Here is a 539821-nt window from a genome sequence, read left to right on the forward strand (position 1 = left end):
GGTTCAAGGTGTAGGCCCTGAGTTCAAACTCCAGTACTGCCAATAAATAAGTAAGTAAATAAATAAATAAAGTTTCAATAAACTAAAGTTACTTAAAATCTAATTAAAGGGCTGGGGTGCAGAATAGTGGTACAGCACTTTCCTAGCATGCATGAGGCCCTGGGTTTCATATCTATCACTGCAAAAAAAAAAAAAAAAAGTCTTAAATTCATCACTTCATCAAGAGAACTTGCAAACATGCAATCTCCCAATAAAAAATTAGGTAAGCAAAGAAGTAGGTTTTGAAAGATTGTTGAAGGTTGGAGGTCCAACTCAGTAGTACAATGATTGCCTAGCATGTGTGAGGCCCTGGGTTTGATCTCCAATGTTGCAAAAAAAAAAAAATTGTTGATGAGTTTGCATCCATTGAAGCTAGAAAAGTAGAATTTTTTTCATTAGCATACTCATTTATTTCATTAAAATACATACATAAATAATTTTAAGTACTTTTTTTTATCATATTCTTGTACTGGGAGTACATTGTGACATTTACAAAGGTTCTTACAATGTATCATTCTTCTTTATTCCCCTACCCCACATTCCTGGAATAGTTTCAACAAGTCTCATTATTTCATTTTCATACATGAGAACATAGTATTTCCGCCATGTTCACCTTCCTACACCCTTTCCTTATGTCCTCCCCCCAGAAAAATAAAATTTTAACAATTTTTGATTTACATACTAATGAAATACATAAATGTAAAATAATGTTAATTTTAATTATATCCGCTTTTCAGTTTTAAAATATTTTTTCAACTACTTCAATGCATGGAAAGTTTATCTACAAAAACTGTATTAGAAGCCAGTTGAGGTAGAACACATTTGTAACTCCAGCACTCAGGAGGTTGAGGCAGGAGGATTTCTAATTTGAGGCCAGCCTGAGCTACATAACAAGACTCTAGCTCAGTGGTAGAGTCCTTGCCTTGCATGTGTGAGACCCTGGGTTCAATCACAGCACTGTATTAAAAAGAATAAACAGAAACCAGATTAAAATCTATATAGGAATACACTTTAACTTTTGCCTCCATGATCCACATCGGCTTCACTCTTCAGAGTTACTGAGAAAGTTCCAGTAGTGCTTTCTATTCATTTCACCTGTTCTGTTCTTTTTTTGTCTCTTTTTGTATGGATTGAATAGCACTCTGAGATCGCCTTAATTCCATTTCAGATGCCTCCAAGCTGAATTGATATATCGGGATCCCTTTAGGAAAAGTGACCACTTTTTTTTTCTTTTGACAGTACTGGGGTTTGAACTCAGGACCTCACACTTGCTAGGGAGGCACTCTAACACTTGAGCCACTCTACCAGTCCTCTTTTGTGATGGTTTTTTTCGATATAGGGTTTCCTGAACTATTTGCCCTAGCTGACTTCAAACCAGCATCCTCTGATCTCTGCTTCCTGAGTAGCTAGAATTATAGACCTGAGCCACTGGTGCCCGGCAAGAGATCACCTTAAGTATTTAAAAATGGTGGGAACTGGTTACACTGGGGCTAGAAAGGCACAAAGGTGACATTAAGGTAAACTAAGACAATAAATTTAAGAAGCTGCCACCTCCTAGGACGTGGGAACAAAGGAGAAGAGGGGTTGTTAGTAGAACCCAGATGCCTGGAGGATGGTCCTGTGGCTCTGGGGCTCCAATTCTAGGGAAGGTTTCTGCCCTGTGAGTGAATAGACACAGCAAGGCTGATCTGTGACAGCCGGAAGAAGCTGGACACTGGACCCAGTTGCCATTACTGGTGCAGATGAAAGGAACTAGGAAAATAGGAAAGACACCTTCTTTCCTCCTTGTCAATAATCTCTTTCCCTCTGAGAATCCTATTGGCAGAAGGGAATAGGCAGCCTGCTGGCAAGAGGTCTAGACAACATGGTTTCTTCAGTTTCAGCCTCCAAATTACAAATCAGGAACTAGGCGGCTCCATCTGGAATTGAGAAGTAATTGCTTAATAACCACAATCGCTGCAGACCTGGGGGCACTAACCTTGGTGCTCCAACTCAGAGTGTTCATTAGTGTCCTCCTTTATTAAGGATGGCAGTGTCAGTCTCTTTGGCCCCACAATGCCATTAGAAGAAGAAACAGCGGGGCACCAGTGGCTCACACCTGTAATCCTAGCTACTCAGGAGGCAGAGATCAGGAGAATCATGGTTTGAAGCCAGCCTGGGCAAATAGTTTGTGAAACCTTATCTAGAAAATACCTAACACAAAAAAAAGGGCTAGTGGAATGGCTCAAGGTGTAGGCCCTCAGTTCAAGTCCCAGTACGACCACAAAAAAAAAAAAAAGAGGAAGAAACAGACCAAAGGCCAGGCTTATCAGTTTAGATGTCTAGCCTGGATCTTTGCCAAGTAATTCTTCAGGGCTTTTTTTTTGGTGTTTGCGGTTGTAGATCAGAAGTCTGCTGCTTCAAGTAGATGGGTCCATGATTTGGGCATTCTAGAGATGAAGCGTGCTGCCCAGTTTTTATAGATATAGGCAAGCATCCAGTCAAGTTATTACATCTACTGCTCATGCAAACCCAGTCATAGTTACATAACTAGTTGTCCTTCAGTGGTTACAAAGAAATAGTGCCCCTATCTCTAGATATACTTAGTGCACTTCTGTTGGCGATTAGCCTAAATGTAGTGAATTTCCCTACAGTGGTGATAGGGATCAATCTAGAGCCTCAAACATGCTAGGCAAGCCCTCTACCACTACACCTCCTGCCCTTTTCAGTATTGTCCTAATGCTCAGGTGCCTTCAAGAAGATATTTGGACCAGGTACTGGTACCTCACACCTGTAATCGTAGCTACTCAGGAGACAATGATCAGGAGGATTGTGGTTCCAGGCCAGCAAGATAGTTTGGGGAGACCCTATCTTGAAAAAACCCATCATAAAAAAGGCTGGGGGAGTGGCGTAAGCAGCTAGCGTGAGGCTGTTAGTTAAAACCCCAGTGCCAAACACATACAAAAAAAGATACTTGTTTATGGCTTTGTTTATTTGTGATGGTGGGGATTGAACACCAGGTGTCACACATGATAGGCAGCACTCTACCACTGAGCTACATCTCCAGTGCAAGAAAATGTTTTCTCATATTTTGCCCAAGTTTTTTTGTTGTTGTTCATACTTGTAGTGAAAGTACATCAATCATATTCACCTTCCTTTACTTTTGTCTTTTACCCTCTCCCTCCTTCTAGTGCCCTTCCCTTAACATGATTTTTTTTCCCCCGGTACTGGGGATCAAACGCAGGACCTTGTGCATGCTAGGCAAACACTTAACCACTGAGCTACATCCCCAGTCCAACATGATTTTTTTTTCCTAATGCAGTGTCCTTAAATAAACCTAGGCTGGCCCCGAACTCTTCATCTCCCTGTCTCAGCCTCTAGAGTGCCAGGATTACAGGCTGGTGCCACCAGCCTAGGATAGGATCTTTTCTGTCACTCAAAACATACGAATCAGCCAGGCTTGACGGTGCACACTATAGTCCCGGCTATTTGCTTGTTAAGCTTACTGATGAGGATGGATTGAGCTTAGTTTAAGGCCAGGCTAGGCAACACAGAGAGACCACCTATCTCAAAAACAACGAAACCAAAGCAAAAACAAAACATAGTTCACGAATTCACTTTTCTGAATAGAGCTTATAATTGCATGGAATAGTTGACCTGTTGGGGCGGGGACTATCCAGGCAGCTAAGCTCAGACGTGAGCACAGCTAGGAAGTGAGAGTAGGATCACTGGACCCCCCTCCCAGTTCCCCTCTAGGGTCCTCCCCCAGTTGCGGGTCCACAGAGCCAGACTGGGCTACACAGCAAGGCAGGTGCAGGGCCAAAGCTACAGAGCGGCGGGTGGCGGGTAGATGCACTCTGCATGCTGATGCCCGCCGGGCCCATAGGGGCGCCATCCAACTTGGGAGCGGGAAGGCCCTGGCGCCCCCTGGCGGCTGCGCTTGGCTGCGTGGAGGATCCCCGCGCGTGCGTTGCAGAGTAGCGTGAGTGCAAGCCTCTCCAAGTGAGGCCGCGTCCTGGGTCACCTGTGTCGACGGTCGGGACCCCCATGGTCGCCCTCTGATCTTCGCCTGCCAGTCTCAGGTTCTCGCGAGGGTCACCCGTGTCCGTCTACCTGTCCCTGCGCAACATGCAGCTCACCGACCTCAAGGGTCCCTGCATGCTCGGCGGGAAGCTTCGGCTGTATCTGCTGTTCCTGCTCCTGCTGCTGCTGCCGCTGCTGCTGCCGCCGTCGCAGCTGGTAACCCGCGCCCAGACCATAACCAGCACCTCCAGCGCCCCGACTGCCCCGGGCACCTCCAGCACCCCCAGCCTACGGGAACGTGTTCGGGCCCTGATGCGGGACTTCCCACTTGTGGATGGGTGCGTAGGTACTACGTGAGGCGCAAGTGGGGCCTGAGTGCACCCCTGAGCCGCAGAAGGTTCTGAGCATGCGGGACTAGCAACCAGGCCTCCTCGTTAACACATCCTGGATGCTGTCCCCCAATACCCCATTGCTGGTGGAACCCTCCCTCCCTCCCTCCAACCTGGCTTCAGGCATCTCCATCTTGTCTGGGGTTCTAGAGGCCTGGTGGAGTGGGAAAGGGTATGCCCAGTCAGTTAACATTCTCTTCCTGACTTGCAGGCCATGTTCCCACTCTGACCTTGTCTTGATACCCCCAGCCACAACAGTCTGCCTCTGCTCCTGAGAGAGCGTTTCCAGAACAAGCTGCAGAATGTGAATTTGCGAAATTTCAGCCAGGGCCAGACCAGCCTGGACAGGCTTAGCGATGGCCTCGTGGGTGCCCAGGTACCACAGGGACACACAGGGTGCCACAGCATGACTGCTGGGGGATGCTGGGGGCCACAGAAACCTGGGTAGGCCAGCCTCCAGGTGACTAAGTACATGGGGCATACAGTGCACTATCACGAGGGTGATGGGGAGTGTGGAGGCCTCATGGGTACCAGTTCTGTGGAGACCAGAAAATCCCTGGTGAGCAGTGGGGTTTGCCAAAACCACAAATGATATGGTAAATTGCCCTGGGGCATTCACATGGCACACGGACAAACAGCAGACTATGATGTGTCGTGAGTCCACAGTTCCACCACTGGCAGCAAGTTTAATAGTCATCAAAGTACCATGGGCCCAATCAGTGTCTCACTGGGGGTCACTGGCTCAAATGGGTACTGTGGGGTGAGGCAGGAATGGCAGGCCTATGGTGTCTGAAACCACCTTAGCCTCATTCTGGATCTCTGGATCTACCCCCAGTTCTGGTCAGCCTACGTCCCATGCCAGACCCAGGACCGGGATGCTGTGCGCCTCACCCTGGAGCAGATTGACCTCATCCGCCGCATGTGTGATGCCTACTCTGAGTTGGAACTTGTGACCTCAGCTGAAGGTGGGCTGGTGGATGGGGAGATAGTCTGGGGTTTACTCTGCTTCTACCCCTGGGCTCTGACCACTTGACTCTGTACTCTTTTCTAGGTCTGAATAGCACTCAAAAGCTGGCCTGCCTCATTGGTGTGGAGGGCGGTCATTCACTGGACAGTAGCCTCTCCGTTCTGCATAGCTTCTATCAGCTGGGAGTGCGCTATCTGGCGCTCACCTTCACCTGCAGCACACCCTGGTGAGCACAGTGCCTGGCCAGGGTGGAATGGCAGATAGCGTGGTGGGGAAATTGCCTTCCCTGTGATGGGCTTGACCAGGGAGATGAGGATAAAGTGGGATCCATAGAGGGAGGCTGGACTCCCAGCAGGTCCCTCACACTCCTAGAAAGTAGCTGGCCTTGGGTCCTCACCTGTTCTGGAGGTGAGATGGATGGACAGAGGGCCCCTGATCACTGATGGCCAAGGTGTGGCCAGCTAGATTGTTCTTCCCTGGCTGTCCTGCAGGGCAGAGAGTTCCACCAAGTTCAGACACCCCTTCTACACCAACGTCAGCGGGTTGACAAACTTTGGTGAGGTGAGGACTCCTGTTCCATACCCTATCCCACCTGTTTCTTACAGATATGTGCACACACTTTTGCTCCCTGACATCCCCTGTCCCCCAAAACCCAAATGTCCCTGCAGAAAGTGGTGGAGGAAATGAACCGCCTGGGCATGATGATAGACTTGTCCTACGCCTCTGACGCTTTGGTAACACGGACCCTGGAGGTATCTCGGGCTCCCGTAATCTTCTCCCATTCAGCTGCCAGGGCTGTGTGCAACAATTTGCTGAATGTTCCTGATGATATCCTATACCTACTGGTGAGTAGCCACACCAGCCCTCAAATCCAGAGCTAGGCATGCCTTATGTAAAGATTCTTGACCCTGAACAAAGAAAGCTATCAGCCCAGGTCTCATACAGTGTTGGACCCAAGGCTGGTTAATCTTCCTCCATCTCTGAAACTCGAGGCCAAATCAGTTTCACCTGGGAACTTGCAAACCCAGGGAGGGAAAGCCTCTTCCAACCCCTGAAGCCAGGATGGAATGCTGTTCTGCCAGGATCTCCACAGCAAGGGAAGCACACTGGCAAGCCAGAGGGCTGAGCTGAGTGTCCCTTTTTCTATTGCTGTAGAAGAAGAATGGTGGCATTGTGATGGTGACGCTGTCCATGGGGGTGCTGCACTGCAACCTGTTTGCTAACGTGTCTACTGTGGCAGGTGAGTCCCACCTTGGCTCTGCGCAGCTCTGATTTGGACTGTGGCCACCAGAGCCCTTGAGACAGCTCCAGCAACCTAGCACCCTCCCAATGACCCAGGGATGGCAGACTCAGTTCTTTATTATCATCCAAATGTGAGGCCACAGTCAGAACAGTCAGGTTTGATACTTCTGACTCTTTTTTTTCTCCTTTTCTTTTATCGTATACACATTTACTTACATGTGTATACATGTCTGACTCTTGTTTTTGCTCCAAATCTTTGACCTTATTTCATTCCCCACATCTCTGGGCAAGACAGGCAGAGCCCTTTGAGGTTCTCAGGGAACCTAGATGCAGGAAGAGGTCAAAGGGGTGATTCTGAGGTCTATTCCAGCCCCATATTCTGCCTGAGTCCAGTTCAGGACTTGTGACTGTCTTGTAGAGTCAACTATCATGGCCTGAAGTGCTGCAGGCAGGAAATCTAGCCAAGGCTGAGCTTCCTTAGCTCAGGGCTGGTCCCAGGGTTTAACTTCAGTCTTGTACTTCAAACCACCAACCTCTGCCCTCTAGATCACTTTGACCACATCAGGGCAGTCATTGGATCTGAATTCATTGGGATTGGCGGAAATTATGATGGATCTGGCCGGTGAGTGCTTACTCGCAGCTTGGGTTGGGTTGGGGTATAGTGGGGAGTCTTTTAGTCTTAGTTCCCCATCTTGGAATTCTCCCATCCTTTAGTCCTTGACCACAAGGCTCTGGTCTTCTGGTCTGCCTGACCTCTCCCCATGCCTGGGACCTGTTTCCTATGTGTCTCCCTGTCATTTCTGTGGTCCAGTGGACCCACTCCAAGTCATCACACTTGTTAAGTATTTCCTTCCACCAAGGGAACCCAGTTCAAATGCCACTCCCAGCCCAAACAGATCTGTTGTGGACCTACCATGTGCTCAGCTGGTAGAGCTACAATCCTCAGGACATTTCCAAAGTGGCATTTGCTAGCCTGAAGAACTTGGCCTTCAGTTTTAGTCACATATGCTTCAAACCCTAGACCAGGATCAGGGTCAGTGTCCCACAGCCGACTGACTGGTGGGTGGCCCCACAGCTTCCCCCAGGGCCTGGAGGATGTGTCCACATACCCAGTGCTGATAGAGGAGTTGCTGCGTCGGGGCTGGAGTGAGGAAGAGCTTCAAGGTGTCCTTCGAGGAAACCTGCTGCGGGTTTTCAGACAAGTGGAACAGGTATGCAGGATGGTGGGTTCGGTGGCTGGAACAAGCAGAGGGAGGGGGGTTTCTGTGAGTTGTCTGACTGCCGACTCTCACCCCCAGGTGAGAGAGGAAAGCAGTGTCCAGAGTCCTCTGGAGGCCACATTTCCAGACAGGAAGCTGAGTAGTTCCTGCCACTCCCACCTAGTACCTGGGCCTCAGAATAAACACCTGCCTACACACCTGAAGGTGACCAAGCAGCTAACCAATCAGGTCCCCCGGAGGCCCTCAAAAGCCTCCCCACATCCCATTCTAGGCCTCGTGGCTGCTGCCACCTTCCCAGTTCTCATCCTCTGGCCCTGGTGACCTAATCAGTCTGTGGCAAAGAACTACAAACCCCCACTCCCCCCAGGTGGCCAGGTTCCAGTAAGAATAAATATTTGAGGCATACAGCCAGTTGTGTGTGTCCTTCCTTCCTTTGTGGTGGAAATGGGGACAGGACAGCTCTTGGTTGTTGAGGGGTCTTGCAGTCTAGCCTCATCTGCTCAAGGTGAGGGGTTCCACTCAACTGCAACCTTGGTCCTCAGGAGGGGAAGAGACAACTCATCCAATACTTAGGCTGACAGCCCGAGCCCACAGAATAACACAAGGAAAATGAGTTTAGTGTCAGCCCACTGTGGAGTGTGACCTCTGAAAGGTTACACTTTTTGCTTGTTTGTTTTTATGTGCCCAGTCTGGCCCAGAATTCCTGGGTTCAGTCAGTCCTCTCAACTAGCTGGGACTACAGATACACAGCACTAGTAGGCAAGTGCTCTACCACTGAGCTACATTCCCAGCCCTTGTTTTTTTTTTTTTTTTTTCCGGTATGGGGTTTGAACTCAGGGCCTTGATCTTGCTAAACAGGCACTTTACCACTTGAGCCACACCAGCCCTTTCAGCCCTCCTAGCCCTTGGTGTTTTGAGACAGTCTCACTACATATGCTGGACTGGTCTTGAACGTATAGGTCCTTCTGCCTCAGTCTCCCAAGTGCTGGGATTATTGGCCAGCACCACCACTCCCTGCCAATTGTTTTTTTTAAAGAGGCTGATACTCTTGTTTGGAACTTGTTTGAGATTATTGGGAGATAGCCCTTACAGGGATTTTTTTTTAATTTTTTTTTTTTAATTCATTTAAACTCATAGCAGAGGATGGTTTCGACCTATCGACCTCTGGGTTATGGGCCCAGCATGCTCCCGCTGTGCCACTCTGCTCACCCTTACAAGAATTTTAAGACAAGGTATGGGGGCATACATCTGTAATCCCAGCTTCTCAGAAGGCAGAAGAAGGAGGATTGAGGTCCAGTGCTGGCCTGGGCAAAAAGCTCCAGACCCTATCTGAAAAATAACTAAAGCAAAAAGGGATGGGGCAACTGGGTGCTGGTGGCTCATGTCTGTAATTCTAGCTACTCAGGAGGCAGAGATCAGGAGGATCACGGTTTGAAACCAGCCTGGGCAAATAGTTCGTGAAACCCTCTCGAAAAACCCTATCACAAAAATTGGACTGGTGGAGTGGCTCAAAGTGAAGGCCCTGAGTTCAAGCCCCAGTACTGAAAAAAAACAAAAAAACCGGAAACGAATATTATCTGCTTGGTTCACACAGACCACTTTTCTTGGGCCACTTTCTTCTAGGAGTAAGGCAGAACCATGTGTAAATTCCTTCTTTGGAGTCTTGAAATTGGGAGAAAGAAGTTCCAGTGCCACCCATGATATAAATCAAGGGTCTATGTATGTGTGGATCAATTGCTTTTTTTTTTTTTTTTGGTGGTGCTGGAGATTGAAACCAAGGTCCTTGCACATGCTAGGCAAGTGCTCTACTATTTGAGCTATGCCTCCAACCCTCTCTATTTAAAAAAATTCTGTTTTATTTATTTGGACTATTTGTTTATCATGTCAATAGCATAATGCCTTAATATGGCAACTTAAAAATAAATTTTGAGCCAGGTGCCAGTGGTTCATGCCTATAGTCCTAGCTACTCAGGAAGCAGAGATCAGGAGGATCATGGTTCAAAGCCAGCCCAGGGCAAATAGTATTGAAAAATATCCAACCAAAAAAGGGCTGGTGGAGTGGTTCAAATGATAGAGCACCTACCTAGCAAGCATGAGGCCTGAGTTCAAGCCCCAGTATTGCAAAAAAAGAAAGTTTTGATATCTGATAGGGTTAGTCTTCCCACTATGTTCTTCTTTAAAAGTTTATCAGTCAGGGTTTCATCAGTTAAGTAGAACCACTTACTAATAAAAAATAAGAGATTTATTATAGGGATTAGGCTGTATGCACACATTGGAGATATCTTCCAGGCTGTATGTACCTCTGCATCTGGTGTTGGGTGTCAAGTCTTTATGGGTCGTCTGCATAGCCATTTGGAAGGAAAGCTGGACGTGAAGAATGAGCCCATAAAGAAAAATAAATATCTGGATATCTGTTTGAGAGAGAAAAAGATAATTTCACACCATATATAGTGTAGCATACAAAATAAAATTAATTGGAATGTGTTATTGATCCCAATGCAAAAGAATAAAATTTATAGAATGTGGTATAGGAAAATAATTGTAACCTGAGTATAGGGACACTAGACCACAAAAAGTACTAACAACAGACTGGATGTGGTGGTACACACACCTGTGATCCCAGCACTTGTGACGCTGAGGCAGATGAATGATCAGTTTGAAGCCAGCCTGGGCTACATAGAGAGACCCTGTTTCAAAAAAAAAAAAAAACTAGGCGAGGCATTTGAATAAGAACTTTATGAGAAATATCCCAATTCCTTATAAGCATACAAAAAATAGTTAACCTTAGACCTTATTAGTCACTTAAGAAAATGCAAACTAAAACTCAGAATCAGCTTGGAGTATGGTAGAACATGTACTGAGTATGACCAGGCCCTGGATTCACACTCCAACACACACAAAGCAAAACTCAGGCCAGGCACCAGTGGCTCATGCCTATTATTCTAGCTACCCAGAAGGTAGAGATCAGGAGGGCAAATAGTTCTTGAGATCCTATCTTGAGACCCTGTCTTGAAAAGATCCATTACAAAGAAAGGACTGATTGGCTAGACACTGGTGGCTCATACCTGTAATCTTAGCTCCTTAGGAGGCACAGATCAGGATTGAGGTTTGAAGCCAGCCCAGGCTAATAGTTTGAGAGAATCTATCTTGAAAAAAACCCTTCACCAAAAAAAAAAAAAAAAAAAAAAAGGATGGTGGGGTGGCTCAAGGTGAAGGTCCTGAGTTCAAACCCCAGTGCCACAAAAAAAAAAAACCCAAAAAATTCAGAATGAAGATGCCTAAGATTCAGCATATCTGAATTTGTTTGTTTGTTTATTTATTTATTTTTGTGGCAGTGCTTAGGGCCTCATGCTTGCTAAGCAGGTGCTGTACCACTTGAACTACTCTGCCAGCCTTTTTTTGTTTGTTTGTTTCTTTAATGGTACTGGGGTTTGAATTTAAGGCCTCCTCTTGGTAGGCAGGTGCCTTCTGCTTGAGCCACTCCACCAGCCCTTTTTTGTGTTGGGTTTTTTCAAGATAGTGTCTCAAGAACTATTTGCCCAGGCTGGCCCTGAATCTTTATTCTCCTGATCTCAGCCTCCCAAGGAGCTAGGAGCCAGTGGCACCTATCTTTGTTGTTTTTTTGAGACAGGTCTCACTATGTAGCCCAGGCTAACCTCATACTTGCTATGTAGCCCAACCTGGCCTGGTACTTGAGGTCCTCCAACCTCAACCTCCCAGTGCTGGGATTACAGATGTGTGGCACAATGCCTGACCTATATTCATGCTTGTTTTCTGGCCCATTTGTAAACGAATAGTTATATTTAAATCTTCCACTTCTGGTTGTGTAATTATCAGTTTTCTCCTATAGTTTTAGCAATTTCTTTTTTCTTCTTTTTTATATGGAACACTTCACGAATTTGCGTGTCAACCTTGTGCAGAGGCCATGCTAATCTTCTCTGTATCATTCCAATTTTAGTATACGTGCTGCCAAAGCAAGCACTAGCAATTTCTTTTAAAAGGGGTGAAATTCATATACTATGAGAGTTCATCATTTAAAAGTGAACAATTCAGCTGGGTAGTGGTGGCTAACACCTGTAATCCTAGCTACTCAGGAGGCAGAGGTCAGGAGAATCGTGGTTTGAAGCCAGTCCGGGCAAATAGTTCATGAGACCTTATCTCCAAAGAAACCCATCACAAAAAAAAAAGGCTGGTAGAGTGGTTCAATGTGTAGACCCTGGGTTCAAACCCTAGTACCCCCCTCCAAAGAAAAGCGAACAATTCAGTGGTCTTTATTACATTCACAAAACAGTAGTCCAACCATCACTTCTATCTAATTGCCAAACATTTTAATAACCCTAGAAGGAAGCCCTGTTCTCACTCGCTAGCCAGTAAGCAGTTACTCCCTACCCCCATCCAACCACCCATCTGTTTCTCTCTGTATGAATTCACACCTATTCTAGGTAATTCTTTTTCTTTTCTTTTTTTTTTTTCTGTGGTACTGGGTATTGAACTAGATATTCCTTATAGATGGTATCTTATAATATTTTATAATTATATAATAAAATATTTTGTGTTTTGTTTCACTTAGCATAATGTTTTTGAAGCTTATCACTTTTCTCCATCTTTATTTCACTTTCTGGGATTCCTGTTAGATATTAGAACCTGTTTCTATACTCTGTATCACTTTTATATTTTCTTTTTTTTTTTTTTTCTTTTTTGGGAGATTTCCTTAATTTGATCTTTCCAATTTACTAATTCATTCTCAGTTATAACCATTCTGCTACTAGACCATCTATTGTATTATTTATTTCAAATATGTTTGTTGTAATTTAAATACATGGTCCTCTATTCTTTGATACTTCTCCCATCCAGAAGTGGGATCTGTTTCTCTCCAACCTCCACACAGCTTTTTTATTTTTTTCTTTTTCCCTTTTTTCTTTTTCTTTCATTCTTCCTTCCTTTCTTCCTCTCTCTCTCTCTCTCTCTCTCTCTCTCTCTCTCTCTCTCTTCCTTGTTTGTGTACTGGGGATCAAATCCAGGGTCTCAAACATGTGTTCTATCAAGGACCTATACACTCAGCCTCATTCCAACTCCTCTTCCATCTGGACTTTGTAACCTCATGACCAGTAGAAGATGACAGAAGTGATACTATGCCAGTTTCTAGGCCTAGGCCCTAAAGAAAAACAACAAAAACCCCAAAAAACTCAGCTTCTACTCCCTGCTTCTTCTTTTTTTATTTTATTTATTTATTTATTTATTGGTGAGGCTGGGGTTTGAACTCAGGGTTTCACATTTGCCGAGCAGGTGCTCCACTGCTTCAGCCATACCCTCAGTTCTACTCCCTGCTTCTTAATGCCTCTATAAAATGCAGCTGTTATACCATAAGGAAGCTGAATTGGCCATGGAAGGCACACAAAGACTCAATGCCCCGATGGGCTCCAAGCTTATGACCGCTAGTCATGTGACTGAGTCATCTTGGAAATACATCCTCCAGTTCCAACTGATGCTATGTAAAGATGACTTTTACTCAGTGTGCCTATTTGTGAACAAATAAATATTGCTGTTTTAAGATACTATGTTTTGGGGGTGGTTTGTTATATATAAATAGATCCCTAGAACAATTTTATTTTTCATGCTTTATATTTCTGCTTATTCTATTTAATACTTTGTTTCATATTGATAATATGGTGTCTTATCTTTTATTTGACTAATTTTGAATTCTTGATCCAAGTGTTCTAGCAGTCTACTTTATAGATGCTTTCTTTTGAAATGTCTGTCCTCCTCAAATGTCTTTTGATTTTTGCTTCTGAGGTTATTTTTCTGATGAGGACAGTGGTGTGGGTTTTGTTTTTTGTTTTTTTTTTTAACCAGTCCCAGAGTTCCTGAGAGTCCCCTCTAAGGCAATCAGGTAGTGGCCTATCTGATCCACACAGCACCTGACCCCACCCCTAAGGCCTCAGGTGTGTGTGGCAGGGTAGGAGCTATAGGGAACCTTTGTATTAGTGTTACCCGAGTTCCCAACCATAAAGCCTTGCTCTAGTTCAAACACTCACCTGTATTAAGGGAAAAGGACACATAAAAATGGAAAATGAATTTATTTACCCGTGTTTTGTTTTATAACTGGGGTTTAAACTCAGGGTTTTGTGCTTGCACGAAGTCAGGGCTAGTCAGTAGCTAGGATTATAGGCATGAGCCACTGGTGCCCGGCTTTATTTATAATTTTCACCAAACTAAGGAGAGAAAAATGCTCAATCTGTCTACACCATGTCCTTAGCAGTGTTACAATTTGTGGAAAAGATGAAGCAAAGATCAGGAAATAATGCTTGCTTAGATTTAGCTGGGAACTGGGCTATAGTCTTTCTCCTGGGGTAAGTCTTTCTCCAGGTGTCAGGGCTCTTGAGGTTGGCCATTTTCACCCCCAGCATGGTATTTCTTGCAGGAATCCTAATTCCTAGGGCCCTATTCTCATAGGGGCACCAGCTCATTCTTTATTCAAAACATGGTTTAGGGGACTGGTGGAGTGGCTCAAGGAAGAGAGCACCTGCCTAGCAAGCATGAGGCCCTGAGTTCAAACACCGTACTGGCAAAACAAAACAAAGCCAAAGGACCAAAACAACGTGTTGGGGGAAGGTTCTGCCATACCAGGATGACAAAATTGACAGGGTCCTGCTCTTGTGAAGTCCAGTCTAGTGGGCATGACAACTTTAATCAAAGCTTCCCACCAAGACTTTCTGCCCACAAGTGGGTACCACGAAAGGAAAATGACCCAAGGGACGCCCTGTGGGATGGGTGCTACCATCCAGACCCCCCTGATAAGAGGAGTTTGGCAAGTGAGGCCAGAGCAGAGGCTACCAGCATAGAGCTGGGGATACCCAGAAACTCAAGAGTCAAAAGCAATTGAAAAGGGCAGAGATGTAGCTAGTGGCAGAGCGCTTGCTTAGCAAGTGCAAAACCGTGGGTTCCAGCTTCAGCACTGAATGTGGAAAGGGAGAGACAGGTGAAGGAGGTTTGGGCTGAGGCCAGCCAGGAGGAAGCAGCAGCCGCGGTTTGGTGGGCTGGATGGAGCAGGGCCTTGTGCGTCGAGAGGGGAGCTAGGGCTTTCTCTTCAGAAGAGGGGGCTTCACCGGGGGCAGAGGAGAGCGTAGGAGTGGAGTGAGCAGGGGAAAAGTTCAATTGCACGGCAAATGAGGGAGTCGTGAGCTACGGGAGGTTAGGTCGACAGGCGCCACTGGCGACCGCTTGTGCGGGAGGGGTTAGACGGCGGGTGGGCTCTGGGATCTCTTTGACTGGCTTGGTGACCTTCCACCCCAGCTGGACCTGGGAGGTGGCGGCAGTCGGAGGGCGCGGAGCCTGAGGTTGAACTATGTTCTACAGCCCTCAGGGCAAGAAAAAGGGAGATAGACAAAAAAGATGGGCTCTGGGGTTTTCTGATATAGTGGTGGTGGGGGAGGAGTTTGGGGAAAGAAGTCTGAAAGAACGGTCCAGAAAGATAAAGATGTTGAAGTAAAGCCGACTGAATGTTATCTGAAGCATTAGACGAGAAAGTGAAAGAAGTTGAGTAAACGATTTGGATAAAGGAACCCCTAGGAGGGAGACAGCAAAAAATAAAGTTAAAATAGAAGAACTTGGCTAATCACTTGTGTGGCAATCGGGGAGAGGGACGGGTGGGTGTCCTCCCCACGGAAGAGCCGACAATCCAATGGAAGAGACTTGCAGGACCGCATCTTCGCCGGGGTTCTGCTTCCAAGGACGCAGAGAAGCGGAAGACAGATGGTGGAAGTCGGGAGCGTGTGTCTTGGGGTGGCGAGAGGCTCTAGGCAGGTTTGGGGTGGCCACTGCAAATGCAGCCAACACCAGGGATCCGAGCCAGTGCACCCCGCGTCTCATCTCAGTAAGCCCTTATAAAGCCCCAAGAAGTGGAGCGCCTTTTCCCCCACTTTACAAGTACTGCATCTGGAGCTCAGAGAGGGCAGCCGCTCGCCCAATGTCACACAGGAATCCGGCCCTCCCGCCTGGGGAGTACTCCAGTTTAGGGGTGGTCTGGACACCAGGCCCCCCTCGGGGAGGAGCCGACCGCAGCCCCTCCTGCTCCCCGCCCCCGAGGGGCGGCCCGGGGGGCGGGCGGAGGAAGTGAGCGCAGCGGGGAGGAATGCGAGCGGGCGGGGCGCGACGGCCCGGGGCGGCGGGGACAGCCGGCAAGCGGTCCGGACAGCAGGCCGAGCGCGCGCGATGCCTCACTTCACCGTGGTACCGGTGGACGGGCCGCGGCGCGGCGACTATGACAACCTCGAGGGGCTCAGTTGGGTGGACTACGGAGAGCGCGCCGAGCGGGAGGACTCGGACGGTGAGGGCGCGCGGGGCTGGGGTCTAGGCCTGGCAGGGGGCGGCCACGCGGGGCCCGCAGCCGCACGCGTACCTCGCGCGCACCCGTCGATGCGGGCTCAACTTTTCTTCCTCTGCGCCGCCTCCACTCTCTGCTGCACCAGCGCAGGCATGATTTTCTCCGCCGCGGGCGCCCGGGCCGGGCCGCTCTCCCCACTCCAGCTCCTCCCCTGCAGGCCGCGGGCGGGGGCTGCAGACGTGGCCGTCCGGGGAAGCCAGCCAGCAGACCGCCCGGCTCGGGACAGCACCGAACCCGGGTCCCTGGCTCTTCCCGCTGGGCGGAAGCCTGGACTGCAGCCCCTTCAACCATCTGTGAACCGCCCCCATCCTCTTGTCGCCTAGGCTCCCCATTTGAGAGTCAGCGTCTCTGCCCCTGTGACTCACCTCCCCGTGCCTCCCTGCCCTCTGGCCCGGCTGGAGGGAAGGGTGTTCCTGTTGAGGGGGCCTCTGTTGGCCCTGGCGTAGATCTGTAGGTACCGTGGGCATCTGGGGAGCAGTCACGCGGGGCCAGGCTTGTCTAGGCACTCTACGTGAATCAACTCGTTTAATCCTTTCAGCGTCCCCCATGGGACAGATGCTGTTACTCGCACTTCGGAAGGAGTGAAGGGAGGCAGGGAGGGGTTATGTAATTTGCCCTTGTTGGGATTCAGTCAAACCCACAAGTGAGATTCTAGCGCCATAACTCTTAACCTAGGTGCTAGGGCTGGGCTTGGAGATGAGCCCCTTCTCCCTTCCTCTAGATGCATACCTCTCCTAAGACCCCTTTCTCCACGTCCTACCCTAGGAGGTTCCCCACCTTGGGGTGGGTCCTTTATGGGGCCCAGCTTGGAGTGCGGGGCCATCTGCCTGTGTGACTGCATGTGTGTAGCTGTGGGTATCACTGGGTGAAGGCAGGGTCAGGTCTTCATTCTCATGACCACTGTTTGCTCTAGGGTTGTCAGTGGTGAAGATGTGGTAGGACTTGACAAATGCCTGTGATGGAGACTTGTAGGAATGTGTTATTGACATGTGTCAGGTGTTGTGATCTTGACCTCTGATCTGTCTGTGATAGTAAGGGGACTGAGGTGACCCATGCCTTATGTAGATGATGACTGTATGTATTACCTGACTGCCATGTGTGGACATGGCACAGGACAGTGGCACAGGCTTGGAGGTTTTTCAGGCTTGGCAGCTGTGTGTGTGTGCCCCACTTCTGCCCTTGTCTGCCCCTGGACTTGTTCAGGAGATTAGAGCAGGGGTCAGTATCCCTGCTTTTCTAGGCCGGAGAGAATGTCTGTCTCAGTGGGCTGGGCTGGGTTGGGCTGCCTTCTTAGGATCAGTCTGGACCACTGGGCAGGCAGAGCTGAGCCCAGCCTCTGGCCCCGCCTTGGCCTCTCGCAGGGTGACAGGAGGGACCTGTAGCTGTGTTGGCTGCTGCCTGAGTCCTGCCAGATCCCTCCAGGCTAGGCCAGCTCCTCCCACAGCTTGCTACCTTCTCTTCCTACTCCTTTTCAACCAGACATCTGCAGGATGGGGGATACCCTGCACCAGGGTGAGTGATTTTGATCCTTCTTGGGGACCTCAAAGGGTCAGAGAGTACAAAACCACTCAGCTTCAGGTCTAGCTCCTGGGGACACCAGCTCAAGGCCTACACCTCCGCTTTGAGGGATGTAAAATAAGATTGGCTCATCCAGTCAGCTTATGGGCAGGGGGTGGGTAGGTCCTGGAAAGGCAACTCAGGCAGATGCTCTATTTTTTTTTTTTTTTTTTAGTGATAGGGATTGAACCCAGGGCCTCACACGTGCTAGGCCTCACACACATCTCAATCACTGAACTTTATCCCAGCCCCTCTCAGGAAGATGCTTTTGTGCACAGGGATCAAGAGGGTGTATTTCCCTGCCACTGGTGTATTTGCAGCTGCTGGTGTGAATCTCCCAGGCAGCCCTAGGCCATGTTCAGGTTCACTGGGTTGGGGGGTCTCATCTCAGGTAGTGTCTGAGCAGCTTGGGCCTGGCAGGCATGCCCAGACCTGCTCTGGAATTTTTGGAATAGCTGAGGCCAGTACAGGCAGCTTGAAGCTAAAGGCAGTAAGACATGAGGCACTGCTTAGGCCCTTTCACATTCCCATAATCCCATGGGAGCTGTCCCTAAATGAGGCTTCGCGGATCTCCAAGGAGTGCTTGCTTGTGTCTGAGACCAGACAGTTACTCTTCTAACGTATCTGGGCAGTCGGGAGATGAGGTGTTACTGTCGTTACTTCATAGATGATAAAAGCAGCACAGAGAGGGTAAGTAGGTTTCCCTGAGTCACAAAGGTGAAGGGCTAGGAATCCAAGCCAAGAACACCCAAAGACTAAGGTGTGCAGTTTTGGGCAGGCCAAACTACATATCCCAGACTTCCCTATTTAAAGGATCATGCTACACCCTGGGGTGCAGTCTGGATGGACTGGGGTCCCTAGTAGAAACAGGAAACCTACAATTTAGCCCCTACCTCACTCTGGTGGACCCTGGACCCAGGTCTGGCCCTCCTCACTGGATGGCCTTGTCTCTAAACCTGAGCCTTACTTTCCTTGTCACTAAAAGGAGATAAATTATATATACTGTTTTTTTTTTTTTTTTTTTTTTTTGGCATTACTGGGGGTTGAACTCTGCCTTATGCTTGGTGGGCAGGTGCTCTGGAATGTTGCTGTAAGGACTAGAGACAACTCTTGGAGGAGCTCTGAGCTACCCTGAAATGAGGGCTGTAGAAACAAGGGATCAGCTGGATCTTAGAGGAACATCCACAGGCATTTGGGGGATTGGGGCTGCTGCTGTGTGCTCAGCCTTACATTTTCTGGATACTAGTGCAGCCTCCTTAAGAGAGACAAAGCAATTAATAATGGGGGTGGGGGAGCAGGCTGTAGTGTGTGATTTTAGAATAATTTGTAATCTATTTCCAACCTACTTCCAAAAAGGATCAAAGTAAATAAACAACAAAGGGTGCAGATTGGAAGGGGGCAAGAAATCAGATTAGATGTTAGTTTGGAGATTCCTGGAAGCCAAGGCAGAAAGGACAGCACGGTGACCTCTACAGCTGCCACCTTTTAAATTTTTTACTTACTCATTTATTTTGAGACAGGGTCTCACTATGTAGCCCAGGCTAGCCTGAAACTCACAATTCTTCTGCCTCTTTTCCCAAGTGCAAGTGCTGGGATGATCCACCATGCCTGCTGTTTTCTGAAAAAATGAAAAATCTGATTTATTCAGAGATATATATATATATTTTTTTTTAAATGAAAACTAATTTTCAGATGCTTCTCAGTGAAGAACTGTTCATGTAAAGGGCAATGTTACTGGGTTTTCAGATTTTTCTTGTTTTCAGATTTTCCTTATCCTGAGTAAATACCAAGGTTACCGCAAATATCATAAGTTTCTGCGGAACTACTAGACCCTGCTGGGCTTTAACTTGACTTGGTGGGCTGACCTTTTTCCTGGCCACCTTTGTCCACTATGACATTGGAATTGACCTACATGTAACCATGGAATGTGGAACTGAGGGCTGGAGGAGTGGCTCAAAGCGGTAAGAATACTTGCCTAGTACGCTGAGGCCCTGAGTTCAAACCTCAGTGCTGCCAAACAAAAAAAATGTGGACCTGAGCTTGGCCTACTTAGCTAGTCCAGGTAGATGTACCACTTTTATGCTATGGGGGAAGGAAAAACTGACTTTGCCCCAGAAATTGTTATGGGTACAGTTTACCTGTTAGTTTCCTTGAGTGACAAAGAATGCACAATGTAGCCAGGCACTGGTGACGCACGCCTGTAATCCTAGCTACTCAGGAGGCAGAGATCAGGAGGATCATGGTTTGAAGCCAGCCCAGGCAAATAGTTGGAGAGATCCTATCTCAAAAAAAAAAACAAAAAAAACACCCATCCCTAAAAAGGGCTGGTGGAATTGCTCAAGGTGTAGGACCTGAGTTCAAACCCCAGTACCACAAAAAAAAAGAAAGAAAAAGAAAGCACAGCTCATGAGGTGCTGGTGGCTTATACCTGTAATCTTACCTACTCAGGAGGCAGAGGTCAGAGGATTGAGGTTTGAGGCCAATCCTGGGCAAATGATTCTCAAGATCCTATCTCAAAAAATACCGATCACAAAACAGGTCTGGTGGAGTGGATCAAATGGTAGGGGACCTGCCTAGCAAGCTGGAGGCTCTGAGTTCACCCATAGTACTACCAAAAAAAAAAGAAGAGTGCGCAGTATAGCGCCTCCTGAGTGATTGTGGGTTCAAAAAAGTCAGCTAAACCACATGCTGACATTAAGAGGGTGTACCAGTCACCTTCCTCAACTGCAAGCATCTCTTATTGTGGCCTGATTAGGCCCATTTACAAAGAAAAGATTGGTGGTGGTCATGGCCAATGTGTGACCCAATCACACTACTAATGTAGATTGACGATGACACTTCTGTTGTCACCTCCATCTTTGGACACCATGCTAACTCATCTGCCCTCTAAAAAAACATACTACTACTGGCATCAAACACCAAGGTGACTTCTTTGAACCCATATGTCTCTTCCCATTTGCTGAGATACCTTGAGCCACTGCTACAGTTGCCAGGCTGCCTTGCAAGGGGGGTGACATTTGGCATCCAGAAAAGGAGTACCTATTATCTTCTGCCTGCTTGTGGAAAACTAGGAATGTCACCTACTGGGGCTCACAAGGGTCAGATGTTGGGAAACAGGGAAGTGTGTGGATGGTAGGAAGCCAGAAAAAGCAGTCAGGCTTTCTGCTTTGAGAGTTTGTTTGAGGCTCTAGCAGGGGAGTTCAAGCTACTCTTATCCCAGCAGCCCTCTTACCTCTTCCACCAGAAGTACTGCTTTAGGAGCAATGCTCTTGGAACCACGAGGGAGGAAGGGGAGGTCTGCCTAGCCAGCCAGATGGCGGTCAATGGGGTAACAGATAATCCAGCCAGATCATTTTTTGCAATCCAGCAGTTGAGTTTTGGGAGTTGAGGCAGGCTTATTAAAAAGAGAAAAGAGCCTGGCACCAGTGGCTCATGTCTGTAATCCTGACTACTTGGAAAGCAGAGATCAGAAGGATTGGGGTTCAAGGCCAGCCTGAACAAATAAATTCACAAGACCCTCTCTTGAAAATATCCAACACTAAAAAAGTGCTGGCAGAGTGGCTGAAGCCGTAGAACACCTGCCTAGCAAGTATGAGGCCCTGAGTTCAAACCTCAGTGCTGCCAAAAAAGAAAAGGAAAGAAAGTTGTGTTGGCTTGTTTCTGTGGGGTTTCCTGAGTGCTGAGGCATTCTTCCCAGCGTGAGAGGTGGGTGTTCTGGATCAAACTGCTTGGATCCAGGGACTGAGGCCAACAGATGGCTCCTGCCAGCAATCCATGCCCCGGTTTTTGGTCTCTGCTTAATCCAACAATCACCTTGCCTCCTGACTTTAGTAGAGCTGCTTTTTTTCTGGGAGGAAAGGAAGGAATGGGACTTTTTTTTTTTTTTTTTTTTTTTTGGTGGTGCTCGGGTTTGACCTCGGCCCCATGCTTGTTAGGCAGGTGCTCTTTTTTTTTTCTTTCTCAATACTGGGTGCTTGAATTGAGGGGCTATATCTTGAGCCACTCCGCCAGCCCTTTTTAATGAAGGGTGTTTTCTAGATAGGGTCTCGTGAACGATTTGCCTGGGTTAACTTGAAATTGTGATCTTCCCGATCTCTGCCTCCTGAATAGCTAGGGCTACAGGCGTGAGCCGCTGGTGCCTGGCTGGGACTGGAGTTTGAACTCAGGGCTTCACGCTGGAAAGCTTGAGCCACACCACAAATCCATTTTGCTGTAGGTATTTTGGAGAGGGGGGCGGTCACATGAACTGTTTGCCTGGGCGGGCCTTGAACAGTGACGCTCAGCTCACGATCTGTCTTCCAAGTAGCTAGGATGACAGGTCGCCCCCGCGTGGTAGAGCTGCTGCTGCTGCTTTTTGTTGTTGTTGTTGTTATTTGGGTATAGCTTCTTGCACTGACTTCATCTCCTTACAGGGTGCCCTCCCTCCCAGCATGCCCCGCGCCACTCCTGAGCGACCCCCACGGTGCATGGTGGGTAGCCAGCAGGCCCGCTGAGGGCCATGGCAGTCAAGGGCGCTCTGTGCAGCTTCATGTGTGTGGAAGGCAGCATCCGGCCGGTGCCTGAGGACACCAGGCCCTTGGCTGGAGGCAAACTGGGTGCCCCAGATTGCTAGAAAAAGAAGTGGGGCGGGGGGCGGGGGCTAAATGCAGGCCTCGCCCCTTCAGCAGGCTCCACCCCTCATGCCCTCGTGTTTGAGCTCTATACCCCATAGAATGATGTGCTGGGTTTTGGTCACTGGCTGCTCCCACTTTATCTTTGGTTCCTCAAGGAGGCTGGCAGGGTGTGATGGGAAACTGAGGCCCAGCCTCTTAACTGTTGCCTCCAGAGTATTTTACAGAGATGTTTTTGGGCTTGGCTTTACCTGAGGGCTTATAGGTTGGGGGCTCAGGAGGCTGTACCTCACAGATTGTTTTCATCTCTCTACACAGGACAGGGTAACCACAGAGAAAGCAGTCCTTTTCTTTGCCCCTTGGAGGCTTCCAGAGGAAGTGACTACTATGACAGGAACCTGGCACTGTTTGAGGTAACTAAGGAGCCTTTTTGGGCCACAGGTGTGGCAGGCAGGTGGGCAGGCAGGGTCATGCCAGGGGCTTCTCAGTTAACCAGCCAGACTGAGGTTCCCTTGGCCCTTCCAACTGAAGCAGCTTTCCCAGAGGCTACTAACAACCCCTCCCCCATTTGCTATCTCTAGGGCTATTCACTTTTGCCTTCCTTGTGGCCCCTTACCAAAGTGATATGTCCCTCAGAATTTCCTCTCTTCCCTCCACTTCTAAGGATTCTCTTAGTTCTGTTCTCTCCCACTGACTTTTCCTTGTCTTTCTGGGTTGGCTCTTCCAATTCTAAGCCCCTCTACTTAACTAAGGCCTGGTCCTTTCCCTTGCATCTGCCCTTGCACAACTGCACCCTCAGGAGATACCTCTCTGGAAGGGTTCCCAAATTTGTGAATTTTGTCCTTTCCAGACTTAAGGTAAGAAGTGAAATCTGGATTTAAGATCTAGTTTGGTGGGCTGGTGGAGTAGCTCAGTGGTAGTGCACCTGCCTAGCAACCATGATGCCCTGAGCTTAGCCCCTAGTACCACTACCCTCAAGAAAAAAAAAAAAAAAGAAAAGGAAAGAAAGGAAAAGAAAACATGGTTTAGACTCCTACTAAACTGACCCACACATTCATTCACCCCATGGCCAAATAATGGAGCCTTCTCAATCTCCACATTCCCAGAGGGTCCTCTCTTCCAACCAGCCTCCCTGTGTGTAGGGTCAGAAAGGAGCTGACAGGGAAATGTCAGCTGTGGACAAGAGGAGAATGGAGGCATGGGATGATGTTGAGAAAGCTGCAGGGGGAAGGAAAGAGTAGAGTCCTGTGAGGGATGGGGGTCCTGAGCCCTGGGAGGCCTCTTGACCTGTCTCCACCAGAGGACAGGTTAGGGGGCCAGCATCCTACTGTACCAATTGAGGTAGGTCATTCTCTTAGAATAGGGCCTGGAGGAAGACCATCTAGGAAGGCCAGGGGTTTTTTTTTTTTTTTTGGAAGGTCAGGGTTTGGGCAGACAAGAGAGACTTGTCCCAGTCACCCTGAGGTGGATAGAGTGTGGCTCTTTGTGGGAAGACAAGGGTAAATGCGAATCCCAGGTCCAGCCATAGTTGGGAGGTGGCCAAGCAGAGCAGGCAGAGTGAATTATGTGATCTGCCTGCCTGCCAGTCGTGCCTGCCCTACCCTTTCCCCTGAGGCAGGTAGTTTTTACAAATGGGCTGGAAGTGATTGCAGCAGCCGCTGGGCTAGGCCTTTTAGTGCCGCATGCTGGGGTGTGGTGCCCACACCTGCCCAGTTGGCTGACTTGGGCTTCCCCAGGCAAGAACTGGGATCAGGCCCAGACCTGCCTCAGGGTTTGGCACAAGGCCAGGCTCCAGACTGCTGGCTAAACACAGGTAGCCTGGTGCCATCCTGGCCCATTGCCATCTTGCCCTGCGACTCTGTTTACAGGAGGAACTGGACATCCGCCCAAAGGTGTCGTCGCTTCTGGGCAAGCTTGTCAGCTACACCAACCTCACTCAGGGCGCCAAGGAACATGAGGAGGCTGAGAGTGGGGAAGGTGTCCGCCGGAGAGCAGCCAAGGTGAGCTGGTCAGGGTTAGCAGAGAGGCCACACAGACAGAACAGCATGGAATTGGTGCCACTTTGAGCGTAGGCCTTGGTTCTCGAGTATTATCCTAACAAAGTTGTGAGACAGAAGCCTGACACAGAGACACACACTTGGTATCCCAACGACTTGGGAAGCTGGGGCAGAAGGATCACAGAGCCCAGGCGCACCTAGAAGCCAGCCTGGACAACACAGTGAGATCTCATCCCCAAAAAAAAAAAAAAAAAAAGACAGGTGCTATTATTTTAATTCCTTCTTTCCTTCCTTCCTTCCTTCTGTCCTACCCCCACCCCCCACTGCTCATCTAAGCCCTTAAACCAGCCTCCTGGCTCTGGGCATTTTTCAGATGAGGAAACTGAGTGATGGGGCATCAGGTAACTTGCCCGAGATCAGTACATAATGCTGGGAGAATGATGTGTGAGCTTACTGTGAGATAGGTATGAAATGCTAGATTACTGGCATTGCACCAGGATGGGTAGTCAGAAAGTCAGGAACCTGGTTGTCTCTGGGGGACTGTGCAACTTAGAGCAAGTAACAAGCCCTCCTACCCCTCACAATTTTGGCCCAAGGCTGTTCTGGGAAAGATTTTGGCAGCCCCTGGGTTCCTTAAGGACCAAAGTGGGGGGATAGGTATTGTGATAGGATCCTACTTCCTTGTGGGGCTTTCATGATACTTTTCAGGTCCCATGACCCAGTCACTTTCTAGGCCTCTGGCTTTTAGTAACCTCTGTCTTTAGGACTATTTATTTATTTATTTATAATTTTGTGATGCTGGGGATAGAACCTAGGACCTTATGCATGTTAATCACACAATCTATTACTCAACTACATTCTCAGCCCCTAGGAATGACTTTTGTGTCTTTGTTTAGATACTCTGTGTGATGGGCCTATTTAACTGAGGGCTGAGGAGTTCTTCTACAGTTTTGGTTTGAAGGTGGCAAGGGGCCCTCCCTTTCCACCTCCTGCTTCCTGAGGTTTGGGAAGTGGCAGTTTGGAAGGAGCTGGTCTGGACCTGGCTGTATTTTGTTTGTTTGTTTGTTTGAGCATAGAAGTAGGAAAGTTTATTAAGGGGAAGAATGAAAGCTCCCACAGGAAGGGAGGAGTCCCAAGTATGGCTATAGTGTTCTGCTTGGAGGTCAGTATAAGCCAAAGAAACCCCTAGTTGGGATAAGCTTGGTCACCAGCTTCAGACCTGCTCATGAAATTTGGGCCTTGCTGGAGTGGGTGCAGGAGAGAGGGTGGACCAAACTGAAGTATACCCCTCACCATGTCCTTGCGGGATGCAAACCAGCCTACTCTTCAGAGACAATGCAGCTGATATTTTGAGGCCACGCAGCCCCCACTCTCTTCTGCTGGTTGTGATTTTACTGGTGTGTTCTAGACTAAATATAGCAAAAAACCCTGACTGTCTCTGCCCATCCCTGTCCAACCTGTAGGAAAAGTTGTAGCTTCTGAGGGTGTTGGTCACAGTGGGCAGTAGGATCCTTGGGTAAGAACCAATTCTTGTCCCTTCAGGCCAAACCAGCAAACTGATCACTGGAAGCAAAGAAAAGCCCCCAAGAAAAGCTAGTGTGCAGCTAGAGGCATTGGTCAAGTGGTAGAGCATTTGCTATCAAATGCAAGGTCCTGGGTCAAAAAGGCTAGTGTTGATCTCAGCAGGAGTGTGGGAAGGACACCTGGGGTAATGTGGGGCTATGGTCCTTTGTCCTAATGGGGAGTCTGAAAATGCTTGGATCCAGTCTTGGCTTTGCCATCCAGCTCACCTGACCCTAGGGTGAAGATGTGAGGGTCCCAGACTCAATGGCTTTTTCGGAGGGAAGAGGGGCCTGGTCAAGTCTATGGGGAGTCAGTAGGAAGCTGTGGGCCTCACCCAGGGCAGTTCCGAGCAGGGGCTTCAGAAAAGAGGGCTTGAGCAGAGAGAATAGTAGTGCATTTCCAGTACTTATAAGGTCGAGGCAGGAGGATCTCAAGCTTAAAGCCAACCTAGGCTACATAGTAAGTTTCAGGCCAGCCTGGGGTTATAGTGAGACCCTGTTTTGAAAAAAAAAAGAAGAAAGGAAAAAAGACAAGAAGGGTTAAAGCAGGAAAGGTGGGCCTCCAACTAGACCATGCTAAGACCCAAAGGCAGGCTCTCCCTAGCAACCATTCCAGCTCTGGCCCAGTAACCTTCTGAGGCTGCCAGAGGTTATTTGGGGATGCAGAAAGCACTTCCGGCCCTGCCCTTTCCCAACTGCCCTTTTCTCAGAGTGACTCAGCTTAGGATAGGGGTGGGACTGGGAGCTCTTGTTGCTGCTATCCAGTGGGTGGTATTCTCTGAGAAGGACTCAGAGTCCTAATGAGGTGTGTTTTTCACCCACACTGAACCGTGCAGGACAGTGAGGGACCATGGTCCTTTGGCCTAATAGGGAGCCTGTAAAGATTCTGGGGTCCAGCCTTTTGTACTTGCCCAGCCCTTGTCTGGTCCTTCAGGCTGCACACAGATCCTGTCCCAGGCCTGGATCCTTCAGGAAGGCTCCTGAGAGCCACATGGCTCTCTCCACACCCCAACTTCTGGGCAGAGGAGGCTTTGCTGGGATTCAAGTGGATGCTCTCAGGGGCCTCCTGCCCTGGGTTGCATCAGCCCTGGCTTGGTGTACTCAGCCTCTGCCTTGGCTTCCTGGCTGGCCCCTCGTCTGATCTCTGTTCGCTCTGGAATTTTTCCAAAAGAAGGTTCAGGAACTTCCAAGGCACCACTCACTAGGCTCAGGAGTATCTTTTAGGAACCTGCAGGGCCTACTGCTGATAGAACACTACATGAGCCAGGTCTGCCCCAGCAGGTCAAGAGACATACTGGTAAATTGTGAGTTACTGTGACCTGTAGTGACCACTGTCACAGAACAGGGAATGAATGCAAGAGGGAGTATTAACTTTCTTGGCCATAGGAACTTCCTAGAAGAGGTGATAGTTAAATTTCCTGGAGACACTGAAGAGGAGTTTGCTAGGCAGTGAGGCAGGACCAACCCTTCTGGGCAGAGCCCAGCACATGGTCAGTTTCAAAGGCCATATGGGAGCCATCTAATCTGGAGTTGGGGCTGACATGGGAGGTGATGGAGCATATCTAGTAGCCCATACCAAGAAGTCTGGACCACATCCCATGCATTGGATTATAGGACAGTACAGAGGGTTTTGATCAGGGATGATGAGTTTGAACTTGGTTTTCAGAGCCCTGCTCTGGAGCAGGGTGTGCTGGAGTGTGGAGAGATTGGCAGGTTGGAGATGCCCCAGGTGTACTGTCTCACATTGAAGACAGAGTAGGCAGGACTCCATGTCTACCTAGACTAGAAGTTGGGGGATTACAAAGAGGAAGAGATAGAGACAACTTCTTGGACTTTGGCTTGGATGATTTAGAGCCTGCTAAGAGAGTTTAATAGGAAAAAGGGAAGGAAGCAGTACCATGTCGGGAGAGGGAAAGTGTTAAGTTTCAAAAGCTCACAGAAAGAATCTTTTTTTTTTTTTATTTGCGTGGGGCTGGCTTCATACCATGATCCTCCTGATCTCTGCCTTCTGAGTAGCTAGGATTACAGGCGTGAGCCACTGGTGCCCGAATGAGAATCAGGTTTTATATCTTTTCCATTCTGAACTGTCTTCCAGTATGAATCAGTAGAGGCATTTAGCTGCCACCTCCTGCACTCCCCTGGCCCACTGCAGGTACAGGTGAGGTGCTGCTGAGTGAGTAGGGCTCCCCTCCATGGCACATCTAATACCCTGTGCCCCTCTTCTGCCCACATAGGCACCTAGCATGGGCACTCTCATGGGGGTGTACCTGCCCTGCCTGCAGAATATCTTCGGGGTCATCCTCTTCCTGCGGCTGACCTGGATGGTGGGCACAGCTGGAGTGCTGCAGGCCCTCCTCATCGTGCTCATATGCTGTTGCTGTGTGAGTGGCCTGATGGGGCCAGGGCTGGGCTAAGCATGTGCCATGGGTGCCCCACAGAGCTCACCCAGCCAAGCTGCTCATACAGGCCCTCCTTCCCACAGACCCTGCTGACGGCTATCTCTATGAGCGCCATCGCCACCAATGGCGTGGTTCCAGGTAAGTAAGCATCACCCCAGGCCTGGTGCAGAGAACAGCCCAGAATTCACCTTGAACTACCTGGAAACAGTTCCCAGTAGTTCTCTGGTGGGGTCTCAGTCCCTGACTCCAGCACAGTGCTACCACCTGCTTGACAGAATTTGAGACTGCTGTTTTGTTGGGTTAGTATAAAGGCAGTGTCCCCTCCTCAAGAAAGGGCAATGTAAGAAGGTTAAAGAAGGCAGAAAAGCATAGAATGGAAAACCAAAAGCACCTATAATCTTACCATTCTGAGTTTATTACCCTTTAGCACATGGTCTTGGGGTCTTGTAAATTACTGATCTCTCTCTTGCTCACTCTGTGTGTGTGTGTGTGTGTGTGTGTGTGTGTGTTTAAGTATACAAATATATATTGTATAATTTCGATTTTCTAATGTGCATCTTTGTATGTATTTCCCAACTGTTGGAAATAATTTTTAATTTTTAAATTTAAATCTTAATTAGCATATTATTTTTGTACTGGGGGTACATTGTGACATTTACAAAAGTGCTTACAATATGTCTTAGTGAGATTCACCCCTTCCATCATTTTCCTTTATTCTCCCTCCTACCAGAAATTTAAAAACAAACAAATAACATTGTTCTCTGTAGCAGTATATAATCCAATTTATATGATTATTCTTCTACCTGTTGCTTTACCTTTTCACCATTGTAAACACTATTGTCATGAACAACCTTGAACACTAGACTCTGTTCATGCCTCTGGAAGTTCCCTTAGATTCCTTGAAGTGAGATACAACATGAAAGAGACTGACCCTTTTTCACATTTCTTGATTCCTATTCCCAGATTTTCACCAGAGAAGTTTTATCAGCAACAGATGCAATCAGCAGTGTGGGGTCACCCTTGCACCTGACCCTCATCACCCTGGGGCTCAGTCTTTTCAGGGTATTAGACTCTAATACAAGCACAGACTTAGGGCAAGAGGGTCAGGCACGGCCACTCATCCAGTGCTAGGCCTGTGCTGGGCCACAAGGGCAAAAAAAAAAAAAAAAGGATAAGTCCTTGATCCTGCTCTAGTCTATGACATAGAAAAGCAGTCTCTGTCCTGGGTAGTTGTGAGGGCTTGTCATGAGGGAGACCTTGAAGAAGAACCAGCCTTAACCTGTGTGCACTTTCTCTGATATAGCTGGGGGCTCCTATTTCATGATCTCCCGCTCACTGGGGCCAGAATTTGGAGGTGCTGTGGGTCTCTGCTTCTACCTGGGAACAACATTTGCAGCAGCCATGTACATCCTAGGGGCAATTGAGATCTTGTTGGTAAGTCAGGCCAAGCCCTGGTCAACTTCATTCACATCCAAACACTCCTTTTGGGCACCACAGAGAAGGCCCAGGTTGTTCATGCTCCCCTAACTCCTGGCTATGGTCTGGGGTTATATAGTAGGAGACCTTCAAGGAAAAGGATTTCTGCTCAGGCCTGTCTCCCCTTCACTCTCATGCTAGTTTGGGCCAGTCAGAGAAAGGGCCTGACAGCCTTCATTTTGACCTGGGTGTTTCATCTGCCTAGGCATGGTTTCAGCCATGGCAGGAGATATTCCAACTGTTGTTGCATTTAGCTGAATGACAGATTTGGGTGATGACACAGAGAGTGACTCTGGAGCTTGTGTGGGCTCTGGCCAACTCTGTCTTCCCGATGGCTTTGTGCCAGGACCTTCAGGTCCAGCTTTCCTTCGTTTCTAAGTTAGGGTGAGCAGCCATAGGATGCTGGGATTTGGGGCCTTCCCCCTGAGTTCCATGGGTGCTATCTCAGACTCAGCTTCCCACTTGTCAACGAAAGAAGAGGTTGAGGGACTAGGGATAACACAGGGTGACAGGTGCCCCCTTGGAGATCCAGAGAATAGAACATATTTAGAGAGTCGACCTGGCTATTCCCACCTTGGTCCTCTGCTTGCAATGTGGATCTTGTGTTTAGATACCCTGACTTTTTTTTTTTTTTTTACTTGTTTTTTTTTTTTGTGGTTACTGGGGTTTGAACTCAGGGCCTTCAACCTTGAATCGCTGCATCAGCCCCTTTTTGTGATTGGTATTTTCAAGATGGGGGTCTCACAAACTATTTCCTCGGGCTGGCTTTGAACTGTGATCCTCCTGATCTCTGCCTCCTGAGTAGCTAGGATTACATGTGTGAGCCACCAGCGCCTGGCTTTTACTTGTTTTCTATTCTTTTTTGTTGTGTTTCCTGGCTTCTTTTACTCTTTTCTTTTTTCTTATTTTCCATTTCTCATATTTCTTCTACATTCTTTAGAATTCTTCTGCAAGGAATTGTGTCCCTCCTTCTCAGTTTGTTTATTTATTCAACCATGTAATTATATGCGCCTCTGACATTTATTTTGTTCCCTGGGTTGTTGGTTATAATCCAATACTATCATTATTTTATTTTATTGTTCAAACTGTTCCAGTTTGGTCCTCCAGCTATTCAGGTTAGTGCTTGATCTGAATTCTTTCTTTTCTTAATAATGGCTTTATTGAAATGTAATTCATATACCTTAAAATTCATTAATTAAAAGTGTACAACTCAGAATTTGAGGCCACTCTGGGCTCCATAGCAAGACCTTATCTCAAAAAACCAAAACATAATTTTGGGACACAGCTTACGTGGTAGAATGCTTGCCTAGCAAGCATGAGGCCCTGAGTTCAATCTCCAGTACTGAAAAAAAACAAAAACAAAAAGATAGCCAGACAGGATATTGCACACCTATAAGCCCAGCTCTTGGGAGGTGGAGGCACAAGGATCAAGAATTCAAGGTCGGTTAGACTCTGGTGGCTCAAGCAGATCTCCAGAAGATCACAGTTTTGAGTCCAGCCAGGACAAACAGTTCATGAGATCCTCATCTCAAAAATAACCACAGCAGAATGGACTGGAGGTGTGGCTCAAGTGTTAAAGTGGCTGCTTTGCAAGTGTGAAGCCCTGAGTTCAAACCCATAACCCACACACACACAAAAAAAAGTTCAAGGCTAGTCCTAGCAACAAGACACTGTCGTAAAAACAAAAGGTCTGGGCAGAGGGGTAACTGAAGTAATATCTTAGCATGCACAAGGCCCTGAGTTCAATCCCTGGTAGCACATACACACACACAAAATACAATTCATGTACAATTCATTAGTTTTTAGTGTATTTACAAGGATGGGACCAATTTTAGAACATTTTCATCACTCAAGAGATACCCATTAGTAGTCACTGTCCCTTCCCTGCAGCCCTTGAAAACCACTACTCTGATTTCTGTCTCTATGGATTTGCCTCTTCATATAAAGAGAATCATACAATATTTGGTCCTTTATGAGTGGCTTCTAAAAGAAGCCACTTAAAAAGAAAAACAAAATAACAGGTTTCACTTTCCAAATAGGAAGATTGAACCTCTGCATCTCCCTTCTTGTTTCAGACCTACATTGCCCCACCAGCTGCCATTTTTCACCCATCGGGCACTCATGACATGTCAAGTGCCACCTTGAACAATATGCGTGTGTACGGGACCATTTTTCTGACTTTAATGACTCTGGTGGTGTTTGTTGGCGTTAAGTATGTGAACAAATTTGCCTCACTTTTTCTGGCCTGTGTGATCATCTCCATCCTCTCCATCTATGCTGGGGGCATCAAGTCTATTTTTGACCCTCCTGTGTTTCCGTAAGTAATTCACATATTTTGTCCAGGCATTGCATTGACATCCCTTCCAAATAGGCAGCCTTTGATGTCCTGGGCCCCTCAGACTGCTGGATGGTAGTAGGTGGGGCCTCTGATAGGTGCTAATGCTTCCATTGCTGCAGGGTGTGCATGCTGGGCAACAGGACCTTGTCCCGGGACCAGTTTGATGTCTGTGCCAAGACGACCATTGTGGACAATGAAACAGTGGCCACTCGGCTGTGGAGTTTTTTCTGCCATAGCCCCAACCTTACCACTGACTCCTGTGATCCCTACTTCCTGCTCAACAATGTGACTGAGATCCCTGGCATCCCCGGGGCAGCTGCTGGTGTGCTCCAGGGTGAGTCCTCCCTCCCATCCTCCTATCCCCAAGCCCACAGGCTGAACAGGACAGCAGAGCACAGAGTTATCCTTGTTTGGCAAGCTCAGGAATGGGGGACAGGTCTGGCTGCCTTCCCAGCTCAGCAGTGCTCTCTCAGCCTGGCTCTAAGTAGCTGAGTTTTAGGTGAACACTGTTTGACTAATTTCCTAGGCCTGAGCAGCCCCTGGAAAATTCTGGCAGTCTTTCTTTCCCTGGCCACCAACCCCTAATGCTGCCTGGGGATGTTCCCACAGAAGCCATAAAGAGCCTCTGTCTGGGAGGCAGGCCACAGTGGGGCTCTAGCTAATAATGGTTCAGTCATTTTGACTATCAGTTATCTAGTGGGACAGCTTTCTCCCTGTGGCCAGAGCAGTCTTGTGGCAGACACTAGCCATTGGGCTGAAGTTGCCTTCAAAGTTCCCAGAGCTTCTCTGCACCTGTTATCTCCAGCTGGGCTGCCGTGAACTGCCCTGGGGAAGTTGGTGGGGCTGTGGTGGTGATGCTGCTGCCCTTACAGAAAACCTGTGGAGTGCCTACCTGGAGAAGGGTGAGATTGTGGAGAAGCGTGGGCTGCCCTCCACAGATACCCTTGGCCTGAAGGAGAGCCTGTCCCTCTACGTGGTGGCTGACATTGCCACATCCTTCACTGTGTTGGTTGGCATTTTCTTCCCCTCTGTAACAGGTGAGCCCCTCTTGCCCACCCACCCAGCCCTGCCTCCAATCCTGGGGAGCCCCTGAGGGAGTCTCATCTATTTCTGGAGGTATCATGGCTGGTTCAAACCGCTCCGGGGACCTCCGTGACGCCCAGAAGTCCATCCCAGTGGGGACCATTCTGGCCATCATTACTACCTCACTTGTGTGTATCCTTTCCTCAGGGCTGGGGCAGATGGGGCCGGGCTCAGGAGGCACTTGTCTGCCTGTATGCCACCAGTCAGCATGCACAGACACACCACACCCATGCAAGAGTGTATACCTCGCCCCCTTGCACACATGCACATATTTGAGGGGCTCACGTATGCACACTACAAAACCCTCGGATCTCTCCAGGCTGGGGCTATGGTGGCAAGGGCCACTAGGGTCCTGTGGGTAATGAACCAGGACTTCAGTGTGGTAGAGGCCTAGCTTCCTTGACACAGTACAGACTTTAGCAGTGTGGTTCTCTTTGGCGCCTGCATCGAGGGTGTGGTGCTCCGGGACAAGTGAGTGAGCTGTGCCCTCCCTGCAGCTATGGCCCTGCTCTTGCCTGTCATCACCCCCAGCTCTCCAACCCCCACGGTCCCACACATATCCTCAGGCTTCTGGCTGCCAGTAGTGCTCTGTGCCCCCTTGTAAGTCAGGCTCCTCCAGGACGTTTGCTCCTGGGAGGATGGTGACTAAGATTAGGGTTGGAATTGGGATTTATCACTCACCTTCTCCATTAAAGACCAGAGTTCTGCCCCTCATAGTCTTTCTTCCTGACCCCTGACATCACTCACTCTGGGTGGTCCCACTCAGGACTTGGGGGAATTCTTGCCTGGAGTATGGTCTGAGCCTGGCCCCTGCAGGTACGGAGATGGTGTCAGCAGGAACTTGGTGGTGGGTACCTTGGCCTGGCCTTCACCTTGGGTCATTGTTGTCGGCTCCTTCTTCTCAACGTGTGGTGCTGGTCTGCAGAGCCTCACTGGGGCACCACGCCTCCTGCAGGCCATCGCAAAGGATAATATCATCCCCTTCCTCCGGGTGAGCCCTTTTGCACATCCCTACAGCCTGGCTGCTCTGGGACCCACACACTGGCTAAAGGGAAAGGATAGGAAATCAGAATTAGCATGGCCGGCCCACAGCAAGCCCTGGGGCTGGGTAGCTATCCATAAAGAGCTTCTGAGAGCTGCTCTGGCCCTGCCTGCTGTTAGCAGAGGTGGTTGGTCCCCAAATTCTCATCTGTGACTCTATGGCTCATCCGAAGCAGAGAGGCCTGGAGAGGTGGAGTCAGGGAAACCTGTGACTCCATAAGTATAGACATGGGTATACAGATGAGCCCCAGCCAAGGGGCCTGGGGAGGATGGAGGAGAGCCTGTGGCTTGGGACCCCCAGATGTATAAGTGGGTGGGGTGGTGGGAGCAGCTCCTTCCCTGGTACCTGTAGGTGTTTGGCCATGGGAAGGCAAATGGTGAACCGACGTGGGCACTCCTTCTGACGGCACTCATCGCTGAGCTGGGTATCCTCATCGCCTCTCTCGACATGGTGGCCCCCATTCTATCCATGTGAGCCAGGGGCCTTGTAGTGGGATGGTCTTGGGAAAACTCCCTGCACCCCAGGGATGCAGTGAAGGGCCCCTGCACTTCCCTGTGACCCTGTCTGGTGTTGGGGTGCAGTTGGCAGATGGGCTGGAATATGTGGAGAGATGTTGCCTGGTAGGCTCAGCTTAGCCTGCATTCAGGAATCAACCTAATACCTACACAGAAGCTGTAGAGAGAGCAAAGGGTACCATACCCCACTGTGGGAGACTTCCCCAAAGCAGGTAGCCAGCCTTCCCTGGACTGGGCAAGTACCTGGTCCCTTGTGCCTAGTGAAACCACCCCTGCCCTATTTATCACATTTAAAATTGTTTGCTTTTTAAAGTTCTGGAGGCAGCTGGATAAGCGAGTGTACCAATGCCTTACATGAAGTGGTCAACACATAGCAATTCCCAGAGGTCCCTGAGGCAGTTTGGTTGGTTGCCATGTTCACCTCTACCATGTTAGGGTCCTGATACATTCTGCTCCATGGCTTATGGTCCTTGTTCATTCAGTTATGAAGGGCCTACCCTTCAATGGCTACTCAGCTTATAGACCTGACGGCTCTCTTCCCCTCCAGCGGCCTCCACGCCCCCACCACTACCACATCTAGACCTGTCATCTCTGGGCTGTCTTGTGCCTCCAGCATAGCCCTCACATCATGGAACTGCACATTTCAACCTGTTCTTGCCACAGTCATCTTGAGTGGTGACCCCTCTTGCCTAAGGCAGAGGACAGCTCAGCCTTGCTGGCAGCCCCCTTGTCATATCCTGACCTGTTCCTCTTTCTCAGCTGGTTGCTCAGACCAGTGTATACTTGCCTGTCCTCTGTGACGTGGCTTAGAGGACACCTCAGCAGTGGTCCCATCTGCAACAAGCTGTGGGATTGGGTGCTGTGTGTTTGGGAAGACCTGACTGAGTCCATGAAGAGCAGGGCCAGGATTTGGCCCAGTTACTGGTCCAGACCAGTCAGACATCAGGCACCTGGAAGAACCATGGGAGCTGCTTTACACCAACCACCTCCCTGTGCTGCAGGTTCTTTCTTATGTGTTACTTGTTTGTGAACCTGGCCTGTGCTGTGCAGACCCTCCTGAGGACCCCCAACTGGCGGCCCCGGTTCAAATACTATCACTGGTGAGTGCTGGTCGGGACCCCTGAGCCAAGTCCTTGATGTGGGAGATAGTGAGGGAGCCAGGAGCCCCCATTTTGGATGAAGTTTGAGTTTCCTTGACAGTTTTTACTCTTGGTAAAACACTTTGGAGGAGGAGATTGTGGGGCTGGGGACCTTGACCTATTTCTTACACCCAACTGTGACTTGGGATTTGAGAGGGCCATCAGGACATGGGATAGGTTATGACCTAGGACCCTACTAGTCTTGCCTTGATTCTTTTCTCTCCCGTTCTGTTCCAGGGCACTATCCTTCCTGGGCATGAGCCTCTGCCTGGCCCTTATGTTTGTTTCCTCCTGGTACTATGCTCTGGTGGCCATGCTTATCGCAGGCATGATCTACAAGTACATTGAGTACCAAGGGTGAGTGAAGGGCTGCTGCCTGGCCTCTGTCAACAGCCTGTACAGCATTCAGGGTGCCTGGCTAAGCAAGTGGGGTGGTCTGGATGTCAGGTCATGGGGGCAGCTGGGCCACCTTAGCTATCCACCATGGGTACTAGGACTTGGGGGCTGTGACTCAGGGCCTGGCCCCTCCTGCACATTCATATAGACTAAAATTCCTGTGTAAGGGGCTGAGGATGAAGCTAAGTGGTAGAGCACTTGCTTAGCATGTGTAAAGTCCTTGGTTTAATTCCCTGTACCACAAAACAAAAAAGAAAAATGTTTGGGTGGATCAAGGACTCACCAGCTTGTGGTGGCATCTGTAGGGCTGAGAAGGAATGGGGTGACGGGATCCGAGGCCTGTCCCTGAGCGCTGCCCGCTATGCACTGTTGCGGCTAGAAGAGGGGCCACCTCATACCAAGAACTGGCGGTAAGTTCATGCCTGATTGGTAAAGGGCCATCTCAAAGTTAGGGAGCATTATGAGGGTGGGAGGGCCAAGAGTTCTGGCTCTCCTACCTAGTCCAGGTCCCCCCTCTTGGAGTTGCCAGGAGCTCCCTCCTGCTTATTGAGCCCTTGGATCCATGCTATGCAAACCTGTGGGGGCCCATGTTCTAAGAAGGGAAGAAGAGGAAGTTCCTTGGAAAGACCTGACCCTGGTCTCAGGCTGCCTCCCCATCTGGCTACTGTAGGCCTCAGCTCCTGGTGCTGCTGAAGCTAGACGAGGACCTTCATGTGAAGTACCCACGGCTCCTCACCTTTGCTTCCCAGCTAAAGGCCGGCAAGGGCCTAACAATTGTTGGCTCCGTCATCCAGGGCAGCTTCTTGGAGAGCTATGGAGAGGCCCAGGCTGCTGAGCAGGTGCCTTCCAGGGGTGGGAGGAGCCGAGCCAGGCCAATAGTGTCTGGGCTGCAGCTGATATGTAGGGGAGAGGACCAATTCTAGCCAGTTTGGCCAGCAAGATGGACAACACTGATGCCACCTTCAAGCTGGAACAAGGGGGTATAGTTGAAAACATGGCCTCTGGGTAAATAGCTTGCTCCAGGCCTTTCTACCCCTAAGTAGTTAAATGCCCTAGGGCCCTGGGAGGGAGCCCAATAAAGGAGAAGCTGGTGGCCTTGCCTTCTGACACGGACATGTTCTCCACAGACGATCAAGAACATGATGGAGATTGAGAAAGTGAAAGGCTTCTGCCAGGTAGTGGTGGCCAGCAAAGTACGTGAAGGGCTGGCCCACCTTATCCAGTCATGCGGCCTGGGAGGCATGAGGCATAACTCCGTGGTGCTGGGCTGGCCCTATGGCTGGCGACAGAGTGAGGACCCACGTGCCTGGAAGACCTTTATTGGTGTGTGAGAGGCTGGTGCCTGGGCTGGACCGAGTGGACCAAGGGCAGGGTTAAGCGAGGTGACGGAGGCCTGAGGGCCACAGGCTGGCAGTCAGCAGTGCCCTCTTTCTCAGACACTGTGCGCTGCACCACAGCTGCCCACCTGGCCCTGCTTGTGCCCAAGAACATCGCTTTTTACCCCAGCAACCATGAGCGTTACCTGGAGGGCCACATTGATGTGTGGTGGATCGTGCACGATGGCGGCATGCTCATGCTTCTGCCCTTTCTGCTGCGCCAGCATAAGGTGGGCCAGGCAGGTGGGTGTGGGTGAGAGGAGCTGGGCCCTTGGAGGTTGGGTGTGACCGAAGCACAACCTGCTCCAATGCCACAGGTTTGGAGGAAGTGCCGGATGCGCATCTTCACGGTAGCTCAGATGGACGACAATAGCATCCAGATGAAGAAGGATCTGGCCATTTTCCTCTATCACCTCCGCCTTGAGGCAGAAGTGGAGGTGGTGGAGATGGTAAGCTGCCTCCCCTAACGTTGCCACAGGGATCCTGAGCGCCATACGGCCCCATCCTCACATCTTCCCTTCTTCCCAGCATAACAGCGACATCTCTGCATATACCTACGAGCGCACACTGATGATGGAACAGCGGTCTCAAATGCTGCGGCAGATGAGGCTGACCAAGACTGAACGGGAGCGAGAAGTCAGTGGCTGCCTTGGTTCAGGCTGGGGATGGGTGGCAGGGTCAGACCTTTGGAGACACTGTCAGGTGGAGGTATCAGAGTGACTCACCCCAGGGCTGATCATGGTGGTTTATGTATGTAATCCCAGCTATTTGGGAGGAGGTCAGGAGAATCATGTTTCAAGGCCAGCCTAGGCAAAAAAGTTAGTGAGACTCTATCTCAATCAATTAACTGGCCATGGTGGTATGTACCTATAATCCCAGCTACCCAGGAGGCAGAGGTAAGAGGATCATGGTCCCAGGCTGGCCCTGAACAAAAAGCATGACCCAATCCAAAAAATAACTAAAGCAAAAAGCTGAGGACCAGTAGAGCATCTGCTGTGTAAGCATGAAGCCCTGAGTTCAAACTCCAGTCCCACCAAAAATAACAGCTCAAGTGGTAGAGTGCTTGCCTAGTAAATGTGAGGTCCTGAGTTAAAACTACAGCACTGCCAAAACAAAACAAAACCAAAAACTCACTCTAGGTCCAGGCTCCCCTGAGCCAGTGCCCATTTCCTGGAGGCAGGGTGGTCATGACAGGCCAGCTAGCTCCCCTTTTTCCAGGGGATTAAAGCTACTTCCTCTGATTATCCTCAGGCCCAACTGGTCAAGGACAGACACTCGGCCCTGCGGCTCGAGAGCCTATATTCAGATGAGGAGGATGAGTCTGCAGCAGGGGCTGACAAGATCCAGATGACATGGACCCGGGACAAGTACATGACTGAGCCCTGGGACCCCAGCCATGCCCCTGACAACTTCCGGGAGCTGGTGCACATGAAGCCGTGAGTATAGTAGAAATTACCCAGTATGTTGGGGTCTGGGTTGGAGATGAAGTGGAAGCAGACAAACTGTGGGTGGGCCAGGGACAGAGGATTCCTTGCTGGATTGTTCCCGATAGCCTGTAATCAGCTGCATTACCTGCAGGGACCAATCCAATGTGCGGCGTATGCACACTGCAGTGAAACTCAATGAAGTCATAGTCACACGCTCCCATGATGCCCGGCTGGTCCTACTGAACATGCCTGGTCCGCCTAAGAACAGCGAAGGTGATGAGAATTGTATCCCTTTGTGGAAAAACAGGCAGCGGGGTGGTGGATGATGTGCAAGTTCCTTTCCCCAGGTGGGGATGGCCCTGGTTACCTCTTGGTTCTGTGGCTGCCTCCTTGACGTGATGCTCTGCAGACATGGAGTTCCTTGAGGTGCTGACTGAGGGCCTTGAGCGGGTGTTGTTGGTGCGTGGGGGTGGCCGTGAAGTCATCACCATCTACTCCTGAGCCCAGTGTAGTTTTGTGGCTGAGTGGGGGTGTCCAGGGCAATAGCGCCCACCCTACTACACACCTACTTGCCAGTTCTACTTTGCCCATCTTTGCCTTGGACCAGCTTTGCCAGGTCTCCTGGGAAACTAAGCCTAGGCCTGGGAGTGGTGATGGATCTGAGGACCTGTGGAACCCTTGGATGTTTGGGGACTTTTCCCCCCACTACCCCAGTAGGCCTGCCCTGGCTAGAGAAGACTGGTGGAGAACTGATGAGGGGTTTGAAGGCCCAGCCTTGTCCAGGAGCTCTATTTATTGTATATTTATTGTTTGGATATTACCATCAAAAAAGAGGGGAAGGGCAGCAAGGGAGGGAGTCCAGTCAGCCTGTGTGCAGGAAGACCTGGCTCAGGCTACTGTGGGCAGTAGCCCACATTCAAGCCAAGCAGAATGGAGCTGGCCAAACTAAGCCCTGACTTTTTTCAATAAAACATTGTGTACTTCTGGGCCTCCTGCTGCCCAGCTCTGTTTCTCCTGGCGCCAAGGGAAGAAGGCGGAACTGAACCTAGGCCCAGAGCCAGCGCCCCTTTCCTGGCAATGGTAATCTCTGGCCACCCCCCATTGGCCATCCTGCCCCTCCCACCAGCCCTGAGGTCCCTCCCACCTCCATACCAGATAAGGCCAGCCCAGCACTGCCTCATCTGGCAGTAGGCACTGGGCTGGGATGGGGCTGCCTGGCTCCCCATGGCAGTGGGTACTGCTGCTGCTGGGGCTGCTGCTCCCCCCTGCCGCCCCCTTCTGGCTCCTCAATGTGCTCTTCCCCCCGCATACCACGCCCAAGGCTGAACTCAGTAACCACACACGGCCGGTCATCCTCGGTAAGCCCCCACCAGGCCCAATGCACCTGGTGAGACCATGGGAGCCTGGGTGCCAGCCCCTGGCAGCAGCAAATGCTGCCAAGGCCCTTCTGCCCTTGCAGTAGCCTTGATCCCTACCTCAGTGTTGGGAAGGGCCAAAGGCTTGTCCTGCAGAGAAGTCATCCATTCTCCCACCACACTGTTCTGTGTCTCTGTGTTATCTACTCTAGGGGAGTGGGGGGGGCGGGCGAGTGTGCCTGAGGCCTTGGCCAGGGCATAAGCTGTGGTTAGCTGCAGCCACAGTAGACCCTGGGTCAAGCCCCTACCACTCCTTGGCCCCCAAGGACAAGATGCCCAGCCCAGAGCAGGAGAGGCCCATGAAAGCCTGTCTCCTCCTTAGGCCCAGCCCCCACTCCCCATGCCTATTTGTTCTCACCTTGGACTTTGGAGATAATGGAAAGCCAGGCTGGATGTTTGCTTTGTGGGGGCAGGGGTCAGTGGCCTGGGCTCCTGCAAATTTCCTGCCTGAGGGGAGCCTGGATTTTGGGCTAACTGGGGGAACAATGAATCAGGAGAGGATAAATATGGTTAGTGCCTGGGAGATGAGGGTGTGGAAGATGGAGTGGGCTGGTCTCGGAGTGGGACCCGGGGTATGGGGAAGCTAGGGAGTCTAGTATGAGAGCTGGTACCCACAGTGCCTGGCTGCTTGGGGAATCAGCTAGAAGCCAAGCTGGATAAGCCAGATGTGGTGAACTGGATGTGTTACCGCAAGACAGAGGACTTCTTTACCATCTGGCTGGATCTCAATATGTTTCTACCGCTCGGGGTAGACTGCTGGATCGATAACACCAGGTGTGTGTCATGTGCTCTGCCCAGCCCCACAAACCGGCCCTTGGCGACCGGCTGCTGAATGTCCCACTGTCTCCAGGGTTGTCTACAACCGCAGCTCTGGGCGTGTATCCAATGCCCCTGGTGTACAGATCCGTGTCCCTGGCTTTGGCAAGACATACTCTGTTGAATACTTGGACAAAAACAAGTTAGCAGGTGTGTACTGTAGAAAGATGAGGGGTTCCTGGCTGTGGTAGGTCAGTAGGGTGCGACGGCCAGAACCCCTATGCTGCTGCCTCTCTGTAGGTTATATGCACACACTGGTGCAGAATCTGGTCAACAACGGGTATGTGCGGGATGAGACAGTGCGGGCCGCTCCCTATGACTGGCGGCTGGAGCCCGGTGAGTGTCTGCCAGTGATGGGCTAGGAGAGGGGCAGGTGGCCCCTGACTCTTAATTGCCCTGACACCCATCCACCCACCTGCAGGTCAGCAGGAGGAGTATTACCAGAAGCTGGGGGGGCTGGTGGAGGAGATGCACGCTGCCTATGGGAAGCCTGTCTTCCTCATTGGGCATAGCCTTGGCTGTCTGCACTTGCTCTATTTCTTGCTGCGGCAGCCCCAGTCCTGGAAGGACCGCTTCATTGATGGCTTCATCTCTCTTGGGGCTCCCTGGGGCGGCTCTATAAAGCCCATGCTTGTCTTGGCCTCAGGTAAGGAGGAACAAAGTTGATCATGGAGTTGGTGTCACTCAGCTTTGTTCACAGTGGTGTCTGGGGTATTGTCTACCACCCTTGGGACATACCTGCCATCATTTGCATACTTCCCCCAGTGACCCTGGCTGGGCCATTAGGATGACTTCTAGAATCTGTCAGTGACGACAAAAGGGAAGTAAACAGGAAGTGCATCCCAGCAGTCTTACTCAACCTGAGGTTTGTTCCTTGTGGCCCCAGATCCTGCCCACCCACTTCCTGTTACTTTGTGCTTCCAGAAGTCTTTGTGACCAAGGTACTGCCTTACTGAGGACAGGTCTACCACAGCCAAGATTTGCTAGCTCCTCCTGCCCTTTCCTAAGGAGTAGCCACAGGGACCCAGCACTAACACAGCTGCCACCTATTTAGCACCACTGTATGCTAGGCATAGCCAGGCTTGGCCTCCTTGAAACTCACCATCTGGTGAGGGAAAGACCCATCAGATTACACCATGAAATGTAGATGTAAAACAAAAAAGACCTTCCATTTCATCTTTCCCAAAACACAATCCTGTAACCACTACACTACACAGGACCCACACAGGGCCTGAGGGGGAACAGCCAGCATACCCCATCCTCAGAAGCAGTCACCCTTTTTAAGGCCCTACAGTTCTTTTACACTCACTAAGCACACACTGAATGCCTATTGAATAGCAGGACCAGGCCTGCTCTAGACTATGGCTTGAATTCCAGGTCTGGGTGGGGCAGGAACAAACTTTTTTTTTTGACTGCATAAGTGGGCAAAGGCTCTACCATGAGCTACACTCCAGCCCTAGGAACAAGCTTGACAAATTATGGTCCAGAGATAGCAAGGCCCAGCTCCCTGTCCCACCTTGTTCCATGTCCACAGGTGACAACCAGGGCATCCCGCTCATGTCCAGCATCAAACTGAGAGAGGAGCAGCGCATAACAACAACTTCCCCATGGATGTTTCCTTCCCGCCAGGTGTGGCCTGATGACCATGTGTTCATTTCCACGCCAAGCTTCAACTACACAGGCCGTGACTTCCAGCGCTTCTTTGCAGACCTGCACTTTGAGGAAGGCTGGTACATGTGGCTTCAGTCACGTGACCTACTGGCAGGCCTCCCAGCACCTGGCGTGGAAGTATACTGTCTGTATGGTGTAGGCTTGCCCACACCCCGCACCTATATCTATGACCACGGCTTCCCCTACACAGACCCCGTGGCTGCACTGTATGAGGACGGTGATGACACGGTAGCCACACGCAGCACAGAGCTCTGCAGTCACTGGCAGGGCCGCCAACCACAGCCTGTACACCTGCTGCCCCTGAATGGGACACAGCACCTCAACATGGTCTTCAGCAACAAGACACTGGAGCATATCAATGCCATCCTGCTGGGTGCCTACCGCAGTCAAACCCCTGTAGTCTCAGCTGGCAGCCCAAGTCCCCTCTCCCCTGAATAAAGACCTGTGCTGTTGTGAGCCCTGTGTGTTGTGGATTGAAAGAGAGGCTCTTGTAGGGTCCCTATACCAAGATCCACACATCACCAGCCACAGGCCCGGTAGTCAGTAGAGCATGAATAAGATGGGCTCTGCTTAGGTCTGAGGTTGATCTGGACCCCTTGAGATGTGCAGCGTCTCATTCTCCTGGTTGAGCTGTCCAGGCAGTCTGCCCTGTCTGGTTCTGTACTAGAGCTGGGACTGGAGCCAGCTATACCAATAGCTGTAGGATGGAGACACAGAGAAAGGATGATCTGAGCTGTCCCTCCCAGCTCCCGAAAGGACAGGTGAGATGACCTGTTGAGTGCTTGGTGGGCAACAGATACAAGTTTAGAATGAACTAGCCTGCAGTTCATTGGAAGACCCTGGATTCAATCCTTAGCACCAAAAGAAAAAGTTTAGAATCTGAGTGGCAGCCATTAACCCGATCATCTCACTAATGAAGACTTAATTTGTTTTGCAGTGCTGGGATGGAACCCAAGGGCCTCTCAAATGCTAGGCAAGTATTCTACCTCTGACCTATACTCCCAGCCCCCAAGAATTACTTATTAACAAAACTAAGTGCTGTGAGAGAACTTTTAGGTAGCAGCAAGATGCTGACCTTTCAGTCAGGAAGGCTTCCCAAAGGAGGCGGTGCCTACACTGTCAAGAGGGCTGAGAAGGGTAACATGCACGGGTGATCACTCGATGTATTTGTGCCTAAGAGTAGTGTGCAACTGCTGAAGGGTTTTAACCAGGGAAACAATGTGAACAGAATTCCATGCTAGAAAGACCACTAGGTTTTCCTAGCTAGCCCTCCACACATACACACACAGTGGCCCTCTTGAGAGGTAAGATGAAAGGACCAGCATCATTGTGCTGAGGATTGAGACTTAGTTTCCAAGAGGCAAAGGCAACAAGAAGCAGAAATTGGGAGAAGGAAGGCCAGTAAATGCAGAGTCCTGGCCACGGGTTTGACAGCTTTAGGGTGTTAGCACTTGAGACTAAAGTAACAGAGCTGGAGGGTATCAGACTGGAAAGGAGTAGGGAGCAGAACAACGGCCAGAGGGGGAGGGACTTATCCCTTTTTCTGACAGAGAATCTAGGGAGCAGTATGGAAAACCTAGCAAGAGACATCACCCTCTTACCAAGCTACCTATGATCAGAGGCCAAGATGAAAGTGAAAGAGAAGATGCAGAAGGCAGGGTGGAGGCGAAAGTGAAAGCAGGAAGCCTCAATCTCAACCTCACAGAAGCAGAGGCTGAGGTCTTCCTGCTCTCCTCGGCCCCACTCTTCTAACCCATAAACCCCAAGTCCTAATTGTCCTTCCTGTCTCAAGATGCTGAAGATCACGGTGGGGGACCCCCAAGGGGGCTTCTCCTTTGACAACTGCCAGAGGTGAAAGAGGGAGGCTTAGTCAGGAGTTGCCTGTGCTTTGCTGTGCCCTTTTTTCTTGGCAGAGGGGATGTCTGTGTTGGGCAATTTGGGTTCCAGGCTCACCCCAAGGGAGGAGGGCGCCCAGGACGAGTTGGGGGATGAAACAGAGGCCCTAGAAGCATAACCGAAACCCGGGCCCACGCCTCTGTTTGCAGAAATGCATCCTTGGAACGCGTTCTCCCGGCCCTTCGGGTCCCTCATGCACGCAAGACCGGGACCACCATCGCGGGACTTGTGTTCCAAGTGAGCAAGGGGGTGGGACTGGTGAGCCAGGAGGGCGGCCGCGGTGGGAGAGATCGGGTGGGTACTGAGGCAGCGGCACCTCCTCCGTAGGACGGAGTGATCCTGGGCGCAGATACGCGGGCCACTAACGATTCTGTCGTGGCGGACAAGAGCTGCGAGAAGATACACTTCATCGCCCCCAAAATCTAGTGAGATTTCCCGAACCCAGTTCCCGCACCCAGGAAAGAAACCACCGCCCCCCTCCCGTCGCTCCCACTCTAGTCAGTCCCCACACATTTTAAAGTCCTGCCCACACCGATCCTCCCTTCAATCTCAGCTGCTGTGGGGCTGGAGTGGCCGCGGACGCCGAGATGACCACACGGATGACCGCGTCCAACATGGAGCTACATTCGCTATCAACTGGTCGCGAACCTCGGGTGGCCACCGTAACTCGCATCCTGCGCCAGACGCTCTTCCGGTGAGGGGTCGGGAATAAGATGACCCTAGGGAGGGGAAGTTCTAATATGGACTGGGCTGATAGGATGTGGAACGGGAGAAAGGGCGGGACTACGACGTTCCGAGAGACCGGAAGAGGCTGGCCAACAGGAAGAATTGCTGTCAGTGGAGGACGCCAGGACACAGGAAGGGGCGGGGCTCAAATCCAGAGGCGGTGCCGTGGGGGCGGGGCCTAAATACCTTTGCTAGTGACCACGCCCACCCACGAATAGATACCAGGGCCACGTGGGAGCATCGCTGATTGTGGGCGGTGTAGACCTGACCGGGCCTCAGCTGTATAGCGTGCACCCTCACGGTTCCTACAGTCGTCTGCCTTTCACAGCTCTGGGTGAGCGTTTCCATCCCTTCCCCACGAACCACGCCCCATCAACCCTGGCCTCACGTTTGTCCCCCACTGTAGCGACCTTAGTTGCCTCTACCCCCTTGCAGGCTCGGGACAGGACGCGGCCCTGGCAGTGCTGGAAGACCGGTTCCAGCCAAACATGACGGTGAGTGAAACCTGCCCCTAATATATGGTCACTGCTGAAAGAGGGAACACAAGCGTGGGTGACTCAGAAGTTTGTACACAGGACAGGGTGGAGGGGACACAGGAAGGAGGGAGGCAGAGACCAGGGGAGGGAAATTTGGAGTGATGGTGGGGAGAGGAGGTTGGGTGTGCACAAATGGTGTCTGGGATTCAAGACTAACCAAGTCCCTAGGCTGCAACTTGAGGTTACAGTAAGAGGGTCCATTAACCCTCAGCCACATATTACTACAGCTGGAGGCTGCACAGGAGCTGCTAGTGAAAGCCATCACTGCAGGGATCCTGGGTGATCTGGGCTCTGGAGGTGCTGTGGATGCATGTGTCATCACTGCAACAGGTGCCAAGTTGTTGAGAACACTGAGTTCACCCACAGAGCCTATGGAGAGGTGGGAGCAAGGGAGAGGGAGCACCATGGGGGAGGATGGGGCAGCAGCAGGGGATGCAGATAGGAAGCTGCAAGAATAGGACAGTCCACATGCTGTCTCTCTTTCCTCCTAGGTCTGGGCGCTACCGTTTTGTGCCTGGAACTACTGCTGTCCTGACCCAGGAAGTAAAGTCACTGAACCTGGAGCTCCTGGAGGAAACTGTTCAGGCAATGGATGTGGAGTGAAATGGTTTGAGGCTTAGGGCTCTTGTTCAAGAGGGAATAAACCCAGAAAATACAAACACCTAAACAGATGACTGTCATTCTTGGGTGAAGTGGGGCAGGCAGACGGCGGGGCTCTGTGGCTAAATTATCTCTACAGGGATCACTGCCTCTCACAGTTCCAGTGTGATCTAAGAGGCGCCCTTCACCATCACCTCAGGCATCTACTCCTTTAGAACCAACCCTAGCCACCAGCATTGCAGGCCTGAGATGGAAAGCTCCTGCCTAATCTTCCTTTTGAGTCCACGCTGTTGGGGTTCCCCCGGTCACTCCCCTGCCTTGCTCTTGCCCTCCACTGGGGACTACTGTAAAACCCACAAGACTCCATGGATGACCCCCATCCAAAGCCTTTCCCAGGCCCATCAGTGACTCAGGACAAAGCCCATGTCTCAGGTCAGGCCCACCCCCGAGCCCCATGAGGGACACAAAGCTGACAGAGAAACTGCTTCCTGACTCCAAGGGCAAGTTGTCACCAAGCACTCCTCACTTCTGCCTTTACACCTGTGACACCACTCGGATGGCCAGGCACACCTGAGCCGCTGACACAAAGCTGGGCATTGTCTGCCTGGACTGGACTGTGAGCAAGTAGATCAACTGCAAGTTTTCTGGGCTGATGGGGGTCATGGACTCATTGGAAAGAGATGTCATGCTTATCCAAGAAAGGTTTGCTGAGTACCCACTGAGTGCCAGGCCAGGTGTTGGGAGCTGGCAGGAGCATGCTGCCCTTAGAATGGCTGAGCTCTACTGGGGCTTCAGCCATTAAGGAGGTCTGCCCACCTCTAGGGAGGGACTCCAGGCTGGACATCCCTGAGCCCTTGTTCCCCTCAACACCTTATTATAAGAAAATTGAAATATGACAGAAAAGTTGAAGGAATTGTACACATATGCTCACCAGATTTTACAATTCATATTTTGTTGTATTTGCTTGATCGTATGTCTGTCTGTCAATCCATTCATCCCACTAACCATACATCTCTTATTTTTAGACTGAAGTATTCTTGAGTGAAAGCCCTCATACCCCTTGGAAGGAAGCCTGCCAACTCACCAATTTCAACTTTATACAGGGGTGTCTTCTCTCCTTTGGTTCAAACTTAGCAAGAAATGGCTGACAGGCACCAGGGCTCACCCATGGCATCCCTGAGGCCTGGAGGCTGTCAGATTTGATGGCTACCTCCCTTCTGCCTGCAACCTCAGTGCAGGGTCCATCAGTCACCAAGAGCTAGCTTACAGTTACTAAGAATGTGGGGTCCTTGCCTCTATGAGTGTTCCCCCAACTTCGGCCCTGGATTCAGCAGGTGAACCAGAGCTGGCACAAAAAGTGGATCCTCAACATGCCCCTGTGCAAAGAGGTCTGTCAATGCTGGTGGGAGGATTGCTGCACCTCCTCCACCTGCAAGAGCAACTGGCACAAGGGGTGGAACTGGACCTCAAGGTATAACCAGTGCCCTGTGGGAGCTGCCTAGCATCCCTTTGACTTCTACTTCCCTATGCCTACTGCTCTGTGCTAGGAAACCTGGAGTCACTCCTACAAGGTCAGCAACTACAGCCATGGGAGTGGCCGCTGCATCCAAATGTGGTTTGGCCCAGCCCAGGGCAACCCCAAGGAGGTGGTGAGGTTCTATGCTGAGGCCATGAGTGGAGCCTGGCTCCACAGGGCCTAGTTTCTCCCCCTTGCCTGTCCCTAATGCTGCTTTGGCTGCTCACCTGAGTTCCTTTCCCTTTGGTAATTGGACATCCCTGCCCTGCTTAGCCTCACACCTACCAGCTAATTCAGTTCCTGCTCCATGGTGGGGCCTCTGGCAGTCAGCTTAAATAAACCAAACACTCTAGGAAAAAAAAAAAAGTGGAGTCCTGAGGCAGACATGAAGGTTTGTATTCTACCCTACCTCATGCTGATGAGAGGGTCACCATTTCTGAGAAAACCTCCTGACTCCTATTCCAAATTGATGAGTAACCACTGAGATGATGTCTGCTGGGACTCTCAACTTGTCAGAACTTCCATCCCTGGCCTTCCATACAGAACTTGCTATAGCCAGCCATTCCCTCCACCAGTCAGGATACCCTGGATTCTAAGGAAGCCTTTCCTAAGAGCCCTTGGAAACTACTCTGGTTCCAGCCACCAGGTTGACACTATAGACCTAATTTAACCATATGTCCTTGGTATATAGTAGCCAACATTTGGGAGGTGAGGAATTTCAGGGATCCAGAGGTCAGGCTTTGGAAAGAGGCAGTGAGAGCCTCACTTTGTCTGGTAAGTCCAAGCCTGGATCAGGGGACCTTAGTCTGAGAAGACTCTTCCCGAGAGGAAGGTGGGAAGCTGCTGAACCCACATAGCTGGTCTGGTCTCAGGCCCAGGACTTTGGCCCAAGGACAAAGATATCAATAAATAAAGCCAGGCCCAGATGTAAACCTCACATCTGCCACAATGCTACTGCTCAGGCTGACACTTAGCCTGGTCCTCCTCAGCTTCTCCTGGGGTGAATGGGCTGGGACCAGCCCTGACTGACTGAACAACTCAGCTCCAAGCTCCAGTCCAGGGGCACAGGGAAGGTGGCAGCCTGGCTAGAAGTGAAGCGGATGGACAGCAATGGGCAAAGGAAAAAGGATGTGCTAGGGCAGAGGGAAGGAGCCTGCAGGGCTGAAAGGGTAGCTAGGAGCTTAAACTAGGCCAGGAGGTCCAGGCCATGAGAATAGGATGTGTAGTTCAAGAGCCCTCTAGCTACACGAACTGTTCAAGCCTGGAGAGGTAGAGGGCCAAGACTGTCTCAGGAGTCAAAGAGAAGTGGCCTAGGATAGAATTGAGAAACAGTAGGGACTAGGTTGGGGAAATGTAAGAGAATGAACAGGACCTGGGGGCTGGTTGGATGAGGGTAATTGTGACAGGTGTGGAGGCTCAGAAGGCACTTGGGAAGAGGGCTAGTGATAAGCTGTCTTCATTTGGATACCTCTGAGGTGCACAGCCTGGGGGAACCGAGGGGAAGGACATGGGAAGAAGTGGGCCATGGTGTGGATCCTCACTAGCCCAATGGCCAGGCTGCAGTGTTCCTGCCATCACACCAGCACTGAGCTTTAGTCAGAGGACTGTCAATGGAGAGAATGCTGTATCAGGATCCTGGCCCTGGCAGATGTCCCTACAGGTACATACACACTCTATGGGTGGGGTAGGGTCCTGGGTGCTTCATGCCTACATGTAGCCTGAGCCTCTGCCCATCTGTGACCCTTGGCCTCAGGACAAGAAATGGCTATCACTTCTGTAGAGGTTCTCTTATTAGCAAGTCCTGGGTGGTCACTATACCCATTGCAATGTCAGGTGAGTGTCTGTATCCCACCTGACCTACCAAGTGGTAGCTACTTTGGTAGGTCCAAAGTGGACCTACCAAGTCCACTTTTTCTCACCTCCTCTTAATACCCCTTTTGCTCCTGGGCAGCTACCCATTCCCATTCTCACTGCAGTCCTGGCAGCCACTTTGTCACCCTGGGTGAGTAGGACCAATCGTCCAATGCTGAGCCTGTGCAGGTGCTGTCTATCTCAAAGGTTAGTGCCTGGCTCTCTGCATGGGAGGGAAGACTGAGTCACAGGTGGGTTTCTCTGGGTACAGGAATTCAGGCATGCTCTGGCCCATCCACTTCAGTACCAACTCTAGGCTCCTGTGCCTACCCCAGCCCTCCATGAGTCCTTTCTGACCCCACAGGCCATTACATACCCCAGTTGGAACCCCAACACTCTGAATAATGACCTGATGCTCCTGAAGCTCACCTCACCAGCCCAGGCATCTCATCAGTCTGCCTGGCTTTCTCAAATGAGGAACTGTCTGCAGGCCTCACGTGTCACCACTGGATGGGGCCGCCTCAGTGGCGTGGGTAGGAACTTGGGCCAGAGCTGGGGGAAGGGAGATTAAGCATCTGAGCCAGCCTGATCACCCCCTCCTGGCCCGTAGGCAATGTGACACCAGCACATCTGTAGCAGGTAGTTCTGCCCCTAGTCACTGTGAATCAGTGCCGGCAGTACTAGAGATCAAGTATCACTGACTCCATGATCTGTGCAGGTGGTGCAGGTGCCTCTTCATGTCCGGTGAGTACTCTGTCTTCTGCACTGTCCCACAGCACACCTACGCAATCTGACTTCTCACTTTTCTCTCAGGGCAACTCTGGAGGCCCTCTTGTCTGTCAGAAGGGGGAATATGTGGGTGCTTATTGGTGTTGTCTCCTGGGGCACTGCTAACTGCAATGTGCAAGTACCTGCCGTAGATACTCAGGTTAGCAAGTTCAACACCTGGATCAACTAAGTCATGGCCTACAACTGAGCTTACCACAGACTTCCTCCCCATCCCAATCCAATAAAGACCACAGGCTTTGTCCTTTCATGTATTTGGTGCCTGTCATTCTGACTCAGGGGAAAGGAAAAGCTCTGGAGGGTCCTACCTCAACTTGGACTCTGTCAGGCTGAGGAGTCAGGATCGTCCTATAGTAGCCAGCTCAGGCTGGGGCAACCCCTTAATTCCATGGCACAGAGCCAGGGCCATCAGAACAAATGGGCAGCCTTCCCTGAGAAGGGCAGTCTGTTTATTGAATATAGAAGATACATTTACAAATTGAGTACACAAAATAAATAAATGCACATTCTCATCTATGGTCCATGGCATGAAGGCCCAGTGAGCCTATCAAAGGCCCAAGACACCAAACTCCCTCTGTTCTACCCTCAGGACCAGTCCACCCTGGGCAAGACAGGAAATAAATCCCCCAGGGTTTCAGGTCCCCAGAGCCACTTGGGGAACTGGGGGGAAATTCTGAGGCTGTGAGGCTTAGGTTTTCTACTGCCTCCTACCCAGGGAGTTGTGGAGACAGGAGGAGGAAGTGTATAAAGCACAGCCAACTTGGCACAGGTGGTCTCTTTGATTTTCCACTGGAGGTGGCACATGTAGAAAGGAGTGGGTCTAGCCAGGACTGCCCACTAGGAGGAACTGAGTGAGGGGGTCAAACTCTTCCTACTGACAGGGGTCCTGCAGTGTAGCTAAGGCCCAAGCTGGGCCCTTGCCCCTTCTGACCCATGAAAAGCAGCTGTAGTAGGAAAGAGCTTGAGTTTCAGCTTGCTTTGTGGTGATGAGACACCATGACAGCTATGGGGATGTGGTTCTGGCTCAGTCCTCTGAGAAAGCAGCTGTCAACCTCACCTATCTCCCACAAGGTCTCCCTCCAGCCTGAGATCCAGTAGGACCCAAACTGGAAAGTTAATGCTGTGAAAGGAAGTAGACACAAGGGTGGACAGGGCAAGGCTACCTCTCACAGCAAGGCTAGTACCCCAGGCGCCCAGGGTTCAGAGGCAGGTAACACAGTATGGCTAAGTTCCAGAGAGAGGTGCACAGAAATGAGCAGAAGGAGAAATGAGCAGATCAGGACCCTCCCCCAATGTAGCAACTCCTTCCTTTCTACTTCCCTTTGGAGGACTGAGTGTGTGAAAGAGGGATGTGCATCGATCACCTCCAGACTCCCAATACCCAGACAAGACACTAGATGGCGCCTTCATGAAGCGGTAGGGGAGGGCATGGTGGCATCTGAAGGGAAGGGGCAATGGCAGTTACCAAAATGCATGGAACCAGGGCTGACAATGGGATCCTAGGAGAGAGCCCTCTGCCTTGGCTCAGGTAACCCTAGACCCCAGGTAGCAGCAGTGGGGCTCCCTTTAACACCCCATAGTTGGGAAGGAGGCACCTAGGGAATGGAATGGGCATCCAAGGAAGAGAGGGAGGCAACAGTGGGCTCTGCAAATAAGGCACTGAGAGTTGTGGTCAGGAGCCTTGTCATAGTCAGAGGGGTTGGGCAGGAACCCTGTCATAGTCAGAGGTACTGGAGACTAGGGAAAATCTGCCACCAGCACAGTTAAGGTCCCTATCACAGTCCTCCTACCACCAGAGGTCCTGGAATGTCTTGGGGATAGGAAGGGTCCTTGGTGGCGCCATCCTTCATGGATCTAACTAGGGGCAAAGGGTCCAGTCAAGATATCTGGGGCCTGCAGTCTATCTAAGGTCAAAGTTAGGCCTCCCATTTGCAGCATAATCTTGAAGATCAGGATAGCATGGGTAAGAAGCTAGGGAAGAAGATTCTTGGGGGACAGGGGGTTGTGGAATTAACTGTCCCAAATGGTCCTGGGTCATAGGACTCCCTCTACCCAGCACTGTGGGCCCCTTTGGTCTGGAAAAGTCACAGGATAATGGGGTCAGGGAAGGCCAGGTCTTGATCTTTTCCCCAACTCATACAGAGCACTGCCTTTCAAAAGGGATAGCAGTGCCAGGTCAGGTTCTCAGTTCAGGTGGTAGTGGGCGTCACAGGCCCCTGGTGAGGACAGAGGCTGCTAAAGGCAAAGAGAAGGGGCTGAGGCCTGACATTCTCTAAGTACCACTAGACATGGGGCCTAGCACTAGAGAAGGTATTAGTTAGACCCAGGTGGCACAGCCGAAGGTGGCCAGGCTGGGACCATGGCATGCCACAGTCAGAGCTAGTGGCTCAGCCATTATACTGCTGCTGATAGCGCAGGTTGAGCTCCCGTAGCTCGCGCTCCCGCACACGGCGAGACTTGTTGGAACGTGTAGAGCGGCTGGAACGTGTGGACTGGGCAGATTTGGTGCTCTGGCAGCGGGAGGAAGCACGCTTGAGGAGGTTCTGGGAGATGGATCGGTGCAGATTCTTCATAGATGAAGATGCTGCCATGCTCACCACCCATGGGTGCCTCAGGGCCTGTAAAGCAGTCATTCGGGCTCCAGGATCCACTGTCAGCAGGCGGTCAATGAAATCTTTGGCCAGGTTGGACACACTGGGCCAGGGCTAGAGGACAAGGACAAGCATTAGAATAAGAACACTCAATAAGACCACCCATCTAGATGATGCTACCACCACAGCACTGAAACCTGCCCAGCATCTCTGCACTCTCTAGGGAGACAAACATCCTAGATTTCTCCTAGGCAATGCTGGCCCAGGCTACTGAGCAGGGACTGCTCTTCGTGGCTGAGGAATGTGTTAAGGAACAAAAGGACCTATCCCCATATCCTAGGAAACACTTTTTTTTTTTTTTTAAAGTGTAGCCCAGGCTGGCCTCGAACTCGTGATCCTCCTGCCTCATCCTCTTCGCCTCGTTGATTACTGGTGTGTGCCACCATGACCACTTTTTTTTTTTTTTTAAGGTACTGGGGTTTGAACTCAGGTCCTACACCTTGAGCCACTCCACCAGCCCTTTTTAGTGATGGGTTTTTTTCGAGATAGGGTCTCACAAACTATTTTGCCCAGGTTGGCTTCGAACAGCAATCCTCCTGATCTTTGCCTCCTGAGTAGCTAGGATTACAGGCATGAGCCACCGGTGCCTGGCTAGGGAGCACTTTAAAATGCTCTGAACCTGAACCTGGATCAGGGAGGTATACCTTGCTACGACTCCCAACCTACCGAAGGACTACCATAATTCAGGGACATTGAGTCAGACTTTACACTCCAATCCTTGATTATCCAGACAAGGCCATTTAGAGGGGAACTTCCTAGTCCTTAATGAGAGGGTCCCACACCTCCCTCTGCCAAAGCATTCCCTCTCCTTCTCAGCATTGAGAAGAAAACAATGCAAAGCATCTAGATTTCTCAGTCTGCTAACAAGGCAAGAGCTCCTGGGGCCAGACAGAGATGAGGACCCATCTATGCTTAGTAAGCACAAAGCCCTGAGTTCAAACCCGAGTCCCACCAAAAAAAAAAAAAAAAAGAGTTCTGTCCAATTTGTATGACTTTTCTAAGCCACAAAGGACTCCTTTGGTTCTCAGGGTGAAGAATACTTGTTCAGTTCCCTCTTAACCCCCTGTGCTTGTAGCAATTATTCTAGTTGTAACTTTTAATAAGACTGCAAATTTAAGTTTTTTATTCCCATTAGACATTGCTGAGCCCTAATGCCTGGCAAAAACATACAGAAGGTACACAATAGGTACTGGCTCAGTGAATTAACCGCCAGTGGATGCTATATGATGGGTTGCCTTTGCTGAAACTGCTTCTAGGCCATGGGATTCAGCCTGATGGCACCTACATGCCCTAGATTCTTGAGCCTCCCTCCTTGAGAGCAGGCTCTGAGACCTTGCACCTCCTAGGAGCACATCTGGGCATGGACCATTTAGCTGACACAAATATCTGTTAACAACCACTACCCCAGTCTTGCTCCTTTGACTTCTTGCTCCATGCTCTGGACAGGGGTGAGGCAGGGTTGGACTACTTGCAGTTGCTGTCCACACCTGCCTTTTAGAAGGCAAACATCAAATTTTATTGAACAGAACTAGAAATGACAAGGTAAACACATTGCCAAATAGTCACCTAACAGGGCCATCCTCACCATCAGGCCAGCTCCAGTGAGTCTTGCCCTCAAGAAGAGAAAAGTTGCTGGGTGCCAGTGTCGCCTGTAATCCTAGATACTCAGGAGGCAGAAAACAGGAAGATCGTGATTCCAAGCCAACCTGAGGCAAATAGTTCACAAGACCTTATCTCAAAAACAATAAAAAAATAAAACAGGGCTGGTGGAGTGGCTCAAGTGGTAGAGGGCCTGCTTAGCCAGCCTAGCAATCATGAGGCCCTGAATTCAAGCCCCAATACCACCAAAAACAAACAAACAACAAGAATTCACTGGAGAACACACTGCAGCCCAGACTGACCTGGGCTGATGGCTTAGACTACTCCAAACAGGGCTGGAACATGAATTCTGCACCCACCCCTTGGTTCAGCATGCCAGAAGAGGGGCAACTCCTTTGCAGATGATGTCATAGTGGTAAAGCTGGACTCACGAGATAGAAACCTGAACATGGATGATTAAGAGGCTTCCCCACCTTTCATCCACAGCCAGCCAAACCATGAACCCCTGCAGCTCAGAACCAGTCCAATGCAGTCTTAGAAGGGCCTCTCACCAGACCTGACACATGTGCTTAAGCATCTCCATCTCCACAGTGGCACAGGCTCACACCAGGTATCTCTACCCCTGCTGCTCTCCAGCCAGTTAGTGCCAAAACGAGCAAGATTGATCCACCCCTCCTACCCCCCAAGACTCTCGCCTCATCAATTACTGTGTACGTGTGGCTGTGTGCAGAATGCTGATGGACTCATTTGTTTAAGGGCCAGACCAGCCCTCTCTGGTAGGCTCCAATGCTTCCCATTTTTGAAGAGCTGGGAGCAGCTGTGCCAGGGGGTCCCCAAGCCAGTGTTACTCAAGTTATCCTGACTTAATCTTTGTGTGCTGAACAACTTGCAAATGAAGTTAAGCAGGCTGACCACAGGGAGGTGGTCCTCATCCAGCCTGCTGACAGTGAGATGGGGGCTGAGTTGACCTACAGAATAGTGGCTCCTGAAACCTCTGCCAAGGCCCCTGACAGAGCTCAGAAAAGTAAGCCTTTCCACACTCATCCACAGGCACACTTCTGGCCTCAAGTCCAATATGGCACCTCCTAAGAAAGCATTCAATACATATAGCCCAACCTACCTGCTTCCCAACATGATCAGGCCACTGGAGCCTGACAGTATGTCTGTCAGCCTATGACTGACTGGCCGAGAAGCATTCTGGGCATGAGAAAAAGAAAAATAAACAGTCATGTCTTTCAGTTTCCACAGTTCCGTTTGCTCTGGGTAAGGAACAGACTATGGCCTTAGTACTATACACTTGGGGCCAAATCAGGGGCATTCATGGGCCTCAGGTGGCTGACAGATGGGACAAGTCCAAAGCAGCAGCTGGTCAGTCTCCCAGAGGCTTTCACCTATGTCTGGACTGGCAGGAAATATTAAGAAGTTGGTTGACTTTGCCTCCAGACAACTGAGGTCCCTGCCTGCTCTGGGATAAGAGGACAGCTTCAGTACCAGGGTAACAGCCTACACTCTTCACAAGTCTCTGGAGCTATGTGGGTGAGGGGCTGGACCCTGAGTCAAGTCTGTGGGAGGAGGTAATATCACTGCTACTCTGAGTTTGACCATCAAGCTGACTGCCTTTCTCTTGAGTCCAAAATCCTCAAAGAAATCTTGTCTCCTCACAGTTAGAATACCTATATCTGATGTTGTAATAGGAGAGAAGCCCATAGCAGAGAGGAAAAAGGACCTCTCCTGTAAGCACTTACTCACCAATTTCCATCCTTATCCCCTACCTCTGCTGGGCCAAAACCACTCCTCAGCAGTAGAGTCCAAACTCTTTTCAGAGGAATAGGCACCAAAATGAAAAGGCTCCAGCATAGAGGATTCACCTCCCTCCTCCCTGCCCCTTCCACTTGGGTTGAAGGGGAAAGAACATTTCCTAAACCACTCCATATGGTCTTACTTTGAGCCCAAGGACTAAGAGAACAAAGAATGGAGCCAGTTTTTTGGCACAGGCTGCACAGAGACAAGGAACCTGCTTTTTTCTGACAGCAGGCCCCACTACAGGCTGCCCTAGACTTCCTCCACCAGCAGGCTGATGGTGTGGCTTCAGAGAAAGGCCTGGGTATCTGTGTATGGCATCAGAGTTATAGATTAAAGTGTGAGACTACAAGTCCAGCAACCTACATTCTACTTCTCTGTATGACCTTAGAGAAACCAAAGACTCCTCACTTTTAAAATGAAAGAGCTAAATACAAGTGTCTTCTAGTTTCTAAGTCTTAGCTCTAAGAGCATGGCTTTCCATCTTTTTTACATCTTTTGGCCACATGTGAAGCACAGAGCTCACCATCTGACATTCCAGCTGATCTCCTGACTACTAGGGGTTCCTTATCCAGCTCATGACTCTGGGAAGGCTCTTCGACAGAGAAGACAGCCCCACAATGGAGCAGCCAGAGGGAGGGGGGAGGAACAAAACTGAGCTTTGCTACTCTGACTCAGTTCTTCCTTCAGCTTTGTCTCATGATGTATTTTTGCATTTTTAGATCCAAAATTCCCACCCTCAAAAGCCTCCTTTCTATACTTACGTGGGACTGAGTGACAGCAGAGAAAAGGGCAAAGAATAAATTCTGGGAACTTATTCTCCAGAGTTCACTCTGGAGAACAGAACTCTCAGTATGGCAACAAGAACAGCACACTCTGATGCTGCCCAAAAGGGTATGCATTTTGAAAAATGTGGCAAGACCAGACACTGGATGGCAATGGAATCAGCAGTCCCTCCTCTGGCCAAGAACCAGCGTCCTGGTGCCTGGGCTTCCAGACCCATCAGAATCCACTACCCTAAGATCCCAAAGGGTCCAGGAAGGGATGAGCAGCAGATAAAAGGGTACAGGCTTATCCCCTCTTTTTTGTTGTTGTTGGTAGTTTTTTGAGACTGGTTCTCAATATGTAGCCCTGGTTGACCTTGAACTTGTGATCCTCCTGCCTCAGTCTTCTGAGTAGCTGGGACTTCAAGTGCAGCCACTGCACCTAGCTGGGAACAAGAGTTTTGCTTTACAGTAAGAACATTTTTTTTTTTTTTGATAGTACTTGAGTTTGAACTCAAGGCCTTGCACTTGCTGGATGAGCACTCTACAAATTGAGCTACATGCCCAGCCCCTGACCGAGAGTTTAGGGTTTTATTGTTTTTACAGTGCTTTGGATCAAACCCAGGGCCTCATACATGCTAGGCAAGAGCTCTACCATTGAGCTACATACCCAATCCTTGAATTTTTTTAAAGAGGCAGATCCCAGCTACTTAGGAAGCTGAAGCAAAAGGATTGCTTTGAGCCCAGTAGTTGAGACTGGTCTAGCCAACCAGTGAGACTACCATCTCAAAAAAATAAAAAATAAAAAGAGGCAGAGAGGGGATGGAGGTATAGCTCAGTGGGAGAGTGCCTGCTTAGTATGTACAAGGCTCTGGATTCAACATGAACACCAAAAATAAACAAATAGGACTGGCAAACTGGCTCAAGTGGCAGAATGCGTGCCTAGCAAACATGAAGCCACAGTTCAAACTCCAGTACCACCAAAATAAATAAATAAATAAGGCAGAGACAAAAGATAAAAATAAAACAAGAAAAGGTGTAACAGGGCTGGGGAAGTGGCTCTAGCGGTAGAACACCTACCCTGCAAGCACAAGCCCTGAGTTTTACTCCCAGTACAGGAAAAAAAAAAAAAAATGGCATGACAACTTAAAGGTTAGTAAAGTTTTGAAATTTGAGAAGAATTAACAAAATGCAATTTTTGCATCCCTACCTGTCCCTGCCTAGAGAACACAAAGTAAAGAAGGATAGGAGGGAAGATACAACTCGAGAGTCAAGAAGGATGCTGTTTGCTCACTTTGAAGTGAGGAGGGTATTGACAATCTGTGCCAGCAACCTAGAAATTTCTACTTTTAACAATGTCCTGGGTCAGCCCTAGAAGGTTCTGGGTCTATAAAACTGATACAGAGCTGTGTGCCGGTGGCTTACACCTGTAATCCTAGCTACTCAGGAGGCAGAGATCAGGAGGATTGTGGTTCAAAGCCAGCACAAGCAAACAGTTCACAAGACCCTATCTCAGAAAAACCTCCAGAAAAAAAGGGTTGGTGGAGTGGCTCAAGGTGTAAGCCCTGAATTTAAGCCCCAGTACCTCAAGGGGGTGAAAAACTGCTATAGAATAATCTCTTTTATTTCCACTGAAGGGTACTGCTAAGGCAAAGTGATTTTCAGAGCCCAACCTGGCTTTTTTTTTTTTTTTCTTAAATCCTTCCTATTCTAATTTCTGAGGTAGTCTGGAGCCCCAGTGGTTATCAGCACCTCACCCACAGACACTGGTCTGTCCCCAGAGGTCTTTGTCCCTGGATCCTCATGCACACAGGATTTGGCTCAGAGCCAAATGGTCAACATGGGATGACAAAAGAGTGAAGAAATGAAGGTGACTTAGCTTTCTGCTCCAAGCTGGCTGAGTAACACTGGACTAGAGCTCAGCTCTAGACGCCATGTGTGCACTGGAAGACAGAAGACCAAAGCATATCAGGTGGGAAGATAAGCCTGTGTAATAGAAGTACTGACTGGGGAAAGGGAGCCTGAAGAGGCAGGGCCAGTGGGAATGTTTGGACCCTATCACCATTAGCCATTTCACTCAACAGAAAGTCAGCTCTCACCCTAGTGAGGGCAGAGAGGAAGAGCGTGGGAGACCATGAGTGGACCTGAATAGGTCAGAATGTAGGGAGGTGACAGCCTGGCAGATCCCAGAGGAACTTGAGAGCCTAGAAGCAATAGAGCTTATGAGAGGATAGTGTTACCAGATGGAGACAGACAAAAGAGCAGGAGAGGGAGGGGACAGCTGGTATACCGGTGATGCTCTGAGCACATGCCACAATGTCCCTTTTTGTTGAAGAGGCTTCAACAGCTGGGGGTGGAAAATGGCAGTGATGAAAGGCATCTGTGACCTGGGCTGATGAGCTGCTGGAGATGGTCAGAGCAAGGCTTTTCTGTAGGAGGGACTAAACATAGCAGTGTGGGGGGTGGAATCCTCTTCTATCACCAAAGAAAAGGTCCTTCTCTGTAGGGAGTGTGTAACCAGGGCAGAAGCAGAAGAAGAATGCCTAGAGGTCCAAGCTGGGCATGGTGGTGCATGCCTGTAACCCCAGCCACTTGGAAGGTGAAGGCTGGAGGACCGTGAGTTTGAGACTAGACCAGGACAAAGGAAGCACAAGACTTTGTCTCAACAAAAGGGCTAGGAGCATAGCTCAAGTGGTAGAGTGACTGCTTAGCATGTGCAAGGACCTGGGTTCAATACCCAGCACTACAGGGGGCAGGGAGGGTATGTTTAGAGGATTTGACTCGGGAACCTAGTGGTAAGTCATGGCCCAGAGGTGGCACATTAGGGGGCTTTGCTCTTCTCCCCTAGGAGTCTGCCTTCTGCCCCACACAGAAAGAATTGCCCCTGCTGTCCTGAAAAATGTCTCTTATCAAGGGCAGGTCTCCACCAGTGACTAGTGGCCCAAAGCATGCCACTTCTCAGTGACTAATCAGGGATCTGGCCTAAGAACATCTGCTCTGGCAGCGGAGGAGGAAGAATTTATCCGTTGAAAACCTGGAGTTTTGGAGAGGTAGAGATAGCCCTTCCAGAAGGATCCCTTCTGGACAGATGTGGGGGAATCCTTCTATACAAACACTATCATCATCAAACACTTGACATCCAGCAGCTACCAACTGGCAGACAAGCAAGAGCATATGGAGGCTCACAGCAAAGAATTATAAACTAATTTGTGAACTTGCGTTTTCTTGCACTACCAGATATTGAGACAGATGTGGAAAAACCCTCCTTTGACCCTGGGAGCAGGGGCTGCAAGAGAAGAGAGGTAAGCCAATAGGTCCATTATAACCCCCATCCACACTGAAGGCAGAAAAATGAGGCAATCAACGCATTCAGCAGAATCCAAGTACAAGCTAAAAAACATGCTACCTACCTCCTTGCACTCTACTCTGCTGCCAACACACACATGGACCTGGGGTATGGTCTTATCTTTGCTCACTTTACTGTACTCTGTAACATCAGGGACTAGGAAGACAAAAGAGTCAGCATACATAAACAAGGCTGTATATATACATACCACAGATGCCACCCCCATCACATAGAGAGCACCAAGAAATGCCACATCCTTTATGCCTCATTTTATCCTCAATATCTCAGGGTAAATGTTAGATTCACTTTAAGAAGTGAAGGAATACAGTTATTTAGAAAGCTCATTTGAGGATCACTTGAATCCAGGAGTTTGGAGCCAGCCTGGATAACATAATGAGAATCATTGTTTTTCTTTTCTTTTTTTTCATTTTTCTGGTGGTACTGGGGTTTGAACTCAGGGTCTTATTTTTGGTAGGGGTAGGTGCTCTCCCCAGCCTGAGACTTATCTCTTTAAAAAAAAGAAGAAGAAGAAGAAGAAGAAGAAAAAGTGGCTCAAGTGCAAGGCCCTGAGTTCGAATCCCACCCAGTACTAAAAGAAAAACAACCACACACTGGTGGCTCATGCCTATAATCCTAGCTACTTAGGAGACAGAAATCAGGCGGATTTTGGTTCAAAGCCAGCTTGGGCAAATAGTTCAAGAAACCCTATCTCAAAAAAACCCATCACAAAAAAAGGTTGGTTGTGGATGCAGTACCCTAGTACTGCAAAAAAACAAAAAACAACAAAAACAAAACAATAGTGGGGAAAAGTGAGGGAAGAGCTGAGATGAAGATGTAAACGTCACTGCTAGCCTTGCACACTCACCCTACTGCAGGGCAATCAGAACGACATAGTGATGGCCCAACTCAAGTACCCCTCAGTTCTTCAAGTACCCCTGAGCTCCAAGCGGATGGATAGTCAACCTACAACCTAAAGATGAATCCTGGGAGGAAGCCTCCCACCACCCTTTCTCCCCCAGGCAGTGGCAGCATTCACTTCCTCGCTCACCAGCACTGTCACCTGGGCTCACTCACAGCTCAGACTACCCAAGCAGAGGAAGGCAGCAATTCAGGCTGCTGAATGCGACAGATAGCAGAGCTGCTGATGGCATCACTTTGCCATAAACCCTTCAAGAGCCTCTTCATACATCCTGCCTCTAGGAATAGAACTCTTGACAACAGCAATGACATCAGGCCAAGAATGTCACATTTCATGTCAAGTGAAACACAGCAGCTCTGCGTGAGAGGACCCTAACAGTTCTTCAATATGAATCTACAGGTTATGACTCACCTCTTGTGTCACTTTTAAAAACAGCTCCTCCAGCTCCCTGGGGCCTCCCATGACAAAAAGTTCACCTCTCAAGGTAGCTCTGTGTGTCTTCAGCCTGCTATCAGCCTCACACAGGGCTGCTTCACACCTGGCAACATGTGTCTTCCCTCATTTCCTCTACTCCAGCACCTCTGGACACTTAGTAAAATTCAAATTTTTCCTCTTAAAATCATTTCCTTCCACATTCCCTCCTCTTTCAACAGTTTCATATTTGCTCTAAGCAGAGCACATGTTGTCTTAAAGCCTTCAAACCCTTCCCCTGCCTGTACTCACAGGCAGCTGTGGCCAGCAGCCTCCTAAAACATCAAGATCTTTGCTTTGTCCTGAAATCTAGTCCCCAAAGAAAGGTTCGCCCACCCACTGCTGGCTGGCAGCCCCATCTACCTGCCAAGAGTCGTATTTGGGACACTTCCCACAGGGCATCACCAACAACTACTGGTGCTTCCCTCAGGATAAGTCAGGAAGTCAGGAGAAAGTTCTCCCTAGTCATCACTTATATCCAAACAGGTATCTGTTGTACACCAAGCCCGACCAGTGGAAAGCATATGTACTGATACTGTCCTCAAGGACCTCACTGGCCAGGGAGAGAGCTGTGTCCACAGATCACAACCCCAGAAAGCACTGAAACGAAGAGGCCAGCAACATACTGAGGCCTGTGTCTCAGGAAAAGCACACAGCAGTGGGGCAAAAGCCAAGAACCTTGAAGTAAGGTGATCTGGATTCAAATACCAGGCCTGCCATCCTTTAGCTGTGAGATCAGGGGAAAATTATTTAATCTCACTAGTCTCAGTCCTCATTTCTTTTTTTGAGCCCCTCCCCCCTCAGTCCTCATTTCTAAAACAGGGAAATTACACTCATCTGGCAGGATTGTTGTAGAGATTAGAGATGTTAGGTATAGTACACTTGGGCCCATGCTTGGTTCTTATTAGACACTATACAATGACTGGGTCAACACTATTCTTAAAAGAGCAACCTTTGAATTGTTCCTTTTAGAGCTGACCAAATCTCTAAGGCCAATACTGGAGGTAAATGCAACAGTTTGAGCAAAAGCTTATTGTGGAGAGTGAATGGGGCAAATGTCTCAGCCTGTGATTGCCAGAGTAGAGTGCAGCCTGGGGCCTGGGCTTTGAGCTACAGTATCTGGAATGTCAGGATCATGGGGCCCCACTAGGAATGTTAAAGCAAGAGTCTACATAATCTCTGGGTCATAGAGGGCAGCCTGGAATCCTTTCCAAAACTGCCCTCACAAGCTGATGTGTCTCCTGCAGAGCCAAAGTTCTGCTCTATATTCCTTCTTTTCCTAAGCTGTGGAGCCCACTCCCTGAAATCCCTGACCTGCCCCAAACACGCCCAGGAGTCAGGCTGGAATCATTCCAACAGCCTCCAGGTAAGCAATTCCCACAACCCTTTTTTCTGCATTCCTTCTTCACTGTCAAGAAACTGGGAGTTCCTCCTAGCACTACAGGGCTCCCAACAATAGCACCAGGCCTGCCTCTAACCTCTTGCACATCTCCCAAATAATTTCTCATTTACTCTGGAGCTTGGTCAGCAATGTGCCCCTGTCTGAGACCACCTCCTGCAGGAAGCCAATCCGTGAGCATTCCAGGGACTGTACAGACAGAGCTCTCAGGAAACAAGTACACACCAGACAGGGCCTGATGAATAGAAGACACTGGAAGGGCAGGGGACTAGAAAACTGCCCTAGAAAGGCACCAAGACTATGGGACTTACTGATGAGGAAATGCATCCCTCCATACCTTGCTGAGTTCAGAATGGGAGATTTGCAAAGCAACATCCCACAACAACCACATGGGTTTCTTTGGCAGGGACTTGTTCACTTAAAAAGGACTTTATGAAGCTGGGCACTGATGGTTCATCCCTATAATCCTAGCTACCCAGAAGGTAGAGATAAGGAGGATTGTGGTTTAAAGCTACCCCAGGGAAATAGTTCATGAGACCCTATCTCGAAAAGACCCATCACAAAAAAGGGCTGGTGGAGCGGCTCAAGGTGAAGGCCCTAAGTTCACGCCCCAGTATCACCACCAAAAAAAAAAAGGCAGGACTACCTGACCTGAGCCCCACAGCCCAGACTGCTCTTGTCCTATTGCTCTATGCCAAGCCTGTGCTGGCATGTGCCTTCCAACGAGGGCTTGTCCTGTGGCCATTTCCTATTCTAGTTCTCTCTCCCCAGGCAACCTCCCCAGGGGGATGGGGAACAAACCTTCATGTTTTTTGCATTTGTGCCAGGTATACTTGTGGGCAGTGATCAGCAGGACAAGAAGACAGACTGATCTCTAGCTCAGAGAACCTGATCTATTGATGAGGCCACCTCCCCCAAGAAACACTCAGAGAAATCCCTACCAATCCAGAGCACTCCACAGAGGGTGGCAGAATCTGTTTCTGGGATCAGTCGAGCTCCTGGTAGCAGACAAGCATGATCAGGGTCTGCCAGGAATGTGACTGATGCTTTCTGCTCCAGGAAAGAGTAGTGGAAGAAAAGGCAGGGCAATGCCACCCCCAGACTCACGCCCCGTGACTCCAGCAGAGCAGGAAATAAAATCCCTAGACCCAGTCTTCTGGCTTCCTGTAGGAACAGGAAGCCTGAGTTCATTCCTTACCCTATTCATTTGTCATTTCCTACCCTGAGATAATTAATAGACAGTTAGAAAAATTATACAAGCTCCAATTAGATAAACTGCCTGATAAACAATTACTAGAATCAGGAATTCTTGTATGAACCTGTAGATTTTTCAAGAGTCTTTCCTTTGTTGGCAGTTCTTGGGAACCTCTCTCTTTTCCTCCCTCTTGTAGCTAAGCTGCACACCCTCTGCCAGCTGAACCCTCAACATCCTGGCACCATGCAGAGCCCTAGGGACCAGAACTCCCAGAGCATAACCAGCTTTGCAACCTTCACCCCTTCAGACAGACAGACAGACAGACACACACACACACACCCCTTCAGAGACAACACTCCTTCAGACAGACTGACAGACAGACACATACACACACAAGCACCAGGAAGGTTAGGGCTGGTGGAGTGGCTCAAGTGGTAAGAGTACCTACCTAGCAAGCATGAGGCCCCGAGTTCAAACCCCAGTGCAGCCAAAAAAAAAGGGGCACCAGGCACTTATGCATCTATTTTAAAGTATCAGTTTTAGCTACAACCTCATGTGGTTCCCTGAACCTCTTATCCACACAGCTGAATTTCCCAAATACCCCTCTTGGCATCCTCCAAAGCCCATGTCACATCTCTACTGCTGTCACTGACCATCCCAGACATTTTTATGGCACTTGCCTCAATACTTGCTCCCCTTAGTGTGGCCTGCAGGCCAGAAGCACCAACATCACTTGGGTGTTTGACAGAAATGCAGACCCTCAGGCTGCATCCAGACCTACCAGATCAGAATCTACATTATAACAAGAGCCTAGGTGATTTGCATGGACATTAAAGTTTGAGAAGCACTGGCTTCTACCTTTCCCTGGCTGACCTATGGATTCTCTTCACTTTTCTACATTGTGGTTAAGGACAAACATGACTAGAATGGGATGTAGCGATCACCCCTTTCAGTCACTCACTTCACAGTCAGAAGCTACCTTAGAAGCAGGAGCAGCACCAACTTCTCTTTTACAGTTCTGTCCCAGGGTACTGGGAGAAGCTCTTTGTAGTTTAAACTGACAGGACTATGCTAAGTAAACCTCAGGGTACAATCTCATTGATACTGCGGGTAAGACTATTGTGAGTATCAAGGGTTTGTCTCCAAGCTGTATCCTCTTGTCACACCTGTGCCTCTTCCCAGTTCCCCTCCAAAAACACTAAAAGCCCACACATTGAGCCTGAGGAACCAAATCCAAGCTGCTTTTTTTTTCGGGGGGGGGGGGCGGGGTGGTGCAGGTGCAGGGGTCTGAACTCAGGGTCTCATGCTTGCTTAGCAGGCGCTCTACCACTTGAGCTACTCTACCAGCCCTTTTCTGGGTTGGATATTTTTTGAGATAGGGTCTTAAGAACTATTTAACCAGGCTGGCCTTGAACTGGGATCCTCCTGATCTCTGCCTCTGAAATAGCTAAGATTACAGGCATAAGCCACCGGTACTCAGGCAAACTAAAGCTTTCACTGAGTTTTGAATCATAGCTAACTGAACTGGAATGATCCCAAGTGAGACAGTTCACTGCTAGGCACACTTGGCTTTTCATTTCCTTTTCCCTTTCCTTTCCTTCCTTCCTTTCATTTTTTTTGTTTTGTTTTTTTGAGACAGGATCTCATTATGTAGCCCAGGCTGGCCTTGAACTCATTACCCTCCATCTTTAGCCTTTCAAATTCCTGGGATTACAGGTATGTACCATCATGTTTCCTAGCTTTTTACTAACTATTAGGAGTAACAAATCTCTGGACACCAAGCTCTCATTCAGTACCAGCATGGTCCTATTTACTGCCTAGCATAGTAAGTATGTGAGAACCAAATTTTCTACACAACCTACCCATTCACTTAAAATCTGACAACGACAGCAGGCCAGGCCTGAGGTTTCCAGAAGGCTAACCGCTCTGTGGAAGCACCAGGAAATCTGTAGTGGCTCCTTCACTCTTAAGCCAACAGGTCAGTCACCACCTGCCTCATTGCCACCTACTCCTTTCATAAGACCTCATGCCTGTGAGGCCTAAAGAGGAAGGTTCTCTCCCTAACTTATACCATATTTGAGATGCATGGCCTTGGGGATCCCCAAGTCCTCAACTAACCCCACAATCACATCTAGAAGCTGACAGTGAGGGTGATAAAGCACAGCACCTTGAGCTCTGGAGGCAAAGTGTATGAGGCTACTGGGTGACTCCTGAAGGGAACATTGTTCTGGGCCAGTTGGTGGAGTAAAAGAAGGTCAAGCCAAAACCCTGGGAGGAAATCTGGACCACAAAAGAAAACTGCACCAGCCAGGCACTGGTGGCTCACACCTGTAATCCTAGCTAGTTGGGAGGCAGAGATCAGAAGGATAACAGTTCAAAGCCAGCCCCAGGCAAATAGTTCACAAGACCCCATCTCAAAACACTCAACACACAAAAAAAGAGCTGGTAAAGTGCCACTCAAGTGGCAGAGCTCCTGCCTACCAACTGTGAGCCCCTGAGTTCAAACCCCATTATTGAAGAAAAAAAAAAAAGAGAGAGACCACTGTTTCTAGAGTTCCTTCCCCTCTGTGTAGGTTGCACAGGACACATAGACTGTAACAGCAACTTGGCAGGCCCAGGCATGAGGGATGCGCTCTGTGAGAAGGACTTTGGGGGAGGGGCCCTCACTGCCTTGGCAGAGTCCTTGTCATCCTGCAAAACTCAGCTCACCTCTCATGCAGAACCATCATACAATCTTTTCCTCACAGCCTCCCCAAGCATACCATTATGCTCTGGTTTACAACTCTTGTTGTTCCCTGCAGTCAGTATCCTTCCAAAAGATTGACCAGTAATGACTCTCTGCACCTTCCTTTGACAACCAGCAGGGCTGAAACCTGACAGATCTTTGCAGATACAAGAACTATTAGTAGATTCAAAGACACAACTGATGGCCTGCTGGTTGAACAAGACCTGAAGGTTAGTGTAGGATGGCACACAAGGTGTTGCTTAAATATATGAACTAGATTCCAACACCTTAAAGTCACATCTAACTTCTCTTTCAAAAACTGGAAGATGTAGCTACACGGAGTCCACATTATTGACTGGCAAAGACAGATAAGAGATGAGAAGGAACTGCTCCCTGAGATGGGGCATATTCACTCTAGATTGTTCGAGGACAGAGACAGAGGAATCCCTGCCCCACATTCTTTCACCCCATCCCTGAGCTCACTACAGTTTTTGTGCCTGATCACAGATTCCCATTGCCAGAGCCAGCATCTCTCTTCCTCTCTGCCTGAGGACTTTCTCCAGCACTAGTTGGCATTCAGGGTAGCCAAAAAGCACCCAGAGATTTAACACTCCGAACGAAATTCTCAACCCATGAGGTACAGAGTTACTGCATTAAAAACAAAACAAAACAAAACAACCCAGGTGCTGGTGGTTCATGCCTGTAATTCTAGCTACTCAGGAGGCAGAGATCAAGAGTATCAAGGTTCAAAGCCAGCTCTGGGCAAATAGTTTGCAAGACCCTATCTCAAAAAAATCCATCACAAAAAAGGACTGGTAGAGTGGCTCAAGTGGTAAGAGAGCCTGCCTAACAAGGGTGAGGCTCTGAGTTCAAACCGAGTACTGCCAAAAATAAAATAAACTTAAAAAAAAAAAAAAAAAGACCAACAAAAAAACCCCAGCCCATTTCCCAACACTTCAGTGATACAATTCTGTGGCACATACCACATGATTATTCACAAGGTCCCCAGTGGGACTGAGTTCCAATAGCCCACTATAGCAGTCCCATTTTTTAATGTACGTACTTATTGGCTTTCTCTCTGTCCTGCCTTACTTTCCCCATCCCTTCACTTAAGACTTCTACAATCACCTCCCACAGCAATTATCTGCTCCAAGTCCTTACCTCAGGGCTCACTTTCAGGGGAACCCAAACTAAGACACTCTGTTAGTCTCACTTTGTCATTTTTACATTACCTGGCTGGTTCTAACCAGCATGGCTCTTACAGCATATCCCTCTTACTAAGAACATCAAATTATATCAGCACTCAGAGGTCTCCCCAACATCCCTAGAACAAGAGCAAGACAGACTCACCTCCCCCAAGTAACTGTACTTGCCCCTGAGGATCTGCCGGTATAGCCGAGTTCGGTTGTCATCTTCAAAAGGCATGGTGCCACTGAGCAGGATGTAGGCAATGACACCCAGCGCCCACATGTCCACAGAGTTGGTGTAGGGCTTGCGGACCAAGACCTCAGGAGCAATGTACTCCGGTGTACCACAGGTGGTCTTCATCAGGCAGTCATCACCTTTCTTTCGGGCACTGGCTAGGCCGAAGTCAGTGATGATGATCTTGGAGTCAGTGCCTGGGTGGTAGTAGAGCAGATTCTCAGGCTTGAGGTCTCGGTGTGTGATGCCCAGGGCATGTAGGTACCGAACCCCATCCAGTACCATCTGCAGAACTCTTGTGGCATCCCGCTCAGTGAACGAACCCTTTGCAATAATGCGGTCAAAGAGCTCACCACCAGTGGCCAGCTCCATCACCATGTACACACGCTCCTGTGTCTCAAACACCTCTACCAACTGGATGATATTTGCATGGCGCACCCTGCGCAGAACCCGCAGCTCAGACTCACATACCTCCCGCCCCTCTCGGTACTTGGTCTCAATCATCTTGATGGCATATGGCTGTCGGGTTGCCCGATGCTCCACACGAACTACTCGGCTAAAGCTGCCTCGGCCAATCAGGGCTTTAATGTCATATTTAGCTGTCACACGTGGGTCAAACTTGGCCCTGTACTTAGCCACCCTGGCCCTGCGTGGTGGTATTGAAGGAGGTTCTGTGTGACCAATAGTGGGGGCACCATGGCAGGGGTGTGCATACTGACTGGCAACTGGGAACTCAGCTTTAACAGGGCTAACACTGTCCACCTCTGTGATGAAGTACTTGTACACATCATCCTTCATATCAGTGACGGACTCCACCTTCTTGACCAGATCCAGCTGGACATCCTTAGGTGGCTCAGGAAGGACCTTGCTTGTCCCACAGCCCATCACGGACAAGGGAGCATCTCTCCAGCGAGGCTGGCAGGACCTGCTCAGCAGGCAGTGCCCCGTCTACACCTATGCAAACAGAAGAGAGGACAAATTAGCATAGCTGGGGATATCTCTGAAGGGACACCATCCATCCTCTCTGTCCCTTCCTTCTCAATAAACCTAGTCTGATTAAGACTGACGGCATGATTCTGACATGATTCTCTGGGAGGATGACTTTGGCCCCCAAGAACTCTAGGCTCAGTGGAGCATTTAGATGAAGGCTGGGTCTGAGCTCCATGGCCTTGACTTATGTCTCCCTGGGTCTCAGTTCATTCTTCAAGTTGGGGGCAGGAACATGTACCAGGCTCAGCTGTCACAGCCCTCATCCCCCTCTCTGCTCTGCCAGGGTCCCTTCTCCTAGTTAAAGTCCCTTATATCTTAAATGTTAAACTCACTCCTCTTAATCCTCTGACTCACCTTTTTTTTGATATGGGGGTGTGGAATGTTGGTGACCTCCTCCAGCACCATCACCTGCCAGGGCTCAGAGAGCTGCTTCACTCCAAGGCCTCCTCAGAGAGCTTTCCAAGCCCTCTAGGCCTCCTATAGGGGTTGGTCCCCCCTGCAACAAACTACTACCTGGGTCTCTGCCCTAGATTTACACTTTCCTGGATGGTTTCTACTGCTTTGCTCATGTATAATCTTCTCCCTGACAGTTCCAGGATCTTGTACTTTCCCAGATCACTATGTGGATGAAATCTCATACAAGGCCCAGAGCTGGCTGAAATCCATCACAGTGAACTTGGGACCATAAACCTCAAGACAGTGCCACTAGATACCTGCAAAACTAATCTGGATTTCATCAAGAGGCAAAAGGGTCTTGAACTCAGAGAGAACACCAGCACTTAAATCCAGAGGTGTCTCAGGCTATTGATCAGAGCACCCTGATTCCTTGGGATGTGAATCCAGGAGCCCTCACCAATTTCTTCCCAGAGATATTTGGCCATTAATATCTGGTAGCTGGTGGGCCCTGGATAATGTAAAGTACTAAAGTTACTGCTTTACAGAGGTCACCACCTTTCTATCTATATGATTCCTCTCTAAGTCTACCTGAGGGACCAATGTTTGAAAACTGCTGAGAATTTCCTATTCATTATGACATACAGAATAGGTAATGAAATGATCAATTCAGGTGAAACATTTATTAAATATCTAATAGGTGTCAAGAATATAGGAATGAGTAAGATACAGTCCAAGATAGGTTGTATTTTAATAGAAAAAAAAAAAGACATAAGTAAACTCAGTCTTTTTTTTTTTTTTTTCCAGTACTCAGGGCCTACACGCTGAGTTACTCCACCAGCCCTTTTTTGTGAAGGGTTTTTTCGAGATAGGGTCTCTCGAACTGTTTGCTTTGAACCGTGATCCTCCTGATCTCTGCTTCCTGAGTAGTTAGGATTACAGGTGGGAGCCACCAGCACCCAGATAAACTCACAGTCTTAAGTGAAAAGGAAAATGTACAAACAGGGTCTCACTATGTAGACCAGGGTGGCCTCAAACTTGCCATCATCCTGCCTCAGCCTCCCAAGTGCTAGGATTATGGATTAGGGAGGTTAGGGAAGGCTCTGGAAGGAGGTAACTTCCATGTTGAATCGTGAAGTAAAAATGAATCTTCAAGTGCAAGGCCTTGAGTTCGGTCCCTAGCACCAAAAAAAAAAGAACCTTGAAGCAGAGGTGGAAATGGTGATTCAGATAGAGAAAACAGGCCCACATAGGTAAATTCAGAACATACCTGGGCATGGGCAGTTTAGTTGTACAAAGGCAGGGTTGGGGTTGATGGTTTAGAAGGTCAACAGGAACCAGATTATAGAATGCGGCAGAAGCTCTGGTGAGGAAAGTGAGAACCAGGGCCTTCCTAGAAGGTGATGGAGAACTATCAAAGGGTTTATGAGGAAAGAGAGGCATTCTGATCTGTGTTTAAAAAAAAAATGTGAGGATGGACTAGAAAAAGGTCAAAGTGGACTAAAGGGGACAGTAAAAGTGTGGTGGGGTAGAACTGACTGTTATCAACAGTATAATTAAAAGGGGCTGGACATGATGGGTAGAAGGGAAGAGGAGGGCAGCACTTTAGTTCCACTCTCAACACCTAGGCAAAGAGTACAGCAGGAGGCCCAGTTTGGGAAACAGTGGGAGATTTCAGTTTTGGATACACTGCAGTGTATCCTGGAAGATCCAGGTGACATTTAATGCAGGTCACTGGATATAGAATCTGATGTATGAAAAGAGATTGTCACTACCCACTGCCCATGGGTAGTGCTTGGAGCTGAAAGGTAGTAAATACATCTCCTCACACCCTTGTGAAGCCAGCAACTAATCCCATCAAAGGCAGCAGAGGAAGCCCCAGGCAGGTTTTACCATGGCACTTAGGGGGACACAGAGAACCCACAGAGGCCATCGGATTTCGGTGAGTTGAGAGCTTGAATTCAAGGTAGTGAGGCCAGTCCTGATTAATATGGCCACCTATTTCAAGGACCAAGTTTATCACTAAACATACCCAAGACTGTGATTACAAATCTATTGGATACGGGATGGAAGTGTAGCTTAGTGGTAGAGCGTTTGCCTAGCATGCGCAAAGCCCTGGGTACAAAAGGATCCCCAGTACAAAAAAATAAAGGGGAAAAAAGATACAAACCAAAGGGAGGGGGCAGGGGGAAGGGGGGAGAAATGAGCCAAACATTGTATGCAAATATGAAGATAGTAAAAAAAAAAAAGACACAAACCTATCAGATAAAAAGGAAGAATTTAGAGACCACAGACTAAGAGTTCAGATTTTAATCAGTGTATTAGTAAGATTCTCAATAAAATTAAGTTTTTCTTTCCTCATATGAAAGGTAACAATTCATCTACTAATAAAAGCTTGTCAGGATTTGCTGTTCTTACCCAAATGCCCAGGAGGTCCCACGTGGAAACTTAGGACACAGTATTTTTTTGGTTTGGTTTGGTTTTGACAGTACTGGAGTATGAAATCAGGGCCTCACGCTTGCTAGGCAGGCCTTCTACCATTTGAGTCATTCTACCAGTTCAAGACACATTGTTTAAGCAAAGGCCATTTAGAAAGGAGGTTCCTTTTCACAGAGACCAAAGATTAGGGCTAAGAGTGTTCAAGTAGTAAAACGCCTGCCTTGCAAGTGCAAGGTCCTGAGTTCAAACCCCAGTATGGAAAAAAAAAAAACAAAACAAAACTATGGACTTTGGAATTTTGCAGACTCATCTTTCTTCAGGAAAACATAAGACCTCAACAAGTAAAGGGTTGGAGCACAGAAAAAGAAAGCTCTTGGGCCAGTGTTCCTGAGACAGAACACAAGCCCTTGACCCCTAGTTCCTAAGACCATTTGTGAAGCAACATCAACCGCTACTGACAGAGAAGACAAATTGTGCATGGATGACCTACCATACCAACTCAGATGTTACTTTCTCCTGGTGAGAAAGAACTCAAGATTCACAAAGAGCTGTCTCCAGGAATACACACTGGTTCTTTTTGTTTAAATGTGCATACCTAGTCTGGTATGGTCCTAATGAGAAAAACTGAGTTCACAAAAGAAAAGGCCTGACTTCTCACTTTAAGTAAACAAAGCTTGTACAAGTCAGCAGTACAGTCACATTTATTCCAATTAGAAATGCTTGGTCCTAGCTACTCAGGAGGCAAAGATCAGGAGGATCACAGTTCAAAGCCAGCCCAGGCAAATAGTTATGCAAGACCCTATGTTGAAAAACTCTTCACAAAAATAGGGCTGGTGGAGTGGCTCAAGGTAAAGGCCCTGAGTTCAATTCCCAGTACTGCAAAAAAAAAAAAAAGAAAGAAAGAAATGCTTCAAATGTGGGCTGTTTCTATTACTCCACCATCCCAACTGTAGGCCAAAAGTAGAGGAGAAAGTGTGCCAGCTTTGAAGGCTGAGGAGACAGAGACAATGCCCTCCAGGTGATCACAGCTCTTCCACACTCCACTCACATCTGTTAACTTCTCTTCCCACATTGATTAGATAAAAATACACATATAGGAACAAGGGTGGTGGTAGAAGCTGGCAAAACTCCTGGGAAGGAGGGCAGAGCCTTTTCTGACTCCCAGCTTTCTTACATATGCTCCCAGCACAGTGATAAGGGTAGGTGTTTGAGTGGGCAGAATGAGTGAGAAAGCTTTAGGAAAAGACCTCCCAGGAAGGTCACCCTATACCAGTTGTAGTGAGTTACCAACACTTGAAGAAAATATTCAATCTTCTAGAGTCTGCTCCACACCTTCAACTCCTAAACTGATGTGAAGCGCTCCTCAGGATGGTAGTGGGAGTAAGCACTCAGCGCTGCTGTCCCTCTGACCCTCTATAGAAAAAACAGGCCAACAGAAGTCGAGAGCCTTGCCCAAAGTCACTTAGACAGGGTGGCAAGCATGGACTCAAGTCTCCTGGCTCCTCATCCAGGGCTCTTTTTGCTACACAGGAAAAGACTCCAGAAATACCTGGGTCTCAGAAAACCTGTCTCATCAGGTCAAGGCCTCAATTCTTCCCTACCCCATGAGCCGGTGAAGCAACACACTTCTACTGAGCATATTTTCTGAAAAGCCTATGTTCAGAAACCTTCATTCCAACTGTGATCTGCCACACTGCTCACAGCACAACTCTTTGACTACTATTGTCAGCCCCCTGCTGAAGGGACCATTTCTTAGGTTTCCAGAACTCCCGTGGTAGCAAAGTACTAGCAAAGTACTGAGCTCAGAAAAGGTATTCACTGCCGGGCACCAGTAGCTCACACATGTAATCCTAGCTACTCAGGAGGCAGAGATCAGGAAAATCACAGTTTGAAGGCAGCCCAGACAAATAGTTCTGCAAGACCCTGTCTCGAAAAAAAACCCAACACAAAAAAGCACTGGTGAAGTGGCTCAAGGTGAAGGCCCTGAGTTCAAGCCCCAGAACTGCAAAAAAAAAAAAAAAAGAAAAGACATTCACTATTTGTCAACAATGAATCAAAATGAAGCAGAACCAAAATGAAGCAGGTAGAAATTTTTCAGTATCTCAGAAATACCTAATTGTTAAACTGTATCCTGGGTTTGATCCCCAGAATACCAAAAGTTTTTAAAAGATGAATAAATTGGAAATAACCCAAATGTCGATCAATAAGAAAATTATTAAGATATATTCAGACTGAAATTTCCAGCTCTGCAACTGCTGAAAAAAGTAAGGTAAAATGGGGCTGAGGGTATAGTTCAGTAATATAGTATTTGCCTAGTATGCACAAGGACCTGTGTTTGGTCCCCAGCACTGAAAAGAAAAGAATGAGGTATATCTATATTGACAAGGAAAAGATGAACAAAAAGCCAATGAACAATTTTACTAAGTGGCTATGCGTTAGGATCCATATCTGTGATATACTGTGAAGTAATTTTATGAGTATGTAAAGAATATGTCCAATGAGGGATTTAGAAAAATTAACACACACAGGGTTGATGGAGTGGCTCAAGTGATAGAGTACCTGTCTTACACACGTGAAGCCCTTGAGTTCAAACCCCAATCATACCAAAAAAAAAAAAAAGTTACAAACACATACATAAGAAAAAAAAATGTTGTAAGAGGGAAGAGAAACTGTTAACGGTAAGTGATTGTTTCTGGGGATGTGCAAATGTGAAAAGGAAGATTTTATGTATTTCTGTTCTACTGCTGTATTTTGATTATTTTTTATTTTGGGGAGGGGTACTGGGGTTTGAACTGCTTGCTAAGCAGGCACTCTACCACTGCCAGTCCTTTTTTGTGTGTTGGGTATTTTTGAGATAGGGTTGTGAGAACTATTTGCCTGGGGTGGCTTTGAACCTTGATCCTCCTGATCTCTGCCTCCTGAGTAGCTAGAATTACAGGCGTGAGCCACTAGTGCCTGGTAATTTTACCTATTTTTGAGACAGTATTACTATGTTGCCCAGATTGGCCTTGAACTTCCAGGATCAAGCAATCAATCTGCCTCAGCCTCCTGAGTAACTGGTACTACAGGCATCTATCACCACACCCAGCTATGACTCTTCATTAGAAAATAGTAACTTGGTAGGGGGTGAACCCCACTTCTTAAGGACTACAGCTGAACACACTGCTCTAAGTAATAGGTGTATACTGAGATCTTCAATCTTAGGGCTGAGAGACATTAAGAAATTTGCTCAGTTCTCATTTTGTCACGACCAACTCCATCTATAGCACCCCACCATCAGAAATACGTAAATACCCTGGTAATTCACCTGAAGTTCTCCTTTCACCTCCCAATGTCAAAGCACCAATATTTACTAAAGCTCCTGCTCTGGGCCAGGAGTTCTGCCAGGAACTGTGGCAGACAGAAAGAAGGCAGTTATAGTCTCTTCTCTTAAGGAACGTATAGCCCAGATGGTTCACCAAGAGTCTCTTGACCCATTACTTTTTTGGTTTTTTTTTTTTTTTTTTTTTTTTTGGTGGGACTGGGGTTTAAACTCAGGGCTTTTTGCTTACAAAGCAGGCCCTCTACTGCTTGAGACATACCTCCAGTCCACATTGCTTTGGTTATTTTGGATTTGGGGTCTTGCAAACTATTTGCCCTGGCTGGCCTCAAACCATGATCCTCCAGATCTCAGCCTCCCAAGTAGGTAGGATTACAGGCATGAGTCACCAATTCCTGGCAAACCCATTATGCTTATGATGCTCTCCAAGTGGCCACTTCAAGCCTAGCAACCTGGAAGAGGGTCCTCTGAGATAAATTTCTCACAGCCAATGAAAACATCACATATTCCTACTTTAGCATCACATCAGACATCATGACAATGCAGTGCTGTACCAAGAATTAACTCAGTGATGACCTAGCCAGCTTAATATTCACTAACATTCCTGGTAGAAAAGGGTATTCAAATAAATACGTTTTCTGCTGGGCGCAGTTACCTCACGCCTACAATACTAGATACTTGGAAGGCTAAGCTAGGGAGGATTGCAGTTTGAGGTCAGCCCAGAGAAACAGTTCACAAGACTCCATGACTCCAAAATAACCAGAGCAATATGGACTGGAGTTGTAGTTCAAGTAGTAGAGTGCTGCTTTGCAAGCACAAAGCCCTGAATTCAAGCCCCAATTCCACAAAAAAAAAAAAAAAAAGAAAGAAAGAAAGAAAGAAGGAAAGTAAATTAAATAAATAAGTTTCTTGCTAACTCTCAGAAAGAACTGTTTATCTTCTTCCAGGGATGTACTTCTCAATTTTTGTCCAGATGCTAAGATATACACAGAGACTGATATTATTGTATAACACTGTGGGTCGATGGAGACAGCTGTTTTCAGCAATCTTAAGCATAAAAGTCGATACGTTGGCATGTCTATAGCACATTCACATCATCACACAGTTGGGAGGCTCTTAACAGGGTCAAAGTTGCCCACGTAACTTACTCACATGTAACCAAAGTTACACTTATTAACTATGAACTTGTGACTGACACAGAACCCCAGCATCTATTTCAGATTCCATAGACACTAGGATCTGCAGGGGCACTCCATTCCAGGTGCTAAGCAAATCTAAAAGTTGGAACTATAGCTCAGTGTCAGGGGCAAACAGGTTTCCTGAAGGCTGCACTTTCCCTAACTCATTTATACAACTTAAGCACAACAGCACAATCAGGCCTAGACAACAAGCTTATTCAGCAAACCCACCCTCTACTGAGTAAACATTCCTAATCTCTTGTGGGGATGGTTAACTGCATCTACCCTGAGGAGAAGCAGTGTTTCAGAGCTTTCACTGATGACCAAAAATGCCCTTGAGGAAATCACTTAAGGTAGCTTCCTATACAGTTTAGTGTGAAGAGCAAACAGGCTTATTAGGATTGAATTAGGATGAAATTTTCTGGAGCTGGGGGTATAGCCTCCAGAACCACAAAATAAATAAACAAAAAAACAGGTTTAATAATAAATAAATATTGATTTATCTATTTATTTAAAATGATGAACCAGGCATCAGTGGCTCACACCTGTAATCCTAGCTACTCAGGAGGCAGAGATCAGGAGGATCACAATTTGAAGCCAGCATGGGCAAATAGTTCACAAGATCCTGTCTCAAAAAAACCCATCACATATGAATAAATGAATAAAGGAAAAAAAAAACATCACAAAAAAGGGCTGGTGGAGTGACTCAAGAAGTAGGCCCTGGGAGGGGGTGGGGGCAGGGGGGAGAAATGACCAAAGCCTTGTATGCACATATGAATAATAAAACAATAAAAAAAAAAAGAAGTAGGCCCTGAGTTTAAGCCCCAGTACCATAAATAAATAAATAAATAAATAAATAAATAAATAAAATCATGACATTTTCTTTTGACAAGGGCCACTTTGGGAAGAACAGCCATTAGTGATAATAGTAGCTTCTGTTTACAGAGTTTCAACTATGCTAAGTATCTCACATGTACTTTTTCATTCATCTGCAGCCACATGTAGTAGGCAAGATTATTTCTATTTTATTCAGTTGGTTTTTAGAGGTCAAGTTGACCTTGAACTCACAATCCTTCTGTCTCCCAAGTGCTGAGACTACAGCTATGTACCACTATGCTTGGCTCAATTATTTCTATTTTGTAATTAGGAGACTAGGACTCAAAAAGTATCAAGGACTCACAAAAGCCAGAAATTCAAGAGACCCTATCTTGGAAATACCCAATACAAAAAAGCACTGGTGGAGAGGCTTAAGTGGCAAGGGTGAGGCCCTAAGTTCAAATCCCAGGACCACAAAAAAAAAAAAAAAAAAAAAAAGCCAGAAACTGAATCCAGGTTTTTCTAAAGCCCAAGTTTTTAACCAACTGTACTGCCTCTCCAAGATATGGACAGAGGGCAAAACTTCTAACTGGACAAAAGAACCAAGTTTCCAAATGCAGTGACACAGAACTTCAACCAGGAAGCAAAATAATGTCACTTGGCTTTTTGTTTGTTTGTTTGTTTCTCCCCAGAGCTTCTGAATCAAAATCTTAGAGAATGAGGGGCAGCTGGCAGTGTATTTCAGTGGTACTGCAGAGGGCCCTAGGTACAATCCACAGTACTCCCACCTCCCAAAAAAAATCTTCAAGTGAAACTGTGGAAATTCTATCTTGAAATACTACCTCCAAGATATTTCTTCTTTTTGTAGGTGGTACTGGAGTTTGAATTTAGTGCCTCACTCTTGGTAGGCAGGCACTCTATCACTTGAGCCACTCTGCCAGCACCCCCTAAAATATTTTAGACCATCAAGGTTGAGTGCCTACCACACACATAGGTGTTTGCTGTGTTCATCTCTAATCTGGCCCCGACAGAAGCTCAATAATATGGCTGAATCTATACCAACTCATAAATCTGTAACCTATCCCACTAGATTCAGTAAACATTACTGCTGTGTGAAGCAAAGGTTTTTCCAGAAAAACATCTCAGGAGGACTTTAAAAGACATGTAAATTTCGCACACTGGTGGGTGGTACAGAGATGAAGGAAGAGTATTATGAACTGAGAAAACTGTATCTAAAGCACAAGGGTATAAAACCACACAGCTAATAGGAGGCTCACTCAACAATAAACTTCAAAATCGAAGCATAGAAGTGCTCAGGTGTTGACTACAGGGTTAGGCATCTACCAGATTATATGCTTGTATGAATGTATGTATGTATTTATTTTGGTGGTACATGCGCTTTACCTCTTGGGCCACACCTTCCGCCCTCTAAAAGATATAAGCCATAGCTAAGAATTTTGGCCTTTATCTACAGTCATTAAGAAGTCAGTTTTAGGTAGTGAAGGATTTATCCAGATTTTCTGGTGGAAATTATCACTTCGGCAGCTTCATGGAGGAGCACTGAGGGACAGGGCGAGGCTTCCCCTTGCAAGGATGACAGATTTGCCGTGGAGGCGACCCAGCTATGGACTCAGGCGTTTTTCCAGTCAGTACAAGGAAGTGATCTTTTGCCCTGCCAGACCCTGATGTTCAATCGCAAAGGAAGGGTGAGAGACGCAGTGCCGGCAACCACGTTACATTAACCTGATCCACGCCAGACGCGGGACAGCTGAACAGCAGGCAGGCGTTATGACCAAGCCCACCACGCCCACCACGGCAGCGGGTTTCCAGACCACGCCAGTCTCGGACACCGGAGACCCAGAATAGCTGTTGCCCGGTCTCCTCCAACCCGGTAGGCCCCAGCGCACACGGGCTGTGGGCTCTGGGTTACACAGGGACAGGCCCTAGCGCGCCAAGAAGCGACCATGGCTGCAGTTCGCCAGCCCCTCCCGCCCTTCGAGCCGTAGGCCAGAGCCGGGCCGCCTCACCTCGCGCGAGCGGCGGGCTCTTCGGCGTCTCGGCGGCTTAGCCGACCGTCTTGCGGCCACGGCCGCCGCGGCCATCCTCCAGCGTCAGCGCTGTGGCGTCATCACTGCGCGCACCCGACGCCAAAACAAACCCGGACTGCCTAGGAGGCCGACTCTCCGAGGAGAGAGCGCAGCCTGCCAATCAGCGCCTTTGGGGCGGGGACCGGCTATCTCCAGGGGGTGGGCCTAATTGTTGCTCCAAGTAGCAATTCAGCAAATTGTCGCCGGGACCGCGGGAATTAGGAAATTTCAAGAGTTTTTATTTGTTTTTCTTGGCGGTACTGGGGTTCAGACTTTGGGTTTGGTGCTTGCCAGGCAGGCGCGATGCTGCTAATGCCACGCCTCCAACCCGAAAGTTTCAAGATTTGTTACTGGAGGACAGAGGCTTTTTTTTTTTTTTCCTTTCCCCTCTAGTACTGGGGATTGAACCCCGGGCCTCACACATGCTGTTGCTAGACAAGCACTGTACCACTTGAGTCACGCCCCTAGTCCTTTTGTTTTTGTTTTTGAAATATGGTCACACTAACTTTGCCCGGGCAGGCCTGAACTCCTGAATCTCCTGCTTCCACCTCTCTAAGTAGCTAGGATTACTGGATTACAATTCCATGCAGCTTGGGAAAAGGGCACTTGAAGAACGAGGTCAGGGATGCTGAGTTTCAACAGAGCCTTCTCGAACTGTCTCTGGATCTCCTCAAAAGATTGACTTCCATTTCTCTAACAAAACCTATTTTTAAAAACTGAAATTAACGAATGGAAGCATGGCTCAAGTGGTAGAATGCTTGCCTACCAAGTGCAAGGGCCGAAGTTCAAACCCCAGTACTGCCAATAAATAAATAAATAAAAAATAAAAAAACAAGAAAAAACTGCAATTAGGGCTGCAGGTATGGGTCAAAGCAGTAGAGTGCCATCCTACAAGTGGGAGGCCCTGAGTTCAAACCCCAGTACTAATGTTTCCAAAAAATGTTTCCAAAACTCTAGTGAAATTATGAGCATAGACTTTGAAGCCAGACAAACCTGGGATCAAATCCAAGCTTAGATATTTCCACATTTCCACAGCTGTGTGTGTTCTGAGGGAAAACATCCCCCTTCTTAAGCCTCACTTTTCTTATCTATATATTGGGGATCATAATCCTAACCTCACAGAGGATTAAAAATAATACAGAGTGGGCACCGGTGGCTCACTATGGTAATCCTAGCTACTTGGGAGGCTGAGATCCAGAGATTCAAGGCGAGTCTGCACAAACAGTTCATGAGACCCCATCTCCAAAATAACCACAGCAAAATGGGCCGGAGTGTGGCTCAAGTAGTAGAGTGCCTGCTTTGCAAGCATGAAGTCCTGAGTTCAAAGCACAGTCCCACCAAAAAACAAAAAACAAAAACCCCCCAGAATTCCAGGGTTGATGACACTCAGAAATTCACACACCACTTCATTTTACAGACATTCAGCCAATTAGTTAACAAATATTTATTGAGCCCTATATTCAGTTGCTGGTCTTGGTTTGTGGGAAGAGTACATAAGGCCATGCCACGAAGAGGTATGTTGATACACAGGGGACTGGGCCCAGGACATTCAGCGCCCCCCAGACTGATTTCTGAATACTAAGCTAATTCTTGTCCATATGGCTACAAATGTTAATACACCATCACCGTGATGCTCTGGTCTGGGCAGCTGTGCCCAGGGCCCAGTCAACTTGGCTATCAGCCCACCGCTCTCCTCTAGCTCTGGGATAAAACACACAAAGCCCTTAAGCCCCTGGCCAGAAAGCAGATTCCTTCCCCCCTCCCTTATCCCTGTCCCTACTTCATGGAAGAGTGGACTTAGGGAGCAAAAAACCAGAAAGTAGGTCACAGCAGGATGATAATCCCCTTAGTGACTAGCCAGACCATCCAGGCCCCTGCTCTTGGAATTAGACTGCTCCTGGTCACTCATCAGGACTGGCTGGAAAACTTTTGAGGTCTATAGCCCCAGCACCATCTCTTCCAGAACTAGACTCAGGCTGAGGAGACTGCTCCAAGATGACACATCCTCTACACTGAAGTGGGGTCATTCTCAGTCCAAGCTCTTGCTGACTGTAACAATTACTATGCCAGATTTAGAGATTCTTTCATATCACACACTCCATATGTGCACCCTTTATACCCAGCCTAGACTGGGTGCTAGAGACACAAAAAAATACTCCTTGCCTTTGAGGAGGCCACAGTGGGAAATTCTTACCAGGTCCTAAACAATAACCAGCCAGTGCTATCTATACTGAGGCAGGAGAAAATCTGCCTTAGTTTTCTGAGAGGTATGCAAGGCTAGAGCTGTGTAGACTTTAATTCAGTTGAAATGTAGGGTTTGGGAGTACTTCCTGGAAGAGGTGATATTGAATATGAAGTAGAAGTTCACAGGAGGAAATGAGGAAGAGTATTCTGAACAAAAAATATGAATGTACAAAGACCCAGAAGAAAGAGTTGTTGTTCCTTCTGGAAAATTCTGGAGGCAAAGGAAGGCAGATGTAGGTGGGCTTTTTTCTGTGAACTTTCTCCTTTGATAATGTGAGAAGATGGGCAATGATTGGTTGATAGATGTGGGGATAAAAGTCCAGCTGAATGAAGCACAAGAGTAAAGGTAGAGTCAGGGCAAAGAAGGAGTTAATGGAGGCATCCAAGCCAGCCACAATGGGAAGGAAGATATTTAGGAAGCATGAATGACATAAGGTTCCTACACACCTGTGTGTGTGGTGTGTGTGTGGGGGGGTGGAGTCTCTGGAAACACCTGTTACCTGGAGCCTAAGCAAGGAGCTCATCAAGCCTTACTCTGTCCTGGTGGGGAGGGCAGTCTAAGCCTTACCTGCTGAGCTCTGGGATCCCACGACTTGCTCCTTCTCAGCTGATTGCTTTGGATCTCTTTTGTAAAACCCTCTCTACCTCAGACTGCACCATTTGTAACTTCAGCATCTTTATCTCCTATCACTCTGTGAGTGCTGCTTCACTTCTCTGAAGCCTCCCCTGGGTAATTAAAAGTTTCTCTGTGCTGCCACAGAGAAGGGCTTTAGGAGTGGATGGAGCTGGCTTATACAGGGCCTTATAGATAAAGGGAAAGAAGCTTAATTTACACACTCATTTTTCAATTTAGAAAGTTAAGAATAAAGTAGAGGAAATGATAATAGAAGCCATGGCAGTGCCCACACAAGTCATGGGGTGTTAGCTTGGAAAAGAGTCCCTCCCCATGTTTGAGCCACCATGTTCTGCCCCAGCTTTTGCCCATACAGATTGATTCTTATTTGCCCTTCCTTCCCCTCTAAGATGAACAGGGGCTCTGCACACACCACATATTCTCATTCCGCTGTTTCCAGAAAACCTTCTGGGATTGTTTTGATTCCAAACTTCAAACCTCTCTTCTCGAAGAACATGTTTGTGTTGAGCCAGAGGTTAGAGGATCCCTCATTGTAACCCCAGTTTCTGCAGTTTCAGATCCTGTCAGGGACTTGAATGTGGAGTGGACTTGGACAGGGGCTCCCCTCCTTCTAGAACAGGCCAGTTTTTGGATTGGGCCAAACTCCAGAAGAGAAAGGGACTGAGCATGTCTTGAAGGTTTCCATGATAGTTCAGCAGAGGGAGAGCAGGTGAGACATCAGGAGCCTGAAGGCTGGAAGGAGCTTGGGGAGGAGGTGGGTAGGTTGGGGTGAGAGGCTCTGAATCAAGGGCCATACCTGGCCTCTAGGGGCCATGACATAAGGGGTATGCAAGGCTAGTAGTGCAGGCCTGAGAACTTCTGCCCTCCAGACCCCAACTGGTCCCCCAACCCAGTCAGCCTGGTAAGGAAGAGAATAACTATGCATTCTGGCAAAATCTCAGGTCTCCACCTGAGGAGCTCGTAGGATTGGGGCACTTAGGACATGCACATAATGGAAAGCTCAGTGTTGCCTCTGGGAAATGAATGTTTGCAAGGAGGCAAACTGAGTCCCATGTGGTGGCTGTTAGCCCTGCCCATTCTATGCTGGGGATCAGCTTGTGGAAGCACCCTGTCCCAGCCAAGCAGGCCACAGCTGGAGAAAGGAAGGCGATTAGTGCAAATATAAATACCTTTAATGAAATGCAAATATAAATACCTTTAATGAAAACCATGTACACTCTGCAGAGCTGGGACAGTGGCCCCTGATGCAGGGCTGGAGGCACAGGCACTGCTAGCAGACTGGCTAGCTAGGCCAGAGGCCCCAGGAAGCATGCAAGGGCCAGAGCAGCAGCCAGCAGCACTGGCGCTGGAAGTGAGGCAGATGCAGATGCTATTGCCCGCAGAGTCTCCTGGTTGATCTCTGGGCCAGAGCCACGCTCTTGGATGCTCACAGGGACGCCACACAGAGCATGCAGGTTATCTGGGTGTGGGGCCCGACGAGCTTCTTGCTGTAGTGACTCCCACACGGCAGCTGCCTCCTCTGGGCATCCCGACAGGACTTGTGAGGCACAGGCATGGAAATCATTCCAGGACCTTTTAAAGGAATGGGATTAGGGGGTTTGGGGGAGGCAAAGGGTTTTGGAGTGGGAAGTGATTCAGACCCCAAGGGTGGCATGGATCTGGCAGTCTTCTACTTGCCTGCTGCCTCCCACCTGCCAGTACCTGCAGATAGTCTCCAGCTCGCCTCCACGACCCATGCCGTCTCCCAAGCGAATGAGACACTCAGCAAAGCCCTGGTATATCATGTCACAGCGGCTTATACCCTCCGAGGCTGCTGCTATGGGAGGTACAAGGACTGAGGGAATGGAGAATAGTTGATAGGATGAGCCAGGTCTATCCACCAGCCCCAAGGGGCTTGTTTACCTGAGAGTGCTCTGGGGACGTGACTCAACATGAAAATGTTGCTCTAGGGAACTGAGGGACATGTCTAGGGATCACTTGTATTGCTTCAAGACAGGACTCAGACTGGGAGGCATGAGGGTGGGGCAAATGGGGGGCTGGGGTGGGGGACAGGGTATAGTGTCCCAGGGGTCAGTTCCTCCTCTGAGCTTCTGGGGTCCTACATCAGGGTGGGAGAGGATGGTCAAAGTGGAGTCAGGGCGGGGTATTGAGGGATGGAGCCAGAGGCATAGGGCCATTGGACAAACATGAATCTCTGTAGACTTTCTGAGCTTCAATCGACACTCCCACCTTCTCCTTAAAGATGGGTGTCTGAGATGAAGCTAAGCAGGATAGACAGGGGCTGTGATGCAGATCAGACTCTCACAGAGGACCTCAGGGATCTCATGGCTGGGCTAGGAATCCCTTATCAGAAAAGGGGCTGCAAAATTTCAAGGCTCTTCCTCCATAAATGGGGTTCAGTTCACGCCTCATTTTCCATGCTGAAGCCACTGTTACACTTTCTTTCTCACAACTGCTCTCCACCCTGGTGCCCAATGCCAGGAAAGCTAGGTCTCCAGCTCCCACATACCCTGTAACCTGCTTGGTGGGGCCCAGCGAAAAGGGGTGCAGCCTGGGCTGGGTCCAGGACGCTAGCACTCACCGAATGGCAGCAACAGCAATAGCCTCAGGGCACGGGGCTGCCGCTGATCACGGCGCCACAGGCAGCAGCGGAGCATTGTCCCTGGCTGAGCCTAGTGCTGGATTTAGCGGCTAGGAGAACAGCCCTTCTGCCCAGCCCTCGGAAGAAGGGACCCTGATTGGATAGGAGCCGGAGGCGGAGCCTAAAGAAAAGCAGGCGACTCCGCCCCCCTGTACCCAGACAGGCAGAGACGTAGAATGGACCCCAGAGAGCAGAATCGCAGAGGCACAGGCTGAGGCTGAACTGGACCTAAGAGCCTTGCCCCAGAGTTGGAGAGGGGAGATCTGAGAATGCAGTCGATCAGATTAGTTATCCAAGATACCCGGGATGGGTTAAGACAGACTTTCCCAAAGAGAGGAGAAGACAGTTATTTCTATCAAAGATACATCAAAACCACACACATATTCCATTTTATTCCAAAAGCATTTAATTGAATTTCTCAGTGTTTTTCAAAAACAAAAAGATCCAAGTCGGAGGTAAAAAGAAACATGGAAAATTCAACTCAAGGAGTGTCACGATCTTAAGAGTCATGCTTCAGGCATGGTAGAACCCAAAAAAGCACAATACCTGCCTCTGGGCCCAACCTAACCCTGCTGGCTACCATGATCTGTAGACCATGGCCAGTACACCCTGCCCCCCACCCCCAAACACCCGAGATGGAGGCCTGAGCAGGTAAATTGCAGACATGATCCAGCCTTGGCATAGTCCTGTCTGCTAGCCCTCAGTGCCACTCCACCCCTGCATAAGGCAGGCTTAGCTGCTAAGGGAGACTGGGGGTCACAAGGCCGTGCAGCATTAGGCTGAGACGCCGGGCTGCTTTGCCAAGTGAGTTGTGTGGTTCAGCCTGCAGGAACTGGAAGAGCTTCTGGCGCACCTGAGCCATGACAGAGCCCATGTGGTCTCGAGTGATGGGGTCACTGTGGTCCAGGTGCATCACAGCCTCTTCCAGGTAGCTGGGAGTGGGGAAGAAAAAGACAAGCTACAGTTGGAAGACAACAGATGGCAGTGCCCCCTAGTGGCACTGAATCCCAGAGGGACTGGACACAAGGGAAACCTCTAAGCCTCAGGAGGATGGAGATAGAGAAAATTAGGGAGGGGAGTCAGGCAAAAGTGGGGTGGGTGTCTCTGCTTTAAATTGTCCTCTCCCTGCCCCCACCCTACAGCTCATCCACTGGTTCCTGACTGTTCCTACTCACCTGAGCTTGAGGTCAGTTCTAGTGCCTAGGTCAGATGCCAGCTGCTGGATGAGGGAAAGGAGAACAGGCTGGGAGAGCGGGCAGGGTGGCTGCCCAAAAACCTGGGCTGGGTCCACAGTTTCACACACATACAGCACCAGGTTCAGGTCAGCAGCTGTCAGTGCCTGGGGAGCAGAACAGGACAGCAGCATTTATAGCTAACATTAAGATAGAATGCCTATTGTCTATGGTGTGTGGTCTGGGGGAGGACCAGAGGGTTCCAGAGGGGGATTCATAGGAACCCAGAGAGAGCACTATAGGACTGTACTGTCATCTGAAAAGTTTTCCAGAGAAGGATAGTGGTGAAGTGAGGCGGGCTGAGGCAGGAAGAAAGTCCAGGATAAGGAGCAACAGGGGCAATGGCCTGAAGGCCAAAGAGAACCAGAACAGCCCGAAGCCTGGTGGGAAGAGTGGAATGTATGGTGTGTGGCCTTGTCAAGAGACACCTAATACTTACTAGGACCTAAAGCTGTCATACCTGCTGGAAGGCCTGATTGAGGTGGCCCTGCTGCAACAACTGCAGGATATGGGCTTGTTGGGCCTGGCAGTCAAGGTGGGCAGAGGGGACAGGTGTGCCGGCAGCTGAACGCATGGCCTGCATGATGCTGGAGGTGACAGTGGCCTGTTGTTCCTTGAGTGCCACGCTTACCTCACCCTTAACGATACGTTGTACTTGTGCTAAAATTGATTCCTGCAGGCTGCAGAGGGAAGTGAGAAAGATGAAGTAGACAGTGAGATGGACAAGCTTAGTCTAGCCCTTCCCAAACCTGCCACCTCTTCCAGAGCCCTACCCACACACCTGCCCACAGCCAAATGGAGCTGGTGCTGCACCTCAGCACGAACACTGCTGGACACAGTGGCCACCATCTGCTCAGTGGCACTCTGCAGTGTGCTGACCAGGCCCCGAAGCTGAGCTAGCACAGGCTCCCTGGCCTCCTGTTCCCGTGCCTTCCGACTCTTCATGTGGCTCTCTAGCTGCTGCAAGTCTGATGGGTAAGCACAAGGATGGTAAGAAGGATGATGGAAGGAGAAGCCAATGCCCTCCTACCTTGGGTCATATGACCCCACACTCACATTCCTGTGTGCCCAGTCGAAAGCTATCATTGATCTGCTGGAACATGGCCTGACAGCTCTTTTCGAAGGCTGGCAACACCACACTCTGAAAGGCTTCTCGGTAGGCAGCCTGCATCGGCCCCTGTAATGTGTCTGCAGCAGCTCGGGCAATGGCATCTGTCAAGTTCTGGGATATAGGGAGAAGCCAAGTTGAAGGCTTAAGCCCAACCTGGCCAGTCTAGCCACTCCCCACTCCCACCTGAGGTCCTATAGTACCTTGGACTTGAGTAGTTTGGAGATATTCTCTTTCATACTGCCCTCCACAGCTGTAAGCTTGGTAGCAACCGAGTTGCTCAGCTGACCTGCAACAGGCTCCAGACTCCTGGAGACACCTAGGGCACAGGGAGGAAAGAGAAGTGGAACCAGGAGAGGAAGCCTGTCAGATACCCTGGTTTTGACTCCATGCAAAACTCACATGGAGGAACCGTCTTCTTGATCTCATCCCGTATGCTGCGCTCCAGTCGTCCAGCCACAGCTGAAGACAGTGCCTGAGACAGCTGCTGCGTCAGCTGCTCCTGCAGTTGCCCACCCCGATGCTGCCCCTCAGCCAGTGCCCGCTCTAGTCGCCGCTCTGTGTTGTAGCTAAGGAACAGGTCTGGAGCAAGTCCCACACCCATCCTCAGGCCAAGAATGCTGCCCTGTCCCTGTGCCATGCCATGCCATGCCACCCCCCCCAAGGATACGTTCCTGTTCATGCCGGGTCTCGAGGGCACGTTCTAAATGGCCCGTGACAGTGCTCTGCAGACCTTCAAGTTGGGCACACAGTCGCTGTAGCAGCTCTTCTTGGCTGTGCCGCAGTTCTGCCAGCTCTCTCTGCTGCTGCCAAATTAGTGCCGGCCAGTCCTCAGGGGGCTCTGCCATCTGCCAGTAGCACTAACAAGTCACATGATGCCTCTCCCACCTATCCCCACCTGCCAGACCAGGGGATGGCCCAGAGTCCCTCCCACCCTCCATGGATAGAAAGGTGCTTGCTCACTTACCTGGTGTTCAGTGAGCCGGGATCCCACAGCTGAATCCCTACCACAGGCAAGAAGCCCTTCAGGCCATGTCAGGCAGCCTAGAGACCACCCCTTTCCCTGGCCCCAGAACCGCCCCCCTACCCATTATCCTTCTTGTTTTTCCTCTTTAGCTTAGGTGAGGTCCGAGGGGATGCCTTGGTTTTCCAATCCTTGGCAGAGAGCCGTGCAGTAGGAATTTTGGTGCCAAAGCCTCCTGAGGCAGAGGCAAGGCTGGCCACTTCATCATCGTGGTCACTGTAAAGAGGAGTGAAGGGTAAGCTCCTGCTCACCTGTCAGCCCTACCTTATGAGAAGAATGATGTAGGGGATGCCTACCTTTGCTCAGCACTGGTGTCCTGGCTGTCATGTTGCTGAAGCAGGTGGTAATGTGGTCGGTGGAAGGCTAAGCTTTTATGCTTCTCTTGGAGGCCATTCCTGGGACTGATGGGGCAGGCAGACACTCAGTAGATGATTTTATCTGAGGCCCCTCTTACAAGCACTTCCACCCTCCCAAGCATCTTACCTCTCTGCCAGAGTGCTACAGGTCTCACGAGTAATGTCTGGTGCTGTAGGCCAGACCTGACTGTCTGGAGGTGCAGCCTCCTGGGTCAAGGCTGCCTCTAGCAGGGACGGGGTGCTATGTCGATCCCCATCCCCAGGGCCTCCATCTATGCCAAGCTGGGGGCCAAGCTCAGGCCCTGGTCGGGGCCGTGGGGACAGCAGGTGTAGTGCCGAGGCAGCTGAGGCCATACTATCTGCCTCAAGGCCCTCTGGAGCAGAGGAGCCAAAGCCACGGGAGAGGGCTTCAGATGCAATCTCAGGGATGTCCTGGGACAGGGCAGTGGAAGCCGAGGAGATAACATCAGGGGAGCGGGTGCGACTGGGGGAGGCCTGGGGTAGCCCTAGGGGCTCTACTTCCTGCAGCTCCAGGGGCAGTGTAGAGGCAGCAGTAGATACCTGGGGTAGGTCAAAGATGAGAGCTTAAGTGAAAGAAGGTGGTGGAGGGGGCATGGGGACAAGGAACTGATAGTAGTGATGAGAAATGGGAAAGCAGGGTCACAGCCAGGAGAGGAAGTGGGGATGGGGAAATTGAGGAGATTGCCTCCAGTGAACATGAAAGGCTGACATGACCTCTGGGGGAATATGGAGTACCTGGGGTAGAGTAGGGTCAGCTGAAAAAGTGCAGGAGAAAAATGCAGCCAAACTTCCCTGCTGCCACCCACCAGCTACCCAAACTTAACATGCACACGTGTACCTGTCCAGGGCCCTTGGGAGTCAATTTGTCAGCTGGGCCTGGGAGCAGGCCGGGAAGAAGGCTACGAGGGCTTGCCTGCAGGCTGCTGTTGCTGCTCATTGTCATACTGCCATCTAGCTGCAGCTTGGGGCTCAAGGTCAGCTCTTCAGGTGGCCTGGTGGTGGGAAGGCTGAGGCATCAGGAGCCTGAGCTTGACATCACCTGGCACTAGCTCCTGCCATCACCCAATTCTGACCTTCCCCTTACCTGGGCAAGGAGGGATCCACAGCTGAGGTGCTGCTCATGGCAGACACAGCTGTTAGAGAGCTGCTGCTGCTACTGCTACTGCTGCTGCTGCTGCTACTGCTGCTACCACTAGGGGATGCAGTGATCTGGGAAGATGTAGAGCATGAGCATGGCAGCCATGGCTGGGCATTTCCAGGTCCCCCTGGCTGGGGGAGTGGAGGGCAGTGTACCTGCTGCAAGGAGGCAGTGGGTGTCATAAAGGCATCAGGTGTCATCAACTTAGGCTTGGTCTCACTGCTCAGGCTGAGGAAGTCGGCAGGTGCAGGCAGCTCCACAATGCGTCGGAGGTCAGGCTGGGAGCCGTGAGCAGCTGATCCAAGGCTCTCAGAGCCCAGTTCAGGTCGAGACTCTCCAAAGGCTATGGGGAAAGCTGCCACTTGAATCATATCTTAGACCCCGGTCAGTGTAACCTGCTTCCCTCTCAAGTCCTTACTCACCAAAGTCCTCATGGGAAGTGTGGGCAGGGAGTGGGGCCACCACATCAGGGTTCAGTTGTGGCTGAAAGCGGATCTGCACATCTTGTAGTGCCCTGCAGGAAAAGAGAGGGAGAGAACAGAAGTGCTCAAAGCAGCCAGGGCCAGTAGGGAAGAGACACAGATAGGGCATGGGTAGGCCTCCCCAACGCACTTACTTAGTATGTACACAAAAGAGTTTGATAAGCACACCAGCTGCAGACTCCAAAGCACCTGTTCCATGGGAACTCTCTGAAAAGACAGTGTGGATTATTAAGCCCCTAGCCTGCTCTGTGCCTTGACACTCCCCTCTTTCCCATATAACCATAGAGCTCTGGGTCTAGGGCAACTTACCAGCCCCCAGGCTGTCATTCTCCTCCTCAGCAGGCAGCACCTCAGTGTGCCGCAGCCGACAGCGACTCACAACCTGGATGCCAAAGCTCAGCACAGGATGGGTGAGCAGAAATTCTGAGATGGAGCTGAAGCAGGCACGGCCCTCCTCCTGGTTCTGCAGCAGCTCCATGACATAGAGGACCTGCACAGGTAGCACATTCCTAGCTGAGCTCAAAGACTATGAGGGCGGTGCATATATCCTATACCCCTGCTCTCCCTGATAACACTGGCCCTGTCTAGGTACCCCCATAGCAGCTTACCTTCCGTTGTACATCGCTGAGAATCAGGTATTCTGCTGAGAGGTCTAAGCAAACCTTGAGGCTGGGAGGCACACTCACTGAACTGAAGATATCTGGAGAGAAGCTAGGAAGCCAAGAAACAGGCTAAATGAGACTGAGAATTCAAAGAAGCCACATCACCATCCTGCCACCTTCAATTCCTCAGCCCCTGATTACCGAATGGTTTGCAGACAGGTCCAGGACACTGTGCACCACATCTTCAATTCTCGATTCTGGTCAGCACCAGTAATGAGGAACCTCCAGAAAGGGACCCTGCAAGGCAATAAGGCACAAAGTGGCTATCTGGACTCCCAGCTAGCTCATGGTCCAGCCTGCCACCCGCTTGCCTGCCCACTCACTCACTCAGGGTCCTGTTTCTTATGGTTGTCACAGAACAGAAGGCAGGAGAGGGGCCGCCCATCATGAGGCTTCCACTCGTGCAGACACCTACAGGCAGGTAGGTGAGGGGCTTGAGTGAGTCATCTGGTTCCCTCCTTGGGGAGGAGGTCCTGGTCCCTCAGGACTTGCCTTACCTTGGCTCATCCTGCCCCTCAATGTAGATCTGCCAGAACTTGACATAACCATCATGGCTTGCAGTAGCCAGGACAGTCCCATCAGGGGAGAGGGCTCCTTCACTTAGGCACTGGGGAAAACCCAAAGAGCTTAGCTTTGTAACCTGACTACAAGTGGAAATGAAGATTGAAGTAAGCTGGGCTTACCCACTCTGTACTTGCACACGTGTGTGACTGAAAGAATGCATGGGGATCTACAAAGAAGACCAGGCCTCCAGGGCATAGCTAGGGTAGGAATGAGTTCCATAGGTGAAAGCCACTTATGCTCAGCATCCCCATGGACAGTGGTGGTAAAGCTGCCTGGGCAGCTATGGATACAGGAAATATATGAAGGGAAGAAGGAGAGGGAAGAGGGAAAGGGAAGGGAAGCAAACACTAGTAGGCCTACCGTGCTATGGCCTTTTACCACAATGAAGCCCTGTTTGATTTGGCTGACATCCACAGGCCAAGTACTATGGCTGGAGCGGAGCATCTCCAGGTCCCACACCTCAGCCTAAAGGTATAGGAAGGTGAGCGTTCAGGCATGTGCATAATAATATGGTGGCTCTGCTACCTCTTCCACCAGGTCTGGCCCCCTCACCCGGTCTTCATGAAGCAGGGCCACCGTTGGACTGCTCTCCTCACAGCAGTCCTCACTCTCCTCAGGGATGAAAGGGCACCAGATGATCCTTCGGAAGTGGTTTAGTGGTGTGCCCTCTGGCTGCCGGATATGCACTAAGATCTCTTCTCTGAGCAGGGTGTTAAGGGCTAGATAGATGATCAAGTATGTCTGGTAGCCCTAGCTCCACCCACCCCTCTGCAGTCTCCATGCCTGGGAATGGATACTGAATTTTGCCATTAACCAGAGCCAAGCGCCACACAAACAGGTTGCCTGCCTCATCTAAGCAGGCGAGTTGTGGAGAGTTGAGGTGTGCAAAAGCCAAATCAGCCACACTGCCTGTGAAGCCCTTGAGTAGAGTTCGCTCCGAAGTACTGACACTGATCACTCGCACCATTGCCGAACCATTGTTGGCAGCTAGAATCAGGAAAGCAGGGAGACATGAGCAAGCACTCAGGCCCAGGCAGTGGCACTGAAACCCTACCCTTGTCTGTCTCCATGCCACCATCATAGTCTCAAAGCTTGGTTTCCTTGCCCAGCTCCCCCAAGTCCTGGCAGAGTTTGGGTCAGCCCAGATAAGCATTCCACTGTACCCTAAAGGTCTGAGTGGCCCAACACTATATCTGAATCTATGTGATGTGTAGCAGAATACTTCTTCCTCTCCCCTGCTTCTACTTACCCCGAATGGCATAGGCCAAGAAGGAGTTAGACACAGCAATCAAGTTCCCATAGTAGTACTTCTGCTCCCAGTCATACTTGGCAACAGGCTGGATTTTCACCTGAAAACCCAAAGTGAAGAAGGTTGAAGAAGCTGAAGTTTGGAGTAGCTTCTCCAGAGCCTAGGTCATCCTCAATAACAACTGGGATGGGAGAAGTCATAGATACAAGTCCAGCCACCCCACAAAATCCCCATGGCCAGATTCTCACAGAGGCTTGGCAGTCAACCCTGGTACCCTCCCTGCTTGTCATGGGAATTGTCAGCATGGGGGAAGAGGGAGGAACTGGGTGTGCTCTCATACTCTATACATGGCACAACATTCTGGTACCTACCTTGTTGCTTCCCCGTGCCTTGCTTGAAATGCTAGAGTCACTGCTGGCCACAATCTCCACTTCCTTGGCCAAAATCCCGATACAGGTGGAGCTGTCATCTCCAGAGAGGCAGCTAGAAGGAAGATGCACAAACCTTGTCTCTTTTTCACTAAAAGACTCAATGGAGGGTTAGGACAACTCAACTACCTGGTGAAGATGACTAGTTCCAGATTCCCAGCTCTGCCTGGTCCACTGTTTTTAGATTCATAGTTCCCCTTGCTTGTGTCCCTCCTTTGAAATAAGCCTACTTCCATTCTATAGGCATCAGGCCAAGCTTTTAGCTTGTCCTCACCTCTCATCCCAGTGCAAGCTCAATGCAGTTACATGCTCTGTCCCAGGTCATCAAGATGGGAAGCTGCTGGCCCCTCTTGCTCCTTATCTCATGTCTCAGATAGCTGAAGCCCCAAAGACACCATTACCACCACTGCCATCTCCCAGGTACTCACATGACCTGCTTCTCCTGCAGGTTAATGGGTGGCATGGTACGCAGACCAGACTTGCTTGTTGATGTACCATCACCTGAGCTGAGGGGGTCTGGGACCAGTAGCCCATTGAGATCCCCATTGTAGGCACTGGATGGCCTCTGGTTGTCTGCACTGGGGCCTGGGGACAGAAAGGACCGCCATGACAAGGTTAATCAACCTGCCACTAATCTCTCTTCCTGCTGAGCTTCCTTCCAGACCATGAGGTGCTCTAGGAACACTCAATTGAACACAGCATGTTTGTGGTGAGCAGGGCCCTTTATTTATCTCTCATTTCATAAATGCTGATACATGCCAAGATCAAGGATAAGGACAAGGTTCTTCTATGTGGGTGAGGGAGAGGTACAAGGCAACAAAAACCCCCTGGTGGGTGTAGGGACATAGCTCAGTGGTAGAATACTTACCTAGAATGTGTGAGGTCCTGGGTAAGAGCCACAAAAAAATACCAAAAACCTTCTAAGGCAATTAATATTCAGGCTGAGGTCAGCAAAGATGAACTCTGTGACTACAGAGAGGGCATGGCAAAAAGGTCAGAAAAGCTTTCAAAGAGGAAGCACTATTATAGGTATTGTAGTCACTACACACAAACAGGAAAAATGGAGAGAAAGCAAAGCTGCAAAGGCCTCAGGTACAACACTGAGGTGCTTAAACTCTACCTGGGGGAAAAAGAGACACAAAAGTTTTGTGGAGTTTTTTTCTTTCTTTCTTTTTGAGGTGCTGGGGATAGAACCCAGGGCCTTGCACATGCTACTCAAGCTCCCTCTGTGCTGTACCTCCAGTCCCACAAAAGAGGTGTGTTTTGTTTTTGAGATGGGGTCTCACTATGTAGATCAGAATGGCCTCAAACTCAGGATCCTGCTGCCTCAGCCTCCAAAGTAAATGCTACCATGGCTGTCCTCACAAAAGAGTTTTAAAGGGGAAGGTGACACGGTTAGCTCTGGCCAGTGGGTTGACTGCTCTAAAGCAGCATATAGAATATCTGAGAATCTGGGTGAGAGATACAAAGGATCAGACCAAGGTAGTGGCAGGGTTTGGAGACAGGTTCTTAGGCTTGGAAAGGCACAGGTAAGATGTGGGAGTAACAAAGGAAGAGGCCTTCCTCACACAGAATTGGTTCAGGAGAAGCCACTTAGGCAGGTAGACCCAAGAGGAAGAGACATGAAGGAGCTGAACAAAGAGGAGATATATTATGGGGTGGAGTGGGGAGTCATGAATGATAGCATTTCAGTCGTTTGCATTGGCTGGGGTTTCTTTCTTTTCTTTCTCTTCCTTCTGCTGCTGCTTCTTTTGCTGCGCTAGGGATCAAATCCCGGGTTTCTCATATGCTAGGCTTTTAAAGAGTTGTTTTTCAGACAAGGTCTCACTATGAATCCCAGGGTGGCCTCCAACTCCAGATCCTCCTGACTGCCTCCTAAGTGCTGGGAGGCCAACCATCACCCCTCCAGGTATGTGCCACCATATCTGGTTTCTGACTGGGTTTCAAACAATTAGCTCAGACACTACGGTCAAAATTCCTAGCTAGCAAGGAGACTAGAACTTCAGGAACACAGCAAACTTCATCACAAAACAATCTGAGGTCTGATTTAGTCCTACAGTGAGAAGACAAAAGCAAAACCTACTTGGCAAACAAGAATCAAGTGCCAGTAAACAAAGGAGTTATGAGGACAGCCTCTAGGCTACTTCACTATGATTAGAGCCATCTTAGTTCAAGGATAAACTGACCACTCTCCTTTGCAAGCATCCTTTCATGAGGATAAACAAACAGCAGGCCCAGGTTGTACATGATTTGCCATGCCAGGCTTTACTCAACCTCTGTGGAGCACAGTCTGCTAAACAGATGATAAGCATGAGGTACAAACCAAAATGGAGGACACACTCCAGGTATCCACCCCTGAGGCCACTGGGCAAAGGGCCCAGTGGTCTCAGGCAGCATATGGATTTTCTTAAGAGTGTGGGTTAGCTAAATCCACCCAGAGTGAACACCAGTGCCTACTTCCAGAAGGAGTAAGGAGGTGTAAAGACAAAGTCTAAGGATACATCAATTCTCAGCTGTGGCCTTTGCACACCAACACTACCATCACCAGCCAGCCCTTCTACTACTACAGCTTTTTTCTGAGATCTCTGAATCTGCCAGGAAACTCTAGTGCTTTCTTACATACTATTTCCTCTTTGTAATATGTGGATTTGTCTACTAGGTGCCTTGAGTGCCTTTCCTGACACTGAAGCTCCTGTTCATATTATGAGACCTAACCTAAACAGTCTCCTTTCTCAGCATCTCCAGTTCTCTTACTACATGCCATCATTCCCATCATAGTACCCTAACAACTCTTCAACAATGACAACATTGTATTACAACCCTGTTAATTCTGTGTCCTGGGGGCCTCTTGGTCTGCAAGAGTTCTAAGGTATATCTGGAGTCCAAGTAAAACTTGAATGAATGAGAACAAATTAAGCCAGCACATGTTTGAAACCTAATCCACTTGTGGCCCTGCAGTCTGGTTTGCGTTCATCCCAAAAAGAACACAGAATTGGGATTGGCCACCTTCCTCCAGAAAATGTCTCCGAGCAACAGCAGGCCTGGGATCTGTATTTCAGAGGGAAGGGCAAGTTGCAGAGGGGGACTGGAGGCTCTTCAGCATAACGTTTAAATCTAGGCCTAGAACTCGATAAAGAGTTTACACCAGGCCTCTGGACCAATGATGGAAGGTTAGAAACGCTGGGCCAGTCCTAGGAACACGAATCTTTAAGGTCATGAAACCAGAGGGACTTAGTGAATTCAAAGAAGGGGCCTCACCTTCAGTAGAGAGTCTGAAGGACGAGGCAGAACGGTCTGGTGACAGGATGGGGAGGGGACACACTCAGGGGTGTGCGCCATTCGCTGGGAATGCTTAGGGATATGAAACTCCGACCCCCGTCCGCCCTCACCAGCCGGGACGATCCAGAGCTGGTTTTAAGGCACATGCCGGCCCTGAGCGGGGTTCAAGCCCACGCCACCAGACTATCTCCTTGCTAAGAGACTACCTCCGCTATTCCCGCTTACCCGCTGCGGGTCGGTCCAGCTTGAGAATATCCCGCAGGTGCTGCGTGGCGTCCTCGATGTCGATGCTCGCGCAGGAGGCCATGGGCCCAGATGCCGGCGCCCCGCGCGTACGGCGTTCGTTCCACTACCGCCGCGCACCGCCCAGCCTAGCCCAGTCGCGACCGTGCCAGACAGTGGGATGCGGGTCACTACACCAGAGCCTCTAGCTAGCTAACAAACGGCCGTCGATGCCGCGTCCCTCTCCATCAACCCCACCAACCGCCTCCACTTCCGGTCCCAACGAGCCTCCGCTCCCGGAACCTGCAAGAGCCGGAGAAGAAAGGTTCCGGATGAAGGAAAACTGATCCCTACCAGAGCCGGTTCCCCTTGACAGCTCCATCCCCGTGCCAGCCGAGCCAGGGAGGTCACACAAGACTGAGGCAGAGCAAATGTCCACGTATAGCACTGGACCACCTTAAGACCTGCTCCTCTCAGTAGTCTGCCCAGGCCCCGCCCACTCTGTGAACTCTAGATAGTCTTACATCACCTGAGCCACCCAGGTTGGGACTTTTCCGACCTTGAGGAATATACTGAATTGGCAGAAGCTTGTTTCCCCGTTGGTAAATAGGTTGCAGTGACCAAGGCCTGGAGGGACCTGAGGGTCTAGGAATTGCAAGGGCAAGGGATGATACTACCACAAAGAACACAACCATTGTTCCATACTGTCCCCCAGCATCCCCTTGTTCCACCTGGCACCCTCAGGTTAGGAAGAAAGAAACCATACTTTACAAACACCTTTTTATTGCAGACATTTCAGGCACAGGTACATGGTAGAAGCTGTATTGCAGCTTTTATACAGGGTGGTTTAAGAGGCAGCAGACATCTACCTCTCCCCTACCCCCCACATACACAGCAGCATAAGATCAGTCCCACTGAGATCTCCAGAGAATGCTGTCCTTCAAACAACACACTATCCAGCCCTGTGCCCAGTGTAGCCAGGCAAACTACGGAGTCTGAGGAAATCCTTACCCTACCCCATAGTGGGGACAAGGTGTCCCCTTTACAAGTGTACCTGAACCAGGGTGCCCTCACCCATTCTAAGTCCCCTAACAACATCAGCCCAAGTCCTGGGTTTGGTTTTACCCTGCAGTTGCTACCAGCTTTAATTTACACCATCCAGAGAATTCAATGAGGAGCCAGATTTATAGTGGGCAAAGCCTGTGCCCAAAACTGAGGAGCAGAAACTGTCCTAATGATTAACATTTTCTGGAACTTGATGATAGTGTAGGGTGTGTGTGTGTGTTGAGGAAGGGAATAGAAGGCAACCTGGACATGCCCTGCAGAGGTCCGAGGGGTGGGAACTCAAGAGTATGAATCCCTGATACTAAGACTGACTTCTTCTACAGCTCAGAATCTATACTCCAGCCCAGCAGAGCCTGGCTCTGTGGGTAATGATATCCCAAGCAGATGGTACAGGATCTGAGCTGTCTTCTGCTTGGCTTGGGGATAGAACAGGCTCTTCCATCAGTCATGCTGAGACCTCAGCCCAGACAGCTAAAACTGGTAGGCCAGGTTTGCCAATGCTACTACTAGAGCCCTGAACTTACCCAGGACAGAGGCCACAGGAGATGACAGAACTGACTACAGAGGATTCAATGCAAGAGAAGTTTCAGGTCAGACCTGAGCGCTCTGTCCCACCAGGCTCAAGATAAGCAACCTGGGAATGCTGCTTCATCCAGTTTTCTCCTTGCACATATTGCTGAGTTGAGGCAGAGGTGGGAGGGTGAGACATGAGAGAAATAGGACAGGGTAGTTATTGATGCCCAGCCAACTATTAAGCTAATTAAAACAATTTAAACTGTTAAGAAAATTTTTGTGGTTTTATTGTATCATGAGGCATTTGAAACATCTGAACAAATCAATATCTGGGTGGTGAGGCAGCTGCTTTCTCCTTCACTTCTTTGGGTTACTAGAGCAACTTGTCAGTAGATTAAAAAAAAAAAAAGACAATCTTTTGCATTACTTTAAGTCTTTCCAAGGCATGCGCTGGTACAACACAAACTTCTCCTGTCAGATGCAACTAGTCTAGTGTCCAAACATCATGCACAACACCTTGGTGGCAGCAGCGCACTGCACCCACTCCCACCTTGGCCCTGCTCATTTGTGTATGATATTTGGAGCATCTGGAGGAGTGTGATAGTATCAGGAAGAGGAGGGAGGAGGAAACAGCATGAGTAAATGGCCACAAGGGGGTCAGCCGAAGTTGTGCAGGGCAAGCCTGAACATGTCATTGGTGCAAACCCAAGCATCATTGATGTTCTTTAATAAGAACATCTGGTGGAATCCCATAATGGGGTCTTCATCAGCCTGCGAAGAGAGAGAAGATAATTCAGTAAAGAATACTGAGGGAATTCATTGGCAATGGAACAAGGCAGAATGTGGAATTTGGGCTAGGTCCTACTGTCTTGGACTAGAACCCCAGTATAGCCAAAGGGTATATGTGAATGTAATTTAATATAATGTGTGAAACGCTGCTGGACATGTTGATGCCAACAGATGGTTGCTTGCATTGCCATATGCACTTAAAAGGTGGAGGGATTTACCAGTTACCTACAGCAGTAGAGCAGAAGACATGACTGCTTCTAAACCCATCCATGTTTCTTGGTACAAGTGATCAAAATTTTAAGAATGGGAGGCATGTCTTGAGTGGTAAGAGTGATTGCCTAGCAAGTCCAAGGCCTTAAGTTCAAACCCCAATACTGCCAAAAAAAAACTCCTTAAAAAATAAAAGAATCCTGTAGTACTTTCCATTTAACTTACAGTATCAAAACACTGCAATCATTCTTACTGTTTGCTAATGCCAGTCAGTCAAATCAGGACAAACTACTACTAATACTAACTGTGGCCAAATAAGTTATGTAAAGCTCAAAACTGACTAGAGGTATGGCTCAAGAGGCAGAGTTCCTGCTTTGCAAGCACAAAGCCCCAAGTTCAAACCCCAGTCCCACCAAAAAAAAAAAAAAAAAAAAAAAAAAAAACCAGAACAAAAAAACTGACTTCACAAAAAGACCACAGTTCTACAGGGGGAAAAAACCAGCACAATTATCAGGTGATCTATTTCCTGTCACATAATATATAACATTGCAATGGAAAACAAAAGGCAAGAAACTTCCAGCTAAAATGCAGAAAACTAGATGAGACCTAGTTTAGGAGACCAACTAAATAGTACTGTCTCCAGCATCAACTGTTTCTCTGGGAAGTAATGTCAGTAAGAAGGCAAATCAGTTATTTGGGGACTCCAGTTTGGAGTCTCCATCAGGAAGAATCTGAAACCAGGTGGGAAGTGGCACTGCTTTATTACCCCAGACTGAAAGAGGGCACTGGAAAGACTTTCTCAATCCTGAGGGCCAATCTGGGCACAGGCTCTGGGCAGATCATCTTGGTAAGGAAGGATCAACAGGAAAGTTCAGGCCAGACAGCCAAGTCCCATGGGTCCAATGCAGAGACCTAAGAGTACTCTTCCCTCCATGCCCATAAAAATGACTCAGGAAGCCCTGCTCCAGCCTAAAGAGAATTCATGAGTCTATTACTGTGAGCCCTACACGACACATTCCCAGGAGGCTGAGACCTAGCCAAGGGGCAGCCAATTTGTGTGGCTTTGAGAAGAAAGAGAGGCTTTTGGAAACACAATCTGGCTTTAATATGCTAAAGCACAACAGGTTCCTTCAAGAGTTCTTAAGAGTGAAAGGGGCCATAGAAAGGCTTTGAGGATGACAGGTCTTAAAGAAAATCCAAGGAGGCAGGAATTGCAGAAATTTGCTTTGCTTGGTAGATAAGGAACCAGCCTAGATCAGTGGCCAACAAGAGCTCCAGGATGGGACTGCCTCGTAGCACCCAGTTGGCCAGTCTACCTCTACCTTTGAAGGGGCCTGGCATCACAACCTGACCGTGCTCCTATGCCTTACACTTTTTCCGTAAAGGTTCTAGACCAGTGTTCTCCATTAGAACTTTCTGCAAGCACAGTAATGTTCTGTGTCTGCTGTCCAACAGGCAACCGCAAATGACCAATCATGAGCACCTGAAATATGCCTAGTGCAACTGAGTAACTAAATCTTAATTTAATTTTAATGAATATAATTTAAAAATCATAAGGCTGGGGGGTGTAACTCAGTGGTAGAGCATTTGCCTAGCATATGTGAGGCTCTGGGGTCAATATCCAGCACCAAAAAACAAAAACAAAAACAAAAAAACCCTTATGTTGCTAATGGCTACTGTATTGAACTATGCAGCTCTAGACAATCACTTTGTCTGGGTGTCCCATGATAAGAACAGCTTTTCCTGTGGTCAAATTCACAGGGAAATGAGGGGACCAAAACTCTGCTCACCCTGCCCACTCCTCCCTAGCCCTGCAGTAGCAGTACTACCTTGAGTTGGCCCACAACCATGCTGATAATACAGCTATCTGGTGTGGGCTGATGGTCTTGAGCAGTGATGCTATGCTGGATTTTCTGGAACGGAAGGCTCTGCAAGAGAAAGAGTGGGCAGTGGGCTGAGGCCAGAAGGAGTAAGGAAAGAGCTGCCTACATCCCAGCATCAATCCTTACTTACTGACAACTTCTCCACAATGGCAGCTTTTCCCTGGAACTGCTGTCCTTCCCACGTAAGGCATGATGCATCAATCTAAAAGATGAACAGAAAATCCAAGGTCAGGGCCTCAGCACAACGGACTATCCCTAAGGTCCTAAAACAATCCTGAAAAGAGTGTTGCTTGGGGAAATGAGTTCATGCTTCAGTTTCTCTGTCCGTAAATAGGGGAACTAAGAGTAGCCCCCAAACTCTACATTAGCAACAACTTTTTAAATTACACCATATTTGGTTCAAGGCCTCTAAACAACTATTTAACGAAATACACTTATTAAGCTCATTTCTCATTTTTCTTCAAGAACCCATGATTCCTGATATGCATGTGCCTCAGGAGAGACATACATGGCCAAGAGTCAGACAAAAGCTGCATGGTAGCAGTAAGCCTAAGTTCCAACAATGTCATTAGAAACAAGTTGGAAAAAAATCCCATATTCACTATAACCTCCAGGGCTGTGGCTGAGTTCCACTCTGTCTTTTCCAGGTAGCCTTCTAGGTAACCATGGGATCTGGGAATCATGGAGGCTCACAAGGCCTCTCAAGGACTAGCTTAGCCCCCCCAAACCCCTCTTCCCAATCTTCCTTTCCACAGCCTTCAGGGGAAGACCTCAAAAAGACCTCTGCTATTTCCAGCTGTGATATTAAGCAAGTTACTTGTTTTTCTGAGTTTTAGTTTCCTAACCTTCAAAGGGGAAATGTACTGAGGATTATGAAATGATATACATCAAGTACTTTTAAGGACCTTGCTAAAATAATTTGTTTCTAGGTCAGGGCTGCCTTAATTATGAGATAATGACCTATAATACCAGCTATAGGAGAAAATTTCAAGTTTGAGGACAGCGTAGGCTATATGTGATAAACCGTTTCAAACAAAAAAATTTAAAAAAAAAGAGAGGACAGAATATGGGAAGGGTGAGGGGTAGAGCTCAGTAGTAGAGCATTTGTCTAATATGCATGAAGCCCTGCAGTACTGGAGGAAAAAAATACCTCCACTCATAATAACAAACAATATCTTTGCTGGATTTGGTCTATCACTGCTAAGATTCCTTTCTTTTGTCCACTATTCTAAACAGACCTTGACATCTTAGAGGCAGACACAGAAGGATTTGCACATAGTCCAGCAAGGCTATGAGGCAATGTCTGGATCACCCCTATCTTGGGCAGAGCAGCTAGGAGTGGCCTCATTAATGGCATTTCTGTGACTGAATCTCATACAAGGTCAAGTATAAGTGTAAAGTATAAATGTAAAGGAGTATCATCATAATAGCAGAAAACAATGCCTGTAGAGAAGGGTTTCTCAAAAAGAGGGCAGTTTTGCTCTCTTGGACTAACTTCATGTTTCCAGTGAGCACTCAGGGGGTTTGGCCCCAAAAGGAGTACTGTAAGACTTAGTCTCTGCCTGGTGTTATCTGATCTGGAACAGAGGCATTCCCAGAACCATGTGCCCTGATAAAGTGCTAGCCAAATGGTATAGCAAGTTCCATGTTCCCTGTCCAGCATAACACTATCCCTACTCTTGTGAAAGATAGAAAGAAATGTGTAGCGCCAGGCACCAGTGGCTCACGCCTGTAATTCTAGCTACTCAAGAGGCAGCAATCAGGAGGATCGCAGTTCAAAATCAGCCCCAGACAAATAGCTCATGAGACCCTATCTTGAAAAAAAACATCACAAAAAAGGGCTGGTGGAGTGACTCAAGGTGTAGTCCCTAAGTTTAAACCCCAGCACCGCAAAAAAAAAAAAAAAAAAAGAAAGACATGTGTGAAACAAATAGTCCCCATCCTGTGGACAACCGGGCACTGGCCCAACATCCAAATTGATCCCCTGGGGTCCTATTCTGGCCCTAGAGCTAAAGACTTACATAAATTGCGCCTAGTTGGGTTCTGTCATTATCAAACAACTGGTAGTAATGTTGAATGAAGCTGGATCCAATCTGCTCCCAAATTGGCTTGTCTCCCATCCTGGAGTATCACCCGGCCTCGCTGAGACCTGCAAGACCAGTGAGACAGAGATGGAAATGTTGGTACCATGGGAGCAGGAGATAGCCAGCCAATGACCCCTGCACTCCTTGCACAGGGATCCCTCTGCTGAGACCTGGAAAAGCTCTAGTGATTAGGTAAGAGACTACTTTCAAGTCAAACCACATTCTGCCCTTTCTTTGAGAAGTTCCAGGTTGGTAAGACAGAGGGGTGCCAGGGTTGTAGAGCACACATGATGGGTATAGAGGGTAGAACCAGGCTAAAAGAAAATCAGAGTAAGCCCTACAATGTTCAATAAGGGTCCTTGAAAGAGCTAAGCATTTGCCCCAGACCATATCTTTTCATTTAATTCTCCACAACATACAAGGCCAGAGTTCCTGCTATCCTCCCCCTTTACACACTAGAAATTACTGATGTCTATGTGTGGAGTGTTTATACTGCAGCCTTTAAGCTCCCAACACTAACTATCCCAGGGCTTTGCTGACAGGAGGAGAAAGGCCCAGTGAGAGTGGGTAGTAAAGAGCTCCTCAAGGCCCCACTTCTGATGACAGCAAGTGACTCCCTTAGTCTACCTTAGTCCTAAAGGAGCAGTTGACATCTCTGAGGCCAGGTGATACCTGACCTGGGGCATTTCTTCATTGATGAAGTTGACCTCTATCCACTTCAAAGCTGGGGACATGAATTTAGAGGATCACAGTAGGGTTGGGGGTGTGGCTCAGTGGTAGAGTTCATTCCTATCAAGTGCAAAACCCTGAGTTCAACCAGCCAATAACAACCCCCCCCCCCGCCAAAAAAAGGAACCTAGCCCTAGAAGATCAGAGTAATAAATAAGGGGTATAAAAAAAAGAAATAAATGAAGGCTGTGAGGGAGAAATATTCCTTTGAATCCTTCCAACTCAGCACTGCTTTCATCCACAGGGACTGAGAGGAACCCCTCTCAGTTAGAGACCATGATCCCAAGGACGTTGGATGGAAAGTCCAAGCCCCAGGTAATACAGCTACTATGGCTTTGCTAGGCCCTCTCAAGGGAAGGTTCATATTTTCCTGTAGACCTTATGATTGAAGACCCATGTATTGTTCTGTATCTATCTCTGACTATAGAGGAGCAAACCCTCTGTCCTAATAATAAAACTCTGAGTCAAAGCAGTGAGGAGGTGGGTTTGATCCCAGAAGACAACCATTAGCAGTAGTAGTATCTTAATACAAGTTACTGCCTTTTAGAGCCTCAGTGTCCTCCTCTACAAAATAGGGATGCTAATACTGATGTTAATGATGACATAGATTCACTAAGAGAACCTGGAAAGCCCTTAATATGGTAAGTACTAGCTAGCTCCAGTTCCTGTGACCTCACTCAGGGCCAGAGGAGCCAGTAGGGACAGTGTAAAGGGCCAGTGACAACACAGCCAATCCCTCAGTCTATGACCAACACGCCAGCCAATAAGGGACCAGAAAGCTAAGTCAGCTTTATTTTAGGTCCCTAGAGGTATTGGTACTAAAAATAGAAGCTTAGTGCTCAGATGACCAAAACAAGCGGAGCTTGGAGCCAGTCAAGCCTGTATACAGGAACACAAGGTGTATCCCCGTTCATACTCTGTCAAAGAACAAATCAACAAGTAGGAGAAGCACAGGAGCCACATGTAGTCTCAGCTGCTGTCTTGATCACATTTTTGAGGCAACTATAGCTGTACCCATACATAAACTTGGAGGATCTGAAGCAAAACACAGCTTTCCACACCCATATCTCTGCCCCTTCTATTCTAGCATTCACTTAACACACCCCAACCCCACAGCATCCCCCAAGATGTCTTGCCCAGTCACTGAAAGCTTTGGAGGAAAGCTACAGGAATGATTGACAGCATCTCTGCCTTGCCCTTGACCCATAGCAAGGTTGGGCAGCTCTTAGAGAAGGTCTTTGGAAAAGAACACACCAACCAGAAGAAACAGCACCAACAGATGTCTGAGGACACAAAAACAGTTGAGGGCAGGAAGCTGGGAAGCTATAGAGATGGAGGTGAGGGGAACTAGGGCCAGAAGCCCATTCAAAGACAAGTGCCACCAGGTGGTGGGACAGTGGAACTGGTGAAGTACGGGGGTGGGGGTGGGGGGGTGTCTTTTCCTCCTTTTTCAATATTATTGATCTAATAGTGTAGTAACTTTCTAATACAAAAACTAGCCAAGCGTGATGGCACATGTCATAATCCCAGCCACTCATGAGGCAGAGGCAGAAGGATCGTAAGTCTGAGGAAAAGGTATCGAGACTTTGTCTCAAAAAAAAAAAAAAAAGGCGGGAGATGTAGCTTAAGTGGTAATGTCTGCCTAGCAAGTGTGAAGCCCTGTTCTTTCCCCAGTACCACAGACAAACAAAAATACAACTACCTGACTGAAGTGGTGAAGGGATAAAGAGAAAAAAGAGGCCTCTGGTCTGGTAGGACAAAATATGTTACAGAAAAACTTAGGGGCTCCCAGGAAGTGTAAGAAGGTACTCTCAAAACTATGGGGATGGAAGCCTTTGTTCTAAAGATGCCAAGAACAGCTCTTAAAGCCTGCTCCAAGCCAGTTTGACCTTTGTGTGTTTTATTTCCATGTAGTGATCGCAATACACACCTAGTCAGATTCCACTGTCATCTTGCTTTACAGGTGAGAAAACCGAGGTTCAGCAATGTAGGCAGTCTCACCCCAGGCTCATTCAGCACATTAGAGCTGACATTGGGTCTTCTGGCCAAGACCACGTTTGCTCTCTTTAAACTTTATATGCCTGAGTTCTAAACCACAAAGCTGGCTATGTATCTCTCCTACATCACCCTCACCTTTGGGTTAAAGGTAAAATCTCAAATCTCTGCTAGTGGCCATCAACACTTGTCCTCATTTTGTCAAGTCATTCTCTCCTACCATGGCCCAGTACCACACATACACATACCAGAACTCACCAGGACTTTGGCAAAGGTTAGTCCCCCAGTTAGATATCATCATCTTCCTGGTCAGTTCCTACTTTTCCTCCAATCACCACTCACACTCCAGTTGTCTGGAACTCCTTTCTGGACTCCAATGTCAACCCCATTTACAAACCCCATCAACATACTCAGGCTTTGCTCTTCTGTGAGCACTGTGGCATCGGGCTATAAGAAGTTCCCATATCTTTCTTGCCACATACACACTCCACCTTCCGGCACAGAATATAGCACAGCAAACTATAGGTTTTATAATTTCTGACACTAAACCTCCCACAAAGCTTTCAACTTATGGCTGGGAGGTAGCATTCCTGAGTACCAAAGAAAAAGCAAGTACAGAGCCCTATCCCAGTGCTCTACAGGAGAGGGTTCCAGGCCAGGCTAAGAGGATATTTCCCAGAATAGCCAACAAGCCCTGACCTTATTCCCAAACACATTAACTGTGGAAATAACAACATGAAAAGAAAACAAACTGAGGCAGCCTCATATCATATGAGGCTGACCTTCATCTTGATGGCTTCTGCTACCTTTCCTGAGAGGCCGCTGACTCTTTCACCCCAATAGTCTATTGGCTAACTGAGGTCTGGCTCTTTGAGGAGCTTTCTGTCCACAGGGTGTCAGCCTTTGCTAACTCTTAGGCCTCTGTAGGTACAAAGATGCTCTGAGAATCTCAAAAGCTGTGGCCCTTACCAGGTGCCAGTGGATCATGCCTGTAATCCTAGCTACTCAGGAGGCAGAGATTAGGAGGATTATGATTTGAAGCTAGCGCAGGCAAATAGTTCAAGATAGCCTATCTTGAAAATACCCAACACAAAAAAGGGTTGATGGAGTGGCTCAACCCCTAGTACCACCAGTCAAAAACAAAAACAAAAATAACAAAAAAAAAAAACCCTGGCCCTCTGCCAAGAAATGTGCACAGAGCTAGGAATGCTGCAGCCTTAGGGAGGTTGTTCAGCTACAGACTCCAGGTCAAAAGCCCTCCAGGAAGTACCTCTAGGCAATAGAAAAAAATTCACCTTTATTCTCAAGTTTTAGGTATTTCCAAAGACAAAATTTGAAAAAGCAGTGTTCAGCTGGGAACATCTTTTTCACTAATGCACATTAAGTACCAATGTGCAAAGAGCTTCCAGAAGCGCTGGCAAACACCTATAGTCCCAGCTACTCGGGGGTGCTGAGGCCAGAGAAACACTGGCCAGACTGGGTAACATAGAGAGACCATCATTTCAAAAAAAGCACACACATATACACAAAAATCAAGCAATAAAGAGAAACATGCAAAGAACTTCATGTGCACTTTTTACTAACAACACCCTGTGAGTCAGCACCCAGGACAGGGCTACAAGAATAGCTCAAGCAGTAGACAGAGCGCTTGCTCAGAAAGCAAGAAGCCCTGAGTTCAAAACTCATACCTTCTCCCAAAAGAAAAACACCCATGTCAAAGATGAGCAAAATCGCATCATGAGGTTCGCCAACTCAGCAGTTGATAAATGGGAAAATTGAACTGGCCAGGTTTAATGGACTCCAGAGCTAGGACTCCTGGTGACCTGAGCCTGGAGATAAAAATGAACATATCAGCCAGGCAACCGAGGCTCATGCCTGTAATCATAGCTACTCAGGAGGCAGAGATCAGGAGGATCGCGGTTCAAAGCCAGCCTGGGCAAATAGTTCTCCAGACCCTATCTCAAAAACCCCATCACAAAAAAGGCTGGCGGAATGGCTCAAGGTGTAGGCCAAACACCAGGACCCAGAAAAAAAACACATTACACATGAATGAGACAGTGGCTTCAGGGCATGAAGGCCTGACCTGAGCTTGACTTTCCCACATTGAGAAACAAGACTTCCACATTAAGGGCTGAGTGTGGCTCAGTGGTAAAGCCTAGCATACATGAGACCCTGGGTTTTATCACCAGCACTACCCACCCCTACAAAAAAAAAAAAGAGTTCCAAATCAAACCCATGAGTCCAAACACTTTTTTTTGGTGTGTAGTACAGACTGTACCTGAACTCACTATGTAGCTCACAAACTTGTGATCTTCCTGCCTTAGCCTCCTGCGTGCTGGAATTATAGACATGTACAACCAAACCCAGCTTGAAACATTAATAAAGGATGATTTAATTTTCCCAAACTTTCAAAGTCCCACCCTGTTCTACCATCTTAACGAAGCAGAGATAGATGCTGGCCTGGGCAGGGATGGAAGATTGATGGGGAAGACAATATTACTAATTTCAGACTGGCAAAGAGATGACCACATGCTTGAGGGCCCATTACCAAGGCTGGTGGGGAATGCCAAGCCCATAGTAGAGCCCTTGAAATCAGGCACCAGTCATGGTCCTCATACCCACTGTCTGCCAGGCCCCAAACATAGTTCTACAGCAGACAGTCTGGGAAGCCTGATAGCCAACCTGGCTTAAGCCCCTCAGGCCCAGGGCCAGAGCACAGGAAATGTAAAGGAAAGGGAAGGGCCAAGCAGCAATCCAAGACAGGAAAGTCAGCAAGATGTCTGTCCTTCAGGAAAAAAAATGGCCTCTTTGTTGTCATAGTCTGAGGAATGGTGTTGTGTATTCAATCCCATAGTCCTGCAAGGATTCCTCATGTATTTGGAATGAAATCTCAACTACTCATCTTGACTTCAAGGTCCTGAATAACCTGGCCCTCCTGGCTGTTCAATCTCGTCTCTTTCACAGCCACACTGGACATTTTCCTTTTTCTGGAACTACTTAGCCTGTTCTCACATGAGGAGAGTTTTGCAACTGTTCCTTCTTCTACCTAGACCACTATTCCAACTAGACACCTGGCTCCTTGACACCTATGTCAATTCTAATGTCATTTCCTCACTTACACCTTTCTTGACTACCCAATCTAAGGTAGCTGTCCAGTTACTCATTTTACCTACTTTATTGTCTCCTCAGCTCTCATCACCAGGTGAGATCATCACCACACTTATATATTTGTTTGTGGTCTGTTTCCCTAAGCAGGGAGACAGGCACCTGTTTCCATTGGTGCCTGGACCTACCCAATAACTTTTTGTTGATGAAGCACACGAATGAGGCCAGCCCTTCTTCTCTGCAGGAGGAGTCAGTTGTGGGCAACCCTATTCAATTTAAGTGGCCCAGTGACCCACTTCCCCTCCACCCATACCTTCTGACTAAGTTGCCAGGAAACAATCCTTTGTCATCCACCCAGGTGTCCATCTATGGCATGTGGCAAGGGGGCTTAGCCCCAACCCTCTCTCTCACTCCCCAGGTCCTGGTCACCAGAGGTGCAGCTGTGGCGAATACCGGGCACAGTTACAGGAAAACCTGGCCTCTAGCTTGTTCCATCCCTCCCTTGTGATACGACCCTCTGACCGTGTCTCCTCACCAGTAATTGTGGGCATGTTAAGGGGAAACCAACTGAGGGTCTAAAGCAAGACCCAAAACTGTGAGGAGCTATCACCAGTTACTAAGTTAATTATTAGACCAACATTCGGAAAACAGTGGACACCTCAGCCTCCTATAGGGAGGCCATACTTGATCCACTAACAGTAACTGCCCTGCCCAACTGCCTCAAGTCTGGAGAGCTGTATGGTGCCCAGGACAGAACTCTTTCCTAGGGCTGATACCTGAGGTTCACATACTTTAGCACCATACCAGACTTTTCCCCATCCCGTCCTGGAGGCAGGCCTCCAGAGCCACGGGGCTACCCTAACTGACCCAGAAGCTGAATCCTGATACCTGCATTCTGGTCTCTACTCTGCACTTGCTTCCTCAGTAATCTCCCCTTCCCAGGTGGCTCACAAGACCTCTGGGGTGCCAGTCTTTCTAAACAGCTCTCACCTGTGAAGTAAGCCTCAAGCCATTAGCATGCTGGTTCAAGTCACAGAGACTTGGCTCTTCAAGTGGGGCCTCAGGCCCCTAAGTGACCACTTCTATGGCCCACCACCACCATGCCTGGCTGACACTGTTGTGACACCCTGAGATAGAGAAGAGCAGGGGCACAAACGGATGCACAGAGTCCACAGAGAATGCAGGGAATGCCTTCTGGCTCAAACACTTCTCTATGTCTTCTCACTTGAGTCTCAAAATGAGCCCTGCCAAGCACTGGAATATCTATAGATATCAAGACTAGAATGCCTGAGAGCCAATGTAGAGTAACAGAAAGCAGATAGGTGGCAAAATCCGATGATGTAGGAACAGAGCCTGGCCTCTGAAATCAGCAAGCTCCATGTACCTGAGGATGGGAAATATCTGCACACACGTTCAGCAGATCAACTAAGAACTTGCATTTTCCTGGGCCTGAAATGAACTGCAGGTGGAATGGCTCCACACAGACATCCTTCCAGGTTTTTCAGTTTCTACCCAGTGACTCAGTGGCTCTGGATGGAGTATCTGAGCCTTTAAAAAACAAACATTCCAGGGCTGGAAGAGTGGTTCAAATGGTTGAGTGTCTGCCTAACAGTTGTGAAGCAAATTCTAATTTGCAGCGGAGTTCAAACTCCAGTATCACAAAAAGCCAGTAGTCAGAGGTTCAGAGGTTCACGCTTGTAACCCTAGCTACTTGGGAGGCTAAAATTGGGTGGATGGTGGTTCAAGGCAGCCCAGGTAAACACTTTCCTGAGACCCCCATCTCCAAAAATAACCAGAACAAAATGGACAATGGACTGGAGGCATGGCCTACCAAGTTAAGAAACAAACATTCCAGAATTCCTCCATTTTACTGAAGATACTAAGGCAAACGGCCCTCAGTTCCTAGGAACCCCAGACATACCTGGGGATTCTCCATCTTTATGGTAGCCTTGTCTCTAGCCTGGGACCTTAAGGAGTCGGCACACAGAAGGCACAAATAAGGACTAAGGCCAGATGCCAGTAGCTCATACCTGTAATCCTAGTTACTCAGGAGGCAGAGATCAGGAGGATAATGATTTGAAGCCAGCAAGGGCAAATAGTTCAAGAGACCCTATCTTAAAAGAAACCCATCACAAAAAAGGGCTGGTGGAGTAGCACAAGGTGTAGTCCCTGAGTTCAAATCCCAGTACTACAAACAAACAAAAAACAAATAAGGAGTAAGGCCCAGGAAAGTGAAAGGAAGTTCTCAGCCATAGATCTGGTTGCAATAAGTAGGTCCACCCTTGGTCCTTGTGTTCTCCTTCCCTGCTACTAAGACACTTCCCTAACCACAGCCAGACCTAAGCAACGCATTCCTCCCAGGAGAACACACTCTAGCTGATAAAATGAGAAAAGGGAGATGATACTGACCAGAACAAATCACTCATTCTAGGGAAGTCACTTCAGGGATAAACCACACACTGCTGCCCCCCACAGGGTAGTACTCAAGAATTCTTGCCACATATGGTCAAAGAAAGAGAATCACAGAATCTCAAAGCTGGGAGGGAATAGTCAACTCAAATTAAAAAGCAGACAAAAATATCCTCCTCAAATGGCCCATCTGAAAAATTAACAAAACAAAAAGCCTAACACAAGGTTCTCTCAACACCAGCCCAAAGAAATTCTGTGGGAGGGGGTGGAGGCAGGGGGGAGAAATGACCAAAGCATTGTATGCACATATGAATAATTAAAAAAAAAAAAAAAAAGAAAGAAATTCTGTTCAACACTTTTTTTTTTTGGCCTGTACTGGAGTTTGAACTCAGGGCCTCACTCTTGCTAGACAGGCGGTCTACCACTTGAGCCACTCCACCAGCCCTTTTTTGTGTTGAGTATTTTTGAGACAGGGCTTTGCAAAATAATCTCCAGGCTTTCAGCCTGGATCCTCCTGAGTAGCTAGGATTACAGGAGTGAGCCACTGGTACACGACTCAGCTCAAATTCCAATGTCCACCTTGTAGAGAATTTTTTGGATCCACTCCCCTTACCCTAAAAGGACTAGTCCTCTGTCCTGGAGGATTAGGTGAGGATGGGCTGAACTGGATTCTAAAACAAGCAGTATTGGCGTTTCTACTGGATTCTGTCCTCATTCCTTAACACCTAGGCAATGGCCTGTTGAAAGCACACCCAAGGAGCTTCCATGATCAAATCTGCTGAAACTTTTACCTCTGAGAGGCCTCCTGTATCATTTACCCTGTGAAAATGTACTGGTTACCACTGTAAGAACAACTACTTGGCATTTGGATCATAGTGACCATGAAAGAGTCTCGGGGAAAGAGAAGCAATATAAGAGACTGAGAGGCCTCAGAAAATGCTAGTGAGAGTCCCGGGCACAGTGCTAATGCCCAGCAAAGACCAAGAAGGAGTAAGCTGCAGAAGCCCATAGCTAACAACTGTAGTACTTTGGGGTGCCTCAATCAAGGGGCCCCAGGCCTTTCTGGGTTCATAATCCGTGGTATACCTCCCTCTGTGTTTCTGCCAGTCACTGGAGAGGAAGGTAGGCCCTCTAAAAGTCCTTCCTCTATGAAGACCTCGGTTCAAACGCCAGTACTGCAAAAAAGGAAGAAAAAGTCTTTTCTCTACATTTTTCTAATCATTCAAAAGCTCCATCCTCTGGCATAGTTTTTTTTTTTCCTGAGGTGCTGGGGTTTAAACTTAGGGCCTACACCTCGAGCCACTCTACCAGCCCCATTTTGTAAAAGGTTTTTGATTTTGTTTTTCTTTTTTTTAAGGGTTTTTTCGAGATAGGGTCTCACAAACTATTTGCCCAGGCTGGCTTCAAAGAGATCCTCCTGATCTCTGCCTCTTGAGTAGCTAGGATTATAGGTGTGGAGCCACCAGAGCCCAGCTACCAGCACAGTATTAAGAGCCCCTGCTGGTCCCTTCAACTAAGCGCTCAGCAACATTATTACCTATCACCCCAATACTGAGACCTCCTTTCCCCAGTGTGAGGGGCTGGATAACATTCACTTTTCTTCCCAGAACCAGAAACAGAGAGGACCAAAGAATGTTTGCTTAAAAAAAAAAAAAAAAAATCTGACCACTTAAGAAAAAACAAAATGAAAAAACCCTACCATTGGCAAGAATGGGGAAAATAATAATTTCAAACAAGATACTAGTACCTTGGTAAGTTAGGAGTTCTTAGGTTGTTTTGCTTTTCGATATGGGGGTTTTGCTATGTAGCCTAGACTTGGCTTCAAACCCAAACAATCCTGCCTCAGTCTCCTCCAAAGTGCTGGAATTATAGATGTGAACCACTACACTGAGGATTTTGATACAAGGTACCTTCTAGTTTTAAGTTTGAAAATTATGTCTTCAATCATTCACCCTATCTCAAAGTACCAACTGGAAAGAAATCAGAATAAAGCAAGATGTAGCTCAGAGAAACATGGGCGTCTAGTTATTAAAGGACCAAATTTTTAACTGAATAAAAAGCTGGCTACTCTAGCCACCCTGACACCCTGCCCCTTGCTTGTGAAGTCATATCCTGCCAGTTAGGTCCTACTTCCCAAGTCAGCCCTACATAATATAGAGAGTACAGACAAATTCTAGAGAACATCAGAGTTCTCTTATCTCTGAGAACTAGGTGGCCTGCCAAGTCCAGAAGAATCAAGGACTTATCAGGGTCAGGATGCCTAGCAATGGCTCACATCAGACAAAAAAATTTTAGGGAACTTCTAAAGGAATTGGAACAAGAGGGAGGGACCTGAATTTCTCCTGTACCTGGGTAACCTTGGAGAAGGAACAGTACCTTTTTGACCCTGAAGGTACTGGTGTATATGTAGCTCAGTGGTACCGCACTTGCCTAACATGCATGAGTCCCTGGGTTCAATCCCCAGCACTGCAAAAATAAAAAGGAAAAAGAAAAATAGGGGCTGGTGGAGTGGCTCAAGTGGTAAGAGCGCCTGCCTAGCAAGTGTGAGGCCCTGAGTTCAAACACCAGTACCAACCATTAAAAAAAAAAAAAAAAAAAGAAAGAAAGAAAAGAAAAAGAAATCAAGCCATCCAGAGCCCAGGAATATACAAACTAATCCATACCCATAAGCCTAGCTCACCTGAAACCTGTGCTCTAGAAAGTACCAATCAAGACAATCTAGAAGGGGGTCTTGAAATAATTTGTTTTTGGAATCTGTAAGATTCCACCTCGTTGACCCTATGTGTTCTGTGGGTAGTCCCTCCTTGCCCCAACTCTACTGATGAGTCTGCTGAATGAATCCGACTTCCATCTGCTCATGGGCCAAGATGTGGACTAGAAAAGTTGAGTCCAGAGAAAGTAGGCATGATGAGATTTGTGCAGCATCCTTCCTTTGTCTGTTCTCTTTAACCAGGCAGAATGACTAGGCAGAATAATTCAACTGCAGGAAAACACCAAAAAAAACCCATTATCTGGGCAAATATTCAATGGTGGGGGGGGGGAGGCCCAGGGGCAGTGGCTTTCTACATCATGGCCCTAAATCAGTCCTCCTAAGAGATCTGGAATTCTCTTAGGAAGCTTGAGGCCAGGTTTACAGAGACTGTGTTACTTTTTTAGTCTTTACAAGAACTATGACTCAAAAGCCACCATTGGTCAGAGAGATCAAAAGCTTGACAAGAAATGCTCCCCCAAGTCCCAGGACTTGTCCCTTAATCATCTCTCAAATAGATGTGCCATTTTAAGGCCTTGCTTAATACTTTCTAGTCAGATACAAGCCTTCCAGAACCCAACAGGATCCATAGTACCATTATTAAGAACAATTTTCCAAAGCCGAACCAACTTCCTGTCTGTTCACAGGAAGCAGGCAAGTAAGGGGAAGCCTCGCTTTCTGCAGCTTCCAACTACAGTTCTGCCACCCAGGCTGCAGAAAGGCCCCCACAAGATCTAAACCTGAGTCCTACCACTCAAATGTGCCCCATCCCCAAGGTCCTTTCCATCTTGGCCTCTGGTATAACACAAGGCTCAAGAACCTCAGGCCTAGCAGGGCACACACCTGTAATCCTAGCTACTCAAGAGGCAGAGATCAGGAGGATCACTGTTCAAACCCAGCCCAGGCAAATAGTTTGAGAGACCCTATCTCGAAAAAACCCCTCACAAAGAAGGGCTGGTGGAGTGGCTCAAGGTGTAGGCCCTGAGTTCAAGCCCCAGTACTGCAAAAAAAAAAAAGAACTCAGGCCTGGATATTCTACTTCCCCTTGCATTAAACCCCATCTTATTCTATTCTTAAGGAGTCATCCTCTCCTACCCGGGCAATTCAATGCTAGCTCTGGGAGGTTCTGTTGTTAGGACTGGGCTGTACTTGAAAGATCTAACAAAAGCCTTGGAGGCTCACACATCCAACCTCATCTCTTTGACATCCTTCTTCCACTAACAGAGCCGACCAACTTACCTATAGCTGGGACCTGGTCACTGATAGGTAAGGGTGGAAGCTAGGCCTACCGGCCTGGAGCTGCCTTATCACATCAGGTCCCTATCTTCCAACATTGGCCAGAGTAAAGTCCCACGTGTAATCCCCTCCCGCCTCAGTCTTTCCCTGGCCCTATCCTCCACGTAGGTGAACCCAGCCTAAGTTCCACGAGGGAGAGGTAGGTTTCATGCACTTCCAACAGGGAGCCAAGCTAAGATGCGTTCTATTACTGGGCTACGGTCGGAAACCGGGTGAGGACCACAAGCCTCGGCTGCAACAGGCAGGCACCCTTACCCATGCAAGCTCTGGAACGAGCCAGTGGCGCTGCCCATCCCCGGATCTTCGCCAGCCGGTGACAGAACGTGGGGTTGGGGTCTGCCCGCTAGCCTGTCAGCAAAGCTTGCAAGATTTGAGCAGACCGAGCCAGGCCAGACGGGGCGGGGCCCGAGAGACCCATCCGGATTGTCCCGACCAAAGAAAAAGGCCTGGTCACAGCGCAGGCCGGCGCCCTAGCCATGGCACAGCTCGACCCGGATTAGCGTCTGTCTAGCTCTCAGAGCTCCCCCACGGCCGCTGCTTCAGAGGACCGGCGGGAGGCGGAGCCGCGCGCGACACATGGCCTGGGCCCCGCGCGGCTTCGGGCCGCCAGGGGGGTGAGGAGGGGAGGGGCCTCCTGGGGACTCTCAGCAGAAGCTCCGGGCGGCCCAGAGCGCGGTTCCTGCGGCCCAGCCCCCGCCCCGGCGCTCTGGCCCCAACACTCACCCGAGGGGCTGGTACGATGGCGGCAGCAGCGGCGGCAACCCAGCGCGGTCTGCGACCGACTGTCCCTTCCCCCCTGCCTTCCTTAGCTCGCCTCGCTGCACTCTGGGAAACGGAGTCCCGCCGCTCTTCTTTCTGGCACTAGCGCGCTAGGACAAAACTACAGCTCCCGAAATGCTATGCGCAGAGGCCCGAACACGGCCCGCAGCGCGGGAGGAGAGGCTAGGCCAGTGAGGGAGGCTGCCGGGGCGAGCCCCTGAGAATTGTGGTCTAGCGGAAACCTCTGGAACTCAGAGTTGGCGCCAGGGAAGGGTCAGGGCTCTGTTGTCGCCCGGTCCCAGCTGGCCTGGCCCCGCCCAGGTTGTGTAGCCGACTGTAGCTGTCCCCGCCTCCAGGGGAGCCTGGCCTGGCCCAGAGCTAGCGCAGCCGCCCCTTCTAGGGCCCCTAGGCTGTGTGCGATGGCGAAGTCACCACCCTTTTGAGGCTGCTAGTTCGGCTCTCCGTGTGGCCTTAGCCAGCCAGGGTGGAACCCCACCGCATCTGCTGTCCCAATATTCGGGAACCCCCGGCTGGGGCTAGTCGAACCCTAAGCTGGTTTCAAGCAAACTTGGCTTTTCTCAGGCCAGAGACTCATATGCCCCTCAGGTGGGTTTGACTGGAAAGGTTATTCTCGCTTGGATTTCCAGAGTTATTTTCAGAACATTCTAAGATTTTTTATTTTTTCAGCAGACAGGGCAGCTATGAGTTTAGTTTTTATTAAAATAAAACTGGCTCACCCAAAGTTTCCCCCTCATTGAAGTGACCACATTGTAAATAATTCTTGCTCTTCACTTTCAATGCCTTTTCCATGGTAACACACATTTAAAGGAAGGCCTGTCTCTAGGTCAGGCCTATGCTGGGCAAATGAATCTGCAACTAAAGTAGAGACCACAGGAAAGGAAAATGGCTCCAAGATTTCTCCAAGCAGCTCTAAAGCCTTTCCTCATGGTCAGAGATCTCTACACACTCCAGTTCTTCCAGAAGTTTTTACACCTTTCTCCAACCCCCATCCCACTCCTGGTGATGACTTATCAGACCAGGCTGAGCCTCCATTACATCTCAGGTCTGTCCAGACTAGATGCTTCTTTTATCACTCAGCCACCAAGAATTCTGCATTGGCCTCTTAGTGGTACATCTGCATCTGGGACCTCTCCCCACTGCCCTAAAACCAAAACACTACATAGGTTGTGTGCATACTACCTCCAGACACCAAAGAGGTTCAGGGGAGTGCTGCCAAGAGTTTCAAGAGACTCAAAGCATGGAGTTGGAAGTGTGCCTCCAGGGTTCAAGCCCAAGTACAGGGCGGGAGGGGGGGAACAAACAGCAGACCTCCCTTCAATGAACAGGAGCTCAATGATACACTGCCAGTGCTTGGGAAAGCCCCTCTCCCCCTTTCACGGAAAGAGTGGGGACTTGTGAGACCGGCCCAGTAAGGGCACTGCTGTGCTTCCACCACCTTATTACCAGCCTAGGAAAGTAATCACCCTAGGAAAGCAGAGACCCAACCCCTGCCCAAAGCGGGCACAAGCTATGGTGCACTCTTCTTCCCCACTAGAGACTTGTTTTCCAGTTCACTACCACGGGACCAGAAAGCAAACAGATACTAGAGTTTTAGGGCCATTCCAACTAGCAACCACAAACAAGTGTCCACAGGCAGGTGGCTTGGTCCATAAATAACAGAGAATGGAGTCATATTTTAGGAAGCCTGGGGAAGAATCCATTTATGCCCCCAAAGTCCATAGTAAACAGGGCTAGTTTTAAAAAGGTTTTAAAGGCCTTCTCCCCCTCCCCATTAGCTTTGAGCTAAATTACTTGGAGCTATAGATAAAACTGTTACCCTCATCCTCTCCAATATCCAATCTAAAGATAAAGGCAGCCAAAAACATGAGTCAAAGGGTCACAAATACCAACTCCTTAATGCCTTCTGATCCAGTTCTTTCACAATTAAGGTGTACCAAGGCCAAGGTATATATACAAGAGTCCTTGTGCCTGAAGGAGCCATGGCTGGTTCTAGTTCTAGTCTTATTTAAGTAACTGCTTGTGTAACAGACACTGTATTAAGCCTAAGAGATGAAATGGCGACCAAATTTCAACTGCTGCTGGAATTTCAAGAGGGAATTTAAAACCCTCAGAGGTAGGAGGAACTAAACAATTCACAGGTTAGTTCGCAGTTGCACCTTGTTAGAAGGACACAGGGGAGTCGGAGCACTGGTTGCTCAAACCTATAATCCTAGCTACTTGGGAGGATGAGATCAGGAGGATCGTAATTTGACACCAGCCAGGGGAAATGGTCCAAGACCCCATCAAACCAAGCAAAATAGGAGGATGCTCTACTCAAGCAGTAGAGCACCTGCTTTGCAAGTGGGAAGATGAGTTCAATCCACATTCCCTCCCATCCCCCCCACCCGCAAAAAAGGGGTCTGGCCTAGTAGCTCAAGTGGTAAAGGGTGTTGCCTAGCATGAGGCCCTGAGTTCAAACTCCAGTACCACCAAAACAAACAAAAATGACACAGGAAAAAACAATCCACGGACAAAGTGGGACCATTTGGAGCAGTTTCCAAACTCTGGAGTGAGCTGAACCAGGAACTTTATAAAGGCCTTATAAGGCCAGACTTAGAGCTACTTTATGGAGAAATCTCATCATTGAAGCATCTCTATTCTCAAGGTCAGCCTGGTCCTTCAAACAGGCCAAGGCCTAGTTCCCCGTATTTCATGGGCACTTAGCTGAATTTTCATAAAAATAAAATAGTGAAACTCAAATAAAAACCTTACTTTTTAATTTTTGCCAAACAAACACAGTGAAAACTTTAGTCTGACTAATTGTACAGAAAATAGAATTTGTAACCAGTAGCAAACATAACAGGATAAACCTAACTCCCTGGCAAGCTGAATCTCCATCAACAGGTCACCCAGATCCCCTTGCAAATGGCCCCTTCAGTAGAAGTCCCAAGAGGCAGAGGCACAGATCAACTAGTCCCCGTCAGAATCATAGGCTGGACCTGGAAAGGGTAAGCATGAAAAGGAGAACTGATGTTATTGGATCTCTTATCACTACACACAGCAGAGTTGTCTCTGATTGCTAGCCAACCTTAAGATGTGGTTTTCCCAAACCCACAGTCCCTGGGCATCCCACCTGCATCCCTCCAGGATGTTTCAAGTTCAGTGGTTCTGAAGCCTCTGCTTTAACCAGAATCTGCAACGTGAACTGGGGAGGAAAGGCAGACAAAGTCACAATGCTGGTGTCACCAGTGGAGAGTCTCAAGCTCCAAACTCCTGCTTCAGGAGGAAACAAGTGAGGTTATCAGATCACCAGCAAGAGTCCAGCTAAGCCTCAGTACTGTCAACTAAAATAAAGGGAGTTCAACAACCGTCTGAGGATTCCTTGGGCTGGAAGGAGTCCAGGAGTTCCTCAGGCCATAGAACAACCCATTCACATTCCGTGCTTCTTACGGATTACAGCCATGGCAAGCAGACGATCCTTCTCTCGAAGTTCTTCGCGCAGCTTAGCCTCGGTGAGACGCAGGTGGCGGATGCTACCCTTCATCTCTTTCATCTTTACTTCCATCAGCGCCAGGATGTCACGCTGTTCGTTCAGCTTGCGCAAGAGCTCCTCCTCCGTGGTGCCTGACGACAACGAGTAAGAGTGATCGGAGCCAGTATCAGGGAAGCCTTCTTCCCCTACCACCACCAACTGGGGGCCCATTGGGCACTCGGCAGCCTCTAGCCCTGCTGTAGCAGCTTCTAGCTCCGACGCGGCGGCGGCGGCTGCTGCGCCCTCTGCGGATGCGAACTCCACCTGCACAGTAAGGTCGATGGGCTTCACATCTTCTCCCGCGGGAGTGGTGGGCGCGGGCGGCACAGGTCCCGGAGCCTGGCTGCTGTCTACAGCTGCCTGAAGAGTGAGAAGCACCGCTGCGGAGGCTGATACCAGGTTCGGCTGCAATTGGGCGGTCTGAGCATTGGCGACGGACGGTGACGACTGCTGCTGCTGCTGCTGCTGCTGTTGCTGTTGCTGTTGTTGTTGTTGTTGCCTGCGGCGGGCGGCTGCTGCCCCTGCGGGTCTCCGCGCAACTTTGCGCTCATTTACGCCGCGCAGCGGGAAGATGGTGGGAACGCGCACTGTGTAGGTCTTACGGCCACCCTGGAAGTGAACGCTGCAGAGACGGTGGCCCGTGGTGGGCTGGAAGGTAGAGAAGCACCCACTGACGCCAGCACGGGACACGTTCTTGAGCCAAAGGCGCCGCAGCTCAGCATCCTTGGGAAATGTGTAGAAATGCAATGCCTTGTCCCGGTGCGAATTATTGTAGCAACCTGGTACGCAGCACGTAAAGCCAGGCATGGCTGCGCCGCGCGGCCCGGCCCGGCCCACCGGCCTCCTGCGCTCTTCGACGGTCCGGTCGGTCCGCCGCCGCCAGCCCCTCGACGGGCCGCGCCGCGCGAGGCCTTGGGCGGCCTCCCACTACTGCCGCCAGGAGCAGTCGGACAGGCCGGGCGCCCCGTGCCCAGAATACGATTTCCGCTGGCCCGCGCCGCACCGCGCCGCCCGCCCGGCCACCCGCCTGCCTGCGCTCCGGAGTCGGCCCCGGGGACGCCGCGAAGAACCGCCCGGAAAGGAGGACTACGCCCCCCACAATGCACCGCGCCAGAAGCCCCTCACTTCCGGGGCGGGGGCGTGCTTATTCCGGCCGCTTTCCAGGGTACCGCGATAGCCTTCTCAGAGCAGATTCTTTTCTCCATCCGATTCGTCCTCCGCGAACGAAAGAAGTGTATTCTGTTGGAATGTTGTCGCATAGACTGCACCTCACAAGCATCCGGAGTCTTGATGGGCGGGGGCGCGTGCCTCACCACTGCGCAAGCGCTATGAGTACGAGCCCATGAAGACTACAAATCCCGTGATGCGTCGCGAGAACTCAGCGGCTACTGGCGCGAGCGCCGCCTAAGGGAAAGATCGGGTTACTGTGAACCAGGATTCCGGCTGGAGCCGGCCAAGAAGCGGTCCCCCAATTCCCGGTGCCTTTGAGCTTATGGTGTTCTTTAGTGGGGAGCTGGAGAAAACCTGTGTGCATTTCTCTGAAGGATCTCAGGATCATTTCTCTGCTTTGAGGTCATTTTTTTCGACTTAGCCACTGCCTGCTTTGACACACTGACTCCATAAACTAGGTCATTAATAGTTGCCTACTATGCGCTGGGCACGTGGCAGGGAGTTGCGGGAACCCTGACCACAAAGATGAGGATACTGTTTTGAATAATAGATGAATAGGTACCCGTAAGTGGATGTCTAGTCAGATATAAACGCTAAAAAGGGATGAACAGGAGAAAATGGTGGACGGGACCCCAGGAAGGTAGGAGGATGGAAACCTTGGAGGGTATTTTAAACCAGATGGCCCCACCCCCACCCTGGGATCCATTCTGTTAATTACTTGAGGCCAGAAAGAGCTAGGCCCGCCATTAAAGCGCCTGGAAGGGGCGCCCGGATATCAGCAAGCTAAAAGACATCAAACTGGGCCATGTTTGGAGGATTTGGGATTTTATTTTACAGAGGACTGGAAATTTTCAGGGTTTTAAGCAAAGGAATTTACATTATTAAGAGACACCTGACTGTATCCCTTGCTTTCTTTATGAAAAATGTTTTGAAGCAGGACATCAGCTTTGAAAAACCAGGGAGGAGCCAGGCAATTGATGTAGGGGGTTAACTACAAACTAGCCTTCCTTTACTGAGTACCCTTTTTCTCCCACTTTGTCTTGCTCTACACCCTTTCTGTTGACTGTCCTTCCGCATTTTTTGTTTCCTGGTATCAGAGCACAGGTATGAAATGGAAACCTAGTTTATATTATTTCTAATAGATACAAAACCAAAATAAGTATATTTAAAGTTTATGAAAACACTCCAGGCTAACTCTTTTTGTTTGTTTGTATCTTTGTGGTTTTGTTTCTTTGTTTCATAAAGAATGGAGAGTTGGCTGTGCCCAGGTGGCCCAGGCTTGTAATCCTAACTATTTAAGAGGCTGAGATTGGAAGGATCATGGTTCTGTTGTAGTGCTGATAAACAGAAATTCCAGATTCTTACATCCTACGTGGATGCATTCAGGCAGGATATGTAATTTTAGCGAGGGTGGTTATAAAAGTTTATTAAAGATAAGGGGGTAAAGTTACAATACACCATGATGGATGGGCCAGGTGTGAAGCAGAAGCAGCGAGCTCTCTATTCTGGTATTTTAGTTACAGTGTTTTAAAAGGGCTTGATTGCTCCTGTCTATAATCCTAGCTACTCCGGAGGCAGAGATCAGGAAGATCATGGTTCAAATCCAGCACAGGCAAATAGTTAGAGAAAATACCCAACGCGAACAGGATTGGAAGAGTGGCTTAAGAGGTAGAGCAGTGCCTAGCAACCATGAGGCCCTAAATTCACACACCAATGCCACAAAAAAAAAAAAAAAAAAAAAAAGTTGCCCTGTTCTGTGGGAGGGAAAAACCTGATCAGTTCTCCATCACCAATAACCAATAATATGCAAGTGGGGAGCGATTGGGGTGGTCCCTGGACTAGGGTGTGAATAATCTGGGTATACTTGCAGTTGAAGAAAGGGTCAGAAAGAAAATGTTTGATCTGAAATACAATGTTAAATCATACATGTTTTAAGAGTCCTGATCTTTTCTATGTCCTACCCTACCTCAGTTCGAAGCCAGCCCAGGCAAATATTTTGCAACACTACATCTCCAAAGTAATAAGAGAAAACCTGATATCAGTGGCTCACAAATGTAATCCTAGCTATTAAAGAGGCAGAGATTAGGAGGATTGTGGTTTGAAGCAAGCTCATAAATAGTTCTAGAGACCTTATCTGGAAAATACCCTACACTAAAAAGGGTTGGCAGAATGACTCAAGTAATAGAGTGCCTGCCTAGGAACCATCCACTTCAAATTAAAAAAAAAAAAAAATAGAGGTTTAGGCCCTGGGGCCATAGCTCAAATGGTAAATGCTTGTCTAGCATGCATAAGATCCTGGGGTTCAAGCCCCAGTACAAAAAAAAAAAAGAAAAAAAAAGACAACAACAACAAGAAAAGTTAAAAACAAACAAAAGGGGCTGGTGGAGTGGCTCAGTGGTAGAGTGCCTGTCTAGCAAGCTTGAAGCCCTGAGTTCAAACCCCAGGACCTCAAAAAAAAAAAAAACCACAAAAAAGAAAACTCATAGAGGAAAAACAAACAAAAAAAAACACAAAAGGAAAAAAATCAAAAAACATGAAAAAATAGAGCTTTTCATGTTTATGAAAATACAGCTCATGGTTATGGAAATACAGAAGTCCAATGTCACAGTGCTGACACATAGTTTTTTGTTTTTATCACAAAGGAGATCTGTGTTTAAAATGTAGAAAACTATAGGACACTATAAGGAAAAAAGAACCTTACTCAGTTTCAACACCCAAACATTACCACTGCATTTCTGTTTACAGCCAATGTGATCATTGGTTATTGTGTGGGCTTCACTCATTTTTTTTTTTTTTTGGCAATGCTCAAACCACAGTAATTTGCATATCCTTCACCTCAAACATTCATCATCTTTGCAGTGAGATCACTTGAAATCTCCTCTGGCCATTTTGAAATATATATTATACTGTTACTAACTATGGTTACTCTAACCGTGTAATGGTTCACTCACTTGTAATAAGAGAAAATCAAAAAAAAAAAAAAAAAAACAGAAAATCTCATTCTTCCTAGACTAGGCAGCTGAGATCTATAGCATGAACCCCTTCAAATCCAGATATGTATTATCCAGTGTGTGTAGCATAAGGTGAAAAATATGCATCTACTAGCATGAATCATTTATACAATGGTATAAACAGAAATGTGCATGCATTTTACAAGTTTAAATTTTTATAAAATTTTTCTAAAAGGTAGCTTGAGCCTGTACTCCTAGCTACTTGGGAGTCTTAGATCAGGAGGATCAAGTTTGAAGCCAGCCAGGGCAAACAGTCCAAGAGACTCCATCTCCAAAATAACCAGAGAAAGTTAGGACTGGAGTTGTGACTCAAGTGGAGAGTAGGTAAGCCCTGAGTTCAAACCTCAGTCCCACCAAAAATTAAATAATTTTTTATAAAATGTGTGCATAAAGCAAGGCATGGTCACGCATGCCTATAATCCCAGCACTCAGGGTTACATAGTAAGACACTGTCAAGAAAAAAGAAAAAAGAAGTGAGTGCAGTTGAGATAAAATTCAGCAAAAAATCTTTGTATCTGTTACGTATTTTCATTGTCATACAGTTGTTGAATGAGGAGAGGTCACATTGATATTTAGACACAGAACATGAAGATTATGCTCAATTGGCTGGGTGCTGGTGGCTCACGCCTGTACTCTTAGATACTCAGGAGGCAGAGATCAGGAAGATCGAAGTTCTAAGCTGGCCCAGGCAAATAGTTCTCAAGACCATATCTCAAAAAAAACACATCACAAAAGGGCTGGTGGAGTGACTCAAGGTGTGTAGGCCCTGACTTCAAACCCCAGTACTGAAAAAAAAAAAAGATTGTGCTCAATTAAACTCTACCTTCAGTGCATAAGACCACCTGTAATCTACACTTAAAAGTCTACATTCAAACATATTTGGGAAGCTGAACTTGTAGCTCATTTGTAGAACATACAAGGCCCTGTGTTTGATCCAAAGCACCAAAAAAATTTTAAAAAAGCAAAAGCATATATGGAATGAATTGTTTTCTCCCCCACCTTCACGGCTCCTCTGCTCACCCTATGTCTTGGTACCTCTGGAGAAAGGCAAGAACCTCATCACATGTCTCTCTGCTTCCAATCTAGCTTCCTCTACAATCTGTTCTTCACATGGCTGCCAAAGAAAGTCTGTTATGTCATACCTCTGCTTAAACCCTCCAGTAGTTTCCTATTCCATTTAGAAAACTGTCCAAACCTCATCCTAGAGTCTGCAAAATCCCACACATTCTGGCCCTTGAGACTCTTTCTCACCTCTCTCTCCTTTCCTACTGTTGACCCAGTGTTTTTTTTTTTTTTTTGGTTTGGGTTTTAGGGTTTTTTGGTACTGGGGATTGAACCCAGGGCCTCAAACTGGCACTCTTACCACTTGAGCCACATCCTTTTGTTTGTAGTTTGTTTTTTGAGATAAATCTCAATGACTTTGCCTGGTCTAGCCTTGAACTCTTCTGATACTCCTGCCTGCAACTTTCACATAGCTGACTATAGAAGTGAACCACCATGCTTGGCTCTATCTTGGTTTTGGGTTTTGTTTTTTTAAACAAATACTAGCTGGAGGCAGTAGCACTCATTTATACTCATTCTCAATAGTCTTCGGGCTGAGGAAGAACAATCTCTGGAGCTCAGGCGTTCAAGGACATTTTATAGCAAGACCCCCATCTCAAAACAACAAACAAGTAGTAAATATAAAAGTTTAATCAATGATGTGAACACAGAATAATGCTGTGCAAAGACTTAAGCTCATGTTTTGAACTTTTTTTGAAAGATTTTTAGATTTTTACCATATTCTCCAGTTCAAGAAATATATACAGAATTTGTGTAGTGTGTATGTTGTGAGTGGTGGTGAAGATTAAACCCGAGGCTCTGCACATGCTAGGCAAAGGCTCTACAAATGCGCCACATCCCCAACCCTAAAAATAAATTTTTAAGAACTGGATTTTGGTGGTTGATAGTGACCATGGAAATGTTTCTACAAAAGGCTATCAAATTAAGTCTTATAACACACGATCATATGTAAATGACAAGGAATATGATATGCTTTTCTTCTACTGTTTTCTTAATTTGAGAAGCAAGACTCTAATTTTTTATTTGTATCATTTTTTTCTTAAACACAAGCACAAATATGCCTGTGTCTATCTGGAGTATCTGATACTTTGCATCTGACCTAGGAGTAGGTTATGGCAAAAAGAATTCCACGGGAGCCAGGGGCCAGTGGCTCATGCCTGAAATCCTACCTACTCAGGACGCAGAGATCAGGAGGATCACAATTGGAACCAACCCCAGGCAACAACCAACAGTTCAAGAGCCCTGATCTCAAAAATAGGATTGGTGGAGTGGCTCAAGTGAAGGCCCTGAGTTCAAGCCCCAGTACCAAAAACAAACAACAAACAAAAAAATTTTTCCAGGAGAGAATCAGAATCAAACTTCTAATTCAGTTGCTATAAAAACTATGAAAGTTAGTGGTGCAAATGTCAATTGCTGAAAAACATGGTAGGCAATGGTAGGCATAAACAGAATATGGTAAGCATCTAGAATATTAACAAAACTACTTCTACCTCTTCCTCTATTCATTATGCCTCCTTTGGTTCTTATCTTTCCTCCCCTCCCCACAAACCTTATTTTTTTTTGGCAATGCTAGCACCCATGGCCTTACTTATTCTGGGCACCACTAAACTACACTACCTCCAGCCCAACAAAACATTGATAACTAATTTCACCCCATGATTACATATAATTAGAAACCTTAACATTTGTGTTGCATCAAAAGAGCCCAGTGGTCTCTATGACACAGACCCAACAGATAAGAGTCATCTTTGCAAATGTAAATATGAACAGATCACATATAGTATAATCCCCTCCACCCACTTCTTGGTATACTGACTCCCCTCTTTTAGGAGAGGAAGCTAGGAAGGCTTTTAATGATGCCTTGGCTTATGTAACTAAAGCACTGAATCATTAAAAATTTTAATATTAGAGCCGGGTGCCGGTGGCTTAAGCCTGTAATCCTAGCTACTCATGAGGCAGAGTTCAAGAGGATTACCATCAAGAGCCAGTCTGGGCAACAAGTTCTCCAGATTCTGTCTCGAAAACACCCAACCAAAAAAGCTGGTGGAATGGCTCAAGCCAGAAGTGACACCTGCCTAGGAAGCGAGTTCAAACCTCAGCACCGCCAAAATAATTCTTATGGTTATCATCCGTAACTTCCACACAAGGAAACCAAGACCTGGACTGGTTTGCCCAGCTTTAAATCCGGCAAGGCTGCCTCCAACATTGCAACCACCCGTCACAACGCAGAGCATAGCGAGAACTACAATTCCCGTGGGGCAGTGCCATTTCATCGCGAGAATTCTCTTAAATGCGGCGGCGGGAACGCGGTGCTTGAAGTTGCGCGGGCAGTTGGGAGGGGCGGTGTCTGAGAACATGGCGGACTTCTACAGTTCTGACAGCGAGCTTACGACACGTACGTTGCTGCGGCGCGTGCTGGATACAGCGGATTCGCTCACCCCGCGGCGACGTCGGAGTGCCCAGGCTGGGTATGTGTCAGTGCTGCATGAGCAACTAGAAGGACTCGGAAATGGGCTCGGGGTGGGAGCCAGCGCCAACCCTGTTTGGACTGGGAAAGTGAGTCCCAGAGAAGGGCAGAACCCAGAACCCCGAGAACTGGCTCCAATCCCAGAGCCGGGCTCGGCTCAGCTGTTTATGTCCCCCATCCCTGAAGCTCCAGGAGGCCAGGCCTCGGACAGCAAATCCCAGCTGTGTCCGAGTCCTGGACCTCTGGAAGCAAGCAAAGGATAGCTTCTCTGTTCTCTGGGTTATTTCGTCCACACCAGCCGGGGATGTGTGTGTCCTGGCATGTACCCTCAGCTCCCAGGTAATCGCACCTTTCCTTGCACAGTCAGTCTTACTTGCTCTGTGGCTCCATCTGGACGAGCACAGTTTAAGGCAAAGAGGGGAGGAAGGAGGAGGGAACGGTGGGGGGGGGGGGAGGGGGAGCGGGATGAACTTTCTCCTGTTTGAAGTGTCTCTGGAGGAGGGCTGTGGTGAGCTCATGGGGGAGTGGGCCTGGCGTCTGCCAGACTAGGACTGGGACAGTTGGAATCCTTTTCCTTTACAGGAATGGGAAGTCATTCATGATAGGTTTTAGACTTATGAGTGATGAGGTGGGAGTTGTACCTTGAGGAACATTTATCTGACTCTGATACGAATTTGGTGACCCATGTGGCAGTTTCACTTAGACTCTGACAAGTACTTAAAGGGTTAAAATTAGCTAACTACCTTCTTGGGTTGTTATTTTAGTGTCTGGATAGAGATTCTGCCAATTTCTCCTCTCCTCTGTGTGACTAACCCTTACTTATCTTTATGATTCTGCCTCAATCAAGTCACTTCTGTGAAGCTTTCCTCTCTTTTTTGGGCAGTACCTGGATCCTTCCCTCTTTGGTTGGGTCAATCATAATCCCTCTTTTCCCATACCCCAGGGCTCTCCTTTGTTCACCCCCCTGTTGACACAGAGCTGGGACCAGGTGCTGTGGAAGGCACAAGTGTTTTTTGGGTTACTGTCCCTGAGGGAAAAGGGCTTTAGGCCAGAAACTCCTGGTGAAGGTATGTCTCTGCATTCTCTAGCCCCTTGCCCCACTCCCTTTTGTAATTCTCAGAGCCGTGGTCTTTACACAGGGCCCAGAAAACCCTGCTTGAAACACCTTCCTCCAGGAGACTGAGGAGCCAAACAGAGACGACTGCCAGACAGCGTTCCCACGGAGCCAGGGTAAGTGCACAGTCCACTGTCACTCTAGGACCCTGGATGCCTTCATGGTCCTTGAGTTCTGTTTCTGTTCTGGAGCCAACCTTGAGAGAATCTCAAGGCAAAAGAACAGACTGGTTGCATGGTGCTTTCACTCATAGTCTATTGGCAGGTTGGCCCACGGTCAGGCCAGTGGGTCCCTAGAGGAAAAGACACCGCGGACTCTGCTGAGGAACATCCTCCTAACTGGTAAGTGGCCACTGGCCTCCCAAAGTTGGTTGCCACTCTAACACCAGTTCTGTGGTATCCCTCTTTGTTACCCTATCATTTCCTTGGGGTTTCTGCAGCTCCAGAATCTTCCATTGTGATGCCAGACTCAGTGGTGAAGCCAGTGTCAGCGCCGCAGGTGGTCCAATCCTCCAGACGGAAAAGCAGTCGGGGCAGGTACACATTGAACTCTCTTGTGGGCTGTTGGGCCGTTCTGGTCTGGGAGTCTCTTGGGGCTCCAAAAACTGGAATTGGGCTTCCTGGACCATGTGAGATAAAACTTCATTCTTATAGCTTGGAGCTGCAACTTCCTGAACTTGAGCCCCCTTCAACCTTGGCCCCAGGTCTTCCAGCCCTTGGCAGGAGAAAGCAAAGGCTGAGATTGTCAGTGTTTCAGCAGGAAGTGAACCAGGAACTGCCACTCTCTCAAGGTGAAACCTGAGATACCACCTGTTTTACTTTCCTGTCCTCTGCTGAGGTGGGAGAGAGAGGGCTTTAATGGGCCTGAGTAACTTACCATAGTTTCTTCTTTTTATATTCCCTCAATGGTCACTGACAGAGCCTTCTGGGAATGCTGATGCCTCTGCCCTCACCAGGTACTATTGCTTGTCCCAGGGGTTGGTAGAGAACAGCGGTTAGGGACTGATCAAAGAAATCTGACCATACTGCTCCATGCTGGTTTAGTCTCACTGCAATGGTGCCACATTCTAAGAGATGAGAGCCCCAGGGCAGATGGGGGAATGCTCTGGGAAAACTGGGCCTCAGGGACCTGACTGTCCTGGTACCTCCTCTCTTCAACCAGTTCTCTCAACCTGACCTTTGCCACACCTCTTCAGCCACAGTCGGTAAGGAGACCCGGTTTGGCCCGCAGACCACCCACCCGTCGGGCTGTAGATGTGGGTGCCCTTTTGCAAGATCTTAGAGATAATTCCTTGGCCTCAGGTAAGGTTGAGATTTCCCCCTAACAACTTTTGAGGAGGTGCTGCTGAGTCCAGGGTTGCTTCCTTCTTCGTGGGGTCAAGGACAGTGGCCAGTAGGTGTACTAGGAATTGCTCTCTTTCCACTAGGTGCCTCTGGCCTTGGTGGGGCCCCAGTCTTACTGTCTCTCTGTCTTCTAGGACTTCATGTTGTTGAGCTACAGGGGTGAGGGTAGTAGGAAAGGGGTGTGGTGTAGTAGCTAGAACTTGGTCGAGGGTGAAGGAGGCTAGATTTCATGATCAGTTAGCCATTTAAAGCTAAACCTGGGATCCTGATTCTAGAAGATAAATTCACCAGAGAAGGAGAGTTCTGTGCAGAGGGAGGAGTCAAGAGTAGAGATGTGATAAGCAGTTGTGGGGAGGCAAGCTGTGGAGGCCTGGAGATGCCAGGCCGTGGAGCAGGAAGGTAGCAAGGAGAGCTGAGGAAGAGAGCTAAGGTTCCAGGTCATCTCTCTCTGAAAGATCTCTCAAGCTGGGCAGATCCTTGGGATCTTTTGCCCAGGCCCTGGCAACTCTGGGCCTGGAATATACTGAGTGCCAGCTGGCCCTTGATCTCCAGGTAATAGCCATAGAACCCCTGCTGCTGCTCTGCCAACGGACACAGTGTTGGAAGACACTCAGCCCTTCTCACAGCCCTTGGTTGGCTGCTCCCCCAGTTTGCATGACTCCCTGCCTCTCCCCACTCATACTGCAGTTGAAGACTCTGAGAGGGCTGTGGGTCACAGGACACGGAGCAGAGGACCCAGGCTGCAAAACCACAGTGAGTACATGGAGCAGGTGTCCTAGAGCCAAGCTTAGCCTGGGCAAGAGTTTCCCTCCCCAAAGCTATATGTGTACCTCAGAGCTCCCTGGCTAGGGGTCCTTTTTGTTTTTTTTTTTTTTTTTTTTTTTTTTTTTGCGGCACTGGGGCTTGAACTCACAGCCCTATACCTTGAGCCACTCCACCAGCATTTTTTTGTGATGGGTTTTTTTTCGAGATAGGGTCTGGCACACTGTTTGCCTGGGCTACCTTCAAACTGTAATCCTCCTGATCTCTATCTCCCGAGTAGCTAGGATTACAGGCGTGAGCCACCGTCGCCCGGCAGTAGGGGTCTTTTCATCCGACAGCAGAGTCAGTGTTGGTCCAGGAGATTCCAAGTCGGTGCCCTGATGCTGCCTCTGACTTGGTCTCTCTTCAGTGAATGGGAATGACTTTTCTCCATCTTTACCCTTCTCAGAGCTATACCCTTGGCCTACTACTTCTCAAGAGGTGACAGAAGGAGAGGGGTTCCGGGAGGCGGAGGTGGCCAAAGAGCTAGAGGGATCTTCAGGGGATGAGGATACCTCTGACAGGCCAAGTAAGAGGCCCATTGCAGAGATCAGTAAGTGAATGGTGACAGCTGTATTCAGGCCTTGGTACACTGAAGGGGCTTGACTGGGATGTTCCTGGCAATTGGTGGTATTAGGAGACAAGGGAAACTCTGAGGGGCACTTGCTTGATTTTTGCTAGGTGATGCCCTTGAGAAATAGGACAGTGGGACTGGACTTGCACAGCTGGCTGATGTGGTCAAACCTGAGCTTTCTGTGACCCTGCCCTTTTTCTACAGCATGTCCAGAATTGGCCTCCAGTACCCCTGAGTTCCTCCAGGCCAAGCAACCACATGAGTTTCTCGATCCAACCCCATCACTTGGTGTCACAATGTAAGAATTTATGACCCTGTTACTCATGGGTTTCTTGGGAAGAGGGTAGGTACTGAGGTTGGCATTGGGCACCCTTACCCACAGGTATACAGATGATTACCCAGCATAGCAGACTGAACATATCTTTCATCCTTATGCCTGCCTCCAAGGGTCTTAGAAGAGCCTGGCTGAGGTAGAATTTTCTGATCAGTATGTAGTCAAACAAGGCTTGCTAGGTGATGATGAGCTCAGTCGAGGCAGGCAGTGATACACTCCTGATGGGAGAGACTTTCCATTCTGAGTTCTGGGATCACAGGTCTGAGGAAGCACCAGTGTATACATGATGAGGCTAGACTAGCATGCTGGGTCCAGACTGGAGGAATGAGGGTACCAGGGAAAGAGCAGGCTTCTATGTGGTTCTGTGACCACACTGTTCCTCAATAATAGATGGTTGAAACTGCTGATCGAAGCTAATTAAGGAGAACACAGGCCCAGTCTCAGCAGGAGCCAGCAGGACTTGTCCTTGAATGGGGGCCTTCCCCTGCAGCTGTTCAGGAATTTGTGTCCCTCCTGCCCCAAGCTTGCCTTCAGAGCCTTTGGAGCCTATGCTTGCCAGGCTTCCCCGCAGGCCCCGTACTGCTGGCCCCAGACCACGTCAAGATCCCTACAAGGCTGGACTGAGCCACTATGCAAAACTCTTTAGCTTCTATGCTAAGATGCCCATGGAGAAGGCAGCTATGGAGATGGTAGAGAAGTGGTAAGTTTCAAAACCTGCATAGATAAGTAGAGGAGCCTCTCAGGTTCTGAACAGACTATTCAGTCTGATCTGCCTCAACCTTCTTGGCAGCCTAGACAAGTATTTCCAGCACCTTTGTAATGACCTGGAGGTATTTGCTGCTCATGCTGGCCGAAAGACTGTAAGGCCAGAGGACCTGGAGCTGCTGATGCGACGGTGAGTGGTCAGAAAGGGAGGCTGGATGTGACAGTGCTGATGCTCATGCTGGCTGCCCCTGTCTTCCTCTGCTGCAGGCAGGGTCTGGTCACCGACCAAGTCTCTTTGCATGTGCTTGTGGAGCGACATCTGCCTCTGGAGTACCGGCAGCTGCTCATCCCCTGTGCATTCAGTGGCAATTCTGTCTTTCCTGCCCAGTAGTGGTCAAGCCTCAACACTTGCCCTTTCCCTACCAGGGATGCCATAGCCCCACATAATATTCCAGGTCCCTTCCCCACTACCTAAATATCAATGTCACCAAAAAGGGACTCGTGGAGTTCCTTAAGTAGCAGGACACTTGCTTTGCAAGTACAAAGGCCTGAGTTCAAACCCCAGTTCCACAAAAATAAAGTGTCACAAACAGAATATTCTGCTTTTTGGTGCATATCCTGGCAGCAGCCCAGATTCCCCCTGTCCTCTGTATTTCTGACTTCCCAGCACAGCTTGGAAAATGGTATGGTTTCAGATAAAAGAGTTTTATAATAAAAATTGGGTTAGCAGTACTGGAGCACTCAGGGTGCCCACAGTGGTCCTAGCTTGCAGGCTCTGGCTCTCGAGGCCCCATGCGCTTTATGTCAGCTAATCGAAGCCGTTCCAGTACCGTCTGGAGCTGTATCACAGTGCCCTCCTGCTTCTCATTATCCTCCTCTGGAAGTTCTGACACAGGGAGCTCGAACGCCTGGCTCAGGTAGGCGATGACCGTCTGCTTGTCCAGGCTTGGGTCAATGGTCATCAGAGCCCCATGCAGTTTGGAGAGGGTCACCTCATCATGGCTGCCCCACAAGGAAAGAGAGTGATAGGCTTGAGCCTCCTTCTCTACCCTAGACACTGAGATGCCCTTTCTCCAGGGCTTGAGTAGCTTATAGTGCCTAGGAACATGCTACAGGAAGACTCAGGGGCCTTAAATGCTACCCTGAGGGAATTGCCTTATCTGTGGGATTTGCCAAGGGCTCAGTGGGCCAGTGGGCTGAAGGTCACTCACGGATTCCTGCCCAGCTCCTGCTTTAGTTCCTGCAAGTATTGTTCCTTCTCATCCTTGTACTGTTCCCACAGTTTTTGTACAAAGGGCTCACTCTGGCCTTCTTCATTCTGAGAGGGTCCATAAGGGAAGGTGAGGACACACTGATCAGAACCTAGTCAAGGCTAAGGTAGGGAATGTGCAAGTTCCTGAGCCCCACCCCCATGTACCTCTGTAAACAATAAGTGGTAGTTGAGCAAGTCTGAATTGCTGCTGTTGGGTTGCCAGCCTCCTGTCTCCATCAGCTCCTGAATTTGCTCTTCCTTCTTGAGGGGGAATGTGTTCTTGAGGATGGTGCTGTCAAGGGGAGACAGAAGGGACAACAGGGTTATGGCCGAGGCTGCCCACCTTTCACCTGTTGCCTCATGAGCTGTCCCTACTATTGTACAGAAGAACAGTGAGTTTTGAGGTTGTTGCCTTTCCTGCAAGCCTCACTTTGTCCCTTCATACCTAAGTGCCTGACCCGTGGAGACATTTGGCTTGAATTTGGGGTGGCTCAGAATGGCCTCTCACCTGAACTGCTCCATGGTTAGTAACCCCTCATTCTGAGTATCAGCATTTGTCATCTCCTTCAGCAGATGGGCTATTCTGTCCTTTTGGTTGATATATGTACTCTCTGTCATCTACAGAGAGGAAAGCATTCACTAATATGCTGCATCCTGGATTGAGGGCGGGTAGAGCTTGCCTATACTGGGGACAACGTCACTCTGAGGGGAATGGGTGGGAGTTAGGCCAAAACTCACCTTTCCCATCAAGACTGCATAGAACTGACTCATGACCTCATTGGAGCGGAAGAGTTTGATATTTTCAAAAATGGTGTAAGCCCAGGCTATGGCATCACTGAGGCCAAAGCGACGCTCCAGGAAATTGAAGAAGAAATCTGGGAACGTCTCTTTCTGTAGGGTTGAGAGAATGCTTGGTCAGCCTGTCCTAGGGTTGGTTAGACCTCTTGTGCCTTAGCACCTTCCCTCCCATCCCCCCAGAATACTCAGGATCTGAAGGCTGCTGGGCCAAATTGTCTGGTGTGACCTGACCTCCTCCTCTGTGAGACGTTCCTTCCAGGCATCCTTCAGGAGGTTTATCACATCTTTTTTGCTTGGCTTCTTATTCTCCACAAGGCCATCAAACCGAAGGAAAGAGGGGATGTTTTCCCCATAGCCCTGGAAGGCAGGATGTCAGCTCATGTCTAGGCTCCTCTGTGGCCCCACTTCCAAACACAGAAGAGCCCTAGTGGTCCCCGCAAGAAGCTGGAGTCTCATCAGCAAGGCCTGAGTGTTCTGACTTTGGCCCCAAGCTTACCCCTCAGAGACTTTCCTACCAGACCAGGAAAGAAGTCTTTTTCCCGAAGAAGGCCCTCGCCAATCTCTTCCAAGAGCACATCCACCAGCTGGTCACTGTTCTTTCCCTCAGCCAGCATTCGCCAGCGTTCTGGACCCCCGGCCACCACATCTGCAGGTGGAGAAAGGGAACTAGAGTCTAGCCCATACCCTTCAGCAGGTCCTAGGGCCCTGATGGCAATTATTACCTTCACACTTGACCCAGTCAGGGCGAGGTGTGGAAGTGCGCTGGATTTCCTGCAGCTCAGAAAAGAACTGGTCCCGCTCTTTCAGTGTACTCATGTGCAACTGCAGCAGTAGTTCATGTTCTTTGCACACCTCTTCATAGTCAGCTCTCAGGCTGTCCAACTGTGGGCAAGGTGATGGGTCTTAGGTACCTACCTGTGTGACCCTGCCGTACCTTGTCTATACCTTCCTCCCCACCAGCACCTGCTCTTGAAGATCCTTGTTGATCTTCTCCTGCATTTCAAAGTCTCTCCTGGGTATCACGTCTCCAAAGTTGGCCTTCATGGTGTTGAGTTCCATCTGCGTTCGGGTCAGGTCTTGCCGGGTCATCTTCAGAGCCAATGTTAGTTTCACAGGGTCCTCCCCCCAGACACCTGCCAGGTACCCACCAGCCTGTGTCACTCTTGTTGTATCCCAGGGCTGAATTGGATATCTTTGGGGCATACCTGAGGTTGTTCTGCTGTCTCTGCTTGGGATTCCCTGGTTCTTGTCCATAGCGCTATCAGCCTAGGGGTTTGGGCCTAGGTAGAGAAGCCTAGAAATTGTAATGCCAGGTGTCTCCTGCCCATGTGGAGTCTGAGCTGCCAGCAGTGTACCTACTTAATGATCCTATGATTCTCAGTCCAGCACAAAAGAGCCACAGCCCCATCCGGTGGCAGGGATATTTCCTACCATGTATGGGCATAGAATGAGCAGATGTTAGGAATATTGAATGAATAAGGGTAATGGTGAGAGCTAGACTTCTCTCCAGCATTTTGGAACAAGAGAAACCCAACTGGAGTTACCTGGAGACTGGGATAGTGATACATCTTCCCTCTGGTACCGTAGCTCATTCAGGTCCCCAATGAGGATCTTGCGGGCATCTCGCTCACTGAGGTAGTGCAAGTACTCCTCAGCTAAGCTCTTTCTCAGCTTGGACACCTGCTGGGAAGGTGGCTGTGTAGTAGGGGCTGGTAGTCACCACAGGGATAGGATGTGGGTTGGGGACTTATCTTGGGTTAGGAACAGGGAAAGGTGAAAGAAGAAAAGTGGCCATTATTCTTTAGGATTCAGCAAGGTACCAGTGCCTCCCATGGAGAAATTCTACTGGCAGTTGGGGCCATACAGATCCTGTGTTGAGCCCCGAAGCAGAACAGAGGGTCAAGGTAGTAGAGGTTCTGGGGAATGGAGGTGGCTCTGTATCATTCCAGGAAGAAGGGCAGATGGAGTTAATGGTTTGCCTTAGAGCTCAAGGTCAGCCCTGGGGTAGGGATGGAGCAGGAATCCAGGGGCTTGGGTACATACAACTTGATTCACCTCACTCTGCAGTGAGATCTTCTCCTCATTCTTTTTGTCTATGAGTTTTAGCAAATTCATCTTCTCTCTCTTGAGCACAGAAATTTCATCCCTCTCTTCAGCCTGCATGGCCAGGATCCTCTGGTTGCATTCCTCATTCATAGAAACAAGCTTGGCCTTCAGGGGCTCCAGGGCCTGAATCTTCTCCCTTTGGTGGACTAAGCATGGACAGGTGGCAAAGTCCTTTTGGGTCCATGGTGACCAAACAGCCACAAGACATTGATCATAAGATCAATCGTCACTTGCAAACATCAGGAGTCTATGCTTACCTTTTCAAAGCCATGATCCTGCTTCACATCTTCCTGCACTTACTTTTTTTTTTTTAAAGCATGTGTTTGTTATTAAATCAAGGGCAGAGTCCAGATGAGGACTGGGATCTCTCCTATGTCTTTGCATCCTATGCCTTTAGTCCTGAAACAGCAACCTATTTGCACCTCCTGAGACTGCCTGGGGACCCTCCTTACTTCCCAGAGGAGTTTCTATTCCTGGTGTTCCCTCTTTTTCCTATACTTACTGCTGTAACATACTTCTCAAGAATGGAAAGGGTGAGGTTCCTTTAGGTGCCCTACCACCGAACAATCCATGCAAAAGGTGACCTCAAAGTCCAGTTAGAAGCTGCCCCAGTCCTGCTTTGGAGCCCTAGAATCAGAATAGGTCCCTCTCTGTGTCTATTTCTGTTTGGACCCAGGATAGGAGCTAAGTTCTTACCCAGCATCGCCTCGTATGCATTTTTGATGGAAGATAGTAGTGGTTTGTACGTCTTGAAATCCTCTATGAAGAATTCGAAGATCTCTCTATAAGGCTGGAAAGAAAAGGGAACCTGTCACTTCATGGCTCATACCTGCCACACTCAGTGGGGATCTGTGCTTTTCTTTACTGGGCTAAGAAGTTCCCACGTGAGGCTGCCAGGTAACCCATATGAAGGGAAGACCTAAGGACCACCCAGGTCTCACTGGATGTGCAGCTTTCTGGAGGTCTTCCCTCTGATGTCTATAAGGTCTGGCCAACCACCATGGACTAAACCTGTCACCTTTTCTTTTGCCTATCCAGGCAGCCAGTCTTGCCTTCCAGACCCTGTATCCATTGGCCTCTCAACTTCAGCCTTTCCCTACCTCAGAGCTTTGTGGGCACAGTAGATTGAAGGTTCTAGCCTCACATTCTGCTTGTATGTTGTGCCCAGAACCTGGCACACAGCCATGGCTCAGTAAATGTTTCAGTTATGACTAGGTCACAAATCAGAGATTCACTACTGTCCTTTCTATCTGAGACCCTCTCTAATATGTACTAACTCTCTCTCTCTCTCTCTCTCTCCTCTTCTTTGTCTCTGGGGTAGTTACTCAAGCTTAGTGGTGGTGGTGGTGGAAATTGTGTCACTTCTGTTTGGTGTTGTGGACAGTAGAGTTGCAGGGACTGGAAGAGCATCCAGTCTACCCAACTCGTGAACCTGCAGCTTTGGGAGTTTTGGTTCATGCAGCCTTGTCTGCTCATTGGCTTTCTCATACAATGTGCTTCTTTTCAGAGAAGGAGATAATCTGGGAGACCACTCCTTCCTGAAGGTCTAAAGTACCCAGTCCTGATAGGTGAGGTTTCTTCCTGACTCTCCCATGTTTAATCTGGGGCTCTGACCTGCAGCCTCAGTTCCTGTGTGGAATCTGTGCCCAGGTCCAGCAGGAGGAGCTCCTTGCGTAGGTAGTTTTCTAGCTGTTCCAGGTATTTGGGCTTGGCAATGCCCAGAGGATGCTGCTGCCAGCTAATGCAAAGGGATGGTGGGTTGAGATGTCACCAGTACCCTTAGTCTGGCACAGCACACACTTGCCCTGTGCCAGCCCAAAGCCTGGTCTGTAGTAGCCTGCCCACCGTGTTTTACTCTGCCTTACCTGGCTCGCTTCCCGTAGTCATCAGAACAGGGCTTTCGGTTTTGTAGAATGGTCTGGCCACTGGTGTAGGTAGGCCATGGGGACAGGTGGCCACCCACGGAGAACTGCCAGGGCTTCAGGAAGGGACAGGTGGGGTTACTGTGGCAGTATTACTCCCCTTCCTAATGTTCCTCTTATTCCTTCCTCCTGCTCTCATTTTCTCTTTCTTTTCTCTCTCTCTCGCTTTCTTCTTCTTTTTCTTCTTTTTTTTTTTTTGGTGGTACAGGGGTTTGAACTCATGGCTTCCCACTTGCTAGGCAGCACTCTACCACTTGAGCCACTCTGCCAGCCCTCTCACTCACTTTTGAGACAGGGTGTCATTATGTATTACAGCCCAGGCTGGCCTCAAACTCACTATGTATTCCATGCTGTCCTAGAAGTTGAGATCCTCCTGCTTCTTCCTCCCAAGTGCTGGGATTACAGATGTGTACCATCACACCCAGGAATAAACAATTCTTAATATGGTGCATAATGTAAGAGTATGGTCCTTGAGTTAGAGCTTGGTTTAAATCTCTAATCTCCCTTATTAACTATGTGACCACAGCCTTAAACTTCTCTGAGCCCCAATCTCTGCATCTGTAGAGTGGATGGTAGTCACCACCCCCCATATTGAGGTGAGAACACCATGAGAATGCATACTATATGGTTTATACAGTCTGCTAGGAACACAATAAAGGTGAGCTATCCCCTTCTCAGTAATCAGTGAATATTTGAACACTTGAGCAGTGAAAGTAGATGTGAGTTACCAGAGGGCCCCAGCCCTGGCCCCATGGCACAGTCTAGCTAAAGAGACAGAGAAGGTAAGCCCAGACTCAAGCCTGGACTGACAAGACAGACAAAACTACAGAGATGTGGCCAGGGAGGCTGTGGACCCTGGGAGAAGAATGGGGTGCACCCCTTGGGCGAGAGGGATGTAGTTGACGGTCACCTGGCTATGGATTTCATTTTGAACTTTTAGCAGGGGCATAGGCTTATTTTTTAACCTTTTACTGAATCACTCAAGGCATGAAGAAAAAATATGATCCTCTGGCTCAGTGAAGCCTATTTCTGGTTTTTTCTTTTTTTGTGTGTTGGCAATTGAACCCAGGGCCTCAAGCATTCTCTAGACAAGAACTCTACCCTTGAGCTAGATCTCTAGTCTTCTAGGGTTTTTTTTTGTTTTTTGTTTTTTTTTTGGTACTGGGATTGAATTTAAGGTGTACACCTTGAGCCACTCCACCAGCCCTTTTTTGTGAAGGGTTTTTTCAAGATAGGGTCTCACAAACTATTTGCCTGCACTGGCTTGGAACCTAGATCCTCCTGATCTCTGACTCCTGAGTAGCTAGGATTATAGGTATGAGCCACTGGCATCTGGCTTAGGGTTTTATCCACCCAGTCATTCACTTGTTCATCAAGTATTCCTGAATCCATAGTACATGTTGGGCCCTGCTGGGTTCTAGGGACATTAGGGAAACTGGGTATGAGCTGATGACTCAAGCCAGCATAAAGTAAGTGCAGTTAGTGCAGGTTACAGGAAGGTAGGAAGCTCTGATTGGTGTGGACCAGGTGAGGCTGGTCATCTCAGAGCAGAAGGTGATGATATCAGTATAGCTCAAATGAAGGCAAGGGACTATTGTGATAATTTAAAGTGTGTGGCTCAAGCAGTAGGCACAAAGACTATCTGGGTAGCACTAACACCTCTGGGACACACTAGAAGATTTGAAGAGCTATGAATAGGTGCCAATGCCCAGAAAGAGCAGGTTGTCTGAGCCTACAGCTGAGGCTAAGGCTTGGGGCAAGGAGCCCAGGTAGCTAGCGCAGGGGAAGACAGAGATGGAGCAAAAGTGTTACTTAGGGTTGGTCCTCAAAGCCATACTCATTGCTGTGGAAATATTAGAAAACTCCTAAGTGTCTAAAAACAGATTAGCCTGGCGCTGGTGGCTCATACCTGTAATTCTTGCTACTCAGATATCAGGAGGATTGTGGTTCAAAGCCAGCTCAAAAATAGTTCACAAAACCCTATCGTAAAAAATCCTTTCATAGAAAAGTGTTGGTGGAGTGGCTCAAGGTATAGACCCTAAGTTCAAACCCCAAGACTGAAAAAAGTAAATGAATGAAAAATAAAAACAAGATTATTTTGTAGCCATGGAATGTTTACAAAGAGGCTTAACATGGAAATATACTAATGATACAGCTCTAAGGTTATGTAATGCCTGAAATTAAGGAATAAGCATGCCAAGTCAAATGGAAGACTAGAAAATCCAAAAGGCTATTGTCAATTATTCTCTAATGACAGGACCATGGGTGATTAATTTTGTGTAATTGTACATTTTCAAAATTTTCTACAATGAGCATAATCTTCAAATTTAGAAGAAAATTGTATTTAAAAAAATCCCAAGCATGAAGTCCTGAGTTCAAACCCCAATACCACCAAAAAAAAAAAAAAAAAAAAAGAAAAAAAGCCCCATCTGTGGATCTGAGCCCAGCTTCCAGGTTCTTCAGGAATGGAGAAACCTTCCATATTCCACATTGCCAGGTTCTAGGAGCTCTAGCAGGCTAATGGTAAATGACTCCTGACCCTCCTAGTGTGGACAATGCCACCATCTCCTCTTCTTTGCATGCCCTTTCTGCTGCATTCTGTTAGTTCTGTACTTGTGATCATCTCTTCATTTCTGAAATATTTATAGAAGGTACATATAGTTAGCTTTGTTTCTAGGTTCCAAGGAGGACTCCAGCCTTCTGAGTGGGCTCTGGGTTTTGGCCTATCTGAACCTCAGCATTGATGGCATCATACTTCACTCTCGTCACAGTCTTAGAGCACTCAGCAAATATTGTAGAATAAATAACAATAAATGAGGGAGCACAATAAGTTAGCATGCATAAAAAGCATAATAAAAACTAAAACATGCTAGGCATGGTATCTCACACTGATAATCCCAGTACTCGGGAAGCTGAGGCAGGAAGAATTTGAGTTCCAAGCTAGCATGGGCTGCATAGCAAGACCCTGTCTCAAAACAAAACAATGTAAAAAGGAACCATTACTCATGGGGTGTATATGTTTGCACATGCTTTTCCTTGGGTTAATAATACCCTTTCCTAGTCAGGCTCCAGTAGCTAATACATGAAATTCTAGCTACTCAGGAGGCAGAGATCAGTAGGATCACAGTTCAAAGCCAGCCCAGGCAAATAGTTGGAGAAAGCCTATCTCGAAGAAATCTATCACAAAAAGTACTGATGGAGTGGTTCAAGTGGTAGAGCATCTGCCTAGCAAGGCATGAGGTCCTGAGTTCAAACCCCAGTACCTACCCCAAGTAAAAACAAAACAAAATCAGAAATAAGTTAGAGTAGTATAATTGATAAGGACAGGTGAATACTTTTTATAATGGGTATGAAATGGAAATAAAGAACAATCTTTTGCAGAGTGCTGCTAGCTCACACCTGTAATCCTGGTTACTTGGGAGGCTGAGACTGGGACAATTGTGGTTTGAGGCCAGCCTGGGTAAACAGTTTGTGAGACCCCCATCTCCAAGATAACCAGAACAGAATGAACTAGAAGTGTGGCTCAAGCAGTAGAAAACCTGCTTTGCAAGTGTGAAGCACTGAGTTCAAATTCCAGTCCTATCAAAAAAAATTTTTTTTGCCAGGCACTGGTGAGTGGCTCATGCCTGTAATACTAGCTACTCAGGCAGCAGAGGTCAGGAGGATAGCGGTTCGAAACCAGCCTGGGCAAATAGTTCGAGAGACCCTATCTCAAAAAACCCTCCACAAAAATAAGGCTGGTGGAGCGGCTCAAGGTGAAGGCCCTGAGTTTAAGCCCCAGTACCATAAGAAAAAAGAATCTTTTAACATATACAAAAAGTGGTGATATGTGTTGCAGATGAAATCTTAACATACATCTCTCTCTCTCTCTCTCTCTCTCTCTCTCTCTCTCTCTGTCTGGGGTTTTTTGGTTTTGTTTGTTTGTTTTTGTGATACTGTGGTAGCAATTCAGGGCCACACACTTCCTAGGCAAGTGTTCTATCACTTGAGCCACTCCACCAGCCCTTTTTTGTGTTAGGTTTTTTTGAGATAGGGTCTTGTAAACTATTTGTTCTGGCTAGCTTGAACCATGATCCTCCTGATCTCTGCCTCCTGAGTAACTAGGATTACAGGCGTGAGCCACCAGTGCTCTACATTTGCTAATATTATGTAATGGAAATAGGAACTGGCAATATATCTAAATTCATCTAGAAACTTAAAAATAAATTCATATTTTTCTCTGATTCACTTATTACTTAAATATAACATGTTATACAAATAATGTTAAAATAACATGTTCAAAATATTTGAGGCAGGGTCAAAGCAGCACTCACAAACCTTTTTTTATTTTCTGGTGGAACTGGGGGGTTTGAACTCAGGGCTTCGTGCTTGCAAAGCAGGCGCTGTACCACTTGAGCCACATTCCCTGTCCATTTTACTCTGTTTTTTTTTTTGAGATGGGGGGGATCTTATGGACTATGTAGCAGGCTGGTTTCGAACTGCATCATCCCTATCTCAGCCTCCCAAATAGGATTTCTGGTGTGAGCTACCAGAGAGGCCAGCTACAAGGCATTTATTCTAATTGTTTAAAGTACTTTCCTTAGGAGCTGGGAGTATGGTATACACCTGTAATCCCAGCACTTGGCATTTGGAGACAGGAGGATCATAATTTTGAGGCCAATCTGGCTACATCTGGATACCTGTATCAAAACAACAACAAAGGGCTGGGATATAGCTCAGAGAAAAAGCAAACTTACCTGGCATGCACTAGAGACCAGCACTGCAAACAAGAAAACAAACACAAAAACGACAACAATAAAAACAACAATAAAAATCCTACACAAAACTTCTTTCATAATGAAGAAAGCAAGCCTTAAGGAACTGTACCTCTCATTGCTTAAGAAAGAAAAAAAATCTGTCAAAACATAATAAGCAGGAGATTAAAAGTAGAAATAAACAGTAGAAAAATGGGAGGGTGTTACACATTAAGCCGTGGGAATACCATCAAGCTATTTTGAAATACTATCAAAATTGATATGATTATTATAAAACTGCAATATAGGCATGGTGGTGCTTGCCTGTGATCTCAGCACTCAAGAGGTATAGGCAGAGGTACATGCAGGAGGCCAGTATGCTATAATAGTGAGTTCAAGGCCAAAAAGGCATATATAGCAATACCCTATCTCAAAAAAAAAAGAGGTCTGAGAGCAAGGTCAAGTGGAAGAGTGTTTGCCTAGGAAGTGCAGCAACAACAACAAAGTGCGAAATAACCCTGGGAGACACTTGGAATCTAACTCCTTGAAAAATGGAAAGAGTTAATGGTATGTTTTTAGACTTTCAAAAGGTCCGTACTCGTGTTCTGTCTGCTGTTTCTGCGGGGGAGAAAATGTGATCACCCTACTTTGATTGCAGAGGCCTTGGCCAGGTTATTAACTGCTGGCAAAGGCCTATGACACGCAGTGTTCCTGGGGGTTTCAGGCTCTCTGCTTCTTTCTGCAGGTGAAAAATGGGAAGCCTGCCCCAGAGTAATGGTGCAGTGAACAGCACCCCCTATTGGTTAAGCAAGTGCAATATAAAAATAAAACGCAACCAAATGAGCCTGGCCCCAGATCCACTGAGAAGGTGGCCACTGATGCAGGCAGAAAGCTAGACAGAGCTAGCCTTTGCAGGGAGGTGGCTGCACCTCTCTAAAAAAGTTTATATTATCCTCCTCTTTGGATCAGAACCACATCTTGGAAGACCCTAGCCTCACAAAGTATGTGGCTCATGTGTTCCCAAATCTTCTACAAAGGGACACACTCACATAGGGAAAAATATCACAGTCTACAGTGTTTCATTGTGTGCTAGAATTATAGTTTGCTCCTGTGTTTTTTCCTTTGAAATTTGGACAGTATCTATTTGTTGTTTACATTATAACAATTCTATGATCATATGAACAAAAGTCAAAAGTGAGATGACCTTATAACTCAGCAGTTAAGTGCTTGCCTAGCATGTGAAAGTCTTTATGTTTGATTTTAAGCACCAAAACTAAATCCAAAAATCCCTAAAAGTACTAATTAAGATAATAAGACAACATTCTTTTATTTTTTTGGCAGCGGGCAAGTTGAAATAAGATTTTAGCGCAGGCTGACCTTGAACTATGAAATGCTCCTGCTTCAGCCTGCTGAGTGCTGGTTTAAGCCCTGTACCACCATGTCTGGCTGAAAGCATTCATTTTTATATAACATCTTTATATGAAGCCACACAACTATGAGCAACTTATCTTTGACAAAGGAGCTAAAAATATACGATGGAGAAATAGCAGCCTCTTCAACAAAAACTGCTGGGAAAACTGGTTAGCAGTCTGCAAAAAACTGAAACTAGATCCATGTATATCACCCTATACCAAGATTAACTCAAAATGGATCAAGGATCTTAATATCAGACCCCAAACTCTTAAGTTGATACAAGAAAGAGTAGGAAATACTCTGGAGTTAGTAGGTATAGGTAAAAACTTTCTCAATGAAACCCCAGCAGCACAGCAACTAAGAGATAGCATAGATAAATGGGACCTCATAAAACTAAAAAGCTTCTGTTCATCAAAAGAAATGGTCTCTAAACTGAAGAGAACACCCACAGAGTGGGAGAAAATATTTGCCAATTATACATCAGACAAAGGACTGATAACCAGAATATACAGGGAACTTAAAAAACTAAATTCTCCCAAAACTAATGAACCAATAAAGAAATGGGCATGTGAACTAAACAGAACTTTCTCAAAAGAAGAAATTCAAATGGCCAGAAAACACATGAAAAAATGCTCACCATCTCTAGCAATAAAGGAAATGCAAATTAAAACCACACTAAGATTCCACCTCACCCCTGTTAGAATAGCCATCATCAGCAACACCACCAACAACAGGTGTTGGCGAGGATGCGGGGAAAAAGGAACCCTTTTACACTGTTGGTGGGAATGTAGACTAGTACAACCACTCTGGAAAAAAATTTGGAGGCTACTTAAAAAGATGGACATCGATCTACCATTTGATCCAGCAATACCACTCTTGGGGATATACCCAAAAGACTGTTACTCCAGAGGCACCTGCACATCCATGTTTATTGCGGCACTATTCACAATAGCCAAGTTATGGAAACAGCCAAGATGTCCCAGCACTGACGAATGGATTAAGAAAATGTGGTATCTATACACAATGGAATTTTATGCAGCCATGAAGAAGAACGAAATGTTATCATTCGCTGGTAAATGGATGGAATTGGAGAACATCATTCTGAGTGAGGTTAGCCTGGCTCAAAAGACCAAAAATCGTATGTTCTCCCTCATATGTGGACATTAGATCAAGGGCAAACACAACAAGGGGATTGGACTATGAGCACATGATAAAAGCGAGAGCACACAAGGGAGGGGTGAGGATAGGTAAGACACCTAAAAAACTAGCTAGCATTTGTTGCCCTTAACGCAGAGAAACTAAAGCAGATACCTTAAAGCAACTGAGGCCAATAGGAAAAGGGGACCAGGAACTAGAGAAAAGGTTAGATCAAAAAGAATTAACCTAGAAGGTAACACCCACACACAGGAAATCAATGTGAGTCAATGCCCTGTATAGCTATCCTTATCTCAACCAGCAAAACCCCTTGTTCCTTCCTATTATTGCTTATACTCTCTCTACAACAAAATTAGAGATAAGGGCAAAATAGTTTCTGCTGGGTATTGAGGGGGGGAGCGGGAGGGGGTGGAGTGGGTGGTAAGGGAGGGGGTGGGGGCAGGGGGGAGAAATGAACCAAGCCTTGTATGCACATATGAATAATAAAAGAAAAATGAAAAAAAAAATATATAACATCTTTAGACACTGGGAATGGAGAAGGAACTCAGAACCAACACGATACAAAAACATCCCTTTATTCTGCCTTCATACACATAAGTAGTTATGGAGCTCTCAGTGTATGCCAGCCACTCAAGTGCCCTCAGACATTAGGGTCATAAAGACAAAAAGGCATGGTCACAGCACTGAAGGACCTTGGCAGAGCAGGGCTGACCATCCCAGCACCTAGAACAGTACCTGCCACATGGTTGGCTGGACAAAGAAATGAGGTCCATTCCAGAATGCTGAACTACACGGAAAGGGGATCTGAGGGCACAGTCTCTGCCCAGAGAGGTTTGGGAAAGCTTTCAGATGAGAAGCAGCCAGTGTTCACCTCCTTTCTCTCCAAGGTCTGGTGGGCCTGGCCTCTGTGAACCACACTCCCCTCCTGGACTGGGAAAAGACTGCTCTGGTGGCTATGCTTCAGGGGGTGGTGTTTTTGGGTTGCAGACAGGAAGACAGGTTTCATGATGCTGACGGGGGGGTTCTAAAAGGAGATTATTACTAACCAGAGTCTTCCATTTCTGAGAAATCTTGCATTTCTGGCTGATTTTGGATTCTGGAAGAAGGTATTTATCTGTAATCACTCCTGAAGACCGTGGGTGTGTTCTGCACAAAGAAGGAGAAGCTAATGGTGGGTGGCAGAGCCTAGAGTGGAAAGAGGCCCCCTACCCTTACCAAATTCACAAGACATGACTTCTGCTCCCCTCAGAGTCAGGAAGACCCAGAGGTCTTCCCAGCACTTCTTTCAGATTCCCAGAGATGCTGCCCAACAAACTCCTGGCTCTGGGCCCAAATCACTTCCCTACATTCTCAGAAATCTTCTGATCCCTAGAGATTCATCAATTCCTGCAACAGCAGGATACCCTCACCATGAACTTGTTGGCCTACACTTTGATTCACTATGGTTGTAATGTTGGTTTCATGCTCACAACTCTGGCAAATTGTGAGAACATGATACCAAAAACAGATGTCATAGGAGAAGAAGCACAGGATCTGGGGTCCAGGAGCTGGCATGTGAGTCTGTATCCTCCACTTAATAGCTAATAGGATCTGGGGCTTTCACCCTTGGAAAAATCACTTAATCTCTCTTAGAAACTAATCTAACCTACTGGGGTTTGAATTCAGGGCCTCATGCTTGCCAGGCAGGCTCTCTATCACTTGAGCCATGTTCCAGCCCATTAGTTTCCTCTTAAATTGAGACAATTCTTTTTTATTTTGAAGGCACTGGGATTTGAACCTGCGCATGCCAGGCAGCCACTAACAGTAGTGGCCACATGCCCAGCCCTTAAATAGAGATAATTCTTAATCTTTTTGGTGCTGGGGTTTGAATTCAGGGCCTACACCTTGAGCCACTCCACCAGCCCTTTTTTGTGTTAGGTTTCTTGAGATAGGGTCTCACAAACTATTTGTTCTGGCTGGCTTGAACTGAGATCCTCCTGATCTCTGCCTCCTGAATAGCTAGGATTATAGGCACCGGCACCCAGCTTAATCTCTCTCTCTCTCTTTTTTTTTTTTTTTTTTTTTTTTTAGTGGGACTGGGGTTTGAAGTCAGATGGGCACTCTACCACTTGAGCCGTTCTGTCAGCCCCAACTGGAGATGATTCTTGCTTTGCCTCTCATAATGTTGTAAGGTTTAAATAAGAGTGTCATATGCAAAATACCATGTACACTGCAATGAGATGCACAGATGTTAATTTTGACAGCAGGATGGAAAAAAGTAGATCCTCAACAGATCTCTAGCATCCAAGCCTCTTGGGAGAGCCAGGCTTGTTTAAGCTAGGAAAGCATTTGAGGGTCAACAGGGCAGGTTACATGTGGTCAGTCAGACCCAGGGGGAACAAAGGGACAAGTAACTCCAATAGTCCATGGGGTCGGGATATGCTGTAAGATAGACCTGTGTGTTCACTCCTCTTGCTAGCTGGTGCAGCTTAAGTTCTCTCGACCTTGGTGTCTTTATTTATGAAAGTGAGACTATTAATATCCAACTCCAGGGAGCTTGAGAATATTCACATGAACCCAGTTGGAAAATCCTATCCTGAAGTATTCCTCAGTCCTAGTCCATGGAGCAGTAATACCCCCAAACCTAGTCTCTTGCTGTCTCTCACCATTGTCCACTGTTGAAATGTTGACAAAATGTGTGCAATTAGGCAGCCAGTGTGGGGAAGGATGGGTGTCTGTCCAGTGGTGGACAATATACAGTAGACTAACATCATCTGCCTGCTGGGCTAAATCAGTATCTTCCTATCAAGATGAATCAATTTCCCCAACTCTGCTTTTTTTTTTCCCCCTTTTTTTTTTTTTTTTTTTGAGACAGGGATTCACTATGTAACCCTGGATGGCCTCAAACACACAATCTTTCTGTCTCCTCAGCCTCTCAAATGTTGGGATTTCTGGTTCTAGCAGAGTTTTATAGGCCGTCTCTGTTAAGATAGAAGAACCTGAAGGATTAGGTTAGATAAGGCCAGGTTTTTCTGCATTGGAAATGAGCAGAACTGGGGAAATGACATTCATTCCAATTATATACAGGAGGTATGGTGAGTGGTTCTCATATTCTGAGTAAATATTCTGAACAATGATTGTGAGACAAGGTAGGCTGTATTATCCTCTGTTCTTCTTCTTCTTCTTCTTCTTCTTTTTTTTTTTTTTTTTTGCAGCATTGTGGTTCCAACTCAGGGCCTCATCAGGACTTCATGCTTACTAGGCAGGTGCTCTTACCACTTGAACCACTCTGCCAACATTTTTACTATGATTTTTTTTTCAGATATGGTCTTGCAAACTATTTGCCTGAGCGGTCTGCAAACCCTGATCCTCTTGCTCTCTGACTCCTTAGTAGGTAGGATTACAGGAATGCGCCACCAATGCCTAGATTAATTCTCTGTTTGAAATATAGAAGCTGAAGGCTGGTACTCTTTATTTGTGGTACTGGGATTTGAACTTAGGGCCTTGTGTTTGCTAAGCAGGTGCTTTACCACTTGAGCCATGCTTCCAGTTAGGCCTGGAACTTTAAGGACATTTTAAAGACATCTAGTTTTTGGAAGCCCCAAAACTAGAAGGGTATTTAGCCAAAATTTTTGTATTTATTCATATATGTGCTTTTCTTGACCAATATAGCTTGTTGTCATATACTGCAGTGCCCAGGGTCGGCACCCCTGAATACAGGCAGTTGTTATGCCTAAATATGTGAGGCGGCTGTAGAGTCAGCCAGAACTTGACAAGTATCTGTGTAATAAACCTAAGCAGTGGGTGAAGAAGCAGTTTATCCCTGTGACTAAGGGCTCAAGTCCAGGGGTCTGACAGAGTTAGGTTCAAATCTTAATTCCACCACTTTTAAGTATGTATATCTCTAAGTTCCTAGTTCTAAATTTGTAAAATAGCTATATTATTACCTCAAAGAGGTGTCGTTAGGGTTAAGTGTGGTATATGGAGCACTTGGCAAATTAATGGTTAATACAAGTTGGTTGTGACTATTAATAATAAAGTGCGCCTGCCCTTTGGTTAGCACGTAACGCCCTCAGTGTACTGACAAATTAACAAGGATTTTAACTGTTTCTGCCTTACTGATTCCATGGGCTGGAGCCCCAGCACAAATAACAGAGGCCAGCCCTCAGTGCAGAGGTCTGAATCAGGTGTCATCTCCCTCTCTGGAAGTTCAAACCCTCCTCAACGCCCTCAGCCCCGCCAGCACCTACCTCGACTTGGAGAACCCGTAGAAACGCAACTGAGGGTTGGCCATGACCGTGGGACAGCCGGGCGGCCAGCACTCTCTGCCTGGGCAGTTACGGTAGTGTACAGCCCGTTGCCCTGGCGACCAGCTCCCAGCGGCCCCCGCGGTGAGGGCCGGACCAGGGTTGTGCCACGCCCCCACTGCTGTCCCTTGAGGTCTGGGAGGAAGGTCAAGTAGTTAAAGGTGGACTCGGACCTGGGGGGAGGGTTTTCTGAGAGTCACTCATTGTAGCGGATTTGATAGTAGCTGCAGAACTGAGGCAGGGGGATAAATCGAGACCATGGAGAATGGTGGTGAGCTGAGAGGCGGGGGTCGCTTGGTCGGCGGGAATTGTAGTTTTCTTTGTCTGGGAGTCTTGGATGGATCGGCTTATGACAGAGCGGGTGTGTACTACATCTCCCGATGCTCCCTATCAGCCTATGTTGGCCCGCCTCTGGATGTCTCTGCATTGTAGGATATGTAGTCCAAAAATGTGGCGAGGCGTGGCAATGTCCAAAGAGAAGGCTGGACGCGGACTCGGTTTCCCTGCCGTCCCAGAAGGCTTGCGGGCCATTGGCTGAGCGGGCTGATCTGGTCGCACTCCGAGGTTGGCCAAAGGGACACCGCTAAGAACTGCCTGGAAAAGAGGACTACGTCCCCCACAATGCATCGCGCCAGAGGCCACTCTCTTATGGGGGCGGTGGCGTGATTATTTTGGCTTCTTTCCAGGGGACCGCGTTTACCTCAGAGCAGGTTCTTTTCCCTATCAAATTCACCATCGGCGAACGAAAGAATTGTGTTCTGTTTGAATATTGTCGCATAGATTGCACCTCACAAGGATCCAGAATCTTAATGGGAGAAGGTGTATGCCTCACTAGTGCTAAATGCTGTAAGTATGGGTCCAACGGAGACTACAAATCCCTTGATGTATAGCTGAGAACTCAGCGGCTACAGGCATGTGTTTTGTTTAAATTTTTATAAAAGGTAGATTGAACCTGTAACCCTAGCTTCTTGGGAGGCTGAGATCAGGAGGATCAAGGCCAGCCTGGGCAAATAGTTCGAGAGACTCCGTCTTCAAAATAACCAGAGCAAAATTGAGCTGTAGGTGGTAGAGCTCCTGCTTATCAAGCCTGAGTTCAAGCCTCATTTCCACCAAAAATTAAATAATTTTTAATAAAAGATGTGCAATAAAGCAAGGCATGGTGATTCTGTTCCGGAAAAAAAAAAAATCCTGAAAATTACCTCGGACCTCAGCAAGATGCAAAGATTTAGTAAAAATAAAAGTAAAGTTTATTAGGGAGAAAAAAAGAAAAGGATTTCCTGTTCTCCACGCAGAAAATGGGAGTAAGGACTCAAAATGGTGGTCCCTAGCTGCCAAGTTAATACTGGAGAGCTGTGGGAATTACACAAAGATAATGGATCTGGGCGGCTGCTGATGGCTGACAAAACTGGGAGGGGTCACCCTCCCAAATCACACCCACAACCCTTAACCAAGTCACAGAGACAATACATGTGCTTTAGAACTTCCCTTTCCTAGACATGATTATTTCTCCACCCATCCAAGGATCCTTGCAGCTTCTTAACATCTCAAAGAGAAAGCAGAATCAGGTAGAACCTCTGTCTCCTGGCTCCTGTAACTTTAGCATCTAAAAGATGGGAGGGGGCTGCTGTTTGGGTTCTCCTTGTTCCAATGTCAGTCTGGCCCTTTAAATATTTATTAAAATAATATGATTTTGAAGGACTGAAGGACAGACTGCAGGAGGTCCCAAAAGGCAATAGGAGGTCAAGGAGACACTTCTCCCTAGGAAAAAACCCCTGTTTGCATCTGAAAGGCATCTCCGCCCTCAGGCAATGCAAAAATAGGCTATAAAACCCACTCCCCACCCTGACCCACGGGATCACCGGTTTCCTGGTCCCCTGCATTCTCCAATATGCAGTCTTTATCTTCTTTTTTCTCCAACTAAATTCTCTAACAAATAAAATCTTTCCGACCTCTGCTGTTAGAGTCTGTCTGTGCTTTCATTCTCAGAGCAGGCTCAAGAACCCTGAGCACCTGAAAGTCCTGCGTGTGTCACCTGTGCATCATATTTGGCGACTCACATAAGGACCAACCATCACCTGAGGTCAGTATAGGTTGTGCCAAACTGGGAAAGACTGCCTAGGAATGTGACTGTGAGCGTCCAGCACTCCGGTGAAGTCTTTTCCAGGAGAGACCCCCCACCATGGCCTAGGTCTCAGGTCGACCTTTTCTCCCTGTCTGTCTGTCTTGTTATGGAGGGTTTCTTCCTTGGAAAACTGAGGAAAAGGTCCGAGCCCACTACAGCTGTACAGCAGGCAATCTGAGGAAACTCAGAGGCCGGGCAGGGGTTTGTACTGCACTGCCAATGCTACATGGGCGGAACTCAACTTCAGTGCACCAAGGCTTTTTTCTTTTTTCCTCTCCTTAAACGCTAACACTCTCTTTCAAGATCTGACCAACTTAAGGGGAGGTCCGGAAACAGCTGGTGGAAAGGAAAGTTTGTCTTCAAGCCACAAAAGTTGTTCTGGCCGGTTCCCCCTGCCCCCCCCCCCCCCCCCCCCCGCCCCGTGTCACCCAAAGGCTGGAGATGCAACTTCCTGACTCACCCTGAGGCCCCAAGGGTGGCTGAGTCTTGGACCTCTCCAGCCATGTCCTTGACAAACAAACAATCAGATCTCTTAGGCTTCCTTCATGGTTTCTGTGGCCCCAGAGTGGAGGTCACCTCTTGCTTCCAGTGCTCCAGTACTGCCTTTGGGCAGGATTGACCTGGACAGCAGGGATGATCAATAATCCCTCATGCGTTGAGCCTGGAAACTCTTTTTCCCCAACCCTCAGCCTCTTCTTCCCCTTTTGCAAGCAGTTCAGGATGAGTGTCCCCCTCCCCACTTTTGCTGTAAACAGCAGTGAGCTTCTTTCTTCAGGAAGTTTGGGAAAAATCCCTACGACATCAGAAAGTGATAATCTCCAATTTAGGTTTAACTGTCTTTGTCAAGCATCAGATTAACTGGTTATACAGGTTCCGCAGCCTGCCCTCAGGGAAAGAAAAAAAAAAAGTTAAAAGGCAAAAACCTCAGGTCTCCATTTTTGCCCCTTACCAGAGCAAAATCCTCCAGATGCTTGCTGGATCTCCTTTCATAGAAAGCATATATGCCTCACAGGATATATAGGGGAACAAAATTGTACTTCATCAAGGGTCCCCATCCATGCCTTTAAAGGGGTCCTCCTTCTGGCCATGTAAGTCCTCTTGGTTACTTTGATAGAGTTATTTTTAATTGCAAGTGTTCAACTGGTAGAGGAGAACTAGGCCTACCTGGGTTGCAGGGCAAACAGGCAAGTCAAAATAGATGACAGATTGGTCACAGATCAACTCAGGGGGGTGGGTGCAACTAAGATACCTATCTGTAAATCCTCCACAACTCTACCCACGAGTGGCAGTGGAAGGAGCAAGGGAGAGCGGGACGCCCTCTCCCACCAGAGTTTCTCCTCATCTGGGGACGCTTAGATAAAAGGAGAAACCTCTGTTAAGGTGACCAATTTTCCTTTGTTTCCCTTTTTAGATGGGAAATCAAGCCTCAAGGATCCAGGAAGGATCCACCCTTGCCTGCTTCTTAAAACATTGGAAAGATCTTGATCCAGAAAGCCTTCAGCAAAAGTGACTCAAGTTTTACTGCACCTAGGCTTGGCCACAGTATCCTCTGGGAGATGAGGAAAGATGGCCAGAAGGAGGGAGCATTAATTATAATACCATTCTTCATTAGATATGTTCTGTAAAAAGGAGGGAAAGTGGACCGAAGTTCCATACGTTCAATTGTTCTTTTTCCTAAAAGACCACCCAGAATGGCTAAACAAATGCAGGATAGATACCCAGACCATGGTAACCCTTTGCAAAAAGCCCCCAAACTCACTTGAGCCAAAAAACCCATCTACTGCTCCATTAGTTCCCCCTCTCTCCCTTTACCCAGCTACCTCACACTAGACACTGTCCCACAGGACTCTACCCACTTCTGTTAATTCCTGGAGGGGACACAGCTTATGTTCCTTTTAGAGTGAGTGAACTTAAAGAAATAAAAAAGGATTTAGGAAATTACACAGAAAACCCAAAACAGTACATCCAGGCATTTAGAGAAGTCAGCCAAAACTGAGCAGGAAAGATGTAATGCTATTGCTATCTCAGACCCTCACTTCTCTGGAGAAACAGAGGGTTCTAGATCAGGCAGTCACAGCTGGAGACATTTATCACTTAGATAAAAGCAGCCCTACAGGTCTGTCTCACCGGAGGAGGAGGAGGAGGAGGAGGAAGAAGAAAGAAGAAAGACAAAGACATTGGATAGCTAGAAGGGAGCCTCAATTCCTAATTCCAACAGGAGATCAGGAAGTGCCTAGGTATGACCCTAAGTGGGACCCTGAAAATGGACTCGTAACCATTTTATCCACTGCATTCTTGAAGGACTAAGGAGAGCCAAGGTAAAACCTCTTAATTACTCCCAAGTCACAGCTGTACAGCAAGGACCTTTAGAAACTCCAGTAGCTTTCCTACAGAGACTTAAGGATGCTTTACAAAAGCATACCAACATTATACCAGAGTCACAGGAAGAGGAAATTGTCCTAAAAGATAAATTTATAACATAGTCAGCACCAGATATCTGTAAAAAGCTTCAGAAATTGGTGGCTGAAGGGAGCAGAGATGTGGACCAATTGGTCCGTGTAGCCACATCTGTATACTATAACAGGGACTTAGAAAAAGAAAGGAAAGACCTGGAAAGGGAAAAGAGAAAGGATAAGTGGAAGGAGGCTCTGATCACAGTGCTCAGAGAGGCTCCCCCGGGGCAAAGTCCAAACCTGCTTTCAATGCGGACAATGTGGACAGGCAGGCCATTTTAGGAGGGAGCGCCCCCGGAGAAAACTACCTCTAGGACCCTGCCCCATTTGTTGGGGAAAACATTGGAAGGCACACTGTCCCTGGTTCCCAGGGGAACCGAGGTCAGAGCCTCCCACCCAATGACGGGTCCCAGGGCCTCCCATACAGGCTTCTCTGACCACCATAAAATCACAGGAGCCCCGAGTTTTACTCACGATTGAAAAGCACAAGGTCAGCCTCCTTATCAATACCAGAGCCAGTATCTCAGCTATTCCTTTCTCTCCTGAACCCAGGTCCTCCAAGAAAATTACTGTTTGAGGCATATCAGGCCAGCCTCTAGAACATTATTTCACTCAGCCTTTAGCATGCTCCTGGGGAGATTTCCATTTCTGTCACTCCTTTTTAATTGTCCCAGAAACCTCTACTCCTTTGCTAGGGTGAGACCTTCTGTCTAAATTGGGGATACAGCTACTTTTACCCCCAGGAAATAACTTTTGCTTGCCCCTAATAGAGGAACAAGTAGACCCCACAGTGTGGATGGATGGACACACTGTGGGATGGGCACAAACAGCTGCCCCAGTCCTCATTCATCTCAAGGACCCCTCCTGGTTTACCCATCAAAACCAATATCCTTTAAAGCCAGAAGTTAAGGAGGGGCTAATTCCCATAATCAAAGACTAAAGAGACAGGGACTGCTAATAGAATGCTCCAGGCCATATAATACTCCTATTCTTGGTGTCAGGAAGGGACCTAACAAATGGAGGCTAGTCTAGGATCTCCACCTGATCAATGAAGCAGTAGTGACTCCACCCTGTAGTTCCAAATCCCTATATGCTTTTTGCCCAAATACCTCCAGGTTCCCCTTACTACTCTGTCCTGGATTTAAAAGATGCCTTTGCATTCCCTTACACCCTAAAAGTCAACCTATCTTTGCCTTTGAGGACCCCACAAGGAAGTCTGGACAGATCACTTGGACTGTCCTCCCTGAGGGATTCAGAGACAGCCCCCACCTCTTTGGGTTAGCTCTAACCCAAGACTTGGCAGAATGGCAATATCCACAAGCTACTCTGCTACACTATGAAGATGACCTCCTGCTCTGTGGACCAAATGAACCTGTCATTTCATGAGCCACTGTGTCCTTACTAAACTTCTTAGCAGATAGAGGTTATAAAATCTCTAAAGAAAAAGCCCAATTTTGTCAGTCTAGGGTTACATATTTAGGTCTTGTCCTGGAGAAAAAAATGAGGTCTCTAGGAGAAGATAGAATCCACCCAATCCTGACGTTTCCTCTACCTAAAACTCTAAAGCAATTAAGGGCCTTTCTGGGGGTCACAGGATACTATAGAATTTGGATCCTGGGATATGCAGACCTAGCCAGGCCCTATATCAAATCCTTAAGGAAGTACAGAAGGATACTCAGCCCTTTATTGAATGGGATGACAAGTCAAAAAAATGCATTCCACAGCTCCTGCCCTGGGTCTCCCAATACAAGACAAGTTTCAATTATATGTCTATAAAAAGGGAGGACTGGCCTTGGGCGTGGTAACTCAGCTCTGGGGCATCACTCCCCAGCCAGTAGTCTACTTAAGCAGAGTTAGATCAGGTAGCCAAGGGATAGCCAGGATGCCTCAGAGAAATGGCCGCAGTAAGCCTTCTAGTGCTTGAAGCTCAGAAACTTATCCTAAACTGCCCCCTAACAGTTTATACCCCACACGACCTAGGGGAAATTTTAAACTCAAAAGGAGAACTTTGGCTATCTGACAGCCGTCTACTTAAATATCAGGCTCAGCTTCTGGGAGGGACAGAAATAACTTTAAGGACCTGAAGAGCCTAAATCCTGCATCCCTTCTACCAGAGACAGGGAAATCCTGAGCACTCATGTGAGGAGGTACTTATGGAAAATTATGCTGCCCAACCTGACTTAACTGATCGGCCCTTAAAAAACCCAGGTCTAGAATTATACACTGATGGCAGTTCCTTTGTCAAGAATGGTGTCAGACATGCAGGGTTTGCAGTTGTGACAGAATTTGGCACTCTCAAATCAGATCCTCTTCCTAATACAAGTGCTCAATTGGCAGAATTAGTGGCCCTAACAGAAGCCCTAAGACTGTCAAAAGAACAGAGAGTCAACATCTATACAGATTCTAAGTATGCCTTCCTGATCCTGCATGCTCATGCAGCCATTCGGAAGAAAAGAGAAATGCTAACTACAACAGGAACAGCTTCCCATAGGGATAAAAGGGAGGTTACTTTAATAGTTTTAGGGATAACAGCATTAGTTGCAGCCCTTGCTGGAATCAGCTGTGGGGTAGTTGCCAATCATGTCACTGCAAAAAAAAAACCTAACCAAAGTGGTAGAGGACACCTCAGACCAGGCAGGCCTAGGCCATTAAGGACATGCAAAGGTCTTTGTCGTCCCTTGCCTGTATGGTAATGGACCACCACCTGGCCCTAGATTTTCATCGCCAATACCTCCTGTTGCACATATATAAACACTTCAGGCATTGTAGAGGAACGTGCAGGTTATATTCTCTAAGGCTAAATGACTCTGGAAGCAATCTCTTGAAACTCAGGTTTCTACTCAGGTATGGGAACAAATAAAATCCTGGCTCCCCTCCAGGACTTGGTTCCTACCCTTTCTGAGGCCTATAGTTGCCATTATTCTCTTGCTTGTGTTTGGGCCTTGCGTTTTAAACTTACTTGTCAAGTTTGTTTCTTCTCGCCTAGAATCCATCAAACTACAAATGCCTCTGGTGGAGATGAAAACAACCTACTACTGCGGTCCCCTTGACAACCCCTCTCATGGACAGCCCTGACGCTACGGGACCCTTCATCGCCCCCGGTCAGCAGGAAGCAGTTACTGAACAGACTTCATTGTCCCTATCCCTAACAGCAGTTAGGGTGACCATTGAGAGGGGGGAATGAAGGACTGAAGGACGGACTGCAGGAGGTCCCAAAAGGCGATAGGAGGACAAGGAGACACTTCTCCTCCCTAGGAAACCCCTGTTTGCATCTGAAAGGCATCTCTGCCCTCAGGCAATGCAAAAATAGGCTATAAAACCCACTCCCCACGCTGACCCACAGATCACCAGTTTCTGGGTCCCCTTGCATTCTCCAATATGCAGTCTTTCTCTTCTCTTTTCTCCAACTAAATTCTCTACAAATAAAATCTTTCCGACCTCTGCTGTTAGAGTCTGTTTGTGCTTTCATTCTCAGAGCAGGCTCAAGAATGCTGACCACCTGAAATTCCTGCGCATGTCATCCATGCATCAATTTCACTGTCTCCCCTCATGGCCACCACTTGTTTGCTACCCATCAATTCATGCCTATAATCCCAGCACTCAGGGCTACAAAGCAACATACTGTCAGGAAAAAAAGTGAGTGCAATTGAGATAAAATTCAGCAAAATATCATTGTATCTGTTATGCATTTTCATTGTCATACAGTTGTTGAATGAGGAGAGGTCACATTGATATTTAGACACAGAACATGAAGATTATGCCCCACTGGCCAGGCACTGGTGGCTCACGCCTGTAATCCTAGCTACTCAGGAGGCAGAGATCAGGAAGATCAAAGTTTGAAGGCAGCCCCGGCAAATAGTTCTTGAGACCCTATCTCAAAAAAAACACATCATAAAAAAAGGGCTGGTGGCATGGCTCAAGGTTTAGGCCCTGAATTCACGCCCAGTACCACAAAAAAATAAAAAAAGTAGCTGTGGGGCAGCAGGGTACAGTAGGGAAAGTTTGGGACTCATAGAAAAAAAAATACTACATCATAGATTAACCATGATTTGGCTCAGGAACCATTCACCTAGCTATGAACCACCCATGCCCCTCCCCAGTCATTAATTACTGGGCGGGAAACTTCTTGTTTTCCCCTTCCCATAGGTTATCGTAGGTTTTAAAAGCACCTAAAGAGCAGGCATCCAGCTTCCACCTGGGCCCCTCCACGCTTCCCTTTGTATTTCTCTTCATTGACTTTTAATAAACTCCCTTTATACCCACGTGTCCTGCTATGGATTCTTTCTGGTGGGATACAAAGGATTTGGAAGACTTCTGATCACAAACTGCTCCAGAGCCATTAACAGCTGGAAGCAGTAGCACTCCCCTATACTCACTCCCCATACTCTGGCAGGAGGATCTCTGGAGCCCAAGAGTTCAAGGACTTTTCATAGCAAGATCCCCATCTCAAAGCGACAAAAAGCAAGTAATAAACATAAAAGTTTAATCAATGATGTGAGCACAGAATAATGCTGTGCAAAGACTTAAGCTTATGTTTTGAACTTTTTTGAAAGAATTTTGTATTTTCACCATATTATTCAGTTCACGATTGCTGGTGGATTGGCACATGTCTAGCAAACCTGAGGCCCTGAGTTCTAAACCAAGTGCTGCCAAAAACAAACAAACAAAACCAAAAAAAACAAGCTGGCAAACATGTTATCTTAGGCAAAAAACTTATCTCTAGAGATGTGGCACAAGCAGTACAGTGCCTGCTTTGCAAACTCAAAGCCCAGAGATCAAATTTCAGTACCACCAAAAAAAAGAAAAAATCTTACTTGGGTTTAGGGCTGCTGGAGTGACTCAAGTGACAGAGCACCTGACTAGCAAGCCTAAGGCTCAGAATTCAAGCCCCAGTGGCACAAAAACAAACAAAAATGTCATGCTTACCAGTATATTTATCTAGCTATTCAGGAGGCAGAGATCAGGAGGATAGTGGTTCGAGGTCAGCCCAGACAAATAGTTTGTGAGATGCTATCTTGGTAAAACCCATTGCAAAAAAGGGTGGTAGACTGGCTCAAAGTATAAGCCCTGAGTTCAAACTCTAGTACTACAAAAAAAAAAAAGATAAATATATATACATACACACACACAATTTGTGTGTGAGTGTGTGAGAATGTAGTGAGTGGTGCTGGTGATCAAATCCAAGGCTCTGCACATGTTAGGCAAGTACTCTACCAATGAGCCACATCCCCAGTCCTAAAAATAAATTTTCAAAAACTGGAGTTAGGTGCTTGACAGTGATCGTGGAAATGTCTCTACAAAAGGCTATCAAATTAAGTTTTATACACACAATCATATCTAAATGACAAGGAATTTCGATACGCTTTTCTTCTACTGTTTATTATTTTGAAAAGCTAGAATATAATTCTTTCTTTGCTCCCATTTTTCTTAAACACAATCAGGAATATGTCTGTGCCTGTCTGGAGTATCTGATACTTTACATCTGACCTAGGAGTAGGTTCTGGCAAAAAAAAAATACCAGGGGAGAATCATAACCCAAGTTCTAATTCAGTTGCCATGAAAACTCAAGAAAGGTAGTGGTGGAACTCCCAGTTGGTGAAATACATTGTAGGCATTAACAGAATATGGTAAACATATAGAACATAAACAGAAAAACTTCTTCCTCTTCCTTCTCTTCTTCCCTCTCCACAAGTACTTCCCCTCCTTCCCTCCTCCCTCTCCTTCCCTACCATTTTTGGCAGCACTACTACCACTGAACTAAACTGCCCCCTAGGCCAAAAAAACATTTGACAGCCGGATTTCTTCTCATAATTGCATATGTTTGGAAATTTTTTTTTTTTTTTTTTTTTGGTACTGGTGCTTGAACTCAGGGCCTACACCTTGAGCCACTCCACCAGCCCTTTGTGTGAGATGGGCGTTTTAGAGATAGGCTCTCTGGAACTATGTGCTGGCTTCAAACCTTGATCCTCCTGATCTCTGCTTCTTGTGTCACTAGATTGACAGAAGTGAGCCACTGGCCCCTGGATTGTTTGGAAATCATAACATTTGTACTGATCACCAACAGCCCAGTGGTCTTGAAGTACAGACGTAGTCTCTATGACTAGATCCTACAGACAAGAGGCATCTGTGCAAATGCAAATATGAACAGATCACATATAGTATAATTTTTCCCCACCCCTTGGAACAATCTCTCTCCTCTTATTAGGAGAGGGAGATAGGAATGCAAGGTATTCTAATAGAAACTGCTTTTATTGATGCCTTGGCTTATGTAACTAAAGCACTGAATCATTAAAAATTTTAATATTAGAGCCGGGTGCCGGTGGCTTAAGCCTGTAATCCTAACTACTCATGAGGCAGAGTTCAAGAGGATTACCATCAAGAGCCAGTCTGGGCAACAAGTTCTCCAGATTCTGTCTCGAAAACACCCAACCAAAAAAGCTGGTGGAATGGCTCAAGCCAGAAGTGACACCTGCCTAGGAAGCGAGTTCAAACCTCAGCACCGCCAAAATAATTCTTATGGTTATCATCCGTAACTTCCACACAAGGAAACCAAGACCTGGACTGGTTTGCCCAGCTTTAAATCCGGCAAGGCTGCCTCCAACATTGCAACCACCCGTCACAACGCAGAGCATAGCGAGAACTACAATTCCCGTGGGGCAGTGCCATTTCATCGCGAGAATTCTCTTAAATGCGGCGGCGGGAACGCGGTGCTTGAAGTTGCGCGGGCAGTTGGGAGGGGCGGTGTCTGAGAACATGGCGGACTTCTACAGTTCTGACAGCGAGCTTACGACACGTACGTTGCTGCGGCGCGTGCTGGATACAGCGGATTCGCTCACCCCGCGGCGACGTCGGAGTGCCCAGGCTGGGTATGTGTCAGTGCTGCATGAGCAACTAGAAGGACTCGGAAATGGGCTCGGGGTGGGAGCCAGCGCCAACCCTGTTTGGACTGGGAAAGTGAGTCCCAGAGAAGGGCAGAACCCAGAACCCCGAGAACTGGCTCCAATCCCAGAGCCGGGCTCGGCTCAGCTGTTTATGTCCCCCATCCCTGAAGCTCCAGGAGGCCAGGCCTCGGACAGCAAATCCCAGCTGTGTCCGAGTCCTGGACCTCTGGAAGCAAGCAAAGGATAGCTTCTCTGTTCTCTGGGTTATTTCGTCCACACCAGCCGGGGATGTGTGTGTCCTGGCATGTACCCTCAGCTCCCAGGTAATCGCACCTTTCCTTGCACAGTCAGTCTTACTTGCTCTGTGGCTCCATCTGGACGAGCACAGTTTAAGGCAAAGAGGGGAGGAAGGAGGAGGGAACGGTGGGGGGGGGGGGAGGGGGAGCGGGATGAACTTTCTCCTGTTTGAAGTGTCTCTGGAGGAGGGCTGTGGTGAGCTCATGGGGGAGTGGGCCTGGCGTCTGCCAGACTAGGACTGGGACAGTTGGAATCCTTTTCCTTTACAGGAATGGGAAGTCATTCATGATAGGTTTTAGACTTATGAGTGATGAGGTGGGAGTTGTACCTTGAGGAACATTTATCTGACTCTGATACGAATTTGGTGACCCATGTGGCAGTTTCACTTAGACTCTGACAAGTACTTAAAGGGTTAAAATTAGCTAACTACCTTCTTGGGTTGTTATTTTAGTGTCTGGATAGAGATTCTGCCAATTTCTCCTCTCTGTGTGACTAACCCTTACTTATCTTTATGATTCTGCCTCAATCAAGTCACTTCTGTGAAGCTTTCCTCTCTTTTTTGGGCAGTACCTGGATCCTTCCCTCTTTGGTTGGGTCAATCATAATCCCTCTTTTCCCATACCCCAGGGCTCTCCTTTGTTCACCCCCCTGTTGACATAGAGCTGGGACCAGGTGCTGTGGAAGGCACAAGTGTTTTTTGGGTTACTGTCCCTGAGGGAAAAGGGCTTTAGGCCAGAAACTCCTGGTGAAGGTATGTCTCTGCATTCTCTAGCCCCTTGCCCCACTCCCTTATGTAATTCTCAGAGCCGTGGTCTTTACACAGGGCCCAGAAAACCCTGCTTGAAACACCTTCCTCCAGGAGACTGAGGAGCCAAACAGAGACGACTGCCAGACAGCGTTCCCACGGAGCCAGGGTAAGTGCACAGTCCACTGTCACTCTAGGACCCTGGATGCCTTCATGGTCCTTGAGTTCTGTTTCTGTTCTGGAGCCAACCTTGAGAGAATCTCAAGGCAAAAGAACAGACTGGTTGCATGGTGCTTTCACTCATAGTCTATTGGCAGGTTGGCCCACGGTCAGGCCAGTGGGTCCCTAGAGGAAAAGACACCGCGGACTCTGCTGAGGAACATCCTCCTAACTGGTAAGTGGCCACTGGCCTCCCAAAGTTGGTTGCCACTCTAACACCAGTTCTGTGGTATCCCTCTTTGTTACCCTATCATTTCCTTGGGGTTTCTGCAGCTCCAGAATCTTCCATTGTGATGCCAGACTCAGTGGTGAAGCCAGTGTCAGCGCCGCAGGTGGTCCAATCCTCCAGACGGAAAAGCAGTCGGGGCAGGTACACATTGAACTCTCTTGTGGGCTGTTGGGCCGTTCTGGTCTGGGAGTCTCTTGGGGCTCCAAAAACTGGAATTGGGCTTCCTGGACCATGTGAGATAAAACTTCATTCTTATAGCTTGGAGCTGCAACTTCCTGAACTTGAGCCCCCTTCAACCTTGGCCCCAGGTCTTCCAGCCCTTGGCAGGAGAAAGCAAAGGCTGAGATTGTCAGTGTTTCAGCAGGAAGTGAACCAGGAACTGCCACTCTCTCAAGGTGAAACCTGAGATACCACCTGTTTTACTTTCCTGTCCTCTGCTGAGGTGGGAGAGAGAGGGCTTTAATGGGCCTGAGTAACTTACCATAGTTTCTTCTTTTTATATTCCCTCAATGGTCACTGACAGAGCCTTCTGGGAATGCTGATGCCTCTGCCCTCACCAGGTACTATTGCTTGTCCCAGGGGTTGGTAGAGAACAGCGGTTAGGGACTGATCAAAGAAATCTGACCATACTGCTCCATGCTGGTTTAGTCTCACTGCAATGGTGCCACATTCTAAGAGATGAGAGCCCCAGGGCAGATGGGGGAATGCTCTGGGAAAACTGGGCCTCAGGGACCTGACTGTCCTGGTACCTCCTCTCTTCAACCAGTTCTCTCAACCTGACCTTTGCCACACCTCTTCAGCCACAGTCGGTAAGGAGACCCGGTTTGGCCCGCAGACCACCCACCCGTCGGGCTGTAGATGTGGGTGCCCTTTTGCAAGATCTTAGAGATAATTCCTTGGCCTCAGGTAAGGTTGAGATTTCCCCCTAACAACTTTTGAGGAGGTGCTGCTGAGTCCAGGGTTGCTTCCTTCTTCGTGGGGTCAAGGACAGTGGCCAGTAGGTGTACTAGGAATTGCTCTCTTTCCACTAGGTGCCTCTGGCCTTGGTGGGGCCCCAGTCTTACTGTCTCTCTGTCTTCTAGGACTTCATGTTGTTGAGCTACAGGGGTGAGGGTAGTAGGAAAGGGGTGTGGTGTAGTAGCTAGAACTTGGTCGAGGGTGAAGGAGGCTAGATTTCATGATCAGTTAGCCATTTAAAGCTAAACCTGGGATCCTGATTCTAGAAGATAAATTCACCAGAGAAGGAGAGTTCTGTGCAGAGGGAGGAGTCAAGAGTAGAGATGTGATAAGCAGTTGTGGGGAGGCAAGCTGTGGAGGCCTGGAGATGCCAGGCCGTGGAGCAGGAAGGTAGCAAGGAGAGCTGAGGAAGAGAGCTAAGGTTCCAGGTCATCTCTCTCTGAAAGATCTCTCAAGCTGGGCAGATCCTTGGGATCTTTTGCCCAGGCCCTGGCAACTCTGGGCCTGGAATATACTGAGTGCCAGCTGGCCCTTGATCTCCAGGTAATAGCCATAGAACCCCTGCTGCTGCTCTGCCAACGGACACAGTGTTGGAAGACACTCAGCCCTTCTCACAGCCCTTGGTTGGCTGCTCCCCCAGTTTGCATGACTCCCTGCCTCTCCCCACTCATACTGCAGTTGAAGACTCTGAGAGGGCTGTGGGTCACAGGACACGGAGCAGAGGACCCAGGCTGCAAAACCACAGTGAGTACATGGAGCAGGTGTCCTAGAGCCAAGCTTAGCCTGGGCAAGAGTTTCCCTCCCCAAAGCTATATGTGTACCTCAGAGCTCCCTGGCTAGGGGTCCTTTTTGTTTTTTTTTTTTTTTTTTTTTTTTTTTTGCGGCACTGGGGCTTGAACTCACAGCCCTATACCTTGAGCCACTCCACCAGCATTTTTTTGTGATGGGTTTTTTTTCGAGATAGGGTCTGGCACACTGTTTGCCTGGGCTACCTTCAAACTGTAATCCTCCTGATCTCTATCTCCCGAGTAGCTAGGATTACAGGCGTGAGCCACCGTCGCCCGGCAGTAGGGGTCTTTTCATCCGACAGCAGAGTCAGTGTTGGTCCAGGAGATTCCAAGTCGGTGCCCTGATGCTGCCTCTGACTTGGTCTCTCTTCAGTGAATGGGAATGACTTTTCTCCATCTTTACCCTTCTCAGAGCTATACCCTTGGCCTACTACTTCTCAAGAGGTGACAGAAGGAGAGGGGTTCCGGGAGGCGGAGGTGGCCAAAGAGCTAGAGGGATCTTCAGGGGATGAGGATACCTCTGACAGGCCAAGTAAGAGGCCCATTGCAGAGATCAGTAAGTGAATGGTGACAGCTGTATTCAGGCCTTGGTACACTGAAGGGGCTTGACTGGGATGTTCCTGGCAATTGGTGGTATTAGGAGACAAGGGAAACTCTGAGGGGCACTTGCTTGATTTTTGCTAGGTGATGCCCTTGAGAAATAGGACAGTGGGACTGGACTTGCACAGCTGGCTGATGTGGTCAAACCTGAGCTTTCTGTGACCCTGCCCTTTTTCTACAGCATGTCCAGAATTGGCCTCCAGTACCCCTGAGTTCCTCCAGGCCAAGCAACCACATGAGTTTCTCGATCCAACTCCATCACTTGGTGTCACAATGTAAGAATTTATGACCCTGTTACTCATGGGTTTCTTGGGAAGAGGGTAGGTACTGAGGTTGGCATTGGGCACCCTTACCCACAGGTATACAGATGATTACCCAGCATAGCAGACTGAACATATCTTTCATCCTTATGCCTTCCTCCAAGGGTCTTAGAAGAGCCTGGCTGAGGTAGAATTTTCTGATCAGTATGTAGTCAAACAAGGCTTGCTAGGTGATGATGAGCTCAGTCGAGGCAGGCAGTGATACACTCCTGATGGGAGAGACTTTCCATTCTGAGTTCTGGGATCACAGGTCTGAGGAAGCACCAGTGTATACATGATGAGGCTAGACTAGCATGCTGGGTCCAGACTGGAGGAATGAGGGTACCAGGGAAAGAGCAGGCTTCTATGTGGTTCTGTGACCACACTGTTCCTCAATAATAGATGGTTGAAACTGCTGATCGAAGCTAATTAAGGAGAACACAGGCCCAGTCTCAGCAGGAGCCAGCAGGACTTGTCCTTGAATGGGGGCCTTCCCCTGCAGCTGTTCAGGAATTTGTGTCCCTCCTGCCCCAAGCTTGCCTTCAGAGCCTTTGGAGCCTATGCTTGCCAGGCTTCCCCGCAGGCCCCGTACTGCTGGCCCCAGACCACGTCAAGATCCCTACAAGGCTGGACTGAGCCACTATGCAAAACTCTTTAGCTTCTATGCTAAGATGCCCATGGAGAAGGCAGCTATGGAGATGGTAGAGAAGTGGTAAGTTTCAAAACCTGCATAGATAAGTAGAGGAGCCTCTCAGGTTCTGAACAGACTATTCAGTCTGATCTGCCTCAACCTTCTTGGCAGCCTAGACAAGTATTTCCAGCACCTTTGTAATGACCTGGAGGTATTTGCTGCTCATGCTGGCCGAAAGACTGTAAGGCCAGAGGACCTGGAGCTGCTGATGCGACGGTGAGTGGTCAGAAAGGGAGGCTGGATGTGACAGTGCTGATGCTCATGCTGGCTGCCCCTGTCTTCCTCTGCTGCAGGCAGGGTCTGGTCACCGACCAAGTCTCTTTGCATGTGCTTGTGGAGCGACATCTGCCTCTGGAGTACCGGCAGCTGCTCATCCCCTGTGCATTCAGTGGCAATTCTGTCTTTCCTGCCCAGTAGTGGTCAAGCCTCAACACTTGCCCTTTCCCTACCAGGGATGCCATAGCCCCACATAATATTCCAGGTCCCTTCCCCACTACCTAAATATCAATGTCACCAAAAAGGGACTCGTGGAGTTCCTTAAGTAGCAGGACACTTGCTTTGCAAGTACAAAGGCCTGAGTTCAAACCCCAGTTCCACAAAAATAAAGTGTCACAAACAGAATATTCTGCTTTTTGGTGCATATCCTGGCAGCAGCCCAGATTCCCCCTGTCCTCTGTATTTCTGACTTCCCAGCACAGCTTGGAAAATGGTATGGTTTCAGATAAAAGAGTTTTATAATAAAAATTGGGTTAGCAGTACTGGAGCACTCAGGGTGCCCACAGTGGTCCTAGCTTGCAGGCTCTGGCTCTCGAGGCCCCATGCGCTTTATGTCAGCTAATCGAAGCCGTTCCAGTACCGTCTGGAGCTGTATCACAGTGCCCTCCTGCTTCTCATTATCCTCCTCTGGAAGTTCTGACACAGGGAGCTCGAACGCCTGGCTCAGGTAGGCGATGACCGTCTGCTTGTCCAGGCTTGGGTCAATGGTCATCAGAGCCCCATGCAGTTTGGAGAGGGTCACCTCATCATGGCTGCCCCACAAGGAAAGAGAGTGATAGGCTTGAGCCTCCTTCTCTACCCTAGACACTGAGATGCCCTTTCTCCAGGGCTTGAGTAGCTTATAGTGCCTAGGAACATGCTACAGGAAGACTCAGGGGCCTTAAATGCTACCCTGAGGGAATTGCCTTATCTGTGGGATTTGCCAAGGGCTCAGTGGGCCAGTGGGCTGAAGGTCACTCACGGATTCCTGCCCAGCTCCTGCTTTAGTTCCTGCAAGTATTGTTCCTTCTCATCCTTGTACTGTTCCCACAGTTTTTGTACAAAGGGCTCACTCTGGCCTTCTTCATTCTGAGAGGGTCCATAAGGGAAGGTGAGGACACACTGATCAGAACCTAGTCAAGGCTAAGGTAGGGAATGTGCAAGTTCCTGAGCCCCACCCCCATGTACCTCTGTAAACAATAAGTGGTAGTTGAGCAAGTCTGAATTGCTGCTGTTGGGTTGCCAGCCTCCTGTCTCCATCAGCTCCTGAATTTGCTCTTCCTTCTTGAGGGGGAATGTGTTCTTGAGGATGGTGCTGTCAAGGGGAGACAGAAGGGACAACAGGGTTATGGCCGAGGCTGCCCACCTTTCACCTGTTGCCTCATGAGCTGTCCCTACTATTGTACAGAAGAACAGTGAGTTTTGAGGTTGTTGCCTTTCCTGCAAGCCTCACTTTGTCCCTTCATACCTAAGTGCCTGACCCGTGGAGACATTTGGCTTGAATTTGGGGTGGCTCAGAATGGCCTCTCACCTGAACTGCTCCATGGTTAGTAACCCCTCATTCTGAGTATCAGCATTTGTCATCTCCTTCAGCAGATGGGCTATTCTGTCCTTTTGGTTGATATATGTACTCTCTGTCATCTACAGAGAGGAAAGCATTCACTAATATGCTGCATCCTGGATTGAGGGCGGGTAGAGCTTGCCTATACTGGGGACAACGTCACTCTGAGGGGAATGGGTGGGAGTTAGGCCAAAACTCACCTTTCCCATCAAGACTGCATAGAACTGACTCATGACCTCATTGGAGCGGAAGAGTTTGATATTTTCAAAAATGGTGTAAGCCCAGGCTATGGCATCACTGAGGCCAAAGCGACGCTCCAGGAAATTGAAGAAGAAATCTGGGAACGTCTCTTTCTGTAGGGTTGAGAGAATGCTTGGTCAGCCTGTCCTAGGGTTGGTTAGACCTCTTGTGCCTTAGCACCTTCCCTCCCATCCCCCCAGAATACTCAGGATCTGAAGGCTGCTGGGCCAAATTGTCTGGTGTGACCTGACCTCCTCCTCTGTGAGACGTTCCTTCCAGGCATCCTTCAGGAGGTTTATCACATCTTTTTTGCTTGGCTTCTTATTCTCCACAAGGCCATCAAACCGAAGGAAAGAGGGGATGTTTTCCCCATAGCCCTGGAAGGCAGGATGTCAGCTCATGTCTAGGCTCCTCTGTGGCCCCACTTCCAAACACAGAAGAGCCCTAGTGGTCCCCGCAAGAAGCTGGAGTCTCATCAGCAAGGCCTGAGTGTTCTGACTTTGGCCCCAAGCTTACCCCTCAGAGACTTTCCTACCAGACCAGGAAAGAAGTCTTTTTCCCGAAGAAGGCCCTCGCCAATCTCTTCCAAGAGCACATCCACCAGCTGGTCACTGTTCTTTCCCTCAGCCAGCATTCGCCAGCGTTCTGGACCCCCGGCCACCACATCTGCAGGTGGAGAAAGGGAACTAGAGTCTAGCCCATACCCTTCAGCAGGTCCTAGGGCCCTGATGGCAATTATTACCTTCACACTTGACCCAGTCAGGGCGAGGTGTGGAAGTGCGCTGGATTTCCTGCAGCTCAGAAAAGAACTGGTCCCGCTCTTTCAGTGTACTCATGTGCAACTGCAGCAGTAGTTCATGTTCTTTGCACACCTCTTCATAGTCAGCTCTCAGGCTGTCCAACTGTGGGCAAGGTGATGGGTCTTAGGTACCTACCTGTGTGACCCTGCCGTACCTTGTCTATACCTTCCTCCCCACCAGCACCTGCTCTTGAAGATCCTTGTTGATCTTCTCCTGCATTTCAAAGTCTCTCCTGGGTATCACGTCTCCAAAGTTGGCCTTCATGGTGTTGAGTTCCATCTGCGTTCGGGTCAGGTCTTGCCGGGTCATCTTCAGAGCCAATGTTAGTTTCACAGGGTCCTCCCCCCAGACACCTGCCAGGTACCCACCAGCCTGTGTCACTCTTGTTGTATCCCAGGGCTGAATTGGATATCTTTGGGGCATATCTGAGGTTGTTCTGCTGTCTCTGCTTGGGATTCCCTGGTTCTTGTCCATAGCGCTATCAGCCTAGGGGTTTGGGCCTAGGTAGAGAAGCCTAGAAATTGTAATGCCATGTGTCTCCTGCCCATGTGGAGTCTGAGCTGCCAGCAGTGTACCTACTTAATGATCCTATGATTCTCAGTCCAGCACAAAAGAGCCACAGCCCCATCCGGTGGCAGGGATATTTCCTACCATGTATGGGCATAGAATGAGCAGATGTTAGGAATATTGAATGAATAAGGGTAATGGTGAGAGCTAGACTTCTCTCCAGCATTTTGGAACAAGAGAAACCCAACTGGAGTTACCTGGAGACTGGGATAGTGATACATCTTCCCTCTGGTACCGTAGCTCATTCAGGTCCCCAATGAGGATCTTGCGGGCATCTCGCTCACTGAGGTAGTGCAAGTACTCCTCAGCTAAGCTCTTTCTCAGCTTGGACACCTGCTGGGAAGGTGGCTGTGTAGTAGGGGCTGGTAGTCACCACAGGGATAGGATGTGGGTTGGGGACTTATCTTGGGTTAGGAACAGGGAAAGGTGAAAGAAGAAAAGTGGCCATTATTCTTTAGGATTCAGCAAGGTACCAGTGCCTCCCATGGAGAAATTCTACTGGCAGTTGGGGCCATACAGATCCTGTGTTGAGCCCCGAAGCAGAACAGAGGGTCAAGGTAGTAGAGGTTCTGGGGAATGGAGGTGGCTCTGTATCATTCCAGGAAGAAGGGCAGATGGAGTTAATGGTTTGCCTTAGAGCTCAAGGTCAGCCCTGGGGTAGGGATGGAGCAGGAATCCAGGGGCTTGGGTACATACAACTTGATTCACCTCACTCTGCAGTGAGATCTTCTCCTCATTCTTTTTGTCTATGAGTTTTAGCAAATTCATCTTCTCTCTCTTGAGCACAGAAATTTCATCCCTCTCTTCAGCCTGCATGGCCAGGATCCTCTGGTTGCATTCCTCATTCATAGAAACAAGCTTGGCCTTCAGGGGCTCCAGGGCCTGAATCTTCTCCCTTTGGTGGACTAAGCATGGACAGGTGGCAAAGTCCTTTTGGGTCCATGGTGACCAAACAGCCACAAGACATTGATCATAAGATCAATCGTCACTTGCAAACATCAGGAGTCTATGCTTACCTTTTCAAAGCCATGATCCTGCTTCACATCTTCCTGCACTTACTTTTTTTTTTTTAAAGCATGTGTTTGTTATTAAATCAAGGGCAGAGTCCAGATGAGGACTGGGATCTCTCCTATGTCTTTGCATCCTATGCCTTTAGTCCTGAAACAGCAACCTATTTGCACCTCCTGAGACTGCCTGGGGACCCTCCTTACTTCCCAGAGGAGTTTCTATTCCTGGTGTTCCCTCTTTTTCCTATACTTACTGCTGTAACATACTTCTCAAGAATGGAAAGGGTGAGGTTCCTTTAGGTGCCCTACCACCGAACAATCCATGCAAAAGGTGACCTCAAAGTCCAGTTAGAAGCTGCCCCAGTCCTGCTTTGGAGCCCTAGAATCAGAATAGGTCCCTCTCTGTGTCTATTTCTGTTTGGACCCAGGATAGGAGCTAAGTTCTTACCCAGCATCGCCTCGTATGCATTTTTGATGGAAGATAGTAGTGGTTTGTACGTCTTGAAATCCTCTATGAAGAATTCGAAGATCTCTCTATAAGGCTGGAAAGAAAAGGGAACCTGTCACTTCATGGCTCATACCTGCCACACTCAGTGGGGATCTGTGCTTTTCTTTACTGGGCTAAGAAGTTCCCACGTGAGGCTGCCAGGTAACCCATATGAAGGGAAGACCTAAGGACCACCCAGGTCTCACTGGATGTGCAGCTTTCTGGAGGTCTTCCCTCTGATGTCTATAAGGTCTGGCCAACCACCATGGACTAAACCTGTCACCTTTTCTTTTGCCTATCCAGGCAGCCAGTCTTGCTTTCCAGACCCTGTATCCATTGGCCTCTCAACTTCAGCCTTTCCCTACCTCAGAGCTTTGTGGGCACAGTAGATTGAAGGTTCTAGCCTCACATTCTGCTTGTATGTTGTGCCCAGAACCTGGCACACAGCCATGGCTCAGTAAATGTTTCAGTTATGACTAGGTCACAAATCAGAGATTCACTACTGTCCTTTCTATCTGAGACCCTCTCTAATATGTACTAACTCTCTCTCTCTCTCTCTCTCTCTCCTCTTCTTTGTCTCTGGGGTAGTTACTCAAGCTTAGTGGTGGTGGTGGTGGAAATTGTGTCACTTCTGTTTGGTGTTGTGGACAGTAGAGTTGCAGGGACTGGAAGAGCATCCAGTCTACCCAACTCGTGAACCTGCAGCTTTGGGAGTTTTGGTTCATGCAGCCTTGTCTGCTCATTGGCTTTCTCATACAATGTGCTTCTTTTCAGAGAAGGAGATAATCTGGGAGACCACTCCTTCCTGAAGGTCTAAAGTACCCAGTCCTGATAGGTGAGGTTTCTTCCTGACTCTCCCATGTTTAATCTGGGGCTCTGACCTGCAGCCTCAGTTCCTGTGTGGAATCTGTGCCCAGGTCCAGCAGGAGGAGCTCCTTGCGTAGGTAGTTTTCTAGCTGTTCCAGGTATTTGGGCTTGGCAATGCCCAGAGGATGCTGCTGCCAGCTAATGCAAAGGGATGGTGGGTTGAGATGTCACCAGTACCCTTAGTCTGGCACAGCACATACTTGCCCTGTGCCAGCCCAAAGCCTGGTCTGTAGTAGCCTGCCCACCGTGTTTTACTCTGCCTTACCTGGCTCGCTTCCCGTAGTCATCAGAACAGGGCTTTCGGTTTTGTAGAATGGTCTGGCCACTGGTGTAGGTAGGCCATGGGGACAGGTGGCCACCCACGGAGAACTGCCAGGGCTTCAGGAAGGGACAGGTGGGGTTACTGTGGCAGTATTACTCCCCTTCCTAATGTTCCTCTTATTCCTTCCTCCTGCTCTCATTTTCTCTTTCTTTTCTCTCTCTCTCGCTTTCTTCTTCTTTTTCTTCTTTTTTTTTTTTTTGGTGGTACAGGGGTTTGAACTCATGGCTTCCCACTTGCTAGGCAGCACTCTACCACTTGAGCCACTCTGCCAGCCCTCTCACTCACTTTTGAGACAGGGTGTCATTATGTATTACAGCCCAGGCTGGCCTCAAACTCACTATGTATTCCATGCTGTCCTAGAAGTTGAGATCCTCCTGCTTCTTCCTCCCAAGTGCTGGGATTACAGATGTGTACCATCACACCCAGGAATAAACAATTCTTAATATGGTGCATAATGTAAGAGTATGGTCCTTGAGTTAGAGCTTGGTTTAAATCTCTAATCTCCCTTATTAACTATGTGACCACAGCCTTAAACTTCTCTGAGCCCCAATCTCTGCATCTGTAGAGTGGATGGTAGTCACCACCCCCCATATTGAGGTGAGAACACCATGAGAATGCATACTATATGGTTTATACAGTCTGCTAGGAACACAATAAAGGTGAGCTATCCCCTTCTCAGTAATCAGTGAATATTTGAACACTTGAGCAGTGAAAGTAGATGTGAGTTACCAGAGGGCCCCAGCCCTGGCCCCATGGCACAGTCTAGCTAAAGAGACAGAGAAGGTAAGCCCAGACTCAAGCCTGGACTGACAAGACAGACAAAACTACAGAGATGTGGCCAGGGAGGCTGTGGACCCTGGGAGAAGAATGGGGTGCACCCCTTGGGCGAGAGGGATGTAGTTGACGGTCACCTGGCTATGGATTTCATTTTGAACTTTTAGCAGGGGCATAGGCTTATTTTTTAACCTTTTACTGAATCACTCAAGGCATGAAGAAAAAATATGATCCTCTGGCTCAGTGAAGCCTATTTCTGGTTTTTTCTTTTTTTGTGTGTTGGCAATTGAACCCAGGGCCTCAAGCATTCTCTAGACAAGAACTCTACCCTTGAGCTAGATCTCTAGTCTTCTAGGGTTTTTTTTTGTTTTTTGTTTTTTTTTTGGTACTGGGATTGAATTTAAGGTGTACACCTTGAGCCACTCCACCAGCCCTTTTTTGTGAAGGGTTTTTTCAAGATAGGGTCTCACAAACTATTTGCCTGCACTGGCTTGGAACCTAGATCCTCCTGATCTCTGACTCCTGAGTAGCTAGGATTATAGGTATGAGCCACTGGCATCTGGCTTAGGGTTTTATCCACCCAGTCATTCACTTGTTCATCAAGTATTCCTGAATCCATAGTACATGTTGGGCCCTGCTGGGTTCTAGGGACATTAGGGAAACTGGGTATGAGCTGATGACTCAAGCCAGCATAAAGTAAGTGCAGTTAGTGCAGGTTACAGGAAGGTAGGAAGCTCTGATTGGTGTGGACCAGGTGAGGCTGGTCATCTCAGAGCAGAAGGTGATGATATCAGTATAGCTCAAATGAAGGCAAGGGACTATTGTGATAATTTAAAGTGTGTGGCTCAAGCAGTAGGCACAAAGACTATCTGGGTAGCACTAACACCTCTGGGACACACTAGAAGATTTGAAGAGCTATGAATAGGTGCCAATGCCCAGAAAGAGCAGGTTGTCTGAGCCTACAGCTGAGGCTAAGGCTTGGGGCAAGGAGCCCAGGTAGCTAGCGCAGGGGAAGACAGAGATGGAGCAAAAGTGTTACTTAGGGTTGGTCCTCAAAGCCATACTCATTGCTGTGGAAATATTAGAAAACTCCTAAGTGTCTAAAAACAGATTAGCCTGGCGCTGGTGGCTCATACCTGTAATTCTTGCTACTCAGATATCAGGAGGATTGTGGTTCAAAGCCAGCTCAAAAATAGTTCACAAAACCCTATCGTAAAAAATCCTTTCATAGAAAAGTGTTGGTGGAGTGGCTCAAGGTATAGACCCTAAGTTCAAACCCCAAGACTGAAAAAAGTAAATGAATGAAAAATAAAAACAAGATTATTTTGTAGCCATGGAATGTTTACAAAGAGGCTTAACATGGAAATATACTAATGATACAGCTCTAAGGTTATGTAATGCCTGAAATTAAGGAATAAGCATGCCAAGTCAAATGGAAGACTAGAAAATCCAAAAAGCTATTGTCAATTATTCTCTAATGACAGGACCATGGGTGATTAATTTTGTGTAATTGTACATTTTCAAAATTTTCTACAATGAGCATAATCTTCAAATTTAGAAGAAAATTGTATTTAAAAAAATCCCAAGCATGAAGTCTTGAGTTCAAATCCCAATACCACCAAAAAAAAAGAAAAAAAGCCCCATCTGTGGATCTGAGCCCAGCTTCCAGGTTCTTCAGGAATGGAGAAACCTTCCATATTCCACATTGCCAGGTTCTAGGAGCTCTAGCAGGCTAATGGTAAATGACTCCTGACCCTCCTAGTGTGGACAATGCCACCATCTCCTCTTCTTTGCATGCCCTTTCTGCTGCATTCTGTTAGTTCTGTACTTGTGATCATCTCTTCATTTCTGAAATATTTATAGAAGGTACATATAGTTAGCTTTGTTTCTAGGTTCCAAGGAGGACTCCAGCCTTCTGAGTGGGCTCTGGGTTTTGGCCTATCTGAACCTCAGCATTGATGGCATCATACTTCACTCTCGTCACAGTCTTAGAGCACTCAGCAAATATTGTAGAATAAATAACAATAAATGAGGGAGCACAATAAGTTAGCATGCAGGAAAAGCATAATAAAAACTAAAACATGCTAGGCATGGTATCTCACACTGATAATCCCAGTACTCGGGAGGCTGAAGCAAGAAGAATTCAGTTCTAAGTCAGCATGGACTACATAGCAAGTCCCTATCTCAAAATGTAACAAAGTAAAAAAGAACCATTACTCATAGGATGTATATATTTGCATCAGGTGCCAGTGGCTCACACCTGGAACTCTTAACTACTCAGGAGGCAAAGATCAGGAGGATCAAGGCCAGTCCCAGTCAAATAGTTTGTCCCGAAAAAAACCCATCATGAAAAAGGGCTCAAATGGTAAATACCTTTGCCTAACAGGAATGAAGCCCTGAATTCAAACCCCAGAGCAGCCAAAATAACAATAATAATAATAATAATAATAATAATAATATACCCTCTCCTGACTACTCACCCTCGAGGTCTCAGAACTCCTCCCTAACTTCCCAGTTCAGTCCCTATCCAGAACTTTCTTACCATCATACACCCTTACTTTCTCTCATCAACAGAGACTATGTGTGTCTTTTTACCACTGTATCCCCCAGGGCCTAGCATATAAGGGAGTCAACAAATATTTGTTGAATGAATGAAAACAGATGGAAACAAAAACAATTAATGCTGATGAGCTATGTCAAACAGAGGTATAGTCCATGCACAGGTGGCTCATGTCTGTAATTCTACCTATTCAGGAGGCAGAGATCAGGAGGATCATGATTCAAAACCAGCCTGGGCAAATAGTTCATGAGACTCAATTTAGAAAAAACCCATCACAATAAAAGGCTGGTGGAATGGCTCTAGATGTAGGCCCTACTGTTCAAATCCTAGTACCACAACCCCCCTCCCCCAAAAAAAAAAACAAGCCCGTGATGGTGCTTATGCCTGTAATCCTATCTAATCAGGAGGCAGAAATCAGGAGGATGTTTGAAGCCAGCCGGGGAAAATAGTTTTTGAGACCCTATTTTGAAAAACAAAGAACAAAAAACCTTACAAAAATAGGGCTGGTGGTGTGGCACAAGGTGAAGGTCCTGTGTTCAAGCCTCAGTACTGCAAAAAAAAAAAAAAGACCACAAAAATATGGCAGAGTGGCTGAAGCGTGAGGCCCTGTGTTCAAATCCCAGTAGCACACACACACACACACACACAAACCAAAAAACAAAACCTAGAAATATACATGGGCTAGAGGTGTTATTCAAGTGGTAGTGTGATTGCTTTGCAAGCTTGAGGTTCTGAGTACAAAACCCGTACTGACAAAAAAAAAAAAAAGAGATAGACAAGAGTAATACAATTGATAATGGCAGGTGAACAAATTTATGATGTATGTGAAGTGGAAATAAAGAACAAACTTTTGAACAATTTTTGCAGAGCACTGGTGACATACCTGTAATCCTGGCTACTTAGAAGGCTCAGATAGGGAGGATTGTGGTTCGAGGCCAATCCCAGCAAATAGTAACATGTACAAAAAGTGATGATATGGGTTACATATATATATAATTTTTTTGGTGGTACTGGAGTTTGAATTCAGGGCCTCACATTTGCTAGGCAGGTGCTCTACTATTTAAGCCACTCCACCAGCCCTTTTTTGTGATGAGTTTTTTTGAGACAGGGTCTTGTGTCTTCCTGATCTCTGCCTCCTGAATAGCTAGGATTACAGGCATGAGCCACTGGCTCACACATTTTTAAACCAGAAACTATATCTGCATTTGCTGATATTATCTAAAGAAAGTAGGAACTGACAATATAATTATATATCTAAACTAGTTATTCACCTAGAAATTTAAAAATAAATTCATATTTTTCTGATTCACTTATTACTTAAACATAACATGTTATAGGAATAATGTTAAAATAACATGTTCAAAATTTTTGGGACAGGGTCAAAGCAGCACTCAAGGCTTTTTATTTTTTTGTGGGACTAGGATTTGAACTCAGGGCTTCATGTTTGCAAAACAGGCACTGTACCATTTGAGCCACACTTTCAGTCCATTTTATCCTGGTTATTTTTTTAGAGATAGGGGTGGTCTCACAGACTATTTGCCCAGGCTGGCTTTGAATCACCATCCTTCCTATTTAAGCCTCCTAAGCAGCTAGGATTACAGGCGTGAACCATTAGCAGCCAGCTACAAGGCATTTATTTTAATTGTTTAAAGTACTTTCCTTATGGAGTTGGTACTCCCATTTCCTGGGGGCAGGAAATGTTTCTTTTTACCATTTATCCCCACTTTTATCCTGTTATACTAAATTTCTTCCCTAATAAACTTTATTATTTTTACAACGAAAAATATACTTTTTGGCAGTGACTCACACCTATAATCTGAGCTACTCAGGAGGCAGAGATCAGGAGGATTGAGGTTCAAAGCCAGCCCGAGGAAATAGTTCGAGAGACAGTATCTCTAAAGTACCCATCACAAAAGGTCTGGTGGAGTGGCTCAAGCCTCAGTACCACACACACAAAAAAACTTTCCTTATGAGCTAGGTGTAGTGGTGCACTTCTGTAATCCCAGCACTTGGCAGTCGGAGACATGAGGATCACAGTTTTAAGGCTAGCCTGGGCTACATTTGGAGACCCTCTCTCAAAAACAACAGAAAGGGGTTGGGAGATAACTCAGAGATAAAGTGTGCTTACCTGGCAAGCACCAGATTCCCAGTACCACAAACAAAAAACAAAATAGTGAAACCAATCCCTCCCCCACAAAAAACCTAAAACAAAAAAAACCCTTTCATTATGAAGAAAGAAAGCCTTACGGATTACCTCTAATTGCTTACAACGGAAAAAAGCTGTCAAAATAAATAACCAGGAAATAGCTGGGCGAGGTGGCTCACGGCTGTAATCCTACCTACTCAGAAGGCAGAGGTCAGGTCAGGAGGATCGTGGTTCTAAGCCAGTAGGGGCAAATAGTCCGCAGGACCCTATGAAAAACCCTTCACAAAAAAAAGGGCTGGTGGAGTGGCTTAAGGTGTAGGCCCTGAGTTCAAGTCCCAGTACCACCAAAACCAAAAAAAAGAGGTCTGAGAGCAAGGTCAAGTGGAAGAGTGTTTGCCTAGGAAGTGCAGCAACAACAACAAAGTGCGAAATAACCCTGGGAGACACTTGGAATCTAACTCCTTGAAAAATGGAAAGAGTTAATGGTATGTTTTCAGACTTTCAAAAGGTCCGTACTCGTGTTCTGTCTGCTGTTTCTGCGGGGGAGAAAATGTGATCACCCTACTTTGATTGCAGAGGCCTTGGCCAGGTTATTAACTGCTGGCAAAGGCCTATGACACGCAGTGTTCCTGGGGGCTTCAGGTTCTTTGCTTCTCCCTGCAGTGAAAACCCGAAGGCCACCCCAGAGTAATGGCACGGTGAACAGCACCCCCTATTGGTTGAGGAGACGCAGGGTGAGGGAAAAAAAAGCCAAAGAGCTGGCCCCAGGTCCACTGAGTAAGGTAGCTATTGATGGCCACTGATGCAGGCAGAAAGCTAGACAGAGCTAGCCTTCGCAGGGAAGTAGCTGCACCTCTCTACGAAGAGTTTATATTGCCCTTCTCCTCTTTGGATGGTAACCACATCTTGTCCGTCTCCAGCCTCACAAAATATGTGGCTCATGAGTTCAAAAATCTTCCATAAGGCACACACTTACATAGGGAAAAATAGTAAGCAGTCCACAGTATTTCACTGTGAGCTAAAGTTAAGGTTTGCTCAAATCTGTATTTTCCTCAAAAGTGAGATGAGGTTGTAACTCAGCAGTTAAGTGCTTGCCTAGCATATGCAAGCATGTTTTTGATCTTCAGGACAAAACAAAGCAAAACAAAACCCTCAAAATCCCTAAAAGTACTTAGGAAGATAAGACAACATTGTTTTTTTTTTTGAGGGGAGGCAAAGAGCAAGTTGAAACAAGTTTTTAGCTCAGCCTCACAGTGAACTCTGAAATTCTCCTGGTTCAGCCTGCTGAGTGCTGGGTTAAAATGTATACCATCATATCTGGCTGAAAGTATTCATTTTTATATAATTTTTTTTTTTGGTACTGGGCTTGAACTTGGGCCTACACCTTGAGCCACTTTACCTGCCCTGTTTTTGTGATGAATTTTTTTTTTTTTTGCCAGTGCTGGGGTTTGAACTCAGGGCCTCATGCTTGCTAGGTAGGCACTGTACAACATGAGCCACTACACCAGCCCCTGTGATGAATTTTTTTAAGAGAGGGTCTCACAGCAATTTGCCTGGGCTGGCTTTGAACTGTGATCCTCCTGATCTGTGCCTCCTGAGTAGCTAGGATTACAGATGTGAGCCACCAGCACCCAGCTATATAAAATCTTTAAACACTGGGAATGAAGAAGGAACTCAGAGCCAACAACACAAAAACATCCCTTTACTCTGCTTTCACATACCTGGCCATAAGTAGTTATGGGGCTCTCAGTGTATGCCAGCCACTGGGTCATAAAACAAAAAAGTGGGTTGGTGGAATGGCTCAAGCGGTAGAGCATCAGTCTAGCAAGCATGAGGCCCTGAGTTCAAGCCCCAGTACTGCAAAAAAAAAAAAAAAAAAAGCATAGTTACACTACTGAAGGACCTTGGCAGAGCAGGGCTGACCATCCCAGCACCTAGAACAGTACCTGCCACATGGTTGGCTGGACAAAGAAATGAGGTCCATTCCAGAATGCTGAACTACACGGAAAGGGGATCTGAGGGCACAGTCTCTGCCCAGGGAGGTTTGGGAAAGCTTTCAGATGAGAAGCAGCCAGTGTTCACCTCCTTTCTCTCCAAGGTCTGGTGGGCCTGGCCTCTGTGAACCACACTCCCCTCCTGGACTGGGAAAAGACTGCTCTGGTGGCTATGCTTCAGGGGGTGGTGTTTTTGGGTTGCAGACAGGAAGACAGGTTTCATGATGCTGACGGGGGGGTTCTAAAAGGAGATTATTACTAACCAGAGTCTTCCATTTCTGAGAAATCTTGCATTTCTGGCTGATTTTGGATTCTGGAAGAAGGTATTTATCTGTAATCACTCCTGAAGACCGTGGGTGTGTTCTGCACAAAGAAGGAGAAGCTAATGGTGGGTGGCAGAGCCTAGAGTGGAAAGAGGCCCCCTACCCTTACCAAATTCACAAGACATGACTTCTGCTCCCCTCAGAGTCAGGAAGACCCAGAGGTCTTCCCAGCACTTCTTTCAGATTCCCAGAGATGCTGCCCAACAAACTCCTGGCTCTGGGCCCAAATCACTTCCCTACATTCTCAGAAATCTTCTGATCCCTAGAGATTCATCAATTCCTGCAACAGCAGGATACCCTCACCATGAACTTGTTGGCCTACACTTTGATTCACTATGGTTGTAATGTTGGTTTCATGCTCACAACTCTGGCAAATTGTGAGAACATGATACCAAAAACAGATGTCATAGGAGAAGAAGCACAGGATCTGGGGTCCAGGAGCTGGCATGTGAGTCTGTATCCTCCACTTAATAGCTAATAGGATCTGGGGCTTTCACCCTTGGAAAAATCACTTAATCTCTCTTAGAAACTAATCTAACCTACTGGGGTTTGAATTCAGGGCCTCATGCTTGCCAGGCAGGCTCTCTATCACTTGAGCCATGTTCCAGCCCATTAGTTTCCTCTTAAATTGAGACAATTCTTTTTTATTTTGAAGGCACTGGGATTTGAACCTGCGCATGCCAGGCAGCCACTAACAGTAGTGGCCACATGCCCAGCCCTTAAATAGAGATAATTCTTAATCTTTTTGGTGCTGGGGTTTGAATTCAGGGCCTACACCTTGAGCCACTCCACCAGCCCTTTTTTGTGTTAGGTTTCTTGAGATAGGGTCTCACAAACTATTTGTTCTGGCTGGCTTGAACTGAGATCCTCCTGATCTCTGCCTCCTGAATAGCTAGGATTATAGGCACCGGCACCCAGCTTAATCTCTCTCTCTCTCTTTTTTTTTTTTTTTTTTTTTTTAGTGGGACTGGGGTTTGAAGTCAGATGGGCACTCTACCACTTGAGCCGTTCTGTCAGCCCCAACTGGAGATGATTCTTGCTTTGCCTCTCATAATGTTGTAAGGTTTAAATAAGAGTGTCATATGCAAAATACCATGTACACTGCAATGAGATGCACAGATGTTAATTTTGACAGCAGGATGGGAAAAAGTAGATCCTCAACAGATCTCTAGCATCCAAGACTCTTGGGAGAGCCAGGCTTGTTTAAGCTAGGAAAGCATTTGAGGGTCAACAGGGCAGGTTGCATGTGGTCAGTCAGACCCAGGGGGAACAAAGGGCCAAGTAACTCCAGCAATCCATGTAGTTGGGGTATGCTGTAAGATAGACCTGTGTGTTTACTGTGCTTGGGTCTCTCAGCCAGCCCTTTTTTGTTATGTTTTTTTACCTGATATGGTCTTGCCAACTATTTGCCTGGGTTTGGTTTCAAACCCTGATCCTCCCGATCTCTGCCTCTTGAGTAGCTAGGATTACAGGCATGAGCCACTGCCATCCAACTTCATTTTCTGTTTGAAATACAGAAGCTGAAGTCATGGAACTCTTTTTTTTTGTGGTACTGGGATTTGAACTCAGGGCCTTGTGTTTGCTAAGCAGGTGCTCTACCACTTGAGCCATGCTTCCAATGAGGGCTGGAACTTCAAGGGCCTTTTGTGGAGACCCCAAAACAAGAAAGGTATTTAGCCAATTTTTTTGTTTTTATCCATATATGTTGATTTCTTGGCCAATATAGCTTGCTGTCATATTTCACAGCTTTCAGTGACGGAACCTCTGAAAACAGGCAGGTTTTACCCCTAGAGCCAAGGGATGTGCAGGGGCTCTAGAATCAGCAGGCAACTTTGGTGAAGAAGCAGTTTATTGTTGGGAAAACTGATTAGCAGTCTGCAAAAACCTGAAGCTAGATCCATGTTTATCACTCAAAATGGATCAAGAACCTTAATATCAGACCCCAAACTCTAAAGTTGGTACAGGAAAGAGTAGGAAATACTTTGGAACTAATAGGTATAGGCAAAGACTTTCTCAATGGAACCCCAGCAGCTCAGCAACTAAGAGATAGCATAGATAAATGGGACTTCATAAAACTAAAAAGCTTCTGCTCAACAAAAGAAATGGTCTCTAAACTACAGAGATCACCTACAGAGTGGGAGAAAATATTTGCCAGCTACACATCAGACAAAGGACTGATAAGCAGAATATATAGGGAACTCAAAAAACTAAACTCTCCCAAAATTAATGAACCAATAAAAAAATGGGCAAGTGAGCTAAACAGAACTTTCTCAAAAGAAGAAATTCAAATGGCCAAAAAACACATGAAAATATGCTCAGCATCTCTAGCAATAAAGGAAATACAAATTAAAACCACACTAAGATTCCATCTCACCCCTGTTAGAATAGCCATCATTAGCAACACCACTAACAACAGGTGTTGGTGAGGATGTGGGGAAAAAGGAACCCTCTTACACTGCTGGTGGGAATGTAAACTAGTACAACCACTCTGGAAAAAAATTTGGAGGCTTCTTAAAAATTTAAACATAGACCTGCCATATGATCCAGCAATACCACTCTTGGGGATATACCCAAAGGAATGTGACACAGGTTACTCCAAAGACACTTGCACACCCATGTTTATTGTAACACTAGTCACAATAGCCAAGTTATGGGAACAGCCAAGATGCCCCACTATCGATGAATGGATTAAGAAAACGTGGTATTTATACACAACGGAATACTACTCAGCCATAAAGAAGAATAAAATCTTATCATTTGCAGGTAAATGGATGGAATTGGAGAACATCATCCTGAGCAAGGTTAGCCAGGCCCAGAAGACCAAAAATCGTATGTTTGCTCTCATATACAGATTTTAGATCAAGGGCATTGGACTTTGATCACATGATGATTTGAGAGCACACAAGGGAGGTATAAGGATAGGCAAGAAACCCAAAAAGAAGAAAACAAGATCGAATTTGATGTCCTCAATGCAAAGGAACTAATGCAGAAACTTAAAAGTGACAGAGGCCAATAGGAGAAGGGGACCAGGAACTAGAGAAAAGGTTAGTTTGAGAAGAATTAATTTAGAATGTAACACATAAGTATAGGAAAGCAATGCTAGTAAACTCCCTGTATAGCTATCCTTATCTCAACTAGCAAAAGCCCTTGGTCCTTCCTATTATTGCTTATACTCACTCTTCAACAAAATTAGAGATAAGGGCAAAATAGTTTCTGCCTGGTAGGAAGGGGTAGGGAGGGAGAGGGAGGGGGCGGGGGGGAAAGGGGGAGAAATGACCCAAACAGTGTATGCACATATCAATAAAAGAAAAAAAAAAAAAAAAAGAAAAGAAGCAGTTTATCCCTGTGACTAAGGGCTCAAGTCCAGGGGTCTGACAGAGTTAGGTTCAAATCTTAACTCCACCACTTTTAAGTATGTATATCTCTAGGTTCCTAGTTCTAAATTTGTAAAATAGCTATATTATTACCTCATAGAGGTGTCGTTAGGGTTAAGTGTGGTATATAGAGCCCTTGGCGAATTAATGGTTAATACAAGTTGGTTGTGACTATTAATAATAAAGTGCGCCTGCCCTTTGGTTAGCAAGTAACCAAATTTGTCAGTGTACTGACAAATTAGCAAGGATTTTAACTGTTTCTGCCTTACTGATTCCATGGGCTGGAGCCCCAGCACAAATAACAGAGGCCAGCCCTCAGTGCAGAGGTCTGAATCAGGTGTCATCTCCCTCTCTGGAAGTTCAAACCCTCCTCAACGCCCTCAGCCCCGCCAGCACCTACCTCGACTTGGAGAACCCGTAGAAACGCGACTGAGGGTTGACCATGACCGTGGGACAGCCGGGCGGCCAGCACTCTCTGCCTGGGCAGTTACGATAGTGTACAGCCCGTTGCTCTGGCGACCAGCTCCCAGCGGCCCCCGCGGTGAGGGCCGGACCAGGGTTGTGCCACGCCCCCACTGCTGTCCCTTGAGGTCTGGGAGGAAGGTCAAGTAGTTAAAGGTGGACTCGGACCTGGGGGGAGGGTTTTCTGAGAGTCACTCATTGTAGCGGATTTGATAGTAGCTGCAGAACTGAGGCAGGGGGATAAATCGAGACCATGGAGAATGGTGGTGAGCTGAGAGGCGGGGGTCGCTTGGTCGGCGGGAATTGTAGTTTTCTTTGTCTGGGAGTCTTGGATGGATCGGCTTATGACAGAGCGGGTGTGTACTACATCTCCCGATGCTCCCTATCAGCCTATGTTGGCCCGCCTCTGGATGTCTCTGCATTGTAGGATATGTAGTCCAAACATGTGGCGAGGCGTGGCAATGTCCAAAGAGAAGCGCTGGACGCGGACTCGGTTTCCCTGCGGCCCCAGAAGGCTTGCGGGCCATTGGCTGAGCGGGCTGATCTGGTCGCGCTCCTCCCCGCCCTCAGTGACACAATAGCAGCTCCCTCGAAGATGGCGGCGGCGACGGCGGACCCGGGAGCTGGGAGCCCGCAGGCTGGGGACTCGTCCAGCGGGGGCACTGGGGGCGGGCTCCCGTCCCCTGGGGAGCAGGAGCTGAGCCGACGCCTGCAGCGCCTGTATCCGGCTGTCAACCAGCAAGAGACGCCACTGCCGCGCTCCTGGAGCCCCAAGGACAAGTACAACTACATCGGCCTCTCCCAGGGCAACCTTCGCGTCCACTACAAAGGTATCGGCCCGTCTGGCCGCGGGGGACAAGTCCAGAGCGTCTGCAGGGCGCTGTCCTGCTTGACCCCAGCCCATCACGTACCTTTCCTTGCCTGGGTGCTCCGTGTCAGGTCTTAGTCCCTGCGGAGTGTCCAGAGTGATGGCGCTAGCCAGGCCGAGGGTTGACGTCTAGCTTTGCTCTGCTCTGAGACACCCGAAGTCAAGAGAACTCCAACAGGTGTCTAACCCCAATGCTGGGCTGGATCTTCCACTTTCCGGCCTCCCTGCTTGACCTGGGCTGGCTCCAACTCTAGCTGGGCCGTTTACCACTGCTTAGTTTCAGGGGCGTTTGCAAAAAGAGATGGTAATGTTCCCCACTAAGAGGTGCATGGCGCTAGCCTGTCTGTCAGTCATCTAAAAGTGGGCTGGGATTCTGTGTTAAAGCTGTTGTTGATGGGGGTGACTTCCGTGTCTACCTCCTATCCCTGGTCTCTCAGATGTGCTACCTGGATTCTGGAGAGACTGCTGGCAACACTCAGTATCTCTTGAATGCACCCAAATTGCCTATAGGCTTGTTTTGTTGTATGGAGGACAGTGGTCAGGACTGCTAGTCTCAAGAGGAGGTGAGCCAAAGGTGGGAGGTTTATGTGTTTACTCAGTTGTCTAATTATTCCTTGGACAGTGTAAGAGCTTCCTCTGGCCAAGGAGAGATGAAGTTGACTTGGAGCAGGGAAGAATGAGGCTTCCATTTACTGCTGCTGAAATTTCTTCCTTGCCCTCTCCCATTAGGTCATGGCAAAAATCACAAAGATGCAGCCTCAGTTCGTGCCACCCACCCCATACCAGCTGCCTGTGGCATTTATTACTTCGAGGTGAAGATTGTCAGCAAAGGAAGAGATGGGTAAGCCCCTTATTACTACCTTCTTTTCCCCAACACTGAGCTGTCCCTTGCGGTCAGAGTTTGAGGTCTCCTTGCTGATACTTGTGATTGATATGAACTGCTTTGGTCTTGGACTGCCTCTGTTCCTTAACCTGCACATGGTTTGGTCTAAGCAGTGGGCCTTGGTAGCAAGTAGGCACATCATGGGTAAAACAGGGATTTTTTTTTTTAGTGAAGTAAGTAGATTCTTCACAGATCAGGGACACAAATAACAAGTTTACATTAATAATTAAAATGGCCTAAATGGGGTTTTCCCTACTAGCCTGTGGTGTTGTGATTTCCCTCCTTTCACACTCAGGGTTCCTTTTTTATGGCATTTAGTCATATAGAGGCCCTAGTAGACTTCAAAGGAATAGTAGAGTCTTTGCAACATTCATCAAAGTTCTGGTGGCCATCTTGGTAAATAGCATACACATGGTCAGAATCAAGTGACCTTGCTGCTCATAAACTTTGTTTTTCAGTCCAGGGACTTGAACACCAGTTGGACCAGCTTTAGGAAGTTCCTCATTAAAGGTAGCATTAGGGAGGCTCCCTATTTGAGGGTGATCTAAGTTGACACAGGATATCAGAGAAGACATTTTTTATTTTCTTCTTTCTTCTCCCAGTCCTATTTTTCAGTGATTGTGACAAAACAGTAAAGCAGTTTTTTTTTCTTGGTGGTTATGAGGTTTGAACTCAGGACTTTATGCTTGTTAGGCAGATGCTCTACAACTTGAGCCACTCTATCAGCTCTGTTTTGTGTTAGGTATTTTTGAGGTATGGTCTCAAGTAGCTGGATAATAGGTGTGAGCCTGAAGTGCCTGGCAAAGCAGGTGTTTTTTTTTTTTCTTCTTGTGGTATCGGGGCTTGAATTCAGGGCCTACACCTTGAGACACTCCACCAGCCTTTTTTTGTGGAAGGTTTTTTTGAGATAGGGGCTCTTGGAACTATTTGCCTGGGCTGGCTTCAAACCACGATCCTCCTTATCTCTGCCTCCTGAGTAACTAGGATTACAGGCATTAGCTACAGGTGCCTGGGAAAACAGGTATTTTAAGATATGGAATAACTATGACTGTAACTGCCTTGGAAAAAGCTTTCTTCATTAGACCTTAGAGTTGGTGTGGAAAGTTTGTCAATTCCACCAGTGACCTTCATGCTGATCTAATGTGTTTTCAAGCATTTAGAATAATTCTTTCCTAGGATTATCCCCCTTGTTGTGCATGCACAATGCCTAATTAAGGGGCTGTGCTTGGGGCCTGACTGCCAGAGTTAAAACCTTGCCTGCTTCCTCATTGGCATTGTAACTCTTCTGCGTAGGAGCTCTGTGGGCTTGGATAGATCTTGGGCTTCCATCTCTTTATCTGCACTGTGGGGAGCTAGGCCAGCATCTAAGCCTAGAATTCAGTGATTCTGAAATTCTAACTGTGGAAAGCTGTTGCATCTTCACTTTTATCCTCATCTAGTGCATTTATACAGAAGAGTTTTTTTGTTTTTGGAGGTACTGGGGTTTGAACTCAGGTCCTCACACTTGCTAAGCAAGTGTTTATTGCATTTACAGACGGAATTTACATTTAAGTTTCAGATAGGACTTTAAAGCCTTAATATTCTCTTCCCACCATCTGTTAGAAGAACCTATATTTAATGTGGTTGAAGTAGTGTAAATGAGAATGATCTCTTAAAACAGATACCTCTAAAATTGTTATAATGTTGGCCAAGATATTGGTGCTAGAATCTCATAAGCCAAAGAAACTGAGGGACAGTACATTTCTTAAACTTGTAGGGAGGAGCCAGGTGCTGGTGGCTCACGCCTGTAATCCTAACTACTCAGGAGGCAGAGATCAAGAAGTTCTTGGTTTGAAGCCAGCCCAGGCAAATAGCTTTCGAGACCCTATCTTGAAAATACCCATCACAAAAAGGGCTGGTGGAGTGGCTTAAGGTGAAGGCCCTGAATTTAAGCAAAAAACAAACAAACAAACAAACTTGTAGGGAGGAAAACATATTTTTTCTGTAGTCCTTTTTTCAAATATGACAGCTGAGCCAGTGAGAGACAAGAACAACTTTTCACAAAGGGAGTGTTTAAACTTAGAGATCTGGAGTCCTTCGACTAACTTTTAACATTTCAGTTTTCAGTGAATCTTGCTGGAAAAGGCTTTGTGTCATGTTAGGTTGTCTGATTGTAGGTGTTGCCTATAAGTATAAAGAAAGGTGGGTATCTAAGCTTCTCCTCCTACCATTTTTACATATGGTAAATATAGATGTTGAGGTGATCTGGAAGTCTCAGTTTTATAAAAGTCCCAGGTTATGTATGTCCACAATAACCTGCTTCAATTGACTACTGTCAGATAGTGAGTGTATGAATGGCTCCTTATGGCCACTTTATGAAATCCCTAAAGTCTTTTTGATGGCTGAGATATAGCCAGATGTTGGTATAGACCATATGTAGGTTTTTTGGGGTTTTTTTTGGGTGGTACTGGGGTTTGACCTCAGGGCCTCATGCTTGCTAGGCAGTGTTCTACCACTTGAGCCACTCTGCCAGCCCTGTTTTTGTGTTGGGTATTTTTGAGATAGGTTCTCACGAACTATTTGCCCAGGCTGGCTTCAAACCACAATGCTTCTGATCTCTGCCTCCTGAGTAGCTAGGATTACAGGCCCATATGTGGTTTTTGAAGAAGCCAAGAGCAGTTACAGGGCAGACAGACACTGACTGACTTCTTTCCTTTTTCCCATCTATGTCAGAGGTATATTTCTGACCCTGGTTTGGTCCATGATTCAAGCATTAATTGACTCTCCTTTGTTGTCTCATTTGACCCTCACAGCCATCTCTAGAAAATGGCTGGAGCAGATGATGATTTACTTGTGTTTTGGGTGAGCTCTGAGTCCCTGAGATGTTTGGTGGCCTGCCCTGGCTGCAGGGCTTATGATGTGCAACAAAATAGCCTAACTAGTCAGTTGTCCTTGCCTGATTCTCCATTGTGGCTGCTACTGTGTTCTCTTCCTGGGTTAGAGTGAAGGAATATCCTGTTGGGTTCTTAGAGGATTGCAGTGTTACGGGACAGAGCCGATAGGTGCTAAGTGGGGCTAGCAAATTGTGGCATGCTGCGTGTTGGGCTCGATCAACTCATTTTTCCACTGAACCTGTAAACTTGTTTTTCTGTAGATGTGAGTATACCACCTTTGGAGAAGGTATTTACGAGTTCAGTTTTAGTGTCACGGTTCTCTAGAAATGTCTTTGTTCTCACAACATCTTTTGTAGAATAATATACTAAGCTACTCTGATTAGAAAGGTTTCATTTCAAGTGTTTATAGGGTATTTATTCATCCCTTTTGTGTTCCAGGCCCTGTGCCAGGTACAGGAGAACAGACGTAAAGCCAGAACAGGCTAGTCTTGTCCTCAGGGAGCCTGTGGCCTACTCAGTAACTAAGAGTGGACCAAAAGCTCTTTGCAAGAGCAGGCAAAGCCAGGGCTTGGTCATAAGTGATGAGTAGGAATTTCCCAGTAGGTGGGACCTATGAACCTATGAATCTGGTGGGTAACTAGCTTCATATCAGGGTGCTGGACTTTTGGGGCTATCCCACAGATGAGAGAGAACTATGGGGAAGGAGGGAATGTGTTTGAGCTAAGAACTTGGCACAGACTGATAGGCTTCAGCTGCATTTTGCCTAGTCACTGGAGCTGTGAACCCTGGGGAAGCTCTGGTGGGGCGAGGAGATGTCTGAGTCCTGCTGTGGTGCCAGAAGATAAGGGGCATCCAGGTTGATCTTTCTAGGAAGCCAAGTAGGCCCTAAAGCTGAGGGTCCCTGCAGGGGGAGTGGCTTCATCAAGCAGAACTTATGGACCTGTGTGTGTCCTGACTCTTAGTGATGACACATGGAGGGTGTGACTGGCCCAGCTAACAGATGCTCTACTGTGACCCTCAAAATAGACTGTAATATCATCCCAGTAGTGGAGGCCTCCTGACATGTGATGGGTGGCTCTACCCGAGAACGGCAAGCCTGGACTAGAGTACTAGATGGTGTGGGGAGGGGTGAGGATGTTTTCTTCTGCAGCTAGGGCCCTGAGCAGGGATCTCTGGTCACAGCTAACCAGCTTTCACATGTTCCTAAAGCTAGCTGACTTTGGCCAGGCAGCAGTGCACCTATCCATCCATGCTACATTAGGATGAGCACACATTGTTTTGTCCAGTGCTTGGGCCCCAGGAACATAGACAAAGCTTGTCTAAATGGGATAGAGATATGCCTCTGTATATGACTTACAAGGAATATAGAAAGGGTCAGTCCGTGGTGTGTATCCTATCCTGGGTGACCCAGGATAGGACTTTGGGGAGAGCATCACAGAAGAGGTGGTGATGTTGAAGGGAAAGCGTTAGTGTTCTAGGTGAACAAAGTGAAAAACAGATACTTCAGGCAGAAGACACATTACTTAGAGATGCAAGGGCAAAGCTTGAGCATGGTAGCACACCTGTGGTCCCAGCTATTCAGGAGGCAGGAGGATCTTTTGAGCCCAAGAACTTGAGGCCAGCCTGGGAAACCTCAAGATCTTGTCTAAAAAAAAAAAAGCCAGGGACTTGTGGCTCTCACCTGTAATCCTAGCTACTCAGGAGGCAGAGATCAGGAGAATCGCTGTTGGAAGCCCGTCCAGGCAAATAGTTCGTGAGATCCTATCTCGAAAAAACCCAGCACAAAAAAAGAGCTGGTAGAGTGGCTTAAGTTGTAGGCCCTGAGTTCAAGCCCTAGTACCTCAAAAAAAAAAAAAATTAGTATGAGGCCCTGAGTTCAATCCCTAATACACATATACACACACACATACACACACACACAAAAGATGTGGGGCAGGGCATGAGGTGGGGCAGATCGAAAATCCCTTGTGTACTGTGGCCAAGGAGCCATGGACTTTGTTCTGAGGACAGAAGCAGTGTGTGGGGACTTTGGCCGGGGAAGGAGAGACTGCTGGTCTGGTTGACTAGGCCCCTCTGCCTGAGAGCCTTGTCCAGTGTGGGCCAGTGGCTTTAGGTCCTCAGCCCTGGGTAGAGTTTTCTTACAGCATGTCTTTTCACTCTCCCATATGGTGAGAGAGATCCAGGGGAGGGATGCTGAAGACTTGTAGCCAGGGAGGTTTCTCAGAGGCAAAGTGACTGCTTGTGCTAGAGTTCTGTATAGTTTGGTTTTGCCTCCTCCTGTCTGAAAGCAACACCATCCCATGTTTTATGTCCAAGCATTTCCTTCTCCTGAATCAGAATCACCCAAAGTGATTCTACCTTACTCTTCCTGATCTGGGGAGCTACTGAGGGCAGGCCCTTATAGTCTAAAGACAGCCAGGGTTCCCCCATGCCAGTCTCTGTGCATGGTACAGGGCTGTTGAGAAGTTCAGTGCTTATCTGTGGACTGGTGAAAGTTTTGTCCTGCCTGCCCTGAGAAGTAGGTATTGTCCTTGCTCAAGGCAGGTACAGGTGGTGTTGAGCCCTGTTCTCCCTGACTACCGCCTGGAGCTGGTGGCCTCATAGGTGACTGCTGAACTTTGAACTGCATCTTTCCCCAAGTAACACATTGTGCTGTTTCTAGAGACATGGTATTTGGGATCTGGAGCCTCTTGGGGTATTGTGTAGCTTAGCTGTGTTGAGGGTTAAAGGTCTGGTTTAGTTTTGGCACCTTGGAGTATAGCCATGGCACAGGGTGAGAGGACTGGAGTCTGTGTGGTATCCACTTTTCAGCTTGGGTCTCCACACTCACAGGCTCAAACTGAGAACTGGGAGTATAGATGGTTCTTTTATTTCATTTTGTTTTGTTTGTTTATAATAAAATTTGAACTCAGGGCTTTGTACTTGCTAGGCAGGCACTTTACTGCTTCAGTCACACTTCCTTCAAGCTGGTTCTTTATAACGGGGGTCTTCCTTGGTCAAGGATCAGCCTCTAGAGAAATTTCTAGGAGAAATTCTTAGAACACACCCCAACCCCCATTGTTTCTTCATTCTTTGGAATGTTTGGTCTTTTCCCTAGATGGGTCAACACTGGGGAGATTCCCAGTGTAGCAGCTCTGGGTGATAGGTACCAACTGTCATTTCTAGTCTGGGGCCATTGCAAAGGAATAAAGGGCCTTGGAGTGGGTCTCTGTGGGGTTAAGTTGGAAAAAAAAGACTTATCACTAGGTGAAGGATAGATACCTGTATCTAAATGCAATGATGTCCCACTGCCTTTCCAGAAATTCTATTCAAAACTCACATAAAACTTCATTGTAGCTCCAGGATCATCAGAGTTGTTTGTTTTTGGCAGAACTGGGATTTGAACTCAGGACCTCACGCTTGCTAGGCAGGTGCTCTTACCTCTTGAGTCACTCTGCCAGCCCTTTTTTTGTGATAAGTATTGTAGAGACAGAATCTTGAGAACTATTTGCCCGGGTTGGCTTTGAACCACGATCCTCCTGATCTCTGCCTCCTGAGTAGTTAGGATTATAGGTGTGAGTCACTGGCGCCTGGTTGTCAGAGTTGTTTTATTGTGACTGAAATGTAAAGTTGTGGCTGTGCTGCAACAAATGAGGCTGGAGGACTTGGAGATGGAGCAGAGCCCAGCCTTTCTGTCACCAAGGGGCCAAAACAAGATGCCTCGGACTGTGTAGAGACATGGGGGAAGGGCTGAGAATGTCTTTGCACCCCACTTTGTCTCTTTTCCTGATTTAGAGATGGCTTGAAATTTCAGGGAAGTTTAGTTTGGGTCAGGAATGGTAAATGTCACAGCTCAAATGTGCCCTCAGCTCAAATATGCCCTCAGCTTCCATGGCAAACATTACCAATTGATAACAGCACTCGTTTTTGTCTAGATAGAGTCCCGGAGTTTTTCTCAATGCACAACATACCAGGCAAGCATTTTTTTTGGTGGGAATTTCATCATGAGATGAAATCTATTAGCCCCTGGGGTGGAGGTGGTTGAAAGATGAGAAAAAATGGACAGAGAAGGTAGTTGTACCCAAATGGTCCTAGGACTCAGCTTTTCTCTTTACCAGGACTATATCAAGATAGAACCAAAACAAGAAGAGAAAAGCAGACAGAAGAGTTTGCTGAGTAGAACCAGTTACAAGCTACTTTACAGAGCCATGGGTATAAAATTGGCATGTGCTAGCTATTTATTTATATATATATTTTTTTTTGGTGGTACTTGGGTTTAAACTTAGGGCTTCATGCTTGTTAGACAGGCCTCTACCACTTGAGCGACTCTGCCAGCCTTGCCAGGAGTTTATTAGTAGTTATATTGGTTTTTCTTAAAAAAAATGTTTTTCAGTGCTGTGATTTGAACTCAGGGTTTTGAACTTACTAGCTAAACACTCTACTGTATGAGCTATGCCTCCAGCCCTTACAATATATTTTTAATCAATAGATTTTTTTTTCCGGTGCCGAGGATTTAAACCAGGACTTTGTGTATGCTATGCTAGGTAAGCCTTCTACCACTGAGCTATACACCCCAGTCCTTAGATATTATTTTTTCTAAATGTAAAAGAATACATAGGCTGTTTTAACACCTAGCACGAGGTACATTTTAAAAACAGAACCTGGCATGGTGGTATGTGCTTGTAGTCCCAGCTAATTGGGAGGCTGAGGTAGGAGGATCACTTGAACTGGACAACCTGGCAAGACCCAGCCATGAGAAAAAAAAGTAGACAGCAGAGGGACAGAGAAATGCAGATTTATTTATTTATTATTATTTTCTAATACCTCTTTGTCCTTTATTAACTTTAACTTATTGCTCACACCACCCTAACCTCTACAACCACAAAAAACTCCAAAATGCAGGTTTAAGTAAATGTAGGCTTGGATGGGCAGAGTGGCTCAAGTGGTAGAGTGCCTGCCTAGTAAGCTCAAGACCCTAAGTTCAAACCCCATTACTGCCCAAAAATTTTTAAAAAGCAGGTTTATTACCACTGAATACGTTGTATCAGTAGAGGCAAGTGCAGAAAACAGAAATCATTCAAAATATTTCAGTATTTGAGACAGTATCTGACTGTGTAGCCCACACTGGCTTTGAACTCGTGATTCTCATGCCTCCTGAGTGCCACCATGCTCTGCTTTTACAAAGCATTGGGACTTGGAGTTTCCATATAATGCTGGGCTGGCTTACTTCAATAAGATTTTGACTGGAATTAATGAAAGATGCTAGATGAAGCATTACAAACCTGCAAACTCAAGGCCAACTTCTGGTTGAACACCTCTAACTAGAGAGTTAAAGGGTAGTGTTTGAATACCTAAAGGTATTTATCATATCTACACACTGCTACCTACAGCTTCATAATTACTGAGGGCCAGAGAAGTAAAGGTTAGGGTCCAGAGTCTACCAGAGATATGGTCTGGTTGTAGCCCTCTCACATTAAGCTGGGGTGTCCAGTGGCTACACCTCTGGTTAAGGGCAGTGTGTTTGGTTTTTGAATGTGACAGGCTCAAGGCTTGGTATCTGAGACTGTCAGCCCTTTAGAAAAGGAGCCCAGAACTCATGGTGAATGAGTATCCTGGGACCAATCATGGGATCTGTTATGCCGCTTCCTGTCTGGCACACACTCTGGGTGCTTTGATGATGCTGGCAGTAGTGTGTGCATAAGGGTCTTCTGAGCCATGTTCAGAGCTACCTTTCTCTGGGTGAACATATCCTGATTGGAAGCCTGTTTGCCTTCTGGCCTATTCTTCCCTGAATAGTGCTGGGGCCTGGTTCCTTCATTCATCACTGTTATACCCCTCCTCTCAGTGGGTGGCCACATGGCTTCCTGAGAAAGGGATCTGGGGATATGGTATGTATTCTGGAGGAGCAGCTTGCACATAGCAGCCAGTCACAATGGAATGTGACTTTAAGTGAGCCCACCAGACTATGAAATAAAACCCCAAGTGCAAAATATTAGCCCTCATTTCAGACCTAAATGTCAGTAGGTACTTTTCCTGAATGGTCTCTCAGAGGACACAGTCCCAGAGTTCTCTCTGTTGTAGAGGCTGTTGATTTTTTTTTATCTGGGGCAAGTTCTGATAGCAACAAGATTGCCAGCCTGTTGGGCTGTGGCTGAGGTGTTACATGTCAAGATGAAACTATCAAGTGAGAGATTCCAGGAGCTACTTGAGGTCTAGGATAGAGGGTAATGGTGAGCAGCTCTTTTCATCTTAGAGGGTGCAGAGCGCATACCTTCCCATAGCCCCCAAGAACCAAGACCATATTAAATTAAATTAAAAATATTCAAGTCTGGGAGGTGTGGCTTAAGTGGTACAGAGCCTACTTTGCAAGCACACAGCCTTGAGTTCAAATCCCAGTCCCACTCCCCCCTCCCCCCCAAAAAATAAAAATATTTAAGTCCCATAGCCTTTGGCTTATGTATCTTAAACAACCATTATTAAAAGTGCTTTTTTTATGGGCTTGCCAACCCATAAAATCCACCCTCCCTTTAAGAAGAAATTGATAGAATGTAAAGAGAGCTGGGTTTGTGTCCTTACTCTTCTCATGTGCTCTGTGCTAGCAGAGAGGGACTTATTTCAGGCCCTGACATGAGGCCAGAACACAAAATACTCTGTTGCTTTCCACTGAGCTCTGTGCCAAGGCCCTACTTGTCTTATCAGGAAAAGCCAGATGAAGTTCATGCTGGCATGCATAGCCAGAGGGGTGTAACTGTGTGTGCTAAAATATCTATAACTTAAAACTTGCAATTTTATCCCTTGTAAGTGTTCAGTTCAATGGTATTAATTACACACACAATGTTGTTAAACTATCACCATTATTTCCAAGACTTTCCCATCACCCCAAACAGAAACTCTGTACCTGTTAAGCAGTAACTATTCCCAACTGGGCGCTGGTGGCTCACGCCTGTAATCCTAGCTACTCAGGAGGCAGAGTTTGTGAGACCCTATCTTGAAAATACCCAAGACAAAAATGGGGCTGGCAAAGTGGCTGAAGTGGTAGAGTGCTTACCTAGCAAGCGTGAAGCCCTGAGTTCAAATCCCAGCACCACCAAAAATAAATAAACAAATAAATAACTCTCTCTCCTCCTCCCAGCTCCAGTTTGCTTTACTTTCTGTCTCTTTGAATTTGCCTATGCTAGATAGCTCACCTAAATGGAATCTCACAATATTTGTCCTTTGTATCTGATTTGTTTCATATAACAGTGTTTTCAAGGTTCTTTATGTTATTGCCTGCATCAGAATGTCATTTCTTTTTTTAATTGCTGGATAATATTCCACTGCATACATATGTATATATGAATGTATGTATGTATATATCCCATATTTTGTTTATCTGTTCATCTGTTGATGGACACTTGGGTTGGTTTTGATTTGCATTTCCTAATGACTAGTGAGCATTTTTTCATGTGTTTATTGTATATGGTTATTTGTATATCTTTTTTGAAGAAATGTCTATCCAAGTCCTTTGCCTATTTTGTAATTGGGTTGTCTTTTTGTTGTTGAGTTATAGGGGTTCTTTATATATTTTAAATATCAAACTTACCAGACATATGATTTGTAAGTATTTTCACCTATTCTGCAGATTACCTTTTCACTTGATGATGTTTGATACACAAAACTGTTAATATTGATAAAGTCTAATTTACCTTTTTTTTTTTTTCTTGTGTTGTCATGTTTCTGGTGTTATATCTATTGCCAGGGCTAGAGATGTAGCTCAGAGGTAGATTTGCGGGTTGGGAGAAACAGGGCTTGGGCATGGCTCAAGTGGTAGAGTACCTGCCTGGCATGTGTAAGACCCTGAGTTCAAGCCTCTGTAACACACACACACACACACACACACACACACACGCACATGTGCACACAAAAGAGCTTCTGCTGGGTATCAGTAGCCCACGCCTGTAATCCTAACTATTCAGGAGGCAGAGATCAGGAGGAATGGAGCCAGCCCAGCCAAATAGCTCTTGAGACCCTATATTGAAAAAAAATCCAATGCAAAAATTAAGGCTGGCAGAGTGACACATGTGGTAGAGCTCTAGCCTAGCAGGCATGAGGCCCTGAGTTCAAACCCCAGTACTGCCAAAAAAACCAAAAAAACTTTTTTCTTTTCCCAGGTGCTGGTGGCTCATGCCTGTAATCCTAGCTACTTGGGAGGCTGAGATCAGGAGGATTGTGGTTTGAGGCCAGCCCTCTTAAATTGTTTGTGAGACCCCCATCTCCAGAATAATCAGAGCAAGATAGACTGGAGGTGCGACTAAATCGGTAGAGTGCCTGCTTTGCAAGCGCAAAGTCCTAAGTTCAAATTCTAGTCCCACCAAAAAAAAAAAAAAAAAAAAGCTCAAGTGGTAGAGTACCTACCTACCATGTTGAGGCCTTAAGTTCAAACCTCAGTACTGCCAGAAGAAAAAGGAAAAAATTTCTTCAAAAAATTTTATAGTTTTAACTAATATATGTAGATCATTAATCCTTTTTTTAGTTTTGTCTTTATTGTTACTATTTTTTTGTAGCAGAAGGGTTTGAACTCAGGGCTTTGTGCTCACTAGGCTGGTGGTTATAGTTTGTAGTAAGTTCTGAATTCAGGAAGTGTGAATCACTCAACTTTGTTCTTTTTCAAAATTGTTCTAACCTCTCAAAGTCCCTTGTAAATCTATATGGTTTGGAGGATTGGCTTCTATTCGTATGAAAAAATCTGTTGGAATTTTGATAAGGGTTCCATTTATTGAATCTGTACCTCAATTTGGAGAGAATTGCCTTTTTTTTTTTTCTTTTTGAGACTGTGTCTTGCTACATTGTCTAGGCCATCCTTGAACTCAGATCCTCTGCCTTAGCCTCCTAAGTATGGGGACTGCAGGCATGTTTTATAATGTTCAGCCAGTATTAAAGTCTTCCTCCAGCTTACATGAGCAGAGAATGTCTTTCCATGTTTTGGTGTATGTCTTTAATTTCTTTTAGCAGTTTAGCAGTGTTTTATAGTATTCAGGGTCTAAGTCTTTTGCCTAGTTTTTTTTGGGACAGGGTGTCATTACAAAGCAAACTGGCTTTGAACTCCCAAATGCAATATGTACAGCCTAGGCTGGCCTCACACTCACAATCCTCAATCAGCTTTCTAAGTGCTGGGAATACAGGCATGTACTTTGGTGACTTTTTGATTGCGCTTTCAAGGTCTGCCTCATCTGCACATTTTCATTAGAGACAGACGTTAATGTTATTTTGCCAAGAACTGAAGTAACTAGGTCAGAGCTGGGAAGGAGCTCAGGAGCCCTTTAATCTAACCTCTCCTTTTTGGGTTTTTTGTTTGTTTGTTTGTTTGTTTTGGTGGGACTGATGTTTGAACCCAGGACTTCATGCTTGCAAAACAGGTGCTCTACTGCTTAAGCCACACCTCTAGTCCATTTTGCTCTGGTTATTTTGAAGATGGAGTATCATGAACTATTTGCTCAGGCTGGTCTCGAACCATGATTCTTCTGATCTCAGCCTCTTAAGACCTAAGATTACAACCATGAACCACTCCTTTTCTGATAGGGAACCTGAAATGTGCATTGAAATTCAAGATCCATGGTCCTGAACCCGACTGGAGTATGGGAGAACAGCCTTTCAAAGTCAAGGGTATTATGTCTGAGTCCTGCTGTGACGTATTCCTGACACTTTAAAACTCTTCAGGTGCTTCCCTTCCAGAGACAGGAAGAGAGCACCAGACTTGTTGCCAAGGGGTTTCAGTGCGGAGTGCTCCCAGCTCTCTCAGGACTGATGGGAGAGGAGTGGGATCCTCCCTCTAGCCTTGTATATATCTGGAGGGTATGAGAGTCAAGTGGCCTTGGTTTCTAAGGTCCTTCCCTCTGTCCACCACCAGTCCTGCCTGGAGCTGTGCTGGGTCCGTCTCTTGGCAGCAAGGTCTCTTGAGAGTATGTTCTGGATTGTGCTTGGGACCATGAGGTGCCAAGTGAGCCTGGGTCCCAGCCAGCACTGCTCAGCAGGGACTTTGACTGTTTTTGCTGTTTCCTCTACTGTAGCCTTTGCCCTCCTGTCAAGGCTCAGGGAATTGCGTGTACTGAGTAGATGACTGCGAAAATCACCTTCCCCAGTGTGTCCCGTGTCATTGAAATGTAGCCCTAGTATGATCCAGGTGCAACTGATTTCTAAACATCATTTTTCTGTCATTCTGGAAGGGCTGATGTGGTAGCACACATCTACACATTTGTAGTCTCTGCACTTGGGAGGTTGAGGTAGGAGGATTATGAATTGGAGGCCTCCCAGGGATAGATAATGGGATCCCCCCAAAAAAGGAATTCAATTCATCTTAATTGTAGAAAATGTGGAAAGCCAGAGAAAAAAGAAGAGTCCAAGCTGATAAGTGTGCTTGTATCTCTCCACAGGACCACGAGTTCAGCAGATTGCCACAGAGGGGACAGGGGTGGGTGGTGGGCAGTCTAGGCACCAGGAGCTACCTTTCCATTCTCAAGGCACTTTTTTTCCAGGGTACCAGTTTGAACCTTGCTGCCTGTGGGTGGATGGTGGGAACTTCTGGGTTGACCTGACTAGGTCCACCTGCTTTAGGTACAGTTTTGCTATCCACTTGCAAGTGGGGCTACTCCTCCAGTCATTGATAGATCTGGCAGTGCTGCTTGCTGCCCTGTTTCTCTGAGCCACACAAGGGACAGAATGACCTTTCTTGTAATTCCAGTTTGTATTGTAGTTTTGGCAGTGAAGGGTAAAAATAGAAGTTAGAGGCCAAGACCAAATCATGGCCCTAGTGCCATGAAGAGCTTGTCTGTTATCCGTCTGTACTTCTTGGCTGTTTAACCTCTCTGACTAGTGGTATTTCCTCTCCATTTTGCTGTCCCTACAAGAAGGATTAGATAGGTTTGCCTTAGATACATCCTGATGCCTGAGAAGAAAGCCTAAAGGAGAAATGAAGTGTTGGGGAGCCAAGTTGCCCTGTCTGTTCTCTGTCATCTGTTTGGGGAATGGGAACCCTTGCTGCCTCTCTCCTTCCCTTGCTGTCCCAAGGCAGCTGCTATCTGTTTGTGCTCTTAGCATAGCCTGGCCCATTACCAACAAGGAAGTGAATGCTCACCTCCTTTTCTTTGGCAATCCCAAGTAAACAAGCATTTGTTTTTATTTTATTTGTTTTTTTATTTTGTGCCCTAGGCATGAAACAGCTTTTGCCACTGATCCAGGTATCAAGCTAGGATGAACAAAGGACTGTCATCTACTCTGCCCCTGACTGATATAAGGCATTTGTTTTTAAATGTCCGAAGATTAGGCCTTTGAGAATGGCCAGATTCCTCTGCTGGAAGTCTCCAGTGCATGATCTAGTGGACAGTGGGGTCATAAACATAGTCATCTGCCATCAGCTTTTCCTTAGCACCAGCCCAGGTGCTCCTTTGACTGATTCTAGTGAGTGGTTACATTGAGGTGTCTCTGGACTTTTGTAATAGCTGATGAAGTAGGCCCTGAGAGGCCAAGGACCCATGGCAAGCTTGGGGGCAGAGGTGAGATTTGAATCTGGGAGTGTTCAGTGTATTTGCTCCTTGTAGGTATGTTTCTCATTCAAATGTTTGTGCATGGTGTCAGTGCAACAGCTAGAAGAGAGCTGGGGAGTGACTGCTATTGACTGTGGCTGAGCTCCTTGGCTCCAAAATTTCCAAGTGGTTTTTAGAGAATTAACCATGCTTTGGTGACTGGTTGTTCTGGTCAGTGTCCTGGGCTTCTCAAGCTCCTCCCCACACTGTAAGTACACTGTGTTCTAAAGAGTGCTTGGCTCTCTTCACATCATTTTGTACCTCCTGCTCCTATCCTTGTCCGGCCTTTGTCATTTTCCACTGAGATGACTTTGCTAGTGTCCAGTTTTGTTTCTTCAATCCATTTCCTACTTATCAACTGTGCCCTACTGCACCCCTTCTGTGGCTTCCCAGTGACCTCCCATGAAGTTCAAAATCTTTAAGCTAGCATGCAGGTTGTGTGTGCATAGCCTTCATTTCCTGTCCCAGCTTTGACTGTCTTTAGGTCTTCCTAGTGACATTGATCATCTCTCAGTTCCTCCATCATGTGGCTGTGTCCTTGCTTGTGTGCCTTGCATACTCTGCTGCTTCTGCATAGCACACATTTTTCTTTTCTCCTCTCATCTCTTTTATTTGGTCTGAGTCAGCTTTTACTTCCTCAGGGAATCCCCTTAGTTTTGAGTCATTGCACCTTTTCTCTCTGGCTCACCTGTGACTTGACACTGGCAGGACTGAGTTTGGGCCCCACTTTCATGTCCCCAGAATTGTACAGGCACAGGGGATCTTTGTGGAAGGCGTGAATGACCTTAGGACTCTCTAAAGAGAAATATATTATACCTGTTTTTAACAAATTAATTCAATTTTAGCAAGGACCCAACAGTTCCTAAAAGCTCAATCATTTTAAGTGCCTCCAGAGATCACCAGACTTGGTCTTCTCATGTTGTAACTTTTGGTTCTTAGATACAAAGGTACCACAGTGTGTGTCCAGGAGAACATGTTTGGGTTGAGGTTTTCATTACTGTCTTCCCTTATTGTCTTATTCTTGGCAGCCTAAAGGGTGTTAAATAATATTTTTACTTTGGTTTTGATTTACATTTCCCTACTGACTAATTGGACATCTTTTCACATGCTTGGTGGCCATTTGTACCCCTTTTTTTGGGTGATACTATGGAGTGAACCCAGGGCCTTGCACATACTAGGCAAGCACTCTACCACTTGAGCTATGCCCATAGTCCTTTTGTTTTTGAGATAGGGTCCAGGATCCTCCTACCTCTGTCTCTCAAGTAGCTGAGATTACAGGTAAGCACCACCACAAATGGCCCTTTGGTCATTTTTTAAATCAGGGTGTTTTTTTTTGTTTGTTATTAGAGTTTTAGGGTTTTTTTATATCTTGGATATGAACCCACCATCACATATACGATTCGCACATATTTTCTCTCATTTCATGAATTGCTTTTTCACTGTGTTGATAGTATTCTTTAGTGTATAAAAGATTTTATTTCAGTGAAGTCTAGTTTATCTATATTTTCTTTTGTTGCCTGAGTTTTTAGTGTTATATCTAAGAAATCATTCCCAAATCCAATGTCATGAAATTCTCCCTGTGTTTTATTAAGAGTTATACGTTCAGCTCTTATGATTAGGTCTTTTGATCCATTTTGAATTGTCATATATGGTGTAAGATAAATACGAGCTTTATTCTTCTGCCTGTGGTTTTATAGATATTCCATCACTATTTATTGAAAAACAAAACACTGTCATTTCTGCGTTGAATGGTCTTGGCACCATTGTCCAATCATTTGGTGATATATATGAGGGTTTATTTCTGGGTTCTCTATTTCCATTCTATTCCGTTAGTCTGTATCTATCTTTATGCCAGTAGCTTTGTAGTAAGTTTTGAAATCAGGAAGCATGAGTCCTCCAACCTTATTCCTTTTAAAAATTGCTATAGCTATTCAGTGACCCCTGAAATTCCCACATGGATTTTTTTTTTTTTTTTTTTTTTTTTTGGGTACTGAGGCTTGAACTCATGGCCTTCACCTTGAGCCACTACACTAGCCCTATTTCTGGTGAAGAATTTTTTGAATAAGGTCTAGTGGAACTATCTGCCCAGGCTGGCTTCGAACCGCGATCCTCCTGATCTCTGCCTTCTAAATATCTAAGATTATAAGCATGAGCCACCAGCGCCCAGTCACATGGATTTTCTTATTTCTACAAGAAACATCAGGGCTGGAGAAGTGGCTCAAGCGATAGAGTGCCTGCCTTGCAAGTGTGAGGCCATGAGTTCAAACCTCAGTATCACCAAAAAAAAAAAAAAAAAAAGTTTTAGCTGGGCACCGGTGGTAAGAGTGCCTGCCTAGCAAGCACAAGGCCCAGAGTTCAAACCCCAGTACTGTGCCGCACCCCCCCCCCCAATAAAGAAAGAAACATCACTGTATGACGTTGAATCTGTGTATTGCTTTGGGAGGTACTGTCATCTTAACTTCTTGAGTCTTCCAGTACATGATCAGGGGGAAACCTTTTCATTTAGTAACACTGTAGTTTTCAGTGTGCAAGTCCTCTGCCTCCTTGGTTAAGACCATTTTTAAGTATTTTATTCTTTTTTTTTGATGATTCTGGGGTTTGAACGTGGTTTTGCTCTTGCCAGTCACTCTACTACTTGAGCCACCCCTCCCAGTCCATTTTTGCTCGTTTTTTTTTTTTTTTTTTTAATGGCGATGGGCGGGGGTGGGGGGTCTCATGAACTATTTACCTGGGCTGGCCTCTGGCTCTCAGCTTCTCAAACAACTAGGATTACAGATGTGAACCACTGGCACCCATCTAGTATTTTATTTATTTATTTATTTTGCGGTACTGGGGCTTGAACTGAGGGCCTACTCCTTGAGCCAGTCCACCAGCCTTTTTTTTTTTTTTTTTAAAGTGAAAGGTTTTTTTTGAGATAGGGTCTCACAAACTATTTGGCTGGGCTGGCTTTGAACTATAGTCCTCCTGATTTTTGCCACCTGAGTAGCTAGGATTATAAGCTTGAGCCATCAGCACCTGGTTTTATCTGCTTTACTTATCCTAGACTAGTTGGATGATAGTCTTCAAGTGCATGGAGACTTGCTAGAAATGTCTTTGTAGTTTAAAACATGCTACTTTTGGAAAAGCCTTAGTGTCACCTAATATTTGAAGAGTTGGAGCTTATTCCCTTGCACCCTGACTCAGCTGTGACCTTATTAGAGTATTCAAGTTGGGCTGCTGTGGAGCTGCTCCCTCTGTCATTGACACCCATAGGTGGCTTGGTACCCAAGTGTTGTTGGGTATTAGCTTCCTCTGGCTGCTCTACCCTTAGGTCATCCACTTAGATTCTCCGATTGAGGCAGGGGTCTGTGCAGAGGTTCCCAAGCCATCCTCGAGGAAACACCATCCACTAGGGGAGCAGAGAGTCTACAGGAAGGTGTTAAGGGCTAGTTGCTGGAGGTAGAAGTAGCTTCTGCTGTAAGGAGGCCTAAGCAACTTGTTTTTGTTTGTTTTTTGTCATGCTGGGGATCAAACCCAGGGCTTTACTACTGAGCTACCCCCTCAACCCCCTAAGCAACTTGTGTTTCGAGCACAAGTATCTTAGTGGTTCCGCATTCCCTTGGAACACTGTAGAACCAAAGCCCTGGTGCTGGTGTCCAGTCATAACTCTTCCTGGGTGACCCTTGACATCCCCTATTTGTAGTAGTCTTAAACAGTCAAGGGTCACCCAGGGAGCACATATGCTCTAAACATAAGCCCTCACCTTGGTGTCAGGAAACCTGTGTCAGGAGTGGGACCACGCGTGACGTGGGGCCCAGGCTTAGGCCTGTCTCAACAAAGCAGGGTGAATGGCTGGCATCCATATCAGAGAACCCTTAGCTGTGTCGCATTTTTGTCTGGACAATGGATGCAGGGCATTTGGAGTAATTTCTGCTTGGTTGGCTGAGACATAGAGGGAATGAACACCAGCTTCTGGTAGCATCTACCACATAGAGTCAAGAGGCTAACTATCTGGGCTGCTGTATTTCTGGGGGAAATGTATAGGCTTTATCTAATGGCAGTGCTGTCAGCAGGCATCATGTATGGGTTTCTGCTGTTTCACTCTTTTTTTTTTTTTTTCGGTGCTAGGGTTTAAACTCAAGGCTTCTACCACATAAGCCATGCCTCTGCTCTTTTGACTCTGGGTATTTTTGTATTAAGGTCTCAGTTTTTGCCCAGGCCAGCCTCCTATTTTAACCATTCCTGCACAGTAGATAAGATGAAAGGGGTGGGCCATAACACTTAGCATTTTTTGTTGAGATGGGGTTCTCACAAACTTTTTTTCCAGGCTGGTCTCAAACTGTGATCTTCCCTATCTCAACTTCCCAAGTAGCTAAAATTACAAGCGTGAGCCACTGGTGTTCAGCCTGTTTTACTCTTCAAAGATAATGATTTGTTTCTTTTATTTTTAAGTTCTTGGGGAAACACCTATTTCTTTATATACTACAAACATTTAGACTGAAAAAATTATTTCTTTGCCTGCCTTTTCTCGTGAGTGCCACTAAGATATCTTTGAGAGTTGCCACAGTCTGGGTCCCACCTTGCCTTGGGTGAATTAGTTACTTAGGCACTTGGAGTAGGAGAATTTAGTGGGGGAAGTTTTTGGGAGCTCTGACCTCATGACCTCCTAGCTTTGCATGGTCTAGGAGGCCAGCCATAAATGCACCAAGGGGAGGTTAATGTGTTTTGAGCTATCCAGAGAAGAAGCTAGCTGTCTGTTAGGGATCTTGAGAACCCAGTACTGATTCAGACTAGTCCTGGTCTTGCTGCAAAGTGGATTTGACCTTACATTGCTCTACCATGCACTACTTAGGATTAAGCTACTTAGGCACTTCTTTATTATTATTATTTTTTTTAGTGGTCCTGGGGTTTGAACTAAGGGCCTTACATTTCTAGGCAGACACTCTACCACTTGTGCCACTTCACCAGCCTTGTTTTGTGGTGGGTATTTTCGAGATAGGATTTCGGGAACTGTTTGCGCGAGCTGGCTTCAAACTGTTATTCTCCTGATCTGTGCCTCACAAGTAGCTAGAATTATAAGTGAGAGCCACCAGCATCCAGCTACTTTAGGTACTTCTTAGGAATAGATTCTGCTACCTTTGCTGGAGTCAGAAAGCCAGGGTACTAGAAGCCATGATTTTAGTACACTTAACTCTGAAGTGGTCATATACGCTACCTCCTGTTTCTCTAGCTATACAGTTATTAAGATGGTTTCCAGTAGAAATCAAAATGTAAGGTTCTCCAAGAGTCACTAGTAGGTTGAGAGTCTACATTGATTGCTTTTACCATTTTTCTGTCTTTTTTTTTGGATAGTACTGAGGTTTGAATTCAGGGCTATACCTTGAGCCACTCCACCAGCCCTTTTCTTGTGATGAGTCTTTTTGAGATACGGTCTTGTGGAACAATTTGCCCAGGCTGGCTTCAAACCTCGATCCTCCTGATCTCTGCCTCGTGGGTTGCTAGGATTACAGATGTGAGCCACCGGCACCCAGCTCCATTTTTCTGGCTTTTGCCAAGAAATATTTGAGGGTTTTTTGGGTTTTTTTTTTGTAATGTGTGGTACAAGAGTTTGAACTTAGGACCTCACGCTTGCCAAGCAGGCATTCTACCACTTGAACCACTCCTCCAGCCCACCAAGAAATATTTGAGAAGGGAGATGCATACCCACTTGATAATCAAAAATTTTGTGTGTGCTTTTTTTTAAGGTACATGGGAATAGGACTCTCAGCTCAAGGCGTCAACATGAACAGACTTCCTGGTGAGTCATTGTTTAAGAGAACATTGGTTCTGTACTCCTGATCTATCCTGATCCATCAGAGTCATAGAGGCAGTTCAGAAGCTGGGGAGGACTTTGTTTGCACAGTGCTTATCTTCAGTTATTAGGTGGAGAATCCTGAAAAGTGGCTGTTTGGCTGGGATGGTGTGGGCTTCCATTCCAAAAATTAATTGATGAATGATTGTCACTCATGGAATTTGAACTGTTTGCAGTTAAAACCAAATGACCTTAGCTTGCTCCTATTGCAGGTACACCTCAGTAGTCCTTGTTCCCATTGGCCTTTGTCAACCAGCCTGGGACTGGACTCAGGCATGTACTGCCAAGTCTGGTTCCTTTGTTAGTTCACCATGTTAAAGATCAAAGTCTTTTTTTTTTTTTTTGGTGGCACTGGGGTTTGAACTTAGGGCCTTATGCTTGCTAGGCAGGTTCTCTACCACCAGCCCTGTTTTGTGTTGGGTATTTTCAAGATAGGGTCTTCTAAACTTTTTGCCTGGCTGGCTTTGAACCGTATCCTTCTGATCCCTGCCTCCTCAGTAGCTAGGATTATAGGCATGAGCCACAGGTGCCTGGCCAAGATCAAAGTCTTTAAGTGGCTTCCCACATGGAACATGGCTGAGATTTCTGAATACAAAGGAGATGCAGTTAAGATGTCTGAGGTAGGTGCTGGTGGCTCATACCTGTAATCCTATCTACTCAGGAGGCAGAGATCAGGAAGATTGTGGTTTGAAGCCAGCCCTGGGAAATAGTTTGTGAGACCCTATCTCAAAAAAACCCATCACAAAAAAGGGCTGGTGGAGTGGCTCAAGGTGTAGGCCCTGAGTTCAAGCCCCAGTACTGGAAAAAGAAAAAAAAAAAAGTCTGAATTTGTGGCCCTGGGTTGACAACAGCTTTAGATTAGTGGAATGCTCTGGAATCTGCAGATGGTCCTCTTTTACCAGCCAAGCTCCCTGTCAGCTGTTTTCTGCCCAGTGGTTCAGTCTTGGGCTGAGCACAATTGAGAAGACAGAGCTTTTCCTATGAACTGATAGGTTCCAGGTGATGCTCCTAAGTTCATTTATTCCTCGAGTGACAGAAGTGACATTATGTGAGCTGCCCTGACACTATCATGCAGGTAACATTCTTGTGATTTTTCCTGACCTTCTACTTTTTGTGCCTGTGACATAGAGAGGCAGCTGGCTTTCTCTAAAGAGGGAGAATAATACTTTTTTTTTTTATTTCTTTTTTTCATATGTGCATACAATGTTTGGGTCATTTCTCTCCCCTTCCCCCCGCCCCCTCCCTTTCCCTCTGCCCCCTCCCTCTCCCAGAATAATACTTTTGTATCTTTTTCAATTTAAGTGTAGTATCAGTCACAGATTTGTCAGTAATGGACTGATTTAACAGATACTGGCAATCTAAACTTGCTTAAGATTCAACTAATTGTCAGGAATCTTTTTTCTTTTTTTTTTGGTGGTACTGGAGTTTGAACTCAGGGCCTCCTGCTTACAAGGCACAGGGACTCTATTATTTGAGCCACTCCACCAACCCCCCTCTTTTTTGTTTTTGTTTTTGCTTTAATATGATTGAAAGCTGGTCTTTTGTTATTAATCAGAATGTGTGTGGTGGGTTTGACCATTTTATGTTGTGTATTGCCTGCTCTCTTATGAGATCTTTTTCTTGCTCTCTTTGTGCTATTTGAAATTTTGTACGGCTTTGGTAAGTGGAGAAAAGAGGAATTTTGTTGTTGTTATTGTTGTTTGTTTCTTTCTATCTATTTTGAAACAGGGTTTCACTGTGTAGCTCAGGCTGGCATCAATTCTGTATCCTCTTGTCTCAGCCTTTTTTTTTTTTTTTTTTGCAGTACTAGGATTTGAACTAGTAGCTTTCACCTTGAGCTACTCCATCAGCCCAATTTTTTGTGATAGGGTTTTTCGAGATAGTGTCTCACGAACTGTTTGTCCAGACTGGCTTTCAATTGTGATCCTTCTGATCTTGGCCTCCTGAGTAGCTAGGATTATAGGCATGAGCCACCGGCACCTGGCTCTGTCTCAGTCTTTGAGTGCTGCGATTATAGGTGGGTGCCATCATACCCAGTTTGCACTTGTCTTCATTTTCAATCTGTCTGCTAGTTTCTCCAAGTGTTTCTTCCTGCCATATCTGATCTCTCTCTGATAATTCTGTAAGGTAGAAATCGTCAGGTTGCATCCAGGTAGGGCTTCTTTCTGGGATTCTCAAGAAAGAGACCCTCTGGGTTTCTTAAGATACAGGGCTCAGTCTGAATGTCTGGGCAGATCTCAAGCAGCACAGATGTGAGGATGGAGTGCAGTTTGTTCTCTCAGTAGTGATGGTGGTTTTGTTACTGCTCAGCCCAGTGCTAGGTTTGGAAGATCAGAATTCTCTTTGGTGCTTTCCATTTTTCTGGGATTTTTTTTTTTTTTTTTTTGGTGATGAGCATACATTGTTTCAAACAGAAAGTGTCACTATTTGTCAACAGTTAGACTTGATGCTGCTTACAGGTATTTTGGTGGGGCGGTGGGATGGAAGATAAGAGTAGCTCAAGTCTTTCTGTCAACTGTTTCCAATTCCCAAGAGGCCCTTTGTTGAGATGAAGGCTACTTGGGTTGTTTGGATGTGTGATTGGTAGGAGGGGAGTGGTAATGGCCTTGGCTGGATCCAGATTTTGAGATTTTGATATTAACTAGTTTTTTGGCAGTACTGGGGTTTGAATTCAGGGTTTTGCTTGCAAGGCAAGTATTCTGCTACTCGCACCACAACTCCACCACTTTTTTGCTTTAGGTTACTTTTCATATAGGGTCTTGCTTTTGGCTTGGAGCTGCCCTTGAACCACTATTTTCCTATCTATAATTTCCCAGCATAGCTGGGATGATGAGCATGAACTACCATGTCTGGCTTATTTTGTTGAGATGGGTCTTGCTAATTGTTTGTGCAAGCTGGTCTCTAAGTGAGATCCTCCCAACCTACCTCCCCATTAGCTGGAATTGCAGGAATGCACCAGCACACCTTGCCCCTTTGAGATTAATTTAATTTAATTTTATATATTTTTGTGGTACTGGGGTTTGAACTTTTTTTGTGATGGGTGTTTTCAGGATAGGGTATTGTGAACTGTTCGCCCAGACTGGCTTTGAACTGTGATCCTCCTGATCTCTGCCTCCTGAGTAGCTAGGATTATAGGCGTGAGCGACCGGCGCCCAGTGTGATATAAATTTTAAATGAGATGTTTAAAGTTGCTGTATCTCCATGCTTACTGGCCATCTATTGGGACTTTAGTTGTCTGCAGGTAAGTGTTTCATTTGTTCACAAATGAGGGGCTTGTGATCATGCCCATATAGCTGGCACACTGTTGCTTTTTGTGTTTGGTCACAATTAATAGGTCCATGTGGAGCCATTTTGTATGCCTGTACTATGCTTGATCAACCTTTCCTTCTTATTGAGTGTTTGTATTTGTGTAGAACAGTTTCTTTTTTTTTGGTGCTGTGATCAAATACTCTCTCACTGAGTTATATCTTCAGCCAAGTATGTATTTTAACCAATACTTATAGACATCTTTGTGTAAAGTACTTGTTTTTGCTTCTGGCATTATTTATGGAGAGACATTAATGTTTTAATAGTTATGATGTCTGAGTTTGTAACCCTTATATTTGGTTAGACTAGATCATTTTTGGATGTACTAGCAGTGGGCCTGTTTTTTTTCATGACCCTACCAACCAGATTTTTAAGTATTCTAAAATGTCTTACTGGCATTTCAAATTGATAGTGCATTGCACAAAATCTGTGTATTAGTATGGAAAAACCTCAGCCTCACTGAAAATTTAAACCTTCCAAGCCAGAGGTGGCATATATCTGTTCTTTTTTTAAGTATTGCTTTATGTTACCTTCTTTTGCTTTTGCTTTCAATTTATTTGTTCATCTATTTATTTATTTTTAAAATTTTTATTTTATTCATATGTGCATACATTGTCATTTATTTAGTTTTGTGAGACAAGGTCTTGCAATATTGTCCAGGCTGGCCTTAAACGACATATTCTGGCCTCAACCTCCTAATTGCTGGAATTATAGGCATATGCCACCACACATGGGTTGCATTATGTTTTATTTAAATAAATAATTTCAGGGCTGGTGGAGTAGCTGAAGTGGTAGAGCACCTGCCTAGCAAGCATAAGGCTGTGAGTTCAAAACGCAGTGCCACCAAGCAAACAAACAAACAATACATACAATTTGTATGTATTAGAAAATTTTAATATTCTCTATACCAATGGTAAATGGGATCCTTTTTTTTTTTTTGCTATCCTGGCTATATTGCAACAATGTTTAGAAATTACTGTTTTTTTTGTGGGGTTACAGCTTTGTTGAATTCATTAGCATAAGTTGGTTTTCTTCTTTTCTCTTCTTTCCTCCCCTCCCCTCCCCTCCCCTCCCCTCCCCTGATCCCTCCCTTCCTCTGTCCCCTCCTCTCCCCCTCTACTTTGTAGTCCATGTTGGCCATGAAATTGCAGTCCTCCTGCCTCAGCCTCCTGAGTGCTGGGACTATAGACATGCACCATAGTGCCCAGCAGTGTTAATAGTTTCTAGCAAGGCTGTCTACATTTGCTTTGTGGTTCTTTTTTATCTCATCCTTTATTGAGGGTCAGAATCCTTTTTTGCCCTAAATTATTCTGCTAATTTCTATACTACTTCATATTGGACTAGGGTAGAACATTTCATGTATTTTGATATGGAAGTTCTTGTTATTTCTCCATTTTAAGGATAGTACTGGGGCTTGGTATGATACAGGTGTTTCAGTTATCCTTTAAATGAACACTTGCTACATGCTAGGTGTATATCAAATACATGGAAATTCAAAGATGAAGGCCCCTTAATAGATGCAGGTGTTTTTGATGAAGAAGAGTAGTAGAGGTGGTGAGTAAGGCTTCTCAGTGTTGTTTCAGCCTGATGTTGAGGGCTTTTCCAGGTGGTTCTGGATAATGGCGTAATAAGACTTGTGAGTGCATCCATAAGTTATCTGGTGGATTGGAGGCTCCTTAGGGATAGTCGGGATGAGCTAGCTGGGGGAAGAGTGTGGTGTTCCTGCCAATGGCCTGGACTTCTTTTTATAAGCTGTGGGTGGAAGTGCAGGATTGTTTGAAGCACAAGCAAAATGTGATCAGATTTGCTTATGAGCATCTGATTTGTGAACCAAGCAATCCTTTTACCTCAGTCTGGAATTGCAGGAGGTAGTAGATTATAGTTTTAAAAAGAAAAATAATACTTTTTTCTTGCCTTAAAATATTTAACTAGAAGTATTTTTCAGAAGTGGGTTGGGAGCTGAGGAATGTAGCTGAGTGGTAAGGCCCTAGGTTCAATCCCAGCATCGCAAAAAAAAAAAATAATCAGTAGACTGTTAAATTTATACTTCATGCATGTATATATAACTCATACTATAGCATCTGATTTGTTTGAGAAGGATCTTGCTAGGTCTTTGAGAGGGATTCCCTATCTCAATGGCTGTATATGTTGATTACTTTTTTTCAGGGGTTGTGGTGGTAGGGATCAAACCCAGGGTCCTATACTTGCAAGGCAAGCACTGTACCACTAACTATAACTCCAGCCCCATGTAGATAATTTTGTTTGCAAGTTTAGAAAAATTTTGAGTGAATCCATCAGGGCCAGACTATTTTAAAGACTATTAGCTTGTTGAAGTTACTCGTTTCTTATGGCTTCACTTTTAGCTTATTCTGCTTTGGCCATTTTGTTCTCTTAATTTATTATAAAATAGTTAGGGTAATATCATTAAAGCCTAAAACAACTTCATGGTCGATAGTTTACATTAATTGAATATACTTAATTTAAAAAACTTACTGTTATCAGTCTATTGTTTTCTTAATTTTTTGAGATACAATTTATATGGCATAAAATTCACCCCTTTTAAGAATACAATTTACTAATTTTTGTTTAGTCACAAAACTTGCAAGTATGTCCACTGTCTAATTCTGGCACATTTCATCACCAAAAGGGAAACTTCATACCCCTTAGCAGTCATTCCCAACTTTCTTTCTTCCTTCCTTCTTTCCCTCCTTCCCTCCTTCCCTTCTTCCCTCCTTCCCTCCTTTCCTCCTTCCTCCCTCCCTTCCTCCTTTCTCCCTCCCTTCCTCCTTTCTTCCCTCCCTCCCTTCCTCCTTTCTTCCCTCCCTCCCTTCCTCCTTTCTTCCCTCCCTCCCTTCCTTTCTTCCCTCCCTCCCTCCTTCCCTCCTTCCCTCCTTCCCTCCCTCCTTCCTTTTCTTCCTTTATTTTTTGTGGTAGTGGGGCTCGAACTCAGGGCCTTCACCTTGAGCCACTCCACCAGCCCTATTTTTGTGAAGGGTTTTTTCGAGATAGGGTGTCACAAAATATTTGCCTGGGCTGGCTTTGAATTGCAATCCTCCTGATCTCTGCCTCTTGAGTAGCTAGGATTACAGGCATGAGCACCCAGCTCCCGGCTCCAACTCTCCTTCTTGCCCCTAGAAATCACTAATAAACTTTGTCTCAGTGGATTTATCTATTCTGACAATTCATACCAGTGGAGTCAAATAATATGTGACTCTGGCTTCTTTGACTTAGCATATTTTCAAGGTTCATCCAAGTCTTAGTATGAATCAGAACTTGATTCCTTCTTATGGTCAAAAAATGTTTCATTGTATGGATATATCTGTCATATTTTGTTTATACATGTCTGTTGATGGATATTTCAGTTGCATCTATTTTTTAGCTATTAGAGATAACATTTATGTAGGAATTTTTATCTAAACATGTGTTTTAATTTCTCTTGATTATATGCCATGGGGTGGAATTTCTTGGTCATATGTTAATTCTATGTTTAATAATTGTTTGAACATTGCCAGACCCTTTTCTATAGTAGCCACACCATTTTACATCCCCACTAACACTTGGAGGTTCCAATGCTCTACATACTCTACATCTTCACCAACACTTATTAACCTCTCTCCCTCTCTCCCTCCCTCCTACTCTTCTTCCTGATATTGGGGATTGAACTCGGGGCCTTGTGTTTGCTAGGCATATGCTCTACCACTTGAGCCATGCTTCCAGCCCAAGTATCTTAGATATATGATTTACAGATTTTTTCTCTCATTCTTTAGGTTGTCTTTCCTTTTTTTTTTTTTGGTAGTACTGGAGCCTGAACGTAGGACCTCAGGCTTGCTAGGTAGGTGCTCTGCCACTTGAGCCATTTCACCAGCATCCTTCACCTTGAGCCACTCCAACAGCCCTTTTTTGTGATGGGTTTTTTTGAGATAGGATCTCTCAGAATTATTTGCCTGGGCTGGCTTTGAACCTTGATCCTCCTGATCTCTACCTCCTGAGTAGCTATGATTACAGGTGTGACCTACCAGCACCTGGTTTGTCTTTCACTTTCTTAATGTTGTTCTTTGAAGCACAGAACCTTTTAGTATTGTGCCACTGAATTATATACTTTAAAATAGTAAAGTTTTCCAGGCGTGGTGGTGCATGCCTGTAACCCCAGAATTCTGGAGGCTGAGGCAGGAGGACCATGAATTCAAAGCAAGCCTGTGATACCTATCGAGACCTTGTCTCAAAAAAAAAGGTAAATTTTTTTGGCGGTACTCAGGTCTCAAAAAACAGGTAAATTGGTGGTAATCGAGTATGAACTTGATTTTGTGCTTGCAAAGCAGGCACTCTGGTGCTTGAGCCACAAAAAAGTTGGAATTTTTTTTCTTTGAGATAAGGTCTTGCTAGGTGGCACTCCCAGAAAGTTTTTAATTTTAATGAGGCCCAGTTTATTTTTTTCTTTTGTTGCTCATGCTTTTGATATCATCATGCCTTAGAATCCTTTTTCATATCTAAGGTGATGAGTATTTTCTCCTGTGCTTTCTTCTAAGAGTTTCATAGTTTTAGCTCTTATATTTAGGTCTTTAATCCATTTTGAATTAGTTTCCATACATGGTATAAAATAAAGGTCCAGTTTTCTTTCTTTATATGTAACTATGTGTTTCTCCTAGCACCGTTTGTTTAAAAAACTCCTTTCCCCATTGAGTGATCATGGCATACTTGTCAAAAATTCTGAAATCAGAAAGTATGAGTCCTCCAACTTTGTTTTTTTCCAGTTGTTTTGACTATTTTGGGACCCTCAAAGTTCCATATGAATTTTATTTTATTTATTTTGGCAGTACTGGAGCTTGAACTCAGGACTGCATGCTTGCTGGCTTGCTAGGCTTGCTAGGCAGGCGTTCTATTACTTGAGCCACTCTACTAGCCCTGTTTTTGCACTGGGTATTTTTAAGATAGGGTCTCTTAAGCTGGCTTTGAACTGCAATCCTCCTGATATCTGCCACTTGTGTAGCTAGGATGAGAGGTGTGAGTCACTGGTGCCTAACTAATTGTTTTCTTAATTTGAATTTTGGATTATTCATTACAAATGTGCAAAATGCAATTGGTTTTTGTGTAATGATCATGTATTACAATTTTTTTAGATATTGCTGGATTTATTTTGCTAGTATGTTGTTGAGGTTTTTTGCTTCTACTTTTATTTTTGAGTTATTACTTTATTTTTCTTCATATTTGTTACCATATTTTAATTTTCTTGCTAATAAAAGTAGGTGCTTCTTATTACACATTTTTTTCTACATTACCTGTTTCTTAAATTTTCTTGGTGAGACTGGAACGCAATGCTTAGTGCTAACAAAGCAGGTGCTCTGCTACTACATAGTGAGACCCTCTCTCAAATAAAAAATAAGAAAAATTCAGCAAGTATAAGAACTAAAACATGAGGGGTGCGTGGAGTCCGCTGCTTGCTGGGGGAGTGAAATGCCCTGGGAGGCATCCTTCCTGGTGTCCTGGCAGCCAGCCTGGATGACTGGGTGGGGTTGAGTGACAGTCTGCTGTTTCAGCATTCATAAGTGATGGCAGACAACACTCTTTCATCCTGGAAGAGGCCACTAGAATGAAAAGAATCACCTTTGATCCTGGGCCAGGGAGGCCCTGGGATTAGCCATGTTGGGTGGCCTTTCCAGTGGTGCAGGGAAACTGGTCAGTGCAAGTCCTATCTTCTTGGAGGTCTGTCTTCTCTGGACCAGCTTTGGTTGGTAGTAGTAACATTTGCAGCCCTATGATGGCTCCTTGTGTTGCCAAGTTTCTAGAGAACTGTCACCCAGCAGTTCTTTTCTCCATGGGTAGCTTGGAGGGCTATTCTCTGGCACCATCATGGCATTGAGTAAGCAGAGAATATTTCTTCCCACCCAGGTAACTTTACTCTCATTGGAACTGCAGATGACTAAGAGTTCCTGGGTTCCAGACTCTCTCTATATTGCATGCTTTACAGAGAGCATCTCATTTCATCATAACCATGACAGCCCTAATAGTTCATTGTGTACTTAGTATGTGTCAGACACTGAGCTCAGCACAAGGTAAACTGACAGAGTGCCTGTCCCTAACATCCTTGTCAGGTTGGGGAGACATGTTCTCAGCTGATAACCTCACCTTGGGCCCTTTGCACTTTGGTCAGGGTGCATGAGAGTAGTGCTAGATGCAGGACTTCCTGAAGAAGTGCTAGGACCTGAAGGATGAGGAAGAGTCAGGTCAGAAGTGGTGGGGTGATGAGGGACAGGAAGGCAGGGTGGGGAGGGAGGGAAGAAAGTTCTAGTCAGAGTGAGGTACATTTGTGAAGGAAGTGGAAATGAACTAAGTGCTCAGGGTGTGCGTGTAGGCCAGTATGTTTGGTATGTGTGGCCAGCAGAGCCCGATGAGGACTGCCCCAGGTGTTTTTTTTTTGGGGGTGGGTACATCTGAGGGATTCAGACAGGGTTTGTCACAGCACAGGTTGGAAGGACAGCAACAGGTGCAAGGAGGTCAGTTAGGACCTGTCTCAGTGGCCCAGAAGAACATGGAGTAACTTGGACTAGGGGGATGGGGAGGAGAGAGGGTGGGCCTGACAAGGCCTTTAGGCCTTGGTAATTCAGCTGGGTTCAGTATCTTCAGAGTAATGGTTGATAGGACTGCAAGGCACTAATGGTGTGCCTCTAGACTGTTGTTGACAGTTTCTTTCAAGAAAGCTTTTAGGTAGGGATCTATCTAGCAAGTGTGAAGCCAAGAGTTCAAACCCCAGTGCCACCAAAAAAAAAAAAAAAAAAACCAAAAAATACAAAAAACTTTGTTGTCGCTGGGGTATGGTTGTTCATGCCTGTAATCTCAGATACTTGGGAGGATTGTGGTTTAAGGCCAGTCCGGGCCTCTCAAACTCCTATCTCAATCAATAAGCCAGGCATGGTGGTATATGCCTTTGATTTGAGCTACTTAGGAGACCATAGGTAGGAGGATCATAGTCTGAGGCCAGCCCTGGGCAAAATCACAAGACCCTACCTGAAAAATAACTAAAGCAAAAAAGGGCTGGAGGCATGGAAACCCTAGTACCTCCACTAAAAAAAGAATGCTTTCATTAATAAAATGGCCTGGCAGTGGCCATGTTGATGTTGACTGTCAGTGACATTAGGAACAAGAGGGGAGCATGAGTTGAGCAGCTCTTGTCTGAATTAATCCAAGAAAGCCAATTAATTTAGGAAGCCCAGCCTTGGTCTGCTTAGCTGCTGCTGCTGAAAACTACTTGGTCTTTGGCTGTTAATACTGCTTCTTCTGAGCCCTTGGATGAGAAGTTTGTGAGGGAGGAGGGGCCCAGGTGTGGAAAGAAGCCACTTTTCTTAGGGTCCTGATCTGATTAAGTGTTTGAAATCAACGTATACTGATGCCAGACTGGCCTGAGCTTCCTGCCCTTTATTCCTCTTCCCTGGGCTATTTGTTTCTCTGGTCCTTTGGGTCTAGTTCTGATTAGAATGTATAATAGCTGAGTAAAGTGGGTGTACAGATGTGTGTCAGAGGACTTGCATGTGGCCTGTGAATGTTTGGCTGGGCTTGGCCAGGCCCTGAAAGGGTAGCCAGGGGCCTCCTTACTCCACTGATTCTCCTTTGCATTTTTTTTGGTGGTACTGGGATTTGAACTTAGGGCTTCACACTTGCTAGGCTGGTGCTCTTCCACTTGAGCCATTCTGCCAGCCCTGTTTTGGTTTTTTTTTGAGATAGGATCTCTCGAACTATTTTCCCAGACCTAGCTTGGAACTGAAATACTCCTGATCTCTGCCTCCTGAGTAGTTAGGATTATAGGTGTGAATGACTGGCGCCCAGCTGGGACTAGGGTTTGAACTCAGGGCTTCATGTTTGCAAAGCAGTGCCCGACCACTGTGCCACACCTCCAGTCCATTTTGCTCTGGTTATTTTGGAGTTGGGAGTCTCACAAACTACTTGTCCAGGCTGGCCTCGAACCGTGATCCTTCTGATTTCAACCTTTCATGTAGCTAGAATTATAGGTGTGAGCCACCCTGCTCTACTTTATCTTTGTGCAGGTCACCCCTTCACACGCTTGAGTTCTTTGCAGAAGCTCCAACAGACAGTAAACCTACTTGCTCTGTTTGGAGGTTATTTTCCTGCAATGGCCATGTTCTCATGTGTTTTCTACCTCTGCTGATAGTCACTATCGCCCAGGCCCCCGTGTGGGCTCCTCAGAGTAATCGTCAACCCCTCTCCCTCCCTCATCCCATGGTTCTACCACTCCTTCTAATCTGTCTCCTTCTCCATTCCTACTGCCATTGCTTCTCCTTTGGACTGCTTCCTTGACCTCTTAATTTGTATCTCCACCTCAGGCCTATCCACTTCAATCTGAGTTCACTGTGCCCTTTGCCTGCTTTGGGCCCCTGACTCCTCTGCCCAGAAACATGATCTCCTGCTCAGTCTCATCTTCAACCACCTCTGCCCACTGAACATACTGCACACCATCATGGCTATGTGGGTCGCAAACATGCTGCTGACATTCTCCACTCTGCCCCGTGGCAGATGTCTCTCTTGCCCTGAGAGTGCCCTTCCTCCTGGACCTCTGGTGCAACCTTGCCTCAACCTTTCTGCCCTCACCTTATCTGTGTGAAGACATTTGCCATCTTGTTTTGTGTGACTATATTTACTGTGTCTTCACTGGGTTGTGAGCTACTTGGTATTTTGACTACATCTTTTTAATTACTATTCTCCCAGTGTGCATACAGTGTTTGGCATGATGCACTGGGCTTTGGGTTGAGACTATTCCTGCCTTTTGCTGTGTTTTGACTCCTTGGGCAAAGCTATGGTTCTGGTACTTGTCTTCAGGTCCTGTTGGCCTAAAGCCTATCTTCAGCTTGGAGAAGTCTTTGTTTGGAGCTCAGCCTCATCCCACTGCTCTAATCATTGTGGCACTGACTGTACATGGGGCTCTGTCACCAGTAGGAGGAGTGACCATTCTACTTTCTGCATTTGGGATTCTTTGTTTGTTTGTTTTCTTGTTCTGGGGATCGAACCTGAGGTCTTGTGCATGCCAGGTAAGCACTCTGCCACTGAGCTACATCCCAAGCCCCAGGACCACTTTGTATATGTCAGGGGTCAGTGTCATTGAATCAAAAACTGGCACACATTTGGTTATATAGGGAAACAGACCTTGAGGGCTGTTATTGGCTTGTGAATCAGTGTGGCTCAGTGACTGAGAACCTGGGCTCTGGAGTCACATTGTCTGCATTCATATCCTTTTACCTTTGTTACCTGGAGTGGTTACTTAATTGATTTGTGTTTCAATTTTCCCATCTGTAAAGTGGAAGTGTCAATACTGTATTGCTTATATCTTAGGGTGGTGGTTATGAAAATTAAATGAGTTCATTTTTCTAAAATGATTACAATAGTGCCTGACATAAAAAAGTGTGCCTAAGTATTAGTTATTGTTATTATTGGTAAAGGTTATTTTTTCCTGAAGAAGGAAGTACCTGTACATTTAGAGTTCTTTTCTGAATGTCTGCATATTAGAGGGGAGTTAGCTTTCATTGAAACTACATTTTCTCTCAACTGCCTGTGTTCTGTATTTGAGTAGATATGCATAGTAAGTGCAAGGAGGAGTAGGATTATGAAAGAAGATAGCAGAGTGGTCAGTCAAGATGGTGATGTTTCTAGTGCTTTTTTGTAGGTTGTACTGACATCTTTGCCTCTAGGGTTGTCAGAGGCAGAGGACAAGCATCCTGGGGTCTCACCAAGGAAGATGGTAGCAGGAGAGCCTCACCCATGAGTCTGTGCTGCTCAGGCTTTCTTGGGAGCATGCGGGCATGTCTTAGCTTGCACCATCAGAGGTTTCTGTTGGAAGATGTGGAAGTTTTGTTTACCTTTTGCAAGGTGTTCTTTGGCCTCCTTAAGTGTGAAACCAAGAAACAGGTGTGGCCCCAAAATAAGAATGTCAGAACCCTTGGCTAAATGACTCAAGCAGGGCAGGATGATATGCAGGCAGCTGAGTGTACCTGCAGCCCCACCCTTGCCTTGGTGAGCTGGCTGTGCACAGCATGGCAGGGCAGAGCAGGGCAAGGACTGGAATTCCTGGATTAGTGAGCCAAGGAGAGGAAGTCAGGTTGCTGATGCAGAGTGGGGTTTGGGCTTTTCCCAAGTTCAGGTGCTTTGAGGAAGTGGGGAAAAGATAAATCTTACTTCTGTTTCCTGTGCTTCAAGGCAGGGAAATTTGGGCTGTGTTTATAGGAGGCCCATCTGTACCAGAGGTGGGTAGTTGCCATTATCCTTATCTTTTCTGTGGCAAGGCAGCTGTTCTCATGGTGTGGTAAATATTACCTTGATTACCACAGCCCCTTAAAGGAGAAGGCAGGCCCATTTAGACATTTTTTTTCCTTGACAGAAAATGTTGGAAGAGGAATAGCTGGACGAACCATAGCTAGGGATTGGGGTACAGGACGTACCTCCTGAAGCAACTGGCCCTCAGGCCCTGGGGGAAGGGAGAGATTTGGGGGGAGGGAGGTGTCTGCTTTCCTTCCATAGGGGTTGAGATCAGGTGAGCATCTTTTGGCCCCTAGAGTCCACCTTACCAAGCTGGCTCTGAGTGGGCTGTTAGGAGTACAGGCTCAGCAGAAAGCTGCCTCTACTTAGTGGGCCACATTCTGCAAACAGCTGACATTTCACATCTGCACATTCCTTGGGAGAGAAACCACTGATGACAGAGACCAGGGCAGAGTACCATGTGTCTGTGCCAGGTTCATGAGAGAGGTGAATAAATAACGGGATGTTCAATATCCTCCCCTCCAGCCTCCTAAGGTGCAGTGCATATAGCGAAAGGTGTCTGGAATAAATAGCAATAGCAGGTGGCATTGTACAGTAGATGTCTTAATGATTACATGGATGTAGGGCTGGTAGTCTGGGAATACTGTTTGTCTGTACCTGCCAACAGAGACTACTCTGTTCCACTTTATATATTTGGGCTTCTGTTGCTCCTAGCTGATGAGCTCCACTAAGTTGACCATTAACCACAACTTCTCTTTGGAGCATATTCACCCTAGTATCTATAGTGCTTCATAAGGTTCTGTCACAGGGCTACTGTGGTCCTCTGTGAGGGAAGCCAAGCTTCTCTCCATCTGGGTGAATTGAACCATCAGGACCTCTGCACTTTTGGATGTTGCTCCTTCTGACCCCAGAAGAGCACCTGAGAATAAGCCTGGTACGATTGTGGGCATTTACAGGCCTCCCAACCCAGTGCCTAACTGAGACTGGTAGAGAAAAGAAGCCAACTAGTTGTTGCCCCGTGGTTCAGTCCTATAGGGTGCCTTGGGCCAGCTCTGCCTGGAAAAGGGGTCAGAAGGAAGATTCTCTGAAACCGTTGAGCAGCGCTGGACCAGGGCTGTGAAAAGAGAAGTTGGGGTTTGTAAACCAGGTGCTGCCTTTTTCATCCTATCTCTTCTCTGAAATATCTTTGGAAGATATTCTGGATAGGAGTGGAGGAGTAGATGCCCAGAGGCCTTGGAGCTCTGGCAACAGGTTATACAGGACAGTCCAGAACACAGGATAGTTTGACTGTTGGGCCCTAGAGTCAGGAAGCTAGCTGGTAAGAACTATTGGTGGCTTACGTGATGGTGAATGGTATCAGTGCTCAACATGCACTGTGGTCCCCATGAAGTTTGTTTTACGTGACCTCCCCCCCACACACACCCCTTTAGCTCCTCTTCTTCTCTGCCCTGGGCTAGCAGTGCCCTTGGCCTTATGGACACTGAGCCATATTTCTTTTGCAAGAGCTTCTGCCCTCACCCACAGGAGATATGTATTACCGTAGAATACCAGGGCCACTTGGCAGTCTTTTTAAGTGAGGCAACTCAGTCAGACCTGGAAATTCTTATTCTTATGTGTGGGGATTCCTTGTCTGTAATACCCTGTTCTTCCAAATACCTGCTCCCAGCTCTCTGTAAACAGAAATAAAAATTCGGATGTAAGACCATATTTTTCAATCTGAGCATAGTGTTATGCACCTGTAGTCTGGAGGCCAAGGCAGGAGGACACCTGAGCCCTGGAGTTCAAGGCCAGCTTGGGCAATATAGCAAGACCTCAATTCCATGTGGAGCCACCATGACAAGAAAACTGAGCCAAGAGTACCAGCTGCCTCTTCTGCCTGTGGCTGCCAGAAGCGTAGCCTTAGGTCTGCATTGGCCCAAGAGTCCAAAAACTCAAGATAGCAGCCCTGGGAGTACTGGGACAGGGGAGTGCTAGGATAGGGGTATTCTGTGCTATCCCATGGCTTTTGTGATTGAAAAATCTTTTCTGCTTTCCCATTATTCATTGTGCACTGTTCTAAGCAGTAGGCCTTTCAGGGATTTTGTGTGTGTGTGTGTGTGTGTGTGTGTGTGTGTGTGTGTGTGTGTGTGTGTCTATGGTTTGAACTTAAGGCTTCATGTTACAAAGCAGGCCCCCTACTGCCTAAGCCACACTTCCAGTCCATTTTGCTCTGGTTCGCAAGATGGGAGCTCATGAACTATTTGCCTAGGCTAGCCTTGAACTGCAATCCTCCCAATCTCAGCCTCCCTTTCAGGATTTTTAAGACTTGGTATTATGGAGAAAGCATATGGGTTTCTGAAGAGGGGTGGCTCACGCCCATGTGCATGAATGGCAATCCTTGTGGAGCTGCCCTATCATGATGTCCCCCATGGCACTTAGTCTCTCTCCACAGTAGCCCCAGGCTCTGGAAGCCCCTTGGCCAACTAGCCCAGCACCTTCACCTCCATAATAGGCCTTGAGGGTGACAATCTGAGAACCACTGGGCATGGCCCTTGAACTCTGTCAAGTGCTGCAAGGGCCAGGTGGCCTCCCCAAAAAACTGGGGATAAGCAAGAGTAGATTGTGTCTGGGGCTGTTGCTGCTAGACTATCCAAGCTATTCATTGGGAGAGGTCAGTAGTGACCAGCTCCACCTTCTCCCTCAGGGTAGAAGGTAACAGGGGGTGCAAAGCACCTGGTGTGACCACTGAGCTGGTATTCAAGGTGGGGAGGGAATAGAGCCTTGTTGGTAAGTATCTCCAGTGGGCTCATACTCCATGCACACTATCATTTAATCTTATCAGCACTGAAAGAAATTCAGCTGAGGGAATCTACCTGAACTGAGGTGTGAGGTGTGAAGATCACTTGAGCTCATGAGTTTGAGACCAGCCTGGGCAACATAGCAAGACTCCATCTCAAAAAGAAAAAAAAAAAAAAGAGAGGGAAAAAAAAAAGAAAGAAAGAAAAGGGGGGATGAATATGATCAAAGTACATTATATATATGTATGGAAATATCACAGTGAAACCTCTTTGTACAATTAATATACATTAATAAAAAAGAAAAACAAAACAAATTCAAGTCTGTCTAACCCCAAAGTCCAGTGATGACTGGATGGTATTTGTTGGAGAGATGTCTCTTTTGGTGGCCCATGCTCAGGCTAGCCTTGTGGGTGAGGCATTGGTCCTTTGTACTAGTCAGTCTTGGGCCCAAACCAGAACCTAGTGGGCAGCCATAGCTTCGGCCCTTTTTCAGGGTTTTGGGCTAATGTGCTGATGATGTGGTTTAGCAATAGAATCTTCTCTGTTCCTTACTACCCTGGCACTGGGGCCCTTGATGTAGCTGGGCCGGTGGGAGTGGCAGGAGTGGGCTTTTGGAACAATTGTGTTGGAGTCCCTTGCACCCCCACAGGGTGTCTCCACCTCTAGGGCACTGTAAACAGGGGAGGCATCTGGGAATGCCAAGATGATGAGCCTTTTCCTCCACCACCTTCACACTTGTGGTGGATCTTCCCATCCAAGTGATGATGCAGGGGAAGTGGGTGGTGCCAGAGCATTTGAATGGGGCACCTGCTGCCTCTTGATTTCTAACCTGAATGTAGTGTGCCTTCTCTTTGTGTCACTGGCATTCGATAGGTCCCTGGCGTGGCAGGGGATGGGCTTTTCTGCATGGGCACCAAGCTAGTTGCCCATTAATTTTCTTTGGGACTGACAGTCCTAATCTCTTTGTAGAGGGAAAAATGGTGAGTTGGGTGATGCTCTGTCAGTGTTGTCCCCATTGTGTAGCCCCAGCCATCCTTCTGAGCCAGAGCCAGCTGGATATGACTCCCTGACCCGGCGGTGGTGCCCGTTTATTCTCTTCTGGCTTTCATGTCCTGCTGCCCTCTGAGGCAGCTGTCTTTGGTCTTATACTGAGAGTGACAAGTCTTACTTCCAGGCACATTCCTAGCCTCACAGTAGACCCACCCAGAAAGGGGTAAGTGCTCATGCTGTTGCTTCACTGCAGAAGTGGGAAAGAGAGAGTCCTGCTCCAAAGCAGACACTAGTAAGGCTAATGGGGAGACTCACTGCTGCTAGATCCCTTAGTGGGAAGGGTGACTTAGAACCATAGGCTTCTCTTGAGCTGTTGGGGATATTTGCACCCCAGCTTCTGTTTCATAAGTGAGAAACCTCAGAGAAGTTAGACCCTGGTATGTTTGTAGCCTGGCAGCACACCTCTTTCCAGGGCCCAGAAGTAACTTCTCTGTTATTCTCTATAAGTGGGGAGCAAGACTGTTTTGCTTTTCCTTTTTTGGTAGGACTGGGGTTTGAACTCAAGGCTTCTTGCTTGCAAAGCAGGCACTCTACTACTTAGACCACCCCTCTAGTCCATTTTGCTGTGGTTATTTTGGACATGGAGTCTCACAAACTATCTGTGTGGGCTAGCCTTTAACTGCCATCCTCCCTATCTTAGCCTCCCAAATAGCTAGAATTGCAGGTATGAGCCACCAGTGTCCAGCTCCAGTTTTTCTTTTTTTATCTTAAAGCATTTTTTTTAATTTTGGGATTAAAAAATTTTTTTAATTTTTTTAATTTTTTTTAATTTTTTTAAAGTGTGAGGGTCTCACACTTGCTAGGCAGGCACTCTACCACTTGAGCCACTCCACCAGCTCTCTTTTCTTATCTTAAAAAGAGATGGTGGCTCACATCTGTAATATCAGCACTCAGCACTTGGGAGAATCAGGGGTTCAGTCCTTATTGGGACCTCAGCCCCTGTCCCTTCCCCCAGCCACTCCCCCCCTCAAAAAAAAAAAAAAAAGGAAAAATGACTACAACAAAGTACAGTCAAGCCCAGGGTTGCCCTGATGTGTAACAAGGTGATCTGACCCATTGACAACTAGTTTTGTAGCTGGGCATCCTGTAATCCTTGACCACATTTCTTTTCTTTTCTTTCTTTCTTTTTCTTTTTTTTTCCAGTACTAGTGTTTGAAAGTTGAGCCTACACCTTGAGCCACTCCACCTTGAGCCACTCCACCTTGAGCCATTCCACCAGCCCTTTTTTTGTGATGGGTTTTTTGAGATAGGTCTATAAACTATTTGCCCTGGCTGGCTTTGATCCACGATCCTCCTGATCTCTGCCTCCTGAATAGCTAGGATTAGAGGCCACAAGTGAGCCACCAGTATCTGGCTCCTTGACCACATTTCAAGAAACATTTCTCCAGCACCTGCATGAGCCAGTTGTTATGCAGTGTGGACAAAAAAACAACTTTGATGTGGTCCCTTTAGTCAAAGAGAAACCTACCTCTGACCAGCTTGGTCCCCAGACCCCAGGAATGTCAAACAGATGCCTGGTCTCAGGGACTAAAATGGTCTGGTTCTCTTTCTCCCCTCCTCTTGCCTCTGCTTTCTGCTTATTAGCTTTAAGCTTTTGAAACTTAAAGTCAAGCCAGGGTTGCCCTGATGTAGCTTTCTCTCTTTTTTTAAATTTAAATTTAATTACCATAAATTAATTATATTGAACAGGCTTTCTATATGAGTTTGGAATAATGGCAGAAAGGAGCTTTGAAACCTGTTCTCCTCCTAGCCATCTCAGGAAAGTTCAGGAAGTTCATTTTTAAAATTGGTCCAGCTTGGATCAATAGACCCTGAGGGTGGCAGTTACTGTGATTAGCAGTCCCCACTGGAGCTACAGGGTTTCAGGGAAGAGGGCTTTATTATTATTAATTTTTTTGGTGGAACTGGGGTTTAAACTCAGGGTTTCCAGCTCGCAAAGCAGGAGCTCTGCTACTTGAGCCATTTTGCTATAGTTATTTTGGAGATCAGGTCTCCTGAACTCTTTGCCTGTGATAACCTTGAGGGCTGGCCTCAAACCCCAATCCTCCAGATTTCAGCCTCCAAAGTAGCTAAGATTACAGGCATGAGCCACTAATACCCAACTATAGAAGGAGGCTATATTTAAAGAGATGATGAGTGCTATCACCTCAAAGATAGGGAAATGGGGTAGACAAATCCTAGCTCACTTTTGGTCTACCCTGCTTTGTTCTTGCAGTCTTGGGTGAGTGGGGGAGTTAATGTACCTAGTTCCTTTTAAAGGTACAGAACCCAGCCAGACATGAATAATGTCGTAAAGGCACAGGACTTTACTGGGGTCTGAATTCTTGTAGGAGTCTCCTGAGGTTTTTTCTGATGGAACCTAGTGGTTTTTTTTTTTTTTTTTTTTTTACTTAATACTTTTCTTTGGGGGTTTATTTATTCATTTATTCATATGTGCATACATTGTTTGGGCCATTTCTCCCCACCCCACCCCCTCCCTCTCTCCCCCAACCCCCCTCCAAGCAGAATCTGTTCTGCCCTCTTCTCCAATTTTGTTGAAGAGAAGACAAGCAATAAGAAAGATATAGCGTTTTTGCTAGTTTGAGATAAGGATAGGTATACAGAGAGATTCCTGCCTTTGCTTCCATGCATATGTGTATTACAACCCGAATTGATTCATCTCTACCAGACCTTTTCACTACTTTCCAGTCACCTTCCCATAGTGACCTCTGTCAGTTTAAGATTACTATATTAGCTCCTCTACAGTGGGCACATCAGACACTTCCAAGTTTTGGATTTCCTACCTTTCCCTATTCCTCCTGTATGTGTTCTTCCCTTAGTGTGTGACCCATGTCCAAAGGAACCCAGTTTTGAGGAACTCATGCTCTTCTTCTGTTAGAGTAGCTTCTTCTTCCCTTCCCTACATTAAAAGTAGCTTACTTGGGGTTGGGGTGTGGGTCAAGTAGTAAAGTTTTATTTATTTAAAGTGGTATTTGCCTAGCAAATCCAAAGCCCTGAGTTCAACTTCCAGCCACTAAATGGAGGAGGAAAAAAAAAAAAAGTAGCTTGCCAGAGGGAAGCAACTTGCAACTTGCTCCCCCTTACTAGGAAGGCAGGTGGCTCACTGAGCTTGAGTGCCATCTGGGAGGGGCAGTGCTTGGTCACAAACAGACTGTAGAGGCTTTTAAGGCACTCAGGGATCCACGGTCTCTTTCTGCTGGAGGCCATTGTGTCCTCTGTCCACCCTAGGCTGAGGCTGACATCAGACCTGCTACAAATAGAAACAATTCCTCAGGAACGGCAGTGATAGTACCAGCTTCACCCCACTGTTCAATTTCTTAAGGCCTAGAAAGAGCATTTATGGATCATCGGAGGACTAAATCTATTTAGGCAACTCTGTACCCTTTATCATCTTCTCCACTCTGTAGAGCTTCTAATGCACGTCTGTTCTGTCCTTTCTAGTACTTGGCCAGCCTACATTTTTCTTCTAAATGAAAAAACCAAAAGCCATTGTATCGGGACAACCCAGTAGGAAAATCCAACAGTGACTTCACTTGGAATTTTCTGTTCATACCACTATTCTCCATTGCACCCTTTCTGTATCTGAAACAGAGCCCTGGACTGCCTGGACATGCCATCATCTCACCTGCCTTGTATGTCTAAAAAGATGGCTCAGCCTTAACATTTCCAAAAGGCCTGATCTTTCTGTCTTCTCTGTGTTTTAGTAAATGGTGCCACCATGCACCTGCTTGCTCAGAATAAGACCCTGGGCACCACCCTTACCTGTTATGCCATCAGCACTCATACCTGCCAGTCCAGTTGCTCTGCTTCAGCCCCACTGGCTTTTCTGTTTCTCAGATGGGCTGAGCTTGTTCCCTTTACCCAGAGGTTCTTTCCTCTGATTCTCTCTCCAAGCAAACCTCTTTTCAGGGGTTATCCCCTCAGCAATGATTGACCTTGACTACCCATCCCACTCAGCCCCCATCTCCATCCCTATTTCTGGCCCTTTACCTGGCTTTGTTTTCTTATTTGTTTATTTACATGTTATCTGCCTTTACTCCTTTCACTCTCACCACCCCTACTTTGCAAACTCATAGGAATAGGCTTTTATTAATTATTTTGTGGCATGGGGATGGATGGCCCTTGTCCTTTTCAGAAGAGGGGAAGGTCAAAGGTGGCCAAAAACATACTGGAGAAGTATATAACATTTTGTTTTTAATTCCAAACTGCTTTCTTGTACACATATTCATATACTTATATACACATACTTATCTACTAGGTACATACCTTGTATACACACACAGGATCTTAATTGTGTTTGAAAAAAATATTGGCCATGAGATAATGGCTTCAATTGAAGATAGATTATAGCTCTGTGATTTTCTTAGGAAAGCTTTTAACTACATAGCACTTGTAGGAGCAGGAAATAGAGAGCTGAGGTGTTGCTCCTCAAAACTGATGATTGCAGATGCTCAGTAGCTTATTTTATGATCAAAGTACTGAATTAGTTTCCTATTGCTGCTGTAACAACAACAGTAATGTCTTGAAGTAAGTAAGTAAGCATTTTATAGCTCTGGAGAATAAAACTTCTAGAATCAGGCAGTGGGCAAGGCTGATTTTTTTTTTTTTCCGGTATTGAGGCTTGAACTCAGGACCCCATGCTTGCTAGGCAGTTGCTTTACCACTTGGGCCACTCCGCCAGGCCTTTTTTTTTTTAATTGGGTGTTTTCAAGATAGGGTCTCTAGAACTATTTGCCCAGGGCTGACTTTGAATCATTAACCTCCTGATCTCTGCCTCCTGAGTAGCTAAGATTACAGGTGTGAGCCACTGGTGCCTAGCTCAGGGCCGGGTTCTTTTTGGGGCTCAAGGAAAAAGTCTCTTTCCATGCCTTTTCTAGCTTCCAGAGGCTACCTGCCTTCCTTAACTCATAGCCCTTTCTTCCAGATTTAAAGCCAACAATGTAACAACTTCCTTTTTGTTGTTGTTGTTGGTGGTTTGTTTGTTTGTTTGTTTGTTTGTTTTGTGGGACTGGGGTTTGAACTCAGGGTCTGTGCTTTCAAAGCAGGCACTCTATGCTATAGCCACACCTCCAGTCCATTTTGGAGATGGGCTCTCATGAACTGTTTGCCCAGGCTGGGTTGAATCATGATCTAATCTCAGCCTCCCAAATAGTTAGGATTATAGGTGTAAGCCACTAGCACCCAGTTTGTTACTGTGTTTTTGTTTTGTTTTAAGACAGGATCTCACTATGTAGCTCAGGCTGGCCTTGAACTCTCAATTCTCTCTACTATGTCTCCCAAGTGCTAGGATTGTTCATTTTGTGAAGATCTTTATGATCATATTGGGCTCATTCAGATAATCCACAATAATCTCCCTATTTCAAGAGCTTTAATTTAATAACTTCTGGAAAATAATTTTTTACTATGAGGTAACATAGTCACAGGTTCTACAACTAGGCTGTGGACATCTTTTGGGGTACTTATTCAACCTAGAGGAGGTATTATGCATTTTCTTCTTTTGGGCAAATCTATATAAATTGATAAAAAACATTTGGGAACTGAAAAGACAAAAAAATATATCTCTTTGAAGTAGTGGTGAATACCGAATTGATTCTAAAATATATTGTTTTTTGTTGAGGTCTTTAGTTCTTTAAATTTAAAATCCATATTTATAGGCAGGAGTTAAAAATCTAAGAATTCTATGGTAGTTTTATGAAATAATTATATAGTCTTTTTTTTAAAAGTATCAAAAATATTTACATTCTCATTTTAGGTTTTTGGATATTGAGGCCTCTATTGTTCAGGTAATGTTTATTCATCTTCCCAATATGCTGGGACAAAAATATCTCCCAGATATCCTTGAGTCACTAAGTAGGAAGTGGTTCTTCCTGGTGATTTGACTAGCTTTGATCAATCAAATGGCCAAATTGTTAGGTTTAATCTGAGAAAATGAGAAAAGAAAAGGTTCTTATTTATATTTTGTACCTTCTGGACAGTAAACTTTGCACAAAGATCTGAACCGAATCATCCTCATGAGAGAAAGAGGTGGCCCGGCAGTGTTGGCACATGGACGCAGAAGTGTGTGCACACATCCATACCACTTTTCAGACTCCTGATGTGCTGGGCACTGGGAGGATTAGTGATGACCATTGGGAGGACTGAGGATCATGTGACTCCTGCCCTGAGGAGTTCATGGTCTTTGGTAGAAGGGGCAGGAACAGTGACTGGTGATCAGAAAGGCCCAGAAGGAACCAGGCAGTAGAACAGGGATATGAGCTGTGTGATAGGGAAGGACTAAAGAATGTTATGAAAACCTCAATAGCAGGCACTGGGATTGGATCATGATGCATTGTACATCACCAGTCCTCTTGGGGAGGACTCAAATGTCAGTGACTTTGCTGGACATTTGAGTAGTGTAGTTGGCTTTGTGGAAGGCTGTGCTGGTCAAGCAACACCATGGAGGGCCCTACCTGTCCCCTTGTTATGCCAAACAGGCATAGTTATGCTGTGCTTTTCTAATAGGTTGTCACACTGTGGTCACTTACTATGTTATATGCTCTGTCTAATGGGGAGGAAAGCTATGGCTGGTGTGGCCCATGGATGTGAATCCTGAGTCAGGGGAAGCTGACAGGTATGCCAGGAGCCACCAAGCACAGTCTGAACCAGATTTGGAAGAATGACTGTCATTTTGCTCCTCACTGCTGACTGCCTTTCATCTGTAGCTTTCCACAGGTGAGGGGAATGGTGCTGCTGTTAGGAGCCATAGGACTTCATGATTTTGATGATTGGAGAATGGGCATTGTGCCCAGAGGAGCTATTTACCTGAGGTCAGATGATCTGGATATGGGAACTCACCAGCCACAGAGTGCAGTACCTTGTCGTGTGTGTGTGTGTGTGTGTGTGTGTGTGTGTGTGTGTGTATGACTGTGTGTGTTACTGGGAATTGAACTCAGGGCCTGGTGCTTAATAGGCTAGCTCCGTACCACTTGAGCCACACCCCCACTCCAGGCCTTGGTCCTTTTAAAGCCAGTCCCAGTTTTTGTGCTAGTTTCCTCCTAATGGAGGAGGAAATGCAGGGAGGGAACAGCAGGCTTAGGTTTCATCCACATCTGTCATCGAAACCCATTCACCTTCGGTCTGCTCCCTCTGTGTGCTCTAGATTTGTTTAATCTGAAGGTTCCTGGCTAAAAACACATGAAAGTTCAGGGTACTCGAGACTTGGGATGTGTGCTGTGACCCTGAGGAGCTTCTTGCCCTTCAAGTCATTGGTCCAAACTTATGCAAATTTTGGACTTCAGGACCTGGTCTTCCCTGCCTTTCCAGTCATGACCTGGCTCCCTGTCAACCCTTGCCCCTGTCATCTATCCCTCCTCACTGCTGCAACGTCTGATTATAGTCCGCTCACGCCCTGTGCCCTTGCCTCTCCTACATGCCCACAAAGACTGACTGAGCCTTGCCCTTCTTTCTGAGCACCTTAGGTCCTCAAGTGCCCTGCTCCTGCCAGGGGAGTGTCTACTCATGCCACTCATGATGGAGGTATGTGTTTAAGCATGTTGTCTTGGGCATGCAGGCAGAAGCCAGGAAGCTGCCTAGCAGGCTGTCTTGGAGGTAGACCTTCTCAGGTCACCCAACCTGAGGGCTCCAGTTCTGCCTCTCAGCTAGGCAGACCTGCCCTCCTGTAGCTCCCACCCTCCTGTCCAACCCACCATGTTCATGCCTTTGCTTATAGGCCTCCCTTCCACATGAACCTTGTTCAGTTGTTTCCCTGTATAAAACAGCTTCAGAGATCTTGCTACTACTCCCATCATTTCTGTTCAGCATCTTATTGGAGGGCCTACTCTGGACAGCAAGGTAGGACAAAGAAATGAAAGGCATAGAGATTGCAAAGGAAGAATAAAACTATTACTATATAGTGTAACCATCTATTTAAAAAAAAAATCACAAAGAATCTTTTAAAAAGCTACCAGCTCTAATTAGTTAATTTAGCAAGATTGTGGAATACAAGGTGAATATGTATAGCCGAGTGTGGTGGTTTACACCTGAATCCTGACAGGAGGCACAGATCAGGAGGATCTTGGCCAGTCAGGGCAAAAAGTTCAAGAGACCCCCATCTCAACCAATAAAAGCTGGGCATGGTGACATGTATTTGTCTACTTGGGGAAGTGTAAACAGGAAGATCTATGAGGATCAAGGTCCAGGCCTACCTGGGCATAAACATGAGGCCTTGTCTCAAAAATAACAAAAACAAGCCAGGTTCATAAACCAGGTGCTGGTGGCTCACGCCTGTAATCCTAGCTATTCAGGAGGCAGAGATCAGGAGGATCCCTGGTTCAAAGCCAGCCCAGGCAAATAGTTTATGAGACCTTATCTCAAAAAAAAACCCTGGGCTGGTGGAGTGGCTCAAGGTGTAGGCCCTGAGTTCAAACCCCAATACCACAAAAACAAACAAAAAACCACCACCACAACAACAACAAAATAAAAGTGGTAGGGTGTCTGTGGTACACACCTATAGTCCTAGCTATTTGGAGACTGAGATCTAGAGGATTGTGGTTCGTGGCCAGCCCAGGCAAACAGTTGGAGAGACTCATCCATCTCCAAAATAGCCAGAGCAAAGTGGACTGGAGGTGTGGCTCAAGTGGTAGAGTGCCTGCTTTGGAAGTGTGAAGGCCTGAATTCAAACCCCAGTCCCACCAAGAAAAACAAAAACAAAAATAAACAAACACAAAAGAACAAAAAGAGCTAGGGATGTGGCTTAAGTGGTAGAGCACCTGCAAAAAGCCCTAAGGGTTTTGGTTTTTGTGTGTGTGTGTGTGGTGCTGACATTCCAAGGCCTCAAGCAATGCTAGACAAGTGCTCTACCAATGAGATAAAATCCCCAGCCAGGGAAATTTGAAGTATAAATGCATGCCATTTGTAATAGCATCAAAAATAGAATGCTTAGATATAAATTTGTTAAAACATTGCTGAGAGATTAAAGAAAACAAGATATTGATAAGTAAGTAATGAGTGAAGAGATGTGCCATGTTCACAGATTAGAATAACTAATATTATTAAGTTATCTGTTCTCTCCAAATTAGTCTATAGGTTCCACACAATACCAATCAAGATTTCAGCAGGCCTTTGAATGACAGTGTTAAGAAAATGAAAAACCAAGGACTAGAAGGAAATACTGACAAAATATATAAGAGAATTTATATCCAAAATATATCAAGAAACCCTTACAGCTCAATAAAAGGGAAAAAAGGACTGAAGGCATGGCAAATAGTTTGTGAGGCACTATCTTGAAAATATCCAATACAAAATAGGGTTTGCAGAGTAGCTGAAGTGGTATCACCTGCCTAACAAGTGTGAGGCCCTGAGTTCAAACACTAGTATAGCCAAAAAACAAACAAACAAAAACCAAAAAAAGATTAACTGTGCATATTCACTGCTGGTGAGTATATGGAACACATACATTGCTGGTGGAAATGCAAATAGCAGCCACTTTTGAAAACAGTTTGGCAGTTTCTTATCAAGTTAAACATACACTTATGACCCAGCAATACCACTTCTGAGTACAATGTTTACCCAAGAGGAATGAAAACATGTCTTCACAAAGACCTCCGTATAAATATTTGCTACTTTATTCATTATAGTAAAAAATTAGAAACAACTCAAATGTCATCCACTGATGAGTAAATAGACAAACTGTGATATGGCCATGAAATAAAGTACTACTTGACAATAAGAAAGGATAAAATACTGATACCTCTAACAATACGAAGGAAGCCAGGCACAAGATACTCCATATTCTGTGATTTCGTTTATATGACACTGGAAAAGGCAAAAACTACAGAAACAAATTAAATCAATAGATATTGTCAGTGACTGGGGGTGGGTAGAATGGATTGACTGTAAAGAGGAACAAGAAAACTTTTTTTGGTAGGACTGGGGTTTGAACTCAGGGCTTTGTGTTTGCAGAGCAGGCACTCTACCCTAGAGGTTTAAGCCTCACCTTCAGTACATTTTGCTTTAGTTAATTTGGAGATGGGGCGGGGGGGGGGGTGGGGGTCTCATGAACGATTTGCCTGAGTTGGCCTTGAACCATGATCCTCCTGATCTTAGACTCCCAAGTGGCTAGGATTACAGGCATGAGTCACCAATGCCCGGCAAGGGAATTTTTTTTTTAAGTGATGGAAATGTTCTGTCTTAACTGGTAGCAACACAACTGTACACATTTGTTAAAAACTCATTTGAACTGCACAGTTAAAAAGGAAGAGGGACTGAGGATATAGCTCAGTGGTGGAGTGCTTGGCTCTTACATATGAGGCCATGGGTTTAATCCCTAGCATGAAAAAAAAGAAAGTGAAGAATCTTGTCAAGTGTGGTTGATAGTTACAGCTACTTGGCAGGAGGATCATAAAGTCAAGACCAATCTGGACAATTTAGGAAGACCATCTCAAAATAAAATTTAAAAAATATCTGGGGAGTAGCCTGGGTTCAACCCCTAGTATCACAAAAGAGAAAGAGGAAGAAAGAAAAGAATATTGCTGTAGATAAATTTTCCTCAATTTAAAAACATTTTAACAACCCACTGTTAAGACTTCTGAGGTCTGTTCCAGCCTTCTCCTTCATGCTTCCTGGTTGTACTGTCTTCTGATGAGTCCCTTGTGGGTTTTGGTTTATGTCTCAGATCCTCAGAGGTGGTGACCTGTTGGACTCACTGCCAAAATATCTGTACGGTGCAGCAAGATCCTGTCCATAGGTAGCTCTGTAAGAGACCACAAGCATGAGTGCTGACTAAGATAGGGGCATATTGGAGAGAGGGGATTAGACCTGGGTTAAGGGACTTTTGTGACTATGATGCTACTCTCTTAAGTACATCTCAGCTGTTGCTGCTCTCTTTCCCCACAGGTTGGGACAAACATTCCTATGGATACCATGGCGATGATGGGCATTCCTTCTGCTCCTCTGGGACTGGCCAGCCCTATGGTCCCACATTCACCACAGGAGACGTGATCGGCTGCTGTGTCAACCTCATCAATGGCACCTGCTTCTACACCAAGAATGGCCACAGTCTTGGTAGGTGCATAGGAGACCTTGGTGGGTCTGTCCTTTAAAGCTACTTTGGTTGGTGAGAGGTTCATGGACACTGCTTGAGGTCAAAGCAGTGTCTTGGAGCCTCGGCTGAGCTCTGGAGAATGGTAGTCATTTCTATTTGTTGGAGCCTGTTTAGGTAACTGGAGGGTAGCAGGGGCATGGCATTCTGAAAGTGCAGCAGTGCTCTGATCATGATCAAATGCCTGGCTTGGCCATGGCACTTACTGGAGCAGGATCTGAAATTGGGTGAGAAGTTTGAGGGCCCCAAGTACATAGTTGTTGGGGATTTGCGTGCTCATGCCCTAGCCCATACTTTAAAAACCCTTTTGATGGTCAGGGTGCTACTTGCTGTAGAGTAACAGTGAGGGCTACAGGACAGGAGGTGAACAGTCAGGAGTCAAATGGGGCCTGTTTGTGGTTAATGGACACTAACCTTGGAAGAGTTACACTGAAAAAGTCTTTGAAATCAAGAGAGATGGAAGCATGTACAAGAGGAAAGGTTAGGGAAAGGAGCAGGTATCTGAGCTAAGACCATGGCAGCGGGAAATGGGGATCAAACCCAACAAAGGCTCAGGGGTGGCCAAACAGGGCTTAGTAACAGATGGAATGCACTTGCAAAAAGGAAAGGTGAGATAGTGGAGTATTAACCAGAAGGCGTGCAGGAGGATAGCAATCAGTGGGAAAGATGGGGCTTGAAGTGTGCCTGGTAGGAGGGGCCATCCTGCATGCATATAGAAACGTAGCATTAGAACTTGAGAGAGGGCCAGGCTCTGGTGGCTCATGCTCGTAATCCTAGCTACTTGAGAGTCAGAGATCAGGAGGACCAACCTCCTTATCGTGAGGCCCTATCTCAAAAATACCAAACACGAAAAAGGGCTGATGGGGTGGCTTAAGTGGAAGAGTACCTGCCTAGCAAGTATAAAGTTATGAGTTCAAATCCTGGTACTGCCACCCCCCCCCAAAAAAAAAAAAAAAGAACTGAAAGACTTTGGCTTTTGTGATGTCTTGCGCTAGTAGGCGCTAACTGATATGTGGTCACACTGGCCCCAGGGTGATGCCTAAATGCTGGGCTTGCCTTCCTGGCATTGCCAGGGGTCTTTGATCTGGCCATACCCTAGTTCTCCCAGAGTGGTGTACCAAAGAGAGGAATAGTATACCAAACCCTGCAGGAAATGAAGCTGGACAGTTTTTTTCCTTAGAGACCTGCTTCTCCTGGCTTAGGGTAGTAAAAAGGTGGCTGCCACTCCCCGAGGCCTCTGGGTGGTTTTTCTAGAAGATGAACCAGCCGGAACCAGGAGACCTGAAGAAATCGCAGTTGCTAGTGTCTGGGGTTGAGGGACCAGAGCCAGTATTCTTCAGCAGGGCAGTTGCACACCACAGCCTAGAGCAGGCAGCAAAGGCCAGGGAGCTGGATGGCTGAGAGCATGACAGATGCAGCATTGCCCTGGGTACACATCTAGAGAAACTCTCCAGTAGCTGCAGTTGCTGGTATCCAGGGGTGGGGAGCTCAAAGCTGGAGGGCAAGGTCTTAAGAGGGTTTTTTGCCCTCACCCGTCCTGCTCTTTGATTGCAGCTACTTTCTGGTTCTGGGTTCTGGATCTCAGGGATTAGGGGCTGGTGGAGTGGCTCAAGTGGTAGAGTACCTGCCTAGCAAACATGAGGCCCTGGGTTCAAACCCCAGTACAGCCAGAACAAAACAGAGTCCCAGGGGCCACTGTTTTGAATTCTCAACCTGTACCCAACCTCCTTTTATACCGCTTTTGCAGCCAGGCCCAGTCTTGCCCCCTTAGGTATTTGCCCTTCACATCCTCCAGCTTATTCACTTCTTGCTCAGAAAATGGCACCTGCTGTGAGGACACAGGATGTGAGGAATCTTCTATTGTAACTTCAGTGCAATTAGGGCCTTCTCTGGGCCCTAAATGTGTGCTAGGACAACCAAAAGGCCATGAGCTTTTTGTTAGCCAGGTCCCTAGGTCCTGCATGGAACTTATGGCCACTAAAATGTCAGCCCAAACCCTCAAGCTGTTTTAAAATACTTATCTCCCTAGCAAATGCTCTTTATAGACCCCATGCAATATCTCACACATAATTAAAGTTCATTTGTAGGACATTGCCTATTTTTCCAACCTTTCAAGATCTTCTTTGGTCTTGCTTGTTGTGTCTCAAATATCTGATGGCCCTTTCAGCATTCTAATAACCTAAACTTAGATGAACATGTTTGAGTATGTTTTATTTTGAAATATTGATTAAAAAAAATTTGAAGAGGACAAGGTAGAGATTTGAATTATTCAGCATATCATTGGACTTGTCCAGGTAGATACCAACCATTTAAGAATCAGTTATGTTATCTCGAAACTCATGTTTTTCTGTCTTATTCACAAGGATATTATTGAGATATTACTGAAAAATAGATATAGCCTGACTCCTGTATTTTCTAGATCATGAAATTTCATGGAAAGACTATGAAGTTAGAGTGACAAATGCTCAGTGAATCTTCTCATGTCCCTGTTTTCTTTCTTTTTTTTTTTTTGGCAGTACCAGAGTTTGAACTCAGGGCTTCACGCTTGCTAGGAAGATGTTCTATCACTTGAGCCACACTTCCACCTCCCTTGTTTCCTTTTCACAAGCCAGATGTGCTATCAATAGTGTGCTTCAGACGCTAATCCTGTCCCCTTTAGAGAAGCAGTATGACATTTTCTGCCTCTGTCCTATCTGCTTCTTTCCTGTTACAGCACTTGCCCCATGTGCCATCTCTCAGTTGTTTGTGTCACAGACCATTTATTTTGCTGGATTTGGAAGAATTTTGAGGGTCAGGCTTACTTCAATTTTCCCAGTCCTATTACAGGGCCTGTCTTCAGCAGATGGGAGAGGAATGAATGAGTGAAAGGAGGCAGGGGACTGAAGTCCATAGATGGTCTGTGTACTTGCAGAATCATTGTCAGATGGCTCTGTGTTCTCTTACAAGGTCTTCTATTCTCAGCCTCAGTGACCTCAGATCTTTGGCTGAGTTCTTCTTATCAACAAGTTTACCTATCCTGTTTATGCCCTGGATCTTTGTCTGATTTTCTTCCTATGGGTCACCTTAGATCTTAGTGTCACAGCAGCCTTGCAGAGGCTCTCAGGGACCTACAGGGCTGGAAGAGCAGTGTTGCCTTGTGTGGTAGAGTAGAGGGTGAGATAGACTGTGTTCTTCCCTCACTGTTCTGGAAGCACCTCAAGGCCTTGTCCCTCCTGGGTCAACTGTAAGACAGAGCTAGGCAGGCCTGGGTAGGTCATCCTCTGTCCTGAAGTGTGGCAGCTGCTTCAAGCTGTGGCTCAGCTGCCACCCACTTGAACCCAGACCTCATGGTTTATGAAGCAGCTTTCACAGACTGTCTTGTGTTCTTTTCCTTTCTTGAGGTAAAGGATTAGTATTGCCCTGTTCTTCAGATATCTCAGAGAGGTTGGGTAACTTGCCAAAGGTCAAACTACAAATAACTGATAGAGCTGGATTCCTCCATCTTCCAGGGTCCTGTGGGCCTTCTTCCTGGACCTAGGAGTGAGCAGCCACTCTGAGATCTGTGATGGGCGCTCCTGGGCAGACTGGAGAGTGCCGTGGGGCTTCCTGATTCTGTGGCTGCTCACCCTGCATGTGGGGCTTAGATGAGGCCTCAGGCATGCAGATCATGGGGTTCATGACCTTCCCTCACTGAGGAGTAAAGTACCTCTGTAAACCATCTCTCTACATGTTGGTTTTTCATCTGTGAACTAGTGTCAGAGACAGTGTGTACCTTCCAAGGCTGTTCTAGGAGATCTGTTGTCAGGCCTCACCTGTGCTTTCTTATTATTGGGTTTCTGTTTCTTTTCTGGGTAAGGGTTGGAGGAGCAGACTGGGGATGTCCTAGGAGTCAGCAGTTTGAATACCTCTCAGGCAGAGAGGAGCTCAGAGAAGATACAAGACTTTATCTGAAAAGTAGAAGACTATGAGGCTTTGGGAAAGACTCCCTTGGCCCTGCATCATTTCTCAGCTGTAGAATGTGGGTGCTCTGGTGAGTATTCTGAGACCTTTCTATGGGAATTACCCAGGCCTGCTCATATGTTTGGGGCCCCACTTCCTCCACCCTCATTCTAACTTAGGAGGTCTCTGGAAATGCAGCCCCTTCTCTTGGCAGTAGGGTTTGGAGGATTCACAGGCCATTGTCATCCTGGGCTTTTCCAACTTGGAGCCACTGAGGACATGGAACTAGTGTGGTCTGGAGATAGGCAACTGCTGCCCTCCCTGTCTTCTCTTCTCTGTCAGCTTAGAAATAGAGCATCAGACTCATTCTAGGAATGTGCCTAGGCCCATCACTTCAACAGCTTTGTGACTGTTGGCAATTCATTTTATCTGAGGCTTTCTTTCCTCAGTTGTAACATGGGATAAGATTGCCTGCTCCCCAGAATTGGTATAAGTTGAAACAGGTAATGAATGGCAAAGGGATTAGCATACATAATAGGTTTCCATAAACAGGTATTAGATCAAGAGAGGGGTTAGGTCCGAAGGATGTCAGGAGGTAGAGCACTTGGGTTTAATCCTTTCTAACAGACTTTTCTTGAGAGGGTAGAAGAGCTGTGGACAGGTACCTAAATACCTAACTTCCCTTCTGGCCAGGCCACCCAGCAAAGGGAAGTCTGGGGCCTAAAAATACCAGGCCCTAGTTTATACTTGGCCACCACCTCCACCCCAGGTCCTCAAAGATGGAAGAGACCAAGGGGCTGGCCCCATTTAGTGGCCTGATTGCTGTTCCTTTCCCCCCCACAGGTATAGCCTTCACAGATCTCCCGGTAAGTACCACCAGTGGGTCTGCCCCCTCCTGGGCTATTGGGAGCTGCCTGGGATGGGATGTGGTGGTACCTGCAAGTGCAGGGTGTAGAGTCTGGCCCTTCCCAACCAGGGATGTGTGCTGTGCTGGAGGGTGCCAGTAGAGAGTACCTATTGGCCTTCCTCTCTCTCCAGCAGCAAAGCCTGGTCTTCTTACATGACTCTTAGCAGGTGACAGAAATTTGTGACATTTCCAAAAGCAGTCATGGGGTGGGAGTTGGGGGATGGTGGTGAATGAAAGTAGCTCCTTGGCTCAGCTGGTCTGAGCCAGCTTCATGTGGCCTATAGTCAGTAGACTGGGGTGCAGAGTGTGGGAAATTGTTCCTGAGCTTTTAGGAAGCCCCTCAACCTGCTCACCAGAGATCCCTGAAGAAAGGCAGGGCCCATGGAGACCTAGATTGCCACCATCCCATATCTTCCCAAGCTAGAAAGATGAGTTTTGTGGGGTTTCTTCTTCTTAGAAAAGGATGGGGTTTCCTGCAGACTTAATTCATGGCTCATCCCTATTCCTGTACCCCAGAACTTGCTGCAAGTCATTACAGGGATTGTCACATGCTCATCACAGGCATTGTCACATGCAGGGCCTCCACCCAGAACATGGGGAACCTGGCCTGGCTCTGTGTGCCCTGGCTGGTTCTGGAAGGAAGGAAAGTATGGTGACTCTGGTGGTTGCTTTGGGATTCCAGGGACCCTGTAACACCTCAGAAAATGTCCTTGTGATCTGAGGGAACTCTGAAGCCCAACTGCAACTCCAGCATTATATCTGATCCTCCCATCTATGGATCAGAATCTTTCACTCCTACTTGGAGGCCCCAGAGAGGGACTGTGGGCCTAGGCACACAGACTCAGGAAAATTCTGACTCTGGCCAGGGAAGAATCTAGGTGTGGAGACATGAAATGACCAGACATGAGTAAGGGTAGTATACTGCCAAGTACTAGAAAGTGTGAGGAATGTCCCTGTGGGCAGTGATAGTCAGGGAAGGTTACTGGAGATGGGCTTTGCCTGAAGTGTGGAGGATGGGAGGGAAAGGAAGAAAGGAGATCTCATGGTTGGATGAACCCTGTGTTCCCAGGAAAGGCACATGATACTCATGAATGACATATGGTCTGAGGATGAGAGAGGAAAAGGGAATTGGGGGGCCCTGGAAAGATGATGTGCAGTGCCTTGGAGAGTAGGCAGGTGAGGGTCTGAGAAGTGGCAGTAGGAGCCACAAGAGACATTGAGTGAGGGGAATGACCTAGAAAAAACTGGTCAGGGGAGAGGAGAGATATAAGGCAGGGAGCCCACACCTTTGACCACAGGTCTTCCTCTGAGTGAGTCTCTGACAGAAGGGCAGCAGCCTCTCTCCCCCCTTTGTCAGTGTGAGTGCCACTCACCTGATCCTCTGCCAGCTTTCATCCTCTTTCCTCCTCTCGTATGTCAATCCTGTCCCTTCCTGACCTCTCATGTAGCTCTTCCTTAACCCTTGATCTTTCCAAGAGGAGTCATCATCCATCCCTGCAGCCTACGTTCATGGGCACACCTGCAGGTTTGTGTAGCCCTGCCTATGTCGGTGTGTCCTGACCAAATTCCAGAAGGGGCTCTTGGGCCTTGGGGACACAATGGCCTCTGATGCAAGGCAGGAGTCTCTCCATATTGAGCCTTGCTTACTTTTCTTTTGCTTTCTTCCTTCAAGCTCTGGGGTATAGTATCCCTAGTAGGGAGATGGGTAGAATGTGGCTTAGCTAGGCCACCTTCTACCTTGCCCTAGTACCGGCTGGCAAGAGTCATGGAGGTGAAGGGAGGCCCTGCTGCCTTTAGGGCCTGACTGACATTCATTCTCCTCCTCAGGCCAACCTCTACCCCACCGTAGGCCTACAGACACCTGGGGAGATTGTGGATGCCAACTTTGGGCAGCAACCCTTCCTGTTCGACATTGAGGACTACATGCGGGAGTGGCGTGCTAAGGTCCAGGGCACCGTCCATGGCTTCCCCATCAGTGCCCAGCTTGGCGAGTGGCAGGCGGTACTGCAGAAGTGAGTGTCACCCTCCCCCACCAGGCCTCATGCAGTGTAGGCCCCTACAGTGTTCAGGCTGCTCCTAGGAATTTCTGAGGGGAGCATGCTTCCAGGAATCATTCAGCTGCTGCCTACTGTCCTCTCATCAATGGACAGCTTCCACGTGGAGCTGCTCCTGGTTAAACTTTTGCTCTTCAGCCTGCTCTGAAGGTTCCTGTGTGCAACTTCACCAGCAGGGCTGTGTTCCTTCCCTAGGCCATTTTGCAGAGAATGTTCTAGAATCCACTGTGGATGTTTTCTTCTACCATAGAAAGTATCCATCCAGCCAGACTCTGGGCTAACATTACCTCATAGGGTCAGTATCCATCTAAGTCCCCTGCATACATGGCAGTAGTATCAGGAAGAGAGCCCTTCCTACTACCAGCTCAGTCAGCTCCTTAGCTGATTAACTCCCAGACTGTCCAGGAAGTCAGTGTTGCTGAGATTCCAATGGGAAGCCGTGTTTGGGTCTTTCTTCCACTGGCCAACTTCAGACCTGAGTGAGGCAATGGCCATTACCCACTCTACTAGGAAATGGGTATTAGTTTGACTTCCAGGAATGGGGAAGGGCTTGGCTTCTGCTAGTCCTGGTCACTGTCCCGTGGAGGCACCAGGGTGCCAGGCTCTTTTGGGTGGGGTTGGGAAGCCCATCGGGTTCTCTGTGCAGTCTTCTTTTCTTGAGGGATTGATAGTAAGGCAGCCCTAAGGGAGAGCTGAGGCAGGGCTGGATGGCCAGAACCTCCTCAGAAAGAGCAGTATAAGCTGGGCACTGGTAGCTCATTCCTGTAATCCTAGCTACTCAGGAGGCAGCAATCAGTAGGATCATGGTTCGAAGCCAGCCCAGGCAAATAGTTCACAAGACCCTATCTGAAAAAACCCTTCACACAAAAAAAGAGCTGGTAGATTGGCTTAAGATAAATGCCCTGAGTTCAATCTCTAGTGCTGCGCGCGTGCACACACTCACACTCACACACACACACACACACACACACAAAGAGCAGCATAGTCCTGTCTAGTTCCCAGTTTTCAGAACAGATGAGAAGTGCTGCTTTGGATGGCTAGGAAAGTGCCAGTCCCCACAGCAGGCTTGCTGGATGGGCAGGAGGAGAGGTGAAGTTGCCCGAGCCCTGTGTGGAGGGACTGATACTCTCACCTTTGAGGAGCGGGGCTTAGCAGGTGGATGTTTTGTTTATATATGTTTATCCATGTGCCTGTATGTGATTTTATGTAGTATTTGCCCAAGACCTGCATATAATTTGTGTTGTGTAGTTTCACATAGCTTAATTTTATAAATATTGGAAGCAGCTAGATTATCTTGGAGACAAATTTTCCACAAGCTCCTTGGCTGACTTCTTCTAGCAGAGTCAAGTATTTCCTCTGTCTCTCTGTTTCTCTCTCTGTCTCTGTCTCTCTCTTTCTGTCTGTGTGTGTGGGGTGTGTGTGTGTATGTGTGTGTGTGTTTCCCCTGGTACTGGGAACAGAACCCAGGACCTCATGCATGCTAGGCGAGCACTCTACCACTGACCTACAACCCTAACCCCCACAACCCCTATTTCCTCTTTTGCTGGTGTATGTAACCCTTTGTACATAGGAAATTTTCATAAATAAGATTATTTTCTTGGTAACCTTTTAAGTCGAATTTGTACAGAGACTGTGCATTTTAGAGGCATCTGATGTTCATATGGGCTCATCTGAACCATGTTTTGTCCAAAAAAAATTGCCTTTGTGTTTATAATAGTAATAGTTATTATTGAGTATAATATTATAAAACACATAATTTCATCATGAGGTTGTATTTATTGATTTGTTACTTCATCTAAGCACTGTGTTATTTTATTTGTCCTTTTAAACACAAGGGGACACACAACCATACTTCTTTGCTTCCCACAACAGCTCTTGGACATTTATGTTGATAATAGTTAATGCCATCATACACACACACACACACACACACACACACACACACACCTGTTTGTGTCAGACATGAGGGCTCATCCTTTTGTTCTCCACATGTGCATACATAGTCACACACATGTCACTGCTCAGTCAGTCTCAGATGGTGTTAAGTAGCTACTGGGCATTGGGCCCTTTTTCAAAGACTGTGTTCCTATTGGGCCTGTTTGTACCTGTCCCTTTCCAGCAAAAATCAACCTGACATCTTTGTGTCTTGGGTTCCTGATCTGTGGCATACCATGGAGTAACTTTGCCTCCCATCAATGTAGAGCCAGTGCTGCCAAGAGACAGGCTCACTGGGGACTGGGACATTTCTACTTGGTGAGGACAGCCCTAGAAGAACTCCTGTGTCTGGCAGGGACATGTGTGCCAGGCATCCTCTGAGTTTGGGTGCCTGTCACCCTGCTTGGTTGATTGCCATTTCAGGAACCCCTGAGTGAGACCATCAGTCAGCTCTAGTCTGACTGCATTTCACCAGGAGACAAGTGCTTCTATGAGCTTAGGGGTAGCATGTCCCAGAGAACTGCAGTCATTCCTCCAAGCTGTGAGCACAGATAAGACCAGCCCCTCCCCTGCCTGATGGCATGAGCACTGGGAGAAATTTTCATTTTGTTCTAATCTCTTAGTTCTGTGGGGGGTTACACCTCCAGGATGTGCTTAGGGAAGACCACACAGGAAAGGAATCTGTCTCATCAGGTGGTCAGTGAGAAATGTGGTTCTTGAGTGTCAACTTGAGCTCTTCCTTTCTTCTAGCATGGTTTCGTCTTACCTGGTGCATCATGGGTATTGTGCCACAGCCACAGCTTTTGCCCGAATGACTGAAACCCCGATTCAGGAAGAACAAGCGTCCATAAAGAACAGACAAAGTAAGGTTAATTCTCTCCCTTTCCTTTCTCACCTGTCCCTGACTTTACTCTCTGGCTCATGCCAGCCCAGCTTAACCTGTCAGGAGTCCAGTCCTTAACCACCCTGAAGACCAGCCTCAGAATCTGCTCCTCTCCTTCCTTCAAGATAGCACTACCCACATAGATAGCTGGCAGCCTGTGAAGGTCTCAAAGCAGCCTCACTAATGCAAATTCAGAAAGCTGGGTGTAGTTCTGGCTCTGGCATGGCTGGATCTCATTTCTCCATGTTTGTTTCCCCTGAATCCTAGATCTGGAATTCCACTCGGCCTCCTATTCATGGTGTTCAGAAAGGGTGTTCGAATCTTACCATACCAATGCCCTGCCTTCCCCACCATTTACTTAACTTAGTAGTTGCTCCTATTCTTAGCCAGAAAGGGGACTCTAGTCAGACAGGGCAAAGCCTATGCATGGTGATGACGCCTCTCTCTGCTTCCCACTTCTGATCCTGACCTTTGCAGACAACTTTCTCCTTCCTTGACCGAAGGCAGCTTCCTGGTGTTCATACTGCCTGTGTACTGTGTGTTTGGGGCCCTTTCATAGAAGGAGGAGTGGGTCAGAGAACAGAGCCCACACAGGAAATAGGAGGAGAGGAGAGTGTGGGTGAGTGTGAGTGTGAGTGTGTGTGTGTGTGTGTGTATCTGAGTGCCTGCCTCCTTCTCAGAGCCTATCATCTCTATGTCTGTGCATGTGTCTGTATATCCCAGAGAAGCTAGACTCAGCCAGGCAGATGGAAAGGGATCCTTGATTTGGGATCTATGAATGAGAGAGCTTCAGACTCAGAAGACAATCCTAGCAATACATACCAGGTCCCAGGGCAAATGTGAGAAGGCAGCAGCAAGATGCTGGTGGCCAGGGAGGTGTCATCATCAGAGATGCCAACATGAGGAGGATGATCTCTGCTCCCAGAGAGAACATGTTACAAGGCCCTGGCCTGAACCAGTGCCCTCCCCTTGCCACTCCCCTGTGAGGCTTGGAAATAAGAGGAGTCTATCTAAAGAGGAGCCTTTGGGCTACCAGCTGCCTGGGTGCCTTATCCCCAGATCATGCTCTCATAGCCAGGGTCTTCCCTCCAGCCACGTCTCTGACTATCTGTGTTCCACAGGGGTAGGCCTCCAAACTCCCCTCCTGCCTCTGATCGTGAGCTTCCCTCATTCTACCCTTTTATTCTTGAGGGCTCCCCGATCCTTGGCAGAAACCAGGCTCTGCTGTGGGCATCTCCATGCAGTAGGGTGCTCTGAGCCAGCTCGCCTGACTCTTTGCTGGCCCCTGCCCTAAGGTTGGCTGTGTCCCAGGCATATGGCAGTGAGGAGGGTCTGTGACCCTCACTCATGGCTTTGTCCTTGCTCTCTGCAGAGATCCAGAAGCTGGTACTGGAAGGCCGAGTAGGTGAGGCCATTGAGACTACACAGCGCTTCTACCCTGGCCTACTGGAACACAACCCCAACCTGCTCTTCATGCTCAAGTAAGTCAGGGCCATCAGCCCCAGAGCCCAGCCCTTCAGCTGGCGGCAGGAACCCGCAGCCCGGGCCAGGCCCAGAGCATCGCCGCTCTGCTCCCTCCACAGGTGCCGACAGTTTGTGGAGATGGTGAATGGCACCGACAGTGAGGTCCGCAGCTTGAGCTCCCGAAGCCCCAAGTCCCAGGACAGCTATCCTGGCTCCCCCAGCCTCAGCCCCCGACACGGTCCCAGTAGTTCCCACATGCACAACACAGGTTAGCCACACTCCAGAGGGCTCTGGGAAGAGCTGGTGTGGAGAGTGGAAAAGAAAGGCCACCCCTCTTGTCCTTCCCTGCTCTGGGCTCAGGGCCGGCTGCTGGATTGGGGGGAAGGGAAAGGGACCTCTGTGGTAATCCCCTGGGCTCTGCTTGATGGCAAGCTGCCCCTCCTTCTCTGACCATCCCTGGCTTCTAGGAGCAGACAGTCCCAGCTGCAGCAATGGCGTCGCATCCACCAAGAACAAACAGAACCACAGTAAATACCCCGCACCCAGCTCCTCCTCCTCATCCTCGTCCTCCTCGTCCTCTTCCTCCCCATCCTCCGTCAATTACTCCGAGTCCAACTCAACAGACTCCACCAAGTCCCAGCCCCACAGCAGTACCAGTAACCAGGAGACCAGGTGCCTGTCTTGCTCCACTCCCTCACTCTGCTTCTACTCTGCATCTACTGGGCCCACTGCAATTTGTCCTTTGAGTACTGCCCCCTGCCCTTCATCCCCACCTCCATCATAGGTCTGTGCCTGAATGCTAGGCATTAACCCTTCAGGCCAGGTACCAGCTTTGGCTTCTTGTCCTACTCAAGATTTATCTGCCAGTTTCCTTGCATCTGGCATTCTCTGGAGGTGCTGACCCTGCAAGACTGAGTGTGTGGGGGGACTCTTCCAAGAAGGCTGGGAAAACTAGAACCCTAGGGTCTTGAATGAAGGAATCTTTATGGGGTGTAGCTTCTGGGCAGCCAGGTTGGCAGGTAGGGAATTTGATTGCATACTGCAGCTCTAGCTAGCATTCAGTGGGTTCTGGGCATGCCTTAAGGCTGACCTGGGTTTGGCTCCCAGTGAAGGCCACAGAGATGCCCAGTGGGCCCATGAAAATTAGTCAGTTATGGTAAGGGAGATGTGTAGAAGAGGTATGTCAACTTAGAGGAGAGTCAGGGAGGGGAGAGTCACAAGGGCAACACTAGGACAAGAACAGGAATCAGGTGTCAGCCTCGGGGGAGAGCTGTACTAGAGGCCATGTCTTGGAGTCTGGGAAGCTTGGGCTGTCCTTTCATGCTCCTAGCAGCCCTCAGTTTATCCACAGCAACCATGGCTAAATCCTGAATGGAGGCCCAGCCAGGCTGCCCCAACCACATACCCTTGGCCAACTCCTACTTCATCCCTTCACAGTGACAGTGAAATGGAGATGGAGGCAGAGCATTATCCCAATGGCGTGCTAGAAACCATGTCCACACGCATTGTCAATGGTGCCTACAAGCACGAGGACCTGCAGACAGATGAGTCCAGCATGGGTAAGGGCCGGGCCCCAGCGTGATCTGGCGTGATGTCCCCTGAGAGGGCAATGCACAGTCCAGATGCCCATTTACCCCTGGGAGGGGCTGAGATGGAAGGCCTTGGCAACTTGAAAAGCTCCAGCCAGACCAGGTTCACTGCTTTCTTAGTCATTCATGGATGTGTCCCTGAGGTACTCCACATGTGTAGGAAGGTCCAGGTCTGCTACCAAGACCAGAACCTTTGTATTTGAGGCTCAGAGGAGTTTGAGAGTATGGACACTAATGAGTACTATGCATCTGTGCAGTGTGGGAAGAGAGAAGCTTCTGAGTCCTGTCCAATTCCTGGACTGTGTGCTAGGCGAACTGAGGGCATCTGTGTTCTTGCTTCTCTACCTGCTCTTTGAGCCCTTACCTGCCTCTGGCAGAAGCTGCAGCTTCCCAGTTTTCTGGCTGCCCTTCCTTCTTCACTTCTACTAATGTGTTCTGTGCTGACTTCTGGGTGCAGATGATGGACACCCACGGCGACAGCTCTGTGGGGGCAACCAGGCTGCCACAGAAAGGATCATCCTGTTTGGCCGTGAGTTGCAGGCACTGAGTGAGCAGTTGGGCCGTGAGTATGGCAAGAATTTGGCCCACACAGAAATGCTGCAGGTATAGAACAAACTAGGCCTCATACAGAGGCCCTATTTGATGGTGGGGCTAGGGTGGTTTTGAGAGTATCCATGGTTGGCAGCAACAGGGAGAGTGGGCTCTAATTATTCTGCAGTGGGAAGTGGGGTATCTGGTCTAGAGAGAGTACAGCCCTGCCTAACCCTACATCCCAGTAGGTTGAACTCTCACTGGGTACCATGCAGTGCCCTCTCCTCCTCTAGAACCATGGGATTGTGTTTAGTGTGTCTCACAGTCCTCTAAAGAGTACCCTGTCTCTTAGGATGCCTTTAGCCTACTGGCATACTCAGACCCCTGGAGCTGCCCAGTTGGCCAGCAGCTTGACCCCATCCAGAGAGAACCTGTGTGTGCTGCTCTTAACAGCGCCATTTTAGGTGAGTACATCTAACCAAAGCAGAAGCTGACCCATGAGTGTCTGGGTAGCCCTCCTCCCTCCCTAAGAAGGGTAATGAGTTTGGCACAGGCTCTCTCTAATGACTCATGGGGCTTCTAGGTTTCCAGGATTGAGCCCAAGCCAGCCTACTGCTCTAGAGAAGGCCCAGGTCCTGAGGTTCCTAGCAGGACTACAGGGCCATGGCCTGGTGGCTGGGACACTCACACAGATACTGAAACACTGTTCTAAGAGATTCTGTCCATTCCCCCACCTTCCATCCCTAGGGAACTTTGACCTGGGCCCAAGCCCTGGACAGGGCTGTGACCTGGCCTTTTATCTTCTCCACAGAGTCTCAGAACCTGCCAAAGCAGCCTCCTCTGATGCTTGCCCTGGGCCAGGCATCTGAATGTCTACGGCTCATGGCCCGAGCGGGCCTGGGATCTTGCTCCTTTGCCAGAGTCGATGACTACTTGCACTAGCTGACCATACTGGCTGGCCCCGCCTGACTCTCCCTCGCCCTCCGGGTTGGAACAGCCCTGCCCTCCATAGGCACCTGGCACAGGGACCTGGAAGCCATGGGCAGAGTCCACTCCTTCTGCCTGGCCTGTTGTTTCCTCCCTCCCTCCCTCCCTCCCTCCATCTCTTCTCTCTCTCCCTCCCTCCCTCCTTCATGTGCAGCGGCCTGTAACACAGTATTGTCTGGTTACTCATGTAGCACCTTCTCTTTTGAAGGAGGTTTTGTTTTGAGGAGGGTTGGGGTTTTTTAATCTTTTTTTCCTCCTGACTGAGCCACCAGTGTTTATCTTGGGAGAGTTTGTGCTGAGCTGGTTTCTGCTAATTTAGTGAAGAAGCCTAACCAGGTTGGTGATAGCTTATTATTTTCATAAGTAAAAAAAAAAAAACAAAACTCAAATGAGATTTTATATATATATATATATATATATATATATATATATATGTATGTATATATATAAAAAGACACAGTATTTATCGTAGCATTAGGGTTCAGCACCTCTTAGGTGAGGCATCATGTGTTTTTATTCGAGTCCAACTCATTAAAAGAAAGAATCATCTGTCACCTCAGCCAAGTGATTTGTTTATTTTAGGCTCTCCTTTCGTTGAGCCACAGGCCCAGCTGCTGCCCAGGGAAGCTGCATAGGCTTTGGGGAGGTGGGGAGGCACTTGGTGGGCAGAATCAGACTAAGATGTTTTGCAACATCCTCAAGAGGTGGGATGACCCTAGGTATGGATGTCTCTAGGCCCCTAAGCATTGGACTAAGCAGAGAATTGCAGAGCCAGGGATCCAGAAAACTGATAAGTTGGCCCAGGCTACACAGCAAAGCAAGGGAGCAGAGGGTCCTTGGCCAGCACCACTCTACCCTGTCTACCATTCTACTCTGTCTCTCACTGCCTGCCTTGTCCTCTCTCTTCCCTTCTCAATGTCCTGCCTTTTGTTAAGATGGCCAAATAATTCATTTACTCTCAATTGGTTGCCTGGAAACTACCTGCCTTCAACCCAAGAGCTGCTGTGTGTTAGGTGGCCAGGAGGAAGATTCTCTTCCCAGGACAGAGGTCCTTGAAGACAGGGGGTGCTTCCTTCCTGCCTGGGTTTTCACCATTGCTACATAGCTCTGATGGAACTGATGTTTTCTGTGGAGAAGCTGGTACCTCATGGAAGCAGATTCTTGGGCCACTGGTCCCTGCAGTGAATGGAACTCTTGACTCCCTAGGCCAGGCTTCCCTGTAGCTTTGCCAGGCTGCTCCCTGTACCTTGGCTCCAACCATTGTTAGGAAGAGAAAGGGACCCCATAAGCTTTACAGATATATTCTGCCAGCTTTTTCAGATAGATCCTCACATTTGGTGAGCAAAAGTCCACAGGAAGGGTTGAGATGCTGTCAGTACTAGCTGCCCAGAAGAAGGTAAAGTAGGAGGCCTATGCAAAGGAGCATCCAGAGGAGTTGGGATTTCCATACCTGCTTCACAGTGTGCAGGAGAGCCCAAGTAGCCTCTGCAGAGATTAGGGTCAGCCATGGCAAAGCCTGAAGTCAAACTTCCCATCCACGGATCTTGGATAGGTGAATACCTGCTCTTTTGGTGGGCATGGGAATGGTTGGTATGGCCTAAGATTCCCTGCCCACCAGGCCTCATTTGGACCACAGTTGGACAGGAAAAGACTGTGGGCTGGTGGAGTGACTCAAGTGGTGGACCGCCTGCCTAGCAAGTGTGAGACCCTGAGTTTAAACTCCAGTACCTCAAAAAAAGCAAAGGAAAAATGATTGAGTTGGATCAGCTGCTGGTGAGGGGGCAGTGTCCTGGCTCTGAGATCTTCCAAAATTTTGCCTTGGGGGATGATCCTATATGCTAGTTCTTTTTTCTTGGATCCTGCCAGTGTCCAGCTGGCAGTCCAGAGACCATGGCTGATCAGGACATACTGTCCTGTCTGCAAAGGAAATTCATCGTATGGAAGGCTGGGAATACAAAACTCCATACTCAGAGGTTGGAAACATCAGACTGTTAAAATGGCCAGCCTAGGGGCAGGGAGCATGGCTCAAATGACAATGCCCTGAGTTCAAACCCCAGTACTGCCAAGAAAAAAAGTCACCTAGCAGGACTGGGAATTAAAGCCAGAGGCATTTGCAGTTGCAGTGGAGTTCAGAGAACATCTTCAACAATCCTCTTCCTTTACAAATAAGGAAAGAGGCCCAGGAGATTAAGTGATTTGATCAAAGTCACACAGCAAATTAGTAGCTATAAGCAAATAAGGACTAACCTTATTCCTCTGTGTTAGGACAATACTGTCTAGTCCTAAAGCAGATTGACAAATGAACCCTGTGAGGGGTTAGGTTGGCATGGCTTCCAGCAGTGTCTGAGCAAGTGGTTTCTTCAGGGTGTGTCAGGGATGGTGATGGGTGCCTGGACATGAGTTTGGAGTGACAGAGAGGGCCTAAGGATGGCTTGGGACAGCTGTGTGCTGCATGGGGTTGGGTGTCTGCCTGGCTCGCACTCAGTTCTCATGCCACCTCCCCATTTTCTGTGCCTTATCTCACTGTGTCAGCTGAGTCCAAATTGTTTACTCTGTTCCTCTCCAGAGGGGCTCTCTGTCCCAGTTGGACAGCTCATCTTTGGGACATAAGCCTTTGCCCCACAAGCCATGGAGAGGGCAAAACCAAGCTGCTTGATCTGGTTGTCTTGCTGATAGTCTAGGCCTGCCTGCAGCTAGAGGAGTCCCTTATGCATACCCAGTCCTACCAGCCTGCTTCCAGGAGCCTTGTGTCAGGAAGGCAACTGGGAACAGCCCTGGTGAAGGATTGGACCTGACCCACGGGGACAGGAGGAAGACCTGGCTCTGTTGGGTTGTCCAGCCTTGGGGGAGCAGCCTTCCCTACTTATCGTCCCCTTGTGGTACCAGATAGTTGCTCTTTCCAGAGCAGAAACTGGCAGACCACTCAAAGTCAGAACTCCCAATCCCCACTCACATGGGTCTGTGGCTGGGTACAGGCTGTCATAGCAGAGATACCATGAGACAAAGAAGTGGGTACTGCCTGGCTACCCAGCACCTTCCTAGCCCTTAAGAAAGCACAAAGAAGATGAGGCAGAGGACTGTTGGAACTGAAAGTTCCTTTGGTTGCTCACAACTCAGGTATGCACACTGTGTGGCAGCTGGATACCAGAGCCCTACTTGACTGCCAGTCCTGGGCACCTGGCCCTGCCACCAGATGGTGGCTTCTGGCTGCCCCAAGTGCCCACCTCTTTGCAAAGGGTTTTCCTCCATTATTAACTACAGCTGAAACAGACATCCTCCACATTGTGCACACTGGTTATGCAAGTTGATACCTGGCATAGCATGAAACTTGTGGGTTTGGGAGAGTTGAAAGAGAATTCTAACACAAAACATCCTATTAAAATTGTACTTGAGAGATGAAAAAACTCCTGTTGTATTTTGACAGAATTATTTTTATTAAAATACACATCCATGAGCAGTCATGAGCATTATCGTCTGTTTTGAGTCTGGGGGTTGGTATCCGTTGTATAACACACCTCTGGAGTGCTCAGGCCCCTGGTTCTTCCTCAAGGACTTCTGACACTGTGTAAGACCACAAAGAGGACTGGTACTTCAACTACAATTCTCTCTTGAGAGAGACAGTTCATTTTAGACAAGGAAAGCATAGCAAATTGAACTTCAGAAAGGTAGGCCACAGAATGTTCCACAAAACTAATATTTTTAAGAATGCGGTTATCGGTATCCATTGGGAATTGATTTCAGGAAACCACCCCCTTCCCCAACTGCCTTCTCCATGGAGAACAAACTCCTTGGATGCTCAAGTCTTTTTATATAAAATTATGTAATATTTGCATATAAGCTATGCACATCCTTTTATATACTTTATCTCTATATTACTTCTGATCTCTAAAGTAAATGCTACATAGTACTACTATGTTGTTTAGGGAATAGTCACAAGAATAACAAAAAAGTCTATACATTTGGTACAGGTGCAGGATTTTTTTTTTTTTTTAATTTTCTGTGTCTCGGTTGAATCCACATGCAAAGAACCTAAGGATGCAGAGGGCCAACTGTATATTGCAAAGATGCTCATCCCAAATATTGTAGTCAGAGCTCAGAGGTACCTCTTTTGAGGGGTATAGAGGTTGGCTTCCTGCCTGTCAATTAGGAAAAGCTTGTGCTCAAATCCCAGCACAATAACTGTTTACTAACTGGGTAACCATTCAAAGTTAACCGCTTAGCTGGGGATGTAGCTCAGTGGTAGAGCACTAAGTCCCAAGTTCAGTCCCCATCACCGAAGGAAAAGAAAAAACCTCTCTGAGCTTGTTTTCCATCTTTAAAATGTGGTTCATTTATTCACTCTGTGAAGGTAGGGGATTATACCATGCATACAGTAGTATCTGGAACTTAAGAGAGACAGTACATGTAAGCACCCTTCCCCCATGATGCTCTCTGTTGTGACTGGCCCTCTTCAGGCTCCCCTGAGCCCATAAAACCAGGGGTTTGTGCAAAGGAAGGATAAAATAGATCATGCTGGTGTCTAGTAACAGATTGGAGGCAAACCAGCTAGAATGCCACTTAGTAGGCCACATATAATAAGGCAAGGTTAAGAAATATTTAAGAGATAAATTTTGGCACAAGATGATGACCAAATGGTAAATGACAGGATGGATAGTTGTGCCACGAAACTATACACTGAACAGAAGACAGCAGGTGGTAGCTAAAAGTCACTGGGATGGGGAGGTTTGCTGAAGGACATGTAGAATCATATTTCAAGGAGACATGGTTCTTGGAAAAGGTTTCTGTAGTCTAGTAAATCAGAAAACTGTCCCTTGGATGTTGATAGTGAACATCACCAGCTATTTAAATGCTTTTCTTAACCTTGGGTTTTCCAAACATGCATTATTGCCTGCCTAGCAAGCATGAGGCCCAGAGTTCAAACCCCAATGCTGCCAAACAAAAAACACCAAACATGTGATACTACAAAATGCTTCACTCACACCAACCTTTTTTTTTTTTTTTGGCAGTGCTAGGGATCGAACTCAGAAACCTCATGCATACTAGGCAAGTACTCTACATCCCTACCCTCTACAAAACTCACTTAAGGAAGAGCTAGCATGTGGAAGTCATGGTTCCATAAGTAAAGCTGGCTCATTTTCCTGGAGACTAGTGGCTCTCTGCAGGGAATTATTTTGCTCTCTCTACTCCCAGGGAACATTTGGCAAGGTTGTAAGATATTTTTGGTAGTCACAGCTTTTGGTACCTAACTGGTAGAGGCCAGGGAAGCTTCTAAACATTCTATAGTGCAAACAGGTCTCCCCACTCTTGCCCAACAAAAAATTATCAGGTCCAAAATGTCAACAGGGCAGCTGTTCAGAAACCCTGCTCAAGAAGAGTTAACAATGACTATGACAAGCTGGGCACCTGTGGATTGAGCCTGTAATCCTAGTTACTCAGCAGGCAAAGATCAGGAGGAACAGTTTGAAGTCAGCCCTGGAAAGTAGTTCATGAGATCCTATTTCAAAAACAAAAAACCCTCACAAAAAAGGGCCATGAGTCTGAGCCCCAGTACCGCCAAAAACAACAACAAAAACAATGACTATGACAATCTCTGGGGCAGTGATTCTCCCTCCTTTGTGTCTGGATGTTCTCCATTCAGGCGAGAAGGCAAGGGATAAAACCCCTTCCTAAGAGAGGGATTAGAGGTTACAAATTTCACTCTAGAAGCTTCTCATGCTCACAGACATGGTGGCAGTGGTAGGAAGTCCTGTCTTCTCAGCCCAAAACAGGGACAGCCCTGAAGCTGGACAACAGATCACAGACAAAGCTGCCCCAGGGTGCGACGCCAGCATGTTCTGTCATCTCAGGCGGCCCTGGAATAATGGCTGAAAGGTCCTCCTGATGCAGCTGAGTAGAGTCCCAGAGTCAAACAAGTAGGGGAGAAGGCTTCCCATGCAGAAGTAATTCCCATTTTCTACAGAGCCAGTTTCCCACTAAGGCCTACCAGCTTCACTACTCTGTAGCAGACCAAAGAGTGGCTTTGTTACAAAATGTATTTACTTGAGAGAACACAGGCTCCAGTAAAGGGAACTGGGATCACAGTCTAGAACAGCACTGACATTTAGAGAACAACGAACATCCAGAGAAGAGAGGCCCAAACAGGCACCTGAGAAACAAGAAGGCAAATCATTAGGAGCCAGGAATCTAGGAACTCCCAACCAGTCTGATAGACAAAGATAGGTCGTTGTCCAACACGAGGCCTTTCTTCATTCCAGAAAAACTACAATTCCCTAGACCTTAAGGTTAATGACAGCAGTAGCAGACCCGAGAAAAACCAAATCTAGATCATAACTGCACAGCTGCCTTAGTCCCTAGAAAGGAAGTACCAAAGCCTCCCGGCCGAGCTACTTAAGCTCCGCCCCCAGCAAAGGAGCATGCGCAGCTTCTAGTCTCGGCCCCCTCCCCGCGCGGATCCGCCCCCCCCGTGACGGAGCATGCGCGGTCCTCCCGCTGTCCCGCCCCCTCCCTTCCACAGCCCTCTGTTCCTTAGAAACCAGGCGGCGTGTTCCCGGTGTCGGCGCCTCCCCAGCAGCCTCCCTCAAGGAGGACAAGCGGCCTCCGAGACCCGTCTAGACCCATGGTTTCCAGTACGACCCAAGACGGGCGATGCCAGAGAGCCAGGTGAGAAGCGGCCCGCGGCGGCGGATGAGGGTGAATGAAGGAGGGCATGGTGCGGCCGCGAGCGGGCGCCGGCCGGGCCTCTTGCCACCGCTTGGCCCGAGGTCGGAGACGTGGATACTCAAGAGTCTGGCCGGAGGGATACTGTGCTAATTGCCAGCACGCGTGCTAAGTACGAGGGTCGCCCTGGGCTTCTCCCCCCCCCCGCCCCAGAAGTAGGACCTGCACGATTGGTTGTAAAATTTTGGATCCTGGACGACCTCGAACATAACCCATCCCTTTATAAATGAGGAAAACTAAGCTGCCTTACCCTGTGCCGAGCAGACCCTCCTACCTGTGTGAGGATGGGCTCTTTGCGGATGAAGACGGGTGAGGTGTGAAAGCGTCAGACAAAGGGCTCGTGGTTAGCTTGGTCCAGCCTCTTCCAGAATGAAATGGGACTTTTAGGGGGTAAATATTTATTTAAGAAACAGGTGTTAAAGTGACAAGTTGAAGAAGGGACACACCAGAAGTGTTAGGTTGGCTCTGCCCTCTGGCCACTTCTCCAATGGCCCTGGCCACCTTTGAAGCTCCGAAAGAAGCAGGTGGACTTGTGGAGACAAAAGGTGAAGGTAGGTACCTGGCTTTATCACATTTGAATGATGAGGGAAGAGAAGGCAGATAATTGAGGGCTGTGGATGGTCATTGTAAAGAGTTTTACCTTCCAGCCTACAGCAGAATCTAAAGAACAGGAAATTTAAAAACTAAATTCGATAAACAACAGGAAGCTTATAAAACATCGTATTTATGTTCATTGTGCCCACCATATCATGCTAAGGGCAGGACCCATGAGGCCAGGTGATCTATGGGGCACAAAAGCCTCCAAAGAAGACCTTTTAGTGTATGGTCCTTCAGGTGAAAGGAACAGCCTTTAAATTAGAAGAGAAAGACACTTAAAATGATATCGTGATATGAAGTGAGACATGGAAGCTACATTCATTCTTTTTTTCAGTGCTAGTGATCAACCTGCACCTTGCACGTGCAAGGAAAGTGCTGTTCCACTGAGCTACATTCCCAGCCCTTGGTTTTTTGAAACAGGGTCTCGAACCTGAACTTGAACTTTCAAATTTTAGATCCTCCTACTCCCACCTCTCCAGAGCTGGGATTACAGGTGTGCACGTGGTTAAATTTATTCTTGACAAGGAAATTAATTTCTTTCTAAAAAGCTACATCAGAGAAAAAAAGAGTTTTCAGAACATCTCTTTTACAGAGAACACTACTGCTTTCCAGCTTGGGAATTTAGACTCTGTCTAGGCCAAGAGGTAGAAATTTTTAAGTAGGTAGTTCTGTTGGTAGAATCATCATTTTACAGATCAAGATTCTTTTATGAGAGATATTCTCTAACAACCTGGTTGTCCTGCTTTTCCTGTATAATGATTGGTCTGGGTCTAATCCATTATCATTTTTATTTGCAAAGAAAGTTCCACGTGGGCTTTATCGTCCATGCCTGTAATCCCAACACTCAGAAGCCAGAGGCCAGCCTGGGCTACATGATGACACCCTGTCTCAAAAATTAGAAAAAAAATTGAGATCTGTGATTTCTTTAGGAATTTTAGAATTCAGTAGTGGGACAGTGATGGGAAAAAAAAAACAAAACCCACCCCTCAAACTTAAAATTTTGCAATATGGGGAAAAGAAGTGTGACTTTTAAAAGGTAGTCCCTGATTCTAATCATTGATGTCAGTTTGATGGTAGCTTGATAAAACTGATTTTCATCATGTATTTGCCACAAGTTTTTTTTTTTTTCAGAGTGATGAGAAAAATATTGAAAATTTATTAATAGGTCAAATCAAGTTTAAGGAAGAAAGCTTTGACTTAGGTTCATCAGATAACTATAGATATAGTGACTGCATTTTATTGACTTTTCTTGCATCTGTGGAATTATTTTGTATAGGTACCTCAAGAGATACAATGAGGGATTATCAGAAACTGTGTAATACATGGGGAAAATCAGTACTGTTAACCAAATTCCATTAGAAAGGCTTAATGACAATCATTTTATTTGGGATTCCCCCAAATAAATTTCCCTCTCCCTTTGCTCCCCCACCCCCCTTGCTTTTGTACTGGCCCAGTACTGGGAGTAAGACAAGAGAACAAAATCCAGGTAAGAAGGAAGGAAGCAATTGTCCTCTGATGAACTGGATGGGATGTGGAAGTGTGTTTGTTTTGCTTTTTTTTTTTTTCTATTTTTTCCTTTTTTTTTTTTTTTTCCAGTGCTGGGGACTGAACTCAGGGCCTTGCACTTGCCAGGCAAGCGCTCTTCCACTGAGCTAAATCCCCAAACCTGGGAGTGTGTTTGAAAGTCAACACAAATACTTCCCTGAGTGAGTTGTTGGAAAATGTACTGCTTAAATGTGGCTACAGTGTGCTTCATGGATTTGTGTGCATTTTCTGCAGTCTACAATCAGACACTTGTTTTTGGAGAAGAGTAGACTTAGAGAGGACTCTCAAAGTGTTTCTAAGTTGCTATGACAATGAAACCTTTGACAAATAATTACTTAGCATCCACTCCATTTGGGGAGCAACTGAGGGCAGTTATCAAGTATGGTCTGTAATAAAGTAATCAACAGTATTTGACAGGCCAACCATGAGGAAAGCTTACCAGATAAATCAGTTATGCTAACAGAATCTACTTTCACTGAACTGATTTTCTAGTTTCTTTTACTATAAGAGAAATGAAGATGACATGCAATGTTCTCTGATCTAAAAAAATGAGTTATAAGTTGGTGTTCAGAAAACACAGGAATCAGCTGGCGATGTGGCTCAAGGGGTAGAGTGTCTGACTAGTAAGATTGAGGCCTTGAGTTCAAACTCTAGTACCACTAAAAAAAAAAAGCTTTGATATTTGGGCTGGGGGGCATGGCTCAAGTGGTAAAGTACCTGTCTAGCAAGTCAAGATCTTGAGTTCAAACCCCAGTATAAGAAAAACAGACAAACAACCCAGGCATCAAATACATACCTTTAACTTAGACATAGGAGAAGTGACTTTCTGGTGCTTGAAATGCATGCTAGAATCAGGGGTCTGATTATGACAGATACACAATTGGATCTGGAAAACTTTTCATAAAAAATTGAATTGGAGATTTTGGCATTTTTGAGGATTTGCATATAGCACAATAAAGAGATATTACTTCTCTTACATGCAAAAGTAGCAGTTTTGTATTAGTAAACTTAAAAGGTAATCCTAAAGCTGAGGATGTGGCTCAGTGGTAAAGTATTTGCCTAGTATGTGTGAGGCCCTAAGTTCAGTCCCTAGTACCTCCTCCCCCAAAAAAGTAATATTTGAAGTCTAAAAGTCCAAATTTACTTGCAAATTTAGAGGTCATGTGTTTTGAAAAGTGGGAATGAAAGATACTTGCAATAGGCTTTGAGTCATAACAGTCAGAATAAGAGATACTGAGAAAAGCATGGAAGTTGTAAGACTTCCTTACACTCCTCACACTTAGGAATTTGACATTTGGTCAGAAGTGAGCTCTTTAAAGTACCATCTTATCAAACCAAGACATAGGAAATGATAATTTTCTCTCTGTTGGTGAGAAACACTTAGAAAATAGGGATTGAATGCTGAGAGGGAAGTAACGAATGTTCCTGCATACTTGTAGAGTTCCTGTTCTTAAGAGAGTTTCAGGTGGTGCCTTTGTGCTAGATGCTGTCAATTCTCAAGGTAGTCAGTGATAAAATACATACTCTTTGGAATTCAGGATGGTCTCAGAATTGCTGGGGACATACCTCACTCTCCCTACCACCTCTCAAAGCCATTCCCAGGAACTGCTTCAGAAGAGTTTTCTGTCATTCATCCATAACGAAGGATTAGGGGTAAAGACTGAAAAAATGGGAACTGATAACTGAGTGCATACTCCCTTTCTGGCATAACTGTTAGAATAACTGTTTCTCCCAGACTGTCAACTCTCAACTTCTTGTGAGAATAGATAACCCCAAAATCTGGCATGGAGATTTACCGTATCACTTTATAACCTTAAAATCTTTATTATTTACAATTATATTTTTGCTTAGACTGATAACTTTAGGCCAATAATGTAACCTGGACCATAATTTCTTAACCTATATAATTTATAACAAAAAAATGAAAATGACATTAATGTTTAATACTAGAGATATGAAAGCTGGTTCATATATTCAGTGACATATCATGTAACCCTTCAAAACTACTTATGAGAGCCAGGCAACTACCTATATCCCAGCTACTCAGGAGATAGAGATCAGAAGAATTGCAGTTGGAGGCCAGCCAGGCAAAAAGTTAGTAAGACCCTATGTCAACAAGCCAAGTATAATGGGGCATGCCTATAAATCCCAGTGATGGGTGAGGTATAGGATCATGGCCTCAGAGTGGCCAGGGCAAAAAGTGAGACCCTGTCTGAAAAATAACCAAAAACAAAAGGTACTGGAGGCATGGCTCAAGTAGTAGAGTGCTTGCATAGCATGCATGAGGCCCTGGGTTTGGTTCCAGAACCACAAAAAAATAAATAAAAATTGCTATGCAGGTAGGGAAAATTATGTCAGGGACCAAGCAGCACTGATGTTTCCTGTCTAAAGTGTCAGTGAACCAAACAGTAATGAGATTACCTAGATAAAGAATTTACCTGTGTATAATTGAAAGCTTATACTAATTTCTAAGACTATTTGGTGCTTGTTGAAGAGTTTTGATCCTTAGGGTTTCTTTGGTGCTTATTTTTCTTTTTCCCTCTCTCCCTCCCTCTCTTTCCTCCTTCCTTCTTTCCTCTTCATAGTGCTAGGGATCAAATCCAGGGCTTGTGCATGCTAGAGAAGTGCTGTACCACTGAGCTACATCCCCAGCCCTCTTTGGTGTTTTCTGATGAACAGTGTTCCAAAGCAGAAGATGTTCCACGTGGTTTCTGCAGCCCCATGGTGGCTCATGCTAGGAATGATTACCATTTCTTAGGGGCCCTTCTGGGGGTGGCTCTGGGATCATATTAGATGATGTATTTGTTCCATCAGCATCCTCTGATTATCAGAGAGAAGGGGAGTGGTAGAGAGATCCCCTGAACTTCCTGTTACTTTTCAGCCTTTTGTATTCATATTCCTGTGTCAAGGGCAGGAGATACAGCTTGTGTTTTGGGGGAAATGATTTAACAGAGTATTCCATTTGTTACTTTTGAAATAAATTATTGTATTTAAATGGCCATTTTGGTTTTCCTAGTCTAGCCCTGGCTAACTCTTAGTTATAGTGTTTATTTTTTCATAATTATTTTGTTTCTCCTTCCTTCAGTATCCCTGACATACTGAGATTGCCATTCAAAGAACATTTAAGTTCTTTCCAAATTATATAGGAATGCTACCAAAATGCCTTGAAGTATGAATTTTCAGGGACTTATCTTCAGATGATGCAGATAATGTAGGGATCCTGCAAAAAATGCAGTCTTGCTCCTGAAAGAGCCTAGAGTCTCTCAACAAGAAGACAAGATATCATTTAGACAATAACAGTCAGAAAATTCTAAAATTCTTAAATGAATAGGTATTTTCAGGTAGGCACATCCTGTATATACCCTGTACTTTATAGCTGGCTCTTTAATTACATATTAACAAAAGAAAAAAGGGGGTAGTGTGGCAAAGACTGTCCTGAGATTAGATTATTTTACATCAGCAAGACAGTCAGCAGTGAAACAATTGTTAAATCTCATCTGAGCATGGTCATAGCCCAGCTGGTAATCAGATTTCTGCATACAGGGGTACCAGGCATTTCCAATCACCAGGGAAGTTCAACCCACACATCATAGAGTTAGAGAACACACATCAGAATTGCTGTATTCCTGGTTGGTAAGGAAGTCCTAAGCCAAAATCCAAAGTGTTTTTTGATGCTGTGGGAAAAACAGAGGACTTGTATCTACATAGGAGGTGAAAAACACAAAGAAAACTTTAAGTCAGCTAAGTTTGCCCATTGGAAAACATTCATCATAATAATTAAAAACTCACCATCTTCTTGGAAAGACCACAGATAAAATCAAACTTGGTAACACACTTCACTCTGGAGTTGGCTAGACAAGCACATCACGGACAAGTGTGCTTTATCTCAGTAACTTAAAGGCAAAGCAGGATCTTTGTTCACATGGCTGTCATAGGGAACAATCTTTGGACGCTTACCATGTTCCTCGATTCAGCCCTTGGTGTTCAGCTAGGGTGCAGTAAGAAATGCAAACCGAGGGCCTCAGGGACCAGGCCTGTTTATATCACTCCTACATGCCACAGGCCCTGGCACAATGCCTGATTGATTGGAGTGTTTAAAAATACTGGGAGCTGGGCACTTATGGCTCACACCTGTAATCCTAGTACTTAGAAGGCTGAGACCAGGAGAATAACAGTTCAGTGCTAGCTCAGGCAAGTAGTTGGTGAGACCCCATCTTCGACATAACCAGAACAAAATGGAGGTGGCTGGTGGAGTGGCTCAAGAGGTAAGAGTGCCTACCTAGCAGAACAAAATGGAGTGGAGGTGTGGCTCAAGTAGTAGAGCACCTGCTTTGCAAACATGAAGCCCTGAGCTCACACCAAATAAAACAAAACAAAAAACTGGGAAATGAATGGGGAAAGGATTCTGGTGACTGGATAGTGTTCCATTAAAAGAGGAAGGGAGCTGGGTGCTGGTGGCTCATATCTGCAATCCTGGCTACTTGGGAAGCTGTGATCAGAAGAATTGAGGTTTGAGACCAGCTTGAGCAAATAGTTCTTGAGACCTCATCTCCAAAATAACCAGAGCAAAATGGACTGGAGGTGTGGCTTAAGTACCTGCTTTGCAAGTATAGAGTTCTAAGTTCAAACCCCAGTCCCACCAAAAAAAGGGAGGGGGGAAGCCACGTATGGTGGCTCATGCTTATAAGTTTAGCTGCTCAGGAGGCAGAGATTGCCTCAAACCATTACACCCAGCTCATTACTACCATATTTTAAAAAATAAAAAAGACCAAGCTGGGTGTGGTGGTACACCCCTGTAATCCCAGCACTCAGGAGGCTGAGGCAGGAGGATCTTGAGTTTGAGGCCAGCTTGGGCTATGTAAGTGAGTTTGAGGCCAGCCTGGACTACATAGCAAATCCTGTCTCAAAAAACCAAAATAAATAAATGAAATAAAGACCCAATATAGCTGATAGATAAGTGCTTTTCCTACTATTATCAGTGGAAGCTTTAAAAACCTAAAGTTTTTTAAAAGTTTTTAAAGTTTTAGTGATCCAGATACTTCTGTACGTGTTAAATTTACCTCTCCTTTATGACCCAATTTAGCTGACTTTTTTGTACAGTGGGTAGTCATGCTTCATAGGACAGGTCATTAGGCCTGTCATTGCTGGTCCTCCTGGGTCATTTGGAGGTGGGTGGAGTGGGGAGTTGGTGTCTCTATTCTGATTCCATGGTGACTGCCTAGCAGTTGACCATTTTGTCAGCTTGTGGAGCTGGGGATAGTAATTCTTTCCTCTGCCCTGCCTCTGTTTTTGTTTCCAGGGAGAAGGCAGAAATCTGTGACTATCGTGGAGTCAGTGTAGGCACTGTTAAACAAATAATAGGAAAACTAAACTTTCTGAATAGAACCTTTGAATCTTTGAAAGCCAGGCCGCTGAACATTTTATGATAACTCTACTCAGTACCTGTTTTCTTACTTTGGCTTTTTTTTTTTCTTTTCCCTTTGGTATACTGGAGTTTTAACTCAGGGCATTGCTCTTGATAGGCAAGCACTCTACCACTTGAGCCACAACCCCAGCCCTTTTTGCTTTAGTTTATTCTACAGATAGGGTCTTGCACTTTTGCCTGGAGCTAGTCTCAGATCTTGATCTTCCTGCCCAGACCTCCAGCATAGTTGGAATTGCAGACGTGCCCCACAGTGCCCAGTCCTCTGGCTCTTTATCTTTCTTTCTTTGTTTCTTTCTTTTTTTTTTTGCAGCACTGGGTTTGAACTCAGGGCCTCATGCTTACTGCTTGAGCCACTCCACCAGCCTTCTTTGTGATGGGTTTTTTTGAAATAGGGTCTCACAAACTATTTGCCCATGGTTAGCTTTGAACCACCATCCTTCTGATCTCTGCTTTCTGAGTAGCTAGGATTACAGGCATGAACCACTGGTGCCCTGTACCATTTCAGATTTTTAAGTTTAAGTTGATTAGTGGGAGTTGCAACCAATCTATAGGTAGTCACTTGTCCATAAACTTTCATTTCAAAGCTGTGAAGCTGTGTGCTTGCTCCTTATTCTGGCTTTGATAATGAGGTATGGGTTTGCTCTTTGGGTTTTTTGTTTGTTTTGCGGTACTGTGGTTTTTGAACTCAGGGCCTCACACTTGCTAGGCATGCGCTCTACCACTTGAGCCACTCTGCCCACAGCCTATCTTTGCTCTTTGGGTCCAGCTCTGCTTTTTAAGTATTGTTAGCCTGTCTTCCAGGCTAAATTCTGGACATCAAAGGGGCCAGAAGAAAGACTGGGGGAACTGGGCATGGTGGTATGTGCCTATAATCCCAGCTACTTAGGAGACAGAGGTAGGAGCATCAGAGTCCCAGGCAAAAGCACAAGACCCTAAATTAGCAAGTGCAAGGCCCTGGAGTTCAAACCCCAGTACCAATTAAAAAAAAAAAAGACTGGGGTACAATAAAACATAGGTTTCTAATTGATTCTTGGTATATGACTGTTGCTAAAGGCTACATGGAAGGCATTTCTGTTTATTTCCCAACCGATTCCTGGTTTTTGCAGGCTAACAAAGGTTGGCCTTTATATATATATATATATATATATATATATATATATATATATATATATATTTTTTTTTTTTTTTTTCCCCCAGGAGAGGGATACTAGAGATTGAACCCAGGGTTTTGTACATGCTAAATACAGGCTCCGACTCTGAGCTACACCCCAGCCTCTGTATTTTTTATTAAATCTCCTTTACCTTGTTCAAGAATGATACTCTCGTGTTAAAGATCCCTTTGCAACTGGATGTTAAGTCATGGTGCTCCTGTCTTAGGGTGATGTTCCACGTTACTATCCAGGGTAGCTTATATTCTTCAGGTAGTTTGTAGTCTTAAGATTTTTAAAATATTTATTTAAAATCATAAAGGCATAAGAAGAAATTAGGCAGGAAGAGCCTTCTAATCAGTGTGGCATCCACACAACCTTGAACCTGATTTGATTCATTCATTCTTGCACTGATTCATTCCTTAGTTGTTACTTAGCATCTACTCTGTGTCAGGTGCTGAGCTTATTGTGGGGTTACAGCAGCATGTGAAAGGTGCGACGCCCTGCCATCCTGATAGACACTAAGCCCAGTGAAGTGTGGTGAGAACTGTGAAAACAAAGCCCAGGCTGTTGTGTGAACAGTTGTAAAATCACTTAATCCAGTCAAGGCACAGGCTTTCTGAAAAAGAGATGCTGAAGTGGAGACTTGACAGTTCTGAGAAGGAGTTACCTGGGGTTGTCTGAAAATATTGTTTCAGGCAGAGCAACCAATGTGGATTAAGGTCTCAAAGCAAGCTGCAAGGAGTCAGGTGTGGTAGCTGTGAGCCTGTGGAAGAGAGTGGTGAAGTGCCCTGCTCACACTAAGGAGCTGCTTTGTGAGCACCACCAAGGGAACTTGCCACTTCTCTTCTTGACACTGTGCCTGGAGAAAGAAATTATCATTACCTAGAGAGCCGCTCGCTGATCATGGGGAACCAGAGAAATGGAGGAATTCAAGAGATGCTGGGATGTCCAGTTCATGGGGTGTGCTGGACTGCCCATGAAGGCAGAGAGGCTTCACTGTAGCCATGTAATGGTTCCTTATAAACTGGTTACATCTGAGTCACTATCACTTGTTTGAGTCCACTGTCACTTTCCTTCACATCTGACTGCTGGCATTTGGTTGAACATAATCCCTCTGTGCTGGGTGACAGCTCCTGGAGGACTTGACATACAGTTTGCTTCTCTGGTAAGGGAGGGGTAACTAGCCTGGCATAGTTACCATAATCATACCTCACTCGGGGGGATCCAGGTTTGAAGCCAGCTCAGGCAAAAAGTTCTTGAAACCCCATTTCAACCAATAAAAACTGGGCATGGTAGGGCACACCTGTGGCACACCAGCTATCGGAAGTATACATGGGAGGATTTAGGTTCAGACCAGTCCGGGCATAAATTTGAGAACTAAAAAGCAAAAAGGACTACAGTATGGCTCAAGTAGTGGGGTGCCTGCCTAGCAAAGGCAAGGCCCTGAGTTCAAGCCCCAGTACTGCCCCCCCCACCTAGAAAAACCAAAAAACGAAACTAAAGCCAAAGGGGCTGGAGGTTTTGCTCAACTAAGGCCCTGAGTTCAAAGTTCAGTACCTGCCCCCCACCCCAGCCACACACACATATCTCTGTCTCAGGAACACACATTCTAGCAGGGGTGTTAGGGGAGACAAACAATGGAAACATAATCCTGTTTCTTATTAGACTATATTTAAGAGACCTGAAGAGGGAGAGGGAGAAGAGAGAGAAAGTAGGGGAGGGGAGAGGAGGGGAAATGAGAGGACTAAGTGTTGCTCAGTAGAGGGGACCTGAGAAGGGAACGTACCTGGCATGTTTGAGATGCATACAGCTGCAAACACTGAAGCTGGAGTAGGTTATATGGTCAGAAAGACAAAAGTAGTTGGGGAATGAAGACAGATCATGTAGGGCCTTGTAGGTAGGTGAAAGAACTTTGGGTCCTTCTCCAAGAGACAGGAAGCCTTTGGAAGGTTTGGGCAGAGGAGTGGCTTGATCTTACTTAAGTTTTAATCAAGTCACTCACAGTGCTATGTTGAGAGGAGATTGGGAGTCAGCATGAGAAGGGGACGGGTAGAAGCTAGGTAGAACCACTGAGGCTATTGTAATAATGTAAGAGGATGGTGGTAGTGAATTTAACTAAGGTGGTAGTGACAAAAGCAGTGGAAAGTGTTTGGATTCATGAAGTTTGAAGACAGAGTTGGCAAGACTTGTTGATGGATCAGATGTCAAGTGTGAGAGGAAGGGAATAATCAAGGGTAACTCCAGGGTTTTGTCTTGAACAGTTGGAGCACTTGTGTTTCTGAAATGAAACCAGTGTGGGAGAAGTCCATTTGGTGGGGGAAACATCAGGGGATTAGTTCTGGACATTTTAAGTTTCAGATGCCTACGAAACATCCAATTAAAGATGTCAAATAGGCAGTACTTTATACTAGTCTGGAGCTTAAGAGAAAGGACCTGGCTGATGGCTTTGGGAGTCACCAGGGAATAAATGGTATTTAAAGACATGAGACTCAGTGGAATAATCAGGGTAGTATAAATAGAAAAGAGAAATGGGCCAGGGCCTGAACCATGCTAGGAGAAACTAGCAGAAAGGACTACAAAGTGGGCAGAGGTGGTGGGCAGAGGTGGGAGGAAAATCAGACACTTTGCAGCCTGTCATGTCAGATGCTGCTGATAGGTACAAGTGGGATGTCAGGAGAGCTGACTTCTGGATTTAGCAACATCTTATTTGTATTTGACAAATATCAGGTAGGTGAAGCTTGGTTATTTGTAGTTTTACAACCAGAAATCTAGAGTTTTCAGCCATAATGCCTGAATACAGAACATCATATAAGTTGAATAATTACAATTTGAAGTTCTGAACACGTTACTTTTTTGTTTGTTCTGCCTCTTTTTTTTTTTTTTTTCCCCTACCTCTTTTGGACCCATTTTATACTGAAGAAATGCTGTTGGATGGAGGCTTAGACTGCTTTGGGTAAGGGGAGTGATTTTTTTTTTTTTTTTGGTGGTACTGGGGATCAAACTCAGGGCCTCAGACTTGCTAACAGGCGCTCTACCACTTGAGCCAAACTTCCAGTCCTTTTACTTTTACTTTATTTTTGAGATAGGGTCTCTCACTTTTTGCCCCGCATCGACCTTCAGCCACAGATCCTTCTACCTCTGCCTCCCAAGTAGCTGGAATTAAAGACCAGCCCTACCACACCTGGCTTTACTGTACTTTTTTTTACTGGATCATCAGTGTTGGTGTTTTCAACATAATTGCTTAACACTTCTTTAAGTATGGCTGGCTTATGTCTTGCTGAATGTTCCCAAGACACACCGTTCTCTTCCTTTATAACATGTATCTCAAATTGCCATGACATACTTTGTGGTTATTTTACTGTCTTACCTCTCCTGTTAGACTGTACACTTCATGCCAGCAGAAGCTACATCTGTTGGGAGGCTGAGATTGAAAGGATGGCAGTTCAAGGCCAGTTTGGGCTCAAGCAGAAGAGCTCCTGCTTTGCAAGTGGGAAGCCCTGAGGTCAAACTTCAGTCCTACCAAAAAAAGAAGCTGTATCTATTTTGCTCACCAGAGTATCTTTTACTAGCATATTATAGTTGTACAGGGGGTACATTGTGACATTTATGTAAGTGCTTACAATATATCTTAATTAGATTCACCCTCTCCATCTTTCTCTTTATCCCCACTTCCCCCATCACCAAAGTATCTTGTGCTTTTCCTAGTCCTGGCCCATAGCAGGTGCTTAATAAGTATATATTAGTGAAACCATTTACATAAATTACAGGTATCATTTTACATATAAGCACCTGAAACATAGCCTATAATTAGCTCAGCTAATGTCACAACGTTAATGTTTTAAAATGAGGTCGAGTGTGTCTCACTACTAACTAGGGCCCTGACCTCACCTCTGGGCATGGGGCTTTATTTAGCAGGATTTATTTGAGGACACATTACTGAAAAAAAAAAAAAAAACCAAACCCTCCATAGAAACATGTCTCTGAACTCTGACCCTTTGGAATAGGGTTTGTGGCAAAGTCTGTGGCAGTGCCTCAGGAGGCAGGGCTGCTCAGAGAATGCAGAGCTCTGGCAGGTTGCTTCTGGGGAGCTCCAGGTGCAGTGCTGCTTCTGTGGTCAGTCTCATGGTGAGTGGCCTTGGGGGTGAAGGGAGCTGAACACTGAGAGTGGGCCTCCCATCCTTGTGCCATGCCTTATTGCCCAAACTGTTCAGCTACAGCCATAAACAGTTATACACAGCCATTGTTAAATTTGTTTTCCTAGTGATACAGGAGAACTCTCTTTACTATGAGATGTCCTGAGTGGTGAGGACTTCCTAACCCCAGCAGCTCAGTAGCTGACCCAGTATGATGCTGGCTGGGGAAAAGAACCATCATTATATACTCCTAGCAAGTGTGGAGACAAACTAGATCACTGGGCCTTAACTTGTAACTTTCTCAGAAAACTTGTTCTCTAGGCCATAGCCATTGTCTCTGTACTGATAATATTCCCCATATTAAGCTTACATATGTTTTGCTTTGTTTTAAAGGAAAGATTTTCAATTCACATATATCCATTTAGTTTGATTATACACTTGAATTTGCAAGGTGTGAATAGATTGTTCTCTGCCAATAAACATAACTACTTATGGTGATTAAAAATTGAGGTATAATTCACATACAGTTAAATGCACAGATCTGAAGTTTTCAGTTTGATGAATTTTGACAATTGTATCACCAAGAACTATAGCACCACTCAAAAAATAGAATCATTTCCATCACTCTAGCATGTTTCCTTGTGTCTTTTTTTTTTTTTTTTTGGCCTCATGCTACTTGATCCACTCCACCAGCCCTTTTTTTGTGTGTGGGTATTTTTGAGATAGGGTCTCTCCAACTGTTGCCGTGGGCTGCCTTCAAACTTCGATCCTCCTGATCTCTACTTCCTGAGTAGCTAGAATTTCAGGCGTGAGCCACTGGCACCTGGCTCTTGTGTCCCTTTCTAGTTAATTCCTCCTAACTCTTCCTACTACCACCACTGCCACCTTTGGACTACTGTCACTGTAAATAAGGCTGTCTGTTCTTCCTGATCTTCAAGTGAATGGAATCCTACAGTGTGGGTTTTGTGTGTGTCTGTGTCTGTGTCTCTTCCCCTCCCCCCTTCCCCTCCTCCTCCCTTCCTTCCCTCCTTCTTTTTTTTTTTTTTTTTTTTTTTTTACATTACTTGGAGTTGAACTTAAGACCTTGTATTTACTGAGCAGGCTCTCTGACACTTGAACCATGCCCCCAACCTGGCATCTTTCATTCAGCATAATGTTATAAAGATTCATGGATAATGTTACATGTGTCAATAGTTCATTTCTTTTTACTGCTTTACTGTATTCCATGATGTGACAGTACCATAGTTTATCCAAATGATGAGGAACATTTGGGTTTGTTTCTCATTTGGGTCAATTCTGAATAAAGCTACTATGAGCATTTGTATAAATTTTTTGTGGACATGTTTTCATTTCTTAGGTAAATATCTACAAGTGGAGTTGCTGTGACTGGGTTCACGTGTATTTAATTTTATAAGAAACTGTCAGTTTTCTGAAGTGGTTGTACTGTTTTACACTCCCATAAAAATGTATGAAATTTCCATCTGCTCCATATCCTCTCCAAACTTAGGGGTTGTCACTCTTTTTTTTTTTTTCTTCTTTTTCTTTTTTGGTGGGACTGGGGTTTAAACTTAGGGCTTCACTCTTGCAAAGTAGGCACTCTACCTTTTGAACCACACTTCCAGCCCTATCTTAGCTGTTCTAGTGGCTGTCTCAGTGTTCTTTCATTTGTATGTCCCTGACCACTAATGGTATAGAACACCTTTCATGTGCCTCATCCCTGTTTTGTTTTTTTTTCCCCCTGTGGTTGTTTTGTGCAACTGGAGTTTGAAGTCAGGGCTTCATACTTGCAAAGCTGGTGCCCTACCTGCTTAAGTTATACCTCCAGTCCATTTTTGGTGATTTTGGAGTTGGGGTCTCCCAAACTGTTTGCCCGTGCTAGCCTTAAACCTTGATCCTCCTGATCTTGGCTTCCCAAGTAGCTAGGATTACAAATGTGAGCCATCGGCACCCAGGTTATCCTGTATTTTTGATGAAACTACTGTGTCAGTCTTTTGACACAGGTGGTTCATCTTTTTTATTGTTGATTTGTAGGGGCACTTCTGCAAATGAGTCCTTTGTTACATCTATGTTCAGCAGATATTTTTCCCAGTCTCTTCCGTTTTTTGAATGGTGATCTTTTTTTTTTATATTTCCCTTTGTTTTAAAATGACGTTTAATCTACCTATTTATTTGTTTTTGGTGGGACTGGGGTTTAAACTCAGGGCTCTATGCTTGCAAAGCAATCACTGTCCTGCTTGAGCCACACCTCCAGTCCATTTTGCTCTGGTTATTTTGGGATCTCTTTCCTCGGGTTGGCCTCAAACTTTGATCCTCCCCATCTCTGCCTCCCAAGGAGCTAGGATTAAAAGTGTGAGCCATTGGTGCCCAGCTGAATTAGGTATTTCTGAGATAGAGTCTTGCTTTCATTTTCCCCAGGCTAGCCTCAAACTGCAATCTTCTGATCTCTGCCTCCTGAGTAGCTAGAATTATAGGTACTTACCAAGTAAGTACTTTTTGTGTTCCACTCAACAAATACTCACCTTGTTTTTTGTTTTCTTTTTTTTTTCAGTACTGGGGATTGAACCCAGACCTGGCATGTAGTAAGCAAGTGGTCTACCACTTGAGCCACACCCTCAGCCCTAGCCTTTAGTTTTTTTAAGACAGGCTCTCCCTATGTAGCTTGGACTATCCTTGAATTCGAGATCCTCCTGCCTCAGCCTCCCAAGTGTTGGGATTACAAGATTGCACCACCATGCCCAGCTCTGTCCAATGACCTTGAAAATATTTTGATATATTTTTATAGAAAATATTTTGATATATTTTTATAGAAAATATTTTGATATATTTTTATAGAAACTTTATGGTTCTAGCTTTTACGTTGAGATGTTTGATCCATCTCAAATTAATTTTTGAATATACAGGTTCATTGTTTGCCATTTGGATATCCAGTTGTTCCAATACCATTTCTCTCTTTCTTTTTTTTTTTTTTGCAATCTGGGGTTTTAACTCAGGACCTACACCTTGAACCATTTCACCAGCCCATTTTTTGTGTGTGAAGGACTTTTTTCAAGATAGGGTCTCACAAACTGTTTGCCCTGGTTGGCTTCAAACTGTGATCCTTCTGATCTCTGCCTCCTGAGTACCTAGGATTATAGGTGTGAGAGCCAGTAGTGCCTGGCCCAACACCACTTCTTAAAAATAATTTTCTTTCTCCATTGATTTGATTTAATGTTTTAGCTGAAAATCAATTAACTACATTTGTTTGGCTTACAAAGTAAAGACAGTATTATAAGCAGTAACTTTGTCTATAGAAATCCCTAATGACTGTTTTTAATAGCCTGGCCCTGGAACTAGAGAGTCTATTTTATAATTTTAAAAAAGCATAGTTACAGGGCAAGCTATTACAGAGACATTTTTAAATAGCTTGGATGGAACCACCCAGCCTCCATACATCTATAAGTTTCTAAAGAGCTGGCTGCTACTGAGAAGATCAGAGAGCTACAGTCCCAGAATAAGTAATGACACTTAAGAAATATTATAGCCAATCTAAAGTATTCGTGAAGACAAGGCTAAGAGGTTTTGAAGATTTGTTTTTTGAAACATGGTCTTGCTCAGTAGCCCAGGCTGGCCTTGAACTCAAAATATTCTTACTGCAGCCTCTCGAGTGCTAGAATTACAGGCATGCACCCCCATATCCAGTTTTTTTTTTGGTCTTGTTTTTTGTTTTGTGGTACTCGCGTTTGAACTCAGGGCCCACACCTAGAGCCACTCCACCAGCTCTTTTTTGTGATGGGGTTTTTTAAAATAGGGTCTCAGGAACTGTTTGCCTGGGCTGGCCTGGAACTGTGATTCTCCTGATCTCTGCCTTCCAAGTAGCTGGGATTACCAGCATGAGCCACCAGGGCCTGGATCCTAAAAAAAAAAAAATTTTTTTAAAGCTGTTATTGACTTGAATTGAAGACATAGCCTGCTTATTTACAAATTTAGCAAGGGGCCAGGTACAATGAAACTAGTTTGTCATCTCAGCTATATGGGAACCTGAAGTCACAAAGATTGTGGCCCAGGCAAAAAGTTTGCAACAGAAAATGCTAGGTGTGGTGGTGCATTGCCTGTCATCCTAGCTACTGTGGGAAGCATAAAGAGGAGGATTATAGTTCAGACCAGTCCAAGCAAAAAGCAAAACCCTGTCTCAAAAATAATAAGAACAAAAAGGGCTTGGAGTCATGGCTCAAATAGTAGAGATCCTATCTAGCAAGTCAAAACCCTGAGTTCAGCCCCCAGCACCACCAAAAAAACAAAAACAAAAACAAAACTGGTGAGACTCATGAAAATATTCCACAGGATCTCAACTGATAAAGAGCCACCTAGCTTAAACCAAATGAATATGATTTAGAGGAAAAAGTTAAAGTACTAAACTTAAGTTCAAAAAACTAACTATAATTGATATAGTTGGTACCCATTTTCATAGTGGCATTACTCAACATGCAGGTAAAGGACAGTCAAAATGTGGTACATACACATGATGTAATATTATCCAGCCTTAAAAAGGAAGTAAGTTCTGATATATGCTATCACAATTGAGAATTTTAAAAGAAACTTACTATCCAAATACTGAACATTTATTAGAACATGTAAAAAATCCTGTGTGTCAGGATGACATAGATAATCTACATTCTAAAATGAATCTAGGCTGCAGGTGTAGCACCAAGATAGAACACTTGCCTAGCATGGGAGAAGCCCTGAGTTAGACCCCCCAGCACTTCCAAAAGTACAATAAAATTTTAAAATGAGGCTGAGCACAGTTGCTCATGCCTGTAATCCTAGCTACTTGGGAGGCCGAGATCAGGAGGATTGTGTTTTGAGGCCACCCCAGACATAATAGTTCCAGAGACCTCATCTCCAAAATAACCAGAACAAAATGGATTGGAGGTGTGGCTCAAGCTGTAGACCACCTGCTTTACAAGTGTGAAGCCCTGAGTTCAAACCCCAGTCCCACCAATAAATAAATAAAAACTAATGTGAGCTGAGCGCCAGTGGTTCACACCTATAATCCTAACTACTCAGGAGTCAGAGGATGGAGGTTCAAAGCCAGCCCTGGCAAATAGTTCAAGAGACCCTATCTTGAAAATACCCAACACCAAAAAGGTCTGGTAGAGTGGTTCAAGTGGTAGAGCACTTGCCTTGAGTATCTCCGAAACTCTATTCCACTATGCACCTTTCTGTCAACTAAGGAACAAAAAAATCATTGGTTCTTCTTGATTATACATTAGTCAATATTCAGGCAGGAAACAACCAGTGCACTCAAAGAGTTAATGAAAAACCTTTAATGAGGAATTATTTACAATTGTATGAATAGTAAAGTGACCCTACAAGGGATGAGAGAGCACTGAGGGACTGGCAAAGACTGACAGCAGCTGGTCATGTTAGTATCCCAGGTACATGGAGGAAGGGGCAGGTGTTACTGACATCCAGCAAAAACTGTGGCTGGGGAGAGGGATCCCCAATAAGGTCCCCTCTGAGCTGTGACCTCAGTCAGAGAACATGGGTCCTGCCAGAACCGCATACTGGAAGGGAGAGAGCAAAGAGACCAAGTACCCTGACCTTTCTTGCTGCTCTTGGGTCTCTTCCTGGTGCTTTCCACTGGCTGGACCAGTGGAAGCTAGGAGACCTGCACTCTTAGAAATTGGCCTTCTGACTCCTGAGACACAGCAGGGAAGAAAGGATTGGGGGGGAAGTTGGGCAGATTAAGAGTACCTAGCCCACCCAATTGTCAAAGTCCACATTCCTTTGATTATCACCTGATGCCACCAGTTCTTGCTCTCTGACAGTACTTTTTGTCCTTTTTTTTGTCCTGTAGCCCCCCTGTTAGGCTCCCAATAAAGATGTGACATATGAACTAGGTGTTTATGTCTCTAATCCCAGCACCCAGGAAGCTGAGGCAGGAGGATTAAGACTTTAAGGCCAACCTGGGCTACATAGTGACACTCTGTCTCAAAAACAAACGAAAAAAGGCATTTTTGGGGTGTAGCTCAATGGTAGAGTGCACAGCCCTGGGCTCAATCCTCACTACCACAAAAAAAAAAAAAAAAAAAAAAAAAAAAACATGAGATGAGATGACCTATGTAGTGACTTGCTATGGGATGGGCAAGGCCTTTACAATTATTACCTCATTTAATCCTTAAATCCCCTGTGAGGTAGATACAACTGTCCTTATTTTTCAGATGAGGAAAAATTGTGTCCACAGAGCAATTAAGAGACTTACCCTGAAAGAGCCGGATATGGTGGTCCATAACTGTAATCCCAGCACTGGGGAGGCTAAAGCAGGAGAATAGTGAGTTTGAGGCTAGGCCAGTGTGGGCTACATAATGAGACCCTGTCTCAAAATTAAAAAAAAACAGAAAAGAAAGAACGAATGAACTGACTGACTCTTACCTGACATCACCCAACTGGTAAGTGACAGAGCCAGGATTTGAGTGTAGGCAAAATGGCTTCCTTTTCCATTGCCTCTAACATCTATCCTGCCTTCCTTTGCCATACCTTGGCACTCTGCAATCTCATTCCTGACCAGCATGTGGTTATTGGCATGTGTATGAGCTTTCAGGGCTGGGTTTATGGAGGTTTTTGGAGATATTTGAAAGGTATATGCAAGGATAGTAGGAGCAAAGAGTAGGAAAATTTTAGGGGTGGGAAAGGTGGCCACTGAAATAAACAAGGAAAACCAACTGTGCCTGATTGAACAGGAAATACCTAGTCATCAAGCCTGCCTGGCTTCATGCCATCTGGCTTCCTCAGGGGCTAGCCAATACCTCTTTATGAGTGTTGATGAAGCTGCCCTTGAGTCAGTAGAAATAAAAGTTGCCCATAATTCTAATCCATTCTGTAGTTTCGTATCACTGATGCTTAACTATGTGTCTACCCAAATCTAACTAGAGTGAGAAGGAGGAAGTGCATCCTGGGCATGGGTTTAGAGAGGATATGGCCATCCTTGCTTAGGGTAGCTATGTCTCACTTCCTTGGCTGTTGATGATTAATGACCTACAAAACTTAAGCAGAATCTCACTTACTTAGTACTACAAATTTGGCACTCAAGCTCCCAGAACAGCAATGACCTGTATGCACCAAAGCATATCATTATGGAAATTGGCCAAAATAGCTGAAGGGAACATAGGATATGAAAATTATAAAAGATACCATGTAACTGGCCTGTGTTCTAACAAAAGGGGAAGCCTATAAGGACAGGAGAATTACCTGCAAAGAGAAAAGAGATAGAGAAAGTAGAAAAAGAAAGAATGGTGGTTGTGAGACTGCAGACATCATTCACTAGTAGACAGGATGAGAATGGTTAAGATAAGACAAAACCCCAGTGGTAGACAGCAGTGGGTAAGCCAGGCTCCACATCCTCCGAGTAGATTCAAGAGGAAGCACAAAGCTGACAAGGGAGCTGGCTCAAGTGGTAGTGAGCCTGACTAGCAAACTCAAGGCCCTGAGTTCAAACCCCAGTACTGCCAAAAAAAAAAAAAAAATGCTGACAGGGATCTGGAGTTAGAGGTAGCACAAGCTATGCTTCTTTTAGTGGTTCACAAAGGTACAAATAAGTGTACTTTGGGTGAAATCAAGCAAGGCAGGATGCTGTACTGGGCTATACTAGGAAAGCAATCTTTCACACAGACATGTATTTGCCTAGTACCCTGGTGCCTAGGGTAGACACAGAAGCGATATTGGGGCTGGGTGCATAGCTTAATTATAAAACACTTGCATAGTATTGCATGAGGCCCTGGATTCAATTTTGAGCACCACAAAAAAAAATGGTTTCTTTAGCCAGGGGTGGTAGCTCCTGCCTGTAGTCTCAGCTTCATGGGAGGCAGAAATTGGGAGGGTCACGGGTTGAATCCAGCTCAGGTGAAAAGTAGCAAGACCCCATTCAGACATTAGTTGGGCACTGTGATGTGTACCTGTCATACCAGCTATGTGGAAAGCATAAATAGGAGAATCATGGTCCAGGCCAGCCCAGCCAAAACTAAAGCAAAAAAAGAAAAGGGCTGGAGAGCATGACTCGGTAGAACACCTGCCTAGCAAGCACAAGGGGTCTGGAGTTCAACTCCCAGTACTACCAAAAAAAAAAGTTGCTTTTAGCTAAGACATGGTAACATGAGGATTTGAACCCAGAGCATCTGTGCTCACCACTTCACTTTACCACTTCTGTTCAGACTTAGTTGTGTGGGTTTTGTAGAGCCAGTAGAACAATAAAGCAGAGCTATTCAGGAGTAGTACATATGGGTGTGAAGCTCTGGAGAGAGCTGGACTTCTGCTGCAGATCTGGAAGTCACTAGGACACAAAGGAAAGCCTTGGAAAGGGAAAGGGGCCTAAAGCACTTGGACCTAGGACAGGATTCTGATGACAGAACCTCAGGAACCTCAGCATTGAAAGAGCCAGGGCAGGAGCAGAGGATTAAAAGAAGCACTCATAAATGGCCAGAGAGTTGAGAAGTCAGAGAAGGGAAGGGAAGAAATGTGTGTATGCCTTGTGCTCACAAGTGGGGATAAAGTAGTTCCTTGTGGTACATTTATAGGAGAAATGCCATGGCTCTGTGTTAGACTGACAAATTGACTGTGACCTGTGAGAGGTACACATGAAGCAGTGTGTTAAGTGAACAAACAGCAAGGTCTAACGTTTGGGTATAACTTTTTAAATTTGTGAGATTATAGTGAGCACAATTAGAAGTTGTCAGACTTTTTTAAGGTAATCACTAAACTAAAGGATTGTAAAGTATTTATAAAATTATGTTTAAAACAATATTATAAAGTAAAGGAAATACATAAAAGTTAAAATAGGCTCAAGGCATGGTTCAAACACAGAGCACCTGCCTAACAAGTGTGAGGCTATGAGTTCAACCTTGAGTTTTACACACACACACACACACACACACACACACAAGTGCTGGATGCTGGTAGCTCATGCCTAGGAAGCTAAAATGGGGAGGATCTAGGTTCAAGGCCAGCCCTGGCAAAAAGTTTGTGAGACCCCAGTCTCCACTAATGGCAGGGTACCATGGTATAGTACTTGTCACCCTGGCTACGTGGGGAACCACAAATAGAATTGTGGTTCATGCTGCCCCAGACATAAAGCAGGATCCCATCTCAAAAAATAGACAACACAAAAAGGAATAGGAGAGTGGCTCAAATAGTAAAGTGCCTGCCTAGGAAGCCCAAAGTCCTGGATTCAAAAAGAAAATGATGTTACCTCTGACCAATCAGGATGGCTACTGTTAAATACCAAGCTAAGCTGGGCACTGGTGGCTCACGCCTGGAATCCTAGCTACTTAGGAGGCTGAGATCAGGAAGATTGCAGTTCGAGGCCAACCGAGGCAAATAGTTGATGAGACCCCCCATCTCCAAAAAATAACCAGAGCAAAATGTACTGGAGGTGTGGCTCAAGTGGTAGAGCACCTAGGTTCAAACTCTAGTCCCAACAAAACCAATAAACAAAAACCTCCAAACTGGTGAATCTAATTAAGATGAATTGTAGACGCATTCGTAAATATCACAATATATCTCCCTGTACAACTATTATGTGCTAATAAAAATTAATCAGAAAAAGACCCCACCAAGCTGGGTATGGTGGTACACATCTGTAACTCCAGCACTTGGGAGGCAGAGGTAGAGGAAGATCATAAATTCAAAACCAGCTTGGGCTACACATTGAGACCCTATCTCAAAAACACAAAACAAATGAAAAACACACTAGAAGCTGGGTGTGGTGGTGCTTCTGGTAACACACATGTAATCTCAGTATTCAGGAGGTGGAGGCAGGAGGATTTCAAGTTTGAGGCCAGCCTGGGCGAATATCAAAACCCTGCCTCAAAAAAAAAAAAAAAAAACAGAAAGAAAGAAAGAAAGAAAACTCACCAGAAAATAGTATGTGCTGGGAGAATGTGGAGAAAATGGAACCCTTGTGTATTGTTGGTGCAACTGTAAAGTAGTGCAACTATTAAGGAGAAAAGTAAGGCAGTTCCTCAGCAAATTAAAACCAGAATGACCAGCTGGACGTTGGCGACTCACACCTGTAATCCTCGCTACCAGGAGGCAGAGATCAGGAGGATTGTGGTTCAAAGCCAGCCCCAGGCAAATAGTTCGCGATACCATATCTCGAAAAATCCCTCCACAAAAAAGGACTGGTGCAATGGCTCAAGTTGTAGACCTTGAGTTCACACCCCAGTACCACCAAAAAAAAAAAAAAAAAAAGGAATTACCATATGACCCAGGAATTTCACTTCTGGGTGTCGGAGCCAGCAGTGGGACTGTGCCTGTGTGATTTGGCATCTGGCTTTGTGAGAAAGCTCTGACACTGGGAATATATCCAAAAGAGTTGAAGGGAAGGTTTCTAAGAGAGGTGCAATTGTCCATGATCATGGCAGCATTATTCACAGTAGCTAAGATGGAGAAGCAGTCCATGTATTCATTGACAGGAGAACAGATAAGCAAAATATTGGATATACATATAATAGAATTTTATTCAGCCTTAAAAAGGAAGAAGCCAGGCATGGTGGCTCACATCTGTAATTCTAGCTACTCAGGAGGCAGAGATGAGGAGGATCACAGTTCAAACACAGCTCTGGCAAATAGTCTGCGAGACCCTACCTCAAAAATACCCAACACAAAACAGGGCTGGTAGAATGGCTTAAATGGTACAGCTCCTGCCTAGCAAGTGTGGGGCCCTGAGTTCAAACTCAGTACTGCTAAAAAAAATGGGGGAAGGAAATTCTGACATACACCACATCGTTCATATGGATGAGCCTTGAGGACATTGTGCTAAATGAGACATGAAGCACAAATACTTACATGCGGTATCTAGAGTAAAGTTTGTAGAGGCAGAAAATAGAATGGTAGATACCACGGGCTAGATAGGGTTACATGGAGTATGGTTATTTAATATGTATGAACTTGAGTTTTTCAAGATGAAAGAGTTCCGGAGAGGTCTGTGGTGATGGTTTTATAACAAAATGAATGTACCTACACTTCTGAGTATAAACTTAAAAATGGCCAGTACCACACAATTTAAGATGGTAAATTTTGTATTTATGTGTGTTTTTTTTTTACCACAATGAAAAATTTAGTTAAAAAAGAAAAGATTTGGACTGATGGCGTGACTCAAGTTGTAGAGTGCCTGCCTATTAAGCATGAAGCCCTGAGTTCAAGCCCCAAAGCTGCCAAAAAAAAAAGAAAAGAAAAGAAAAAATTATGGTGGCATGACTTCAGTCTGATTTGGTGAGTTGAGGGTCACATTTGGAGTAGGACCATTGGGGGGTTGGGGATTTAGCTCAGTGGAAGAGCGCTTGCCTGGCAAGTGTAAGGCCCTGAGTTCGGTCCCCAGCACCGAAAAAAAAAAAAAAAATGGAGTAGGACCATTGGTTTAGCTAAAGGGAGGTGGTACACTGAGAAGCCTAATACCCTGAGCACTCCTAAATCTTTTCTTGATTTTCTCCTGACCTTGATCACAAGCAAAGGATTTTTCTTTGGTTTTGTTCTTTATTTCATTTTATAGAGCCCTTGTGATTAAGAAGAAAAATTACACAAAAAGTAAGATCTATTCATTGTAGAAAACTTAGCCAAGTTAAGAAAAGCAAAAAAAAGACAATAAAAATCATCCATAACTCCATCAACTTGAGTAGTTACTGTTAAATTTAAGTATATTCTGGTCTTTCTACTGTTGTATTATATACATTTATATAATATCCTTATACATTTTCACATCTCTATGCATCTTTTACATGCCTGCTTTTTTTTTTTCATACAGTAACAACTTTATTATGAACTTGACTTCACATATAAAGTTCTTTAGGGTTTTTGTTGTTGTTGTTGATTTGTTCTTGTTTTTTTTTCTTTTTGCAGTACTGGGGCTTAAACTCAGGGCCTACACCTTGAGCCACTCCAGCAGCCCTTTTTTGTGATGGATTTTTTTCAAAATAAGGGTCTCATGAACTATTTGCCTGGGTTGGTTCCTGAGTAGCTAGGATTACAGCTTTGAGCCACTGGCACCTGTTAGTTTTGTTTGGTGTGCTTAGAGTCAAGCCCAGGGCCTCACAAAGGTAAACAACCATTCAACTGAGCTGCGCCCCGAGCCCAAAAAAATCTTTTCACTATGTGTGGTGTAGATAGATCTTCTTTCTTCTTATACTAATTTTAGTTTTCCACTCTTTTTCCTTGTCATGTTATGAAGACAAGAACTTTCACAGCAAGAAGGAACTTTAAGGGTCATTCATTCTCCTACTTTTACAATTGAGGCCCTAAGGACTAAATAACTTGACGAGGGTTACACTGAATATTAAGTATCAGAACAGGAACTGGACCCCACTGTACCATTTTTCATTTTCCTGCTTTCTCTGAGTTGTAGTAGATAGGTATTGCTGATATCTCAGTCCTCTTAGAGGAAGATTCTATATTCTTTCATTTTTGGAGCAGTATTTCATTTATGGTTTTTGAGCAGAGAACTTGGTACTTCTATGGCAATACTGGAGTTTGAAGTCATGGCCTTGCACTTGCTAGGCAGGCACTCTACCACTTGAGCCACACCCCCAGCTAGAACTTGTTGCCTTTGGGAGTGAGGGGCGCAATACTTGGGTTTGAACTCAGGGCCTCATACCTGCTAGGCAGATGCCCTACTACTTGAGCCACTCCACCAACCTTTTTTTGTGTTAGGTATTTTTCAAGATAGGGTCTTGCAAACCGTTTGCCCAGGGCTGGGTCTAAACCACAATCCTCTGATGTCTGCCTCCTAAATCACTAGGATTACAGGCTTGTTGCTTCTTTCAAGTTCAGACAGTAGTCTTAGCTGAGTTAGACATCCACCACTAACTAACATATTGCTTGCCATTCTAGGAGCCATGTTTGACCACAACTATGGGAAAGTCAACTCCATGCTGGAGGCCCTTGTGAGGAGATGAGTTGGTAAGAAGAGGCTGGGATGAAGATGCTGCCAGGAGTGGGTGTATTTGGTACTGGCAGCTCAGCCCGGGTCCTGGTCCCCCTGCTGAGGGCAGAAGGGTTCACAGTGGAGGCCCTGTGGGGGAAGACTGAGGAGGAGGCAAAGCAGCTGGCTGAGGAGATGAACATCACCTTCTACACCAGCCGGACTGATGACGTCTTGCTGCATCAAGATGTGGACCTGGTGTGCATCAACATTCCTCCTCCACTTACCCGGCAGATATCTGTGAAGGCTCTAGGTATGCATTGTCAGGCCACAGAAGGCAGATTGTATCTCTCTCTGGACAATTCTCTGAGCCTCAGTGCTCTTCCCTGGTCCTGGGTATTCCTCTTAGGCCTGCATTTGCATGTCATAGTACTTTGGGATGTCCCTTGCCCCTCAAGCAGAACTGGGGAGGGCATGTTGGAGGGTCTTCCATCTCTAAAAGGAAAGGACTAGCCTTCGCTGCCTCCCATTAGTAAATGCCTGAGCAAAAACTAAGGAAGTAAGAGATGGCCCATCAAGGGTCTGGAGATGATTGCATTTCAGGCAAAGTCAAGCCTGTCTCTGGGAAGTCAGCGTTCCCTGGACCCTAGGAAACTGGTTCTGATTGACATGTTTGTTCTTCTCTGTTGTGGCTCTCAGCACCACAGGAAGGAGAGGAGGCTGTCTAGCAAGGCTACTGTTTCCCATGCTTTGTCAACCCTTCACTGTAGTGAGCACACACCCTTCCTGTGAAACCATAATCTTGTATTACCAGACGGCAGGAAGGTTCTGACAGCACTGACTTCCCTGACAGGATCTGTGATATAGCCTGCTTACTTGTCCACTCCCTCAGGAAGCTGTAGATTTGGGGACCTTCTGCCCCTGGTTGAACCTGGCCTGCTGAGCTGTTCTCCTGCAGTTCCTGCTGGACTTCGCTTTCCTGTCAACTATAGACAAATTCTTCTCTTCGTCTTATGTAAATTATAATCTAATTTTGCAGGAAAACAAACTAGTAAACATTCACACAGCAGTTATTTTTTTAGTGCCTCCTTGTTCCAGACACTATCCTAATATCACTCTGGACCTTTAAAGCAGTTTTAGATCAGAGCCCTCCTTGCTTTATAATCCAGTTGAGGAGATTAGAAGCCAGGTGTGGTGGTGCATGCTTGTGATTCCAGCATTTCGGACTGAGGCAGAAAGATATTTTGAGCCCAGCCTGGACTACATATTACTTCAAGGCTAGCCTGTATTATATTTTGAGACATTGTCTCCAAAAAAAGTCTATACTGGGTGTGTGGTACATAGCTGTAATCCTGGCACTTGGAGGCTGACAGGAGGGGCTCAAATTCAAGGCCTCCCTGTTACACATTAATTAATTAAGAGACTAGAAATAACACAGATTACACGGTAAGTGACAGAACACTTAAGTAACTATTCAAGTAGTGTATAACTAGTTGACAATAATTGTTTTATGTAAGCTGATAGGAGCTGGGTATCTCTGATGTAGTCAGAGGTCTCTGGGTCAGGGACTGATGTACCATGAGGCTGATATTCACTCTTCCTAGCCACTACCATGGCAGAGGACCCAAGGCTCTATTACCACTTATCTCACTTGTTCTGAGGAACATTACAAAAGAGAGTTCCTGTCACCTTTGGCCCAGTGAGCAAGAACCTGAATCCATCTGGTTGTCAATTTGGAACATTTAAATTTTGGCCAAAACTTGTAGGTGGCTTGTTTTCCAGAGAGCTCGCTCTAAAGATGTGTGATACTAGAGCTATTAATTGGTAATTAAATCTTGGGAAAGGCAGATGGTGGCTCTCAGATTGGATTTAGAAGGTAGAACTAAGCCAACACTTTAGCAAAGAGTTGGTTCCAGGGGAATCGGTTGTGGTCACTTGACTGCTTGCTTCCTGAAGCAGTGAATGTAGGCTGATTGGCAGGGTGTGTCCAGAGGCAGAGTTCTGAAGGCTCGCTGTCATCTTCCTGAGTTTTAGTGTCTCCACAGACCATTTCTAAGCTATTCAGAAGAAGGAGGAAGCATTGGGCTTCTTTGGCAACAGCTTGCTGTTTTCTGGTTCTTGATGTGGGGAAATGGTGGGCTTTGGGCCACTTAACGTGAACAGGAAGGATTAGGCATGACCAGAGGTTTCTGGGATCTTGTGTCTCAGCCCTTAGTGAAACAGGGCTGTCAGTCTTCCTTCCTCATACCTGCTGTATGGAGGAATAGTGTATATGTCAGTGTTCTTGATCTGTTTTTGCAAGTTCGTGGTCCAGAGCCAAGTTGGTAGGACCAGGAGAGCCTGTGTCAGTAGGACCTCCCCTCAAACACTGCCTACTGTAGCCCCAAAGGAGTCAGTAGAGCCTGTGATGACCATGAAGTTCACTTCCTATGTGCTCTTTACTTTTTATGAGAATTTTACTACTGTATCAATACAGTGGACAAGACTGGGAGAACTCTAGTTTTCCCCAGGCCCAGGTGTGGGTACTAGACTGTTGTAAGCAGAGCACCAGACTGACACTGACATCATATCTGACTTAATAGTCCCATCTCTGGCCCTCTCAGCATCTGTGGGCTGCCCTGAAATGGGGATATCAATTCCTACTCAGTCATTCCAGGATGATATACAACTGCCCTGCAAAGTGCTGAATGGAAAGGTCATTGGGGTCTCATTACAAGAGAAGACCTGGCTTTCCTGTTGTTCCAAACTTAAGAGCAGATGTGTCCAAGTTCATTGAGAGAAAAAAAAAATCTGGGCATGGTGTTTAATGCCTGTAATCCCAGCTACTTGAGAGGCTGAGACAGGAGGATCACAAGTTCAAGGCCAACTTGGGCAATTTATTGAGACCCTGCCTCAAAATAAAAGGGGATGGGAGTGTAGCTTAGTGGTAGAGCACTTGCCTAGCATGGACAAGCAAGGCTCTGGGTTCACCTGGGTTCAGTTCTGCCAAAAAAAAAAACACCTCAGTAGGATTCTTCTCTGGATATTTAGGTAAATGTCACTGAGTTAAATGTAGCTTAGAAATGCAACTAAGTGTTCCAAATCATCTCTGATGTGAAACACTTTGTGCAGATTATCAGATTAATTTCTTGAAAGCAAGACCCATTCTCTACATCTGAGAAACTCTGAAGTATCTGGTTCATATACACTTTTGTGTACATGGTGGAGTGGCTCAAGTGGTAGAGTGCCTGCCTAGCAAGCGTGAGACCCTGAGTTCAAACCCCAGTATTGCCAAAAAAAAAAAAACACTTTTCTGATGGACAACCAGACAGGCACAGATATTAACAGTTGTAGGGCCAAAAGCCTGGCTTAAGTGGTAGAGCACCTACCTCACAAGCAAAAAGCCCTGAAATCAAACTCTAGTACAGTACCACAAAGAAAAAAGAAAAAAAAGTTGTAAAACTACAATGTATTTTAAAATCCTCAGAGTGAGTATCCCCAAAACCCTCAATTCCACCCTTCTGTATATTTCCTATTCCTATGTGTGAGTCTCTATGAATTTCTGTATATACATGTGGCAGTATATTTTCTTTTCTCCCAAAGAAGTCTCAATGTCCCTCTCTCTGTGGTGTTTTTTTTGTTGGTTTTTTTTTTTTTTTTTTTTTTTTTGGTGGTACTGGGGTTTGAACTCAGGGCCTCACACTTGCTTAGCAGGCTCTCTACCACTTGAACCACTCCAACAGCCTTTAAGTGTGTGTGTGTGTGTTGGCTATTTTAGAGATAGGGTCTCTCTAACTATTTGCCCAGGCTCACCTTGAACCAAAATCCTCCAGGATTGTTAGGATTATACATTTGTGAGTCACTGGCACTTAGTACTCTCTCTCTCTTTCTCTGTCTTTGCTTCCCGTTATTGGGATTGTCTCTCTTGCTATTTTTCTTTGTTACTTTTGTTTTTATTTATGGATTTTTTAAACACGCAAAAATGAAACGCTTCACGAATTTGCGAGTCATTCTCACACAGGCCATACTAATCTTCTCTGTATCATTCTAATTTCAGTATATGTGCTACTGAAGCAAGCGCTGCTTTGGTTTTTGATTAAGGATGTATGCTTTAGATCTGCAGTATTCATAGAGCTGGGGGGAAAGTCATAATCACTTAGCTCTCTAGCTATCGAAGTATTCTAATTTTAGGTCAGCACCTTCAGACCTAGAGCCTGTAAGAAGCTTATCACAGTTACCTAAAGCATCCACTGAATTAAACATCCTTCTTAGATTGTGCTATGCTAAACACAATTAAAGGCATAGAGCCTGAAAAGCAGTAATGTGATACAGACTTGCCAAAGGACATATATGACAGACTACTGTTCTCCTCAGGCCTTTCATACCCATCAGTACTATATTTTTTTCTGACTTTCACAGGCATAAAGTCATAGGAAAGTCAGGCCTGTTGGTACTCTGTGGAGTGTCTAATCTGCATATTCCCTGTGTGCTTTCACTTTTTTCTTTTTTTTTGGCTTTACTGGGGTTTTGAACTCAGGGCCTTGTGTTTGCTAGGCAGGTGCTCTACCACCTGAGCCATGCCTTCAGCCCTTTTTTGCTTTGGTTATTTTTCACAGAGTCTTGAGTTTTTGCACGGGGCCATGATCCTCCAACATACGGCCTCCCAGGTAGAGGAATTACAGACATGAATGCCATCACACCAAGCTTATTGGTTGAGATAGGATCTCACTCACTTTTTGCCTATGCTGGTCTCAAGCCACAAGCCTCCCAGTTACCACCTCCCAAGTAGCTGGGATTATAGGCATGAGCCATTGCTCCTGGCCATGCTTTCACTTTTTTACAAGAATTCTACCCATGACTTCAACACTGTGGAAGAGGCTGGGAGAAGTCCTCCAGTTTCTCCAGCAGCAGGAGCATTGTTAACTAGTTAAATGACTAGATTCTCAGGTCATCCCAGACCTGGAGCCTCACAGGTGGTTCTGATGCATACTGAAGATGGAGGGCTATGGATGCATACCAGCACCTTCATTTTCAATTAAAGAAACCTAACAAACTCCAGTACCATCATCCCTCACCACCACCACCACAAATAAAAAAAGAAAAGAAAAGAAAGAAGCTTGGTGCCAGTAGCTCATGCCTGTAATCCTAACTACTTGGGAGATTGAGATCAGGAGAATCTCAGTTTGAGGCCAGCCTGGGCAAATAGTTTGCAAGACCCCACCTCCAAAATGAACTGGAGGTGTTACTCAAGTGGTAAAACACCTGCTTTGCAAGCATGAAGCCCTGAGTTCAAACCCCAGTTCCACCAAAAACAAAAGAAGAAAAGAAAAAAGAAATGGAGGCCCATTGGGGCTGCGTATAGCTCAGCGGTAAAGCACTTACCTGCATGAAGCCCTGGGTTCAATGCCCAATACCCCAAAGAGAAAAGAGTAAAAATAAAGCTTCAGATCTTTCTGCCTCCACCTCCTGAGTGCTGGGATTACAGACATGCATCACCCTGCTCAGCCTACTCTTACTAAAATTAATTATTGGACTTAATCCTCCAGGGGTATTCTTTGCATATCACAGCACTTTCCATGGCATCTTGTTTTCTGCTGTTGCCTCACAATTTTTCATCTTCTTCTACCTCAAATTCCATCTTTAAAGCTTTCCCATAGGATTGACTGTAGCTCAACAGGTTGAACTCCCACCTAGCAAGCGAGAGACCCTGAGTTCAGAACCCAAGGGAAAAAAAAACCTTTCCCATGAATTTCTTAAAAGAGGGAGAGGCCTTAATACATTTATTTCCCAGTGCATTTGAGAAGTAGTTCCGGAAATTGTATTTTAAAGGGCAAAATTCCCCCACATCTTTGCCACAGTTGAATGTTTTCTTAAACCTGTCACTAAAAGGTGAAGTTCTGTGTCCAGTTCTTGGCATTTCTGTATTTCCTTAGAATAACACTAAGTTTGCTAACCCTTTTTCCATGGGCTATCAAGATAACAAAAGATCACTCCTCAAGCAGGCTGGCCCAGATTATTTGATAGCAATAACTCTAGTCCTGTACGAAGCCTCCCTAACCCCCAGGCCAGGCCAGACCCCTGTTGTCTGGTCTCATCCCACCACGTCAGTCATCTTCATTACATTTATCTCCAGTACAGTTCCGTATTTACTTGTATGATCATTTGAACCAACTAAACTACATTCTTGGAAGGTTGAGCCCATACTCAATGTGGCCCCAGTGCTTGGCCCAGGTAGGGGCTGGCAATCTGGTTGAATGAGGCATTCACACATTCTACCCATACAGCCCAGTCTGCTAGTGGAACCTGTGAACTAACATGAACCTGTGACCTAGAAGGAGTCAAGATTGAGCTGTGGGCAAGAGTGAGTCTGCTGGATTAGAGGTGTGGCTCAAGCAGGAGAGTGCCTGTTTTGCAAGTGTGGAACCCTGAGTTCAAACCCCAGACCCACCAAAATAAATAAATAAATAATTAATTAAAAAGTGAGTCTATTGACTCTTAAACTTTTTTAGTAGCAAAATCGTTTTATTAAAAGAAAAAAGGTAGGGCAGGGTGGGGAGGTGGCCCAAACAATGTATACACATGTGAGTAGATGTAAAAATGATAAAATAAAAAATAATAAATAAATAAATAAAAAGATATCATTACAAAAATTAGGAAAAAAAAAAGGGCCAGGCACTGGTGGTCCATGCCTAATCCTAGCTACTCAGGAGGTAGAGATCAGGAGGATTGTGGTTTGAAGCCAGCCTGGGACCCTACCTTGAAAAAACCCAACACAAAAAAAGGGCTGGTGGAGTGGCTAAAGGTGTAGGCCCTGAGTTCAAGCCCAGTACCACAAAAAAAAAAAAAAACGGGCAGGACACTGGTGACCCATGCCTGTAGTCTTAGCTACTTGGGAGCCTAAGATCAGGAGGATCAAGGTTCGAGGCCACCCTGAGCAAATAGTTCACAAGACCTCATCTCCAAAATAACTAGAGCAATATGAACTGGAGGTGTGGCTCAAACAGTAGAGTGTCTTTTTGCAAGCATGAAGCTATGGGTTTGAACCCCAGTCCTGCTAAATAAATAAATGAATGAACTCCCTGGACTTCATAAAACATAAAAGTAGTGCTCTTCTTGGCTCCCTCTTCACTCTGCTGTGTGACATCATTTATTTAGTAGTCGCAAGCCTGTAATAGAGAAATGAGGGTGCTCCTGGGCCCAGCTCTCTGCGGTACATTATTGAGGAACAAAGAAGCATCTGCAGAACACCAAGGCAGCTCCTCTGGGTGCTGCTTAAGAGTGTGAGTTGGAGAGAGCTTGCAGTTTGACATTTGTCCATTCTCCAAAAAACCTGGGCAGTAAAACACTGAGAAGGCTGAGGGTGAAGCTCAGTGATAGAGTATGTGCTTAGCATACTCAGGGCCCTAGGTTCTATCCCCAGCACTGAAGGAAAAAAAAAAAATAGACTAGAGGCATGGCTCAAGTGGTAGACCACCTGGCCTAACAAGCAAGCAAAAGGTCCTGCGTTCAAACCCCCTTCATCATCGTCCCCTGCCCCCAAAAAAGTCAGTGACCATTTCTCCCATTGTCATGAGGCAAAAAGCAGTTTTCAGTTCCTGTGATCAATCTATCCTTTGACTTCCTGTGATATTTCTTTCTTTTTTGGGGGGAGGGGTCCTGGGGTTTGAACCCACGACTTCACATTTGCTAGGCAGGTGCTCTTACTGCTTGAGCCATTCTGCTAACCCTCCTTTGACTTCCTGACAGGAAAGCTAGATAAACTTACATAAACATGTTGAACCAAGTCTTCCTAAAGGTGAAGCATGTGCAGCTGGTCTGCAGAAACCCGATTGCCTTCCTTTGCCTCTGATTCCCATGCCGATGAGATTCCTGAGTCCTGCATTCAAAAGCTCTCCCACCAGTCATGGTTGAGAAGGGACTCTTTCCTCCTGCCTTCTCTGACCTCTTGTGGCACAAGCCAATTTTTTTTTTTTTCAGTACTGGGCCTTGAACTCAGGGCCTATACCACTCCACCAGCTTTTTTTTGTGTGTGAAGGATTTTCTCAAGATAGGGTCTCATGGAACAATTTGCTCTGGCTAGCTTTGAACTGCAATCCTCCTGATCTCTGTCTGCCTCCTGAGTAGTTAGGATTGCAAGTGTGAGCCACCTGTGCCTGGTATACTATCCTAATTTCATCACCATCAAATTTTATCACCCAGCTGTCATACAAGTGCATTTCCTACCAATTTACTCTCTGCCTCACACTGCAGTGTCTACTCCAACCCTAGCAGTAAGCTGTTAGAGCAAGAAGCTTCTGCGTGGCCAGAGCGGCTGCTCTCTGAAGGGGATGTGTGTCGGAGAGCGTAAATACCTCACTAGTGAGCCACGTGGCAGTTATCCCCAGTATTGTGAGTCCCTGTCCCTAACCCAGAAATCCCAAGTGTGGGAGAGCATTGGAGGCCCTCCAGAAGCACTAGTGATAGCAGTGCCTCCTACAAGGGCCTTGTGCAAGGGCAGGGTGACTGTGCCCTGCCCATGCTATTCCCTGCCCTGGCCATATGGTACTGGGCTGGCCATTCTTTTGTCATCCTACTAGCATGTGTTGTAAAGCTTCTGTTGTTATTCAGGGAGAGCAGAAGATTAAAGAATTTCTAAGTTGAAGAGATGCATTCATGTCGTAGACTGCACATCCACACGCACACCTCCTTGCTTCAGTACTAGGTTCATAATCCTGGAAGTTCAGGCCTGAGACTCCCATGGTCTTGATGGTGCTTCTTGAGGATCAGGGTGGTGGGGGTGGGGATACAAAGTAAGGGTTACTGATAAGATTATCTGAAATCACCAGATCACCTCATGTGACCTTCTGAAGGCCTGGGCTGGGCTAGGGATGTATCTCAAGTGATAGAGCACTTGCCTAGCATGTGCAAGGCCCCGTAGTACAAAAAAAAAAAAAAGCTAAAGGACTGGACTGGGCTACCTTCATGAGAGGCCCAATAAGCAGTACATATAATCAGACTCCATGTTCATGTTCATTTAAAAACATCTTTTACAAAATTGAATGTTTAAATTACGGAACACAGAAACTGTTTGCCTGGAGAATGTAGCTTTTGTGTGAATCTTAAAATCTGAGTCATGATGGCCCCCTTTGCTTTATGTTACTGGTGTCTGCTTGGCCTCTCCTGTGGTGATGGTAATAATCTTATTGTTTACAGAGCTATGCTGGACCAGGTACTCTGCATACACTGTCTCAATTGACTCAATCTTTTCTTCTCCGCAAGGTAGATATGACTCATTTTACAGTAGTAAACCAAAACCCAAAGAGGCTTACAAAAATTTCAGGTCCTTTAACAGTAAAGTGAGAAATTTTTGGCCACAGAAATTTCTGGCTCCAAAGCTTAAGCTCAGCACCAATAATTGGCTCTTTCTGGGTAGTAGGCTGTCCTGGGGCCCATCCATCATGTGAGACATCAGTAATTTGTATGAAGGTTTAGTTTTTATTATGAGATTTATAGTCATTGTTAACCAGGTGAACTCTCCTGCTGAGCCTCTGAGAACAGAATTCATCTTAGACCATCAAGACAAGCTGTACCGTTCAGTGAGCCACAGAAATGATCGGCATCCCAGCCATTGCCCCATCAGAAAATAATTGAGGGACTGAGGGAATGAGCTTCAGGGTTATTGGAGATGTACATACTAAGGAAGGCACAATCTGGGCCAGGGTCAGGGGCAATCCAGGCTTAGAGGCTGCTGTTCCAACCAGACAGAGCCTGTGGTTGAGGGAAGCCTGGCCGGCCCTGGAGGAGAAGCTCATGTGCACACATTGCTCAAGATGTTGTTCAGCCAGAAGTGTGAGCATAAGTTAGAAGCCCAAGACTGTCCTGCCACAGTGAGGCCACCTCTCAGTCCTCCACAGTGTCAGTGACCACTGCCTCTCCTCTCCTCACCTTTCTGAATGAACCATCTCCAGTCAGTGGCTAGAGCAGAATGAACAGGGGAGGGTCCATGGTAGGAAAAAGATCAAAGGGAAAATTTTGGAGGAGCCCCTAGATCAGGAGTCTAAGTCTTGTGGTTAGGCCACCATCAGGAATTCTGCTTGTATTCTGGCTAAGATGAGAATCTGTTGGACCTCATCCATCCTAAGGGTTCCTTGTTTTGAATTCAAGATCCTCCTGCCTCTAACTCCCTGTTGCTAGAATTACAGGCGTGTGTCAGCTCTGTCTTAAGCTTCATGTTAGCTTTCTGTCATCACTGGGACAAAATACCCGAGAAAAACAACTTAAACGGAGGAAAGGTTTGTTTTGGCTCAGTTTCAGAGGTTTCAGTCCAGGCTTTGTTGCTTTGGGGCAAGGTAGAACATTAAGACTGGGAGTGCATGGTAGATGTAGAGCAAAGCTAGGAGAAGAAGGCTGTTGTTGTTTGGGGGCTTTGGGGTGTTTTTTGTTTTGTTTTGTTTTTGGGGGGCATACTGGGGTTTTAACTCAGGGCCTCACACTTCATATTGCTAGGCAGGCACTCTACCACTTGAGCTACTCTGCCAGCTCTTTTTTGTGTTGGGTATTTTTGAGATAGGGTCTTTCAAACTGTTTGTCCAGGCTGGCTTCAAACAGCAGTCCTCCCAATCTTTGTCTCCTGAGTAGCTAGGATTACAGGCATGAGCCACTGGTGCCTGCTCTTTTGTTTTTTTAAAGACAGAGCCTCACTTTGTAGCCCAGGCTGGCATTGAACTCATGATACTCCTGCCTCAGCCTCTTAAGCACTGGGATTACAAATGTGAGCTACCATACACACTTTTAGGAGCAAAACTATTTACCTCCTGGCAGTGGGGAGGCAAAAAGAGAGAAAGGAGCCAGGCACTGGTGGCTCACACCTATAATCCTAGCTACTCAGTAGGCAGAGATCAGGAGGATCGTGTTCAAAACTAGCCCGGGATAATAGTTAGTGAGACCCTATCTCATAAAAACCCTTTACAAGAAAGGGCTGGTGGAGCGGCTCAAGGTGTAGGCCCAGAGTTCAAACCCCAGTACTGGAAAAAAAAAAAAAAAAGATGGGGGGTGGGGGCACTGGGCACTGGTGACTCATGCCTATAATCTGGCTAACTTCCATCCCCTAGGCCCTACCTTCCTAAAGGTTCCACCACTGCCCAATAGCACCAGGCTGGGGACTAAGCCTTAAACACCTGAGCCTTTGGGGACAAGATCCAAACTATAGCAAGTTTTAACAGAGTTACTGAGGATACTGTGTTGTGAAGAGACTGAGGGAGACCAAAGCAGAACCAAGAAGACCAATTGAGTGACCACTGCTCTAAGCCAAGCAATAAAAAACAACAGTGACTTGGATGAGGAGGGTGGTAGTAAGAACTAGTTAGATTCTGGATGTAGTTTTAAGACTTAAACCAATAGGATTTACTGAAATTGAAAGCAGGGCTAAGCATAGTGGTTGAACTCCTGTAATCCCAGCTATGTGGGAGGCATAGGTAGGAGGATCTCAGTCTGAGGCCAGCTCTATGCAAAAAGCACAAGACCCTATCTAAAACATAATTAAAGCAGCCAGGTACTGGTGGCTCACACCTATGAATCCTACCTACTCAGGAGGCAGAGAAGAGGAGGATCGAGTTTCAAGGCCAGACTGGGTAAATAGTTTTCAAGACTCTATCTCAGAAATACCCAACATAAAAATGGGCTGGCAGAGCGGTTCAAGTGGTAGAGCACCAGTCTAGCAAGCATGAAACCCTAAATTCAAATCCCAGTACCACCAAAGAAAAAAAGGGGAGAGAGGAGACTCCAGTGATTTTTGGATGGAGAAACAGATGGGTAAGACCTGAGGAAGGAGTCAAGAGCCTTATTTTGGATTCCACCTCCTTTGCCTTGAACATCTTTGGGAGTGATAATTGCGGAGTGCCTGGTCAGTTTTCCACATGCTTACAGGTCCCATGAAATCCCTCCAGTCCTGTGCCCAGGCATGCATCCATTACTTGAGGAATCCTGACTCTTGGTCCTTTCCTGCCCTGGTGCTTGTCCTCATGAAAAGGGCCCTCTCTGGATGCCCTTTTCCCCTTGTGCTCCTCAGAGCACCTCCCTTAACTTAACTCCAGTGTCACTCTGCTGTGAAGCTTCCTCTGATACTGTGGTCTGTATCCAGAGTTGCTGTGTTCCCACCAAACCTTGCTCTTGTTCCCTCAAGAAACCCATGACTTATTGAGCGAACTGGGGTAGGTCAGTGGGGTTTGAGTTGCACCATAGGCAGTGTCTGTAGAATTAGTAATGAAATACTGGGGTGTTTTCACCTTCCTCAGCTTACTATGACTTGTGAATTTGTTTGTGTCTAGTCCATACTGCTTCTTGGGCTTTCTAAGTTTTCTTTTGAAGGTATTAATGTAGATTTTAAATGAGTCACCCCAAGCTAGCAGGAGCAACCCAGGTGTTAGTGTCTTAATGACTGCTCATACCTTCACAAGCTTTCACCTTGAAACATGGTTGAGTGTTAATCCTTTCCATTTCCTCATGTGGAAGCCATGAAGCCCTCTGGCACTCTCTGGGGCTTTGTCTAGCTTTGTTTTGCTCTCTGAGTGCATTCCAACTGCAGCACACTCAGAGTGGGTATGAGGGCAACAAGGTTGTTTTCATTCCCTTGCCCTCCTATGGTCTTCTGACCACTCTAACTTGTTGGACCAATGTTTTCAGAGAACAATCTTTGGACTCTTGGATCTTTCTGGGTTTTGATTAGGATGTCAAACCTATCCTCTAGAACACAAGTTAGATTATCTCACCCCAAACTGATGATCTAATAAATGCATAATGATACATATCCATGACACATGTCCACCTCTCCAGCCCACTGTATTAGGGTTCTCAAGAGAAACACAACCAATAAGAGAGTGAGAGAGATACTGATTTCAGAAATTGACTCACACAATTTGTAGTAGTGACAAGTTCAAAGTCTGCAGGACAGATGGGTATGTTGGAAATTCTGACAAAAGTCTTTGTCGCAGTTTTGAGCTTGATGGCATTCTGGAGGCAGAATTCCCTCCTCTTTGGAAGACCTCTTTTTATTTTTTATTTTTTGGTGGTACTGGAGTTTGAACTCAGGGTCTCACACTTGCTAGGCAGGTACTCTTCCACTTGAACTACTCCACCAATGTATTTTTGTGATGGGTATTTTTGAGATAGGGTCTTGCGAACTGTTTGCCTGCTGGCTTTGAACCACAGTTCTCCTGATCTCTGCCTCATGAGTAGCTAGGATTACAGGTGTGAGAGAAACAAGGACCAACAAGGACCTCAGGTTTTTAATACATTCAACTGATTGATTGCATGAATCCTATCTACATAATGGAAAATAATCTGCTTTACTCAGAGTCTACTGACTTAAATGCTAATCACATTAAAAAATATCATCACAGCAACATCAAGACTGGTGTTTGATGGGCCCCATAGTAGAGTTGAGTTGATTCGTGAAATTGACCATCATCATGTACCCTCTTTTTCACTCCCCAGGTCTGGGTTGTGGTCTTCTGTCTTGACTTTGTTCATTTCCCTTAAGTACTTCCTCCTCAGGCTGGGGGTATGTCTTAGCATTCATGAGGATCTGGGTTCAGTCCCTAGCACGTGCGCGCACACACACACACACACACACACAGAGAGCCCTATTCCTCTTTACCCATCCCACAACTTTCTGTAGTTCAGTTACTGAGGCCATTTCCAGTCTTTGCTGAGTTATCCTTTCTCTTGTCCCATTCTGGTCCCATAGGAGACTTTCCGGGCCTATCTGCCTTGGAGAAATTTCTTCCCTGGGCCATCTGCCTTGGAAAAGTTTTTTTCCAAGTTTTGAATTCAGAAAGCCCTGAATTCAAGCCCCAATTCTGCAAAGCAGGCACTTTACTGCTTAAACTATGCTTCCAGCCCCTTTTGTTCTGTTTATTTTGGAAACAGGGTCTCTTTTTGCCCATGTTGGCCTGGACCACAATCCTTGGAGAATTTTTTCTTTTTTCTGCAGTGAACTTTGATATTTCCCATTGTGTCTTATTCTAGGTATTGGAAAGAACGTGGTGTGTGAGAAGGCAGCAACATCAGTGGATGCTTTCCGGATGGTGACAGCCTCTCGCTACTACCCGCAGCTGATGAGCCTGGTGGGGAATGTTCTGCGCTTCCTGCCTGCCTTTGTGCGCATGAAGCAGCTGATTGCAGAGCACTACGTGGGTGCAGTGATGATCTGTGACGCCCGCATCTACTCAGGCAGCCTGCTCAGCCCCAGCTACGGCTGGATCTGTGATGAGCTCATGGGTGGCGGGGGCCTACACACCATGGGCACCTATATTGTGGATCTGTTGACCCACCTGACTGGCCGGAGAGCTGAGAAGGTGCATGGGCTGCTCAAGACCTTTGTGAGGCAGAATGCTGCCATCTGTGGCATCCGGCATGTCACTAGTGATGACTTCTGTTTTTTCCAGATGCTCATGGGTGGAGGGGTGTGCAGTACAGTGACACTCAACTTCAACATGCCAGGTGCCTTTGTGCATGAAGTCATGGTGGTAGGTTCTGCGGGACGCCTTGTCGCCCGAGGAGCTGACCTCTATGGGCAGAAGAACTCTGCCCCACAGGAGGAGCTGCTAGTGAGGGACTCACTGGCTGTAGGTGCAGGGCTGCCTGAGCAGGGGCATCAGGATGTCCCACTGCTCTACCTGAAAGGCATGGTCTACATGGTACAGGCCTTGCGCCAGTCCTTCCAGGGGCAGGGGGACCGCCGCACGTGGGACCGCACCCCTGTCTCCATGGCTGCCTCATTTGAGGATGGGCTATACATGCAGAGTGTAGTGGATGCAATCAAAAGGTCAAGCCGATCTGGGGAGTGGGAGACTGTGGAAGTGCTGACTGAGGAGCCTGATGCCAACCAAAACCTGTGTGAGGCGCTTCAGCGGAATAACCTATAAGCCTGCACATGGGCTCCCTGCCATAGGGCAGAGGGACCAGGGAAGGGACCAAGAGCCACGATGAGGGGCTTGGCTGTAGCAGGGACAGTCTTTCATTTAATAAATCAGCTTGGGATAGGGCTGGGAGAAGACTGAAGGTGGCCCAAGGGAAAAGTCCCATCCATCACTCATCTTGCAGGGCTACAAACACTTCTGTCTCAGCTCAGGCCAGCACAGCATGTGTAGGGGGAACCTGCTGCGGTCGTCCTCTTCATGGTTCCACTAATGAGCAAGGCCAGTGAAAGCTAGACTTGTGGGCTCTAATTTATGGTCTGACAGGATAAGAAAGCCCAACAAGGAGCCAGCCTGGTTGAAGCCTGAGGAGATATGAAGAAGCCTTGTTTCCTTGTCCTTCCTGGGCTAGGACATCTCAGGAACTGTGATGGCAACAAGTCATCCCTCAGGGATCCTCACCTGCCTTCACATGTGACCAGGCCCTTCTGGCCCCTAGACCAACCCTTCCTGAAGAGAGGCTTCTGTATTAGATGAGTTCTCAGGGACATCTGACCTAGGAAAGAGGGACCCTGACTTGGCAGAGGAGAGACAGGAGAGCTGTAGAACATCTGATAACTGTCAATAAATCAGAAAATGTGACATTGAGGTGTGTGGTTGTTTGTTTGGTGGTTGGGTTTCTTTAATAACAGAAGGCTTATTTATTGCTGTAGATTGTTTCTTAAGAGGACAGGACACAAGGCTTCCTAATGAGCTGCTGTTGGGCCTGCCATTTCAGGCAGATAGGGCAAGAACCTGCGTCCTCTTACGCTGGAGGTGAAAAGGGTTCTGTTCTTGAAACCACTGTGTGCTCCAGGAGAGCCCTTGGAGGAGGGAGGATCTTGAGAAGGAAGGGCCCCATGCCACCCCTTGGAGCAGGTTCGGCTGGCACTGCCTGACCCAGCCAGCCAGCCACCAGCCATGCTTAACTAACTATGTTGCAGACAGGAGCAGGCCAGAGGTGGGTGGGGTGTTGAGAAAGGATACATCTGTGCCTTTGTTTCCTTTGCCAGCCTGCTGGATTGTGAAGCCTGGATGAACTCTATTCCCTTTTTCAACCTTCCTCCCTCTTCCTGCCCTGGGCTTTTTGCCAGAAAAGCCCAGTGAAGGCTTCCTCTTACTCTTGGCACCCCTCATAAAAGTCACCAGGCCTGTTTTTCTGTTGTATCCTGGATCCAAGCGTTATCCTTGTGAGGTGAAATAACAAGAATTAGTGTTGGAGTATGTTGATGGCATGCTTAGGCCCCTCAGTGTAAACACTGCATGTATATTATTTCATTTAATCTTCAAACACTCTGTAAAGGCATTATTTAGATCAGAAAATGGAAACACAGAGGGCAAAGTTACCTGCCTCCTGTGGGTTGTAAGTGATGGAGCCATAAGCCTGATCAGCACCATCTGACTATAGCTCCTGAGCCTAAACTATTCTTTTTTTTTTTTTTTTTTGCATTTCTTTTTTTTTTCCTTTTTCTTTTATTATTCATATGTGCATACAAGGCTTGGTTCATTTCTCCCCCCTGCCCCCACCCCCTCCCTTACCACCCACTCCGCCCCCTCCCTCTCCCCCCCCAATACCCAGCAGAAACTATTTTGCCCTTATTTCTAATTTTGTTGTAGAGAGAGTATAAGCAATAATAGGAAGGAACAAGGGTTTTTGCTGGTTGAGATAAGGACAGCTATACAGGGAGTTGACTCACATTGATTTCCTGTGCGTGGGTGTTACCTTCTAGGTTAATTCTTTTTGATCTCACCTTTTCTCTAGTTCCTGGTCCCCTTCTCCTATTGGCCTCAGTTGCTTTTAAGGTATCTGCTTTAGTTTCTCTGTGTTGAGGGCAACAAATGCTAGCTAGTTTTTTAGGTGTCTTACCTATCCTCACCCCTCCCTTGTGTGCTCTTGTTTTTATCATGTGCTTAAGGTCCAATCCCCTTGTTGTGTTTGCCCTTGATCTAATGTCCACATTTGAGGGAGAACATACGATTTTTGGTCTTTTGGGCCAGGCTAACCTCACTCAGAATGATGTTCTCCAATTCCATCCATTTACCAGCAAATGATAACATTTCGTTCTTCTTCATGGCTGCATAAAATTCCATTGTGTATAGATACCACATTTTCTTAATCCATTCGTCAATGGTGGGGCATCTTGGCTGTTTCCATAACTTGGCTATTGTGAATAGTGCCGCAATAAACATGGGTGTGCAGGTGCCTCTGGAGTAACCTGTGTCACAGTCTTTTGGGTATATCCCCAAGAGTGGTATTGCTGGATCAAATGGTAGATCGATGTCTAGCTTTTTAAGTAGTCTCCAAATTTTTTTCCAGAGTGGTTGTCCTAGTCTATGTTCCCACCAACAGTGTAAGAGGGTTCCTTTTTCCCCACATCCTCGCCAACACCTGTTGGTGGTGGTGTTGCTGATGATGGCTATTCTAACAGGGGTGAGGTGGAATCTTAGCATGGTTTTAATTTGCATTTCCTTTATTGCTAGAGATGGTGAGCATTTTTTCATGTGTTTTCTGGCCATTTGAATTTCTTCTTTTGAGAAAGTTCTGTTTAGTTCATTTGCCCATTTCTTTATTGGTTCATTAGTTTTGGGAGAATTTAGTTTTTTAAGTTCCCTATATATTCTGGTTATCAGTCCTTTGTCTGATGTATAGTTGGCAAGTATTTTCTCCCACTCTGTGGTGTTCTCTTCAGTTTAGAAACCATTTCTTTTGATGAACAGAAGCTTTTTAGCTTTATGAGGTCCCATTTATCTATGCTATCTCTTAGTTGCTGTGCTGCTGGGGTTTCATTGAGAAAGTTCTTACCTATACCTACTAACTCCAGAGTATTTCCTACTCTTTCCTGTATCAACTTAAGAGTTTGGGGTCTGATATTAAGATCCTTGATCCATTTTGAGTTAATCTTGGTATAGGGTGATATACATGGATCTAGTTTCAGTTTTTTGCAGACTGCTAACCAGTTTTCCCAGCAGTTTTTGTTGAAGAGGCTGCTATTTCTCCATCGTATATTTTTAGCTCCTTTGTCAAAGATAAGTTGCATATAGTTGTGTGGCTTCATATCTGGGTCTTCTATTCTGTTCCACTGGTCTTCATGTCTGCTTTTGTGCCAGTACCATGCTGTTTTTATTGTTATTGCTTTGTAATATAGTTTGAAGTCAGGTATTGTGACACCTCCTGCATTGTTCTTTTGACTGAGTATTGCCTTGGCTATTCGTGGCCTCTTGTGTTTCCATATAAATTTAACAGTAGATTTTTCAATCTCTTTAATGAATGTCATTGGAATTTTGATGGGAATTGCATTAAACATGTAGATTACTTTGGGGAGTATCGACATTTTTACTATGTTGATTCTACCAATCCATGAGCATGGGAGATCTCTCCACTTTCTATAGTCTTCCTCAATCTCTTTCTTCAGAAGTGTATAGTTTTCCTTGTAGAGGTCTTTCACATCTTTTGTTAGGTTTACACCTAGGTATTTGATTTTTTTTGAGGCTATTGTAAATGGAATTGTTTTCATACATTCTTTTTCCGGCCTAAACTATTCTTAACTCAGCACTTGAGACTCTTTTTCTCAGAGAAGAATCTCTGAGAGTCCTGCAGCAGGAATCTTAGCTTGACCTCAGCTAGGAGGGCAACTGCAGAGAGGCCACCCTCAGGCAGGATGCTGACAGTTAAAGGAGAGGCTGCCTCTTGTCCCTGGGTTGATTGGCTCCACTTCAGTCCCTCTGTTTTACTAGGATGCCAAAGTCCCTCCTAAGTTTGAGAATGACCAAGGAAACAAGATGCTCCTGCACAAAAAAGGGCCTTCATGCTGACCCAGAGTTGTACTTAGATTTTAAAAGACAGAGACAGATCCCCAAAATGCTGGAATAAATTGCAGTGGGCCTAGTGCAGAACTATTGTGAGGACCGTAAGTCTTCTGAGGGCAGCTCCCAGATGTAGGTTTATCATCCCATCCCAGTGACATCTTTCCATCATGTATCTTTCAGGCATCAGACTCCATAGTGCTGTGGTGGGAATTAGGAGAGTTGGGCCTTGAAGTGGCCCAGATGCCTGTGGCCAAGATAACTCAAGAAGTGACTGAGCCCAGAACTGGTTCCAGGCTTGTCCTGCAGTGCCCCCTCCTGGAAGAAGGCAGCAGCATCTCCCAGGACTTGTTTCCCAAATTCCAGGTCAGAGTTAACTTTCTGGGTCTGTGAAAATACTGTTAACTTTTCCTCTTTGATACAGCAACCAGAAGAGAACTTCTAAAAATACTTTTGTCACCAGCCACCAAGCAAATCTACGCCTTGTACTCACCTAGACGTGGCAAAACACCTCCTTATCTCTCTGTCCCATCTCTCCTTTCCCTGTTCTGCCTCACATAGTGCTGCCCATATAACCTCTCCACAGTCCTAGGCCAAGACTGCTGCTTGTCTTTGTCATCTTTATTACCCCCAGACTTGCTGGCCTGGGCCCTGATGGAGGCTCTCTGCTTCAGCCACACTGAGCAGCCTTCCTGGGTGGGGCTGGCATCTTCCACACCATCAGGACTTTGTCCCTGGCTTATCTTTGGCTTGAAGGCACCAGCTTTCTCCTTCAGGAATAGCCGGAGGGCTGTCTGGGCACCATCACTTCTCCCCTAAGTGAAGTGGCAGTAACTCCACCACTTGTGATCATCCTACATGTCCTTTTGAATCATGCTGTCTCAGAATTCCCCCTTTCGTGTTGGTTTCTAGGAGCAGCAGTGACTTATTGTTCCTTTGTGTGGCTCCTGTCATCCATCCTGCTTAAACAAGTCCACAGGGTAGCAAGCCTCAGGAATTGTCTGATCATTTCCTGCTTTATCTGTGAGGAGATTAGAAGCAGAGCTTTCTTCTTGGTACTGGCCTTGCCCACACCTCCAGTCCCTGAGGCTACCTAGAGAGAGGACATACTCAGCCTTCTTGAGTCAGGCCTTAGTGGAACTCAGGGAGAGTGGGACCTCCAGGATTCCAGGGTGTGGTCTATTACAAGGCCACTTCTCTATAGTCTTCTGCTTCCTTGGCTATAAGTGAGGTGAAACTCCATTATAAAACTCTAAATCATCCTGAAAACAATCATTGCTCATCTTTATGAACAAAATTTGGTTTGCATGGTCCCTGTGGACAGTATGGACTGAAGAAGTCAAATCACTACCCAAGGAAGTCTGTAGGCAAAAAAGAAGAAATGTCCTGACCCTTGGCTTGCCCATGAACTTGTCTTAGGTCAGTGAGCATCCAAGTGTACTCTCAAAGGAGGGAGCAGCAGCTGGGCACCTATCTCAAAAATACCCAACACAAAAAAGGGCTGGCAGAGTGGCACCTGCTAGCAAATGTGAGACCCTGAGCTCAAACCCCAGTACAAAAAAAATAAGAGGGAACAACCTGGGATGATATCAGGAAAGGAACCATTGCCCATCCTAATACTTTTCCAGCTTGCTTCCTCTAATGACCATACCAGGTCATTATTGCAGGGGCCCTGCACATGGTTGTAGACTATAGATGGCTTCAGCTGATCACATTTGAACCTGTCCTCTCTTCAGCCTCCTCTACCCCCTTACCTTGGTTTTTCTATCTTGGTGCCTTTTATGGAGGCCCTCTGTTAGATAGATATGATCCAGTGATGTGTGCCTCCAGTGGTGGTTCACATTCTAATCATGAAGACAGTTACAACCCACAGTGGTAGTAGAATGCAGATGCTACAATGCAAGGCAATACCGGGTGCTTCCTGGCTCAGCAGGAAGAGCTGAGTGAAGGTACATGCATACCAGTCAGGAAGAGGGGTGAGGGAAGAAAGGCATTTTAGGCAGGGAAAGGCAGAGAGAAGGTAAGAAAAGTTGTGGCTGGTTAGGGAGTCACAGTAGCCACTGGAAATTTCCAAGACAACTGAGCAAAAGACGCAAAGAGACAGTGATACCATCAGGGTACAGGTGTGTTTGTGACAGGGTCATTGTGTGGATCACAGGTAGGAAGACTCATGAGACTCCCACCTGGAGATGACTGGTGCTGAGTGTAGGGTCTGAAAAGGTAGATTCACTGGCCTTGATGCCTGATTCACTTGTAGGAGTCAGCAAAGGACAGGATGGGGCCTAAGGTGACACTCAGGATTTTGGCTTGATGATATACAGGAAAAGCAGGTTGGAGGAAGGAGAAATTATCCATTTAACTTGGAATACCTTATGCTTGAAGTGTCTGAGAAACACACAGAAAGACCAGGAGGCTTGTGTCCACAACAGCCAGCACTGACTGGCTCTTCTTCCCAGAAAGCAATCATCCAGTGGCTTGGTCACTGAGTTCCAGGTACATTCACTGCCAATACACACACACACCTTCCAAGAAAAAAGCACTAATACCTTGTCACCAGAAGCCAATCCATGGGCAAGGTCTGGTCTAGCTGTGGTGTGGCAATGAAAGGAAAATATTCCCAAACTGCTGCTCTTGGGGCAGCGAAATGAACTTTGCTACCTCATATAGGGAGGCAAGTGTTGGTCCACTTGAGGTCAGGCCAAATATAGGCCCTTCTCTGGGAGGCATGGAGCCAGCCAAGCACTTCCTTCCCATGGATCTTTTCTCTGCCCCAAGTTCTTCCTCATCAACCTCAGGCCATCTTGACCCTCAGATTCATCTGGTGAGACAATACACAGCCAGGCCCCACACCTGCCTCACTACCACTTCTGACAGGACTGAGATGGTGCCCAGGAATCTGTCAGTCAAGGTCCCCAGCTGATGCAGATGATCAGTCAGGTGCAAAACTTGCACAGGTGAATTTTCTACCCTTCTTCCCAGCCTAAACATCATATTTGAGAAATCAGTCTTAGGAAAAAATGTTTATTTTCAGTGAGCCCAAGTTCCCAAGTGGAGGCAGGGGCCAAATTTCCTTCTCCACCTAATGGCCTGGTCCAACAGGCTACAGCCCTGGTTCAGGCATGGGAGGAGGCTCCAAAGGCAGACGGTCACTTGTACTGAGGGGAGAGTGGAGGCACCAGGGGAGCAGTGCAGACACTCAGCATCTTGTCAATGTCCACCTGGGTTGACTTATCCATCTCAGCCTTGAAGCTGCCACTCACCCTCAGGCTGGAAAAAAACCCAGCCTCCTCTCCAGCCTCCTCTCCCAGGGAGGAAGCAAGAGCATGGGTGGGGGTCACTAACACACTGGGGCACTGCAAAGTGAGGCCTAAGCCCAGCTCACCTGCCATGGGCAGCAAGGCCTGTAGCTGCTCCACCCCTGCCTCTTCAGGAACCAGGGCCATCTCTGACTCAGGCTCCATCTCTGCCTCCCTGTCCTCCTCCTCTGCCAGGTTCAACTCAGGGTTGCAATAGTTGATGTATTGGTAGAGTGGCCGCAGGCGATGGGTCTTTCCTGCAAAAACCCGGGGCAGGACAAGGGCTGGAACACCAGGCTGTGCTTTGTCAGATCCAGCAAGCAGGGGAAGAAGGGAAGGCCCAGGGACTGCTACTCACACTCCAGCCCCAATGTTTCTGGGGGTGTAGATGCTGTGCTGGCCACAGCTGGGACCATAGGAGCCCCCAGACTCTTTCGCTTCTTGGCTTTTTTGTGCTGTTTGGCAGATGGTGAAGGCTCACTCTGGCTGCCCTCTGGCTCCTCCCTCTGCATCAGCAAACCTGGTGGTAGCTCAGCTTCGGTCCTAGGATGGGCATGGTGGCTAAGCCCTGGGAGGCCTGAGGAGACAGCTTTCAGCTTCTGGCTCCTATGTCTTGAGCCTAGAGAGCAGCCCTGCCTGCCCACCGCCCTAGGTCTACATAGCTGGTCCTTTCCTGGCCAATGAAGCCCCAGGCCCAATAGGATCTCAGCACTCCTGTGAGCTCAGACCCTTACAAGACCTGGAAGCTCTGTCTCTTGGTGCTTCCTATGCCAGGCCTCTTGAGAAACAGGATTGGAGGGCAAGAATCTGCCCTGCAAGAGTGCAGGATTTAGAAATTCTGGGGTGAAAAGCCCACCTCCCTGCCCTGCAATTCTTTCCCTCTGAAGGTCCCCCTCACTTGAAGGGCTTCCTCTTTGGTCTCTGGCTGGGCCTCACAATGAAGGCCATAGGTCTGGGGCCTCTCTCCTCTCGTGCCTCCACTTCTGGATCCAGCCCCTCTTCTTCCAGCTTGGGTCCTTCCTCCTGAAGCTCTGGCTCATAGCTACATCCATTTGGACACTCGTCTTGACCCGGGGTCCTGCAGGCCTCATGTCCTGGCACCAGGCACTGGTCTCCCAACACTGGACGCTATAGGTGATACATAGGTAATTAGTAACCATGGATGACAAGGATGTTGGAAACAGTCATTCAACACCCAACCTAAGCCACCAAACATGATAAAGAGCACCAGCCCAGGCCCCTCCCTCCTTGTAGGGCCTGGCTTGGCAGTTAGGGGGTTGGATCACTGGGGTTTGGCCCCCAGAGCGGCCCCTGCCAACTGTTTGAAGGCTCAAGCCTGAGTCACCTCAGGGCTCTTAACCACCTGAGCCAGCCCCAGAGCTGCTCCCTTCTGGGCCCCTGGCTGCCTCTCTGCGCCTGCTGATGCCATGGCTGTGCGGGATCAGCGCATCCTTCAACGGTTGCTGAAAGAGGCGGGCTGGCCCCCGAGGGCTGTCCTGTGTGGACCCTGCGTTGACGGCGGGGAGTGGCCTAGAAGGCAAGGGCCCAGCTGGAAAGGAGACTGGTGGTTGCTCCGCCCACCCTTAGAACTACAAGCCCCAGAAGGCTTTTCGCCAGGGTCACCAACCCCTGACCTCAGGGACGGAAGCCATTTGTTGCCTGGCAACAACAACTCCCGTCGAGTTGCAGCAGCTGGCGGCAAAATTGCTCTAGTGAGGGTCCCTGCTGGGGCGTTGCGGGGGATGGGCTGCGAACCCGGCAGGGAAGTGGGCTAGGATCATGGTCGCGCAGGCGGTGGGCACAGGCCAGGTCTAGGGACCGGTTCTGAGACGGGGAGGGAGCCGGGAATGGGGTTGCACGGCCGGGCTGCAAGGTCCGGGTGGAGGATGGACACGTGGGACAGGAGAGATGGGTCCGGAGGGGAGATGCGCAGCAGGCCTCGGTGCACCGTTGCAGGGTGGTGACGGCGGCATGTGCGAGGGCCCGTCCAGCATCTCGGGGCCCATACCCCCAGACCCTACTCTCTGCCGTGACTACTATCGGAGGCCAGCCTCGGGTGAGTTGGGGAGTGCCGCGGCGGGGCAGGGACCCTGCTCCACCGCTGAGCCCCGCACTCCACCCGGTTTTGCCCTCCTTGTTCTGCCCCTTAGCTCAAGGGCGGCTTGAGGGAAACGGGCTGAAGCTGAACCTGCTGACTTCGGACAGCGACCTACAAGCCACCCCTCCTCGTGGACCCCGCATCAGGCCCGGAGGCCGAGAGATCCTGGAGCGTGGCCAGCGTGGCGTGGGGGACGTGCTGCTGCAACTAGGGGGCATCACCCTCAGTCCAGGGATCTCTCCCAAGAGTAAGTCCCTGCCAGAAGGGGTAGCGAGGCAGTCAGAGGTCAAAAACCGAGATCAAAAGTGGTTGTTCCTTCTTTTCTGCCCTGAGCCCAGGTTATACCTCTGTGGATCTCAGTTTTCCCCAATATACCTCCTCTCAGGAGCAGACTGAATGATGTAGAGCCCTAGCTTTATGCCCTAGCTTTATGCGTCAGTGAAGCGTTATTGCCTACCGTGTAGGAAGCCCTATGGATGCTAGAAAACAGAGTTAAAGACAAGCATGGACCATCATCCAGTCAAGGTGGGAGGTGGGAGGCAATAAACACGTGAAGAGACGAGTATAATATAAATGATAATTAATAGTGTACTTCACTATAAAAATGAAGAAAATAATCGAGAGATACTATGTAAGGAAGGGAACAAGTTGATGTGATAGTGTGATAAGAGTGTGTACATAGAATGTAACTTAGATGGAACAGTCAGGGAGATCTTTTCTTTTTCTTTTTCTTTTTGTGATGCTAGGGATTGAACACACAGTCTCATTTGGCAAGTGCTCTACCACTGAGCTCTACAATCCAGACCTTCAGAGAGATCTATCTGCATGGGGCAGGGTGTGAGCCTGTGTGTGATCTAGTGTATGCTGTTACCTAGGCTACATGTAGAGCAGAGCCTGGCAGCATCTTTTTCTCAGGGAAGGACCCTAAAGACCATGAGAAGGAAAACCTGAGGCGGATCAAAGAGATCCAGAGAAGGTTCCGAGAGCAGGAGCATAGCCGGGAGCAGGGCCAACCCAGGCCCCTGAAGGCACTGTGGCGCTCACCCAAGTATGACAAGGTGGAGTCCCGAGTCAAGATCCAGATGCAGGTACCTGTCTTAAGGACCCAGAAGTATTGTCCATTGTGGCCATTAGGAAATTATACCCTGATCTGATTTATGGGGAAGAAGAAAATCACAGGAGACAGGTAACAAAGAACTAAGAGACACCTGGCTTTGCTGCAGAGGGTCGTGAGGGCCCTCTTAGAAGTGGTGATGGCTGGGCTGATCCTAAGGGATAAGTAGGAATTAAGCAAGGGGAGAGTGGATGAGAACATTTCATAGAGATGGACCTTACAGGTATAAATTCTTCTTTTCCCTCTTCCCCCATACTGGAAGTTGAATTTAGGTCCTCTACCACTTGAGCCACTCTGTCAGCCCTTTTTATGTTGGTTATTATTTATTTATTTATTTATTTATTTATTGCAGTACTGGGGTTTGAATTTAGGGCCTCATGCTTTGCGAGGCAAGCGCTCTACCATTTAAGCCACTTAGCCAGTCCTGTGTTGGTTATTTTTCAGATACCGTCTACTTTATGCGCAGGCTGAACCCAGTCCTCCTATTTGTGCTTGCCCAAGTAGCTGGGCATGACAGGCATATGCCACCATACCCAGTCATTGGCTGAGATGGGATCTTATGAACTTTTTGCCAAGGCTGACCTTGAACCTTGAGCCTCCTAAGTGGCTTGAGTCACTGTGCCCAGCCTCTCACAGGTAGAAGTTCTGAGACCAGAACAAGTGTGAGTAGTAAGCATACTAGGTGTATTTCACTGTGAGGGAGGAAAATCATGAGGTTAGGCCAAGAAGTTAATTGTATTCACACCTGAGAGGACAAGCTAAGACACTTGTCAACTTCCCTTTATTTTTATTTTTTATTTGTGGTGCTAAGGACTGAACCCAGGGCTTCATGCACAATAAGCGCACTGCCATTCAGCTATACTTCAAGCCCTTGAGCATTTCTTTTTCTCTCTCTCTCTTTTTGTTTTTCTTCTTCTTCATTGTTTTGTGTGGGTAGTGGTACTGAAGTTTGAATTCAGGGCCTTATGCTTGGTAGGCAGGTACTCTACCACTTGAGCCACACCTCTACCACTTTTAGGTATTTTTCAAATAAAGTTTTGCATTTATGCCTTGGCCAGCCTGGATCTCAATCTTTCTATTTACCTTTCCAGTAACTGGGATAACAGCGGCACACCAAGCCCAGCTTTTATTGATTGAGATGGGGGTCTCACTAACTTTTTGCCAGTGTTGATCTTGAACTGAGATCTTCTTTATCTCCACTTCCTGAGAAGCTGGGATTCTAGGCATGAGCCACCTCATCTGAACTTTTTTTTTCTTCCCCCCTACCCTTTTTTTCTTTTTTGTAGTAGTATTGGGGTTGGAATTCAGGGCCTCATGCTTACTAGACAGGTACTCTACCATTTGAGCCACTCTGCTATCCAGTCCTTTTTTGCGTTGGGTAGTTTTGACATAGGGTCTCACCTTTTTTTTTTTAGCCCAGGTTGGCCTCAAACTGAGATCCTCCTGATCTCTACCTCTCAAGTAGCTAGGGTTACAGGTGTGAGTCACCAGTGCCTGACTCTTTAGACCTTTTTTTTTTTTTTTTTTTGCGGTACTAGGTTTTGAACTCAGGGCTTCAGCGCTTGCTAGGCAGGTGCTCTACCACTTGAGCCACAGCCTCCATCCTTCCCTACATTTTTTTGATGCTTTTTTGAGACAAGGTCTCATTATGTAGCCCAGGCTGGTCTCAAACTTGACATCCTCTTGCCTCAGTCTCCTGAATGCTGGGCAAGTACCATCATGTCCAGCTGGGATTACAAGCCCAGCTGGTGTGTACCATCATGTCTAGCATCCTTCCTTTCCTTCCTCCCTTCCTCTCTCTCTCCCACCCTTCTTTCCTTCCTTCCTCCCTTACTTCCTTCCATTGCGCTTGCTAGGCAGGCACTGTACAACTTGAGCCATGCACCCAGTCCTCCTGCCCAACATTTATTTCTGAGGATAATAAGGAGGACAGGGGTAAGGGTATGGTAGTGGTCTGTTTTAGGTAGATGCCATTCTACTATTCAGGGACTCAGAAAGAGGAGCAGGGTTGAGAAAAAAGACAAGGTCACATGAGGCTGTATTGAGGCCATAGCATCTGTGGAACTCCCAGGGGGTGGGAATGTGTCCAGTAACCAGATGGATACTTAGATCTGGATCTCAAACGTGAGACCAAGGAGTTATTGATGAGCAGGTTGCGGACAATGAGACCCAGGAGGCAGCCTGCTGGATTTGAGGGCTTGGAGACCAGTCCTCAGTGACCTTGGGGCGTTATAGCCAGGAAGCTTGACCAGGAAGAAGAAAGCAGTGGTAGCTGGACCAAGATTGAGGCTGTAGGGTAGGGAGGTGGTTTGTGTTCTTTTTCTTTCTTTCTTTTTTGGTGGGACTGGGGTTTGAACTCAGGGCTTCAAGCCTGCAGAGTAGATGCTGTAATGCTTGAGCCACAACTCCAGTTCATTTTGCTCTGGTTATTTCAGAGATGGGGTCTCTCCAACTATTCGTCTGGACTGTGATCCTTCTGATCTCAGCCTCCCAAGTAGCTAGGATTACTGGCATAACCATCATTGCCTAGCACATTAGTTATTTTTGAGATGGGGTCTTGCTTTATGCCTGAGCCAGCGTGTACCATGATCTTATTGGTGCTTCTCCACTTAGCTGGTGATGACAGGTGCATACCACCATACCCAGCCATTTGTGGAGATGGGGTCTCTCAGACTTTTTTCCTGGGCTGGCCTTGAACTAATCTATGCTTTTGGAGTAGCTAGAATTGCCTGGTGGTTTGTTTTCTTCAAGATGTGAAAGAAATTCATGTTTAAATGCTGATGAGGAGTGTTTCTTCAAGAGGGAGGAAGCCCACAGGGGTGAGAATAGAAAAGCAGGAGAGACAGAGGCATGGTTTTGTGGCCTGACTGATTCCTCTGCTGTGCCCTACCCTCCAGGAGCCTGGCCCTACCTCTGTAACAGAGCCTACCCACTTCCTGAGGGCACACTCTCGCTGTGGCCCTGGGCTCCCACCACCCCGTGTCCCCAGTCCCCAGCTCACCCCACCAGGTTCCAAATCTAAGGTGAGAGGATGTTTAGGGGCTAGAAGGTGGTTGGGCAGGGATCCTGGGAGTGAGGTGGGGGCAGGGGCACAACAGAGTGCTATTGGACCCCCTCCATGCTTGCCATGTCCTACAGGGGCCAAGTCTGGGTGTAGATTTCATTAGCCACAATGCCCGAGCTGCCAAGAGGGCCCCCCGGCGCCATTCCCGCTCACTGCAGGTCCTGGCACAGGTTCTAGAACAGCAGCGACAAGCCCAAGAACACTACAACACCACGCAGAAGGGCCATGTGCCCCAGTAGTAGGTCCCACTGCCTGATTCCCAGGGTGAGGGGTGCCTATGTTGGATGGGAGCCAGTCTTTGCCTTAGTGTTATCAACCCTGGGACTATGCATCTACAGCTTATTAGAGCGCAGGGATCTGTGGCGGCGGGAGGCCGAGGCCCGTCAGCATAACCAGCCAGACCCTGCCATGCCCCCTGGCCATACTCGCATGCCTGAGAACCAGAGGCTGGAGACACTGAACAATCTGCTCCAGAGTGAGTACTTGGGCAGTGATGGCTGGAAGGGAGCCCACTGGGGACTATGAACCCCTGTCCAGCACTCACTATTCCTGTAGGCCAGAGTCAGCTACTTCGTGAGCTGGTACTACTGCCTGCTGGAGCAGACTCGCTGAGAGCCCAGGGCTACCGTGCTGAGCTGGACCGGAAGCTGGTGCAAGTAGAAGAAGCCATCAAGATTTTTTCCCGACCCAAAGTCTTCATAAAAATGGATGCATGAGCCCTTTGTAGAGACAGTGGCAGGGAGATCCATGCTGATGATTACCTCATGGCTGCAAAGAGCAGGATCAGGTTTGCCATTGACCAGAGGCCCCAAGACAGGAGCAGTGGGCCAGCAGTACCCCCAGAGCACACTTCCCGTTACCAGTGGTTGTAGAAGGACCATCCCAGCATTTTAACCTCTATCAAAATTAAACCTTTTGTATACAGTGTGGTTTAGTTCCATAAGAGTTTTTCTTACTCTAGAAATGCCAAGTCCAGTGAGCCTCCTGCTGCTTGATTATTAAAGGTTTCCCCCACTGCCTTTAACACTCCTGCCTCATGTCCAGAACAGAAGACAGGGATCAGAGAGGAGGCTGGGACACAGAAGGACCATCTCTGCATTTGTAGAAAACATTTAATGTTCTCTAGGCTAAGAGGGCCCTGTGAGCAAGCTAACCTCCCCCTACCATCACCACCACTGGGAAGTCCCTGCTGTGTCAGCCAACCTAAAGTGGCAAGGGGGTGCGTTTTTGCCTGTCAGAGGCTGAAGCCACTACCATCTCCTCGAATGCCATTCCCCCAGCTGGAGCTGGCCTGTTCCTGGCCATGCAAGGAGGGCAGAGAGCTGCCAGCACCAGGAAGTAGGCAGCCAGGTTGCAGGTCCCAGCATGGGGTCCCCTGAGACAGCCCGTTGGAACAGGGAGGGTGACGGTTTTCAGTGAGCAGGTCTCTGCTGTCATCATCACTGTCAGGCTCAGCAGACCCAGGTCCTGTTGTGGGAGGCCCTGTCAGACGTCCAGATGCCCCTCGCACCACGTTATTGCGCTGGTTGGCAGGCTTGACAGTGACAATGAGGTTATGGCTGTTGGCGACCATCATGTCTGTCACTTGGTCCAAGGTCTTCCCAGCCACCTCAATGCCATTCACCTCAAGAATCTCATCACTAACTGCCAACAGACCTGTACTCTCAGCCAGGCCCCCCCGTACCAGGCGGGAGATGAAGATGCCTGGCACCCGCTCCAGGCCCTGGGGAGCCACACGCATGCTCATGCCATCTCTGATGTAGAAGCCCAGGGGGCGGTCTGAACCATGCTTGTGTAGCCTTACACGTCGGTGGGTCTCAGGCAGTAGGTCCACATCTATGACTGAGGAGACCTGGCGGAAATCTTGGGGCAAGCTGATTAGCAAGGGTGGCCGGGTGCGCAGGGGTGCCACTGGTCTCAGCAGGAGCCCTTTCTTGCGCCGCTGCAGAGAGTTGGAGGTAAAAGCCAGGCCACTGGAGTCTGCTTCTGCTGCAGGAGAGGGGGGTGTTGAGATCAGAGACTGTTCTTCCACTTGGGCCCTTTACAAGGGTCAATGTTGCTATTTCCTACTACTTGGAGGTCAGGCCAAGGACAGGGACTGCAAAAGGTGAAGCCTGGGTGCCCTAGGTATGGACCAACCTCGTAGATCTGCCCTGTCACCCTTCCCCAAACAGACTGCCCACTGTACCCCATCCTCACCCCGCTTCTGCACTAGTAGGCGCAGCGGCGGGGGCCCGCTGGCCAGGGCCCGATGCAAGCTGTCGTCGTTGGTGAGGGGCAGCAAGTCACCGTGAGCATCTGTATAGCCAAGCAGCACGTCCAAGCCTGGGATCTGGTGCACTGAACGCAGCAACCGCGAGAACTCTTGGAAGCCACTCACCGAAGCTCGGGGAAGCGCGAAGCGTCGGAACTCGGCGTCAAACTGAGGCCGCGGGTAGGGGAAGAAGAGGGGTCAGGATAGAGCCAGCGCCCCTTTCTCACCACTAGTCGGAAGGTGGCGGGGGTGGGAAAGAAGGGGCTGCTGCAAAAGCTGCAGCCTTAAGCTCAGACCTCAGTCCAGCCCAAGGGACGCTGTCCAAGGTCTTCTCCCCGCCCTCCACATACCCAGGCCATAGAGAAACTGGACGCCGGCAGTGGAAGAAAGGAGAACAGATGGGGAAAAACGGGCAGAAAAAACCAGAATGGAACGTGAAAGGTGGAAGACAGAAAGAGGTGATGGAGACCAAGGAGCAGGGAAGGGAGAAAAAGGGAATTGGGAGCGCCTAGGGCCGAAGCCGAAGGAGCCCTTACTTTGCTCTTCACCTCGACGATGCTGTCGGGACTGCGTGCCGGAGTTCTCTGCGGCCTGGCCATGGTGGGGCCGGGCGGGCCGGGGCCCGGGCCGATGCCCCAGGCAGCCCGCAGAGGCGCAGGTGCACAGCCCGGCCGGCCCGCCCGCGCCGTCCGGCCCCTGGCGGTAACACTCGCCCCGCCCTCCCATCCGGACCATGACGTCAAGGGGGCAGCGACACGGAGGGACGCGCAATCCACGTTTCCTAGGAAACGGGGTGGGGCGACTTCCTCTGCTCTTTACGTTTTTACGCTGTGGTTAGTGCGTCGAGAGTCAAGGAAGAGGGACTCCGCCAATCTGAGGGGAGAATGAGGGAAATGGTATTTATTGAGTGCTGAGTGCTGTCATTTCCACTTGCCTTACAAGGCCACGCATTTTGTAGACGAGGAAAGTCATAATAAATATTTTGCTGAACCCCTCGGGGGTCACACGGCGCTGAAGTGACCTCGAGCCAACTCACTAGGATCACTCTCGGCTGCAGCCTACTGACCCTCTCCTTCCGGGCCAGACCTTGGCCCCTTCCTTTCTGGTATTACGGGAGTCTTGAGGAACATCCCAAATGTTGGCTGGGCTCGGAGATAAGCATCCAATAGAAGCCTGAACACGTCTGAAAAGGACGCCCTGATGCGCACGCGCGGGAGCGCAAGAGGGCGTGGCCTCGACCTCGGGACCCGCCCAACTGTCACGAGCTTCCTCTTCCGACGAGAGGCGGAGTCACGGCGCCCGCGCAAAACCCTGCCCTGTGAGTTCAGCTAGTTGCTGCTGAGATGATGGCAGGCTCGGGGAGTTTGGTTCTGCGGCCCTGGATTCGAGAGCTGATCCTGGGTTCAGAAACACTTTCCAGTCCACGGGCGGGTCAGCTGCTTAAGGTGAGACCCCACTCAGGGACCAGAGCCGGGGCGGGGCCCGGAGTGGTGGGTTGACTCCAGTCGCCGCTGTCAGGTACTACGGGACTCGGAGACCCCGGGCCCATCCTACGCCGCTGAGGCTTCTGACTCCGGAGCCATGCTACTTGTGTCCGACGGGACCTACAGTGTCCGATGCCTGGTGACTCGCGAGGCACTGGACACCACAGACTGGTAAGAGAGGCGCCACCGGCTCTGGGGGGTTGAGCCCACGGGTGGGCGGACTGTCGGAGAGGAGGGGGCGAGGCTCATGCCCAAGGAGTGTGGGGCTTGTGTTCCCGCGGGCTGGGCATCGAGGGTCTTGCTCGCCGCAGGGAGGAGAAGGAGTTCGGATTCCACGGGACTGAGGGCCGACTGCTGCTGCTGCAGGTCTGCGAGGTCCGCATCCAGATTGCTGAGGGCGGCGCGGTGAGTTGTGAGGCTGGCTTGGATGGGTTACTGTGGCTGACTTTAGGTGACAACTCCTGAGACATCCCCCCATCCCCAATCCTCCAGCCTTCAGAGTTCTACCTCCAGGTGGACCGCTTCAGCCTGCTGCCTACGGAGCAGCCCCGAGTACAAGTGATTGGTTGGTAAGTAATGCCACCAAGGACTGGGGGTGTAACTCTAACAGAGCAAGTGCTTGGCATGTATGAGGGGATGGATTGGATCCCCAACACACACACACACACACAAGTGATGCCTTCACCCAGGCCTGGCTGGTATTAGCATGGGCCTTTTCTGTGGGAGGGCCGCTGACTGCTTACCACCTTTTCCCCAGCAACCAGGATGCAGATGTGCAGAAAAAGCTCTGTGACTGCCTTGAGTGAGTCTGGGGTTGGGCTCTGGGGCTGAGTGAGGTCCAGTCAGGAGGTGGCAAATCTGGGTAGATAGGTCTCAGGATTGTACCTGAGGCCTGTCCACTCTGTTTCTAGGGATCACCTTTCAGAGTCCACCTCTTCCAATGCAGGTACTGGTCAAGCCCAGTGGCCCTAACTAACTTCTTGTGGAATTATCTCTCCTATGCTTCCTCAGTAAGTAATCCCCACACCCTACCTTTCTTTTCTTTGAGCCTCAATCCATTGTCTGGTCTCCTATCCCCAGGCCTGACACTGTCCCAGCTTCTGGATGAAGTGCAGGAGGACCAGGAACATCGAGGGGCACTAGTGCGCCTGGCTGAGAGTTGCCTGGTGCTGGCGGGCTCTTGCACTGCAACTCCCCTCACCCACTGGGCTGCGTCCCACTGCAAGGCCACGGTCAGTCTGGGGTTTCCTTTGGGAGGTATCAAGAAGTTAGGCAAGGGCCAGGCTGAGACTTCAGTGTCCCACAGGAAGAAGCCATGTATACTGTCCCCAGCTTATTGCTGCACATCTCTGAGAATGACCAGCAAATTCTGAGCTCTTTGAGCTCAAGTCAGAGGACGCAGGGTAAGAAAAAGTAAAGAGGTCAAAAGGGAAGTCTTTGGAGCCCGGGACCCACAGTGCTAATTAGCCCCTTCAGAACCCCCAGGCCCTGAGCTGCTGCCACCACAGCAGGCTCTGCAGGATCCATCTTTGACCGTGAACTTCTGTCCTTCCTCAGCCAATTCCTCAGGGGAGGTGGTGCTCATGCCACAAGCACTCACTCCGTCAGTCAGATTCCTGTGCTATGCAGGACGCTGTGAAACAGTGTGCAGTGGATGGGGGTGAACACAGACCCTGCAGACCCGCCTGAGCTCACAGCCACTCAGCTGGTCTGAGAGGGCTGTGCCCAGTGAGTCCCTTCCTCCACAGGAACCCCTGCCTTATCCAGCCTTGTGACGTTGGAGGAGAGTGGTGCCAGCATCAGCCTTCTGTCTGCCCTGCCCTTGGCTGCTCCAGACCTAGTACAGGGGGGCAGCTCCCAACCCCCACCAGCCATCTGCTCAGCCCCTGAACCTCTGTCCCCCAAATCTCCAGACCCTAATCATACACCCAACTTCCCCCTCCTGAGCTGCACCCCTACTCTCTCACCCCTCAGCCATGCCCCCAAGGGACACCAGGCTAACGTGACCAGAGCCCAGAAGCTTAAGCTAGAGTTCAGGGAGCTAGGATTGCTTTCCAAAAGCGGGCAGCCAAGGACCAGAGCCAAGGGAGCACAGGAGTCCTGCCCTGTGTGGGTGAGCAATGCCCTTCTGCAACTGGAGGGGAGAATGGGTCGGGCCTTGGGTAGAGCTGGTAGGGAGAGAAGGGTAGCCTTGAATGGGATTAGGGGTCCTTATTGGCCCCTCCCCATACACCACACCCCTTACAGGATCCCCCAAAGAGGCATCGTGATGGTTCTGCCTTCCAGTATGTGTATGAGCCACCCTGCACCTCCCTCTGTGCTCAGGTTCAAGCTGCCAGGTGAGTACCTAGGATGCCTCTACTCTGTTTGTCACCAGTTCCAGGCAGCTTTGACCTGCAGCCATGGTTTCTTCCCAGGCTCCCTCCTCAGCTTGTGGCCTGGGCCTTGCACTTTCTGATGGAGCCACAGCCAGAATCTGAGCTAACTCAGGTGTGAGGGCTCATGGGGGCACATCAGAGGATGTACACACAGGTCCAAGCCCAGACATGGACAAACAGTGCTCCCTCCACACTCTGTTTCCTTCAAGTTTTTTAATAAAATAATCTCATGCGGCAGGAGAGGAGAGGATCAGGGGTTGGGGCCGCCGCCTCTTTGGTCTGTGACTGGGGAAGGTAAGCTCTGCTCAGGGCTGGGGGACGCTGTGGGTTGTGGGCGCAGAGGTTCGGTTCCAAGGCCAGATCCTGTGAAGGGAGAGAGGAAGGGTCAGGGCTGTGCTGAGCAATCCTGTCACCTTCCCAACTGACCCTGGCCCCCACTTACCTAGGCTTGGGGAAGGGGGTGCCTCGAGCTTTGGCCTGCGCTTGAGGACAGGGGAGCGCTGCAGCCGCAGGGGCCGTTCTAAGAGATATAGAAAGGCTTGCTATCCACCCCCAGTCCCTCTCCGTATGACCAGGGCACACAAGAGCATACACATGCTATTTCCCTCAGAACTTCCTATCCTGTGTCCTCCCACCCCGGCAGGGGTTCCTCTTTGGGAGACAGAGCCGGGGCTAGTCTTACACCACTGCTGGCCCTCTCCACCAGAGACCAGAACCACAGTGGAAGCCCAGGAGCCCAGCCTCCCCCATCTCCTACACTCAAGCACACATGGAAGTATCTCCCTCACCAGCAGGGGCCTGGAGCTGGTCCTCATGCACAGACACTGCTCGTCGCCCTTTTGAGAGAGGCCGTGGCCTCAGCTGGCCATCTAGGGGAGGCCGAGGTATCAGGGTCTGCTCCTGACAGCTGCTCCCACCCAGCCCTTGCCTCCCACCTTTAGTCACCAGCCCAGGATTAAGGTAACGGGTGGGGTGCCTGCCTACCTTCATTCCTGGAGCCCAGACAGGGGTCCTCCGGGAGGCCCAGAACATCTGGGGAAGGGCTGGCTCTTCGGGGACTTGGGCTAGGACAAGGAGAGGGGGGGCCTGGACCATCCTGTTGGCCCCAACCACGGCCTCTGAGTTCTGCATTCAATTGCTGCCCCAGTGTCTTCCAGGTGGTGGATTCAGGCCCCTGACCCCCTGGGCCAGGTCTGCATGAGGGGTCTGCAGGGAGAAGGGTGTCAGCTAAGACCTGAGCCATGCCTTGGAGATGAGTCTGAGTAATCATCTGACCCCTTCCTGCCCATCCCTGCACCTCCCCTAACATACTCAGTGGCCCTCACTCACCAGCAGACACAGAGTGGGTGCGGGACTTGATTGAGATGGGAGGAGTCTCTGTGGAACTGTCCATGATGTCACCTGCAAGGTGGGACTAGGGACTCAGACACCAGACGTTAGAGATGAGTCCTTTCCCCTCCCCCAGGAGAGCACATGCCTTGGGGACTAACTCTAAGGATACCTTCTCCCTCTAAATAATGTTCCCTTTACCCAAGAGTTCCACTTACCATCTGAGCCAGCTTTCTTGATCTCGCCATCTTTGCTCTGTAGGAAATAAGGCAGTCAAACTCCAGCCCTGCCCCCCTTCAACCTAGCCTTGTCCTTTTGTTTATGGTTGTTCTTATAACCCAGCCACAGAATGCCCACCATGAGCTGAGCAAGAACATGGCAAACCCAGTCCCCACCCCTCTGAGAGCTTTCAGTCTTTGATAGCAAATACACAGAAACATGCATGCACATTCTAGACACGTAAATACGGTGATTTTTTTTTTTTTTTTGAGCCAGGGTCTTACTGTGTAGCTCAAGCTGGCTTCAAACTCACAATCCTCCTGCCTTAGCCTCTTGAGTGCTGGGGGTACAAATTTATTATACCACTACACCCAACAAATATTTTGTGTGTGTGTAGTATTGGGGCTTGGACCAAGGGCTTCCCACATGGCAAGTGCTCTACCACTTGAGCCATACCTTCAGCCATTTTGTTTGTATTTTGTTTTTGAGATAAGATCACAGCAACTTTGCCCAAGTTGGCCTCAAACACTTTTTTTTTTTTTTTTTCTTTGTGGTACTGGGACTTGAAGTCACGTCCTTTACCTTGTGCTACTCCACCAGACCTTTTTATGGTGGGTATTTTCAAAATAAGGTCTCTCGAACTGTTTGCCCAGACTGGCTTCAAACTTCGATCCTCCTGATTTCTGCCTCCTGAATAGCTAGGATTACAAATGTGAGCCCCGGCACCAAGCTCATATGTTTTCTTTCTAAAAAGCTGTTAAGTGGTTGGTGCATAGGACTGTGGTTTTTTTTTTTTTTTTTTTTGGTGGGACTGGGGTTTGAACTCAGAGCTTCTCACTGGCAAAGCAGGTGCTCTACCACTTGAACCACACCTCCAGTTCATTTTGCTCTGGTTATTTTGGAGATGGGTTCTCTCAAACTACTTGCCTGAACTGGCCTCAAACCACAGTTCTCCCAATCTCAGCCTCCCAAGTAGCTAGAACTACAGGCATGAGCCACTAGTACCTAGCAGGACTATGGTTCTTAACAGAGACAGTGATCAGAGTGGCATTAATAGGGTGGCCATGAAAGAGTCAAAGAAGGCCCGTGAAGAACTGCAGGGATGGGTGAGGAGGAACCTGGTATAACCCATGATGAGACTGGATGCAGGACAGACGGGGTCCAGCCCTTACCACACGAGAAGGTTCTGAGGTACCCCAAGGGAGGAGAGTAGTGAGATCTAAGGGGGCTGGGGGGTCAAGGCTTCACAGGACTTTGTAGCATGGACAAAGTTTCCAGAGGAATGCCCTGGAAGACTTGCTTTTTCAAGTATAGGAGACAAGATCAGATTTCTGTTAGACCTGCAGAGAAAGAACTTTCCCAGGCCCTAGGAGGAGAGATCAGTGACCTGAGTCAGAGTAGAAGCCAAGAGAGAAAAAAGTTCAATCACTATTTTGAGGTGGAAGAGAGTGTAACTGACAGATCTATTTGTGTCATGAGTCTCCTCCCTTCTGGTCACATATGTCACTCACAGATTGCCACATGCCACCTGTCCCCTCACTTCACACTCGTGACCCCCACCACCAACTCACTTGCTTCCTCTTGCCTTCAGCTCCCCCGCTGCTCCGGCTTACACCAATCCTCTGCAGCATCACTTGTACTCGCTGTTCAAAGGATGGAGCCAGTTCTGTTTCTCCTCGCTCTAGGGGCCGCCGCTGGGGACAGAGATGCCCAAGTCAGGAAAAAGCCCACTACCTTCCATTTCAAAAAAGCCCTCATCCTGTCACCAGGCCTCACCTTGTCAGGTCTGGCACCCAGTGTTGCCTCTTCCTCCTCAGCAGGTAGCAGAATCATTGAGTAGGCCTTGCTTTCCCGTGTGTAACGAGGCCGGCTCCTGCGGGCAGGGTCAGGGCTACTGGTGCCCCCTTCAGCTCCTCCAGGCTCCTCACCACGGCCTGGACGGGCTGGTGGCCGCAGCAGGTCCCCAAGTGTGGTTTTTCTGGCACGGGCAGCTGTCCCAGGGCTGGTCTCTAGATCTGGCCGTGGACCCCGTGTTGAACGAGGCTTCTTAAAGGCAAAGAGGGTGCCCAGTTTCTTTCGAAGCGTACGAGGGACAGGAGTGGCACCCCCCTCGGTGGCCAGGTCATCCTCGGGGGCCCAGCTGTGAGGACAATCAGGAGTGAGTGAGGAAGCCCACCTGCATCCCACCCTCTCCTGGCTAGACAACTGTCCCTCACTCACAGGCGGTCCTGTTGGATCAGCCTTTTGGAGAAGAATTCCTCCACACCCTCGTCCACTCGGGCACTGAGCCCATTCCCTTCCTGCGGCAGGGCTGGGGGCACCTGAGAGACATGGAGGTCAGGAGTCAGTACTGAGTGTAACTGTGGCTTCCTGCCCGCACCCAGAAACCAGGCTTGGATAACCTGCTGGAGCTGAGGTGGTCCTAGGGAGCTGCTGCTATCAGCCCTCCCCCTGTCCAGTGTTGGACAGAGGTTCTGGGTTTCAGACTCCCTCCAGCTGCTGCCCCGGCACATACACCCAGTTCCCACGGTGTGAATGCCCTAAGCATCTGGTCACCAGCAAGCTAGCACTCACACGACCCCTGGGTCACACGTTTCAAAATACTTGCCACCCCTTCTGCTCCCAACACTTCCCTGCAGTACCCTCAGCCCCCTACCCCCCCCACCCCGGGCCTGCTGCCGGCTCAGCGGCGCCGGCTGCTGCGTCAGACCCTCGAGGGGCCTCAGGCCGGCTTCTCCTCGCCTTCTGCCAGTGCCCATTGCCCCCACCCGGTACCCAGCCCACACATACATCCGCCAGACACGCAGCAGACACAGGATTGTCCTCCTGCCTGGCTGCCCAGCATCTTTCAATAACCGGGGAAGAAGGCAAGACAGACGCGTTCTCTCACACATCCACCCGAACAGCGGACCAGTTCGAGAAGTCCTCCACCCAGGCGTACCTCTCACAAAAGCCACATCGGCATGGCCTGGGGTGGGGGTGGCCAGGAAGAAGCCGGGACGACCAAATGGCCTGGGGCCCCCACAACCCGCCTCCCTGTCTGCCATCACCCGTAAGGTGCGGCCGGGTCACCCATGACCCCCAAACCAGAGTCGAGGAGAAGGGGTCTCACCTGGGGGCCCCCCGGCGGCGGGCGGTGGTGGTGCTGGCGGCGTGGTCTCGGCCGGGCCCGGGTTGGATGGCGCAGGGGCTGTCCGGCTGGTGGCAGGTCCATGCGAGGCAGAGGGCCGGCCTGTGGCCCGGGGGCAGCGGGACTCGGAGAGCCGCGAGCAGACGGCCCCGCCTGAGGCTCCGCATCTTCTCCCGGAGCCGCCAGCTCGGGCTCCGGCTCCGCTTCCTCAGCAGCACCTGAGGCAAGAGCACCAGAAGAGCAAAGCGCCGAGCCGGGGAGGTGGCAGTGGAGGCGGCAGGGCGGCGGGCCCGCCCAGGGCTCGGGGAGGGGCCCGGCTACGCTGCCAGCCCCTCCCCCGCCGCCGCTGTCCGTGGTGCTGAGCGCGGCCCCGGGTGCGCGCGGCTCCTCATTGCTGCCAAGCATGCGCGTTCCAGGGTTAGGGAAAGGAGCCGGGCAGGCTGGGGAGATGGTGTCCCGGCCTTGGTCTGTTCAGGTCCCACTCGGTGCTGACCACAGCAGACCCGAGCTTTGCAGGTTGCTCTGGGTCTTGGCCTGGACCAGGCAAGGGTTAGGGAGTACCCAGGACAGGGCTGAATGAGTGTCTGGGTGTTCAGGTGCCCAGCTTCTGCCCACTGGAGTAAACTCTCTTCCCCCTCTAGGCTTTAACCTACTGTGGGTGGAGGGGACGAGGTGAAGACGGTGGCTGGGTTCAGGCAGTTTCCACGGAGGGTCATCATTCTGGTGAGAAGCGTACAACTTCAGCCTGGGTGAGGGGTACAACCTCATCTCCCACACCCCAGAGCAAGATGGGAAGATCTGAAGTTCTAGACCTGGAATTCTAGGACCACTTACCTTCTCATTTTCTTCTTCCTTCTCCTCAGAGAAGTGTAGACCTTCCAATTCCCCAGGCCCAAGGGAGCGGGGCCTCCTTCCGTCTAGTTTCAGCAGGGTAGGGGGCATTGTCACTGGTGCCTGCTGAGCCAGACTCTCCACCTGCAATACCAGGCCACTCAAAGATGGGCAGGGCTAAGGAAACTTTAAAGTAGCCCCGGGCTAGATGGACCCCAGAAGACATTACAGAGCCCCAGCAAGGTGAATGGTCAGGTGACTGTGTGTGCACAGCTCCCCCTCACCAGTCGATCCCGGGCTGCACTCAGCCCTGCTAGAGCCTGAGCCACAATACTCTCTGCTAGGGTCCCTGTGACCGACAGCCGCATGTCCCTGAGGGCAATAGAGGGTAGTGGTTATAATACTAGTAGCTCTCTTACCCTGCCCAGCCCAGTCCTGCCCAGCCTACCTGAGCCTAGTGAAAGCATCTTGTAACAACTGCTCTGGGAGCAGCTCTGGGAGGCCTCTTGAGCCTACCAGGACCACTTCTAGCTGCTCCTTCCAGCCAGGTCCCTGAAACATCCGTGGGCAGAGGTTCCTTGCTGTGTCCAGTGTGCTCTGAGTGAAGTCCTGGACAAAGGTTAGAGCATGGTGAGGGTGTGGCTAAGGCCAAGGCTCTTTGGCTTGAGGCTGTGACCTTCACAGAGCTTCTACTGACTGAGGGGTATCACAGTCAAGCCTGCATATGAAGGTGGGGCTGTCTTGAGCAGGAATAGCTTCTCACCTGGATGTCCTGGCGGCAGACCTCACCCACCTGTCCCAGGAGGCCCTCCAGCTTCTGACGAAGCTGCCAGTGATGGCTTGGGGAGCTCCCAGCCTCATATAGAATGGGAAGAACCTGAGGGCCAAGGAGGAAAAGGAGTCGCAAGTGGACATGTGACTAAAAGGTGAAAGGTCCTCATTATAGGAGAGGGAGTGCTCACACTGAGAGAGAAGTTGGCATTTTGGATGGCGTCCTCAGCCTGGTGCACAGCAGCTTCACCCTGGGGCCCAGCCCCACAGCCCAGCAGCTCCACATGCTCCTGCACTGACTGACACAGTTCATTCACTTCCTGTGGGGGTTATAAAGGATCAGTCGCAGTCTTGCCCCACCCTTCCAATTTCTTTGACCATGACTGCCTCCCTTGGGAGGAGGGTCTTTGACAACGGTAGGCGAAGTCCTTAAGCCACATAGGCCAGTCACTAGGAACCTTCAAAGACAGCACTGTTTCTTCCTTTTGGTCATTTTAGGGACTTGTTACTTCCTAAATTCCCAGAACTGCCATTCACATAAAAGGATAGGGGTATATGTGTGTGTGTGTGTGTGAAAGAGAGAGAGAGAGAGAGAGAGAGAGAGAGAGAGAGAGAGAGAGAGAACAAGAGGAGTGTGGAGCCATGCAGGAGAGACCCAGAAAGCAAAGGATAGTTTTGTGGGGGTGAGGAGTGCATTTTTGAGAGGTAGTTCAGAGGAGGGACCAATGAGGATGTGTCAATGTGGCCAGGGAGGGCCTGGAAGGACACTCAAACTTTTCCACAGCACGTGGTGGTTGTGGGCACCAGGGAAATTGGGTTCCAGGATAGAGAATGGGGTTTGTGGGAGATGTGCAGAGTGTGAAGCTCCCACAGGATGTCTGAATCAAGGTGTCTGGGCTCTGGAGCTTAGAAGAGAAGCAGGATAAGCAGGATTTGGGGTTTTTTTTTCTTTGTTTTTGTCCTGGGGATTAAACCCAGGACTTCAAGCATGCTAAGCAAGCACTGTACCACTTGAGCCAGGCCCTCAGTCCAAGACAGCAATGGGACTTGGGGACAGAGAAGTGGGAACATCTCAAAAAGGTGAGGTAATGGGAGGGACAGATGGGGCTATAATTAGGAAATGTGAGGATTTTTTTTTTTGGTGGCACTGGCCTCACGCTTGCTAGGCAGGTGCTCTTATCACTTGAGCCCTTCCTCCAGCCCTTTTTAGTGAATTTTTCTTCTAGATAAGGTCTCACGAACTATTTGCCCAGGGCTGGCTTCGAACCTCGATCCTCCTGATCTCTGCCTCCTGAGTAGCTAGGATTAAAGGCGCAAGCCAGGGAATACTCCTGTCTTTAACAGGGGAGCCCGTTCACATGCCTAAAGTAAGGCAGCCAATAGTGTTATCTGGGGAGCTATTTCAGGAGTGTTTGGCTGTCTCCAGACCAAGGAGACAGGCGAAGGAATTGTCTAGGACAGAGGACTCAGGCACCCTGGACTCAAGGAGGAGCCCAAGGTACTCAAGGTTGGAGAAGAGGGCACTGACCTGCTCTGAGCGATCTGAGACCAGACCAAAGGGATGAAGGCGGGATACACGGTCTGAAGTACTGGGGTCCGCGCGGTTGTTCCTCAAGAGACAAGCTTGGATCTGGAGGAAAGGGATATTGAGAAATGGCTGGAGGCAGAGCCACGACTCAGAGAAGGACAGGCAGGAAAGGCCCCTCACCTGATGGACTGCACGTGCTGTCAGTTCCGGGCGGCTGCGCTGCGCTTGGGTCACGTCATTCAGTGGAAGAGGCATGGACTTCAGGCTGTGGTTCTGCTCCAGGGCCTGTGCCACGTCCAGCAGGCCCAGAGCAGATGTGTGGTTCCGGTCCCAGATCACAGACCTAGGCCAGACCCAGCTTCAATAGGGGGACTGAACTCCCCCAAGGCTCCACTCAACCCATCAGCGTTATCCCTTCTTTCTGCCCTGGGCCTGCTCCTTTAACCCCGCCCCTTAGCCTAATACATCCCACCCCTTGATGACCCCGCCCACCGGAGCTTTGTGTTGATTCGTAGCGCCTTGGCCAGCATCTTGGCTCCCGCATCCCCCATGGCATTGCCGCTGATATCCAGCGCTGTCAGGTTAGGATTGGTGCCCAGGGCCTGGAGCAGGACATTGGTGCCCAGCTTCAGCCGCGACTCAGCCACGGATAAAGACTGCAGGGGCTGGGGTTAAGAGAAAGCTACTGATGATTGGAGTCAGAAGGTCAGCAAGGGGGATGGGTCACAGGGTTTGAGAAAGCAAGAATCAGATGTCAAAAAGGGTATTGTTTGAGCACCCCACAAGGCCCAGTGAACTCACACAGTCATCATCCTGCATGAGCTGAACAATCCGGTGCAGGACGTCATCCAGGGTCTCCCTGTGGGCAGGGACCGCTGTTGAGGGGGGAACTAGGGTGGTGGGGTGCAATCTGAGAGGCCCAGGAACGGGATGGAGGCTCACTTGCACCGGACGTTGAAGTTTCTTCCAAGCGCCACATGTCTCAGGGATCGGCTCCTCCCAATAGCCAGTACAAGAGTCACCATGTCTGAGCCGAAGCCTGGGGGTGATGTACAAAGTGATGCTGCCGGGGCGGAGTGGGGATTGGGAATTAAGTGTAGAATGGAAGGATGGGTTCCCTGGCGGCCTCACCATTATCCGCCAGATCTAAGGAGCTCACGGCGCCCGCGTCGCACACTAAATCTTGTATCACCTGCGCACCCGCAGAACGCAGCTGGAGGTGGAGTTGGGGCGCGATAAGACACTCAGGCCGTGATGGGGAGGAGCAGCGACCGACAGGCCTGCTTCCCCGCCTCCCAGCCTCACTCCCAATGTGTCAGGTCCCCGCATGCTCACTTCTACGACGGAGCGCTCACCTCACAAGCGCTGAGGTCCAGGTGCAGGTCGCGGATATGCGTGTTGAGCGAGAGGCCATCTAAAAGGGCCCTGGGAGAGGATGTCATGGGGATGGCGGGAGCTGGGAAAGGGGGGCCCAGGGTGCGAACGAATACTAAGAAGGCAGGATCAGAAAGCTGGGGAGGTTGGTGCTATAGGAAAGGGGCAAGGCAACAGAAGCGGCCTCAAGGTGGAGGTCCCCGCGCGCGGGAGCGTGTGGCCGTGGCAGTGACACTAACCTGAGCGCATCAGGCGGCAGCTTGCAGCCGGCCAGGCCCAGGTACCGCAGCTTCCCCGCGCGACTAAGAAAGAGTTGCAGCGCAGATGGCGGGACTCTGGACTTCCTGGGGTGGGCAACAGTAGAAGAGGGCTTTGGGTGCAAGCACACGACCCCCGGCAGCCTCGCCCGCCCGGACTCGTCCCCCTTACGTGCGGGATAAGACGTTTCTTGAAGCGTCGAGGTGGGTGAGGCTAGAGCAGCAGCCCCCAGACAGTGCTGCGAAGAGCTGCGGAAGAAGGGTCTTGGCTACACAGGCAGGAGGACCGAGCTCTCCCTGATCCCGCCCAGCCCTTCAGTCCACCCTGCTTGAGCTACTGAACCCCGCAGATCATCTCCCCACATTACCCCGCCCCCAACCATCGTCTCACAGTGTCTAGGGCGGTGTCAGTGCCTGCAAGATTCAGGTGCTGGAGAACATTAGGACGGCTCAGGAAACCGTAGAGGCCCTGGTGCGAGGTGGAGGACGGGGGTCAGGAATTTAGGACTTCCTGACATCCTACAGCATGTGATAATCTCAATTTCAAACCCTGAAGACAGCCACTCACCCCATTGTCCTCAGAGGCTCCCAGGGCTCCAGGGTTCCCAGAAAGGTCCAGGTGAGTCAGGATAGAGTCAAAGCCAGCATTGGTGACCAGTGCCTCACCCAGAGCCCTCATTCCTGGAGGAAATGAAGAATGTAGCTCAGCACTCAGGCAGGCCCCCTAACCCCTCTCCACCACATGGTCCTCCTGCCCACCTCTCGAAGTCAACCCTGTCTGCGCTAGGCTGAGTCTCCTCAGGGCTCCTGGACGATGCTGTAGGTGTCTGCTAAGCGCAACCATACCTGGGGATGGGGAAGCTCTGTAAGCTTCATCTCCCCCAGCTGCCTGCCTCAGGGTTCCCCTGGCTCAGTCCATACCTCTGTCATCCAGCAGGTTCCCGGCCAGGCTGAGTTCCCGCAGCCCAGAGTTTGAGTGTCCTGCCAGTACCTGAGCCAGTCGCCGGACAAAGTCTCTGAGGACCAAGACCCCAGTCATGAAACTTTGTTCCTGGCTTTCAAGCACTCTTTAGGCCATTAGCCCCCAACCACAAGCCCCAGACACTCCTCCCCAAGTCCCACCCTGTTCCCTCACCCTCTCAGGCCACAGGTCTCCAGCACCAGCTCCTCCAGGTGGGATGACTGACTCATCATGTGCAGAATCTGTTCTGAGACCTCGAGGCTCTGAGAGCAGAGTCATGGCTCACTAGGTTGCACCCAAGCCCCCATACTCTTGGCACAACCTGCCCTATACCCTCACCAGCTTCATGTCCACGCAGGAGAGACACCGGAACCATAAGTTGTAGGACAGGGCAGCCACACTCAAGGCCAGATCCCTGGGTGGGGGGAAGGGCAGAGGGTGAATTCAGCATCCCCTCCATGGACAGGCTGAAGCCCAGGAATATGGGTCCCAGCGTCCTCTTCCCTTCCCAATCCTGGAAGACCTCGTACCGGCTGCTAAGGTGGCTGAAGTCTCCCAAGCAGAAATGGCGGCAGCCCTGCCGATGGTAGATGGTGTCCACATCCTGGATGGGAAGACAGTGTTCACAGCTGGCTTGGGACCATGAAGAGTAGGGAGAAGTTTATCACACATGGAGGACCAGATGTCTCCAGAACCCCCGAGAAAGGGCCCTGTTCTCACCCACTGAATCTCCTCTCGGAAAGGGAAGCCATTGTAGTCACACAGAGCTTCATAAGTCTCCAAGAAGCCACCTGGGGGGAGGTGCCAGGGTTATGATGGAAGAAAGAAGAGAGACAAGTCGGATATTGAGGAAGATCAGACCCAGGCTAGGTGGTGGCTGTGATGCAAGTAGCTCTGTTCAGTTTGGGAGTCTCCCAATTTCAAGGGTCTGGGCTGCTAAGCAGGAGCAGGCTAGGTCTATGTGGCCCTGCCTTGGCACTCACCACAAGGGCTGCTGGGTGCTGTGGACTCTGAGGGATTGCTTCTCTCCAGCCGAGCCAACATTGAGGGGGGTGTGGGCTTCAGGAATAGTTTCCTGGGGAAGGGAGAAAGGAGAAGGGGCAAGGAACTTCTAGCCCCTGAGAGCAGCCCCCTGGTATCCATCCAGAGCATCTCCTGTTCCCTCCTCCAGACCCTTGCAGTTGCCAGGCCTCACCCAAGGATCGAGTGAGGGAAAACCTTTTTGATGGCTGAAGCCACATGCTGGGCCAGCTGTTCCAGGGCAGCCACGCCAGGAAACTCCAGGACCAGCTCAGGCAGGGACTCCAGTTCAAAGGTGACCTGGGAGAGGAGGGCTGCTGGGTTTGGATCCATGTATAACAGCTGGCATCCCTTCCAGAGCTCCATGTGTAAGGGGTGAAAACCAAGACTGTAGGCCCAGGCGGTATACCAGATCTCTCACCTGTGGAGGTGTCTCCTGTAGTGTCATGGCCTGGACCTCCAGGTAGCTGAACGTGCAATCCACCTAGAGAGCTCCTGGATCAGCTGGGACCAAGTCCCTAAGCCCCACCCTCATGGGAACCCAGGGATTTTTGTTTTTGAGACAGGGTCTAGCCATGTAGTCCAGGCTGGTCTTGAACTCTCAATCCCCCTGCCTAAGCCTCCGAGTGCTAGGATCACAGGTGTGCCCCACCATACCTGGACTGGGAGCTCAGTGTGTGTGTGTGTGTGTGTGTGTGTGTGTGTGTGTGTGTGTGTGTGTGTGTGTGTGCGCGTGTGTGTGTGTGTGTGTACAGCTTGAAGCCCAGGGCCAGACCTGCCCAAACTCCCCTCCTGCCTGCTTGCTTCTGGGAACCCGGTGCTGTTTGAAGGACAGCCCTCTACATGCAGCCCTTTGCCAAGAAAGTGGCTGGAGGGTATAGGGCAGGGGCACTCCAGGCCCTGGACTCACCCTCAACGGGAGGCAGGTGTGGAGCAGGTAGGCTCTCCATCGCAGCAGTGCCTGGGGGAGACAGAGCCTGACACTCTGGGCAAAACAAAAGACTTTGTGCTGGACCCCCACTACCCTGCCCTTCTGGGCCCTGCTCCTGCCCACCATACCAAGACATGACTTTGCTCTGCACCCTCCTGGGGTAGCCAGGTTTTAAGCAGCAGTTCCGCCTCCTTGGGCCACAGGAACCTGGTGATCTCGCCTGTGGAAGGACAGCCTGCTGGGTCGGTTTGATACTCCATCAGGGCCACTCGCGCCCATGGTCTGTGCCAGGCTAGATGCCAAGGGCTCATCTACCCACTAGCTAAGGAAGAAATGGAGTGGACTGGGGGACACTGGCCCTTCACAGGGGCAGAGAGAACCTCTGGCCGAGTCCCCTAGGGCGCTAGGTGGACCTCTGGTTTGGGGCCTCGCTGTCTCCTCCCAGCCAAGTGGGCGGGAAGGCCAGAGCTTACCTCGCAGCTCACATGATATTCCGTCCGGGGTCTGGGCCATAGGGCCGGACCGTCTGGGGTGGCCCAGTGAGCTCTGGCGGGAAAGAGCAGCCGGCGGGTGCGCACACAGGAAGCCTGGGGCCCGGGGCCGCACTGCAGCCACCTGCTCCTCTAACAGCGGAAGGTACGCGCCGCTTCCTGCCAGGCCGCCCCCAGCCCGGCCTCTCCCCGCCCCAGTCTCGCGGACCAAGAGCTCGCCCGGGATCGGGGTTGTGCGAGGGGGGCCGAGTCCCAGCTGTCCGCCCGCCCGGTCGCGCAGGGTACACATAGGAGTGGGGAGTGGTGTAGCCAAGAGGACCGCGGGTGTCGCGTGCCTCTTGCGGTTTCTTGCGCCCTATTTCCATCCTGTCCCGCATGTCCTGCCGCGAACAGCAGAGGGCGCTGCCCACTTGAGGATCCCTGCCGCCCACCCTGGTCCTCCCCTTCAAGGCCCAGGCTGGGGAGGTGAAGCAGGTGCCCAGCGGAAGGGGAGGTGAGTATCTATTCAGCAATGAGCACCCCATCTCCCACAACCCCGGGTCTTGCCCAGTTATTCCGAACTTGAGGTCCGTACTCCGCCGGGGGATACACCAACTTTTGAAAAGGAATTTAAAAACCAAGAATAACAAAAACGCCAGATGCCCTGGGTGTGGTAGCCTGTAATCCCAGCCCTAGGGAGGCTGAAACAGGATTGTAAAGTCGAAGCCAGCCTGGGCTACCTGGCAAGACTCCTGTTTCAAAACAAACAAAACAAAAACAAAAAACAAAAAAGGTACGGTCAGGACCCCAAGAAACTGGAGTGAGAAAGGCATGAAGTGCCTCACAGGTAAAGGCCAGGTACATGGGAGCCCTTCTGTGTGTGGGGATGGATCCACTGAGGTAGGCTAGTCTCCAGGGCTGGGAGGGTCAGGGAGTCATGGGGTTGAGGTCTGCCAGCCAGAAGCATGCTGAGAATTCACAGGAAGGTTCTACTCCCCCCCCCCGCCCCCCTCCCCCGCTCTTCCATTACAAACTACTTAAACTCCACTTAAGAGGTAAGGAAGCAGCCGTCTACCCTGCCCACAGCTCGGCCAGGCAGAGATGAAAAGTCCAGGAAAGTAGGAAAGACCACATACTGGGCAGTGGTCTTTTGGGTTTTTTTCTCATCTCCAGCTACCTCGCCCAGCCTTAGGGCTTAGAGATCGTGGGAGCACCCGCCAGACATGAATCCCTCCTTCCCCCGCAAAAAACAGTCCTAGTCCCAGCTACTCTGGAGGCTAAGGCTGAGGATCACTTTAGCCCAGGAGTTCTGGGCCAGTCTGGGCAAACAGATCAAGAGACCCTATCGCGAAAATACCCAACATGAAAATGGGCTGGCGGAGTGGCTCAAGTGGTAGAGCACCAACCAAGTATGAGGTCCTGAGTTCAAACTCCAATACCACCAAAAAAAAATTTTTTTTAAATGGCTGGGATGTAGCTCAGTGATGGAGCGCTTATTTAGCTTGTAAGAGGGCCTGGGTTTGATCGCCAGGACCACAAAGAAACCACAAAAAAAAAAAAAAAATACGCGGACTGGAGGTGTGGCTCAGTAGTAGAGGTGAAGCTCAAGCAGTAGAGCTTCTGCTTTGCAAGCATGAAGCCCCAAGTTAAAACTCTAGTTCTACCAAAAACAAAAACACAATTCCCATTGCTAAGTTCCATCAAGAGTGGCACAAAGTGGAAAGTAGTTAACAACTTGGGGGGATGCTTCACCCCCTTAAGCAATGGGCACATGGTGTGTCAGTTAAGGGATGATGGGAGGACTTGGCTGGAGAGAATGATGCAAATAGAGAACTCCTGCAAAGGCCAGAAGATGCTCTACCACCTCTCAGACTGAAGGGAGAGTTTGGATTGAGATCTAGACTCTAAATCAACCTGGAACAGCTTTTTTTTTTTTTTTTTTTTTTCCTTACTTTGTTTGTGCTACCAGAGTTTGAATTCAGGTCCTTACACTTGCTAGGTAGGTACTCTACCACTTGAGCTACTCCACCAGCCCTGTAAACAGCTTTTAGGGTGACAACTAAGACTCACACACAGTATGGCCAAGAATGGAGGCTCTGAAGGCAGAGGGCCTGAATTCTAACACTGAAGCTACTTGACCTCACTGGTCTTTTACCTCCTTTTTGTAAGCAGGAGCTATTAACCTACCTGAGTGCTGCTCCAAAGATCAGTATTTTAAGTGCTCACAACAGTACTTGGCACTCAGCACTGGCATTTGCCAAGCCTATTGTGGCAACCCTGAGATTTCAAAACAGAATGACAGAAAACCCATCTTATTGGGATTTTATTTCATTTAGCAGTACTAAGGTTTGAACTCTTGGGCCTTATGCTTGCTAGGCAGGTGTTCTACCACTAGGGCCACAGTGCCAGCCTGGTATTTCTGTTTAGAATAATGAAATGGAGTGACTCAAAGGGCTGCAGCAGCTCCCAGGCAGGACAGAGGCCAGGAGCAACACAAGCAGGATTAGTCCTTGTGCATGGCGAGTCAGTCCTTGTGCCTGGCAAGTGCTTGAGGTAGGCAGGGACTGCTGAGGAAGCCAGAACCTGCATGGAGATTGAGACAGGTGTGTGCCCCAGCCACATAGCTGCTGCTGGTCACAGTGGTAGTGACAAAACAAACCTAACTGGTCTCAGAGACCAATACCTCCTACAAATGAGTGATTCCTTCGCTGAGGTGAGAATGTCAGCTTGCTCTGGACAAGCCTACCATGCCATGGTGCCCAGATGCTGAAGCTCTCAAAAGAACAGTCCTGCTTGCTGACCTGCTGAATAGCACAGGGCAAGGGCACCTTTTAAACAGGTTTTTGTTCCCCCCAACCCCACCAAATCCCCTTTCATGATACTGGGGCTTGAATTAAGACCTTATGCTTGCTAGCAGGCACTCTACGACTTGAGCCTAGCCCAAAAGAGGCGGTTTTAAAAGACAAGATCCTGATGCTACTGAGCTGAGAAGCAATGAACAAGGCTAATGACGGCCCAGGCATGGAAAAGCAAACATGTTATTTCTTTACTTTAGCCCCAGCTGAGGTTTAATACTGAGGAAGGAAGCTGCAGACTGGTTCAGGAATTTGCCATCCAAAGTTCTCTCGGTGAAGGAATAGAGGTGATGACTGGTTCTGCTGCTGGAGGGTTTGTATTTAACGGAGTCACACAGAATGTGTAATGAACTTCGCAACAGGATCCCTTTCCGCCTGAGTTCCATCAGAATGTCACTTCTCTTGCCCCATCCCAGCCAAAAGAAAACTCACTTCTAAAACTTTCAATTTGGAATATAGTCAGAATCAAGCTATGATGAACTCAGCCCCACTGTTCTGAGACTTTCAAAAATATTTCTAGTTTTAGCTAAAAGTTATATGCCCATTTAAAACAATTCTGGTAGTGGAATAGCCCATGGTTGGGTCGGAGAATTCATGTTCCAACAGCTAGAGGCTACTAATACACATTCACTGTAAGAGTTGACTGCCTGGCCCAGAACCCCAAAGCTTAGGAAACCCACCATTATGTTTTCCTCAGAGACCCAACTATACAGACAGTGCAAGCCAGCCCCGAGCTGCATACAGCTATCTTGTCCTTTGTTACTTTTCACTGAAAACCAGTAAGTTGGAATTTTGTTTAAAAAAAAAAAAAAGTTTTCAAAGCTAGGTGCTGGTGGCTCACTCAGAAGGCAGAGATCAGGAGGACTGTGCTTCGAAGCCAGCTGGGACAAATAGTTTGTGAGACTACCGAAAAAACCCATCACACACACACACACAAAAAAAACCCCCCCCAAAAAAAACACCAAAAAACTTTCAGCTATAATGGGCTTGCCAAAGCAATCTATCTAGAACTGTTAGGTGAACTGGTCAGAGCAAGATGAGTTCTCACTAACACATTTCCCAATACCACGCAACTCCTGGCCACCATCATCCTGTGGTGCTAATGAGCGGCTGTGCTATCTACGAGCCTGTCCTCATAGTGCCTGGTGGCTATCTTTCAAATAATCCTGTCTAGGGGAGGTTCGGCCCAACTTCTCTCTGCTCCCTTGAACCTGGCTGATCCCTGCCCTCATTGTGTCAGGATCCCAAGGACAGAGTTTCCCAATGACCCTTTCTACTCTAGGCAACTCTGGGCACCCCTGCTCTGTGCATGGGGCAGGCATTTGTAAGGTAGACCATGGAGGCTAGCAATGGTCTACTCACTTGCCTCTCTACTCAACATACAATTTTGGGGAGTAAAACTTGCAGCAGGTTGCACTCAATATCCTGTCATCTGTCAAGATCTCCTACTTGTCTGCTGCAGAGGAAGGGCTATGTCAGGGAAAAGAGCTTTCCTGAGAAAGCAAAGGCCTGCACAGTCTGGAGTTAAGCACAGGCCCCTCTGGGCCCCCAGCAGGCAGGAATCATGCCAGATGGAGTCTTCAGAGTGCCTGTTAATCCATTATGATTTATTAGCTGTACAGCAGTAGATCCACCTCCCCAGCTTTCAACCCCATTACATATTTTATTACAGGTCTCATGTTGGCGTCCTAAAATAATGAAAAATATCACACAGTACAGCTAAGTACAAAATGCATCAACCTAGAGTCTGATAGCTAACTGATGGCTCTCTTAAAAGCAATACACAGAAGAAAAGTGTTTGAAATCAGTTAAGACTGAGGCTTTCTAAAAAACACATTTTAAACATGTGACAGTTCATGTGCAAGAATCACTTTTTAAGTTGGTTTTGCTTCACATTATTATTTTTTTTTTTTGCAGATCCAAAGTTTAAATTACTGACCTAGTGAAAATTTCTGGCCCAGCTTGTAAGGGCTGCTGTGACCCATTCATAATTACCCTTCTGACTTAAACAGAAGATTTATAAAATACAACATTCAGCTACAAACAGAGCAAAGAAAATGTTGATGGGAAATCACAACTGAAAGTTAATTGTAAAAGGTTCAAATGCTGGCTCCATGGGCTGCAAATCACCTTTCCACACTGGTGTCCGTGACTAGCGGGCAGCAGACTGGGTGCTCTTCTGCTACATGATTGTAATCCGATTCTTTGTCAACATTTATACACCACCTAGTCCGTGGCAACTTAATTTGCAAGTAATTAAAATGCTGGGTTTTCTTACACTGCACTTCTTTTCAACCTCTTAATTAATGGAAAAGATTAAAATGTAAAAAAAGTTATTTACAAGCTTGACCATACCAGAAACTTTGCCAAGAAAGAGGCAAAGCTTTCAGGACAGAAACTGATCGTAGCATGCCATACTACTGGTGTGCAGCTGACTCCAAGCAAAGGGAGTCAGGGAAAAGCAAAAGCAAAAAACAGGTTAAAAGTCTAAGTCCTTCCCAAGTCTGCATTTACAATTAAAAACTCTCTTGGGAAGAAGACCAAAGAACTTTGGGAAACCCGTGGCCATTCTGGAGTGGTTTACTAAATCAAGAGAGGGTTCAATGTCTCTGTTTCCATCTAAGAAAACTAGTTAGGCATCAACACTGTCCTCAGCACTTCACAGTAAACCCTCAGGGACTCAGAACATTCCATGATTTGCTAACATCAAACAGCAAGTTCTAGTTAAATCACATTTTTCTAACATCATCCTTGAAGTTTTCGTTCTCAGTATGTTTGGTGTAAATGGTGTAAAATGATGCTTTTCCCAAAGCCAAAAGAAGAAAGAAGGGAGAAAAATTTAAGATTCAGGCCGTTTAAACACAGCCCAAAACAGTCCTGGTGATGAGTGAGGCCCTGTCATCACCGGTCCATCATGCTGAGGATCATCTCAGGTGTGAGGTCTCCATTGGGGGCATCTGTGGCTGCTGGCTGGGCCTCTTCTTCCTCCCCCTCCGCAGGCTCAGCATCTGGCTCTTTTTTGACTTCAACTATAATGTTCTCAATTGCACCTGTGTTCTGGTCTTCAACCTGAATGATGGCTGTTGCTGGCAAAGAAGAGCACGAAAAGAACAAATGGTACATTAAAGCCTGTAGGGATTATAAGGGTCTTTGTGAATGGGATGGCAGCACTATAGGAAAGCCTTAGCAGTGATGCAGAGAAGGTCAATTAAAAGAACACATCAAAGGGGGTGGGGGGAAGAGGGAGGGGGCGGTTATTAAAAAAAAAAAAAAAAAAAAAAAACACATCAAGGGCCTAAAATGTGGCCATACACAAAATCAGGTCCCAATATGCTAGGAACTGCCAAAGGAAACATACTGACATTTATCTTCATATGCCTCTCAGCTTGCACATTAAAATCCTTAGATTCCTTTATGTTATAAATTTGGGCTTTATGGGACTTCACGGGGGCAGGGGAAAACAAACAAACAAATAAAAAACAAACCCTAAAACCACCACCAACAAAAATGCCAGGCACCTGTGGCTCACACCTATAAGCCTAACTACCTGGGGGGCTGATATCAGGAGGATCCAGGTTCCTGGCTAGCCTGGGCAAATAGTTTGTGAGACCCCCCATCTCCAAAGTAACTACAGTAAAATGGACTGGGAAGTGTGGCTCAAGTGGTAGAGAGCCTGTTTTTCAAGTGTGAAGCCCTGAGTTCAAACCTCAGCCCTACCAATAAAAACAAGCAAACAAAAAAACCCCCTAAATTCCACACAGCTCAAGATTAAGAATACTTCACATAGTGTATGATGTAGGTGATGTTTTTTATTCTACAGCTCTCTCACACTTCCACAGGGCCCTCCTGCTGGTTTGTTCACTCAAGTGTGTAGTGAAATAAGAGGGCTGAAGGATCTAGAGTTAACCTCCTTTTCTGGTGATGGGCATCTAAATACGGGGGCTCAGGGAGAACATTAGGGAAAAAAAAGATGATTAGGCTGGTGGACTGGCTCAAGTGGTAGAGCAAATGCTTAGCAAGCGTGAGGCCCGTAGTTCAAACCCCAGTGCCACAAAAAAAAGAAAAAAAAAAAGATGGACTGTGGGTGTGGATGAAGTGGTAGAGTATTTGCCTAGCAATCCCCAGTGCTGCATAAAGATTAAAGCCTGCAATTTTTTTTTTTTTTAAAGGACAGCTCCCAGGAGATCTAGAGTCACTTGAGTAGGAAAGTACAGAGCCTACCTGTGGAATGAGGTAGGCAGGGAAGGCAAATACCTCCCCTGTGTCCTGTCATAGAACAGGGAGTCGGCACTTATATCCATAACCCTAAATTTCTCCAGAGGGGCAATATCAATATACAAACTGCTTTATCCCTCTATCTCTGAAAATTGGCTCCTTTATATTCATTACCACATCAATTCTGCCAGCTGACTGTGACTTTGGTTGTCTTGCAAAAACCGCCCACATTCTATCTTGTAGAACATAAACTACCATTCTACTCAGGACTTTTTCTCCTTGAAATGCAATAGGCCTTTAGAGATTTCCTCCGTAAAAACTTCTAGAAAATCACTTCCTGAGAGTTTGTTCCCAGTGTTACCTTAACTTGTCTCCTGGCTTAGTTCCCAACTTTCTGAGAACACAGACCCTTCTGGCTCCTTCATATGATAGGAAAATAAGCCAGCCTACTGAGCAGAGGGAAGTAACTTACGCTGGTTCTGTTTGGCCTGGTTGGTTCTGCCAGGGGGTCTTCCTCTCCGCTTTTTGGCAGGTGGTGGGGCTGGGGTCACAGGCTGAGGCTCTGGCTCAGGTTCAATTTCTACCGCAGGCTCCTCCTCGTCCTCATTGTCATCCAAATCTGGCTCAGCATTTTCTTCCCATAAAATCAGGAAGTGCAGAAGGGGGGAGGGGGGGAAAGACAAGTGGTAGAAGAAAAAGAAAACTAATTACATATTCTGTGAGTGAAGTCTCATTACATATTAATTTCACTTACTAAGAAAGGTCCCTCCAAAAGATGCTTTTGTTTTTGTTTTTTTCAAAAGATGCTTTTGTGAGATTTTATCAGCACTGAGAAGGTAAACTGGGAGAATTATGCAAATCATCTTAAATACTATTATTCACATTTTATGTGGACTGGATGTTATTTTTCTTTTAGCTTTAGACCTAATATTGAGTTTCAAATTATTAGAGGCAACTCGTCTTTTATTAGTTATATAACAAACCACAAAATGGTGTTTAAGCTGAAATTAAAAACAAATATTCCCTTTACTATATGAGGATAAAGCAGGACACTAAGCCTGAGATGCGGTTTTGCTTATCTCTGATTGTGTGTGTACCCATGAGAAGGAAAAGACTGAAGTTCTTCTGAATTTTTTGAGTGGGAATAAGGTTGAACTCAGGGTTTAGCACTTGCAAATCAGGTGCTCTACCACTTGAGCCATACCTCCAGTCCATTTTGCTCTTATTTTGGAGATGGGGGCTGTCTAATGAACTATTTGCCCAGGCTGGCCTTGAACCATGATTCTCTGATTCTCAGCCTCCCAAGTAGCTAGGATTACAGGCATGAACCACTGGTGCCTGGCTGTTTTCTTTTATTTTTGGTGCGACTGGGGTTTAAACTCAGGGCCTCACACTTGTTAGGCAGGTGCTGTTATTGCTTGAGCCGCTCTGCCAACCCTTTTTTTTTTGCAATGGGTTTTTTGAGATAGGGTCTCATGAACTATTTGCCCAGTGCTGGCTTCGAACCCAGATCCTCCTGATCTCTGCCTCCTGAGTTGCTAGAATTACAGGCATGAGCCACTGGTGTTAGGTGTTTTGCTTTTTTTTTTTTTTTTTTTTTTTGCGGTACTAGAGTTTGAACTCAAGGCCTACACCTTGAGCCACTCCACCAGCTCTTTTATGTGATGGTTTTTTCAATAGAGTCTCCCAGATTATTTGTCTGGGGCTGGCTTTGAACTGCAACCCTCCTGACCTCTGCCTCCTGAGTATCTAGGATTACAGGTGTGACCTACTGGTGCCAGGCCAAAGACAGGAATTCTTGATGTGCTGCATGTCCTGTTTCTAGGATTAAGTGGCAAGAGTTCTTCTGGTACTACTAACTGTTCTTTTTAAGGGCCAATATCTCTAAGTTTAAACATAATTCCCAGCTGTACCAGACCTAATGGGTAATTCTTAATTACTTTTCTCTAATGCCTGAACTATCTACCCTTGGTAGAACAAGTAGTATATAAAAGAGAGGGAACTGCTACAGAGAGAATACTGACAAGGAGCCAGATAATATGGATTTGAGTCTCAGATCTCTTACTGAGCATGTGACCTGGGACACATGAATACCGACTCGGTGTTTCCTTGGATAATCTCTGTAGCACTCTCAACCTGCTGAACAGTGACTTGAAGATTAAAAGAATAATGGCAATACATGTAATCATGCCCAAGAATTTAGCACTCTACACAAACACAGCTTTTATTTATATTGTATATCACAATTTTAAAAGTCCCTCTATTTCCACTTAGGTTTCATTACTTCATTTACTAAGAAGTGTTATGTCTCGTTTATAGGCAAGGTGAGAAGCTAAGTGATTTCTAAGGTTCAGCTAGCCACCATAGGTAGAATTCAAGCCTTTAACTTCAGTCTGGACTATTCTGTCTACACCAGAAAGCAGCAAAAGAGTTCTTGGTTGGCCCTCGCCCATTACTGTGGCACTAAAGTACACTGTCTGCTTTCCATAAAAAGCACTGATTATTAACATACACTAGCTTTCTCTGGAACAAAATGTTTAAACTTAGAGATTGAGGGTCTTCAATGAGGGTCTTCAAATGTCTGATCTTCAGGACAAAAATGCCTCACTTCTCAAGTGACTGAAATCCTAAATGAAGATGTGGGGAACACACTGGCAGGTGGCACTGTGTCAAGAACAAGCTGTTTCCCTACTGAACTTATTCAAACACCCTATGGCCTGAGTTGGCCCAGTGCCCAGAAAACTAAAATTCGGTCAGAATTGGGGGGAAAGCACACAAAGAAGGTGAAGAGAGTCAAAGGCTTATTGGCTTGGAGAGATTTTGGGAAAAACAAAACAGAACAAAAACCTTGAAAATAGCAGAATTTGCTGGTCAATCTCTGCTTCTTAGAAGACCAATAGGCAGAACTTCTGGACTGGGACAAGTAACACTGCAGTGACTTGTCAGCAATGGGATGGAGTCCTAACCGACTTCAATGTTCTGGGGGTATAAAGAGGTACAAGGCCCTAAACCAAACCAGCAGTGCATAAGACAAAAGGAAGAACTGTAGAAACTCTCAGAAACTGTCAATAATCTCTTCAACTTAAAGATGCTCTGGCAATGTGCAATTAGTGAGTGAAGCTAGTTTTGCTGGAGATGAACCATAGACATGAACAAGGCAATAACAGGGGAAGGAAGGACATGAGACAAAGTAGCAGAAGGCTCTGCAACTAAGAGCAACTACAGGAATCCCAAAGCTCAAGGCTACTGCCATCCCTGGTAGTATTTTGGGTCTTCTAACATTTCTTGGTATTCTCACCAGTTCTTTGTAATAATGTCTTAGCCAAACGAAGGGATTCCACAAAGACTTACAGAAAAATTGGTGTGCTTTTATAGACTTTCCATTTAAAAAGGCAAAAATAGGGCTGGAGATATAATTTAGTGTGAGGTCAAGTTCAATCCTTGGCACTACCAAAAGGAAAAAATAAGAAACAAAACCAAAAAGGTGGCAAAAAATTGAGTATTTGGTTGGTTAGGGTCTCATTATGTAGCCCAGACTGGCCTAAAACTCAAGATCCTCCTGCCTAAGGCTCTAAAGAGGATTACAGGCATATGCTGTTATGCCCAGCTTACATTATTCTTATACTTACTAGATGAGTATATTTTCCCAGAAAAAGTCTGAAAAGTGAGACTTCCTTTGTTAAAATAAACAAAACAAGTATTTTGGAAAATTCAGTCTCTTTAATGAGCATGTTCTATAATAAAAGTATACAAAGTAACTGAAGTTCTCTCACTGGTTCATTTTACAAAAATTCCAACCCCTCTCCACTAGCTCTACTAACTAATAGAGAAGACAATATAAGGAATTCTTAGAAGTATTAGGGTACCATTTATCATCTCCCCAGCCTGATGGTGCTTCTGGGGAAGTACATTCCCCAATACACAACTCTCTACAACATTTTCCCTCAAGATCATCAATCTTTATTCACAGACATGCCTTCTACCTGGGGTGCCAAGAGCCCAAGTACTCACAGGTACCCACAGGTTATAGAATATAACACTTTTTTTTTTTGGTGGTACTGGAGTTTGAAGTCAGAGCTTCCAACTTGTTAGACAGGTGCTCTAGTGCTTGAGCCACATGTCCAGCCCCAAATCTAAACACTTTTAAACATGTTTGTGTAATCAAACGTGGATCCAAATTACAAGGACCCATTCTCCCTCTCTCCCCCTTTGTGAGGCTCAGCACCTCTAGGAATACCTTGTGTCTAAATCTCATGACTAGAAAGGCAAATATCACACCAAAGAGCACCACTAGTAGAGAGCAGGAAGGGTAGTGATAGGTGCAGAGATTAAGATAGGAAGAGAATGGCTGGTTTTCACCAATTTCATCAACCACCTGAAGACTAGGCTGACACAGGCAGTCAAACTATAAGTCAAGATGCTTAATGGTGGAGTGACCCAAGTGGTAGAGAACCTGCCCGCAAGTGTGAGGCCCTGAGTTCAATGTAAAAAGAAACAAAAAAAAAAAAAAAAAAAAAAGCTTCAGCAATCTTCTTTATGTCCTTAAGAGTCACTGCTCACACATGAAAGTTAAGAAAAGAAATTCTCCTGGCCCTGGAGTATCACTAAATTGAATAAACTGAATAAAGATATTAACTTTACTTTGGCATTAACTAAATACTGCATATAAAGTATTAATAAGTAGTGGAATGCCATGGAGAAAAGAAGATTTGTCCCAGAAAAAACCAGCTGCTGTTGTAAACAGACATTAGCAAGATTAGACGTTTAAAGGAAGTAAGAGTGACATGTCTACTATATCCTGCACATACATCTACTTGAAACAGGGCTCTAAAATCTGCCACATGTAACCAAATCAAGAAACAAGTCACTTACCACTATCAGAGGAATCCTCCTTTTTAGAACGCATCTTTCTTTTTCTTCCACGTTTGCTCTTCTTTGTTTCTCCTCCATTTTCCCCTTCTACACCATCTGGACCAGCACAATTATCAGCATGTCTTGCCATGGTATTCTGACAAAAGGAACAAACCTGTTTCACACTACTAAAAAAGCTAAGTTCAGACTGGAAGTTCTGTTTTTTTTCCAATAAAACCAGAACTTGGGGAGTCTATATTTAAACTGAAAGTTCTGTTATCAGCTAACTATGTCCTGAATATGTTCCCTGCATTAAGGGGAAAGAGATCTCAATGTGGAACAGTCAGAGAGGGAGAAGACAGGAGAATTCCTCAGAAGGTAAGGTTGGGTTCTCTGAGGGGAGGTTCAGTAGCCTGCAGACAGGGACAGGGGAGTATCAGACCAGCTCTTAGCCTGTGCAGACCTGGCTAACACAAGCAACAAGGAAGACACAGGACAGAATCAAGCTAGCTAGGAGTGGGATGGGGTGCAGGTTTCAATTCAAAGGAAATTCCTTCACATCATCAGACTATTCAAAGATACTGTGGTCCCAATCAGTGGAAGGGTGCACACATGGACAGAAAACCTTGAGATAGGGACTGATCCTTTCCAAATGGAGTATTTCTACATTTGTAACTTCAGTGGAAATATTGCTTTGATCTGCAGCAGAAGATTAAGAATGTGATATTGGGGGGGGCGGTAAGGGGGGAGGCGGTAAGGAAGGGGGTGGGGGGAAGGGGGGAGAAATGACCCAAACATTGTATGCACATATGAATAAAATAAAAATTAAAAAAAAAAAGAATGTGATATTAAGAACCATAATGGGAAGTTACATTCTGACCCTTACCCGACGTGTAAATGTTTTTCCACACTTAGAACAGACAAAGGCCGCAGGCACAAAATTGGGGTCATGATAGCGCTTGAAGTGCATGTCGAGGAGCTGTTTTTGGCGGAAGGTCTTGTCGCAGTGGCTGCAGGCGTAAGGCTTCTCCCCGGTGTGGGTACGCTTGTGCATGATCATGTGCCTTTCCTGAAACAGAGCCACAGCAGGGAAAGTCCTCAGGGCCTGGACACAGAGCTGCAACCCCAGCTCCATGTGGCCAACGACAGGCCTTTCTCTCACAAGGAGCTAACTCAACACGGACTGTCAAGATGATAAAGGTATGTTTATAGAGGTACAAAACTGCTTTCATAAAGTCTAGCAGAGAAATCTGCTCATCCCTGCTGGGCTACTTTTTTAAGCATCTTGCAAGCATCATGCCCCAGAATCAGATTCTTTCCTCCTCTCAAGTTGTGGATTTGAGAAAAGTTTTGAGAAGGAAGCTTAGTCAGCCTTAGAGTAAGTTATGGCTGAATAAAACATGAGCTGAAGACCCAAATATAATTAATAAGAAACATGAACTTTGATTATGATGATTTCCCTCATAAATCAGTTTGAAAATATTATTCCTAGAGGTCACCGGGCACTGGTGGCTAATGCATGTAATCCTAGCTATTGGGAGGCTGAGATGGAGACGGTCATGGTGCGGGGTCAGTCAGGCAAATAGTTCATGAGACCCCCCCACCCCATATACAAAATAACCAGGAGGTTTGGCTCAAGCTGTAGAGTGCCTGATCTGTGAGCACGAAGCCAAGTTCAAATCCCAGTCTTACCAGAAAAAAAAAGTAGCCACCATAACAGGTATACAAATACACTCTGCTAATACCTGACATGGATGGGGTGGGCATCAATGGCTTATAGCTGTGACAGATCCTACCTGTCTACAAGCATAATCACACTGGTCACACTTAAAGCGCTTCTCGTTCTTGTGTGATTTCTGATGCTGAATGAGGGCATAGCGCTCATGAAACACAGCATCACAGTAACGGCATTTCTTGCCTTGCTCAATATAGGAATGCTGCTTTCGCAAGTGGACACCTAAAAGCAAAATACAAAGTCAAGTTGAACTTGTGGAAATCACAAATAAATAAGCATTGCAACAAATTAATAATACAGTTCTTCTACTTAATAATTATTCCATGGGATATATCCATGGGATATAAGCTCAGTAGCAGAGCACTTTCCTAGCATATATGAAGCCCTGGGTTTAATCCTTAGCACCACAAAGAGGAAAAAAAAAAGGACACCAAACAGCATAGCTGGGAGATGGCAATGGATATGGAAGGAAAGAAAGAAGCAATATGAGAAATCTGGAAAGTGAGATCAGTAAGAGTTACTGACTTGAACTGGAATTGTGGCTCAAGCTGTAGAGCACCTATTTTGCAAGTACAAAGCCCTGAATTCAAACCCCAGTTCCACAAAAAAAAAAAAAAAAAAAAAAAAAGGAAAAGAAAAAGTTACCGACTATGGTATGAGGATGAAGGTGTGTGTGTGTGTGTGTGTGTGTGTGTGTGTGTGTGTGTTTTATTGAGATAAAGAATAGTGTGTATAGATGGGTAGAGGGATAGTGGAAATAGGTGAAGACCAAGGTGTGTGTCTGTTTTGCTGGGAAGGTGACAGTTTTAAATCTTCAGTTTCACACATGTTGAATTAGAAACTCAGTGCTATCAAAGCAGGGATGGACATAGCAAGAGACAGGTGGTTATGTTAAGTCTAACTCAAAGAAAGATCTGGAAGAGGAACATAAATTTTGGAGTCATTAGGACTTCAACGAGACCATGGAGCTGATAAGATCACTAAGGAAAAAGTAAAGAATAAAAATCACTGGTCACTGGTGGCTCACGCCTGTAATCCTAGCTACTCAGGAGGATTGCAGTTCAAAGTCAGGCCAGGGAAAGAATTCAGGAGACCCCCTCTTGAAAATACCCAACACAAAACAGGGTTGGCAGAGTGGCTCAAATGATAGAGCACTTGCCTAGCAAGGCCCTGAATTTAAAACCCCAGCACCACAAAAAAAAAAAAAAAAAAAAAAAAAAAAAAAAAAAAAAAGACAAAGGGAGACATGAGCACATTCGTTTGTGAGGAAATATGAAGAAACGAGAATAATAATTATGCAAAGACTTGAGAAGACAGAAAGGGTTCAGGTCGAAGGAACACAGACAACAAAAGCAACACCAACTCTTTAGGATCAGGCAGGGAAAGTGAAGATGAATGCAGTTGTAAAGAGGTTAATAGGTTAGATGAAAGAAATTTGGAGTTTTAATCTGTTGCTTTTAGTTTCTGGGAAGCAGGAAGAGGCCATTTTACTGAGACATGCGAAGGGGAAAGAAAAAAAAGAGAGCAAGATAAGAGGTTAAAAGAGTGACTTCTCCAACTCTAGTTTGTAGCATGGTGCCTTCCCACATAGCAGGTACCCAAACATTTTTTTGGGATAAATGAGTGAATGAATGATACCTCTAAGGGCTCAGATACATTTAGGATCATAGATTTATGGTGCTAAGTTGTCTTAAGGTGACACCACACCAAAAAGAAGAGAGGACCAATCCTGAGGAATGGAAATGAATTAAGGGAAAGAATAGCTTTAACTTTTTACTTTCTATACTCGTTTATTAGAGCAAAATTAGGTCTGCTTTATAAGAGGGAACACAGGGACGGGGGGAGTTCAGTAGTAGATTGCTTACCTAGGCCCTAGGTTTGATTCCCAGCATCATGAAAATAAATAAATGTGGGAGAAACGAAATTTCTTTTGGTTTTGGAAGGTAACTATTATTTGATAGCTCCTAGGCAGATTAAGAGCCTACCTCATAAACAGCTTGTTATATATGTTTGTTAAGATTAACTTTGTTATGGAGCATCTAATGGGTATCATGTCAGTTCAAGGCTGGCCTTGAACTCCTGGGCTCAAGGGATCCTCTTGCTTCTCTTTCCTGAGTAGTTCGACCACAAGTGGACACTATTGTTCCAGACCTACAGTTCTTTTTTAAGTAAGAAAAACAAAGGGAGGGTGTTGCAAGCATGAAGCCCTGAGTTCAAACTCCAGTACCACCAAATAAAACCCCCCCCCACTGCCAAAAAAAACAAAGGGAGAAACCTTTGTGATCAGATTTTTATGTATGGGCCACATTTAAACATTCAAGATATTTACTTGTACCATATAAGGTAATAATTTATTAAAAATGGAATAATCCAGACAGTGGCCTAATGGCTCACACAACTTCCCCCAGGAGACATTACTGATTTGGACTTTTGTTTTCATACGACAAAAATTAGCATAACCCTTTCATTTATCTGACAGTAGTTCTGAAATCTTCTTTACAGAGCTCTAATAGTAGATGGAATGAATATGTGACCCATGGATCTTACATGAAGCTGAAAGTTCTCTGCTTCAAACTCAGTTTCATTTTAAAACCAATGCTGCAAAAAGACAGGCCTAGTTTCTGCTATGACTAGGTATGCTGCTGCTGTGGCCTCGGTACTTATACATAACCAAGTATGAGAAACAGCCCAAGAGGACAGTTTTGCCACTCAATTAGCTGTGTTATACATGGTAAAGAGATGTCTCTGAGCCATAAGCCCATTACTTACAAAGTTAGACTAAGATATGCTTTGCTTACTTCATAGAGTTGTTAGGAAAATCAAATGAACAAAAAAGTAACAGAAAATCTGTAAGCTCTAACAATGTAATCAAATGTAGCTCAGTGGTAGAGTGCTTGCCTAGGTGAGGCTCTCCTTTCATCCCTAGCACTACAGAAAATGAATGAATGAAAGTATAGAATAATGTTCAAGAAAAATTGTATTTGGGGGCAGAGAACAGAATGAACAATAGTTACATTTCTTTTTTTCTCTATTGAGACAGAGTCTCACTATGTTGCTCAGGCTGGCATTGAACTCCTGAGCTCAAGGGATCCTCCTGCTTCAGCCTCCTGAGTAGCTGGGACCACAGAAGGATGCCACTGAGTCAGCTCTTTTCTTGTTTTAGGAGTGGTGGTACTAGAGTTTGAACTCAGGCCCTTGTGCTTGCTAGGCAGGTATTCTTCCACTTTCTTCCACTTGAGCCATGCCTCCAGACTTCTACAATTCTTTTTTTAATTAAAAAAAAAGGAGAAATCTAGGTGATGGTGTCCTTATGTATGAGTAACATTTACATTTTTATTGATAAACTCAACTTCTATGTAAATTCTAGCTAACTATGAACAGGAAGTTACCAACAAATTAGTAAGATGACCCAATTACTTATAGAAAGTACAAAACATTCTTAAGAAACTGAGTGGATTAACCTTAGTTTGTATCATAATGTCACTATTCCACTTGGGGAATGGAAGGTACTAATCAAAGGCATACTACTTCCTCCCATTTCAGTTTCCACTAATTTATTTTTTATTTATTTACTTTTAGAGATTTAAATAAACTATCAGCATGTTAATTGTACACAGTGAGGGGTTTCATTGTAGTATTTCCGTACATGCAGATAATGTACTTTGATCATATTCATCCCTTCTATTACTCTTATTCCCCCCAACGCTCCCCCATTTTTTAAAACTTTCTTGTAAAAGTTTTCAGTAAGTTTCATTATAAAGTTTTTTGCTGTTGTTGTGAAGCACTGGGGATTGAACTCAGGGTCTCGTACTTGCTAGCCAGGCACTCTACCATTTGACATGTCCTCATTATGAAGGCGTATACATATACTTTGATATCTCTCCTCACCTTCTTTTTTCTTTCTCCTCTTTTACATTCATGTCCCCCCTGCCGAAGATCTAGATTCTGCATATGACAGAAAATATGCAGTATGTCTTTCTGAGTAGAGCTAACTTCACTTAACATAATGATCTCTAGTTTCATCCATTATCATGCAATGAATTTCATTCTTCTTTATGGCTGAATAATACTCCATGGTGTATATACCCCACATTTAAAAAAATCCATTCATCTGTTAATGGGCACCTAGGCTGATTCTGTGACTTGGCTACAGTGAATAGTGCTAGGAGCCAAAGCAAGGTTTCTTCAGTCTAGAACCAGACAGTTTAGCATTGTTGCAGAAACCTTTGAACGTCTCAGAGGCCATCTTTGCAGCAGAAGTCCTGTTTCTTAAAGAAGGGGCTGCCCTTTGCAGAGCTTATGTAGCCACTGCAGAACAATGAGTGGTGGGAAGGGGGGAATAGCATCCCATCCAGGTATACACCAAGGGCAACATCCCAGATAAAGTGTAGGGGGTTGGGGGCCTCATCTAGATCCAGATGCCTAGACTGGGGGAAGCTTCTGAGGCTTTCCAAGAGCTGTGGACTATCTCTTAGGAATCGCTCTCCACTGGTAGTTTATGTTAAAATTAAAGTCTTCTCATCAAAGCAAACATACATTCTGAGGAGGGTCCCCCTTAATCTATATTCAGGAAAATACCTTATAGCTTGACTATTGTAAGAAATGAAAAAATACATACATACATATATATATATGTATGTATGTATGTATAAAACAATGGCTTTCACTATGTGGCAGGCTATTCACATTCACAAAAAATGTAAGAGTTAGAAGGTGAAGTTATTTATGGTCCTCGTATTTCCATGAATCCATCAAAACATGTTTTTTTCATTTGCCACTAGTAAATCTACTTACCCAAATCACTTTTTCGGGCTATGACAGTGTCACAGTGGGGACAGTGAAATTTGGCCACATTTTCTGTGTGCTTCTGTAAAATGTGCATCTTCATGGTACCACTCTGGGTAAACCGAGCATGACAAATATAACATTCATAAGGTTTTTCCCCTTAAAAGGAAATACAGAATGAACAAATTAAATGAATAGATACTATGATTTATTTGAGGGTAAGTGAGATGGAAGACACTGAGGGTAACTCAGTAACTGTGGCCAGGCCACAAAGAATCTAAGGTTTTACTTGGGAAGGTTGAGGCTCAGTCTGAGTGCCCAGCTCATGCCAATCTTCAAAGATGGCAAACAAGTCATAAACCTCTGCTCTGCTACATAATCTTCCAGGTTAAAAAGAAGGTAGTTCCTATCGTAAGGCTTACCTTTGGGGGAGACAAGATAGAAGACCTACATCTTTCTCTCTCTCCCTCTCTTTCTTTTTTAATTTTTTTTTTAAAGAGAGATGGTCTTGTTATGTAGTGGGCTCAAAACTTGTGATTCTCTTGCCTCAGCTCCTGAGTGCTAGGAGTACAGGCATGTGCCACGACACACAAGTTTGTCTTTATAGAAAAAAGATAGTACTTAGGAACTGAGCATGTTACATAATCTATCCAGACTTTTAAAAGTAAAAACTCTACATTTTCATTTCATTTCTCCCTTAAAAGTACCGTTTCCATGTTATAAAAAGAATCAAGTTGAAGAAATAAAATCTACTCTCTAATGTATTTTCCAAATAGGGAATTCAGAGGCTATGCCAGAGCCTTTGTTAACAGTCTTCCTTTCAGGGGAGCAATGTGGGCATGTGATGGTTCACAAGGTACCACAGGATCCACTAAAAAGCAACTCATTGATACCAGAAGGGGAGAAATCCTACCTGAATGGGTTCTCATGTGCCTTTTCAGCTTGTATGTGTCCCTGCTGGCATAACTGCACAAACTGCACTGGAACGGACGCTCTCCAGTATGAGAGCGAATGTGACGTTTTAATTTGCTGACCTGAAACATGAAAGCAACCAAACCTCTTACACTTCTGTTAACAAAGATTATAACATGAGCATTACGGGTTAGGCACAAAAGCTTAGTTTTAGGACCCTGAAGTCAGGAAAAGTCTAAAATACATTATTTATTTGTCTTCATTATTTGTAGCCTTTGCTTCTCAGAGCTGTATCATAATTCGAGGAAAGAGATAAGTAGATACGGGCATAGAAAGGTAAAGACTGATCATCACTAATAACTATTTAAACTGGGTTTATGATAAAGTACATGGGCGTATAGTATGTTCTTCTCTTTACTTCTTTTGTGTGTGTGGGTGTGTGTGCAAGAGATCAAATACAGGGCTTTGTGTGCATGTTACCAAGTGCTGTCCCTTTATTTCTGTTTGAAACTTTCCATAATAGTCTTTTTTTTTTCTCATGGTACTGGGGTTTGAATTCAGAGCTTTACACTTGCTAGATGCACTACCACTTGAACCACTCTGCCAGCCCTTTTCCGCGTTTTTTTTGTTTTGTTATTTATCAAGGAGCAACTGAATGTGTTGGGTATTTTTGAGATAGGGTCTCGTTTTTTGTTGCCTGGACTACCTTGAACAGCGACCCTTCTGATCTCTGCCTCCTGAGTAGCTAGGATTGCAGGTGTAACTCACTGGTGCCCAGCTCCGTAATAGTTTTTAAATAATAAATGCCTATTTTACTAATTTTCTCCAAAATTCAAATTCAAGAACATGTTTTAATTCCCCAATAGTCTTTCTAATCATTAGCATTTCTTAGGGTAGCATCTAGGGTCCTCTCATTTTTCTACCTTACCAGGGATGTGCTTTTCATCTTCTGCTGTGTACCCTATTCCAAACAGACTTTCAAACTTGATTCTAAGAAGTACTTTGAACACTCACTAATGTCCGACTTGAAATATTTAAAAAGTATTCTGACTTGATGAAAAAAACTCCAGCACTCATAAGCATCATACACTCAATTTTTACATTTGGTAAGTGGCCAAAAACTGTGCTAACAGCATTACTCATTTTTTCCCCAGTACTGGGGTTTGAACTCAGGGCCTATACCTTGAGCCACATGACACCAGTCTTTTTTCTGTGATAGGTTTTTTCAAGGTAGGAGCTCTTGAACTATTTTCCCGGGGCTGGCTTTGAACTGAAATCCTCCTGATCTCTGCCCCCTGAGTAGCTAGTATTACAGGCATGAGCAACCAGCACCTGGCTCTTTATTTTTTTTTTGCAGCACTAAGGGATGAAGTTCAGGTCCTCTCAAATGCTAGGCACTGAGATATACCCCCTTAGCCTGCTTTACCACATAGTTTTACAAAATCCAATAGCATGAGCCCCCCCGCCATGGTTTTCAAATTTTTTTTTAGCTAATCTTCCTTACAGTTGAAATTTATAATCAATCTGTAATCTCTCTTCATTTATTCATGTCCTTTGGGAAAATTTATAAGTTTTTCTTCACATAAACTGAACGTGTTTAAGTCATTTCATTGCTGTTAGACTTAGAACCATTTCATACTTTCCTACTACTGGAAGTACAAGTTACATATCCATAACTGAAAATACAAAATCTGAAATGCTCCAAGAAGAAAAACTTTCCTGTTGGGGAATCAACCCAGGGCCTGGTGCATGCTAGGCAAGAGTACTACCTCTGACCTATACATCCAGCCCCCTAAATTAAAAACTTTTTGAGAAGTAACATGATGATATCAAGAGGAAAATTCCACATGACTCATGTCAATGGTCTCAGTCATTACGGCTCATGCCTGTAATTGTAGTTACTCAGGAGGCAGAGATCAGGAGGATCTTGGTTTGAAGCCAGTCTGGGCAAACAGTTCTAAAAGACCCTATCTTGAAAAAACTCAACACAAAAAAGGGCTGGTCGAGTGTCTCAAGGTGTAGGCCCTGAGTTCAAGCCCCAGTACTGCAAAACAAACAAAACCCCCCAAACCATAGGCACATTAAAAACACTATGTAAAATTACCTTCAGCTATGTGTATAAGTTGTATGTGAAACATAAATGGATTACATGTTTAGACCTGGGTCCCATTGCCAAGATATGTCATTATATACACAAGTATTTCCAAATCCAAAAAAAAATTAGAAACCTGAAATAATTCTGGTCCCAAGCATTACAGACAAGGGATACTCAACTTGTACATTAAAATTCTTAATTTCAGGAGACTGGACATATAGTTCTGGTAGAATGCTTACCTAGCATGCCTAAGGCCTTGAGTTTGGTCACTGAGCCCCAAACAAAAACAAAAGTTCAAAACAAACAAACAAACAAAAAAACCCACAAAAAACAAAACACCCCCCAAAGTTGTAGAATTCTGTATACTTTTTTCTGTCTGGCCTCTCCACTTAACTTGTCCTGCTCTAAATTTTTCAGCTCTGTAAGCAAGTTGTATCTTCAAGAAATGATGGTTTGTCTTTCCACTTATAACTGACTTCTTATTTTCTTCAATTAGCCAGAATTCCCAGTACAACAATGAAATCTTGTCTTGTTCTAGATTTTAATGGGAACACTTCCAGTGTGTCACAGTTAATTAGAATGGGTTTACTCTAGGTTTCTGATATAAACTTACATACAAGTTTCCTTCTACTCTAAGCATGTTAGAACTCATACAGTGGCAAGTATGAGTTTGTAATATTTCCCCCCAATTACTGGATAGAAATAATCACATGGCTTTCCCTTGATGTAATGTATATTAATAATTTCATAACTGCTGAACTACCCTTATGTTTGGATATGCTCAATAATCACTTATGTTTGAATACATTATTTGATTTATTGGTTATTAATTTTATGCAGAATTTTTGCTTCTTTTTGAGAATAATACAGTTGGTTTATTTCTTTTTTTTTTTTTTTTTGGTATATCCTTATTCAATTTTGGTGAAAGAGTAGCCTCAAATAAAAGTTGACAAAACTTTTTCTTGTAGTACTAGTGATTGAACCCAGGGCCTCACGAACGATGATAGTCCAGGACCCTACCAATGATATACATCTCCAGTCCCAAGTCTTTTGATTCATTAATTCAGTATATAGTTCAGGCTGGCCTTGACCCTGCAATCCACCAGTCTCAGCCTCCAGAATGCTGGGATAAAAGTCATGTGCTACCAAACCTTCGATTTTTATATGACCTGGGTACAGTTAATCATTCTTCAAAGTATGGTAGACCTTCCCTAGAACTCTTTTTAGCAAGTAAGTATTTCACAATCACTACCGTTTTTTTGTGGGGGAAGATTTGTGTGTATCAGTGTTAATAATCCACTGAGATTTTCTACTTCAACTTTAGCTCATATAAGGTTGTTATATCTTCATATTGGAATCATGGTCTACTTAAGAAAGGTACCAAAAAGGAGCTGGACACTCACTTCTACACTGGCATAATCACACATGGAACACTTAAATGGCTTCTCATGGGTGTGTTTGTAACGACGATGCCGCACCAACTCTCCACTGGTCACAAAGGCCATGTCACAGTCTGGGCACTTGTGAGGACGAGTACCTACATAAAGAAAGGGATTATAGGAAGAACAAGATCAAGCGCACAATTAATGATACCAAGTTCAACGTGTAGCACAGAGCTGCTGCATGAGATTGCAGCATCCCATTAGCTCTGCACTAGTCATCCCATTAGCTCTGCACTAACCTGTGAGTGGTTCTAGCCCGTTAAGGACTGGCTAAATTTACAACACTAGCCCCAGAATATGAGAACACATGCCAAAATTTAATTACACATGTGAATCCATTAGCTTTGAATACAAAATCCTTTTTATTCCTATTCTGTGACTATCCTGATCACTATGGATTAAGAGTTAACAGAAATTCCATTGTGTTTTAAACCCTCACTAAAATATACAGAATGTGGGCTGGTGGAGTGGCTTAAGGGATAGAGTGCCTACCTAGCAAGCGTGAGGACCTAAGTTCAAACCCCAGTACCACCCCCTCAAAACCAAACCAAAAACAACAAAAAAAATATATATATAGATGTAGTATCTCTATACCTTGATGTTGTCTACAGCCATACCACCCTGAACACACCCGATCTCATCTATACCTTGATGTTTTATCAGGTACAGGTCACAGAATTAATGAATGTTTGACTCTAGATCATTTGCACACCAAATATTACTGTGTCATGTCTATATAGTCTATAGAGGGCCATGGGGCTATCTGTATTCTGAAACTTTTTTTTTTTTTTTTTTTGAGACAGAGTCTCAATTTTGTACCCAGGCTGGCTACAAATATGAGAACACATGATCCTCCTGCCTGTGCCTCCTGAGTACTGGGATTACACCATACTCAGCTGAAACTTTAAAAAAAAATAGGCTAAGGTATGGCTCAAGTGAAGGAAGAACCTACCTAGCAAGTACAAAACCCTGAGTTCAAACCCCAGTACAGCCAAAAATAAATAAATAAAATTACAAACATACAAACTGTTTTATATATAAAATGTTTTGACAAGGAATTCCAGAGACTTACAAAAGCTTTACAAAAGCAACACTGCTTTGTATGTGATTTAGCTAATAATTTTTTTTTGTTTTTTTTTTATGTGTATGTGATTTAAATGGATGAACTGCCTAATATTCTGTGATCTGAATGTCAGTTCATCCAATATTCAAACATTTTTATGAACTAATCTATAAACTATCTTGATTATTTTTTCTTCCTCTCAAAGAATCTTAGGGTTTCTAATATATCCTCACATTGAAGTTCCATAACATAACCAAGTACTTCAGTGGATCTCCAGGCACTTTATATTCTGAATATTACATTAGAAATATGCTCAATAATAATGACAATACTACACAAATAAAGGTGACAGCGTATCACAATGCTGTTTTTAGATTTATCCGGAAACTAGTGATGATCTCTTAATTATGGGTAGCAAGTAAAGGATGGTAAAAGTAATGCCAAATACCAAAACTAAAGAAAGGCTGACTTTCAGGAATGGAATTAGGGCTGGATATTGGTGCCTCATGCCTGTAATCGTAGTTACTTGGGAGGCTGAGATCAGGAGAACCAAAGTTCCAGGTCAGCCCAGGCAAATAGTTTCAGAGACCCCCCCCATCTCTAAAATAACCACAGCCAGAAGAAAATTAAAAAAGTAAAATAACCAGAGCAAAATGAACTGGAGATGCGACTCAAAGGTTAGAGCACCTGTTTAACAAATGTGAAGCCCTGAGTTCAAATCCAAGCCCAACAACAAAAAAGAAAGGAATTAGGAGAGTCAGTGTAATTAATGGGACCGGCTATCTGCACAAATTATTTTCTAAAAGGATGAAAAGAATTCTGGAGACAGAAGTGTCATTGCCTATGACAGTAACTAAGAAATTTTAAGGAATATATGTTTGCTCATTCAATTTGCTTCTCAGCACTAGTAAGAATGTGGGAGTGAAAAACAAGAGTTCCTTCTATGAAAAGTGTATGGGTTGAGAGCATGGTTCAAGTGGTAAAATGCCTATCTAGCAAGCATGAGGCCCTGTGTTCAAACACCAATATCACCAAAACAAAACAACAAAAAGTATGGTATGGTGGTACAGATAAGTAAATAAAACAATTATTAAGAGAAGGAAAGCAGCATTCATTTCTGTTAGGACAAGGTAAGCTAAAAAATAACTTCTGGTATTTACCTAGTACTATCTAGGGAAGAAGGTCTGCCTCCATGTCAATTAGCAAAGAAAAGGACACTGCTGTGCAACAGGGATTTCCAGTAGATTGCACCACATGACCACCTATGTCCCTCTGCCAAAGGTCCTTGTTCTTCTCATTTGTTACATCTTGACATAGGCAAGGGCACCCCCTACAATGCAATCCAACTCCATTTAGGAAATAAAAAGGTATATTCCTCACCATAAATTGGCATTCTGGTGTTTGCATCTGACTCATTCAGACATAGTTAAGAGATGAGTGAATGAGTTCTACCAAATTAGCTCTGGGTAACCAGATAATCAACTTCTAGACCAAGAAGTGTCCCCACATCAAGGCACACCCATCTTGACAAGTCCTATCACAGGGCCAGCTACTTTATTATATAACTCTTTAACAGTGTCTTTAAAGTATCAAATAAAACATTATCAAGTGTGTAGGTAGAGACTAGTGTGGGATGCTACAAAGCGCCTGAGTCACATTAGCAAAGAATGCACTAATACTAATGTATAACATCCTGCTTGTAGGCCAAGAGTCACTTGATTGTATTTATCTGACAACCAGCACATCAAATCAAAAACAAGTACCATATAAAGGTAGGTAGAGAATAATGACAGAGGAAAAGCTATTCTTCATGAGGCAGGAAACACAGATAGAAGACTTTTTTGTATGAAAGGACTTGTAGCCAAGTACCTAAGCTGAAAAGACAAAGCATCCAGAAGAGAGTCTGAATTGAGGTCTGGTGTGCAATCCCTTCACTGAAACCTGGCCACAGCTAACAGGAAGCTAATATTAGACTATCTGAATACCATATTAAAGTATGTATGGTACTTGAACAAATACTTTTTTTGGCTTTTCTTTTTGTTTTGTTAATAGTGCTAGGAATTGAACCCAGGGCCTCAGGAATGCTAGGCAAGCACCCTATCACTTGAGCCACATCCCCACACCTTTTGTGTGTATACATATATAGTTTTTGGTGGTACTAAAGTTTGAACTCAGGATCTCAAACTTGAGCCACACCACCAGTCTGTTTTTTTTCTGTTAGGTGTTTTCAAGATAGACTCTCACAAACTATTTGGCTGGGCTGGATTTGAACTATCTCTGTCCCTCGAGCAGTGTTTTGTTTTGTTTTTTATAGTACTGGAGCCTTCACCTTGAGCCACTCCACCAGCCCTATTTTTGTGAAGGGTTTTTCAAGATAGGATTTCACAAACTATTTGCCCGGGCTGGCTTCGAACCCTGATACTCCTGATCTGTCTCCTGAGTAGCTAGGATTACAGGCGTAAGCCCACTGGCACCCAGGTTTTTTTTTTTTTGACATCACTGGGTTTGAACTCAGGGCCTCACACTTGCTAGGCAGGCACTCTTACTGCTTGAGCCACTCCACTAGCCCTTTTCTTGTTGGGAGTTTTCAAGATAGGTCTTGTGAACTATTTGCCCTGGCTGGCTTTGAACCACAGTTCTCCTGATCTCAGCCTCCTGAGTAGGTAAGATTATAGGCGTAAGCCACCAGCACCCAACATTTTTTGTCATTTTTGATAAAACCTCAGCAATATGATGGTAAATAAAGTCTTCAGGAATTATTTCAGGTAACAACTATAGATACTTTTATTTGGATCATATTCATTGTAATCATTTGGATTATTTCCCACTAAAGCTTTCTTAACATTCAACTGTAACTAAGCCATCTGCTTACAATAAAATTAAGATTACAAAAAGGGCACCACAAGAAGGAACTAAAGTGAGCAGAATAAACTTTAAGGGGAAAAAAAACAGAACAAAAATATTTTCTTTAACCTTCCACTGCAATTAGTTTAGGTAATACTTAAATCCCAAGTTTTAACCTTTGTCATGTTATTGCCCCCACATTCTCATTCAGCACCTGTGTGTGTGTTAAGGTGATTCCTCAGGAGGGTAACTGTTCTGAATGCTCTACCACAGAGATGGCACTTGTGTGGTCTCTCATCAGTGTGGCTTTTCATGTGACGATCCAAATTTGAACGACGTGGACACGTGTAACTGCAAAGCTCACACTGGAATGTCTTCTTTACACCTATGTGCAAAAAGAACAAAAACAAACAAAAAATCCCCCACTTACTTGTTGCAGGGTTTCAAAGGATTCAGATTAATCCCGATCTTTAATTCCTACAAATATATTTTATTAGCTTTTTATAACTAAACCCTATGTTAAAATTATTTCATGAGACTAACAGATTTACTTTCTCTTTAGGACTTAAAAACTTCTTTTGGACTGATTAAAAAGACTGGTACCCACTTAATAACTTAAAAGAAAACACATTTAATATAATATAAAATAACTTGTATATGGACAGTTGTATACTTTATTCCAAAATGGTTTTATGAGGCTACTATGGATAAATTCATTTTACCTTTCTTTTTAATTTTTGTTGGCTTTGGAGGCTTCATATTACCAACCACTTTCTCTGCATTAACCTCCGACAACAGACCTTCTTGTTGCTCTTCCTCAAAGTCGTAGACAGAGACATCTACATCCTTGCCCTCCTCTGTGTAACGCAGTTTGCTCTTTTTGGTTTTCTTTGTTTTTTTGGCTGGTGGCTGATAGTCTGGGTCTTTTTGCCAACTAGGATCTTCCTGAGGTGGAAGTTCCCCTTGCTCTAGTGTTTCCACCTCTCCGTTGGCCCCCACTTTCACCACCTGAAACCCTTCAGGCAAAGGTAAAGTGTGACATATCATGGGTTCACTTTCTGCAAGGCCCTCTTTAGACACTTCATTTTCATAAGCCCCCTGAAGTTCTTCTACTGAGGTGGTAGCAACAGGTACAGTCACGGGAACAGGTACTTGAACAAGCTGAAGCTCTCCTATATTAATGGGCTGTTCCTCCATATTTACAACCTGCAAGGTTATGATCTGGGTATCATCTACTGCAGCCTCTGCTTCTGGAGCCACTGTACCCTCCATTACTTCAGTCTTCATCTGAAGAAGGGTAGGATCCAGCTGTTCCATCATCACCATCTGTACACTGCTATTGACATCCTGGACCACCTCACCCCCATCTGTCTGGTTTTGGGGTAGGTGGCAAGCATCTTCTTCCTGGCCCCCTTCCCGGCGTCGTTGGTATGTCTTTCTCTCCTTCCCTTTAATGAAAGTTTCAGACTCCTCCACAATGGCTTCGACCGCCTCACCTTCCATTTCCCTTTCCTTTATTAAGGCAGAACAAAATTGTTATGTAAGACAAAAATTCTCTAAATGAAAACACATACATTTTAGAACAATAACAAAAAGAGATCTCTGGTGAATGAATTAGACATCAATGATTGTTAAATGGACATCATATGCCTTCTGATGAAAAAAAAAAAAAAGCACTGCCTGTTTGAAAGAAAACAAAAATCTGAAACCAATCAAGCCTCTAGATCCAACTTCCAATTAACAGGAAATTGATGATAAGAGGATGTTAAATTACACAGCAAGGATGAAATCAGTGAAACCCAGTCTAAGGGAAACAAGATTAACTTCAAGTTTCTTTTACAAATAAATCATCAAAAGAAAAAATTGGGAAGGTTGGACGAATAATCTGTATGCCCAAAGTTTTCAACGCAGGTTGACTTCACCTCCTCAAGCATTTGGCAGTTTTTAGGGGTATTTTTAATTGTTACTACTGGGGTGGGATGTCACTACTAGCATCAGGTGGAGATGCAACTAAATATTCTATAAGGCACAGGCCAATCTTGTACCACAAAGAATTGTCAGAGCCAGGCATGGTAATATATACATGTAATCCCAGCACTTCAGAGACTGAGGCAGCAAGATGGCAAGGTCAAGGCCAGTCCAGGTTACACAGTAAGACCCAGTCTCAAAGGAACAAAAAGATACTAGACAAGTAAGAAACCTTAACTCTGGCCATTTGATGATATTAAAGAATTATTAACAAAACTAATCTTATACATTTTAAGGAGGATGTTGGTCAAAGAATACAAATTTTTAATCAGGATTATCTATTGTAAAACATGGAGACTATACTTAGTAACTTCAAAATCATTAAGAGAGTAGACTTTAAGTGTTCTCACCTCAAATTATGTGAGGAAATACTATTAACTCGATTTAGCCATTTCACAGTTTAGGTATTTAAAAATATGTTGCACTGTATAAATATATATAATTTCTTTTGTCAATTAAAAATTAATTTAAAAATAAATAAATGTTAGGGCTGGATGTAGTTTAAATGATAAGTGTCTAGTGTGCATGAAGCCTGGGTTGGATCCCCAGCACCATAAAAAACAAAACAAAGACAAGTATCGTGTCTCTTATATCCACTTACAAAGTACTCTAAAGTGCCTTATATTTAGAGTTTATTTGCTTTTATGGTGCTAGAGATTGCTCTAGTATTGTTCTTCTTCTTTTTTTTTTTGGTACTGGGGACTGGTTATCTCCCTAGTCCCTGCCTATTTTTTAAGCTAAATTCTACTTTAGAAATTGTGCTGTCAAACTTTTTTTTTTTTTTTGAGGTACTGGGCTTGAACTCAAGGCCTTCACCTTGAGCCACTCCAGCAGCCCAATTATTTTGTGATAGGGTTTTTTGAGATAGAATCTCACAAAGTATTTGCCTGGGCTGGCTTCAAACTGTGATTCTCCTGATCTCTGCCTCCTAAGTAACTAAGATTACAAGTGTAAGCCACCCCAGCGCCCAGGCCTCAGAAACTGTTTCTTTTAGAAAGCTTTATGGCCATGTGGCAGTGGCTCATGCCTATAATCCTAGTACTTGGGAGGCTGAGAATGGAGGCCAGCCCAGGAAAATGGCTCTTGAGACCCTATTTTCAAAATAACCAGAGCAAAAAGGACTGGAGGTGTGGCTCAACTGGTAAAGCACCAGCTTTGCATGTGCAAAGCCCTGAGTTCAAACTCCAGTCTCAAAAAAAAAAAAAAAGAAAAAGATATAATGATATATTTTAAAAACTGCACATATTTAATGTACATTTTGATGAGTCTGGACATATGCATAAATCCATGATAACCTCACCAGGATCAAGGGTATTACCTCCCAAATGCCTTTATACAGGTAAGTTCACATTATTCACAGATTTAGTACATGTGGTTTTGACCAAGGATGGTAAAAAAATAAAAAAGTCAAAAGAAATTTCAAAAACAAAAAAATTAGATTCTTGCATGCTCATTATGCAGCTCAACTGATGTGGAGAAGATCTTAGTCCTGCATTATCGACAGTTATGTTTAAATCATTGTATGATGTCCCGGGTATTTCCCTACCTTTAATTTTGTGAACTATTCCTCCAAAAAGCAAAGTACAAGTGAATGTGCTTAATTTAAGTGATAAAGTGAAAAATTTTAGATTTGTTGAAGGCAGGCCTATGTTTAATGGAAGTTGGGACACCATCGGGGAAAAAAATGAAGCAAGCATTTGCACAGCATAGCACTGAATTCTATGCATCCAGAATATTCAGTTTTTCCTCAACAGTGGTCTCTTTGGAACCACCTTTTGCTTTTGGTGGTAAGAACATTTATCATCTAGCATAGAAGCTGGAGGTGTTGCTCAAGTGGCAGAGCACTGCCTACAAGTATGAAGTGTGAGGCCTGGAGTACAAACTCAAAACTGCCACACACACACAAAAAAAAGCAACATTTATCCTAAGAGCTATCCTCAACATATTTCGAAGTGCTCAATACTGTATTATTATTATTATCATTTTTTGGTGTCACTGGGGTTTGAACTAAGGGCCTTGTGCTTGATAGGCAAAATGCTCTGCTGCTTAAGCCATACCTCCAAGCCCTTATTATTAGTTACAGGTACTATGTTGTATAGAACTTACTCTTCTTACATAACTGAAACTTTATATATATTGAGCAAAAATTCTATTTCTCTGTTCCATCATAGTTTTTGTTGTTGTTGTTTTACTTGAGACAGGATCTTGCTATATGGCCCAGGCTGGCCTCGAACTCTAGATCCTTCTGCCTCAGTCTCCCAAATACTGGGATTACAGACTTATGCCACCATACACAGCCATAGTTTTTCTGAGTCAGAATCAGAACTTAGATCCAGACATCAATAACAGTATTTGCAGGCATCATACAACACAGCCTCCAATGTCATATCATTAACTTGACATGAGTCTCTCTCTCCCCTTAGAAGTTCCCCGATTATAAGCACCACATCTAACAAGTACCCAAGCTGGTAAGTACTCAATAAATGCTAATCAAATTGAACACATTAAAAAAACAAACAAACAAACAAAAAAACCCAGAAAATCGGCCAATTCATAGATTCTGGCTCTTAAATCTTGGTAGTACTAAGAGTACTCAAATACTCCTAAGAGTCTAATTCAAGGCAATACTTTGACCTAACAAAAAATACAAGTATATATGAGGTTACTCCTAAATGAAAACTTAAAGTGCTTTATATTCTTGGCCTGGTCTCAAACAAAGCTTTTGCTTTGTGTATATGTATGTATGTATGTGTGTGTATATATATATATACAATTTTTTTTAAGAGACATGTTTCTCCAATTCTCTGTGTAGGCACTGTATTCATACTAGCAAGTCAAGAAGGCTACTTAAGCCAAGGCTAACTATAAGGCAGTACAAAGCCTATGGAGAAACAAGCAAAGCCTGGTCCTACTGTCTAGGAGTTTGTGATGAGAAAGGTTCAATGGTTCATGGTAAAATTAGGTAGGTTTGGATAAAGAAACATAATTAGGCTTGAAAGGAAAATCCTTCAGAATTGGAATTTGAATTGAATCTTGAAACATTGGCAAGACATTTCAGGAGGGAAGGAGGGAGGAAGGGAGGGAGGGAGAGGGAGAGAGAGAGAGGGAGAGGAGGAGAGAGGGAGAGAGGGAGACAGAATGTATTTTGGTGGAGAAAGGGTTAGATCTTTAGGTAGACTAAATACATATGGGAATTTGTTTTGAGAAAAGGTAAAAACTACCTTCAAGCATATGACAGGTGGTAAGAAAGGTGAATGATGTGTTGGTTGTATCCAGTCTGGATGTCTTGAATGATAAAATATGAAGAGTATATATACATTGTATGGTCAGCAATAGAAAATAATTTATGAATTTTAGGTAAGTAAAGAAAGATTCACTCAAGCCAGGTGTGGTGGCTCACACCTATAATTCTAGCTACTCAGGAGGCTGAGATCTTTTGAGGCCAGCCCAGGCAAGAAGTTAGTGGCATCTCATCTCAACCGAAAGCTGGGTGTGGCATCCCAGATACACAGGAAGGATAAACTGGAGGACAAACTCTAGTACTTGGGAGGCTGAGGCAGCACTTGTCTGTTTTTCTTTCTTTCTCTGTCTCTCTCTCACACACACACAGACACACCCCCCCCCCCACAAAGGGGCTGGCCGCCTGTGGCTCATGCCTATAATCCTAGCAACTCAGGAGGCAGAGATCAGGAGGATCACAGTTTAAAGCAATCCTGAGCATAGTTCTTGAGAGCCTATCTCAAAAACAACCATCACAAAAAAGGACTGGTGGAGTGGCTCAAGATGCAGGCCCTGAGTTCAAGCCCCAGTATTACAAAAAAAAAAAAAAAAAAAAATTTTACTCAAGGCCTTGATTTCCTCAACAAAGTATACCTGTATTTAAAATGTATGATACATTTAATATGCCTCTGGTTTTCAAGGCCCCTCACTCTCTGACCCCACGACAACTTACTCAGATTTATGTCTTGCTGCACACTTAAACTGTCTTTTCACCTGAAGAGATGGTCCCAATTCCATCTCCCTTTTTTTTGCTCGGTACTTTGTTCTTCCCATCATTCTCGGACCAGCTTGTTTTTAGCACAACAAAGCCTTCTGACGTTCTGTGTACTTTACTCTGTATGTGCCTGCTGATAAAATAACTACACGATTTTGCACTTGAAAATATCCCAAAATTATTCTCCAACTGGAAATAAATTTCTCAAAGGGAAAAAGGAACCTATATTTCTTACTTATATTTTCACAGTGCTAGGGATCAAACCCAGGGCCTCCTGTATGTTAGGCAAGCACTCTACCACTGAGCTATACCGCCAGCCCAGCAACTTACATTTCTGGACCAATTCAACAAAAACAAGGCTGATGGAAAACTTCCTACGTTTCTGGGTTGCCAGCCTGGTTTTGTTCTGCTATTATCTACTTTCCTCAGTTTCTTGTTCTCAATAACCAAGAGAAAAATAACACAACATTCAATATAAAGGTCTCTTACAAGTTGTTCTACAACAGCAGGGATGTTGCTGCAAAAGATAGGGGTAAAGAAACATTTGTAGATCTTTATAATTTAACTACAAATTTAAAATGTCTGAGCACCACTGTGCTAGCATTTTGTAAGATCTCATTTGTATTTCTGATTATAAGAGACTACTTTAAGCATAATCCTAATTACTTTTATATATCCAGTACTATTCAGATGATTATTTTTGGAATAGGAAAATCTATACCAGCATTGTTCAATAAAAAAAAAAAATGTAAGCCACAAATGTGATCTGCATGTGTAATTTTCAAATATCTAGTTTCAAATAATTACAAATTTTGTAATTCAAATAAAGTATCATGTTAAAAATGCAAAAGGAAACAGCTGAAATATAAATTGACTTTATCTACCCCAATTATGTCCAAAATACTATCATTTCAAGGTATACTCCACATATGTAATTGATATAAAAAAAATTTTTTTTTTCAGTACTGGTGTTTGAACTCAGGGGCCTCATGCTTGCTAGGAAGGTTCTACAACTTGAGCCACTCTGCCAGCCCCTTTTATGTTGGGTATTTTTAGAGATAGGGACTTGCTTTTATTGCCCCAGTTGGCCTTGAACCCCTAATCTTCTTGATCTCTGCCTCCTTGGTAGCTAAGATTACAGGTGTGAGCCACTGGCACCTGGCTTATTTATTTTTAAATAAAGAAAAGTTTTCTGGACAGGTCCAGTGGCTCACGCCTGTAATCCTAGATACCCACCAGGCACAGATCAGAGGGATCTTGATTTGAGGCCAGCCTGGGCAAACAGTTCATGAGACCCTATTTCGAAAAAACCCATCACAAAAAAGGGCTGGTGGACTGGCTCAAAAGTGTAGGTCCTGAGTTCAAACCCCAGTATCAGAGGAAAAAAAAAAAGTTTTCCAGGCCCCAAAGTCAGTATTCTACTGAAGAGGATGATAATCCAAATGTCTCAAGTTAGGGAACAGAGGGAAAGAAAAAAAAAAAAAAAGCTCCATTTACCTTACAGACATTATTAGAAAATGTTTTAAAGAACAAAGACCAGCTAGCAGAGTGATCAAGTGGTAGAGCGCCTGCCCAGCAAGCATGAGGCCTTGACTTCAAAACAAAGAACAAGCTAGGTGTGCTGACACACTAGGGAGACAGAGGGAGGACGATAATGAGTTCAAGGTCAGAGGCAAAGTTAGTCAGAACTGTCTAAAAAACAAAAGTGTTGGGGGACGTAGCCCAAGTGATAGAGCACTTGCCTAGCACAAGCAAGGTCCTGGGAAAGGACAAAAATTTACACACTGTATATGCTTATAGTGGCCCTGCCAGGGAATCACTACATAATCCTAGACTACTAAAATATCTTCAATCCTCAATAATAAAACTGGTGAAGAGAAAAAAACCATTTCATCTCTGAGCTTCTTGGAGTTTTGTGGTATACAATTTGGGGTTTTGTAATATACAATTTGAAGAACAAAGAAAAATCCATATTGTCTGTTGTGAAATCTATAAACTTAAAATGTTAGAAATTGTGTGTAAATAACCAAGTACAACCTAAAAGAGGTCACAGAATCTAATAGGTAGAAAAATAACAGGCATAAATGAGTGTAAGTAAAAACCAATTATGTTGCCAAGGAGGTGAACTAACATTATTCTCTCAGTATGAAAAGAACACATGGCCTAAGGTCCAGGAACATCAACATCTACTCAGGTCTTAAAGCAACAGCTTCTATTTTTATAGAGAAACATCACACACAAAGTAGCGGGAACCACTCCCTTCCAGACACAGCTTAAAAATCTCAGTGTATCCCCTCAAGCAGTGGATCCCTTAATTTAGGGTCCTCCCAAGAGAAGTGAGCTCTCCTCTTAATCAATAACTAACCTAATAGGCTAGACCAGGCACTTCTCTCCCTATGCACTTGGGGTCTGTGCACCCGTCTTGTCCCAGCTCTAATCCATCTCCTTCCTTTCTTCCTCTACAGACTCCTGCTTTCAAATACTCAGTCCCTCTTTGCTCAAAACACACAAACACACATTCATATTCTCTCTTCCCCTTCCCTTCCCTCTCTCCCTCTTTTCCTCTTCCTCCTTTTCCCCCTTACCCCTCTCATTCTCACAAGTATGGCTCGCTCCTTGTTTGGTTGGCCATACCTTCTAGGTTTTGTCAAATCTCTTGACAAACCACTAAAAAGGGGTTTACATTTACTTTGGGACACAATATTCCCCCCCCCCCAAGTCTAGTAGCTTATTCACTGAAAAATGAAGCACATAAACTATACAATTCCGGTACCTAGTGATAATCATCTAACAGTTTCATATTTTCTCAGCTTCCCCCTATGGATATATATGTAGATGAGACCATATTATACATATAATTTGTGTACTTTTTACCCCCAGTACTGGGAATTGAACCCATGACCTCACACTTGCTATACCACTTGAACTACACCCCCAGCTCTTACATACACTTTTATGTATTGTTTTGTTCTCTAATCTTAAGCAGTCACCCTTATTACACAAAGGATCTCATTTCTTTAGCCTGGCCCACAGCAGCATCCATCAATAATCAGCCCAGACAACTGAAGTATCTTTCCTTTATCCTGAATCTCATTTCTCTTAAGATAAAACTTCCTCCATCCTAAACTTCTTTACTCCCTTGGCTGCTGCCTGTCCTGGGTCTTGTCTTCCACCAGACCTTTGAGGCACAAGGCTCTGCTCCTTTCTCTGTAACCACTTTTCACTTCAACTACCTCCACAGAGGTCTTTCCAACCCATGTCTACAATCCCAGTTTCACTGCCCAAAGAATATTTATCCATATAGATATTTGCCTGTCACTTTTAACTGAAACAAATTTGACGAGGAATAAAGAAACCTGAACTCTAATCTACCTAATCCATCACTACCCAATCAAATAAGCCTAGTAAAGCAGGTTAACCATCTGGGCTGCAGTATTACCATAAAATGTTACTTTTTTTTGAAGACAGGGTCTTTGAATTTGAAGCTGGACTTAAACTCTTGATCCTCCTGCCTCATCATTCACAGTACTGGGATCACAAGCATGTACCACCACACCCAGCTATAGATTTTTTTTTTTTTTCTTTTTTTGCAGTACTAGGTGTTAAAACTCAGGGTCTTACACTTGGTAGGCAGGCACACTACCACTTGAGTCACTCCACTAGCCCTAATCTGTGCTTTTTTTATTTTTTGGCTTGAGCCACACCTCAGCCCTAAAATGCTATTTTTTTTTTTTTGGTGGTACTAAAGCTTGAACCCAGGGCACTAGCTGAGTCATACCTCTTGCCCCTAAAATGGTATTCTTAAAATCAGATCTTTACTGTATTCTGGGGGAACATCTGTCATGCCATTAACTTCTGGATAGAGGATGGGGGTAAAAGGAGTTTCCTTCAGATTCAGGAAGGAAAAATGATACTCAATCTTGTTCCTGGTCCTTCAACTGTCTGGACCTAGCCTCCAACAAAGAGACCCCTGAGGCCTTCCATGTTCCTAAACCATGGGCTTGGCCTATATCCTCAGGGAACCTGCTGGGCCATCCTTCCCTCTTCTCTTCCCTCAGCTTCTTCTCTGCCAGCTATGTGTTGTTCAAATATTTCCCACCTTAAACCTTCCCTCATATCATTTTACAATGTAGTACCTATTATCTCTTTCCATGCTTAACTCCATATTTGCTGTCTCTAACCCTTTACTTCTCTTCCATTCCTCAGTTCACCAGTATGGTTTCTGTGCTTCACTACTCTATTGAACTTTAAAGCTACCAATGGCCCTTTGTGGGTAAATCCAAAGGAAATTTCCCTCTCCTTATCTGACTTGACCTCTCTGTGAAATTCAGCATTCTTTTCTAGGCTTTATCACACAATTATGTCAGACCATAAGGGTCATATGTAGCCATACAGAACTGCTTCCACTGAATCTTGTTCTTACACTAAAGGATTCATGAGGGAAATTTCATTTGGAGTTATGAGTAGAAAAGCTTTTTCCAACAAAATAATTTTTTCTTGCATTTTGAGACCTACATAACAGGAGCTTGTTACTAGTTTTTAGTTGGGCTACATCATGATTATTAGCTGACTTAAAAGCTATGTAATAGATTTATATACTATTTTATATATTTTTATTTTTAAAATGTATTTATGTCATTTATTATTTGTATTTTCTATACATTTCTTCAATTTTTGTGGAAACTACTGGGCTACAAATAAACTTGAAATTGTACATATATTTTTAATAAACAGAAAGTATAGGAAAATAGAATATACAGAAAAAAAGAAACATAAAAAGTTATACCTTTTACAACAAACATATCAAAAAAAAAAGAAAGAACGGCCTAAACTAAAAACTGGTAGGACCTATTTGAACATTATAAAACTCTCCCAAGGGAGCTAGGTGTGGTGGTACATGTCTGTAATCCAGCTACTCAAGAGGTTAATGGAGGCTAGAGTATCATGCCAGCCTGGACTACAGCGAAAGTTCAAGGTCAACTTGGGCTATGTGAGCAAGATCCTTTAAAAAAAAAAGAGAAATCAAACAAAAATAACACAGCAAAGCAACCACCTCTTGTAGGAGACATCAAGACCTCACTAAGAAGGGATACTGCTATCTGTGTACATGAATGGAAAATACAAAACAATGTAAAGATGTTAATCCTTCCACTGTCATATAAAGAATTTTTCCAAGTTCATCTAAAAAAATAGGAGATTAAGGATAGCAATAAAACTTCTGAAAAAGCAACCTTCTATTTTCAAATTATAACATTATAAAGTCACAATAATTAATATATGTGGTACTGTCACTACCATAAGCAGTCAATTTAAACAGAAGCACTTATCTAGAAATAAACCCTAGCATATAAAAAGTTGTCATTTGAGGCTTGAGATATGGCTCAAGTGGTAGAGCACCTGCCTAGCAAGCTCAAGGCCCTGAGTTCAAACTTCAGTACTGCTCCCCCCGACCCCCAAAAATGTTGTCATTTACATTGGGAAAAAGAGGGTATCAGTCAGGTGCCAGTGGCTCACACCTGTAATCCTAGCTACTCAGGAGGCAGAGATCAGGAAGATCGGGATTTGAAGTCAGCCCAGGTAAACAGTTCATGAGACCCTATCTCAAAAATACCCAACACAAAATAGGGCTGGTGGACTGGCCCAAGTAGCAGAGTGCCTGCCTAGCAAGTGTGAGGCCCTGATTTCAAACTCCAGTCCCACCAAAAAAGACAGAGAATTTCATTAAAAATGACAGAAAATTAACTACTCAGAGAAAATTTAGTTATCTTTAATCCATTTGGAATATATTCTGTTGTACTATAAAATAAAAAGGCATTAACAACACCCTCCCTCCCACCCCCCCCAAAACAAACAAAATAAAAAAGACATATAGGAGCTGAGATGTCTCAACATTTCAGAGCTGAGGCAGGAAAATACAATTCCAGGTCAGCCTGGCTTTCATATCAAGTTCAATGACAGCCTGGGTTACACTGAACTGATATGAGCTACATCAAACTTGAGGGAGACCCTGTCTCAAACAACAAGGACTGAGGATGTAGCACCGTAGAACATTTTGCTTAGCATGCACAAGGCCCTAGGTCCCATCCCCAGCACAGCAAGCAAGCAAGCAAGCAAGCAAACAGTACCACCAAAACAAACAAACAAACAACCCATGTTGAACAGAATTTTAAAAGCAAAGGAAATTAAAATAATATGGCAACATTTTATATTTTATCTGTTACACTGCTAAGGCCAGTGTTGGTCATGTTGAGATGAAACCAGCAATGCTACTGAAAGACACTGGTGATGTGAATTAAGAACTTTTAAGGGTTGGAGGATTGGCTCAAGTGCTAAAGCGCCTGCCTAGCAAGTGTGAGGCCGAGTCAAAACCCCAGTACCATCCCCCCACCCCCCTGCCCCAAAAAAGAACTTTTAAAATATCCAAACTATGATCTGGTTATTATACTTCAAGCTTTAAGTAGGCCAAGATTAGCTGGTCACAGTACATATTCAGTACAGATGCAACTTCTTTTCCTTGAATACCTCTGATTTGCAGTTGGTTCAATCTGTGGATGAAGAATTCGCAGATATGGAGGGCAGAGTTACGATTAATATGGGGAAAAGGTTCTATTTTTAGAACCTTTAAAAATTTTATTAGCATATAATAGTTGTACAGGGGAAGAACTCTGATATTTACATATGTGCTTACAATATATCTTAGATTTACCCACTCCATCATTCTCCCCCCCCTCCCCCCCCCCCCTCAATGCTTCATAGCTTTTAAAAAAGGAGAGAGAAAGTGATTGGCAGAATAGTCATTAAGAGTCAGGGACCTGAATTCCAGTTCTGGTTCTTCTAATTAATAGAGTGACCAGAGTGTGTGACATGTTACCTTCTGTTTTCTTTTCTATAAAAGGAAAATGACAGTATCTACTTCACATGCATGGTGCCTGGCCTCTGTATTCCTATGTATTTTTAGAGGCCAGCCCAGAAGGTATTCAACACATTTTAGGTGACTTTCAATATCCTAAAATTCTAAAAACAAAAACCTCAGATAAAAGTTTCCTCACAAACATGAGTTCTCTGATAAACATCTGGGTTTCTGTAGAATGAACCAAGTTCTGTTTGCTTACCTTGACTGAACTTGTTGACTAATGAAAGTCAGGAAGGAAGAGAGAGGAAAAAAAAAAAGAGTTCAGGGTCCAGCACGTGTGAGGTCCTGAGTTTGATTCCCAACAACAAAACAGAACAGTCTATAGGCTGATCCTTCTTAGTCTGTTCAGCACAGTGATGCCAGACTAAACTTTCTTCAAATGAGGCTCAAACTCATGATGAAGCCAGACACAATGAGCATAGATCCCTGTAGTCTTAGCTACTTCAGAGCTGAGGCAGGATCACTTGAGTTTAGGAGTCTGGAGCTGGCCTGGGCAACAGGCCAGCTGTTTTCTAAAACAGAGTTGAGTTTGGTGCCAGAGGCCTATAATCACAATACTTGGGAGACTGAGGCAGGAGGATTGGGAGTTTGAGACCATCCTGGGCTACAAAGGGAGACTACCCCCACAAACTCACGATGGTTGATGATTAGTGAATCAAGTCCAAACACTCTGGCTTAGCTCCCAAAGCTCTGTACAGTTTGTTCCCATCTCTTCTACCCACTCAACCTATTTTACTCCTCACTGGGCATCTCCACATCAGTGTCTACAAGTCTTCTCCCCTTCCCACCTCCTACATCAAAATCTTTTTAACCTCAACCAGTGCAAACCAATCAAGTTTTATTTGTTTTAACTGTAGCATAATGTTCTGTATCTGCAATAAACTATTATCTCCAATAAACTATTAGCTTTTTGGGAGGTGGGGGAGTGGGACTGGTGTTTGAACTCAGGACTTCACACTTGCAAAGCAAAAGCTCTACTGCTTGAGCCACACCTCCAGTTCATTTTGCTCTGGTTACTGTGGACATGGGGGGTCACAATCTTCCTGATCTCAGCCTCCCAACTAGCTAGAATTACAGGCATTATAGGCATGAGTCACCAGCGTCCAGCTTTTAAGGGCAGGAATTATGCCTTTTGCTTTTTTTTCTGGTGGTGTTATTAGGGTTTGAACTCGGGGCCTCAAGCTTGCTAGGCAGGCACTCTACTACTTGAGCCATTCAATCTGTTTTTTACTTCTGTCTGTCCCTCTACAACAGTGAATACAAAATAGTTCAGTAAATAGTAAACACCCTAATCTCAATGTCATTATCATATGAAACACCTAAATGGTTCTATACAAGATAAATTCAGGAGAGGAAACTAAAAAGATTTTTAAAAACCGTATTTACACACTAAGTGAAAGCTTATGTACATAAATTTATTTTTCTTTATTGACATAAATTTATTTTTCTTTACTGCACTATTTGTGTCATTTCTTTCTAAAAAAGAAAAACTTTCTGAGACATGGTTTCACTCTATAGCCCAGGGTGGCCTCAATCTTAATTTTTCCTGCCTCAGCTTCCTGAGTGCTGCTGTGATTATAGGCAGGTACCAATGACTCCTGGCCCTGTGTCATTTCTTAAAAAGAGAAAAATTAAAAGTCCTAAGAATACAATTACAGGATGAGTTAAAAAAAAAAAAAAAGCCTGCCATGTTAAAGAAAAGCGAGTTGTGAATAGAGCAATTTCTGAATACATCAAAACTTAGTAATATGTCACCTATCATATTATAGCTACATAGCAAATGTGTCAGACTACTCCTAGAGGAAAACTTTCCAGGGATCTATTTTTAATGAAATCACAACTTTTTTTTCCCTTTTTCTTTTATTATTCATATGTGCATACAAGGCTTGGTTCATTTCCCCCCCTGCCCCCACCCCCTCAAATCACAACTTTTTGTTTAACATACTACTTCTGTTACAAGGGACAATTAATTGATTGCTAAAAACCCCAATTTTTTTCCTGGACATGAGAAGAATGTATATTATCTTGGCAAGAAATAGCAGTGCCAAGTCTCTATAAGCGTTCATAAGCCACAACAATTCTGAAACAGTATAAAATGAAAGTCACCCAACAACTGGTCTAACCTTGTGCCTTTCTCTTTTTCCAGATCTTTATTTACTTCTTCATTTATTTATTGCTTATTTTATTTTATTCACAGTACTAGGGATTGAACTTGGACTCTTACTGGCTAGGCAAGGGCTCTACCACTTGAACCATAGTCTCAATCCCTGGCCCACAATTTAAAATTCTGACAGAAAAGCCTAGCCCTGGTACTTTATTTGTTTGAAATAGGGCCTCACCTACCTTGAGCTTTCTATGTAGCCCAGGGTTGGCCTCAAACTTTTGTTCCTCCTACCTCAGCCTCCCAAATACTAGGATTATAAGTGCACACCCCCACACCTGATTTAATTTTTTCTTTTTTTTTTTGGTGGTAGTGGGGCTTAAACTCAGGACTTAGCACTTGCAAGTCTGGCACTCTGTTTGAGCCACACCTTTAGCCACCCTCCCTCCTTTTTTGAGAAAGAACTTCACTGTGTAGCATATATTAGCCTAGAACTCACTATGAAGCCCAGGCTGGCTGAACTTGTGATACTCCTCCTTCAGCCTCCCAAGTGCTGGGATTGCATATGTGCACCATTATGCCCCATTCCTATTCTGGTATTCTGATTATAAGGAACATTAATTGTTATCATGACAAGAGAAAAGAAATTAAAACTAAGTATCCAGAAGCCAGGTGTGGCAGCTTATCCCTATAATCCTAGCTACTTGGGAAGTAGAGGTTGAGAAGATCTTTTTTGCCCAGGCAAAAAGTCCTAGAGACCCCATCTCAACTAATAAAAGCTGGGTGTGGTGGCACACCGGTCATTCCAACTACTTGGGAAGCATAAACGGGAGGACTGCAGTTCAGGTAGGTGGGAACATAAACCCAAGACCCTATTGGAAAAATAACTAAGGCAAAAAGGGCTTCAGGGTGTAGGTCAAGTTGCACCTAAGTTCAAACACCAGTGCTGTCAATAAATAAATAAATAAATAAATAAATAAACAAACAAACAAACAAACAAACAAACCAGTTTCTACTGAGAACAAAAGGAAAAACTAAATCATTTTTACCAAATGCAGGACACTAAAGAAAATGAATAAAAACCATTCAAGCTACTAGAATAAAAGCTAGGTTTAAAATTCAAATAGAGGGCTGCAGGCATGGCTCAAGCCATAAAGTATCTGCCTAGCAAGGAGGAAGACAAGTTCAAACCCCAGAAAAAAAAAAAAAGTCAAATAGAAATAACCATTTTATTCTGCTACTCCTGAAAATGTATACACCACCATCTCATCTGAACACTTAAATCAAACCAAACTACCACAACCATTAATAGATATGGACAACTACAGGAAAGCCTCAGACTACAGCAAAGGAAAGGGAGGGGCTAAGAGGGAAAAATGACTCCATTCAAGAAGCAGGGAAATAACAGTGACCATTTTTTTTCATGGTGATCAGGAATAAGAAGCAGACTTCATCTGAAGTGGCATTTACCTACAAGTATACCTCTTGTCTCTCTTTTTTCTGCCACTAACTTTAAGTCAAGCATTTAGGGCTTTTTTCTCTTTCCTTTTGAGAATTAAAACAGAAGTAAAATTGTTTTTTTTTTCTGCCCCTCCCCCCTTCTTTCTTTTGTGGTGCTGGGAATCACAGGGGCACATGCTAGGTAAGCACTACCATTGTATCACTGAAATTATATATAACCACAGCCATAAAATTGTAAATTCTTTTTACTTTCCTCCTGCCTCAGTCTCCCTAGAAAGTACTGAGATTACAGTCATGTGCCACCATGCCCAGGTTATAAAACTGCCTTGTTTTTCTTACATTAAAAACAATTGACTCCTGGGCTGGTGGAGTGGCTCAAGTGGTAGCGCACCTGCCTAGCAAGTGCAAGGTCCTGAGTTCAAAATAGTACCATCAAAATAAAATATATATTTTTTAAATTAACCTTTAAACAAAAAGTACCTAATGCTGGCTACAGAGATTAATTTCTTCTTAAATTTTTTTTTTTTTTAAAAAGGACTGGAGGTATGGCTCAAGTAGTAGAGCACCTGCTTTGCAAGCACAAAGCCAAATTCAAATCCGGTCCCACAACAACAAAAAGTCCTAAACAGCTCTTTTGCAAGTTAATTGGAAAAGTAAAATATAAGGTTACTGTACACCAGTGAACATAGCAGAGAAAGAGCAGAGGCAATGGAGGCAGTTGCTCACTGGTACTGTGGTACTACTGTTTACTCCCAGATAAACTTTGAATTTCACCCAGGGAGAGAGTTCAGAGAGAGTTCTTCACCTGGCAAAGAGACAGAAGAACAAATAGCTATCTAATGTGATGAGTGCTGTAACTTGGGTTAACACACTTCTCAACACCTTAGCGCAGAGGACTTCTGTGAATAAAGGGCTTCAGCCAGGTTCAGTGGCTCATGCCTGTAATCCTAGCTATTTGAGGCTGATATGAGGAGTATCTCAGTTCAAGGCTAGCCCACCAGACCTCATCTCCAAAATAACCAGAGCAAAATGGACTAGAAGTATGGCTTAAGTGATAGAGCACCACTTTTCAAGTGTGAAGTCCTAAATTCAAACTCCAGTCCCACCAAAAACAGCGAGGGGGGCCTTCAAGGAGAGGAATGGCTAAAGCTGGATTTTTTTGTTTTGGTGGTACTGGGTTTTGAACTCAGGGCCTCATGCTTGCTAGGAAGGTGTTCTACCACTTCAGCCTTATCCCCACCCCTCTTTGCTTTAGTTTAATTTTTGGGATAGGCTCTCGGGTTTATTGCCTGGGCCAGCCTGGATCACCATCTTCCTACTTATACTTCCCATGTATCTAGGATGACAGGCACCCATCTCCACACCCAGCTTTTTTTCCACTGAGATGGGGTCTCACAAACTTTTTTGTACTGGCTGGCCTGGAAACGTGATCCTCCAGATCTCAGCCTCCCAAATGGCTAGGTTTTACAGAAATGAGCCACCAGAACCAAGCTGAATCTTGAAGGATGAGATAGACTTTGCCAGGCAAACTAGACAGAAGTATTCTAGCAGAGGGAACTGTATATAACAGAAACTTATTTATGTGTGAACCAGACAAATTTTGTGTGAAGAAATTCAATGTAACTAAGATGAATTATACTAAACACTTGCCCTTCATTAATAGCAGCCCTTTTCTTTCTCTTACTGATCATTTATACAGAAAACTGAAGATGATGCTTATCTAGAAGACAACACTGGTGCCACAGTAAGAGGTTGGTTCCTCTCTGCTTTCTACTGTTAGAATGACACTGTGCTGGTAAAGAACAACTTTACGCCTCACTTCTCCTTCTCCTCCTAAGGATGACTATACCAGGGACCACCAGATCTCATCACACTCCAGAGAATCTTTGGCAAGTTTATCACTATATATCACATGACAGGAAAAATTCTTACATACACAGTGTAAAATTTACACAATTTAACAGTTCTTTCTACAGATGTGTGAGCAAATATTACCTAAGTAGTCCTTTCCAGATCTAGTTTGCATCAGAATCACCTGGTGAGCTTAAAAAAAAAAAAAATCAGATTCTGATTCAGAAGGCCTGGTGGGGGGAGGGGGGAGTATACCTTACATCAAAAGGTCCCAAGTAGCCAGGCATGGTGGTACATGCCTATACCCCAACATTTGTGAGGTGAAGGCAGAAGGATTTTGAGTATGAGATCAGCCTAGGCTGTACAAGAAGACCCTGCCTCAAAAAACAAAAACAAAAACACAGACTCGGGGTACGGCTCAAGTAGCAGAGTATCTACCTGACAAGTGTAATGGCAAGTTCAAACCCCAGTACTGCAAAACAACAAAAACAGGCCCCCAGGTGATTCTCATATAGAATTTCTGTTGACCATGGTCTGGAAGTGACTAACCTAGAATATAATAGTACTCACTGTAAATATAGGTCTACACAGGTTTTGTTTTATTTTTGGTGGAACTGGGCTTTGAACTCAAGGCTTTAAACACAGATGCTCTACCACTTGAGCCATACCTTCAGTCCATTTCTGCTCTGATTATTTTGGAGATGGGGCCTCAACAATTATTTGCCTGGGCAGGCCTCAAACAGCAATCCTCCAGTTAGCTAGGATTATAGGCATTAGCCACAGGCACCTGGCTACATAGTTATTATTAAGAATTTTTTGTTCATTCTTTAGATAAAATCTACAGTCCATCTCAAAACTAGTTATGATTGTCCTGAAATGTTATCTCTATCCTTGGGAACAACCAATATTAAATGATTTCTTAGGTTTTAAGGACAAGCTCAAGGTAAAACGGAAAAAAAAAAAAAAAAAAGAAAAAGAAGCACTGGGACATGGCACAAGCGGTAGAGCGCCTGTCTAGCAATTGAGAAGTTCTGAGTTCAAATCCCAGCACCCCCAGAAAGAGGAGAAATGAACACACATGATAGGGTGAACTTCTCATGGTTTTGCAATGTATCTCAACAACCATGTGGCCACTTCCCTACTGTCTCTATAACTCAAAAACACAAAGACCACTTAGTAGAACCAAGACTATTTTTATTTAGTAAAGAGACTTTCCTTTAAGATTAACATTGAATGAGAAAGTAACAGTTTACATTCAACAATGCACATCTGTACCAAATAGCATAATGGTAATTAGCAGCAATATAATCTCTGAAAAGAATAAAAATAAAGTTACAAAAAAAGAAAAAAAACCGAGTTCAATCCCCAGTACAGCAAATAAATGATTTTTTACCATGAATAAACATTGCAGTAGCATAAAATATAAATAATAGGTAAGGCATTATTCAATATCTATAAAGAACAAGAAAAATCTGGAAAAAAAAGATACATGTATATAGGACACACTACATTCAGGCGTTTTACCAAAAAAAGAAACAAAATGTTGCTTTGAACTAGTATTAGGTTACTAAAGCAAATAATCTATTAACCTGGTTACTTCTTAGAAACACAAAAAAAAAGAAAAGAAAATGGGCCAGATATGGTTCTTGCCTGCAATCTCAGCACTAGGGAAGATGAGGAAGAATAGAGTTTGAGGCTAGCCTGGACTATCAGCAAACCCCTGGCTTACAAAAAAAAAGAAAGAAAGAAAAGAGAAAAAGAAATTGAAATGGAGCCAATGGCTTAACTAAGATAAGGAAGGGAAAAGGGAAAGTTTATTTATAAATATGTAAAAGATAAAACAAGAAGCAAAGACCTGGTCAAAAGGAAATTGGAAAAAAAATATTCCAAAGAGGAAACCAAGAACCACAATTTTATAGTCACAACATGTACTTACAACCAAAAATTTTAAGAGTAGGGCATTTTCGACCTCTTTCTGAAACCATCCATTTCACCCTGAAAGTATCTCTATTCTAATCATCCATACTATAATATTGTCATTCTCACCCTAGAGATGACCCACTTTCTATTCCTTTCCTAATAAACTTTGCTATCACTTTCATTACAAAAAAATTTTAAGAGTAGAAAGTTATGATACAAACAAGAAATACAAATACTAAAAAAGAACTGGAATATCCTCTATTTTTAACATAGTTCTTTATCATACTCTTATGAATGTAAATCTTGTATCTTACACTTGCTTCGAATATGTGATAGTGACCATGATTTGCCAGAGCTTTGTTGTATCATGATTTTTTTAAATAAGCAAAACAAAATGTAGTGATTAAAAAAACAGACTATTCAGTGGTCCAACCTGACTACACAAAAACACAGGTGCTAATCAACACTAACCTCCCAAGGATGATCTGTCCTTATAACAGGGAGATTATCAAGGAATTCAGAAAAATCGTGGGTTATACAGAAAGATGAATAAGCCCAAAATGTTAAAGTCCTGGTATCAAATACAGAACATTAGCAACAGCCAGCCATCAGGGTCTAGTAATGCCTTAAATATGTGGACAAATTTTTTTTTTTTTTTTTTTTTTTTGGAAATAGGGTCTAGCTATTTTAAACCAGCCTCTGAAGTTCTAGTATCACAGATATGCATCACTATACCCAGCCATTTTGGGGACAGGGTACTGGGATTTGAACTCAGGGTTTCATACTTTCTAGGCAGGCTCTCTATCACTTGATCAACACCTCTCACCCTTTTTGCTCTGGTTATTTTGCTTTTTGTCTAGGTTGGCCTGGACCAGAATCCTTCTATTTTAGGCTTCCCACTGTAGCTGGGATGACATACCCAAGGTGCCCAGATACTGGTTAAGATAGGAGTCTGATGTATTCCCTGCCCAGGCTGGCCTAGAACTTTGATTCCCCTGATCTCAGCTTCTCAAATAGCTAGGATTATAAGCAAGAGCCATGGCAGCCAACTCAAACTTTTTAAACTTAAGAAAAATAATTCTGAGGCTGAGGATATATCTCAGTGACTTAGCACTCGCCTGGCATGTGTCAGGCCCTTGGTTCAATCCCCATTGCAAAAAAAAAAAAAAAATCCAACAATTACTCTTAAGATCCTAATGCCTGTAATATTTAAGACCAATAATGTACAGCTTCTACATTGTTCTTCCTAATATATACAACCAACACAGACTTCTGTCAAAAAGAGTTAGAAAAAACAATGTTCATGAATTAAATAGCTAGGGAACCAAATGCAGCAGGAATTTTTATGTAACCCAGAGACTATTCAGAACCACTCCAGGGAAGAATAAAAAAAGCTTATTAAGACCCAGTGCGGTGGCAGAGGTCACCAATCTGAACACTGGGGAGGGTGAGGTAGGAGGATCAAGGGTTTAAGGTTAGCCTGAGCTACAGTGAGCCCCCATCTTGTTAAAAAAAAAAAAAAGGTCCACCATAAGACACAATCTCTCTATTAAAATATGTTTTAAACTAGACTGGGAATGTATTTGGTAGTATACCATTTGCCTAACCTATACAAAGCCCTGGGTTTTATCCCCAGCACTGTCAAAAAAAAAAAAAAAAGTTAGAAACTAAAAGTTACTTCTCCCACACAGACTTAAAATATCTGCTCTTTTCTTCATAAGTCCTAATCTAGGACATTTTAGGACTCAATTTCCTCCCTCCATATTTGGGGAGCTATAATCTATATCATCCACTTCTTCCAAAGAAAGAAATAGGAAATTTAATTTCAGTGTGAAAAATGTATAGAGCATTTATATAACTATGTACTTGGCAGGATAATCTACTTAACCATTAGCTAAGATGTACAACTCTATAAATCACTAAATCAGCAAATATCTACTACTGAGAACACATGCAGGATCAAAAAGGTTTCTGGAGGGGCAGTGGCAAGGAAAAAAAAAAGTTTCTAAATAGATAAACTGTCTTCCGGAAATCTTTGCACTCATCAGTCACAGTGGCTCACTTCCGGAAATCTTTGCACTCATCAGTCACAGTGGCTCACATCTATAATCCTAGCTATTAAGAGAGGAATGAGGTTCAAGACCAGTCAGGGAGGGGTGGGGAGGAAGAGGGAGAGTAGGAGGGGGAGCTGGAACAGTGCAAGTTTCCTCTCTTGCTCCCTTTCCATCCATTTTTCATATTGGACTTAAAATGTAAGTCCATTATCCAGAAAGAGACTTCCTTTCTGAAATCCCCCATGTTGAAAAGTCTTAGGCTTTCACATGGCCTATAGCATCTTTTAGGACTAGATCAACAAATTATTCTCCTCTAATCTAAGTTTACTTTTTCTTTTTTTTTTTTGCAGCATAAGAGTTTGAACTCAGAGCTTCACAATTGTTCCAAAGGTGCTCTTACCACTTAAGCCACTCCACCAGCTACTCTACTCTAACCTTACTGAACTGTTTTGAGTAGTCTCTCTTACCCTGCCTTTGTACATATCATTTCTTATTCTAAGAATATACAAGCAAGGGCAGGTGCCAGTGGATCCTGTCTATAATCCTAGCTACCTGGAAGACTGAAATCAGGAGGACTGCAGTGCAAGGCCAGCCTGGGCAAATAGTTGGTGAGACCCCCTTCTCTAAAATAACCACGAGAAAGACTGGAGGTGTGGCTCAAGCGGTAGAGTGCTTGCTTTAAATAGCACATACACACCTGTATTTGTATATGCACAGAATTTTATCTAAAAGAACATATGGAAAATTAGTACTTACTGCCTCTGGAGAAGAAAAATGAGGAATGAGAGGTGGGAGAAGTGTTACTTTTCATTACTGTTTTGTACTGTTTGAAATACTACCCTTTCTGTGTACTTATATTAAATTTGTCAGTTACAGAAATTTGTACAACACATTTATATTTTGGGTTTTTATAAAAAATATTACATGTACATGCCTATTGATAAAAGCACAGAATAAAGCCCATAAATCAACACACCAAACTATTAATAGTATCTACCTTTAGGAAAGAAAGTAAAAGTTTCTTTTGGCTCTAGCATAATTCTCAAATTATTACTGTCCCAAAAAGTAAAACTAAACATTACTTGGGTGATATTTAAAAAGTTAAAAAAAATTGATAAGGAAAATTGCAAGGCAGCCCCTGCATCCCATTTTCCCCTTACACTTGGCCAGATACCAAGCTTGCAGGGTTCTTCTGCTTGCACTTCTGGAAGTATGCTAGTCAGGTTCTCAACTCCTTGAGAAGTCTAGACCCGCTGGTGGAGTGGCTCAAGAGAGTATATGACTAACAAGCATGAGGCCCTGAGATCAAACCCCAGTACTCCTCCCAAAACAAAAAAGGAAAAAGACCAAAACAGTTACCAACAGTTAATGACTGTGGCTATGTATATTTATCACCCTTACTTTGCTTAAATTAGTAATTAGTTAATATTGATGCTTTATTAGTTTAATAATTAATTCGTTTAACATTTATTAAAAAAAAAAAAAAAGAAGTCTAGAACTTCCTGTCGTGGTACTGCATGCCTCTAATTTCCAGCACTACAGAGGCTGAGACAGGAGGATCTGGAGTTCAAAGCTAACCTGGGCTATACAGCAAGACCCTGTCTCAAACAAAACAAAAAGCAAAAGACATCTAGATAATACTTTTTGAGTAAAACTAAGTGATAATTTTTTTTGTGGATCTGGGGTTTGAACACAGGGCTTTGCACTTGCAAAGCAGGCACTCTACCACTTGAGCCATATCTCCAGTTCACTTTTGCTTTGGATATTTTGGAGATACCGGAATTTCTTGAACTATTCCCAAAGGCTGGCAATCCTCCTGATCTCAGTCTCCCAAGTCGCTAGGATTACAGGCATGAGCCAACAACGCCTGGTTTTCAATGTATTTCTATACATAATGACTGCATGAGATTCTAGTTATATGGATGCAACATAATTTAACCAGTTCCCTATTGTTGAATATTGTTATTGCCAAAATTTGTTAACTCTGCTTTATCTAACCTAAAAGAAAAAATTCACATTACAAAATAACTTTGTTTTATAGACTATGCAAAACCAAGAGAGTCATGCCAAACCTAACCATATTCACACTACTAGTTTTGTTGTTATTGCCATTGTAAGGCTGGGATTGAACTGAGTGCCTTGAACATACTAGGCAAGTGCTTTACCACTGAGCCATATACCCAGTCTCCCACACTAGTTTTGTTGTTTTGATTTTTTTGGGGGGTGGGGGGATTGTACTGGGTTTGAACTCAGGGCTTGGCACTTGCTAGGCAGGCGCTCTACCTCTTGAGTCACACCCCACCTCCCAATTTTTTTGTCAGTTATTTTTCAGATAAGGGTGTCAAGCTGGCCTTAGACTGCAATCCTCCTAACTATTGTCTCCCTTGTAGCTGAGATCATAAGCACACACCACCATGCCTAGCTTATTGAGAGGGGTCTCCCTAACTTTTTTCCTGGGCTGGCCTCAATCCATAATCCTCCTGATCTCTGCCTCCCAAGCAGATGAGATTTCAGATGTGAGCCAGTACACCTGGCCTTTGACTAATGCTCTGATGTCTATTTTTTTTTTTTCTTGTTGGAACTGGAGTTTGAACTCAGGGCTTCAAGCTTGCAAAGCAGGACCTCTACTGCTTGAGCTTGGTCTTTTGGTCTTTTTATTTTAGACAGTTTCAAATAATTACTTACTAGGTGGGCATGGTGGTACACACTTGTATCCCAGCACTGAGAAAGCTGAGGCAGAAGAATCACAAGTTCAGGGTCAACCTGAGCTACAATAGTGAGTTCAAGGCCAACATGGCTACAATGTAAGACCCTATCTCAAAATACAAACAGGCCCGGCACCTGTGCCTCACACCTGTAATCCTAGCTACTCAGGAGGCAGAAATCAGGAGTATCATTGATGGAACCAGTCTTGGGCAAATAGTTCGAGAGACTCTATCTTGGAAAAAACCCATCGTAAAAAAAGGGCTAGGAGAGTGGCTCAAGCAGGAAGAATGCCTGGCTAGCAAGTGCGAGATTGAGTTCAAACCCTAGTGGTGAAGAAAAAAAAAAAAATTGCTAAGCTCTTGTTATGTACCATGTTTGCTTTTTGAGTTTTTCTTTACTTTTATTCAACAGCAATTTATTTTCTTTGTATTATGTTTTTTATTTTGTAGTGCTGGGGACAGAACCCTGGGCTTCAAGCATGCTAGGCAAGTACTCTGCCACTGAGTCATAACCCCAGTTCATTATTGTTTTTTTGTTTTGTTTTTTAAAGATAAGAATCTTACTATGTTCCCAGGCTGGTCTTAAACTCCTGGGCTCAAGTGATCCTCTCACCTTAATCCCCTCAAGTGCTGGGACTACAGTTGTGAACTACCATGCTCAGTCAATACTATGTTTTTAAAAGTCCTTCATCATAAGAATTTTGCTGGTTAATCACATGAGATGTGACCCTGTCAATTTATCCATTTCTCTACCGCTCAACGATTTTCTGGGGAGGGGGGGGGAACCCTACCCTTTTCCTCATCTATAATATTCTAAGTTAAGTTCATTTAATTTTTGTATTGTGTGGTGGCCACCACTGTTCAGTTTAACGTAATATATGAGCAACTAATGCTAAAGGCTAAAATCATTTGACCTCTATGTAGAACACTACAGTTATAAACATGTATATACTTAATTTAACTGCCATAATCCTGTTGAACTTGTAATAGGACATATTGTTATTAGGCTACAAGTATAGGTCTTGGTACCCGAAAATGGTTAAGATCAAATTGTATGCTTTTCTATTTTCTGTTATCCCTAATTAGGGTCTCTTGTCCAGAAAGCCTTTCCCAATATCTTCCACAAAATCCTATAGCTGATCATGTCTTCCCACACTTATTTACAAATTTTAAATATACTGAAGTGTATTTTGCAGATACAGCATGTTGGGTGTGGTGCTTCACACCTTTTATCCCAGTACTAGAGGCTGAACAGGAGGATTTTGAGTTTGAGGCCAACCTGAGCTACATAGCGAGACCTTTTCTCAAAAAAACAAAAGGAAAAAAAGGCTATGATGTATCTCAGTGTTAGCTTGCCTAGAAAGCACAGGCCCTTGGTCCATCCTTAGCATCTCCTAGACACTGCAGGAGTAAATCTGGCTTGATCTAATTTACATCATTTCAGAAGTCACACTTCAGTATATTTAAAACCGATTAGGTTCAAATATAAAGCCTGTGTTTAAACAATAGGCATTATCAACATAGAAAACCTAATTCTTAAGTGTCAAATTAAAACCAATATATTAGTAACAATACTAATTATAAAGCACACAAAACACAAATAGCTGCTTATAAAGAATTATCATACAAGTCATAGGTTCAAAGCTTAGTATAGTTATTTTATGATGGATTACTTAACCTGAATTGGAGAAAGGAAATGTTAACAAAATCAGTATAAATTGTTAAAAGTTAATTGCTAACTGGGCACTGGTGGCGCACACCTATAATCCTAGCTCTCAGGAGGCAGACATCAGGAGGATCACAGTTCAAAGCCAACCCAGAGAAATAGTTTCAGAGATCCTATCTCGAAAAAATCTGTCACAGAAAAAAGGGCTGGTGAAGTGGACCAAGGTGTAGGCCTTGAGTTCAAACCCAGTAGCACAAAAAAAAAAAAAAAAAAAAAGAGTTAATTGCTGGGGGTCATGACTGTAATAATAGGTGCCTGCCTATAGCAAGCACAAGGCACTGAGTTCAAACCCCAGTACCACCAAGATTGAGTTAACTGGCTGGAGGTGTGGCTCAACTGGTAGAGTGCTTGCCTAGCAAGTGTGAAGCCCTTAGTTCAAACCACAGCACCACAAAACAAGATTGGTTAATTGTAATTCCATCAACTCTGGAGACAACCCAGTATTGAGGGCTGGCCAGACATAAAGAGAGACCCTATCTAAAAAAAAAAAAAAAATCTAAAGCAAAAAGGGCTGGAGGCCAGGCTTGAGTGGGAGAGCGCCTGACTAATAAGTGCAAAGCCATGAATTCCATACCCCAGTACTGGGGAAAAAAAAGAAAAAAATAAAAAAAAAAAAAAAAAAAAAAAAAAAGAATGAGCTAGTATAATATTCCCAAAATTCTGTCTTACAGAATTTGCATTATAGTTTTACACCTGATTCTGTGCATTGTTTCTTCTTTTCTTCTTTTAAATTATAATCCTATCATTGGAATGGTCTTGGTAACTTTTAACTTGATTTAGTCATCTAGGAATCTTCTTGTGCATGTCAGGTATATGTAGAGCACATATGCAAGCGAGTACTACTTAATACAATCTAACTTCTATATTGTATAGTAGACTACTATAGGGACAATGTAAGGAATTGTTCAATAGCTGAAAAGTATTGCTTCTCAAATATTTCTACTGTGGTACCTATACAAAGAGCCCTTCTTACCCCAGGCACTCATGCCTCATTCTGTTGAAGACCTGTGTTATTCAAGACAGTTACATACTTTGCAGCCTTCTCCTAAAATGCAAACTTGTTAAATATAACAATATTTTTAATTACTTTCAGTTAAATTACTTAACTCACTTCCCCCTAAGTTAGCATAATTGAAGCTCCAAGAAAATTAGTCATATTTATCTTGTGGCTTCAAATGCCCCAGAATCATACCAGGTTATCATATCCCAACTTGAGAACAGGGATCTAAACACGTTAAGCTAGCCACAACACTTACAAGTAGTCACATTCCTAAAATCCTATTTCCTAAACTCTTAAGTCAAGATTTCTCAACAGTTCTTCAAATGAGTATTCTCTTTTCAACCACTTATTAGTATGCAGTCTGTGTCAACATTCCTTAAAAGAACCTGCAGGGAATAAGTTACTTCTGGAGCAAGCCCACTTGGAAAACAGAGACTTGAAGAATAGAGTTTTCATTCCTAGTTTGTACTTCTTCTCTATGTGCTTTAGGCATAGCTTATAAAAACAACTCTAGCCTGCAATCCTAGCTACTCAGGCAGATATCAGGAACCAGCCAGCCAAATAGTTCATGAGACTCTACCTCAAAAATACCCAATACAAAAAAAGGGCTGATGGAGTAGCTCAAGTGGTAGAGTGCCTGCCTAGTAAGTGAGAAGTCCTTAGTTCAAATCCCAGTACCAACCCCCCCCGCCCCAAAAATTCTAGCAGTCACTTAAGACAATTCATTCATATAATCTTACCTAATTTTAGCAATTGAAATTTCCACCTCTACATTCCTTTTTGCCATTATACAAGGGCAATTAAATTATTTTCACATTTTTCTAGGGGTAAAAAAAATATACTTTCTGTTAGTCTGAAAAGATGTAACTTTTACACCCAGAACTCTACTTGCTTTAGAGATCCCAAAGAAAAGCAGACCCCAATATTTATGAAAGGCCTGTTCCAAGTCCCCTATAATGCCCATAATATTTTACAGCAGAAATTATAAGCTAAAGTAAACTGGTAATGACTATCACATTCTGATGCAAACATAGGCCATCAGTTAGGCTAACTCAAATTAAGACTGTTTTTATCCAGGATACCAGCTTCCTAAAGAACAGGATTCCATCTATTCCTCATCAAAATTACAAATTGCCCCAAGGCCATGGAATTTTCAGGTCATCTGCTAATATTCAAAATATACAATCCAAGGCTTTTCTGTAGAAAGTTTCCTGATGTTTTCCTATGTTTATAGTCAGAATGGTATTTACTCATTTATTTTCATTATTATTAATCCCCAAAATAGACTCTAATATTGGTATTATTCTCTTTCAAATGAGGACTCTAGGAATAGACCAGATTAGTAACTTGCCCTGTGCCACCCAGCTTGTATGTGACCCTGCAGAGTTTTAAACCCAGGACTATGACTTTAAAGCCTATATGCTCTCAATTACCCAATTTCTTACATCGCCTATACCAAAGAATTACCAAGCAAAGCCTCTAGCCAAGAGGGTTACATTATTCATTTAAAAGAGCTTAGAAAAAGAAATAGCAATTACCTCTCCGTGGCTGCGAAGTCAGTTTGAGGACAGATAACAGAACTAGCTCCCAAATCCTTGGTCGGCAATCTGTCTACTAGTGCATCTTGTTCTTTGGTTTTAGGTCTGAGATCATTCTAAAAGAGAAGAATTATCATCAGATACAGAATAAAAAGTAAAGATATCTTAAGACTATGATTTAAAAAAAAATCATTTTATGAAACACTAAATTCACACAAATGCACCACATAGCATGAAAAATAAAACTGAGAACATACTGAAGATTGATGTAATTGGGAAAGAAACATCTAGCCAGGCATGGAGGTGCACACTTGTAATGCTAGCATTTGGGAAGTGGAAGCAAGAGGATGGCAAATTTGAGGAAAGCCTGGCTTACAGAGCAAGATCCTGTCTCAGTCGGGTGTTGGTGGCTCACATCTATAATCCTACCTACTTGGGAGGCTGAGATCAGGAGGGATCATAATTTGAGGATATCTCCGGCAAATAGTTCCTGAGACTCCCAACTCCAAAATAACCAGAGCAAAATGGGCTGGAGGTATGGTTCAAGCAGTAGAGTGACTGCTTTGCAAGCACAAAGCCCTGAGTTCAAATCCCAATCCCTCCCAAAAAAAGGTTCCTAGCTCAAAAAAGGCTGTCATTAATTGAGCCATTTCCATAAATATCTATCAAGCCAATAACAAAACACTCACTTTTTAAGACAGATATTCATTGGATAAAGGACTACAAAAAGGACTGATGGGAGTGGCTAAAGCGACAGAGTATATGCTTAGCAAGCATGAAGCAGTGTATTCAAGCCCCAGTATAGCCAAAAAAAGAAAATAAAATGTTACTCTTTACCATGTGAAAACCCCCAGAGTCAAAAGAGAAAAATAAAGGATTAAAAGGATTTGTAATTATCAGAATAGTACTCCATTATAATCTACAGCACATATATTCAAACTACCAAAAATTCTTTTATCTATGGTAACAGTTCTTGAACAGTTTTATTTCCTAATCTTGAGTAAATAGTGGTCTTACTGATTAGTTTACACAAGACTACTTTTCAATTTAATAAGATAACTACGGTGGGGGGGGATGCTTTCACTGACTTTTGAAGTACAGCAAATATATTTTTTTAGTTAAATAATGGAATACTTTGTTTGCTACATTTTTCCTCCCTAAATTACAAAATGAACCGTAAAGTTCCAAGCAATGGTAGAGTGGAACTTACCTCTACAGGAAAAAAAAAGAAACACCAAGTAAAACTTAAGCGCTAAATCTGAATAAACAATTTCCAAAGACGATGGCACACAGCTGCAATCCACATTCAGTTGGCTAAGGCAGGAAGAATTTGAGGGCAGCATCAAGTACAAAGGGAGACCTCTTTCAAAATCAGCAGTTTCCAAAGATTTGGCATATAAAGTACCAACTAAAAGGAAATCCATCTCATTAACTAGCCTACAAAACAAAGGTGATATACCTTCTCAGACCAAACTAAAGAGAAGTCTCCTCTGTTGACAGTTTACAACACAAATAGAAGATCAGTGTATTTAATCCAACCCCCTCCCCCACACACACACAGGGTCTCTAACCCAGATTGGCCTGGAATTCAAGACACTCTTGCCTCAGCCTCCCAACTGCTGAAATTACAGATAAACACCACCATGGCTGGCCAGAAACACCTGTATTCACTGGAGTTCATATATCACTACCATGCTTCAAGGGAATGGAATTTTACACCCCTGAAATTCTAACAGCAATTCCAAATGAAGATTACATATGGAAAAATATATCCTTACCTTTGAGATATATAAGCAATGCCACATCTCTATACTCAAATATGAAATCACTAAGAAAATCCACAAAAATACTGAGAGGGAGCATATGAAGACAGTGACTAGATAAAGTTCAGAAGTTTTGTTTGTTTTTGGTGTTCTAAGATAGGATCTTGATACTTAGCTAGCATTGAACAGAAGATTGTCCTGCCTCAGCCTACTGTATACAAGGAAGGACCACTGCTACCGTGCCTGGCACATCGTTATTTGAAAAAGAATCTAATTTTTGGGAAAACACCTTGAAGTCATCTGGGGCCAAGACAAGTAAATAAAGTAGATAATCAAGTTAGGCTTCCATTTAAAAAAAAGAAAAAAAAAAGATGAGGGCTCAAGTGATCACTTGCCTAGCAAGTGTGACACCCAGAGTTTAAACCCTATGTCTACCAAAAAAAGGGAATTGCCAATTAAAAAAAAAGAAAATGAAATGGAGCCTATGAAGTGGGTAATGTGGTAGGCTGGGGTGTAGCTCAGTGGTAGAGCTACATTTAGCATGTAGGAGGCCTTAGGCTCAATCCCCAGCATCAAAAATGACAAAAAAAAAAAAAAAAGAGAGAGAGAAGTGGATGACATGGGCATAGTTGTGATGCCAGCAGCATCCCTAAAGCAAAAAAAAAAAAAAAAAATCTCTACAAAAATCTTCCTACAAGTATATAGAACGCCTCAGTCAGGCCACAACTGGCCTCTAAGGAACTCACCAACCCACTCAGAAGTCTCAGGTGGATACCCTCATTTCTAAATATCATTTAAAACAAAAATCCTACAGCTACTAGAATGTGAATGTATCTTAAGGGTAGCTTTTGCATAGACTGAGTTTTCTTATGTAGCTTGAATGGATCCCTAGGTTAACATTCGTAACTATTCTTAAATAAGCAGAATGTTTTTTTAACATAGGCAAACATTCTTGTAATCAAACTACTATTTTTTTTTTTCCTGTAGACTGAGGCTTGAACTGAGGTCTTACACCTTGAGCCACTCCACCAGCCCTTTTTTGTGATGGATTTTTCTTTTTGAGATAGGGTCTTGAAAACTATTTGCTTGTGCTGGCCTTGAAACATGATCCTCCTGATCTCTGCCTCCCAAGTAGCTAGGATTACAAGCAAAAGCTACTGGTGTCTGTTTTTTTTTTGCAGAACTGGGGTTTGAACTCACAGCTTTGCACTTGCTAGGCAGGTGCTCTTACCACTTGAGCCACTCCGTCAGCCCTAAACTACTGATTTTAACAAGTCCTTTGAGTTATCTTCACATATTGATTCATCCTCTATTTTTTCTGTAGATTTAGTTTTCCAACAAAAACAAAGTAGCCAGGTGTAGGTGGCTCATGCCTGTAATCCTAGCTACTCGGGAGGCAGAGATGAGGACGGAGTGGGGTTTTTTTGTTTTTTTTTTAATATCCATTTATTCACATGTGCATACACTGCTGGGTCACTGCTCCTCCCTACCCCTTTTCTCCCCCCCCCCCAAAGGACGGGGTTTGAAGGCAGCATGGCAAATAGTCTGTGAGACCCTATTTCAAAAATACCCAACACAAAAACAGGGCTGGGCAAGTGGCTCAAGTGGTAAAGTGCCTGCCTAGCAAGGGTGAGGCCCCAAGTTCAAACCACAGTACCAACAATTAAAAAAAAAAAAAAGTATAATTTCTGCTATACAGAAATCTCAAAGGATACCAACTGTGTGGACAAGGTTTATATCATTAATACAGCACAAATAATGTACACAGTCTGTGGAGCACAATTCTTTCATTAATATTTCCTTTGATGGGACTAAGGTTTGAACTCAGAGCTTCACACTTGCAAAGCAGGCGTCCTACTGATTGAGCAGCACATCCAAGTCCATTTTGTGCTGGTTATTTTGGAGATGGGGGGGGTCTAACCAACTATTTGCAGGAGCTGGCCTCGAACCTCAATCCTCCTAATCTCTGTCTCCCAAGTAGGATTACAGGCAGAAGCCACCGGTGCCCAACTGTGGGGTACAATTCTATCAAGCTTTGCTCTTCGTTCCATTACAAACCTACTGCATTTCAATTTTTAATCCGTGTGGAGCTTATTTTAATAAATAACATATACCACTGGTCACCCATAAGTTTGACAGTAAAACTAAAACACAAAAGAATGCAATAAATTACACAACTGGACTAATATATTATAAGTCTTTCTAGTCCCAAGCCTAACACTCCATTAACACTACTGCTTTTACCTACTTAATGCAATTATACTGGAGATGAGGGAGAGCAGAAAACTTTGTAGAATTCAAAAAAGGATATTGAGGGGCTAAGAGTGTAGTTCAGTTGGGAAAGCATTTGCCTAGCTTTCATACAAGACCATGGGTTTGGTCTCCAGCACTACAAAACATAAAGTAGCATAAGATTTCAATGTGGCTAGTGAGGCCACATTGAGGTTCATTAAAAAAAAAAAGATGCTGAAAACCTTGCATATGGATTGTTGCAGACGGTCTGCAGGATTTACAGACTGAGATTACATACACTGGACCAGACAATTTTGTCTCCCTCTTCATAAATTAACATAACTTTCCCGTCTTAAAAAAAATGTCAACCCAGAACTGGTGGAGTGGCTCAAGTGTAAGGACTTGAATTCAAACCCCAGTAACGCCAAAAAAAAAAAAAAAAAAAGTTAAAAATGTCAACCCAGACTTTCTTCTCTAAGGGAATTAGAATATTTGAGGAAAAAACAAAATGAGAAAACTCTGGCAATTTAACCCAGGAAGCTTTCTAATGACGCAAGAGGACTTAAGGACAGACTAAAACCAAGTACAGGCCTGTTTAACTTCTTTTCCTTATGGGGGGTTTCACTTTCCTAGTTGATCTGAACTCAAAAGTATGGACTCCCCTCGAATGTTTACTTAATGCTGAACTCAGGAATACAGGAAGTTAGCTACTAAAGAGGAGTTACTTTAGGCGTAGATATTTATAAACCATCCGCATCGAGTGGCCCAAGATTCAATTACAACATCAACCCTCACATTTCAGCGTATGGGCAAATTACCAGTCGAGTCAAGAATAAATTCATTCTGCCCTACTGGCGCTTTAGATCAGGTTGCACAATCCAGGGGCAGAATTGCCTTCGCCTAGCCCTAGAGCATCAGGTAGAAAGTGGTGTATGAAGTTGGCGTCCGGACTTTTTATAGTGGAAGGGTCGCCTAAATCAACGGAAACCAGCCCATACTCCCGAAATCAGGAGTTGGTCACGTCACTTGAGACCAGTGAAATTAAGTTTCGGTCCCTTTGAGATCTCTGAGCGCACAAAGTCGGGCTGCCTATCGTTCCAAGGGCTTGGCGAGTGCAAGCCTGGCAGGAGAAAAACTACTTGAGCGAACTCTTGTCTTTTCCGCCCACCATGGGGGGGTGGGGGGGCTGCACCCTTCGGGTCGGGCGCGGAGCCCTGGCGCGAGTTTGGGGGCGCAGCGGGGCCCGGCGGGGGCGGCGAGCGCGCGTTTCCCCCGCCCGCTCGGGCGGCGTCGAGGCGCGAGCAGCTCAGCCAGCCTTGCAGAGGGAGCTCTCGGCAGCTCTGGGGTCCCTCTGATCGCAGCCGCAGCAGCGCCGCCTGCGCCACTCGGCGGAGACGGAGACCAGCAGCGACGACGCGCGGACTGAGAGCGACCGCAGAGCAGCCGAGCAGCTGGAGAAGCACGCAAGGCGGCCGGGTAGGTTCCGGGACCGGGTGGACCTGGAGGATGGGCAGCCCGAGACGCGCCGGCCGGGACCCGACGCGCCGGCCGGGACCCCACACCCACACGGCTCAGGGACCGGGCTATGCGCCCAGTGGTAGAAGGTCCAGACCCTTGAGAGAGGCGAGCGCGGAAGCCAGGGCGCGGAGACCGAGTTTCGGCTGGGAACACCAGCCGCGGGAGGGGCGGAGGGCAGAGGGCGGGCCACGGCCCGGCAACTAGCCGGGCCAAGAGCCGGCCTCGAGGGCAGAAACAAAGGAAGGAAAATGGAGTCGCCGGGCGCGCGGGCCTCTGTCGCCGCCACTGCCCGAGGCCTAGCGTGCCACCAGGAGGGAGGCCTAGGGAGCGGGCGTGGAGGGGGGGCGGTCGGGCCGCGCCGGAGACGGGCAATGGCGGCGGCCGCGCCGCAGCAGGGACGGTAGAGGGAGACAAACACCCCCCGGCGGCGGCACTGGCGCCGGGCTGCAGCCAGCGCCGACCGGAGCGGCCCCATCGTGACACCTAGAGGCGGCCCGCGAAACCTCCTCCACCCCGGTCCCCCTTACCTCCGCGCCACACCCCCCGCGGCGCTCGCTCCGCCGCCGCTCCACCGCTCCGGCCACCCGGCGTCCCCGGCCAGCTCCGCGTGCCCGCACCGGCTACTGCTGCCGCCGCTGCCGCCAAAGAAGCAGCTCCGCGCACGGTTTAATCGCTCCACAGGCTCGGGCACAAAATGGCGGACGTGCGGTGCAGTGCGCCTGCGTCGGCGCTGCCGGGGCCGCGGGTGCTGATAAGGGAAGGGACGGGTGGGGGGGCCGGCCGGGCGGCGAGTGGAGGGCGGGGGAGGAAAGGTGAGGGGAGGGGTTGGCGCAGGGCAGCATGGGAGGCGGCCCCGGGCGCCAACTTTCAAAAGCAGGCGCGATGGCGTCACGGGACGCGCCGCGAGTCGCGTCGTCACGCCGCACGCGCCCTCCCGCGCCCTCGCCCGGTCGCGCGTGGGCTCAGCTGGCGCGGTGGCATCCGGGCTCGGGCTGGGTGGGGCTTCCTGGACGGAGGCCGCCGCCTCTGGGCGGTCCCGGATCTTGGCCTGGTTGACCTGGTTCCTTAGCTGCTGTCTTGGGCCCCCTGAACCCGTTAAGGGCTGGAGGAGTGGGGGTGGCTGGAGGAAGCGCGCGCGGAGCTGGGCTGTGAGGCTGAGGCTGCTCCTAGGCCCGGCCCCGCCCAGTCTCCGCCTCAGTCGGGCTGGACCCGCCCTCCGAACGCTGCTCTGTGGCCAGCCACCTAGTAAGGCCCGACGGGTGTCCTGGCGCTCGCAGCTCTTCTGACACAGTACAGTACCCAAGAGCAACAGCAGAAGGGCTGTCCTTGCCCAGCGGCTTTTGGTTATCTCTCTGCCCTAGAAGAGAGTCTCCTAAAACCACTGCTAGATAAGAGAGTAAGGGTCTCCTCTCGGTGACCTCAGGCCACTTCAGCCGGAGAGGCAGCGGAAGACTTACGCTTGTATGCCGCAGACCACAACAGTCGTCTTTAGCTGAAAAGAATTGCAGTATTTGGCACGATGTAATTCTGTGTTTTAAAATGTGCATTTCTTGTCTTTGCCCGGGAGCTGTTAAGTTCCCTGAGGGCGGAGTCCTTCAACCCCTCCTCCCCAGGAGGCGCCTGCGGACCTCGCCCAACCAGCGGTGAAGTTGACAGAACGCCGATTGCCAGGTGTTTTAGTGGCTCCCTAAGGAGAGTTTTGGTACTTAAGGAAATGTGGCTCAGGACTGTATTCCCAATTTCTTTGCATTAGATGTGGTGGATAACAAACGAACCTCGTGTCGAGGGACCTGCTCCGTGCAGCTGATTGCTCTGTTATGAGAATGCTGGCCCAATATTGACAGATACTGTTTTTTCCTCTGAAGAAATCAGAAGTCTGGATTTTTTTTAAAATGTAAATTTTTTGAAATGTTGGCAACTAAATCAGATGTTTAAATTTAGCTGTGGACTGTGTATGACCCTTGACTTGAAGGAAAGAGAGAAGAAAAATTCTGGACCAAATCCTGTGTTACCCTAACATTAGAGAGAGGGCAGGAAGAGAGAAGGAAATTTAGAGTATTGAATTGTGGAATTCAAGGACAGAGTTTCAAGTAGAAGGGAAAGCTTCAGCAGCTGAGAGTTCTGATAAAGTTGAACCAGAGGCATGACTATTGAATTGGTTACCTTGGAGGTTACTATAGAATGTTGTTGGTGACTTTGACCTGATTCATATGGGTCAGTCAGGGATATTGACCACACTAGAATAGGTTAAAGAGTGAACAGAAAAGTGGGGAAATAGAGACAGCACATACAGGCAACTTGAGAGAAGTTTTGCTGTGAGGGGAGAAGAGAAATTTGGTGATAGTGCAAAAGGTTATGAGGTCAGAGGAGAGTTGTACCTTTCCCCCTTTCCGTGCTAGTGATCACACCCAGGGACTTGCGCATGCTAGGTAAGTGCTGAACCACAGAGCTCCATCTTGACCCAGAGGAGAGGTTTTTAAAGGACCGTGGGGCTTTTTAGCATTTTTATGCACCATTGGTGAAAAAGATTCTTGATACAGGAGAGAGGCAGCTTGCTGGACCCACAGAGGACTGAAATCCACAGAAGAATATAAGGAAATAGAGGGATAGACCTTGGATAGGATGCTTCCACTGATAGTAAGGATAACAAAGGTTAAGATGCAAATGTAGGGGAGAGGAAAGCAAGTCCTATCCTTTCCTTAGGACTGCTTTGGTGGCATTGGTACACGTTTAAGATTTGTGATCATAAGTTGAAAGTTAAGCCAGATGGGCCAGTATGTAGATTTTCTTCAGGAACATTCAGCTGCTTGAATGCAGACATGGAAAAGGGTGTAGCTTGGTTTCTCAACACCAGGATACTAGTTTTCTCACTCCTAATCCCAGTTACTTGCCTTAGGTTAGATACTATTCTAGAAATGTGTGAAGTATTTGAAAATTTTACATATGACTCCTTTTTTAATAGAAGCCAAATTATTCCAATTGTCTCTTGTATATACATTAGGACTGAAGCATAAGGAAAAGGCAGATTTAGAGGAAAATTACCAAACAGATACCTCTAGGATATTTGCATTTTGCAATTCTCTTTGCACAGTTTGGAACTTAGATACCAGAAATAATAATGATGCTGACTTGCATTTAAATTATTAACTTCTAGTCAGGTGCCAGTGGCTCACACCTGTAATCCTAGCTACTCAGGAGGCAGAGAGCAGGAGGATCAAGGTTTGAAGCCAGCCTGGTGAATAGTTCCACAAGACCCTATCTGGAAAAAACTCTTCACAAAAAAGGGCTGGTGGAGTGGCCTAAGATGTAGGCCCTGAGTTCAAACCCCAGTACCACAAAAAAAAAAAAAAAAGTTGGCCAAGTAGCTCAAGTAGTAGAGAACCTGTTTAGTAAGCATGAGGCCTTGAGTTCAAATCCCAGTACTGCCAAAAAATTTTTTTCAAAAAAATCCTAGCTTTTGGTTTGGTGGTGTAGCTAAGTGGTAGAGTGCTAAGTCTAGCATGTACAAGGACCTGGGTTCAATTACCAGCACCACAATTAAAAATAAATCCGTAGCTTCTTTTTCTTCATAGTACCTTTCTCTAAGGCATTATCTCAGACCATCTTGTCTTAAGAATAACTTACAAGATGATATTCTAAGGCTTTAATGTGGGCAAATATAAGGTAGTGTCCTGGGAAGGACATAACCTAGACCATATTTATAATGTGTATGAACTATATTTACAGTTGTATGACCTCTGAGTCATCAGTTACAAGCAAAGAATAGGGTCCAAGTGGCCTTGGAATCTGCTTTCTAAAGATGAGGAAAGTGAGCTACTCTGACAGAGCTGAGAAAATGTTGACTATCGCTAGGAAGGAACAAAATGATATGCTTTCTTTTTTCTTATAGGAAATCCTGATGTGTCATATTTTGTGTAAACAGCTCCAAAGACCAAGGACTAAAAACCAAACCAAAAGAATGGGCTGGAAAGAAACAAGCTGAGAGGAAATAGTAATACGATGAGAGCCTGTGAAACTGCTGGGATGATAAAAATATGGGCAGGGCTGGGGCTGTAGCTCAGAAGTAGAGTGCTTACCTAGCATGTGCAAGGCCCTGGGTTCAATCCATAGCTCTGAAAAAAAAAAATTAAGTAAGAGTAGGTTTGATCCCTGAAGTACTATCTCAGACTACCCCAACGATAAGAACTGAGGATTCACTCTGATTTATAAAGGGTAATTTTAGATCATTATCCTAAGAGGTGGTACAGACTGAAATATACATAGGTTTACTGTTGGCAGGGTTATTACATAGGGGAGATAGGAGAGTATAATGTACATTGAGGATATAAGGGAGGATTGTTCCATGGACTGTCACGTAGGTTTGTAGTCCGTGAGAATGTTCAGGGCATTATCAGTAAAAGGCTGTCCAGCTTACTACATGTCTTTGGTACAGTTACCATGTTTTACGATCTGGTCCTCAGTCTCATAGGCAGGACCAGAAACCCAAAGTAGTTTCCATCCTGAAAGCATATTCCTCAGGTGTAAGGTGCCAGGAGCTTGATGGATAATCAGAGTGTTGCTTTACTCACTGGCAAGTGGACCAGTGTCCTCATGCTAGCAAAAGGCTTGTTGTTGGCCTGGGTATGTTGTTGTAGCTCAGTGATAGAGAACTTATTAGTATGGGAAAGGTTCTGGGTCAATCCCCAGTACCCCACAGGGGTGTGGGGGCAGGGAAGTCATGTGGTTTCCCTTACAGTCTGGGAAACTTTTTGAGGTTCTGGGGCTTGAACTCAGGGCCTTCACCTTGAGCCACTTATGCCATCTTTTTTTGTGATGGGTATTTTCAAGATAGGGTCTCACAAACTGTTTGCCCAAGCTGGCTTTGAACCACTGTCCTCCTGATCTGTGCCTTCTGAGTAGCTAGGATTACTGGTATGAACCACTGGCACTTGGCACAAGAAAGCTTTTGATGAACAGTTAGATTGAGTCAAGAGTTAGATTGTCCTGGATTCAGGTCTTTTCTTGATTTTTCCTTTTTTTGTTTTAGTCCTGGGGTTTGACTGGGTCTTATGCTTACTAGGCGTTTGACTAGGTCTTATGCTTACTAGGCAGGTGGCCTACCACTTGAACCACCCCTTTTTTGTGTTGAGTATTTTTTAGATAAGGTGTTACTTTTTGCTCTGGTTAGCCTTGAACTTCAATCCTCCTGATTTCTGCCTCCCTATTAGCTAAGATTTCAGGCATGAGCCACCAGTTCCTGGTTTGTCTTGATTTCTTAGTAGCTGTGCAATCTCAGGTGAATTAATAATAGCTCATCTACAGTCTTCTCTCTATAAGATGGATAATTGTATTTCACATAATGGTAAGGATTACACAAGAAAAAGCCAGTAAAGCTTCTGGCATAGCTATAGGTACCAGCAAACAGACAACTAATATAACTATTATTATTCTTTTATTTTATGCTTCCCGTTACCTACCCTCGCTCCCAATTCTACCTTCTGATGGACTTGATCTTTCTAGAAATGTTGCTTTTTTCTGGTGGGACTGGAGTTTGAACTCAGGATAAAATGATTCTATTTCTAAGATCTTTCTTTGCTTTTTTATCCTATGTAAAGTTTGCAGTAATTGTGATCATTTATATGTTTTTAAAAACACTGTACATCAGGGAATCAACAAATGGAGGGGAATGTGTTGATTTTTTATTAACAATGGGAAAAATTTTCACTTTGGTATTAGGTCTAAAGTTACACATGTATCTGCCTGTTGTCTTTGTACCTACTGAGATGTGTAAGACTTCATCCAGTTCAGTAAACCAACCTACCTTCCTTCCTTCCTTCCTTCCTTCCTTCCTTCCTTCCTTCCTTCTTTCCTTCCTCCCTCCATCCTTCCTTTCCTTCCTCTCTCCCTTCCTTTCTTCCTGTGCTGAAGATTGAACTCAGGGCATTGTGCATGCTAGACAAGCATTCTGCATCTGAGCTACATTCCCAGGTCCAGTTCAACATATATTTATTGAACTACCCACTGTGTGCAGCTCCTGTTTTCAGCACTGAATATTCAAAGATTATTCAAGATGTATTTTCTGCCCTCAGACTCAAAGTTTAACTTGTAAAAATGATTAAGAAAAATAACGTGATAATTGTTATAACAAGAAGACATGAGCGCACAGAAAAAGGGGCAAATAATTCTCTGGTAGTATCTCATTTCATCTGAATCTAAAGTAGTTCAAAGACACCAATAGGGGGGAGATAAAGACATGTAAGATGTCCAGGCCCCTGTGGCTCATGCCTGTAATCCTAGCTACTTAGGAGGCAGAGATCAGGAGGATCGCCATTCAAAGCTAACCCAGGCAAATAGTTCTTGAGATCCTATCTCAAAAAAACCCAACACAAAGACAGGCTGGTATAGTGGCTCAAGTGGTAGAGTGCCTACCTAGCAAGTGTGTGGCCCTGAGTTCAAACACCAGTACCATATAGAAAAAAAAAAAGACATGTAATACGAAGAGTCATGATCAAGGCATAAAAGTGTGTAAGAGTGTTTGAGGACAGCAAGTCATCCCACACCACTGGACTAGAGGTAGAGTAGTGATGTAGTGATGCTAAACCTCATAAAACATTTGGAAAGCTTTCAGTGTCTACAACTTTAACTGCCAAGACCAACTACTTTCTCCTAACATTTTAAAGGCTTCCACCTTATATCCTGCCCAGACCACAAGAATTTTTTTCCTTATTAATGTCTGCTTTCTTTAGACCCTATGAAAGCCATATTTGTTTTTTAACCTCTCAGCTCAAATGGCCACTCTAAAATCTAAGACTTTACCTACACCTACGTCCCATGCTTGGAAGTAGATTAATTTTGTTGTTTGTAGGTTTTTTGTTTTGTTTTGTTTTGCTTTTTGTTTTTTTTTTTTTTTTTTTTTGCTAGTATTAGGGCTTAACTCAGGGTCTCTTGTTAGGCAGGTACTCCAACACCTGAGCCACACCTCCAGCCCTTTTATTTATTTTTGAAATAGGGTCTAGTGTTTTGCTTGGGGCTATCCTCAAAGCACAATCCTCTCACCTGTACCTCCCGGTGGGTGGAACCACAGGTGCATGCCACTATGCCCAGCTTGTTGGTTGAAGTGGGGTCCAGCTAACTTTTTTCCCTGGGCTGGTCTCCAATTGTGATCCTCTCAGCCTGTACCTCCTGGAATAGCTGGGATTACAAGTGTGCACCACTTCTCCCAACCCTTGTTCTCTGTGTTTTTCTCTGAATTTTCTTTTTTTTTTTCTTTCATTTTCTGTCTGAATTTTCTGCCCTTCAGTAATCCATCTGTACATTTTTCATTTTGCAATACCTTGATGTCTGTCTTTTCAAGTGATGCAGCTCTGTTTGATAAGTCAGGCTCAGTTTTATCCTAAATTTAAAAAATGAGCTGGGCGTGTCAGGTGCCTGTAGTTCACACGTGTAGTTCTAGCTACTTGGGAGGTTGAGAATGGGAAGATCGAGGTTTGAGGCCAGTCTAGGCAAATAGTTTGTGAGATCCCATCTCCAAAATAACCAGAGAAAAATGGACTGAAGGTGTGGTTCAAGTGGTACAGCACCTACTTTGCAAGCACAAAGATTTGATTTCAAACTCCAATCCCACAAGAAAGAAGGGGAAGGGAGGGGACGGGAAGGAGCCTAGTGGCACATGTCTGTAATCCTGGTTCTTGGGAGGCAGAGGCAAAATTGTGAGTTTTTGAAACCAGTCTGGGTTACAGTCTGGGCAGGTTATATAGCATGACCCTGTCTCAAAAAATTCAGGTCTTCACACAACTACTTGAGAAATCCAGAATTAAGCCGGGCACTGGTTTCTCACGTCTGTAATCCTAGCTACTCAAGAGGCAGAGATTTGGAGGATCAAGGTTCGAAGCCAGCCTGGCAAATAGTTCAAGAGACCCTATCTTGAAAAAAACCCATCACAAAAAAGGGCTAGTAGAATGGCTCAAGGTGTAGGCCCTCAGTTCAAGCCACAGTACTGCAAAAAAAAAGCAGAATGGGTCTTTAGTTTTCCCTGTTCTCCCATTGGTTGCTCAGAGCTCCTCAGTCCTTGAGAATACTTGTTTCTTTTTCTCTTTTTTGAGAGATGAGGTCTTGCTATATTGCCCAGGCTGCTCATCATTTCAGTTTTTATAGCAATTATTTAGAGATGATGCTTCAGCTCTGAGGCTGCTTTGAAAAGGGGAGTGATGTCTAAAAAGTTGGCTCTGGTCTTTCCTGCTTCCTGACCTCTCCTACTTCTCAAGTTTTTTGTTTGTTTGTTTTGTTGCAGGAACGGTACAGAAAGTATGACCCAATAGGGTAATAAACCTTCCTTTCCTCCAACCACCTGGGTTTGAGTCTTATTCTCACTTATCAGTCATACTTTCTGTAACACTTTCTGCAAGTTTGTCTTTTTTAAAAAATTGTTTTAAATGCTGGGGACTGCATATTAAGCACGTGCTCTTCCATCAAACCATACTCTCACCTCACCCCACCCCCACTTCTGCCCCTAAACCAAGTTGGCACTACTGCTTCAACTCAAAGGAGGGCTTTAATGATGAAATTTTCAGGCAGTTTGGGTAGGCAGAAAGCAGAGGTTTTGAGATGATGGCTTATTAATCTATAAGTATGTCCAGAGTAACTTCCCAGGTTTGTGTACTAGGTTAGGGCAATACTGGAGACAGATGATTCCTCTATGGAGAGGTTTTGTTTTGTTTTGTTTTGTCTACTTTCCAGACTTCTTCTACATTTGACATATGGTACTTTTACTCTCAAAATGTTTTGGGATGGCTTTTTTTTTTTGGCAGTACTGGAGCCAAACTCAGAGCCTCACACTTGGTAGGCAGGCTCTCTACCACTTGAGCCACTCCACTAGCTCTGTCTTTTTGTGTTGGATATTCTTCAGATATGGTCTCTGGAACTGTTTGCCCTGGGCTGGCTTCAAACTTCTTGATCCTCCTGATCTCTGCCTTCTGAGTAGCTAGGATTACAGGTATAAGCCACTGGCACTCAGCTTGGAGTTGCTTTTAAGATAAAACTAGAACATAGCTGTATGTGGGGAGCCAGAGCTAGACAGGTTTTAGAAATATTCACCAAAAGCTGTTTCTTGACCAAACTTACTGTGTATCTGGCCTTGGGAAAGGGAAATGCAGTTGGGTGTGGTGGCACACACTTGTAAGATTACAAGTACACTCAGGAAGTGGATGTGAGAGGATCAAGAGTTAAAGGCCAACTTGGACTACATAGGGCAACCCTATCTCAAAAAAAAAAAAGTCTGGCACTGGTGGCTCACACCTGTAATCCTAGCTACTCAGGAAGCAGAGATCAGGAGGATCGAAGTTTGAAGCCAGCCCAGGCAAATAGTGTTCAAGACCCTATTGCTAAAAAACTCATCACAAAAAAAGGGCTGGTGGCATGGCCCTGAGTTCAAACCCCATTACTGGAAAAAAAAAAATAGCCAGGCACAGTGGCTCATGGCACTAATCCTGTCTACTCAGGAGGCAGAGATCAGGAGAATCAAGGCTGGAAGCCAGCCCAGGCAAATGATTCAGACGACCCTAACTCAAAAATACCCAACACAAACAAAGGACTGGTGGAATGGTTCAAGTGGTAGAGCACCTGATGAGCAAGTGAGAGACCCTAGTTCAAACCCCAGTACCACCAATAAATAAATAAAAAGGGGAGATACAGTCTGATCAAATTGCCTGGCCTCAAGCCACACCCTCTTAATTTAAATTTCTAGGAAAGTTCTGAGGTGCATCTTGGAACTAAGTAAATTGGAAAGACCTAACCTGATTTCATGTATAAAAGATATCCAGGACTGGAGTTGTGGCTCAAGCAGTAGAGTGACTGCTTTGCAAGCATAAAGCCCTGAGTTCAAACCCTAGTCCCACCAAAAAAAAAAAGCAAAAAAGGAAACATCCAGAATAGGCAAATCTGTAGAGACAGAAAATAGATTAGTGGTTGGCTAAAACTGGGGCTGGGGTAGAGGAGAATTCGGGGAAGGGGGAGGAGACAATGATAGTTATGGGATACAGAGTTTCTTTTGGGCTTAAAGAAGATATTCTCAAATTTTGATGTTGTAATGATGGTTGCACAACTCTATGAAAATATTAAGTCATTATAGGGCTGGCAGAGTGGCTCAAGTAATAGAGCGCCTGCCTAGCAAGAACGAGGCCCTGAGATCAAGTCCAAGTACTACAAAAAAAAAGTCATTGTATTGTACAATCTATTTGTTTATGGTGCTGAGGATCAAGCCCAGAGTCTTCCCCTACTAGATAAGCACTCTATTGCTGCTAAACTACATCCCAGTAGTTTTTCTTTTTGGTAGTGCTGGGGTTTGAACTCAGAGACTCATGCTTGCTAGTCAGGCACTCTGTCACTCTACCAGCTCTTTTTTGTGCTTGGTATTTTCAAAATAGGGTCTTGCAAACTATTTGCTCAAGCTGGCTTTGAACTGCAGTCCTCCTGATCTTTGCCTCCTGAGTAACTAGGATTTAAAGACATGAGCCACTGGCACCTAGCCCCACCGCAGTGCTCCTGCCTCAGCCTCCCAAGTGCTGGGATTACAAGCATGTACCACCATACCTGGCTCTGAATTGTACACTTTTTATTTCTTCCTTGGTGGGACTGGAGTTTGAACTCAGGACCTTGCACCAGGCTCACTTTAAATGATTGAATTGCAGTTGGGCACTGGTGGCTCATGGCTGTAATTCTAGCTACTTGGGAGTCAGAGATTAGGAGGATTGAGAAGTTCAAAGCCAGCTCTGGACAAATAGTTCAAAAGACACTATCTTGAAAATAACCAACACACACACACACACACACACACACACCCAGCAGGGCAGAATGGCTCAAGTGGTAGAGTGCCTGCCTAGCAAGAGTGAGGTCCTGAGTTCAAACCCCAGTACCACAAAAAAAAAAAAGTTTTTTAAATCATTGAATTGCAGGGTATGTGGAGTTTCAATAAAGCTGTTTTAAAAAAAAAAATGTGATGGCTCACACTTGTAATCCTAGCTACTCAGGAGGCAGAGATCAGAAGGATCACAGTTCGAAGCCAACCCCGGGCAAATAGATCTGGTAAAAAAAACCATCACACACACAAAAAACGTGCTAGTGGAGTAGCTCAAGGTGAAGGCCCTGAGTGCAAACCCCAGTACTGCAAAATAAATAAACAAAGAAATAAAAAATAATAATAATGGCCTGGGAGTGTAGCTTAGTGGTCGAGCACTTGCCTACTGTGTTCAGGGCCCTGGATTTGATCCCCAGCACTGCAAGTTCCACAGGGAAGGGCCCATTGTCCTCCACAGACCTGGGTGATGCCTGTTACCTACTAGAATAGTCAGCAAATGCTTGTGAATGCACCAGAAGTTACAAAGTAAATAAGCAATTGCAGTTTGGGTATGATTAGTATCATACCACAGTAAGCACATGCTTCTGTGACAGAGACAAGTGAGGTGAGCTAGCATGAGCAAGGATGCAGAGGGGTGGACCAAGGTGGGAGTGATAGCATGCCCAGGGACAGGCAAACCCTGCAAGTGGTTCAGTAAAGTTCAAGGGCAGAGTGAGAAGTTAGGTGGCAGAAATAAGCCTGGAGAGGGGACTAGACTCAAAGGACTTTGTGAACCAGGTAGAATGGGCTGGGCTCTTCCCTAAGAGAAAGAGACCCATAGTGGTAGATTTGTGTTTTAGAAATACCATGGAATAAATCCCAAAGTGGCAAGACCAGAGGCAAGATGCCTATAAGGAGGAAATACTAGGGTCTAAGTAAAAGGGTAACATGTCCTGAACCTGAGTAGTGCCAATGGAGGTAGAGAGAAGCAGACAGAATTTAGAAATATTTAGGGCATTTAATTGAGAGGATTCTGATGGCTGGGGTAAAAGGACAGAAAAGGAAAGAGTCAAAGGTGAGGCCTAGTTCTATGGCTTGGGTACCTAGGTGATTGGTGATTCTAAGAGCCCTGGAGTAAAAACAGGTCTTGAGAAGATGTTGAGTATGATTTTGAGCATGTCAAGTATGCAATGCCATGGTTATTCCAAAGAAGTGACCAGTCAGCAAGTTGGATACAGATGTCTAGAAGTAAGGTGAGAGCTGTGAGAATGATTTGCATACAGCCTCATCTTGTAGATGGAAGCCAGAGAAATGGGAGTGTGTTTCAAGAAAGAGGAGAAAGGGCCTAGAGTGGAACTCTGTGGATTGCTGTTTAAGGGGATACCTGAGAAGGAGCAGATCATTAGGAGATTCAGAGGAGTTAGCTAAAAATGTAGGTGTCAGCCATGGCAATTCAGTTGCTTATTCAGTGACGTAAAGTCAGCACTTACTGAGTGTCTATATACCTTGGATGTATAGCAAGTTCAGAGGCAACTGGGACTTGACATCAAAACTTAACATCAAACTAGTTATAGACTAGTAATAGACTAGTGGTCATCACTTGATCACAACCTTCTGGAACAAGAAGCCCCTTTCTTGGAGCAAATGATAGTCTTATTTTCTAGACAATAGATTGTGCTTCTTTAGCAGTTCATATGAGACACTGGAATCTTCCTAAGCTTGCTCTCCCAGCCCAGAAAAGGCCCAGCAGCCAAACTAAGAGCTTGTGTCCATCTGGGGAATAGATGGTGCCACTTTAGAGCTGTCTGGGGGGAGGGAGATGGAGGGAGCATTTCATGTGCCTGAGGTTCAATAAATTGTACCCACACCAGGCACAGAAACACACAAGGAAGGCACCCCTGCTGTGTGGGCGAAACAAAGAAGCAGTCCTCTTCCCACGTGCTAGCCCATCTGCTTCTTTGCCTTCATAAACATGTCTCTCTCTCTTTCTCTCTCTCTCTCTCTCTCTCTCTCTCTCTCTTTTGTGGTTCTTTGCAGCTTTACATTCATAAAGAAGAGTGGCAGTCAAGAGGAAAGGTAAGGTTGGAAGAGGACAAGAGGAAAGACTCCAGCAACAACCAACACAATAAAAATTGTATCCTGGACCACTTTGGCCTGGTACTTTTATTATTATTATTATTATTATTATTATTATTATTTTGGTAATGCACACATACCAGTTTCCTCTGAGCAGAGAGCTCTGAAACTAATGACTCTAATGATGGGTTACTTCTCAGCATGTCACAGGTCTTAGAGCCCCACTTCCATCTGTCCCCTCTCTGATACTGGCACACCTCCACAGGACAGTTTGGCACAGGTTTTCCTTGCCCTGGTAACCTTGACTTCTGATGATGTCATCAGCCTCCCATCACCTGAGGCAGCAGGCTCCCAACTGTCTTGAGTCTAAGGCAGCAGGAACATGTACCTCCCCAAATTGTGTGGCAGCAGGGTAGAAGGTAGGGCAGCTTACCCCTGTGGGAGGCACCTCTGGAGCAGTTAGCATGGCAGGGTGTAGATGTAGGACAATGGCTCTCCCTCCCCTTCATCTGACAAATCAGGGCCTGGGTCTGGGCAAAGGAAGCCATCAAGCCTGACTTCAGGTCACAGATAGAGAAGGGTCAAATGACTATTCTAGGTTTGATCCATACTGCTTTGAGTCAGGAAGTCTCTTCCTCCCGCTCCCTTAAACGGGATTGAACCCAGAGCCTCAAGCTTGTTCGATAGGTACTTGGTCCCCAGTCTCTACATCCCCCATTCCCGAGCCAGGAAGGGCAAAGACCTGAGAGTCTAGGCACTATTCTCCCTGGCCTTGATAGTTCTTCACCTAGCTGTGCTCACAGTGCCCTAATTCTAGCTCCTACCCATCCTATCCTTCACATTCATCCTCAGAGCTAAATACTAGACTGTGGCCTCAGCACCCTCCTCATGGAAGACAGAGATGAGTTCTGTTCCTTCCTAGCACTGGAGATCAAGTAACATCCCAGTTGATCCCTGGTTGGGATAAAGACATTTTCCATCCTCCATTCCTTGTCCAGGCTCTGCCTTGTCCTGTGGATTGAGCTGTGAGCTCCTGCTGGCCTATTCACCCAATCTGCTCTTTCCCAGGACCTGGTCAACCAGTGTTTACTTTGTCTTTCCCTACTGCCCAGTTTATACAGGTGGTTTTTTTTTTCCAGCCTACACTTTTGATGCAGGTGGACAGCTTTGTCCTACCAGTGGGCCTCTGTGGGTTGTCAGGCCTGAGGGGTGCCTAGTGGTGGTTCTAGGGGTACAATCCTCCTTCAAGGGCCCATAGGACAGGCCCAAACTGTGACCAGGTTTGGGTGCTGGCTTGTTCTCTATAACTTGATCTACCACCCCATGCTATCCCAACTGACCACCCAAAAAACAACTGCACCATCCCACATAAGTTACCCTTCATAGTTACAGAGGGAACACAAGAGCTAGGCTGATATGTGAGCTGACTGCCCCCCACTCCCACCCCACCCATCTGGAGTGAGCCACCTGCATCCACACACAGGTGTTTCCTGTGCTCCTTCCTGTTGCCGGTTTTTTTTTTTTTTTTTTTCCCCTTTGCTCAGCATGGCTTCCTCAGCAAGTGGTTAAGGCCCCACAGTTCTAAAGCACTAAGGGGTAGGGCTCCCCAGGGATCTGGGTCACCCCTCCCCCCATGACTGTTGTCAGTTCATTGGCTCTTCCTGAGTGCAAGCACACATGTGGCTCCCTGTGACACCTCTGTGCATATGCTGTTACACTGTTGTGCTACCACCAGAGACACTGGGACACTAAACTGGGCTCAGGGAGTGGGGGAGGCCCTGCCCATGCGCTGTCTCCCTTGCCCCTAGATAATGGAAATTCTGGCAGCAGAAGGGAAGAGTGGAGGATCTGTTTCTCTAGCTTATGGATATGGGCTTCCCTCAGGCTCTCCTTAGAACAGGCCTGCTATCCTGAAGTCCCACCCCATCTCAAGTTCCTCCCCCAGGACTCAACCTCCTGGGTTAACAAATTCAGATGTCAGGCAGATCTGAGATAAGGGAGCCCTCTCCTGGTAGTCCTACTTCTTGAAGAGGCACAGATATGTCCTGCTGTTTGGGGACCACAGGGTTCAGGAAGTTTATTATAGAAAAGGCACTTCAGGGAGGGAAGGGACTTGCTGTATTGATTGGGTCACAAAGCAGCTATCTGGGTCCTTTGCCTCCTAGGCCCCCAGCTCCTCCCCTCTGCAAAGATCTCTCTCTCCTATAGCTTCTTCAGCCACCCCCCCCCCCACACCCTGCCAGGAAGCTGCCTGAGTACGCAGAAGCCTGGCATCCAATGGCGCAATTCTACTGCCCCCTTGTGGCCAAAAGCTTAGCCACACTACACTGGCTTTTTCTGCCTGCTTGCTTTTTGCCCCCTGGCCACAGCCAGTTCAGAACTGGCACCCTTTGGCCCCTCCCTGGGCCAACTACACAGTTTATCTCCATGCAAGGCTGTAATTCCCAGGTCCAGCTGCAGGCTGAACCTACTCAGTAATGTCCCTTCCTCTTCCCAGCTGTCTTTTCCAAGTCTAGTTCCAGAATCTGGGCTTTCTTCCACCAGGATTTCCAGGGCAAATGCACCCGCTGTTGTCACAGCTGGAGTATGGACACACCAGTGTCAGGAAGGGCACACCAGAGGGTATTGGAACAGAGGTTCAGAAGTGTAGCAAGCTACATAGGAAAGCATTTTGCTTTTTTTAATTTTCTGTAAAACTTTGTAAATAAAATATAAAACCAAGGGTTGTGGTGAGGCAGAGGCAAGGTGGCCAGGCCCTGGACACTATTTGGTGAGGGATGTGCTGAGCTGAGGCTGGGAGGCACTTAACTGCAGGCACTGACTCTACCAACCCCAGGGACAACAGAAGAATATATTAGATTTTCATGGATAGGATTCTGTGGGGAGAGGTGTCTGGAGCCAGCCCTCACCCTCCCTGCCAGTGCCTGGTTAGCCCTGAAAATGGGGGAAAGGGGCACTGGGAGCTGGTGAGTAAAAGTTCAGAATGCTGTGCTGGCCATGCTGCTGGGCCCAAAGATACGGGGCAGGGCGTCTAGTGACTCCTCCAGCCGTCGATGAGCAGACTGTCCTTCTTCCCCTGTAAAGAAGGAAGATGGGGTCAGGAGTGGCCCTGGCCCTTCCACCCCGGCCTCATATCCTAGTGCCATCAACCAACCAAAATGTCCCAGAAGCCTCTTGACCCATATCTCCTATCCCCTAGCCTCACCACACTGCTGCAGGCTCTGTCTGGCAGCTTCCCTCACAGCTTCTGTGTCTGTTTGGCACAGGTAAACCAGGGGCTCAATGCCCTCAGGAGCCTACCAGGGAAGAGAACATTGAGGTGGGCTCATTGGAGTAAGCAGGAAGGACTCAGGGATAGGGGTACCTGGAGGGGAGAGAAAGGGTAGGTGGGTTGGTAGGGGTCACCTTAATGCAGCCCAGGGCCAGGCATCCAGCCACTCGAGTCTGCACATCCTCATCCTCAAGCTGGTCAAGGAAGCACAGGAGGGCCTGGACAAGGGCAGGAGGGCAGACTTAGCCAGACACTGGGAGCCCAGAACCCCAGCCTTCACCCTACGGGAAGCCCTGCTGAACTCACCCTCTCTCGGAAGACAGGGCCCAGTGAAAGGCTCCGGAGTTGGGTGCTTACAGCAGCCATGACCTTGTTGTTGCCATGGACGAGCAGGGAACTGAGGGCCCGAAGCCCATCCCTTTGCAGCCGCCCCTCAGGTGCCAACCTCAGGGCCTTCAGCACAACAGCCTGGTCATCAGAGTTCAGATTCCGCACTAGTAACACTGAAAAAAGGAAGTTCAGGTCTGGGACAGATGGTCAAGGCAAGAAGCCTCCTGGGTAGAGAGGCCTTGTCCTCATGCCCTATCCACGTCCTCAGACCCACCCAACATGGTCAGGCTGCTTTGTGGTCAGGGCCACTGCCTCACCCTCCTCTGCTGTCTCGGTCACATAGGTCTCCATTGAGGGGCTATCCAAGGCTTCAACGTAACACCAAAACTGGAAGATGGTGAGCTGTTCCCCAGGGCCTGGCTGGGGCCTCCTAGGCAGCTTCTGCCCCAGGGCATCTTCCAGGAACTTCACACAAACTATAGGAGACAGTATCATGCCTGAGTTGAGATGGTCCCAGGCTTCGAGGGGGAAGAAAGTACTCCCTTCCCAGGCTCAGGTTCAGGGGCTCCCTTGTCCACACCCTTCTCCTCTGGATATAAGCTTCACTGTTTCTCCTCAGTGCTCAGATTGTATGTTGCTGTGGGCTGACCTGTTCTTCCCTAAGGTCTCCATCACTGGAGAGCAGAGAAAGGAAGGAAGAAGAACAGGTGGGGAGTTCACTCACCAGCCTCAGCTAAGCCTGGCTGACGCAGAGAGAGACGGGCACCATACTGGCTGCAGAAGGTGAGGAGCACTCGTTCAATGGGGCAGATGAAAGGGCTGAGTCCCTCTGTGCAGTGGTCCCAGAAAGTCAGAAAGCCCGGACGAGAGGCTGAGAACTGCACCACTATGAGGGGGTGAGGGAAACTGTCAGTAACAAAGCAGACAGGACAGACAGATGTGTATATGGTGTGGAGTATGGCAGGAGCTTCAGGCAGACACCAATGCCTGAGCACAAGAGGCCTTTACCTTCCTGGGCAGAGGTGGCAGGGATCTCCCATAGCCTGCTGAGCTCGCACACTGCCTCGAGCACTCGAGCTTCCCGCAGTAGCCGCTCCAGGGCCCACGCCTCCTGGCAGCGCAAGGGCCCAAATGTGCCAAGTTTCTGGAGAACAGGAGTGGTCAAATAGCTCAAATGTGAGGGTAGAGCTTGGGGAGGGTGAAATTCAGGGACTATAAATCCCAACATGCACTTGGAGAGGCTGGTGGGGATGGGGAGCTAGAGTGGGAGGTATTCCATTCAGCAAAAGCCTGCTGTTGAGGCCCTGGAGCACTGGAACTCAGAGAAGGGACAGAGCGCCAGGACTGGAATGGACGGCTGGTCTGGGGCAGGGATTTAAAAGGGAAAGGTGGGGTAAATACCACCAGCCTCACCAGCAGGAGGCGACTGCAGTGGTACAGGTGCTGGACCAAGGTAGCGTCCAGAGCTGGACACCCTGTGCTGAGAGGGCAGGCACTGGGTGAGTCTAGGCTGTCCTCAGCCCCAGCCTCCGGATTGCTCGGGGGCCTGAGAGAAAAATGGGGTCAACCACCCCAGGAGCACACATCACCATCTGGTCACCAGAGTTTATTTTTATTAAGCTCCTCCCATCCCGGAATGGACAATACAAAGACAACAGACAATGGGTAAGTTCACAGAGAACTTCAGGAGAAGGAAGGGACTTTGGCTAGCAGGAGTAGCAGAGATCTTTAGATCTTTTAGTCGGTCTGCCCTGTGTCACCTCCAGCTAGGATCGCAGGGGCTGCCAGGGTTGGAATGCACGGGAGTAGGGTTGCAGGCGGGATGATTTACGAAATGTGGACTGCAAGGGACGAAGGGGATGTGGTCGTAACTTGTGAAGCAGCAGAGGGCGGAGGGACCAGGCACGACTCTCAAACCGGTATTGGTAAAGGCTACTCTGGGACCTGAGGAGCCGAGACCTCCGGGAGAGTCGGTGTTGAGACAGAGAATGCCGATACTTGGGGGTGCAGGATGTATGAGGAGACACTGAAGAAGCTCCTTCATAGGGTAGGTCCAAGGTGAGGCCAAGGGAAAAAGGAAGGGCACGAAGCTCACGGGCTGATGGGGACTGGTGGGGGAGGCAGACATTGCAGAGACGAGGAGCAAGGTGGCCAGAAACACTGGGGATAGATGAGGTTAGAGACATGGGCATTAAGGACACATGAGGTATACACGAGAGTGAACACAGGGGCACTTATCAGCAAATCCACCCTCATTTGCTCTACCTGGCCTCACCTCACCTGTTCCCCCATCTTGCCTTTCTCCCATCTCACCTGTCCCCAGGCCCATCATTGTCTTCATCCTCATCTTCGTTGAGGAAGCTAAAGCTCTCCAGGGCATGCTCTACAGTGATGCTGAGACTGGAAGCCCGGCTGCGAGTCATGCCTTGTCTCTGCTGAGGTTGTGAAGAGGGTTAGAGCTGCAGCAAACCACTGGCCACCCTCCTGTGTGTCCCAGGCCAGCCCAATCCTCACCATGAGCAGACTCTCCAGCCGGGTCAGCTCTTGCTCTAGGCCCTGAAGCTCAGGAAACTGGCCACGATAGTCATCCAGAGCAGACATTAGGGCCCCAAGGGCCTCCTCCAGCCTCTTGTCCCCAGCCCCTGCAGTTGTTCCTGACACTAGGGCTTGAGAGGTAGTGCCCAGGCTAAGTTCTGAGTGCTGGGGTGCAGGGACTAGGGGTGAGGGAGGGGGGCTTAGGCTCTTAAAGATGGGCTCTGTAGGATCTGGCTCAGGGTTTGTGAGGGGTTTCCAACCAGAACAGGAAGTACTCTGGTAGAAAGTGCTGGATCTTACAGGGTCTACCTGAGTACAGGGAGCAGAAGCTGAGTGGTTACAAGACAGTGGAATGGTGGAGTCTGAAGAGGGGCTAGGGACTAGGTCTGGAGAAGGGGAAGAAGGGCTTACAGTTATAAGGGTGGAACTTGTGGTGGTCTGGGCTGGGCCCATATCACCGGGGGTAGGACTTCTAATAGTGTGAGTTGACATCCTTGCTTTGTGGGTGGGGCTTGTTGTAGTGTGAGTGGGGCTTGGAGTAGTGTGGGTGGAGTTTGGGGTGGTATGGGTGGGACTTGGAGTTGTGGGGGTGGGACTTGGAGTTGTGTGGGTGGGACTTGTGGTGGTCTGAGCTGGGTCTGTATTATTGGGGTTAGGGCCTGTAGTTGTAATGTTAGAGAGCATGGGCTTGTGTGTAGAACTTGTAGCAGTGGAAGTGAGGCTTGGTGCAGTATCGATAGATCTCATGGCACTACAGGTGGTGCTTGTAGTGATATGGGTGGGACTTGGCAGGCCAAAAGGGCTAGATTCTGTGGTCTTATGAGCTGGGTCTAGCTGTGCAGATGGGGCAGGGTCTATAGATGTGGGGGCAGGACTAGTTGTACTGAGTGTGGTGTTTGTGGCAGAATAGCCAGTGTCTAGAACAGGAAGAACACTACTGGGGTGCTCCCCATGGGTGGGATCTGAATGTATTGGTGGGCTAAGTTCTGGGACAGGGATTTCTGATCCCATATCTAATGAAGCCTCAGCCAAGGCAGCATCCACACTGGCCTCACTGATGTGACTCAGAGTCCGACTGTAGGGGGCATGCCCATTGGCCAAGGTTGGGGCCATGGCCCCCTCTTCATCCATGGGCCCAGAGCTGGGGGTCTCAGGCCTGCGGAAGGCAACTTGGATGAGTGTGGGCTCAGGCTGCTGCACCAGGGGCCTAGGGGCTGATGAGTGGCGGGCAGTGCCTGAGAGCTGTGGGCTGGATGAGTCATCTGAAGATTCAGATGAGAGGGACCATGCTGTCCCATTCTCTAGCTCCTCCTGCCGCCGTAGCATGTTCTAAGAGAGGGAAGAACATTTTAGGATCACACCTAAGAAGACCCTGGAAGATAGTAAGGCATGGGCCTAGGCTGTGACTCACATAGAAAGCCTGCTCGCGAAGCGATGGCGTGTCTGGTGGGCTCTGGCTATAGGTGGAAAAGCGCTTGGTGACAGTGGAAGCTTTGTTGACAGTAGAGGCAGTAGAGGGCTGGTCATCCTTGTCAAAGGGGCTAAAGAGTAAAAGGCCATTAGCTGTGCCACACCCCTCCTGCCGTACCCCTAACCCCTTCAACCCCACCAACCTCCATATGACTTCCAGGCTGAGCTTGATGGTGCCAAGGTCATTGATGTCCACAGCCACAACCTGGGGCAGGGCAGCAAACAGGTCCTTTGTCTCACAGGAGACACTACCCACAACAACATGGTTGGCCAGGCCCTTCAGTTCTGTCACCTGTAGCCACAAGTGCATGGTGAGGTTACAAGAGTGGAGGGATCCTGGGCAATCAGAGGTCTGAATTTGCATAGAGATTGTAAGATTGGTCACAGGGTCAGAAGGCTATGAAACCTTGAACTAGTCTGAGAGCATGGAGATCACAGAAGTCCAAATTGATAGGGTCATTGAGGTATAGGGGTCAGAGTCTCCTAGGGAGTCAGGGGATCAAATATTCATAGAATCAGAAGATCATGAAAAGGTCACAGGGTCAGGAGACCATGAAGTATAGGAGTTACAAAGACTGTTCTCTAGGCCATAGAGATCTCACATTCACAGGGCCATGGAGACATCAAGGGGTCATGGGAGTAAGGGTCTCAGGATCAGGAGGGTCACAGGTTCATAAGATCATGGGGTTGACAGGACCAAAGTATCCTGTAGATCTGGGCAGAGACATCACCTTGATGGACAGGAATTCGGTGAGCAGAGGAAGAAAGACCGTTTCTTCACTGTCCCACACCTGCTTTCCACTACCCTCAATACGGCCTCGTAGTTTCCAGCGCTGACGGCCATATTTCATACAGATCTGGGGAAACAGGCAGGATGAGTCTGCTCTTGAGGTTGTGACCCTTCCATCCCAGCCCTCCTGTTCACATCCTCATACCTCATACTGATCACCCACACACAGTCTGGCGAAACCAGCCAGTCCTGGGAGATAGGGGAGAAATAGATGAGCCATGTTGGGGGGCTTGAGCACACTCCCTCTTCCCTTCCACCTGCCCCCAACAATTAGTACCTTTCATCCGGAGATGAAACTCGCCCAGCTGTGCCTCTAACTCACTCTCCAGCAGACACATGCTCTGGGATAGAGGAGCAGGGACAGGAGGAAATCAACAACCAGTCCACTCTCACCAGCCCTGCCACACCTTGTGCCTCTACCTCAACGGCACTCATCTCTCACCTCTGTGTACTCTCGATGTCCCCGAGTGGCCTCAGCCAGGCTGTCCCGGGCCTCTCGGCTCCCTGGGGACCCAGTGCTATAGGCACGGACCATGTTGTAGGCACCATCCCGGAGACGCCTCTGGACACAGTATGCCTCATACAGCTCATCTATCTGGGGAGGTGACAGAAGGAGGACTGAGACTCAGGGCCTAGCACTCCCATTTCCCTATGCTATCCAAACCCTCATCCCACTCTGTGTGCATGCTGCACAAGTACCTTGCTGGCATGGAACTCCAGTCGTCGCAGGAAACGTTCAATGGACTTGACTTGCTGGGGGAGAGGTGGGTCAGGAGAGGCCTGAGGCCCAAGACTCTTTCCCCTCCCCCATGAGCCTACCCCTTCCAACACTAATTCATATATACTTACCTTGTCCAAGTCATACAGGAAGCCCTACAAGGAGAGACAAAAAGGGATACTTAGGGGATATAATGAGGAACACAGCCAGACACTTGTCCACCCCAACCCATCCTTCAAGCCTCAGCAAAAGTGTTTCCTCCTCTGGCAAGCCCTGACTGCTTTCCCAGGAAGAACCTGGCTCTCTCTTCTGTAGAATTAAACATAATCTCCTGCTGTTACATCTGGAGGTCAAAGTTTCCCCACTGGAAGCTTCTGTGAGCAGGCATTGGTTCCAAAACAGAAAGTATGCACAGTAAAGAAGTTGGGATAGAAATCCCCTTGGCCTTCCCTTATACTCCTTTTTCAATACACACCTGATCAGTGACTCAAGAAAACAGCCCAATGTCATGCAGGGCTGGCCCTGCCCAGCTACCATACTGGGAAGGCAAAGAGCATTAGTCCAGGACATCCCTACCATCACTCACCAGGCGGGAATTTCTCTTGGACTCCTTTATCTGCCCTTGGAGCTTCTCCTGCTCCTGCTGGTGCACTTCCAAGTAGGCCCTGGAAAGAGATGACAAGAGTCAACTTACCACTCCAGCCTCAAGCTGCCCAGGGTATTGGCAGCAGGCAGAGGGTACAGGCCTAGAAAAGGTTCCTACTAGCAGAAAGCTGGGGTGGGATGCTGGGACAACCAACATGTGGGGAGGGAGGTGCTTACGTCAGGCCCCGCTTAAGGGCAGCGTAGACAAGGTCCAGCCGCTCTGGCTGTGGCACCTTGGGGGCTGGATGTGCCACAGAAAACATCCTGGATACTCGAGAGAGCACTAGGGGCTTCCGTGGGGGCCCTGGCGGACTGAAGACCGGGAAGCTCCTGAAAAAGAGGCTGCCTTCAGAAAGTGGCAAGCAGGAGTCCCCCAAACCCTAACTACACATCCATCCCCGACCCCATCAGACTCTCTCTACCCCATTAACCGCCGTACCTGGGCCCACGCTCGTGGCTGCTGAGGACGCCTGCGAAGGACTGGCTTCTACTGACCCGGGCGCTGAGCAGGCGGCGCTGCGGCCGCACCGACAGGGACATCATGGAATGAGTCCGCGCGGGGCTCCCTGGGGGTGGCGGGGGTGTGTGTCCAGCACCAGTCGGGTCCCTGAAGCCCCCTCCCCGCCGCCAGGTCCCAGGGCTGGAACAAGTCCCTCCTGTCACCAGGTACAATTGTCCCGGTGGGCTCCAGCTTCGGTAACCTTAGCTTTGCCGGCCCAGGCGCTAATGACAGGGCAGCCAAGGGCGACTCGGCCTCGGACTCAGCGTGGCCTCGGCTCGGCCCCCACTTCCTGCCTAGGTGCGGGCTCCGCCCGCCGCGGGGAAGGAAGGCAGGGGGGGGGGTCGCACGGACCCTCCTCCCGCTGGGAAGGGGCAGGAAAGAGGCGGGGCGCGCGAATAATGTGCGGAAGCGCCTGTTTACCCGGGGGCGGAGCGGCCTTCCCAGCCCTGCCCCTGGCTGTCCCCAACCAAGTGGACACGGAGCTCTGGTGCCCCTACCCCGGGAGGCCGCGGGAGGTCACGGGGAGGGGCGGGACAAGCGCGCGGAACCCCATGAAGCTGCAGGACAGGCCTGGCCGGCGTGAGCTAGGCTCCCGCAATCCGCCCTCCCAATGCAGAGTACGCACTCGGCTCCCACCAGCTCCCAGGCGCAGCGACACCAGAGCCCTCCCAGCTGGGCGCTGGGAGATTCCCAGAGAGGGGGCAGTGCCGAGAAGTGCCCCGCCTTCTCCACTTTCCTGTGGCTGGGATCTGGAAACTGAGTCTCGGACGAAAGCATTCACACCTGCCTTTGGTGGTAAGGGATCCTCGGTAGACACCCCCCCCATCCCACTCTAACGAAACACGCACCCTTGACCCCCAGAATCCGGCCTGCACCCCCTGTGGACAGCCCCAGACCCTTCGCAGCCCCAAGCTGAGTCCTACCTTTCTTCTTGGCGTTCATGGTAGGTTCCCGAAGGCCACCGACCCGCGCTCGCCCCCCTGCGTTCCCAGTGGCCCAGGACCCCTTATTGTGCGCCTGGCAGGGCTCCGTGCTCGCTCCCAAGCCGCTCTGGCCTGGGCTTCGGCTCCTCTCGGCGCCTCCCCCCCGCCCAGTTCCTGCCGCCTGACTCAGCCCGCCGGGATGGGGCGGTACCCGTCCAAGGACTAGGGGGGCACCAGACCTCGGCCTGCCTGGCCTCAGTTAGGGAGCTGAGGATTAGGAGCTCGTATGACGGGAATTGGGCACTGGGACGAATATGGAGGCATAGAATGAGGGGGCTATGGGTCACAGAGAGAGTAGAGAGCTCTAAGAGTGGTTGTGGGGGGCTGCTGAAAGAAGGCTGAACAGAGGACTGAGAATTGGGATTCTAAGTGTCAAAAGGTGGAGGGAGGAGTTGCAGGGTTTGAGTGATATACTATGCCAATGGAGGGCAGAGAATGGGGCGCTGGGCATTAAAGTTCTGGAAAGCTGTTTCAGTCCTAAGAGGGATGCCAAGAAGGAACTGGGTGCAGAAAATCCAACAGCCCCCTATACCACACTCACCCTTATACACACTAAGGGGGAGCTCAGTCTGGGTTCCCCCTTTCCCCAGGCCAAGGGAAAAGGATCATGATCTACTGTCTAACCAGGGCATCCTCTCTAGCAGAAGCTGCATCCTAGGGCTGAGGTCTCATCCTTCTGGCCCCCAGCTCACTTGGGGCTCTTCAGCCCTGAATTCTCTTAATGCTGACTCTTTCCTGCCCTCAATAGTTCTTCTTTGAATATCCCTTGTCTACCTCCAGTATGGAGAAAGGCCACCATGTCCACTGGGCACCCTGTTCCCTGACCCTGGAGTGGCTAGACACTCCCCCACCCCACAAACACTCCTGCTCTTTGAGGCTCAGTTCTGCTACACTGTGCTTACTTTCTCCCCAAGCCCAGGGGTCTGCATGTGTGAAAAAACCACCAATCCCTCCATAGATTCAGATGCAAAAAGTCTAAGGACTTCAGTGTGAGAAATACTATTCCCATATCCCTTTGAATACTGGGTATCATGCACCCACTGTTAATCTATGCATTCCCATGGATTGTCCACCCAACCCTGGCCTCTCTGCTCCCTTCAGCCACCCCCTCCAACACTCCAGCCCTATCATCTGCTCTGGAATGCCCCTTTCCTAAACCCCAGCCACACTATCCTCCACAACCTCCAGGTGCTCTCCATCACCCCCACCTCACCTGCCTTTTATCTGAGACCTCTGGTCCCTTGAGCCCTCAGCTCATTTATTCAACTATTACTGAGTGACAGACTTGTGCCAGGCACATGCCAGTCACTGGAGAGACAGTCAGAATTTCACAAACACCATCCTGCACAGAACTCACAGTCCGCCTCTGCTTGCTTTCTCGCTGCCAGCTCCCCCTACCTTCTCTTCCCTACCTTCCCTGCACACCCTCCTCCCAGTCTGCATCCACAGCCACCCTTCCATCACCTGCCTACTGCTAGTATCCTCAGCACCTTGCACCTCTCTCCTACCTGGCAGAAACCAGTCTGATAACTCAACTCCCTATCCTTGCTGGACCTGCACACAGTCTGGAGGGAGCTGCCAGAGGTCTTGGCACAGCTGTCTGACTGGAACCACAGAACAATTCTCAATCTCAGCCAGGCTCTCACTTCCCATCTGGTAAATCCTCCTATATGGCCCCAGTCTCTCTCCCTTCTTGTAGAAGATGGGTGTTTCAGACTTGATCAAGTCACCAACAAGCTCCAGTCACTCCTACATAAAAAGTGAAAACCACCTTGGAAACTCCAGATACCCATCAAAAAACAACAGAATTATAATACAGGAAAAAGAATGAAAAATTAAACAACTATGTGCAATGATATGGCTAAATCTTACAGACATAATGTTGAGTGAAGAAGCAAGATACAGGTTGGAGGTGTGCCCCAGTGGTAGAGTGCCTGCCTAGAAAGCACAAGGCCCTGAGTTTAAACCCCAGCACCAAAAAAAAAAAAAAAAAAATCTATGGTGACAGAAGTCAGGCTAATAGTTAGTGGTTATCTTTGGGCTGTTGTGACTAGAAGGGCACACAAGGGTCTCCCAAGGTTCTGGAACGTTCTGTTTCCTGCTCTGTTTTCTATTTCCTGATCCTATATGGGTGTGTTCCCTTGCAAAAAAACAAAAACAAAAACCGTATCAACCTGTACACTTGGATATGCATATATTTATATACATGCATCTTTTCTGAGATGGGGGTCTCCCTATGTTGCTCAGGCTAATGTCAAAGTCCAGGGCTCAGGCACTCTTCCTTCTTCAGCTTCCCAAGCAGCTGGAACTATAGGCTCTGCTGTGCTTGGCTACTTTCTATATATATTATATTTCAGAATAAAGTTGGATTTAACTAAATAGCTACAGGGACTGGGAATGTACATGAGTGGTAAAGTGTGTGCTTAGCATGCATGAGGCCTTGAGTTTGATCCCTGTACTACACACACACACACACACACACACACACACACATAAAGTAAATAAATAACTACAAAAAAGAAATAATCTGCCAGTGGCTCACACCTGTAATCCTACAAGATCAGGAAGATCACTGTTCAAAGCCAACCCTGGGCAAATAGTTTGTGATACCCTATCTCAAAAAAAAAAAAAATCACAAAAAAAATTATCTCCATGTTTCTTGCTTTAGCTACCCTACTTCTCACTCCATTGTTCCTTTCCTTTCTAAGCCAAATTTTTGGAAGAATGATCTACTTCCATTTCCTCACCACACCTACCTACTCTTCTTCCCATCCTGGCCTGCCTTCTACACTCACCCTTCCCTTGACTGGTCCAGACAAGGTCACCAGTGACCTCCCTGTTACTGAGTCAACATGTCCAATGTTTAGTCCTTATACAATAGCTTGATCTCAGTGAAGCTTTGGATGTGGTGGATCCCTTCCTCTTCCGTAAGTCTTTCCTTTCCTCGAATTTCAAGAGGCAACATGCTCCTGGTTTTCTACCTATATCTCAGGCTGCACATTTATTCTGGTTTTTGTTTTTGTTTTTTTTCTCCCCAGGTACTGGAGGTTGAACTCAGGACCTTGCACTTACTAGGCAAGCGCGCTATACTACTTGAGCCACTCCACCAGCTCTTTTTGCGTTATTTATTTATTTATTTATTTATTTTTGGCAGTATTGGAGTTTGCACTCAGGATCTCACCCTTGCTAGGCAGGCACCCTACCACTTGAGCCACTACCACATTAGTTATTTTTGAGATAAGGACTCGCTTATGCCTGGGAGGCTTGGACTGTAATTTTCCTTTTTGTGCTTTTTCTTCCCAAAGCTGGAATGACAGGCACATTCTACCACATCTAGCCATTGGTTGAGACAGGTTCTTGCAAACTTTTGGCCCAGGCTGTCCTTGAACCTCAAACTCCTGATCTCTGCCTCTCTAGTGGTTAGGATTAAAGGCTTGAGCCACCATGCCTGGCTTTTTTGTTTTGTTTTTAAGCAGGATCTCACTAAACAACACTGGAACTCACTCAGCAGCCCAGGCTGGCTTCTAATTCTTGATTCTCTTAACTCAGCATAATAGTGAAATCACAGGCCTGTGCCATGCATGTTCTTTTCCCACAGAGGCCCTGTTCCTCTCTCCATCCCCACATGGGCTTCATGGGTTGTGTACATCTCCCTCAGCTCAATGCCATCTAAATGTTGCCAGCTTCCTTATCTGTCTTGTGAGCACTAGGCCTGCATATCCGACTACCTCCCCACAAGCTAACTGACACTGTGCAGTGGGTTATGATGGGATGCACTGAGTTTGAGGCTCCCCAGACTGAATTCATTACTTTCCTCCTCAAGCCTGACTCTCCCCAGTCTTAACCTATCCATGACAGCCCCACCATCTATGTACCCAAATTGTTCAAAACAGAAACTGGGAGTCATCCTGGGTTCCTTAGTCACCCACTCTTGCCAGGCCTAGCTTTTAAATGTCTCTGGAATCTGCCCCCTCACCTCCACCCCCATAGCTAGAATTCAGGTCTAAACCATCACCAACTCCCTAGAACCTTACAGCAGCCTGTGAGCTTGATGTCTCCCCTCCCAAACTCAACTAATGATTCTTCAGTCAGCAGCAACACTCTCTTCTGAAAATTCCAGTCACCTGACACTATAGCAAAAACTATCCTTTTTGAGTGTTTTCTATATGCCAGGCACTGTGCTTAACAAACACTATCTACTTAACTCCAGCAACAACCCTATGAGGTAAATCCTACTAGCCCTGCTTCACAACTGAGAAACCAGAGATTAACTGTGTGACCTGGGGCAAGATCTTGCTTAAGCTTTTTGGCCTTCAGATACCTGTAAAATTAGTATAACAATAATAACAACCACAACTACTACTTCACAGGGCTGCTGGGAAGATGAAGTGAGATATCTCCTCTACAGGGAGTTAGTTATTGATTGATGTGAGTGTCTCAGGTAGGGAAGTTGTGGTGCTCACTGTTAGCACACAACAAATAACTAGCTGCTGCTATAATTAATCATCATTAATCTGATTACACAGCTGGGTAAGGGTCGGGGCAATATTCAAACCCAGGTTCTCTGATCCATGACTAAATCTTTAGTATGCAGACTCTTGTGGCCGGTCATGGTAGCTCATGCCTATAACCCCAGCTATATGGGAAGCATAAGTAGGGGGATCACAGTCTGAGGCTGGTGCAAGCAAAAATTCAAGCCCCTACCTGAAAAATAACCTAAAAGCAAAAAGACTGGTGTGGCTTAAGTGGTAGAACATTTGCCTAGCAAGCATGAGGCCCTGAGTTCAAACCTCAGTACCACCAAAAATTCAGTCTTGTGAAACATCCATAGCCACCCCCTGCCCCAAGGTAAAGCCCAGACTTTCTAATGTGACCCACAAGGCCCTTCTGGGCCTGTCCTCTTCCTCCTAGTACCCTGTCCCACTCTCCAACAACTGCAACATCCTCAAAGTTTTTCAGCATCTGAGCAGCAGGCCCCTAATGATTCTATACCTTCTTTCCACTACTCTTGGCCTAACTCCCTCTCCTTCAAGTCTGACCCTCTTCTTCCTCTAGGAAGCCTACACTGGGTTGCTTCCTCCTTTTTGGCGCCTCTCTAGCTTCCTTTCTCTGATCTGGGAGGCCACATAACTCAGTTGTCAGTTCTCCTTTAGGGTCTGTCTTCCCACCAGCTTAAACCTTGTGGGGGTTGGGGCCTGTCTGCTTGCTCACTATGGTACATTCCAGGTCTTCTACCAAGGCCTGGGCACAGGGGAAATTAAGGAGGGAGGGAGGTAAGTGGGAAAGCTGGGCTGCCTGGACACAGGAAGAGGATCCTGACCTGCTGGAGGAGTAGGTATCAATTATAGTGTCCATCCTGACTTCCCTACTCTCCCACCCCTTGCTGCAGGATTCTCCGTCTCCTTTCCCACTTGCTGACTATATCATATGCCATAGCCATTGGGGTCTGTTCCATGGGGATGGAGTAGGGTGGAGGTGCCCTAGGATTCTTAAGAGTATGCTAATTTTCCCATCAATTTTCTTCAGCTGGCTGGGCTGTGCTGCCACTTACCCCCTAGTCCCACTATTGGTACAGTCTCCTCCTTAAATGGCCATCTGACTGACCATTTCAGGAGGTGGGTGGGTAGTATCTCTCCTGCTGGAGGCGGAAGGCTGAACCCCTTGAGCTAAGGAAGAAGGGCCATCTCAACTGGCAGAGGCTGCCTGAGAAGAGCCAGGGGTCTCTCTTGAGCTTATCTTCCTTACCATGTGTTGTGGACATAGGAAAGAATCCAGGTCCCAGGTCCTAAAGGTTATGGGATTTTCTGCACAGCCAGCTCTGGACAGCAGTGAAGGGCCCTGAAATGTATGCATGACCCCCATTCCTGTGCCCCCCCAATATGTCCTACTGACCAAGACTAGTACATCTGTGTGGGGAAAAAGGTCCTACTACTGATGCCTAGCTCAACGGTATGCCAGGCCAGCAGCCTCTCCCAGGAGTCCCCTGGTCCAGCACTGACCCAAGACAGAGGTAAACATTTGCTAAAAATAACCCGGGCAAGGGGCGGCTGCAAGGGAGAAGGGGTTAGCTCCACGGTCTGTCCCTGTCTCCATAGCAACTGCCCCAAACCCAACTGCTGACGTCATCCCACAGCTGCCAACCAGAACTGGTAGGGAAGGGAGGGGGCTATGCGGCCTGGGACCCCCCCCACCCCGGAATCGGGTGGAGGCGGCCGGGTGGCCTCACTTCCTGCCGGCCTCCTCCCTGGTCAGCTGGTCACATTCCCTGTCCCGCCGCGCGCTGGGAGCAGAGCTGACTCCCCCCCTCCCCGCGAGTCCTAATGGTGGTGGGCCGGGTGAATCACCCGCGTTCTCCTTACATTCTTTTTCACCTGGGCTGGACCTAGTCTAGCGCCCTCTGTGCTCCCCTCACTCCCACCCAAGCCCAGACCCCCTGAGATGGCTCATCCGGCTCCTTTCCCGCAGCTTGAGCAAACGACCCAGTGTGGGGTGGGAGGCAGAAGAGTGACCCATGCCAATCCTTGTCTCACTGAATATCTTGTACCTCTAGCCACAATTTTCACCTCCCACACCCACAAACAAACATCATCAATACTACAGAGATGGATGGTGCAGGGGAAAGGATTCAGATCTAATACTTGCTTCTCCCCCAAACTGGCTGTGTGACCTTGAGAATGTTACTAGCTTCTCTGGACCCATTTCTGTATCTGCCAGATGGTTATAACCCTCTTCAGAGCTGCAGCTCTGCTGAATGTGACAGGCCCAGGACACCATTACTGTTATATTAGACTGTACACGGACAGTAGGTACTCAGCGACCAGCCTGGACTTGCATCAGAACTGGCTCGGAAGGGTCAGTAGGAAAGTCAAGATTCAGGCTTTTCCTGGCACAGGACGACAGAGGGTGCTGACGTTTGACTTAGCCGGGGCCCTAACCTAGTGAGCAGTCCCTTCCCCAAACCAGTGTGCAGGGTGCCCAAGCCCGGCAGCTTGCGGAGCCCCCACAGCAGCTTCCATTTCCAGAGACAAGGTCTGTTCCCCGACCGCGACAGGACGATCTTCTATGGCTTCAGCTATGCCAGGTCTGGGTGGAAAGCACGACCCCTGGCCAGACTCAGTCACTTAGGGCCTTCCCACAAAGCGGCTTAGGTCAGCCTGTGGGCTCAGGAAAATCGGCCCATCTCGGAGGCTGCCTGCACCCCTTGTCGCCCCCTCCCCATTCCCAGATCAGCCTCTTCCGTGGATTGGGCGGCGGGAGCTCCAGGAGGGAGTCAGACAGAGGCCCAGGCTGGCGCCTTGGCCCGCCCTCCGGCCTGGCCCACCGCTGAGCCCCGGGGCACGGCCGCCAAGGCCTTGCAGTGGGAGGAAAGGAGGCAGCACCCGGCGCAGAAGGCCTGGAGGCGGCAGCTTTTGTGGGACGAATCTGTGTCCTAAGCGCCCGGGGGGAGGGGAGGAAAGACACAGCTCGGCCGGGGTCCCAGGAATAGGATTTGGAAGACAGGGCCGCAAGTCTGGGACCCACCGGGTGGCGCCTGTGGAGAAGACACCGAAACCGCAGCGCCCGCCCCAGCTCGGGCTGCGCACCCCCCCCCCGCCCCCGAAACGGCGCAGACACTCACATGGCTGCTCCGAGCTGCGAGGACCTCGCGCTTGTCGGTGTGTTCGGCGTTGCCCGGCCTGGTCTCGCCGCAGCTGCTGCTGTTGCCGCCGCTGGCGCCTGCCCCTCCCGCCGCCCTGCCCCTCCCCTGGCCTGCCGGGCCCCACCTCCTGAGCTCCTCGGCTCCAACACCCTAGGAGCGCCCACGGCTAGCTCCGCCCCATCGGGTTAACGGGGCAGGATGGTGGCCTGTGGAGTCCACCAGCTTTTGGGGAAGCAAGATCTTGGGGGACCCCAGGACGTCCGCGGGAACCGGGTGGCTTTCTTAGAACCAGACTCAGACCTTAAAACAGGAAGGGGGCGGGGATGCTAGGATGCTCCTGCTTCTCCCTCTCCCCAGATCCCTTCCAGGCTCCCTGCCCGTGATGTCCTGAAACAGGTCCTTGGAGCTGCCACTGCTAGTTGGGTTGGTTGGAGAAAAGAATCAGGCTCAGTTACTGGGAAGGTAACAGGGAAGCCAGATTCCATCTTGTACCTTCTGGGTCCAGACTCTGCCCCTCATTCCTCCCTGCCTTTTCAGACAGCCTGTTTCCCCACAACCCTGTCTGGCTGGTAAGCCTGGGCTCATAGCCAGGCTATGCATTCACTACTCATTGGATATGGATTTCTGAGGAGTCTCAGGCTTGCTACTAGGGCATAGGTGAGGAACCTGACAGGCTCTGGGTATATGGCACACATTGGCCATAGGGGCCAGAGCTTGGACTTTTACAAAGCCAGTGCTAAACTGCTAGCCCTCCCCAGGAATGGGTTGAGGTGGTGCTAAGAGCTGATCTCCACTGGGGTCAAAGGGCCAGCTCCACCACTGCTCCCATTAATCAAATTCAACTGTTCCTCTACAACCCTATGCTGCCATCCTTCAGGTTCCTCAGGTCCTAATTATCTTTAGAGTTAGGTTAGGCATAACACAGAAGTGGTTTGAGGAACTTTACAAGGTCCCTAAATTTCTGCCGCTGACTCAGGTCCTCAGGGGTGGTCTTGGCAACTTGGTATGGCTCTCAGACTCTCACCAGAAACACCCCTTAGCATTCCCAGTTATCCACCTTTCCAGTCCTCCTCTTAGCTATTTTTTTTCCCAGAGCAGCATCCTGTTCCAGAGCCCTGAAAGCCCTCATGGATGACACCTACCAGTCCTCATGATTGTCTAAAAGATGTCCTTCTCTTCTTTTGTCCTAAGCCCTGCCAAGTGCTACTTCTGCCCTGGTTCCACCTTAGAGGCTGAGCCTCTCTGGAACTCTCAGAATTGGCACCACTGGGCCGTTGTCTGCCTCTAAAGTCACCTCCCTTAGTAAGGCAACCTCCAAGCACCTTCTTTGCAGTTACCCTCCCATTGTTAAATCTCTGTCCACCCAGCTTCTGACCCACTCCATGCCCTACACCAGGGCCAGGCAGCATGTGTGCCTGTGTGTGCTGAGGGGCCTGACTGGTCTCTAAACAATGTGCGGGTAAGGACCTCAGAAGTACTGATTACTATTGTCCTGGCTCATAGTGGGTGTTCAAGAAATATTTGTTGAATGAGTAAGTGAATGAGTGAGTAAAGGCATAAAGCCTCCACATCCCGCTCTCTTACCCCCACTCCCACCTTCATTTGCTGCCTTGTCTTTTGTTGTTATTGTTTGAAACAAAGTCTTATAATCCAGAAGAGCCTGGAACTCATTATGTAACTCAGATTGGCCTTGAGATCCTCCTGTTTCACCTTTCGAGTGATGGGATTATGGTTGTAGGTCACCACACCCGGCTGCCTGGTCCTCTTTATTCTACCTGTTTAACATCTTTTGAATTCATTCCCTCCTCCAACCTATTCCCACTACCAGTGTGTTCCCAATTGTATTCATTCATTCAGTGAATACTCAGAGCAGGTCTCACACTTGGTGCTGCCTGTTCCACTTTGGGAGGTTATGCAAGTCAAGCCCATGCTGGGATTGGACCCAGGGCCTTCTGAGTGATAGGTAAGCATTCTACCACAAAGCTGTATCCCCAGCCCCAGAATTGCCACTTTTTTTTTTTTTATTCAGTACTGGGGTTTGAACTCAGGGCCTCCCACCTGTTTGGTAGGCACTACTCTAGCCACTGGAACTACTTGGCCAGTCCTTTTTTGGGGTTGAGTATTTTTGAGATTTCCCAGGTTGGCTTTGAACCATGATCCTCCAGATCTTTGCTTCCCAAGTAGCTAAGATTATAGGTGTGAGCCACCAGCACCCAGCCAGAATTCCCACTTTTTGTGAATGATTCCTTTACCTTTAACAGTCATTCTGTCCTATGTCTGCCCATGTCTCCACTGTCACGGGGCCTGGGCTACTATTTTTTCTGACCATCCTATCTCTACCTTTGTCACCAAAAGTGGATCTCCACCCAACATGATCTTTTAAATCATGAATCATGAATCTCTTCCTTAAGAGGCTTTGATGGTTCCTCATTGCCTGCAGGATGAGTATAGACAGTGATGGGGCCTTAGGGAGGACTGACCTAAGGTGACTTCACCTTCTATCTCTCACCTGTTCTGTGCCAAGCCTGTGTTGCTCCAGTTTCCATTATAGCAGCCTACCTACAGCTCCCTGGATATGCCTCCCACTTGGCCTCTGCCCTTTCTCCTAGCCTCGCTTCTTCCATGCCCTTGGAAAACAGGTCAAATGCCTCCCTACCTGTATCCTCTGGCTCCCCAATCACCCACTGTGAGCACCCATGACTTCATATTGTCCTCATCTGTGGCCAGTCCTGTGACCACCAGAACCAGACACAGATGGGGCTGCATAAGTAGATGCCACACCCTGTGAGTTCACCCAGGGGCTTTGAGGAACAGAAAGCATCTGAGGGCCACAGGATTGCTAGAGGCTTCTCAGGCCTCTCCTCAGTCACCAGTGAGCTGGCCCAGGAAGCACACAACCAAACCCCACTTCACAGAGGAGACACCTGAGGCTCAGAGAAGACTGCTGCCTTCCAGGTCACATGGATAGGATGGGCTGAATCTAAGCTCCAACTTGGCTCCTTGACTCATATTCAGTTTGGCTTTGCCTGAGTCAGACATTGCTCCCTGAGTACATCCTCCACCCAATGCTGGCTGGGAGCTGAGGTGTAGCAAGGAATCATAGGCACGTCCATCCTAGAGGAGTTTACATTCTTGGAGGTGTAGATTGAGACCTGAGAAAAATCCCCCTAATAGAGCACAGAGAGTGGTAAGAACCCTAGTGAACTCTGGGTGCTCATATGTGGCACTGTCTGCTGCACTTTGCAGCAGTTCAAGTCCAAAACCCCAGAAAAACAGAGGCTTCCCTTGTCCCACCCCACACCTCCTATAGGTTATAGCTCACTCCCAAGTTATAGCTTCCTCCCAACTTTCTCTGAAGAGACAGAATAGAAGCCTGCCCCTTACTGTGCCTGTGGCCACATCATTTATTCACCAGGTATTCACCAAGCATTCATGGAATGCTTGTTGTGTGTCCATTCACCGTGAAGGGAAGGACCAGATTGGAGGCTATCCGTGTCCCCACCCATGGGGACTCACAGTCGATCAGAATAGGTATAGTCCCAAGTCTGTACACCTTGTGCATCACCAAAACTGAGGATGTGGGTAAGGTGGGTGAGGGAGGTGTGTATGTGTGTGGAGGGGGGTGAGAGAGAGAGTATTCTCAGTATGGCATGTTGTTGGGGCTCCCTTGACGGGAGCATCTGAAGGTTCAGGGCACAGGGGGAGGAGCAACTTCCTTCACTGGAGGGAAACAAAAATCCAGCGTGACTGGGGGATTATGTGTGTATGTGTTGGGGAAGAGGCTAGTGATGAGGGGCTGGGGCACTGGCTGAGGAGCATGATTCTACCCTTGTGGTGATGGGAAACCTGGGATTTAAGCTGGGGGATTTTGTGGCCATGTCAGTTTGTGCTTTGCAAAGGTTATTCAGGCAGTGGAACTGGCGGCAGCAAGGAGGTAGATATCATTTCTAGCTGAGTTGATGGTGGCCTGGGCCTGGCTGGGGGCAATGGAGATGGAAAGCAGGAGACATTCAGTGAATGTTTGGAAGGCAGAATGCAGGACTTTGTGACCCATGGGATGTGGCATCTGGAGAGGGGGAGGCATCCTAGACGATGCAGAGGCTTTGGGCTTGGGTGGATGATAGTATTTTCTCAATGAGGTGGGAAAACCTAGAGGATCAGGTTAGGGATTTTGGATCAGGTTAGAGGATCAGGGTAAGAGTCTGTTAGAGCAGGTTGCACCTGAGGGGGTCTGTGGACCATCCAAGGGAGGCATTCAGAAGGCACCTGGACATGAGGAAGGATCTGGGCTGGGAACAGCCGTTGGAAAGGACAGTGATCAATCATGTCACAAAGAGGTCAAGTAAGGAAGGACCAAAAGTGCCAGAAAAGTGGCTGACTAGAGCACTTTGGTGTGTGGTTGGAGGCAGAAGCAGGCTTGAAAGGGCTAAGTGTGGAACTGTATCCCCATACCCACAACCAGCCTCCGTACCCTCCACCCCCAACCTGGATCCTCCCTCCCATTATATGTTAAAGGTAAGGGCCAAGGATGCTGCCCCAAGTTCAAGTCCAAGCTTTACTATTCTCATTTTGTGTTTTCAGAAGCCATTCTCCTTTCTTTTTTTTTTGTTATAATTTTTTATTAGGATGTATTCATTATAGGCGGGATTCATATGTCAGGATTCATTTTTTTTCTTTTGGTGGTACAAACTTGCTAAGCAGGCACTCTTACCACTTGAGCCACTCTACCAGCCCACTCTCCTTTCTGATGCTTTAACTGCACCCATGCAATCAATCACTCATTAAAATTACAATCAGAGGGGTAGGAATGTAATTCCGTGTACATGCTAGTGCTTGCCTAACATGTGCAAGGCCCTGGGTTCAATCCCCAGCCTCGAAAAAAACAACAGCAACAAAAAAAAAACACACCTTGCAATTAAAGAGTTGCTCCATCTCATTAATAAGCAGCACAGGGCAAAAATAAACAAGACAAAAAAAATTTAGCCTGAAATTGGCAGTGATGAACGTGATGTGTGAGTGGATACTCTCAGGAGAGTGGAGAACTGGTTTGGAGTGTTTCAGTGCAAACCTCCCTTTCACCCTGACATTTGCCCTTTGAGAAATATATCTCAAAGAAACAGGTTTTCAAGCAAAATATCTGTGCCTGAGGATGTTGACTACTGGCTTGTTTAATCAGGGCTAACTGGATGACGCAGCCTGTCAGGGAGAGAGAGAGAGGGCTGAAAGAAGCTCGTGCATGTCCTGAGGTATTCTGTGGTCACTGAAAATGGATGTCAGACATGCACTGAACACCTATTATGTCCCTGGTATCATTCTAGACATTGGGGACATAGTGGTGAACCAGATTGGCAATGTACCTGCTCTCGAGGAATTTACAGTCTGGCCAAAGAAGATATAAAATAAGTGAGTTAACGTATAGATAAAGTGATTTCAGAGTGATGGAGTGAGGGACTACTTACTTTAGTCAGGATGGCCAAGGAATTCTTTCTTGTTTGAGGCAGTGACATTGGAGATGAGACCTGAGTAAGAAGTAAGCAGTTATAGAATGAGCCTGAGGAAAAATATCCCAGGAAGAGGGAACAGCAAGGGATTAGGGGGTAGGAATGAGTTTGCTGTATTTGTGTTATATAGGCTAGAAGAGATGAAAGGTGATAAGGTCAGGGTAGGATCTAGTCAGGGCAGAATGAGAGTTTTATATCTCAGAATATGGAAGGGTGCTCAACACAATAAGTACAGTGGAGTGGAGAAAGCTCCAAACTGTGTGACTGCATCCATTGCCTCTGAGAGCTGTCAGGCCTTTCCATGTGCCAGTAGTGACCATTATGTCAGGAGTTGTAATTGATCGGATTTTTTTTTTGCAGTACTGGGACTTGAACTCAGGGCCTACACCTTGAGCCACTCCACCAACCCTTTTTTGTGATGGGTGTTTTCCAGATAGGGTCTCCCAAACTATTTTGCAAGGGCTGGCTTCTAACTGCAATCCTGATCTCTCTCTCCTGAGTAGCTAGGATTATGGTTGTGAACCACCAGCGTCCAGCTGGATTTTCTTCTTGTTTTTACTTATACCACAAAAGGTTTGCAGTGAACATAGCATCATTTAAAAAAACAATATGGTCATTACTTATTGGGACATCTCCAGGCTGGCTTCCATACTGGGAGGTGTAAGTTTCTAGGTTGGGCAGTGATTTCCCTGGTGACTCGCCCAACACTGGGCTGGGCTGTCTCTGCTATTGCCCCTGCTGGTCCAGCTTCGGCCTCTAGGGGAAGCTGTGAGCAGGGCTGTACTGGGCTGGCGTGGGCAAGGGGTGGGGTGACTGTGTGTCCCTCAAGCTGGGCCGGGCGTCTTTCCTTCCTTCCTGACTCCTTTCTCCTAAGGGACAAGAGGGAGGGACGTCTTTGCCTCTCCCAGATCATGAAATGAGCTGCTCCCTTGGGACCCTTTCAGGGCGGGGCCCCCTTAAAAAATCTGCAGTGCGTGGTAATTTTTGTGTGTTTCTACATCTAGGAGAAATGTTTTGACAGAGACTAGGAGGGCGTCTTGGTGGGGATGGTCCCAGCCACCAGGCATCTGGTACCATCCCTCTCTCCTTTGCCCTGAGATGATAACTTATGGCCAAAGATCCCAAAATTGACCCCTTCGCTGCCTGGTCCAAGCTCTAGTCCAGAGTTGGTCTTTGGCGCCACCATGTGGGAAGTATCCACACTACAGTTGTAGATTTGTCCAAATACCACCCATTCTAGGGGTGGCCCATCGCCTCCAGTCAGATTTCTTGAATAGTCAGTGGGGTATGCAATGCACAGCCTATTCAATCCGGTATGGCCACCCCGCTCACACTCAAACCTGGTCTTAGGTCAGGAGCCCTGGAACATCAACACCACTGTTAAAACCTCCACATCAAACCTGTAATCCCAGCTACTTGGGAGACATAGGTAGGAGCATCAGGGTCTGAGACCAGCCAGGCAATGCAGATCCTATCTGAAAAATAACCTAAAGCAAAAAGAGATGGAGACATGACTCAAGTAGTAGAGCACCTGCCTAGCAAGCGTGAGGTTGGTAGTTCAAACCTCAGTAACACACACACGCACACACACACACACACACACACACACACACACACACACAGAAAGAAAGAAAGAAAAGAAAAGAAAATTTACCAACAGCACAAACCCTGCTCCTTCAGGAGGGACAAATGCTTTCACTCCTCCACTTCCCAGTCCTCTTCTTGAGCTGTTCCAAGTATGCTACTCATAGCTGATCCTCCTTTCTTTGGACGATACCTGTGACCACCCCTCTTGGCCATGGAAGCTAGTTGCTTCTCTGGCTTTCCCTCTTCCTGCCCCTTGCAAGGTTTAGGCCCCACTCTGCCTTCCTTTATTCTTTTTCTAGGGTACCCCAACAATTTACCGGGCCATGTTTGTGGACCCACAGTGATCACATGAGTCTCACTCCATTCCCCCTTTAGGGTGATTCTCCAGTATCCCAAACTCATTATGTAAAGTCAACCCCATCTCCTCTCCTCAGATCTATTCTTCTTGGGTCCTCATGTGACCTTTTCCCTGATAACCCATTAGTTCTGAGTGAGCCCCTCTTCTACACCTATGTTACCACACCCTTGACCAGGCAACCACCTGCACCTCCTGCCTTAGTGTCCTTGGATCCACCATGCCAATCCAGTCTCCACAGAGCAGCCCTAGCCTCTGCATGTTGGACCTTGCTCCTCCTCACTTCTTCTCTGTCCAGTTCCTCCCCAGGAGGTCCTGTCTCTGGCTAGACTGTACTTCTTTGTGACCCCTGAACACACTCTGCTTTCCCATGTCTACTGGTCTTTGTACGGGCTAGTCTGTGCACCTGAATGCTTTTTCATCTTTCTTCCATGACTAACACCCACTTAGCCCTTAGGTCTCAGCATGGATATCATTCCCTTTGGGATAGCTTCCCTGGACCCCAGGTGGGGTCAAAAACCTCTTATTCACCCTCACAATGCCCTATGCTTGCCTCATGACTGACTTGATCTACTTGTTTCCTCTTCCAAAATGGCCACCTGCTCCTGCCCCAAGGTTCTCCAAGGCCAGATCCAGAATGAGTCACCTGGCTGTGCCCAATTTCTACGCTCAGAGGACCCAGACCTCAAAAGCCATTGCGTTCTAGGGAGAGCAAGACCATGCCTGCGAGTCACCACAGTGAGCCGCTGGCCAGACTGGATTGGAACCCAAGGCTCTTACCTTTCTCTCCTGGGCTCCCTCATTCCCTCACATGCCACTGTGAGCTGAGCTAGTGTTCTTGAAGGCCCAAAGGACCTTGACTAGAAGGAAGTTGTCTTGGGAACTCCTCTCCTGGAGGAAAGAAAGCCATCAGCCCAGGTTCTTGAGAGCCCAAAGTGCTGTCCCTGGAAGCTCAAGGGGGCTAGTGTACAGGTGACCTCAGGTCAGGATATCTGATGAGAGGACCTAATAAGACTTATTTCTCTCACAGGGATGTGCAACAGGAGTTATGGCCTATGTGTCATTCAGGGAGGGCTTGAATTCCTGAGGGGTGCTGGTGGCAGCTGTTATGGTCCCCAGGTTAATTACTTCCAATGTCACAGAGAAGAGAATGTGCTGAGTTGTGTCCTCCCCCACTCAGCCTCAGCCTCACAGGGCATTCATCTCTCCAAACCCATTCTACCTGCCCCCAGACTGAAGTCTAAAGATCAGCCCAGTACTCCTTCAGACTTCCTTACCCTTACTCTACACCAGCCCCCACAGGACTCCTGGCTCATCTCTGAGACTGTTTAATGGGGTCCCACCTCAGGGCCTTTGATTCTGCTGTGCTCTTTGTCTGCCTCATGAGTCATTTGCTCAGGGAGCTCAGTAAACACTGATGAACAGAACTGCTCAGAAAATAAACAAAAAAGTGCCAAATAAGCTGTCTGACACTTTGGAGATGCTCCCTCCACCTTATCAAATTTGCTATGCAATAGCCCAAAATAGAATGGAAAGGACCCATTCAGTCTTTTCTAGTGCCTTTGGTTCCAAATCAGCTTGCCTTGCAGTTCTTTGGAATAGCCCTGCTCTCTGTTCTAGGCCTCTGCCTAAAATTCAGCCTGACCTTCTTTAGATCTGGACATTCCTCCCCTGGGAGTAGGGAAGCCATCCAGGACCCCTTCAGCGGCCCCATACCCACCCCCCCCAGCCTTCTCCTAATCTTTTTTTAATTATTTTTATTTTTTTTTCTTTTATTTATATGTGCATACAATGTTTGGGTCATTTCTCCCCCTGCCCCCAGTCTCCTAATCTTTTAACACAATTGTGATGACTTGCTCAATAGCTGTGAGCTCAGTAGGACCAGGGATCGTGATGTCTCACTCACCAGCTCCATGCGAGTGCCTTCCATAGGAACTTAAAGGGTGTGCAATGAATACCTGTTGGATGATGAATATCTGGAGGTCTAGGGCACTGTGACACTTTCTCCCTCTCTCCATACCCTGTCAAGACAGAGCCATCTTCATTGATTGGTCCAAATTGTCCAAAGGCACAGGCTTTCTCTCATTTGAGCTGCTTGGTTCCTTGTGATTTCTGTTTTCTCACTCCTGTTTGTCTCCTGATTTTCCAGAATAGCATAGTGACTTGACAGTTTCACAATAAAGTTGAAAACTTTCCCTGACGTTCCTCCCTGCCTGCTTCCTGGAATCTGCTTTCCATCCCCCTTGGCAGTGTCTTCTTCACTGGGATTTCTCACAGCAGAGAAGCAGAGACATTGGGTTTTCACTCCACCTCTCCTTGGCTCTGTTTCTCTAATCTAAAACCCTAGATTTGTTGTACCATGAGAGGCACTGGAGTTAGGTTTTCCTTTAATTTAGGCAGATCTCATTAAATCAAGGTCCTGGACTCCCAGGGGCTCAGCTTAGGGCCTTTGCAGAGCTTTCAAGACAAGGTCCCCAACCTCCAAATCCTGCAGGACACAAAATCATCTTTGTTTCTTTGCTAAGTTTCCACATAATGACAGTTTCTGGATTTCCCCGGAAATCTAGAAAACTATAGGAATATTTCTAATTCTTTCTTTTTCTTTCTTTCTTTCTCTTTCTTTTGTATTGGGGTTTGAACTCAAGGCCTATTCCTTAAGCCACTCCACCAGCCCTTTTTGTGATGGGTTTTTTTGAGATAGGGTCTCACAAATTATTTGTCTGGGATTGGCTTCAAACCACAGTCCTCCTGATCTCTACCTCCTGAGTAGCTAGGATTACAGGCGTGAGCCACCAGCACCTGGTTTCTGATGTTGTTTGTTTTTTTTTAAGATGCCATACTTTTTAGATACCCAGAAATTGCACACACACAGAATTTTTAATTTCCAATACTTTAAAACTGTACAAATGAAAACTGTACACTCAGCATTCTACACATAGTCTTCCTGTCAGCCATCCCTAGAAGGAATTTGTCACTGGTCAAACAGGAAGGGATCATGCAAATGTTGCCATACTCAGCCAGATGGCCTGAGTGTGTGAATGTGTGTGTGTGTGTTTGTGAACTTAGAATTTGTGACAGGTATAGGGGGTAGGGTGGGATTGTAGAAATTGTTAATACAACTGAGTGAGGCTAATATCTGAATGAGGGCATGCAACATCTCAGTGGGTGTTTGAAAGGTTGGGTGTATATATGTGTTGTCAAAAGCACCAGTGGAAAAAAATGATTTGCAAATGCATCAGTGAATGAAAGGAAAGTGTTGGCATGTGGATAGTGAATTAACCAGGCTTAAATGAAGTTTGAAAAAAACTTGAGGGGTTCACTAATTCTTATCATCATCATAACAAACAGTAATAATAACCATCACCTTTCAGGATTTACTATGAGTTGTCACCCCTTAGCCTCCCCTCACCTACATGATTCTTAATCAAAATGGAGTCACTTATGCCAAACCCTAACAAATGGAGTCAGAAGACCATAAGGGAGAGGTTCTCATGCACAGATATCCATGACAAAAACTATTATAAGGACTCTCTGAAAATCACAAAATAGCACAAAGGCTACCACAACCTTACACAAAAAAGCATCTACAAGGGTACCTACCCAGCAACTGCTTATTCAACCTTAAACTGATGCCACTTTGATGATGATCTTTATAGCCAAGGAGAATTATTTTAAAACAACTCATGTTACTTTCCTCATTTTACCTTTAAAAATCCTTGTCTTCCTTTGCCTCTCTGGGTCGCCTGTGATTCATCATAGCATGCACATTCTAGTTTATAATTCTCTATATTCCTGAATAAATTTGTTTCTTTAGAAAGCCACATTTGGAAATGTTATTTTAAATTTTAGGTTTATACACTTGTTCTGCCCTGTTCTTGAAACATTTTACCTAGGACATAATTTGCGGGACTCAGTGCAAAATGAAATGCTTTATTCAAAATTACTATGAATTTCAGTATGAAATTAATGAAATAATCCTGAGACCTTTTTGAGACATGGAGCCCCAAGTGATTACATGGATTGCAGGTATCTGAAGCCAGCCCTGCTTTCACTACTGAATCATACCTACATGACTAGTTGATCATTAATGGAGAGATTGCACACACTTGGCCCCAAGCACAGTCTACCCACCTGGAAACTAGTTGTGTACTGCTCTAGGGGGCTGTCCCTGTGCCATGCGATGGGCCATCCCCTGTGTATGTATGTATGTATGTGTGTGTGGTGTGTGTGTGTGTGTGTGTGTGTGTGTGTGTGTGTATAATTAATGTCCTGGGTTCTGAATGCTTCTGACTGATGTCCAACACCCTGGAGGGATCTCTTTTATTGCAATTAAGTCAAACTCTGGGAAGCACAGCTAGATACCCAGCCTGGGGCAATTTGGCACAGGGCTGAGATTTTTTTTCTGGAATCTGTTCAGTAGCCCTGAGAGGAGGACAGAGTTGGAGGGCATAACCATTAATAGAGGAGACCAAATGACAGGCTCTGGGGAAGCTTCCAGAGTGGGGCAGAAGTGAACATGCAAGAGACTGGATGTGGTGACAAATACCTATAGTCCCAGCTACTCAGGAGGTGGAGATCAGAAGGGTAATGGTTCAAGATTAGCCTGGGCAAAAAAGTTAGTGAGATCTCTCCCCCATCTCAACTAACAATCTGGGTATGATTGCACACTTGTAATCATAGTTAAGAGGATCACAACCTGAGGCTGCCCGTAGGGAAAAAGGCAAGACCATGTCTAGAAAATAACAAAAGAGCTGGGGTGTGTGGCTTAAGTAGTAGAAGCTTGAGGCCCTGAGTTCAAACCCCAGTACCATGTACACACACACACACACACACACACACACACACACACACAAGAAAGTGAACATGTAAGCACAAAGGTATGTCCATTTACTTTCTTTCAATTAAAACAAAAACTTTATTTTTATTTATTTTTACTAGAGTATGTTAATTGTGCATATATTGTACACTGATCAGATTAATACCCTCTATTGCTCTCTTTTCCCCATCTCTTCCCCACCCCCCAATTTTTTTTATTATGAAAGCAATGAGCTTCTGCCCAGCAAGCTCCAGGCTCTGAGTTCAAACCACAGTACTGAAAAACAAAAAGAAGAAGGAAGGAAAGAAGGAACAGGGCTGGGCGCTGGGTGACTCATGCCTGTAATCCTAGCTACTCAGGAGGCAGAGATCAGGAGGATCACAGTTTGAAGCCAGCCCGGGCAAATAGTTCGTGAGACCCTATCTCGAAAATATCCCTCACTAAAAGGGCTGGAGAGTGGCTCAAGATGAAGGCTCTGAGTTCAAACCCCAGCACCACAAAAAAAAAAAGTAAAAAAAAAAAGAGAGAGAGAAAGCAAAGTGGGGCTGGGGATGAGCTCAGTCAGTGGTAGATCACTTGCCTAGCATGCAGAAGAACTTGGGTTCAATCCCAAGCACCAGAATCAAAAAAAAAAAAGGAGGGAGGGAGGAAGGAAGGGAGGAAGGTAGGAAGGAAAGAAGACATCCCCAGGACTGCCCATCCAGAGATAGCCTTTTTTTTTTTTTTTCAGTACTGGCGTTTGAACTTGCATCATGCTCACTAAGCAGGTGCTCTGCCAGTCCTTTTTAGGTTGGGTATTTTTGAGATGGGATCCAGCTTTTGTTGCCTGGGCTGATCTTGAATTGAGATCCTCCTGATTTCTGTCTCCCAAGTAGCTAGGATTACAGGTGTGAGCCTTTGGCACTCAGCCCACAGCCCTATGCCCTTTATTGAGTCTCTTTTGGGTTCCTCTTTTATGCTCCTATAGACAAGTGAATATTTACATATTTTTAAAAACTCTTTTATTGGATAGTAATATAGAAAATTGGAAATATCATAATTTTTACTAACTGGGCACACATATCATGTGACTGGCACTAGTTCCCAGAATTCCTCCTTGTGCCTTCTTCTAAGTATTTCTGCCCATGGGTAATTGATCCTGGTTTCTATCAGCATAGATTATTTTTTTACTTCTTTTGGAGGGGCAGATACTGGGCTTTGAACGCAGGGCCTTGTGTTTGCTAGGCACTTGCTCCACCCCTGAGATACATGTCAATCTGCTTTGGTTGTTTTTGAGATGGGATCTTGCTTATTCCCTCCCCCCTCCCGGGCTGTCCTCAAACTGCAATCCTCCCAAATCTCTACCTCTGTACCTGGCCTTATTTTTGCTTTTTAAAAAACATCTTTCTGCTAGGTTTTGGTGGTTTATGCCTGTAAACCTAGCTACTTGGGAGGCTGAGATAGGAAAGATCATGGTTTGAAGCCAACCTAGACATATAGTTCCCAAGACCCCATCTCTAAAAATAACCCGAGCAAAATGGACTGGAGGTGTGGCTCAAGTGGTAGAGTGACTGCTTTGCAAGTATAAAGCTCTGGGTTCAAACTCCAGTCCAACCAAAACAACAACAACAATACCTTTATTAGCTGGACACTGTGGTGTGTACCTGAAGTGCCAGCTACTTGGGAGGCTGAAGCAAAAGGATGTCTTGAGCTCAGAAGCTTGAGATTGGTTTGAGCAACATAGCAAGACCCTGCATTAAAAAAAAAGATCTGGTGTGGTGGTGGTGAACATCTATAATCCCAGCTGTTTGAGAAACTAAGATTCCAGGCCAGCCTGGGCAATTTAGTGAGACCTGTCACAAATAAAATAAAGGATCTAAGGATGTAGTTCAGTGATACAACACTTGCCTACCTTGCTTGAGGTCTTGGGTTCAAAGAAGCAGAAGTCCTAGAAAAAAAGTAGGCTGGGGATGTGGCTAAAGTGGTAGAGTACCTGCCTACCAAGAGCAAGGACCTGTGTTCAAACCCCAGTTCACTGCCACTAAAAAAAAAAAAAAATGTAGCTCAGTGGTAGAGTGCTTGCCTAGCATGTACAAGGCCCTAGGTTTGTTCCTCAGCACTACAAAACAAAAAACAAACAAACAAACCTTTACACAAGTCTTTTTAGCTTTAGCTGCCAAAAGTGTTGAGCCCCTGAGCGCATCAAGTTTTATCTCCCTCTACATAGATCAGTGAAGATCAGTCTCCTGGCTGCCATTCTGACTGATTCTCATTCTGAATTTCCTCACCTTGCTTCTGAATAGTTCTTGCATGGACTCTGCTATTCTGTGATCCTTTCCCCATTCTTCTGAGGAAGATCAGCCCTGTAACAGTATGTCTGGACTGGAGAGAAGAGCCAGCACTGAGCTGTTATCATGAGCTCAGTGAGCACATATCATGTGGGTACAGGAAATGTTACCTGGGCCCCTGTGAAGGACATGGTAGCTGACCAATATTCTAGTAGTATGGAGAACACTCATGCCTGACTTGCTGAGCTTCTCAGAGACACAATCTGCCATAGCAGTTTTGATGGGTCTGCTGAATAATGTTGATCAACATGTTTTCCAAGCTTCTTTTAAAAAAAATTTTTTTTTTCTTTTTGCAGTACTGGGGTTTGAACTCAGGGCCTACGCCTTGAGTTCACCAGCCCTTTTTTGTGATGAGATTTTTTTTTTCCCCCCCTGAGAGAGGGTCTCTCGAACTATTTGCCTGGGCTGGCTTCCTGAATAGCTAGGATTACAGGTGTGAGCCACCGGTGCCTGTCTTCTTCCAAGCTTCTACAAGCAATTCTATTATAATATTAGACCTGTCTACTGGAGAGGTTTCCAAAGTGTGAAGTCCAGTGTCATAGAACAGTGACCTCACCTCCAGAAAGTCTTCTTTACCTGGATTTATATGTCACCCCTTCTCATTCTAGCACTGAAGGACCACTCCTGAACAGCTCTGCAAGTTCTTGTGACAGCTTTGGTTTTTTTAAATTATTGTTATTATTATTGTGGTACTGGGGTTTGAACTTGGGATCTACAGCTTGAGCCACTCCACCAGCCCTTTTTTGTGATGGATTTTTTTGAGATAGAGTCTTGCAAACTATTTGCCTGGGCTGACCTCAAACCGAGATTCTCCTGATCTCTACCCTCCTGAGTAGCTAGGATTATAGGCATGAGCCTGGTGCCTGGCTCTGCTTTGGTTTTAATTCCTTTTTTTCTGCCATCAATCCCAGTGTTTTTCCATTCAGGCCAGAATGGGTTCGGTGGCTATAAGGAATGGCATAGCCAAGAGAGAGAAAAGCAAACACTGTCCTCAAGGAACCTATTTGGATAGAAGACTGTGTTTAGTTTTCAAGCAAGGGGGCCTCTGGGTTCCAAGACAGGTGATGCTAACCACATTTATGAAAGAATTCCTATAAATGGTTCAGGATTCAAAATTCCTGAGGTTGAGGGTTTTCAGGTGCATCTACCCAGATATTTTCATTGAAAATCAAATGGTCTCAACTCTTGCCCCAGCATAGCATGGACTTAGGGGAGGAGACTTTCAAGGAGAGAACTTAGCCACCTTTGAAGATCTGCCACTCTTCACTTGAGTCCTGAACCTGGTGCATCTCTGTTTGTCTTCTAGCTTCATGACATGATGGTCCCCCAACAAACTGCCAAAGGGCTTTAGGACCCTCACACATGGTTTCATTGTGGATAAAGTAATCCAAACATCTCATATTCTGCTTCAATAATTCTAAACAACAGTCAACTGATTCAAGGTGCTCTGACTTCCTCATACTCCAAAATGCCAGGGCCATTGCCCAAGTCAGTTTATCCCCTTCCTCCTAAATCCGGTCCTCATTGCCCCAGTGACTGTCTTAGCATGTCACTGCAACAGCCTGCAGGGACTCTCAGATACCACCTCCCTTCAGTGATGGGGTCCTCCTCACCATGTGACCTGGTAGGTGTTTAATCCCAGAGTTCTACATTTTCTTTTTCTTGGTGGTCCTGGGGTTCAAAGTCTTATACTTGCTAGGCAGGCACTCTACCACTTGAGCCACTCCACTAGCCCCCAGAGTTCTATCTTTTAGGTCTGCTTTCCAGGACCTCTCCTGCTACTGTGTGTCTCATGCAAGTAATTTATTGAGGGAAAGCTCTCCCTAGAAGAGGAATGGAGGAAGTAAAAGACAGCAGGTGAAAACCTGGTAGTGAATGTGCTCTCATCTGGAGGCTAGCCTCAGCCAGATAGTACTGGGGTCTGGAGTGTGAATTACATCACATAGTTGAGGCAAAAGAATGCACTGTTGAACTGCCTCATCAGGTTTTTATTGACTGTGGCCTGCCCCTGGGAAACGTGGGACTAATATCCAAGTAAGAAGGATCTCATTAAGCCAAGGGAAATTTTACAAAGAAGAGGGGAGTTGGGAGCTGTTAGCTGTCAATATAGTCACCATCTGGAAGATGGTGCAATTATCCTGTTCTGAGCGTGAAGGTGGGAGCGACAGGCAAATGGCGAAAGTTCAACAGTGGTAAATGAAAATATACTCCCCAGCTAGAGGGAAAGAATCCTTGAGGGCTGCATCTAATTTTGACTGAGCTGGCTCCTTGCACATTTTTTTTCCCTTGCACATTCTTGCGCCTGCTCAAGCAAGGGTCTCCCTACCTTCACAGCAAGAATTCACTCATACACATTTGAGGAGTCACTGGTTGATCCACCTAAGAGTCAGTTTGCATCTTACGAACATGCAAATGTCTCTCTTAGACTCTGGAAAAGTCGGTGGCACACGCACACACATTGACATTGCTTTTGGGCTCTGAATGCGTTTAGTTTCTTTCAGCCTATGGAGAGTTTGGATCCTGTGGAGTAAAATAAATGGGCCAGCTTTCTTTCAACTACAATGAGTCAGACACAGGCAAACAGGTGACCTTGGACCCAGCATTGCTCCTGTAGCTGGCCCACATTGGTCACTCATGGTTGTGACCTTTCTCTATGGAAGGTGGGAATAATGTTCTGGAAAGAAGCTTCTCACTAAGACTTGAGAAATAGGGCTGGGTGATGGACATCTGTAATCCCAGCTACACAGGAGGCATAATTAGGAGGATTGCAGGCCACAGTCAGCCCTGGGGAAAATGTACAAGACCCTATCTGAAAAATAACTAAAACAAAAAGGACTGGGGCATGGCTCAAATGGTAAAGTGCCTGCCTAACAAGCCCAAGGCCCTGAATTCAAACCCTAGTCCCACACACACACACTGAAGACATGGGAAATATTCCAAACAAGGGGTGGCTGTGAGTTGCTGATGTCAATAGTATGGCATCTGGGCAGAGGGTGCAACTGAAGCTCAGGCAAGAGCCTTGCAGTGCCAAATAAAAGGACAATCCTGGCTAGATAAAAAGGGTTCAGTGGTGTCTCTGTCTCTTTTAAGCTGACTCCTTGTGCATGTTCTGATGGCTCCTGGTCAGATTCCCCTGCTAAACACTTTGTCTTTCCTCAGGCCCTCCTTCTCCCGAAAGCCCATGAGAAATCCCTTCTTGTTCCATAAAGGAAATCATGTCTATTCTTCTTAAATATACCAACAGCTCTCTCCACAGGCTCAGGGAGAGGGATTTTATCTCTGAACTACCTCCCTCCTCTTTGGACATTGCCTTTGAACTCTGGCCCATTCTTAACTCCCACTTCCAGCAGGCAAACAGGTTGGTTTCATGGGAGTATAAGGGACTGCTTCCTTATACTTTAGGGATGCCACAGGTAGAGAGAAGACAGATACTAGAGTCTCCTCAGCCCCATGACCAAGTACAGGCCTAGGAGTGCTTTGATGACAGATGCCAACTAAAGGCCAAAGCTGCTACAGCAACTGCTGGTACTGCCCCAGGCTCCCAACTAGTGTTTGTCACCTGCTGGAACCCTAAAGAACCCCAGTCTCAGGTAAGAGGCTGTAAGGTCCAGGTGGGATTGAACTGGGATGAAGGTTTATGCAGCACAGGATAGCTCTTGCTTCCTCTTCTCTAAGAGCTCTAGGACCTAGCAAAACATGAATCAAACATGGTGAATCTTTCAACTTGATGAGGGCACAGCCAACCATGAGCTGTTCCTGCTGTTGGATTCCCTGCTATGATTGTTTCCAAACCCCGGACACTTGGTTCCTACCCTGATACCTATACTTGATTCACACTTGTCTCATGCTCCCCCTTAAAATGGCTTTTACATGGGCATGTTCCTGACCATTTTTGAAACTCAAACTAAGTGAGCATCCCCTGGAGAGACCATGGCCCACCCACTTTCTACAGACTAGGATATGAAGTCTGACATCTTCAACTGATTGTGAGGATATGGTAAAAAGGGAGACCCTTTAAGCAGCAGTTCCCAGGCATGAAGCCCTCATGCTTTAGCCCAGGACCAACACACAGTGTAAGGAGTTACCTCCAGGAGGAGGTGAGCTGCAAAGCAAGAAGCAAAAGTCTAGAAAACAATGGAAGGGAGGATCAGACAAGATTCTGAAACCAGCTCTGATTTGTCTCCAAAAATGTCACAAACCTTGCAAACTGGTGACAGGATAGCTAGCTGAGAACCATGTATGAGAGCTTCTGATACCCTGTTGGTAAACAGTGTGACACTATTGATGGTTTGGTCTCATCACTGAATGCACAGATGGCAGCCAATATCAGATATCATACCAGGGCAATGTAGTAAGCCACCCCCCCTCCACATGCTGGCCCAGACTAGACCCTGCCCTTGGACTGATGTTCCTCCTCTGTTCCCAGCAGTCTCAGACAGGTGAGGGGACATGAGGAGGTCCAGGCAGGGGAAGTGTCTGGTTCAATTCCCCTGACACCTGCTCCCCTGCTGAGGCATGTAGACCTTTCTGTGGAATGATATTATCATCAGTTTTGTCGCCAGTGCCTTATTCCTTGTTTGCACCCATTCCCCTGTCCCAGGTCTTTGGATTGCTGCTGAGGAAAGATGCGCAGATCCGCCCCCAGAAAGAACTGAGCTGGGGATGAGATGCCATTTTGAATCTTTGCCACACTGCAGGCTCTGTGATAAAAAAAATTGTGGGTTGGGACTACAGACATAATGTGTAGTAACATAACAAGTTTGGAAGGACTTTGGGGGGATGGTGCTTTAACCACATTTGGGACCTCCTTGGTTTGACATAGCCCTTCCCAGCTCATTCCTTTTTCAGACTGTCCTGAGCCAATACGAGGCTCTGGCTGTAAGTGAGGAAGGCATTCTGTGTGCCAGCATATACCCTGGCTGTAAGGGTCAGCTTTCTGACTCCCAGTGTTATCTTCCCTTTGGAATTTGAGGACAGGGTTGCTCAACTCAGTTCTCAGGAGAGCCTGGAAAAAGATATCAGGTCAAATCCCTTGAACTCCACTTATTTATTTTGGCAGCACTGGGGTTTGAACTCAGGGCCTCATGCTTGCTAAACAGGCTCTTTTGCCACTTAAGCCACTCTGCCAGCCCCCATTTTTAAATTTTATTTATTTTTTGGCAGTACTGGGGCCTGAACTCAGGGCCTTGTGCTTGCTAGCCAGGTGATCCCCAACCCTTTTTGCTTTGGTTATTTTTGAGATAGGTCTCACAAGTACTCCAGGGCTGGCCTTGAACTCCTGATCTCTGCCTCTGAAGTAACTAGTATTATTGACCCACTCCAGCTTAGATGAACTCCACTTTTTCTTTTCCTTTTCTATTCTTTCTTTCTTTGGTGGTACTGGGGTTTGAATTCAAGAGCTCATGCTCACTGGGCAAGCACTCTTGAGCCATACCTCCAGCCCTTTTAAGGGCTATTAATGGCAGAAGGGTCATTGTGGTCATTGGGCGAAGTTTCCTGAGATGGTTGCCTAAAGGAGTGTGAAGGGTTGAGTCCTTGGTCTGGGCTGCAGACAGTAGAATTTGGGGAGCCAGTGCCATGGAGCTGTGAGAAGTTGTGGAAGGAGGAGGGGGATACTCAGAAAGAGGTAATGGGTTAGAGTAGGGCACATTCACACTAAGTGTCGTCTCCTGTGCATGAGCACCTGGTGGGTGGCATTCAGACCCCTGAAGATGTGAAGTCTTGCTTCTTGGGACCCCTACTTGACTTTGGTTCAGCTCTGCAAGTTTGGTTGTAAGCTGGTTTGTAGCCAGGTATTCTCAGCTGGACTGTGAGGACTGTGTGCTCTGCACACCCACTGATGGTGAATAGAATTCATCTAGGCATGCTGAAGGTGATGGCTTGGCTCACAGAGAAAGAAGCAGGGGCCTTCCTGGAGTGGCAAGACTGAGTCATCTCCAAGGTGAGGGTCAACCAGACCAGTTTCATGGAGTTCCATGAGACCCAAATTGTTTGTGTTCCATCTCCAGCCCTCACTCAGTCCTGCTCTTTTCACCCTAGACCCTCAGTAAGTCCTAAGTATCTTTGCCAGGCTCTAGCACACAATAGACACTCAATAAATATTTCATGGATGAAGGAATGAGTCTACCTATTCATTAGTTTCCAAGGACCAGTACCTATTTGGTGTCCCCCAAGGCCGAGGTGATCCTCTGCCTGTGACACCCCAGTAGTCCTTCCCCACTCCTTGGATCCCAGGTCTTAGTTACAGTCTTGTGCAAAGAGGGTGTTGGAGTTTGGAGTTAGAAACAATAACAGGGATTCTCAAAGCTCAGCCACATCAGTCACCTGTTAAAACTCTGGCAGCTGGGCCTAAACCCCAGGAGTTTATGATTCCTTAAGTCCAGTCAGGACCAAATTGACATTCTCATAAGTTCCTAGGTCAGGCTGCTACTGCCAGTAGCAGTAGACACACAGGAAACAGGCTCTTTGGGTGTGCCGTGTCCTCGGCCTTACCTCTTTAGTGATTTGCTGGATGGAGTGTCCACAGATAGTATTTGACCTGAGATGCCTGGGCCTAAACTCATTCTAGAAGTGGTCTGAAATGCCAGGAGTTAGCAGTCCCCCTATAGCCCTCCAGGAGGGATGAGAAGGGGTTGCTTTAGATATCCTTCAGCTTCTTCTTGCCTCAGGAGGAGCCCCTGGTATGGTATTCTGCACCATACCCCAGGGCTCTCAAACCCCACTGCATGTAGGGACAGCCTGGGAAGGATAAGAGGATAACCCTCATCCAGTGGGGAATCCTCGGCCCTCCTCCCTTCTCTTTACTGCAGTAGGAAGAGGTCCCACCTTCTAGGGTCAAGGGAGAGGCTCCTGGAGATGGGGGTTCCCTTTGCCAGCTCTAGGGAGTAAGTCTCAGCCAGGGTTGCCACACTTAACAGTGTGCTGAATCCCTTGAGCCCAACCAAGAAGTTGAGGGTATGGATCAGTGGAGGTTGGGAGTTGTGCTGCTGGAAACCACAGGGGCCATTAGGATTCCAGTCATAACACTGCAAAAGCAGTCCTAGAAGTTCTTTCTTCCTCTTGAAAAGCTCCTGCCATCTTTAGGAACCCCCTATAAATATCTTGCCAGGGAACCAAGTTCTCCCAGAGGTCTCATGGATCATAAATGTATTCCAGGGACACCATAAACTCTTAGAAAATCTCAGGGAGTTAGTGTGTTTGGGCACTATTCCAAATAAAACTGGGAATGGCTATTGGTGTATGCCCTGAGTTCAAGAAAGAAAATGAGGAGAGATTTTTTTTTTCAGTACTGGGGTTTGAACTCAGGGCTTCATGCTTGCTAGGTAGCTCTACCACTTGAGCCACTCCGCCAGCCTTTTTTTGTGATAGGTTTTTTGAGATAGGGTCTTGCGAACTATCAGCCCTGGCTGGCTTCAAACTGCGATCCTCCTGATTTTAGCCTCCTGAGCAGCTAGGATTACAGGCATGAGCCACCAGCACCTGGCTTAGAAGGTCTCTCTTTAAAACTAGTAGTAGAAATAGCCTCAGAACACCCCTAAAGGACAAGGTAAGGGGTACCTCCCTTTGGGGATACTATGTATCCTATACTATAAACATTTTTTTTTCACGGTACTGGGGTTTGAACTCAGGGCCTTCACCTTGAGCCACTCCACCAATTTTTTGTGATAGGGTTTTTTGACATAGGGTTTTGTGAACCATTTGCCCAGGCTGGCTTGAACTGTGATCCTCCTGACCTCTGCCTCCTGAGTAGCTAGGATTACAGGCGTGAGCCACCGGTGCCTGGTTACTATAAACTCGTAAGAGGTCATTTGTTGTTAGAACAGATTCTATTTTATGAACTTCTAATAAAGGAAAAAGAGAAAAAAATGTGCTTCGTTGAGGTACAGTGTACAGTATCATGTACAAGTCTTTACTTTGTGTGTGTGTGTGTATGTGTGTGTGTGTGTGTGTGTGTGTGTGTTGCTGGAAATCAAACCCGGGGCTTCACATGTGTTAAGCAAGACCTGTACCACTGAGCTACATCCCCAGCCCCAAATGTACAAATCTTATATAAGTCCTTTAATAAAAATGTTCATGTGTAGGTACATGTGTAACCACCTCCCCTAGGGGACAAAGTAGGAACAGCACCATTGGGGGTGAGATGTATCCTGCAATAGGGAAAAGAAAAGTCTCTGGCACAGAGCATCTACACTGTTCCCTTTCTCCTCTCTGGAGTCAGAGCCCCAGCCTCATCTGGTAGGCTCTGTAGCTCCCAAGTCTCCCAAATCCTTGTTGTTTGTGTTTTGTTTTGTTTTGTTGGTACTGAAGTGGACAAGGGTCTCACACTTGCTAGGCAGGCACACTGCTACTTGAACCGCCCTGCCAGCCCTTTTTTGCATTGGGTATCTTCAAGATAGGGTCTCTCAAACAATTTGCCCAGGCTGGCTTTGAACTGCTATCCTCTTAATCTCTACCTCCTGAGACATGGTTGTGCTAACTTTTTTCTTGTTCAGGAAGGCCTCAAACATTGATATTCCAGATTCTTGCCTCTTGAGTAACTAGGATTATAGTCATGAACCACTGCGCCTGGCTGAAACTTTCAGTTGAAACAAAATTGATAAATCAGCCAGTTGCTGGTTACCCGCCTGTAATCCTAGCTAGTCAGCAGGCAGAGATCAGGAGGATTATGGTTGGAAGCCAACCCGGGCAAATAGTTCACGAGACCCTATCTCGAAAACACCCAATACAAAAGAGGGTTGGTGGAGTGGCTCAAAATGTAGGCCCTGAGTTCAAATCCCAGTACTGCCAAAAAAAATTGATACAGATGTAACTATGTATACATAGACAGCTATGACAAGAAACCCATAGGCAATGTTTTGAGCAAATTCAGTGGGGCAGGGAAGCTGGATGACACAGCACTGGAGGGCAAAAGGGGGCTAGAGAAGGGCTGGCAGAGTGGCTAAAGTGGTAAGAGTGCCTGCCTATCAAGTGTGAAACCCTGCGTTCAAATCCCACTGCTACCAAAAAAAATTTTTGGGGGGGCTGGGTGCTAGTGGCTCATGTTTCAAAGCCATCCCCTGCAAATAGTTCATGAGACCCTATCTCAAAAAAGGGCTGGTGGAGAGGCTCAAGGTATAGGTTCTGAATTCAAACTCCAGTAGCACAAAAAAAGGGAGTGACAGAGTAGGAAAGAATATAAACAAATATTTATTTCCTCTGGACTCTAATTGAATTTATAGGTAGAGTGAGTGATTCTGGGTTCCTGTGACTATGGTCTGAGTGAGTGCACACTGACAGTAGTTATTCAATGTGACAGGGGCTATAGATGTTTGCTGATTGACTCACTGATTGAAACAACTCTGGAGAGCACCCTTGGGAGGTAGCTATCTCTGGCTCCAGGCAAAAGAGTCTATTGACTATTTACTAGGCTGGGGCCTTTGGGCAGGAACTAGGTTTGGGGCACAGCATGTGTGGTAAACAGTGTGCCAATTACAAGTCTCAGGAATTTATACTGTCTCTTGCTGGGCACTCCTCAACTCCTACTCAAGTTTCATGACTGAGTAAAGGTCTCCTCCCTCAAGAAGCCTTCCCTAGCCAACTCTCTGCCCACCTTCAACTAGGGTAGGTACCCAAACAGGCCCAACAGGCCCTGGAGCATTCCTCTATCAAAGAATTTATCCCACTGCAGGTACTAGGGTTTGAACTCAGGACTTTGAACTTAACGGGGCAAGGGCTCTACTACTTGAGCCAGTCTTTCTTTAATTTTATTTTTGAGATAGGATCTCACAATGTAGCCCTGTCTAGCCTCTAACTTGAGATTCTCCTGCCTCGGCATCCCAAATGCTGAGATTACAGGTGTAATGCCCAGGTTGAGATAGTTGACTGCCATCTTGGCAGGAGGCCCCACTCCAGACATGAAGAGCTGTCCTTCAGATGGATATTGAGCAGGCCCAGCCAGGTGCCCACAGCTTCCACCTCAACTCACGGGGGCACTTTTTCAATCCACATGCCATTCTTTGCTCCCCACCTTTTCAGTCAGAATCTCCAGGGATGAAGCCAGGGCACAAGAATTTGGGGGAAAGTGCTTCATGTATATTTGATGTATTAATCTTTTTGAGCCCCAAGTGACTAAACCAAGATGGAAGCACACTTGGGTGTCTAAGACCTGCAATCCAGCCTTTTCTTTCTAGAGAAAAGAAAGCCCTGAAGTGGTCTATCAGGCCTGGCATTGACTTTTCTCTCCCAGAGGCAATGGCCTCAACGCCAGGTCTACTGTGTGACAGTCACCACACTACCAACACTATTCTCAGGCCCTTTGTCTAAAGGACTCAGTGAGTACCTCCTCAGAGAGGCTTTCCCTGATTTTTCAATGCCCCCTCTCATTTAGGCATTAGAAAGTGGCCCTCTGAGCTCTAAGGAGTTACCCTGAGCCAACTATAGGAGGGCCCAATGCCAGCCTGATCCCAGAACAACACCAGTGCCTGTATGGAGGAAGCTTGCATAGGTCTACCCTTCTGCACAGTGCCTCCTCTCCATTAAGGCTGTACACAAACTCCAATTTTTGGTCTTGACCCCAGACAAAGGTTGCCAGATGGCAACCTATGGTTTCCATCCACCGCTGGGAGTATTTCCTCAGGCATCCTCTTGGTGGAATAGCCTGTGTAGACCTGGGCTGCAAACCCTGACAGCCTCTTCTTGGGCCAACCTTTGTGCACTGGGGCCTCCAAGCTGATTCAGCTTGCATCTCTTTCCCAGATGGGCACCTGTGTGACAAAAATTCCTCCAAAGGCATGAGGGGAAGCAGGGGCAGGTGAGGCCTTGTGTGTACTGCCATGTCCACAGAGGGGAAGTTCTCACTGCAGCCTGGAATTGATGAGACCAGGCGTGGGCAGAGGTCTAACACACAGGGCGGAAGGGAGCAGCCATTAGCATTAATGAGGCAAGCGGCTTGAAAGCTTTTTACTCTGAAGCTGCTTGCCCACCCAGGGAACAGTATGTTCTGTTCCCTTGGCTTCCAGTAACCCTAGGCAGAAAAGGGTGTAGGGACAGGAGTAGGAGTGGGGGTCTTGAAGAAGCCTAGAGAGAGAAGAGGGAGAGGAAGCAGGGCCAGGGTCAAGAGGGCCTGTTTTTGGTTAAGAGGGTTTTTCTCCACTTCTTTCCCTGCAAAGAAACCCAAGGTCTGGTTTCTCACCCTACCCCTGCCCCACAGTGACTACTGGCCCATCACTCTGTTCAATGCCCTTGACCCAAGTTCCTGGAAGCAAAGGAAACAACATGCCACGTAGGGGCTGAGTGAGCATCTCCGGGGCCAGAAATTAAATTAAGCTCTCGGGGCCGCCTGCCTTGTTACTGCTAATGGCTCCAGCCTGACCCATCTCCTAATCCTGGTGCTGTGGAAATTTTGGGATCTTTGATATCCTATCTTGTTCCCAAACTCTGATTGGTTCCAGGAGGTCTCATCCCAAATTGGAGATGGGTAGCCCTCTAGTAGAGCACCCAAAGGCTCAGGCCCCAGGGAGTCAGCCTGAATGGTGCCCCCACCCTCCAGGGAGGGCCCCTCATGCCTTCCTGCAGGAAGCAGTCACATGCAGGCCCTTTATTAGACACTGCCATATAAGCTGAGGGCACAGTTGGCCCAGAACTCTATCAAGGACCAGCAAGCAAAGGTAAGCTCTTAGGTTGGTCAGGGTCTCCTGCTCTCTGGGGGCCTTTCTGGGCACCTAGAGGGTACTCCAAGGATGAGGAATGACTAAGTGGTGGGTTTTCCTGCTGAGCCAGGCCATGCTGACTGCTGTGCTGCTTACCTGTGCCCTGTTGCTGGCATTGCCTGCCATGCAGGGTGCTCAGATGGGCTTGGCACCCTTGGAGGGCATCAGAAAGCCTGACCAGGCCCTGTTCCCAGAGTTCCCAGGTCAGTATGGGCAGGGGTAGGTCTGGGTGGGGCCTGGCCATTTGCTGGCAACAAACCACTGCCTGGTATAAGACTTTCCCTCTTCCCAATCCCAACCCTGGGAGGTGGGTATCTTGTGCATAGTAGGTCCTGCTCTCACATCCTCTGTCCTAGGCCTAGGCCTGCGAGCCCAGCTGAAGAGCACAGCTGCAGATCAGGCAGGAGCTGCTCTGCTGCAAAAGGCAGAAGCTCTGGCAGAGGTAACTACTGCTCAGGGAAAGTGATAAGGTGGCAGGCAGGGGGCATCGGTACCATTACTATCCTCTCTCCACTCAACCTCCAGACCACCTCTCCCCATGCTCCACCGCCATCCTTCCAGGATTGGGGCTGGTGAGGGTCTGAATGGGCCTTCGGAGCCCCGTGACCATGTTCCTGCTTCCCTACCAATGCAGGTGCTAGACCCACAGAACCGCGAGTCTCGCTCTCCGCGCCGCTGCGTACGGCTGCACGAGTCCTGCCTGGGACAGCAGGTACCGTGCTGCGACCCTTGCGCCACATGCTACTGCCGCTTCTTCAACGCCTTCTGCTACTGTCGGAAGCTGGGTACAGCCGCGAACCCCTGCAGCCGCACCTAACCTGCGCACGGCGCGGCAGAGGAGCACAAATAAAGGATGGGACCAATCCCAAAGCTGTGGTTATTTCGAACGTGGTCATTAAAGGGGGATTGGGTTCGTGGTAGGGGTGATGGTGGTGGGATGTCGCCAAACCAAGAAACTACACACGCCCTTACTCCTGACCCACATACACGTGCGCTTGTAGGACAACAGACACCTTTGGGGGAAAGAGAGCCGCACTTCAGCCCTTGAGAATCTGGCGCAACAAATGCGGGGTGTGTGGGGGGGTGGGGGGTGGGGGTGGGGAGTCCCAACTCGGCACAGGTACTTAGGTCCCAGCTAGCGAATAAGCAATTAGAATCCAAGGCCTCCAGACCGCAGGGTCACAATTGCGGCTAATTGTGACCTCCAGCAAAGCCCGACCCTCACTGAGCCTCAGTTCCCTTATCGGGGCAGGGGTAGGAAAAGGCTGCCTCAACAGTGCGAAATCTTCCCAACCCTAAGAAACACTCCCACTCCCACTTCTACCCTCTCGGACTCAGGTGCACTTAAGCAGGGAAGCTAAAGGGACCCCCATCGAATCCAGCGGCCACGGGCGCCATCATGCGGTCAGCCTCGGTCATCCAAGCAGAGCGGAAGGCCTGGTTCCTTTCAGTGCGCAGGCGCTAGAGGGCCGTCTGCCACTAATACCGGCGCAACGCCTGCGCACTAAGTCACCCGGAAGCTAGGCGCTGCTCAGAGCCCTGCCCCATGGAGATCACGTGAAGCGCGTGCGCATCACCTGACGCACTTGACAGCCCGTTGCGGGCGCCGCGTCAGCTGATCTAGGAGTTGCGTTGCGTGCCGGCTGGTCGGGGTTCTCCGGTCCCCACAGTCCCCGCTGCAGCCATGTCGTTCTTTCCGGAGCTCTACTTCAATGTGGACAATGGCTACTTGGAGGGATTAGTGCGCGGACTGAAGGCGGGGGTACTCAGCCAGGCGGACTATCTCAACCTGGTGCAGTGCGAGACGCTCGAGGGTGAGCAGCGCGCGGGCGGGGGCTGAGGGGCCTTGGAAGGCCAGAATGGAGGCCGGGAAGCCGGAAGCGGGGGATCTTGAAGAGCTTGAGAAGTCTCTGTGGGAATCCGGGAGCTAAAGGAGGTCGTGAGGGAAGGGGAGCTTCCTCTTTATTGCTGTGGTTCGGCGCGGGCCCAGACAGAAACAAAGCTTTAAGGACTGTAGTGATTCACCTCTGCTTAGGGCGCCTCTTCCCACGTTGTGTGCGTCCAGTAGTATGGAAGGACGGGGTGTCTCCAGAGTAGTTGGACCATGCGGAGTATGCGCAACAAACCTCTTTACCCAGATGTAGCCAGGGAGCTGTCTCGTGGCAACGCTTAGGGAAGCTAAGCGGGGAAAAGTCCCCCCACTTCCCTCAAGGCCTTTGGGATCATCATGTCTTTGTGTTGACCTGCATGGTGAGCCTTCCTGGGGGAATTGCTGAGCCAGTTTAGCGAGTATTTTCTCCCAGCTCTGCACCGCTGGCTAGGCAATATCTCCTTAAAAAAAAAAAAGTGTCTGGGAGAGCAAGGGGCGGCCCTGCAAGTCTGGAGGTTCATACACAGTTTTGGCTGAAACTTCCACCCCCTTAATGAGAGGGGACGCCTGTTGGGACACAGATTCTTACACAAGAGTAGTGAGAAGCTGAGTTCTCCTTTCCTCTCACCACACAGCTACAAAGTAAGAATGGCACCCTCAGGCGCAGATCCAACACTGTGCCGAGTTAGGGATAGATGTCTCTAATGCCAGATCCTCCAACCAGGTGGTAGTGAAGGGTAGGGATCTGAGTTCCATCCCTGACCCCTAAGTGATACCTATGAACAGATGTACTTAGGACTGAAGGCAGAAAACAGCCAGGTGATTCACCCACTGGAGAAAATTTTCTGATCAAAACCTTTTGAGGGGCTGGAGGTGTGGCTCAAGTGGTAGAGTGGCTGCCTTGCACACGTGGAGCCCTGAGCTCAAATCCCAGTCCTGTCAAAAAAAAAAAACCAACCCCCCCCAAAAGCTTTTGACATTAAAAGTGAGCTCAAGCAGTTATTTATCTTGCAAACTAAGCCAATCAAGGGAAAATATTGTTAAAATATAAAAATTACTGAAGTTAACATACAATAATTGTAGCTTTTGATTTTAACGTTAAGTGTGTAAGAAAAGTTGTTTACTTCCTTTGTGAGTGAAGGTGGGGAAGGAGAGAACACTTCAGGGTGTTGAGTTGTAGGAACCTGCTAGCAACCTGATTTTGACCTCACTATGGGAAGAGGAAAAACATACAGAGGCTACTTTCGGCAAGTCTTAACACCCAGTTGGCACTTAATGTGAGGGTTTTTGTGTGTGTGTGTGTGTGTGTGTGTGTGTGTAGTACTGGGGTTTGTGGAGCCTCTTCACCAGCTCTTTTTTTGTGATTTTTTTTTTTTCGAGATAGGGTCTTGCAAACTCTTTCCTCCGTCTGGCTTCGAACGGAAATCCTCATCTCTGCCTCCTGAGTAGCTAGGAGTATAAGGCTCACTTATACGTGTGAGCCACCAGCCCCTGGCTCTTCATGTGTGTTTTGTGGACTGACTGGGACTTGGGGAAGATCTTTATGTGTTAAATCTAAAGGTGAACACTATTAATTATCAACTGGCATTCATTTGGCTTGTGTTTCTTTGGGCTTTCCTTACTCCTGTTCTAGAACTTCTAGAACAGGGTTTTCATCTTCCCAGCTAACCCTCCATCATCCTTCATAAACTCACTAGACCATTTTTGCTGCAGAACAGCTCAGCACATGACCTCTTGTGGAACATCATCCAGCTCGTTAGTATGGTATTCAGGGATCTCTTGCTCTTTCATATGTACACTTTTCCTTCACACAAGCCATCCCCTAGCACTTGATGCACATATTATGATGGGACTTTGGAGTCAGGCAAATCTAGGTTTGAATACCAACCTTGCCAGTTACTAGATTACATTAGACAAGGTATTTAACACCTCTGGGTGTTATCTGGTATATTAACAGCATCTATGTCATTGTGAAATGTCAACAAAGCTACTGTGTGTAAAACACTTAACCCAGCAGCAAGAACACAGTAAGCAAAAAGGACAAAGTAAGCAATCAGTAAATGTTAGCTCATATTTTCTGTATTATTTCACCTGCTGTTCTCTTTGTTTCTTTTTGTCCCTCTGAGGTACAACCCCAGTACAGCTTCATCCTAGAAACTCTGTGGCAGTGCTTGGCTAGGATGTTGTCTCTTCCATGTAATTCCAACTCCTGTGCCATTTATTAGTGCTGCTTTCCTACAAGTTTCTTTTCTTTGTTTTTTGTGGTACTGCAGTTTGAATTCAGGACCTGGACAGTGCCAGGTGCTCTACCACTTGAGCTAGGATGAGCCCTTTTTGATTTAGTTATTTTTCAAGTTTTTTTCCCTAGGCTGTCCTATCTACAGCCTCCCATGTAGTTGGGATGACAGGTATGTTCCACCATGCCCAACTTACTGGTTGAGATGGGGTCTTTCAAACCTTTTGCCCACACTGATCTTGAATCATGGTCCTCCTAATCTCTGTCTCCTGAGTAGATGGGAGTGTAGGTATTAGCCACTATGACTGGTCTTTCCTAGAAATTTCTTTCTTTCTTTTTTTTTTTTGCAGTACTGGGGTTTGAACATAGGGTCTACACCTTGAGCCACTCCACCAGCCCTTTTTTTGTGAAGGATGTTTTCAAGATAGGGTTTTGTGAACTATTTGCCTGGGCTGGCTTTGAACGGCGATCATCCTGATCTCTGTCTCCTGAGTAGCTAGGATTATAGGCGTGGGCCCTTGCACCTGGCTCCTAGAAGTTTCTTGACATAGAGTTTGGGATTCTCAGAATTTTGTGTACTGGAGATGCTCAGGGCTTTCAGGGGCTTGGAATGACCAGAAGCAGGAAGGAGTGCCCAAAAATCCCTTTTGTCTTCTATAGAAAGATTTTCTTTACTTCCGAATGTGACACCAGAAGCCTGGCCCCTAGGCTGCAGTTGCTGGGTATTTTTGCCTCTCCATCTCTAGAGGAAGGGGGAGAAAGGCAGGAAGGGGAGACCAAGGAAGTCTGTGGTCCATAGTGAGATCTTTAGGTATGTGCTGGGATGATGACGTTTCAGATGTGTTGGACAGTTCCCAGATGACATAGGACATTGGGCAGAAGGTATTTATTATTCTGCAAGATAGGGCAAGTGTAGCACCCGATCTTCCTCCCTCAATTGCACTCCAGCAGGGCTGCCCACTCTCATGGATGAACTTTGTCTGTTAGGACTTCTGAAACCTGTGTGTCCTCCATTGTGTATCTTGCTTGATTGTCCCTTTTCAAGAGCAGGAGAAAGACCCTGGAGAGACCATTTCCCTTTGATGAACTGGGGGAAACAGAGTTCTTTATGGTTCTGAGATTTTGGGGGGATATGCTAAATCCTGAGGCTGAATCCTATGCTAGGAAGTTGGGGGAGGGAGAAGTTATGGGTCAGAGATGTATGAAGAAAAGTCATTACTTTGAATGTATTCCTTCATTTGCTATTTTTATTGAGCACCTGTCTTTTTTGTGGGACTGTGACTTGAACTCAGGGCTTCACACTTACAAAACGGGTGTTCTGTCACTTGAGCCACACCTCCAGTCCATTTTGCTCGGTTATCTTCTTTCTTTTTTTCTTTCTGTACTGAGGTTTGAACTCAGGGCCTCACACTTGCTATGCAGGTGTACTACCACCTGCCTGAGTCACTCTGCCAGCCCTTTTTTTGTGTTGGGTATTTTTTGAGATAGGGTCTCTTGAACTACTTGCCAGAGCTGGCTTTGAACTGCGATCCTCCTAATCTCTGCCTCCTCAGTAGCTAGGATTACAGACGTGAGCCACCAGTGCCCAGCTGCTCTGACTATCTTGGAGATGGGGTCTCATGAACTATTTGACCAGGCTGGCCTCAGACCACTGTCCTTCTGATCTCAGCCACCCAAACAGTTAGGATTACTGGAATGAGCCACCGGCGCTCAGCTGTGAGCACCTGTCTTATGCTAGGCACCGAATAGGGGCTGAGATATCTTGTTGAATTATGTTCTCTTGAGCTTCAGTCTGGGTACTGATGTCAGCAGGATAGGTAAAGACATTTCAGTATAGTATAGTGGTTACAAATGTGGGCTTGCTACCTCGTGGCCCTATGGCCATGGTGACATTCATCATGTGTAAAATGATGATAATAATAGCATGTATGTCATTGGATGGTTATGATGGTTAAAAAAGAAAATCCACATGAAGTGCTGAACTAGTCCATTTTCTTTTACCATGTTATTGGCAATACCACAGACCAGATGAGTTACCTAGAAAAGAGGTTTATTTTGGTCCATGGTTCTAGAGGTGTAAGGCTGAAAGCCACATCTGGGGACTGCTTTCTTGCTGGCAAATTACTGATTTGTTGCTGGGCATTACATGGCAAAGGACAGGGAGCACGCAGGTGTATGTGTGTCTTCTGGTCTTTCTCCCCTCCTCTCCTGCCCCTCCCCCCCTTTTTTTTTTGCAGTCCTGGGGATCAAACTCAGGCTCAGGACCACTGAGTTGTATCCCCAACTTTTTTTTTTTTTTTTTTTTTTTTTGAGACAGGGCCTTGCTATGTAGATCAGGTAGGCCTTGAACTCACTATGTAGTGTGGGCTGTTCTCCACCTTAAGATCCTCCTGCCTCAGCCTCCTGAGAAAATGGACTAATCCAACACTTTATTTGAATGATCTTTTTTAACTGTCATAACCACCCAATAAGGTAGGTGATATTATTACCATCATTTTAGAACACACATAAATTAGAAGGAATAGTATAGTATAACGAGCTTATAAATAATAATCGCAAAAGTACAATTAATTCTTTGGGGAGGACAGCCCTGGGGTTTGATCTCAGGGCCTTGGGCTTGCTAGGCAGGCACTCTAACACTCAAACAACCCTTCAGTCCTTTTTGTTTTAGTTATTTTTCCAATAGACTCTCATGTTTATGCCCAGACCAGCCTGGGCAATAATCTTCCTATTTACACTTCCCGCATAGCTGGGATGACAGGCACGTCCCCCCATGGCCACCTTTTTTATTGGTTGAGGTGGATCTGGCTAACTTTTTGCCTAGACTGAACTAAACTGCAATCCTCCCCATCTCTACTTCCTGAGCAGCTAGGATTAACAGGGTTGAGCCACTGCACCTGGACCAATAATTATCAGTTCTTCTTGTTATAACAGTTATCAATCTTTTTTTAACAATAGCTCCATTTGGCCTGGGGGTGCAGCACAGTGGTAGAGCACTTGCCTAAGTATACACAAGGCCCCAGCACACCCCCTTCTTTACATAAAAGCTTCACTTATCTTGACTCCCAAACTATTTTGAAGTAAATTTCAGACAACAAATTATTTCAGCAACTCTGAAAATGTAATGACTAACAAAACCCCACAATATTCTTAAAAAGAAAACAGTAATTGCTAGGGCATGACACACATAGTGGAGTGCCTGCCTAGTTAGCGTGAGGATCACATACCAGTACTGCCAAGAAATAAAAACGAAACAAAAAAATACCAGTACTGCCAAAAAAAAAACCACAATAATTTGTCAGGCATGGTAGTACATGCCTATAATTCCAGCACTTGGGAGGCTGAAGCAGGAGGATGACAAGTTTGAGGCCAGTCTGGGGAATATAGTGAGACCCTGTCTCAAAAAAAATACCTAAAATAGCTGGGTGCTGGTGGCTCACACCTGTAATCCTAAGGAGTTAGAGATCAGGATGATCATAGTTCATAGACAGACTTGGTAAATAATTTGAGACACCCTATCTCGAAAATAACCCACTCAAAAAATAGCTGACTGAGTAGCTCAAGTTAGAGCTCATTCCTAGCAAGCGTGAGACTTGTGAGTTCAAACCCCGTACCGCCAATCCTCCTCCCCCTAAAAAAATGCAATGCAAAACAAATAAACCCCAGTAATTTGTTAATGTAATCAAATATCTAGTGTTCAAATTTCTTATTTGAACCAATTTTTTTGGCTGCACTGGGGTTTCAACTCAGGGCCTCATGCCTGGTAGGCAGGCACTCTACTGCTTGACTCTCTCTGCCAGTCCCCCAAATTTTTTATGTGATTTTTTTTGTTTCAATCAGGATCTAAATATGATTCATACATTTTAGTCAGCTGATAACTTGGAAATATTTTAATATATAGGTTCTCTGCCTCTCTACTTTTCCTTTAATTTAGTGAAGAACTTTGATCACTTGGTTAATGGATTTCCCATTTAAGGGCTAGGGATGTAGCTCAAGTGGTAAAGTGGTAGAGCACCTGCCTAGCAAGTCCAAAGCCCTGAGTTCAAATGCCAGAACTGCAGTAAAAACAATGAAATGCGTGTAATAGAGTTTTCCATCTATTTCAATTTTGCTGATTATATCTCTGCTGTATAGTTTAACATATTCCTATTGATTTTTTTTCTTTTTTTTCTTTTTTAGAACTGGGATCTTACACATGCGAAGCAGGCACTCTGCAACTAAGTTACAATCCCAGTTCTTTTCCTTGTATTCCCTGTAAATTAGTAATTAGATCTAGAGGCTTGATTAGATTTTAGCAGGATTTTTAAAAATACTTAATTGGTAATGTTTGTACTTCCATTGGGAAGTACCTAGTACCTAATTGTTTCTCTTCTTACTATATTTTACCTTTTTTTTTTTTTATGGTCCTGAGGTTTGAATTCAGGGCCTCATGCTTGCTAGGCAGGCATACTACCACTTGAGCTACTCCACTTGTCCTCTTTTTGTGATATCAGGAATCATTGACATTTATTGACCAAGAACCATTATTTCATTAGAGGTCACAAAATGCTGTTTGTGTTGCAATGGTCTTCACTGTGACAAATATCTGAGAGATTAAAAGAAGAAGGATTTATTTGGTTCATAGTTTCAGTCCATGTCAACTGACTCCATTGTTTCTGGACCTATGGTCAGGCAGAGCTTCATGGCAGAGGGGCATGGTGAAAGAGAGCTGCTCACCTCATGGTGGCCAGGAAGCAGAGAGACAGAGGAAGGAATCAGAAACAAGATATGTCCTTCAAAGGCAAATCCCCAGTGACCTACTTTCTCCAGCTAGGCCATACCTCCTATAGTTTCCTTCACCTCCAAATAATAGTGCTACCAGCTGGGGACCAAGTTTTCAACACATGAGTCTCTGGGGGGCATTTTATATTCAACCACAACAGTGATTGTAATTCTGTTTCCTTCTTCAATTACTAGCTTAAATATATCTATACCTGGGAAATTCCAATAATCAACTGGTTTGTTTTAAATCCTGAGATACAGACTTTATGGGAGAGATTAGGATAATTGCCTGATTCTTTCCCATATTTACTAGCTTTTAAAATAATGAGTTAGTTCTTGAACATTATCCAGAGATGACTAATGAGGTTTGTTTATTTGTTTAGTATCATAATACACTAATGATTTTAATGTGTTTCTTATGCTTAAATCGATGTGCTGGCTATCTTCCAGAGCACTTTAATCCCTCTCTGCCTTATATTCACCTGTTTTCTGTTCATCTCCTTTTGCATTTCTATTATTTCATGAGAGATGGTCTTTTTTTTCTGTAGCACTGGAGTTTGAACTCAGGGCCTTGTGCTTGCTAGGCAGGTGCCCTACCACTTGAGCCACTCCAGGAACCCATGATGATCTTTTGTGGGGAAAGAGAGACTATAGGCTGGACTTGGCTAATCACCAGTCACATAAAACTGCAGTTGCAGATGTTGATGGTGTCTTCCAAGAGTGACAAATCATTCAGCACCAATTGTGAGGTGGCTAGGAATGTGGCTGGAATGTTAAACAGAGATCAGTTCTTAAAAGATTGCAAAAGCCAAAAGAGAGTGGGTGTGGTGAAAGATGCCTGTAATCCCAGCACTTGGGAGGAGGCAGGAGGATTGAGAGTTCCATGCCAACCTGGGCTAAATAGCAAGATATTGTCAAAAAAAAAACCCAAAAAACCAAAGGAGAGACTTTTTACCAAATTCAGGGAATAGGAGAGTAAAACTACTTGCACTTTCAAAAGTACATATAGTTGGAAAGTAGGGTGGTGGTAGAGGCCATATTGAGGTGAGAACAATCTGCAGGTTCCAGTAATGATAGCAACCTGTCCTCGGGCATTGACTGGTAGTACTGCAGTAGTGTTTTAGGAAGAGGGTTAGATAAGGAAGCTGTGCAAAAAAAAGTGAGGAATTAAGGCTGATGTTCTCATGTTTGGGTTAGGCAACTGTGTAGGTGACAGAATGAAATGATGGTGTGTAGGAGAAAGAACTGGTTGGAGATGGAGAGAAGATGGGGATCTGTGACCCATCTAAGTACTGATGTGGAAGCTGTTTTTGGTGTTCAGATGTGAGGGCTAAGCTTGGGAAATTGAAGTAGAGGTGTGACCGAAGTCTCCAAGAGAGAGTGTAGAATACAAATAGAGGCCAAAGATTGGAAACTGCCCTCCCCCAAGTACTTCAAGTAATCAAGAGAGGAAGAAATTTGTTCTGCCAAAAAGGTCATAGCATCCCCTTGAGAGGTTGGTAGTCCCAAGAGAGAACCTGAAAAAGAAAGGGTGGTGAATCCCAAACATGGCCAAGAGCTTGGAAGGAAGACAGCTTTCGATTTGATTTTGTCATTTTTTAAATTTATTTGTGTGTGTGTGTGTGTGTGTGTGTGTGTGTGTGTGTGTGTGTGTGTGTTAGTGGGTGTGAACTCAGGGACCTCATGTTTGCTAGGCAGGCACTCTACCACTTCACTCCACCAGCCCTTTTTCATGTTGGATATTTTCGAGATAGGGTCTCTTAAACTATTTGCCCAGACTGGCCTTGAACCATGATCTTCCTGATCTCTGCCTCCTGAGTAGCTACGATTACAGGCATGAGCCACCAGAGCCTGGCTTGGTTTTGCTGTTTCTCAGAGGTCATGGGTAACCTCCTAATGAGAACAGAGGAGGGTGGGGCTAGAAACTGATAGTAGTGGATAAGCAGAGACGATATATCAATGTATCAAAGACCTCACTGATGAACTGATCCTAGTTTAGCCACTTACTGGATTTGTGACCTTGGGCAAGTCATTCTTAACTGTAAAGTGGGAATAATAATAGAATCTTTTAGCTGAGTAGCACACACCTGTAGTCCCAGTTACTTTGGAGGCTGAGGTGGGAGGATCACTTGAACTCAGGATTTTGAGGATAGCTAAGGCAACATAGTGGGACCATGTCTTCCTCCACCCAAAAAGAAAAAAAGAAAAGGATCTTTTTGAGATGTTTTGGAAGTGCTAGCACAGATCCTGACACTGAATGAACAGTCACAGAAACCAGCTGCTCCTACTGTGCTCATTCTTTCCTGTCACACCCATGAAGCAGGTACCGTGGTGGGTCTCAAGTGGGCAGTACAGTTATTTCACAGAGTCTTGCCTGGGACAAGTGTGCCCATGAATATCAAAGCAGCAGTGAGCCAGGACCCAGTGGCTCATACCTGTAATCCAAAAGAATGAGGTCCCCAAAAGGATGGGGATAGTCTAGGGAAAGGCAGGAGAAGTTTGGCATCTTGCTTCTGTGAGCCATCTGGCGATTGATCCCTCAGTGGATAAAGCAGAGGATTTTTGTAGAGGGATTAGGGGTTAGTGTGGATGTAATTAGAAACCTGAGGTTCTAGAGGATTGCTTTAGGAGGACCCAGGCTGGAGGCAGGATGTTTACTGGTGACTCTTATAGTTCTCCAGGTAATGGAACATAGGCTGAACCAGGACAGGAATGGCATAAAGGAGGATGAAGGACTGGGTCGGAGATCACTATAGGAAATGAAATCCACAATATGGGGACAGATTTTACTAAATATGGGGTGAGAGTTGTTAGAAGTCAAGCATCTGACTTCACAAACTGGGTTAAAAAAGACCAACAAAACAAAACTGGGTGAGTGCTAAAGCTGTTTCTGAGATGGGGACCCCAGAGGAGAAGATTTAGGGCATTGATGGGGTAGTAGAAGAAGAGATGTTCTGTTCAGATGTCTGAGGGAGGAGTCCTTTAGGCAGGTGATCATGTGGGGAAGTAGCACTAAAGATACCAATCTGGAAGTCATCAGTGCACTGGCAGCAGTTAGACCTGGTCATCTGTTAGCTTGCAGCCAGGGCAGGCCTGTCTTAGAAGCCCAGTCCTGCCATGAATTCTGCCAGGCACCTAGAGAGCAGCTTTAACTACCAGCCAAATGGACACAAGTATGACCTAACAAGGACACTTGGCATGGAGCCTAATTTAGCAAGAGCAACAGATAGGGATTTCCTACTGTGTTTCTTCCCGCATGACTATAGGGTATGTTTTTTTGTTTGTTTCCTTTTTGAATTATGTATGTATGTATGTACTGGGGGTTGAACGCAGGGCCTTGCACTTGCTAGGTTTTGCTCTACCTTTTGAGCCACAGCCCCAACCCTCTTGATTTTAGTTATTTTGAGATAGGGTCTTGCATTTTTGCCTGGGCTGGCCTGGACCTCTATCCTTGTATTTGTGCTTTCTATATATTTCTATATATTGGGATGACAAGTACACGCCACCATGACCAGCCTTTGGTTAAGATGGAATCTCGTGAACTTTTTGCCCAGACTGGCCTTGAGTTGCAATCCCCCAAATATCTGCCTCCCACATAGCTGGGATTATAGGCTTGAGCCTCTGCACCCAGCCAACTATATATATATATATATATATGTTTTTTTAATTCCAAAAATAAAGTTGATAGAAGGATGACTTGGTATAGACCTTTTGGGGGACAAGTTTTACCTCCTTGTGAAAACACTGCCTGTGTATGTACTACTCCATTTATAGGATTGCATTTCATTGATTAGCATAGGATAGCATGTACAGAGGTGTTTATGGCAGTCTTATTGGTAACAGCAAACTATTAGAACCAATGGCGTATCTGTTGATATGATTATGGTATGGTTAAATAAAACATGATATATTTTTACAGTGGAATACTAGCAAGTGCTCAAGAGTGTGAAGTTCCATAGAACTGATTTAGAAATACATTGTTAGATGAAAAGCTGGAAAGCACTATGTGTAACATAATCCCGTTGTGGTAGAATGCTAGATGGCATGCATGTGGTCATGCATGTGGACAAATGTAAGCAAAGGCACAAAGTTGTCCAGAGCAACAACTTCTGTACAACTTCTGGGAGAGGGATTGGAGAGACTTGCGGGGTTGGGGGCAAACATTTCAATGTTTAAGTTATATAGTCTTCTTTATTTGAGCATATTAGCATGAACAAATAATTTTTAAAAATTAAAACATCTGATAAGGATATTTAAAATAGGAAAATTAGAACATACAGACAAGCAAGGAGAAGATATCCATACTCAGCAGCCACCCAAGGTGAGACTTGTGCTGGTGAGTTTAGAGCATTTGTCTTCCAGATTTTATTTTACAGCAGTAGAGGGCTGGTCTGAGTCTTAGCAAGGCCTCATCAACTGCCCTTTTATTTTATTTTTTTTACACTTGAAGACTCAGTTCAGGGGTACCTGAGGACCCAGGCCAGGGCTAGCCTCTTATATCTCCCAGGCCAGGGTTCCAGGGCCCCTGACCAGCTACCCAGGGCTGGTCCTCTCTTGCCTGGCCATTTTTCTCTCTCCTTCGCCACTCCCTCCCCACTCCTACTTTCCCTTCACTGATTACATCTTGCACTGATATATACTTTTACCTGATTTTATCTGAGAAGGTATTTATGATCAAGCCTGTAACAGTCTACTCAGGATCAAATAACCCCTGTTTCATAAGCCCTGCCCCAGGAGGTCACGTCAGAACTTGCTCTGGCGAGTGATAACACTCACTTTTTCTGGATTACACAGCAATTTCTTGGGCTTGGTTTCTGAGGTGCAGCCAGTGCCTAAACCTTTGTCTAAAGTGTTTTGAGGTAGCCTCAGAAAATAAGCAAATGTCAGATGTCCATAGCACTTGCAGAATAAAGCTTACTGGGTCCCAGAAGGAAATGCCTTAACACCTTATTTTAAACATTTGCTTAAAACCTTTGTGTTGGTCTACCTTTCCTACTGTCTTAAGTAGCACACAGTGAACATAAAAGAGTATCTCCCTTATAAGAGCTGCTTGACCTGAGATGAAGAGAGCTATACCATCCTTGAGGGCCCAGATCTGCCTCCAGTAGTTTTGCCTCTGGCTTCCTCAGAACATCCACTCGCCTCTCTTGCTGTGATCAGGTTGCCTGCTGTAGCACCCCTCCTCTTCACTAACTTGTAGCTGCTGTGGTACTTTGGGCTTAGCTGCCATAGTCCAACTTATACTAGAGCCTGCATCAAAGATGAACAGGTACAAGGACATACTGTGATGGGCTCTATGGTAAGTTATCTGTGCCTACTCAGGGTCAGGGCCCTAGGGCCTTTCTGGGTTGTCAGTACCTCCTTGAGTTCCATGTGGGTCCAAACGTCAGGTAGAGCATGGCTCCTTTTCTGACCAGCTGTATAATGCTGAGCATGTGTTTGCCCACCTGTAAAGGGAGTCATAAATTACTGACTTGTAGGTTGTTGGTTGTTAATATTCAACAGCACAGCCCCAGTTGTAGTGGATGTTCAACAGATATTTATATGACTACTGAGTGACAGCTCTGTATTGGTACTGACAGGGTACTAGGATTTGGGTTATGTGGGAGAAAAAGCTAAGGCCCTGTGCTGGAGGAACCACTGTCACAGGTCATCCTGTTTCTGAATTATTAAGAATTTGCTTTTATTAGACACATGTTAGCCAGTAGAGACAAAGCAGTTGAGAGTTAAAGGGAACTGGAGACTTGGAAGGGTCTGGCTGAGCTGGAAACAAGAGTGTAGTGACTGAGAATGCCCAAGCTTCCCTCCAAGTCCTCTTAACCTCACCCTTCAGAAAGCACTGTCTGCACCAATGCAAGACAGACCAGTTTTCATGCCAGACCCATGCCCTCCTGGTTTTGATTTTGGCTTTGCCAGGCACATGTCCACCTCAGGCCTAAATTCCTATTCTTTATAACACGTTCCTGCACTACTCTGCAGGTATCTGCAGCCTCGTACCTGCAGGAGTTGATGGTTGGAGGAGATACAGACCAGAACTCTGAGGCATGATTAAATTTGAGGGGATATGTTGAGAGGGAACTGGAATAGAGCATTCTCTTCCTGCCAAGAGTTGGGCCCCTCACTGTTGACCATACCATCCTCCCTTTGGCCACAAGGAGGTGCACTAGGATCGCTCTGCTGCCAGAGAACCTGGGGAGTCCGCAAAGCTGCCTTTCCTGCTCCTTTACACAGCTGTCCCTTGGACTTTACCCTGGGCTCTACTTCACTCGCTCAAGATTAGGTAGTTGATCTCTCAGATTAGGTAGGGCTCATGACTCAGTGTCTCCTGTCTTCTCATCTCTTTCTGCCCCAGCTTCTGAGGCTGGGAAGGAGAAGGTCAAGAGACATTTCCTGATGATCTCTGTTCTGATGCCTTGTGCAGGATGCCTCAGCCTTGACCATTAAAGTGTCCCTATTTACTCCCACAAGGGTCATGCAGCTCAGAGTTGGAGCAGCAGCCACAGCAGTGTGCTAGCTTTGAATCCAGGTGTTTGGGGGGCTCCAAGTGGGAGCTTGAGGTTCCCCAGGGGTCAGGGCCATACTTTTCAGGCTCCTAGGAGTAGTCCTACCCTGGTCAGTCTAGAAGAGGTAAAAATTCATCCTCAGTATAGAGTCCTCTCAATCTTCTTCAACACTCTGAGGGATACACTTAGTATGTGTGTGGCACATATAGGTACACATGTATAGTTGACTCTGGGAGAGGCCTAAACATGGCATGCAAACTCCAGAAAAGCACTGTAGGTCCCACAATCATGCTGGGAATGTGGTCATTATCAGGTGATTGACAACTCTCCTTCCTTCCCTGTACACTAATTTGGGGGCCTTTCCATTGATCTCCTTGACCTCTGCCTCAGCCAAAACCTATGCTTAGGCTGACTTTGTTTTTTTTTTTTGTTTGTTTCTTTTTTTTTTTTTTTTACAGTACTGGGGTTTGAACTCCCACTTGCTAGGCAGGTGCTATACCACTTGAGCCACTCTGCAAGCCCCACACCACCCCATTTTTTTCTTTTAATGAGACAAGAAAATCAAGGCCCTAAAGGGCCACTTTAGGCTAGACTGCCTAGATTGCTATTTGTGTAGACTGGATATCTGCTTTGCCTATCCACTTGGAGCACCCTGCAGCATCTCTGAAGGACTGTGGAGGATTGCTATGGAGGCTTGCTCAGGGATGACCTTGTGTGACTGTGGGTTTTCCTGAGGATAGTCAGGAAGACTTGCTAAAGAGGAAAGACTGGGGGGGATGGGGGATAACCCTGACTGGGGGCTGAGTACTGCTTTCCTGGCTCTGGGTTTGACAAGTACCCAGATCTTGTCCCCCCATTGGACACTGAGGCAATGATTTTGGGCCTTCACCTTAGCTGAGGCTTCCTATTTATCTGGCAGATGGGGTTTCCCATCTGAGGAGTCATCTGTGTGTCCTTGTTGCCTTTGATGCCTGTCCCACTCCTGCTTTGAGGGCTCCAGTCCCAGGGCCTTCCCTGCACCTGCCATCAGTCCTGCCAAGGCTGCTCCATGTGTGCCCAGACCACCAGTCTCACCTGAGCCCCTGAGTGGCCCTCAAGGGTTGGGTTACAGGGAGTCACAGTGACCTGTGCCTAGTCAGGCTAGAACAGTGGCAGAGCTGGACAGGCCCCTGGGGAAAACCTTACCCAATCTTCTTATCTGGGAAATTGGGTCCCAAGTAAGGTCTAAGGGCTTTCTTGTGGTCTCCTGACACCTATCCTTGCTCTTCAGGTCAGATCACTCTAGGTTCTTTGAATTTTTCCTTCATTTGTTTTTTTGTTTGATGGTACTGGAGTTTGAACTCAGTATTTGCACTCTGCTTGAGCCAGGCCTCCCACATTCATTGTTCTTTAATTTGTTCACTGAGGTTCTCTGGGATAGGCCTCATGTTACCCAGCCTCTGCCTTAGTAAGGGGTCTTCAGGAGAAAGAAATCCTGCTTCTGGGGCGCTTGTCAGTCCCTCAAGCCTTGCCACAAGGACCCTAACTTGGAGGTTACTGAGTTGGGAGTTAAGGAATTCAGACGAGCTGCAACACATGACCTGCCACACAGGGCCCTGAGGCTGCTAGGTCATATGAGGTAGCTCACTTGTTTTTTCCACCCCCAACCCTTTTAGCTTCAAACTAGATCCCCTGTTGCCAGGCCTGGGAGAACAGAAGTCCTACCTGGAGTGTTCTCCTTTAGAGCTAGCCCAGACTCCATGTCTCCTACCTCCCCCAGTAGCCTTCATCATTTGAACCTAGCTTCTACTATAAAGCTCCCCAAGCAGGTGACTACCTCCCTCTCAGGGTCCAGTCCAGATCCATCATGCTGATCACATTCAGTCTGTTATTGCTGCCCCTGCACATACCCCACCATGTCCTTGAGTGGGGTGTCTGGGAGATGGTTGAAAGGTGGGGGGTGGGGGTGCGAGAGATCCTGGGAGTTCTATACAGGACTAGCCTGGATGGTTGCTGCTGCAACCTTTCTGCCTGGTCTAAGCCTCTTGGGATGAATTAATTCTGCCCCTGGCCTGGGCTGCTCTGTGCAGTTTCTATGAGCTACAGGGAATGGAGCTTCATACTGAAAGCACTACGTCTGTACAGCCCTGAATAAGGCTTGATCCCCTGAGCCCACCCATAGGGGCTAGGTCAAAGCAAAATGAGTATACTTCTCTCCTTTTGGGATGGTTCTAGACATCATGGAATTGGCAGGATGCTGCAGCTAGGATCCTGGCTTAGTTTCACTGAGAACAGCAGCCTCTGGGGAGCTCTACAAATGCCCTTCACTCCTATCTGGGCAAAGAGTAGCTTTCTTTTGGGTCTTTCCTTCAGAGGTCTGTGCTTGTAGAACAGGAACCCAATATCAAGGACTGACAGGTTTACTCAGATGGTATGATTCAACAGATCTAGCAGCTAGACATGACATTGGCCAGCTTTCGAACACAGTTTTCTGCTACAGCCAGCCTTCCCTGGATTGACCACTTTACCTCTCTTACACCAGTCAAAGTCAGATCTTTGAGAAATGCAAGACAGCCTTCCTCACAGCTCTATATCCACTCCAACTTGCAGATTTTTTAATCACATTGGCAACCCTGGAGAAGAGCTTGCTCAAGGTCAAAGTGCAGGGCAGCAGCAGAGGAGGGTATGGCCCCCACCTCTAGGATGAAGCTGGGTCTCATTACCTGACTGTCAGGGTAGGCTATGACTAGGGAACATAAGGAAGCTACCCAGTAAACCCTGTGTCTTTTGGGACATGCCAGTCCATTGGAGCCATAGGGCCTAGGGGTGATGACCTGGTGAGGGCTGTCCAGTTGGATCTCCACTGGGTCAGAGGAGAGCTTCTTGGAACTTGCCCTGGGTGCAGCATTAACTAGTTCTGCCCCTCCCTTTGGCACATGAGGCTATAGCTTGCCTGGCACCCTCCAGACTGGCGGATGAGTTGACTTCCTCATGGTATGTAAGAGATGCTTTCATTGTCCCAGTCACAGGGACGGGGTGTTCCTGAGAGCATGTGAGTGATTAAATGTGGCTCCGCTGCCACCTGCCACCTGTCCTGGAGCAGGGAGTGGGGTGGTGAATCCGGGGCAGACATCCTGCTGCCTTCTGGACATGGGAGAGATGACTGTCCCACTAGATCTTTGTGTTTGATGTTAGTGGGTGGTGCCACTGGTTTCAGCCCCATGCCCCCTGCTGCCAATGCCTCATCTCACTGAAAAGCCTCCGCATGAAATAAAATGTGGATTCAGGGACCAAGGCAGGAGAACTTACTGTCCTTTCCCTGCAGGAGCCCTGCCTCATGCCAACTGAAACCCAGTAACTTGCATGTGGCTGTGCCAGGAGTAGACTCCAGGTTCTTCCCAAGACTTCTGGCCTGCCAGCCTAGGGGCTTCCCATGGAGCAAGAGCTGTCCTTGGCTACACTACCTCCTGCTTGCTCCCAAGACTCTGGACTGTAGCTCAGGACAGCCTGGGGTATGGTGGGTAGAGCAGAGCTGTGTCTTAGCCTTTGTCTATCCAGGTCCTTAGGCCGCCCAGAGCTCTGTATGGTCTTGCTGGTAGGTGAGCTTACATGCTTGGGGACAGGATCCCAGATCTTGAGCCAGTCCTATTCTCCCTTCCCTAGGAGATAACAGAGTGGGGCCTGTGTGTTTGCATGCCCATGCTGCAAATAGCAGGGAAGAGGACATGCTAGAGGCCCAGGGAAAGGGTTAGGACAGACTATGGAAAGGAGGGCCAGAGCATTTTGTAGGGAAATATGTAGGACAGCCTGAGCAACAGCTCGGAGTAGAGAACACGGACCACTAAGCCTAGGGTGTTAGTTGAGAAGTTCTGGGTAGAGTCCTATCTGCCAAAAGAGATGGGGTGTAGTGTGGTGTGTGGTGTTTGAGTCTCTCTGTATATCATAGCCTCAGTTCAGTTTTTATGGGGGGGGGAGTGCAGGTGCCAGGTGACTGGCCAGGAGCTTGGGTCCAGAGGCATTCTGCAAGGTGATCAGGGACAAGCTGTGGGACAGGATTTAAACCACATCCTGTGGCTCCAAAGCTCAGATTTTCTCTCCCCTTGTGTCAGACATTGTGGCAAATGCATGTAACCTTAGAACTTGGAGGGCAAAGGCAGGACTGTGAGTTTTAGGCCAGCTTGGGCTACATAGACCATATCTCAAAAAAAAAAATATATATATATATATATTTTGTCTTCCATGCCCCACATAGCTGCCTAAATGATGTTCTGAAACCAGTGATCTGGCAAAATAGATCTGCAGAGGCAACTGGAACTGTGGCATGGACCAGCTGATGAGGATGGGTGCTCTTGCACTGGCCAGGGTAAGGGACTCTGGACACCCTGTTAGGGGGTGGTGGTGCCAGGGCTCCAGGTGAAGAAGGGTAGGTGGCATGTGGGTAGGAGAGAAAGCTGACATTTGATAGGAAGAGTAGAATGCAGAGTTGATCAGTGAGTTGGTATTACAAGGGGTTTGGAGGGAGCCTGTGATGGGCCCTAGCCAAAGCCTAGAAGCCTGAAGAGGATATTCAGTCTGTTTGCAGGCCCTAGGTAAACCCAGGGTTAATGGTTCCCATGCTGAGTCTCCCACACTGTGATCCAGATGTGGCACTCTAACTCTGCAGATCCAGCCCGCTAGTGCATACATCTGTTTTGGAGCTGATGTGGAGAAGAGGTCTCTAGACCTCTGTCCCTGAGCCCAAGGAGGAGGCTTAGCCACAGCACATCCACTCAGAAGGGCAGGGTAGCACATGCTCCACTAGGCCACCAGGCTGGCCATCTGTCCACATCTGCCCATCTATCTGAATTTTCAGGCTTTGAGCCCCTGGAAGTTGTAGCATTGGGGGTAGAACCCTGATCTTTCAAAACGGATCCCTCACCTGGGCCCAGGGACATGGCAGAACAGGCCCCAGGACTCTGCCACCCTTGCAGGGAATGTCAGGGTGGGCACATTAGACTCCATGAGCATGTTCTCGCATCTGGTTTCATTCAGTGGGCCACAATTCCTGAAAACCCCTGAGCTCCCCAGGACAGCGTCGTTGAGTAACCTCTGGAAAAGCAGAAGTGAAGTCTGGGAACACACTGTCCTCTCACACTCCTCTGTGGCCAGCTGGCCAGCAGGACCCCTCCGTGGGCCATGAGGCCATGGGTGACTGTAAAGCAGGGGCCACCCTTCCTAGTGTGCTGGGCCAGGGGCTGCCTCCCCATGCCTGCTGGCCCCCACCTGCATGCATGGACCAGTTGCCTGGCATGGGCCCGGTATCCCCTTCCTGCTTCTTTGGGTTCTTGGGGGAGAAGCTGCAGAGGCCAAGGGGCTGGAAAGGCAATGTGCTACTTGCCCCCTAGAGCCAGCTGAAAGAGCTGAAAGATCCCCTTCAGGGTTGGCAGGATTAGGGAAAGCTTTCAGGAAGTGGGCGGGGCAGAGCTGCCTAGCTCCACCTCTCAGGGCCTGACTGGAGCTGGCTGCAGTCCCATACTTTGTCCTACACAGAGCACAGAGCACTGGTCGGGCTGGGGTCCCCACTACTAATCAGGAGCTAGGAGTCAGCAGTGGCAGCGGGGACCAGGGCCCTGTTACTGAGGGTCCGAAGAGATCAGGGAATAAGGGTAGGCAATGGGTAGTGGGGGACAGTGGAAGCCATGGGGCCTGGTTCAGATCGACAAGCTCTAAAAGAAATAGCCATGCCAGGTAGGTACTGGGCTGTAGCCTTCCCAGGTGCCTTCAGAGAGCTCAGCTGGACCTTGCTGGAGCCAGGGCAATGGCCTGTGACACAGGCAACTTCATGGTGGACTGGGCTGCCCTGTGGAGAGGAGAGGGCATAGGTGCTCACTTTCCAGGCTTGGGGTAAGTCTTCCTAGACTTACTTCTCTAGCTAAGCCTGAGGAAACTGCCCTGTTTCCTGCACTTGAAGCGCTTCTCTGTAGAGTAGCCTGTGGACTTCCTTGGAGCATTTGCTGGGAGGTGAGATGACACAAAGGTGACTGGAACCAGAGAATAGCATTGGTAGGCCAGAGAGTCAAAGCTGAGGGCATGGAGCCTCACAGGCTGTGGGAGGAGGCAGAGCTGTAGCTCCAGGGCCACAGAGTAAAGGTGACAGTGACACATTGCAGTTGAATGACTTCACTCTTGAGATGGTGTGGAGTAGATTTGGGAGCAGGCAACTGAAGTGTGAAGCAGGAGGCCTAGATGGTACTGGGAGATAGAATTTGGGAGAGAGTCACCAGAACATCTGACACAAGAACTCAGGAGACAGAGGGGATCTGGAATGGTCCAGGGAATGGGGTGCTGAGGAACGAGCCCAAAGCCCTGAGTGGGGACACTTTGTCTGAGGTAGATTTAGGTCAAGATTGTAGAGTGAACTTTGTGATAGCAATATCATCTTTTGAACATGACAAGTCAGCCTCTGAGGAAGCCTTTTGCTGTGAGAGATCCCAAGCTGGCCAGACTCTCCTGGTGCTGAGCCACTAAAGGAGGATTTGGGATAGACAACTGGGCTTGTGGGTAGACCAGAGCTGTCCCCTGAGTCTTCTCTAACCAGAACACTACTCATGCCTCAGCTTGGGCAAGTCTGAGCCACTCGGGGGCCATCACCAAGACTGTTGGGATGCTGAGCCTTGCACCCAGGCTAGAACTAGCCCTTGCCTTCCTAGAGCCCCTGCTGTCCTTGGGTGCCCTCAGGGGCTGGGCCAGGGCTGGATGGCTGGGTCTCCCACGAAGCTCTGTGCAAGTTCCAGGCCTCTCCTCCTGTACTTTGGATCCTTCCCCCAGTCATATCCCCTCCTCCACATCCCTCAAAGAGAGCAGGAAGCTGAGGAGAGGACGTCTTAACCCGCGTGTCCTAGCCCTGACCAGGCCTGTCTGAAGGGCTTGGGGCTGCCAGCCACTGGGTCTGGGCGCCAGTTTTCTCCAGCAGGGTCAGAGCTGGTTTAGAAGCCCTGTGTGGTCCCCTCGTGGGCGAGCTAAGGAATCAGCCTGCCTGCTTCCCTCCAAGTCCCCTCTTGGCTGGCAGGCTGTCCCTTTTCCCTGGGTCACAGGGAGATGTGGGGTTTGGCTAGAGAAAGTGGTCTGGAATGGCTCTTTGACATCATCCCTGGGGGCTTTTAAAAATGAGTTTCCTGGTAAGGAAGACTCCTCCGGCCTTGGGCAGGATTCTCAGTAGAGTCTCCCGGGTTTGCTCTGATCCTTCAAACGCCAGCAGAAACCACCCGGCCGCCTGCATTCCAGCAGTGCTTGGAGCCGTGGCTTCCCCAGATGCAGCGTCAGCAGAATGGAGCAGCCAAGGCATGGGGGTGTTTGTTTGGAGGCCCATGCTAAGCCCCCAGGGTTGGGGGGGCATCAAAAGCGAGCACCCTGGCTTTGCCCTGCTCAATCACAAGCACACATTCCTAGCTTCTCTAGGAATGGCTGGTGCACAAAGTGATGCAAGAGGAACTTGTCACTGAGTCATGACTGACCAGGCCCACAACTGGTAGGTGTGACGTGAGTGTCCAGAAAGTCTGCAAGGCCAGTTGCCACTGACCAGATATAGAACTAAAGGCAGAGTCCATACCTGAAAGGCCTGTCCTAGCTAAGGACTATGAATGTGGATGAAAAGGTTCAGAGCAGAAGAGGAGAAGAAACCAGAGCTGGGAACCAACAGAGTCTACCAGGCCTGCACCACATCCTTGCCCTCTATATTCTGACTGGGACTTTGGACAAGGTTCTAGTTCCATCTGATTTCTTATTGCTAAGTCTGTGAAATGGGCATGGCTGGGAGGTCCAGCACAAAAGTTGCTCCTGGCGTGGGGCTGAGTCTTCTAATGATCTATGTGTTTCCAGTTAGAGTGGGTCTGAGGTGAAGACTCCCACCTGACCACTGCCAGATGTTAGATGGAGAGTCACGGGGGGCTGGAGAGCCAAAAGTTGCTTGGCAGTGGAAAAGTTGCTGAGCTAGCCTTTCTAGGGAGAGAAGCCATGTGGAACAAAGGTGGAGACTGGGGCAGAGGAAGTTTCTTGCTGCTGGAGAGCTCATGAGGATCCCCAGTGGGAGGTGACAACTTGCCTGGGGAAGCCTCCCAGTAGCATGTGCCAGGACTCAGAAGGGCAGGGTGTGCATAGATGACTAGGGAGGTCTGGCCTTCCAATACTTTACATCGGAGGAATCAAGAGGCCAAGCAAGGGTCTGTCCAGGCCGGATTTGCTGGCCTCAGGACTAGTGGGGCTACTGACAGTAGTGGCCCCACTTAGAGGACTGGCCCCACTTAGATGCACTGGGGTCGTCCCTGTGCATCTAGCCTGGCCTCTAGGTCCAGGCTATAAGCTGAAGAGGAATTTTCTTGGCCTGAGAAAGACTGTCAGTTGGCTACAGTAGCTCCATGGATAAATAGACAGGTTCAACTTGACAGACAGTCTGTCCCCGAACTCCAAATTATAGTCCTGGCTTGCAGCCACTTGTCTGCTCTCAAGCTCTTAGTGGAGGCTTGTGCCCCCTGCCCATGTTTTTCATTTTTGTTTTTTTCTAGTATCACAGTGGTTACTGATAGAAGTATATAAAATCAGGGCACGAACATGACTTGATAAATAGGCTAATTTTCAGTACTATAACAAAGGGGATCAATTTTTTTATTTTTATTTTTTGGTGGTACTGTGGGTTGAACTTGACCTTATACTTACTAGGCAGGCACTCTACCACTTGAGCTATGCCCCCAGCTCCCAATTCATATTTTTACCATTTGTTTCACACCCACAAAACCATTTCAGAGGCATTAACAATGTTTCAAAGTCAGCCAGTTTTATGCAAGAAAACCTTATTTCTTTTAAAAAAGACTTGTGCACTTGCCCAAGCTTAGGAATATTAAATCTAGCACATCAAGCCCATTTTTAGAGGTAGAAATGTAGGCAATATACTATGACAGTAACCTTCAATTACAGATAAGAACTTTTTTCTGTAGAAACCACCTGAATAACAACAGTGCAATAATGAAAGTATTACTGAGTGGAGCACTTTTTGTCACCCATGCCTTTACTCCTAGAGTAGCTAGGTATGGTCAGAATGTCTAGGATAGGGAAGAATAGAGCCCAGAGCATGTGTCTGTTGCAGACACCCTAGGGCAAAGACGTAAGAAGGCATGCCCATCTCCCAGGGAAAAAGGCAGCAAGATCTGTGGCACACGGAATGGCTCAAGTAGTAAAGCACCTGCCTTGTAAGCATGAGGCCCTGAATTCAAACCTCAGTACTACCAGAAAAAAAAAAAAGATCCATGGCACAGATCAGGGCTGGTGACTTAATCTGTACTCTGCCTTGCCTTCTCTTCGATTCCCTTTTGGGTGGCCAAAGTAGACATGAATGGCAGAGAAAAGGTGAAGGCAGCAGGGTCCTCCTGCAGGTCAGGAGGTTAAAGTCTACTCTGACTGCCTGTGAGCTGCAGAGGACATCAGTGCTGCCTGCCACTGCCCCCAAGACACACAGATGGAAGACATCACTCCACCCTTCACACCTTCCCACACTTACTTTTCCATCTCCTTTAGCACCTGATTGCAGGCTGGAGGCATTCTTCTCTTGCTGGAGTATATAGCAAGAAGGGGCATCACAGTGGTCTCTGAAGCCTGTAAAGGGGTCCTGTGCTCCATTTCTCTTTCTCTCTAAGCAACCCAGGATAGCATACTCCTCTGGGCCTGAAGGACACCCGGGGAGGTCTTAGTCCTGCCCCCACTCTTCTCAGCCACTGTCCTTGGTACTGCCATCACTTACCATAGTATCACCCTGTCAAAATTCAGGAATAACTTTCCTACCATCTTCATCCACCTCCCATTTTCATTCCTTCTTTAGTAGTTTATTGAATGTGAACATACATCAGAGCATTCCTTGTTCTAGGCTCTAGAGTACTTCTGTGACCCAAAGTCCTTATCCTGATAGAACTTATGTATCAGGTGAGGTAAACACAAAATTAAAAAAACACAGATGAAGAGAGAGTGATGGGGCTGCAGGAGAGACCTTTGAAGAAAGACTGTTTGAGTAGAGAGCTGAAGGAAGGGATGGATCAGTTACCTCTTTCCAGGCTAGGAAGGAGGAGATGATAAGGCAACTCCATAGGGGCTCCATTCCAGCAGAGATTCTCACTTGGAGTGAAATAGGAGCTTGAGAAGGTTTGAGATAGATGAGTGGTGTAGTTGCTTTGTGTTTTAACAAGATCACCCTGAGCTGGGCACCAGTGGCTCATGGCTGTAATCCTAGCTACTTAGGAGGCTAAGATCAGGAGAATTGCAGTTCAAGGCCAGAGCCTGGGCAAATAGTTAGTGAGACTCCATCTCCAAAATAACCAGAGCAAAAGTGGACTGGAGGCATGGCTCAAGTGGTAGGTCACCTGCTTTGCAAGTTTGAAGCCCTGAGTTCAAAACCCAGTCCCACAACAATAAATAAAATAAAAATTAATAAAAAGATCACCCTGACAGCTGTGTGGAGAGTAGAGTAGACTTGGGGGAAAGGATAAAGGCAGAAACTGGGAGATTACTGGGTTGTTTCATGGTCCTGCCTCCCAGGGCATTTTGGTCCATCTATTCTCCCTTTTCCCTCACTACTGTCCCTAAAGGCTTAGGAGAGCCCTTAGAATTGGCCTGGTTGCCTCTGCCCATTACTAAGGAAAGCCCCATCCCCTCCTATTTGCACTCAGGCCCATTTTCACTCATACTGTTCTGCTGGCTCTTTCCTTCATGTTTTCCTGCTCTTTGCTGTGGCCCAGCCTAGAATGACCTCCTCTGCTAAGGCCTATTTTAGTGCCCTCTCTCCTGTACCCCCACAGTTTTGACCATCTCCTTCCTTTCATATGCCTTTTGTGTTCATGGCTTTCTCCTCCAACCCTGATCCCCAAGGGGCAGGACTCATGTATTCTGCTCTAGGTTAGGGCCTCAAAGGCTGTGGTTATAAGTGATACTTTGGGTTGAGGTTTCCCAACCTTGTCATCTTGGGCACAATTGTTCTACTTGTGCTTGTACTCTGGGGCCTAGTGTGCTGGCTTGTGGCCCCAGGGTCTGGGGCATCTGTAGGGCTTTAACCTGGCTTCCTGTGGTAGACCCTTAGCCAAAAAGGAGATGGAAGTCAGTGGGCCCAGAGTTGGGTGAGGACAGAGATTTGGGACACTGGGTGAGGTGATTCAGTAAGGCTAGCCCTCACCCTCTACCCTTGGATTTCAGACTTGAAGCTACACCTGCAGAGTACAGACTATGGCAACTTCTTGGCCAATGAAGCATCACCTCTGACAGTGTCAGTCATCGATGACCGGCTCAAGGAGAAGATGGTGGTGGAGTTCCGCCACATGAGGAATCACGCCTATGAGCCGCTTGCTAGCTTCCTGGACTTTATTACGTGAGTGAGCGCATAGCGCAGGGAAGGGTAGCTCTACCTGCAGGAGCTGGCCCTACCATGGCTTAGGCCAGCAGCCTTTGTGCCTTTGTCAGACCTGATGACAGCTCTGTCAGGCCAACTGTCATCAAGCAGTATCTTCTTCCAAGTCCTTCTAGGCTGTGTAACTGGCCTGGTCATTTAACAGCCATGGACCTCCAGGCTGCCATATGTAAAATGGGGTCACCAGCCTCTTTCCGTGTACAGAAAGAGGGTGGGGAGATCAGTGAAGATGAGAGCCCTTTTTTCACTTAACCTATAGCACCCACACTGAGTTATCACCAGCCTTCCCACCCTAGGGTCAAGGATCATGAAGACCTTGGTTTTTGGCCTTCTGGCCCTGCTTAGGCTGATGCCCATTCTCCATCAGCTCTGACTCTGGTCTAAGTCTCAGAGAAATTGTGTGGGTTGGTTGGGATGCAGGTTGATGAGAGGCTGCATGCCTTGCTGCCTTTCCCAGCTCAGGTGGACAGGCCCTCATGTTTATGACCCTTGGCTGCACCTACTTCCCCATCATAACACTTGGGTGGGACTCTGCCCACACCAAGCTCTTATAGAAGCTGAGCAGAGGAGAAGACCATCGGACTGCAGGCTGGGAGTGGGCACTTGGACCAGGCATATGTAACTATGCACAGGGAAGTATAGAGGTTACCTCTGCAGAGACAGCTGAGGAGGTATGGGCCAGTGCCTGGTGCACAAAGAATGGCCTCAGCCCAGGGGGCTGCTCCATATAGATAGCAAGCAGAGGCATGATCAATGGCCACTCTCTATGTGTTGTGAAATGGTGGTGTGTGTGTTGTTGTGGGGAAGTGTTTCTCCACACTCCTCTGGGTGCTGTGTAGCTTTTTTCATTCCCCCATTAGAGTGCCCCTGGGACTAGGCACACCACTCCACTTGTCCTTTCAGGGACAGGGTTATGTGGCCTGATTCAGGTCCACATTTCGAATAGGATATTTAGCTAGAGGGCTCTATCCTCAGGCAAGAGCCACAGACTGGGACACCTGAAGGGCTCAGGTAACCTGCCCAAGCTGAAAAGCAGGCCCTCTCCTGGCCATAAGTTTCCTTTCCTGGAAGCCTCCCTGCTGTCCTAGGTGGGCCCATAGTCACACTTCATTGGCCCCTGTCAAGGTATGCCAACATGGACCCACTGGAGCAGGAGTGCAGAGATGGAGTATATCATGTACTGCTGCGTGTGTGTGTGTGTGTGTGTCTGTGTGTGTGTGTGTGTGTGTGTGTGTGTGTGTGTGTGTGTGATACTACACCATGCCATTTGTTCATTTGTTACCCAGTCCCAGGTCTGGGCCTGTGAGTCCCCTGCCCCAAGGCCAGAGCCCAGGACATACAAGGAAGCAGTGCATTTATTGCCAGAGCCCAGCCTTCACCTTCGCCTTGTTTACACAAGGCTCCTTCAGCTTCCTGGTGAATGTTCTGGTCTTGCCAGCTAAACTGGCCGAAGGAAACCTAACCTCATGCCAACGGTCAGAGGGTAGATGTTATCCATTTTTCTGCCCATTTGCCCACCTGCCTGTGCGTATAGCTCCTGGCCTGCCTTGGTCTCAGTCTGCCAGGCCATGAAACTGGAGAGGACTCAGCGTGACTGAGACAGAGCAGCCAGCCGCCAGCTCTTTGCTGGAGGTTGGCTGCAAGCACCAAGTGTGCTTAAAGCAGCCAAGTGCTATCCTGTGGCAGGCTATCCGAATCTGCCACTTCCCCACCCCTTCCATTCATGGGCGACTGTGGCTTACAAGCCTTCCAGTCTACTCACTCCTGCCTGCACTTGGGAAGAGCTCAGCAGCCACGCGTCAGCTGGTCTGAGCCTGTGGCTACTTGTTTCCTGACCCCCTCATCTCAAATGACCTGTTTCTCTGCTCCTCTGCTCTCCACTTCAGCCACCCTTCTTCCTCACTGACGGCTGCTCAGGGCCATGTCACTACCTGGAACTGGTCCACCCCAAAATTGCTGTGTCAGGCATCCCCCTCGCCCCCCACAGCCTTCAGGCCCTCCAACCCACTCTCAGTCTCTTTGTGGGCCATGGGTTCTGGACTCAGCAGGACACTGGGCCTTGCTTCCTCCCCTGCTGCCCCTTCTGTCTTCATTTCCCGCCTCCCCAGCTGAGGTTCCCTGGTCCATCATTCGCGCTCTCTTCTGCCAACATCCGCAGCTCTCTTGGCTGCCTGACTCATGGTCCCGCCCGGCTGGCAGCCCCCCAGCCCTGGAGGAATCCTAGAGCCTCCAGCCTGGAGCTGCCCTCCCCCCACCTCTACTGCTGGGAGCAAAGCTAGGGAACCCAGCCTTTGGGGGTGGAGGGTGGGGGGAGTCATTTTTGCTGCCAGACATGCATGCTCACCCACTCAGCTAGCTTCAGCTTGTCTCTGCCCAGTTGCCTCTTCCTCTACCTACTCAGTACCCTGCAGCTGCCCCCACCAAGAGTGGGAAGACCATCTCCCCATCTTAAACACCATCCTGTCCCCAGCCTCCTCCTGCCTGGGCAGATGGCCCATGTCCTCCTCTACAAAGACAATAAAAGCCAGTATACCTCCTAATACTGCATTTGCACTCCACCCCCAAGCCCCATTACAGTGGAAGAAGCGCCCTCCCTCTGGGATCCCTCTGGGATCTTTCCACCAGCATTCTGATTCCCTTCACCTTACTCCCTGGACACTCACTGAGTGTCTATCCAGCCACTTTCCCTTCCTTTCTGTTAGCTTCTAACACATTTTCTGAATTTCAAACACCCTTAAAAACCCAACCCAACTCATATAGCCTAAACTTTTACATTTCCTATCTGTTCTTTCACCTCCCCCCATCCTCCCTCAAGTCAGTTTCCAACAGTCCTATCACTCCACCACAAGCCTTTGGCTAGGGCCACTCCTGGCCTTCATGTGACCAAGGTCTTCAGGCCTGGTCACTGGGTGGCCTCCAGCCCCCAGCAGCCTCCTCCTCTCATGATTTCACTCTGACTTAACTCCTACCTCCCTGGCTGCTCTTCCTCCTCCTCTGCACCAGCAAACCATCCCAGGTGTGAGGAGTGTTGCAGAAGGGATGAAGTCTTCCTTTGTGGTCTGTGCCACAGTGCTCCTCAGGCTGGGGACTCAAGACTGGTTTCCCCGAAAGTGGTAACTTGGCTGAGGGGAAAGTTGTTTAAAGGAAGAATTGGGGAAGAGGGTCTAGGTTTGAGGTAATTATACATGTCCTGAAAAGGGATCATGGAGCCCCTGGCCCTATGGCCTCAACAAGAGCCTCCAAGTGTGGTATCCCTCTATGAAGGAGGAACCTACCCTAGAAACGCCCAGAAGAATGTACCCAGAGAAGAGAGTGCAGTTCTCCAGGGATGGGGTGAGTCTGAGACTCCATCCTGAGCCATGGCTGCCTGCAGATAAAACTAACTTATCCAGATACAGAGGTTGGGACTACCACAGAGATCAGATAGCTCCATACCTCAGAGAGCCTCTGCCTTCAGAACTGTCCTAGGATGGCCAGTACAGAAGGTGATGAGCTCCCTATCATTGAAGGTCTACATGCAGAATCTGGTCAAGACATGTACCCTCTGTATAAGAGACCATATCCAGTGCCTTTGTAGATCCCAGCAAGCCTGCAACCAACACACATGGCCAGTACTTGCTCTGGGCCAAATCTAGTGTCAGGAGGGAGATGCATAGACATGGGGGCATGCCAATGGTGGTGTAGACAGTGCCTAGAGAGGCCTGTGGGCAGCTTCAATTAATGGGACTAGGGTTCACAGGTGGCGTCTCAATATTAGGAAGACTCCAGGGTCAGGTGGGGTTGGAGAGGTTATTTGAGAGAGCAGGTAGCCATAGTGGAGGCTGCTGCCTGGTGTGGGGCAGTCTGAGTGAGACAGGTCCTCCTTAAATAGATTGTCAGCATGTGGTCTTGAGATGAATGAGCTCAACTTCATGGTGCTAACATGTTAATATGTTGCTATAACAAGAGCTCCTGTTAGGCCTAACCATTAACTTGCTGTGTGACTTGGGATAGAACCTCTTTTAGGGATTTTGTTGTTGTTTCAGTCTTGGAGGAGAACTTGATCTAGGCCATTCCATGATGTTTTCCCACAGAAGAGTCAGCCCCTGAAGGGAAGCTGGGAGGTTGCTTGTAGGAGTATTGATCTTTGTCTCTGGGGAGTCTCAGGTGGGCCCTAAAGGCCCTTGGATGAGTGAGCCTCTCTGGTGAGGGTCTTTTCTAGTGTACAACACCTACCTACAGCCTAGGTGCCTACTGGCAGAGCCTGTATGTAGGAAACTTGCCTTATCTTGGGGAGCTGAGGTCTCATATTTCTCCTGTGTAAAGGGCCTCACTACCACCGGTTGGAGTGGGCATCTAGAACAAGGCTGTGTCTCAGGACAATGACCTCCAGTGCCCTGTGGGCCTGCCAGCACATCTGCCATTTTATCCAGGCTGTGTATCTTCCATCTTGGGCCCTGCTTGGTCATAGATCAGCATCAACTTTCCCTGGGCCTCCCTACCCTGACCCTCCAGCCCTCTCTATCTGCAACAAGCTGGGTTTGTGGGCAGACTACAAGTTTCTGCAGACTGGGACTCTCAACCTATTGTGGTTTCTGGGTTCTGCATTAGGTGTGGCCCCTGTCTGGAGAGCCAGGAATGACCCTGTTCTTCTGGGCTTGAGGAGAAGCACTACCTGGAATTCCTCAATGCCTAGAAGGCTTAAATCAGGGCAGTAACCCAATCAGGCCTCTAAGGATGTGCAGGATTTTAATAAGGAGAAGGTCAGGCCTTACCAGCTCTTATGGGCTATCTCTCACTTATCCTGATTGCACAGGGGAAATTGAGGCCTGAGAGTTGTATGCTGAGGTCATAGTGAATAATTCTATTCATTTGCTATCTGGACAGGAGTCTTCAGGACCTAGAGGTAATTTAGTACAGATATTGTCACTAGCAGCTCATGAGAGCACCTAGTGTGGCTGCAGGTGAACAGACCTGCAGATGTACCCAGTCATCATGGCCCCTTGACCAGGACCAGGCTAGTCTTCAGGGCTGAGAAGCCATGTCACTCCAGCAGGTGGCACCAAAGGGCACAGTGGCAAGGCAGGGTTGGCTAGGGACTCTGAAGGCTTCTTGTAGGAAGTAACTTCCCAAACTCCAGCCTGAGACTTCTGGGACCCAAGCTGTTTTAGAGACACAGGACAAGGGAGGGCCTCAGGGCAGAGGATTACAGACTGCCCTCCCCCCCCCAGGCCTCTTTGGCCTGGCGGGTAGCCGGCCATCCATTCCCCAGCTGTCTTCCCCTGGAGGAAGATGCTGACCAGCTGGAACCTCATTCTCTCCTATTGAGGCCAACTGAGGGGAGAAATAGAGTAGCAGATCTCTAGGGGTAGAGAGGCAGCTGCTGAAGCCAGGCAAGGAGGAGGAGGAGGGTTTCCCTGATTGCTGAATCCTTGGCCTTAGAAGAAAAAAGTCATATGGCTGGGTTACATCATCTCTGCCAGGCCTGTCCTGTCTTCCATATCCCAGGAAAGAGGATTCTGACCCTCACTGAGTTGGGGGAAAATCGGAGGCCTCTGCTGCAGCAACCTTGTCATTGGCCCAGGGGTGAAGAGAGTGGGGGAAGGAAATGCTAGGCCTGGCACAGGATAAAGGCTGACCTGCCTTGGGTAGAAGGAAACCATAGAAGAAATTGAGTAGGACAATTATGAGTGTCCCTTACTTGGTCCAGCATTTCCCTTTGTGTTTAGCTAAGGCTTATAGGAAGAGAGGCTGAGGGGAGCTGGGGGCAGGGACAGGTAGGGAAGCTACCACTGGCCTTTATATGAGCTGTCAGGGCTGAAAAGTGAATCACAGCTAGCCTTTTCCACATCACTGGAGAAACAGCAGCAAAGCCAGACACAGAATCTTACCACAGAGCTCTCCTCTGAGGTTTGCCCAGGACCCTTGGGAATGCCAAGGTCCCTCCTTTGGGCCCTGACCCGTCTTGCACCCAACCTAAACAAACACCCTGAGTTGTAGATACAAGGATTGGGGAAGTTTAGAAGAGAAAACTGGCTTATGGAGATTCCTCTGAGAAGATGAAGCTAGATGAGGAGTATAGAGCCAGGGCATGGGGTCCTGGACAGGGGTAGAAGTATATGGGCAGTAGCTATGTGGACAGAGCTCCTCTGCCTTATGTTGTGACAGGGCCTGGTGCTGGTCTTTTCTGGGCCTTATCTGCCCTGATAGGGTGATGATTGTGGGATAACTTAGATAACATGGGCCCAAGAGATGTGTTCTCTTTCTTCCTGTTTGAAGCATGTGAATATATAAGAGCATCCTTAGGCTTGGGGACAGGGCCTTTGTGGCTATCTCCAGGTGTGTTATGGGTGGAATGTAGGTAGAATGTCGAAGAATTGTAGGTGTGTCCTGGAATACACGAGATGCAGAAGACATCAATGCCATAGGAAGCATGGCTGTGCAGGGTAGAGAAAACATAGGCTGGGGCTGGAGACCAATGCACAAAGCTCTGAAAGGCTCTCTCTTTAAGTTCCCTCCACTGCCAGCTCTGTGGGATCAGGGCAGGAGGCTGGCCATATGTGCCTCTTGGCTTGCAGCTGCAAATAGGCCCTGCCTGAGGCCTTCAATTTGGGAAGGGGGTGGGTGCTGTTTCTTCTCTGCACATCCTGTAGCTGACCCAGCCAGATGGGGGGTGAAGAGAGGGCAACTGCCTGGCTCTGGGCCCAGGAGAGCAGAGGTTGTAGCAGGGCTCTGGGTTGGGTGGGAGCTGGTGGAGCAAGCAGGGGGAGTAGGGTCAGACTAGGACAGGAGCTGCGACCTCTTCCTCCTGCTGCCTTCCTGGAGGGCCCTGTAGGAGTATCCCCAGTAACTGGCCCTCTTAGCTGAGGCCTGGGCCCTGGGCCACCATCTCCTTCCCTTTGGTCCCTTGGTACTAGGGACCACCTCCTACCAAGGCCCTCCTTGAACAGCCTCAGCACTCAGTCCTCAAGATTCTGTCACAGGGAAGGACCCTAGCTCCAGCCTGCCTAGAAGTCAGAATAAGACAGTAGCTTCCATCCCACTTTCATCCTTCCTACTTTCATCCTCCCCATTGCCAAGCCTGACCTTCAAGAATATTCCCCTGAGGCCTCATCCAGCTCCTTTGTGCCCTGGGTTTATCCCTGATATCAGGCTGAAAAATAGTTGTGGCTATACAGCCAGACTATGGCTGAGGTCTTCTTCCCTTCTTCATTCCATTCCATCATAAGTGACTACACAGAACTCTCTGCCCCAACCCCTTTTTAGCCATGTCTTTTGGTTGGAGACAGAGCTTTGTCCCTTGCCAAGTCGGAACTGGGCAACCCCACCCTCCCTAGCTCCACAGCCACCTCTGCTGCCCATGTACTTTCCAGAGCTGGCCTCCTACAGTGACCTAGGGGAGCTTCAGCCTGGGACTGACCTCAGTCTGGGCTGTTAGGTCTCTTGTCCAGGTCCTCCTGGACAGATGCCTGGATCTGGATCTGGTCTTGGGCCCTAAGGAGAGGACAGTTCTCTCTCTTTGGAAGAGGGCTGTTCAGGTCTGCCTGACCTGGCCTTTGCTCCAGAGGAGACCTCCACAACTCTTTTCTGGCCTGTCTTGGAGAAGCCTCTCCCCACTCCACTCCTCAGCCTTTCCATCTGCCTCTGTGTCCTGTCCCACAGTGGCCCTAACTGGACTGTGATACTCCATGTTTACTTCCTGGTCATGGATCCCTGGATGAATGAAATAGGAATCCTCAGCCTGGCCTGAACCCAGCCTCATCACTTCCCTGACTGGTAGCACTACCCCACTAGTGCTCAAATGCAGCCTCACTCAGTGTGTGGCTTCAGGCCTTTGCACACACTGTTCTCTCTTCCGAGAAGACATTTTCATCTCTCAGTCCTTTTATCTCTCAGCTCCTGACCACACCCACTCCTGGGCTGGGCTCATTTCCATGTGCCCATGGTTCCTGTGTCCTATTAGAACAGTGTGAACACTGTGCGGGAGTTACTGTTTCCCAGTCACTCATGGGACATGAATCCTCCATCCCAAGAGAGAGGCCATATCTGTCCTGTGTTCCTGGTGCTAGATGGGGTCAGGAACTTGAGAGGAACTTGGACAGGAAGGTGCCCAAGGATACAGCCAGAGGAACCTATGCAGTATCCATGAGCCAGCACATACTGTTGGCTGGTGCTGGGCTAGGACCAGCGTGGTGCTGGGCTAGGGCGTGGTGCTGGGCTAGGACTTCCAATCCCCCCACCTCAGTGGGCTGTTCTGTTGTGGTATGTCTCCCACAGTTACAGCTACATGATCGACAACGTGATCCTGCTCATCACAGGCACACTGCATCAGCGCTCCATTGCGGAGCTTGTGCCCAAGTGCCACCCACTAGGCAGCTTTGAGCAGATGGAGGCTGTGAACATCGCACAGACACCTGCTGAGCTCTACAATGCTATTCTGGTGGACACACCCCTGGGTGAGCTGCTGTGGTAGAAGCAGGAACTGGGTAGAGGTCTTGGTATCAGTGCCTCAGTGTGGGCTTTGTAGACTGCCAGGTATGGAACAACCCTGAGCCAGAAAGTGAGACCTGCCTGCTGCTGATGATCTTTATCCTTCCCTGCTTCCCCCTCTTATTCTCCTTCCCTACTTCTCTTCTGTTGTTTTTGCTGGGCCAGGCAGGCTACCCCCAGGGCCTGACTTAGACCATCTAACTTTGGAAATGGTCTGGTTTCTCAGAATATAGCTCATGGAGAGGAAAGAGAGAGGCTTAGGTACCTTGAAGTCCTGAGAGCTCTGAAAGACTGGGGCCGCATGCATGGCCAGAGTGGCTGCCTGCCTATGAAGCAGCGGAGGAAAGCAAACAGCTTCATTTGCCTCTACTGAGCAGGTCCCATGGGCCAGGTCAGACAGTGTCTGGCAGGATGCAGGGTCCATCTCAGAGGCCAAGGAAGGGAGGAGAATCGGGAGCTTCCTGTAGGGCCCCGCCTAGGCAGTGCTGGCTCTTGCCTGCTTAGGAGGCTTGGGAGAAGGTGTGAGGTCCATAACCAGCTAGTGCCTTCATAGCCAAAGTCTAGAGCCCTGGGGCACCATTCCAGGAAACTACCAAAACTGAACCACAGAGCCAGGTGCTGGTGGCTCACACCTGTAATCCTAGCTACTCAGGAGGCAGAGATCAGGAGGATTGCAGTTGGAAGCCAGCCCGGGCAAATAGTTTGCGAGAGCCTGTCTCAAAAAACCCTATCACAAAAAAATTGGGCTGGTGGAGTGGCTCAAGGTGAAGGCCCTGAGTTTAAGCCCCAGTACTGAAAAAAAAAAAAAAAAAATTGAGAGGCCATACCTACCTGCTGACATAGTCTGCTTTAGATGCTCACCGTAACTCTGAGCTAGTTCTGACCATTTGTGGCTTCTGCAGTTTCTTCATTTTTAAAGGAGAGACAGAGCAGTGAGTCTACAGGCCCTCTTTGTAGGGCGGGGGGTGAGGGTGTTGCACTGTCCTACTATGGCCTCTTCTAGCCCCACAGTGGCCCCCTGGGTCACTGGTCCATGCCCACCCAGCTGCCGAACTCATTCCTTTTCTGAAGGAGGAGGCTAGTTTTCCAAGTGTGGGAGCCAGGCCCTCCTAGGGGATGCAGAATAGTGGGCGTCAGGCCCCAAATCCACAGCTGCCCCTGGAGAAGGGAGAATCTCATGGCCTCTTATGCAAGCCTGTCTTTGGCATGGTCTAAACTTGGGTCTGCCCCAGCGGTGATTAGATCATGTTATGGCTGGCCGCCTCCTTTATAAATCAATTTTAGGAGCAAGGAGGCAGGAAAAGCTCAGGTCAGTGCTCATGGCCCAGAGAATTGCTTTTGCCCCTTCCAAGGTAATATCTCAGACTGGATTGCAGGCCCCCCAATATCTAGCACAGTAGGTCTTGTGGCAGGGGTCCTTTGTGTTCTGCAGAGTTCTTGCCTATGCTTCTTGCACACCCCTGACACCCATGTCTTTCTTCCCCAGCGGCTTTTTTCCAGGACTGCATCTCAGAGCAGGACCTTGATGAGATGAACATTGAGATCATCCGCAACACACTCTACAAGGTAGTGCCCTGTATCAGTGGTAGGGGATTGGCCTGTCAGTGAGTGGGGCCATGGGGTGATTGTGGGATGGTGATTTATGTGAGGTGCTGGGATGGGACGCAGCTGCACCAGGCTCCTGTCCTAGAAGCTTATCTGCTTGTTCTCTGGCTCCTGTGATGGGGGCACAGCTGCATGGAACAGGTTATCCATCCTGTGGTGCCTGCGGCAGGCTCAGATAAAATCAGCAGGAGTGGCTGGTGCTCTACCGCTTGGCCTGTCAGAGCTGGCTCCTGGACAGGCACTACCCCAGCATCCAGGAGGGATATAGACTATACCCAGGTCACAGCCATTAGACCTACCCCATCTGAGCTGTTGCCAGGACAGGTATTTGAGCAAAGGTAACAGTGCTCAATTACTATGGGAGAGGGATCCAGCCAGGCATATCCAGATCATTATGACCCTTTCAGCTTCCCAGGCCTGGAGCCAGTGCCATATCCCACTATCTTCATCCCCTATCCACCTTCTTCTTCCTACTGGGCTATGGCATAGACTTGCTAACCTATGGGAATAGAGGGTGGGCTTGGGATTCCTGGGTCAGCACTGCCTTGGCCTAAAGAGATTAAGAGCCAGGGAGCAGTTAGGGACATTTGGGATAGACTGGGCTTTGGTTGTGGTAAGGTACTGAGCTATGGTGCCAAGATCCCTAATGAGCTATAGTCAGGAACATGGATCAACAGGGAGACCTTGAAGGGGGCTGGGGATGTCGATAGCCAAGGGGCCTACTGACTTAACCCTGATAGAATCTGCCTATCTAGTCTCTGCAGTGGGTTCCATTCCTGACCTTATTGGATCTAACTGGTTGACATTTGATTCAGCCTGAACCCAAGCCCTCCAGTTTCCCTGCAGGGGCCTAGACCAGCATGCAGGAATGGTCTTGTGGTAGGTGAAGGGCCTGTGTAGAGGTGATAGTGTAGGAGGGAAATGACACATATAGAAGGAAAGCATGAATCATGAGCCAGGTGGCAAGGAGTTTGCTGTGTAAGTACAGGTTCTGCATGGATAGTGGGAGAGCACTCCAAAGAAAGAGGCAGGCACAGGTCAAGTCATTGAGGGCCTTGAATGCCAGGCCAGAAGTTTGAATTTTATTCTGTGGTCAGGGTCAGCCAGTGAAAGTTTCTAGCAGAACAGATTGTGCTCAGAAAGCCCTGTTGGACTGCAGTGTGTGAAAGGTAGATTAGAGGCAAGACAGGTATCCACAACTTTCCTCATCAGGACTACCTTAGCAACTAGTATGCATCATTGTCCCATTTGAAAAATGAGGGAACTGAGGGCTCAGAGAAGTGAGGTGGTTGTCTAAAGCCACACAGTAAGTCAGCAGCAGCACTAAGGGTGACAGCTGGTTCAGCCTGTTTGCAAAAGCAAGGGCTCTTACCACCCCGCTAACAGGGAGGCAAGCCAACCCTGTCCCAGGTAGAGAGATAGAGAAAGTGTATACATACACACACACTCGTAGTGTTCCCACCCGCCCAGCTAGCCTATTGCTGGGTTTCCTGCCCTGAGACAGGGTGAGGGGTGCGGCTGTCCCCCCAGCCTCACCCACACCCTCACCAGGCCTGACTGGTTCTAGCTGGAGTCACTAGTGAGGGCTGCCCAGGCACCAGCTCATAAACACCAACCCAACACTGTGGGCCCCATGCCAGGGCCACCTGCCCGTCAGGCAATGTCCCAGCCCAGTGGCCACAGATGGGAGATTAGGCGGACCCTCAGCCGCCTGACAGGTGGGAACTGTAGGCAGCTGGTGCAGCACACATAGGCTGACTGACTTCAGGGGACAGGGTGGGGCAGGGGAGGTGACCTTGATAACTGGGTCTTGCCAGTTTCTTTAGCTATTCTAGTCTCTAGAGGAGAGGCTAGGCCACCCCAACCCTGGGATCAACCTCTTCTGGAATCAATACAGCTTGGGTAAGCAAGTGGGTAGGTAGCAGAGCATGGAGCCTAAGAAGTAGCTGGTGGCTTCTCCCACAAATAGGAACTACAGGCCCCACTTGGGTAGACCTCAGGGTCTCAGCATAGTCAGCTCAGCTTGCTACAGGAAAAACCACAGGGGACTGACTCGTAGAGGGTCTGAGAAATACTACTAAGCTGTGATAAGACATTGACAGCTATTTCTGTACCCAGGCCCTCTTATTCCTGATGATTCTTTATGTTGGGCTCCACTCTCCCCTCCCAGTCTTCTTATTCCTGACCTGTCCTAGTCTTTTGTTTCCTGTGACCTGAGTAGTCTCTTTCTGACTCTCTCCTGAGCCCAGCTTGTCTACTGTTGTTGGCCAGGCTAGGCCTGGGTTCATGGAATCCTGGGTCTCATCTCATCTCTCCCAAAATGGCAGAGCCTATGGGTCCAAGTTGATGTGGAGGGCATACCTCAGTGTGGAAAGTTTTCCGTACCTCCTGGGCCTTTCCCCCAACTTGGAAGAATAGTCTCTTGCCTGTGGACCCACAAGCTCTTTAACTATGTCACAGATAAGACCTGGAGAGTTCTGAGTGAAGGGTGTCCATGCAAGGAAGCTCCCCATAGGACCTGCAAGACCATGAAAAAGTGTGGGGGGAAAACCCCATTCATGAAGTCTGGCTTTACAAATGAGTGTTGGGAGGGACCTGAGGCTTGGGCTGACCTGTCCTTTCCTCATGCCTAGCAGATCCAATTTGCCTGGGCAGGAAGTGCTTGTTCTCACCAACAGCCCATGTACCCAGCCATTATACTTTGAGGCTGACGTCTACATAGGCAATAACCATCCTTCAGCAGGAACTAGCCTGACAATTTGGTTCCTGCTGTATGATGCCCAGGGGCTGTCTGGGAGGGGTTGAAGGAGAAGGTTCTGCAAGGTAGAGTGCAGCAAGTGCCACTCAATCTAAGCCATCTCTGTAAACACTCAAGATTAACCTTCCTTCACTAGCTCATGGACACCTGGTTTTCTGAGGCCAAGGAAGGGGAGGTTTGGGGACATTAGGGGAAGAGGAATGTAGAGAATCAGGAAGAAGAGAGAGCCTGGCTCTCTGGGATGAAGAGTGGGAGATATGCATCCTGAAGCAAACAGTAATCCAGAAACTTCTGTGGGCGGCAGCAGGCTACTACTGCTTGGCTTTTTATTAACTGTTGAAATTGATAGATATTTTAGGGGGTTTGCCATAGAGCTGCCCTAGCCCATCCCTACTATAAAAGGGGCTGGAGAGGGGAAGAGGGAAATCCTTGCTTGCACTAAGCAAGCTTCATATTCTGCACAGGCCTACCTGGAGTCCTTCTACAAATTCTGCACCCTACTGGGTGGGACCACAGCTGATGCCATGTGCCCCATCCTGGAGGTGAGTGCCTGATCATTCTGCCTGCTGGTCCCTACTGCCTCTGGCTTAGGGGAACTTCTGCCAACTGACTGGCTACAGCCTCCTTCTTCCTCCCTCTCTCCTTGCCTGTGCACTGATTCCACAGTTTGAAGCAGACCGCCGCGCCTTCATCATCACCATCAACTCTTTCGGCACAGAGCTGTCCAAGGAGGACCGTGCCAAGCTCTTTCCTCACTGCGGACGCCTCTACCCTGAGGGTTTGGCTCAGCTGGCTCGGGCTGATGACTATGAGCAGGTCAAGAACGTGGCTGATTACTACCCGGTGAGTGCCCTGGCTGGCAGAATGGTGGGTGGGCATGTTGGCACCATGCACCCCTCAGCAACACCCTCATACTCATGCTTCCCTGGCCAGGAGTACAAGCTGCTCTTCGAGGGTGCAGGCAGCAATCCGGGAGACAAGACCCTGGAGGACCGGTTCTTTGAGCATGAGGTGAGCACAGGTCTCTTGCAGGGCCTGCCAGACATAGGGAGGGTTATGGCTTAGGCCTGACTCTGGCCACTGCCATCTGTACACCACACCTGTCTCTGTCCACAGGTGAAACTGAACAAGTTGGCCTTCCTGAACCAGTTCCACTTTGGTGTCTTCTATGCCTTTGTGAAACTCAAGGAGCAGGAGTGTCGCAACATTGTGTGGATTGCTGAGTGCATCGCCCAGCGCCACCGTGCTAAGATTGACAACTACATCCCTATCTTCTAGCATTCTGATCCAAGGCTTCCAAGTGCACTGTGTGTGTGCTACCCATGGCTCACCTGCCTGCCCTGGGGGGGGGGGTAGCACATTGTCCTAGGGGCTGCCCAGCTTCCCTGATTCCCTCTGAGACTGCTCTTAGGCCTGAAAAGAGGCTGGGCACCTCTCCCCTGACCCAAGAATGGACCAATATCCCTTCCAGAGCAATGAGGCCCCCTCAGCCCTGTGTTTACAGCCACTGACATGTCTGAGAAGCATGTGGTCACTTTCATGTCCCTCCCTAAATTGAGGACCCCTAGGGGCAGTGTGAGCCTCCTCCCTGTGGGCCACTCCCAGAGCTAGGGCCCATGGGAAGGATAGTGTATGTCATTGGGGCATGGGGGAAGCAGCTCAGCTGTGCTCCTGAAATAATAAAACTGCTCTAACTCTACTGTCTGCTGCCTCCTTGGGCCCTAATAGCTCAGACCCCTGACTTCCTTCATGACAACACCCTTGCTGAGCCTCCCCTACAGAGCCCAGATTCCTCAGGGGCAGAGTCCCTGGAGGACAGCGCCTTCCTGTGCTGGAGGTGAAGATGCAGCGATGGGGCTGGAGATCTGGTTCTAGCCCTGGAGGGCTCCAGATTTCCATAATTGCTGCACAACTCCCCACAATCTGTTGTTACCCTACTTTCCCTAAGCTTAAGGATCAATCATTTGCCTAAGATCAATGGAGGAAGAGTGTGAACCACTGTGGGCCACAGTGAGTCTAGTCAGGCCTGAGTACCCACGAACTTTGGGTCCCCATGTTGAGCTCCAGGAGCTCCCAGGCAGTTCCCAACCTCTGCCACACAGCCACATTCTGTCACTCAGGCAACCAGGCTGTCACCTCTAAACACTGCATCTCCCTATTCTAGGAGAAATAAAAATTTGTCTTTATTTAAAAAGTAGGGTATGCAGCTTTCCTGTGCCTTGGGGTAGGTGGTTGGGGTCCTAATTCTTGAGCCAGTCAAGAGGCAGTTCGGATTTACCCTGGAATTACAGCACTTGAGGCACTGGTGCCAAGAAACAATCCTGAGGAGGTCCCCAGCCCACCCAGTCTCTCCTTAGTTTGCAGAGGCACTGTCTGTAGGATCCTGTCAAAGGCTACAGCTAAATCTTATACTAACCTCCCCATCCAGCTGGGTTCACCAAGCTGTAGGGTAGAACATTGTGCCCAAGAGGGTCTCTGTGGGCTCATGAAGCAGTGGAGAGGCCCAGAGGCTCACTGGGAAACCTGAGGCTCTAGGGCAGACTTGGGGATTCATAATGGCCAGGAGAGGGCCAAGGGCTCATGGAGCCTCTCGTGCTGGAGCAGATATGCCTATCTGCACATGGCTCACCGAGCAGCCACTGGGGAAGGTTCCAGATTTGAGTTTGGATCCTGGAGTGTGTCCTGTGCAGGGATAGAGCCAGGCTGGCCAGGCCGCAGTGCTCGGGGCAGACAGTGACTGATGAAGTAGATCTGCAGGAAGCGGCGCCGCAGGCTCTCTGGCAGGTAGTAGTGGATGAAGTACATGAGCCCCAGGCCACGGCCCGGGTAATAGCGGCGACGGGGCCGAGCTGCCAGCAGTGCATCAGTGATGGCATCTACAACTGGGCTGAGATCGGGCAGTGCCAGGTGGAGTGAATGTAGGAACTGCCCATACAAGTGCTCAATGTAGTCTTCACCATAGGCCTGCAGAAGCTCTTCTGGCAGGTTGGCCAACAGCAGTTGCTTGCACTGCTCCCAGTGCTTCACATTTGTCACTGACTCTGGGAAAGGGGTGGCAAAGTCAAAGGGCACTCAGCTAAGGGAGCCAAAGGCCACTGGTCTATTTAACCTGAATTGCACCTCTAGTCAAAGCCTCCCCTACCCCATAAGACCATGCCTACCCCTCCTTTCCCAGCCCCATCCCCATGCATTCCCTACCCCCAGCCCTGACCCTCACCTGTCTTGAAGCAGCCAGGCTGAATGACGCTGACCTTGACCCCCCAGGGAAGCAGTTCACAGCTGAATGTGTCCATAAGCAATGCCATAGCTGCCTTGGAGGTTCCATAGGCTGCCAAGCATGGATATGGCATGTCTCCTGGGGTATAGAAGAGGGGATGAGGAAACTGAGCTTAGCCAGGGTCTCCCCAAATCTTCCCTTGCCCTGCAGCAGCTCCTTTTCTGCCCTGTTCAGAGGGGGAGCGCACTCACCTGCTGGGCTGCCCAACGTCACAATGCGACCCCTTGAGCGGCGCAGGAGTGGCAGGAGGCCTTTGGTCAGCTCAAGTGTGCCAAAGAAGTTCACCTCCATGCAGTTGCGGAATGCGGTGAAAGGACACAGTTCCACATCGGCCACCATGTCATTGAGGCCGGCATTGTTGACCAGACCCCACAGGCCTGAGGACATAGAGGTAAGGAAGGAAGCCTCAAGTCAGCCTCAGAGCAAATCTGCAATCCCTACCATTCTCATCCCCACCTGGCCCTGCCCTCCTATAGCATGCTCACTGACCAGTGCTGGCGGTGTGAGCCTTGGTGAACTCCAGCACACGGCTAATGTCCTCTGGCTTCATCAGATCCATCTGCAACAGCTTTAGACGAGGGGAACAGCAGGCACGCAACTCTAGGGCACCGGGGCTATTCAACTCCAACACAGTGGCCAGCACCATGAAGCCCATAGCATCCAGTTTCTTGGCTGTCTCCTTGCCAAAACCAGTATCACAGCCTGGCCAGGGCAGAGGAGCCAGTGAACTACCACAGTGGTCTGGATCAGCTCAAGACAACCCAAGGATCACCAGGGTCTGATTAGGATCCAGGCTCCTGGACTCTCAACCCAACAGCAGTCACCAGCCTCTCTCCTAACAGTTATCTCTGGCACAATTTGTCTTTCTGGCTGAGCCCTGAACACAAACTCTGTAACAGCTGTCATCTTCCTGATTCCCCACGGCTTCTCCATCCAACAGGGCTCATGATTCTCACTTTACAGAAGGAACCAAGACCTAGTCTGGAATCATCTTATCCCCTGAATCCATCCTTTGCCTAAACAGCCAGAGAGAGCTTTCCAAAAATGACAATATCACTGCTGCTGAAAATTTTCCCAAGGCTTCCTGCTGTCCTCAGGACCCTGCCATCCTCAGAACGAAGCCCAAGCTGTCTGGTGCCATCATTTAGACCCTGTCCAACTGTGTGCCCCCCTCCCTTCCCAGTCTCAACATCCTGTACTACCATTCCAGGATCTAGGCAAACTGGAGGCCCATCCCCATCTCATCCCTGACCCCTCTCCCTTGGAATTCCAATCTGAGCCCCCAGGTCACTTGCCCCCAGGACAGGGACCATAGTGAGTGAAGAAAACAAATCTGCGTTTAAATCCCTTTCCACACTTGGTGAAGTGTGACCTCAGGTCAGTTACTACTCTTGGAGGCTTAATTTCTTGTCCTTGGTATGTAGAGATAAGACCCGCCAGACAGGGCCAGTGTGGGGGTCCATGGTACTGATAAGTCCCTGCTTCCTTGATGGTTTCCATTCTGATCCTGGCTCCGTGGGTGGCCAGTGAGGGGGGAGGAGGGCCAATGAGCCTGCCAGCCCTGGGGTCTTGCTGAACAGAAAAACTGCAAAGCAGCTCTGCTTCCCCACTGCTGGTCCATCAGTACCCCTCCTCATCTCAGACCTGCCCCTTCTGCTGAGGCTAGAACAAAGCTAGGCAGGGGGCTGCGAACTGGGCTTTGTGCAGCTGGGGTCCCGCCAGTCTGTGCTGAGAGGTCCTTCTGGGCAAGACTGTCTGGGGAAGGGGAGTGTGTGTGTACAAATGCATGCACTTGCCTCTGTTCCCTCCCAGAGCACACAGGCCCTCCATAGGAAAACTAAGGTCTCCCAGAGCCTCAGCTCAGGGCCCAATATAGCCACCCACATTTTACACACCCTCTTGCTCACCTGCACACACTTAGATACCTGTACACACCTCCAACCTGCCCAGACGTTCACACATGGACTTGACCCCTGTCACTCATCAGTACACAGATGTGCACATACAAGCACACAAGGCAACCAACTATATAGCCCAAACCCTGACCACATGGCTGAGCTTGGGGAGTAGCCCTGGCAAGCAGTTATCAGGGAGGGGTGGGTGGCAGTTCTGGCATGCACAATACACAGTGTTCTTGGCAGGTGGGGCAGGAGCTTAAAGTGTCTTGTAGCCTGGTGGTGACTGAGGAAACCCCAGAGTTTGTGGACACTAGGAAGATAGGAGCACACTGCTGATGCTTACACAGGGCTAGGCTGGGGAGTCCTCTTCTCACTCTCAAATCCTGAGCTTTGCAATCAAAGATGGAGAGCCCAGGTCACAGAAAGCATCCCTCCTCTCACCTCTCCCTCAGGCTCAAGGCTAGAAGTAACAGCAGTAGCACAAAGATTTCCTGAGTGAGAGCTCAGGAAAGACTGCCCACCTTTAGTACCTGAGAAGCCTGGGTCCTGCTGAGGCAGCTTACAAATTAGAAGGCAGGAAGGTATCAGCCCAATTCCCAGGGGCAGAGCCCACAACCTCATTCCTGCTTCATGCCAGGAGGATTTGGTGGCTTTCCTTCCCCAAACTCTAGAAACTGGGGTCCCGTGAGACTTCACACTTACCCTGAACTTGGGTCTCTATCATCCAGCCTGAGCCCTGCCTCATCTCTACCCTCCCACCAAAGCCCTAAGCCCTTGTGCCACGCCCCCCTGAACATTCTGGCTTCTTACCTAACAGTCAAGGAACCTCCCAAGGAAACCTCACATCCCACAGTCAGACTGGTTAATGACTGTCCCCAACCCAGGCTATGCTTATTCCTGCCTTAAGCCTCTGTCCCACACCCTCAGCGTGATCCAAGACACTTTCCTATTCCACCTCTCTCCACCTGTCCTCTGACACCCAGTTCAAGGATTTCCTCCAGAGTTCTCTCAGTCCCCACTGGCCATGGCAGAACCCCCCACTGAACTGAGGTCTCTGAGAAGCCAGCTTGCTAGTTGTCCTCAACTCAGGCCCAATGTAAGGGCAGAGCCCAAAGCACCTGTCCAAAGCAGTGGTGGTTTGGGGAGAAACTAGACTGCCCCTCCCGGACACAATCGACCAGTGCCCTCTGGCCTTCCTCCCCCTCCTCACTTCCTGCTGGGTCTGCAGCCCCCCTTTCCTTTTCCCTTGCTCTGATGACAGATTTATTCCCTGTTCTAGACAAAGGGAGCTCAGCTAGGCAACTGGAGGCACCTGAGCCCAGGTCTCCAAGAACTCCTTCCTGGGCACTGAGGACCAGGTTCCAGGATGGAGGCGAGGTGCTGGGTGCAGACTATCAACTGTTGACTCTGCATTCTGGCCGCTGGTGACTGGACCTGATAGGCAAGCTGAATGTCCAGCTGCCTCATGGTGACTTCAAGAATTTCTGAACTCCAAGGATTTCAGCCAATAGTGTGTGCCTGTGGGGGAGGGGGAGGAGGGAAATCTTACCATCTAAGCTCCTTCCTCTAGTCCCAGCGAACAGGAGCTGGGGTGTCCCACATGGGGATGCCAGATAGAGTTCAAGGAATGACTATGCTCCTGTCTCGGGTCTTCTGGATACCTTCAGAGCATTGTCCCCTGCTCCATGCGGGCTCTTTTGGCAAGGGGCACAGCATAAACCTTGAAACTCCAGAAGACTCCTCTTTTCTCAGTCACCAGTTTCCTTTGAGCACCTGCCCACTCCCTACCTCACTTTCCCTCTAACACTCTCGGCAGCGGCAGGTAGTTAACCCGGACTTGGGAAGATGCCCAGCGCTTCCTACTTGGCTCATTCCCTTGTACCCAGGGGAGGGGACTCTCACTTCTGTGCCGGGGAGCCCGCCTTGGTCGTGCCCTCTAGGTGTGCGGAACCTCCCTCGAGCCTGGAGTCCCCACGCTCTGCGCACTCACCGGTGATGAGCACCGCGCGAGTGGCCACCGGTAGGCGAGGCGGACGCGCCAGGCGGGACAACGCGATCCAGCCAGCAGCAGCCAGTACGGCGAGTGCGGCCGGCGGGGGCAGCAGGCGCTGGCACAGCCAGTCGAGCGCAGCCAGCAGCGCCAGCGCCGCCAGCAACGGGCGACCCAGACGCAGGTCTGAGCGCAGCAGCTGCAGCAGTGCGCGGGCAGCCACGAGCAGCCAGGCGCCGCCCGACGGCCAAGACCAGCGCTCCATGGCGGCCTGACCGGGCTGGGCCGGGGCGGGGCGAGGGCTGGGATAGGGAGCGCGGAGAGGGACTCGGGGCTGGAACGCGGGGTGCGGGGAAACACTGGCCAGGGGTGGGAAGAATACTCGCTTTCTCTAGTGGCCCTCGGACCTAGCTTATAAAGAGCCTCAGGGGCGGGGCGAGGGCGGGGCGGAGGCGGGACAGGGGTGGGGCTTTCCTACACTTCTCTCCCGGCACCCCCCGCCGGGCAGGTACACCCCCCCCCCGCTCCGCCCCCTCGGTCAGATCCGCTTTCGAAGAAGCCGGAACAAAGTCCTAAGTTGCTGCGTGAGGCGGAGCCGTTCGCCGCCAGCTGCCGGCCCAATCCATGTATCCTGCGTCCATTCACCCCTGAGCCCCCACCCAAGCGCCCATGCCCCCGAGCCACCACACCCAGGTGAGCACATCCTGCTCACACTTGCTCAAGACACCTGAAGACACGCACAACTTTCATTCAGGCACTTCACATTGATAGTATTGCGGTGACCGCCAGGCTTTAGGGAGCACCGCGTGGAACCAGCCCGCCCTTGCCTGGTCGCCTTCAGCCACACCCGCACCCACACGCGGTGGTTGGCTGCAGGTTCCTGGCATGCACGCCCTAATGCGCGCTCACCTGAGCAGCTCGCAGCCACAAAACCCTCCTTAGGCAGGGACTAGGGGAACAGAGTGCCCATCGGGTTTCCTGGGAATGTCTGCCCTCCTCCCTAACCCCTGGGGCCCAGCACTGGGGATGCACAACCCCACCTCTTACCACACAAGTATATTGGTGGTGGTAGGGGGCGGTGAGGGCTGGTGGAGTGGCTCAAGTGATAGAGTGCCTGCCTAACAAAGTCTAGCAAGCATGAGGTCCTGAGTTCAAGCCCCAGTGCCGCCAAAAAAAGCAAAAATAATCTGTTAGCTACATGTTTATTGTCGGGGGGGGGGGGGGAGGTGTCAGAGGAAGCATCTAGGCCTAAGAGCCAATTCAATGGGAACACCTGGGGAGTCAGCAAGGGCAGACTCTAGGACAGGGTGGTCCCTGCCCCTGCTCCCCTGAATCCCCAGGGGATAAAATAAGTGGCTGGTGTGTGGGTGCAGTTCCCTCCATGTGTGTATGAAGGTCCTTGTTTGTGTGTGGCCTGCCTTCCTACCCCCTGCCACCCCCGAGTCTGGCACCCTGTGCTGAGCATGCATGTCAGGGCTCTGCCAGGCACCAGGGAGTTGTTGCCAGTACCTGAGTGCCAGGCCCTATGCTGAGAAGAGTAAGTACAACCTATGGCAGAGGAGAGCCCTGCTCTGCTCTTGGCAAGCCTCCAGGCCTTGCCCAGCTCCTCATCTCTGCCCTCCCCAGGTTTTCAGAGGTCATGGACTCCTTGTCACAGCTCTCAGCCCTGTTGCTCATTCTCTCTCCCTCCTGTGCCTAGATTCTGGGCCAGGGTTTCATGAAAATGGTCCCTCCAAAGCCATTCTGCCACCCAGGCATAGGCTTTTTGATGGGCCAGGGAGATCTCAGCAAGGGGGCTGGGAGCAAGCTCACTTAAAGGGAGAGACTCTGGATCGAGAACCCATCTTTGCCTAGAGCCACTTCCGTGCCTCCACTTGTACCTCCCCCTAAGTATGGATGTCAGGCCAGCCCTAGCCTGGGAGGCAGGACTGGCCTGGAGAGGATGTGTGTGCCTGACGTTGGCTACATGACCTTGTGTGCCTGTGTTTGTACATGCTTAGGTTTACGGGGCTCATGGCTTGTGTGTGCCATTTGGTTGTATTCCTTTGCTATGTATGCGGTGATGCTGACTGTGCATGTACATACGTGTGTGTATTGTGTGTGTTTCCAATACTCTCCCTCTGTCTGGGGCATCCTGGTTCTGGAACTCAGAGAAACATTCCTTTTCCAAATTCATTGACTCCTGTTCCCTGAATCCATGGTCCAGGCCCAGAGGTGGGCACAGCACCTTTAGCCTGGCTTCCTGCTTTGATGGTACAACTTATATTAGTTGGATCCCCAAGATCTACGCATCCTATGAAGATTCTGGCTATAGTTTCTCCAGTCCTGCCCCATTAAGGGTTTCTTCTTTTGGTGGGGAAGGCAGATAGAAGGGGAGGCCTGGGGAGCCTTCAAGGTCAAGACCATATAGATAGTACCACTGCTTGCCAGAGCAAGAGTAGAAAGAGCTAGAGTAGGGGGATGGAGGCAGAAAAGCAAAGTGAGGAGGAGACTGAGAAACAGGGTCCTATCCTGGTCCTGTGAAGGAACTATTAAGGATCCTGACTCATCAGGAAGGCCACGATGGGGAGTGAGGGTGGATGAAATGGAAGGAATTGTCTTTGGCTGTGGAGTGTTGGATGGTTAGGGTGAAAAAAGGGGGTGTTTTCAGCTCAGCTTCTGGGACACTGTGCCACCTTGAGTGGAACCATTAGTCTTGTGAGATTTGGGTTTTGGTGGAACTGGACTTATCTGCTACATTATTATATAACCTTCCCCCTCATTCATCCTACTTCCTAAGCTAGGTGGCCATGCCTCCTTCTTCCGGGGATCTGTGCTCCAGCCCCCTTTGGCCTCCTCAGTCACTGACCCCTTCCCTTCATCAGGTGGAGGTGTTCCCGGAGTGGAAGGTGTTTCAGGCAGTCATAACTAGGAGGGGCTGGACCAGCCCTGTCTGAGGCCTGGTGCCAGGTCACACCTGCCTAGGGGCAGAGAACCAGCCTCTGCCAGAACCAGAAGTCTGGGCTGGTAGGGGCCTCCAGGGAAGAGGAGAGGGTTGAGGGGCAGAGGGCAGGAGCCCTAAAAGATAAGGCAAGGCCTGAAAGGGCAGAGGAGGAATGAAGGGCAAACCAGAAGGAACAGAGCTCTTGGAGCCACCCCACCCTCCCAAGTCCTTAGCCCACAGTCTCCTTTAGTGCTTTGTTCTACCTCCCAACTCCCCTTGGTCAGAAACCTAGTTAGCCAAACCCTTAACATGCTTCAGGCTCCGGAAGAGCAAGGGTCTGGAGCTGGCAGGCTGGCTCAGGTCTGTTCTGGTGGAGTCCAGCAACTCACTGGCACCATCTGCTGGCCTTTTGGGAGGGTGCAGTTGTGAAGGGGAGAAAGGCCAGTGACTGCTGGATTGGAAAGTGGGGGAATAGAAGTCTGGAGTAGGGGTGTACCAAGAGGCAGTCTCCAAGAGCCCCCACACTCTGTCCTCTGAGTACACTGGAGTTCCTGGAACCAGGCACTCATCACCTTTTCTTCTCTCTGCGGTGCAGCTAAGAGGCAGCTGAGTCTCTTGGAGCCCTGCCCTGGACATTGCTCATGGCCAGCACCCGCTCCACTCCTTCCCCTGGCACAATGGCCACGAGGTCCCTCTTTCTGCCAATGGCCAGTCCTTCCACCTACATTCTAGACTTCATTCCTCTCTGTTCTCAAAGACAGCAAATTTTTATTGACTTCTTACTGAGTGTCAGGTCCTGTGCTGGGACCACAGATAGAAGGACAAACACTGGCCACTTCCCAGCAGCACTCTGGCTCTGGCCACTCCCACTGGTAACCTCAATCCTGTATCCTTTTCCTCAGGCATTGTTCTCATGCTCTTTCTTGTTCTCTACTACATTTCTCTAAAGTTGTCTGTAGCTGCCATCACTGCTGTCCCTTTTCCCACTGTAACCCAGGATCAGGTCACCATCCTGACCTTACCTTATGGTAAACAGTAAGTGACTTCCTAGTTTTTAAATCCCCATAGACTCATGTCTGCCTTCCACTAACTTGGCCTCCTTGAAGCCTCTGCTCTGCTGGCCTCTCTTGCCTGCCTCGAGCCCTATCTCCCTTCCTTGCTTGTGAAGCCACCACTACTGAGTTTCCTCCTGCCTCTCTGCCTTTCCACCTCTCTGCCTCTCCCACTTCTTTCATGAACTTGTCTTCTTTGTGGGTGAGCCTCTGTTTGTGGAGGCCTCACACTCACCCCCTCCCATGAGCTCATCTTCCTACTCACATGCTGGTGACGCCCATACTCCTTCACTCTCCAGCCAAGGCCTCCCTCTTGACTCCAAGCCCACTCATCCAGCTGCCCTGGATGCCTCCCTTGGACACACATAAGCCCCTTGCACACAGCATGTCCAAACCTGGTCTCATCATCATCCTGAGCCCTGGCAACCGCCTCCTTCCCACCACATCCTCAACCTTCATTCTATGCACTGGCCTCTTGCTCTGCTGCGGGCAGAGGCCTCATAATAGCCATTTTTAGTAGGTCTCATTATCACCATTTTACATTCAAGGGAACTGAGAATACCAGAGGCTAAGAAAATCACTCAAGTCTTAAATTCAAGTACACTTGGACCATCCTCAACATTCAAACTCCAGTGTATCTGAACCCAAAGTCTGTGCTCTTGAGAACTATGTTAGTGAAAAACTAACATAGTTACAGCCACATGTGGTGTCTTAGAGAGACTCTTCTCTAAGAGAGCTTGGGATGATCTTTAGTAAATGAGATCCTTGTCCCAGTTGGCCAGGAAATGGATTGGGGAAGGTGGGAAGGGTGGAGGCTAGGAGTCTTATTGCTACATCTAGATGAGGGACAGGGGCTGAGGTCTCATTTAGACAAATCAAGCCTGAGATGTCTGTGGTCATGCAAGGTCTAAGGCCAGAGCCAGCTGGATGCCCTTGGACTCCAGCATGTCACACATGTGCCTAGATGTGAACTGGAGCCCCCCATTTTTCAGAGGTATTCTATCTAGGCTAGGCATCTAGAGATTAGGAACTTTGGTTACCTGGGAATGTGGCCAGTAAGACACAGGAAGTCAGGAGCATCACCTGAGTTTTCAAACTGTGTCTGGCACCCTCCTCTGAGTTCTTTTATTGTCTCTAGCCTCTGGTAGTCTCAGTTCCCTTGAATGTAAAATGGTGATGATAATGAAGACATTGAAGGCAGATGTTTGCGGATTCGGGTCCTAGGAGGTAGGAAACAGAGTTTGTGCTCTGCAGAGTTTTCTGGAGAAGCCCCGGAGGAAGAGAGCAAGATCTAGGTGAGAGCAGTTGCAGGGAGAGCTTGACTGACTTTGAGGGAGACCCCTGTTGGATTATCCAGTGTGACTTGAGTTATTAATAATCTTTTTTCACATTCATTGTGTTTGCTGCATGCCGGTCCTTGTGCTTAGTTTGCTTATACTTCATTGCATTTATTATCCTGGAATCATCCCTCTGTAGCAGGTCTATCATTAGCTCCTTCCTATACCTAAGGAAGTAGGCACAGAGAAGTTAAGTGCCATGCTGTAGGTCACACAGCCATCTAGACTTTATGCTTCTAGCCTTGAGGACACACTGCCCCAGGCCTTCAGCCTAGGAAGTTGGCATTATTAGTGGGCAATACCCAGGTGAAAGACCATTAACCTTTTTTTTATCTGCTTCTGGGCTGGAAGCCCAGAAGCCTTTGTTTCCCAAAAGCAGAATTAAGGCAACTTGATTGTTAAAATTAATTCCAAAACTTGCTTCCTTACAGCTTCCATCGTCCCTGATTCAGGCCTTTTCTTGGCAGAACAACTGCAAAAGATACAAAAATTAGTTGCTGTTGGCTGGCTGGTGTAATTTATTTGCATATACATAATTCAGCCCCACCCCTGGTGGCTAATACCTCCCCGGGGAAGCATAGGCTGTCTTCTGATTGCTGGTGGGGAGGCCTGTGTGTGTTGTTTTTTAAATAAACTGAAACCAGATGGAGGGGGTTTTGTTCACAGCCTTGCCTCCAATTTTCTCCAACGAATTTCTTGAAAAGGCAACCACCTATGAGTGGTGCCTGTTCTCCGAGGAGGTCCCTCACCACTGGTATGCAATAGTGAGTGGGGTTGGGATTTCTAAACGTGCAAACAAAAAGGGGAGGGAAGCAGTATTGTGGCCAGAAGGCTTTCTGGAATGTGGGGTCATCTCCTGGTGGAGCCCCAATTTAGGTCTAAGCTTACACTCTGTGTTGTCCCTCTCCTTCCCCTCCCTTGAGTTGGGGGTGGACTGAGAGTAAGGGGATAGACTGGAGTCAGAATCACCTAGAGCAACCACTTGGTAAAAATATGAGCCAGGTGCTGGTGGCTCATGCCTGCAATCCTAGCTTCTCAGGAGGCAGTGATCAGGAAGATCAGAGTTTGAAGCCAGCCCCAGGCAAATAGTTCACAAGACCCTTGTGAAAAAACCCATCACAAAAATAAAACAAAAGGGCTAGTGGAGTGGCTCAAGGTATAGGCCCTGAATTCAGACCCCAGTACCAAAAAAAAAGAATGCCAGAACCTCACATACATCTCATTTGTGACACTAGCCACTAGCCTGAGACCCCAACTCTCTAGATGGCTTGGGTTTTGTAGTCAAGGGTTATCCATCCCCGCTCCCTGCTAAAGGGACCCAAAGTCACTACAGCTTCCCTCCTGGAAATGCCAGACACTCAAAGTGATTATTGAAATAGTTTTAACCACTGGCCAGATCCAGGACTTTGTAATGCTCCTGGAGCCCTCATTCAGTGGTTCCTCACTCAGAGAGCAGAGGCAAGTGCACCCACTGGTCCCTCTGTCAAGATTTACCATTTTTCTTTAGAATGTGAATTGGGCATTGTCTTAGTGAGCTAGGACCCATTCCCCAAGTAAGGGAGAGAACATTTCTTTCCCAAAACTGACCTTCATTCCTAGCTCAGAACGTTGTTCTTTTAGAGTCCAAGCTTTTTTAGATAATCGTGTCGGGTTACATAAGGTTTTAAGATATGAACACTCAAGGAAATTCCACTGGGACAGGACTGAGAGGTCCCAGCACAAAATTTGGGCATAGGATTTGCTTTAAAGTGTTCAAGAAAAAAAATTCAGGTGTCCCAGTCTTTGCACAACTTCTTGAAAAAAAAGACGAACAGCTTTGTATGCATGTACCATTCCCCATAGAAATAAGAAAGCAAAAAGATGGATTTCAGGCTGAAAGGAAATCCCCCTGACCAGGAGCCCTGCAGTACTAGGGGAGGTCAGCTACAGAGCCAGCAGCTTGCACCAAGCTGGCATGAACTTGGCAGTCACTAGCAGCCCAGGGTCTCCCCCTCCTCTTATCTGCATTGTAGGTAACACAGATGGCAAATACAAGCCTTCAGCTTTCCAAGAAACATAAAAGAAAGAAAAACTGAGTTACTGGCAGAGAAACATTAAAATCTTGGGTTCCTAGGACTTTGTGCGCACATTTTCCACGCACCATGATTTTTATTTCATTTGTCTCTGAGAAGTGGCTCTCCGGCAGCTCTGTTGCATAAGGTGCTGGTTCCAAACACCTTGTCCCCAACTGGAGACACAGTGTAAGTTTTATCTAGGTTTGAGAAGAGTTCTGGAAGAATGACATTGTGTTCCAAGCTACACTGTTTATAGTCAATAGTAGGACAGATGCCAGAGTCTTCTTACCAGGGAAGCTAAGAGAATATTTTAAATACTGAACAGCAGCACTTCTTACTTTCAAACACAGGGTTGGTCACAAAAACCACTTATTAAAGAAAAATTAATGGGAGGAAAATGTCTTGAAGGTAGCAAACTGAAAAAGAAAAGCTTTTACAAAGGGTGTGGAAAAAATAGATTTACTATGTTGAAGAGATGGTAATTTAGGAAGGGTCAAGTTTTTTTCTAGTGCTGAACCCAGGGCATCAGACATGCTAGGCAAGTGCTCTGCCACTGAGCTACATCCCCAGTCCAGGCAAGTCCATTTTTACACAAAAATAACAAAAAGTGGTTATTTACTTTATAGAAGTCAATACTCTAATTTTTCTTCAGATCACAAAAATTTCTCCCCTTTTTATTTTATAAAAGGCTTCTCAGAAACATCCCCGTAAGTAACATTGTCTTTTCATTCATTAGTTCCTTCCTTCCTTCAATATGCATTTATTGAGTGCTTACTGTATTCCAGGCTATGTTAGGGAAGCAAGATGAGCAAGACACACATCATTCCTCTCCTGTGGTCTCTCTGTCTGGATGGAGGGACAAGCCTTAATCAGATCATTACACAGTGAAGCAGCCACTGACAGAAGGAAGTAGAAAGTAGAGAACCATGGTCTTAGGGGAGTGGGAGCCTCTTCTACTCTGGGGGTCAGAGAAAGTCTTCCTGGAGAGAATGATGTCCCAGGTAGTGTGAGAATCAAGTGCAGGTTTTGCTGGCCCAGGTAGATGAGCCAGCTGGCCCAGGAGTCTTGTCTGGCAGTTCCCAGAGCCATGAGAATCAGCCTCAGATGGAGGGAGCTGAGTCCTTCCAGGGAAGAAGGGAGCCAATGAGGCCACAGTGGTCACTGGGAGTTAGGAGACTGTCAAAGTCTTGGAGACTGTGGCAACTTTGATTGTAATTTCATGGTATATGGAAATTCCTCTCCTTGAGGACTTGAGGAGCAGGGAGAGTTGAGGGTTGTAAGCCGGAAGTAAAATAATTAGCCTGGCTTCTTTTTGTTGTTGTTGTTGTTTTAAGACCACTACAGGCTGTGAGTTGAATAGATTGATGGAAATAGGGATGAGAACCGGGAGCCTCAGCAGAAGCAGAAATGCTGTGGGGCTGGCTGGGGCAAGAGATGTTAGTGGCCATGAAGACAAGCCAAATAGGTGGGCTGATTCATCCAGAGCCCATTGTTGAGGGTGCCATGACCCAGATGAAGAGAGTCCAGAGAGAAGAGCTCTGGCTGACCACCTCCTACACAGGTTAATTTGATAATTAAATTTAATTGCATTCGTTGATGAAATGGATAGCATCATTTCCTTGTAGAATGACAAGGACGATCTAGATTACATACATCAATGACTACAAGTCATTTGTGTGCCTTATCTGTGCCTGATCAGTTTTCAGGACAAATTATTGCCATCTGAAGTACCTATTAGGAGCCCCACTTCCCATAGGAGTGACATTTAGAGAGGTTAAGGAATTTGTCAAGGTCACTGGCAGAGCTGAGGTTGAAACAGGTAACCACTCATCTGTCTTGGGATAGGACTCAGGTCCCAGGAAGCCTGGGAGTACATGGCTCTGATTAAGGAAATACTGCTGGCTCAGTGTCAAGCTAGAATGAGCCTGCTCTGCTTGCCCAGGAGTACCCTCTGACAGTTCCCAGAGGAGTCAAATAAGTCAGCTAACAATCTTCTCATTCATGTGTGTTCAAGCTGTAAAGACAGCTCAAGCTATGAACACACAGTTGGCCTTTCTTCCCATGGCTGTCTCTTCTGTCCTGGGCAGACCTGCCCTGTGGGTCAGAGGCAACAGCTCCAGGCAGGAACAAGCCCGAGGGGGTGACTTATGTCCCAGAAAATGTGTCTAATGTTTTCATAGAAATTGGCTCTGGGGTGGTATGGGAAGAGAGCAGCTGGGACAACACTCCCAGTAAAGGGTAACCTGTGGGAAAAAGCCTGAGGGTAAAGCAAATGCTGCTTGGTCATTCAGGAGTTGCAGTCATCATAGAGGACAGAAATGGGCATCACAGACCAGGGAGGTAGACGGAAGCTGGCCAAGCAGACCCTTGGCAACCATGCTTTGGCTTTTCCATGATCCTAAGGGCAAAGGGATCCCTAGAGGATCTCAAATAGGACCAATGGAGTGCTGTGTACACTTCAGAAAGAACTCTCTGCCATCTGCTTTCCTGGGAGCAGGCAATATGTAGCCTTCCTTAGTCAGGAATGCCCTTGGCAAGGTCAGCTTCCAGACTGTCTGATGATGATAGACGCAGAATCAGAAAGCATATGGCAGTCCCACTATGTGCTGGTGCCTTTAGAAAGCAGACTTGAGGGGGAAGGAATCTTCTTCTCAGAAAGTCTGGCCTGGAGTCACTCAGGGGAATGTGGAGGGAATCTGAGCTATCACTTGGATTTTGTTTCAAATGACAACAGCTGTTTATTATATGAAAACATGTATGTAATTGATTATATGTATGTGCACTTACCCTTATTTGAAACCCACTGTATTTGTTCTTTATTGCTGCTATTACAAATTACCACAAATTTAATAACTTAAAGCAGCACAAATTTATTATCCTACAGTTCTGGAGACCGGAAGTTTGAAATGGGTCTCACTGGGCTAAGGGCAAGGTGACAGCAGTCTGATACCTTCTAGAGGTTCTATGAGAAAATTAGGTTCTATGCCTTTTCCAGCTTCTAGAGCTGCCTGTGTTGCTTGGCTCATAGCTCCTTCCTCCTTATTTATTATTTATCTATCTATCTATCTATCTATCTATCTATCAGTACTGGGGTTTGAACTCAGGGCCTCATACTTTCTAGGCAGGCACTCTGCCAGTCCTGTTTTTGTGTTAGGTATTTTTGAGATAGGGTCTCACGAACTATTTGCCTGGGTCTGGCTTTGAATAAAGATCCTCCTGATCTCTGCCTCCTAAGTAGCTAGGATTACTGGTGTGAGCCACCAATGCCCAGCTCCTTCCTCTATCTTCAAACCTGGCAGTGTAGTGTTTTCAAATCTCTCAGACCTCTATTTCCATCATCCAATGTCCTTATCCTAGTCTGAACCTGTTGCTTCCTTCCCATAAGGGCTCTTGTGATTATCCTAAGTCCACTCAGCTAATCCAGAACAATCTTCCCCACTGAGATCCTTAACTTCATCTCATCTGCAAATCCCTTTCAATTTGTAAAATAACATCTCTATCAGGTCTAAGGATTAGGACCTGGACATCTTTGGGGGGCAATTATTCAGACTGCCATCATGTTAATAAACAAAATGATAGCTGGGAGGAGAATGAACTGGAAATAGGCAGGCTGGTTTTAGGGAAACCAGACAGGAACTGCCACATGGTCAGCAAGGAAGATGCTGGTGGCCTTGCTGGGGTAGAGCAGGAAGAACGGACACAGGACATGTTTCAGAGGGAAGACATCCTGGTGCTGGATTAGACAGCCTTGTTTAGGTTAGAACTGAATGTAGAGACAGGCTGTGGAGTTGATGGTGATGCCTTTGAGAGGCCCCCAAGGGGAGGAGCAGGTTTATGGCAAGAACAAAGAAGGCATGTAGGTTTATAGTAGGAAGGGAAGAAAAGAGCCGGGTCCCTCAGATTCTCAGTTTTTACGAAATTCACAGGAATTGAGATTCATGATGGAAAAGCATTTCAAGGGGTCTCACAACAAGGAAAGTCTCACGAGGTAGAAGTTAAGCAAGTACTTATTTTAGTAATACAGGATAAAGTAGGGAGAAACAGGAAGGGAGAGAGAGAAACATTTTCTGTTTCCCACACACTGATGAAGACTCAAAATTGTGGTTCTTATCTGGTTCTTTATACTTTCTCAGTTGGGGGACTGATCATAAATGACAATGGGTTCAGGGTGGGTCTATTACCCCAAGCATGGCCCAGATGGGTATTATTATTCTAAACACAGAGATACACAGAGATGTGGTCAAGGTTTCCCCAAAACACTGGGACACTATGTTTGAGTTTCCAGACTTACATTTGCCAGACATGCCCTTTCATTTTTTGTCTCTCTTTTTTTTTTTTGTGGGATGGGGGTTTGGACTCTGGCCTTCACACTTGCACTCTACCCCTTGAGCTACACCTCCAGTCTGTTTTGCTTTGGTTATTTTAGAGGTGGGGATCTCACAGATTATTTGCCAAGGGGGGCCTCGAACTGCCATTCTCTTAATCTCAGCCATCCAAGTAGCTAGGATTACAGATGTGAGCCACTACCACCCAGCTTTGCAGCTTCTTAACATCTAAACGAAGAAAGAATTGGCTGGGCACCAGTGCTCATACCTGTAATCCTATCTACTTAGTAGGCAGAGACCAGGAAAATTGAGGTTCGAAGCCAGCCCCAGCAAATAGTTTGTGAGACCCTATCTCTAAAAAATCCCTTCATGAAAAAGGGTTTACAGAGTGGCTCAAGGTGTAGGTTCTGAGTTCAAACCCCAGTACTGCGGGGGGGAAAAAAAAAAAAGAATTGCAGTTTGTTCTGTCTCCCTATTCTATTAATTTATTTAACATCTAAAAGGAGATGATGGGAGGAGAGCTCGCTACTCTGATTTTTCAGTTTTTACTTCCTGGTTCTGTTTTAATTTCTGGGAATGGCCCTTTTAATATTAATTTTAATCACCCTTTCATCTCCTCTAGCTATCCTGCCTCATAGGGATGCTGCATCTAGTACACCCCGGGACATCCAGGAGAGGTGCCCTGGAGGCCTGAGGGTCCAGGGTCTAGAAGGCTGTGACTCTCAGGTCTCTCACTTTCCTGTGGGCATACAAGAGCCCATCCTCCATCTCAATTTCTGGGTCACTATCTCTGACCCTAAGGTTTTCATTTCCAGATAAGAAATTAGGAGTCATCTTGTGGTTCTGAAGCCAGAGTAACATTGGTACTTATCCCACATCAACTTTAGGTTTTATTTATCAGTCCTGAAAGCAAGAATTTAAATTACAGAGTAGTTAAATCACTTGCATAAGGGCCCACAATGGCACATGACAGAATAGGAAGAGTTATGATGCTTTGTAGCATGCATGTGACTTACACACTTTAGAGATAGGAATGTTTTCTGTCCCTATCTGCCTATTCTGAGCAGCCTCAGCTCACCATTTTAGGAGGTTTGGAGACATGGAGAGGGTAATGGCAGAAAACAAAGGCTCTTCCTGTCTTTTGAGAGAGTCTGAGCCATTTTCTGTCCCCAAGAAGAGAGCTTTCAGGGACTCCAACTCAGCAGAGGTGTCCCCAGGCGAACAGAGGAAAGAGAATCTGCAGGCTTTGGTGTGTGTCCCCTAGCAGAGGGGCCCACCAAACCCAAACCTTGAAAATTCTTATAGACTGTGGCCTCAGTGCCAGACAAGAACTTCTAACTGGAGGGTTTTTTGAGATCATGAGTCCTTTGGAATGACCTGGGAAAGAAGAACCAAATAGAGACCAAGATTGAAGCTCCCAGAATGATTTATGCTTTAAGGGCAATAAAGAAATGAGATTTTTTTTTCTTATAATTCACACTTTATATTATGGGGTGCTTGCATTTTTTTTTTTTTTTGGTTGTACTGGAGTTTGAACTCAGGCTTTGGTACTTTGCTCTATCATTTGAGCTGTGCCTCCAGCCTTTTTTTCTCTGATTATTTTTGACCTAGGTCTTGCTTTTTGCCCAGGCTGGCCATGATCCTTCTATTTTACACTTGTAACTGGAATGAAAGGTACACACCACTACACCCAGCTTTTTTCTGTTGAGATGGAGTCTCTTGAATTTTTTTCCCTGGGCTGGTGGCCTTGAACCTGGGTCCTCCTAATCTCAGCCTCCCAAGTAGCTAGGATTACAGGCTGAAACACCTGCACCCAGCTACACAAAATTATTTGTGTAATTTATTTGTGTAGATATGTCTTCCTTTCAACCTGTAATCTCTCTCAAGGGCAGGAATCATGGTGTGTCTAGTGCTTAGTACATAGTTTAATTCAAGAGGACAGGATGTGCCAAGTGTGGTGGCTCATGCCTGTAGTCTTAGCTACTGGGGATTTGGAGAGCTGGAAGATCATAGTTGGAGGCCAGCCGGGAGAAAAAAGTTCAACAGACCCCATCTCAACCAATGAAAGTAGGACACAGTGGCACTTGTTATCCCAGCTATGCAGGAGGCATAAATAGGCGGATAGTGGTCCAGGCTAATCAGCATAGGCAGTAGACCCTATTCAGAAAAGTAACTAAAGTGCTGGACACCAGTGCTCACAATCCTAGCTACACCGGTGCTGTAATCCTAGCTACTTGGGAGGCTGAGAGCGGAAGGATCCGGTTTGGGGCCAGCCCAGGCAAATAGTTGGAGAGACACCCCATCTCCAAAAGAACCATAGCAAAAACGGACTGGACATGAAGCTTAAGCGGTAGAGTGCCTACTTTGCAAGCACAAAGCCCTGAGTTCAAACCCCAGTCCAACCCCCCATCCCCCCCCAAAAAAAAGTGCACGTTAAGTCTAGCAGCACTTGGGAGGCCGTGGCAGGAGGATAGCAAATTCGAGGTCAAGCTGAACTACATAGAGGGTTCCAGTCCAGCCTGGGCTATGAGACCTGTAGTTAAAAAAAAAAAGAATGTAGGTTGTTTGGGGTTTCCTTTGGTGGTCTCAGGAGAAATTGGATGAGGCTGCAGGGACCAAGTCAAGATTTCAGGAAGACAAACTGCATCAGGGGTGGGGAAAAGTGAGTATCCTCCGAGAATAGGGGGCGAAAATGGGGAAGAGGAGGGTTGGGGCGTCAGGGGGTCCTTGGCAAGCCCCGCCCTGAGCCAGAATACAGGCGCGAAGTGACGCAGCGCGGTTTGGCCGCTGTGGGGCGCCGTAGCCCGCGCTGTTGCCAGGGGAACGGGCCCAGCGCCGGACGAGGCCCAACCCGCCTCGGCCTGGCCGGGCCCGCACAGCCAGCCTGCCCCAGCTGGAGCGGGAGGACTCGCCCGCCAACCTCGGTCCGGGATGGGGCCGCGCTCCGGGACGCCTCTTGTCCCGGGGACCGACCTTGCCGCCGCGACGGTCTGAAGTGCGGCCGCCCGGGGGAGGTTGGACGGCATTGGCGGGGCCGAACCACTGGCTGACCTTGGCCGGGCTGATCTGGTACAGCCGCCGCCACGCGCAGGTGAGGAGCCTCCGCGGCGTTTCTCACCTCGGAGCCTGGCGGGGCTCTGGGCTGGCCTCGGCCTGGAGCCCGCGGCCTGGGCTCCAGGGACCCGGCAGAGCGCGGGGCTTCTTTGTAGAATCCAGTAGGCTCACAGATCTGCATTGAGCGCGCTTGTGCCAGGCTTTGTGCCAGGCGCGGGGCCACGGAGGGCTCAGAGCAGATGGCTTCGGTCGCCAGAACCCACAAAGTATTAAGGAGGGGTTGGGGAGCAGGCGCCAGACACTTGACCAAAGTGATTTCTGGTCAGGTTAAGTGTTCTGGTAATTAAATGGAGGGGGTGGCCAGGGAGGATGTGCCTTAAAAGGTGACTTGGAGATTGGAAAGAAACCAGCAATGTGAGCAGGGGAAGGGTGTTTCTGAAACAGGGAAAAGCAAACGCAGAGGTTTGGAGGCAGCAGAGCACTAGGATGGAACAGAAAGAGAGGCTTTTAACTTCATCCTGGCAGGTGGAGGAAACCACTAAAGAGTTTTGATGAGTTTCAAATTGTGCAAAGCTCTGGCTGCTGTGGGATGTCGGTTGATGGCTATCCTAATTCTGCCAGTTTCGCTGTGTCTCCTAGGACTTAGTCCCTGAGCCTTCATGTCTTCATCTGTGCAAGGGGGGTGTTGTTGCCATGTTGTTTACAAGAGAGAAAGTGAGAGACCATCCATACCTGAGATCAGCAACTAAAGTGATCTATGAGAACAGTTCGAAATGATAGGACCCACCTTACAGTGTTAGGAGGGTTGCATTAAACGAATTCCATGGAAGCACCGAAAGCAGTGCCTGGCCTATAATAATGGCCTTTAAATGCCAGTGATGGTTATTATTGTCATGGAAACACTATAGGAGTGCAGTGATGGAGGCTTGGATTAGGGTGATGGCAGCAGAAATGGTAACAAGTGGCTTCACTTCCTTCACTGAAGGAGAGCTGGATTCAGACAAGGATGAGGGGTGGTCACTGCTTTTGTGGAACTGTTGGTTCACTGAGAGTAAGGTCTGTGAACAGATAATCATCAGGGGATGCAATAAAAGCAACAGTGGTGCTTAATTAGCTAGTTTTTTTTTCTTTTGTTTTTGTTTTTCTTACTTTGTTCTGTTACAACTTTATTCTTAATGACTTTCTTGGTGGGTGTTCCCCAAATTGGCTCCTACAATCCTAGTTCATTTCCTGATTAAAATCAACAGCCCTTGCATCCTTTCATTGGCCTTGTTTCTGCTTCCTGTTGTTCCTTCTTTCTTGTCCCTGTTCCTTGACTAACTTGGTTCTCAGTTTGTAGTGGTTGCTGCAGGAGAATAGCACAGAAATGTTTGCACACCATGTCAACTCAGGCATGATTGAGGTTTCAAGTTTTTCTTGCCATGGCAACTGACTCCACCATACTGTTTACCAGAGAGAAAGTAAGGGCCCAGCCACATCTAAGATCAGTAACTGGAAAAGGCTTTGAGAATGACTTGAAGTTCCAGCTTATTTTCTGGGAATTCTGTGATGTACATACATCCTTTATCAAACGATAGGCACTTCTCAAAAATTTTAAAGTGACTTTTCTGGCACCTATGGAGAATTTTAATAAAGTACTTGAGGGGTGGAGGTGTGGCTCAAGTGGGTACAACGCCTGTCTAGCAAGCACAAAGCCCTGAGCTCAAATCCAGTATTGTACCTACCCCCAATATTTGCCTGTAAAAGTCTCTTATAGACTTTTTGCATTGTAAAACAATATGCACCATGAAGTATTTTCTTTCCACTTCCCCTTTATGTGGTTAAAATTGGAGCATGTTAGATCTCAGAGAAGATTATTTCAAAAGCAGATCCTGGGAGAAAAAAATCGAAAATTTAGAAATACCCATAGAAATTATGGTGTACACTTATAATTCAACCCTGTAATCTCAGCTACTCAGGAAGTGGAGGCAGGGGAATCAAGGTTAGTCCAAGCAAAAACAAAAACAAAAAAGGGCTGGGGGCTTAACTCAAGCGGTAAAGTACTTGTCTAGCTTGCATGAGACCTTGGGTTCAACCCCCAGTGGTGCAAAACCCAAAATAAACAAACAAAATATGGAAGATCTTTCTATAGAAACTGCAAATTCTCTAGAAGAACGAAAAGCTGCTTTTGAGCAAAAATTTTCTGTGGTATGCACCTTCCTTTTGGATCCTGGGGGGGGTCACAGTGCAGGGTCCTGTCCAGCTACTTGGTTGTGCTGCCTGGGGTCTGATTGCAGCTTTGACAAGGCCCCCTAGCAGTGTTAGGAAATTCTGTGGCTCTTCCTAACAGTTCTGAAGCTGAGCAGCTTAGAATTGCTTTCAAGAGTTAAGAAAGTACCTAACTAAAACCAAGCACTCTTGTTACATGGTTATTAGGCAGGAATTCCTGGTTTGTCTAATCTGGAAGTACATTTGGTCCACATGACAGCCCAATGGGACCAGAAGGGCAAGAGGTGACACCCCTCTACTGTTTGACACACATTTTGTGTATGGGGGGGGTCAAACTCAGGGCTTCACTTTCATTGAGATACACTCCAGCTCACTTTTTTTTTTTTTTTAAATCACAGTAAATGTTCAGGATAAAAAAAAAAAGTTCAAACAGGACCAAGGAATGCAGAATAAAAGCAAATCTCCATCTCAACTTCCAGCCTGGGCTTCTAGATCTTCTCAGAAGCAGAAAAACTCTGTCTTCATGTCCATCTTTCTTCTGTGGTTCCAACTTGCGTCTCCCCATCTATGGCTCAGGTTTCTGGGCCTTCCAAGCTATCACTTCATCCCCATCACCTTCTTGTTTGACCCCAGCACCATACCCTCTGAGTTCCTGGTCCTCCCTCGACCACTGTTTTTGTTGTTGAGTTGATTTGAAGTCCTTAGACATCTTGCAGGACTCCAGGGTTGCTCATAGGCTCTCCAGGGCTGGTTCAGTTTGGTTCCTTTGACAGTACCATGCATGAATTTCAGAACAATAATCCTAAAAAAATTTTTTTTTGAGACAGTGTCTTACTGTCTTTCTATGTTGCCCAGGCTGACTTTGACTCTCAGGCTCAGGTGATCTTTTTGTCTCAGCTTCCTGATGTGTGCTACTGGGCCTGACTGCCTAAGTATTTTTTTGTTTATTTGGAGCAGAGGTGGGCAGGAAGTGGATCATTTATGTAATTATTGTACTGTTCATAATGAGAGTTTGAAATGTTAAGATTTTCTTCATTTAACTTAAGTATATAAATTAAGGTAGCCTAATCTTATTTTTAAAATGCTATTTAAGGCTTTTAGCAAGTGGATGTTAAATAGAATAGATTGTTGTCATTCTGGCAATGGCCTTCACCTTGTAGGGACAAAGGAGGGACCTACACAGCCTTTCCATCCTTTTTCAGAAGCCAAACAGGTAGGCAGCACCTACTTGTGGCTGTAACAATCCACGAGGCCCCCTTGCTCTTGTCTTTTCTGTATCTCTGCTAGACTAACTCCATGGTTTGTCCTTTGGAAGCAGAAGAGACATTAAGAAGGTTTTTCCAAGGCCCACATGCCACTCAGCTTACAAAAGATGCAGCTGAGGGCACCAGGTGGGTAGCAGGGAGCTTGTGGGTTTGACCTTCACCCTCTGACCAACTTTTCCCAAAGCACAGGGCTGCTGGGCTTCTGCCTTCCTGGGCAAGTCTCCTATGATGTCCTCTCTTCCCATCCTTTCCCCTCTTGCTCATGCCTTCCTTTTAGAAGCTCTCAAAAACATTCCTCACTGTGTGTAATCTCCTGTTTTAAACTTCCTTAGACTCACTGTGACTCCTTCAGCCATGCCTAAGTGTCCTGACCTGGCTTCCTAGATCTTTGTGATCTCTGCTCTGTAGTTCCTCAGAGCCCATCTCTCACTGGGCCCTACTCCCCCCATGTTCTGTCACCGAATGGCTGGCTCTTGCAAGCACTATCAAAATGCCCATGCACTGTCCTGATGTTACTTTGTGTCTCTCTAAGCCTTAAGAAAGGAAGTCACTTGAGGGCAGGTGCCTGGTCTCATCTGTGTTTACATCCTCAGTACACGTTGGGGGTGGGGCCCTAGTAAGTCCTGCCTGGCCAAAGACTGAATGTACCAGCTGGCCATGTTATTGGGAAGCAGAGCCACACATCTTTCAATCTGGTCTCCCAAAGAAGTACTGAGAGGGAAGGGACAGCCAGAGAAGTCCCTGGGTCTGATGACAGTGCTTGGTCCCATCGTGGGCCTTGGACCCCACCTTGGATACTCTCTGACCTCCCAGCCCTTTAATCAAAATATTTTGAGCCAAAAGAATTTGTGACCACCAATTCCATGAGAGAGAATGTCATCAGTGAAGAGTTAGCTGTCTCAGGTTTTTGAAGCAGACAGCATGCCTCTGGCCGGCTTGGGTGTCTATTCCAGAGTGCTGCCACTGCTTTGAGAGAGTTCTGTTCAACAGCATCATCTCTACATCGAAATCTCAGACAAATGGCACCTCTATGGCCCAAGAATATCCTGATTGGAGTTAGAGCTGCCCCCAGGGCTGTTTGCATCAATACCCTGGCCTGAGATGGTGACTCCTCGTGCCTTAGAAATCTGGGGTACAATAACCGGGTGCCTGTTATTGCCATGCAGAGGGGACACATCAGCCACATGCCTGTTTCTCTCTTTGGAAACTCCCTCAGAGTATAGGACTGTTCAGGTGTGGTGATGTCAAAGGGAATGCCAGGCTGAGATCCAAATTCATAGGTTCCCTTCAAAGTATTTGTCCTGGTGATGGTGTCCCTGGAGAGCCCATTGCAATCCATAGAAATTTGTCCCTGAGTGGTACCATCCAGCTCAACTGTATCTAGGGCTTGACTTGATGACTCTTGACTATTTCCACAAATCAGAGACAAAGATTTGCTCCTCTTGGGACATTCCAAATAAAGGCCCGTTTTTTTGGATCCCCTTTTTCACCTTTAATTGGAGGTGATGAGATTAGAATAACAATCCAGTGGCCTACTTCTTAACAATGTGTTCTTTGGAGATACTCCCTTGAGAACGCAACTTCAGAATTATGTGTGCAGTGGAGGCTGCAGGGCCTCTGAAGGGCCACAGGGCCACTGTGGCTCATTAAGGCCAGCACTGCCTCCAGCTGGGAGAGCTCTAGCCCAAGGAGAAGAGAAATATGTAAGGAGACTGGAGATCTCTTATAGTTCCTACAAAGCAAGACTGCCTGCCAGTGAAAGCCACTGGTGATGAATCATCCAGGAAACAATTGGCTACAAAAGCTGCCATAGAGAGTATGCCCTCTACTGGAGGGGTGTAGAAGCCTCATGGTTACAGGTCTGGTACTGTGGAACTACAGAGTCCACTGAACAACTACTACTACTACTACTACTACTTTCTCCCCTTCTCCTTTTCTTCGTCCTCTCCTCCATCTCCTCCTTTTTCTTCTCCTTCTCTTCCTCCTCCCCCTTCTACTCTCTTCCTCTCCCCTTCTACTTTCTTCCTTCCTCCCTCTCTCCCTCCTTCCTAGTCCCTCCTCCTCTTTTCTTCTTCCCTTGAGGGGTACAGGATTGCACAGATTCTATATCCAATGGCCTTAGCAGGAAGGTTATTTTGGAATTTGGCCTGAACCGTGCCACTGTTTCCATGGGCACAAGTTATCCTGATTGCTCTGATTTTGTTCAATTTGCCATCAGGAGTCACCTTGTTTTTTTGCTTTATACACATAAGCACATCTCTTGTCCAAGTATAATTTGGTTTCATCTCAGGCATAAGCACCTTCAATTTTAAGAAGAGCCGTTTGCTCCCTTTGGTTCCAGAGACCCCGTTTATAGGCAGCAAAAATGACCTTGCACCATAGCCTTCCAGACATACTTATCTTTTAGAAGTCCTGTTCCTAGCAGGCCTCCACAGACTCCAAGATTGCTCCACTGAACTTCTGATTTGTAAACTCACCTTCCAGTGTCTGCTACAAGAAATTGTTCAGGACTTCAAAACAAATCTATGCTTCTAGAGTGCAGATAGATACTTTCAGGGTCACGTGAGGCCTAGCTGGTTGGCCTGTTTGAAGATACCAGTTGTGCACTATCCATGCCAAATATGTAACAGTTATGCCAAAAGATATCTAGATAGCATGATGCATAAGTGCAGAAAATGCTCAAGAATCCACTATGGTAGGAAATATTTTATTCTCAAATTTTTTTTTCTTTTTCCTATAGTTCTGAATGTTACATATTTTTTTCCTGTGGGGTCAAAAGTTACCTAAATATATGATTGCAAGTAGAAAAATAGGGGACAGAAATCAGACAGAAATTGCAATTTTTTTTTTTTCAGAACTGGAGTTTAACTCAGGGCCTATACCTTGAGCCACTCCACCAGCCCTTTTTTGTGATTAGTTTTTTTTGAGACATGGTCTCACAAACTGTTTTCCCAGGCTAGCTTTGAACCTTGATCCTCTTGATGTCTGCCTCCTGAGTAGCTAGGATTACAGGTGTGAGCCACCAGCTCCCGGCTGCAATTGGTTTAAAAAAAAAAAAAGTAAATTTCTTATTGACACTACTAAATCATGTTTGTAGCATTTTAATCTTACAGTAGATTCCATCTACTCACTATACTTTTCTGAGTTGGCCCCTGGGCAAGTACATGTTTTTAATATTATCTGTCTGCTCTGTTGTTCCTGTAAAAACATTTTTTTCTAAGTTGAAAAAAACAGAAAGCAACTTCAACCAACTGCATCACTTTATATATAAACCTTGTAGACTATCAGACACAGTAGCCACAGCCTAAAGATAAGAGACAAACCAGAATGCTGTTTGAGAATAATTACAACATCTCCTATTTAGTGACCATTTCCATGTCAGGGATTTGCCTCCAGTGTCACTGATCTATCTTCCACTCTAGAGGACATGCCACCCCCATTTTTCAGATGCGGAAACTCACTAGTAAGTAAGTGCAGAGACAAAGCCAAACCTAGACCTGTTTCCTCTGAAGCTAGGGTTCTTTTTCTCTTGTGTGGCTTCTTTTTAAAGACAGGGAAAGTGACCAGAAAACACCACTTGAATCTCTGGGAGAAAACTGGGGTCCCTTCATTTAGCTTTGAGATGAGACTACTCAGAGGTGACTTCAAACACTGCCAAGATTGGCCTGCAAGAGGAGCCTTGGGTGGGCTGCAGGGTAGAGTGTCTAAGAGTAAATGTAGCTGGGTGACAGACAGTGGATAGAGGGAGTGGGAGTGGAGAATGTGTCATTGATTGGGTGACCCATTGTTGGATATAACTGTGTGGAATGGGGGCTGCTTCAGGGCAGGGCAGAGTGAGCCAGATGGCTTCAGGGGGCCAGGATTTCATACATTTACTTTGCCCACATTTCCTTTTATTTCAGATGTTTTCAAGTCAGCAAACATTCACTGAGCATCTACTATGTACAAGGTACAGTTCTGCATGCTTGAGGGAGGAGACATGGGGACACAGGCAAATGAATCACAGCATGTTTACTGCATTTCAGTGAAACTAGCATAACAGAGGGGTGGACATGGGGATGGTAAAGTGTTCCAAATGTCAAAGTGACTGTCCCAGCAAGGACTGAGCACAGAGACCCCTGACTGCAGAAAAATTTCATAGATGAGGGGATGCTTGTAGTGGGCTCTGAAAACCCATGTGTATTTTGTTGGGCTATGGAGTAAGTATATGCTCCAGGCAAATGTGTTGAGATGGGGCCTGCTGTGCCTTTTTTGCTTAGTCAGATTGCTGGCCTATGGGCAAGGGCTTCTGAAACCAGGCCAGGGTTTTGTTCCTAGCTCCTGGTCTTCCAACCAAGAGCCTAGAACTGGTCTGTGTCCCCAGGTGTGATGCCCCTGGCATCTTCTTAGGCCCAGAAGATACTGGGGATAGAGAGTTCTTCCTCCAGTAAGGACAAGCCCATCCCTTCTTGCCTGCTGTATATGCTTGGTAATCAGGCCAATTATTGGGCTGAAGGGAGGCCAGGTTGGAGGTTGCTGCCATCTGGTGGTCTGACTCTTGCCAAAGCTGGCCTTTTCTTGAGCTCCCTCAAGCAACTCAAAGGGACATTAGGTCACCTTTCTAGGTGAATTTGTATACCAGGCCCAGATTTCCTTAGAGAAACATGGTCATTTCTGCTTCTGGAAGGAACCAAAGAAGACTCCTCTCCTGTCTGTGTGCTGGCTCATCCCTGGCCAAGAAGCCTCAAGCAGTTTTTCTGAAGCATGGGGGAGAGGTTCTGGGTCCCTGCTCCTAAAGGGATTATGTGTCTGCCAAGCGGCTGGGGCCAGATCCCCATTTTTAACGCCCCCCCTTCCCCCGTTTCCCTTAGCAGAGGATAAGGGACCCACTCTGACACTTGCATTTGGATCTCAGGACGGAGGTGACTAATCCTAACAGAATCAGAATGTGTTCTCATTTCTTTGGCCCTAGCCTGATATTGTTACCAGATGAGAACATGTCTTATTGGGTTTCACTTTGATGGCTGTGGAGATTGAGTATCAGGCAACCGTACTGTGTCCTGAATAATCCTAGACCTTTCTCCCTTGTTCTGGCTGGGCTGAGGCCAGAGCTTTCTTTGGGGCTTTGGGACAGCTCTCCGCTACCCACTCTCCCTCCCCACACTGACCATGTCTGTTGGACTAGGATCCCAGACTGCCCTGCAGATTACTGGGAAGTGGCTTTATGTCCCAGCTGCTCCTGCTAAATCCTGGATGCAGGCATGGGGCCCTGGGCTCCCACTGCAGCCTCCTAAGGCTAATGATCTCTACTTTTTCTCCCTCTGGAGATGAACATCTGCAACAAGCCCTCCAACAAGACAGCCCCTGAGAAGAGTGTGTGGACGGCACCTGCACAGGCCAGCAGACCCTCCCCAGAGCTGCAGGGACAGAAGTCCCGCCGAAATGGGTGGAGCTGGCCTCCTCACCCACTCCAGATTGTGGCCTGGCTGCTGTACCTCTTCTTCGCTGTGATTGGCTTTGGGGTCCTTGTTCCCCTCCTGCCTCACCACTGGGTGCCTGCTGGCTATGCTGTATCCTTGGGAAAGTGGGGCTGGTGCATGAAAGAGTGGGGACCTTGGATAGATGGAAGGCAGAGGCCTGAAGCAGGGCTCAGAGCCTCAGAAAGCACAGGGTGGGGTAGAGCAGGGTGGGCCCACCTTCTTCTCTTCCTGGCCTGCAGCCCCCACCTGACTTCTCTTCTGAGAGGGCTATTGGACAGCTTAAAGTACCTCGGAGAGTCGAAGACCCGTGCAAAGGGGATCTTACCACAGAAGCAAACAGAGAAGGGTCCTGATTACTAAAGAATCAGTAAATTGAGGAGTAATTATTCCATTTGTGAAAGAATTTGTCACAGTGGAATTCTTTCACAGAGTAAATTTCCTGGTACATGTAAAATGTGGTTTTATTTACAGACAGATCATACAATGCCCAGAACTGTTTATAAGAGTGCTAGTTTTCTTCTTCTTCTTTTTTTTTTTTTTGTGGGATTGGAGTTTGAACTCAGGACTCTTTATCACTTGAGCCACACCTTCAATCCATTTTGCTCTGATTATTTTGGAGATGGGGGGGGTGTCTCATGAACTATTTGCCCAAGCTGGCCTTGAACTGCAATCCTCCTGATCTCAGCCTCCCAAGTAGCTAGTATTACAGGCATGAGCCACTGTGCTAAGCACACTGATTTTTTTTTTTTTAAATCAGACCATTTTAGGATGGGGCTAAATGTGACAAGAGATGGCATAGAGATGCCCTTATAAGCACCTGGGAACAGTGACAAACATGGACTTGCCTGAGCCTAATGGTGTGATTTCCCAGTTCTGCCTATAACTCCCAGGAGCAGAGGATGTGGCTGCAAGGCCAGAGGCCTGAAGGCAGCAGGTCTTTGTGTGCCCCTGTCCAGAATTCTATGAGAGTGTCTTGGCAGGTGCTTCATGAAGATTCCTGGGGGAAGGGAGACAGGGGTAAGCTTGAGAGCCCAGGGCATAGAGTCGGCAGCTAAGCATGGTCCCAGCTCAACCCCTTCAGGGCTACACATGAATGAGCAGCTTTTCCAGCTCTCTAAGTCTCAGTCTCCTCCATCTGGTGGGAATGGTTTTTGCTTGCTTCCCTGGGGGAAGGGACTCTAAAGAAGGCTATCATCCTCAGATACCAGCAGTGTCACTTGAGGGGCTTCCTGGTTCACTAGAGCCCAGGGCCTAGCCAAAAACAGCTCTATGGAAAGTCTTTTCCTTAGGTAACCGACAGGCCATAGTACAATTAAACAGAATGCTTGATGGGACACTCCTCCTGTGACCTGGAGTGGTTTTGTCCTTTACTTGGAATTACCTGGATTTCTGCCATCAAGGTACCTGGGAAACCAGATTAATAACTACATGGTTTGGAGTAGGTAGTATCAGAGAAAATAACATTTATTGAGCACTTACATGTGTCAGTCAAGGAAGATAATCTCTCCATTTTATTAATGAAGAAATGGGCTCAGATAGGACTTTCTAAGGTCACATAGCTGGTGCCCAGTGAGGCTAGAAGTGCTGCTTAGGTAACCCTTAGACTGAGGAAATGAGATGGTTTGAGGACTTGGTCTTCCCCACATTCATTGTCCATCACTTTGGGCCATGTGGAGGTCTGGCACCCTGACCAGGGCTATGTGGCTCCATCAAAGTCTTTTCCTTTCTGTAGGTTCTTTCAGGGTCCCTGAAGAATGAGGTGGGATAATGGTGTGTTCCAGGTCCCTGGAACTAGCCTGGGCCGTAGGGATGGAAAGATGAACTCTGGGTGCTCAGTGGAAAGCTGGTAGTTTGGACATGGTGGTAATACTCCATGGTAAGTGTAGGGTAGGGGTTCAGACAGAAGACTGTGGGAACAGAAGGAGGCCATCTATAGCAGTGTCACACCTGCTGCTTCCAGCTCCCCTTTTTCCCTTGACTTTGTTTCTCCCCACCTTGTCTCTCTTGGCTCCTCCCCTTTCCTCCACTGCTGATAACAATTAGGTAGGCCTCAAGTCTTATTGATTTAACCTCCTTAATAGCTATCAGTTTTGCCCCTTTCCTTTCCCACTGCCATCTGCCTTTCTGATCTAGATGGGCATTTAGTTTCCAAGTAACTTTCCTCTGTGCACCCTCACTCCTAGCCATCTGCATCCCTGTAGCCAGAGTAGCTTTCCAAAAACCCTAAATTTGGGTTACTGTAGCTTAAGCAGTAGAGCACCTACCTAGTAAGCACCAAGTCCTGAGTTCAAACCCCAGTACCACCAAATATCAAACCAAAATAAAAATCCTAAATCTGGATAATGTTTTACCAGCTCAAAACCCTGTAGTGGCTTCTTCTACCTCAAGGAATGAGGTTCAAGGCTCTCCCCATCTGGACTCTGCCTGTCTGCCCCGCTTCCTCTTATGTTATCCCCATTCTCTGTTTCAACACACCAGTCTCTGCCTGGAAGCCGTTTGTCATTCTCTCTATCCCCACACCCAGCTGAGTCAGAAGCCAAAAACTATCAGCTTATGGACCAATCTGGCCTGCAAATTTTGTAAAATTTGAGGGGTAATTAACATACAAAGTGAACAGATCTCCTCTACAGATATATTTTGAAAATTGTTTATTTCTTTAACATTTAAACATTGAAAGAGATCTCACATCAAAGCCTGATTTCTAGTTCCTTTTTTTTTTTTTTTTTTTGCAGGACTGGAGTTTGAACTCAGGGCTTACAAAGCAGGTGTTCTACCACTTGAACCACACCTCCAGTCCATTTTGCCCTGGTTATTTTGGAGATGGAGCCTTAACAAACTATTTGCCTAGGCTGGCCTTATACCACGATCTTCCCAATTTCACCCTCTCAAGTAGCTAGGATTACAGGCATGAGCCACCAGCACCTGGCTTCTAGTTCATTTTGACAAGCTGGAATTTGGCAGCATGGTTCCCCACTCTTGTACAGTAGTCATGAACCGGGATCACACATCAGCTACCCCTCTGGTTGGTACCTTGTGTGTTCTGAGTACATACAGTATCCAGCTTGGCCTCCTTTCTACTACATGACCTGCCAGAGCCCTGTTAACCATTCCCATCCAAGTCTCAGCGGAGATGACAACTTCCTCAGAGAAGCCTTCCCAACCCCTTCAGTATAGATGAGGTTGGTCAGTTACAAACTTGAATACTACCATGAGTTGCCTCTTTGTAATTAGCCTGTTATTTGATTAATATCTCTATTTTCCACCAGACTGTAGGCTTCTTGGGGTTAGGGACCAAGTCTTCCATATTCCTCAGTGCCTGGTCCAAAGAAAGACCTCAGTAAATAGTCAAAAACATGAACCAGTGGGTGGGTGGGATAAGAGTAGGAACAAGCAGAAGCTAAATGTTTGCCCACATTGAGTGTCTAAGAGAGGCTGGGATGGAGATACAGTAGCTGGTGGTACAAGAGGGGTTTAGGAGGAGCCCAGAGCAAAAGGAGCCTTGACTCTGAGCTGAGGCATAAACTTCAACTGGAGAGCCATTGAAAGTCACTGTAGGGGTTTAAGCAGGGAAGGCCTTAGGTTTAAACTTTGTAAAACTCACTCCTCAGCCATGTGGGGGGTGGACTCCAGGGAACACACACTAAATGGGCAGAGTCAGAGGCTCTCAGGTGACCCAGGCAGGAGGTGAAGGCCTGACTGGTGGCAGTGGACATAGGGATAGAGAAGTCAGTGGTGGCTACAGGTTTGTCTTTTAGGTATGGTACAGCACATTAGGGCAGAGCCTGGCTCATGCAGACATACAGAGCAGTTTGGTTGCTGGAAATGGGAAGGAAAGGATGTTGAACAGTTGATGGGTGAAGGATGAAGGGTAAATGATGGATGGGGGCCTGATGATGGAGGAATGATGTCTGCCTGGCTAGCAAGAGGATGGATGGAAGGAGGATGAGAGGACAGATGGCTGCTTGGGTGGAATCTAAGGGTGAATTTTTACACAGACTATGCAGCAAGTTGTCAGCATACTCATCCCCTGCGTTTGGCTCAGTACTGAGCACCTAGGTCCTAGAAGAACTTTGTTTCAGCTTCAGGAGTTAGTCGTGCTGCGTATGGCTAGGCCCTGAAAATGTCAGGCCATTGCAGACACTCAGTTCAGAGCTCCAAGTGCCTGGACTCCAGGTAGGGGAGGTAGTGGATGAGCTCTTGTCTGTGAGTGATTCTCCATCTGGCCCCAGCTGCTGAAAGGGGATGGCTGCTTCCTTCTTGTAGCTGACCTGTGAAAGCAAGACAAACAAGCTCAGAACTTAAACCTCAGTTCCCTAACCTTAGGGGATGATGTCTTTCATTCTCACTTTACCTTCTGGAATCTGAAACCAGAAACTGGCCTGAGGTCAGACCAGCCAGGGCTTGTACCAGGGCTTGTACCACCTGAAATGGTGGGGCCAAGGCCCCATGGTGGTGGCAGCAACAGGCAGTGCTAACTTGTGAGCTTTGTTACCAGATGTCCCTTCTTCCATTTGGTACTCTGGGGTTCATTGAAGAGGGCTGGTGAGGAGGCTCTTTGGGATGGGGGCTGGAGGCAGGAGGGGGCACAGGCAGCCTTTGCACAAAGGGAATTGGCATGGAGGTGAGAAGTTCCGTGCCCACAGAAAGTGGGCAGGGTTCCCACCTGCAGAGTGTGGAGTGAGTCTTTAACCTACTGGGCCAGTGCATGGGTGCCATCTTTGCCTGCCACCTTGTGGTACACCTGACTGCAGTCTCCATTGATCCAGCAGATGCCAACGTGCGGGACAGGAGCTACTCAGGGCCCTTGCCCACCTTCAGCCGCAGCCAGCACGCACATGTCATTGAAGATCTGCACTGTAACCTGTGCGACGTGGATGTGTGAGTGTGTGACTGCGTATGGGCATGTGTATGTTTGAGTGCATGGTATACGTGGGCCATGCGTGTGCCTGTGGGTCTATGGTGGGGTTCAGGGTGGAGAGGGCATGCAAGGGCTTCACAGTTATCCTGATGCCTCAGAACCCTTGTGTTTTACATAGTCAAGAGTCTTGGTGGAATGGCCAGGAACTGTGTCCTTGAGAAGGTGAGGAAAAGGTGATTGGAAGTAGATGAAGAATAAAAAATAGGAAACATTTGGCACTGCTATAACATTTCTAAATGACCAACTCTGCCAGTGGCATTCACCACCTCAAGCACCCAGATAAGGGCAGGAGGAGAGTTAACACTTGAGTAATGCTAAGTACCATGTACAGCCCTCTGCCAGGTGGGCAGCAGCAGCTTTTTACAGAATGGGAAGAGCCCCCATCGCTCAGAAAGCTGGGAGGTAGTCCAAAGTCACATAGCTGCTGAGCATAACTCCAGTTGCCTGGTCCCTGGGCTGATTCTTTGCCCTTCAGTTACCCATAAGTTTGAGGCCTACAGAGGGCTTGTTGCAAGTCACAGTGATAGGGAGGCATGGAGTCAGAATGTGGTGCACCCATCCTCCCCTGTCTGGTTCCAATGCTTCTCTCCTAAGGCACTTCCCTACCCTTGGAGCCTCCCATTCTCCCAGCCTCAGGTGGGGGATGAGAGATGGGGTATGGCCCAAGGCCAGCTCCACACTTGGAATCTGAAGACCCAGTCAGTCTGCTAAAACGGTCTGTCCGCAGTAGGAGAAGCTCACAGCATTGAGGTGCTGAGGACTTGGCAGAAGCCATCCTGTTATTTCCTACATACCAGCCAGCATGTTTCTGAGTGGCTGTGCTGGCAGTTTCATTCCATTGTAGGGTCTGTGTCTGTCCTGTTTTGGGGAAGGGGTCGTACCCTACTCCTCCACACTCCCTTGGGCCTTCGCTGGTGCCTCCTGGGGATGGCCACTTGCATCCTAATACGGCCTTCCCTCACCTGCTCTTTGCCGAGAGTTCGGTTAATGCCCACCCAGATGGCAGTTTACTCCTCTCCTTTTGGCTCCCCCTCCCTTTTTTTTCTTGGTTCCCTTCTGATTAGCCCACACAAACAAATCTTCTTGGAAAAATGCCAGGAAGATTCCTCTAGAATGGCAAGGAAGCCAACCCCAAAGTGGAGCTGTCAGGAAGAACAATGCAGGCCATAGTCCCGGCAGCCTTGCTCTTGTTCCCGGGCCCCACACCAGATCTGGCCTAAGCGCAGGGGTTCTTGCCTAGAAAGGAAGCCCCTTTTCAGTTTTTTATGACCATCACGTAGGTACGCAGTCCCACCGCAAGACCCCACGATGCACCGGCGCCCCCTTTTCGCGCTTCCTCGGTCCAGTCCCTCAGCTCTTTGGAAGCGCCGCCTCTCCCTGGGGTCCCACCCCGCGGGTCCACCAGAGGGCGCGCGCGCTCCTCATCGCGGTGCTCTGGGGTGGTGGTTCCCGGTGTGTAACTGGGCTCGGGGCTGGTGCTGGGGTTGCGAAACTGACTCCGCCGCCTTTGGCGGCCACGAAGAGCGGGATGGGTCGGCCCACCACTCGGTGCATTACGCCCGCAGGAGTGCTCGCTCCAAGCACTGCAGCGCCTGCAACAAGTGCGTGTGCGGCTTCGATCACCACTGCAAGTGGCTCAACAACTGCGTGGGCGAGAGGAACTACCGGTGAGAGCGAGTGGGCGTCTGTGGCCTGGGGATACACGCGGTGGGCCCCGGGTCCTATTGTAGTAGTCTGCTTGTAAGGCAGTGAGGGGACCTGGGCACTGGTGTGCACTCGTATGTGCTGCTCTGAGAGGGTGATGTGTCTGGGGTGAGGGCTGGGACCACTGAGGGCAGGGGTGGGATCTTTCGTCTTGCTGGCCCAGAGTAAGGTGGGGAGACCGAGGGTGGTCTCCTATTTTCAGTTTTGCTCCCTGACTTTGGCTTCTGAGGAACTGGTACCGTGGGGTCAGGGCTGGAGTTCCCCATCCCCACTATGGGTCCCTTTGAGCTACTGGCTCTTACCAAGCTGGAGCGCTGGGGTACTGACAGCTGCACATGGCTGGGCCAGACTCTTTCTACACAGCGTGGCATCTGCTTTACTGGGTGTCTTGCTCCTGGTGCTTGTGGCCACTTATGTCTTCGTGGAGTTCTTTGTCAACCCCATGAGGCTGCGCACCAACCAGCACTTTGAAGGTCAGTTTGGGTTGTAGTCCCACTTCCCTGCCATAACCCTGGGCTTGTTGTGGTTACTGGTCCAGGCCCTGGTTGAGCACTGTCTACCTGTGCCTTGCAGTACTGAAGAATCACACGGATGTGTGGTTTGTGTTCTTGCCCGCTGCCCCTGTGGAGACCCAGGCTCCTGCCATCTTGGCCCTGGCTGCCCTACTTATCCTTCTGGGTTTGCTCTCCACAGCCCTGCTTGGCCACCTGCTCTGCTTCCACATTTATCTCAGTAAGTAGCTACCCCAACACCTGTCTTGCAGGAAGGTACCTCATTGGGCTACAACCTTGAAATCATGACCTTTACCAGTGCTGGCCCTTTGTGGTGGCCTGGTCTCACTCCATGGCATAGTATAGATGGTTTGAGCCTGGTGCTGAGTGCCCTTCCTCCCTTCTGAGCTCCAGGCTCCCCTCTCTACTGCTGAGCCTTCCCTTCCCTCCCACCAGTGTGGCACAAGCTCACTACCTATGAGTACATCGTGCAGCACCGTCCACCACAGGAAGCAAAGGGGGCCCACAAGAAGCTCGAGTCATGTCCCTCCAAGATGCGGCCCATTCAGGTATAGAGATGGCTCAAAAGGCTGAGGGGTGGGATGACTCTGGGTGTGTATATGTGTATTTGTGGGGTGGGGGTTCTGCATCAATTGCCAGTAAGGAGCTGGGTACTGGTTATTCAGTCTCCTAACTACTTGGGAGACTGGGATTGGGAGGATTGAAGTTTGAGGCCAGCCTGGGCAAATAGTTCACGGGAACCTCTCTCCAAAACAACTTGAGCAAAATGGACTAGAGGTGTGGCTCAGTAGAACACCTGCTTTGCAAATGTGAAGCCCTGAACTCAAACCCCAGTCTCATCAAAAAAAAAAAAAAAAGCCAGTAAGGAGACTGGCATGGGAAGCCTGGAATATCCCCTGGGAGTAGGACATGCTGGGGCAGCAGAGCCAGGCCAGTACTAGGTACATGTCCACTAGCACAGCTAGAAGGAGCCCAGCATTTCTGCAACTCCAGGTACATGCCAGTCCAGGCTTCAGGCTTGTGTTGGAGGGAGTGAAACATGAAGTTCTGAAGTACGCAGGTTGAAACTGTAAAAGAGGGATGGAGCAACAACTCAGCCAATGACTGGGTGGTTGGGCTGGAGCTATAAGTTCTCTTCATCAGTAACTTTGACCCCTTGTACCCATTACCCTATTTTATTTTTTGAACAGGTCCGGAGGTAGGTACTTACCAACCTGTCACAGATGAGCACACTGGGGCCTAGAAAAATTAAACAGAAACTGGGTCTGGAAAGAGTTAAGGTCTCCAAAGCAGGAACTGTCCATCCTAGGCTGTGGCCTGGCCAGCCCAGCTGCTTACCAGCCTATCCCCATTCCCACGCCCCATGGCTTCCTGTGGTCAGCAGCTGGGGGTGGAGGTGGTCCAGTCCTCAGAACCCCTAGGGACTGGGAAGGCAGGGGGCCCAGGCAGGCTTTGCTGGGAAGGCCAAGCCCTGACTCCTGAATCCCTATGGTAACTGGACACAAACACAGTCTGGTGGGTCATTAAAAGAGGGTTTGGGACCCTGCCTCTCCCCTTCTCATGGTCAGGCTTAGAGATCTCCTGCCATACCACCCTATACCTGGCCTGGTGTTAGGCACCGGCCTGTGTAAATACAGTGGCAGCCATGCTGGGGAGGACCACTGAGGCTGATAGTGCGGTGTCCAGACTCCAGAGCCTGTGCCTTTGCCCTGCTCAGGCTTTGGGCCAAATTTAATTTCTGTTCTGTCCAGCTACAAATGACTTGATGGAGTCTTTACCCAGTAGGACTGGGTGCTTGTCTCCTTTTACAGAGGAGACTGAGAGGTGCCAAGGTACCATTCAGGAATGGGAAAATGTCTGAAGGTCTCTGAGAGAGTATCCTTAGGGATGGCAGAGGAGAGGAGGGAAGTCTCAGTGGGAACCTCCTGGTGACAATTCCAGCTGGCTAGGGCCTGGCTCCTAGCCCATCCTGGAGCTCAGAATCCCATGGTAGGCTTTGTCACTCTCAACTGGGCTGTGGAGGGAGCTAAGTCCATACTGGAAGGGGAAAGATGAGAGGGAGGATTACCTTCAGGTCTCAGTCTTGGGACTGGCCTCTGACTCCTGACCCTAGGCTCCTCTGCTTAAGTAGGCACCCCCTGCTCACTTTTCTCCAAAGGGTCAGCCTGGCTGGAGGTTGGCCATAGGCCTTTCCTGGGGCCTAGGACTTTGCACCTGTGCAGCCAACTAGTGAGCCAGCTGGGCTCTGTCCCCCAGATCTCCCAGGGCCCCAGCAGGCAGCTCCCCACTCCACCCAGGAGGAATGTGGGAGGGGCCCACTCTAGAGCTGTTGCCCCCAAACACAGGCTTGTTTTAGAGACAGCATTGCTGTTACAGTATCATCTCTGCATTAGTCAGGATGCCTGGGTCTCCATGGAAATGGCAGTGGAGCAGGCGACAGCTGTCTTGGTGCTCCCCACAGCTTGCTGCTCAGGCCCCGCCCCTCACCCTCCCACCACGCCCTTCCCAGGCTGACTCCTGGCTTTTGTTTCCTCACCTGCAGTCCTTGCAGGCATAGCTGGGGGCGCTTGCAGCGGTGCAGGCGTGGTCACTTAAGCCACCTCCCTGCCTTAATACCTTTTTGCTTTTGGGGGTGCAACTGTGGCCCCCAGGTTCATTGTGAGGTTCCTGATGGGGGTTGCAGCACTGTTTGTTCCATCACCCACTGGCTTCCCTTTCCTGGGTAGGAGCAGCAGAGACCCAGAGAACCCAGTCCCTTCCCAGTAGCCTGGGCTGGTACTCTGAGGATGAGGCATACACCCAGAACTACGCTTTGCTGAAGCAGGGGAGCAGCACTCACAATTTCTGGTGCACACCCGGGCCTGTGAGCAGCTGCGTGGTTTCCCCACCAGGGAAAGAATTGGTTCAGAGGCTGGAGCCTTGGAATGGGGCTGGGAGCAGGAGAAGGCTTCTCTGAGCGCCTTTCCCTACAAGCCAGCTGGCTGGGCAGTTTTAGTCTGGTATTGGACCCATGGGGCCACAGCTTCTTCCTGTAGGTGGACTTTGAGTAGATGAAGTAAGACCTGGGGATGGAGTAAAATCTAGAAGTAGGTGTTTTAAGCCTCATCCTACAAAGAGGAAGAGAGCCCTAGATGGGTGAGGCCTGTGACCTCCCACAGAGGCCAGTGAGAGCCAGTGTTGTTCAGGACTGGGTGGGCCCAGGTCTCAGAAGGCCCTGGATCCACACCTAGCCTTCCAGCCTGCTTGACCCCCACCTTTCCCAGGAGATGGAATTCTACATGAGGACCTTCAGTCATGTGCGCCCAGAGCCCCCTGGCCAGGCCAGGCCAGCAGCAGTAAACACCAAGTGAGTGTCACCTGGATATCTTCCATTAGCATGGCAGGGCCATGGGAGGTGGGCAGAAGACCTAGGCTAAGGTCAAAGTATGGGTCTGACTGCAGCCCAGCAATGCTTTGGATGGATCAGTGCCTCTGCTAAGAAGGGACCTTCAGTGAGGAGGGATGTATTTGGAGAACAGCACCTAGAAATTGCCTTCTTGTTTTCCCTCAGCCCCTCCCAGTTTCTTGCCACCCAAGACCAAGTGCAGCCTCCACGGGCCTCCTCCCCAGACACTCTTGCCCTGCCTCCCCAGATCCGACCCCAGGTAGGAGGACTGGCTTGATTCTCTGCCCAGTGTTGGGAGAAGGCAAAGAAGTCTGCCTTGCTGCACACTTTGCTGCTTCTGGGGAAGTGGCCCTCATACTCCCCTCTGTCTCTGCAGAAAAAGAGGAAGCGGCGTTTGTATAAGTTGCCAAGGTCTGGGATCTTGAGCCGGGAGTCTCCGCTGCCTAGGCTTCGGGGTGAGCGCCCATCCTTGTCTGGGTCCCACTTCAGGAGCTCGGAGGGAGGGAAAGACATCCTCAAGCGGCAGCTCCTGGTCTCAAGTTTTCCTCCACTGTGCAGGGCCCCGGGCCCCAGGCCGCAGCTCCAGCTCCTCGATCGATTCCGCCAGCTCTGTGCACGCCGCTGGCGCTGCAGGCGCCTACCACTCGGCATTAGCCGAGTCCGTGGACGAGATTCCAGTGGCGCAGACGCGCCTGGGCAGCGCCGCCCTGGGCGCTCTGGGGAGCAGGGGCAGAGAGTCTGGCTTGGCGCTGCAGGCGCGTGCGCCTGCTATTTTCGTGAGCCAGAGCAGCGGTGAGCCCGGGACGCCGGGCGGGCGGGAAGGCGGCCTGCCTTAACCGGGCCAAAGAGCGGCCAGCCCGATTCTCTATGCAACACCCCCACCCTCGCCGCACCGAGTGCACTTTAAGGGCCCCACGGCCGGCGGGATCGGCCCTCCTCGTCCACGATTCAGCAATATCCGCCCCACCGGCCCTGATGCTCTAATAAAATTTTTTATGCTTTTGCGGATTTAGTGCTTACTTTCTTAATGGCATTCTGGGAGTGGAACCATTGTCTGTCTCGGGGCAGAGGGTGGGGTGGATCCCTATATCAGCAGGTGGCTGTCGCTGCCCGGATTGTCATTTGGAGATGCACGAGGACCCATGGTGCTCAGTAAGGGGCTTGTGTTTAGAAAAGGCCCTGGAAAGCTCCTCGAAGGAGGTTTTCTTTTCTGAAATGGTCTCATTATGTAGCGCAGACTGGCCTTGAACTCTCGATCTTCCTGCTTCAAGCCCCGTCTCCCCCGTGCTGGGTTTACAGGCGTGCACCCACGCCGTTAGGTTATTTATTTTTTTCTGATTTAAAATTTTCAATAAAAAAGCGAAAGTATGTAATGCAACAACTGTTCAAATTTCCAAATCTAAACAGGTTATTTTTCTTAAAGATAGAATTTGCACTTGGAGACTGAGGGGGAGGCAGGCAGCGGGAGGAAGCGAGGTGGAAATGGAAGGAGGCCGCCGACCCCTGGGATCCAAGAGCTTTCTCCCCGCCTCAGGATTGCAGTCTGAACACCCGCGTTCTAGGTGCAGCATTCTAGGGCTAGGCAAGCGTGATTTGCTCATTGTTCTTTCCTCCACCACTGCTCGGATCTTGTCCCTGCTCGGAAGAACGTGGATTTGAGTTTGGGGATACCACACGTTCAGTGGTAGCTGTGGTCTTCAGTCAGCTGTAGATTGTCACTGAAGGAGGAGACCGTCACTGTAGCTCCCAAACGGCCTCTGGTTGGCGCTCTGGAAAGCTGTATCGCCCCTAGAGGTTGGGGGCCCACTTGAATTTTGGGGGGCTATTTTCCCGTCAGGGGGCTCTTGAGGGACGTCTAGAAATGTAGAGGGCTGTTGTCACAGTGCGAAGCCCGCGGAGCTGCGGGGGAGGGGCGGGATACGGCTGGAGCTCGAGCTCCGCGGGCGCAGAGCCTGGAGCGCCAAGAGGGCGGTGTCTGGTGGGCGGAGACAGCGTGACCTTGGTCATTCTCCCGCCGAGACAGCTTCGGGGGTGGGACTCGCTGTCTCTATGGAGACCGAGAAACAGGGGATAATATTGCGGAGCCGCCCAGGCTGCAGTCCCACCCGGGAGCCGGCAGGGAGCGGAGCTGCGGAGCCGCCTGGTCTCTCGCATTTGTCGGTCCATTCTGGTGTCCTGTCCATCCGATCGCGCGCTGCAGGAGCAGCCACGAGATAGAAAGCCGGTAGGAGACCCGGACGCCGACCACCCTAACCAGTATCTTGCGCAAGGAGGGGTGGGTGGGAGCGGCCTGAAGGGTTTCCTAACTCTGGACGGATTAGGACACCAGCTGAGCGGCCCTGCCTTGGCCCCAAGCGTTCCACCCCCCAGCCCCCACTTCCTTACTCGCTGATTGATGACTCCAGCTGTCCCAGCGGGAGCGGTCGGGTGGCCCCAGTTCAGGGGCGTGGCCACTCCATCCAAGGCCTGCAGACCCCGGGACCACAGCCTGTGATTCTGCTCCACCTGAACAAGCCCCGCGCTTACCAATAATCCATCTTCCCACAGACAGGAGTGGGCACTGCATGCAGGATCCTCCCAGGCTCTCGGGACGAGCGTCCTGGGTCACACAAGCTTCCCTGGACATTATTACCCTTGGGAACCAATTGTAGGGCTTTGGGTCCCTGCTGGGCGGTTGCTCCTGGAGAGAGGGGAGGAGAGTGAAGTACCACTAGGCTGTGGTTCCTACAGTGTAGGGACTCTGGGAGTTCAGTCCCAGAAACTTCATTAAAGATGAGCCCATGTGGTCACTAGGAAGGGGCTTTCAGTGTCAAGACCAGTGTGGTGGAAGAAGGGGAAGCTGGGCAGAGGCTCTTGCTGTGGTCACTGGAGGTTCTGAATAAGAGGCCAAGCTAAAGATGGTGACGGAGACTGAGGGTGTGGTCAGTAGGCTGCAGTGGTAGTGTGCGGTCAGGGGGTCTCAACATAGTGCCTGGGAACCTGGAAATGCCACTGTGTGGGTTAGGGTTAGGGTTGTCATGTGAACAAAAGGTTGTGAATGAGGGGGTCTGGTTGCTGAGTCTGTGGTCAGGGGGTCTTGCAGGGTATGGATGGGGAGGTTGCAGTAGGGGTTGCAGGGGTTGCAGGGAGGCCTAGTACAGGACTGGGTTTGGTGGAGGGAGTTTCAGGGCTGAGGCTGAGGGTGTGGCCAGGGAACTGCAGTGGAGGGCTATGGGTGTGTGGAACACTTTAGTGCATACTGGGGTGGGGGTCTCAGTGCAGCCCGTTAGTCTGTGGTGGTGTGGAAGCTGAGGGAAGGGTCAGGCCCTGTCCCAGGGCTGTGAGTATGGATGGAGGAGGCCGCAGTGCAGAGCTGCAGGTGTGGTCAGGGGTCTAGGCTGAGGGTGTGGAGAGCCAGGGCTGAGTGCATGAGTTGTGGGGATGTGGACCAATACGGCTGTGCTCAGGGTGTGGCAAAGGGACCTTGATGGAGGGCTGAGGCGTAGACAGGAGGATGGGTGCTTTAGGGGAGAATCATGCACCAAGGCCATGGTCCCACTTGGCAATATGGGGGGACTTCTGGGGGCTGGTTACTTTACACCCCGACTCAGGTTTCCCCCAGTCTCCTGCTCCCTCTAAATACCACACACTGGGAGCTATAGCCCCAATAGGTGGCAAGAGGCCAGGAAGCCACAGTTGTGCCCTAGGCACAGGGAGTGCTGGCATGCCCCACCCGTGGGCCCCTGCTCCCTAGCCCAGCCCAGCCCAGCCCAGCCCAGCCCAGCAGCACTGGGAGCTTCTCTCTGAGCTGCCCTGACACCATCCTGCCCTTAGCAACATTCTCCAAGCAGCACCACCCTCCCTTAGCAACTGTCTCCAGGCTTCACAAACTGTGGCCAGGCCAGCCCCGAGCTCTGCTCCCCTCATGTTTTTGTTTAACAGCAAATAGTAACAAGGCCTGGGCTGGGCCAGCTGCACCCCTGCCTAGAGCTGCACTCCTGCCCTTGCTCCTACTCTTTTCTCAGGCCTGGGCTGGGTCTTGCTGGTTCTTCATGACCCTTACAGAGACACTGTCCTCACTCCATACTTGCCCACCACAGCCTGGCCTGGCACTGACCCAGTTTGGTGTGGCGCTTCCAGAGAGTGGGGGACCTGCCCTGCCACCCTCACTTCCACCCAAAGCAGGCTTTGTGCCAGGATCAGACAAAGCCATGGCCCCAGCTGCTGCCTGCACAGGCTTTCTGGACAGTGCCATTCTGTTCCCAGACTGATGTGTGCATCATGATTTCATCTTCTGAGCCCTACTCAGAGCCAGGCTGGCACTAAGCAACAAGACCTTTCTGCCAAAGGCTCTTCCTTGGGCTCTGGGGGGCCAAGAAGACACTGAGCACTGGCTCCTCTATCCATGGCAGCCAGCTCTGCCTCTGAGGGTCTGTAGCAGAAGTGCTGCCAACTCAGAGCTTGCATATTTTGAGGTGGAGGCAGGGATGTTCTGGGCCTGAGGGAGGGGAGGGTCAGCTTGGCTGAGAGGTGACTCAGGTGGGTCCTCACAGGGTGGCATGGCAGCAAGCACGGATGTGGCTGGGCTGGAGGAGAGCTTCCGCAAATTTGCCATCCATGGCGACCCCAAGGCCAGTGGGCAAGAGATGAATGGCAAGAACTGGGCCAAGCTGTGCAAAGATTGCAAGGTGGCTGACGGAAAGGCTGTGACAGGGACTGACGTTGACATCGTTTTCTCCAAAGTCAAGTGAGCCCTGGGCTGCCCTGCTTTTTATGTTCCCAGAAAGTGGGGAATTGGGGGCTGGAAACAGGGAGGACACTGAGAAGGGGCACTGGCTTCATGATGCCCTTATGCTTGGCAGGGGGAAGTCTGCTCGGGTCATTAACTATGAAGAGTTCAAGAAGGCCCTGGAAGAACTGGCAACCAAGCGGTTCAAGGGGAAAAGCAAGGAAGAGGCCTTTGATGCCATCTGCCAGCTGGTGGCGGGCAAGGAACCAGCCAACTTGGGTGTCACTGTAAGTGCCCCACTGGTCTCAGTGGCCACGGAGGGGAATGTGGGGAATCTCGGCTGGGGGTGGGAAAGGGCCAGGCTCCCTCACAGGTGCCCCTGGGAAACTGTCCAAACAGAAAGCAAAAACAGGGGGTGCTGTGGACCGGCTGACTGACACCAGCAAGTACACTGGCTCCCACAAAGAGCGCTTTGATGAGAGCGGCAAGGGCAAGGGCATCGCTGGACGGCAGGACATCCTGGACGACAGTGGCTATGTGAGTGCCTACAAGAATGCAGGCACTTATGATGCCAAGGTGAAGAAGTGAGGCCTGGGATGGTCCCCAGTGCGGCTGCCCCTGCTGGAGGCTCAGGCCTTGGCTTAAGGGGCACGTGGAGCAAAAAAGCCTGGTCTCCTCCCTGCTGGACCTGCCACCCAGAGCTTCCTGCCCAGCCCCAGGGGGCCGGCCCACCAGGCCTCTGACCCAGACTGCTCTGTGTTCCCTTCCTCCTCCTCTTGCTTCCCTGACTTCTGTCTGGGGACAGTCTCTGCCTATACCCTCACCACCCCTGCCTGGCCCTGGGCATGGCTGACCCCTGTCTGCTTGCCTCATATTTAAGCTGCTGCTCTGGCCAAGTGCCTAATTCTTACCCAGACCTCAATAAAGACACCTTTTGTACCAGTATAGCCTGGTTGGGTATATGATGATGGGGTGATGACTGTCATACCCCAGTTGCCCCCTCCTAAGTATCATTATTACCCTCCTGCCTACACACCCTTCTCACTGGCAGCCCTGCCTGAACAGACATCGAGTCCCTTCCATTAGCACAGACCAGACTGCCCAAAATTCCCTTTAGGGAAAGCAAAGCTTTTAACTGGTATCTGATGGAGAGTACTAACATCACAGCCTGGCATCCTGGAGCTAGGGCCACAGCCTGCAGATTTGTCCCCCTCCATTTGCAAAGCAGGAGGAGGGATGAGACAGCAAACTTGGCCTGAGCCAAGCATTGGCAGAGGGCCCCATGCTAGGCTTTGGCTCTACCCCTGCCAGTAGGGGGCTACCACGCAGGTCATTTTGTGCTCTAGTCCAGAATCTGTGAAAACTCAGGGCCAGGAAGAACCTTAGTACACAGTTTGACTCCTTGATTATAGGTGAATAAACTGAGGCCCAGAGAGGAAAACAGTTTTCTGCAAGAGTCCTGACCATGCCTCTTGCCTCTGGGCCAGCAAGCCCCAACACTGATTCTTGAAAGTGGGGCTGGCATCCCACGGTGAGGGGCCTCGTCTTCCTGATTCTTCCCATCTGGTCACCATTGCCTCTCTGCTCCTGAGGGTGGGCTTTGAACTTCTCCTGGGGGTCCCAGATCATCTACTTTCTGAGGCCCTGGCTGTTGGACCAGAGCTATTCCCAAGTGCAAGGCTTTGACATCAACTATACTTCCTTCCTGCTTGTGACAAGGGGACTGGTTGGATTTAGGGTTCACCCAGGAAAAGGTAGCTCCTGGGGTGCTAGAGCAGGTTGCAAAGGCACATGCTAACCAACATTCATTTTCCTCACCCAGACACAAGGCAAGGCAGCTCAATTTTTCTCACTCATTCCACAGGCTGTTCTGGTATGTTCACCCAAGTACCCCAAATCCCTTAATCCCAACCACTTGGGGCTGGAAGGTGCAGAGGAATAGTGTGGCTGGGGCAGGGACACAAGAAGGTCAAGTGGGAAGCTGAAGGCACAGGTCCACACCTGGCCTCAGCAGACTCTTTGCCTTTGGTCTGGTTTCTCCTCACTAGGTTGCCCACCAATCCTACTGCCTGGGGATGAATCTAAGAGGATCCCTCTAGCCTTGGGGAATGTTTGAATGAGAAGCTTTATCTCAGTGAACATAATGGGAAACCTAAACCCTTTTGGCTTTCTCCTACTGAAAGATCCTCTTAGTGAGCAGGTTTACTTGTATCCAAACTGGGCCTCACTCCTGGCACCTAAACTGCAGGGGAGGGTACTACCTGGCATGGAAGGAGCAGCAGCCTGTCCACTCCTGTGACGGGCTTGGAGGAACCCAGACAGAGAAGTGGCTGATCCCTAAACTGCCTGGTAGGAGTAAAACCCCCGTTGTCCTTGAAAAGCTTTATGGAGCCTAAGAAGTTCTAGGCCCACCCAGGGCCAAGAAGACCCTTAGAGACCCAAAGGATCCTATGGAACCTGGTATGTGTCGGTCACTGGCGAACAACGCCACCGCTGTCCCAGCATCATGCTCCTTCCAACATTCTTCTTATGGTCAAAAGCCTTGGGCTCCCTCCCTCACAAAGCCAGGCTGGCAAGGAGGGGAGGCTGGGATATGTGGGGTGCAGCATTGAACTGCTGCCATGACACCTGGGGGAAGTCCAGGCCTGTCAGGGGGGCCCTCCTCCTTTTTCTGGGCACCGAACTTCTGAGGACTGTCTCCACCCCAGACATGTTTTCTTCTTCCTCCTAGTGCCAGGCCTTGGGTAAGGAACCTCTCCACTTGTTTTCTACTCGCTTCTGGGCTCTTCTGTCCTCCTGTTGGGTCTAGTTAACTCCACAACTCTTTGGCTCGTCCCTAGACATTGTAACCCTTACACACACTCCCAGGACTAAGTGTCACACAGGGAAAATCAGACCCAGGGTTAACTTCTCCAGGAAGCCCAAGTGCTGGCTCGAGCCAAAGTAAGCTACTTTCCATGACAACTGGAAATGGCATGGAAGGTGACTCAGTCTGGGTTAGGTTCTTTGGTCCTAAAGTGCCCTGAGCAGATTCTGGGGCTGCCACTACCAAATGCTCACTCCAGAGGCAGGAAGGGGTAGGGCAATAGAAAGAAGTGCATTTTCCCCCCAATAGTCTGTGCAATAGGTTGGCCCATGCCCCAGGTTGGGTTACTGAAATGTGACAACTCAAGGTACATGACCAGTGGCCAATGCCCCCCATTCCTGGACAAGGCTTAGGTTCTTTAGAGGTCTCTCAATGAGACAAGGTCACTGCCAGGAAAGTGGCAGGTTGCAGGCAGAGAGGCTGTTGTGTTAATGTCCACAAAGCATGAATTCATGCTAGCTTCCTCAGAGCCCACGGGCAAAGAAACTTATAGCTCCTCTGTACAGCACCGTCTTGGGAAGCCATAGAAAATCCACATAAACCTATGTAAAACTTAGAAGTGTGGGACCTTGATATCTCTTTCCTTAGTATGGCAAAAGGTCTCCTTCCCTGCACAGCACCTGAGCCAGGACACAAATGAGGATCTAACCCTTCCACCAGCCTGTCTCCCTGACATGGCATTAGACTGACAGCCTTTTATCCTCTGCACTCTCTAGCCACGTTGGGTGCCTGGGAGAACCATTGCACTCCTTCCCCACTGAAGCTGAAAATGCCCACTCAGTTAGGATTAAAGAATACAGGGTCAAGGACTGATAACCAGAATATATAGGGAACTTAAAAAACTAAATTCTCCCAAAATTAATGAACCAATAAAGAAATGGGCAAGTGAACTAAACAGAACTTTCTCAAAAGAAGAAATTCAAATAGCCAAAAAACACATGAAAAAATGCTCACCATCTCTAGCAATAAAATCACACTAAGATTCCACCTCACCCTTCAGAATAGCCATCATTAGTAACACCACTAATGACAGGTGTTGGCGAGGATGCAGGGAAAAAGGAACCCTCTTACACTGCTGGTGGGAGTGTAAACTAGTACAACCACTCTGGAAAAAAATTTGGAGGCTACTTAAAAATCTAAACATTGATCTATCATGTGATCCAGCGATATCACTCTTGGGGATATACCCAAAAGAATGTGATACAGGTTACTCCAGAGGCACCTGCACACCCATGTTTATTGGAGCACTATTCACAATAGCCAAGTTATGGAAACAGCCAAGATGCCCCACCACTGAAGAATGGATTAAGAAAATGTGGTATTTATACACAATGGAATTTTATGGAGCCATGAAGAAGAACGAAATGTTATCATTCACAGGTAAATGGATGGAATTGGAGAACATCATTCTGAGTGAGGTTAGCCTGGCCCAAAAGACCAAAAATCGTATGTTCTCCCTCATATACAGACATTAGATCAAGGGCAAACACAACAAGGGGATTGGACTTTGATCACATGATAAAGCGAGAGCACACAAGGAAGGTATGAGGATAGGTAAGACACCTAAAAAACTAGGTAGCATTTGTTGCCCTCAATGCAGAGAAACTAAAGCAGATACTTTAAAGCAACTGAGGCCAACAGGAGAAGGGGACCAGCAACTAGAGAAAAGGTTAGTTCAAGAAGAATTAACTTAGAAGGTAATGCACATGCACAGTTGACATGCGAGTCAACTCCCTGTATAGCTATCCTTATCTCAACTAGCAAAAACCCTTGTTCCTTCCTATTATTGCTTATACTCTCTCTACAACAAAATTAGAGATAAGGGCAAAATAGTTTCTGCTGGGTAGCGAGGGATAAGGAGGGGGTAAGGGGGGACGTAAGGGATGGGGGGAGAAATGACCCAAACATTGTATGCACGTATGAATAAAAAAAAAAAAAGAATACAGAGTCCCATGTGTAAAAGGACACTGAGCCCAGGCCGACACAGAAGTTGCATCTTGGTGGGCCTGCCCCTGCCACCTCTCTGCTGTCCAGCTCCTCTGTGGAACTTCAATGCCCCACACCAACCACTTCTTACAGAGGATG

The 539821-nt window shown here is 47.2% G+C and overlaps 28 protein-coding genes, 2 non-coding genes and 1 pseudogene across 86 annotated transcripts; 15 read left to right on the forward strand and 16 right to left on the reverse strand.

The window, feature by feature from the left end:
• Nucleotides 1-4146: 4146 nt before the first annotated feature.
• On the forward strand, nucleotides 4147-8314 carry Dpep3 (dipeptidase 3). Its single transcript, XM_020171148.2, has 10 exons — nucleotides 4147-4379; nucleotides 4680-4806; nucleotides 5266-5395; nucleotides 5482-5623; nucleotides 5889-5958; nucleotides 6066-6242; nucleotides 6553-6637; nucleotides 7186-7261; nucleotides 7715-7850; nucleotides 7938-8314. The coding sequence occupies exons 1-10, from the start codon at nucleotides 4147-4149 to the stop codon at nucleotides 8178-8180; spliced, it is 1419 nt and encodes a 472-aa protein (XP_020026737.2). The 3' UTR covers nucleotides 8181-8314.
• A 3420-nt stretch (nucleotides 8315-11734) lies between these two features.
• LOC141417633 (U6 spliceosomal RNA) lies at nucleotides 11735-11841 on the reverse strand. Its single transcript, XR_012442285.1, has one exon. It is a non-coding gene; the product is annotated as a U6 spliceosomal RNA (small nuclear RNA).
• A 4131-nt stretch (nucleotides 11842-15972) lies between these two features.
• On the forward strand, nucleotides 15973-40147 carry Slc12a4 (solute carrier family 12 member 4). Of its 3 annotated transcripts, XM_020171126.2 has the most exons (24): nucleotides 15993-16185; nucleotides 22728-22822; nucleotides 24278-24409; nucleotides 28203-28349; nucleotides 28451-28505; nucleotides 29671-29801; nucleotides 31919-32160; nucleotides 32301-32515; nucleotides 33054-33218; nucleotides 33298-33396; nucleotides 33678-33735; nucleotides 34081-34255; nucleotides 34658-34776; nucleotides 35823-35921; nucleotides 36198-36317; nucleotides 36662-36766; nucleotides 37027-37195; nucleotides 37484-37679; nucleotides 37793-37962; nucleotides 38050-38181; nucleotides 38261-38368; nucleotides 38984-39168; nucleotides 39311-39444; nucleotides 39569-40147. In XM_020171126.2, exons 1-24 carry the CDS (start codon nucleotides 16071-16073, stop codon nucleotides 39658-39660), a joined length of 3258 nt encoding a protein of 1085 aa, XP_020026715.2. In that variant the 5' UTR covers nucleotides 15993-16070; the 3' UTR covers nucleotides 39661-40147. The 3 variants fall into 3 exon arrangements, with proteins under 3 accessions (XP_073911886.1, XP_073911885.1, XP_020026715.2); XM_074055785.1 differs by lacking the exon at nucleotides 22728-22822 and having other exon boundaries at nucleotides 15973-16185; XM_074055784.1 differs by lacking the exon at nucleotides 34658-34776 and having other exon boundaries at nucleotides 15992-16185; nucleotides 34031-34255.
• Nucleotides 40148-40218: 71 nt separating this feature from the next.
• Lcat (lecithin-cholesterol acyltransferase) lies at nucleotides 40219-43517 on the forward strand. 2 transcript variants are annotated; one of them, XM_020171127.2, is made up of 6 exons: nucleotides 40219-40517; nucleotides 41192-41348; nucleotides 41425-41540; nucleotides 41631-41726; nucleotides 41812-42036; nucleotides 42925-43517. In XM_020171127.2, exons 1-6 carry the CDS (start codon nucleotides 40364-40366, stop codon nucleotides 43497-43499), a joined length of 1323 nt encoding a protein of 440 aa, XP_020026716.1. In that variant the 5' UTR covers nucleotides 40219-40363; the 3' UTR covers nucleotides 43500-43517. The 2 variants fall into 2 exon arrangements, with proteins under 2 accessions (XP_020026716.1, XP_020026717.1); XM_020171128.2 differs by lacking the exon at nucleotides 41812-42036.
• Nucleotides 43518-43565: 48 nt separating this feature from the next.
• Psmb10 (proteasome 20S subunit beta 10) lies at nucleotides 43566-46886 on the forward strand. Of its 6 annotated transcripts, none has more exons than XM_074055798.1 (9): nucleotides 43568-44034; nucleotides 44612-44912; nucleotides 45107-45194; nucleotides 45285-45382; nucleotides 45511-45651; nucleotides 45902-46017; nucleotides 46119-46177; nucleotides 46447-46549; nucleotides 46711-46886. In XM_074055798.1, exons 2-9 carry the CDS (start codon nucleotides 44854-44856, stop codon nucleotides 46752-46754), a joined length of 708 nt encoding a protein of 235 aa, XP_073911899.1. In that variant the 5' UTR covers nucleotides 43568-44034; nucleotides 44612-44853; the 3' UTR covers nucleotides 46755-46886. The 6 variants fall into 6 exon arrangements, with proteins under 6 accessions (XP_073911900.1, XP_073911899.1, XP_073911898.1 ...); XM_074055797.1 differs by lacking the exon at nucleotides 44612-44912 and having other exon boundaries at nucleotides 43568-43822; nucleotides 43999-44034; nucleotides 46447-46598; XM_074055795.1 differs by having other exon boundaries at nucleotides 43656-44034; nucleotides 46447-46598.
• Nucleotides 46887-47017: 131 nt separating this feature from the next.
• Ctrl (chymotrypsin like) lies at nucleotides 47018-51381 on the forward strand. Its single transcript, XM_020171135.2, is given in 11 exon segments — nucleotides 47018-49335; nucleotides 49892-50024; nucleotides 50095-50147; nucleotides 50150-50168; nucleotides 50312-50393; nucleotides 50551-50626; nucleotides 50629-50686; nucleotides 50688-50719; nucleotides 50797-50930; nucleotides 51000-51032; nucleotides 51034-51381. Coding segments are annotated over 11 exon segments (801 nt in total). The 5' UTR covers nucleotides 47018-49283; the 3' UTR covers nucleotides 51163-51381.
• Nucleotides 51382-51392: 11 nt separating this feature from the next.
• Nucleotides 51393-80556, reverse strand: Pskh1 (protein serine kinase H1). Of its 3 annotated transcripts, XM_074055794.1 has the most exons (4): nucleotides 80426-80556; nucleotides 69192-70217; nucleotides 56343-56419; nucleotides 53479-53677 (listed from the first exon to the last, which is right to left on the reverse strand). In XM_074055794.1, exons 2-4 carry the CDS (start codon nucleotides 70146-70148, stop codon nucleotides 53626-53628), a joined length of 1086 nt encoding a protein of 361 aa, XP_073911895.1. In that variant the 5' UTR covers nucleotides 70149-70217; nucleotides 80426-80556; the 3' UTR covers nucleotides 53479-53625. The 3 variants fall into 3 exon arrangements, with proteins under 3 accessions (XP_020026718.1, XP_073911895.1, XP_073911894.1); XM_020171129.2 differs by lacking the exon at nucleotides 56343-56419 and having other exon boundaries at nucleotides 51393-53677; XM_074055793.1 differs by lacking the exons at nucleotides 53479-53677; nucleotides 56343-56419 and adding an exon at nucleotides 56426-58232.
• A 3987-nt stretch (nucleotides 80557-84543) lies between these two features.
• Nucleotides 84544-86069, reverse strand: Nrn1l (neuritin 1 like). Of its 2 annotated transcripts, none has more exons than XM_020171171.2 (3): nucleotides 85945-86069; nucleotides 85065-85197; nucleotides 84544-84935 (listed from the first exon to the last, which is right to left on the reverse strand). In XM_020171171.2, exons 1-3 carry the CDS (start codon nucleotides 86018-86020, stop codon nucleotides 84650-84652), a joined length of 495 nt encoding a protein of 164 aa, XP_020026760.1. In that variant the 5' UTR covers nucleotides 86021-86069; the 3' UTR covers nucleotides 84544-84649. The 2 variants fall into 2 exon arrangements, with proteins under 2 accessions (XP_020026760.1, XP_073911465.1); XM_074055364.1 differs by having other exon boundaries at nucleotides 85065-85179; nucleotides 85945-86055.
• Nucleotides 86070-86387: 318 nt separating this feature from the next.
• Nucleotides 86388-98061, reverse strand: Edc4 (enhancer of mRNA decapping 4). Its single transcript, XM_020171125.2, has 29 exons — nucleotides 97773-98061; nucleotides 94697-94853; nucleotides 94212-94323; nucleotides 93841-93940; nucleotides 93389-93578; nucleotides 93144-93291; nucleotides 92952-93056; nucleotides 92525-92634; nucleotides 92355-92438; nucleotides 92169-92264; nucleotides 91974-92076; nucleotides 91675-91855; nucleotides 91500-91572; nucleotides 91306-91397; nucleotides 91039-91226; nucleotides 90830-90954; nucleotides 90584-90737; nucleotides 89852-90285; nucleotides 89665-89769; nucleotides 89432-89584; nucleotides 89312-89348; nucleotides 89015-89192; nucleotides 88747-88902; nucleotides 88548-88663; nucleotides 88293-88458; nucleotides 88018-88204; nucleotides 87697-87916; nucleotides 87180-87343; nucleotides 86388-86936 (listed from the first exon to the last, which is right to left on the reverse strand). Exons 1-29 carry the CDS (start codon nucleotides 97852-97854, stop codon nucleotides 86744-86746), a joined length of 4209 nt encoding a protein of 1402 aa, XP_020026714.1. The 5' UTR covers nucleotides 97855-98061; the 3' UTR covers nucleotides 86388-86743.
• A 471-nt stretch (nucleotides 98062-98532) lies between these two features.
• On the reverse strand, nucleotides 98533-117472 carry Nutf2 (nuclear transport factor 2). 2 transcript variants are annotated; one of them, XM_020171123.2, is made up of 5 exons: nucleotides 117320-117472; nucleotides 104251-104378; nucleotides 102360-102431; nucleotides 102176-102274; nucleotides 98533-100118 (listed from the first exon to the last, which is right to left on the reverse strand). In XM_020171123.2, exons 2-5 carry the CDS (start codon nucleotides 104347-104349, stop codon nucleotides 100005-100007), a joined length of 384 nt encoding a protein of 127 aa, XP_020026712.1. In that variant the 5' UTR covers nucleotides 104350-104378; nucleotides 117320-117472; the 3' UTR covers nucleotides 98533-100004. The 2 variants fall into 2 exon arrangements, with proteins under 2 accessions (XP_020026712.1, XP_020026711.2); XM_020171122.2 differs by lacking the exon at nucleotides 117320-117472 and adding an exon at nucleotides 116852-117007.
• A 2643-nt stretch (nucleotides 117473-120115) lies between these two features.
• On the reverse strand, nucleotides 120116-122322 carry Thap11 (THAP domain containing 11). Its single transcript, XM_074055825.1, has 2 exons — nucleotides 120489-122322; nucleotides 120116-120354 (listed from the first exon to the last, which is right to left on the reverse strand). Exon 1 carries the CDS (start codon nucleotides 121692-121694, stop codon nucleotides 120786-120788), a length of 909 nt encoding a protein of 302 aa, XP_073911926.1. The 5' UTR covers nucleotides 121695-122322; the 3' UTR covers nucleotides 120116-120354; nucleotides 120489-120785.
• A 6140-nt stretch (nucleotides 122323-128462) lies between these two features.
• Cenpt (centromere protein T) lies at nucleotides 128463-134063 on the forward strand. Of its 9 annotated transcripts, none has more exons than XM_020171165.2 (13): nucleotides 128463-128598; nucleotides 129737-129827; nucleotides 129965-130052; nucleotides 130151-130247; nucleotides 130365-130501; nucleotides 130630-130666; nucleotides 130873-131012; nucleotides 131607-131807; nucleotides 132265-132408; nucleotides 132634-132727; nucleotides 133287-133463; nucleotides 133554-133658; nucleotides 133736-134063. In XM_020171165.2, the coding sequence occupies exons 1-13, from the start codon at nucleotides 128486-128488 to the stop codon at nucleotides 133857-133859; spliced, it is 1548 nt and encodes a 515-aa protein (XP_020026754.2). In that variant the 5' UTR covers nucleotides 128463-128485; the 3' UTR covers nucleotides 133860-134063. The 9 variants fall into 9 exon arrangements, with proteins under 9 accessions (XP_020026754.2, XP_020026755.2, XP_073911919.1 ...); XM_020171166.2 differs by having other exon boundaries at nucleotides 132265-132384; XM_074055818.1 differs by having other exon boundaries at nucleotides 131742-131807.
• A 91-nt stretch (nucleotides 134064-134154) lies between these two features.
• Nucleotides 134155-181248, reverse strand: LOC109691264 (translin-associated factor X-interacting protein 1). Of its 6 annotated transcripts, XM_074055802.1 has the most exons (17): nucleotides 180947-181248; nucleotides 180722-180857; nucleotides 147894-147993; nucleotides 139490-139602; nucleotides 139239-139362; nucleotides 138321-138414; nucleotides 137574-137770; nucleotides 137063-137198; nucleotides 136482-136651; nucleotides 136241-136400; nucleotides 136034-136164; nucleotides 135750-135875; nucleotides 135459-135611; nucleotides 135229-135338; nucleotides 134886-135012; nucleotides 134680-134786; nucleotides 134155-134470 (listed from the first exon to the last, which is right to left on the reverse strand). In XM_074055802.1, the coding sequence occupies exons 2-17, from the start codon at nucleotides 180727-180729 to the stop codon at nucleotides 134230-134232; spliced, it is 2097 nt and encodes a 698-aa protein (XP_073911903.1). In that variant the 5' UTR covers nucleotides 180730-180857; nucleotides 180947-181248; the 3' UTR covers nucleotides 134155-134229. The 6 variants fall into 6 exon arrangements, with proteins under 6 accessions (XP_073911903.1, XP_073911902.1, XP_073911904.1 ...); XM_074055801.1 differs by lacking the exons at nucleotides 180722-180857; nucleotides 180947-181248 and adding an exon at nucleotides 151077-151445; XM_074055803.1 differs by lacking the exons at nucleotides 180722-180857; nucleotides 180947-181248 and adding an exon at nucleotides 144283-144305.
• On the forward strand, nucleotides 162108-168035 carry LOC109701820 (centromere protein T-like). 7 transcript variants are annotated; one of them, XM_074055811.1, is made up of 13 exons: nucleotides 162108-162574; nucleotides 163710-163800; nucleotides 163938-164025; nucleotides 164124-164220; nucleotides 164338-164474; nucleotides 164603-164639; nucleotides 164846-164985; nucleotides 165715-165780; nucleotides 166237-166380; nucleotides 166606-166699; nucleotides 167259-167435; nucleotides 167526-167630; nucleotides 167708-168035. In XM_074055811.1, exons 1-13 carry the CDS (start codon nucleotides 162225-162227, stop codon nucleotides 167829-167831), a joined length of 1650 nt encoding a protein of 549 aa, XP_073911912.1. In that variant the 5' UTR covers nucleotides 162108-162224; the 3' UTR covers nucleotides 167832-168035. The 7 variants fall into 7 exon arrangements, with proteins under 7 accessions (XP_073911912.1, XP_073911914.1, XP_073911915.1 ...); XM_074055814.1 differs by having other exon boundaries at nucleotides 162110-162912; nucleotides 163691-163800; nucleotides 165580-165780; XM_074055815.1 differs by having other exon boundaries at nucleotides 162110-162912; nucleotides 165580-165780.
• LOC109701819 (translin-associated factor X-interacting protein 1-like) lies at nucleotides 168127-185451 on the reverse strand. Of its 2 annotated transcripts, XM_074055807.1 has the most exons (16): nucleotides 185092-185451; nucleotides 181258-181357; nucleotides 173464-173576; nucleotides 173213-173336; nucleotides 172293-172386; nucleotides 171546-171742; nucleotides 171035-171170; nucleotides 170454-170623; nucleotides 170213-170372; nucleotides 170006-170136; nucleotides 169722-169847; nucleotides 169431-169583; nucleotides 169201-169310; nucleotides 168858-168984; nucleotides 168652-168758; nucleotides 168127-168442 (listed from the first exon to the last, which is right to left on the reverse strand). In XM_074055807.1, exons 1-16 carry the CDS (start codon nucleotides 185133-185135, stop codon nucleotides 168202-168204), a joined length of 2133 nt encoding a protein of 710 aa, XP_073911908.1. In that variant the 5' UTR covers nucleotides 185136-185451; the 3' UTR covers nucleotides 168127-168201. The 2 variants fall into 2 exon arrangements, with proteins under 2 accessions (XP_073911908.1, XP_073911909.1); XM_074055808.1 differs by lacking the exons at nucleotides 173213-173336; nucleotides 173464-173576; nucleotides 181258-181357 and having other exon boundaries at nucleotides 185092-185442.
• A 253-nt stretch (nucleotides 185452-185704) lies between these two features.
• On the forward strand, nucleotides 185705-253340 carry Ranbp10 (RAN binding protein 10). 2 transcript variants are annotated; one of them, XM_020171120.2, is made up of 14 exons: nucleotides 185705-185983; nucleotides 186751-186862; nucleotides 207038-207090; nucleotides 235407-235574; nucleotides 240373-240395; nucleotides 242264-242448; nucleotides 245176-245288; nucleotides 246681-246789; nucleotides 246892-247040; nucleotides 247240-247444; nucleotides 248210-248331; nucleotides 248819-248964; nucleotides 249245-249356; nucleotides 249704-253340. In XM_020171120.2, exons 1-14 carry the CDS (start codon nucleotides 185749-185751, stop codon nucleotides 249832-249834), a joined length of 1863 nt encoding a protein of 620 aa, XP_020026709.2. In that variant the 5' UTR covers nucleotides 185705-185748; the 3' UTR covers nucleotides 249835-253340. The 2 variants fall into 2 exon arrangements, with proteins under 2 accessions (XP_020026709.2, XP_073911910.1); XM_074055809.1 differs by lacking the exons at nucleotides 185705-185983; nucleotides 186751-186862; nucleotides 207038-207090 and adding an exon at nucleotides 230289-232049.
• A 3026-nt stretch (nucleotides 253341-256366) lies between these two features.
• Gfod2 (Gfo/Idh/MocA-like oxidoreductase domain containing 2) lies at nucleotides 256367-297848 on the forward strand. Of its 4 annotated transcripts, none has more exons than XM_074055823.1 (4): nucleotides 256367-256539; nucleotides 280541-280691; nucleotides 282303-282646; nucleotides 296317-297848. In XM_074055823.1, the coding sequence occupies exons 3-4, from the start codon at nucleotides 282388-282390 to the stop codon at nucleotides 297213-297215; spliced, it is 1158 nt and encodes a 385-aa protein (XP_073911924.1). In that variant the 5' UTR covers nucleotides 256367-256539; nucleotides 280541-280691; nucleotides 282303-282387; the 3' UTR covers nucleotides 297216-297848. The 4 variants fall into 4 exon arrangements, with proteins under 4 accessions (XP_073911924.1, XP_020026749.1, XP_073911925.1 ...); XM_074055824.1 differs by lacking the exon at nucleotides 256367-256539 and adding an exon at nucleotides 256548-257147; XM_020171160.2 differs by lacking the exon at nucleotides 280541-280691.
• On the reverse strand, nucleotides 286289-286393 carry LOC141417661 (U6 spliceosomal RNA). The gene has a single exon (XR_012442310.1). It is a non-coding gene; the product is annotated as a U6 spliceosomal RNA (small nuclear RNA).
• Nucleotides 297849-300662: 2814 nt separating the features above from the next.
• Enkd1 (enkurin domain containing 1) lies at nucleotides 300663-311550 on the forward strand. Of its 2 annotated transcripts, none has more exons than XM_020171158.2 (8): nucleotides 300663-301415; nucleotides 306302-306401; nucleotides 306496-306690; nucleotides 307359-307531; nucleotides 310455-310580; nucleotides 310696-310859; nucleotides 310960-311096; nucleotides 311177-311550. In XM_020171158.2, exons 1-8 carry the CDS (start codon nucleotides 301293-301295, stop codon nucleotides 311335-311337), a joined length of 1179 nt encoding a protein of 392 aa, XP_020026747.2. In that variant the 5' UTR covers nucleotides 300663-301292; the 3' UTR covers nucleotides 311338-311550. The 2 variants fall into 2 exon arrangements, with proteins under 2 accessions (XP_020026747.2, XP_073911930.1); XM_074055829.1 differs by lacking the exon at nucleotides 300663-301415 and adding an exon at nucleotides 305773-306057.
• Nucleotides 304196-305847, reverse strand: C15H16orf86 (chromosome 15 C16orf86 homolog). The gene is made up of 4 exons (XM_074055832.1): nucleotides 305709-305847; nucleotides 305244-305473; nucleotides 304704-304888; nucleotides 304196-304629 (listed from the first exon to the last, which is right to left on the reverse strand). The coding sequence occupies exons 1-4, from the start codon at nucleotides 305772-305774 to the stop codon at nucleotides 304196-304198; spliced, it is 915 nt and encodes a 304-aa protein (XP_073911933.1). The 5' UTR covers nucleotides 305775-305847.
• A 156-nt stretch (nucleotides 311551-311706) lies between the features above and the next one.
• On the reverse strand, nucleotides 311707-314052 carry Pard6a (par-6 family cell polarity regulator alpha). Of its 4 annotated transcripts, none has more exons than XM_020171156.2 (4): nucleotides 313912-314052; nucleotides 313412-313748; nucleotides 312821-313043; nucleotides 311707-312610 (listed from the first exon to the last, which is right to left on the reverse strand). In XM_020171156.2, exons 2-4 carry the CDS (start codon nucleotides 313472-313474, stop codon nucleotides 311856-311858), a joined length of 1041 nt encoding a protein of 346 aa, XP_020026745.1. In that variant the 5' UTR covers nucleotides 313475-313748; nucleotides 313912-314052; the 3' UTR covers nucleotides 311707-311855. The 4 variants fall into 4 exon arrangements, with proteins under 4 accessions (XP_020026745.1, XP_073911931.1, XP_073911932.1 ...); XM_074055830.1 differs by having other exon boundaries at nucleotides 313942-314049; XM_074055831.1 differs by lacking the exon at nucleotides 313912-314052 and having other exon boundaries at nucleotides 313424-313606.
• Nucleotides 314053-314078: 26 nt separating this feature from the next.
• Nucleotides 314079-316913, forward strand: Acd (ACD shelterin complex subunit and telomerase recruitment factor). 2 transcript variants are annotated; one of them, XM_020171118.2, is made up of 11 exons: nucleotides 314079-314320; nucleotides 314394-314530; nucleotides 314671-314764; nucleotides 314852-314928; nucleotides 315117-315161; nucleotides 315271-315305; nucleotides 315440-315591; nucleotides 315666-315762; nucleotides 316108-316472; nucleotides 316607-316698; nucleotides 316777-316913. In XM_020171118.2, the coding sequence occupies exons 1-11, from the start codon at nucleotides 314219-314221 to the stop codon at nucleotides 316853-316855; spliced, it is 1275 nt and encodes a 424-aa protein (XP_020026707.1). In that variant the 5' UTR covers nucleotides 314079-314218; the 3' UTR covers nucleotides 316856-316913. The 2 variants fall into 2 exon arrangements, with proteins under 2 accessions (XP_020026707.1, XP_020026708.1); XM_020171119.2 differs by lacking the exon at nucleotides 315117-315161.
• Nucleotides 316914-316962: 49 nt separating this feature from the next.
• On the reverse strand, nucleotides 316963-329930 carry Carmil2 (capping protein regulator and myosin 1 linker 2). 5 transcript variants are annotated; one of them, XM_074055826.1, is made up of 39 exons: nucleotides 329562-329930; nucleotides 329217-329308; nucleotides 329068-329118; nucleotides 328579-328641; nucleotides 328333-328457; nucleotides 328121-328212; nucleotides 327858-327928; nucleotides 327668-327741; nucleotides 327477-327552; nucleotides 327312-327400; nucleotides 327098-327192; nucleotides 326936-327022; nucleotides 326745-326857; nucleotides 326568-326645; nucleotides 326349-326425; nucleotides 326159-326263; nucleotides 325901-325970; nucleotides 325677-325758; nucleotides 325488-325584; nucleotides 325347-325404; nucleotides 325038-325147; nucleotides 324726-324888; nucleotides 324546-324647; nucleotides 323209-323337; nucleotides 323010-323123; nucleotides 322695-322855; nucleotides 322531-322618; nucleotides 322250-322390; nucleotides 322069-322135; nucleotides 321398-321633; nucleotides 320506-320606; nucleotides 320062-320425; nucleotides 319857-319979; nucleotides 318285-318321; nucleotides 318067-318138; nucleotides 317722-317943; nucleotides 317526-317606; nucleotides 317180-317257; nucleotides 316963-317100 (listed from the first exon to the last, which is right to left on the reverse strand). In XM_074055826.1, exons 1-39 carry the CDS (start codon nucleotides 329866-329868, stop codon nucleotides 316988-316990), a joined length of 4404 nt encoding a protein of 1467 aa, XP_073911927.1. In that variant the 5' UTR covers nucleotides 329869-329930; the 3' UTR covers nucleotides 316963-316987. The 5 variants fall into 5 exon arrangements, with proteins under 5 accessions (XP_073911927.1, XP_020026705.2, XP_020026704.2 ...); XM_020171116.2 differs by having other exon boundaries at nucleotides 325038-325210; XM_020171115.2 differs by lacking the exon at nucleotides 317526-317606 and having other exon boundaries at nucleotides 325038-325210.
• Nucleotides 329931-333999: 4069 nt separating this feature from the next.
• Nucleotides 334000-392750, reverse strand: Ctcf (CCCTC-binding factor). Of its 4 annotated transcripts, XM_074055837.1 has the most exons (13): nucleotides 391687-391893; nucleotides 385647-385762; nucleotides 384849-384929; nucleotides 357078-357867; nucleotides 356570-356740; nucleotides 352410-352543; nucleotides 348913-349033; nucleotides 348009-348158; nucleotides 343276-343436; nucleotides 342366-342548; nucleotides 341501-341636; nucleotides 337101-337262; nucleotides 334000-335499 (listed from the first exon to the last, which is right to left on the reverse strand). In XM_074055837.1, exons 4-13 carry the CDS (start codon nucleotides 357856-357858, stop codon nucleotides 335315-335317), a joined length of 2184 nt encoding a protein of 727 aa, XP_073911938.1. In that variant the 5' UTR covers nucleotides 357859-357867; nucleotides 384849-384929; nucleotides 385647-385762; nucleotides 391687-391893; the 3' UTR covers nucleotides 334000-335314. The 4 variants fall into 4 exon arrangements, with proteins under 4 accessions (XP_073911938.1, XP_073911937.1, XP_073911939.1 ...); XM_074055836.1 differs by lacking the exons at nucleotides 384849-384929; nucleotides 391687-391893 and adding an exon at nucleotides 392617-392750; XM_074055838.1 differs by lacking the exon at nucleotides 384849-384929 and having other exon boundaries at nucleotides 334000-335493.
• A 13951-nt stretch (nucleotides 392751-406701) lies between these two features.
• Ripor1 (RHO family interacting cell polarization regulator 1) lies at nucleotides 406702-431396 on the reverse strand. Of its 5 annotated transcripts, XM_074055834.1 has the most exons (23): nucleotides 431152-431396; nucleotides 428388-428447; nucleotides 414244-414370; nucleotides 413982-414134; nucleotides 413746-413824; nucleotides 413291-413314; nucleotides 413141-413194; nucleotides 412884-413036; nucleotides 412719-412782; nucleotides 412587-412630; nucleotides 412383-412508; nucleotides 411795-411943; nucleotides 411593-411722; nucleotides 410161-411510; nucleotides 409960-410081; nucleotides 409060-409192; nucleotides 408655-408790; nucleotides 408371-408532; nucleotides 407964-408122; nucleotides 407623-407819; nucleotides 407451-407534; nucleotides 407251-407341; nucleotides 406702-407121 (listed from the first exon to the last, which is right to left on the reverse strand). In XM_074055834.1, the coding sequence occupies exons 3-23, from the start codon at nucleotides 414345-414347 to the stop codon at nucleotides 407024-407026; spliced, it is 3612 nt and encodes a 1203-aa protein (XP_073911935.1). In that variant the 5' UTR covers nucleotides 414348-414370; nucleotides 428388-428447; nucleotides 431152-431396; the 3' UTR covers nucleotides 406702-407023. The 5 variants fall into 5 exon arrangements, with proteins under 5 accessions (XP_073911935.1, XP_020026701.2, XP_073911934.1 ...); XM_020171112.2 differs by lacking the exons at nucleotides 428388-428447; nucleotides 431152-431396 and adding an exon at nucleotides 422908-423066; XM_074055833.1 differs by lacking the exons at nucleotides 428388-428447; nucleotides 431152-431396 and adding an exon at nucleotides 415230-422859 and having other exon boundaries at nucleotides 409960-410078.
• Agrp (agouti related neuropeptide) lies at nucleotides 428378-450112 on the forward strand. Of its 4 annotated transcripts, XM_074055839.1 has the most exons (4): nucleotides 449134-449159; nucleotides 449272-449404; nucleotides 449558-449643; nucleotides 449836-450112. In XM_074055839.1, the coding sequence occupies exons 2-4, from the start codon at nucleotides 449275-449277 to the stop codon at nucleotides 450016-450018; spliced, it is 399 nt and encodes a 132-aa protein (XP_073911940.1). In that variant the 5' UTR covers nucleotides 449134-449159; nucleotides 449272-449274; the 3' UTR covers nucleotides 450019-450112. The 4 variants fall into 4 exon arrangements, 3 of the variants coding, with proteins under 3 accessions (XP_073911941.1, XP_073911940.1, XP_020026693.2); XM_074055840.1 differs by lacking the exons at nucleotides 449134-449159; nucleotides 449272-449404 and adding an exon at nucleotides 428378-429406; XM_020171104.2 differs by lacking the exon at nucleotides 449134-449159 and having other exon boundaries at nucleotides 449203-449404.
• A 666-nt stretch (nucleotides 450113-450778) lies between these two features.
• Nucleotides 450779-490500, forward strand: Atp6v0d1 (ATPase H+ transporting V0 subunit d1). The gene is made up of 8 exons (XM_020171109.2): nucleotides 450779-451015; nucleotides 475759-475930; nucleotides 484226-484404; nucleotides 485925-486004; nucleotides 489266-489343; nucleotides 489468-489644; nucleotides 489735-489812; nucleotides 489918-490500. The coding sequence occupies exons 1-8, from the start codon at nucleotides 450886-450888 to the stop codon at nucleotides 490077-490079; spliced, it is 1056 nt and encodes a 351-aa protein (XP_020026698.1). The 5' UTR covers nucleotides 450779-450885; the 3' UTR covers nucleotides 490080-490500.
• Nucleotides 490501-490959: 459 nt separating this feature from the next.
• Hsd11b2 (hydroxysteroid 11-beta dehydrogenase 2) lies at nucleotides 490960-496362 on the reverse strand. The gene is made up of 5 exons (XM_020171108.2): nucleotides 495967-496362; nucleotides 492568-492780; nucleotides 492270-492455; nucleotides 492019-492156; nucleotides 490960-491842 (listed from the first exon to the last, which is right to left on the reverse strand). The coding sequence occupies exons 1-5, from the start codon at nucleotides 496229-496231 to the stop codon at nucleotides 491427-491429; spliced, it is 1218 nt and encodes a 405-aa protein (XP_020026697.1). The 5' UTR covers nucleotides 496232-496362; the 3' UTR covers nucleotides 490960-491426.
• A 14098-nt stretch (nucleotides 496363-510460) lies between these two features.
• On the forward strand, nucleotides 510461-531170 carry Zdhhc1 (zDHHC palmitoyltransferase 1). 2 transcript variants are annotated; one of them, XM_074055841.1, is made up of 12 exons: nucleotides 510461-510748; nucleotides 518087-518133; nucleotides 519491-519733; nucleotides 524346-524521; nucleotides 526127-526228; nucleotides 526614-526738; nucleotides 526839-526997; nucleotides 527213-527325; nucleotides 530008-530123; nucleotides 530328-530421; nucleotides 530539-530617; nucleotides 530721-531170. In XM_074055841.1, the coding sequence occupies exons 2-12, from the start codon at nucleotides 518125-518127 to the stop codon at nucleotides 530996-530998; spliced, it is 1494 nt and encodes a 497-aa protein (XP_073911942.1). In that variant the 5' UTR covers nucleotides 510461-510748; nucleotides 518087-518124; the 3' UTR covers nucleotides 530999-531170. The 2 variants fall into 2 exon arrangements, with proteins under 2 accessions (XP_073911942.1, XP_020026696.2); XM_020171107.2 differs by having other exon boundaries at nucleotides 530041-530123.
• Nucleotides 516233-516578, reverse strand: LOC109691263 (large ribosomal subunit protein eL33-like; annotated as a pseudogene).
• Nucleotides 531171-532229: 1059 nt separating the features above from the next.
• Nucleotides 532230-535815, forward strand: Tppp3 (tubulin polymerization promoting protein family member 3). Its single transcript, XM_020171155.2, has 4 exons — nucleotides 532230-532386; nucleotides 534695-534888; nucleotides 535004-535157; nucleotides 535270-535815. The coding sequence occupies exons 2-4, from the start codon at nucleotides 534701-534703 to the stop codon at nucleotides 535456-535458; spliced, it is 531 nt and encodes a 176-aa protein (XP_020026744.1). The 5' UTR covers nucleotides 532230-532386; nucleotides 534695-534700; the 3' UTR covers nucleotides 535459-535815.
• Nucleotides 535816-539821: the final 4006 nt, after the last annotated feature.

This window comes from Castor canadensis, chromosome 15 (assembly GCF_047511655.1).
Source record: "Castor canadensis chromosome 15, mCasCan1.hap1v2, whole genome shotgun sequence".
NCBI classification, from domain to species: Eukaryota; Metazoa; Chordata; class Mammalia; order Rodentia; family Castoridae; genus Castor; species Castor canadensis.

What these genes read in the sequence shown, in the direction of transcription:
- Dpep3 (XM_020171148.2), top strand. Translation starts at nt 4,147, where the DNA reads ATGCAGCTCACCGACCTCAAGGGTCCCTGCATGCTCGGCGGGAAGCTT. An exon ending in ACTTGTGACCTCAGCTGAAG is followed by an intron (nt 5,396 to 5,481) that starts GTGGGCTGGTGG and finishes ACTCTTTTCTAG; the next exon opens with GTCTGAATAGCACTCAAAAG. An exon ending in GGTTGACAAACTTTGGTGAG is followed by an intron (nt 5,959 to 6,065) that starts GTGAGGACTCCT and finishes ATGTCCCTGCAG; the next exon opens with AAAGTGGTGGAGGAAATGAA.
- Slc12a4 (XM_020171126.2), top strand. Translation starts at nt 16,071, where the DNA reads ATGCCTCACTTCACCGTGGTACCGGTGGACGGGCCGCGGCGCGGCGAC. An exon ending in CATTACTACCTCACTTGTGT is followed by an intron (nt 33,397 to 33,677) that starts GTATCCTTTCCT and finishes GACACAGTACAG; the next exon opens with ACTTTAGCAGTGTGGTTCTC. An exon ending in AAGTACATTGAGTACCAAGG is followed by an intron (nt 36,318 to 36,661) that starts GTGAGTGAAGGG and finishes TGGCATCTGTAG; the next exon opens with GGCTGAGAAGGAATGGGGTG.
- Lcat (XM_020171127.2), top strand. Translation starts at nt 40,364, where the DNA reads ATGGGGCTGCCTGGCTCCCCATGGCAGTGGGTACTGCTGCTGCTGGGG. An exon ending in TGCTGGATCGATAACACCAG is followed by an intron (nt 41,349 to 41,424) that starts GTGTGTGTCATG and finishes CACTGTCTCCAG; the next exon opens with GGTTGTCTACAACCGCAGCT. An exon ending in CATGCTTGTCTTGGCCTCAG is followed by an intron (nt 42,037 to 42,924) that starts GTAAGGAGGAAC and finishes CCATGTCCACAG; the next exon opens with GTGACAACCAGGGCATCCCG.
- Psmb10 (XM_074055795.1), top strand. Translation starts at nt 44,854, where the DNA reads ATGCTGAAGATCACGGTGGGGGACCCCCAAGGGGGCTTCTCCTTTGAC. An exon ending in TCTGCCTTTCACAGCTCTGG is followed by an intron (nt 46,018 to 46,118) that starts GTGAGCGTTTCC and finishes ACCCCCTTGCAG; the next exon opens with GCTCGGGACAGGACGCGGCC. An exon ending in CCCACAGAGCCTATGGAGAG is followed by an intron (nt 46,599 to 46,710) that starts GTGGGAGCAAGG and finishes CTTTCCTCCTAG; the next exon opens with GTCTGGGCGCTACCGTTTTG.
- Pskh1 (XM_020171129.2), bottom strand. Translation starts at nt 70,148, where the DNA reads ATGGGCTGTGGGACAAGCAAGGTCCTTCCTGAGCCACCTAAGGATGTC. An exon ending in AGTACAGTTACTTGGGGGAG is followed by an intron (nt 53,678 to 69,191) that starts GTGAGTCTGTCT and finishes CTTGTCCTCTAG; the next exon opens with CCCTGGCCCAGTGTGTCCAA.
- Nrn1l (XM_020171171.2), bottom strand. Translation starts at nt 86,020, where the DNA reads ATGCTCCGCTGCTGCCTGTGGCGCCGTGATCAGCGGCAGCCCCGTGCC. An exon ending in ATTGCTGTTGCTGCCATTCG is followed by an intron (nt 85,198 to 85,944) that starts GTGAGTGCTAGC and finishes CCATTCCCTCAG; the next exon opens with TCCTTGTACCTCCCATAGCA. An exon ending in GAGCTGGAGACTATCTGCAG is followed by an intron (nt 84,936 to 85,064) that starts GTACTGGCAGGT and finishes TTCCTTTAAAAG; the next exon opens with GTCCTGGAATGATTTCCATG.
- Edc4 (XM_020171125.2), bottom strand. Translation starts at nt 97,854, where the DNA reads ATGGCCTCCTGCGCGAGCATCGACATCGAGGACGCCACGCAGCACCTG. An exon ending in GAGGGGCAGGATGAGCCAAG is followed by an intron (nt 92,439 to 92,524) that starts GTAAGGCAAGTC and finishes ACCTGCCTGTAG; the next exon opens with GTGTCTGCACGAGTGGAAGC. An exon ending in CAAGAAGACGGTTCCTCCAT is followed by an intron (nt 88,664 to 88,746) that starts GTGAGTTTTGCA and finishes CCTGTGCCCTAG; the next exon opens with GTGTCTCCAGGAGTCTGGAG.
- Nutf2 (XM_020171123.2), bottom strand. Translation starts at nt 104,349, where the DNA reads ATGGGAGACAAGCCAATTTGGGAGCAGATTGGATCCAGCTTCATTCAA. An exon ending in CCCAACTAGGCGCAATTTAT is followed by an intron (nt 102,432 to 104,250) that starts GTAAGTCTTTAG and finishes TTCATCTTTTAG; the next exon opens with ATTGATGCATCATGCCTTAC. An exon ending in TGGTTGTGGGCCAACTCAAG is followed by an intron (nt 100,119 to 102,175) that starts GTAGTACTGCTA and finishes CTCTCTTCGCAG; the next exon opens with GCTGATGAAGACCCCATTAT.
- Thap11 (XM_074055825.1), bottom strand. Translation starts at nt 121,694, where the DNA reads ATGCCTGGCTTTACGTGCTGCGTACCAGGTTGCTACAATAATTCGCAC.
- Cenpt (XM_020171165.2), top strand. Translation starts at nt 128,486, where the DNA reads ATGGCGGACTTCTACAGTTCTGACAGCGAGCTTACGACACGTACGTTG. An exon ending in GAGGAACATCCTCCTAACTG is followed by an intron (nt 130,053 to 130,150) that starts GTAAGTGGCCAC and finishes GGGTTTCTGCAG; the next exon opens with CTCCAGAATCTTCCATTGTG. An exon ending in ACCCAGGCTGCAAAACCACA is followed by an intron (nt 131,808 to 132,264) that starts GTGAGTACATGG and finishes TACCCTTCTCAG; the next exon opens with AGCTATACCCTTGGCCTACT.
- LOC109691264 (XM_074055801.1), bottom strand. Translation starts at nt 151,120, where the DNA reads ATGGCCAACCCTCAGTTGCGTTTCTACGGGTTCTCCAAGTCGAG. An exon ending in ACAAGGATCTTCAAGAGCAG is followed by an intron (nt 136,401 to 136,481) that starts GTGCTGGTGGGG and finishes CCTTGCCCACAG; the next exon opens with TTGGACAGCCTGAGAGCTGA. An exon ending in CAGGAGCTGGGCAGGAATCC is followed by an intron (nt 134,471 to 134,679) that starts GTGAGTGACCTT and finishes CTTGTGGGGCAG; the next exon opens with CCATGATGAGGTGACCCTCT.
- LOC109701820 (XM_020187287.2), top strand. Translation starts at nt 162,225, where the DNA reads ATGGTTATCATCCGTAACTTCCACACAAGGAAACCAAGACCTGGACTG. An exon ending in CGTCGGAGTGCCCAGGCTGG is followed by an intron (nt 162,575 to 163,709) that starts GTATGTGTCAGT and finishes GTCTTTACACAG; the next exon opens with GGCCCAGAAAACCCTGCTTG. An exon ending in AGATAATTCCTTGGCCTCAG is followed by an intron (nt 164,986 to 165,579) that starts GTAAGGTTGAGA and finishes CTTGATCTCCAG; the next exon opens with GTAATAGCCATAGAACCCCT.
- LOC109701819 (XM_074055807.1), bottom strand. Translation starts at nt 185,135, where the DNA reads ATGGTCAACCCTCAGTCGCGTTTCTACGGGTTCTCCAAGTCGAG. An exon ending in AGATCTCACTGCAGAGTGAG is followed by an intron (nt 171,171 to 171,545) that starts GTGAATCAAGTT and finishes CCTTCCCAGCAG; the next exon opens with GTGTCCAAGCTGAGAAAGAG. An exon ending in CTAACCATGGAGCAGTTCAG is followed by an intron (nt 168,985 to 169,200) that starts GTGAGAGGCCAT and finishes TCCCCTTGACAG; the next exon opens with CACCATCCTCAAGAACACAT.
- Ranbp10 (XM_020171120.2), top strand. Translation starts at nt 185,749, where the DNA reads ATGGCGGCGGCGACGGCGGACCCGGGAGCTGGGAGCCCGCAGGCTGGG. An exon ending in ACCAGTAACCAGGAGACCAG is followed by an intron (nt 247,445 to 248,209) that starts GTGCCTGTCTTG and finishes ATCCCTTCACAG; the next exon opens with TGACAGTGAAATGGAGATGG. An exon ending in TCTTAACAGCGCCATTTTAG is followed by an intron (nt 249,357 to 249,703) that starts GTGAGTACATCT and finishes TCTTCTCCACAG; the next exon opens with AGTCTCAGAACCTGCCAAAG.
- Gfod2 (XM_074055823.1), top strand. Translation starts at nt 282,388, where the DNA reads ATGAAGATGCTGCCAGGAGTGGGTGTATTTGGTACTGGCAGCTCAGCC. An exon ending in GATATCTGTGAAGGCTCTAG is followed by an intron (nt 282,647 to 296,316) that starts GTATGCATTGTC and finishes GTCTTATTCTAG; the next exon opens with GTATTGGAAAGAACGTGGTG.
- Enkd1 (XM_074055829.1), top strand. Translation starts at nt 305,773, where the DNA reads ATGGCTGTGCGGGATCAGCGCATCCTTCAACGGTTGCTGAAAGAGGCG. An exon ending in CTATCGGAGGCCAGCCTCGG is followed by an intron (nt 306,402 to 306,495) that starts GTGAGTTGGGGA and finishes TCTGCCCCTTAG; the next exon opens with CTCAAGGGCGGCTTGAGGGA. An exon ending in GAGTCAAGATCCAGATGCAG is followed by an intron (nt 307,532 to 310,454) that starts GTACCTGTCTTA and finishes CCTACCCTCCAG; the next exon opens with GAGCCTGGCCCTACCTCTGT.
- C15H16orf86 (XM_074055832.1), bottom strand. Translation starts at nt 305,774, where the DNA reads ATGGCATCAGCAGGCGCAGAGAGGCAGCCAGGGGCCCAGAAGGGAGCA. An exon ending in CCAAAGAGGAAGCCCTTCAA is followed by an intron (nt 304,889 to 305,243) that starts GTGAGGGGGACC and finishes TGCCCATCCTAG; the next exon opens with GACCGAAGCTGAGCTACCAC. An exon ending in AGAAACATTGGGGCTGGAGT is followed by an intron (nt 304,630 to 304,703) that starts GTGAGTAGCAGT and finishes CTGGTGTTCCAG; the next exon opens with CCCTTGTCCTGCCCCGGGTT.
- Pard6a (XM_020171156.2), bottom strand. Translation starts at nt 313,474, where the DNA reads ATGGCCAGGCCGCAGAGAACTCCGGCACGCAGTCCCGACAGCATCGTC. An exon ending in TCGTCGAGGTGAAGAGCAAA is followed by an intron (nt 313,044 to 313,411) that starts GTAAGGGCTCCT and finishes CCGCGGCCTCAG; the next exon opens with TTTGACGCCGAGTTCCGACG. An exon ending in CCTACTAGTGCAGAAGCGGG is followed by an intron (nt 312,611 to 312,820) that starts GTGAGGATGGGG and finishes CCTCTCCTGCAG; the next exon opens with CAGAAGCAGACTCCAGTGGC.
- Acd (XM_020171118.2), top strand. Translation starts at nt 314,219, where the DNA reads ATGATGGCAGGCTCGGGGAGTTTGGTTCTGCGGCCCTGGATTCGAGAG. An exon ending in GTCCACCTCTTCCAATGCAG is followed by an intron (nt 315,306 to 315,439) that starts GTACTGGTCAAG and finishes TCCTATCCCCAG; the next exon opens with GCCTGACACTGTCCCAGCTT. An exon ending in GCTCAGGTTCAAGCTGCCAG is followed by an intron (nt 316,699 to 316,776) that starts GTGAGTACCTAG and finishes GTTTCTTCCCAG; the next exon opens with GCTCCCTCCTCAGCTTGTGG.
- Carmil2 (XM_020171116.2), bottom strand. Translation starts at nt 329,868, where the DNA reads ATGTGTACCCTGCGCGACCGGGCGGGCGGACAGCTGGGACTCGGCCCC. An exon ending in GAACCTGCTGGATGACAGAG is followed by an intron (nt 327,023 to 327,097) that starts GTATGGACTGAG and finishes CCCCATCCCCAG; the next exon opens with GTATGGTTGCGCTTAGCAGA. An exon ending in GAGCCTCTGAGGACAATGGG is followed by an intron (nt 326,646 to 326,744) that starts GTGAGTGGCTGT and finishes ACCTCGCACCAG; the next exon opens with GGCCTCTACGGTTTCCTGAG.
- Ctcf (XM_074055836.1), bottom strand. Translation starts at nt 357,858, where the DNA reads ATGGAAGGTGAGGCGGTCGAAGCCATTGTGGAGGAGTCTGAAACTTTC. An exon ending in GCACATGAGAACCCATTCAG is followed by an intron (nt 348,159 to 348,912) that starts GTAGGATTTCTC and finishes TTTCCTTTTAAG; the next exon opens with GGGAAAAACCTTATGAATGT. An exon ending in GAAAAACATTTACACGTCGG is followed by an intron (nt 341,637 to 342,365) that starts GTAAGGGTCAGA and finishes TCCTTTTGTCAG; the next exon opens with AATACCATGGCAAGACATGC.
- Ripor1 (XM_020171110.2), bottom strand. An exon ending in AGCCACGAGCGTGGGCCCAG is followed by an intron (nt 414,135 to 414,243) that starts GTACGGCGGTTA and finishes CCTCTTTTTCAG; the next exon opens with GAGCTTCCCGGTCTTCAGTC. An exon ending in ACTGCAGTCGCCTCCTGCTG is followed by an intron (nt 408,791 to 409,059) that starts GTGAGGCTGGTG and finishes CCTGTTCTCCAG; the next exon opens with AAACTTGGCACATTTGGGCC.
- Agrp (XM_020171104.2), top strand. Translation starts at nt 449,239, where the DNA reads ATGACTAAGTGGTGGGTTTTCCTGCTGAGCCAGGCCATGCTGACTGCT. An exon ending in CCTGTTCCCAGAGTTCCCAG is followed by an intron (nt 449,405 to 449,557) that starts GTCAGTATGGGC and finishes CCTCTGTCCTAG; the next exon opens with GCCTAGGCCTGCGAGCCCAG. An exon ending in AGGCAGAAGCTCTGGCAGAG is followed by an intron (nt 449,644 to 449,835) that starts GTAACTACTGCT and finishes CTACCAATGCAG; the next exon opens with GTGCTAGACCCACAGAACCG.
- Atp6v0d1 (XM_020171109.2), top strand. Translation starts at nt 450,886, where the DNA reads ATGTCGTTCTTTCCGGAGCTCTACTTCAATGTGGACAATGGCTACTTG. An exon ending in GCAGTGCGAGACGCTCGAGG is followed by an intron (nt 451,016 to 475,758) that starts GTGAGCAGCGCG and finishes CTTGGATTTCAG; the next exon opens with ACTTGAAGCTACACCTGCAG. An exon ending in TCCGCAACACACTCTACAAG is followed by an intron (nt 486,005 to 489,265) that starts GTAGTGCCCTGT and finishes TATTCTGCACAG; the next exon opens with GCCTACCTGGAGTCCTTCTA.
- Hsd11b2 (XM_020171108.2), bottom strand. Translation starts at nt 496,231, where the DNA reads ATGGAGCGCTGGTCTTGGCCGTCGGGCGGCGCCTGGCTGCTCGTGGCT. An exon ending in GGCTCACACCGCCAGCACTG is followed by an intron (nt 492,456 to 492,567) that starts GTCAGTGAGCAT and finishes CTATGTCCTCAG; the next exon opens with GCCTGTGGGGTCTGGTCAAC. An exon ending in GCCTGGCTGCTTCAAGACAG is followed by an intron (nt 491,843 to 492,018) that starts GTGAGGGTCAGG and finishes CCCCTTTCCCAG; the next exon opens with AGTCAGTGACAAATGTGAAG.
- Zdhhc1 (XM_074055841.1), top strand. An exon ending in CCAAGATGCGGCCCATTCAG is followed by an intron (nt 527,326 to 530,007) that starts GTATAGAGATGG and finishes ATCCACACCTAG; the next exon opens with CCTTCCAGCCTGCTTGACCC. An exon ending in CCAGCAGCAGTAAACACCAA is followed by an intron (nt 530,124 to 530,327) that starts GTGAGTGTCACC and finishes GTTTTCCCTCAG; the next exon opens with CCCCTCCCAGTTTCTTGCCA.
- Tppp3 (XM_020171155.2), top strand. Translation starts at nt 534,701, where the DNA reads ATGGCAGCAAGCACGGATGTGGCTGGGCTGGAGGAGAGCTTCCGCAAA. An exon ending in ATCGTTTTCTCCAAAGTCAA is followed by an intron (nt 534,889 to 535,003) that starts GTGAGCCCTGGG and finishes TATGCTTGGCAG; the next exon opens with GGGGAAGTCTGCTCGGGTCA. An exon ending in CAGCCAACTTGGGTGTCACT is followed by an intron (nt 535,158 to 535,269) that starts GTAAGTGCCCCA and finishes CTGTCCAAACAG; the next exon opens with AAAGCAAAAACAGGGGGTGC.